Below are 488645 nucleotides of genomic sequence, written 5' to 3'. Positions count from 1 at the left end.
TGGAAGAACGTCTGAGCAAGGTCAAGGCAATCAGAATTCAGAATGTGGCCTTTAGTTGGCCAGCTCTCACTGCCTGAGAGACTGCTGTACTGTTCTTGACTTTTTTGGTTTAAAATCATTTTAAACAGGTGAGTGTGACTGAGGTGTTAGAATACCAGCCTTGAGCCAAAAAGCCAGCCAAAAGAGCATTTGAGGCCCTGCCTGAGTTTATGCCCCAGTTCTAGCGCGCACACACAAATACACATACACACAAACACAATAGACACCAAACATGATGGCTCACACCTGTAATCCTAGCTACTCAGGAGGCCGAGATCTGAGGATTGCAGTTCAAAACCAGCCCAGGCACAAAAGTCTGTGAGACTCTTACCCCCAGTTAACCACTAGAAAACCAAAAGTGGCACTGTGGCTCAAAGGTAGCCTTGAGCTGAAGATCTCAGGGACAGCACCCAAGCCCAAAGTTGAAGCCCCATGACTGACAAAAAAGAAAAAAAAGGACATAGAAAATTATAGTCCTCATAGACCTTTCCCCCAGTTCATAAGACAAACATTACATAAAGCCATACTGTAATGAGAAAAATCAGAACATGTCATAGTGGCAATACTGCTGACGTGCAGTACTTGAATTTTGCCCAATTTTCCCTCCTTTGTACTTTTCCTGGTCTAGCTTAAAGCCAGGACAGCCCACACTGTACACAGTGTCATGTTCCATCTCTTTCATCCACCAACCTATGGTAGCTCCTTCTGCCTCTCCTGGCCACGATGCTTCTGAGGAGTCCAAGTTGTGTTGTAGAAGGCCCTGCCCCCAACATTTGGGCTTGTCTACTGTGTCCACAGCAGAGTGAGGTGGGGGTGGTATCTGCTGAGGTCATGTAGTCACTGCCATGCCCTTGGTGCCTCCCAGCAGCCAATCTGGTCTGCTCATGTACCCCTGAAGTTAAGCTGGGTATGCTAGATGTCACCACTGGAAAACTGCAAGTGTTCATCTCAGTAGTAGAGCACTTATCTAGCACACATCTGGCTTAATGTGGGGAGATACTGAAGCTGCTTTTTGTTTAACTTACTGTGGTTTGACCTTGTCTTCAAGCTTATTAGGCACGCACTCCCACTTGAGCCAGCCACATCCCGTGTGAAGTTGTTTGAAATGTATTTAGCTTGAGAATATTACCTGCTCTATAGAGTTTCATAGCCACCGCAATGGCGCTTGCTTTCTAATTTTTGTGTGTAGCTTTCTTGTTCTTGTACATCTGTATTAATTGGTATCCTCCAATGAGAAAGAACCCTTTCCCTCATTTACTTAGTAATTTATATTAGTTTGAACATAACAATGTTACTCAGTGAGTTATAATTTAGTACCAACAGTTCATTCTGTTGCTCAGATTAGCCCATATTTGGCTACTCTTCCAGCATTGTTCCCATTATTTCTTGAGCATTTTTTTTTTTTTAAAAAAGAGCCGGGCACAGTGGCTCACGCCTATAATCCTAGCTCCTCAGGAGACTGAGATCCAAGGATCAAGGTTCAGAGCCAGCCAGGGAATTAAAGGACCTGAGACTCTTATCTCCAGTTAACCTCTAGAAAATGGGAAGTGGGGCTTGGCTCAAGGGTAGGACGGTAGCCTTGAGCTAAAGAGCTCAGAGACAACGTCCAGGCCAAATTCAAGCCCCATGACCCACCCAAAAAAAAAAAAAAATGTTGTTCAAGGCTCTGCCACCTTTCACTGTACTAGCCGTGGCATCAGCCATTTCTCCCAGAAGATCCTGGCTCCTTTTACGGAATAAGTCCCAGTGGCATATTGACGCTCAGAAACCAAGATCTAACACTCATTGGTACTTAGGCATCATTGTTTCTGGGCCTTCAAGCACACTGAATCAGGAAACAAATTTGTATTTTAACACACACACAAACACACAACACATACACATCTACATCTGGTTTTGTATGTCCCGCTGAATATTGAGGCCTGCAGTCTAGTCCAAGACCATGAGCTTTTACTGCATTTTTCAAACCACTATTTTTCTGCTATTGCTCCCCTCTCTCTCCCTCCCACCCTCTCTCTTGCCAGTCCTGGAGCTTGAACTCAGGGCCTGAGCACTGTCTTGGGCTTTCTTAAGGCTAGGGCTCTATCACTTGAGCCACAGCACCACTTCCAGCTTTTTTTTTTTTTTCTATATATGTGGTACCAAGGAATGCAAACCCAGGTCTTCATGCATGCTAGGCAAGCACTCTACCACTAGGTCAAACTCCCGGCCCTACTGTTTCTCATGCTGTGTCTTTTTTCTACGTGATGGTTGGTCTTCCAGTAGAGGTTCTGAGTCTTCAGTCTTGGAGGTCTGAGTAAGTGCTTTTTCCAGGTTTGCCTTGCCAGACCTCCCGGGTCATGTTTAGCCCATTTCCTGTGCTTCCATCATATCCTGGCATTGCTAAGCTCACTGCTCTCTCTGTCTGTCCTTGTCAGTAGTATGTTAGCTCCAAGGAGGCCAAATGCTGAACCACAGGGCTTATTTTTCCCAGTTCCAGCAATAATAGATGCCCCAAGAGTACTTGGATGGATGAGGTTGGGGGTGAAAGGGGTCTGCAGCCTGTGTACATTGTGCAGTGGGCCCTGAGACAGAACAGTGTCTCAGTGTCATTTGCTTAGAATACTTGTATTTCAGGCCAGGCATTGGGACCTAACAGGATTGGAGCTTGAACCAAACAGCAAAATGAGGCCCCGAACTTTATTGTTCAAAGAAAATATTAAGCCAGGCATGGTGGGACATGCTTAAATGTAACAGTCTTACTGTTCAAAGGAAAACACCTTGAGCCACCACACATGGTGGTAGATACCTGTAATCCTCAGGAGGCTAAGGCTGAGAGAGCTGAAGGTCAAGGCCAACATGAGCTAAAAGAAAAGCCACATGTATTTCTAAGACAATCATTGGAACCAAGATAATAAAAATGAGTCAATGAAAAATGAAAGTGAAGCTCAAGTAGGAAGAAAAAATATAAAAATGATACATTTTTTTACAAATTAACTGAGGCCAGGTACTAGGAGGAGAAAACGGGGAAGTGAAGGAAGGAATGACATTGTCCAAAAGAATTGTACCCATTACCTGACTTTTTAAATGGTAACTTCTCTATACAACACTTTAATAACAAAATTATAAAAAATCTGAGGGCGGGGCCGGGAGTTTGGCCTAGTGGTTAAAGTGCTTGCCTAGCATGCATGAAGACCCGGGTTCGATTCCTCGGTACCACATATATAGAAAAAAGCCAGAAGTGGTGCTGAGGCTCAAGTGGTAGAGCTCTAGCCTTGAGAAAGTCCAAGGACAGTGCTCAGGCCCTGAGCTCAAGCCCAGGACTGGCAAAAAAAAAAAAAAAAATCTGAGGGCAATGAGCCAATGACTCATGCCCATAATCCTAGCTACTTAGGTAGCTAAGAGCTGAAGATCATGGTTCAAAGCTAGCCTAGGCACTAAAGTCCCATGAGAGTCGTATTTCCACTTAACTACTAGAAAACTGAAAATGGTACCTTGGCTCAAAGGGGCAGAGCTCAAAGGGCCTTGTGTTGAAGAGCTCAGGGACAGTGCCCAAGCCCAAAGTAAAAGCCCCACAACTGCCCCCCCCCAAAAAAAAGTTAAGGAGTTGGGAATGTGGCTTAGTGGTAAAGTATACATGAAGCCCTGGATTTAATCCCTCAGTATCACATAAACAGAAAAAGCCAGAAGTGGTGCTATGGACCAAGTGGTAAAGTACTAGCCTTGAGTAAAAGAAGCTCAGGGACACTGCCTAGGCCCTGAGTTCAAGCCCTAGGAATGACAAAGATAGAGAAATACAGAGAGGCCAGACACTGGTGGCTCACCTGTAATTCGCGCTATTTTCAAAGCCAACCCAGGGAGCAAAGGCCATGAGACTCTTAGCTCCAATTAACCAGCAAAAAACTGACACTGGAGCTGTAGCTCAAGTGGTAGAATATAAGCCTTGAGCAAAAAAGGCTCAGGGATAGTATCAGACCCTAAGTACTGGCACACACTCAAAAACAAAAGAGGGATTGGTATTGAGCATAGAGGCAAATCCCTATAATCCCAGCACTCAAGGATAAGCCATGAGTTCTAGGATAGCCTGGCCTACATAGCAAAACTTTGTATCAAGATTGTGTGTTGCCCAGTGGTCACACACTTGCCTCGCTTGCACTAGGCACCACAAATACACACACACACACACACACACACACACACACACACACACACACACACATATATATACTGCTCATACAGGAAAGGATGGGCAGAGTCTCATTGTATAGCTCAGGCTGACCTGGATCTCATGTGACCTTTGCTGACCACAAACTCTGACCCATCTTCCTCTGCCTCAGAAAGTACTGAATCACAATACCTTGAAGTGTCAGAAAAGAATAACCCATTCTCATCTATGATTAGAGATACAAATTTTCCAAGTAAAAATCAAGCTAAAGCAGGGAGTTTGGCCTAGTGTTAGAGTGCTTTCCTAGCCTGCACGAAGACCCAGGTTCAATTCCATGGTACCATATACATAGAAAAAAACCAAGGGGTGGGGGGGCTGGAGAGTAGCCTAGTGGTAGAGTGCTTGCCTAGCATGCACACAGTCCTGGGTTCGATTCTGGGGTACCACATAGAAAAGGCTGCAAGTGGTGCTGTGGCTCAAGTGGTATAGCTCTAGCCTTGAGAAAGCCCAAGGACAGTGCTCAGCCCTGATTTCAAGCTCTAGGACTGACAACAAAAAAACATAATCAAAGCCGGGTGCGGTGGCTCATGCCGGTAACCTAGCTACCCAGGAGGCTGAGATCTGAGGATCAAGGTGAAAAGCCAGCTCAGGCACTAAAGTCTGTGAGGCTCATCTGCAATTAACCACCAGAAGACAAGAAGTGGTGGTGTTGCTCAAGAGGTGGGGCAATAGCCTTGAGCTAAAGAGCTCAGGGACAGCGCCCAGGCCCAGAGTTCAAGTACCACAACCAAAAAAAAAGCTGAAAGTATCCTGTGATCACATAAGGTTAATTCAAGCCATGCAAGGCTCAGTCAGGAAACTACTGATGTGATCCACATCAAGAACATGTTATTTAAATGTACAGAGACTGTTGGTTTTCTTATTTTTACAATTATGACTACTGAAGAGGATCCTTATTTTTAGAATATGGATGTTAAAGGATTTGCAAAGGGGCCAGGAGCGTAGCCTAGTGGTAGAGTGCTCACCATGCATAAAGCCCTGAGTTCGATTCCTCGGTACCACATACACAGAAAAAGGCAGAAGTGACTCAAGTGGTAGAGTGCTAGCCTTGAGCACAAAGAGGCTCAGGAACAGGGCCCAGACCATGAGTTCAAGTCCCACAACTAACAAAAAATTTCAAAGATTTCAGGAAATTTTGATATATAGGCACACATGCACACACACACAGAAAGTAAACATTGAGGAAGTCTGAAGGGAGGACATACAGAAATTCTTAGTATTTTTAGGACCTCTTAGTCTAGAATTATTTCAAAAAAAGTGTATGTGTGTTTCTATGTTACTGGTGATTGAATTAGGCCAGCACTCTGACACTTGAGCTATACTTCAAGGATAAAATAAAGTTTTGAAATAGAAGATCAGATATATCAGTGAATGCTGAGAAGGCATTCCATTAAGTTCTGCAGCTTTGTGTGAAGATGAAATTAAAGCTCTGAGTTAAAAATTATTTTAAGCCAGGGCCGGGAGTTTGGCCTAGTGGTTAAAGTGCTTGCCTAGCATGCATGAAGACCTGGGTTCAATTCCTCGGTACCACATACATAGAAAAAAGCCGGAAGTGGTGCTGAGGCTCAAGTGGTAGAGCTCTAGCCTTGAAAAAGTCCAAGGACAGTGCTCAGGCCCTGAGCTCAAGCCCAGGACTGGCAAAAAAAAAAAAAATTATTTAAAGCCATGTGCGGTGGTTCACGTCTGTAATCCTAGCTACTCAGGAGGCTGAGATCAGAGGATCGTGGTTCAAAGTCAGCCCAGGCACGAAAGTCATAAGGCTCTTATCTCCAAGTAACCACTAGATAAACTGAAGTGGCACTATGTCTCAAGGGGTAGGGCGGTAGCCTTGAACTGAGGGACGCAGGGACAACACTCAGGCCCAGAGTTCAAGCCCCTACAACAGACACACTCACAAAATAAAAAAACCTAACATGCAGCCTGGCGCTGGTGGCTCACACCTTTAATCCTAGCAATTCAGGAAGCTGAGATCTGAGGATCATGATTCAAAACCAGCCCAAGGCAAGAAAGGCTGTGAGACTCATCTCTAGTGAGCCCCCAGAAAACCAGAAGTGGAACTGTGGCTCAAAGAGGTAGAGCATGAACCTTGAGCAAGACTCATTAGGAACAGTGCCTAGACCCTGAGTTCAAGCCCCATGACTGACCAAAAAATAAATAAATAAAAGAAAGAAATGGAAGCTTAGCATGATGATATGATTCTCTAATTCAGAATATGAAAGCAAGAGGACTGCCATGAGTTCAAGGGTATAGTGAGATCTTGCCTCAAAACATTTTCAATCCTACTCCAGGCAAAGGTAGGAAAATAATCCATAGCCAGACCTGGATGTGAAGACTCAAACACAAATTAAGAACAAAAGGACTTGGAGTATGGCTCAAGTAGTGTTTGCTGTTGCCTAGATTCAATCCCTAATACCACAGCCAAAAAAAAAAAATAGATAGATATATGTGTATGTGTGTATGTATGTATGTATGTATGTACATAAAGTCTAAAGTATGACAGAATTCAAATAAGAGTCAGATAAAAATAATGGGAAGATAATTAGTATGAATACTAGAAAAATACATTGTCTTGTGTTGCTAATATATGATTATGTATTAAGGGAATCTAAAAGACAATAGTGAAAACTCATTATCAATGACATTTGGTTAAGTGGCTAAATAAAACTGAAATGTACAAATAGTGTTGTTTTCCTTATTCTACCAATAGTTAATGGGACATGGTAGGAAAAGGAACACTTCCATTCAGGAAGGCAGATCTGCTTGCTCGTGCCCCGGGGAGGGAAGGGCCATGTATGCAGGGGACAGCACTTACCCATATGCTTGCTTCTTACGTGTTGACACTGTGCTGTCTACTCAACATTCTAGAACAAAGTTAGCAACAGAGCTGGGTGCCGGAGGCTCATGCCTATTATCCTAGCTACTCGGGAAGCTGAGATCTTAGAATCGAGGTTCAAAGCCAACACCAGGCAAGAAAGCCCCTGAGACTCTTAGCTTCAATTAACAACCAGAAAACCAGAATTGGAGCTGTGGCTCAAAGTGGTAGAGCATTATCCTTGAGCAAAATTGCTCAAGGACAGCATTCAGGCCCTTTTGTTCAAGCCCCACAACCAACAACAACAAAAACATTTTAAGGCTGGGGCCTGGCATAGGGCGCTTGCCTACACATAGCTCTGAATTCAAACATATACACAAAGTACTGTGAAGAATTATATGCCAATAAATAGGGTGGCCTACTAGGAGTGAGGAGACTTTTATTCCCCATTAGGCTTCATCAGCCCAGAGAATCACTTTATACCTGACAGGACAGATACATATGCTTCTCACTGCTACACACCTGCCTGTGTTGATGATTGTGATGTAAGCCCCACAAATGTGAAAATATCCAGTGATAAAGTGCTTGTCTAATAGATTTAGACCTGTGTTTCCCTGAATTTAATCATCAACACTGGAAAAAAAGGAGGAAAAAAAAAACTAAATGACTCAAAGACTAAAACACCAGAAAGTACAAAATTATAGAAAAAAATATAGAACACAGCTTCAAAATAGGGATTTTGCATTGCTATCTTGGATATGAAGCTGGAGGCACATTGAAAGAAAAAAGTGTGAAGCTAAAGCACTTTTTAATTTGGATAACACTATTGTAAAAATTCAATGCATAGAATGGGTGAAAGAATTTGCAGTTCATGTGTTTAATAGGGAATTTATATCCAGAATATATAGAGAAAAAAGTAAAGCTGACCAGCCTGAGTGTGGTGACACATACCTGTAATTCCATTACTCAGGAGCCAGAGGCAGAATAGCGAAGTTCAAGTCTAACCCTGGCTGGATGGGAGCTGGCAGCTCACACGTATAATCCTAGGAGACTGAGATCTGAGGATAAAAGCTCAAAATCAGCTCAGGCAGACAAGACTGTTAGTAGAGCCTCAGCTGTGAGAGAAAAGGCTTAGGGAGTTTTCAAGGCCCTGATTTCAAGCCCCAGTACTAGTACAAAAAAAAAAAAAAAAATTGGAGTTGGGTGCTGGTAGTTCTCATTCCTGCATCCTACTATGTGAAAGGCTGAAATGCAGTTCTGGGCCAGCCCAGGCAGAAAAGTCCATAAGATTCCATCTAAATGGAAGAAGCTGGATATGTTGACATGTAACACATTCCAGCCATGATGTGGAGCATAAATTAGGTAGATTATGATCTAGATATAATGCTAAACAAAATGAGATACTATCTCAAAAATAACCAGTTCAAATAAGGCCATATAGGATGAGGCCAAATTAATGGACCTCCAGGACACGGAAATAAGAGCTTAATTATGAGTGACTGTTATTCTTAATGTATTATGTTTTTCTCTCTTCTCTTTTTTTTTTTTTGCCAGTCCTGGGCTTGAGCTCAGGGCCTGAACACTGTCCTTGGACTTTCTCAAAGCTAGAGCTCTACCACTTGAGCCTCAGCACCACTTCTGGCTTTTTTCTATGTACGTGGTACCGAGGAATCGAACCCGGGTCTTCGTGCATGCTAGGCAAGCACTTTAACCACTAGGCCAAACTCCCAGCCCTTCTCTCTTCTCTTGTGTTGCCCTTTGGTTAATCTCATATTGTTACAGTATCCCACTTGGTTACCTGGTATATAGATGTTTACTTGTTTATTTGAAATAGGAGGGGGAAAATGAGAGGAGGGAGTGGGGGAGAGAAGTAGGGACAAAAACATGAGAAGGGGTGTCAATGTGTGAAAAGTAAGGCACCTTCTATCTGGTGAATATAACTGTAACTCCTCTATACATTAAAATAAAATTTAAATTTAAAAAATAACCGGTTCAAGATAGGCATCATAGCTCACACCTGTAATCCTAGCTACTCAGAAGACTGAGATCTGAGGATCATTGTTCAAAGCCAGCCTGAGAAAGGAAGTCTGTGTTATTCTTTTTTATTTTTATTTTTTTATTATTTTTTGTGGGTCATGGGGCTTGAACTCTGGGCCTGGGCACTGTCCCTGAGCTTTTCACCTCAAGGCTACCACCCTACCCCTTAAGCCACAGTCCCACTTCCCATTTCTAGTGGTTAGTTGGAGATGAGTCTCACACTCTTTAGTGCCTGGGCTGGCTTTAAACTGCGATCCTCAGATCTCAGCCTCCTGAGTAGCTAGGATTATAGGTGTGAGCCACTGTGCCTGGCTAAGTCTATGTTACTCTCATCTCCAATTTACCACTAAAAAGCCAGAAGTGGCTTAAGTCCTAGAGCACTAGCCTTGGGCAAAAAAGCTCAGAAACAGTGCCTAGGCCCTGAGTTCAAGCCCCAAGAATAGCACATACACAAAAAATAATAAAATAACCAATGCAAAAATAGGGCTGGAAGCATGACTCAGTCATAAAGACCCTGAGTTCACATCTCAGTACAAAAATTTGCATGGAACCACAAAAAACCCTGAAGAGACCAAGAAAAGCTGGATAAAAAAGGCAATGCTGGTAGAATCACACTTCTAGACTTCAAACTTTATTACACAACTATAATAAGAAAAACAACTTGGTACTGGCCTGAATGAAGATCAGTGAAATAGACTGGAAGACCAAGAAATAAACCCAGATATAATCATCTCATATTTGATAAGGGAACCAAAAACATATGGTGGGAAAATGACAGCCACTTCAACAAATGGTATAGGGAAAACTGGGCATCAGATATAGAAGACTGAAACAGGATCCCAGTCTGTCACCCTTTCCTAATATCAACTCAAAGACTTCAACATCAGACCTGAAACCTGGAAGCTATTATAGGAAGGAAAAAAATATTAGAATGTAGTGGCATAGTCGGGAACTTTCTGAAGAGAGTCCCAGGGGCTTAGCCAACTGGAGAGACTCAACAAATGGGATTGCATCAAACTAAAAAGTAGGCATAACAGCCTACAGTTTGGGAAAAGATTTTTACCAGTTATACATTTGGCAAGAGCCTAATATTCAGAATATATAAGGAATCAAAGTATTAAAACCCCCAAAATTCAATAACCTAGTTACTTAGTAGGCAAAGGAACTACAGACTTGTCAGAAAATGAATAAACAGTAAACATACAAAAGAAATGAGAGATTCCATCTCACTCCATAAGATTGACCAGCATCAAGAATTAAAACAAGGAGCTGTGGCTTAGTGGTAGTATGCTTGCCTGGCATGCATGAAGCCCTGGGTTTGTACCACATAAGCAGAAAAAAAACAGAAGTGGCACAGTGGCTCAAGTGGTAGAATGCTAGCCTTGAGCAAAAGAAGCTCAGGGGCAGTACCCAGGCCCTAAGTTCAGGAAGGGGGAGGAGAAGGGAGAGAGGCCACAGATGTTTGTCCTCTGTTCCACGTGGTATAGTTTCTCTGTGTCTGTGTCAAAACGACCTTTTGAGAGATCACCAGACCAGGGACCATGCCAATCCTGGGTGACTTTAACTACCTCTACAAGAAACTATTTCCCCCCAAAAGACTATATATTTCACAGGTTCCAGCAGCAGGTAACATCTTTAGGGAGGGACACAATTGAACCCACAAGAGTTGTTCTAGGATCTACAGGTCCCATGGGGCAATCTGTAGGGATGGACATATGGCTGTCTAGAAATCCGGTCTAGAAGCACACATCTTCATGTCATTCAGAGTCCTCCAACCACCAGAACCCCGGCAGGGCCTGCTCTTCCTGTCCTAAGTCAGTCTCCCTTTACCAGCTGCTCACTGGCTCTACAAATCAATTAGGATTTTAGTGAAATAGAACTCTGTGGTAGTGTCTCCCTGCAGAGGAGAGCACCCAGAATAGCTGGCAAATCTCTATATCCATGACCAGGCCACCTAGAGACAATTAAAGACAGCTTCCCCATCTTTGGGACTCCTGGACACCATGAGCCGTCCTCACCATCCCAGCCTGAAGAAACCAGTCACTGAGTACTTGCCAAACTCGACCCCACTTCCTCATGCCTGGGAACATAGAGTACTGGGGTCTCCATGGAATGGAGTCACACCTCCATACCCATGCCCACCTCCCCTCCCCTGACCTTTTTTGGATTATTTCTTCTACAATATACCAATGAAATCTCATTTCATTTAACTTCATCATAAAGTCCTAGTTTTAGTCAACCAACTGGAAAAAAATAAAATAAACCACTATTTACACCAGAGTGAATTAAATTAAAAAGACAGAGATTTGAACTCCAGGCTTCATGCTATCTCAGCTTGCTTGCTCCCATCTGGCACTCCTACCACTTGACACACACCTCCAGCCCAGCATTTTGCTAGTTAACAAAAGTCTAAGAGACTCCATTGTTATCTTCCAGATTTCAGCCTCCTCAGTATTAGGCATGATTACAGGCATGAGCCACCAGTGCCTGGCTGCATGGAGGTCTGTTTTCAGTTCACAGTGCTGTAAGTGCAGCACTGGGAGGGTGAGGTTGAACCCACAGAACCTACAGAAGGAAGAATCAATCCCACAAACCTTAAGGCTCCTGAGCTTGTTGGATGATTTCAGCCCTTCAGTTGACTAGGTGCCATTTTCTTAGTTGGTGTCCACTGGAGGGCGCTCTGGAATCCTAGCCATGAGTCATTCTTTACCAGGCAGCTCCATCCTCCAGCTATGAAAACTGCCCCAGCCTGTGCCAGATCTTTCCTGCATTTCCAGATCTCTGAAACTTCCATTTTCTGACATCTAGATTAGATGCTTATGCCAAGAGTTCATGTAATTAGGTCAAGTCTATCTCACTGTTTGGGGCTTGAACTCAGGGGGCCTGGGCACTGTCTCTGAGCTTTGATGCTCCAGACTAGCACTCTACAACTTAAGCCACAACTCCACTTCTGGCTTTTTAGTGGTTAATTAGAGATAAGAGTTTCAGGCCAGGTGTCAGGAGCTCACACCTGTAATCCTAGCTACTCAGAAGTCTGACATCTTAGGGTCAGGGTTCAAAGCCAGCCCTACCAGGAAAGTCCTTTAGACTTACCTCCAATTAACTACCAGAAAACTGGAGTGGCACTGAGACTTAACGTGGTAAAACACTAGCCTTGAACATTAAAGTTCAAGGACAGAGCTGGGAATGTGGCTTGGTGGTAGAGTGCTTGCCTAGCATGCATGAAGCCCTGGGTTCTATTCATCAATACCATATAAACAGAAAAGGCCAGAAGTAGTGCTGTGGCACAAGTGGCAGAACAATAGCCTTGAGAAAAAGAAGCTCAGGGACAGTGCTCAGGCAGGCCCTGACTTCAAGCCCCAGGACTGGCATAATAATAATAATAATAATAATAATAATACTTCAGGGACAGCGCCCAGGCCCTGAGTTTAAGCCCCAGAACAAACACCAAGGAAAAAAAAAGTAATAAGCAATCCATCTCCACCAGCCTGGGCAAGTGTGAAGACATTGGTGCTTATGCTTGTACTCCGGAGATGAAAAATAAGGCAACACTAAACTTAATGATAGAATTGGAACAGTGGTCACTGGCGAGGGAGCAGAGGCTGAGATTAGACCGGAAGAAGCACAAGAGAACTTTCTAGAATGGTAATAAGGTGTTGAATGGGGCACGTGTTCATCTCAAGCCAAACATGATGATGCATGCTGTAGTTTCAGCCATGCAGAAAGTTATGGTGACAGGATCCCTGGAATCCGGAAAATCAGGGCCTGCAGGACAACAAGTATTTTTACTTAGTGGCATGCATACTGAAGCTTGTGGATGGATGCGACCTACTTTGAAATGTTTCCAAAAAGTGCAATGGATCAACAACTCAGTGGGTTCTATTCTAATGAACATAAATGGAACAAAGTGCTATCATATACTGTACTTTACCCAGGCATGTAGCTCATGCCTATAATCCCAGATATTCAGAAGGAGAGGAGGGAAGTAAGACTAAGGCCCGACTTCTTGAGACAGAAGAGACATTTCCTTCCCGCATTCCCTCCAGCACTCATGTCCGGAACTGAAGGTGACTTCTACTCAGAATCCAGGAAAGAACCTGAGCTCTTCTGGTCCAATAGTACATGGTGACCTAAAGTCTTACAAAACTCTGTGGGTGAACTTAGAAGCAGCCCCTTCTTAATCCAGCCTTGCTCTGAGACTGCAGGCCTGGGTCACACACTGGGAGAGACGCTGCAACAAGGAATTGGGAGGTGGGCAGCAGGTGACAGGAAGATAAGCTCGATTCCTACCCCAAAGAGCCTAGCACAAAGCATGTAGACACTGAAAGCTAATACATAGAGAGTCTTTTGTTATCCAGCTATAGTACCACATCCTCATAATACCCATTCTCTCCTATTCCTCAAGAACAAAGATCCTATTTGGGGAGAAGGCACTACGGTGCTTTTTTCTAAACTCTCTTTCAGTCTCATGTGACTGTATGGCTAACACCAGGTAAAACAGAATTTTGCACAGCTCCTCTAGGAAATTTCTTAGATACCTCACTGAGAGATACACCTTTTCTTTTTTACCTTCCTGTTCTTGCTGCTCAGACAGAGGATGTGGATGTGATGCTCAGAACCCCAGTAGCCATTTTAGAACATTAGGTAATGTTGAGGATAAAAATGATCTTCTAGAAAGTAGGATGCAAGCTCCCTATAATCCTAGCTACTCAGGAGGCTGAGATCTGAGTATCGTGGTTCAAAGCTAGCCCAGGCACTAAGTCCATGAGACTCTTCTGTCCAATTAACCACTAGAAAATCGGAAGTGGCACTGTGGCTCAAGGGGTAGGGCCGTAGCCTTGAGCTGAAGAGCTCAGGGACAGTGCCAAGGCCCAGAGTTCAAGCCCCATGACCAACAAAAAAAAAAAAAAAAGAAAGAAAGAAAGGAAGAAAGAAAGAAAAAGAAAGGGGCCGGGAGTCTGTCCTAGTGGTAGAGTGCTTGCCTAGCACGCATGAAGACCTGGGTTCAACTCCTTGATACCACATACATAGAAAAAAAGCTAGAAGTGGCGCTCAGGCTCAAGTGGTAGAGCTTTAGCCTTAAGGAAGCCCAAGGACAGTGTTCAGGCCCTGAGCACAAGCCCAAAAAAGAAAGAAAGAAAGAAATTAAGGAGGTATTGCGTAAACAAACTGGACACATTCAAAAAGAATACAAATAAGAGGGCCGGGAGTTTGGCCTAGTGGTAGAATGCTTGCCTAGCATGCACGAAGACCCGGGTTCGATTCCTTGGTACCACATACATAGAAAAAAGCCAGAAGTGGTGCTGAGGCTCAAGTGGTAGAGCTCTAGCCTTGAGAAAACCCAAGAACAATGCTCAGGCCCTGAGCTCAAGCCCAGGACTGGCAAAAAAAAAAAAAAAGAATACAAATAAGAGAATATAAACACCTAGCTGAAAGAAGACTGTGAAATATGAAAGAGGAGTTAAAGATACAGAAATATCAAAAAAACTAATAATTGAAATGGTACTAATGAGACTCCATAGCTCAAGCAAAAAAACTCCAATTAAAGACGAATGAAACAATAAAAAGCTCACACTTATAATCCTAGCTACTCAGGAGGCTGAGATCAGAGGATTGTGGTTCAAAGCCAGCCACTTCACTAAAGTCCAAGAGACTCTTATATCCAATTAACCACCAGAAAACCCAAAGTGGTGCTGTGGCTTAAGTGGTAGAGTGATAGCCTTGAGCTGAAGAGCTCAGAGACAGGGCCCAAGCCCAGAGCTCAAGCCTCACAGCCAACAATAAATAAATAAATAAATAAATAAATAAATAAATAAATAAATAAACAAACTACCCAGAAATAAAAATCACACAGCTATCACCACTTAATTTTCAACAAAGGAGCCAAAAGATAGGCTCTTTAACAAATGATTTTGGCAAAACTACTGATCTATCTGTGGGAAACTAAAACTTGACTACTACCCCCCCATCTCTCACACTATACAAAAATCAACCCCAAGTGATCAAAGAACTCAAGGGAAAACATGAAACTTTAAACTTAGTACAGGAATGCAGAGGAAAAACTCTGGAAGTTATACACACAGGTGATTATTTCTGAATAGAACTTCGATTGCTCAAACAAGAACAAAAAATTATAAGAACAAAAACTGAAAAATGAGATGACATCAGATTAAAGAATCTTTGCATAGCAAAACAATAACCAGTATGAAAGACAACCCACAGAATGGGAGAATATCAGCCAGGAGTTTGGCCTAGTGGTAGAGAGCTTGCCTAGCATGCACTAAGACCTGGGTTCAATTCCTTGATACCACACACATAGAAAAAAAACAGAAGTGGTGCTGTGGCTCAAGTGGTAGAGCTCTAGCCTTGAGAAAGCCCAAGGAGAGTGCCCAGGCCCTGAGTTCAAGACCCAGGACTGGCAAAAAAAGAAAAAGAAAAAAAAGAATGGAAGAATATCTTCAAGCTCTTGACAGATAAAGGATTTATATTCAGAATAAATAAAGTGTCAAGAAATTAACCACAAGAATGAATAATCAAATTAAGAATTGGACAAGTTCTCTCTTCTGAAAACTGAACACAGAAGAAATATAAATAGTAGATATAGGGTTGGGATTTTCACCTTGTGGTAGAGTGCTTGCCTATCATGAATGAAGACCTAGGCTCGATTCCCTCAGTATCACATACATAGAAAAAGCTAGAAGTGGTGCTGTGGCTCAAGTGGTAGAGCTCTAGCCTTGAAAAAGCCCAAGGACAGTACTCAGACCCAGACTTTAATCCCCAGGACTTGCAATAAATAGATAGTAGATACATGGAAAAAATATCTAATACCTTAGTCATAACAAATTCAAATCAAAAGGACATTAGGATTTCATCTCATCCCAGTCAAAATGACAGTCATCAAGAAAGCAAGCAAGATGCCTGACCATGGTAGATCAATGCCTGTAGTCCCAGCTACTCAGGAGACTGAGAATTGAGAACTGAGGTATAAAACCAGGAAAGTCCATGAGATCCTTATCTCCAATTAACTGCCCCAACAGCCAAAAATGGTACTATGGCTCAAAGTGAAAAGAGCAGTAGACAAGCACAAAAGCTCAAGGACAGTGCTGAGGACCTGAGTTTGAACTAGCACCAAAAGAAAAAAGAAAAAGCCTGAGGAATCTAAATGAAAACTGATGACCAATAGAAGATGGGGGATGAGTTAACAGAAAGCGATAGATAATGTTACTGCAATCAAAACATAATATATGAATTTCTGCAATCCCTTGGTACAATCCATACATACCAATTTATTCTTTAAATGAATGGCAGAAAAGAAAACGAGACTATGTCAGAGGGATGGAGACCAGTAAGAGTGGGTAGGGATACAGGGAGGGAAAATGAGAATGAATATGGTCCAAGTAGCATGCGTGAGAATGGAACAATGAATTAGGCACCAGTGGCTCACTCCTGCAATCCTAGCTATTCAAGCGACTGAAAGCTGAGGATTGAGGCTTGAATTCAACCTATGCAGGAAAGTCCATAAGACTCTGATCTTGAGTTGTAGCTCCAGTGATCATGCCTTGGCTTTGAAAAAAAATTTTTTAAAAAGCTTAGAAACTGCCTCTACATCCCAAGTTCAAGCCCCAGGACTGGCACAAAATAATAAATAATCTGTGCAAAGGGGGGTGGGGGCTGGAAGTGTGGCTTAACTATACAGTATCTTCTAGCAAGTGTGAGGCTTTCAGTGGACCAGGTTCAAAGCACTTGTATGCGTGGTATGTATGTGGTATGTGTGCGCGTGCACATGTGTATACCAGGCCTTTCATTCTCTCTAGGCTTTTTGGTTTTTTGCTCAAAGCTCAGGGCTCTACCATTTGAGTCATACTTCCACTTCTGGCTTTTTGTTGGCTAATTTGAGATTAGAGTCTTGTGGATTTGTCTTCCCAGGTTCACTTCCAACAGAGACTGTCACATCTCAGTCTCCTGAGTGGCTAGGATTCCAAGCATGTTTCACCTGTGTCAGGCTTATTATAGCAGTTCTAATCACTATTTGCTTGAATACCTATAAAGGTAGCAGGTCTTTAGAGACTATTGCTATTGACTACAAGGAATACAAGCCCAGTTCAAAGTAGTTTAGACAGAAGAGGATTCACTGAAGTCAGGTGTGTGTGGTGCTCATGCCTGTAGTCCTAGCTACTCAGGAGGCTGAGATCTGAGGATCAAGGTTCAAAGCCATTCCGGACACAAAAAGGACCTGAAACTCTTGTCTCCAATTAACCTCTAAAAAAATGGGAAGTGAGGCTTGGCTCAAAGGTAGGGTGGTAGCCTTGAGCTGAAGGACCCAGGGACAATGCCCAGGCCGAGTTCAAGCCCCATGACCTACCAAAAAAAAAGGGGGGGGGGATTCATTAGCTCAAGGGTGGAACTGTAGAAATGACAGTGTGAATGGAATGTTGGTCTCTGAGACAACCGGAACTTGTCTGCACTGGGTATCTTCATCCTCTTCATCCATCTGTCTGGCCCTGCACAAAAGCTGCAGCTGCTCCTGCTGCTGGCCAGTTTTGCCACTGGGGAAAGGCTACCACCAGGTAACTGGGCTGGCTTCCAGCGGGGAGGAAGCTTCCTGTCCCTGGGGAGAGGAGGACTATTGATGGGAGGAAGATGCCCTAGGGGATCACAGAGTAAGAGGAGATCAGGACTGTTTCCCTGAAAGCAAGGGCAGAACTCTTTTTTAAAAATGGGTACCAAGACATGTGAAAGGGTATCAATGTATGTGAATTAATGCACCTTCTATCTGGCAAATATCATGTAACCCTTTTACTAATTACAATAAAAAATGCAAAAAAAAGATTGATATTACTAATATGTAAAAAAAAAACCTCTTTTTTAAATTTTTTTATGCCAGTCGCAGGGCTTGAGCTCGGGGCCTGAGCTGTCCTTGGGCTTTCTCAAGGCTAGAGCTCAACCATTTGAGCCACAGCACCACTTCTGGCTAAATTTTCTATGTATGTGGCACCAAGGAATCGAACTTGGATCTTCATACATGCTAGACAAGCATTCTACCACTAGGCCAAACTCCAGGTTCAGGCAGAACTTTACACAACCATCTCAGGTTAGTCTAATGGTTCATTCCTAAGATACTATGATGGTACCAGGATGTACCATGATACAGCTGTCATAAACAAGAAGCCTCTGTTCAGCTCTAATTGCCAATACCTCCACAAGGAAACTTGGGTAAACCAAAGAGAGAGTGGTACCATGGGATACAATAGGTACATCTAGCCTACTCTTCCTATATCAAGGAACACTTCTAAAAGCCAATGAAGTTCAAGTAGAGACAATGAATAAATATTACAGGGTTTCCTCGTTGAGTGAAGGGGGTGTAGAGAATGGGGTTAGCTTTCCAGCCAGAGAGAAAAAGATGAGTGGCTTTTGCAAAGAAAGCAAAAATGAAAGGGAGACAGACTGGGGCATTGGCACCAAGGATATTGTAGACCAGAGTAAGTGCTTGGATTTAATCCTGTGGCAATGTAAAGCCACGGGAAGGCTGGGAAAGTGGCAACCCTCCCCCGTTTCTGTATGCCTTCCCTTGAGCTGAGGACGGATGTGTCCAAGGTGAGGTAGGCCTCTCGCACCACTGAGAAGGACTTATTGAAGAAAGTGGACTGTCAGGTCTCAACTCCTAGAAACTTAGATCTAAAGAAGAATTTGAGAAATAAATACAGAAAATAACAGCTGTTGGCAATGATGTAGAAAATTAGAGCCCTAGTGTTGGGAATGAAAAACTAAAAAAAAAAAAAAATGGTACAGTCATTATGGAAAACAGCGTAACAGTTTATCAAAAGACAAAAACAGGGCGGGGGAGAGGGGCTGGGAGTTTGGCCTCGTGGTAGAGTGCTTGCCTAGCATGCATAAAGACCCAAGTTCGATTCCTTGTTACCACATACATAGACAAAAGCCAGAAGTGGTGCTGAGGCTCAAGTGGTAGAGCTTTAGCCTTGAGAAAGTCCAAGGACAGTGCTCAGGCCCTGAGCTCAAGCCCCAGGATTGGCACAGGCACGCACACAAAAAGACAAAAACACCATAGACCAACCATACTCCTGCTCCTGGAGTCTATGCCCACCTCCATAAAATGAAAGCAGTGGGGGGCTGGGAGTTTGGCCTAATGGTTAAAGTGTTTGCCTAGCATGCATGAAGACCTGGGTTCGATTCCTCGGTACCACATACATAGACAAAAGGCAGAAGTGGTGCTGAGGCTCAAGTGGTAGAGCTCTGGCCTTGAGAAAGTCCAAGGACAGTGCTCAGGCCCTGAGCTCAAGCCCAGGACTGGCAAAAAAAAAAAGAAAGAAAGAAAAACGAAAGCAGTGGCCCTAGGAGATATTTATGCAGCCACATCCTATTGAAGCATTGCTCAGAGTAGCTAAAAGATGGAAGCAGACTAAGCATCAAACAGGATGAATGCATAAGGAAAAAGGTATGCACTCATACATCAGATTATTATTCTAAAACATTATTCTGCCTTTAAAAAGAAGGAAATTTGGCATAAAATGCAGTCTAGATAACTTACTATCCCAGAGGACATTATGCTTAACAAAACAAGCTAATCATCAGTGTATACCGAACAATTTTAGGTGTAAGGCACCTAAAATCCCAGCTACTCAAGAAGTTAGAAAGATCATGACTGGAGGCACACCTTGGGCACATAAACTAAAGCAGAAAGGACTTGGGGGGGGAGGAGTGAGGATTAAAGTGGTAGCGTGCTTGTCTAGTAAGTGTAAAGCTCTGAATTCAAACATAGTGCCACAGGTGAAGGAGGAGGAGCTGGAGGAGAAAGAGAAGTAATCACGCACATGAAAGACAATATTGTAGGGTTCTACTAATCTAAGATAGAGTAATAATAAAACTCCTAGAGACAGAAAATAAAATGGCAGTTGCCAGGAACTGGGGGAAAAAACGGAGTTACTTATTGTATAATTGGCATAGAGCACACACACACACACACACACACACACACACACACACACACACAAACATTGTGGAGAGAAATGGTGTTGAGGCCAGGTGCCAGTGGCTCAAGCTTGTAATCCTAGCTACTCAGGAGGCTGAGGTCTGAAAATTGTGGTTCAAAGGCAGCCTGGGCACAAAAGTCCATGAAACTCCTCTCTCCAATTAACCAACAGAAAACCAGAAGTGATGCTGTGGCTCAAAGTGGTCGACCACTAGCCTTGAGCTGAAGAACTCAGGGACAGTGCCCAGGCCCAGAGTTCAAGCCCCACAGACTTTAACAACATAACAGGACAATCAAAATTCATTAAGATCGCACATTTTATGGTTACATTTTACAGCAAAAATTTTGGGGGGAAAAAGTCACCTAAGGAGACACCTGCAAATGCAGTCATTATATTCAATGTACATTACATAAAAATTTTAAAAATGCATTTGGAATCCCATCTACCAAAAAATAATAATCCCCTAACATGGAGTACTGAAACCGAGTTATTTTTGTGTCCAAAAAAAAAAGTGTCAAAGGAGGGTATGTATGACTTGAGGAGAGTCGTGCTGCCCACTGTGCTGGTAAACTCGGGGCACAGGAATTCCAGGAGTGCTTCCCAAGGACTTAGTTTCTCCTTGGACCTCTGACTCCCCGGAACCTCTTAAAGGATGCCAAGATTGGGGTGCAGAAGGCTAGGGGTGGGAGGGACATCCGTCCGAGGCTGAAGGGTCTCTATTCGTTGATGGATTTTGTGTCCACAGCACGGAGGCTACGCTTAGGGCCCTGGAGGCAGACAGAGACAGAAGAAAGGGCCGCTGTGTAAGAGGGGTGAGACTGAAGAAGGGGAAAGGGGGCACTCACTGGGTTACCTGTCAGACAGACAGACGGTCACACACACACACAGCCCCCAGAGGTCACACCCCGCTGCAGTGGGGAGGCGGATGGAGCAGAGGATGGAGGTGAGAGGCGGGCTGGGCCGAGAAGGGACAGGCTCGTGTGGCCCTGGGGACCAGTGTGGGCAAAGACCTCGGCCCTGCCACCTCCCGCCCCCAGTCCCTGGGTCCCCGACCCTCGGCTTCTCCGCTGCGGTGCGAGCCCCGGCCCGCTGAGCTCGCGCTCCGCCCGCAGGTCCCCTCCGCCCGTCGGTCCCGGGCCTGGAGGCGCCGGGGCCGAGCCTCGGCGTGCGTCCGCGTCGGGAGGACCGCCCTGGCCCGGTCCCTGACCCTCCCGCCGCCTCGCCACCGCGACCAGCGCGACCCTCAGTGCCGTCCAGGTCTCCTCGGGATCCCCGCTCCCCGCCGCTCTGAGTCCGGCCTCGGCCTCCTCCTCCGCGCCCCCGACCCCGCCTCGTCCCACCTCCACCCCAGCTCCAGCCCGGTCTCCGTCGGTGTACCCAGGCGCCCAGTCCCGGCCTCCACGCGGCTTCGGCCCTTCCTCTCCTCGCCTCCGTCCTCCTCTCCTCCCACGTCGCCCCCACTCCGTCCAGGTCCCCGGCTCCGTCTCCCCTGCGTCCCGGTTTCCATCCCCACCCCCCCGCCCCGCTCCCCGCTTCCCGCTCCCCGCCTCCCGGGCAGCCTCCGCCGGGATGGGACCTCGCTGGGGTGGGGCGGAGGAGCCGAGTCGGAATAACTCGGTTAACCGGGAGAATTGAATTAACTTCACACCAGCGCCCCGGGGCCTGCCTCGCTCGCTCGTGCGGGGCCGCAGGTGGGGAGGCCCGGGAAGGAGGTCAGGACCTCCGGCTCGGCTCGTAGTGTTGACGCTGAAGGTCTGGGCTGGATTGGGGCGGGACGGGGACCGCGGAGGGGCCCCCGCGCGGCCCCGCCCTGCACCCCGGGAGGCTGCTCTGCGAGCGGGCGGCTGAGACCCCTGGGGTGGGGGTGGGGGTCGGGGTGGCTGGGGGCGGGGTCTGGGCCGCCCAGGCCCCGCCCCGCAGACTCGCCCCGCCCCGCCCCCTCCGCGGGGTCCTGCGCGTTAAAAGGCGCGCGGGCTGGCGGGGCTGCACTTGCGTTGCACCCGGGCTTAGTGTGGCCGCGACGGGGCGGGCGGACTGTCGGGCGCGCAAAGCCGGTGTCAGGTCCTACCCGCCTGGAGCTCCAATCTCCATCCGGACCGCTCACCCAGCTTAGGACCCCGACCCTGACCCGGCCTGGCCCCCGCTCCTGCCCCCCTCCCGGGCCGATGGACTACTCCTACCTCAATTCGTACGACTCGTGCGTGGCGGCCATGGAGGCGTCCGCCTACGGCGACTTCGGCGCCTGCAGCCAGCCTGGTGGCTTCCAGTACAGCCCCTTGCGGCCTGCCTTCCCCGCCGCCGGGCCGCCGTGCCCCGCGCTCGGCTCCTCCAACTGCGCGCTAGGCGCTCTGCGAGACCACCAGCCCGCGCCCTACTCCGCAGGTGAGCGCAGTCCCGACCCGACCCTCCCTCCAAATCCTGCGGAATCCCCAGTCCCTGCCCGACTCCTGCAAATGACTGCGACTGGACCCACAGCCGCCCCATCCCTGCCCTGGCCAGACCCTCCAGTGCCCCTCCCAGAGACCTCCAGCAATTCGGGCTCCTCTCCTCGAGGGTCAGCCGCACCCTTCACATCCTTCCTATTCGGCTTTTTCCCTTCGAAATCTCTACCCTGTGGCTTTGGGTCGAGGAAACAGATCGCAGGGCCATCCTCGGGCCCTTCACTAGGCCTTCGCTTCTATGCTTTCAGAGTGACCACCGGACCCCTCCATCCCCAGTATCCTTGGATGGCGGCCTCCAGCTCAGTCAGTCACCCCCATTCGTGTCACTCCTGTCACAGGAGGAAGCACCCCTGCCCAGATGGGCACCTTCCCTAGCACCGGCAAACCAAACCCTTCCTACCTTGTCTTGGACTGGTATTACCTAGGCCCAAACCCTTGTGTATCACCAAAACGAGTCTTACAGCCACAGAAAAGGGGGCCCCAATAATTAAGCCATTTTCGTTTTCCCCTTCCTTTTCCCCTTTGGACTCTTCCAGCAAGGGAAAAGTTCAGAACCCTGAACCCCCTGCACCCCTAAACCCTTCAATCCAAGAGGTCGCTGTGGATAAACTTTGATCTCACTGGGTCTCTCAGCCACCCTATCCCTCCAGTTCAAAGTACCAGCATGCCCCACCCAACCCCTTTTCCTCCTGGAAAAACCACAGGGAAAGGTGCAAATAGAAAACTGGGGGGGGGGGGGTAAGTACCACAATTTGGGTTAAAAGGAACCAAACATGTGACCGAAGACTAGGGCAGGGGTGGGAAGATTGGCTACTCTGGAACAGATGAGGATGGGAATTGGGAAGGTAGAAATAGGAAATAGGAAGAGAGATTTCTTAAAAACAAATGAGGCTCTGAGATTGGGGAGCTGGGGGAAGGTTATAGGAATGAGAGCAAAATGAGAAGATTGGGGATCCTGAGAAAAGTGGGAACATGGGGTTGAGTGGTGATGGAAATAAGAAGCAGGTGACAGGGATAGGAATTTTGAGACAGTCTCCCCCCCCCAAAAAAAATAAATTGGAAACATTGATGAAGGAGATAGAGATTGGAATGGATGTTAGACGCAAAGATAGGAAGAAATGTAGCCCTAAAGAGATGGAACAAAGATGGAGAGTGGGGCTGCCCTCAGAAAATTTGAAGCCCTAAACCAGGGCTAGAGGACAGGGATGCTGAGATTGTGTTTGAGAGGCTGTCTGTGGGGCAGTGGAGGTTGAGATGGATTGTGAAAAGGTGGAGTGGAACAGGATTAGAGGAGATGGGAACACAGAAGATTCTGAGAGGTGGGGAGGTAACAGAAGAGGGGGGAAAAAAACAGATGGAGGACCTCAAGTGGGTGAAATAAGAAGTCTCATCAGCGAGCAAGCACAAAGAGAAGAATGGCCCAGAATGGGGAAAGTTGAAGAGAAATCCAAGTGGAGGAAGAAGATGAGGAGAAGAGGGGGAAACAGGGGAAGGGAATGGGAATCAGGGGTGTGAGGCAGGGCTAAGGGGGGGGAAAAAAAGGCCTGGTGATAAAAATATGCACGGTGGGGGGGCTGGGGGAGCGAAAGGGGTGAAAGAAAGTAAACAGGGAGTGGATCCCCACATAGCAGAGAGCCTGTGCCTGTGGTAGGGCTGAAGTAGACTTGACAGGAAGGTCTCATTGGCAGAACCAAGGCTCCAGACTGGCTAGTGGGGGCACTACTGATGCTGAAGGGACCAGAGAAGCAACCAGGGCTATTATGGATAGAGCAGTGGTCAAGCTGGGAGCCAGTCAGGTTGAGATATGGAGATAGGGGCGAAGCGACAGGGATTGGGGAAGTGGAGGACCAAAGATAAACCCTTAGCTGGAATACCAGACTCTGGTCTACAGGTTTCTGATGGCTCTTGAGCCCCCAGTTCAGTCTTTTTACCCTGGCTGGCTGCATCGGCCAATAGGAACCCTTAGAATCGGGGCTGTGTGGAACAAACCGAGGGCAGGGGTGCGCCATTCTAAGGTAGAACGTGGAGGGCTGAACTCGGCAACTCACTTCTGCCGTCCATCTTCGTTGCCTCTACCCTCCCGCACACGCCGGCCCCGCAGTGCCCTACAAGTTCTTTCCGGAGCCGTCGGGCCTGCACGAGAAGCGCAAGCAGCGGCGCATCCGCACCACGTTCACGAGCGCGCAGCTCAAGGAGCTGGAGCGCGTCTTCGCTGAGACCCACTACCCGGACATTTACACACGAGAGGAGCTGGCGCTCAAGATCGACCTCACCGAGGCTCGCGTGCAGGTGCGTGTGCTCATGTGTGCATGCTCCCGCGTGGAGGGGACACCTGAGGGCCTGGGGCAACTGCAGCGTGGACGCCAGGATCTCAGAGCAATGACCAGGGAGCCATGTGTGGTTAGGCAGCCAGGGGAAGCCACCAGGCCAGGACCTGGAGGCTCAGGGCTGCCTCTACTTGGATTTCTAGTTTCCCAGAGATTTAGAATGTTATTTGAGAAGCCAGGACGGAGGAGGCCGAATGGGTAGGACTGAGGTCACAGCGGGTCCACAAGTCCAGTTGTTCCTTCCCAGCGCTGCAGCTGGGAACCCTTGAGCCAGGAAAAACTACGTCTGGGGCAAGGGCATGGCCAGAGAGCCAGGGCGGACAAAGCCCGAGGGCAGACAGCTGTTCACCTGGCCGGTTTGAACCGAAAGCCCTGGACAAAAGGTTTCCCTAGCAGCCCCGCAAGCTCTTCAGAGCCCTAGGACGCTTCCCGCGCAATGCCCAGTTTCCTAAATAGGAATTGGGGGACCGAGGAATTTTGAGGAACAATAAAGGCAGAAAGCACCCCAGGAGACTCAGAGCACTGGGGCAGCTGGCGAGGTCTGGGAGTGATCTGGTCGTAAAGGTAAAAAATCCCAAGGACCTGGAGGAAGGGGCGAGTGAGGAGAGGGTGGAGAGGGAGGCTTCGGGGGCTGTGGACCCTCACCCGCCGTCCTTTCGGAGCCAGGTTTCTGCCCAAGCGTCTGGAGGCCCAGGCTGACCTTGCGCACTCCCTGACCCTTGCCCCGGCTCACTGGCTGCTGTGCCCACAGGTCTGGTTCCAGAACCGCCGGGCCAAGTTCCGCAAACAAGAGCGCGCGGCCAGCGCCAAGGGCGCGGCGGGTGCCACGGGCTCCAAAAAGGGCGAGGCGCGCTGCTCATCCGAGGACGACGACTCCAAGGAGTCCACGTGCAGCCCCACGCCCGACAGCACCGCGTCGCTGCCGCCGCCGCCCGCGCCCAGCCTGGCCAGCCCGCGGCTGAGCCCCAGCCCGCTGCCCGCCGCGCTCGGCTCCGGGCCCGGGCCCGGGCCGCAGCCGCTCAAAGGCGCTTTGTGGGCTGGGGTGGCGGGCGGCGGGGGCGGCGGGCCCGGCGCGGGAGCGGCCGAGTTGCTCAAGGCCTGGCAGCCGGCGGAGCCCGGGCCCGGGCCCTTCTCCGGAGTTCTGTCCTCCTTTCACCGGAAACCCGGCCCCGCGCTGAAGACCAATCTCTTCTAGCCGCGGGCCGGTCCCCCCCAGAGACACCCCTAGTCCCTGCGGGAGCCCACGGAGCCCCGCCCTTACCCGGCACCCGGAAGCAGCCCGCCCGTCCCCCGCTCCCCACCAGGTCTCACCCCCAAGTGTGCCATCCCCAGCGTGAAATCAAGTCTGGGGCCACGCTCCGCTCCGTCCTCAACCACCCAGCAGGGCAGAATTTTCTCCGGGACACCCCTCCTCCCAGCCGGGAGCCCCCTGTAGCTTGGCTTTCTTTGGAACCAGGATCAAATGATGTCGCGGTCCCTAAACGCACAGCCCACAGGGTCTCTGGGGAGGGCAGCCCGCCCTCCTGATTCTGCTAGCTGGGGTATCTATCACTGCTAACCTCCATGCCAGCTCGAGCACCCACACACCGCGGGCCACCCGTGCCGAGGCTGCTCCCTCCAGGCTGGGACCGCCGAAGGGGCCTCAGGATTCCCTCCCACCCCCAGCGGGCCGCGCAGAGGGAGGGAGAGGGGAGGCCCGGGACAACGGGACAGAGGGGTTTCCTCTTCCCTGATTTTTTTTTTTTTGGTGGTTCTTTTTCTTCGTGGGGGAAAAAAACTTGTAATTTATTAAGGTGATTTTGCTCAATCCAAATAAAACTTAATTTATTGAAGACATCAACCCTTCCAAGTGCCAGGATGAGGACAGACTGCTTGCAAGAACCATGTCTTTCCCCCTCCCCTCCTCCGCTGCAACCGGGAGGAAATTTCTACAGCTGCCACACATTCCCAGCACAGGGCAGTATGGACCAGCAGACAGAACTAAGAAAACTGGCAATCTATGGCCTCAGTCCTCCCGCCCCACTGACCCCAATAATATTAAGGTACCCTCCCCTCCCCAAACCCACACAGAAAAACAAAACTTAAATAAACCCCAGCCCGGTTCTAGGGCTCTTCCTTCATTTCCGGACAGTAACCCCTTGGAGGAGTAAAGTGACTCTTCTCCTGTGGTTCACGGAAGGGGATGGGGAAGATGGTGGCCCAGATGTGCCCAGCTGTGCTCCACGTGGAAGGGTCTGCACCAAAGCAACCCCCTAGGTGGATTGAGAACCACTGTGGACTACTGACATTAGCAGCCCTGTGGGGAGAGGCAGGAAGGGCTGATTAAGGCATTCCAGATTGGGCAGTGGGGAACACTCAGATCCCCCAATAAATAAGTGGAGAGGCACTGCCCCACCCCTCATAACTTTCAAGCTCCCCTCGGGTGGGACTTGGAGACAGGAAAGGCACTACTGATCCAAGCTCCCCAGTCCTCAGCTATCACTTGCTGAGTTGCAGGGTGTCCAGAAGAAGGCGCTTGTGAGCCGGATCTTGCACCCCAGCCTCCTCCAGGTCCTCCTCCGTGATGTCACTGGGAATGAGAGAGGCTGGGAGTTGAGCTGGAGGGGGACAGGAGGGCCCACAGACCCACCCTGAGGTGGAAGACCCACCCCCCACCTCCAGCCCCACCCCCACCTGAGAAACTCCAGGTCGTCCCAGCCATTGTGCACCAGGCCCTCCTCATAGCGCTCCAAGCCGATGGCCCGCAGCCAGGCACCCATGCCCGCCTCGCCAAGCCCGCTGGCTCGCCCGCCCTGCGGGCAAGGAGCCTGAGGGAATAGGGCATGTTGGGAGAGCACTAAGGGTAGGCCCACCACAGAAGCCCCTCAGAACACTGCATTCTATCTACCATGCACGGGGAGAAAGGAGGCAAGGGCGGGGCTTATCCATGGATCTCCACCAAGCCACGATGTCAAGCTCAGGGTTTGCTGAGTGAAAACCCCACAGTCTGTGGGCAGTCCTCCCACCCCCCAGGTACAGCCGGCCATGGCCCACTCACCTCCTCTGCCAGGTCTTCCTGGATGCTCTCTCGGATGCGGGGTGGAGGAAAGCTGAGGGGCCGGCCATAGTCTGAGGGCAGTCCTCGGGGTGGCTGCAACTCCAGGAGGCTTGGGAGGAGAGCTGAGCGGCCAGGCCCGGCAGGAGCATAGTCCACCTCACTGAGCGTCTTGGCCATCTGTAGTACTGAGCAGGACCGGTCATCCCCACTGGCTACCTCCCCCAGGAACGTGCTGGCAGGTGAGGGGCCTGGGGGTAGTGGGGGCCTTGGATGGGCCTTGGGAGGTGGTGGGCCACGGGCCTCACCCCCACTACGGCCCCGGACCACTGGCATTGATAAAGGATCCAGGCTGGGAGGCAGGAAGATGGCAGAGTCCGGCAGTGGTGGGGGTGGGAAATCTGGAGGAGGCAGTGTACCCCCAGAGTCCTCATCTGATGAGCTCCCCTCTCCCACACGAGGGGGCCGGTTGCGTCCAAGCTGTGGAGCAGGCACGGTGATGGCCACTTTGTTCTTGGTGGCAGGTGGGACAGGAGCCCTGGCAGGGGAGGGTAGCTCCAGGGGCAGCAGCTGATGCGGGACCCCTTCCAGAACGTAGTAAGCAGGGTTATTGAAGCTGTTCTTGATTGGGGGGGCTGACACCCCTTCTGGCTCAGGAGCCCCTTCTGGCTTCAACCTGGATTTGAGAGCAGAATAACTAAACCAGGCCCCAGAAACCCAAGGCAGAGGCAGTGGGTACAGATAAAGGAAAGGGACAAGTTAGAAGACAGAGTTGCACATGACCCTGAACACAGCACCTGCCCTTGGATTCATCTAGTTAAGGTGTTGACAGCAGAACCCTACATTCCCTGGCCTCACCTGCTCAGATGTCTTACGTCTCTAATTGGAATGTGAGGTTTCAGAAGGTAGGAAGATGACAGTGAATGGAGATCTGGAAAGCCTCTCCTCCACACCCTCCAAGCAGCACAGGAGGCCAGTCCACTCTGTCATCTTACTCAGAGGTTCAGGGTAGTTTTTACTCAAGTTCAAGGCTAAAACAAAGCTGGCTGAGAAAAGCTGAATATGAGTGGAAAAGCGGCAAACTATACCTAAGCAATTTCCTTTAGTTCAAGCAACAACGAGATACCATTACAAAACAAGCTGGCCTTGCCAAAGATTGACCCACAAAACACTAGGTTCCGGGTTGGCAGTCTGGCCTAGTGCAGAGTGCTCACAAAGGCCTGAGTTTGATTCCTCCGTACCACCTACACAAAAAGCCGTTAAGTGGTGCTGTGGCTCAAGCGGTAGAGCTCTAGCCTTGAGAAAGCCCAAGGACAGTGCTCAGATCCTGAATTCAAGCCCCAGGACTGGCGAAACAAAACAAAACACACTAGGTTCCTCAGAACAGTAGGTTATATAGAAAAGAAATCTCCTTGGCCCATTAGGTTTGGGAAACTACTGCAAACAGTTTGAAAAGAGATTTCTTTCTAGGTCACAGGCTTGAAGCCTTTGCTAATAATACAATTTACTGAGAACACTGTAAGCATGTTCTAGACCGCTCTGACCACACGCGCTTTTCTAGTGGGCTCTTGAACAGAGCCCCACAGTACGTATCCTGGGAAATCCTGCGCTGGGTTTGAGCCTTCTCCAAACACAGGGCTCAAACTGGTCCGCTTACATAGAGGCAGCTGTTCTACAACCAATTTCTTTGTTTGAGGGAGTCTTGTGCTCTCTTCAGCAGCACATATACTAAAATTGGGCAGGCTCTCGCTCTGCAGCTCAGGCTGGCCTTCAATTTGTAATCCTGCTGCTTCAACCTCCAAATGCAGGGGTGACAGTCTGCACCACCACACCCTGCTTTAGAGACTTTTTGTTGTTGTTGTTGGGAACTCTGAGCCTGGGCGCTGTCCCTAAGCTCTTCAGCTCAAGGCTACCACTCTACCCCTTGAGCCATAGTACCACTTCCGGTTTTCTGGTGGTTAATTGGAGATGAGTCTCATGGACTTTCGTGCTCGGGCTGGTTTTGAGCTTCGATCCTTAATTTTTTGCCTCCTGAGTAGCTAGGATTATAGGCGTGCCACCACGCCTGACAGAGCCTTATTTTTCTTTTCTTTTTTGCCAGTCCTGGGCCTTGAACTCAGAGCCTGAAGACTGTCGTTGGGCTTTCTCAAAGCTCTAGCTCTACCACTTGAGCCAGAACATCACTTCCACCTTTTCTATGTATATGGTATCAAGAATTGAACCCGGGTCTTCGTGCATGCTAGACAAGCACTCTACCACTAGGCTAAACTCTGAACTCAGAGCCTTTTTTTTTTTAACTTGTACTTTTTCAGGCAGAATTGAAAGACTGACTGTGCTCCCTCTGACTCAGAGCCATACCTCAGGAAGTCTAGGCTGGCCATAATCACCACAGGATGGCACAGCACCCAGATTAAATCCCCAGGCTGGCCCTGAAAGCCTCGCCTAGTGATGGACAGAGTAGGGTGATGACAGATTCATCCTCTCACCTGGGATTCAAGGGCTCCTCCCGGAGACCTGCTCGGGGTGGGGCTGGAGGCCTCCCAGTTGGTGGTGGTTTCTCTGGTTCTTCAAACAACTTGGACAGTGGGCAGGAAGCATCTGTGGAGGCTGGCTTTCGGCTCCCTGATCTGTCATTGGTACACAGGAGAGGGAAAAATGGGGTTGACAAGGGACACCTTGTTACCCCTCATGTGACAAACACCCAACAACTGCAGCAGCTCACCTGGAATCTTGACTGCCTCGGGACACAGAGGGTGCTTTGCTCTTTGTCCCTGCCTCATCCTTATCAATGCTGATCCACTCTGGAGAGGACAAGGAAGGGACACTCAATAGAGGACAGACAGCCTCTGGGTCTGCCCACCCCTTTCCAGCTCTTTCTCAGGGCCGATCCAGTCATGGCTGCAGAATGTCCAATGTCCCAGGATTCCACCCTGGGTCCTTCCCTCCTCCACCTGTCCTCACCATCCCACCCAGTGTCCCAGACCCTTCCCGATGAAACTCCTACCATAGAGCCGCTCACGGGTGCCCAGGCGTTCTGTGGGTACCCGCACCTTCATGGAGCCCCGGATATTGCCAGTCTCCTCACCACGGTGTGACAGAAAGGTCAGGAACTGCTGCGCTGTGCTGCCGATCATGGATTTGAGTGCAACCACACACTCCCCTAAGGGACAGATAGGACACACCAGCAAGTAGCCAAGCCTTGCTGGGACCCTGCCTAGCTTCTTGTGGCCCTCAGCACCTCTCATCCCTCACCATAGGATTCATAGCCATCCATGGACTTGACTGTGAGCAGGAGATGCTGGTCCTGCAGGTATTCGATGTCAGCCAAAATTGGCTTGAGCTGGAGAGCGGAAAGGTACAGTGAAAAACAAAGATCCAACCTCCCCTGTGTGCCCTCTCACAGGCTTGTCACGTCCACTCTCAAGCAAAGTCCCCAAACCCTTACTGTAGAGGACACAGTCCAACAAGGCCTTTATAACCTGGAATTAAGGTTCTGGGTCCTCAATGACAGTATAGAACCTGACATTTAGCGAAGGCTTTGAAGTATTTATTGAACAAATACACGAACACTGGGCTCCATACTCCTTTATAAAAAAAAACAGCAAATGCCTTTGTTCTGGCTCACGTGCATGGGTGAGAGCATGCAGGCCTGAGCACACAGTCTTCAGAGCCCACCCTCCCTACCAGGCAGCCCTGTCCCTCCCAGTGTATCCTTTCACCCACAAGCCTTAGCCCTGCGTGCAGTCTCACCGTCGGCAGCTGGCGAGAGGACCACTGAACTTTGAGGAAGTTAATGTTGTCACTACTCTGGGCATCATTCTCAAAGCTCTTCTTGTACTCTAAAGTGGGGGTGAAGGACACACAACTGAAACTTACTCCAAGCTTCCCTTCTGTCCAGATGAAGGGCTAACTGCTTCCGTAGCCTCTATCCTCCCGCCCACTTTGGCCCACAGCCAGCCCCAGGCCCTCTCTGACCCTCCAAGCAGGTGGAGTAGAACTCGATGAAGAACTTGGTGCGGCTGGCTGTCTTCACGATGGCCTCGATGCTCTCAAACTCGATGTAGGCCTGGTCTGAAGTCTTTGAGAGCCCTGAGGAACAAGGGAAGAATTACAGACACGGGGCTGAGAGAGCCTGAGCAGATCCCAGAGGAATGAGACAAGATGCTGAGTCTGGGATAGTAAATCATGAGTCCTAGTAGAGCAGAAGGCAAAGCCAAAGGAACTTCTGGACCCTAAGCCACCAATAAGAGGTCCAGGGATCGTGAGTTTGACTTAGCAATAGAGTGCTTGTCTAGCATGCACTAAGACCCAGGTTCAATTCCTCGGTATCACATACATAGAAAAGCTAGAAGTGGTACTGTGGCGCAAGTAGCAGAATGTTAGACTTGAGGAAAAAGCCAAGGACAGTGCTCACGCCCTGAGGTCAAGCCCCAACCCTGGCCAAAAAAAAAGAAAGAGAGAGAGAGAGAGAGAGAGAGAGAGAGAGAGAGAGAGAGAGAGACAGAGACAGACACACACACACACACACACACACACAGAGGCGCCCAAATCCCTGGTCCTGGACTAAGGCGGAAAGACAACTCAAGGATGAAAGATCCTTATTAGAATGCTTGCAGGCTTGCCTACCAATAACACAGCACACTTCCAGCCACACTTGGAGATACAAAAGGGTTATACTTGCACATATCCAACCAGTCATGGGCTCACACCATGACGCAGATGTATGGATAGCCACACACCACATCCCTAGGCCATCCTCTGTGCCGTATCTATGACCACATCCAAGATAGGCACCTTTCTTGGAGATGAACTGTGAAGTAACTCCAACCTCAAATGTTCCAAACACAGGGGAATGGTCACTGGTGACAATGTCATCGGTGCAACCTGCGTAAGAGGATGGAAACGGGACTCGGGAGCTGGCTCTCCCCTACTCCCCCTCTCAAAAGAAGGCAGAAGCAAGAGAGTGACGCCCCACATCTCCCAGCACCCTGTTTGGGAAGCTCTTACCATAGGAATTGCAAATGATGTGGGTTTCGGGGTAGGACTTCCACAGAATTCGGTCACACCATGAGGGCACATTGGTCCGCACCTGAGCAAGAGGGCAGTCTGGTCACGGCTGACAGCTGTGAGTCTCTCAGCATGGGACTTACCTCCCACCGATGCCTTAGGCCTCAGCACCCATCTGTCCCCTTGGATCCTTATAACACCCAGAGTCACCTAGATGTCCTGAGAGGGACCACATAAGCAGGACTGGCAACTGCACAAGACTACACCACGATCCTCTTACCCTCTACTCTGACCCACTGCAGGCCTAGAATTCCCTCTCCCCTCCCCATTTTCTCCACTTACCCCAGTCGGCTTCTGCTTGTGCCAGGCATAGGTGTCCCTCGAGCCCCGCTCATAGCGGTAGGTCGGTGGGAAGGAAATCTCCTCCTCACCTAAGAAGAGCAGAGGGCATATGGGATTCAGTGACACCCCCCAAAATCAGAAATAACCCCCAGCCCTCTGGGGCCACCTGGTAGGCCCCCACTCACTGAATCGAAGGAAGACCTTGTGCTTCTCCCGTTCTAAGTTGAGTTGGTCCACCCGGAGCAGGGGCTCAAACTCCTTCCTGCTGATGTAGTTTAGGATCTCCTGGGGGGAGGTTGGATGCACAGTCGAAGGCTTGTCTTCTGAGCTGAGCTGGAGTGAGAGCCCTCTGGACGCCACCCTTTCTATAACCACCCATCCACAGGGCCCTGCTCACACCTGGATGTCCATGTCTAAGCGGTAATTGAGGTCCCCAAACCAGAAGAGGTGAGTGAAACGCAGGGAGATGTCGAAGGCACTGAGCTGCCGGTCCCCCAATGAGAGCAGACGCAGGATGTCCAGGTAGTTCTGGTTCCGCCTAGGATAGGTAAAGGGGCAGGTCCCCAATGTCAGGCACGAAGGTAAGAAGTCAAAGGGGCAGGGGCAGGAGACAAGATCAGGGGCAGGAGCAGGTAAGAGGGGGTAAGGGAGGAGGAGTGGGTCTCTATGGATGGGGCTGTGAGAAAGCCAACTAGTCCCAGGTAAAGGAAGACTGGAATTAAAAGAAGGCAGGAAGGAGCCTCTCACCGGGCAGTCTTCTCATTTCCAGAGGTGAGATGGCAATTTACAAAGCCGAATGAGGTGCCATTGAACATGAAGGAGACACCCACAGCACCCTTGTTCCCTGCCAGAGTAAGCAAAAGAAAAAGGCCTGGGTCATGCAAAAGGCTCCCAACTTTCCCTGCTACTCCCCAAAACAGCAGTGACAGGACTCCTACCCCAAGTCTAAGATACTTAGAGGCAAGCAAGCCCCTGGATACACCCACACCTCCCCAAGCTTACTCTTGGCACCATCTACTAGCTGTGTGACCTTAGGCTAGTCATTCAACCATTCTGGTTTTGAGTATATCATCTATCAAATAAAAATAATAATAATGCCTATAATCCTAGCTACTCAGGAAGCTAAGATCTTAGGAGTGCAGTTCAAAGCTAGTCCAGGCAGGAAAGTTCATGAATTAACCACCTAAAAACTGAATGTGGAGCTATGGCCCAAATGGTAGAATGCTAGCTTTAAGCATAAAAGTTGAAAGACTGCAGCCAAGCTCTGAATTCAAGACCCAGGACCATCACACACACACACACACACACACACACACACACACACACACACACACACACACACGAAATAGAAAAAGGGAGATAATTAGATAATTGTTCTCATCTTCTTGGTGGGGCTTGAATATTTTTAAATATACTTTATTGGCAGGCACAGTGGCTCAGGCCTGTAATCCTAGCTACTCAGGAGGCTGAGATCTGAGGATCAAGATTCAAAACCAGCCCAGGCACAAAAGACTCTTATCTCCAATTAACCTCTAGAAAAAGGGAAGTGGGACCTGGTTCAAGGATAGGGCAGTAGCCTTGAGCTGAAGAGCTCAGGAGAGGAGACAGAGGACAGGGATGGAGGAAGACCACCTGCCTGCTCACCCAGGGTGTTGGCGATGCCAGTCTTCACGCTGGACGTACTGACATGGCTGATGCGGTTCTCGTGCTCTGGCTTCACCAGCACAGCCACCTTGATGTTCCATAGTGACTGCATGGCAATCTGCATACAGGGTCAGAAGTCACCTCCTCTGCTCTGGGCTAGGCCCCCTGTGTGCCTTCCCCTGGGCCATCACACCACAGGGTGTGCCCCTTCTCCTGCGGGACCAGTGAGGAACAGACCTCTGGTGTAATGAAAGGCTCATAGAGGACTCATGTTAGATGTGCCACAGGCAGTGTTAGGGCCACAGGGACAGTCAGAAAGTCAAGGATTCTGTTTGTGCGGACAGGGGACTAGGGGACTGGGTGAGATGACCCCCCTCACCGGGCGGTAATCCAAATCTGTGAGCTCCTTGAGGCCCCCTCGAAGCAGGTCTAGCCACTCTCGGTCACCCACTGAGTTCTCCTGGGTCCCAAAGACATAGATGTCATGGGGGATGGTCACTGTGACCTCGTCCAGGGCCTTCCCCAGACCCTTGGATGTGAACCACGATGTCACATTTTTTGGAGGTGGCACACTTCCTGCAGTAGAGATAAGGGAAGGGGGGGGTCAGGCCCGTAACCTGGAGCCATCCCTCCCTATCGCACCCCAGCCCCGGCCGGGGCCTGACCCATGTTCCAGGTGCCTATGAAGACAGAGATCATGTCGGGCTCGTCCTGTTTTGAGTGTTTGTTCTTCATGAGTTGCAGCAGCTGGCAGAAAGCCTCCCGCTTCTGTGGAGACAAGAGCCAGTCAAGGGGAGGTGGGCAATGAGGAACACCCCCTTCCACAGGGACACCCCACTAGGTAGGAGGCTCCCCCAATATACACCACTAGTTAAGAATAGCACACGAAGCTGGGCGTGGTGGCTCAGGAGGCTGAGATCTGAGGATAGAGGTTCAAAGCCAGCCAGGGCACTAAAAAACGTGAGACTCTTAGCTCCAATTAACCACTAGAAAATCAGACGTGGGGCTGTGCCTCCAGGGGCAGGGTGGTAACCTTGAGTTAAAGAGCTCAGGGACAGTGCCCAGGCCCAGAGTTCAAACCCCACAACCGACCAAAAAACAAAAACACAAGTTTAGTAAGTGCTCACTGACTGCGATTCTCAGTCCTTCTGGCCTCAGGCCATCCTCTCTATTTGGTAGAAGTAGGGTTTGTTTGTTCATTGTGGTATTATGGCTTGAATTCAAAGCCTCAAGATCTCACGTGGCTAGTATTCTATCACTTGAACCATGCCTCTAGTTCCAGCTTTTTGCTGGTTACTTGGGAGATAAAGTCTCTCAGTTTTGTCTCTGGCTTCAAACTGAGATCCTTCTATCTCAGCCTCTTGAGTAGCCAGAATTATAGTCACAAGCCACTGGCTCCCTACAAGAACTACGGTTTGAACTCAAGGCCTCATACTGGCTAGGCAGGTTTCTCTACTTACCACTTGAGATAAAACCTCAGCCCTGGGGCTGGGAATGTGGCTTAGTGGTAGAGTACTTTCCTGGCATGAATGGAGCCTTGGGTTTGATTTCTCAGTACCACATAAACAGAAAAAAGCCAGAAGGGACTGGAAATGTGGCTTAGTGATAGAGTGGTTTGCCTAGCATGCGTGAAACCCTGGGTTTGATTCCTCAGGACTACAAAAACAGAAAAGGCTGGAAGTAGGGCTGTGGCTCAAGTGGTAGAGGACTGGCCTCGAGCACAGAGACATTCAGAGACTAGGCCCTCAGTTCAAGCCCCAGGACTAAAAAGAAAAAAAAAAGAAGAGGAGGAGGAGGAGAAGGAAGAGGAAGAAAAAGAAGATGACGACCATGACGATGGGGGGAGGGGGGAGGGAGGGGACAGAGAGGGAGGGAAGGAGGGAGGGAGGAAGGGAGGGAGGGAGGGAGGGAGGGAGGGAGGGAGGGAGGGAGGGAGGGAGGGGAAAAAGAAAAAGCTTGAAGTGGCACTGTGGTTCAAATGGTAGAGTATTAAAGTGCTAGCCTTGAGTAAAAAGAAGCTCAGGGACAGTGCCCAGACCCTGAGTTCAAGCTCCAGGACTGGGCTCTTTTTGCTTCAGTTACATTCCAGATAGGGTTTCAAACCTTGCCTGGGGCCAAAATTCACCATGATGCCTGCTTTACTGACCGAGATGCCCAGGCTACCCTTAAATATCAATCCTCCCAGTTTCTGCCTCCCTTGGCACCACCATGCCCGGCTCTCAATGCCTGTCCCTGACAGGAGAGACAACAGGCCTACACCATACATGCCCTCTCTTCCCATCCAATGGGGACTCTAGCAGCCCCAGCGCCCTGGCCAAGACTGTCACTTACCCGGGCACTGACAAAGATGAAATCCTTGCGCTGAGTACGGTCCTTCTCCTTTTCAAACACAACACCAAGTTTGTTCTGGACACGCTGGGACTTAATGAGCTGACGTACTAGGGAAAGTAGGCGCAATCACATAAGCCTGAATCTCTAGACCAAGACACCCTCGCCCGCCCCACCATCACCAGGTCTGGCCTTGGCTCACTGCGATCGTGCGTAAAGGTCGTCCAGTCCTCCTGGGAATCCCGCTGTCTCCGCAGCAGCACCAGCCGCCCCCCCTCCACATCCACACTCAGTGTGAACTTCTGGGACTTCCCAATCTTGGTAAGGTCACCCAAGGTCACATCCAGCTTCACCTGCAATTCAGGAAGTAGGGAGACTACTGACAAGCCTAGGGGGCAGGCGGCACCCCTTGTACCTCCGGCTACTCTTTTCTCCATGAGACCTTATCCACTGTGTACCTCAAAAGCCTGGACAGGGATGGTTTTGGCCTTGCGTGTAGAGGGCTGCAGTGGGGCTGGGGGCCCTGTGGAGCTCATGTCCTGCAGAGCCTTCAGGGCCTGCAGGGGGCAAGGGGCAGAGTGAGTGAGGGGTCAGGCTGAGGGGAGGGTGGGGAGGGGTATAGCTGGTGTTATGGTCAGTACTGAGATCAAGTCAGTGACTTTAAGTAGGGGTGTGCAGGAGTCAGTCCACCTTTTTCTGGATGCCTGACAGGAAGTCCTTCAGCACAGACAGCTTCAACACCAGGCTCTCCAGCTCCTGCTCCCCAGTCTGCGGTGAGCTCTGTGGGGAGGGTGGTAAGGCTGGTACATGAGGCCCCTAAGCAGAAGCCCCACGCACCCCCACCCCCACCCTACTATCCCACCTGCTGCTGCAAAAGGCGTGTCACCATGGGCGAGCTCTGCTGATCAAACACCTTGGACAGGATCTCCAGGCCAGACAGGACCTTGTCCACCTCGCTAGGGGAGACACCAGGTCAGACTCCCACCCTGACCTAAGTCGTGGGAACAGGATGTGGGGTGTGGCACTTCCACCTTGAGCATGGAGGCATCAGGGCACAGAGGAGGAAGTCAGAGGCAGTGACTGGCTCATTGATGAGGGGCCAAGCCAGGGAGTCGTGCGTGGGTAGCTGCCTGGTACCTGTGCAGCCTGCGGCATGAGGTGGCTAGGGTGCGGGTGAGGTGGGGCAGGTTGCTGGCTCCGCCCCGCACAGCTTCCAGGTCCAGTCCATAGCTGCCCTTCAGATACTCATGGGAGACGGTGCTCAGCCCGTTGGGGGTGCTTCAGTGAGAGGTTTGGAGTCAGTAGAGGTCCCTTGTCCCAGAACCCTACCCATCTCTCTGGGACACAGCAGTGGCAGCAAGAGTAAAACGGGTTGAGAAGTCTGCCTCTGGGGCTGAGATGGGATGGGTGGTCCAACAGGAAGGGCTCAGAAGGTATCTCCACCTCAGAGGAGAAAGGGACTCACAGAGGGGGTAGGGAATCCTCACCTCTCAGCAGCTGGAGTTGTGGGGGTTTCAGGGGGTGGCAGGGGGCTGCTAGGCCCAATGGAGGCAGAAATGCTGGTGGAGCCAGAGCGTGGGGGCAGAGGGGGTTTCTCATCCTCCACATCTGCGGACAGGGTCAAAAAGGTGCAGACTCAATGGGACAATGGCTGCTGTGCCACCCAAGTCAGACTTCCAGAGAAAAGGGTAAAGGGCAGGGGAATGTGGTTAGGGGGGACGGGGGCTTCAGAGGAGGCAGGGCTGAGAGGGGCTAGGAAGGAGAGTCAGGGGACAGGGCAGTACCTGAGGCATCTCGGTCATCGGGCAGGTCTGGTTCTCTCTCCCCCTCTACAGGCAGCAGCAGGGCACAGACAAGGCCCTGGTTGGGTTGGGCATACAGGCCAATGAGCTCACCCAAGGTCTGGAAGCGGCGCACAGGCACACCCTGTGAGGTCTATGGACCAAGCAAGGGGGGAAGAAAAGAGTTAGCCAGGAGGTCCTCAAGCCTGGGGCTGGATCAAGGTCAGGACACAAAGGTCTGAGCTCCCACCTGCACAGCCAGGAAGTCTTCTCCATCAGGCAGGATACGGTATGTGTGCACATGCTTCTGATACCTAATGGCAAGGCAGAGGTCAGATCCTGTCACCCCACGCTGGGGACTAAGCTCCAAAGCAGCCATTCTTCCTATTACCATGCTTCATCCCACCCACACCCCAGTGTGGTCCCCTTAAAACTACTTGCGAGGCTGTACAGGGTTAATGATACTGATGGGTCAGTGAACTTCCACCCCTTTAGTCGCCAACAAGAGTAGGAATGGTAGGGGGGAATGAAGATGGAGAATATAGTTACCATGGCAATACACATCCTATGAAACTAAGAAAAGTAGAGGGAGGGGTTAGGCTGGGAGGAATAGGAGAGGATGATGAAAGGGGAGCCATGGATCAAGACACATTGTACTTATAACTGACACACCAAAATATAATATAAAAGAAAAGCAAGAATATCCAGGTCCCCTCCCTGGCTCAGACCTACACAGACTCCACATCTACCACAGGTCCTGGGAAGCAACAGGCAGCTCTTTTGTGGCCTCCACAGCTGTCTAAACAGCCCCTCTGGGCTGTGGTACCAATCTGGGCCCCCCGCCAAAGTAAGAGTCCTCAGAAGCCTGGCTAGCCTTTTGCATGCATACGCAGTGTGCTGGCACACATGTGTGCCTCTGTCTGTATTTATGTTGGTGTCTAGCTCTGCTGAAATTGGGTGTGTCTAGGCAGTTTGGGCCATCACTCTAGGCCTTTACCCTCCTCCTCAGGCACCAGGAAACTAGGATGATGCAAGAGGACCCTCTATGGGGACCCAGCCTCAAGGGGCAAGAAGGGTGCTGACAGATGGCATAGCAGCTGAGCAGGTGACAGCTGAGCCAGGCACACACTAGGTGGGGGATGGAAAGCTTCCTCTGTTTGCACACCTCAGAGGCTCCTGGGGCCTGTGGTGTCTGCCAGGTAGAGGGCCACCTCCTTTTCTCAAGGTAATCCCCATCAGCTCCCCTGGAGCTTCTGCTGGTGCTGGATGTGTTACTTTGTGGGCTGTGGGTCTATTTACAACAATAATAGCATCCCATGAAAGGAGCCGGGCTTCCCCATCAGGCCAGGTGCTCAGCTGTCCTACAGATCTCATTCAGTTCTCACATTTTTTAAAGTAGATATTATCATCATCATCCCCATTCTCCAGAAAAGGAAACTGAGGCTAGAAAGATAATATGAGTCTCCAGTACTACAGAACAAGTAGAAGGCAGAAGGAACTAGGATTTAAAACCAGAGCAGAAGCTAAGGTGTTAGTCAGGGCAGGGGCATGACTTGAATGTTATTCAACAACATATGCTGTGTATATAGGTAAACAAGTATTTGTTTGGGCCATCCAAGGAACCACCCACTTCTGATCCCTCCAGAAATACAGGGAACAGCCACTCAGCTGGCAAAGTTGAGTCCTCCACACTCAGCCAGCCTGGACCCACCCATGCCTTCCTCCAGCAATGGAGCCAGATCCCCCCCTTACCAGGACAATAATGTTCCTCACCCCAGACATGGGCCCCAGCTGTTCCCCTCCCACTCAACAGCTGACCCCGCACCTGCCTCCTCCCCTCCCTGCATAGGGGGTACACTTCAGAGGGGGCTGGGAACACAGGACTCCTAAGGAGATTCATAGGTTTGGTTGTCCTGGGCTTCTGGCAGAAGCTAAGATTTACTAGTTAGGCCAGAGTTAGCTCAACCTCTGCACTCCTGGTGGTTTGGACAGAATCTTTTTGCTGGAAGACTGTGTTGGGCATTAAATAAATGTTTTAATAGCATCTCTGGCTTCTACCCAACAGATGCCAACAGCTCCAGTGATGACAATAAAAAATATGTCTCCTGGTCTAAGCCAAAGTACATCTCATGCAAGGATGTCAGAAGAACAGAGGAGGAAAGAAAGGACAGAGGCACAAGGGTTGGGGGAGGACTTTTGACAGTGCCAAGAAAGAATATAACGATCTAAATACAGCACCCTTGCAGCTTCCCATGCATGGCTTTCCACTCCAGGGACCCAAAGAGGCCCACTCAGCCTGAGATTGTGAGAGCTAGGGGGCAGGTCAGGAAGTGTCCATTGGAAAACCAAACAAATACAAACTCACCCCACACCAATTACAGTGGAGACCAGGCCCACCCCAAGAACTGCTGGGCCTAGCTCAGGGGTCAGAGCTCAAGCCTGAGGCCGAACATACTCACTCACTGATTCATGAAATAAAGGCTCAGTCCTGTGCAGCCTCAGCCAGCGCCTCCCTAAGCGTTCCTCACAACTTTCACCACCATCCCCAAGACTCCTCACCGCCTGGGTTCTTGTGATGCAAAGCCAAACACACTGTAAAGATGCTTGCTGGACATTCTTGTACAGCCTGCCAATCTCTCTGCCTGTCCTTAGCTTACCACTAAGACAAACCCTATTAAACAGAACGGCATCCTCACCGGTGCCCCCTTCCACCTGGGGGCCTGGACCAGTCTGCCATTACTTGCCAGCATTTTTTCTCTGCATCACCAACCACTCTGGGCCCCACAACTCTGCTTCCAAGGCCCCCCCAAAACAGCCGCAGACACACACAGCAGGAAGTGCCCCCAGATCCCAGCTCAGCCCCAGGACAGAGTCAAACCAGCCCGGGTCACCGCCACCGCCCCCCACCCCCCACCCAAGAACTGGGGGCACACCGGGCGTGACCCCCTCTCCTTCCCGCGCCACTCACAGGACGCACAGTGCGAAGGCCCCCGCCACGCTCTCGCTGTCTCGGACCAGGAAGCTGCCATCGCGGCCCGCCCTCGCCAGCAGCTCCTCCGCAGCGGCGCGGCTCAGGTCTCGGTGGTACCAGGCAGGAGCCGGGCTGCCCAGCGCGCCCCCCGGTCCCGGCGCCCCGCACGCCGAGGCCATGGCCCGCGCCGGGCTCAGCGCCGCCCGGATGTGCCGCTCCGCGCCATTCACCCCGAGGAGCTGGGTGCCGAGGCTGGGGCCGAGCCTGGGACCCGGGCCGGAGGATCCCGGCTGCGTCCGGGCTCCGCGCCCCGCCGCGCAGTCCGCCTCGCTCACCGCGCAGCCGCCGCCGCCAGCAGCGCCGGCCTCAACTTGAAGAGAAAGAAAAGTTTGTTCGGAGGTGGCGGGGGAGGGGCGGGAGCGCAGCGCCCCGTCTGCAGGCCGGCCCCCTCCCCCTCCGCTCGGCCCTCGGCCCGGGCCGCCCCCGCCCCCAGCCTCTACCCGCGGGACCCCGGCCTCCTCCAAGACACCCCACCGCGCAGATCCGGACCCCAGACCCCGACTGGAGCAAAGCCCTCCCCTTCCCCCCCATCCGGTGTCCCGACGCTTGGGAGTGCCGGCACCCCCTTGGATAACTCAGCCGTCTCCACACTCGCACCAGGTGACCCCTAAGTCGCCATCAATGTCAGAAGCCCCCAAGTTCCCTCCTCCCCCCCCCACTAGGGGCTTCCACAGCCTTGCAGAACCAGAGTTCTCAAAGAAAGGATCCGAGATGAGCCTCTCCACCCCCCTCAGCTCCCCCAGCGATACGAGCGAGCAAAGACCCCCTCCCTCCGTCCTCCCCGGGTCCCCAGGAAACCCGTCACCTCCCCCCCTCCACGTCCAGATCCCAGCTCTCCAACTCCACGGCGTCGGTCCCCCGAAAACTCCCCCGGGGGGGGATCCCTCTCACGGGGGTCACACTCGCCCCCAGTGGAGGTCCGGAGTCCTCGAGCCTCTCCAGCCCCGTCCCCACCGGCCATGCAGCCTGGCCGAGCGACCCCCACCCCGGCCCCCGCCAAGTTCCCCGGCACCACTCCCCAACTCCCGCAGGCCGGGGCCGCGAGGGGGACACGCTCCACGAGCGAGAGGACCCCCTCGAGCCACCTAGAACTTCCTCCAAGCCCCCAACTCGCCACCTCTCCCTCCCCCCGACACCGCGGCGGCCGTCACCGTGCCGACCCCCACCGCCAGGGCTGCTGGGGCTCCTCCTTGGCCGGGAAAGCCGCCCTGGACTCCGGACGGCCACTTAAGATGGCCATCCGCCGCCGCCGCCGCCGCCGCGCACCCCTCCGCGCCTTCCGCCCCGCCCGCCGCCCCGCCCCCGTCCCCGCCAGCGTCCCCGGAGCTCCGGAGCAGCTCCGCACCCCGCCTCCCCGGCCCGCGTCCCGGCCCGAAGCGGCTCACCCTCCAGGTGACCTCCGACGACAAGCCCCGGCACCTCCCCGCGCCTCGGCTTCCCGCTCCGTCCAGCGGGGCGATTCTCCGGGACTCCGCTCGTAAAGCCCTGGGCACCGGGCGGGCACCCCGCGCGCGCGCGCGCGCCCCGGGACCGCGGCTGTTTTTATGATTAATTAAGGAGGAACGAAGGTGACAGCTGTGTAAACTGTAAAGCGCGACTGCGGAACGCACGGGTATTATTAGCACCGCCCCCGTCCTCGCTACTCCCTCCAAGTCAACAAACTCGAGCCTCGCAGGGCCAGACGCCGAGCCGGGAGCGCCCGCCCGCCGCGAGGGGGCGGCACCCGCCCGGGGGTCTGGCCCGCCCCTTCCCAAAAAGACACCTCGCGGGTGGCTGCGTCTCCCCGGAGTCCGCTTCCTGCCCCGCCCCCCGCCCCGCAGCTCCTTAAAGGCGCAGGCCTCCGGCGGGCGCCCACGGCCGTCCACTCTCGGGCTGCTTGCTGGCGCATCCCTTTAAAGCTGGGAGAGAACTTTCACTGTGCTACGCTGAACCTGCGGACCGAATCGAGATTTAGTCCTGGGGAGCTTCCTCCATTTCAAACTGCGCTCTGGCTTCTCCACGCGGACTGGAACCAATCGTGGAACCTGGGGAGGAGGTGCTGGAGGACCTTCCGCACCGTAGAAACGGCGTCACTTTAGACAGCCACTGCCCGCCCCACTTCGTCTGCCGAGCACCCAGTAACTTAATTCTCCAACTTGCCCAACTTTCCCAAACTTCGTCACCTTTTGGTGTTGGGAAGGGGAGCCTGCAGGGGATGGGGGTGGAATCACGCTGGTGTGTGAGTGACATCCAGATTAGGAAGTACTCCACACACTTGGGTAAGTAAGAAGAAGCAAAAAAAAAAAAAAAAAAAAAAAAAATCAAGTCAGGTCTAGCTCTGAGGCTGTGCAGAGGCTGAGCAGTCTTCCAAAATCAGCATATCACCAAAGAGGTCCTGCTGCCTTTGGGAAGCCTCTAAGGGTCTCTAACTCTCCCAGCAGGGTCCCTAAGGCACCGCACTTGGCCGGATCTTGAGTATTTCCTCTACTAAAATCCCCCAGATTGCTTTCCCAGTTGGCTGCGTTTCTCCTCTGAGTCTCAAACCCTTAACTCTGTCACTTCAATTCACATGGTATTAGGCAGTGTGATTCCCCCCCTCCTACTGGAAATACAGAGCTTTCCCTGGACTCCCATCCCCAGCTTTCTCATTGCAGAGCTGGACATCAAACCAGGGAGAGGAGGGCTGGGGTAGAGGAGACATTTGGTAACTAGGATGAATAAAAAGTCCTTGCATGGTTCTAGTGACTCATGCTTGTAATCCTAGCTATTCAGGAGGCTAAGATCTGAGGATTGTGATTCAAAGTCAGCCTGGGCAGATAAATTCTTTGAGCCTCTTCACGCCAATGAACCAGAAAAAGCCAGAAGTGAAGGTGTAGCTCAAATGATAGAGCTAAAGCCTTGAACAACAACCCAAAAAAAGTCAAATAAGAGAGTGAGGGGAGCTGGGAATGTGGCTTCATGGTTGAATGCTTGCCTAGCATACATAATGTCAGGATTCCTCAGTACTGTGTAAACAGAAAAAGCTGGAAGTGGCACCATGGCTCAAATGGTAGAGTGCTAGCCTTGAGCAAAAGAATCTTAGGGACAATGCTCAGGCCCTAAATCCCAGAACTTCCCCCCCCCCAAAAAAAGTGACAGGGCCCTGAGTTCACACCCTAGTACTTGATTTAAAAAAAAGGTTCTAGGCCTGGCTCTCCTCAGGCTATTAATAGACAGACTCGCATTCTTGCTAGGAAGACACTCCTTTTGTTTCATTAGCCCTGAGGAAAGGATTGTTATCCAATTTTTATTGAGGAAACAAAGTTATAACTGTTGCACTTTTTTTTTTTTTTTTTTTTTTTTTTTTTTGCTAATCCTGGGCTTGAGCTCAGGGCACTGTCCTTGGACTTTCTCAAGGCTAGAGCTCTACCACTTGAGCCTCAGCACCATTTCCGGCTTTTTTCTATGTATGTGGAACCAAGGAATGGAACCCAGGTCTCCGTGCATGCTAGGCAAGCACGCTACCACTAGGCCAAACTCCCAGCCCTAACTGTTGCACTTTTACTTAGAAACTGAGAGTCTGGATTTAAGCACAGAGGTGATTGCTCTACTCTAAAGGAATCCACACACTAGGAGATCCATCCCTCACCCAGCCACAAACTCAATGAAAATAATTTTTCAGATAGTGATGTATCATAAATTTATTAGAATTGCCCCCAAACCTAACTGAGTGACAGAGAGCTGGGTAACAGATTATAGGAAGACTTGGGGTTCCCTCAAGTGTAAGAACTTATTTAAGCCTAGCCTGCTTTATCCAAGCTGTGTGGCTAGACAGAGAGGAGGTCTAAGGAAGACTGCATTCAGACAACGAGTGAGAGTGGCAGTACTAGAGCCAGGCCTGGTATGAAAAGCCCTCTCCCACTAGGCTTGGCCCCAGAAGTCATAGTGTGAGCATAGAACCTGGCCACCTCGTCGTTGGGGTTGCCCTGAGTTGGGTCAAACCACATCTGGATGCAGCGGCCACTCCCTTGGCTATAGTTGCTCACTTTGTAGGACTGACTCCAGAGACCCTCACAAAGGGAAGCTGGCGTGGGGAAGTAGAACTCAAATGTGTGGCAGACAGCCTTGGCTGGACACTTATTAACACCTGCAAGTGGAAACATGGTGAACACAAATATTAAGCACTGGTTCTAAAGCTCATTTCTCACCATCCCAGAAATTTTCACCCCACCTCAAATTCTCAAACTTCCTTTTCCAGTTCCCACCCCCTTAGACCCTTACCAGAGCTCCAGTCCCAGCCCTTGTGCCAGTTGGTCTTGCAGGTGGAGGAGGAGCGGCAGTCCTCCCACCAGCGCTGACAGTCCTCTTTGCATAAGGGCACATCCAGGAAACGCTCTTTACGCCAGCTCTGGTGCACCTGGATCGAGTAGTGATATTGGTAGCTGTAAAGGGACTGAGCCAGAGAGCAGCATAATGGGAATGCGATGAAGCAGACAGTGGTACCTCCTGGATCCACGGCCCCAGATTGGGTGAGCACTCATACAGACAGGCATCTTGGATAAAGTGACTCTTGCAGGCAGGCTCCATCTTGCCACAGCGATCCCAATTGAAGTTATGTAGGAGAGAGATGTTCTTGTGCAGCTCTTGAGTGGTGTTGAGGGAACAGCAGGAATTCCTTCTCCAGGGACTGCACTGGGTGGGGAAGCTAGGATTGAACCCTCAAACTCTTCTCCCACCTCCTGCCATCTCCTGCCTGACCCCAGACAGGCTGTCCTGGAAGACTCATGGGAAGAACATCTTTTGACCCCCATGTTGGGGCTGGGAGTTTGGCCTAGTGGTAGAATGTTTGCCTAGCATGCACAAAGAACCAGGCTCAATTCCTCGGTACCACATACATAGAAAAAAGCTGGAAGTGGTGTTGTGTCTCAAGAGGTAGGGCTCTGGCCTTGAGAAAACCCAAGGACAGTGCTCAGGCCCTGAGTTTAAGCCTCAAGACTAGCAAAAAAGAAAAAGAAAAAGGAATCCCACATGTTGGAGGGAGACACATTACCAGTATGAAGAGGGGGCTTTGAGAGCCCAGATAAGTCCTATCTTGGGGCAAAGAGTCCTCATTTCATAGACTTCACACTTCATAAAAAGCATTTTTTCTTTGTTGTCAGTCATGGGGCTTGAATTCAGGGCCTAGACTCTGTCCCTGAGCTCTTTTTGTTCAAGGTTAGTGCTCTACCAATTTGAGCAACAAGTACCACTTCCAGTTTTCTGGTAGGAAATTGGAAATGAGTCAGACTTTGCTACACAGGCTAGCTTCCCCCCCCCCCCGCTCCCCCCAGTCCTGGAGCTTGAGCTCAGGACCTGGGCACTGTCCTTGAACACATTTTGCTCTAGCAGTCTGCCACTTTGAGCCATGGCACCACTTCCAGCTTTTTCTGTGTATGTGGTTTGGGGAATCAAACTCAGGGCTTCATGCACGCTAGGTGAGAACTCTACCACTAAGCCATGCTCCTGGCCTAGCAGGCTTAGCTTTAAACTACAATCCTCAGCTCTCAGCCTCCTGAGTTGCTAGGATTACAGGCATGAGCTATCACCAGGAAGGATCCAACCCGTGACTGCCATGTAAAAAGACACAGTGAGTCTAACAGAGTGGCCGTCCACTGGCATGAATGTTTCTAGACGGTGTGAACATCCAGTCCCATGCCCTATGTCACTGTCACAAGAGGCCTTGACTCATTTTTTACCCCCCCCCCCATTCTGGGGCTTGAAGTCAGGCCCTGAGCACTGTCCTTGGGCTTTCTCAAGGCTAGAGCTCTACCACTTGAGCCACAGCACCATTTCTGGCTGTTTCTATGAACATAGTACTGAGGAATTGAACCCCGGTCTTTGTGCATGCTAGGCAAGCACTCTACCACTAGGCCTAACACCAGGCCCTTGTTCCTCTTTTACCATCAATATTCCAGAGCTGGCGGACAGTAAGCATAGACCACTGTCTGTGAGTGGTGGTCTATACTTCAAATCTGTGGAGGAGCCCACCACCAGGGCTGTGGCCCCATCAGGACTGGTGCTATCCAACTCCTGTGTGGTCCTTGTGTTTCCAGGACTAATGTAATGTGCAGGCCATCATCTACTAGATTAAAGAACCATCTGGAATGAGTTCCTGCCATGAACAGGAAGTATGCACCATCCCACAGGAGCTCGGGGACTGCCTAGCAGCTCTCCGCCCCAGCATTGCCCATCGCCTGCTGTCTTTCTTGGGGAGGACACCCAGAATGCCCCCTCCCCACCTTACCTTTACCTTCTCTCCCACATCTTGTGGAGATGGGGAGGGTCTGGCCCCTCAGCTCCTCTCCCACCATTCTGACTTCCTCCTCCAGGTCAACACGGGCCCCTCCCCAGCAGGAAGCACCCTGCAGACTTACTTGCTCATGCAGCTTGTCCTCAGGGCCTGGCTTTGTCTTGTGGTGCTTGGCATCCATGCAGACATTGAGCAGGTCTGTCCTGGCCCCTGCACTGCATGTGATGGCCCCCCAAGCCAGAAGTAGAAGCAGCAGCCATTTCCACATCGTGCCTTTCTAGCCCTGCAGAGGGAGCTGTGGTTAGGAAGGGAAGGCCTGTAAGAAAAGAGCTATCCAGGGTACACCCTTCACCCCACTGCCTCAGTCTCCCCATCCCTGCAGTAAAAGATGAAGTCAGACCCTGTTCCTTCGATGCCTGGTTTCCGAGGCTGTCTGAGGCAAGAGTAGAGAAGGTTGGCAAGGGAGCTTCCCCCGCTCCCACCCCAGGGGAGCTGGAGTTCGTGGGTGAATCCGATGACAGTCTTCCCAAGCTGGATACTCTGTGTGTGCCTCCCCATCTCTCTAGACTTGATAAATGCAAGTAACTAATCAGGACAAGCCTGTGACTGGCTCCTTGGAAAAGGGCCAGGGACACACAGTGCCCTCATCCTACCTCAGCCAGTGCTCTGCAGACTCTGAACTACTTCCCACACCAGCCTAGAAGCCCTTTTAGCCCTGGAAGAGATGATGATCCAGCTCGGCGGAGTTCTCCAGATTGCAGAAGGATCAAGTGACATGACCCACATGATACTGTTTGGTTAAATGATAGAGAAACAAAATGAAAGGCATGCTTGGTTTCCTCTGTCATTTTCCTTCTGTGATCTCTATAAGCTCTCCCCTCCCCACTTCCCCCATCACTTCTCAGAGCCAAGGCATCAGACCCCATCTTACCTGTCAAAACACAGATTTCAGGGCCAGGAGTGTAGCCTAGTGGTAGAGTGCTTGCCTAGCATGCACAAAGACATGTTCAATTCCTTGGAATCACATACCAAAAATGATGCTGTGGCTCAATTGGTAGAGTTCTAGCGTTGAAAAAGCTCAAGAAAAGTGCTCAGGTCTTGAGCTCAAGCCCCAGGACTAGCAAAGACACACACACACACACACACACACACACACACACACACACACACAATTCCTAGACCCAGAATCCTAAGGGTTCCAACCTAAAAGCCCCCAGACAAACCCAGGGAGTCATAGGCGGCACCTGATGAACATCACAGTCTCCTTCTCTGTTCCTTCCTGTCCTCACCTCAGAGAGCTCTGTTCCTTTAAGCATCATGGAGCTCTCCTCTTCTTTCCTACATCTCCATAGGCATTGACCACAGGACCTTGCCAAGGGCCTCTCAAAAATCCTCTGGATGGGGTGAGAGTTTGGCCTAGTGGTGGAGTGCTTGCTGAGCATGCCCAAATCCCAGGTACCAAATCCTTGGTACCATATACATAGAAAAAGCTGGAGGTGGTGCTGTGGCTCAAGTGGTAGAGCTCTAGCCTTGAGAAAGCCCAAGGACAGGGCCCCGGCCTTGAGTTCAAGCCCTGGGATTATATTTAAAAAATCCTCTGAACTCATTTCCAGAGGTTTTGTGTTTAGGGCCAAATCTTCTCTCCACAGTTGGCTTCCCCATATGAGTCAGAACAATCCATCCTCCTGTCTTCTCTCCCTCTTCCCTCCTCCCTTTCTTTCCTACTTCCTTCCTTCCATCCTTTCCTCCATTCCTTCTTCCTTCCCTCTTCTCTCCTTCCCTTTTTATTTTTGTGAAACTATTGATGGAATTCAGGGTCTTTTAAATGTTAGGCAAGTGCTCTACCACCAAGCTACAGCTTCAGTCCCATAGTGAACTAAGAAAATGTTCTCTTCCTTTGCACCACCTGCCAGCCACCCTTGTTATTCTCCTCCCCTTACCTGAACTTCCTTTGCTGCTGGGAGCACACATGGGTGTGTTGCTTTTGGCTTCTCTCCAGGCTCAGCAACAAATCCAGAGCCTGAGCGGTCTCCGGTGATCACTGCCCACAGCACGGGGTAGAAGGCAAGAACTCTGGTAAGCACAGAATAAAATGGCCCCATTCAGCTCTTCTGTAATTCCTTCTCTGCCAGACCCTGCCCTTTGCCAGATTTCAAGACTTTGTCTATTTAGTCATTCTCATTTCCTTTCCTTTCTCCACTTGTCTCTTCCTCCATTCTAGGATATGTGTATTCAACATTCACCAGTGTCTGGATGAATTCACATTTCTAGGGGGAGGGTGTGTAGATTTTAGGTACCTCAAGTGGTAGGATAAGACTACTTTGATGGAGAACCCAGGCTGTAGGCTCAGGCCAGTGAGACCCCCTGAGAAACCCATCCACTACACTGGGGAAAGTCAGTGAAGACCTTGGCCCATCAGAACATTTTCTTGTCTTTGTGAGGGAAGGGTGGGTTGTACACAGGGAGGGCTTCATACATTCCAGGCAAGAACTCTAGCACTTGAATTAGTCCCACAACATTTTGGAGAATAATATATAAAAAATAAGGAGGGGGGCCAGGAATTTGGCCTAGTGGTAGAGTGCTTGCCTCGCTTGATATCACATACATAGAACAAGCTGGAAGTGGTGCTGTGACTCAAGTGGTAAAGCACTAGCTTGAAAAAGCCCAAGGACAGTGTGGCCAAGCCCTGAGTTCAAGCCCCAGGACAGGCAAAAAAAAAAATCACAAAAAATTAGAGAGGGGAGGGGCTGGGAGTGTAGCCTAGTGGTAGAGTGCTCATCTAGCGTGCACAAAGCCCTGGGTTCGATTCCTTGGTGCCACATACACAGAAAAAGCGGGAAGTGGCGCTGTGGCTCAAGTGGCAGAGCACTAGCTTTAAGCAAAAAGTGTCTAAGGATAGTGCCCAGGCCCTGAGTTCAACCCCCATGACTAGAAAACAACAAGAAAACAAACAAAGCCTCAAACTGCTGTATAAGCTTAAATGATTACTGTTAGACTTTTTTTTAACTTTTTCATTCTTTTTTTGCCAATCTTGGGGCTTGAACTCAGGGTTTGGTCACTGTCTTGAGTTTTTTCTCAAGGCTAGCACTCTACCACTTGAGCCACAACACCACTTCTGGCTTTTTCTGAGTATACATGTCATTATCAAGGTAATGTCTAGAGGGGGTTACAGTTGCATTTGTCAGGTAATGGGTGTATTACTTCTTGGATATTGATGCCCCTTTTCATATTTTTGTTCCCCTTTCCCTCTCCCTAAAAACATGTTTAAGCCATCTTATCTATTTTAATAGTACTAAATAGGTTTTCACTGCTTTTACTTATTCCCATTCCATAGGACAGATTCTATATCCAGTAACGACGACAGTCCCTCCATTCCTTCAATCTCTGCTGCTCACAGTGGGGACTGAACTCAGGGCCTGAGCACTGTCCTTGGGCTTTCTCAAAACTACAGCTCTATATATGTGGTACTGAGGAATCGGTCCCAGGTCTTCGTGCATGCTAGGCAAGCACTCTACCACTAGGCCAAATTTCTAGCCCCTCACAGTCCATTTTCTTTTTTTTCCTTCTTTCTTTCTTCTTTCTTCTTTCTTTTTTTTTGGTCAGTTGTGGGACTTCATGCTGGGACTAGCTTTGAACCATGATCCACAAATCTCATCCTCCTGAGTAGTTAGGATTACAGGTGGGATCCACCAGTACCTAGCTATATATATGGGTTTTGTGCGAATTTTATTTATTTATTTATTTGCTAGACTGGGGTTTGAACTGAGAGCCTGGGCTCAAAACTAATGCTCTACCACTTGAGCCACTGTACCACTTCTGGCTTTTTCTGTTTATGTAGTACAGAGGAATTGAACCCAGGGCTTAATGCATGCTAGGCAAGCACTCTACTGCTAAACCACATTCCCTTCCCATCCCCTTTCTTTCTTTTCTTTACTCTTGCTTCTTTGTTTCTTTTTCTTTTGGCAGGGGTAGCAGACAGGACTGGAGCTTGAACTGGGACCAGGAAGCTGTTCCTTAGCTTTTTTTGCTCAAGGCTAGTGCTTTACTATTTGAGTCATGGCTCCACATCTGGCATTTTTGGTGGTTAATTGGAACTAACAGTCTCATGGACTTTCTTGCCTGGGGTAGCTTTGATCTCAGCCTACAGAATAATTAAGATTACAGGCATGGTCCACAGTGTCCACCTCTTCCTTCTTTTCTGTTCTTTCTTCCTTCTCTTTTCTTCCTTCCTTCCTTCCCTCACTCCCTTTCCTCCTCCTTCCTTAGTCTCCCTTTCCCCTCCCCCACTCTCTTAGCCTGGGTATCCTGCCATAATTCCCTTCCTTAGCCTCCTGAGTACATGGCTCCAGAATGCGATTCCTTTAGAATCTGAGGAACAAATGAACTAGTAACAATTCTCTAGGGCTGGGGTTCTGGGGGACACTGCAAACCCACCCAGCCCCCTCTAGTGGCAGCTAGGCTGTGAGTTTCATTTTGGCTGCGGTTGGGAGACTTATTTTGAAGGTTATTTTAGAGTTGGAGACATCTGAGTTTGAGAAAAATCGCACAAAGGCACGGTTCCCTTAAGATTTAGGCCTTTTTTTTTCCTTTAAATGTTCCTTGAATTTTTGAAAGCCTTGGTTAATTTCAAGAGTTCTGAGTAAACTGACTTTGACAGTCTTTGCTAGTATTCTTGCTACTTTTAGAGAGAAATGGATTTTCAGGCATCCTTTCTTTCTGCTCAAGAAAAGCTGCTTCAAAAGCTTCTATTTTAAGAAGTATAAAGTTTCAAGTGATATTGGTCACTCATAGGACAAAACTGATTCAAAACACGGAGAAGGTAAAAGTAACATTTTTGTTTGTTTGTTTGTTTTGCGTTGCTTTTTTTAACCACTGCTATGTGTTTTCCCTTGAGAGCAGATTTTCCGTCCCCACCCAACATGAACGAGAATTTCACTTCTCCAAAAGCATGTTATTTTTGCCTCTTTTTTTTTTCCTTTTGTGCTGACTAAGATCAAACTCATGGGTCATGATTTAACATAAAACAATAATAATCCAGGCTAGGGATGCATCTCAGGGGTAGACTCTAACTACCCTGAACCAAGCCCTGGGTTTTAGCCCCCACCCCACCCCTGAAGAGCAAAAGAAATACACAAACATTGGGGGTGGGACGCAGCTTGGTGGCAGAATTCTTGCCTAACATGAGCACCCACGTGCTAGGCCCCCAAAACAAACTCCCAAACAGTAGAATTCCTCACATCTAAGGATATATATTATTTTATGACAAGGTTTTCAACTGGGCAAAGGTGGTTTATGCCTGTAATCCTAGCTACACAGGAAGCTGAGGTCTGAGGATGGGGATTTGAAGTCAGCTGGGATAAGAAAATCACTAAGATTTTAATCTCCAATTAACCACACAAAATGTCCAAGTTTAAAACCAGTCTGGGCAGAAAAGTCCACAAAACTCCATTTCTAAGAAGCAAAATGGCAGCTTAGATGCATGGCTCAAGTAGAGTTCCAACCATAAGCAAGCAAGCCAAGCAAAACGTTCAACGATTGGGCTGGGAATGTGTCCTAGTGGTAGAGTGCTTGCCTAACATGCATGCAACCCCAGGTCCAAGTCTTCATTACCTTATAGACAGAAAAAGCCAGAAGTGGTGCTGTGGCTCAAGTGGTAGAGCAATAACCTTGAGCAAAAGAAACTCAGGAAGTTGGGTGCTGTGGCTCATGCCTGTAATCCTAGCTACTCAGGAGGCTGAGATTTGAGGATTGCGTTTCAAAATCAGCCCAGGCACTAAAGTCCATGAGACTCTTCTCTCCAATTAACCACTAGAAAACTGTAAGTGGTGCTGTGTCTCCAGGGGAAGGGTGGTAGCCTTGAGCTTAAGAGTACAGGGACAACGCCCAGGCCTAGAGTTCAAGTCCCCAAAAAAAGGCTGGAGTTATGGTTCAAGCAGAAGAGTGCCTACTTAGCAAGGCAAACCCACAGTACCACACACAAGCACACATACATACATACACACACAGAGATGAGATAAAGAGGGATGCTAACCACTCAGAAATATTAAAAAATAAAGTATCAAATCTTAAAGTCTGCTGACTTGAAAGATTTTCCTTTTCTACCGCAGGATGGGACATAGGCAAGAACTAACTTTCTTTCTTGTCAGTTGTGGGACTTGCTCTCTCTGCCTGGGGTTGTCCCTGAGCTCTTCAACTCAAATCTACTGCCCTACCACTTGAGCCACAGTTTCCTGGTGAAAAAAAAGTAAATTAAATTAAGAAAAAAAAATAAAGCGCCAGGTATTGGGGGACACTCCTTTCATCCTATTCAGGAGGCTAAAATCTAAGGATCCCAATTCAAAGTCAGTTCAGATAGGAAAGCTTGTCAGACTTTTTATCTCCAGTTAACTACCAAAAACTTGAAGTGGAGCTCAAATGATAGAGGCCAGTCTGAGCATTGAAAAGCTAAGGGACATTGGGAATGTGGTTTAGTAGTAGAGGGCTCTCCTGGCATGCATGAAGCCCTGGGTTCAATTCCTCAGTACCACATACTCAGAAAAAGCCAGAAGTGGTGCTGTAGTTCAAGTGGTAGAGTGCTAGCCTTGAGAAAACCCAAGGATCCCTGAGTCCAAACCCCAGGACTAGCAAAAAAAAGAAAAAAAAAAGCTCAAGGACAGTACCCACAGGCCCAAAGTCAAGCTCTCTTATCTCCTCTTTCTCCAGATTTTAATAACTTCTCCTTAAACTACCCAGCCAGTAAGCCTTTATGAACTGTTCAAAGTACTGGTAGGTTTAGGCTGTTACATATAATATCCCAATGAAAAGTCTTCTCTTTCTCATATGGATATTGAAAGTTAATAGTGATCAGACCAACAATAGGTATAATCTACAGGTGGTCCTGAGTCTCTGGTCTGAGACTCTCCATAATGAGCCGATAGAAACAAACATTTCTGATATCACTTCCATTAACCAACACTTGGATGAGTCAGACTGCTCGGGTCTGAGGTTTGATTTGCAAAAAAAAAAAAAAAAAAGACCAAAAAACTCCAACCGCAGGCAGAATTCTATGGAGAAAGACACTCAGCCAAGAACACATAACATCCAAGTCATTTTAAAGGAATGTATCAAGGTAATGACAGAGATATGATTGTGGTTCTTGTCTTAGTATTTTGGGTAACATACTTCATGTTCTTTTTTTGAATAGTCATATGATACAGCTTTTTTTTCTTCCTTTCTTTCCCCTGGCTCTGGTTTCTAGCCCTCAATTTAGCAGATCATAGTTGGGTCAAAGGGAACAAGCACTCTCTTAAAAATTATTTAATCACCATTGGTTCATGCCTGGAATTTAGCTACTCAGGAGGCTGAGATCAGGAGGACTTCAAAGCCAGTCTGGACAGAAAGATCTTTGAGACTTTCCCAATTAACAGGCAAAAAAAAAAAAAAGAAAAATTCCTTAGTTGACATTTGTTACCTAGTCATCCACACCAAAAGCAGGTGTCTTCCTAGATTGTCCCCTTCCTACCTAACTCTTAAAGTTCATGAGAATAGATTTTGTCTCAGTTAATAGAGACATGTGGCTTGAACTCAAGGCCTGGGCACTGTCCCTGAGCTTCTTTTGCTCAAGTTAGCACTCTACCACTTGAGCCCACAACGCCACTTTGTTTTTCTTGGGGCGTGTGTGCGTATGTGTGTGTTTTGCCAGCCTTGGGGCTTATACTCAGGGCCTAAGCACTGTCTTTAGGCTTTCTTAAGGTTAGAGCTCTACCACTTGAGCCACCATACCACTTCTGGCTTTTTCTATGTATGTGGTACCGAGAAATTGAACCCTGGTCTTTGTGCATGCTAGGAAAGCACTCTACCACTAGGCTGAACTCCTGGCCCAACTTCTAGCTTTTTATGTGGTACTGAGGAATGGAACCCAGGGCTTTGTGCTTTCCAGGCAAGTACTCTACCAGTTAGCCGTATTCCCAGCATCCAAATTCTCTTCCTATCTCAATAAAGTATGTGATAAAATAGAGCCTCTTACTACCCTGCCCCACCCCACAAAAGCAAATAGAGCTCTCCCACAGTTGGCATAAAGCAAAGTAGCTTGAAGCCAGGCAGTGGCTCACACCTGTAACCCTAGCTATTAAGGAGGCAGAGATCTGAGGATCAAGGTTTAAAGCTAGCCAGGTCAAGAAAGTCTGAGACTCATTTCCAGTGAACCACAAAAAAATCCAGAAGGGAAGCTGTGATTCCAATGGTAGGGTACCACCAGCCTTGAGCAAAAAAGCTAAGTGCCTGGGAGTTTACATTCAAGTCTCTGTACTGACACTGGTACACATGAAATTGAGAGCTCTGAGAAGTGTCTGACTGGTCAGTAAGTACAGAGCTGAGAACTAGTCAAGTGTAACTGGTTTCAATAGATGAAAACAGGGAAGCCATGACCTTCCCGATCACCCCCAAGTAATTCACAAGACACAAGTGGAGAATCCAGTTTATTCAAACTGCTCTTGGATTTCCCGCCATGCAGCAGGAACAGAAGAACTGGGGATTGAGGAGCTAAACAGGGTATTCCGGGTAAAGGGGTCTCAGTTGACCAACCAAAGCAGTGCGAGGACCAGGCTGAGTAGAAAAGGCCAGACCCCAGGGAGCCCAGCCCCGCTCATGGCCTCAGCATAGAACCTGGCCACCTCCTCGTTGGGGTTGCCCTGGGCTGGATCAAACCACATCTGGATGCAGCGGCCGCTGCCCCGGCTGTAGTTGCTCATTTTGTAGGAGTGGCTCCAGATCTGCTCACATAGAGCAGTAGGCGTGGGGAAGTAGAAGTGGAAGGGGTGGCAGGCAGCTCCCATGGGGCACTGGTTAGACCCTGTAAGAAGAATGGCAGACAGCAGATCTTTAGTCACTGAGCCTGGAACTTCTCTTTTTTTGGTCAGTGCGGGGGGACTGAAGCCTGGTCACTGTCTCAGGCTAGCACTCTACCACTTGAGCCACAGCACTACTTCCAGTATTTTCTGTGCATGTGGTACCAAGGAACCACACCTAGGGCTTCATGCATGCTAGGCAAGCACTCTACCACTAGGTCACAGTCCTAGCTGTGCTTTTTCTTTGAATCACAGTCCTCAGATCTCAGCCTCCTGAGTAGCTAGGGTTACAGTCCTGAGCACCAGAACCACTGGGTCTAGAACTTTCTAAGTTGTCCCTGGTCCTGAAGTCTACACACTGCCACACCACCACATACACACACCCTTGCCTCCAGATCCCTTCTCTCCTTCATCCCTCACCTGAGGTCCAGTTCCAGCCTTTGTGCCAGTTGCTCTTGCAGGTAAAGGAGGTGCGACAGTCCTCCCACCAGCGCTGACAGTCCTCCTTGCACAGGGGTACATCAAGGATCCGCTCCTTGCGCCAAGTTTGGTTCACCTGAGAGATTTGTGATGGAGAAGAACTCACTCAGCACCCCAGCCTAAACAAAACCAAAGCTGGAGGCACAACCCACAGGGACATCTGGAGAGCTCAGCTCCTCAGCTAGTTCAGGGGAACAGGAAGACCCCATACCAGCTGGATCCAGGGCCCCAAGTTAGGGGAGCACTCATAGAGGCAGGTGTCCTGGATGAAGTGCCGTTTGCAGGTAGGCGTCATCTCGCCGCAGTGGTTCCAGTTGAAATTGTAGAGATAGGACACTTCCATATGCGCTGCCTTGCTGGTGTTGGTGGTACAACAGGAATTTTTCTTCCAGGGGCTGCACTGCATGGCAGGGAGGAAGACAGGAGATTGAGTCCACTGCTGACACAGCCAGAATATTCCAAATGCAGCCTTCCACCCCCCACTTCTCCCCAGCCACCCTCCATGAGTCTCTGATTCCCCAGTCAGTCAATGAATCAACCGGTCAACAGTATCCTGGGAAATGCTTGCTATAGGAGCCTGCATGTGGGAAGGGACTCACTTAGGCTGTGGGAGCCTCAGCAGAAATAGTCTTAACAAAGTTTAATATTTCACCCATGTGCTTTAGGCAAGTGATCTATTATGAGCCTTAGTGACCTGGCTGGCTTTGAACTAGGATCTTCACCTCAGATCTCAGCCTCCTGAGTAGCTAGGATTACAGGTGGGAGTCACATGCTCGGATTTTTATTTTCTTTTTTGCCAGTCTTGGAGCTTGACCTCAGGGCTTAGGCCCTGTCCTTGGACATGTTTGCTCAAGAATAGAGCTTTGTCACTTGAGCCACAGCACCACTTCTGGATTTTTCTGTGTATGTGGTACTGAGGAATTGAACCTGGGGCTTCGTGCATGCAAAGTGAGCACTCTACCACTAGGCTACGCTCCCAGCCCCAATGTCCTATTTTTTCTGTCAGTTCCTTGAACTCACAGCCTGAATGCTGTGCCTGAGATTTTTGTTTTTTGTTCCCCCTACCCCTGCTCAAAGACACTGCTCTAAGCTTTGAGCCACAGCTTTACTTCCAATTTTTAGGTGATTAATTGGAGATAAGTCTCATGGCCTTTTCTAAGCTGGCTTTGAGCCATGATCCTCCTATCTCAGCCTCCTGAGTAGCTAGGTTTACAGGCATGAGCCACCAGAACTCAGTTCCCTCTTTTGCTCTTGTTGTGCTTTACCTAAGACCTAAGACCTCATATCACAAATATGTATGGCCTTCCCCACAGCTTGGATTATTTATGTATATCACCATACCCAGTTTAATCATTGATATGGGCTCAAAGTGAGGACTTCCCCTACCTCTGCCTCCCAAGCAGTTGATATGACAGGCATTCTCCTGTCTTTATCAAACTAAAAGCACTTTTCTAGGAAGTAAAATGTTCATAAATGATAAACACTTATCACATGATAATTCTGAGGGAAAAAAAAGTAAAGGGAGGGAGAGGGATGTTGTTGAGTGTTCAGTCCAAGCCTCACTGAAGAAGTGACAACAGACTAGAGGTATGGGCTCAACCCTAACCAGGAAAAGCTAGAACCCAAAACTGTGATTTCAAGCCCCAGTACCAGACACCATAAAAAACAGACTTATTAGTCAAGCACTGGTGACTCCTGCCTGTAATCCTAGCTATTCAGATCTGAGGCTCCCAATTCAAAGCCAGACTGAAAAGCAAAGTTCATGAGGCTCTTATCTCCAATTAACCACCAAAACAACTGGAAGTGGAGCTGTAGCTCAAGTGGTAGAGAGCTGGCCTCGAGCTGAAGAGCTCAGGAATAGCACCCAGGCCCAGAGTTCAAGCCCCATGACAAAAAAAAAAGAGAGAGACATTTATTATTTAACTGAGCCAGGATTTTGGCCTAGTGGTAGCATGCTTGCTTAGCCTACACAAAGTCCTGGATTCAATTCCTCAGTACCACATATATAGAAAAAGCCAGAAGTAGTACTATGATCCAAGTGGTAGACCTACTAGCCTCAAGCCCTGAGTTCAAGACCAAGGACTGGCAAAAAAAAAAAAGAAAAAAGAAGAAGAAGAACAACAACAAGAACAAGAAGAACAAGAACAAGAACAAGAAGGAGGAGGAAAGAAAAGAAAAAAGAAAAGAAAACCTGGACCTGAAACTTATAAAGCAGGTAATTAATATAAAGCAAAATATTAAAATGCAGAGCTGGGTGTGGTGGCTCACGCCTATAATCCTAACTACTCTTGAGGCTGAGATCTGAGGATCGTGGTTCAAAGCCAGCCTCGGCACTAAAGAACATACGAACATGTGACTCTTACCTCCAGTTAATCACTAGACAATGGAAAGTGGAGCTGAGGCTCACGGGTATGGCGGTAGTCTTAAGCTGAAAAGCTCAGGGACAACGCCCAAGCCCACAGTTCAAGCCCCGTGACCAATAAAAATAAAATTAAATGAAAATGCAGTTTGAAACAAAGACTGATGAATTAAATAATAAAAGAAAAGAAAGGCTGCTTTGTTTCTTTTCCTCATATGCGGAAGCTAATCTAAAATATACCAAAACACGATAAATTATACAGGACTCTGGGCATTCACCCACAATGAGACTAAAGGAGGACACGCTTAGTGAAATAACACAAAGACACATTGCCTCTATGCTTCTGATCATAATAAGTAATATTCATTGAAATGAATTCCAGGAAATAGAAACAAGTTTGTTTTCTTTTCTTTTTGTTGTTTATCTGTCTTTGAAGGGGAAGCACAAAAATGCCAGGATAAAGAATGAACAAGTGCAAATGTGCGGTGGCTAACGCCTGTAATCCTAGCTACTCAAGAGGCTGAGGTCTGAGGATCGAGGTTCAAAGCCAGCCCAGGCACTAAAGACTGTGAGACTCTTATCCCCAATTAACCACTAGAAAAACCGGAAGTGAGGCTGTGGTTCAAGGGGCAAGGTGGTAGCCTGGAGGTGAAGAGCTCAGGGACAGTGCCCAGGCCCAGAGTTCAAGTACCATGACCAACATATACACAGGCTGCTTGAGGCACTCACTATCACCACTTATAGCCTGTACCTGGCAGAGATGGGCAGACCATAATCTTAATCTGCTACCAAGTTAAATGGACATTTACAAGTGAAATGGGTATTGCAATTTTCCTTTTGCCTTTTAAAAAATGTCCCCCCGGGGGGGGGGGGGGGCGGGAGTTTGGCCTAGTGGTTAAAGTGCTTGCCTAGCATGCACAAAAGCCCAGGCTCGATTCCTTGGTACCACATACATAGAAAAAAAAGCCGGAAGTGGTGCTGAGGCTCAAGTGGTAGAGCTCTAACCTTGAAAAAGTCCAAGAACAGTGCTCAGGCCCTGAGCTCAAGCCCAGGACTGGCAAAAAAAAAAAAAAATATCCCCCAGGACCACAAGTTTGGCCTAGCATACACAAAGACTTGGGTTTGATTCCTCAGTACCACACACATAGAAAAAAGACAGAAGTGGTGCTGTGGCTCAAGTGGTAGAACTCTAGCCCAAGGACAGTGCTCAGGCCCTGAGTTCAAGCCCCAGGATTGGCAAAAAATTTAAAAAAAAAAAAAAAAGAAAGAAAGAAAAATCCCAGATCATTCTCACCCTAGCTTCCCTAATAAACTTTCCTATCACTTGCACTTGGCTTTCACATTTCACCTGAGTTCTTTTCTCAACATCACATGCAAAAACTAGGACAGTCCTTCTTGACCTTCATGTGACATTTCTGGTGTTAGGACTCTACTGGGGAGCATGCCATCTAATCTTGCAGAATCCCCTTTGGGAATGTCTGATCTTGGGTCTGGAGAAAAGCGGCCTCTGAAAGACTGTAAGGCTGCATATGAAGTGCAGATGTAGCACTGGAAGCCTGTAGATAAGGTTTGAGGCTAGCCCAGGCCAGCCCAGGCATTTGTTTCCAAATTTTGTGACATGGTGATGTCTATCCCTTAGTTTCTGCACATACTTCCCTACAGGAAATCAATAAAAGCCTTGGTGAATGGAACCTTGGGATCTGAAGCTGGGGGAAGACTACACGTCCCCTGGTATCCAAAACCTCAGTTGCACTGTCTGGTCTGTTACTGCTTTGCTCCAGGTTGTGATGGGTTAAGCAAGAAAAGCTAAGGAGCTGGGTGCTGGTGGCTCCTGTCTGTAATCATAGCTACTTGAGAAGCTGAGATCTGAGGATCATGGTTCAAAACCAGCCCAGGGACAAAGTCCAAGAGACTTATCTCCAATTAACCTCCAGAAAACTGGAAGTGACACTATGGCTCAAAATGGTAGAAGTTAGCCTTGAGCTGGAGAGCTTAGAGACAGAACCCAGGTACAACCAGAAGAGGAAGAAGAAGAAGAGAAAGAGGAAGAGGAATAAGAAGGAGGAGGAGGAGGAAGGGGAAGGGGAAGAAGAGGAAGAAGCAGCAGCAGCAGCAGCAAAAAAAAAAAAAACAACCAAAGCTAAGAGACAGTGCCCAGACACACACACACACACACACACACACACACACACACACACACACACACACACACACAACACCTGGGCTCCTAACAAGTTCAAGGCCCAAAGTTCAAACCCCAGATCAACAACCATTTTAAAATGGTTCCTCTAATGTGGCTCACCTTGGCCTCTAATTCCTGGGGTTCAAACAATCCTACCTCTGCCTCCTAAGTAGCTGTTTTTTTTTCCCTTACATCCTTGCATCATATTGATTCCTATTAAATATTTAGTTTGGTTCAAGATATTAAAAGGACTTGTAACCAAAATTGTTACAGGACAGAGACCTCTGGTCCAAATGTTGGCCAGGTTCTGGAATGCACGAGTTTGGCAGCCAGCCTGGGACAGCAGGCGGAGGAGCACCTTGCCCAGGCTGAGCTGTGAGGTAGAAGGGTGCCACTGTGTACCGTCTGCATTCTCCTTTTGGATCCTTGAGGAAGTTCTTCCCCAGTGGAAAACAAAAACCAAAACCCAAATCCAAATTACTCCCCACCCCCAAGGATGGGTTTTAGTAAGTACCCAGACACCATGGGTATGAGACTGTAGCCCACATTAGAGCAAGCCAAAGGCCTCTCCAGGCAGAGGGGCTAGACACTCCCATCTGCTGACCTCATCTTCCTGAGTCAGGCAGTCACCACCCCCAGACCTACCTGACCATGCAACTTGTCCTCAGGGCCTGGCTCTTCCTTGTGGTGTTTGGCGTCCATGCAGACAAACCAAGGATGAGACTTGAGTGGAGGAGGAGTCCTGGGTTGGGCTTCATATAAAGCCCCCAATACCAACAGGAGCAGCAGCCGTGTGCTCATCTGCCTGGCCATGTCTGTACGAGAAGGGAAGGGAGAGATTTGGTCACTCTCACCAAAGGACTGAAGGTGGAACCCGGGCTCAGCTCCAGGGGGCGGAGCCTCCGCAGGTAGATCACGTGCCCACAGTGAGAGACCCAAGGGACAGCACTGACACAGTCCTAAGCTGACTCTTCTAGGTCAAGAGCTACAACTCCAGGGCTGGGAGGTTTGGCCTAGTGGTAGAGTGTTGGTCTGGTATGCATGAGGATCTGGGTTCAATTCCTAGGTGCCACGTGCAAAGAAAAAAGCCAGAAGTGGTGCTGTGGCTCCAAGAATGGTGCCCAAGCTCTTAGCTGAAGCCCAGAACTTGGAAATAATAATAATTATTACTAATTTTAAAAAGATAAAACTCATTATTACTAATTTTATTTATTTATTTATTTATTTATTTATTTTTGCCAGTCCTGGGCTTGAGCTCAGGGCCTGAGCACTGTCCTTAGACTTTCTCAAGGCTAGAGCTCTACCACTTGAGCCTCAGCACCACTTCCGGCTTTTTTCTATGTATGTGGTACCAAGGAATCGAACCTGGGTCTTCATGCATGCTAGGCAAGCACTTTAACCACTAGGCCAAACTCCCGGCCCCTCATTATTACTAATTTTAAAAAGATAAAACTCGAAAGTCAGGTAGTGGTACAAACTTAATCTCAACACTTGGTAGTTGGAGGCAGGAAGATGGAGTTTTTTGTTTCCTTTTGAGCCATGATCTGCAACCCAGACTGGCTTTTACTAGTAAAGCCAGACACAGGTTATGCCTGTAATCCTAGCAACTCAGGGGCTAAGATCTGAAGATCAAGGAGCAAATCCAGCCTGGTCAGGAAAGGCCAGGAGACTCTTATCTCCAACAAACTTCAGAAAAAGCTGAAAGTGGCTCAAATTGTAGAGCACTGGCTTTGAACAAAATAAGCTTAAGAATAGTGCCCAGGTCATGAATTCAAGTCCCAGAACCAGCAAAAAATAAAAATAAAATGCTACCTATAGTTGGTGGATTACTTTGTAATCCTAGCTACCCAAGAGACAGAGATCTGAGATCTGAGTCTCACAGTATAAAATCAGCCTGGGAAAGACAAATCTGTGAGACTCTTATCTTCAGTTAACCAGTAAAAAGCCCAAAGAAAAAGTATGGTTCAAGAGGTAGAGCACTATCCTTCAGCAAACAAACAAAAAACAAACAAGTACGAGGCCCTTAATGTCAAGCTCCAGTACAAGACAATAGTTGTAGTAATAATTGTAATAGTTCCAGGCACCAGTGGCTCATGCCTATAATCTTAGCTACTCAAGATGCTAAGGATTGTGGTTTAAAGCCACTCCAGGCAGGAAAAATCTGTGAGACTCTTATCTCCAATTACCAGAAAGCCAGAAGTTGTAGCTGCAAATAGCAGAGTGCTAGCCTTGTGCAAAAAAACTCAGACAGCCAGGTATGGTGGCTCATGCCTGTAATACTAGCTACTCAGGAGGCCAAGATCTGAGAATCAAGGTTCAAGCCAGACCGGGCACAAAAGGACCTGAGACTCTTATCTCCAATTAACTTCTAGAAAATGGGAAGTGGGGCTTTGAGTAAGAAAGAAGCTCAGGACCAATGTCCAGGCCCCAGGACCAGCACCCCAAGTTTACAGAAATGCCTGACCTTAAACTGAAGGTCTATAGAGCTTTGATACCTAAGAGTCACTGCTGTCCAAGCTTTTTTCAGACTCCTGGGCTTAAGAGATCCTCCTGTGTATCTGGGATTACATGCTTGATCTGAGTTGATTGGCACAGCTAATCAACAGTACTAACCTCAGGCCACAGAAGAATTTAGGCAAGATGTGTACTAGAAAAGTTCATTAGTAAATAAGCACACTAAAAAGAAAGAGATTACAACTTTAAACCCATTTTTGGCCACCTTCTGTCCCCCAGTTTGCAGACTTTGGCCTCAGGTTAAACAGGAGTGGGGGCGTGTGATGAGAAGTTCTGTATAGTCCAAAAGTCTCTCATAGTTCAGGTTCAGAGGTGGCTCAAGGAGGTTGTCTGAATCTAGAGTTTCAGGGAGCCAAAGGTCTTACCAGGTTGTAATAAGAGTCATTTATGCCTAGCAGGTGGTTCAGCCCCTCCTGGATTGCAGAAGCCCAGGGTAGAGAGGGGCTCAGAGCATTCAGTCCCACCCCAGCTCAGCCATAGTCCCAAAACATAATCTTTTACTAAACTAGCTGACTAAACTACAAGCTCCAGGGCATTCTTTTTCTGGTTAGAGTATATAAGTTAAAAATGTACAGTTTTGTTTTGTTTTTGTTTTTGCCAGTCCTGGGCTTGGGCTCAGGGCCTGAGCACTGTCCTTGGACTTTCTCAAGGCTAGAGCTCTACCACTTGAGCCTCAGCACCACTTCTGGCTTTTTTCTATATATGTGGTACCAGGGAATCGAACCCGGGTCTTCGTGCATGCTAGGCAAGCACTTTAACCACTAGGCCAAACTCCCAGCCCTTTGTTTTGTTTTGTTTTTAGTCCTGGGCAAGAGCTCAGGGCCTGAGCACTGTCCTTGTACTTTCTTAAGGTCAGAGCTCTACCACTTGAGCCCCAGCACCACTTCTGGCTTTTTTCTATGTATGTGGTACTGAGGAATTGAGCCCAGGTCTTTGTGCATGCTAGGCAAGCACGCTACCACTAGGCCAAACTCCCAGCCCCAGAGATGTACAGTTTTTAAAACTATTTGCTAACCCACCTTAAATTGAAATAAAACCTATCATTGGCCAGGGGCATGTTGGCACTTGCAGGTGTGAGCTAGGATTACAGTCCTAGCTACTCAGGAGGCTGAGATCTGAGGATTGTGGTTCAAAGCCGGCTTCGGCACTAAAGACCAGGAGACTCTTATCTCCAATTAACCACTAGAAAACTGGAAACGGCACTGTGGCTCCAGGGGTAGGATGGTAGCCTTGAGCTGAGTCAGCTCAAGCCTAGAGCTCTACCACTTGAGCCTCAGCACCACTTTCAGCTTTTTTTTTTCATGTATTTGGTACGGAGGAATCGAACCTGGGTCTTCATGCATACCAGGCAATCACTCTGCCAGTAGGCCAAACTCCCAGCCCTCAAACTCATTTTCAATAAAGTGAATGCACATATTCCCCATCCCCCAAGACCTGGGTGTCCTGATAGAGCCCTTGCCAAGGACTGGGCTAGGGTGGGATCTCTAAACAGCAGCATTTAAGCTTGGAATTAAATTCTCACTCAGCTTTTTTTTTTTCCTCTCACCTCGGCATTCACCCATTGAATTCTCTCATCTGATCAATCAGTCATTCATTCCAGAACCCAATTCCACCTCCATTCACCCACCCACTAATTTTCAGGGTGGGGTTAGGGAAATCTGTACTCTTGGAGCACTAAATATGGCTCAGTTCTGGCTGGGGTCAGGGAGGTGGGCCACAAAGCCTAGCTGTTTAGGACATAGGTTTGGCCTGTGATTAGAGCTGCTTCATATACTGGGAGAGCTTCAGGATGTTTGTCTAAGGATTAAGTATAGGAAGGAAACCGCTACCAAATAGCCAGTTAGCCTCTAGCTCCCAAGTCTCACCTTCAGTTCTTGGTTTAGCCGTAACATTCCTACCAACCATCACACTCCACCCCATCCCCACTCTGCCCAGTCTAGGGGCCTGCGTAGGAGAGCTGAAAACTCAATGCTGAACAGAGGGGCAAATGCACTGGAGTTTTGCTTCAGTGATGAACACTAACTTGTTGTTTAGCCTAGCTCTCTAATCTGGGCCTCAGTCTCCACCTCTGGATTCTCTGGCAGTCAACAGAGGGCCCTCCCTGTTCAGGTACATTCTCTGGCAGGAACTGTAGGTACTGTAGGGTGTGTGGCCGGCCTCTGATGGGGGTGGGAGGGTGACAGCAAGTTGCATACCTGGGACAGGAGGCAGCTCTCAGACTGGCTCAGGCTTCTGCTCTCTTCTATGCTCTCCTCTGGAGCTTTATTTCAATAGACAGGTTTAGTGGCCTAGGAGACGGGCAGTGGGAATGGAGCCCAGGAATGAAGCCTGAGATTGGGCGAAGGCCACTCAGCTGTTAATTATTTCAAGCCTCAATGGGGATGGAAAGGGTGGAATAATACAGGCTTGGGCTAGGGGTAAAACTTAGTGGCAGAGTACATGTTTGACCTATGTAAGGCCCTGGGTTCCATTAATAGCACTCAAATTAAAAGTAAATACAAAGGGGGCCAGGAGTTTGGCCTAGTGGTAGAGTGTTTGCCTAGCATGCACAAAGACCGGGATTTGGTTCCTTGGTATCACATACATAGAAAAAATGCCAGAAGTGGTGCTGTGGCTCAAATGGTAGAGCTCTACCTTTGAGAAAACCCAAGGACAAAGCTCAGGCTCTGAGCCTGAGCCCAAGCCCAAGCCTGGCAAAAAAAAAAAAAAAAAAAAAAAGTAAACACAAGGGCTGAGAGCATAGCCTAATGGTAGATTGCTTGCCTAGCATGCACAAAGCTCCCAGTTTCGATTCCTCCATACCACACAGAAAAAAGCCAGAAGTGGTGCTGTGGTTCAAGTGGTAGAGTGCTAGCCTTGAAGAAAGAACAAAAAATAAGGACAGTGTCCAGGCCCTGAGTTCAAACCCCAGGACTGGTTAAATAAATAAATAATACATAAAAGCCAGGCAGTTGTGGCTTATACAAGTTACAGGAGTTACTAGACTATGATCCTAATTCCTTGATAAGCAGAGATAGATAGGATCAAAGTTTGGAGCAAGACAGGGGGAAAAAAAAACCCAACATATTTAGCGCCCTCTTTGCTCCTATTTCAAGCAACAAAAAAGCTGGGTTTAATGGCACATGCTTGCCATGCCAGCTACATAGGTGGCATAAATAGGAGAACTGCAATTGGACCAGGCCAGGCATAATTACAAGATCTTTACAAAAGCAAAGCAGAGCCGGGAGTGGTGGCTCATGCCTGTAATCCTAGCTACTCAGGAGGCTAAGATCTGAGGATCAAGGTTCAAAGCCAGCCCGGGCACAAAAAGACTCTTATCTCCAATTAACCTCTAGAAAATGGGAAGTGGGGCTTGGCTCTAGGGTAGGATGGTAGCCTTGAGCTGAAGTGCTCAGAGACAGCAACCAGGCAGAGTTCAAGCCCCAAGACCAAAAAAAAAAGCAAAAGCAAACCAGGCTGGGAGCATGGCTCAAGGGCTAGCTTACTTGCCTGGAAAGATCAAACCCATGTATCATGAAAAAAAAATTTTTTTTCCTGGGGCCGGGAGTTTGGCCTAGTGGTTAAAGTGCTTGCCTAGCATGCATGAAGACCTGGGTTCGATTCCTCGGTACCACATACATAGAAAAAAAGTCAGAAGTGGTGCTGAGGCTCAAGTGGTAGAGCTCTAGCCTTGAGAAAGTCCAAGGACAGTGCTCAGGCCCTGAGCTCAAGCCCAGGACTGCCAAAAAAAAAAAATTTTTTTTTTCCTTTTTAACACACAGGTCTCTTGGCTCACATCTATAATTCTAGCTACTCAAGAGGCTGAGGTCTGAAGGTCATGGTTTAAAGCCATCCTGGGCAAGAAAGTTTGCAAGATTCTTATCTCCAGTTAACCACCAAAAAGCCAGTAGTGGTCTGTGGCTGGGTAGGAAACTAGTCTTGAGCACAAAAACTCAGGGATAGTGCCTCAGGATCAGGGCATGCTTGCACATGCATGTGAGTATACACACACACACACACACACACACACACACACACACACACACAGAACACAGGCCTAAGTAATGCCAGTTCCCAAGCTCCATTTACCCTCCTTTTGTTCCCAAAGCTTAGGTCTGATTAAAAAAATCTTGTGCCATGCATTGGTGGCTCAAGCCATGATCCTAGCTACTCAGAAGGCTGCGATCTGAGAATAGAGGTTCAAAGCCAGCCTGGGCGGGAAAGTCAGTGAGATTCTTTTTTTTTTTTGGCGGTCGTGGGGCTTAAATTCTGAGCCTGGGCGTTGTCCCTGAGCTCTTTAGCTCAAAACTACCACCCTATCCCTTGAGCCACGGCACCACTTCTGGTTTTCTGGAGCTAAGAGTCTCATGTTCTTTAGTGCCCAGGATGGCTTTGAACCTCTATCCTCAGACTCAGCCTTCTGAATAGCTAGGATTACAGGTGTGAGACACCGCACCCAGCTCTCCCTTTTTCTTATGTATCCTCCCAAATAGGTGGGATGGCAGATGCACACCGTGTATGTGTGTGTGTGTGTGTGTGTGTGTGTGTGTGTGTGTGTGTGTGTCTTGGTAACAGCTTGAATTCATGGCCTCACCTTCTCCCTAAGCTTCCCTTGACACTAGGTGGTGCTTTACCACATGTGCCACATCTTCCACTTAATTAGAGCTAAGAGTCTTGTGGACCTTAATGTCACACCCAAAACTTTGAAACTATTTCCAGAGAGAATAGGAGATTGGGGCTGGGAACATGGCTTAGTGGTACAGTGCTTGCTTAGCATGCATGAAGCCCTGGATTGGATTCCACCATACCATATAAACAGAAAAAGCTGGAAGTGGTGAGGTGGCTTATGTGGTAAAGCACTAGCCTTGAGCAAAAGAAGCTCAGGGTTAGTGCCCAAGTCCTGAGTTCAAGCCCCAGTACTAGCAAAAAGAAAAAAAAAATCTTTGTAGTAAAATCTGCCAGGGAAGAAGGCTGTGCAGGACCTACAGAGAAAGCAACTGCATGGGCCCTGGTCGTCACTTGCTGTCCTATCTATTTCTTCAGCAGTGAGCCTTACCTGAATCTTCTGACACTCTGGGAAAGGTATGTCCTCGGCACACCTCAGCAGGTTGAGGGCTTCTGGAATCTTAGACCTCAGTCCTTGTTTTTAAGTCCCAATCAGCTTACCAAAGAAGAAAGGTGGGCCAGCTGACAGTGCCTGGATGTGACAGCCTCTCAGGATAAGATCAGCACTGTCTTTTTGCCCCTATCCTGGGGGCTGATCATTAACTGGCCTTAATGGCCACTCCTCTGAAGGAATGAGATTTGTCCCCCTGGCCAGGTTTCAGAACCTGGAAGTCCATCAGTGTAAGTAACCAGCACAATTTTTGGTCCTAAAGAGAACCCCAATCTCTTGTGAATTCTCAATGCCTGCTCTGAATGAGGAGGTAGTGGTGAACCACCCTGCCTTTCCCCTCCAACCCCCAGCAGCATGCTGGGATCATCCGACCACCCAGAAGAGATCAGGACTCCTGGACTCCTTGCAGCCTCATCCAGGCCTGGAAACTTTCTGTCAGCAAATTACATCTTTACAACCCTGGTCAAAGCTGCCCTCTGACCAGGCCGCACTAACAAGAATGTGGAAGGTGTGAGACTCTAGGGTGAGACTAGTAGGAAGCTAGAGGGGGTCCCAGTATGGAGGGGAGAGAAGCCTGAGTTTTTCCTGAGCACCAACCCCATACCCCTGACATTCGTATCACTCCTGCCTGCACAACAGTGGAAATGTCACATAGAAGTCTGACTCTAAGCCTGACCTCCTTAAACTGCTGAAGAGATCTTAGTCTGGTGCCCCCAGGGCAGCGGCTAAAGATTACAGATCCAGTATGCTTGCTTTAGTCTCATCTTCTGCTCCAACTCCTCATAATCTCTAGCTCAGCCATCTAGGAATTCTGTTTTCAAGTTTCTCATCTCATTTTTCTAAATGTCTGTGCTTCTCAGGTCTAGCTATCATGACCAGAGTTAGCAGGGATCTCCAGCGTCATCCTGCCAGCCAATTGGGCTCATCTGAGACTTGCATATGTGCTTAAGATGAAGGCCCTAAGTTCCTTAATTTCCTGAGCATTCCTTCACATTGATCCTAACACAAGCCCCAGAGGTCTATCGCAAAATGATATCACTAAGGCCCTGCTTTCGGTTATGGACATTTTATTAGAGCAAATCACCTTGACACTGAATGGGTCTAGAGTAGTGTGCTGAGAAAACAGTATGATGACCTGTCTGGATCCAAAGGGTATCAACCATTGATCACCTAGATCTTCCCTGTAACCCAGCTATACCATTCCTGAGCATCTACTCAGAACATCATAAGTCAGGATACAGAAGAACACTTGTACATCCATACCCATTGTTCATGGTTCAATAGCCAACTTATGGAAATGGCCCAGATGCCTTCCAATAGATGAATACATGAAAAAAATGTAGTACCTATACACAATGGATTTTTTGGGGGGGTGCTATTCCTGGGGCTTGAACTCTGATTTGTGAACTGTCCCTGAGATTCTTTTGCTCAAGGCTAACATTCTACCACCTGAGCCAAAATGCCACTTGTGGCTTTTTTTTTTTTTTAGTAGTTTATTGAAGATTAGCGTTTCATAGACTTAAGCTGGGTGCACCTGGCTCCTGCCTGTAATCCTAGCTACTCAAGAGGCTGAGATCTGAGAATCAAGGTTCAAAGCCATCCCAGGCACAAAAGGACTTGAGACTCTTATCTCCAATTAACCTCTAGAAAAAGGGAAGTGGGGCTTGGCTCAAGGGTAGGGTGGTAGCCTTGAGCTGCAGAGCTCAGGGACAGCACTCAGGCTGAGTTCAAGCACCATGACCCATACACACAAAAAAAGAGTTTCATAGACTTTCCTGCCCAGGCTGGCTTTGAACCTATATTTTCAGATCTCAGCCTCCTGAGTACCTAGGATTATAGAGATGAGCCTCTGGCACCCAGCTACACAATGGAATTTAACATAGTCATTAGAAAGAATATTATATATTTTGCAGGGAAATGGATAGACCTAGAACAAATCATGTTAAATGCGATAAGCCAAGCTCAGGGAGACAAGCAATACATGTTTTCTCTCCTATGGAGGCTAGCTCTAAAATACACTGGGACATAACAAATTATGACATAAACTCAGGGCCTGAGCACTGTCCTTGGGCATTCTCAAAGCTAGAGCTCTACCACTTGAGCCACACACCACTTCCAGCTTTTTTCTAAGTATGTGGTACCGAGGAATCTAACCTGGGCCTTCATGTATGCTAGGCAAGCACTCTATCAGTAGGCCAAACTCCCAGCCCAAAGTAGGCAGATCTTGAGAACACTATGCTAAGTGAAATAAACCAGCCACAGGACAGGAACAGTGTCAGAATATGGACACCAAACAACACCTGAGGCAGACTCACCCACCTCATGCTTGCCATGCCTCCTGTGGACATCCAGAGCCCTCATGGACTGGCTAACCTGACTGCTAGGGTTTATGGAAGTACTATGTGGTTTTAATTTTTTTTTTTTTGCCAGTCTTGGGCTTGAGCTCAGGGCATGAATCCTCTCCTTGGACTTTCTCAAGGCTAGCAGTCTACCACTTGAGCCTCAGCACCACTTCCGGCTTTTTTCTATGTATGTGGTACCGAGGAATTGAACCCAGGCCTTCATGCATGCTAGGCAAGCACTTTAACCACTAGGCCAAACTCCCGGCCCCTTGAAGGCATTTTTTAAAAAAGAAATGCATCTATATGCATTTACCTAGGAAAAGCTCCAAGATGTTAAGTAAAAAATGAATAAATCAAAGTTTTGGTTAAACTGCTTATAATATAGAGTAAGCAGTATTTTAACATCCCTAATGACATAGGCAGCCCAATTAAGTCCCTTCAAAAGCCTAGATCCCAAGTGAGAATAACCAGGACTGTACCTTATACACAGGGTCACAGTCAGCCCCAGTGAGCTCAATAACATAGTCCAGGTCTTGCTGAATAATGAAACAGCTTCCATCACCTAAAGACAGACAGTTTAGATTACTACTAAGAAGTTTGTATCACACAGGTTTTAAAAGATCAAATCCTTTTATTTTCATGTATGTATATTACTAGCCTAAAGAAGATGGTCCTAAGATGTGAAATAAGCCAGTCTTACTATGTGTGTCAACTATGAAAATCTACAGTGGCTGCTTATAGTGCTGAGTTAGGAGGATTTGAAGATCAAGTGCAAAGTCAATGGAAAGTTTGTCTTGATTTTCAGTACCTGCCAAAGACAGAGTAGGCAACTGCAAGCTTATGTATCTATTTGCAAATATCCTTGACAATATTTTTTTTTTGCCAGTCCTGGGCTTGAGCTCAGGGCCTGAGCACTGTCCTTGGACTTTCTCAAGGCCAGAGCTCTACCACTTGAGCCAAAGGACCACTTCTGGCTTTTTCTATGTATGTGGTACCGAGGAATCAAACCCAGGGCATTGTACATGCTGGACAACGTTCTACCACTAGGCCATGCTCCCAGCCCTGACCTAAAACTTTTTAAGGTTTTAACAGCTCTACATCTGTCTTGCCTAGATGGTTGACCTTCACAGAATACAGTTTTTAGTCTTCTAACCCTTTCTTGCCTCCCAGCTTGGCCACAGAGCTTTATGGGCTAGGACCACAATGGACTGTTTACAGTCAGGCTCAGGTCCCATGTCCCTGCTGTGTGAGGCAGGCTGTACTTATCCTTACTGGCTTGCCTGGTATCTATGCACACCTAGGAAAATAGGGTGGGGTTCAATCCTTCATGAGCCACCAGCACCTGTGAACACACTTTTCAAAATATAATTTTATTGCGATCATTATGGTGCCATACAGAGAGGTTTTCGTTTTGTAAGTCAATTGATGAATACATTTTTTGGACAACGTTGCCCCTTCCTTCACTTTCCCCAAAATGATACATTTTTAGAGCCAGGTACCAGTGGCTCAGGCCTGTAATCCTAGCTACTTCGGAGCTGAGATCTGAAGATTTCCAATTTGAAGCCAGCTCAGATAAGAAAATCTATCTCTTGGGTGGGGAGTTTGGCCTAGTGATAAAGTGCCTGCCTAGCATGCATGAAGACCGGGGTTCAATTCCTCGGTACCACATATCTAGAAAGAGCGGGAAATGGTGCTGTGGCTCAAGTGGTAGAGTCCTAGCCTTGAGAAAGCCCAAGGACACTGCTCAGGCCCTGAGTTCAAGCCCCAGGACTGGCAAAAAAAAAAAAAGTCTAGCTCTTATCTCCAATTAAACATTATTAGGCATTAAAATAGCCAAAAGTGGAGCTGTAGTTTAAATGGTTGAGCACTAGCTTTGGACAAAAAAACTCAGAAATGCTGGGGACCACTGGCTCACAAACCTGTAATTATAGCAACTCAGGAGGCTGAGATCTAAGGATCAGGGTTTGAAACCAGCCAAGAGAGGAAAGTCTGTGAGATTCTTATCTCCAATAAACCACTTAACAGGAGAGAGAAGTGTGATCACATTAGCTCACACCTGTAATCCTAACTACTTAAGAGGCTGAGATCTGAGGATTGCAGTTCAAAGCCATCCGTGACACTAAAGAAAGTGAGATTCTTATCTCCAATTAACCACTAGAAAACGGGAAGTGGAGCTGTGGCTCCAGGGGAAGAGTGGTAGCCTTGAGCTGAAGAGCTCAGGAACAGTGCCCAGGCCCAGAGTTCAAACCCCAGGATGGACAAAAAAGGAAGAAAGAAAGAAAGAAAAAGAAGTGGTGCTATGGCTGTAATGGTAGAGCAATAGTCTTGAGCACAGAGAGTCTCAGTACAGAGCCACACCCTGAGTTCAAGTTCCAGGATAGGGTGGATAAGGGGTGGTAGCACAGGGGCAGTGGACAATATCTAGCTGATTCAATCCCCAAGACTGGCACCCACACAAGTATATACACGTGTGTGTATACACAAACACACTGTGAGTGAAGAATTTAGTCTGGGGGTAGGAGGAAAAAAGAATTGAGATTCCGGCCGGGAGTTTGGCCTAGTGGTTAAAGTGCTTGCCTAGCATGCATGAAGACCCGGGTTCGATTCCTCGGTACCACATACATAGAAAAAAGCCAGAAGTGGTGCTGAGGCTCAAGTGGTAGAGCTCTAGCCTTGAGAAAGTCCAAGGACAGTGCTCAGGCCCTGAGCCGAAGCCCAGGACTGGCAAAAAAAAAAAAAAAAAAAGAATTGAGATTCCTAGGGTGCATGGAGGAGTGGGGCTGGAGGAATGTAGTGAGAAGGGAACATCTGATACTAAAAGGTGGCTTTTATGGAAGGCTAGTTCTTGGAGTAAGAGCTGAGGCAGGCCTGTCTGACAGCACCCAGGAAACGAAAAGGAAGGGTGGGACCTTGGGACTCTAGTTAGTGCACAGTAGAGCTTGAGGCTGTAACTATCTGTCAAGATTATGAGGTTGTATGAGCTGGAAGGTCAGGCTGGCCTGACCCTGGTTGAGCGCTACAGAACAGGGAATGCCAGGGGATCAGGCAGGTGGGCACTGTTATTTTCCTGAAGTGCAGCCTGAGGATCATGGCAGAGAGGCAGTATTGATACAGTCTAAACTCTAGGACCTGTGAATGAACTTTATATAGCAAAAGAGATTTAGCAACTATGTGTAGATATGAATCTTGAGATAGATCATTCAGGACTGTTTTGAAAGACTGGGTGTGATCCTATGAATCATTAGAAGAGGAGGAGAGGAAAGTAGCCAGAGGTACAAGGGAGGTATCACAAGGCTGGAGTGGTGTGAGGAAGGTGCTTCTCTAAGCCTAAGGGAAGAGCTGGCCTAGGAAAGAGGAGAGAATTGGATTCTGGGTAGATGGCAGTATGCAAAACCCTGGGGCTGAAAACCTTTTATTTGTTTGGTGGTGCTAGTCCTGAGGCTTGAACTGTGGACCGGCTAGCACTCTACCACTTCAGCCACAACTCTACTTCCAGCTTTGTGTGTGTGTGTGTGTGTGTGTGTGTGTGTGTGTGTGTGTGTGTGTGTGTGTGTTTAATTGGAGATAGAGTATCATGGATTTTCCTGCCTGGGCTGTCTTTGAACCTTATTCCTCAGATCTCAGCCTGTTGAGTAGGTAGGATTACAGGATTACAGGTAAGACTCACCAGCCCTCAACTCCATACATTTTTGTGTGTCTGTGTGTGTGCGTGGGCACACACACACACACACATACATGTACCCATATTCAGCATGTACACCAGTCCTGGGGCTTTAAATCAGGGACTGGGCACTGTTTCTGAGCTTTTTTTTTTGGGTGATGGTGGTGGTGGTGGTGATGGTGCTTCAACTCCGGGCCTGGGTGTAGATGTTTTTAAGCTTTTAAACTTTTAAAACTGGCTAGAGCTCTACCACTTAGAGCCACAATGCTTCCTATAAGTAATTGAAGATAAGAGTTGCAGGGAATTTCCTGTCTTGGCTGGCTTTGAACCATGATCCTCAGATCTCAGCTTCTTGGTAGCTAGGAGCTACAGGTGTGAGTCACAGGCAACTAGCTTTGTTGTTGTTCTAGAGTTGGAACTCAGGATCTCATGCTTTCTGGGCTGAGGTGTTTTACTTGAGCCACCACCATCCTACCCCCAGCTCTTCATTTTTAAGTTCAAGGCTCAGAGGTTATTAAATACATTCACAGTGTTGTGCAATCATCAATACTATTTGCAGAGCTTTTCCATCATCTGAACCAGAAATTCTCTATCCATTAAGCAGTAACTCCCCACTGCCCTTTCCTGAGCTGCCATCTGCCAACATTCTGTTTTCCATCTTGTATCTGACAACCATTGCAAGCATGAACCACTGACACTTACTTCTTCATCTATTTTTTCTTTTTTGCCAGTCCTGGTTTTGAGCTCAGGGCACTGTCCTTGGGCTTTCTCAAGGTTACCACTTGAGCCACAGCCCCACTTCTGGCTTTTTATATATATGTGGTACCAAGGAATAGAACCCTGGTCTTCATACATGATGGGCAAGCATTCTACTAGGCCAAACTACTGGTCTTCATTTGTTTTTAAATGTTATTTTTTTTTGCATTTTTTTTATTGTAATTAGTAAAAGGGTTACATGATATTTGCCAGATAGAAGGTGCATTAATTCACATACATTGATACCCTTTCACATGTCTTGGTACCCATTTCCCTCCCCCCCCACACCCTCCTTTAAATGTTATTTTGAAATAATAGTTTCAAAGTTACAGAAGAGTTGCAAACTCCAATATACCATTCACCTGGCTTCTTAATTTTTATACCTTTCGTAACTAAGACATAAGAGTCAGAATTATGACATTAACATTTATGTATAATGTTGCTGGGCAACTGGTTTTATTATGAGTTCATTAAGGTGTTTTTTTTTTTTTTTTTTTTTTTTTGCCAGTCCTGGGCTTGAGCTCAGGGCCTGAGCACTGTCCTTGGACTTTCTCAAGGTTAGAGCTCTACCACTTGAGCCTCAGCACCACTTCCAGCTTTTTTTTCTATGTATGTGCAGGCAAGCACTCTACCACTAGGCCAAACTCCCAGCCCTCATTAAGTTTTTTACTAATGCCTCTTTCTGTGGTCTGGGTTCCATCTTGCAAGTATTTGTCCTTTGTGACAGATACTTATTATTTAGCTTGATATCTTCACCAGTAGACAGGACCTGACCTATGGGTTTTTGTTGTTGTGGTGGTGGTGGTGGTGGTTTGTTTTTTGTGTGCCTGTCCTACAGCCTGAACTCATGTCCTGAGTGTTGAGTTATTTTTGCTCCAGGCTAGCACCCTACCACTTGAGCCACAGCTCCACTTCTGGTTTTTTTGGCAGTTTAATTTGAGATGAAAGTCTCATGAACTTTCCTGCTCAAGCTGGCTTGGAACCACAATCCTCAGATCTCAGTTCCTAAGCACCTAAGATTACAGGTGTGAACCAGCGGTGCCCGGCCAGATTGTCTGATTTAAGGACTTTCCCACCAAGATAATCCAAAATATAGTCTTCACCTACCACGGTCTTTGTCTACAAAGTCCTTTTCTTCATGGTATGTGTGGGGGAGTCTCTATTTTTTTTTTTTTTGGTCAGGAAAAAGCTTAGCTGTATTAAACAAATCTATGCAAACCCACCATGCAAATGGAAGCTGTCTGGAGAAACCTACTGGGGCCAGCATGCTAGGGAGTCAGTTTCGATCTTTTCTCATTCACCTATCAATCTTAAATTCAAGTCAGGCTCAGAGAGTTCTCAATGATAGAAAATATATGAGGTTGCCTGGTGCAGTGGCTCATGCCTATAATCCTAACTACTCAGGAGGCTGAGATCTGAGCATCCAGATTCAAAGCCACCCCAGGCACTAAAGTCCAGGAGACTCGTGTCTCCAATTAACCACCAGAAAACCGGAAGTGTGGCTGGGGCCCAAGGTGTAAGACAGTAGCCTTGAGCTGAAGAGCTCAAAGGACAACGCCCAGGCCCAGAGTTTAAGACCCATAGTCCACTTGAACTCTGGTAGCTGGGTGCCAGTGGCTCACACCTGTAATCCTAGCTACTTAGGAGGCTGAGATCTGAGGATCTTGGTTCAAAGCCAGCCTATGAGACAATTTTGTCAGTTGTGAGACTTGGACTCTCAGCCTGGGTGCTATCCCTGAGCTCTTCAGTTCAAGGATACTACCCTATCCCTTGAGACACAGCCCCACTTCTGATTTTCTGGTAGTTAATTGGAGATAAGAGTCTCAAGGACTTGCGTCTGTGTGTGGGCTGGCTTTGTGTGTTTGACAGCAGAGCCTTGTCTCTATCTCTTGGTCCTATTTATTTCACAGTGTCCCCCCCCCCATGGCCACACAGCAGGCCCTCGGTCATTGGATGCATTCCCAGGTCATATCACATCCTTCCTGATCTCATTCTCTTTTCTCTGGAATGTCTTTTCCTGACTCCTGTATGCTGCAGATCTCATCTCTAGGGAGCCTCTCTCTTCTATGAGATTTATCTTCAATCAACCAGCCAAAAGTCAGAAGTGGGGCTGCTGTTCAAGTGGTAGAGTGACAATATCAGTGTGTAAGTGTGCATACACATACACTCTTAAAAAAGAAAAGGAAGGAAGAAAGAGAAAAAAAAGAAGGAAGGAAAGGAGAAAGGAAAGCTTTGTGAAATCAGTGCAGGAGATAGTGCCATTGTAGCTTTAGCTCAGATAAGCCCGGTCACTGCTCAGCTTCTTTATCTGCCAAATGGGAGCTGGAATCCCAGGGCTGACGTGAGGCTAAGGAAAGACCATGACAGCAAAGCTAGCAGAGACCAAACATCCCTGTATATGTGAAAGACAGTAACTGTGACACTTTCCTCTGTTCTCGGCCAGGGCCAGCCACACTCTCAAAGATAATGTGATAAATGAGTAAGCAGTTTTCACCAGCTTTAAATTCACACCACACAACTTAATTCCTGGATCCTGGAAAATTCCCCACATAGAATCATGAGTTTCCATCTCTAGTCTGTGGGTTGTGGACTTATTTCTGACTGGTTGGGAAATCCCCATTCTGACACTGCTTCCAACTTTCCAGGCCGTGGGTTATGTAAAGCACAGGACAGGTAAAAATTTCAGGACAGAAAAGATTCGACTTCAAGAATCTCCTGTAAGGGCCTGGCACAGTGGCTCACATCTATAATCCTAGCTACTCAGGAGGCTGAGATCTGAGGATCAAGATTCAAAAGCCAACCCAGGCACTAAAGACTGTGCGACTTTTATCTCCAGTTAACCACTAGAAAACAGAAGTGATGCTGTGGCTCAAGGGGTAGGGCAGAAGCATTGAGCTGAAGAGCTCAGGGACAACACCCAGGCCCAAGGGTAGGGCAGTAGCCTTGAGCTTAAGAGCTCAGGGACAGTGCCCAGGCCCAGAGTCCAAGCCCCACAACCGATGGGGGAAAAAAAAATCTGTAGTGGGGCACAACAGATCTTGGAGATACGCACCAGGTATCAGTGATTCATGCTTGTTACCTGAGCTACTCAGGAGATTGAGATCTGAGGCTTGAAGTTCAAAGCCAGCCTGGGCAGTAAAGTCTATGAGATGCCATCTCCAATTGACCAGCCAAATGCTAGAATGGAGGCATGTCTCAAGTGACAAGTATCAGCCCTAAGCAAAAAAGCTAAGCATGGCCAGGTACCAGTGGTTTATGCCTATAATCTTAGCTACTCAAGAGGCTGAGATCTGAGGATCACGGTTCAAAGCCAGCCCAGGCAGGAAAGTCCAAGACATTATTATCTCCAATTAACCACCAGAAGACCGGAAGTGGCACTGTGGCTCAAGTGGTAGAGCACTATCCTTGAGCTGAAGAGTTCAAGGACAGTGCCCAGACCCAGAGTTCAAACCCCACAACCCACACATATGCACACAAAACAAAGCAATGAATTCAAGCCTTAGAATACTCAAAACAAAATAAAACTGGAGATATAGTTACTATGTTATATCAAAGCAAACAAGCTAGGAAGTGGGGAGGGGGTTATCTGGAGTCTTTCCCTGGCAAGTCATCAAGTGTAGCTCAAGTGGTAGAGCACAAGGTCCTAGTTCAACTCCTAGTAACACATACACACAGAGAGAGGCACAGAGCTCCCATTCTATTTACATTATGTCAATACCATTTATGCTCTGTTCTTTTTCTTTCATTTCTTAGCTTTTTCTTTCTTTCTTTTTGCCAGTTCTCAGAGGAGCTTGAAATAAGGCTGAGCACTGTCCTTGGGCTTTCTCAAGGGTAGAGCTCTACCACTTGAGCCATAGCACCATTTCCAGCTATTTCTATGTATGTGGTACTGAGGAATTGAGCCCGGGTCTTTGTGTATGCTATGCAAGCACTCTACCACCATGCCAAAATCCTGGCCCTACCCTGTTCTTTTTTGAGTACCCTAACATCTTGACATTATTTCTCATTCTCCATTTATCTTTGTGTGTGTGTGTGGGGGGGTGGTTGTGGGACTTGAACTCTGGGACTGGGCACTGGCCGAGTTCCTCAGCTTCAGCTCAAGGCTAGCACTCTCCCAATTTGAGCCACAGAGCCACTTCCAATTTTCTGGTGGTTAATTAGAGATGAGTCTCCTAGACTTTCATGCCTGGGCTGGCTTTAAAACACAATCCTCAGATTTCAGCCCCCTAAGTAGCTAGGATTACAGGTGTGAGCCACTGGTGCTTGGCTCCATTTATCTAGTTCTACCTAAAGCCCAGTGTATTCCCATCATTCTCTCCACATATAACTGGCTTGCAACTCTTTTCCCTTGAATGTACTCTGCCTCTGAGTACACTCCCTTCTTCTACGGGGTGCTGGTAGGCTTATCTCCCATCCATCCCTCAAGATTCACTCAAATGTATCCTTCTCTGGAACAAAAGTATAAAGTTAGCTTGTCCAGAACTGATTCATCTCTCCCTCCTCTGTGTGCCCATGAGATTCCCTACATTTGTCAATTCTGATGTTGACCCCCACCCCATCTACCATTTTACCATTTTAGTCCTTACAAGGGAGTTCTAGTTGTGGGGGAGGGGGGCGTTGAGAGCATAACCTAGTGGTAGAGTGCTTGTCTAGCAGGCTTGAAGCCCTGGTTCTATTCCTCACCACCACATACACAGAAAAAGCCAGAAGTGGAGCTGTGGCTCAAGTGGCAGAGCTCTAGCCTTGAAAAAGCTCAAAGGCAGTGTTGAGGCCGAGTTCGAGTTGAATCCCCAGAGCTGGCAAAAAAAAAAAAAAGGAGGGGGCACCAGTTTTTCAAGTCAAATATTTTGGTTTATTTCTTCCTGTTTATACTATGCTCAGTCAGAAAACCTCCTACATACATGCATACTAACCACCTCTAACCCACTACTTCTAGATTATCTTTTTTCTTTTTCTTTTCTTACTTTTTTTTTTGGTGGGATGGTGGGGGGAGTGGGGCTTATATTCAGGGCCTGGGAGCTGTCCCTGAGCTTCTTTTGCTAAAAGCTTACACTCTACTCTACTGCTTGAGCCACAGGGCCACTTTCAGTTTTTTCCTGTGTATGTGGTACCAAGAAATTGAACCCAGAGCTTCTACCCAGGATAGAATGCTAGGCAAGCATTCTACCACGAAACAATATTCCCAACCCCTCCAATGAGATTCTGAACTCTTACAAAAAAGCTAGAAGTAGAGCTGTGGCTCAACTGGTAGAGGACTAGCTTTGAGCAAAAAAGCTCAGGGACAATGTCAAGGCCCCAAGTTCAACCCCAGGACTGGAATAAAATAAAATAAATCTCGACAGATGTGGTGGCTTACTGCATGCCTCCTAGTTATTCAGGAGACTGAGATCTGAGGATTGAGTTTCAAAGCCATCCCAGACACTAAAGTCTGTGAGACTCTTATCTCTAACCACTAGAAAACCAGAAGAGGCACTGTTGCTCAAAGGGTAGGGTGGTAGCCTTGAGCTGAAGAACTCAGGGACAATGTGCAGGCACAGAGTTCAAACCCCATGAACAACAATAAAATAAAATAAAATAAAATAAAAAAACCTCAATCAAAGCTATTGATAATTAGGGGGTTGGGGAGCAAAGGAGAGGGTTATATATGAGCAATATATTTTATATGGACATATAAAAATACAAATGAAACTAAATTCCTTAAAAATATACACTGAAAAAAAAAAAAGACAGGGAAGGGGCTGGGAGTTTGGCCTAGTGGTAGAGTGCTTGCGTAGCATGTACGAAGACCCAGGTTCAATTCCTCAGTACCAATACATAGAAAAATGCTGGAAATGGTGCTGAGGCTCAAGTGGTAGAGCTCTAGCCTTGAGAAAGTCCAAGGACAGTGCGCAGGCCCCGAGCTTAAGCCCAGGACTGGCAAAAAAAAAAAAAAAAAAAAAAAGACAGGGAAATAAAATAGGCTGTGATAGAGGGGCACCAGATGCCAGGGAGAAAGTTAAAGAAGACAGTAAAACAGGGTGAATATGGAGTAGTTTGTTTGCATGAATGAAAATAGAACAATGCAACTTGCTAAAATTGTTTCAAGAGGGAAAAGGATAGAGTGATAGTGATAATGTTGATGGGAATATGTATAAAATGTCACAATGAGCCCTCACCTGCCCCCCTAAAAAAAAAAAAAACCTAATATATGGGACCGGGAGCATGGCCCAATGTTACTGTGCTTGCCTATCATGAATGAAGCCCTGGGTTCAATTCCTTGGTACCACGAACACAGAAAAAGCCATAAGTGGTGTCATGGCTCAAGTGATAGAGCTTTAGCTTGAGAAAGCCAAAGGACTCTGAGTTCAAGCTTCAGGACTGGCAAAACAAAACAATCAAACAAAAAACAATAACAAAACAAATGGGCAGTGAGTTTGGCCTAGTGGAAGAGTGCTTGCCTAACATGCACGAAGATGCAGGTTCTATTACTCAGTATCACATACATAGAAAAAAGGTGAAAGTGCTATTGTGGCTCAAGTGGTAGAGTTCTAGCCTTGAGAAAGCCCAAGGACGATGCTCAGGCCCTGAGTTCAAAGCCCAGGTCTGGCAAAAAAAAAATTAAAATTAAACTTAAAAAATCCACTAATGTATGCTAATAAAAATTATGAGCTGTGCAGGTTGGCTCACACCTGTAATCCTAGCTACTCAGGAGGCTGAGATCTGAGGATCGCAATTCAAAGCCAGCCTGGGCACTAAAGAAGGTGAGACTCTTCTCTCCAATTTATCTCCAGAAAAGGGGAAGTGGAGCTGTGGCTCCAGTGGTAGGGTGGTAGCCTGGAGCTGGAGAGCTCACAAACAGTGCCTAGGCCCAGAGTTTAAGCCCCATGACCCACCCTCCCCCCCCCACAAAATTATGTTCCCAAAGTCTTGATTTTCCATCTAAAAACACTTCCCTACCAGTTATTACTACTTCTGATTTTTCTCCTCAGTACTCATGCTAATGTTCTTAAAACTATTTATGTGTCTTTCTTATTTATCTCTTTTATTTTTAGTTTTCTTTTGTCAGTCATGGGGCTTGAACTCTGGGCTTGGGCGCTGTCCCTGAGCTCTTCAGCTCAAGGTTAGTGTTCTATCATTTTAGCCACATCACCACTTTCAGTTTTCTAGTGATTAACTGGAGATAAGAGTTTCGTGGTCGTTAGTGCCCTGGACTGGCTTTGAACAGCTATCCTCAGATTTCAGCCTCCTGAGTGGGTAGGATTATAGGCATGAGCCACCAGCACCTGGCTTTTGTTTTTTTTTTTTTTTTTTTGCCAGTCCTGGGCTTGGGCTCAGGGAATGAGCACTGTCCTTGGGTTTTCTCAGGGCTAGAGCTCTAAAACTTGAGCCACAGTACCACTTCTGGCTTTTTCCTATGTATGTGGTACGGAGGAATTGAACCCTGGTCTTCGTGTATGCTAGGCAAGCACTCTACCACTAAGTCAAACTCCCGGCCCCTGGCTTTATCTTTTATTAGAATAGAAGCTACAGAAATGAGAGAGATTTTAGGGTATGTTCTGTTCATCATTATTTTGGGTTCATTGGTCACCATCCATTACTTGAATAGTGGCAGACTGAATGCATAAAAAGGGTAGAGATGTCCAATAAGTGTAATTTTAATGGAAAAAATCTAAGAAGCAGAGCTGCTCGGCAACATAATCATATTCTAAGTATACTTTTTTCTTGGACAGTTATTTCATCCAGTCCTCACACTAATTACATTGTTTTGTTGCCAGTCCCGGGGCTTGAACTGTGGGCCTGGGCACTGTCCCTGAGCTTCTTTTGTGCGAGGCTGGCGCACGACAGCGGTTAAAAGTCTCAGAAGGAGCCAGGCGCGGTGGCTCACGCCGGGAATCTCAGGAGGCTGACATCTGAGGATCACGGTTCAAAGCCATCCAGGGCACGAAAGACTCTGATCTCCAATTAACGAGTAGGAAACGGGAAGTGGCGCTGTGGCTCAAGGGGTAGGATGGTAACCTGGGGCTGAAGAGCTCAGAGACAGCGCCGAGGCCGAGTTCAAGCCCCATGACCGAAAAGAGAGCCTCAAAGGGCTTTCCTGTCTGGGCTGTCTTCACATTTGGATCCCGAGGTGTCTGCCTTCTGAGTGTCTCGGATTACCGGTAGGAGCCACCGGCGCTGCACGGAAAGCAGCCACTGTCTAAGAGATTAGCGCGAGCCTTGCTTGGGGTGGAAGGGCGGGGATTCATGGGACGCGGAGAAGCCCGGATGGAGAGGCCGATTGGCTGAGATTCAAGGCGGGGCCAATAGGTGGTCACGACAAATTTCCTTCCCGCAGTAGCAGTGTGTTCGCGTCACTTCCTGTCGTGTGGGCGGGAGCGGGAAACAAAAGGGGACGTAGGGCGCATGCGTTTGGTGGGTTCCGGATTCTGGTGGGTCCTTCCGCTTGGACCTGGTGAAGCGCTTCCGGGTCGCCGCCGGCTGCCGCCTCCCGGCGCGGTAAGTACAGAAGCAAGGTTGGGGGGAGGGGGTCCTCTTTTCTCCTTCTTTCTTCCTTTCCCCAGAGCAAACCAGTTTGTTTGACTAGCCTCCTCAGAGCTCCACGTTCAGATGCCTTTACCCTGAAAGAGTTCCTGCTCATTGGCCGCTTCCTCGAGGCAAAGCCCCACCCCACCACACAAGTCCCGTCATTCATTGGTGTCACTTTCTGTCACCCAGCATTTCTTTCTGTTAATTGGTTCTAGCTCGGTCCCGCCTAGTTCACGAGTAGCAACTGACTAAGGACAGAGTCCTGCCCGAGTCCCGCCCCTCCCCCCCTCCCGTTGGTCAACCTCACCGTCATCATCATAATGAGGGAAGAAAGGGCGGCGGCTTCAGGGCGGTGGGTTGGGCTTTGGGCTGAAAGGTCTCCGGCCTGTCATTTCCTCGAGGATGTGAGGGTAGGCGCTATTGCGCCTGTTACCCGGGCAGGGAAGCTTTGGCCATTGGCGGTCGCTGCTGGTCCTGGAGCGACCAAATGGAATTAGCCTGGACTAGACATACATCCTTCCTTTTCTTCTCTCTTTCTCCCTTCCCTGCGCGAGTTCTAAACCCTGATCCACTCGCTGTGGGAGCTAAAACCCGTTTCTTGTCTGTTGAGCTGAAGGGCACAGATGGAGACCTTCTTGGTCAGCAACCTCAGCCCACAAAGGCTGAGTTTACTTGTTCTCATATATGTTCATTCATCCATTCAGTCTTCCATTTATCCATGTGTTCATGCTTTCTAGAATGTCTTACTGAACTCTGCTTGTACATGATGCAAACCCCACCTCCCCAACCCCCACAAAATTGACCCCATTTAATGAAATAGATGGTTAATATACTTTTTTCTCCCCACTGAATGAGTGTGGTATGGATGATCACAGAGGAGCGATATTTAAACTTCAGGATTTGGAGGGCATAAACAATTTCAGGAGAGTCCTGCTACCTCTAATTACATGTAATTTTATAATGCCAGTCTGTATTCTAGATTCCATCTCTACACTTGGCTCCCAGTCTCTTTCCCCCTTGAGCAGCCTACAGCTTTATTTATTAATTATTTTGCTTAATTATTAGAATATCTTTGAGGATGGTATAATTGTTTATTATCCCCATTTTACAGATGAGGAAACTGAGGCCCAGAGAGGTTAAGTGACTTGGCCAAAGTCAAACAACTAGTAAGTGGTGGAGCAAGGACTCAAATCCAGGTCTGTCTGATGCCTAAAAGGAAGGACTGTTTGCCTGCTACCTTCCACTCCTCCCCATCCCTAAATCAAATTACAACCAAATTAAAAATGAATGAAAACAAACACATTCACTTGACCCTTCCCTTCAGTCTAGGAGCCATGTCCACTTTGTTCCCTTCACTCTTCCCTCGTGTGACTGAGACACTGTGGTTTAATCTGGATCGTCCCTGTGTGGAGGAGACTGAACTGCAGCAGCAGGAACAGCAACATCAGGCCTGGGTAAGTGAGGACTAACATGTGTGTGCACACGCACACACACTGCCCCATTACCCAGCTCTATACTGGAGACCTGTTCTGAAAGAACGTTGTGCCCTGAGATGGGAATGAGAGATTCATAGATGATATTTCACATCTTTGTGGCATCCTAATTTGCTAGAGGACCATGGGACTTAGGGGCCAGGTTAAAGCACTGATTCTGATTCTTACACTCAGCTCAAGTTCTTTTTCCTAAAGCCCAAGTATTAGTAATTAACTCCATTTGAAGACTTAAAAGATGCCGTGGGGGCCGGGAGTTTGGCTAGTGGTTAAAGTGCTTGCCTAGCATGCATGAAGACCTGGGTTCGATTCCTCAGTACCACATACATAGAAAAAAGCCGGAAGTGGTGCTGAGGTTCAAGTGGTAGAGCTCTAGCCTTGAGAAAGTACAAGGACAGTGCTCAGGCCCTGAGCTCAAGCCCAGGCAGGACTGGCAAAAAAAAAAAAAAAAAGATGCCGTGTTCTGGGGCCGAGGGTTTGGCCTAGCATGCACAAAGACCCGGGTTCGATTCCTCAGTACCACATACATAGAAAAAAGCTGGAAGTGGTGCTGAGGCTCCAGTGGTAGAGCTCTATCCTTGAGAAAGTCCAAGGACAGGGCTCAGGCCCTGAGCTCAAGCCCAGGACTGGCAAAAAAAAAAAAAAAAAAAAAAGATACTGTGTTCTAGGCTACATCTGTCATTTCACCCTTACCATAATTATATGAAGAAACCAAGGTCCAGAGAATTGATGTAGTTGACTCAACTTTATATGTAGTTGATGACAGGAGAGCAAGTAATCAACTAATTCTGAGAACTGGGAGAAGGCTTCTCTAACACTTAGGTTGTTCTTGGAGGAATAGTGAAGTAATTCCATGCATCTGATTTTGGTCCTGCTTTGGTCCTACTCTCCCCTGTCCCTTGCCCACAGCTCCAAAGTATTGCAGAGAAAGACAACAACCTGGTACCTATTGGCAAGCCAGCCTCAGAGGTGAGTGGCTCTAGCAGATGGGGTTCTCAGTAAGACTTTGAGGAGAACAGGGTTCTGGTCTTAATTCTGAATGTTCTGCCTCTGACTTAGAGCAGTTGTAGTTCCCAGTCTAGGGAGGGAGTGGGCATTTGGCCTCTTACTAAGGTTCTACAGATCACCTACCAGTCTGCCAGACTGGGGAATGGGGAGACAGGGTCGGAATGAAGAAAGCCCAAGGAAGTGGGCCACCTCTTAAACTAGTCCAGGTAGCCCTGAAGCACCTACAGGCTCTCTTCTGCCCCACCAGCACTATGATGATGAGGAAGAAGAGGATGATGAAGACGATGAAGACAGTGAAGAGGATTCAGAGGATGATGAGGACATGCAAGACATGGATGAGATGAATGACTATAATGAGTCACCTGATGATGGAGAGGTCAATGAGGTAGGTGGGAGTATACCTGAGCCCCTGTCCCTGACCTAGTTGACAGCCAAAAGGTACAGACACTTTGGATCCATCCGGGGACAGAATCTGGAGCTAAGGCTGGCTGAGGCCTCTCCCCACCCACACCCAGCCTCCTCTCCAGGTGGACATGGAAGGCAACGAACAAGATCAAGACCAGTGGATGATCTAGGAGGACCAAGGCAAGATGGCCTCAGGGAGACTGCAAGCCAGCCTAACCTACTGTGCACCTCCAGCTCCAGCTCACAAAACCATCTGATGGCCCTGGTGCCTGAAGGCTCACTTTTGATCACCTCCTCAGCTGCTACCAGGACTTGGTCTCAGTCTCCTTGGCCCCTCCCAGGCCATCAGTCTGCTCTTGAGTCCCCAGAGTCTAAGCCCCACTTTGCCCTACCTTCCTGGCCAGTACCTCACCCCTTTGTTGCCAGGTCTTGCCCCTCCCTCTTTAATAAAGACACAGGACTGATTTTTTTCCCCCCATGTCTATTCCCTATTTGTTGGTGGGGCCTGAAGGAATCCAACATCTTTCTTGGGCATTGAGTAGGTGATATGGAAGGGATAGCAAGCAAACCTAATGGGCCAGATGGGCTCTGGTTGGGGAGCCTAAGTCTAGGCTCCTGTACCATGTCCTTTGGTCCAGTTTCCACCCAGCCATCCTGCATGTTTTTTCATTGTCTGCTGTTTCCTATGATCCTGCCCCAAATGGCCTGAGCTGAGGAGGGGAAGCTTTCTGAGGCCCAGAGCCAGAGGCCCTGTGTGAAGAGGTTGCATTAAATCTCAGAGCAAGGCAGGCCTCCCATGGTATCGCCCGGCAAATGGTTGATAGAGCTGGGTTGGGAGGTGAAACATCTTGCTTTTGCAGTCCATGGCTTTCTCTAGAAGGAGGGGATCAGGAGGACCAAGCAGCCTGATAAGATATTTCAGGTCATGTGGAGGCTGTTGGGTTTAAAGCAGGGAAGAGAACCTCTTCAGTGCTGAGCCCAGCTTGTATTGGTTTCCAAACAGGAAGGGAGAGGGATGTTCTGAGGTCTCTTCTTGGGTAGGGATAGGGTGCATCAGTAAATACCCCTGGCCTTGGACTTCAGCCAGGTCCAGCATAGGTGAGCTGGGCTATGCCATCCTTAATGGCCGGGAAGTCTGGAAGACCAGCATGGTGGAGGCGGCAGCGGTAGCGGCCACAGCTCTTCACATACTGTAGGAATCGAGGTGCACCAGGGAAGAGCACGTGGTCAGCCAACACAGTACCGCCAGCTGGCAGCAGTGCATGTGCCTCCAGCAGTTGCAGGTCCCGTAAGTAGTGTCGAGGCCGATGTGCTAGGAGCACCAGGTCTGCCCGGCTCACCTGGTGCTGGGCTCTTAGTTTCGGGATCACTTCCTCCGAGCTGCCTGTAATGAGCTCCACCTGTAGGGAAAGGAGGAGCTGGAGTAAAGGTGGGAGGGATTGTTTTCCTATTTCAGACCCAAGAAGTCGAGGTCAATATTGTGATTTCCATTTTGCCCACAAATTAGCTGAGCTTCACAGGGCACATGCATTAGCTGAAGGTCACATAGCTAACAAGGAGCTAAAAAAGATTCCAAAAACCGTTATCTTAGCTGCCGCTTTTGTCATCCAGAAGTACCTCAGTGTAAATGACCTGGAGGGACAGGAAGGTAGGAAGTCATGTACCCTCTAAGATCACAGTGGAACTGAATTTTCCCACAAAGGAGGCCTGGCTAAGACAAGGCCCGGGGTGGCAGGAGGGATCAGAGGTGGGGAGAGGGGGCCACTGACCATGCGCTCATCGAAGCCAGCCAGGCGAATGAGTTTTTCAGCCACTGCTGCTGTGCGTGGGTCACGCTCCACAGTGAGAAGGCGACTCCCTGGGGGTAGGGCACGAGCAATAAGCAATGTGGAGTATCCACAGAAGGTGCCTAATTCTAGCACACAAGCAGGGGCCTTCTCCTCCACCAGTCTCATCACGATCTGACCTGTGGGGTAAGAAAATAGATATAGGGCTCCTTATGAAAAATGATTTGAGATTTCTACCTGCCCTCCTACAGCCCCCAACCAGTTGGGGTCTTGTTTCTCATGAACCTAGTCCAGTCTTGAAATCTGCCTCAGATCTAGCCCTGTCAGTCTGGCTGTCATGATCCTAAAGGCATTTGGGATTGATGAACTTGGCATTCAGGACCTTCTTAGACCAGCTTCTTACCTTTCCAGCTATAGTGCTAAGTTCTTCCCACCTGTGGCCTGTATCATAGCCATCCTAAACAACTGTGCCCAGAATCAACCATGCTGTTTCTTTCCCTAATGTCCCATTTATATACATAGCTGGTTTTGCTCTTTTGAATTCCTATCCATGTGGCCAATCTGAAACCAGTCCTTTAAAATTCAGTTTAAATGTTCCTTCCTCTAGGAACAAATTCAGAAACAATCACCCCATCTTCCAGCCTTCTTAGACGATGCTAACTGTCCTCCCCCCAACATACAGTTCATTGAACATATCTGATCCTAGAATTGGATGAGTTTAAGCAAGGCTAAAGCACTTGTGCTGAAAGCTATAAGGCTGAGATCAATAGGTAAGTAGGTATAGTTATCCTGAACCACATGTGGATATTTCTGTGATAGGGAAGACTTAGACACAAGTAGTTACTAACAACCTATGTTATTCCCTTAGATTCTTCCTCCTCTCTCTTCCTCCCTCCCTCCTTCCTTCCTTCTTTCTTGGCCAGTCCTGGACTTGACTCAGGGCCTGAATGATGTCACTGAGCCTTTTTTTTTTTTTTTGGTTTGTCGTAGGTCCTGAACTCAGAGCCTGAGTGCTATCCCTAAGGTCTTCAGCAGAAGGTTAGCCCTCTACCACTTTAAGCCACAGTGCCACTTCCAGTTTTCCAGAGGTTAATTGGAGTTAAGAGTCTCAGTGGGCCTGGAGTTTGGCCTAGTGGTAGAGTGCTTGTCCAGCATGCATAAATTCCTGGGTTTGATTCCTTAGTACCACATATACAGAAAAGGCTAGAAGAAAGAGAAAAGAAAGAGGAAAGAAAGAAAAGAAAGATTCATACAGTTTAGTGCCTGGGCTGGCTTTGAACTGTGATCCTCAGATCTCAGCCTCCTGAGTAGCTAGGATTGTAGGAGTGAGCCACCAGTGCCCAGCTCCCTTTAGCTCCCTTGTGCCCAAGGCTAGTGCTCTACCACTTGAGCTACAGTGGCACTTAAGGCTCTTCTTTTTTTAATGTGGTACTGAGGAATTGAGCCCAGTGCTTGATGCATGCTAGGCAAGCACTCTACCACTAAGCCACATGGTCAACCCCTCTGCCTCCTTTCCTAGTAGCTACCTCAAACAAAAGAAGTAGAAGAGTTTGGCCTAGTGGTAGAGTGCTTGCCTAGCATGCACGAAGACCCAGGTTTGATTCCTGGTACCGCATACATAGAAAAAAGCTGGAAATGGTGCTGAGGCTCAGGCCCTGAGCTTAAGCCCAGGACTGACCCCCCCCCCAAAAAAAAAGTTTTGCCTAGTTTTTGCTTAATTTGCAGCTAGATGGTCCTGGAGGACCAGCTAGGACCAGCTAGGGTCTGAAATTTTGCCTAGTGGTAGAGTGCTTGCCTAGCATGCACAAAGACCCAGGTTCAATTCCTCAGTATCACATAAACAGAAAAAAGCTGGATGTGGTGATGTGGCTCAAGTGGTAGAACTGCAGCCATGAGAAAGCCAAGGATAGTGTTCAGGCCGAGTCCAAGCCCCAGGACTGGCAGGAACAAAAGGAAATGGCAATACATGTTTGCTGGGGGAATGAGTGACTTAGTCAAGTCCCCTTATTTTCAGAGAAGGAAAACAATATTTAAAGATGAACATGAACCTGTGCGATTCTTTTCTTGTGGGTCATAGGGCTTGAACTCAGCCTGGGCGCTGTTCCTGAGCTCTTCAGCTTAAGACTAGTGCCCTACCCCTTGAGCCACATCCTGACTTCCCATTTTCTGGTGGTTAATTGGAGATAAGAGTCTTAAGGTCTTTAGTGCTTGGGCTGGCTTTGAACTGAGATCCTCAGATCTCAGTCTCCTGAGTAGCTAGGGTTACAGGTGTGAGCCACCGAGCCTGGTGCAATTCTTACAGTAAGATATAGACAGAACTCAGGACATCCTCTGCCTTCCTAGGAATATTTCAGGGCAAGGGGCACTGACCTTTGACAGGCCCCATGTGGCTCAGATACTCGCAGTGGCTGCTCCAGTGGTCCAGAGTAGTGAGGATGTGGCCAGGGTCACCGGGAAGAGCATGGGTGAGCACATAGCTGAAGGCCCGCTCCTCAATCTGCAGTCCCGACAGGCAGTCTCGGAAACTCCTCAGCAAGACTGTGCGCACTAGCAACTTAAAGTGGTGCCTGTATCGCACCAGTAATGTCACCACCAGTGGCAGGAATGCCAGTGCAATAGCAGGGGACATGGTCCCTACCTGGACCCTAGGGTAAAGAGAAACAGGAAAACCACCATTACTATTTGCCTGTCATTTTCCCTCTTGCTTTTGACAAAACAATTACAGAGGTGATGTATAGAGTGTCATCTTTGCAGCCTTTATTATTAGCAATTACTGTGCTCTTTATAAGCCATGGTTGGCAAAGGCTGTCTTTTGAACAGTCACACATTAGAACTGGGTTTTGTCTCAGTTGGGTGATTCCCAGCCTATACAGTTTTTAGGACTCCATACTGTCCACATTTAGCAGAGTACTGGCCTTTTGGTTCTATCTCCCCATTGTTCCCCAGCCCATTTCCCTTTCCCTCTAATTTCACTTTCTTTTTTTGGGGGGGGGGGCAGTCCTAGGACTTGAATTTGGTCTGCGCACTGCCCCTGAGCTTCTTTTGCTCAGGGCCAGCACTCTATCACTTGATCCACAGTGCTACGTCTGCCTTTTCCTGTTTATGTGATACTGAGGAATTGAACGCAGGGCTTCATGCATGCTATGCTCTATCACTAAGCCACATTCTCAGCTCTATCACTCCCCCTCTTTTTTTATTTGTGGGTCATGGGACTTGAACTTGGCCTGGGTGCTATCCTTGAGTTCTTCAGCTCAAGGCTTCCACCCTACTCTTGAGTCTATTTTCTAGAGGTTAATTGGAGATGAGAGGCTCAGGTCCTTTTGTGCCTGGTCTGGCTTTGAACCTTGATCCTCAGATCTCAGCCTCCTGAGTAGCTAGGATTACAGGCGTGAGCCACCACATCCATCCTATCACCCTATAACTTCTTTCATCTGCTTTTTCTGACATTTCCTCTCCATGGTCCCTATCTAACTGGTCTTCCCTGATCCATTATTCATTACCAGTAGTATAAGAACAAAGTTTTGTAGTTAGAAATCCCTCACTGATGTACTCTGCCTCAGTATAAAGCAACAAAAACACCCTATATAGGCCTGACATGGTGTACACACTTATAAGCCCAGGATTTGGAGGTGGAGGGAAGAGGATCTTGAGTTTGATGCCAACCTGAACTACACAGGCTGTCTCCAAAAATAAAACACTCAACAGGGTTTTAGGATGAGATACATCTTTCCAACTTAATGACTTGCCTTCTGTTGGCATTTCCCTGCAGATGGGTTCTTGATTCTTTGTTTGTTTTTGTTTTTTTTGCCAGTCCTGGGCTTGAGCTCAGGGCCTGAGCACTGTCCTTGGACTTTCTCAAGGCTAGAGCTCTACCACTTGAGCCTCAGCACCACTTCTGGCTTTTTTCTATGTATGTGGTACCGAGGAATCGAACCCAGGTCTTCGTGCATGCTAGGCAAGCACTTTAACCACTAGGCCAAACTCCCAGCCCCGGGTTCTTGATTCTTATTCTTATAAGGGTTCGTATACTTATTCTCCAGATCCATCTCCCCTCTATTGAATTCCCCTCTTCCTCTTCTATACTCACAGAATTTCCTTTATTCTCTTTATGTGCATACATATTCACATACCACGTGCTTCCCTCACTAGGGGAAATGGTTTCCCTTTCTTCTCCCATATTCTAGACCATCCTTGTCATTAGATGTGGCAGGGCAGGCCTCCTTGGTATAAAAGAAATGAAGAGTGAAAGTGTAAGATATGACTGAATATGAATAGGTGAGTGATGATATTTAAGAACCCATAAGGGGCCAGGAGTTTGGCCTACTAGTAGAATGCTTGTCTAGGATGCATGAAGACCTGAGTTCAATTCCTCTGTACCACATACATAGACAAAAAGCCAGAAGTGGTGCTGTGTGACTCAAAAGGTAGAGCTCTAGCCTTGAGTAAGCTCAAGGACAGTGCTCAGGCCCTGAGTTCAAGCTCTAGGACTGGTTAAAAAAACAAACAAACAAAAAAGAACCCATAAGACCCTGCTTACCTGGCTGGAGGCTCAGTGACCCTGCTTACCCAGGCTGCAGGCTCCTGCTTAGGGAAGATGGGAGAACAAGACAGGAGGGGCAAGTCTTCGGAGGAAATACCCTATGACAGGATGTTTGATCTGCTTTCAATTATTGATGCTGAAACTGCTGTTGTTACCTGAGACATGCAGTTCAAGTTACAAGAGCCAGAGACAAACTCAAGCAGCTGCCTGTCCTTTAAAAATCAGAAAGGCTGGCTTAAGTGATGAGCTGTTGGCCCAAAGCCTTCAGTTCAAACCCCAATACCACAAAAAGAACATTCTCCCATGACAAAAAAAAAGGCAAGAAAACAAAAATACAAAATGTCAGGGTCTTGATTTGTTGAGAAATAAGTGCTTCTAGGTCTATGCTCTTCTTTAGTCCCTTGGTTCAAGGTATATGGGTTGGCATGAGCCTAGTAATGGAGAGATTGCAACCTAATTCAAAATTCAAATTTCTTTAAGCAAGTGTTAAGGTTTGGGTCACAGAGAAGAATCATAGCCTTTCCCAATCCTCCAGCAACTCCAAATTTGTTTTTGTTTTGTGGGTCATAGGGCTTGAACTTGGCCTGGGCGCTGTCCCTAAGCTCTTCAGCTCAAGGCTACCACCCTACCCTTGAGCCACAGCACCATTTCCCGTTTTCTAGAGGTTAATTGGAGATAAAGAGTCTCAAGTCCTTTTGTGCCTGGGCTGACTTTGAACCTTGATCTTCAAATCCAGCCTCCTGAGTAGCTAGGATTACTTGTGAGCCACCGTGCCCTGCTAGGAACTCCAAATTTGATAGAAGAAACTGGCCCAGGTGCAAGAGATTGTAGATGCTCCATGGTACAAGATCTTTGCTATTTTCTGAATGTCTGTCTATTCAGATAGAACTGTTGGGTGGCAAGCAGCAGTAAATATTTGTAGATTTAATACTTGAGCAAATGGCAGTGGATCAGGATTAAGCAGACAGACTTGGAGATACTTAGAGAACTGGGTCAGAGAAGGCAATCAGAAGTGCCTATCAGACACACTTGTTCTCACTAAGGGGGATGGTGAAAATCTGAATTGAAACTTGAAGACAATGTAGTAGGGAGAGGAAAGTATTCCAGGCACTTGTGCATGGACAAGGGAGATATGGGAAGAGACTGAATGGTCATTTTTTTTTGGGGGGGGGCAGTCCTGGGGTTTAAACTCAGGGCCTGACCACTGTCCTTTAGCTTTCACAGCACCACTTCTGGCTTCTTCTGTGTATGTGGTACCGAAGTCTTCGTGCATGCTAGCAAGCACTCTATCACTAGGCCACACTCCCGGCCCTGGCTGTTTTAAAATGCAAAACAAAAGACTGAGCAAGGAGGCCAACTCACTTAGTTCACTTTCCCAAGATGGACCACCACTCGGTTTCAGTATATATGAGGAATAGGCCCCAGTCTACTCCCGGATCAAGGCACAGGTCATCGGGCAGGCCTAGGAGTGCACGCGCTGTCCTCAAGTGCTCTATAAAACAGGACAGAACCACGTGTGGGACGGCTTTCGGGCTGTGTGACTAGATTGCACGGATTCCCAAGAGGGCCACTGTGGTGGAGAAGGCTGGAGCTCAGATACGGGGAGGATGGGCTGTGGATCAAGTGGTGGGAAGCTTGCCTGGCAAAGCCTGGCAAAGCAGTGGCACAAACGCAACACGCGAGTACAGCAAAACAAGGGGAAAAAAACGGGGAAGATGATAGTCATGTGACAGGCCCCGCCCTTCCTCCGCATCACGTGTCTCGAGGCGGCTCGCAGGACGCGCGGTCTCTATTGGTTGGCGATGGTCACGTGACCGGAGGCGGGCCCGGAAGTCGGGGTTTGGCCCAGGCGGCTCAGCCACTCCTGGCCTGAGTAAGCTGGGGGGAAGGGAGAGGGTGGCTGCTGTGGAGCGGCGGCCCCGGGTCATGTGACCGGAAGGGCTCCTGACGGACACCGTCCCTCCACGGCGCCGCTTGAGCGCCCGGCCCGACCCCGGCCATGGGGTGCTGCTACAGCAGCGAAAACGAGGATTCGGACCAGGTGCGCGGCACACGGGGCTCGGGAATGAGGGTTACGACTCTTAGGGTCGGGACCTGGGAAGGAAAAAAAAAAACAACCCTACAGAGATTAGTCGGACTGTGGAGCTCACCGAGTACGGAGGCCTGAAGGGGACAGACTGCAGGAGGGAAGGGGGGTGACGCCAAGCGGGGCTAGTCCATTAAAGTTCCAGGTCTGCACTCCTCGCCTAGGGTTATGCAGGCAGCCGGACCTCTCACTGGCCAACTCCTCTTTATTCTCCCCAGTCCGGTTCAGGATTCCCTGCTTAGGTCCCTGGGACCCACCTCGTTTGTTGTATTAGCGGAGTTTGCGAATCCATTCTAGAGATGGGTAAACTGAGGCCCTAAAGTCTACCGAAATGAATCAAAGACTTTGTGTAGCTTCTTTTCCTAGCGTCAGAGACGAAAAGTCACCGTTGGTTTGATGACCGAGAAGTTGGCCGTTGAATTTAAAAGCAGCGAGGACATCAGGAAGTGTGGACGTTTGTTTGGGAAGCATTAACTCGAATTTTAGCTTTGGCTGTGTTAGTGGAAAATAAATGGGATGGGAAAAGTTATTTGGTTCTGAGTTAGGCCTGTCGCCTGATGGTTCCTCTAAACAGAATGCTTGTCTTGAGAAAGTGGGTGTAGATCTGCTCTTTCTTGGAGAAAAGGTTAGATTGGAGATCTGTCCTGTTTTTAAATTCTCTTCCCCTTCATACAGTCTCACTTCTCTCCACCCTTCAATTCCTGCCCCACCCAGCCTGACAACCCTTGAGGAGGAGGAAGATCTTTTCAAGGGTGAAGTCTCAAGCTGCTGGCCACTCACCTTTTTGACACAATAGGCACAGACACAGGCACAGATGAGTAAAATAGTCTCATCCAATAGTTCTGTCTCTTTTTGTTGTTGTTGTTGCCAGTCCTGGCTTGAACTCGGAGCCTGAGCACAGTCCTTGGGCTTTCCCAAGGCTAGAGCTCTAACACTTGAGCCACAGTACCACTTTCGGCTTTTTCTTTTCTTTTTGCCAGTTCTAGGGCTTGAACTCAGGGCCTGTGCATTGTCCTTGGGCTTTTTCCTCAAGGCTAGCACTCTGCCACTTGAGCTACAGCACCATTTCTGGCTTTTTCTGTGTATGTGGTACTGAGGAATTGAACCCAGGTCTTCGTGCATGCTAGGCAAGCACTCTATCACTAGGCCAAACTCCTGCCCCCCACTTCCGTCTTTTTCTATATAAGTGGTACTGAGGAATCTTCACCTATGCAGGCACTCTACCACTAGGCCAAACTCCCTTTTATTTTTTATTTTGCTGGTCCTGGGACTTGAACTCAGGGCCAGAGTGAGCCTTGTGCTCAAGGCTAGCACTCTGCCATTTGAGCTAGAATACTACCTCCCTCTTCAGTCTCAGGGGGGTGGTAGATTGCTGGCCTAACATGCACCAAGATGGGTTCGATTCCTCAGTATCACATACATAAAAATAGTTCAAGCCCTAGGACTGGCAAAAACAACAACAACTAAAAAAAAAACTCACAGACCTCATTGCCTAGGCTAGCTTCAAACCTTGATCCTCAGATCTCAGCCTCCTGAGTAGGATTACAGGGTGTGAGCTACTAGCGCCTGGCAGCTTGCAGCCTTAATGAGAGGTAAAATCCCAGAAGTAGACTATATATTACTGGTATTTGGGAAGATATTCTTTTCCCCCTTGAAAGTATTTTGTCTTAAAGACTTAAGCTAAGTGATATTTGTGTTGGATGCATGAATGTCTCATCTTAGCTTTCAAAACGCCCAAAGCACACATTTTCTTATGACCTGTATCTCATGGCCAGCACCTCTCATTTCAACCTTAGTCTATCAGAGAAAGGAACAGTAATATTATGGAGCGCTGTGGCAATGTGGGTAATTGTCTCTTGTAGCCTAATATTGGCTCTTAACATGAAATAAGGATTAATGGTTTTTTTTTTTTCTGGTCATGGGGCTTGAACTCTGGGCCTGGGTGCTGTCCCTGAGCTCTTTGGCTCAAGGCTACTTGCCCTATTCCTTGAACTACAGTGCCACTTCTGGTTTTCTAGTGGTTAATTGGAGATAAGAGTCTCAGGGTCGGGGCTGGGAGTTTGGCCTAGTGGTTAAAGTACTTGCCTAGCATGCATGAAGACCCAGGTTCGATTCCTCGGTACCACATACATAGAAAAAAGCTAGAAGTGGTGCTGAGGCTCAAGTGGTAGAGCTCTATCCTTGAGAAAGTCCAAGGACAGTGCTCAGGCCCTGAGCTCAAGCCCAGGACTGGAAAAAAAAAAAAAAAAAGAGTCTCAGGGTCTTTAGTGCTTGGGCTGGCTTTGAACCGAGATCCTCAGATCTCAACCTCTAGAGTAGCTAGGGTTACAGGCACGACCACTGCACTGGCTAAAGATTCATGTTATTAAGAAAGAATACTACCTTCCAGCTGGAAGGGTGATTTTGGCTCACTGTTCTCTTGAATTTCTGCTTTCCCCTTGATGAACGTTCTGTTTCTGTCTTGTACACATACCTACTAGGTGAGTGATTTGAGGTCTCCTGACATAGGCCATAGCCATTTGCTGTCCCAAAAGGCCCTCTTCACTTTCTGAACAGTCCTTCATGCTACTCTCATTACTGCCTTTTTTTTGTGTGTGGGTCATGAGGCTTGAACTCAGCCTGAGTGCTGTCCCTGAGCTCTTCAGCTCAAGCCTACCACCCTACCTTTGGGTCTGGGCATTGTCCTTGAGCTCTTTAGATCAAGGCTCCCTACTGTCCTTACCCTTGAGCCAAGCCCCACTTGCCGTTTTCTAGAGGTTAATTGGAGATAAGAGGCTCAGGTCCTTTTGTGCCCGGGCTGGCTTTGAACCTTGATCCTCAGATCTCGGCCTCCTGAGGAGCTAGGATTATAGGTGTAAGTCACTGCCCGACACTACTGCCTCTTTATGTATACAACACATTATAGTGTTTAGTTTTTGAAGTTTCATGTTACAACCTTTCCAGTTACCTCATTTGAGTCATTTCCAATCATCTGCTATATGGATTATGTCTGGCTAAAGGTGAGGGAAAATTTACAGAGGTTAAGTGATTTATCCAACCCAAGAAGTGCTCTAGACAAGGTGTTCTGATGCCAAATCATGTGCTTTATCTCTTGGGCCAAATTGTCTATTCTAGCAGTGTCCAGAGTCCAAGTGGTCAATATAGAAAGGTTTTATGCAAGCTGGGCATCAGTGGCTCACGCCTGTAATCCTAGCTACTCAGGAGGCTGAGGTCTAAAGATAACCGTTTGAAGCTAGCCTAGGCAGAAAAATCACTGTGAGACTAGTCTAATCTCCAATCATCCACTCAAAAATCAGAAATGGTGCTGTGGTTCAAAGTAGTAGAACACTAACCTTAAGCTGAGGAGTTCAGGGAAAGAGCCCAGGCCCATGGGTCAAGCCTCATAACTGACAAAAAAAGAAAAAAAAAAGTAAGGTTACATATCCTTATATGTAGCCCCAGAGTATGGCCTAGTGGTAGAATGCTTGCCTAGCACACAGGAAGCCCTAGGTTCGACTCCTTGGTACTGTGTACATAGAAAATCAGGAGTGGTGCTATGGCTCATGTGGGTAGAGTATTAGCCTTGAGAAAGGCCAAGGATAGTGCCCAGGCCCTGAGTTGAGCTCAAGCCCCAGGACTGGCCAAAAAAAAAAAAAAGTTTACCAATAAGTCTGTGCTAAGATGCTGCTAAGGTAACAGTGAATCCGGACTCAAGGACAAGCTTTAGTATGACAAGCTACCCATTGCTCCCCTTGTCTTAGAGGAGGATCTGTCAGAAGCAGGGGTAGTAAGATAGATAATACAGTAATACAGGAAGCAAACTGGGATTCAATATGAACCAGCTTAGAGTCAGTTTCAATTTTGGCAAGCAGTTTGTCTCTCTGGCCCTTTAATACTGTGGTGGTTTAGATGTAATGTGACAAGCCCATGGCTTTTTTTTTTTTTTTGCCAGTCCTGGGCTTGAGCTCAGGGCCTGAGCACTGTCCTTGGACTTTCTCAAGGCTAGAGCTCTACCACTTGAGCCTCAGCACCACTTCTGGCTTTTTTCTATGTATGTGGTACCGAGGAATCGAACCCGGGTCTTCATGCATGCTAGGCAAGCACTTTAACCACTAGGCCAAACTCCTGGCCCCCCCATGGCTTTTCTTTTTTTCTTTTTTCTTTCCTTTTCTTTGGCTAGTCCTGGGGCTTGAACTCAGGGCCTGAGCACTCAAGGCTAGTAGCATTCTACCACTTCAGGCTTTTTCTGTTTATGTGGTACTGAGGGGTGGTCAAATCCAGGGGTTCATGCATGTTAGGCAAGCACTTTACCACTAAGCCACATTTTCAACCCTTCCCATCCATGGCTTCTTAGGCTGTAGTGAATTGGATCAAATAAATGGCCTGGTGATTAGAGCCACAGGCTCCATTCAAGGAGTAAGAGCAAGCTGAAAAGACTAGGTCTGCCTGGTGTGGGGCTGGCAAGACTAGAGGAAGCAGCCTTCTGTTAGGCAAGTTTTGGGCTTTTGCAGCAGGGAAGTCTAGTAGAAACTGAAACAGGCCTGAGGGGAGCATTGAATCTGGTGGCCTGGCACTTAAGGTTGGTGTGAGTCAGTCTTAGCCAGGATTCCCCTCTGCCCCATCCTTGGTTTTGTCTTCAGCTCTTTATAACTTGGAAAGATGCGGAGCAAATTAGTTTATCCAGTTTTCATCTGATACAAAGGCAGAGTTGTACCCAGAAAATACTATATTAGAACAAGAGTCTGAAACATGGATGGGGAGAAAGATAGTTACACTAGGGAGACTTGATTGGGTCCTAGTCCTGGAGGTTGTGATTGTCTGTTCACACTAGTAGTTAAGTAAAAGGACTACTAAAGTGAAAGGTCATTCAGGCCATATTTAAAGTGGCATGGTGGTTTAGCAAGGTAGGGAGCAGCTCCACTATTGACACCACTCTGTCCCAGTCCAGAAGTCACATACAAAGTACTCACAGAGGAAGTTGCACTGTGGCTTAAAGTGGAGAATTCTGGCCTTAAGCTGAAGAGCTCAGGGACAGAGCCCAGACCCAGAGTTCAAGCCCCACAACCTACGAAACACTAAAAAAGCACTAGTGGACAGGAGGGTGAACACTTAAGAGAAAACACCTGCTCTCAAGCTTTCAAGAATGGAGTGCATTTTGTGTGACCCAAAGGCTGAGTTAGTCATGAGTTCCCTTGTGCCCTCTTGAGGCCTCCCTACCTTTGTTGCAGACGACCTTGCTGAACTTTGTTTGGGAGATCAAGGAAGACATTCTTTGTTACAGATTTGTGCTAACTTTTTAGTATTTTTTCCCAGCTCCACTTTCGTCTACTTTCCAGTATGTTTTTTGTTTGTTTTTTTCCCCAGTCTTGGGACTTGAACTCAGGGTCTGGGCACTGTCCTTGGATTTTTTTTTTTTTCCTCAAGGCTAGTGCTCTACCATTTGAGCCACAGCACCACTTCTGGCTTCTGTTTATATGGTACTGAGGAATTGAACCTGGGGCTTCATGCATGCTAGGCAAGCACTTTATCACTAGGCCACACTTCCAGCCCCTCCAATATGTTCTTCACTAAGAGTGGAACTGTGTTTTGAAGCTCCAGGGCTTTTGCTTAATGTCTGCCTGTGCCTCTGCATCCCAGATCACTACCTCTGCTGAGCTCCCAAGGGCAGGCAGGGAATATTATCTGACATCCCATAAAGTTGGGTACTTCGGATATTCACTATAAAAGTATAATAGTATTTAGGGGCCAGGAGTTTGGCCTAGTGGTAGAGTGCTTGCCTAGCATACACGAAGACCTGTGTTTGATTCCTCCGTACCACATACACAGAAAAAGCCAGAAGTGACACTGTGGCTTAAGTGGTAGAACTCTAGCCTTGAGAAAGCCCAAGGACAGTGCTCAGGCCCCGACCTCAAGCCCAAGATTGGCGCCCCCCCCTCCCAAAAAAAAAAAGGAAAGAAAAGAAAGGTAAAAAGGTCCTGGGGCTGACTTCTTACCTCTCCTAGGACCGAGAGGAGAGGAAACTGCTGCTGGACCCTGGTAGCCCCCCTACCAAAGCCCTCAATGGAGCTGAGCCTAACTACCACAGCCTGCCTTCTGCTCGCACAGATGAGCAGGCCCTGCTTTCCTCCATCCTCGCCAAGACAGCCAGGTGAGAGTTACAGAGCCAGGCCTGGAACAGAGCTCTCCCATTCAACTCTCCCCTGGCACCCAAGCCCAGGATATGAGGGTGGGGCAAGGTCATTGGTGAGAGGTGCCTCTGCACTCTGTCCTGCTTCAGTGGGCAGGTGGGGACCTTAGGGACATTGGCACATGGCTGTGAATCCTGTTTGTCCCTCACTGAGGCTTCTGTTGTGCTTGTTCGCTTATCTCCTCTCTCCAAAGCAACATCATCGATGTGTCCGCTGCAGACTCCCAGGGCATGGAGCAGCATGAGTATATGGATCGGGCAAGGCAGTACAGGTGAGCACAGACCAGCCGGGGCCTTCCCGTCTTCACTGATTTTCAGCTTCATTTGTGTACAGTCAAGAGACTGACAGCAAATCACTTTGGTGTCTTAGTAGGAGTTGTCCGATGTGCTCTAGGGTGCTTAGGCCAAGGGTGATGAAGAATAAAAGTGAGCTCCTTCGCCTGAAGGAATGAAGCTTGCATGGGCCTCATTGGACTATGGCCTAACTGCCCTTTATTTCCTTCCTGTTCGTCAGCACCCGCTTGGCTGTACTGAGCAGCAGCCTAACACATTGGAAGAAGCTTCCACCACTACCATCTCTCACCAGCCAGCCCCACCAAGTGCTGGCCAGCGAGCCCATCCCCTTCTCTGACTTGCAGCAAGTAAGTAACCCTAGCATGACCTCTCCACCCTTCCCATACTACTGCCCATAGTACAGAAGCATTCACCACCAGCCCATTCCTTTTTTTTTTTTTTTTGGCCAGTCCTGGGCTTGAGCTCAGGGCCTGAGCACTGTCCTTGGATTTTCTCAAGGCTAGAGCTCTACCACTTGAGCCTCAGCACCACTTCCGGTATGTATGTGGTACCGAGGAGTTGAACCCCGGTCTTCGTGCATGCTAGGCAAGCACTCTACCACTAGGCCAAACTCCCGGCATCCCCATTCCCTTTTTTAAAATCCTCTTCAAATTCTCCCTACTACCTTTATTCTAGATTGTTTCTTTCTGCCTTTTCCTGTCTTCAGCTCTGTATTTTTCTTTTTTTCTTTTTTTGGCCAGTCCTGGGGATTGAACTCAGGGCCTGGCCACTGTCCTTGGGCTTTCTTTAAGGCTAGGATTCTACCACTTGAGCCACAGCATCACTTTCAGCTTTTTCTGTGTATGTGATACCAAGGAATTGAATCCAGGTCTTTGTGTATGCTAGGCAAGCACTCTACCACTAGGCCAAACTCCTGGTCCTGTTTTTAGGGATTGAGTGTAGGGCCTTGTGTATGCCAGACAAGCACTCCACCAATAGACTGCATCTCTAGCCTTTGTTTTTTGTTTTTATTAATTTTTATTAAAGAATGTATTAACATTGATTTTTACATCCTATTTCTTTTTTTTTTTTGCCAGTCCTGGGCTTGAGCTCAGGGCTTGAGCACTGTCCTTGGACTTTCTCAAGGCTAGAGCTCTACCACTTGAGCCTCAGCACCACTTCTGGCTTTTTTCTATGTATGTGGTACCAAGGAATTGAACCCGAGTCTTCGTGCATGCTAGGCAGGCACTTTAACCACTAGGCCAAACTCCCGGCCCTTTTACATCCTATTTCAAATGATGTGCCTTCGGGGTTTTTGCTTTGTTTTGTTTTTGCTGCTCCTGGGGCTTGAACTGAGGCCTGGGGATCGTCCTTGAGCTTTGTCTTTAGGCAACTGCTTTACCACTTGAGTCATAGTTCTACTTGGTGCTTAATTAGAAATCAAGTGTCTCACAGCCTTTCTTGCCTAAGCTGGCTTCAAACCTTGTTCCTCAAATCTGAGCCTCCTATGTAGCCAGAATTATAGACAGGTGTGAGCTACTTTGATTTTTAAGATAGAGTCTTTGCAGTCCATGGTGTTCTTGCCTCAATCTCCTGAATGGTGGGATTGCAAGTCTGCATCCCCAAGGCAGGGAGTATGGCCTAGTGGTAGAGTGCTTGCCTAGCATTGACCCAGGTTTGATTGGTACGACGTACTTAGAAAAAGCCAGAAATGGTGCTGTGGCTCAAGTGGTAGAGCTCTAGCCCTGAGAAAGCCCCAAGGATAGTGCTCAGGCCCTGAGTTAAAGCCCCAAGACTCCCCCCCCACAAAAAAAATATGTGTGTACCCCCATACCTGACTCTATGGTCTTCAATCCTCTGTCATCCCTTCCATTTTCCTGTCCTATTCCTCCTGTAGTCATCCTATCCTCCCCTTCCCTGGGTCTCCTCTGTCCTGCTCACATGTCTGTTCTTCTCCTCCCCTCTGCCTCAGGTCTCCAGGATAGCTGCTTATGCCTACAGTGCACTTTCTCAGATCCGTGTGGATGCAAAAGAGGAGCTGGTTGTACAGTTTGGGATCCCATGAAGAGAGGGTCCTTGGACAGCTCTTCTCTCTTCATCCCATCTCCACCCCACCTCTCCTGGCCCCCAGCCTCACTGCGGCTTACACAGTACCCTAACCTGCTACTAATCATGGACAAGAATGTGGAGAAGGAGGAGGAGGAGAGTGAGTGAGGCTAGAAGCCTGAGCAAGTGAGGTGGAGCAAGGGAGGGTAGAACCGTGTGGGATTGGCCTTCAAAGCTCTGGCCAAGGTGGGGTGGGAGCCAAGAAGACAGGGCCTGGTAGGTCTTAAGTCATTGGGAAGGTAGAGATACCACTGTGGGAGTGAATACCAGAGGTTCTAGGGGGTCCTCTCACCCTTTCTCTTGGCCTCAGACTTATTCCTGTTCCCACCCTAACTTGGTGCTCAATGGCACTTCACTAGGGTTTGTGACCAGGGTCTAGATGAGCTTGAATTTGAATAAGTTGAGTTTGTATTTCTAGTACCCTGGGTTTTACATGTTTGGTCTTTTTGGTTTTTGTTGGTCACCCTCGATAAAGGAAGTATTTCATTTGTGTGCTGTTCCTTTGGCTGCTCTGATCCGTGAGCAATGAGTTGTGGGAGGGGACATCTTCCCAGGTCATTAAAGAGGAATCTGGGCATGAGAGGTTCTGGTTCCTAGGTCTTAGCTGAGACTAGGCCTGGGCAACATCAGATTAGACATCATTGTTCTTGTTCAGCCCCAAGTGGTGACTACACTGTCAAAGCCAAGTGGACCTAAATCTGAGGTACTGTTAGGGACCCTTACCTCAAGCTCTCTGAGGGGAGGGAGGAGAAACAGGTTCTGCTAGACACATTTGATAGGGAGCCAGAAAGCAAATGTTTTTAAGCAGAAGATTGTCCTTGTCAAATGAAATCCTAAGCAGAATTCAAGGTATAAAACAAGAGAAAGTGGAATTACTGAATGTGATCTAATTGAAGTATATCCTGTCCATCTTTCACAGTCTGTCACAGACAGACCGTCTGAAGAATCTGGAAGTTACAGACCATGATAACTAAGCTGAAGCATATAAAGGGGCTCCGATTAGTTGTGTGGTAAACCTAGGACTCCTGAGTCCCAAGTCAGCAGGCCATTGCCTCAACTGACTGACTGGTAAAGTGAGATTAAAGCTACTGGCAGTTGCCAGACAACAGACAACATCTCCACAAAGCACAAGTGACTTTTAATTTGCTGAACAGCTCAAATCATTTATTGTTAAACCAAGGTGACTATCTGACTGCCGGTGTCCTGGGGCTTTCAAAGTGTATCCTGCTTGATCCGAGCCTTCTTGGGCTTGATGTTCATGCGTTTCCAGACTTCAGCTGTGGTACGATCTGCTTTGGTGACTCCACTGAAGTCGAACGTGGTGACACGGGGCAGGGTGCACAGCACATACTGCCTGTGGGGAAGACTCGGGCTGGGGGCCAGCCCCCCCACCAGCATCCCCTCCCCCCTCCCAGCTCCTGTCTTCCCTGATTGTAAGAAATGGAGGGACTTAAGCATGGTTTTTCAAAGACTGGAGGATTCATTCTAATAGCAAAGGAATGCTAGAAGTCTATAGCTTCTTTCCTAGGCTCATGTGTGGCAGAAAAATAGCCTTTTTATTTTGTTTTTGGTTGTACTGGGGTTTTAATATTTTGAATTCACAGCCTTATGCTTGCTGGCTGGTAGGCAGGCAGGCAGGCAACAGGCATGCATCCTACCTACCTACCTGTTGAGCCATATCCCCAGGCCGTTTTCCTTTGTTTGCTTTTTTTGGCTGGCTGACCTGGACTGTGATCCTCCATATTTACGCTTCTGAATAGCTGGGATGACCGTGTGGGCCATTATGTCCAGCTTTTTTTTTTCTTTCTTGCCAGGCCTGGGGCTTGACCTCTGCCTGGGGTCTGTCCCTGACCCTCTCTGTGCTCAAGGCTAGCAGTCCACCACTTGAACCACAGTGCCACTTTTTCTGTTTATGTAGTACTGAGGAATCGAACCCTGGGTTTCATGCATGCTAGGCAAGCACTCTACCACTAAGCCACATTCCTAGCCCCAGCTTTTTATTGGTTGAGATGGAGTCTTGGAACACTTTTTGTTGCCTCGGCTGTTCTCAAATTTAGTCCTCTGAAGTAGCTAGAATTACAGGTGTAAGCCACCTCACCTGGCTTTGTATGTCTTCTCTCCCTTCTTATCCTGCAGGAATAGACCCCAGCTCTATAGACAGGACACTCACCTATATCCCTTCTCTTCCTCTATGGGGTTGCCATGGAGGGTCAGGCTCCGGAGCCGAGGGAGCACAGCTAGCTTATTCACCTCCCCTAGGCGCTGGATGCTGTTGCCATGAAGATAGAGGACACTCAGGTTGAAGAACGTTGTTAGCACCTGGTGAAGAAGAAACCAAAAACCAGGCTGGACAGGACCCCAGATCTCTGCTCAGGATTAACTCACTGGCAGGAAGAAAAAGGTTAGGGAACTATTTGCCCTCACCTCCAATCCTCACAGATACACTCTAACCTGCTTCCACATCACACTGAACTAGAAGTCTGAGGACTTCATGTCTCAGCATAGCACTGACTGGCCAAGTGAGGGCTCCTCTGTCTCTGAACTTCATGTGTTCCCTCCCTTTATGGAAGATGGTCGCCATGCTTGCAACAGGAGAAAGGATTATAGAGTATCATGCTAGGCACATTAGACAATTTTTAAGCCTGAGCAATAGGAGCCAGGTGTGGTGGCTCACATCTGTAATCCTAGCTACTCAGGAGACTGAGATCTGAGGATCGAAGTTCAAAGCCAGCCAGGACACTAAAGTCTGTGAGACTCTTAACCCTAATTAACCACCAGAAAACTGGAAGTGGTGCTGTGGCTCAAGGGGTAGGGCTATAGCCTTGAGCTGAAGAGCTCAGGGACAGTGCCCAGGCCAAGCGTTCAAGTCCCATAACCAACAATAGTAACACAAAAAAAGACTGAGTAATAGGGCCAGGAGTTTGCCCTAGTGGTAAGAGTGCTTGCCTAGCATGCATGAAACCCTGGGTTTGATTCCTTGGTTCCACATACACAGAAAAAGCCAGAAGTGGTAGAGTGCTAGCTTTGAGAATGCCAAAGGACAGTGCCCAGGCTGAGTTGAAGCCCCAGCACTGGCCAGAAAAAATAAACAAAAAAACAATACACTAGGGGAAGTTTCTTTTTTCCTTTTTTTTGTCAGTCATGGGGCTTGAACTCTGGGCCTGGGTGCTATCCCTGAGCTCTTCAGCTCAAGGCCACTGCCCTACCCCTTGAGTCACAGCCCCACTTCCCATTTTCTAGTGGTTACTTGGAGCTTTAGAGCCCTGGCTGGCTTTGAACCTTGGATCCTCAGATCTCAGCCTCCTGAGTAGACCATGGGAAGTTCTAAGTATGTTCTAGCTCCTTCTCTAACAGAGATCTTGGACAAGACGGGGCCACATTTTGTTTATATCTTTAAACCTGAGTTGGAGTTCACTGTGTTACACTAGTTTAAAAAAAAAAATCTCATCAGCGTGGTGGCTCACGCCTGTAATCCTGGCTACTTAGGAGGCTGAAATCTGGGGATTGAGGGTCAAAGCCAGCCGGGCACTAAAGACCAAAGACCCAAGGACGTGGGATTCTTATCTCCAGTTAACCACTAGAAAATGGGAAGTGGGGCTGTGGCTCAAGGGGTAGGGTGGTAGCCTTGAGCTGAAGAGCTAAGGAACAACTCCCAGGCCCAGGGGTACAGTAGCCTTGAAGAGCTCAGGGACAGCGCCGAGGCCCAGATTTAAGCCCTATGACCCACAAAACAAACAAAAAAAACCTTCCACAACAAAATTTAGTATGAGGTAACAGTATATGCCCAGTAATAACTAGAGTAAGAGAATCCTTACATGATGCTGGCATATACCCATCTCCCAGACAACAAACCCGATGTTGGAGGAGTTATATATAGTTTGCCCAAGTCACACAGAGACAAATCCAGGATTTGAACTTACATTCCTACCACTGTGTGCTTTGGACTGCACCAGATATCTTCTAAATAACAAGTGGGAATGGAGAGGCCAGGAGATGGGCAATGGCTTAAGCCCCAAATTGAACTCCTAGGAATAGGAACTCACAGGATCAATGGAAGTCAGATCATTGAAGGACAGGTCGACCCAGGCTAGATTGTGTGGTTGCTCCAACACCTGTGAAATCACCTGGTTGAAGTCTCTCAGGTCAGTGATGACATTGTTGTTTAGCCACAAGGACTGTGTCAGTGACTTTCCTGATTTTGAGTACTTCAAGGGTCTTTGCCCTATCCTTGGCTCCTCAGTTACCAGATCTGTGAAGACAAAAGAGACTTGGGTGTATTGCTTTTGCTTTCTGGAGTATGCTGCAACCTAGCGTGCTTATACTCCAATACTCCAAGATAGCATACTCAAGAGTAAGTTTGGCCAGACAATTCCTATCCCAAACTCTTTGGCTTTTCAGGTCACATGCATTTTTCTATGCTGGTACTGTTGTTTGAATTCAAGGCCTTGTACTTGCCTTTGCCTCTGCCTTCTTCTTTTTTTTTTTTTGCCAGTCCTGGGCTTGGACTGAGGGTCTGAGCACACTCCTTGGGCTTTCTCAAGGCTAGAGCTCTAACACTTGAGCTATAGCACCATTTTGGCTTTTTCTATGTATGTGGTATTGAGGAATTGAACCTGGGTCTTAGTGCATGCTAGGCAAGCACTCTACCACTAGGCCCAACTCCCAGCCCATACACAGTCATCTTGTTGTATCATGAGGTCCTCTGTATACCACAAATTCACTGCTATTTTATAAAATCCAGAGTTGTTGGGCTTGAACCAAGATGACAGCACAAAACCCAGAATATCTACTAGCAGAGACTAGAATTCAGTTCGGTGGGTCACACCCTGAAGTGTAAACACTTCCTTCTATAACTGGTGAATGACAGTATGCAAGACACTGGATAAACAATGGTGAACAAACAAGACAGTCTGTGCAGGCTCTGTGTAAACAATACGGCAGGAGTGAAGGTGTGCCTCTGACAGTTGTGGGCAAGATGGAAACAAACTGGTCATATGATGTGATAAGTGCTATGTGTGAATCCATAGTCATGGCAGAAGAGAGCCTCCTAATAAACCAGAAGGAAGTTCAGAGAGTTCGTCAGGGATGGTGAAGCTGAGGTGGGTCTCAATGGATTAGGAGATGTTAACCAGACTGTAAAAGGTAGAGAGGATGGGAACAGCATGAACCAACTATGGAGCAACCTGGAAGAGGGCACACATGGTCACTGTACAAGGGGAACAAGGAGGGAAAATGAGACAGCCAGATACAAATTTTTCCCTAACCTCATCCCCCCTCCCCCATCCTGAAGCTTGGACTCAGGGCCTGGGCACTGTCCTTGGACTTTCTTCAAGGCTAGAGCTCTACCACTTGAGCCACAGCAGCACTTCTGGCTTTTTCTATGTATGTGGTACCGAAGAATCAAACCCAGGGCTTCATGCATGCTAGGGAAGCACCACATACCTGGTCCCCCAGACACAAATCTTGTCTGGTTAAGGACCCTGGGCTTTGTCCAGTGGGAAGCTACTGGAGTAATCAACAGAAAGATGATTCAAATTTTTCACTTGAAAGGTCACTTTGAAGTTCCTGTGTGAATTATTTTAGGAAGTAGATCTTTTTAAGCCAAAAGATCAATTTGACTTTAAAATACAAAAAGAGAGACTGGCTATGTGCCAGTGTCTCATGCCTATAATCCTCAGAAGGTTGAGATCTGAGCATAGCAATTCAAAAGCCAGCCCAGATCGAAAAATTCATGAAACTCCTATCTCCATCCAGTTAACTGCCAAAAAATGGAAATGTGGCTCAAATGGTAGAGAACCAACACTAAGCAAAAGGCACAAGGACAGTGTCTAGGCCCTGAGTTCAAGCCCCATTTCTGACACTAAAAAAGAGAGAAACTGGACTGAGTAGCTGGTGAGATCAGGCTTTGGTGTGTGAGGTTCCTATAGTACTAGAAAATAGAGAAGTCAACTAGGCATTTGGAGAGGAAAGTCTGAAGGTTGGGAGACAGTCTTGAGATGAATTAGTATACAGTGTGTAAGTTAGGGAAGTAGATGAAGAAGGAGGAAGGGAAATCCATTTTAAAGTTAAATAATCCAGGGGATAGGGGAGGGAAACGGACAAAAACACGAGAAGGTATCAGTGTACGATAAGTAATGCATCTATACTACCTGACAAATGTAACTGTAACCCTTGTATACATAAATAAAGTTAAATAATCACAGTGGTTGGGGGCATAGCCTAATGGTAGAGTGCTCACCTAGGATGCATGAAGCCCTGGGTTTGATTTCTTGGTACCACATACACAGAAAAAGCCAGAAATGATGCTATGGCTCAAGTAGCAGAGTGCTAGCCTTGAACAAAAAGTGTCCAACGACAGTGCCCAGGCCCAGAGTTCAAGCCTCATGACAAAAAAAATAAACACCTCAGAAACCCTAGCTGAGAAAACAAATGTACCTTCTACCTCTACCCTGAAGTAGGGCATGCTAGCTCAAGTCTGCAGTCCTAGCTACTACTTAGGAGGTGGGGATGCAGACTCTAAAATAAATGGCTGGGTGCAGTGGTACACACCATCAATCCAAACTATGAGAAGCATAGTGGCTAGATGCAATGGCACATGCCTGTCACTCCAGTGGCAAAAGAAAGGACAAATAGAAGGGGATAACAAACCAGGCAGCCTGGGCATAGAGACAATACAAAAAGGGACTGACAAAAGTGGATAAGTGCTATTGCACCTGCATAATAAGCAGGCTTGAGTTGAAACCTGAGTACCACACCTGTAATCCTAGCTACTCAAGAGGCTGAGATCTGAAGATTGAGGTTCAAAGTCAGACTGGGGAGAAAAGTCTATGAGACTTATCTCTAGTCAACTAATAAAAACCTGGAAGTGGAGCTTACAGACAGTGCCCAGGCCCAGAGTTCAAGCCCCACTAATAGGGGTGAGGAGTCAAGCGAAGACAGGCCCTGATGGCTTATGCCTGTAATCTAGGTAGTTGGAAGGCTGAGATCTGAGAATTGAAGTTCAAAGCTAGCCCAGGCACAGAAGTCCGTGAGACTTTTTTCTTTCTTTTTCAGTGAGATATGGGGCTTAAACTTGGCCTTTGTACGGTCCCTGAGCTTTTGAGCTCTTGAGCTTTAGGCCACTGGCCTGGGCATTATCCCCGAGCTCTTCAGTTCAAGGGTACCGTGCTACCCCTTGAGCCATAGCCCCACTTCCCCTTTTCTAGAGATTAATTGGAGATAAGAGTCTCAGGGTCCAGACCGGGAGTTTGGCCTAGTGGTTAAAGTGCTTGCCTAGCATGCATGAAGACCCGGGTTCAATTCCTCGGTACCACATACATAGAAAAAAAAAGCCGGAAGTGGTGCTGAGGCTCAAGTGGTAGAGCTCTAGCCTTGAGAAAGTCCAAGGACAGTGCTCAGGTCCTGAGCTCAAGCCCAGGACTGGCAAAAAAAAAAAAAAAAAAAGAGTCTCAGGGTCCTTAGTGCCTGGCAGACTTTGAACCTTGATTCTCAAATCTCTGCCTCCTGAGTAGCTAGGATTACAGGCGTGACCCATTGCGCCTGGCTCTGTGAGACTCTTATTTCCAGTTAGCCGCCAGCAAATGAGAAGTGGAACTGTTGTTCAAAGTGGTAGAGCACTAGTCTTGAGCAAAAGAGCTCAGGGACAGTGCCCAGTCCTGAGTTCATGCCTATGATCCCAGCTGTTAAGGAGGATGATAGCTGAGGATCAAGGGTCAAAAACAATCTGATCAGAAAAGTCCATGAGATTTTTTTTTGCCAGACCTGGGCTTGAACTCAGGGCCTTAGCACTGTTCCTCTTGAGCAAGCTACTCTTGCTCAAGGTTAGCACTCTACCGTTTGAGCCACAGCACCATTTCCTGCCTTTTCTGTTTATGCGGTATTGAGGAATTGAACCCAGGAATTGAACTAAGCAAGTACTCAACCATTAAATCACATTCCCAACTCCTGAGACTCTTATCTCCAGTTAATCCCAGAAAAAGCCACAAGTGACACTGGCTCAAATAGTAGAGCACTGGACTTGAGCAAAAGTAGCTCAGGAACAGAGCCTAGCCCCAGAGTTCAAGTCCCTGGACTGGCCAGAAAAAAAGCCAGTGGAAGCCAGGCATCAGTGGCTTATATCCATAATCCTAGCTACTCAGAAAGCTATCAGGATTAAGGTTGGAAGCCAGATCAGGTAGGAAAATTCATGAGAACCTTATCTCCAATTAACTACTAAAAAGCCTGAAATGGTGTGGCTCAAGTGGTAGAGCAAAAAATCTCAGACAGCAGTCGGTCCTGAGTGAAAGTCCTGGAACACATACATAGAGACTAAAAGGAGTATGCAAGTAGCAAAGCCAGAATCAGATACTAAGTATGGTTGAAGTATTGTCCTCTTTATATCCATAAGTCTTTGTTTTACCAGTTCAAAGCTGTCTGTTTTGCAATTTTTGTCAAACTGAGTCAGCCAGTTTTCATAGTGTCTTCAGTTTATAGACACATTTCTCCTATCCCACCTAACATTAACTTTCCTCCTCAGCTGTAGGTCAGGCAGCATCCACCAGATGGCTCTCTGCCTTAGCCTGGACTGAACCCACAGTTGGGCCTGAGGTGCCAAGAGTACTTGAACAGAGTACCACTCCTTCTGTATAGACTACTACTACTGCCTCCCTTCACACTTGAAGACCCTCAAATAGAATGACTTAACATGAAAAAATTAAGGTCAAGACCAGGCCGAGTATTATGCCTGTAATTCCAGCTACTTGATAGGTGGGCAATGACAGGATAGAGGATAGACCCACACAAGCAAAAAGTCAGCAAGACCACATCTTAGTGAGCCTGGCATGGAGGTTCTGCCTTGTCCTCTGAACTGTATGTGGGGATGCAGATAGGTGTCCATGGATAGATCTGAGCTGGCCATAGTGACTGAGACACTACCATAAAGTTATTACAGGGTTGCCTCACATGCTTGAAGCCCTGGGTTCAATTCCCTAGTACCACATACACAGAAAAAGCCAGAAGGGGCACCATGGCTAGAATGCTAGAGTGCTAGCCATGTGCAAAAAGAAGCACAAGGACAGTGTCCCAGGAGCTGAATTCAAGCCCCAGGGCAAAAAAAAAAAAGTTATTACACTAAAAAGGGGCTTCGGACATGGCTCAAGTAATAGTTTAAACACTACTACCTCTGAACAACACAAATTAGATGAAAATAATAACTCTGCATGACCCAGCTCCCAGTCTAAAAAGGCAGAACTTAGGGAGTGACTTTAAGGATAGGCTGGTCCCAATCAGGGGCCAATGGAGCTGTCTTATGGTTTTTGTTTTATTTTGTTTTGTTTTTGGTGGGTCATGGGGCTTGAACTCTGGGCCTGGGTGTTGTCCCTGAGCTTAAGGCTACTGCCCTACCCTTGAGGCACAGCTCCACTTTCCATTTTCTAGTGTTTAATTGGAGATAAGTCTCTCAGTCTTTAGTGCCTGGGCTGGCTTTGAACCGTGATTCTCAGATCTCAGCCTCATGTTTGAGGCCACTTAGAGCTGCTGTTCCGAAGGATGAATGAGATGTCCAGACTGTTCAAGTTCCTAGTCCCCTCAAAATTTCTCCTAGGCACTTCACTACCTGAGGATCTGCTAAAACTTCTTATTAGGAGCAGATCAAGGCTGGTCTGGGAAATAGACTGCAAAAAGCCACACTCAGAACTGGGAAGCATTCGCTTCAGGAATACCTGGGGAGACCTTCATCCTGTCTGATCCTATCTTCCTATCTCTGCAGGAACTCAGTTTGATGGAAAGAACTTCTTGTGTCATCTGCCAACCCCATAACAGAAAGGGCTGGTGGGGATGTGTGGTGAGGGGCTTCCTGAGAGTACATTTGTGGGTTGAAATTAGAGGAGTGTTGGGATGAGCCTGTGCTCGGCGGCATCCTCAAGCTTCTGCCTTAGCAGGTAGTATAAATTATGCCTTCTAAGGTCTCTGCCCTTTCAGATTCTATGAATCACTTTCATCAGAGAATGTCCCAAGTACCCCTAAACTCTAGCCTGTCCTTTAACCATACCCATCAACATTTCTGATTCTATACATACAAGTGCATAAGTGCTTAGTAAACAGGTGCTCAGTAAGTTTTGGACTACTGAATGAAGTATGGAGCCTCTGCAGTTTTTGTTTTTGCTAGTTCTGGGGCTTGACCTAAGGCCTGAGCACTCTCCCTGAGCTTCTTTGCTCAAGGCTAGCACTTCTGGCTTCTTTTTTGTGTCAGTCATGGGACTTGAACCCTGGACCTGGGTGCTGTCCCTGAGTTCAGCTCAAGGCCATTCCTTGAGCCACAGTGCCAGTTCCACTTTTCTGGTGGTTAATTGGAATCTCATGGACTTTAGTACTGGAGCTGGTCTTGAACCTCAATCCTCAGATCCCAGCCTCCTAAGTAGCTAGGATTATATTCACGAAACACTGCACCTGGCACTTCTGTTTTTTTCTGTGTATGTGGTAATGAGGAACTGAACTGAACTGAACCTAGGGCCTCATGCTTGCTAGGCAAGTACTCTAACACATTTCAAGCCCCACATCTGCAGATTTTATTGGTGATACTCCTGATAGTAGTTTGTGTCACCACTCATTTGGAAGATTGCAACAGAGGGCAGAGCCATGTCTCCTCCCTCAGAGTTGAGAATGATAGGTGCCACCATAGTGCCACCCCAACCCCCAATAATTTCAGCCTGCCTTGCCCAAAGGTACTATTGTGAAATGGGTATAACATCATTCAGAAGTGAGGCAGAGCACAATAAAGGTCACATGTATGTATGTATGTGCATGCATATGGGGGTGGGGGTATGAGCGTATGTATATTTTGTATATTTGAAGAGAGAACAGATGGGAGGTAGGACTGTGGCTGATGCTAACCAAGCAGTACCCTTAGACCTAAGCCAGGGCTTGTACCAACCCTGAGTTTATAGGTGGCTACCAACTGCCTGAGAGAGACCAAGACGATAGAGTGAACTTGTGCTCTGTGAGGACAGCAACCAAAGTCAGGGATGGCAGAACCTGGGGAGAACTACCAACTCCTTGAGACTGTGGCACTCCTAGAGCCTCCCCATGACCCTCTTTTCAAGGGTGCCATGCTAGCTGCACACTTACAAAAATATTGACCAGTAAAGTGGGAATGAGTTGGGAAATACTAGAACCTACAGGAAGTGTAGATAATAATGGAAGAAACTTGGATATAGCCAGCATGATTATAGCCAGAGAAATTTGCCAATAAATAATTAAAATAAGTTGGGCACTGATGGCTGAGATCTGAGGATCGTAGTTCAAAGCCAGGCTGGGCAGGAAAGTTGGTAAGATTTATCTCCAATAAACTACCAAAGTTGAAAGTGGAGCTGTGGCTTAAGTGGTAGAGTGCTAGCTAGCCTTGAGAAGAAGCTCGGGGATAGTGCCCAGGGCCTGAGTTCAAACCCTAGGATTGACATAAAAAAATTAAACTAGAAACATATCAGGCATTTTACCTGATTTCACCACTGATTAGAACAAGCTTGTGTCCCAGAAGGAGGTGATAGGTTCTATCTATAGCAGCCTAGTGTTTTCTCATTAGTTTCCTCTTCTTTTCAGATGAAAATGGGAATAAAAGTTGGCTGATAATCTACCAGATTTTCCTTGCTGTAGTCTGTCTTCATTTGAAGATGATTTTTAGGCATCTTTCCCTCCCTCCCTCCCTCCTTCTCCTCTTTTCCCTCCCCCCCTTTCTTTCTCTCTCCCTTTCCTTCCTTCCTTCCTTCCTTCCTTCCTTCCTTTCCTTCCTTCCTTCCTTCTTTCCTTCCTTTCTCTGCCTGGACGCTGTCCCAGAGTTCTTCAGCTCAAAGCTGAGTTAAGCCTCACTTTGTGTTTTCTGGAGGTTAATTGGAGTTAAGAGTCTGAACTCCTTTTGTGCCTGGGCTGGCTTTGAACCTTGATCCTCAGATCTCAGCCTCAAGAGTAGCTAGGATTACAGGTGTGAGCCACCATGCCCAGCTTAGGCACATCTTTTTTTACACTGAGAGGTCTTTGGTTCCTTCTAGATCTGCCACTTCAGGAAAAAAAAAAAAAAAAAAAAGCCAAGTGTTATCAGCCCTTGCCTATAATCCTAGCTATTTAGGAAGCTGAGGCCTGAGGATTAAGGTTTGAAATTTATCTGGGCAAACAAACTGTAGAAACTTTATTATTTTTTTTTTTTCTGCCAGCCCTGGGCACTGTCCTTGAACACTTTTTTGCTCAAGGCTAGCACTCTGCCACTAGAGCCACAACATCACTTCCAGCTTTTGCTGTGTATGTGATACCTAAGAATTGCACCCAGGGCTTCATGCCATGCTAGGCAAGCACTCTACCACTAGGCCAACCTCGATGCCCATTAGAGAAACTTTTTTTTTTTTTGCCAGTCCTGGGCCATGAACTCAGGGCCTGAGCACTGTCCTTGGGTTTTCTCAAGGCTAGACCGCTCTACCACTTGAGCTACAGCACCACTTCTGGCTTTTTTTCTATGTATGTGGTACCAAGGAATTGAACCCGGGTCCTCGTGCATGCTAGGCAAGCACTGTACCACTAGGCTAAACTCCCAGCTGCATTAGAGAAACTTTTATGTCCAATTATTTCAGTAAAAGCTGGAAGCAGAGGCGTGGCTAAGATGACAGAGTGCAGCTGTGAGTGAAAAAGCTGAGCTGAAGTATGAGGCCCTAGAGTTTGAGTCCCTAGAGTTCAAGCCCTAGTACTAGTACATGCACGTGCACACATATACATAAACACTCCTAGCCCTGGGACAAGCCCTGGTACCAGGTACACACACATACACACTCCTGGTTATGGCTATAACTCAAGCTATAGATCACTTGCCAGGCATGCATGAGGCCCTGGGATTATTCCTCATTAACAAGAACCAAAAACCTGTATTCCCCATTCCTCTCCCAAAGACACCAAGTATATGGAAGGCTCTCTAAAAGCTTTAACATAGGAGACTGGCTTCTCCCTAGAAACCACTGGGCTTGCTGCCTCCATGAATGGAGTGCTGCGCTCTGTGGGCTGACCTTGGAGGACATGGATGCTTCTGAAAGAGAAGTCAAGAGGAGGCTCCTGCACTGAAGAGCTCATAGAGTCTCGTCTGCTCATAGTTCAAGCCATCATTCATCAGGTGCAAACAAGCATAGGCCCTGGGAGTCTGGGGTTCAGCCTAGGAGACAGAAGCACAGATGTTCAAGTTACAAGGGGCATCCCCCCTCATGCTTCCCCATAGCCCTCCACCCCTGCCTCCTGCCCTCCCAATTCCAGGCTTGTGTAGCTGCATTTCCATTTTAATCACTTGTCTTTGCATTTGTAGGGAACTTCCTATTTCTCAGAGTACCTTCACAACTCTAGGAACTAATTTGATAGAGTACTCATTTCTTCTTTGTTTTGTTTTGTTTTATACAGTCTCTATGTACCCTTAGGCTGGCCTCCAACTCTCAGTGCTCCTGCCTCAGCCTCCTACAAGCCAGGATTACAGGTATGCACCACCATGCCCGGATATAGCACCCATTTCTACATTCCAGATGAAGAAACTGAGACCGAGGGGGTAGAGGACTTGCCCAGAGTGAAGCCGAGTCAGTGTGAACTGTAATCATAGTCTGAATTCTACTCTGACAGTCTTTCTGCTACTCCATAGTAGTTACCATGGAGACTTGTCTTGATGCCTACCCTCTAGTTACATCAGCTGTGTTGCTGTATTGCTTAACAAGCCCTTAAGGACCTATATTGAATCTGGTTGGTGTCTTCGAGTCCTTCACAGCCTGATCCAGCTGGGGATTTTGTACCTTCTCTGCTTGGCATGTTTATCAGCCCCACTTACCTTTCCATCCAAAAGCCTTTCATCTGAAATTAGCCACACACTATAAATATAAAAAACCAGAGTCTACCTCTCACTCACCTGTCACTGATGCCTGAAACTCCACCATTAGGGATTCATTCCTTTGGGTTCAGGGATTGTTCCCTGTTAAAATGGAAATGCCCCCTAAGAGGGGTGAACACAAAGTTGTTATCAGTAATTTATAATGTGTTGTCTTGTCAGATCCTTTCCAATATGTTAGCTAAAACAAAGCTGAGAATAGGTTTTTCCTGGAAATGGGAGAGCCATGTAGTACAGTACTACTCACTTGGGGCGAAGAAAGTTGAAAACATTCACCACAGGTTTTTTTTTTTGGGGGGGGGGGGAAGGGTGAACTGTGAGGCCGGAACTTGGGGCCTGGGTACTGACTCAGTTTTTTTTTTTTTTTTTTTTTTGCCAGTCCTGGGCCTTGAATTCTAAGCCTGAGCACTATTCTTGGGTTTTCTCAAGGCTAGCGCTTTACCACTTGAGTCACAGCAGCACTTCCGGCTTTTTCTGTGTATGTGGAACCAAGGAATAGAACCCAGGGCTTTGTGCATTCTAGGCAAACACTCTACCACTAGGCCAAAATCCCAGCCCTATCTCAGAGCTTTAAGTGGACTAGTGTTTTATTACTTTTTTTTTTTTTTTTTGCCAGTCCTGCCTGGGCTTGGGCTCAGGGCCTGAGCACTGTCCTTGGACTTTCTCAAGGCTAGAGCTCTACCACTTGAGCCTCAGCACCACTTCTGGCTTTTTTTTCTATGTATGTGGTACTGAGGAATCGAACCCGGGTCTTCATGCATGCTAGGCAAGCACTTTAACCACTAGGCCAAACTCCCGGCCTGTTTTATTACTTTGAGCACAGTGCCACTACTGGTTTTCTGGTGGTTAATTAGCATCTTGCTAACTGTCCTGTCTGGCTGGCTTTGAACTTCGATTCTCAGATCTCAGCCTCCCGAGTAGCTAGGATTACAGGCATGAGCCACCAGCACCTGGTTGTTTTGTTTTTCTTATGAGTGATACAAATGAGACACTAGACAAAAGGCCTGTTGCAGTCATCCTTCTCATTCTTACACCACCACTGCCAGCACCTCTGCACTATTATTTCTCCTGCTTTTCAAGAGGAGGTTTACAAGGATAATGTGTACTGTGGTTTGAACTCAGGGCTTCACTGCTTGCTGTGCAAGCATTCTGTCACTTGAGCCACACCCTAAGCCCCAGTAAGACTGATGATTTGTAGAATAGTGCTGTCCAACAGATAAGTCACAAAGCAAGCCTCACAGATTTGTAACCCTCATAATTTTTTTTGGCATAGACTATTAAATTTTTCTGTAGTCATAATAAGAAAGTGAAATGAAATTAGTACTTAAACCAAGATATTACAAGATATTCAACAGATATAATCAATAGTGCAAGTCTCACATAGCTCAACTTATACTTATAGCCTATCCCAATCTGAACTAGTGATGAAGTGTTCACTCGCACATGACTAGTGGCTGCCATACAGAACAATGCAGATGCTGAAAAATTCAATGAAAGAGATCAGATTAAAAGAGGTGGTATATTAGGATTTTCAAGAATTTACATCTGTATTCAGCTTTGACATGCATGGCAGCTAAAGCACGAAGGGAAACTTTAGGATATAAAGTCCTTGTGGTTGAAAAAATTAGCTTGTATGCAGAGGTAGTTCAATTGGACAATAGTATTCTGTTACTATCCTAACACTTGACAGGTGCTTTCTCAGACATGCTGGTTCAACCTTACTTCAATGTTGGTCTTTTAAAAATCTACAGGTGAGCCGGACAGGGTGGCTCATGCCTGTAATCCTAGCTCCTCAGGAGGCTGAGATCTGGGGGTCTCAGTTCAAAGCTAGCCTAGACACAAAAGACTGTGAGACTCGAATTAATCACTTGAAAACAGGAAGTGAGGCTTGGCTCAAGGGTAGGGTGGTAGCCTTGTGCTCAAGAGCTCCCAGATTAATTCCAAGCTCCATGACTCACTTAAAAAAAAAAAAATCTACAGGTGGGGCCTGTGAGTTTGGCCTAGTGGTAGAGTGCTTGCCTAGCATGCTTAAAGACCCAGGTTCGATTCCTTGGTACTATATACACAGAAAAAGGCTGAAAGTGGTTCTATGGCTCCAGTGGTAGAATGCTATCTTTGAGAAAGCTCAAGGAGAGTGCCTAGGCCCTGAGTTCAAGCCCCATTACTGGCAAAAAAAAATTTACGGGTGGAAGTGGAGGTATGGCTCAAGTGACAAAGCACCATCTTTAAGTGAAGAAAGCAAGTGAGAATGAAAGACCATAAATTTAAACCCCAATACTGGCTCGAAAAAGTCCACAGGCAGTGTGTGTGTATGTGTGCTACTAATGATCAAACCCAAGTACTTGTACATGCCAGGTAAGCACATTGCCATTGAGCTATAAACCCTCAGCCCTCACATTGTTTGTAGAACTAGAAGAACCTTAGACAGAAGCCCATATCATTTAAGTACCTATAACAGATTTGATGTTTTTAAAGAGAGACTGAATACTTTCCTCAAAGTAAATCCAGGAGTCAGATGTGGTGGTATATACCTCTAAGCACTTAGAAGGAAGTGACAGGAAGGTTGTAAGTTCAAAGCCAGCCTGGGCTATATAGCAAGGCGTTTGTCAGAGAGGGGAGGGGGAGGAGCGCACAGTGTCTTGTACCACTGCACATGGATCACATGGATTTTAGCTTAAAAAAATGCAAGGCCAGATTTTTTCTTTCTTTTTTTCTTGTCAGTTTCAGGACTTGAACTCAGGGCCTAGGTGCTTTCCCTGAGCTCTTCTGCTCAAGGTTAGGGCTCTACACTGTGAGCTAAAGCATCACTTCTGGTTTTCTGGTGGTTAATTGGAGATAAGAGTCTCACAGTCTTTCTTGCCTGGGCTAGTTTTGAATCGAAATTCTCAGATCTCAGTCTCCTGAGCGGCTAGTTTAATAGGCATGAGCCAACAGCACCTGGTTAGGGCCAGACATTCATTGTTTATCTCCTTTGTTACCAGAATTCTAAGAACTAATTTCATGTACCAAGGCTCCTGATGCATTTTTCTGATGCATTTGAACAAGTTATCACTGAAATTGGAGCCCTAAGAAGCTGAATTAATTTGCTTGGGTGCTGGACTTGGTGACTTATGCCTATAATCCTAGCTACCCAAGAAGCTGAGATCTGAAAATCTTAGTTTGAGGCCAGATACGAGACTCCTCTTGGGACCAGGAGTGTAGTCTAGTGATAGAGTGCTCACCTAACATGCATGAAGCACTGGGTTCAATTCTTTGGTACCACATACAGAGAAAAAGTCACAAGTGGTGCTGTGGCTCAGGTAGCAGAGTGCTAGCCTTGAGCAAAAAGTGTCCAAGGCCCAGGCTGGGAGTTTGGCCTAGTGGTAGCGTGCTTGCCTAGCATGCACAAAGACCCAGGTTCGATTCCTCGGTACCACATATATAGAAAAAAGCCAGAAGTGCTACTGAGGCTCAAGTGGTAGAGCTCTAGCCTGGAGAAAGCCCAAGGACAGTGCTCAGACCCTGAGCTCAAGCCCAGGACTGGAAGAAAAAAAAAAAGTGTCCAAGGCCCTGAGTTTAAGTCCTAGGACTGGGGTGGGGGGAGAGACTCCTCTCCAATTAAGCAAAACGCAAGACATGAAGGCATCAGTCAAGTGGTAGAGGTGAAGGAGAGAGGCCTTGAGTTCAAGTCCCAATACCACATTCACCATTTAAACAATAATCCAGGTTGTGAGCAGTATGATGTCTTAGTCATCATCTTATATAGAATTTAGTTTATAATGGGTACCCAGGAACTGTTGGTGGGAAATTGCCCAATACAAGAATTTGTTTTGGAAGGATTGACTGCTAAGCTGTTCTTTGGAACAATTTGCTCCTAAATTCAGCTGTTTCATTCCATACCTCATTTACACTAAGATGCCAATTCAATTCTGAAAACATTTGTTGAGTGCCTGCTGTCCTGTGCCTGACCAAAAGGACTGAGGCCAAGACAGAAATAATAAGACCCTGTCATGAGCCCAGAGTGTTTCTATTGATTGTGACAAACTGGCGTGCATCCAGATCCAAATAACAGCTGCCTCCATAATGAATACTCTTGTGCTTCAGTGCCCTGCTCTAGTGTACCTTCTTTTAAGCCTTTCTTTTCCAGATAAAATTGCTAGGTACATACTGTGTTATATTGTTTTGATGATCTCTATTCATGGTCTCTGGCATATCTACTCTTTTATCCCTATAAATTTGTAGTCCCATCATCTGTGATGCTGGGGTCAGCATTGTGAGATGTTGCCAAACATGAAGCTAACAGAAACCTTAAAAGGGAGCTTGCTCTTTGCCAGTGCCACAAGAAAATGGCTGACCCCGTGAAGGGATCTGCAGGAAAGAAATCCATGTGAGAGAGCTAGTGCTAGGCTGAAGCTATCCTAGACTATAGCTAGCTCATAATTAGGCAAGGTCAGGGGAGTTACCCAGATTACACATGAGTGAAGCTCAGAACTATCCAGCTAACTTGGAGACTTGAAGACAACAAATACTTCTGTTTTTTTGTTTTTTTTTTTGGCCAGTAGTGGGGCTTGAACTCTGGGCCTAGGTGCTGTTCCTGAGCTCTTTACCTCAGAGGTACTGCCCTACCCCTTGAGTCATAGCACCACTTCCAGTTTTCTAGTGGTTAATTGGAGAAAAGAATCTCACTGAGATCCTTAGTACCCAGTCTGGCTTTGAGCCTCCATCTTCACCCAGATCTCAGTTTGGTGAGTAGCTAGGATTAAAGGCTGTGAGCCACCGCACCTGGCAAATGCTTCTAGTTTTAAGCCACTGTATCTCTGGATGCTTTGTTATGTAGCAATAGCTGATACAAAAATTCTAATGTACTTTGAACAAAATTTTTTTTTGTTTTTGTTTTTGTTTTTTTGCCAGTCCTGTGATTTGAGCTCAGGGCCTGAGCATTGTCCTTGGGCTTTCTCAAGGCTAGCACTCTACCACTTGAGCCACAGCACCACTTCTGGCTTTTTCTATGTATGTGGAGTGCTGAGGAATCGAACCCTGGTCTTCGTGCATGCTAGGCAAGCACTCTTACCACTAGGCCAAACTCCCAGCCCCTTGAACAAAATTTTATTGCAGCCTTTTTTTTTTTTTTTTTGCCAGTCCTGGGGCTTGAACTCAGGGCCTGGGTACTGTCCCTGAGCTGCTTTTGTTTAAGGCTAGCACTCTAACACTTGAGCCACAGAGCTACATCTGGCCTACTTTTGTTTATATGATACTGAGGAATTGAACTCAGGGCTTCATGAATGTTAGGCAAGCACTCTACCACTAAGCCACATTCCCAGCCCTCATCATTAGTTTAAAGTCTCAAAATTAATGCCTGCCCCCACCCTATTTGCAGATTTAGCACACACTGTTTTGATCAAGCACAATAAAAAATAAAAAACAAGATACTAGTGGCACTGTAGCTCAAAGTAGTAGAGCAATAGCCTTGAGCTGAAGAGCTCAGGGACAGTGCCCAGGCCCAGAGTTCAAGCCCCATGATAAATTTTAAAAAAATCACATGCCTGGACAGGGCACTGTCCCTGAGCTCTTCAGCTCCAGCCCAAGGAGCCCACTTTGAGCCACAGCACCATTTCCAGTTTTCTGGTGGTTTATTGGAGATAAGAGTCTCAGGGGTTTCCCTGCCCAGGCTGGCTTTGAACCATAATCCTCAGATCTTAGCCTCCCAAGTAGCTAGAATTACAGGTGTGGGCCACCAGTACCCTGTCACCATCCTTTTTTTCCCCCCCAGTGTGTGTAATACATTGGCTTACTTTGCAGTGTACACATGGTCTGCACATAAGGCAAATTCATTCATGTTTTCACATTTGCAAACCTCTGAAAAACCCAATCAACCCAAAAAATAAATGAAAATATCTGTTGGTTATATAAAATGGTTTGGGGTGTGTGTGTGTGTGTGTGTGTGTGTGTGTGTGTGTGTGTGTGTGTGTGTGTGTGTGTGTGTGTGTGGTGTTGGTACTGGTGCTTGAACTCAGGAACTTGTGTTTTCACAAATTTTTTCATTTATGGCTTTGTGTTCTACCACTTGATCCAGGCCTCCAGTCCATCTTTTTTTTGTTACCTGACATAGAGTCTGGCAGACATTTCTGCATGGTCTGGCTTCAAACGTTGATCTTTCAGATCTTTGCTCCTGAGTGGCTAAGATTCCAGGAATGAGCACTGCTGCCCAGGTTTCCTGCATGCTAGGCAAGCATTCTATCACTAGGTCAAACTTCTGACCTAACTTAACTTTTTTTCTTGGCCAGTCTTGGGGCTTAAACTCAGAGCCTGAGCACTATCCTTGGGCTTTCTCAAGGCTAGAGCTTTACTGCTTGAGCCACAGTACCATTTCCAGCTTTTTCTATGTATTCTGTACCAAAGAATTGAACCTGGGTCTTCATGCATGCTAAGCAAGCCCTCTACCACTAGGCCAAACTCCTGGTCCCTCACTTAATTTTTCACTCAAAGCTGGTGCTCTGCCACTTGAGCCATACCTCAGCTTTCTACTTGTTGCTGGTTAATTGGAGACAAAGAATCTCTCCTACTTGCCTGCCAGGGTTGGTATTGAACCTCAGATCTCAGATCTCAGCCTCCTGAGTAGTTAAGATTACAAGTGCAAGTCACTGGCATCTAGCTACCTTGATAATTCTTACTTCAGGACTGAGCTCTGGTTTCAATTTTTCTGAAAAAACTACCCTTTTCCCCAGATATGGATGCAGAACACCTCTTTTTGGCTCCCTTAAGTCCCACACTATTGTCACGGTCACAATCCTAACACTATAATTATATTGCTTGTTATCTATATGACCATAAACTCCTTCAAAGTAGGAACTATGCTTTTCTCCCAGTTGTATCTCCTAGGAGTGGCAAATAGTAGATAATACATACCTTAGTACTTCAATTGGATAAAAAGACAAAAGAGAGGGATATGTGGTTGCTGTGATTAAGGGATCTAACCTGATCATTCTTCCTGAAGTGATTGAGAGATTTCTGAAAGATAAGTAGAGGCCAAGGGTGGGGGTGGGGAGAGGGTAGCACAAGGAAAACACGAACATTCCAGGGCTAGTTAAAAGAAAAAGTTCCACAAGTAACAGCTGTATGTATGCAAAGGCTCCCAGGTAGGAGAATGCTTACAAATTTTTGAAGATCTTGGGCTGGAGTTTGGCCTAGAGTGCTTGCCTAGCATGCATGAAGACCAGGGTTCAATTCCTGGATATCGCATACACAGAAAAAGCCAGAAGTGGTGCTGCGGCTCAAGTGACAGGGTTCTAGCCCTGAGAAAATCCAAGGATAGTGCTCAAATAATGCTCAGACCCTGAGCTCAAATCGGGACTTGCAAAAAAAAAAAAAAAAAAGGAGACCTTAAAACTCAAACAATTAGCCAGGCACTGGTGGCTCATGCCTATAATCTTAGCTACTTAGGAGGCTGAGAACTGAAGATTGCTGTTCAAAGCCAGCCCGTGCAGGAAAGTCCTTGAGACTCTTATCTCCAACTAATTATAGAAAAAGCCAGAAGTGGCACTGTGGCTCAAGTGGCAAAAGGAGCTTTGGGACAGTGCCCAGACCCAGAGTTCAAGCCCCAGGAACAACAAAAACAAAACAAAAAACTCAAACAACTGGACAGGAAAAGAAGTTATGTACCAGTAGAGTGTATTTTATTGTAGAGAATCAGATGCCACAAAGTATGTATTTAAATGAGGAGGGGAGGGTGAATGACATCAGATTTGCATTTTAAAAGAATGCTCTAGCTGCAGTATGCAGAATGGTTGGGAGGATGTGATGGTCGATAGGACTTCATAAAAGCTACTTCAGAAAATAAAGCTGGCAGGAATTCATGATAGATGATAAATGGGAGATCCTAAAGATAATTTTTGGGTTTTTGACACTTGCACACTGTAGGAACACTGGAAGAGATCCAGTTTGGAATATAGGTTTAGAGTAGAGGATTTTGTTGTGTACAGAAATGTTGAATTAGAGTTGCCTTTTAGATATCTTGAAGAGCTAGAGGAGGAAACTAGATACTGGATTACCTGGCTTCTAGATAAAGACTAGTTGGAGATACACAAATACCAAATGAAATTGTGGCGTTTGGATGTGTACTCAAAAAGACAACACAGAGTGAAGCGGGACAAGTTTAAGACAGTAAGTGGACCAACCAGGGTCAACTAAGCAGGGCAGCCTCAGAACTCGGGTGCTATGCTAGCCAGTTTAGTTTTGTGTTTGATTCCCATGGTCTTCAGTCTCTCTAGTTCCCTTTCTTCATTAAAACGTTCAGGGAAGGACTTGAAGCTCATTTAAGTTGAAGAATAAATAATCAAAAATAGGCCATGCAGATTCCTTTTCCTTGGGACACTGTAACCTGTTCCTTAGAACAGTTTTTAAGGTTTGGAAGCAGAAGGTTCACACTAAGGAGACTTGGCTGGAACTTGGAGAACTGTTACCTACTAACACTGTCCCTGATGTGGTGAGTGGCCTTGGGCAAGTCACTTCTCCGCTCTGGGTTTCAGTTTTCAATCTGTGAAATGGGGATAAGAGCCTTCACTCCCAGAACTCTTTTTTACTTATTTATTTTTTTGCCAGTCTTGGGGCTTGAACTCAGGGCCTGTCCTTGGGTTTTCTCAAGGCTAGAGCTCTACCACTTGAACCACAGCATCACTTTCAGCTTTTTCAACAAATGTGGTACCGAGGAATCAAACTCCGGGCCCCATTCATAGAACTCTTAAAAAGTACCAAGAAAGAATGTGAAGGAGTTGGGCAAGTTACTAAATGCACTGGATTTCCCTTAAGGATTGTAAAAGAAATGCATCTCTTTTGAACTTCTACAAGTAGACCATGGGGGGGGGGGTGGGTGGAGGGACAAGAGGTTAATTTGGAGACAGAGTCTTTAATGTGTGCAGAAGCAAACTTGTGACTATTTGAAAAAAAATGCCAGGGTCAGGGGCATGTTCTAGTGGTAGAGTGATTGCTTAGCAATCATAAAGCCTTGAGTTCAAGTGTTAGGTACAGCATACATAGGAAAAGATGGAAGTGGATTTCCCCCAGAGCATGGGGGAAATACCTCAGCCTAGGGGCATGCCCCCAGGCATGCCTCTTGTCAGGGTTAATGGTGCTGGGTGGGGATTTCCAGGGTGCAAGGGGGAGAGAGCCAAGGGAAGGAGTCATTTCTTCCAGGCAGAAAAATCCAGAAATGGTGGTGTGGCTCAAGTGGTATAGAGTACTAGCTTTGAGAACTGCCAAGGACAGTGCTCAGGCCCTGAGTTCAAGCCCCAGGACTGGCCAAAACAACAACAACAACAACAACAAAGGCAGACCTGAAGAAGCAAAGAAAGAAAGAGGCCCACGAAGTTCCCTCCATGCCCGGACTCAGGGCCTTGGTTTAACCTTTTATCTCAAAGCAGGGTCCTGGTGTGAGAACGGTTCCCATCTCCAGCCATCTTGTCCTCCCTAGTCTATCTCAAGTGGGTCTGTGTCTTGTTCACTGTGAAAGGAGGTGTGGGTTGAGGTCCCGGGTCCCAAATTAGCCGAGTTCTTGGTCTTTCTTTAGATGGAGTCCCTCCGCTCTCCAAAGATCTCTCCTGTTTTCCCGCTCAACTCACCGGCTGTCGTTTTCCCTCCAGCCTCGTCCTTCTACTTACCTTGGAGTTACTTAGCGTAACTCCATAGTAACTGCCTTCGTCACCACGTCCCAGCTAGACTCTTCGGCGAGCCTGCGTCTCCTACAAGTACCCGTAGTTCATGTGGGTGTGGAGAGGGGGAGGGAGGGTGTGTCGCAGTCTGAGGCCGCGGGCGATGCTGGGACTTGTAGTTCTCTTTGCTGGCGGGTCCACACAGGGGCCCGGAAGTACTGACACCACTTCTTCCTTCCCAGTGGTCCTCGCATTTCCTTTTCCCGGGTCCTCTCGCGTGCCTAGCGAACAACATCCCACTGGGGCCAATCAGAGGACGGCGCGAGAGGGCGGGGCCCTGGTTTGAACTAATTGTGTACTTTCTCGACTGGTGGGGAGCCCGCGGCGTGGTGCGGTCCGGGGAGCGTGTGGTGGAGCGGGGGCGCGCGGCCAGGTAACCGGCGCGGGCCCGCAGCTGGCGTGCGGCCTGGGTGTCCCGAGGGGATGCCCGGGCCTAAAGTGGGTGCTGGAGAGGCCTGTGAGAGTGGCCGGCCTTCGTAAGGCGAGTCTGAAAGGGGAGCAAGTCTTCCGGTGGTAAGGCTTGTGGAGGGACGGGGATGTCCGAGGGGGAGGGTCTGTCTGGGGGGCGTGTCCGTGGGTTTACGCTGGCGGGCGACGTGGAGGAGGGCCGGGCGTTCCCGGCCGGATTGTAATTGAGGGGTCTTCTAATGGAAGCTCTCGGCTGTTTTTGTTACTCAGTGCCTGAGCACCTGCTCTGTGTTGCTATCACTATGTGCGTTGCACAATTTATACGAATCTTCTTAGCAAGCCGGTACCAGCTGACTCTCGTCTGTAATCCTAGTCACTCAGGAAGCTGAGATCTGAGGATCCATCGAGGTTTGAAATCAGCCGGTGCGGGAAATTCAGTGAGACCATCAGCTCCAATTAACTACCAAAAAGCTGGAAGTAGAGCCGTGGCTCAAGTGGTTATAGAACGCTAGCCTTGAACAAGCCTTGTTCAGGGACAGTGCTCAGAGCCGTGAGTTCAAGCCCCAGCAAACCACAGCAAAGAGAATCTTTGCCTGGAGGCCGTGACTCAAACCCATAATCTTACCCGGAAGACCGAGAAAGGAGGAACCAGTTTCAAAGCCAGCTCAGGTGGGAAACCCCAGAAACTCTTATCTCTAAGTAACCACCGAAAAAGCCCGAAGTGGAGCCGTGGTTCAAGTAGTAGAGCGCCAGCTTAAGCAGAAAAAACGCTAAGGGATGAGCCCCTGACCTCTAGCCCCACTTACCAGCACCCAAAAAACCCCCAAACAAAACAATTTTCCCAACAACCCTGTTAAATTTCATTATTGGTGGGGACCCTGAAGTTGATAATGTTTAACTTGGTTAGGATTGTGTGACTAGCCTAAGTCTGACTCTTCTTGGAAATTCTGAGTGTTAGATATGGTATAGGATGTGTGTGGGTGCACCTTGGATTAATTTGAGTGTTTCATCTATGCAACCTGATCTTGCTTTCCCATCTTAACTTGTCCTTGTGAATGTCGGATCAGGTAATCTCTTTCATACAAGTACCCTGAAGAGTACTAATTTAAAAGCCTTTTAGGGATGTGACTGAAGGTTTTGGAGGGTAAAGTCCATTTATGTTGATGCAGCTACTTTGGGGTACCTTCTCTTACCTCTTTTGCTTAGCTCTTGACATTTGGTATTACTAAAGACTGCATATTTGTTGGCCTTCTAGATAATGAAAGACTGTGTTTTGTCAGTGGATCTTGATAGCTGTGCAAGATTTGAGCATGTTGGAAGTAGAGCTGTAGTTCAAATGCTAGCAGCCTCAGTTTTGAGTAAAAAGCCAAGTAAGAGCCAGAAGCCCTGAGTTCAGGTCCAGACTGGGGTGTGTGTGTGTGTGTGTGTGTGTTGTGTGCATGTGCATATTTGAACATATTTTGGCCATTAATGTATATCATGGACTGACACACCTTCTTGGCTTTCTCATTTTGATTGAGTGGCTTTGACTTCAGCATTAAGCTAACCCTTTTGTTTTCTGAAAACCTTGATCTCCATCCACACATCTATTCATTGTCCTTTGCTTGGTCCTTTGTTTCCAAAGTACTGGGTTATGAAGTGTGTCCCTCTGATGGGCAGGAAGCTTTGATAGGGAGTTGGAGCTCTTTCTACTTCACTATGGTGAATATGATCAACCTAGGGTGAGTGTTCAGATCAAGTAAGGAAGCACTTCACATGGATGGGGTTTGTGTTCCCTCCCCTCTCCTTCCTTCCTTTTTGGGGTAGTTTCTCCTGTAGACAAAGCAACAAAGTACTTTTTGCCCTTGTTAGTCTGAGATAGACTAATTTCAGTGGCTATATACTCAGTTTAAAACCAGAAGCTCTGCTCCCCGAAAGCTAGATTGTACCTGTGAAAGCTCATTAGGAAATATTTTTGTTTATAATGTTCTTTTTTTACTTGTGGAATATGGAAGGGTAAAAGATGCCTTGAACTAAGACTAGAGTTCTTATGGGCAAAGATGGCCAAATAGGCTCTCTTTTGAATTCACACATGCATATATTGTAGTTTACTCATATTAACCTCATCTGCTGCTCTCTTTTTCCAAGGGAAAAAGACAGCTGTATCTAATTGGTAAAACCAGATGGTCAGAGGTATTGGGGTCATTTATTCAGCCTCTTTACCCAGTATACACTAAACATATCAAAAAGCTTTTCAGGCTCTGCAAGAATGAGATAATTCCCAAAGACAATCCATCTGGATTTTCCTCCACTACAACTACCACTACTACTACTTCATTATTGTTGTTGTTATTATTATTGTTATTTTGTGCTGGTCCTGGGGCTTGAACTCAGGGCTTGGGCACTGTCCCTAAGCTTTGGTGCTCAAGGTTAGCACCCTATCACTTGAGCCAGTTTCACTTGTGGGGCTTTCTGGGTAGAAATAGAAATACAGATCTCAGCTGTGTACAGTGGCTCACGCCTGTAATCCTAGCTCTTCAGGAGGCTGAGATCTGAGGTTCATTCAAAGCCAGCCTGAGCATAAAAGGACTTGAGATTCTTATCTCCAGTTAACATCTAGAAAATGGGAAGTGGGGCTGTGGCTCAAGGGTAGGGTGGTAGCCTTGAGCTAAAGAGCTAAGGGAAAGTGCCCAGGTTGAGTTCAAGCCCCATCCAGCTTCTTTCTTTCTTAGGTAGTAGAAATTAAACCTAGATCTTCATAGTAGGTAGTTGTTCTAGAACTGAGCTACATTCCAGCCTACTTAATAATAAAAAATTAGTAGTAATTGTTTTGTGCTGTTAGTGGTTGTTACTGTTTCTATATCTATTTGCTGATTTTTTTTTTTTTGCCATTTTTTATGTATGTGTTGGAACTGGAGTTTGAACTCAGGGCTCTGTGCTCTTGTTCATCTTTTTTGTTCAGAGCTACTGCTCCACAACTTGAGCCACTCTTCTACTTGTTTTTTTTGTTTGTTTGTTTTGTTTTTTTCTCTAGTAATTGGAGGTAAGTGTCTTAGATTTGTCTTCCAGGGCTGGCTTTAAACCTTAATCCTCAAATCTCAGCGTCCTCAATAGCTAAGATTATAGTTATAAGCTTTTCTTTTCTTTCTTTCTTTCTTTCTTTCTTTCTTTCTTTCTTTCTTTCTTTCCTCTCTCTCTCTCTCTCTCTCTCTCTCTCTCTCTCTCTCTCTCTCTCTCTTTCTTTCTTTTGGTTGTGGGGCTTGATCTCGGCCTGGGCACTGTCCCTGAGCTCCACAGCTCAAGGCTACCACCCTGTCCCTTGAGCCATAGGGCTACTTCCAGTTTTCTGGTGATTAATTGGAGATAAGAGTCTCACAGACTTTATTGCCCAGGCTGGCTTTGAACCATGATCCTCATATCTCAGGTAGGATTGCAAGCCACCTGGCCCTGTACTCCTTTTTTTTTTTTTTTTTTGCCAGTCCTGGGCTTAAACTTAGGACCTGAGCACCATCCTTGAGTTTTCTCAAGGCTAGAACACTACTACTTAAGCCATAGCACCACTTCTGGGTTTTTCCATGTATGTGGTACCAAGGAACCGAACCCTGGTCTTGGTACATACTAGGCAAGCACTCTACCAGTAGGCCAAACTCCTGGCCCTCTTTCTTTTTTTTTTTTTTTTTTTGCCAGTCCTAGGTTTGAGCTCAGGGCCTGAGCACTGTCCTTGGACTTTCTCAAGGCTAGAGCTCTACCACTTGAGCCTCAGCACCACTTGTGGCTTTTTTCTATGCATATGGTACCGAGGAATCGAACCTGGGTCTTCATGCATGCTAGGCAAGCACTTTAACCACTAGGCCAAATTCCCGGCCCCTGGCCCTCTTTCTTTCTTTCTTTCTTTTTTTTTTTGCCAGTCCTTGGCTTGAGCTCAGGGCCTGAGCACTGTCCTTGGACTTTCTCAAGGCTAGAGCTCTATCACTTGAGCCTCAGCACCACTTCTGGCTTTTTTCTGTATATGTGGTACTGAGGAATTGAACCCGGGTCTTCGTGCATGCTAGACAAGCACTCTACCACTAGGCCAAACTCCCAGCCCATCTTTTTTTTTTTTTTTTTTAAGAGCAGAAAGTCTTGTTGTATATCCCAGACTGGCCTTGAACTTGCTCCATAGCTTAGATTGTACTCAAACTCATGGTTTTCCTGCCTCAACCTCTCTGGGATTACAGGTATGTGTATACCATCATACCCAACTCACATTATAGTTATTTTAATCGAATGAATTCAGTACAGTAATTTGTTTTTAATCCTTTGTTAGAGGGCTGAAAAAGCAAAAAGCAAAAAAATATGTTTCTCTTTCTCTCTCTGTCTCTCTGCCCCTCTCTCTCTCTCTCTCTCTCTCTCTCTCTCTCTCTCTCTCTCTCTCTCTCTCTCTCTCTCTCTCTCTCTCTCTCTCTCTCTCTGCCTCTCTTTCTTTCTTTCTCTCTAGTCCTGGGGTAACTCAGGGCCTTGCCACTGTCCCTGACCTGCTTTTGCTCAAGGCTAGCACTCTACCACTTGAGCCACAGTGCCACTTTCGGCTTTTTCCTTCCTTCCTTCCTTCCTTCCTTCCTTCCTTCCTTCCTTCCTTCCTTCCTTCCTTCCTTCCTTCCTTATTGGAGATAAGAGTCTCACAGATTTCAGTGCTGACTTTGAACCGTGATTCTTGGATCTCATCCTCCTGAGTAGCAAGGATTACTTGCATGAGCCACCATGCCTGGCTTTGGCTTTTTCTGTTTTATGTGTTGTTACTAAGGAGTGGAACCCTTACCGTGCTAGGTAAGCGCTCTACCACTAAGCCACCTTCCCAAGAAAGAATTCTTAGCTTTGATAATAGCTGTATATTATAAGCAGCTTCCTCATCCAGAACTGAAAAAAAAAGCCAAGGAAGGAAAGTTGATATACATTTAGAAAAATGTAGAGATTCTCTGGGGCGATGGTGTTGCTTGGCATCGCTGATTTCATGTTTGCTCCCAGGAGGCTCAGAAGCAGCCAGGCTGAGCAGAGTCCTGCCCAGCTGATGAGGCTGGTTGGGAGTTTAGAAAGAAACTGGGCCAGCCTAGTGTGGTGGCTCACATCTGTAATCCTAGTTCCTGAGGCTAAGATCTGAAGAACCAGACAATCTTCAAGTAATCACTAGAAAAGGGGAAGTGGGGGCCAGGAGTTTGGCCTAGTGGTAGAGTGCTTGCCTAACATGCATGAAGACCCGGGTTCGATTCCTTGGTACCACATGCATAGAAAAAAAGCCGGAAATGGTGCCTTGAGAAAGTCTAAGGATAGTGCTCAGGCCCTGAGCTCAAGCCCAGGACTGGCAAAAAAAAGAAAAAAAGAAAAGGGGACGTGGTGTTGTAGCTCAAGGGATAAGGCTATGTATAGCCTTGAGCCGAAGAACCCAGGCCCATGACCCATGAAAGAAAGAAAGAGAGCCAAATCAACTGCTGTGCTCAGCAGAACCCAGGAAGCCCCCCTCAGAGTGTCCTTTCAACTTTAGTTTTCCCATTTGAAGTCCCTGTTGACAACAGGGAGTCAGCTTGCAAAAGTGAAATGGCGGTGGTGTGACCAAGCCCCAGCATGGCAAAGCAGAACCCGGAGCCAAGAGATAGTAATGTGATGACCCCACAGTATGAAAGAGTGCTTAGTATATGTATTTTTTCTGTGCCTTTCCAGGCATATTGTAATAGGAATGCTTTCAGGATATCTGGTTCATATTACCAACATTTGGTAATAGCAAAAGGTAACTTCATATTTTTATTTCAGCATATCCTGTGAACTGTGCAGTATTCTAAACACGTTGTATGATCTACTTCCCAAAGTTTAAGTTCTGTTACTAACTTTCCCAAGTATAAGGAAGGAAATGGAGTCACATATAGATTAGGTAATCTACTCAAATAGAGTTTATAAATGGTAGAAATGAACAGAGTGTAAATTTTCTGCTCTACATTTTTTTGTTTCATTTTTGGCAGTACTGGGGTTTGAACTCAGGACCCAGCACTTGCTAGCCAAGCATTCTGCCACTTCAGCCATTCTTCCTGTACCATTCTTTTTTTTTTTGCCAGTCCTGGCCAAACTCCCAGCCCCTGCACCATTCTTTTTTTTTTTTTTTTTGAGACAAGGCCTTTCTACCTGGTGCAGGCTGGCCTCAAATTTGAAATCCTCTGCAGGGAGGGAAAGGGGAACAAAAACATGAAAAGGGGTATCAGTGTTTGAGAAGTAATATCATCACTACCCCACAAATGTAACCATAACCTCTCTATACATTACCTTGACAATAAAATACAATAATAAAAAAGATTAGGTCAGAAATTTGGCCTAGTGCTAGAGTACTTGCCTAGCATGCACGAAGACCTAGGTTCGATTCCTCAGTACCACATATGAAGAAAAGGCCAGAAGTGGTGCTGTGGCTCAAGTGGTAGAGCTCTAGCCTTGAAAAAGCCCAAGGACAGTGCTCAGGCCTTGAGTTCAAGCCCCAGGATTGGCAAAAATGAATGAATGAATGAATGAATAAAAAAATTTGGAATCCTCCTGACACCATTCCATGTTGAGATTACAGGTTTTTACTTCTATGCTAGGACTTTATGTCTCACGTTCATTATTTATTTTTTTTGTTGGTCATGGAACATGAACTCTGTGCCTGGGCATTGTCCCTGAGCTCTTCAGCTCAAGGCTACCACCCTATCCCTTGAGCCATAGGGCCACTTCTATTATTGGAGATAATAGTCTCACAGACTTTACTGCCCAGGCTGGCTTTGAAACATGATCCTCAGATATCAGCCTCCTGAGTAGCTAGGATTATAGGTGTGAGCCACTGTACCTGGCTAACTCAGTAGTTCTTCCCCAACCTCTGTGTGTGTGTGTGTTACACAGGTGTGTACCTTGAACTCAAGCCTTCTCATTCAGCTTTCTTGCTCAAGGCTAGTACTCTACCATTTGAACTACACTTCCAATTCTGTTCTTTTGCTAGGTAATTGGAGATAAGAGCCTTAGACTTTTTTTTGCCCAGACTGACTTTGAACCTTGTTCTATTGATCTCAGCCTCCTGAGTAGCTAGGCTAACAGTTGTAAGCCACTGGTTCCTGGCCCTACCCCTATGTTTAACAGGCTGTACTTATCCATAGTCACTGTAATTCTTCCTCTGACTCCAAAAGTAGGATACTGAGTACTGTTGGTTGTTCTCCTTGACATTGCATTGGTGTATTAGGGAGCTCTGTCTATCTGATTCAGAGTGCATCAAGAATATATGCTTAGCCATTGCCTTTCCTCTGCCATAGGCAGCTTTTTTCCTCCTAGATAGCATTTTAAATTAATGTGAACATTTTATTTTTGTATTATTTTTTTTTGCCAGTCATGGGACTTGAACTCAGGGCCTGAGCACCGTCCTTGGACTTTTTCTCAAGGCTAGTGCTCTACCACTTGAGTCACAGCACCACTTCCATTTTTTTTTCTATGTATGTGATACTGAAGAATCGAACCCAGGTCTTTGTGCATGCTAGGCAAGCACTCTACCACTAGGCCAAAATCCTGGCTCCCAATTTTGTATTTTTTAATGACTTCTTTTATTCTAGGTTTTTTTTTTTTTTTTTTTTTCTTGTCAGTGGGGCTTGAACTTTGGGCCTGGCACTGTCTCTTAAGCTCTTCAGCTCAAGGCTAGTGCTCTACCATGTTGAGCCACAGTGCGACTTCTGGTTTTCTGGTGGTTAATTGGAGATGAAGAGTTTCACAGATTCATGAGTCACTATTGCCCGACTTGGGGAATACTTTTTTTTTTTTGCCTGTCCCAGGCATGAACTCAGGCCCTGAGTACTGTCCTTAGGCTAGAGCTCTACCATTTGAGCCACAGTACCACTTCCAGATTGTCTATGTATGTGGCACCAAGGAATCAAACCCAGGTCTTTGTGCAATGCTAGGCAAGCAATCTACCACTAGGTCAAACTCCTGGCCCATACTTTGATACTTCCTTCTGGAAAATTGGTGGAGGACTATGTGGAAAGGGCAGCCATTATGTTGGCTGTCATTCAGAGGAGGCTGTCATTCAGAGAACCAAGGTTACAGGTTGACCATTAGGCTGTCAGCTTTGTAACAGGTGACTTGGCTGAAGTGGAGTGAACTGGTGTTTGTAAAAGGGAGAGGGCAAGCCAGGCCCTGGTGGCTCACACCTGTAATTCTAGCTACTCAGGAGGCTGAGATCTGAGGATCTTGGATCAATGCCAGCCTAGGCAGAAAAGTCTGTGAGACTCTTATTTCCAATTAGCCACCAGAAACCCAGTAGTGGTGCTGTGTCTCAAAGTGAAAAAACTCACCGAAAACCAAGTTCAAATTACCTGAGTTCAAGTCCCTTAACTAACCAAACCACCCCCCTTCCCCCCAAAAAAAATCAAATGGGAAGAGGGCATCACTGCACAGCATGTTACTGGATTGAGGCCTCTTTTGGCAGGTGCATGTTGGAGTCCTTTCTGTGATATTTAAGATCTAGTTTCTTTGTAGCCAGTGCAGGAAATGACAGTGTATCAGCCATGTAGACTTTTTTATTTTTTTTGTGGGTCATGGGCTGGAACTCTGGGCCTGGACACTGTCTCTGAGCTCTTCATCTTAGGGCTATGACCCTACCCCTGGAGCCACAGCCCCACCTCCCATTTTCTAGTGATTAATTGGAGATAAGAGTCTCTCGATCTTTTGTGCCCAGGCTGGTTTTGAACTGCGGTTCTCAGATCTCAGCCTCCTGAGTAGCTAGGATTATAGGCAGTGAACCACTTCGCCCAGCTAGCTATGTAGATTTCTTCGGCCTTGTTGTCTGTGCTGAGGACTGGCCTGTGTGGTGAGAAGTGAAGATTGCATGTGTTTCAGGCACACTTACCCGACTGGGAAACTATCTCCCTATGAATCCCCAGAGACATGTATTTGAAGGCTGTCAGAGTTTTGACGCCTTTTGACACCTCAGCGCTTGGTCCCTCTGTGAATAGCAGCAATTGCACCTTATTGAGTGGACATTTGTTTACTTCTGGGATGGCTTTGATGAAACATAAAGAAATAATGGCTTTGAATTTTCTTCATTCTTGCTCTCCTTCTTTTTTTCTTGGTTGGTTGTAGGGCCAGAATTCAGGATCTGGGCGTTGTCCCTGAACTCTTTTGTTCAAGTCTAGGGCTCTACTACCTTGAGTCACAGCCCCACTTACATGTTTGTTTGTTTTTGTCAGTCATGGGACTTGAACTCAGGGCCTGAGCACTGTCCTTTGAGCCAAAGTGCTGCTTCCAGTTTTCTGGTGGTTAATTGGAGATAAGATTCTCACAGACTTTAGTGTTCAAGCTGGCTTTGAACCGTGATCCTCAGATCTCAGTCTCCTCAGTAGCTAGGATTATAGGCGTGAGCCACTAGCATCTGTCTATAACTTGGATTTTTCTGCTTTTCTGAAATTCCTGCAATATACCAATGTAAATTTTAGAGAATCCTCTTGCTCCTAAAAGTTTCCATTGTTTCTTTACAATCTCCCCTCCATCCCTTCTGACCTCTTCACTGGATTTCAGTAAAGTCAACTCTGTCATGTTGCTAATCTCCAGAGCCATTGCCACACCTGAATCCTACTGTGTCTGGAGCAGAGCTGGGGATGTGTGGAAGTATGAAATGCAGGCCTTTATTTTTGTTTGATATGGAATGCAAGCTTTTATTTTCATTCGGAACAATTTCAGACCTCCTCATACTTTATAAGGATAATATAAGAACTGTACTCTCAACTATTTTAAGAGGCAGAGGTAGAAGAATTGTAGTTCAAGGCTAGCAAAAAAAAGTCATTGAAACCCTGTCAAAGGACAAGCCAAGAGTGGTGTTTTTCTTCTGTAATGTAATCCCAGCTATGTGGGAAGTGAGTGTTGGCCCACGGCTGGCCCAGATCAAAAGCCCAAAGCCCTATCAGAAAAATAACTAAAGCTGAAGGGTTTGGGTGTGACTTAAGCTGTGTAGTACTTGCCTAACAAGACTTAAGTTCAAATGTCAGTACCCCTATAAACAAAAAAAGGGTATAATTTTTTTCTTTTTATTGTTGCAAGTAAGTGGTTACATATATTTTACAGTATTGTGACATAGTTGTTCCTAGCAATTATCACAATCACTTATTTTACTTTTATAATATTAAGTATCATTGTTCTATCTACAAAATTTATAAATGTTGGAATATACAAAAATCTCTAGACTTATATAGAAAGAAAGGTTTAACTCTTTGAATATTGGCAATGCAACCATTTCTTCCAGGTCAGATGTTAAAAACATATATAATTTTTATGTAGATTCATCTGTTCACATTTTGTCATACTTTATATTTTCTGAACCTTCTGATTATTGGGTATGTGTATCATACTACTTCATCCAGAAATGCTTCAGCAAGGAGATATTCTAAAAATATCTGTAACCTCACTAGCTCTGTGTGTGTGTGTGTACGTGTGTGTACGTACGTGTACATACGTGTACGTGTACACGTATGTGTGTACACGTGTATGTGTACTAGAATTTCCTCCCAAGTAGTTGGGGATATAGACAGGTGTGAACCACCACACTTAGCCTTCCACACCACTATTAACACTTAGAAAATTTACCACTGATTTAATACATCCAGTACAGAGATATGTTAAGTTTTTCCATTGATACTTTCTGGATATCTGTCTGTCATTGTTGTTTCTATTGTTTTTGTTCAATATCCACTGAAGGATATTGATTTTGTCAGGTCTACTTTAGCCTTGGGTAGTTTTTATTTTTTAATTCCTGGCTCCATTTTTTTTTTCTTTTCTTGAACTCAGGGTCTGAGCACTGTCCTTGGGATTTCTCAAGGCTAGAGCTCTACCACTTGAGCCACCACACCATTTCCAGCTTTTTCTATGTATGTGGTACCAAGGAATCAAACAAACCCGGCTCTTCATATATACTAGGCGAGCACTGTACCACTACAACACACTCCTGGTCTTTTTTTGGCCAGTCCTGGGCCTTGAACTCAGGGCCTGGGTACTCTCCTTGGACTCTCTTTGCTCAAGGCTAGTGCTCTGCCACTTAAGCCACAGTACCACTTCTAGCTTTTTCTGAGTATGTGGTACTGAGGAATTGAACCCAGTGCTTCGTGAATGCTAGGCGAGCACTCTACCACTAGGCTATGCTTCTGGCTCCTTTTTTTTTTTTTATTTTTAATTTAGTTTAACAAAAACATTTAAAAAATACTGTTTTAGACCACGACTGAGTAAACATAGACTATTGCTTTTCTCTTACGTTTTTTGAAATAGATATGGATGTTAAAAATAAATTACCAGGGGCTGGGAGTTTGACCTAGTGGTTGAGTGCTTGCCTAGCATGCACAACGACCCAGGTTCGATTCCTCGGTACCACATACATAGAAAAAAAGCCAGAAGTGGTGCTGAGGCTCAAATGGTAGAGCTCTAGCCTTGAGAAAGTCCAAGGACAGTGCTCAGGCCCTGAGCTCAAGCCCAGGACTAGCAAAAAATAAAAAAAAGAAAGAAAAATGAATATAAATTACCACCTTGTTTGGTGGAGTGTTCCAGTATATATTGAAATAAGCATGGCAAATATAAAAGGGGAAGGACAAAAGGTATCTATGTTATTTAACGTTGTACATTCAGTTCGTTTAAAATAGTAAAGAATTATCTCTTAAGATACGACATTTTGCTATGTATGTTGTAGCCTGCCAGAGTTAGGAGGAAAAAAGGAATAAATTTAATCGAAGTATGAAAAAGTTCAAATAACTTAAAAAAAAGAGAGAGAGGAAATGGAAAGTAAGAGGGAAAAGTAGACCTAGCTACTCAAGAGGCTGAGATCGGAGGGTAGAGGTTCAAAGTCAGTCTGGGGACTACAAAGTCCTAAGTCTCTTATCTCCAGGTAATCTCTAAAAGTAGTGCTATTATGGCTCAAGGGTAGGGCTGAGCCTTGAGCTGAAGAACTCAGGTACAGTGCCCAGGCCCAGAGTTCAAGCCCCACAACCGCCCCCCTCCAAAAAAAAAAAAAAAAAAAAGAAAGAAAGAAAAGATAAAACACTTTCTTGGGCAGGTGCCTGTCCTGGGACTTGAAGTCATCAGGGTCTGGGCACTATCCCTGAGATTTTTTTACTTTTATTTATTTTTTTAGTTAGTCCTGGGAACTGAACCCAGGGTCTGAGCACTGTCCTTGGGTCTTCTTCAAGGCTAGTGCTCTACCACTTGAGCCACAGTATCACTTCTGGCTTTTCTGTGTATGTGGTACTGAGGAATTGAGCCCAGGCTTTTGTGCATGCTAGGCAAGCACTCTACCACTACGATAAACTCCCGGATCCCTGAGATTTTTTTTGCTCAAGGCTAGCACTCTACCACTTGAATCACTACTTTATTATTTTTTTTCCTGGACAATTGGAGATAAGAATTTCATAGATTTTCCTGTTTAAGCTGGCTTCGAATTGAGATTCTCCGATCTCAGCTTCTGAGTAGCTAGGATTATAGACATGAATCACTGGTGCCCAGCCCAGAAACACATTAAAAATAATTGTTTGGAGTGTGTGTGTGTGTGTGTGTGTGTGTGTGTGTGTGTGTATGTATGTATGTGTGTGTATGTGTATGTGTATGTGTGTATGTATGTCTGTGTGTGTGTGTGTGTGTGTGTGTGTGTGTGTGTGTGTTGATCCTGTTGCTTGAACTCAGGGCCTGGGCACTGTCCCTGAGTTATTTTGTTTAAGATTAATGCTATACCACCTGAGCTACAGCACTACTTTCGGCTTTTTGGTGGTTAATTGAAGGTAAGAGTCACAGATTTTCCTGTTCAGTCTGACTTCAGACCTTGATCCTCAGATCTTAGCTAGGATTACAGGCATGAGCTACAGGTACCCAGCCCAGGAATACATTTTAAGCACAATCATTAATTGTATGAGGGGGATTTCATTGTGACATTCCCACACTTGTGTACAGTGTATTCTGATCAGCCTTATCACCTCTGTCAGTGTTTTATTTTCTTGCCAGTCTCTCTCACTGTTCTGTTTTTATTCATGTAAATAAAACTATATGAACCAAATTCATCCTCTTTTATCCTCTGTGTTAGCTCCTCTCACTCCTGATTACACACACACACACACACATTCACACACATTCACATACACATGAAAAAAGCAAAAAAGGGTAGAGACGTTGCTCAGGTGGTAGAGTACCTGGTTAGCCTGAGTTCAAATCCCAGTACTATCAGAAATTTAAAAGTAGCATAATAGAAGAACAATATAAGTTAATTCAGTAGCTTGACAATGAAGTTGACTCTAATACACATAGAAGCAGAGACCTATTTTGCAATATAATTTTGGTGTTTTCTAATCGGTAAGTCCTTTAGGAATTGAGGGGGGAGGGAATTCAGTAGGACTTGGAGTAATTAAGAAAATATGGAATTTGAGGGATGTGGGGTATGGTTAGGTAAGCTGTCATTTAGGCTTTTCCCAGTGTGTAGGTTTTATATCATGAGTAAATATGAGGGTTCTATATTGCCTTTAGTATTTGTACTGCTGAAAAGTCTAATGGTGTAGCACTTAGGGTCAAAGGCTGTGCCTGGCCTAATCCTGTGCTCTTTCCTCAGTTGTAAGATTATTAAAAACAATTTAAAAGATTACTGTGAAATATTGTACACATATTTCAGTTGACATATTCGAATACCTTTTGGAGGGGCGAGTGTGCCCTTGTTTTACCACTGGAGCATTCCTTTCTGTGATCTGCTTCTCTCCCCCCCCCCCCCCCCCCCAGCACTTGAGCTTGCTGTTCTTGGTCAGATGAAGGCATGAATTGGGAACAAGCCAGCACCCAACCCAGGCAGAGAAGGGGAGTGGGGGAGGCCTGGATTTTTTTAGTTCCCAGTCTTTTCTGGGAGTGGAGGGGTGGAAGTTAAGGGCCAACAAATGAATTGAGGTCTCACAGTGGACTTGGAAAGTTAAGCCAAAGAATTTTGGTTGGATGCTTTAAGGAGAAGAAAACAGCAAAGTTTTTGAGCTGGACACGCATTTCAAACGAGAGCCCAGTGGCTTGCAGCCTCCTGAGGGAGGGAGGGAGGGAGGGAGGGAGGGAGGGAGGGGCCTTTCCTGGTTTAAGGACAGGAATCCTGGTAGGGCAGGGCCTCACTGGGGACCGGCTGGGGGTGGGGCTTGGCGTTCTTGTACTGGAGGCCAGAATTTCTGCCCCAGTGACTCTTCCTGCTCTTCTACTGACTCACTCTGTTGACCTGGCCCGTATGGCTTCTCTCCTGGTTGCTGTGTGATCTGAAGAGTGCAGGGGCTGCCCGGGGTGATGAGGGTGGGTTGAGACATAGTAGGTAGGATGAAGGAATAAACAAGTATTCTGCCCTTCTGTGCTTTCCTTGAATCGAGGCTAATTCAAGTCCACACTGCAGAGGCTGTCTACCAGGAGGTAAGTCAACATGGCTTCTTCCTTTCCTCTGCTGTCTCAGGCCAGCTTTTTCTGAGTAGGGTCTCTCTCTGCTACTTTCTCTCTCCCTATCCCTTCCCATTCTCCACATTAGTCTTCTGTCAGGCACTTGAAGCAAACAAGGTCTTGCCAGTGGTAGGCAGGGAGGTTTAATAGACAGGGTTTTATCATGTCGGGGGAGCCTGTCCTCTGAGGTAGACTGGCCAGATAGATCTCTTGTGAGCCACACACGAAACATAGGCTCATGTCTGTCAGGTCACAGCAGAGGGGGCCTGGTCTTAAGCCCAGCTTTCAGCTGTGGGATTTCAGGACCATTTGTGGTGTGCTTTTGTATCCCAAGTTCTCTCCCTCCCCTGTGACCAAGGGGGAGGAAAGACAGAAGGGGGAAGCTGTGTGAGGAAGTATGTGATTATGCTGGGACTCATAAAACGTTGCTGACCAGCAATGGATCAGGGGTAAGTTCCTGAACCTCAGTGGACTCATGGACAGTGTGGATTAAATAATCTTGGAGATTTTTTTTGCCAGTCCTGGGCCTTGAACTTGGGGCTTGAATGCTGTCCTTGGGCTCTCTGAAGGGTAGAGCTCTACCACTTGAGTCACAGCACATCTCCAGCTTTTTCTATGTATGTGTGGAACCAAGGAATCGAACCGGGGTCTTCGTGCATGCTAGGCAAGCTCTCTACCACTAGGCCAAACTCCTGACCCTAATTTATTTATTTATTTTTTAATATAAATACTAGAACCTGGGGCTTGAAATAGGGCCTAGAATTCTTTCTTGGCTTTTTCACCTCATGGTTAGCAGTCTGCCACTTGAGCCATGCTTCCACTTCTGGGGTTTTGCTGGTTAATTAAACATAGAGTGTGGATTTGTCTGTGTGGGCTGACTTTGAACGATGATCCTCAGATCTTAGCTTCCTGAATGACTAGGATTATAGGTGTAAGCCACCAGTGTCTAGCTTGGTCTCTATTATAATGTAATAGTACACACACACACACTCACACACTCACTTATTTCGTGCCACTACTAGAACTTGAACTAAGGGCTGCATGCTTCTGCTGAACTCAGGGCGTGGGCACTGTCCTTGAGCTTTCTCAAGGCTAGAGCTCTACCACTTGAGCCACAGCACCAGTTCCAGCCTTTTCTGTGTATGTGGTACCAAGGAATTGAACTCAGGGCTTTGTGCATGCTAGGCCATTAGCACTAGGCTACACTCTTGGTCCCTCTGATTGGCTTTTTTGATCAAGGTTGGTAGTCTACCTTTTGAGCCATATCTCTGCTTCTAGCTTTTTGTTAGTTGGAGATAAGAAAGTCAGATTGTCTGCCTGGGCTGGCTTTGAATCTTGAATGTGGTAATCTGAGCCTCCGGAGTAGCTGGCTGTGACCCCTGGCCCCTGGCTATAATAATTTATTTCTAACACATGTGACAATTCTTGCGCTTTCTGTTTTAATTGTGAGTCAACTATATTACTTGTGAGCTTATCTTACATTTCATTCTGCTATTTGCTATGCCACTGGTGCCTAAAAAATCATGTGTGAGCGTGTGCGTGCATGCATGTGCGCGTGCATGCATACTGGTCCTGGGGTTTGAATTTAAGGCCTGGCCACACTGTCCTTGAGCTTTTTTTTCCCCTCAGGATAGGGCTCTAACACTTGAGCCGCAGTGCCACATTCAGCTTTTTTCTGGTTAATTGGAGATAAGAGTGCCAGGGACTTTGCAGCCCTGGCTGATTTCGAGCCATGGTCCTGAGATCTCAGCCTTTTGAGTAGCTGAGATTACAGGTGTGAGTCACTGGTACCTGGCTGAAAAAAAGCTTTGGCTTTGAGCAATCATCTCACCCACTGCTCCAGTTTTTGGGTGGAACCCAGGGCCTCTCACATACTAGGCAGTGCTCCACTGCTGAGCTATGTCCCAGCTTCTGAGTCTACCAATTGAGTATCCTCTGAGGTAGCAGTCTTCTTTGCCTGTAGAATTCAGTGTTTGGAAACATACTGTGAGCCAAGAATCAAGCAAGGCGTTAACTTTATGTGTGAAGAATGAGGTATGACTATAAAACAAGCCTAATTTCCTCTATCTCATACGGAGTATGAGTGTTTAAAGGCAGCTTCCAAAGAAGTGTTTTGTAAATACTTTGAAGTAAATAACATCCTAAGGAGACTATTTTATTTTTTAATTTAATTTTTTGGGGGGTCTTGAAAATATATGGGTTTTTTTTTTTTTTTTGGTGGTAGTGGGGTTTGGATGTAGACCCTTTCTCAGGGCTTGATTGCTAGGTTGGTGCTCTATCACTTTAGCCATGCCTCCAGTCCAGTTTTTGGCTGGTTATTTTGGAGATAGAATCTCATGATTTCTGCTTGGACTAGGCTTGAACCAAGATCCTCCAGACTTCTAAGTAACTAGAATCACAGGCATGAGACAATATTTCCTGGAATTTCTAGGTTGTACAGGGGCAGGCCTGTGGGACAGGAGAGCAAAGCAAAAATATATTATCATGAATACATCCAAAAGACTGATTATTCTATCTGGGCATTTGTTCCTGGCAGTGGTGGTCAGTAAAATATGGCTTTAGTCACCCTGATTAAAAGATTCTGCTAGGGCTGGGAATGTGGCCTGGTGGTAGTATGCTTGCCTAGCATGCATGAAGCCTTGCATTCAATTCTTCAGTACCATATACACAGAAAAAGCCAGAAGTGGCACTGTGGTTCAAGTGGTAGAATGCTAGCCTTGAGCAAAAGCAGCTCAGGGAGAAGTTCAGGTCCCTGAGTTTAAGTCCCAGGACTAGCCAGGAAAAAAAGAAAAGGAGGAGGAGATGCTGTCAGGCTAGTGACTCATGCTTGTTTTCCTAGGTACTTAGAGACTGGGATCTGAGGATTACAGTTTAAAGTCAGCCTGTGACACTCTTTATCTCCAATTAACTAGCAAAAAAAACAGAAGTGGAGCTCAAGTGAAAAAGCTTGGAGACAGTGTTCAGGCCTTGAGTTCAGTAGTAGCACCCAAAAAAAAAAAAAAATGCCATGCTTAATGTAACTCAGTAGGTCTAAGGATTTGATTTGTGTGAAGTGCTTGACTGCTGGGGGTAGCAGTGGAATTTCCTTTTCTCCCTAAATTACAGCTCTGTTTGCAGCCACAGCTGGGTGATCAAACACGAACTGGCTGTTGAGTGAGTGCACGCAGGCACTAGAGCTCTCCTTAGAAACAATCACAGGACAGGCTGGTGGGGGAGCAGTCATTCCTCAGGACTTTTTGAAGGAGGTGGAGCCCACTGGAAGTAGGCTGCAGGAATGCATGGTCATGGTGATTTAGAGGACTAGGAGACCCCCTTCCCTTCATTTAAAGAAAAAGCCCCATGTAACCACAATTAGGAGTTAAATGCCCAGAAGCAGAGACAAAGTGGCCTAATTAGCTTCTCAATACCTAGGTCCTGTAGAGACAATAGACTGCTTAGTGTGCTCACTTAAATGCCAGCTTCCCACCCCAAATGGAGGAGGAGGAGGAGGTAACCTGTAAAATCCACACCTTTTAATCTTTGTATTTCTCCTCTTTCTCTCCATAGCCTTTAATTTTTTTAAAGAATTTATTAACATTGATTTTTATATCTTATTTCAAACGACATGTTTAACAAATATTCACGAAGGGAATCTATATACCATCACTGGCACTTAGATTTTAGAACATTATTAAAAATTAGGCTGAGGGTTTATATGTCATAGATAATTTTAATTGGAGTTGTGTACACAATTGCTTGCCAATCACTTCAGTGTGGCAAGTGCCCACTCCTGCTAGGTATATGATTTGAAATTAGAGGCACTGTCCCATTTGACCATTTCTTAGGCTTCACTGTCTACATGCTGACAGAATTTACCAAATTAGGGGCAATTAGTTGTCTTTCAGCTAGGCAGCATTATTTATCAACTACTATGTGCCAGTTTTTGTAGAGACTGATACCAAGTGAATGAAATGATTACTGCCCTGCAGGAACTTAAGTAGATGGAGCCAGCTAATACTCACTGGAGGAGAAGTGAAATAAAGACACAGAGGAGGTAGTACAGGAGCTGATAGCAAAAAGAATAATTGTTTCTGTGGAAAGGACATTTTTGCCAGGCTGTAAAGGATACATAGGAGAAAAATAATTGTTTCTGTGGAAAGGACATTTTTGCCAGGCTGTAAAGGATACATAGGAGTTCAACAGGTTTAGAAGATAGAACATCCTGTGGACAAATGCACAGAGCCTAGAAAGTACCTGGCATGCTTGGGGGAAATGTACATGGCAGTATGTTAGGAGTTAGCTTTGTGACTGTGAAGGAAGCCCTGTCAGGCCAAGGGGTTTGGATTTTATATGGAATTAGCTATTGAAGGGTTTTCATGTTCAAAATGCATGACCCAATCCACATTACTTAGGTCTTGGTCTTTTTTTTTTCCTTTTCTTTTTCTGTCAGTACTGGGTTTTGAACTTAGGACCTTACAGTTGCTAGGCAGGCGTTCTGTCATTTGATCCACTTCCCAGTCAGACTTGGGCTATTTCTGTGTGGCAAGTCTTAGGCTTTAGGGTTGGAAAGATGTGTGGTCCTTTTCTTAGCAGTTTACCAGACACTTGACGATTGGGGTCCCGAGGAATCTGGGCCCAAACGCACCAAGTCAAGGAATGATCAGAGCTGTGTCCTGCTCATCTGCTAAGGTTGGTTTTCTTTGCCAGCTTTCTTCTTCTTTTTTTTTTTTTTTGCCAGTCCTGGGCCTGGGCTCAGGGCTTGAGCACTGTCCTTGGACTTTCTCAAGGCTAGAGCTCTACCACTTGAGCCTCAGCACCACTTCCGGCTTTTTGCTATGTATATGGTACCGAGGAATCGAACCCTGGTCTTCATGCATGCTAGGCAAGCACTCTACCACTAGGCCAAACTCCCGGCCCCAGCTTTCTTCTTTTTTTTGGGGGGGGGGGTGGGGGTAACCAGCCTTCTTGCTAGTGAGTTGCTTACTGCTGCTAGAAATCCTTTGACAATCAAAAGTCATGGGCATTGGATTAGAGGGAAACCAACACTTTGTGACCAGGGTGAAAAATAGTATATATTCATTGTTGGAAATATAAAAAATACACAATGTAAGAAAAAGACACTGAGGTATCCCATAATCCCTCCAGTCAGAAATGTAATATATTTTATAAGTCTCTTGCGTATCTTTTTTTTTTTTTTTTTTTTTAGTGGTACTAGAGTTAGAAATCAGAAACTTGAATTCACTCTGCTTGGACTCTCCCACTTGAGCTATGCCTCCAGCCCCACCCTTTGCTAGTTATTTTGGAGAGTCATGCAGTTTTTGATCTGAGCTGACTTTGAACCTATATCTGCTGATCTCATCCTTATGACTAGTTAGGCTTATAGACATGAGCCAGTGGTACCTGGCCCTTTTTTTTTTTTTTTAACTTTATAGTTTGTTTTTCAGGTATGGTTTATGCTTTTTCCTAGGGATGACATCGGGCCACCATCCTGGCTATGCCCTCCCAGATAGCTGGGACTATAAGGTATATGCTACCACACTTGGCTTGTTAGTTTTTGCCCAGTTAGGCTTTGAACTGCTAGCCTCCTGCTCTCTGCTTTCTGAATAGTTCAGGGTTACAAACAAGAACCATAAGCCACTGTGCCTAGTGTACATTTGTTTACTCCAGTCTTTATCTGTAGAAGTCATCATTTATCAAAGCTTCTGAATACTATTATGTATACATTTTTGCCTACATTTTTTTTTCTCATGATGGATGTCCAGAAATTGATGATGATGGTGATGGTGATGGTGACTGTTTCTCCCGCGCCCCCCCCCCCCCACCAGTCCTGGGGCATAAACTCAGGGCCTGAGCCTTGTCCTTGGGCTTTTTCCTCAAGGCTAGCACTCTACCACTTGAGCCACAGCACCACTTCCGGCTTTTTTCTGTGTATGTGTTACCAAGGACTTGAACTTGGGTTTTTGTGCATGCTAGGCAAGCACTCTACCACTAGGCCAAACTCCCAGCCCGATGATGATGATTATTGTCAGTCATGGGGCTTGAACTCTGGGCCTGGGTGCTGTCCCTAAGCTCTTTAGCTTGAGCCCTACCCTTGAGCCACAGCCCCACTTCCCATTTTCTGGTGGTTAATTGGAGAGAAGAGTCTCATAGTCTTTAGTTCCTGGGTTGGCTTTGAATCTCGATCCTCAAATCTCAGCCTCCTGAGTAGCCAAGGTTACAGGTGTGAGCTACTAGCGCCTGGCTGGTACCCCTTTTTGAGTAGTAGTTTGAGAGTATATAACATTTGTAATGCACAAATGTTACTTCATCATCTACAATTATTGGTTTATTTTAGATAATTACAGTTGTGAAAGGAGATGTATACTAGTATTATCAGTATAGTATATTTGGGACTGTGAACATAAGCACACTAATGTGAAAAGTCAAGTTATGGTAGGTAGACCCTATAGGGATCCAGGCTGGGATGTAGCTCAGTGGCAAAGCGCTTGCCTAACAAGTGCAACGTCCTGGGTTTGATCCCCAGTGCCAAAAAAGAAAAGACAAAAAAAAAGTACAGTTAAAAAAAAATGAGGGATCTGTTGTATCCAAATAAGGAACATGTCAAAGAATCATTGTGTGGTAGGAATTTGAACTTAACTAGGTAGTTCTGTTGTTCCCATGGCTTGACCCATACCTCCAGTTATTTTTTTTCTTTTTGTACTGGTTATATTTTTTGAAATTTCCTGACTGGGCACCTGCCTGAACTGTGATCCTACTTTTTCTTACCCACAATAGCTGGGTCAACAGTCACACACACCCCATGCACAGCTGCTTTCATTGAGATGGCTTACAATCATGGTCTTCTTGATCTCAGCCTTTCATTTAGGTGGGATGATAGGCACAGACACTTTGTCCAGCTTCCTTGGTTAAAAAAGGGATCTCCTGGGGCTGGGAGTTTGGCCTAGTGGTAGAATGCTTGCCTAGCATGCACAAAGTCCTCAGCACCATATACACAGAAAAAATCCGGAAGTGGTACTAAAGCTCAAGTGGAAGAGCTCTAGCCTTGAGAAAGCCCAAGGACAGTGCTCAGGCCCTGAGCTCAATCCCAGGACTAGCCAAAAAAAAGGGGGGGGCAGGGGGGGGGAAATCTCCTGAACTTTTTTTTTTTTTTTTTGCCTAGGCTGTCCTCAAAACTTACAGTCCATCTTCAAAGAATTTCAAAAATAAGAAGGGCAACTTTCAAAATCTATCTTCATTGTCCAGGAGTATGCATGGGCCCTTAAGAAAATTGTGAAAGGTGATATAAGAAGCTTTAAACAGTGGGATACCTCTGAAGAGTAAATGGAGGTTGAGGCTATAAAATGAGGAGTTTTGCGTTTTTACTCTAGATACTACTACTTCTGTGTTATAGTATCCCTCGACAACAATGTACTCATTCCAAATTGTCATGTAGCTAAGATGGTGGTCTGTCTGCACTTGCCAGGGTCAAGAGTGAGGCAAAGTAGGATTACTTCCTTAAGTCAGCTCTGCCCACGTTGCTGGAGTTAGAAGCAGCTGCTGAGAACAGAGCAGGGAGCGCTTGTAGGAGGGGGAGGAGTGGCCTGTGCAGGTGGCTGCGAGAGGCAGCCAAGACAGGCCAGTTCCAGTTTACCAACATTAACTATCATATGTCATATCTTGACTTCTTTAGATTACTTTGCCTTCTATCCTTACACTGGATCCTGAGATAATTTTTTGAGCAAGAGAAGCAGAGTGGCCATGATGGGAAAAAGAGCAATCAGACCAGGGAACCAGGGACTGGTGGCATATGTCTATAATCCTCAAACTCAGGCTGAGGCAAGACGTGGCGAAACCTTCTTTTACAAAACAAAACCCCACCTCTGCCTGTGAACCAACCAAAAAGTAATAACATGGGAAACAAGGAAAACGTATCTGTAGAAATAGTATTTTTCAGGGGTTAGAGTTGTGGTTCAAGAGGTCGAAATCTTGCCTAGTAAAGTACAAGGCCCTGAGTTCAATCGTTGGAACCACACACAAAAGAGTTCTTTGCTTTTATGTAGAAAGAAATGTATGCAAGGTATTTATGGCAGCTTTGTTTGAAATGGTAACAGATTGGCGATATGTGTGACTGGTATAGGGGGTGCCTAAGTGGTATGGCAGCTACTCTGAAGGCTGAAGCCAGCGTGGTAACAGATGGAGAACTGGCTCAGAAAGAAAAGAAAGCAGCCATGTCCCTCAGAAAGAAAACAGAGAAACTCCTTATGGCATTTCCTTTAAATGCAACCTTTGAAAAGTATGATTATTTCATAGCCATCCCAGGCAGGAAATTCAGGGAGACTCTTATCTCCAGTTAACCACCAGAAAACAGGAAGTGGCACTATTTCTCAAAGTGGTAAAATGTTACTATCCTTGAGCAAAAGACCTCAGGCCCTGAGTTCTAGGCCCATGACCAACCAAAAAAAAAAAAAAAAGATCAACAGAAAGGAAGCAAACTACTTTGATGGCATCACAGGTACACACCGCTATGCTCTGTTTATTGATTGAAATGGGGTCTTTTTGTGCAACCTGGCCTCAAACTTTGATCCTCTTGATCTCTGCCTTCACAGTAGTTGAGAATGCAGACATGTTCTGCCTAGCATTCTAAAGTTAGAAGACAACAAAAAATTATAAATAATGATATTTGTATTTTTGTGATTTTTGAGGGGGGAGATTGGAAGGGGTGCTTGGAAAAACATCATTGGAGAGTAATAGAAAGGATCTGGGAGATTGTTTTGGCCATTTTTCCCCCACTGGGCCTAGGGCTTGAATGTACTCTGGGCCTGGGTGCTGTTACGAAGGTTTTATACTCAAAATTGAGCGGAAGTTCCACTTTTAGCTTTTTTTTTTTTTTTTTGTCGCGGCAATTGACCTCTGGGCCTGAGAGAGCTGTCCCTGAGCTCTTTAGCTCAAGGCTACTGCCCTACCCCTTGAGCCACAGTGCCACTTCTGCTTTTCTAGTGGTTATCTGGAGATAAGAGTCTCACAGACTTTAGTACCCACTGACTTTGAACAGTGATCCTCAGATCGTAGCCTCCTAAGTAGCTAGGATTACAGGTATAAACCACCCACTGGCCCACTTTAAGCTTTTTGCGGTTAAATTTGGAGATAAGAGCCTCATAGACTTTCCTGCCCAGGTTGGCTCTGAATCATGATTCTTAGATCTCAGCCTCCTGAGTGTCTTTACCTCTGCAGTGCCATGCTTATAAATGTGCACATATCACCAGCATACCCAGCTTTTTTTTTTTTTTTTTTTTAATTACTATAGGGTTTGAATTCAGGATGGAATGGCTGGTAGGTAGGTACTCTACTGCTGAGCCTCCAGCCCTTTTTTGTACTGGTCATTATTTTATTTATTTATTTTTTTTGCCAGTCCTGGGCTTGGGCTCAGGGCCTGAGCACTGTCCCTGGATTTTCTCAAGGCTAGGCTCTACCACTTGAGCCACAGCACCACTTCTGGCTTTTTGCTATGTATGTGGTACTGAGGAATCGAACCAGGGCCTTCGTGCATGCTAGGCAAGCACTCTACCACTAGGCCAAACTCCCAGCCCCATACCCAGCTTTTTATCTAACTTTATTTATTTTTTTGTCAGTCCTGGGCTTGAGCTCAGGGCCTGAGCACTGTCCTTGGGCTTTCCTCAAGGCTAGTGTTCTACCCTGAGCCACCACACCATTTCTGGCTTTTTCTATGTATGTGGTACTGAGGAATCGAACCTGGGTCTTCATGCATGCTAGGCAGGCACTCTACCACTAGGCCAAACTCCCAGCCCCTTAACTGATTTTATTATTGCTTCATTGGCTTTGGAGATGCAGGGAATACACTTGGATAAGCAAGAAATGACGTTTTCTAAACATCTTTTCATCTTAATTGTTTTTTTTAATAAGTAACTTTCATTCTTTAGTGAGTTAATGAAGTAGAGAGATGAGAGTAAAAATAGTTTGAAGTGTAAAAATTCAACCAACATTGTAATTCTCATTTCTTTTTTTTTTTTTGCCAGTCCTGGGCTTGAGCTCAGGGCCTGAGCCCTGTCCTTGGGTTTTCTCAAGGCTAGAGCTTTACCACTTGAGCCTCAGCACCACTTCCGGCTTTTTTTTCTATGTATGTGGTACTGAGGAATCGAACCCGGGTCTACATGCATGCTAGGCAAGCACTTTAACCACTAGGCCAACCTCCCGGCTGTAATTCTCATTTCTGATATGTTGTTTTTTAACTTTGTAGTTCTCAGATTTCTGATAGTTATTTTTGTTTTTTGCCAGTCCTGGAGCTGGGCACTATCCTTGACACTTTTTTTTTTTTTTAATGGGTGATAGGGCCTGAACTCTGGGCCTGGGCATTGTCCTTGAGCTCTTCAGCTCAATTCTACAGCCCTACTCCTGGGCCTGGGTATTGTCCCCGAGCTCAAGAGCTCAAGGCTACCACCCTACCCCTTGAGCCACAGCTTCACTTCCAGTTTTCAAGTGGTTAATTGGAAATTAGAGTCTTATGGTCTTTAATACCTGGGCTGGCTTTGAACCTCGATCCTTAGATCTCAGCCTCCAGAGTAGCTAGGATCACAGGCATGAGCCACAGCCCCCGGCTCCTTGGACACTTTTTGCTTAAAGCTAGCATTCTGCCACTTGAGCCACAACACCACTTCTAGCTTTTTCTGTGTATATGGTTCCAGGGAATCGAACCCAGGGTCTTGTGCATGTTAGGTGAGCAGGCCACCACTAGGTTATGAGCAAAGAAAACTCATGGAGAGTGCCCAGGCTGAGTTTAAGTCAAAGGGACCAACACCAACTCCCCCCCCCCCCAAAAAAAAAAGAGCCTTAATCTCATTTCTAAAAGTTTTTCATGTTTTTTTTTGTTGTTGTTGTTGTTGTTGTTTTTTTGCCAGTTCTGGGCTTGAGCTCAGGGCTTGAGCACTGTCCTTGGACTTTCTCAAGGCTAACACTCTACCACTTGAGCCTCAGCACCACTTCCAGCTTTTTTCTATGTATGTGGTACTGAGGAATCGAACCCGGGTCTTTGTGCATGCTAGGCAAGCACTCTACCACTAGGCCAAACTCGCGGCCCCTTTTTTAAATTCTTTATTGTTATTATCAAGGTGATGTACAGAGGGATGGGATTAGTTATATAAGCAGGTAAAGCATGCATTGTTGGACATGAGGGTCAGTCATGGGGCTTAAACTGAGGGCCTGGGCGCAATGTCCGAGCTTTCCCACTCAAGGCTAGTGCTTTTTTTTTTTTTTTTTCAGTCCTGGGGTTTTAATTCAGGGCCTGGGTTCTGTCCTCCTTTTGCTCAAGGCTAGCATTCTATCACTTGAGCAACAGTACCATTTCCGGCTTTTTATTGGAGATTAATCTCCCTGACTTTTCTGCCTGGGCTGGCTTCAAACCACAGTCCTCAGATCTCAGCCTTCTGAGTAGCTAGGATTACAGGCTTGAGCCACAGGCATCTAGCTTATTTTCTATCTTAATTTTACCTGGTACCTAAGTTTTCTTAATTTTACCTGGTACCCAAGTTTCTTTTTATTGAGGATGATGTTGATGATGACATGATGTACAAAGGGTTTCCAATTCCACAAGTCAGGTTATGAGTACAATGATTCTTGGTCAATAAACTTCATCTTTGGTAAAATGAAAACAATAATAATAATGCCTACCTCATAGCCACTGTGAGAGTGGGAAACATCATTCAGTGGTGCAGAGGCGTTGAAGCACTAGTTAATTGTTTTGATGAGGATGGTAGCATCCCAAGCAGAGGGTGATGTGGATCTGAAGTAAGGAGAGTGGATGAAAAATAACCCCAAACCTGTTCTTTTTTTTGTGTGTATGTCAGTCCTTGGGACTTGAACTCAGAGCCTGGGTGCTGCCCCCTGCTCAAGCTTTGCTATGACTTGAGCCCCAGGTCTACTTCTGGCCTTTTTGCTGGTCAATTAGAGGTAAGTGTCTCACAGACTTTCTGGTCTGGATTGGCATCAAACCTTGATCCTTAGATCTTAAGTTTCCTGAGTAGCTAGGATTATCAGTATGAGCCACCAGCTACTGAATTGTCTTCATTTATCATAGGCACTGGCACTGTTGCTCTCTGATAAATTCTCCCCAAATAGAAATAATATAAAGGACTTAAAAGGAATTCCTGGAGACCTAAAATTTCTCCCATTTTTTTCTCTTAATACTCTCTCATACTTTAGCTGTACAAGGCTAGAGTAGAAGAGTAATAAACTTCTTTCACAAATTCACTAGCACTTTACAGGCCTATAAGCAAGCATGACCTATGTAGATTCTTCTGATTCTTTTTATGTCATACATCAGCAGATCCAAACTTACTCTACATTATCGACTTTGCAAGTGAGACAGTTCAACATTTTGAAACTTTGTAAATAAGGATATTAGTAGTTTTTGTTGTTACTATTTCTTCTTTGGAGTAATGAAAATTAGCTTTATAGTACTGTGTGTGTGTGTGTGTGTGTGTGTGTGTGTGTGTGTGTGTGTGTGTTTTGTGTGTTTGTATCCATCCTTGGGGCTTGAATTTAGAACCTGGGCACTGACCCTGGTTTTCTTTGTTCAAGGTTATCATTCTACCACTTCAGACACAACTCTACTTCCAGTGTTCTCTTAGAGCTTACTTAGGCTGGCTTTTAACTAGGATCCTCACATCTCAGCTTCCTGAGTAGCTAGGATTACAGGCATGAATCACTGGCACCCAGCTAGCTTGTGAGATTCTTATCTCCAATAAACTACCAAAAAAAAAGCCAGAAGTGGATCTGTGGCTCAAGTGGTGGAATGTTAACCTTGAGCAAAAGAGGCTGGAGGACACACTCAGGCCCTGAGTTCAAGCCCCAGGACAGGCACACATACACACCCAAAAAGCAGACAAAACAAAAAATTTTTTTGTGGTAAAACCCAATTGTTTGTGGGAAAGCTTCCTGAATCAGCCCATTCTGAGTTATTTCATCCCTCATAACTCCTCTCAGCCAGTACTTACCCTGTTTCCCATCTTGCAGTCTTCACCAAATGATAGTGCTAGCAGTCTCTCCTGCTGCTCCTTATCCTTCTTTTCTAATATGCTGGGCTCAATGCCTGTAATCTCCACAACTCAGAGGCTCACAAGTTGGAGACCAGCCTGGGCTACATAGTAGTTTTTTTTTGGTGGGTGGGCAGTCCTGGAGTTTGAACTCAGGGCCTGAGCACTGTCCTTGAGCTTTCTCAATGCTAAAGCTCTACCACTTGAGCCACAGCACCACTTCCAGCTTTTTCTATGTATGTGGTACCACAGGAATTGAACCCGGGTCTTTGTTCAGACTAGGTAAGCACTGTATCATTAAGCCAAACTCCTGGCCCTATAGTGAAATTCTTTCAGGAAGAAAAAAAACAAAACCTTTCTATGTAGTTTCTGCTGCCCTCTCTTGGCAGTGCAACTGCCACTCATCTTGTCTTCTGTCCACACACAGTTACCAGTGTCCAATGCGCAGTCATCTCAGCACACTTGCATGTCCCACTGTCCTGTCTTGGTGCCGCATCCTCCTCCTCTCAGTGTTCCTCAAGCCTGTGTTCTTTGTCTTTTTGTTGTTGTTGTTTTGGGTTTTTTTGTCAGTCATAGGGCTTGAATTCTGGGCCTGGGCCTTGTCCTCCCTGAGCTCTTCAACTCAAGGCTACCACTCTACCTCTTGAGCCACAATCACACTTCCCATTTTTTAGTTATTAATTGAAGTTAAAGAGTCTCAGGTTCTGGCCAAGCTCATGCCTGTAATCCTAGCTATTCAGGAGGCTGAGATCTAAGGATTGCAGTTCAAAGCCAGCCTAGGCTTAAAAGAACCTGAGACTCTTATCTTCAGTTAACCTCTAGAAAACTGGAAGTGGGGCTTGGCTCTAGGGTAGGGTGGTAGCCTGGAGCTGAAGAGTTGAGGGACAGGCCTACTTCAAGCCCCATGACCCATAAAAAAAAAAAATGTCTCATGTTCTTCAGTGCCTAGGCTGGCTTTGAACCGCAATCCTCAGATCTTAGTTTCCTGAGTAGTTAGGATTACAGGTGTAATGCGCCTGGCATTCAAGCCTGGTTTTGTTTTTTGTTTTTTTTGGCATGTTTCTTCATCCATGGGATTATAAACTTGGACTTAAGGATTGAGTAATGCATCTTTGAATTCCAGTACATTATACAGAGGTATTTATTTCATGTTTGTGGCTGAATATCCCTAATTAAATTTTACTGATTCTAAGAAAAGAGCAACATATATATATATATATATATATATATATCAAATACTAGGGCTTAGCCCTAATAAAGGGAAATTTCAATTATTAGTAAAATTATTCTGTAAGACTTTGCCCTTTTTGGTAGTACCAGGTACATGGGATTTATTTTATCAAATGAAGATCAGGTTACCTGGGGATGGGAATTATATCATCTGCACTGCTGTTTTTTTTTTTTTTTTTTTTGCCAGTCCTGGGCTTGAGCTCAGGGCCTGAGCACTGTCCTTGGACTTTCTCAAGGCTAGAACTCTACCACTTGAGCCTCAGCACCACTTTCAGCTTTTTTTTTCTATGTATGTGGTACCGAGGAATTGAACCTGGGTCTTCGTGCATGCAAAGCAAGCACTCTACCAGTAGGCTAAACTCCGGGCCCCTGTACTGCTGTTTTTATGAGCTATGGTGACAAAAGGAAGAATAAGTGCAGAAATGCTTTGTGTACTCATGAGAAAGGCAGAGGGAGCTGAGGAGTGATGGAGAGAGCTGATTTAGATGACTTGACTTTGGCCATGAACCTTGAGGAGCAGGTGTTTTCTTCCTGCTGAGACTTAAGAGTCCTAATCTAACATTGTAGTAATCGGTGTGCTTGCCTCTTAATGTTGTTCTTTGGTGGGAAATTGAAATGCGAGACAGCCTCTTCCTTTAATTTTTGAAGTCTCTGTCAATTTTAGGGTCTTCTCATGCCACATGTTATATGCCATTCTCAGAAGCTACCTGTAGCCTGCCTGAGTGTAGCTCCAGTCACATTGTGATGTGTCCTGCTTAGTTGGTACAACCCCTCTCAAGGATCCCCCACTTCAAGTAGTAGTGAAGCTCCCACTGTGCTTTGCTTCTGGATTGTCAGTCAGATGACAAAGTGCCTATTGCAAAATGGCATTTATGTAGAAAGGAAACCCTAAGTCATGATATTGGGTCTCACTTGTGTTCTTCTTGGGGTATCCTGCAGAAAGGAGTTTCTGAGGTGGGAAGATACTTGGCTAGCATCTAAATCCACTCTTCCTCTACTGAGACTCAAGCTAGAGCAAGTGATTTGCCCTGAGCCTCTAAGCTACTAAGTGAACTGTCTAGAATTTAATTCTTGGGACTTTCAACATGCTTCTATCATTGTGGAGACCATCTTCAGGATTCTTTTTTTTTTTAATTGGTTGTAGGACTGAAACTCGGCTCTTTTGCTCAAGGCTAGCATTCTACCACTTTGCACAACAGCTCTACTTTGTTTGTTTGTTTGTTTGTTTTGAGTGGTTAATTTCCTGCCTGGGCTGGCTTGAAACATGAGCCACCAGCACCTGGGTCTGTGTGTGTGTGTGTGTGTCTGTGTGTGTGTGTGTGTTGGCTTGAAACATGAGCCACCAGCACCTGGTGTGTGTGTGCACGTTCCTTTACTAGGGTTTAAATTCAGGGCTTGGGACACTGCCCCTTATTAGCTTTTTCCTCAAAGCTGATGTTCCACCACTTGAGTCACAGCTCTACTTCCTGCTGTTTGGTGATTGGTAGGAAATACAAGTCTCACAGCCTTCTTCCTCATGCTGACTTTGAATGACTATCCTCAGATCCCAGTCTCCTGAGTAGCTAGGATTACAGGTATGAGCCACCAGAACCCAGCTTTCTGTGATCTTTTTTTTTGGGGGGGGGGACAGGGGTCAGACCTGTGGCTTTTTAACTCAGTAATTGGATGCTGTCCTTGAGCTCTTTTGCTCAAGACTAGTGCTCTACCACTAGAGCCACAGTGCTGCTTCTGGTTTTCTGGTTGTTAATTGGAGTTAGGAGTCTCACAGGGACTTTTCTTCCTGATCAGGCTTCGAACTGCAATCCTCAGATCCTAGCCTTCTGAGCAGCTAGGATTACAGGCATGAGCCATCAGTGCCCAGCAATATGATCCTTTACCATTGGACTTTCCTCTGGTTCAGTCTCTCTTGCCTTCTATCATCCATTCTGTTTATGAGCAATCATTGTGCTAGATAGGTTGCCTGTAGGACTCAGCCACTTCTCCATGATTCTCTGTGACCGTGAAAACAGGGTGAGCAGGTTCTTAGGTGTTTTGTAGAAAGCTCTTCTTAAGGGAGAACTGAGTGAGGCCTCTGGTCTATTAATGAATCCTCTCTGGGTTTTGATTTGCCCTCTGCTTCTCCCTGGGAAGCCTTACTAACACTGACTCATTAACCAGTGCGGCCCTCAGGAGAGGGAGAATGAGGCCTTGGTAAATAAGCCAGGGGTCAGGCTTCTGAAACAGTGCTTCCCTGCAGCCAGCTGCTGGGCTGCAGTTCCTTTGGCGGGGAGGGAGCTAGTCTCCCTTGACAGAGCAGCAACATCCTTCCTAGTGGAAGGCCTGTCCTCATCCTCACTGAGGAGTTTCAGTCCTTTCCTGCCCAGAAAGCTCTTGCTGTCTCAAAGAGTCTTCAGTGATTACTTCTGAAAGTAGAGCTGTTTGGTGGTTGTGATTAAAAAGATGATCTGTAGGCCAGGCTTGGTGGCTCAGGCCTGAAACCCTAGCTACATAGGAGGCTGAGATCTGAGGATCGTGATTCAAAGCCAGTCCAGGCACTGAAGTCCATGAAACTCTTATCTCTAATTAACCACCAGAAAACCAGAAATGGCTCAAGGGGGTAGGGCAGTAGCCTTGAACTGAAGAGCTTAGGGACAGTGCCTAAGCCCAGAGTTCAAGCCCCATAACCTACCAAAAAAAAAAAAGGATGATCTGTAGGCTGGAGCAGGACTCAAATGGTAGTGTATCTGCCTAGCAAGCATGAAACCCTGAATTCAAATTCCAGCACTACTGAAAAAAAAAAAAGTAACACAAGGCTTCTTTTAGCTGATTAGAAAGTACTGGCTTTAATTCATTCAGCATTGTGTACTTATGACCACTTGTAGAGATGTGTACTGCTTATATGACTGACTCATGTAAATAAGTCACAATTCCTGAACCCTACATTTTTCTCATCTTTAAAACAGCCTTATGCAATGTCTTCTAGTCTTTCCTCTGCCTCTTGATGTTCTGGTATAATAAATGCCTACAGACTATCATTATTGTTGCTGTTACTGTTGTAATTAATAGCTAACATTTAATGAGCACTTAGTATGCACCAGGCACTATGCTAAACACTTCCCCTGCTTTCTTTTTTAATCCTCACAATAACCCAATAAGGTAAATACTGTGATTATCCCCCTTTTACAGAAAAGAAAACTGAGAATTAGACAGTTTAAATAGCTTGCCTAAGGTCACATAGCCAGTAAGTGTTAGAGCCACCATTTGAGTCCAGTTGGGTCTTCCCCAGAGCCCGTCTCTACACAGTCATAATTTTTAGGACAATCTATAAAGTATAGACGAGCCTGGCAGGGTGTAGGGTTTGGATAAAGGTATAAATGACTGTAGGAGTAAAATCCAGGCTAGGCCTGAGGCTCTTGAATGCTAGGCTTGTTTTTATTAGAATCATCCCAGTTCTGGGCTGTCTCCGGGAAATAGTTCTCTTCTTGTCTTTTGTTTAAATTTAAAAAAATGGCAATATATAAAAACCTGCAACATTGACATTTTAAGCTAGAATAATAGAATGAGCAACTATACACAACCCACCAGCTCAGGAGATAGGATAGCAAGGTCTTTTAAGCCTCTTACCGAGCACCACCTCTTTTGGCTTTTTCTGAACTCTCTTGAATTTTGTTAGCCATCTTTTCGTCTTCCTCCTTTCATCTTCTTCCTCCTCCTACTTCATTCTCCTTTTCTGCCCCGTCCGTCCGTCCGTCCGTCCGTCCGTCCGTCCGTCCTTCCTTCCTTCCTTCCTTCCTTCCTTCCTTCCTTCCTTCCTTCCACCAGTCTTGGAGGTTGAACTCAGTCTGTGCACTGTCCTTGAGCCTCTTTTGCTCAAGGCTAGCATTCTACCACTTGAGCCACAGCACAACTTCTGGCTTTTTTTCTGTGTATGTGTACTGAGGAATGGAACCCAGTGCTTCATGTGTGCTAGGCAAGCACTCTACCACTAAGCCACATTTCCAGCCCCTCTTTTTTTCTCTCTTTTCCTCTCTCTCTCTCTCTCTCTCTCTCTCTCTCTCTCTCTCTCTCTCTTTTTTTGCCAGTCCTGGGGCTTGAACTCAAGGACTGGGCACTGTCCTTGGACACTTTTTTTTTTTTTTCCCCTAGTCCTGGGCTTGGGTTTTCTTTCTTTTTTTTTTTTTTTTTTTTTTTTTTTTTTGCCAGTCCTAGGCTTGAGCTCAGGGCCTGAGCACTGTCCTTGGACTTTCTCAAGACTAGAGCTCTACCACTTGAGCCTCAGCACCATTTCTGGCCTTTTTCTATGTATTTGATACCAAGGAATCGAACCTGGGTCTTAGTGCATGCTAGGCAAGCACACTACCCCTAGGCCAAACTCCCAGCCCAAGAAATGGCTTTAGCACTCTTATTTCTTACAGACAGTAAACAGCCTGCAGAATGAGGCAGGTGCCAGGAGAAGAAGCCTCTTTGGGCTGTGAGGGGCTTTGGGAGAAGAGGTCACTGGAGAAACTGGCCTGGCTCTGGCTGGCTCAGAGGGCTGGTCCAGAAGCTTGGTCACTTGGCAGGGCAGTCAGAGGAGAGTTCAGCCCCTCCAAGGCCACCCAACTAGAAGCTGTCGTCTTCAGTAGAGCATGAAGCGGAAGTGAGGAGACAGCATATTTTGAGATCATCCGTGTCAGTCTGTTAAGGCTAGGAAGCTTCAGAGCTGACTCAGTGCCAACCATGGCCTGGACAGTCTTAGTAGACATGCCTTCTGGTTTCACCCCATACAGTTGTGGGAGGGTTGATTACACTCATCATTATGTTTACCACTTTGCTCTCCTATAACATTTTCAGCATTTCTTTGCTTGTTCCTTTGTTTGCTCTTTTGGATTAGAACTTTCTAGTAATAACATTTGGTTAGGACAGACTACAAATGCTACTGTGAACAGGCTTTGGGATTCAGGAGGAGGGGGATGGAGAGTCTCTGCAGGAGTGGGCCTAGATCGATTCCTAATCTTCCCTCCTCCCTCAGCGCCCCAACCTACTCACCACAGACATTCTCTGGTGGCCCAAAGGTTCGATTTGGAACCCTGCCATGCAGATGTAGTTCAGTGGAACAGATTGAAGGCACCTTGCTGTGCTAGGTCCTGTGGTAGATCTTAGGTAGAATTGGGGCGTGCCCCTGGGGAGCGTACATTCTAGATGTAAAGATAAGACTTTCATGCAAATACACGAGGCAGTACAAATGCCCATTGTAGGATATAGATCTTTTTTTCTAGTTATTAAAAATTAAGACTGAGCGCCACTGGCCTGACTACTCAGGATGCAAAAATCTGAGGATTACTGTTCAAAACCATCCCAGGAAGGAAAGTCCATGAGACTCTTTAATTCCAGTAAGCCACCAAAAAAGCCAGAATTGGAGTTGTGGCTCAAGTGGTAGACCACTAGTCTTGAGCAAAAGAAACTCAGGGACAGTGCCCAGGCCCTGAGTTTAAGCCCCAGATTGGCCAGTAAATAAATATAAGTAATTAAATTCAAACATAAGCATGCGGCATAGAAAATCCCCAAGTGATTATGCCTCACAACTAGGTTGTAACTTCTCTTCTTAGATAATACTGGTGAATTCTCAGTATTGGAGGAGATTTTTTTTTTTTTTTTTTGCCAGTCCTAGGGCTTGAACTCAGGGCCTGAGCACTGTTCTTGGGCCTTCCCAAGGCTAGTACTCTACCGCTTGAGCCACAGCACCACTTCTGGCTTTTTCTGTATATGTGGTACTGAGGAATTGAACCCAGGGCTTCCTGCATGCTAGGCGAACACTCTACCACTAGGCCATGTTCCCAGCTGGAGCTGGGATTTGAGCTGCCCTTAAAGCAAATCTGAGAGGCCGACTGGTCGGAAGAAGACAAGTATGCTGAGGGTCCAGTCCCCTTCCTCAAGAGTAACACTTCAGTGGCTTCTCAAATTGTAAGCCAACTTCTGCTGGGACACCATGGTGACAAGGACCAAAATACCCATAAGGAGCTAACTAATCTTCATGAAGTACCATCTTGTACTCCTCATTGTGGTGGGCACCTTATAGATATTATAGAATTAACCCTCCTTACCTTGTATGACACACAAATTGGGATTCTGCGATTAGGAGGTTGTCAGAGTCAGTTATTCAGCAGCAAGGAGTAAAGAGGTTGGCTATTCCATTTATTAGCTGTGCCACCTTGGGCAAATTGGTTCCTGTGATAGTTTCCTCATCTCTAAAATTGGATGACAGTGTACGGTCTCATGAAGAGGGTTTTATCTTAATGGGTTTGTATACATTAAGTCTGGAGAATGGTCTGGGGCACAAATTAGGTGCTTGGTAAGTATTGGCTTCTCTTGTTCCCATGCTCATCTTAGTTTCTTTTATTCTTCCTCATACTTGGTCCCCCAGTCCTGCCTTTGCTTTCTGTCTTTGACCTGTCTCAGCCTCTTGGCCTCCTTCTTTCCATTCTTCTCTCTTACTTTGTCCTCTGTGTCTCCATTACTTGTCTCCTGCCTATCAGAGCAGCCTCCTGTGTCAGTGACCTGGCTGTGTCAGTGTTAGTCATTTATATACCAGAATAAACATAGAACATGGTCTTGTCATACCACAGTTCAGTTTTTAAAAGCAGCTAAGTAAACTTAAAACCTTTCTTTGATTCCCTTAGGTTCAAAATTGACTCTGAACCCAACCTTGCCCTTGGAGCCTGTTTCTCTCACTGCCTCTGCACCTAAAGACTGTCCCTGTCGTGAAAATGCTACCTGTATGTGCTTCAAGTTCCAAACTAAAATATGACTTCCTTTTCTTAATTCTCCCCTGCTCTCCACTGGCTAGAATTTTTCTTTGCATCTTTTGTAGAAGTTAACAGAATTTTTTTTTTTTTTTTTTTTGCCAGTCCTGGGCTTGAGCTCAGGGCCTGAGCACTGTCCTTGGACTTTCTCAAGGCTAGAGCTCTACCACTTGAGCCTTCAGGCTTTTTTCTATGTATGTGGTACTGAGGAATTGAACCCAGGTCTTCATGCATGCTAGGCAAGCACTTTAACCACTAGGCCAAAGTCCCAGCCCCAGTTAAGAGAATTCTAAGCCCATTTCTGACCTGCAGGTTTAATTAACCACCTCTGCAGATGCTGAATGTAATTCATTTTTGGCTACACCTACCAGTGTCTTACAACAGTGTTTGGCAAATGTGCCAGATAAATGTGATTCTTTTCACTACCTGTGGATTTCTCCTGTAGTTTCCTGAAGGTTTCTGGAAACGCTGAGGATTTTCTCTTTTAAGAGTCAAACATTTTCAGGCTTTATGAGAGGGGCGGAGTGTAAGGCACATCTCATGGGCCCAGTGTCTGTGTCTGCCCTCGGCCCCATGTCTGCCCTGGGCTCCATCAGTGCCTGCCGAAATCGGTCCCGCGCTTCGGGCCCCCTCGCCCCTCCCCACAGATGCTCAGCGGAACAGGGGATTAGGTTCTGGCTGCACAGCTGGGATTTTGGCGGCCATTCCACAGTCGACAATAGCGCAGCCACCCGGTCAGGCCAGCACAGGCTGCCCCAGGGCCCGATTCGGCCTGGCTTCTTGTTTGGGTGGCAGGGGGAGGAGTGGAACGTGGCGTCCTGGCCTTGCCAGCAAAGGTAGGGGCTGGAGACCCCGCGAGGACCCGGCTGGGGCCCGGCGCTGGCAGGCGGCAGGCGCGCGGAGGAGGCGGTCGCTTTGTGTGCAAGCTAGGGAGCCGCACTGTGTGTGTGTGTGTGTGTGTGTGTGTGTGTGTGTGTGTGTGTGCGCGCGCGCGCGTGTGCGTGTGCACACGCACGCCCGCCACCCGCAGCTTCCTGCCCCGGGAAAGACCTGCTTGCTCACTCGGTGGAGCGGCTCCGGCCGTCCTCCCTACCCCAGTGCGCCTACAGGCCGGGCTAGCCACCCACTTCCTCCCGCCCTGCGTGGCTGGCCTGGAGCGCCGGCCGTGCTGCCCTGAACCCTGGTGGAGAGTGTGGAGGGGGAGTGGTCGGGCCTCCCCAGGTTTTCAGGCAGGCTGCTGGGGATGCTTTTTGCGTGTCTGCCTAGGCCTGGCGCGGTGGCACTGGAGCGTCTGTGCCAGGCGCCCTCCCCTTGGCGTCCGGCTCTCTGATGCGGGGGGAGGGGGGACCCCGCGGGTCTCTGCGTCTCCGGCACGGCCGGGGTGGCTCGCGTCCCTCCCCTTCCTCCCCTCCTGGATCCCCTGGCGCTCCGCCGCCCCCTCCTCCCCAGCCCGCTGGGCTGGCCGGGCCGGGGCTCCGGGGAAGCGCGCTGCCCCTTTAAAGAAAGCAGACTCCGGGCCGTGACGCACTTCTGGCTGTCAGCCAGGAAGCTCGCTCCTGCCTCCTGCCAGGCTGACTGCGAAGAAAACCAACAACTTTTCTTTTGTGTGTGGGGTTACTTTCCACTGCCCCCGTTCCTCCGGTCCTTTCAAGATTTAAATGCTAATGGCGGATTAAACCCTGTGGGGACCGTTGGCTTTAGGACTCGGGTAAGTCCCCCTTCCCCCTGCGCTGAGACCCCCCCTTTCTCGGGGTTTTTGTTCCAACATGGACGAGGGGGTGGGGTGGATTCTCCCCCCTCACCTCTCGTTCCTGCGCCATCCTGGAAGGGGAGGGAGAGAGAAGGAGAGCGAGTAAACACCCCGAAGCGGGCGCCGGGAGCCGGGCTGCCAACATCCGGGAGTTGGCGCCCTTCGAGCTAGCCCTGCTTTCTTTCCCTCGCGGGGATGTCAGCGTGTTTTTGTTCCGAGGAGGAAGCGTGTGCGTCCGCACTTGAGCTGCGGAGAGCCAGGGAGTGGGCTGCCCCGGCCCCTGGAGTGGCCCTGGGGTTGGTGGCGGCGCGCCGGCGGCGGTGGCGGGCGAGGAGGACGGCCGGCCGGGACCGGGGTGCGCACGCCGCCCGCCGGGCCGTGCTGACGAGCTGGCTCCTCGGGAGACCAGCGCGCGCCCGCGGGCCCCGCGTCTTGTTCCTGATGGCTCCCTTTCAGCCCACATCTTTAAGATCCGGACCCTACAGGATAGTGGGAAAAGCAGGCCGTTATCAGTAAGCCACTTGTGAAGAAACAAGGAATCTGGGCTTTCCCGTAGTCTCTCCCTTCTTTTCTAGGGCCTCAAGAGTTCTGAGTCAAACTCTAGGCTACAAAGGAGGTGGTGGATGTGAAGAGGGAAGGTCTGATCCCAGCACTAGTCCCTGGGAACCAGAGAATATACCCAGCAAGCTGGTTTTTCTCTGGCCTCTGGAGTGCAGAGGAATTCTTTGGTCTTGGCCCATCAGATAGCCCCCCTAGACTCCCCAGCAGATGAAAAGGATTCCTCCGTGGTTCATCATGGAGCCCCTGGTCCTTTGATTTTCACTAACCCAGGGAATCTATCACTAAGACATTTCTTCTTCTGGTTTCTCCATCTGTCCCATGTCCCTGTCCCCTGCCCCCCCCCCCTCCATCCCCAATTGCGTTGTTCTCTGGGGGGCCAAGCCTGGTCTCCAGCTCAAGCAATCCCGTTGCCTCACTCTACAAGTAGCCAGGACTACAGGCATGTTCCACTGGCTACTCTGCCTTTGCTGGGTTTTGTGGTGAATTGGCAAGGTAGCATGGCCTTCACTGGGCTCCATTGGGATGCTGTGCTGCTGTGAAGTCTGTGTGGTTGTTTTCCCTTCTCCTCATCTGAGAATCAGAGGCAGAACCACTAGATGACCATGTTTACCCTTTGGTACTTAGATTGGAAGTATCTCTTAGAAAGGGAGCATTGTCTCTTAGGAAGAGGTGCAGAGCTTAGAATTTTTATGGTTACAGGCAGGGTGGCTCTCAGGGTCAGAGTTGGTAAGCAGAGTTTGGGTACACAGCAAGGGCAGCCATTTTCATAGCTGTGAGTCTGTGGGCTTTTGAAACTATTGATTAGAAAGAGAATTGGAGCCTGGGGCAGGACCCCTTGAAATGGGATTAGATATAGCTCTGAAATTCTGGGCGTGAGAGTTGGCACGGAGAGAATGGGGGTTCGCTGGACACAGGGCCCATAAACCTGAGACCAGGACAGCTTAGCAGCACTCAAGACCAAAGGTCACTTTGGTTTTATCTTGAGGAAAGGTGGTGTTCAGGCAGGCAGTAAGTGGCTAAGAGGAATCTCAAGGGAGCTGGCACCTATGGTAGGAGGTGGAGCACAAAGAATAGTGTGGCTGCCACTCACACCCTCTGGCCTATTGCTTAGTCTCTGAAACCTACAGTTTTCAAGAATAGACCCCAGTGCTCAGCAACCTGACCCTCTGGTGCTGGTCCTTATGTCTGGGCAGGTGGTTTTCATTAGTGTTAGCCATAGTAGGAAACCATGGCTAGACTTTAACTCTTTAAAAGCCAGAAAGGCTTATTTCTTGAGTGTCACTTTCCTTGTCCTCCTATACCTTCTGTAGAAATAGTATATAATGTAGATTTGGTACTGATGTGGTGGGTTGCATTATCTGCTTGAGGAGTCCAAAGAGGAGGGCCATAAGTTTACAAGGCTACTGCCTCTGCTTTGCCACCTCTGGGAAGCCTCAGATTCTAGTGACATTTCTTTTTCAAAAATGGGTGGGAACTCTGAAAGGTACTTTTGGGACCTGGCCTGCATTCTGGGAGTTTTAATTTTGCTTGTTGAAGAGGGGTGTCTGATTTGATGAGTTGAGATGGATCTCAGCAGATCCTTATGTGAAATGCTTCCAGGCTACTATGGCAGGCATCTGTTTTTCCATCACCATCACTCAGTATTCTGGGTGGGGCCTGTCTCAGATTTCAGGGGGAGGGTGGGGAGGACTGGGCTCTGGCTGAGAGCCCTGAGGTTCCAAGCCAGAACCTACTTAAAGCCATAGTCACAGTGCTGAGCACATGGTGCTACTGGAACCCAGAGGAGCTGTCAGTTCTTTGGCACAGCAAAGCCACTCACTGTGGGATCCTGAAGGAGTGCCCTTTGCACTTGGTTGACAGGGTCCTTTACAAGTTTCTAGTGTATTGAATTCATCTTATCTGTGCCTGAGGGGTGAAGTAAAAGGCATTTGGCCACAACACAACTTTTCTTGAATGGTAGAACTAGTTGGAGAAGGCTTTCCTAGAACGGCCGGAAGGCTTGTGTATTTGGCCTCTGAGACAAAGCAAAGAAGTTGGTTAGGGCTCAAGTCAGTTGTAGCAACACAGTTGTGGAATCTCTTGGAGCAAGATCTGTATGTCTTCTGTTGCAAATAGTTTCTGACTGGATTTATCCTTGAAGAACTACAGGTCAGTGAGGTAGCTGTGGGGTAGGGAGAACGTATCTAGGACACATTTCCTTTGTTATTGAATGGCACAGAGACTTTTGAAAAGAAGCCCTAGCCAGAAATGATGGTACACTTTTGTAATCCAAACCATTCAAGGTAGAGATTGTAGTCTAAGGCCAACACTGGGCAAAAAGTGTGAGACTATATCTGGAAAAAAAGTAAAAACAGGGCCCCAACTGTGACCTAGTGTAGAGTGCTTGCCTCACATGCACAATTCCATAGTACCACATACACAGAAAAAGCTGGAAGTTGTGCTGTGGTTCAAGAGGTAGAGCACTAACGTTGAGAAAGCCCAATGACAATAGTGCCCAGACGCTAAGTTCAAGCCCTCGGACTGGCCAGAAAACTAAAAAGATCTGGGAGCATGGGTCAAGTGGTAGAATACTTGCCTCACGGGCCTGAGTTTAAACTCTAGTACTGCAAAGAAGGAAGGAAAGATGGAAGAAAAAAAAGAAAAGAGCTGGTGGCTCATGCTTAGACTCCTAGCTACTCAAGAGGCTGAGATCTGAGGATCATAGTTTGAAGCCAGCCCAGGCAAGGAAAGTCTATGAGATTTTGAGATTTTTTTTCCCCCCCTTTTCATGAAGCTTGAACTTAGGACTTGGGTGCTGTCCCTGAGCTCTTTTATCCAACCTTGTACCACTTTGACCCACACAGCACCACTTCTGGTTTTTGAGTGGTTAATTGGAGATTAGACTAGTCTCTCAGGGACTTTTCTTCCTGGGCTGGCTTCACGATGGCTATCTTTAGATCTCAGCCTCCTGAGTAGCTAGGATTACAGGTGTGAGCCACTAGTGCCCAGTTTGTGAGACCATTTATTTATTTATTATTAATTTACTGTTATTATAGAGGTGATATACAGAGGGATTACAATTACATGGATCAGATGAGTATATTTCCTTTCATACAATGTCATCTTCGTGAGACTCTTATTATCATTAAACTAAAAAAAAAAAAAAGCTGTACCTCGAATGGTAGAATGTTAGCTTTAAACACAAAAAAAGCTCAGAGACATGGCCCAGGCCCAGAGTTCAAGCCCCACAACTGACCAAAAAGGAAAAAAAAAGGCTGGGAGTTTGGTCTAGTTAGGTAGAGTGCTTGCCTAGCATGCACAAAGGCTCAGGTTCAATTCCTTGGTACCACATACATAGAAAAAAGCCAGAAGTGGTGCTGTGGCTCAAGTGGTAGAGCTCTAGCCCTGAGAAAGCCTAAGGACAGTGATCAGGCCCTGAGTTCAAGACCCAGGACTGGCAAAAAAAAATTTACTTCAACTGCTAGGTGCTGGTGACTCTCGCCTGTAATCCTAGCTACTCTGGAGGCTGAGATCTGAGGATCAAAGTTCAGGGATGGTCAGCCAGGCTCTTATTCCTGATTCACCACTGCAAAACTGGACCTGGCACTGTAGCTCAAAGTGGTAAGAGTGCTAGCCTTGAGTGAAAAGCTCAGACAACACCCTGGTCCTGAGTTCAAGCCCCATACCTGACCAAAAAGGAAAAAAACAAAACAAAAAACAAGCAAGCAAGCTAGTTAAGCAGTGGGCACTTGCTACCTTTATCCTGTGGGCTGAGTGTGGCCCCTCTTGCTGTATGCTGGTTAGCACCAGGAACACCTTATTTCAGCCATTGAGTGAGGTCATACCCCAGGGGTAAGTCAGATAGTGCCTAGAAATGAGCCATTCTTGGGGGAAAATCATCCAAGAACAACAACAAAATTAAAAAAAACTTATGAGCGCCTTCATTCCCTGTCCTGAGAGCTCTGGTCCCTCCTTCCCTTCCCCCACCAACGCCAAGTGAACTGGCTCTTAGATTTCCAAGACTGTAACCAAGGTATGACAGGTGGAATCATGTTGGGTTTTTCAAGGTTAGGTAGCACTTAATTACATAATTAGCCCTAAGTTATAGTTAGCATTTAATTATTTTCTTCTAATGATTCATATATATTTAATTTTACACCTTACCATGTCATAAGCCCCTCAATGGCAGTGTCATTGTCTCCTATTCTCATAGAGCTTCTAGATCAGGAAGAACATAGGGGTAAGAAAGTAACCTTTTGAGCCATGCTAGTAATCCTAGCTCTCAGAAAGCCAAGATCTGAGGATCAAGGTTCAAAGCCAGCCCAGGCACAAAAGGACCTGAGACTCTTCAATTAACCTCTAGAAAACTGGAAGTGGGACTTGGCTCAGGGTAGGGTAGTAGCCTTGAGCTGAAGAGCTCAGGAACAGACAGCGCCCAGGCTGAGTTCAAGTCCCATGATCCACCAAAAAAAAAAAAAAAAAAAGAAAGTAACCTTTTGATTGGTTGATACACAGACTACGCTTAAGTAGAGGTACCTAGAGGTGATAAAGAATGAATAATTAGATTTATGTTTCTGACAGTGAGCCTCTTATAGTCAAGAATGGTGGAAAGCCTCATTCCCACCACATCTTATTTTCAGAAAACATTTAGCAAATGTTGGAGATGCTACTACATGGGGAGATTTGTAGATGAAGTGGCTCTTGCCACTCTTGTTCCTCCTGGATTAGTGGCATATGTGGCAAAAAAAAAGGGGGGGATGGGACTTACGGGTCTGTGGAGATTTGTGGCAATCACAGGGACTATCAGAAGGTATTGGAGAATATTTACTCATCAAGTCTGATATCCTGGCAGCTTGGCAGGCAGATGACTGATTCCCAATGGCAAAGGAAATTGGGAGTAAGAATACCAGGACAAGTGCCTGATCTTTCATTAACTATCCCCTGGGATCTCCATAATTAGCCTTGGCTTCCTTTGAAGACCCTGGTTCAGATATTTTTAGTCCCGCATTGTCCCATGTCTCTTTTTCTCCTCCCCCCCCGTCTCTCTGTCTCTGTGTCTCTGTTTCTGTCTGTCTCTGTCTCTCTGAATCAATCAATCCCTCCCTCCCTCCCTCCCTCCCTCCCTCTCCCTCTCCCTCTCCCTCTCCCTCTCCCTCTCCCTCTCCCTCTCCCTCTCCCTCTCCCTCTCCCTCTCCCTCTCCCTCTCCCTCTCCCTCTCCCTCTCCCTCTCCCTCTCCCTCTCCCTCTCCCTCTCCCTCTCCTCTCTCTCTCTCTCTCTCTCTCTCTCTCTCTCTCTCTCTCTCTCTCTCTCTCTCTCGTTTGGTTGTGGGGCTTGAACTTTGAGCCTGGGTGTGTCCCTGAGTTCTTCAGCTCAAGGCTACCACCCTACCCCTTGAACCACAGCACCTCTTCTGGTTTTCTAATGGTTAATTGGAGATGAGTCTCACTGACTTTATGCCTGGGCTGGCTTTGAACCTCGATCCTCAGACCTCAGCCTCCTGAGTAGCCAGGATTACTGGCATGACCCACTATGCCCAGCTTCCCCTCCCTTACCCCTTCCTTTTTCCCTATGGAAAATATAAAGAAAGAAAGCTAGAACTTGGAGCTATCTACAGGACATGGTAATTTAGGTATAATCTAGGTGTCTGCAGAAAAGAGCCAGAAATCAACTTTTCTGCTTGAGAACAGTGATAATTTTTCAACTACTTACTGAATCCCAGGCATTACACTGTTTATATTGTATTTAAGTATAGTACGCTACAGAGCATTTATGTTTTACCTTGTAGATGTGGAAATGGATTAAACAAGGTTCTGTTTATTATCCAAAGTCATATGACCATGGTCACATGAAAGCATTGTCAGACCTAGGTCTATCTTTAAAAAAAAAAAAAGTTTGTTCCATGTTTAAGGTTACCATGTCCCAAAGAACAGAATTAAAGACTAGCTTTGAATGTTATGCTCCCCTTGAGCATGAAAGATTGTGAGGACATTTGCAAACACAGAACTGTGTCAGCCCTGACATGATAAGCTTTATATTAATTGACTTGTGTGCTGAATTCCCATGGTGCCTCAGTGGAGTGAGTGCTGATCCCAGAGGGACTTGTTGCTGTTTAGAGCTGGTAATGGAACTGTTTCTCCTCACCTACTTAATCATGGATCTCTAATAGAATTGCCTGTTCCTCTTCCTGTCTTCAGTTCCAGGTACGTTGGAGTGACTGACTGGGACTACCAAAATGACACTCCACGCCACCCGGGCGGCTGCACTCCTGTCTTGGGTGAGTAATCTTGCTCTTCTCTCCTATGTGCTCTTCTCGGAAGCTACAGAGGGGCAGTAGAGGTGTGTTCTAGTGCTAGATTCCAGACTAAGTACATCTTTTCCTTTCCCCATAGTTTTTTTTTTTTTTTTTTTGCCAGTCCTGGCCTTGAGCTCAGGGCGCTCAGGGCCTGACCACTGTCCTTAGGCTTTCTCAAGGCTAGAACTCTACCACTTGAGCCACAGCACCACTTTTGGCTTTTTTTCTATGTATGTGGTACCAAAGAATAGAACCTGGGTCTTCGTGCATGCTAGGCAAGCACTCTACCACTGGGCTAAACTTCCCCGGCCCCAGTTTTTCTTTTTTTGGGGGGGGCCAGTCCTGGGCTTGAACTCAGGGCTTGAGCACTGTCCTTGGACTTACTCAAGGCTAGAGCTCTACCATTTGAGCCTCAGTACTACTTCCGGCCTTTTCTATGTATGTGGTATCGAGGAATTGAACTGGGGTCTTCATGTATGCTAGGCAAGCACTCTACCACTAGGCCAAACTCCTGGCCCTCCCCATAGTTTTTGAACCTTCCTTATTTGATACTGTGGTAGTGGTAGCTCAGTAGGTGCTGCTCTGAGGCATGCATCCTCTTGGTTAAAGGCAATGTGGTCAGAGAACAATGTAGAAATGCATCTTCATCTGCTTTTGGAACACGTCCTAATACATGGCATTGTGAATTTTAAGGACTACTGTTGGCAAGGACTTTGGACTAAAAAGACCTATAGTCTCAGGAAAGGCTTTTACTTTCTTGCTATGTTTTTCTTTACTTCCATTGTCTTCCTAGTACCATTTTTTTGTCAATTTTTTTTAAACTTTCTTTTAAGCAGATTTGCAGCATACATGTTAACGTAAAATGATATGAAATCTTCTCAGACCAGTTTTAATGTATCTTCACAAACTGAGAATAACTCAACATATTCCACAGGAAAACTGAGAACTGAGAATAATCTAAGATACTTAAAGGAAAACCAAGACTGTCTTCTGTCACTTCTTGTGAAACTGAGAGTGATATAGAAACTGACAGGTTTTTTTTTTTTCTTCCCTGCTGTGCTCCCCCTCCCCCTGCCAATCCTGGGGCTTGAACTCAGGGTCTGGACACTGTCCCTGAGCTTCTTTTGTTCAAGGCTGGCACTCTACCACTTGAGCCACGGGACCACTTTAGCTTTTTCTGTTTATGTGGTACTGAGGAATCGAACCCAGGGCTTTATGTATGCCAGGCAAGCACTCTACCACTAGGCCACATTGAGAGCCCCTGGGATACCCTCCCCCCCCCTCTCTTTTTGGTCAGTCATGGTGCTTGAACTCTGGGCCTGGGCACTGTCCCTGAGCTCTTCGGCTCAAGGCTGTTGCTCTACCACTTGAGCCACAGTGCTACTTCCAGTTTTCTGGTGGTTATTGGAGATAAGAGTCTCAAAGACTTTCATGCCAGGCTGGCTTTGAACTTTAGTCCTCAGATCCTCCTAAATAGCTAGGATTACAGGTATTAGCCACCAGTGCCTGACTTTTCTTTTCTTTTTTGGTTCTGGTGATCAACCCAGAAGTTTCACTTGCTAGGCAAGAGTGTTGCCACTGAGCTACATTCCATCCCCCTAGGGTACTTCTTAAAAGAATAAAGTTGCCTGTAGTACTGCTACTCAGAAGGCTTAAATCTGAGTATTGCAGTTTGAAGCCAGCCTTAGCATGAGACTTTTTTTTTTTTTTTGGCCAGTCCTGGGCTTGAACTCAGGGCCTGTGCACTGTCCTTGGGCTTTCTCAAGGCTAGAGCTCTACCACTTGAGCCACAGCACCACTTCTGGCTTTTTTCTATGTATGTGGTACCAAAGAATCAAACCCGGTTCTTCATGCATGCTTGGCAAACACTTTAACCACTAGGCCAAACTCCCTGCCCAGCATGAGACTCTTATCTCCAATAAACTACCAAAAAGTTGGAAGCGGAGCTATAGCTTTAGTGTTAAGAGTGCTAGCCTTGAACACAGAAGCTCCAGGACAGTGCCCAGACCCTGAATTTAGGCCCCAGTACTGACATTAAAGAATAAAATAAAATAAAGCTACCATATTCAGGCACAAGAGAATAAAATGTCTCATGAATATTGCCAAAGAAGTGTTAATGTGAAAGCAAAATATAAATGTCTGTGAGAATGAAGCCATGTCTTTCCATTTAGAAAACTGTCATCACAAAGAGGTTGTAGCCTTTTCTTTCGTAATTGTTTTACTTAAATCATGCCACACCTAGGTCCTATTACCTTCTTGATCATGTTACCAAATTCCTTCACAAGGTTTTTCATGTATTTTCCTTTGGAGACCATGGCAAATGAGAATATAAAGCTGAACATTGGGCATTTTAAAGCTGCATACAGAAGTGGCGGTGGTGTACGGTGTCGGGAGTGGGCCTTAGAATCAAAGCCCTGGCCCCTCTGGGACCCAGGGCAAGTTAGCCTGCCAGAATCCCATTTGTAATGGGCGTAGTGATGCCTCTTGGGGTTATTATGAGGATAATGAGATAATGCATGTGAAAACCATTCAGTATATATATGTGTACACACATACACACACAAAGCGATTTAACACAGCATTCGAATGCATAATAATGCCTGATTCTTAGAATGTTACAGGGGCATACTAATTTGCATGGAGTATTCTAATATTACTCTGAGTACTGATTAGTCAGGTCAACCTTTTGTGTTTTGTTTTGTTTTCAGTGCTAGGAATTGACAACTTTTTTTTTTAAACTTAGACTTTTTTTTCCCCCTTGGGATAGGGTGTTGATTGTGGGACTTGAACTCTGAGCCTGGGGTGCTGTCCCTGAGCTCTTCAGCTCAAGGCTACCACCCTACCCCTTGAGCCACAGCGCCACTTGCTGTTTTCTGGTGATTAATCAGAGATTTAAGAGTCTCATGGACTTTTTATTTTTTGTTTTATTTTATTATTATTGATATTATTTATTTTATTATTTTTAATATATTTTTATTGTAATTAATAGAAGGGTTACATGATACTTGCCAGATAAATGGTGCCTTAATTCCCACACATTGATACCCTTTCACATGTCATGGTCCCCATTTCCCTTCCCCCCTCCCCCACCCCTCATCTTGTTTTCCCCCGTTCCCTATCCAATTTCAGATAACCAAATACAAATATATCCGATATATCAGGTAACAAAGTGAGATAGTGTAAAACAATATGCGATAACCAAGGGACAGTAGAAGTGATGAGAGATAACGTAGTACCTTAAGAACAACAATCATTAATTATTATTATTATTATTTTTTTTTGCCAATCTTGGGCCGAGAACTCAGGGCTGGAGCACTGTCCTTGGGCTCTTGTTAAAGCTACTTGAGCCACAGCACCACTTCCAACTTTTTCAATGTGTGTGCAATCGAGGAATTGAATCTGGGTCTTCGTGCATGCTAGGCAAGCACTTTACCACCAGGCCAAACTCCCGGCCCTTTTTTTCTTTTCTTTTCTTTTCTTTCTTTTTTTTTTTTTTTGACCAGTCCTGGGCCTTGAACTCAGCCTGAGCAATGTATTTGGGATTTCTCAAGGCTAGAGCTCTACCACTTGAGCCACAGCACCATTTCTGGCTTTTTCTATGTATATGTGGTACTGAGGAATTGAACCCAGGTCTTTGTGCATGCTAGGCAAGCACTCTACCACTAGGCCAAACTCCCAGTGCTCACAGCCTTTAGTGCCCCAGCTGGCTTTGAACTGCCATCCTCAGAGCTCAGCCTCCTGAGTAGCTAGGATTATAGCTGTAAGCCATCACACCTGGCTAGATTTTTTTTTTTTTTTTGCCAGTCCTGGGGCTTGAACTCAAGGCCTGAGCACTGTCCTTGGGCTTTTTCCTCAAGGCTAGTGCCTTGCTACTTGAGCCACAGCACCACTTCCGGCTTTTCTATGTATATGGCACCAAGGAATTGAACCCGGGTCTTTGGGCATGCTAGGTAAGCACTGTATCACTAGGCCAAACTCCCAGCCCCACCTGGCTAGATTTTTTAAATTGTTATTATAAAGGTGGTAAACATAGGGCTTACTGTTACATAAGTCAGGTAATGAGTACATTGCTTTTTTTTTTTTTTTTAATCGTTTTTATTTTACTAGTTCTGGGGCTTGAACTCAGGGCCTGGGCACTGTCCCTGGATGCTTTTTGCTCAAGGCTAGCTAGTGCTCTGCTACTTGATCCACAGTGCCAATCCCTGCCTTTTCTGAAAATGTGGTACGAGGAATCGAACCTAGGGCTTCATGTATGTTAGGTGAACACTCTGCTACTGAGCTATGCTCTTGGCCTGCCTTTTTTTTTTTTTTTCCAAATTTTATTTTATTTTTGGGGTGATGTTTAGAGGGATTGCAGTTACATTCATCAGTAGTGGGTACATTACTTCTTGAACATTGTTATACCTTTCCATGTTTTCTCCCATTTTCTCTCCCCCAACCTCCTCCCATTCTTGTTTTTTTCTTTTTCCCTTATCATACATTGATATATTTTTTTTTCCCCTCCAATATTGGGGCCTGACCTCAGAGCCTGGGCACTGTCCTTTGGCTTTCCTCAAGGCTAGCGCCCTAGCACTTGAGCCACAGCACCAGTTCCAGCTTTTTTTTCTATGTATGCAGTATGAAGGAATTGGACCTGGGTCTTCATGCATGCTAGACAAGCACTCTACCACTAGGCCAAACTCCTGGCAGTCATACATTGCTTTTTTTAATTAAAGAATTTGTTAACATTGATTTTTACATCGTATTTCGAATGACGTGTTTAACACGCAAGTATTCTAAAAGGGAATCTATATACAATCATTGGCACTTAGATTTTAGAACATAATTAAAATTAGGCTGAGGGTTTGTTTGTCATACATATTAATCTTTGTAATAAAACATTATGTGTATAGAGTCATAAATTTTTATGTCTATATAGTTGTGTTTATATTTCCAATATCATGTCCATAGCATTAGGTATATAAATATTTAGTCCTTGCTCTTGTACTGTTTGGATCTAATAGCCACATATTAAGCATAACATGAGCCTTTTGTTCCTTTAGTCTTGACTTGTCTCACTCAACATGATTTGCTCTAGATTCATCCACTTCCCTGCATTATTTTATCTTGTCTGTTAGCTATGTAGAATTCCATTGTATGTATATATATATATATATATATATGTATATATATATATCACATTTTTTGTATCCATCTGTAGTAGGGCATCTGGATTTGTACATTGTTTTTTGATAGTGTTACCCCTTTGTGTTCTCTCCAATTTTTCCTATTTACTTATTTTTGTCAGTCATAGGGCTTGAACTCTGGGCCTGGGCACTGCCCCTGAGCTCTTCAGCTCAAGGCTACTGCCCTAACCCTTGAGCCACAGCTTCACTTCCCGTTTTTTAGAGGTTAAAGATAAGAGTCTTATGGTCTTTAGTGCCTAGGCTGTCTTTGAACCGTGATCCTCAGATCTCAGCCTCCTGAGTAGCCAGGATTACAGGCGTGGGCCACTGCACCTGACTCTTTTTTTTTTTTTTTAAATCATTGATAAGGTTGAACTCTGGGCCTGGGCATTGTCCCTGAGCTCTTCAGCTCAAGGCTAGCGCTCTACCACTTGAGCCTCAGGGCCACTTCCAATTTTTCCTTCTAGTACCACCCACATGTTGTATAGTTCATTTTCAATATAGTGTCTAGTGAATATCAGTGCTACATTTGTTCACATTTTTTTTTTTTTTGACTAGCCCTGGGGCTTGAACTCAAGACCTCAGCACTGTCCTTGGACACTTTTTAAAAAGTGCTCAAGGCTAGCACTCTGCCACTTGAGATATAGCACCACTTCCAGCTTTTTCTGTGTATGTGGTACTGAGGAACCTAGCTAGGGCTTTGTGCCTGCTAGGCAAGCACAATACCATAAAGCTTGCCTCTGAAACAATCTAATTTAAAAGATATTCTTATTAGCAAAATGTAGTAGTGGGTTCCATTGTAATGATTTCATAGATATTCTGTACTGAAAACAAGTCTACTCCCCCTCTTATTTTTCTTTAACTTCTTCCCTTCTAAATTAGAACATGTATTTATTTTGTGCTGATACTGAGGCTTGAACACAGGGCCTCAGGTTCTCACCTGTTCTGTTTTTGCTCAAGGCTGGTATGCCACCTTTGAGCCACACCTCTACTGCCAGCTTTTTGTTGGTTAGAGATAAGAATGGTATGGACTTTTCTGTCTGGGCTGGCTTCCAGCCATGATTCCCAGTTCTCAACCTCCTGACTTCTATCAGTGCCCAGACCTAAATTAGATTGTTTTAGAGGAAATGAATTTTTAATTCTCAAGTAAGATGGATTTAATGACAGGTTGCCTTTAATCATAACACATCTCCAGAAAGGAAATTAGCAAAGACTTCAGATTCTGAAACGGATCCAATTTCTAGTTGCACAGTTTAAATGGAATATTTTATATTTTTATTATACTTCAGTGGTTTATATTTATTTTTGAAATGTTCTCGTTTCTATTCTTCTCTTCCTTTAAAAGAGGCTTATTAGTTATGAGGACTCTAAGCTATAGTTGAGTGGAGGTAATTATCAATATCGGGAACTCCTTTGTTGATTGGCTTATTTATTTGTTTAGGTTCTAGGCTTATCTTACATTGACCGCCTACCTTTATAGAGCATAGACATAATACTAGTTTTACTTTGCAGCATGTGCTTATATACTTTTCTTCAGTGTCATAGTAACTATGTATTAAAATACTGAAAGTGCACTATATAGTTATAAGAAGTGGCTTATGCCTAGCTATTCAGGAGGTTGAGATCTGGAGATTATAGTTTAAAGCCAGTCTAAGCAGGCTTTGTGACATCTCCAATTAACCAGCATGAAGGCAAAAGTGAGGCTTGAGCACAAAAGCTTAGTGTTGAGGCTGAGTTGAAGGCCCAGGAATAACATGCTTTCATGCACAGTGTGTGTACACGCACACACAAACACACAAATACTGAATTTGTTCAGTTTATATAGGCCTTGAACTGTGATTCTCCTGTCTCTGCCTCCTAAGTGTCTGAGATTACAGATATGAACTAGATACCTTGGATCAATCTGACCTCTTAAATCCAGGGATCAAATGATCTGCAGTTAGTCTTTTCAGTGTGCCTAGCTCTTAATCAGAGCTTGCGTTTTTTTTTTTTTTTTTTTGCCAGTCCTGGGGCTTGAACTCAGGGCCTGGGCTCTGTCCTTGGACATGTTTTGCCCAAGGCTAGCACTCTTATCACTTGAGGCACAGCACCACTTCTGTCTATTTTAGTGTATGTGGTACCGAGGAATTGAATCCAGGGCTTCATGCATGCTAGGCGAGCACTCTACCAGTAGGCTATGCTCCTAGCCACATCAGTGCTTTTAAAATAGAGCCAAATTGTTTGTATATAATCACTTGGTAAAATTCTTTCTAGTGGTAAAGACTGATTTAATGGATATCTGAAGCCAAAAACAGTTGAATCAATTGGGAAGTTTGTCTGCAGTTTCTCTTTTCCTTCTAGCCCCTCGCGCGCGCGCGCGCTCTCTCTCTCTCTCTCTCTCTCTCTCTCTCTCTCTCTCTCTCTCTCTCCCCCTCCCCCTCCCCCTCTCCCTCTCCCTCTCCCTCTCCCTCTCCCTCTCCCTCCCTCTCTCTCTCTCTCCCTCTCTCTCTCTCTCTCTCCCTCCCTCTCCCCCTCTCCCCTCCCCCTCTCTCCCTCTCCTCCTCTCCTCCTGTTCCTCTGTCCCCCCCCCCCCTTTGGTACTGAGCTACATCCCAGTGCCCTCATTTTTTTTTTTTTTTTAAAGAAAATTCATCCTGTTCTGTTGTTTTTTCCTTCTTTCAAAGTTTTATGTCTGGAAAGAATTTTTAAAGTGTAAAACTTTATGTCCATAAGGGAATATATAACAGATAAAAAAATTATGTTTTGAATAGGTATGATTCAAAAGTACAAAAGGCTACCATGTAAAAATTCAAAAGAAGTGAACGCTGGTGGCTCACTCCTGTAATCCTAGCTACTCAGGAGGCTGAGAACTGTGGATTGAGGTTTGAAGCCAACTAAGGCAGAAACATCTGCAAGACTCCATCTCTCTAAAAGATTGCAGCAAAACAGCTGAAGTGGAGACATGGCTTAAATGTCTTGGCACCACTGACAGTCTGAAGCCCCACGTTGAAGCCTGGGCACTGGTACACACATAGAAGGGCTACGAGTAAATTACAATGTAAACACTGAGATAAAATGACTCTGATAACAGTCTCTTTTTCCCACCTGAGGCTCTCTGCATCGTTTCTGTGTCTACAGGCAAGTTGGTACCAATAGGAAATCAAAGATTCTTCCAGAATCATTTGTGCCTGGTTGTATTATCGAAGCATGCCCTTGTGCTGGCACATCCTAGGGTCCTATAGGTCCAAGCCTCAAGGCACTGGGGCTTTTGGGGGCTGTGACTACGAGCACTCACTGGATGGGAGGTAGAGCAGTGTTCCCTGGTGGACATTAATACTCGTAGATATTCTTGTGGTTGTGCACTCTTTATTCCAGCCATTGGGTGGGGGTGAGATTTGAATTTGAAGCCAGCCTAGGCCAGACCCTGTCCCAAGAAACCAGAACCCAAATGGAAATCTTGATAGCATCTGTTCCTTCGCCCCGTGGTGTGCAGCCGTGGGAGTGAACCACACGATGTAGTATTTCTCACGGCCTCCCCGGGCTTTTGTGTTTGGCCGGCAGGTAAACAGTCTGCGTGTGGCGGATCCTGTGGAGGCCTTGCCGCAGCTCCAAGACTGCAGCATCTTCGTCAAGATTATTAACGGCATGTGAGTATGCAACCTACCTGCCCTTCAGGGGGAGCTGCCTGCCTCAGTGGCGTCGGAATGTCAGGAGTCTGGGCGAGCCCCCCAAAGGCCAGCACTTGAACCTTGTCCTTTCAGTCTGATCCCATCTGAAGTCTTCCCCACTCTTGCATAGAAGGGCCTGCCAGGCCCCTATGGCACAGGTCCAGAGCTCCCTATTCAGTAGGAGTGTTCTGTAGCCCTCTTATCTTTTTTTTTTGTTGTTTGTTTGTTTTTTTTGGGGGGGGTGGTCATAGGGCTTGACTGGAGATAGGACTTTAGTGCCCGGGCTGGCTTTGAACCTCGATCCTCAAGATCTCAGCCCCCTGAGTTGCTTGGGTTACTAGCATGAGCCACCGCACCTGGCTATAGCCCTCTTATCTTAATTCGGCCTCATACTCTCTTTTTTCTTTTTGGCAGTTCTGGGGCTTGAACTCAGGGCCTGAGCACTGTTGCTGGGCTTCATGCAGGCTAGGCAAGCACTCTTAACACTGAGCCACATTCCCATCTGTGCCCTCCCCCCTCCCCCCATGCTCTTCTCACAGGTCCTATTTACAACCTTGAGGTCCTACAGAGAAAGGAGAAGCACCTACATTTGAGGGAGCATTAGCACAGTTTAGATAGTACCCTTCCTATGCCACTATAACATTCCTGTTTTGTTGGTAAGTGATAGGACTTGAACTCAGGGCTTGGGCGCTGTTCCTAAGCTCTTTTGTTCAAGGCTAGTGTTCTACCACTTTGAGCCACAGTGTGATTTCTGGTTTTCTGGTGCTTAATTGGAGGTAAGAGTCTCAGGGACTTCAGTGCCTGCTCTGGCTTTGAACTGTGATCCTTAGATCTCAGCTTCCTGAGTAGCAAGGATTACATGTGTGAGTCACTGGTGCCCAGCAGCTTTAGAGACTTCTTTTGCAGGGCGGGGGGGGGGGGGGGGGGGGCAGTGCTGGGGTCTGAAGTCAGGGCCTGGACAATGTCCTCGGGGTTTCTCAAGGTTAGTGCTCCATTTGAGCCACAGTACTACTTCCAGCTTTTTTTCCCCCCTGCATATATGGTATCAAGAAATTGAACCCAGAGCTTTGTGTGTGCTAGGCAAGCACTCCTAGGCTACACTCCTGGCCTCAAGAGATTGTTTTTATCAGTGCTGTCAGCTGCTGATAGTCGGGAGAATTGCTTGAGACCAAGATTTCAAACCAGCTCGGGCGACATAGTGAGACACGATCTCTAAAATACCCTCCAAAACAACTTCCGTTAGGGGCTCATTTCCTCTCTCCTGGTGTGTTTGTTTTGGTGCTGGTCCTGGGGCTTGAATTCAAGGCCTAGGCACTGTCCCTGAGCTTTTTTGTTCAAAGCTAATGCTCTGCCACTTGAGCCATGCTCCACCTCTGACTTTTTTTTTTTTTTTTTTTTTTTTTGCCAGTCCTGGGGCTTGAACTCAGCCCAAACATTGTCTTTGGGCTTTCTCAAGACTAGAGCTCTACCATTTGAGCCACAGCACCACTTCCAGCTTTTTTCTATGGTACCAAGGAATCGAACCTGGGTGTTTGTGCATGCTAGGCAAGCACTCTACCACTAGGCCAAACTCCCGGCCCCACACTTCTGACTTTCTGATGATTAGTTGGAGGTAAGAGTCTTAGGAACTTTTCTATCTAGACAGGATTCAAACCTGGATCCTCAGATCTCAGCCTGTGGAGTAGCTGGGGTTGAGCAGCTGATACCCCGCCTCTCACCAGTTTTGATTCCTGCTTTATGCTGATGGAGTGGGAATTCCTGAAGTGCAGTTTTTGTTAATTACATCATCATGGTCCTGCTTAGCTTTACAGGTCTTTTCTTTTTTCAAGGCTTTTTTTTTTTTTTGAGGCGAGCAATGCAAAGGTTTGAACTGTGCTTGCCATATAGGCATGCTCCTGCTTGAGCTGTACTCCCCACAAGACGCTGTAGAGGGGTTATAACTCACCTGTGAACCAGCCATTACTCCTGACATCTTTTTTTTTTTTTTTTTTTTTTTGGTGCATCATGGTGCTTGGACTCTGGGCTTGGGCGCTGTCCCTGAACTCTTTAGCTGAAGGCTACCACCCTACCCCTGGGCCTGGGTACTGTCCCTGAGCTCTTCAGTTCAAGGCTACCATCATCCTCCTGGAGTCACAGCCCCATTTTCCGTTTTCTAGTGTTTAATTGGAGATAAAGAGTCACACTTCCTTTAGTGCCTGGGCTGGCTTTGAACTTCGATCCTTGGATCTCAGCCTCCTAAGTAGTTAGAACTACAGGCATGAGCCACTGTGCCCAGAAATGATTATTTTTCAACCCCACTGAAGAGGTAGTTCCGGTTACTCATCAATGTCTGCTAAATGCACTAGGCTGGCAATATCTAGTCCACTGTTTAATTATAATGTCACTAAAATAAAAGAGATAACTAGGTAGAGTAGGTCTTCAAATGTAATGTAACAGTAGGTAGCAGGTTCTTCTGACTCCAGAGTAGATTGAAGAAAATTTGAAAATATCCATTTCCTTGGCCTGATGACAGTTTAGTTGATGGGTTCAGGAGTGAGGGGGTGTGTGTGTGTGTGCATCTGCGTCTCCTCGTCTCCTTGCACTAAGCCACTGCTGGTTTATAACCTGGAAATTTTTTTCCTAGGGAAATTGAAGATGCCAGCTCTAAGTTGTTTTCAGAAGTGTACCTGAGATAAGAGTAGGGGCTGGGGAGAGTGGACTGTTGAAATCCCAGTCTAACTCAGCTTCTTTCCGATAATGCAGACTAATGGCTTTTGTGGAGAACAGGTGGAGCTCTTGTGGTTATTGAGTTTCTGGTACTGCTTCCGCTGTTAAAGTGAATCGGAAGCCTTATTCAGAGGAGCACAGTGAAGGAGCAAAGTTCTCAAGCAGAAGAAGCTGTGGGAACGGGACAAGACTGGGTTCCTCAGCCACTTGGTTTTCTCTGTAGGAAATGCATTGTCATCAACTCCTAACAATTTTTCGTGGAATGAGCAGCCTAAAGCAGAGACGGCCATGAGGCTTGCATAGCCAAGTTGGTGGAAGGCATTTCACCTACAGCTCTAGGCATTTGTTTTACTGACAGTGACCTCTGCTGTTCACAGTGAAAAGCAGCTCTTAGCTGCCAGTCAGTGGGGACACTTCCAACAGCCCGCAGTTGCCGGGGTTTCAGCCACTATTAGAGCATGGGCAGTAGTGGCGTGGTAGCTATTCCTGGGCTTACCTCCTTTGTGTGCTGGTACCAAGGTTTAAGTTCGAGGCCTCATACTCTCATCTATCTTCTTCACAGCTGGCACTCTACTACTTGAGCCATACCTCTCACCTGGCATTTTGTTAATTAGAGATGCCCAGGCTGGCTTTGAACCAAAGTCCTCCAGGTTTCAGGCCTTCTGAATAGCCAGTATTAGAAGTGTCTTACTGGTACCTGGCTTTTTTTTTGGCCAGTCCTGGGGCATCACTTCTGGCTTTTTGTGCATGGAGGAATCCAACCCTGGTTTTTGTGCACTCTACCACTAGGCCAAACTTCTGACCCCCTGGTACCTGGCTTTATATCCTCTTCTTTAGAAAATATTTAAGCTGTTTAGTAGATCATGCCTATACTCTCAGCTGCTCAGGATGCTGAAAGAAGATTGCTTGTTGTTTCTGTTTTTGTTTTGCTTTGTTTTTGCCAGTCCTTGGCCTTGAACTCAGGGACAGGGCACTGTACTTTTTGCTCAAGGATAGTGCTCTGCCACTTGAGCCACAGTACCACTTATGGCTTTTTTCTGTGTATGTGGTACTGAGGAATCAAACCCAGGGCTTCATGTGTGCTAGGCAAGCACTCTACTACTAGGCTATACTCCCATCCCCAAGTCTAGGAGTTTTAAGACCATCCTGGACAATGTAGCAAGATACCTATTCTTTCCTCCTTCTACATCTCAAGAAACAACAGGCAGTAAACTATAAAAGGTGGGGGGAGTGTTCAGTTTGGTTTAACTGAATTTTTTTTCAAACATATAACTGGAGAAAATGTTACATATTTTATTTAGTGGGATACACTTAAGCAAAATATCCCTCTACTCTGAAGCAAGCTGACATTCGCAGCTGTGTGTGGGTGGGGAAGATGGCTCATTTAGGAGTCAGTGCAGATATAAGTGCCTCTGCAAGCCTAGGAGCCCCTAAGTGAAGGCCCACTGTCCAGAATGCCTTTTGCAGGGCTCTGCTTGGAGATCCTTTGCAATCCCTTGGAAGGCGAGGACAGCAGTGGCTCATGGTCTTTGCTTGGGTACTGCATGTTCCTCATAGCGTGTCTGGCACTGTGGGGTTTCGGGGCCTGCCCTCCAGAGAGTTGGTTGAGACCCTCACGGTTCCTTTAGCCAATCAGCATCGCCAGTTCAGCTTGGAAAGTAAAGCATTAGTCCTCTGAAAATGAAGCACAGTGACAATGAGTGACCTAGTGGCCACAGCCTGGCTATTTGAGGTTGCCCCTCCCCCGCTTGACTCCTCCTTCCTGCCCTGCTCTCTCCATATTTTTGCCTTGCAGTTAAATGAGGGCCAAGGGAGTCAGGGCCATTCAGAAAGGTGAATCACAGAGCATGGTGGTTCATACCTATAATCTCAGTATTCAGGAGATGGAGACAGGAGAATTTTCAGTTTTGAGGCCAGCCTGGGTTAAATAATGAGATCATGTCTCAAGACACAAACATAAAAGATTGATTACCCCTTGACTCAGCCTTCATCCCAGAGTGAGATCTTTGCTCTGTCCCTGCAGAAACTTGTCCCTTCCATCCCATGGGCTTCCCTCACTCTCTGAAGCTGCTTCATGTCTTAGATTTGAGTCATTCAGAGCTGTTTAGGCTAGTTTGTGTTGCCCCTTTCCTGCATAGCGTTTTCATATTTGCAAATGTGATAGCAGGGTGTCCTCTTTTCCAGAAGAACCCATGCCCCAGGCCCCACTTCTCATCAGACCTTCCATCTCAATAAGTGGAGTTCTTACTAGCTACTGATCCAGTATAGAATAGAACAAGTGTGAAGGGAGGGAAGGGAGCAGGAAACAAGCAGGCAGAGGTCACTAAATACTATGGTCCTAATACTTGTTGTCAGTTGTGAGGCTTAAACTCAGCCTGGGCACTGTCCCTGAGCTCTTTTGTTCAAGGCTAGTGTAAGCCACAGTTCCACTTCTGGTTTCTGGTGGCTAATTGGAGTTGAGTCTCTCAGATTTTCTTGCCTTGGCTAGCTTTGAACTGTGATCCTCAAATCTTAACCTCCTGAGGACTCAATAACTGCATACCTAAAGCTATGGACATGGTAATGAAAATATAAACATAACTATATAGACATAAAAACCTATGACTCCATACGCATAATGTCTTATTTCATAAATTAATATGATTTTATGACATGCAAACCCTTAGCCTAATTTTGATTAAGTTCTAAATACTAAGTCCCAGTGATTGTAAATAGAGATACCCTCCTTGAACACTTGTTTGTTAAATTTGTCATTTAAAATATGATGTGAAAATCAACGTTAATAAATTCTTTAATAAAAAAGTATCTTAACCTCCTGAGTAGCTAGGATTACAGGTATGAGACTCCAGCTTCAGCTCTAATACTTGTTCTTTTCCTAGCCATGGCGCTGAAGAGGGCCAGCAAATCCTGCAGCAGCCAGTGCCAGAGAGACTGGACTTTGTGTGCAGTTTCCTGCAGAGTAAGTGCCTTTCCTCTCCAGCCAGGCAGCTCTGGCTCCTGGAATTTGAGACCCCAGATGAATTAGTCAAGGGTAATAACTGAGCTGAGTACAGCCAGGTCAGACTCCTGGTTTTGAAATGCCTTAGCCATCAGTGTAAGAAGTGTGGCCTTTCAGATGGGAGTCTGTCTCCTGTCTAGCCCATCTCCCACCTGCCTTCCCAGCACTCTTCCCAGACCCCGTGGTCTTCTGTTCCCCCTACTTTGAGAAGCCAGAGGAGAGGAAATCCTTATTACTTTACCTTGGCAAGAAAAAGGTTTTCTTACATAACTCCCCAGATAGGTGTGGAGGGCTTAGTACAAGATCAGAGAAGAGACCTTGACTTGCTCACTACTTATACTTTCTGGATGTAAGTTTCCCATCTGTAATATAGATAGATGCAGGTGATCACACTGCAGGCAGATAGGAGAATTAAAGAAGAAGCTGAGAACACAATGATTGTCAGCCCCCCTTCCCCAGACTTAGACTGTACCTCCCCCTCAAGAGAATTGTAGGAGATGAAGCAGCACAAAGTTAATAACTAAGGCTGGGCCCTCTGGCAGCACAGGAGCCAGGGATCCTCAGTTGCCCTGTCCTCCTCCCCTGTGGGCTTCTTGTGTCGACTTAGTTGGGACAGAACTCTAGAGTGACCTAGAACTTGGCTCCCTCTATGGTGCTAAGGTGCTGAGTAATCAGGTAAGCCTGTCCTAATCCTGAGTCCCTAGCCTGTCCTTTCGCCCTGGGGCCTGTGGGCTGCCTGTGGATGGAAGTGTAAGGCAGGCAGAAGACTCAGGAAGAATCAGCCTAGATCTCGTAGCCCCTTTCTGGTTGGCATTCTGCTTTGCAGGTTCAGATGTGCTGAGGATGTCAAATGTGGTTCCCAGGAAGTTTACCCTCTTTTCTATGGTACTTTTATTGCAGAAAATCGAAAACCTTCTTCCTCTTCTGAATGTGTGGTGTCTGCACAGAAGGTGATGGAGGGGTCAGAGCTGGAATTGGCCAAGGTATCCGTGGCACCTGTTCCACGTGGGGTAGGGAGAGGTGGCTGCGGGAGCTTTAGGGGCTGGCTCTTGAGGCAGAGGACTGGGAAGTGCTTTGTTTCTTGGCTCTTAGAAGCAGAGGGGACTGGGGGAGGGGGGACCAGACAGCCACCTGTGTAAGATGGGGGTCCAGTCCTAAGCAAGGATTCTAGAAGTGTGTGGTCTTCTGACAGAGGTTCACTATACCTGCCCCGAAGGCCACATCTGGACCCTCAGGCATCAGGTCTCATCTGCAGTCCACTGTATTTCCTCTGCCGGTCTGTAGAAAGGCCTTGCCTTTGTGCTTGCTTGCAATACTGGGCATTTAGCCATGCAGGAATCCAAAAACCGAAATCAAAGTGTCTCCTGGGGCTCTTTAACCTGGTGGCCTGGAACTGCTGCCAATAAAGGCATTTGGGGTGACAATAGCTCAAGGTCCCCAAACATCCCTAAGTAGGCACATTGGGTAGTAGCACTGAGTGGGAACATTTAATGACTGCCTCCTCTGTGGCTTCTAGATAACCATGCTGCTCTTGTACCATGCAACCATGAGCTCCAGAAGCTCCCGGGACTGGGACCAGTTTGAGTACAGGATTCAGGTAAGCACTTGACTTCCACTTGACTCTTGGGCCCAGCCTGGCTCCCCTCACCCTGTTCCTTTCTTTTCCCTTTGTCTTTTCTTTGTTGTTGTTGGTCATGGGGCTTGAATTCTGGGCCTGGGCACTGTCCCTGAGCTCTTCATCTCAAGGCTACTACCCTACCCCCTAAGCCACAGCAACACTTCTGGTTTTCTGGTGGTTAATTGGAGATAAGAGTATCACTGACTTTAGTGCCGGGGATGGCTTTGAACCACGGTCCTCAGATCTCAGCCTCCTGAGTAGCTAGGATTATGGGCATGAGTCACCAGCTCATGCTTGGAGCTGAGCTTGGAGCTTTGAATCTGAGAGGAAGAATAGGATCCATCAGGGCTTGGGACTCAGAAACCTGACACTGGCAGGGATGGAGTCCTCCCAGCACTTCTCTGATTGCATAATGAGGCTCCTTTTTTCCTTCTGTGGCATAGGCTGAGTTAGCTGTCATCCTGAAGTTCATGCTAGACCATGAAGATGGATTGAATCTTAATGAGGACCTACAGAACTTTCTGGCAAAAGGTAAGTAGGCCATTCCTGAGGATCCTCTCATCTCTGAGTAGATTGTACTGATTGTGAAGAATGGGGGGGACTGTGTTCCCCAACACACAACATAGGATCAGTGCTTAGGAATAAAGTGTTTGTATGTATTTATTTTGGGGGCCTGGACTCAGTCTGGGCCCTGTCCTTGAACTCTTTAGCTCAAGGCTATCGCCCTACCCCTTCAGCCACAGCACCACTTCCCATTTTCTAGAGATTAATTGGAGATAAGAGTGTCTCTTTCTTTAGTGCCCCACTGGCTTTGGCTTTGAGCTATGATCCTTAGATCTCGGCCTCCTCAGTAGCTAGGATTACAGGTGTGAGCCACTATGCCCAGCTTATTTATTTATATTTTGTCAGTTATATGGCTTAAATGCAGGGCCTGGATGCTATTCCTAAGCTATTTTGTTCAAGGCTTGTGCTCTACCACTTTGAGCCACAGCTCCACTTCTAGTTTTCTAGTGGTTGGTTGGAGATAAGAGTCTGCCAGACTTTCCTGCCCAGGCTGACTGAACTATCATCCTCAAAACTCAGTCTTCTGAGTAGCAAGGATTACAGGCATGTGCCACCAGCACCTGGCCCAATGTGATTTTAAACTGTCATGAGTCCAGGCTAAGAAGCTGGGAATAGATAAACTGCTTTCCTTTCAGGAAGCTCATGTGCTGGGTGCAAGGCAGGTACATAAGAACCAGTAAGCATGGAACTGAGCGGGTGGCCTAGTGGTAGAGTGCTTGCGTAGCATGCACAAAGATCCAGGTTCTATTCCTCGATACCACATATGTAGAAAAAAGCTGAAAGTGGTGCTATGGCTCAAATGGTAGGGCTCTAACCTTGAGAAAGCCCAAGGACAGTGCTCAGGCCCTAAGCTTAAGCCCACGACTAGGCAAAAAAAAAAACCAAAAAACCAGTAAGCATGATAGGGAACCAAGTGTGGAATATGCCAGATGTCTCCTTGCCATCCAACAGAAAGAGCGAGAGCTTTGTCAGTTTTCAGCTGAGGTCTTTGACAAGGGCTTGGGCAAGTTCTTTTTTGGCTGTTGAATTTGGCACTGTTGTGTATGTTTGAGTCCATGGGTTGGGGCTGTGAGTATAGGATGCCGGGGAGCTCTGGGCCAGATGTGGGTTTGTAGGATGGCCACTGAAGCTGCAAGAACTATGGGCAGAGTATGGATGAGAAAGAGGAGGAGGAAGAGGTGGTAGAGGGATGAAGGAAGGGAGGGAAGAGATAGCCAAGTCCTACGAAAATGGTTATGGGAACCACGGGAAGAAAGAGGTGGTTTGGAAAAAAGACACCTGGGTTTAGTAAGAGCTCAGAGAGGAAGAGTGGTGAAATGGAAGGAGGCTCTAGCATGGGAAGCTGTTGGGAGCTGGAGGAGACCCTGCCCAGGACGCAAACTGGGTAGTGTTGGCTTGAGAGCTCGGTCTGGCATCTGAGCAGAGGAACCTCCTCACCATACTCTGCTTTTCTAAACACTGTGCTCCAAGTAAATGGAAACCTTACACTTGATTTTGGTCAGACACTGACTTCTGCCGTCATGCTCTGCCTGGCTTCTGCCTTTGCATAAAAATGTCAGCAGAATCACCCCTGTAAGATAATCTCTCCCATTGTGTGAGGATGCAGATCTGGCTTGGTCCTCTGTCTGTCATCCCATCCACTCACTGGTAGCTGGAGATTAAGATGGTCAAGGTTTGAGGCTAGCTCAGGCAAAACATTAAGGAGACTCTATTTCAAAAAAAGATAGGCCAGGTGTGGTTTCCAATGCCTAGTTGAGTAGAAGCTGTAGGCAGGAGGAATGTGGTTCAAGGTTAGTCCTGGTCGAAAGTATGAGACCTCTGAGAAATAAAAGCCAAAAGGGGTGGGGATGTATCTTGAATAGTAGTTCACGTGCTTGTATACCTCTCCCTCCACTATCCAAAAAGAGTCAAGTCCCTTTATCCCAGTACTAATTTTGGTTTGTTTGTCTTCTTAGCCCTAGTTCCTGTCTCTTCCACTGATTCTAGCACACTGCCTGAAGGGTTCTCCCCACCCAGCCACCACGGCAAGAGGGATGTTCGCTTTCTAGAGCTGCAGAGAGTTGCCTCTTCTTCCAGTGGGAACAGGTATGTCCTGGAACAAGCTTCCACCTCCGTTCAGTCCCGCATCCCTGGCATTCTGGAGGCCAAGTTGTTGGTCAGACGCTCTCTTCCTCAAGGGATGCTTAGAGGATGTGGCAGGCCCGGGCTTTCCTCTTGGGAGCCAGTACTATTGGGGTACATGGCGGGGGTCTGTCACGGGCAGGCCCCCCTCTCTCAAAGGCCATTCTTTGTTGATGGAATTCCTTTTTCCTGGGAGAATCTGTCCACAACCTCCCCCCACACCCCCCATCAAAGACATTAGTGCATAGAGAAGAGAGGAGAAAAACATGTCCCGGTCACGTGACAAGGCATGAGGTTAGCACAGCAAATGGAAACCTGAGGCTTGGGCCTCCCGACCAGTGTTCCCCGTCATCCCCCCGCCCTGCTTGCGGCCCAGGCTGCTACTCCTTGCACTTACCCTGCACCTGTATCCTCTCGTCTACCTTAGCTTCCTCTCAGGTTCTCCAGCCTCCCCCATGGGTGACATCCTGCAGACTCCACAGTTCCAGATGAGGCGGCTGAAGAAACAGCTGGCAGATGAAAGGAACAACCGGGATGAGCTGGAGCTGGAGCTAGCTGAGAACCGCAAGCTCCTCACCGAGAAAGGTGTGTGACCGGCATGCTGCACGCGCAGCCATCTGGGATTTCTATCCAGGGAAGCTTTCGTGGCAGCTTAGCCTCCCATGTTGTCCCCCTGCTGGCCCTGGAGTAGAGCCTAGCCTGGGCCGAGGGTCAGGCTGACCTCCTGGAAGCTGGGTTCTGTTCTTGCCCCCCATGCCCCCTTTCCTGTAGACTGGACACTGGGAGCTTGCTGCTCCCATGGCTCTGTGCTCACTCTGCTCTCCTCCCCCCCGCTGCGGGGCAGATGCACAGATAGCCTTGATGCAGCAGCGCATCGACCGCCTGGCTCTGCTGAGCGAGAAGCAGGCGACCAGCCCTCCAGAGCCCAGGGAGCTTGAGGAGCTGCACAGCAAGAACGAGAGGTACTTCCCCCACCCCCCCTCAGCTCATGCCTGCCCTGCCAGCCCCCGCCCCTGGTTAGAAACCACACTCTCTTCGCTGTTCCCCACCCCTGTAGTCTCACCATGCGGCTGCATGAGACTTTGAAGCAGTGCCAGGACCTGAAGTCAGAGAAGAGCCAAATGGATCGCAAGATCAACCAGCTTTCTGAGGAGAATGGCGACCTTTCCTTTAAGGTCAGGGGGCTACTGACTTGTGCGTAGAGGCCCATAAGCCACTCTGCTAAGACCTGTGTCCTTGGCCCCTTTCTTTGTCCTCTGATTGGCTGCAGTGGTTGTGGCCCTACATATTGATGTGTGGCCATGAGTCAGAGGTGTGATCAGCTGTGATTGAATGGGGGTGGGAAAGGATCTCTGGAGGCATCGATCTTGGGCTTCAGGGCTGCTGGTGACAGATTTGACCCTGGGTGATGGGCCTCCCTCTTGCGTCTCAGCTGCGGGAGTTTGCCAGTCACTTGCAGCAGCTCCAGGGCGCTCTCAACGAGCTCACAGAAGAGCACAGCAAGGCCACTGAGGAGTGGGTGGAGAAGCAGGCCCGTTTCGAGAAGGAGCTCAGCACAGCCCTACAGGACAAGGTAACCATGAGGTGGGGAATAGGGCGAGCTCAGTCTACTTCCTGGCTCTACAGGGTGGCCCGGGCGTAAGATGCTTTCTCAGTAGTGTGGAGTCATGGAATGGTGTGGCTTAAGTCCCAGACACTTGTGACCGCTGTCTGCTCTGGTGCAGATGTTAGGGATGAAGCACTCAGCCAATTAGTATTAGTTACTCTTTGAGCTAGGGTATCTTTTACCTGAAGCTGGGGCTTTTCTAATTCGGTAATACATAGACTTTGTGGGTTGAAAATTCTCATCTTATTTATTTTTGATTTTTTTTAAATTGTCGGTAATGTATAGAGGGGTTACAGTTACATTCGTCAAGTAGAGGGTGTACTACTTCTTCAACATTGATACCCCTTATCATGTTTTTGTCCTCTCCCTCCCCCAGCATCTCTAATCTTAAAATGCTCCAGCATCCAAAAGTTCTTTGTTATTTTGTTTTTTGCCAGTCCTGGGCTTGATCTCAGAGCCTGAGCACTCTCCTTGCTCAAGGCTAGAGCTCTACCACTTGAGCCTCAGCACCAATTCCAGCTTTTCCTATGTATATGGTACTGAGGAATCGAACCCGGGTCTTCATGCATGCTAGGCAAGCACTCTACCACTAGGCCAAACTTTTGGCCTATTTTGTTTTTGGGTTTTTTTGGTTGCGGGGCTTGAACTCTGAGCCTGGGTGCTGTCCTTGAGTTCTTCAGCTCAAGGCCAGCACTCTACCACTGGAGCCACAGTACCACTTCTGGCTCTATTTCTGTAGAACTGAGGAATCAAACCCAGGGCTTCATGCATGCTAGGCAAGCCCTCTACCACTAAACCACATTCCCACCACATTCTCAACCACTTTGAGCCAAAGCGCCACTTCCCATCCAAAACTTTTTTTGTCAGAATCTAGCTATGCAGCCCAAGTTGACCTTGACTGCCCTATTTCCACCTCCTGAGTGCTGGGATTGCACCATGCTTGTCTCGAAATCCAAAACTTTCTGAGCATGATTGTTGGAGCTTGAAAGGATTTTGGATTTCAGATTTCCAAATTTGGGATGCTTAAGTTGTATTGCTATTAATAAAAACCTAACTGCCATTTGCTAAAGCATATAGCTGTTGGACAAAGCCCTTAGCATCTAGATGTCAGGTTCTCTTTTGTGAAAACAACAGTAATAGCTTCCTTCCAGACCTGTGGGTGGATTAGGAGTTTAGAGGTGCAACCAGAACAATGCCTGCCAACCAACAGTAGATGGCAGAGAGCCTATATTAATGCCCAGGGGCTGTTTTCATGCCGGTCGTAATAGAAATAATCTGGGAGTCAAGGACTGTCTGAGGAACGATATGGGATGAGTTGGAAGTAAGTGCAATAATCTCCCATTGTGACAACTCAGTCCTAGAACCTGGGGTTAGAAAAGTCCCTCGTGGATCCAGGTTGATGGCTTTTCTTCCTTTCTTTCCCTCTCCCTCCCTCCTTCCTCCCCCCCCCACACACTTTGCCAGTTCTGGGGCTGGAACTCTGGGACCTAGATGCTATCCCTGAGTTTCTCTTGCTCAAGGCTAGCACTCTACCACTGGAGCCACAGCACCACTTCTGGCTCTATTTCTGTAGAAGTGAGGAATCCAATCCAGGGCTTCATGCACACTAGGCAAGCCCTCTACCACTAAACCACATTCCCAGCCCCTTTGGCTTCTTTCTAAATCAAGGCAAAAGGAGATTAGGTAGCAGGAGTGTCCAGCCTCGGAGCAGTCCTGAGTCTGGTGACAGTCTAGGCTTCTTGCACACTGTACACGTGAGGTTTGTTTTTGTTTTGTTTTGTTTTTTGCCAGTCCTGGGCCTTGAGCTTTCTCAAGGCTACAGCTCTACCAATTGAGCCTCAGCACTACTTCTGGCTTTTTTGCTATGTATGTGGTACTGAGGAATCGAACCTGGTTCTTCGTACATGCTAGGCAAGCACTCTACCTCTAGGCCAAACTCCCGGCCCTCACTTGAGTTTTTTTTTACTCCCAGAAATGCCTTGAAGAAAAGAATGAAATCCTTCAGGGGAAAGTTTCCCAGCTGGAAGAGCGTTTGGCTCAGCTGCAGGAGAACCCTCCTGAGGAGAAGGGCGAGGTGCTGGGCGACGTCCTGCAGGTAGGAACACACAGGAGCCAAAGGGAAACCCTGTGTGCTGGGGCTGCTTCTTGGGGCCCCTCAGTGCCCAGAGGGTGTGGTGACTGTGAAGTCAGGCTAATCCCCATTCATCTCTTTATCCCACCAGTTGGAGACCCTGAAGCAAGAGACTGCCACTCTTTCTGCAAACAATACCCAGCTCCAAGCCAGGGTGGAGACGCTGGAGCAGGAGCGGGGCCAGCAGGAAGCCCAGCTACTTGCTGAGAGGGGCCACTTTGAAGAAGAGAAGCAGCAGCTGGCCAGTCTGATTGCTGACCTGCAGAGCTCTGTCTCCAACCTGGGTCAGGCCAAGGAGGAGCTGGAGCAGGCCTCCCAGGCCCAGGGGGCCCAGCTGACGGCCCAGGTGGCCTCTCTGACCACAGAGCTCACCACCCTTAAAGCCACCCTTCAGCAGCAGGATCAGGAACTGAGCAGCCTGAAGCAGCAGGCCCAAAAGGACCAGGCCCAGCTAGCACAGACCCTCCAGCAGCAGGAGCACACCTCGCAGGGCCTCCGTCACCAGGTGGAGGAGCTGAGCAGCAGTCTGAAGGAGAAGGAGCAGCAGTTGGACAAGGTGGTCAAGGAGCAGGAGGTCACCAAGCGGGACTATGCCCAGCAGTTGGCCACAGCGGCTGACGCTCGAGAGGCTGCCTTAAGGGAGAGGGATGCCATTCGCCAGCAGCTGGAGGCAGTGGAGAAAGAGAAGGCTGCTAAACTAGAGATTCTGCAGCAGCAACTTAGGGCTGCCAAAGAGGCCCAGGATGGCGCCCAGACCACAGTGACACGGGCCCAGCGGGAGAGGACAGAGTTGAGCCAAAAGGTGGAGGAACTCCAGACCCAAGTTGAAGCAGGCCACCAGAAGTGGCGTGAGGCCCAGGGCCAGGTGACAGAGCTGGAGGCTCAGCTGAAGGCTGAGCAGCAAAAGGCAACTGAGCGAGAAAGAGTGGCCCAGGAGAAAAGCCAGCTCCAGGAGCGGCTCCAGGCCCTAGAGGAGTCCTTGAAGATCGCCAAGGGCAGCCTGGAAGAGGAGAAGCGCAGGGTTGCAGATGCCCTGGAGGAGAAGCAGCGCCACGTCTCTGAGCTGGAGGCAAAGTCTCGAAGCCTGGCAGAGCAGCAGGAGCAGGAGCGGAAGGAGCTAGAAGAGGAGAAGACTGGGCGCAAGGGGCTAGAGGCCCGACTGCAGCAGCTTGGGGAGGCCCATCAGGCTGAGATAGCAGCCCTGCGGCAGGAGTTGACAGAGGCCAAGGGCTCCCGGCATAGGGCTGAGAGTGAATGTGAGCAGCTGGGCAAGGAGGTGGCAACCTGGCGGGAGCGGTTCGAGGAGAGGCAGCGAGAGGAGGCACAGTATAATGCCGCCTTCCAGGATCAGCTGATGACACTGAAAGAAGAGTGTGACAGGGCCCGCAAGGAGCTACAGGAGGCAAAGTCCCACAGCGAGCTCCAGATTAGCCGGCTGCAGAGCGAGCTCGCTCAGCTCCATGCCAACCTGGCCAGAGCCCTCCAGCAAGTCCAAGAGAAGGAGGTCAGGGCCCAGAAGCTGGCAGATGACCTCTCCACTCTGCAGGAGAAGATGGCAGCCACCAGCAAGGAAGTAGTCCGCCTGGAGGCCTTGGTACGCAAGGCAAGTGAACAGCAAGACCCGGCCTCTGAGGGGTTGCTGAAGGAGCCCCCGACGGAGGCAGACAGAGAGGCAGAGTGGCCAGAAGAACGTCCAGGACGGCCATTCTGCAGCACACAGGCCGCACTGAAAGCCATGGAACGCGAGGCCGAGCAGATGGGTAGTGAGCTGGAGCGGCTGCGGGCAGCGCTCATGGAGAGCCAAGGGCAGCAGCAGGAAGAGCGTGGGCAGCAGGAAAGGGAGGTGGCAAGGTTGACCCAGGAGCATGGCCAGGCCCAAGCTGACCTCGCCCTGGAGAAGGCAGCCAAGGCAGAGCTCGAGATGCGACTGCAGAATGCTCTCAACGAACACCGTGTGGAGTTCGCCAGCTTGCGAGAGGCACTGACCCAAGCCCTGGCAGAGAAGGAGGGCAAGGACCAGGAGCTGGCTAAGCTTCGTGGGCAGGAAGCAGCCCAAAGAGCGGAGCTGACAGAGCTTCAGCAAACCCTGGAGCAGCTGAGGGCACAGTTGGACCAGAAGGAAAAGGAACCCCAGCCTTCTGTGGGGGTGGCTGGTGGAGAAGGCACTGCTTCTGTGGGAGCCAACAAGCCAGAGGCTCCAGTGCCCGAGCTGGAGGCACTGCGGGCAGAAGTGAGCAAGCTGGAGAAGCAGTGTCAGCAGCAACAGGAGCGGGCCCATGGCCTGGCCTGCAGTCTGGAGTCGGAGCGAGCCACCCGGGCAGAGCAGGACAAAGCCTTGGAGGCTCTGCGGGGCCAATTAGAAGAGAAGGCCCGGGAGCTGGGGCACAGTCAGGCCGCCTCGGCGTCCACCCAGAGGGAGCTGGCCACCCTCCGAGCCAAGGCTCAAGACCACAGCAAGGCTGAGGAGGAGTGGAAGGCCCAGGTGGCCCGGGGCCAGCAGGAGGCAGAGAGAAAAGGCAGCCTCATCAGCAGCCTGGAGGAGGAGGTGTCCATCCTGAACCGGCAGGTACTGGAGAAGGAGGGAGAGAGCAAGGAGCTCAAGCTGCTGGTTGTAGCCGAGTCAGAGAAGAGCCGGAAGCTGGAGGAGAGGCTGCGCCTGCTGCAGGCTGAGACAGCCAGCAACAGTGCCCGGGCAGCTGAACGCAGCTCGGCTCTGCGGGAGGAGGTGCAGAGCCTCCGGGAGGAGGTGGAGAAGCAGCGTGGGGCCTCGGAGAACCTGCGGCAGGAGCTGGCCGCACAGGCAGAGCGAGCTGAGGAGCTGGGCCAAGAACTGAAGGCGTGGCAGGAGAAGTTCTTCCAGAAGGAGCAGGCCCTGTCTGCCCTGCAGCTGGAGCACACCAGCGCGCAGGCGCTGGTGAGTGAGCTGCTGCCGGCCAAGCACCTCTGCCAGCAGCTGCAGGCCGACCAGGCAGCAGCTGAGAAGCGCCACCGGGAGGAGCTGGAACAGAGCAAGCAGGCGGCTGGCGGGCTGCGGGCAGAGCTGCTACGGGCACAGCGGGATCTGGGGGAGCTGGTGTCCCTGCGGCAGAAGGTGACCGAGCAGGAGCGGGCAGCCCAGCAGCTGCGGGCCGAGAAGGCCAGCTATGCTGAACAGCTGAGCATGCTAAAGAAGGCGCACGGCCTGCTGGCAGAGGAGAACCGGGGGTTGGGGGAGCGGGCCAGCCTCGGCCGGCAGTTTCTGGAAGTGGAGCTGGACCAGGCCCGGGAGAAGTATGTCCAGGAGTTGGCAGCTGTGCGGGCAGATGCCGAGTCCCGCTTGGCTGAGATGCAGCGGGAGACGCAGAGCGCTGCCCGGGAGCTCGAGGTGATGACCGCCAAGTATGAGGGTGCCAAGGCGAAGGTCCTGGAGGAGAGGCAGCACTTCCAAGAAGAGAGGCAGAAGCTCACTGCCCAGGTAATGTGCCTGGCGCTCCCACCCTGGCTTGTCCCCCTCCTTGCTGGAAAGGAGAGGTGGCTGGTAGCCATTGCCCCTCCAGCCCTCAGCGTGCTAGGCAAATGCTATCCCCTCAGAGCTACATCCCCAGCCTGGACCCCTCTGCACTTAGTCCCTGTGGGGAATATGTCAGCGCCTGGGAGAGGTTGCCGGCAGCTGCCCGGCGCACCTCAGGCTCCGTCTCACTGTGTCCATTGCCCCTACACACAGGTGGAGCAGCTAGAGGCCTTGCAGAGAGAGCAGTCTAAGCAGGTAATGCCTGGGGTCCTTGCTAAGTGCTGGCTGCTTAAACGGTGACCAGTGTCGTGCATGACCCTGCTGTGGCTTGCCTCCGCTCACTCCCGTGCCGACTGTTTGTGAAGGGGGCAGGGCGCCCAGGAGGCCTCCTCCGCCATCCCAGGTCGGCCTCTACCCCTTGCTCTCTCTCCAGCCTGCCAGCCACAAAGGGGAGCCTCAGGGCCGCCTAAAGCCTCCTGGGTCCTGCTCAGCTAAGGAATGGCAGCTCCCCATGGGCCTTGTTAGCATACCACCTTCCTTCCTGCTGTGTGGACCTAGCAGAGCTCCCCACGCTTCCCCCAAGGCAGTGCTGGAGGGGTCAGAAGGGCGGTGCTAGGGCACCAGCACCCATAGCCACCGTACCCATACCTCTGGGGCCTGAGAGCCAAGAAGGGCTGTGCCTGAAACCCCATGCCTGTGTAGTAAGTAGTTGACTGAGATCACTGCCTGTGGGTTAGGCCTTCTGTTTTTCCCTTCTCCCTTCTAAGACTGACATGGTGGAGGACCATTCAGTTGACAAACAGCAATGGAGCCCTTGTCTCTCTCTCCTTTGCTGCCTGGCTATGCTACAACTCCCAGAATGCCTGGAGGAGCCAGGGGGTGCTTGTTTGTGGCTGCTTCATGGGAGGGGGGGCTTGGATGTGTGGGCTGCCCCTGCTCTTGTCCCCATGCCCCCTGCTAATCACACAGCTGCATGGCTCACACTGGCACTAACGGCTCATGGAGAAAGAAAGAGGTGTGAGCAGCTGGACTGGAGCAGCTTGGCTCCTGGGGGAGGTTGGGGAGGCAGTGTGGACAATGTCTGGTAGAGCATCTAACCTGTTCTTGCTCCCGGCCAGGGACGTTTGGGGTTGGAAACAGTAGTGAAGGCTTCCAGTCAGCTCTGATTATGGTGGCTCTGGCCAGGGCTGGAGCAGGGACCTAAGTGGAATTGGAATTGGGGGTAGCACTCTGTGGATAGCCCCTGGTTTGTCCAGATGCCTGGGAAAAAATTTCTCTTTCCAACTTGCTTTGTCTGTCCTTCCCCACCAGATGGAAGAGCTGAGTAAGAAGCTGGCTGAGTATGACCAAGCCAGCAAGGTGCAGCAGCAGAAGCTGAAGGTAGGACTGCTGGAGAGACAGGTCTGGCATCGGAATGGGGTGGGGTGGGGAGGCGTGGGGTGGGCATGTGCCCTCTGGGAGCTCAAGGGAGGATCAGAGGTTCCCACCCATACACACTCATTCCAGTCAGGCTCGCAGTAGCTCCGTGCCTGGAATGGCCAGTCTGGAATACATATACATAGCAAGACCCTACCTCAGAGAACCAAGGGCTAGGGCCAGCCCTAATGGCATGCACCTGGGATCCCAATAATCGAGGCAGAAATCAAGAAGTTTAAATCCAGTTCAGGCAAAATGTTAGTGAGTTCTCATCTCAGCCGACAAGCAAGGTGTGCTGAGATGTGTCTGTAATGCCAGCTATGCAGGAGGCTTAGCTAGTTAGGAGGATCCTGAAGTCAGGCCAGCCTAGGCAAAACAGAACCTTCAATGCTGCGGATGTAGCTCAATGACAGAACACCTTAGCATGTGCAAGGCCCTCAGTTTGGTGCCTGGCACTTCCTAAGAAAGTTTACCCCCTTTCAGCTTTTCATTTGCACTAGTGCGGTTTCCCCTGTGCAGTAGCTGTGTAGCTAGTGGTTAGCTTATTGAGTAGACTGGCTGTAGGTTGTGATGCCATCCTGCAGCCCAACCTAGGGAGTCCAAGGCTCTGAGGTGAGAGGTCCGTCCATGCAGTAGTGTCTCCTCCCCCCACACACACCTTTTTATTTTTTTGCCAGTCCCGGGCTTGAGCTCAGGGCCTGAGCACTGTCCTTGAACTTTCTGAAGACTGGCACTCTACATCTTGAGCCTCAGCACCATTTCTGGTTTTTTCTATATGTGTGGTACTGAGAAATCAAACCCAGGTCTTCGTGCATGCTAGGCAAGCACTCTACCACTAGGCCAAACTCCTGGCCCCGTGTCTCCCCTTTTTGCCCCCACACAAGAGTATCATTTAGGCCAAGCTGGCCTCCAACTTTAGTGTGCTGTCTCACTCTTCCCCTAGGCTTTCCAAGCCCAGGGAGGTGAGAGCCAGCAGGAGGCCCAGCGCCTCCAGGCCCAGCTGAAGGAGCTGCAAGCCCAGCTGAGCCAGAAGGAGCAGGCTGTGGAGCACTACAAGCTGCAGGTGAGGAGCCTGGCTAGCCGCCCCTCCCCCACCACACCTGCCCCCTGCCCCCTGCCCCCGAGGCTGTACCTTGCCCCACTCGCCCTGGCTGTCCACACAGATGGAGAAAGCCAAGACCCATTATGATGCCAAAAAGCAGCAGAACCAAGAGCTGCAGGAGCAGCTGCAGGACCAGGAGCAGCTGCAGAAGGAGAACAAGGAGCTTCGGGCAGAAGCTGACCGCCTGGGCCGGGAGCTGCAGCAAGCAGGGCTCAAGACCAAGGAGGCTGAACAGACCTGCCGCCACCTAACGGCCCAGGTGCGCAGCCTGGAGGCCCAGGTAAGCATTTGCCTGAAGACTTACCTCATCCTAGGGGACCGCTGCACCCTCCTCTGAGGCCATCCCTGCTCCTCGGCTTGCTTCACTCCCCCCTAGGTGGCCCACGCAGACCAGCAACTTCGAGACCTGGGGAAATTTCAGGTGGCAACTGATGCCCTAAAGAGCCGTGAGCCACAGGCCAAGTCACAGCTGGACTTGAGTATCGACAGCCTGGATCTGAGCTACGAGGAGGGGACCCCACACCCCATCACCAGGTCAGAAGGCCCCTTCCACCTGAGTGCCTGCTGTGCAACTGGCTGGGGTCTAGGCAATGGGACAGGGAGATAAATGAGGTGCTGTACCTTGACCCTCTGAAAGTTCAGAGAGAACAAAGCTCAGAGAGAACAAAGCAAAAGTATTGCAGGGGTGAAGGCAGAAGGGGGGTGAGCCAGTGTGAGCAGAAGTGGGGAAGGGGCCTGGCTTCCTGCAGGTCCTGAGGATCTGAGGATTGCAACTGAGCCCGGAGTTAGATTTGCATCTTGCATTTTTGATAACTAGTGTAGAAGTTAGTGCTGGAAACAGTGTTTGTTGTATTAAACTATGTTTACACTGTACTTAAGAAGCACTCAGAACAACTGTAACCACTCATTCTCCTCCAGCACCCCTGAAGGCGGATCCTCAGAGGAAAGTCCTCGTGCACACTTGCAGGGAGGGTGCTACCATGTGGCCAGTGGGGACTGGGCTGCTGCTGCATTCGTTTACTGTGCTTAGGTGATGCACAAGAGCAGACAGGGCCTTATTTGGGATCCACTGTTTGTGGCATGCTGTGGCATCCAGGGTCTGTAGCTGAAAGCATGTTCTCAGGCGTGGCCAATTCAGGCATTGCTGGAGTAGAAGGGTTGGGAGGAGCCAGGGGAGTGGACTGAGAGGAGGGGTCTAGGTCCAGTGTTTTTCTTGGGACCGTTGAGGGCCATCTGCTTGTAGCAAATGTAGGAAATTGTCACTCCAGCACAAGAGGGCAGACAATCCTCAGAGCTGCACCCTAGCAGATTTCTTTTCCATAGCAAGCCACCACGTACCCAGCTAGATGGCACCAACATCCCTGGAGAGCCTGCCTCGCCTATCTCCCAGCGCCTACCCCCCAAGGTAGAATCCCTGGAGAGTCTCTACTTCACCCCCATCCCTGCTCGGGGTCAGCCCCCCTTGGAGAGCAGCCTGGACTCCCTGGGGGACGTCTTCCCGGATTCGGGCCGTAAGACCCGCTCTGCTCGCCGGCGCACCACGCAAATCATCAACATCACCATGACCAAGGTCAGGCTGTGGCACTGCAGGACTGTGACGCCCGCTTCTCACTGGGGCCACAGGCAGGAAAGCTGATCTCGGGAGGGGCAGGGGCTTGCTTAGAGTTGCTTCTCCATCCAGAGGGTGAGCTCAAGTTAGACTCACCTCCTCTGTGCAGGCCGAAGGGAGAGAAGCGCCTGAGGGTTGGGCTGCCAGGCTCTGGGCCTTGCTCCAGTCGGCTGGGGAGGAAGGCTGATCCCTTTGGTGCAGAAGGACCTCTGGTTGGGGTTTCCTTTGTTATCAGGAGAAAGCTCAGGGATCTTAAGAAGACAGTCCAGCTCCAGGACAGAGACGGCAAGACTGCCTGTGTTCTGGCTCTGGCCCAGCACCTCTTAGCTGATGTGGGATTTGGGGCTGCTCATTATACATTTTTTTTGGCTAGTCCTGGGGCGTGAACTCAGGTTCTGGGCACTGTCCTTGGACACTTTTTGCTTAAGGCTATAGCTCTGCCACTTGCACTACAGCACCACTTCTAGCTTTTTCTATGTATGTGGTACTGAGGAATCGAACCTGGGTCTTTGTACATGCTAGGCAAGTACTCTACCATTAGGTCAAACTCCCGGCCCTTGTTACACTTTTTTACACTTTACCTGACATGTGGCTGTGCTGTGGGTTCTGGGGGTGGGGAATGGGAAGAGACAGCTTTGCTTTGCAGTCAGGATCCCCTAGACTCCACCACAGTTTTTCTTTCTCTCTTCCAGAAATTAGATATGGAGGAACCAGACAGCGCCAACTCATCCTTCTACAGCACCCAGTCCGCCCCTACCTCCCAGGCCAACCTCCGCGCTGCCTCCTCCTCACAGTCACTAGCTCGCCTCGGCTCTCCTGATGATGGCAACTCGACCTTACTCAGCCTGCCTGGCTACCGGCCCACTACACGCAGCTCTGCTCGCCGATCTCAGGCTGGGGTATCCAGTGGGGCCCCACCAGGTGAGGTACCACAGGGGCTTATCATGCCCCAAATTGGACTGAAAGTAGATCCTAGTATAGCAAAATGGCGGGTTTTTTTTTTTTGTTTGTTTTCCCTTTTCTGTTCTTCCTTGATCTTGGGGTTTGAACCTGGGGCTATGCTCATTATTAAACAGGAGGTATTCCACCCATTAAGTCATGTTCCCCAATCCGTTTTGCTTTAGTCTTCAAATGGAATCTCACGTGAATCAGCCTGAACCATAGTCCTACTAGTTACACCGCTGGTGTAGCTGGGATTTCATACACATATCACCATGCCTGGCTTGTTTTGTTGATATTTTTAACCTTTTCCCTGGGCTAGCCTGGAACTTCAAGCCTGAGTAGCTAGGATTGCAGCATAAGCCACTGTGCCTAAGGAATGAACTTTCACAGATCTAAGGCCTCATACTTATCTTCCTGCATCAACAACCACCTGCTGTTTCTCACTGGAGTTTCAAGTCTTACCTGTGACATCAGCATGGCAGAACAGTCCCAGATAGGGCCTGAGATTCTCAGTGTAGGGGCACCTGTCTGGCTGCTTCATACTGCTTTCTCAGGAGGCGGTGGAGAGCTGAAAGGGACATTCCCTAGAGGCTCTTGCCCTTTGCACTGCAGGGGCTTCCCCAGTATCAGTTTCTGGTAGGTGTGGATGCCACACCTTGGCAGATAAGACAACATGCCTTTTCTGTGCAGTCTTCTGCTGTCCCCCATGCCCTATGCCAAGCCCCTTCCCAGGATGGGGGAGGGGAGCACTAGTGGCAGAGTGGGGGTAGCATGAGTGCCAATTAGATGACATGCTGATCATAGCTCACTGGCTCCATGTGGCCTGTCCTGCAGGAAGGAACAGCTTCTACATGGGCACATGTCAGGATGAGCCTGAACAGCTGGATGACTGGAACCGCATTGCAGAGCTGCAGCAGCGCAACCGTGTATGCCCCCCTCACTTGAAGACCTGCTACCCTCTGGAATCCAGGGTGAGGCTATGGCAAGACTCCTATGCTGGCCCCCTTCTCCCATGATTTCTTATCTAAATGCCACCCACTGGTGTCCCCTGACACTGGTGCTAGGAAAACAGGAAGGACCCAGTTGCTCTCTCTGGTGTGTGAGCAGTCCTGCTTGGTTCCCCTGACCTCAGCTCTCGCCCTCTGTAGCCGTCCCTGGGCTTGGCTACCATTACTGATGAGGAGATGAAGACCGGAGACCCCCAGGAGACCCTGCGCCGAGCCAGCATGCAGCCAGCCCAGATTGCCGAGGGTGCTGGCATCACCACCCGGCAGCAGCGCAAAAGAGTCTCCTCAGAAGCCCACCAGGGCCCTGGCACCCCTGAGGTGGGTGCTGCTAGCCTGTTTTGTTCTACGCAGGCATGCCCCGGCATGTTCTATGGTCAGGCCCTGGCAAACAATTTATGGGGAGATGGCTTCCCAAGAGTTGTAAGGGACTGACCAGGTCTGCTCGTCTTCCTCAGTCTAAAAAGGCCACCAGCTGCTTCCCACGCCCCATGACTCCACGGGACCGGCACGAAGGACGCAGACAGAGCACTGCCGAGGCCCAGAAGAAAGCGGCTCCAGCCGTCTTGAAGCAGGTTAGACTGGGGCAAGCCTTGAAGTCTTGTTGGCTGAGCACAGGCCTTGCTGTGCTACTCTGCCAGGTGCTCTGACAGATGGCCCCTGCCCACAGGCTGACCGGCGCCAGTCCATGGCCTTCAGCATCCTCAACACACCTAAGAAGCTGGGGAGCAGTCTTTTGCGGCGAGGAGCCTCCAAGAAGGCCTCAGCCAAAGCCTCCCCCAACACCCGCAGTGGGACCCGCCGTTCTCCACGCATTGCCACCACCACAGCCGGTGCGGCCATTGCTGCCAGCACTGCCACTCCTAGGGTCAAGGGCAAGGTGGGTACACTGCAGGGAGTGGGTGGGGGGAGCCCAAAGCAGGGCTGAGCTAAGCCACTGAAGGTTGGGGGTTACCGAGACATGTCCCTGCTGCTCTGCTGAAGAGGACCAAGGGCCTAGGCCTGGCCAGCAGCTGGTAGCTGGAACACAGGATTGTCTCTGTCTCTTGCAGGCAAAGCACTAAGGAGCCAGTAGCAGTGCGTGGCCCTGCATCCCCAGTGCTGGCCTCACCCGGTTGATTCTCTTCTACTGTCCCTCTCAGTGCCTTCTCTCAGCTCCCAGGCCGGTGGTGGCCAAACCCCCAGAGACAGTGATGCCTGCTTGCACCCTGGCCTGATACCTGGACCTTTACTGGGGCCTTCTCTAGGCACCTTCTTAGAGCTGGCCCTGGCGGCTTGTCACGGGGACAGTGTGAGGGCCTGCTCTTCATCTTCGCCTCCTGATTCTTTTCTTGGAGCAGTCACTTCATTAACTTGACTTGAGGCTGTAATCTGTGAAACTAGCCAGTCCTTCTCAGCCTCTGGATCTAGAAGGGACCATTGGAGAAGCTGCTCCAGATGGCTGGGCCCACAGGAGGCTCTTGAAGCCCAGGACTGGGCATTACCGGATAGGAACTTGTGCCCCACTGCTCTATCCAAGGGCACATCTGGAGGATGCCCTTTTTCTTTCTTTTCCAGGAAAGATGGGCCCTGGGGTTGGAGCAGCCCTTCAATAGTAGCTCATGCCCCCATCTAACCCAGACTTGCACTGGGGTAGGATTGGAATGAGGGGAAGGTTTTTAAGAGTCGGGGTGGATCTTTTCTAAATGTTATTACTTGTAAATAAAGTCTATTTTTCTCCCTTGACCTTGGTCAGTCAGTATGGGAAGAGGGGAAAGCAAGGCTCGTTGAGCCTGCTTTTGCCGCCAGAGTCCTGCCCGCTCTTCATCTCTGGTTGTCCTGTGAGGAAATATTTAGGACTTGACTCTAGGTACACACACACAGTTTAGGGCTTAAACAGTCTAGGCATTGACCCTTAGCTTTCTTGCTCTAGGTTGGCTTTCTACTACTTGAGCCACAGCTCCCCTTCTGGCTTTCTGGTATTTGAAGTATGAGTTTCACAGACTTTTTTCTACCTGAGCTGGCTTCGAACCACAATCATCTGATCTTGGTAGCTACGGTTACAGGTGCTGCTGGCATCTGTGAGTTTCTCTCCCTCCCCACCCCCTGGCAGCAGGGGCCTTGAACTCAGGGCCTGGTTATTGACCTTAATTAAGCTTTTGTGCTCAAAGCTAGTACACTTGAGCCACAACCTCCACTTCTGGCTCTTCGGTGAGTAATTGGACTTCCCTGCCTGGGCTAACTTCATGCCAATTCTCAGATCTGAGCCTCCTGAGTAGGATTACTGGCGCTCCATTTCCTCTTTAAGGGACATGTTCCTTTTGTGAGTCATGTTTTGTATTTGGCTTCTAGGAGGCAGTCTCTCTTTCATTCTCCCTCTTAGGGCAGGCAAAGTTCCTGTGAGCAGACTGGGACCTGATTACTGAGCAGAGGTCAGGACATTTCATTGAAGTTATCCCGTGCCAGCTCACTGTGCCCTGCTGGGAATGACAAGGGCACAGCCATGAGTCAGATGCAGCTCTTCCTTGCAATAGTACATTGGGGGAGCTGGGAGAGAGAAGAAAATAGATACAGCAGAAAATCTACAAAGAATGTGGCCAGAGCTGTTTGATGTCACTGAAGAGGGCATTTCCGTCAGGCTTCAGGGTTCACATGCTGGGATGGTGACAGGGGAACAAATAGCAGTAATAGGGAAGCAAGCTAGCAGCAAGGGGCTGCCAGGGCCCTTGGGTCCTAGGCGAGGGTGTTGGCAGATCTTGGAGGTTCCTTAGCAGGAGAGCAGCAGCATGGCAAGGAGGACATGAGAAAAGTGAATGGGCTAAGTAGAGTGAGAAGCTTCGCCCTCCAGGCTCTGCTCAGGCTGGGCTGTTGCTGACCCTGTGCTGGCTGTTGGCCCTGTTGATGTGGGCAGCTGGGGCCCTGGCCTATGGATGGAGGGTAGGGCTCCTTGAGATGGGGCTGGCATTGTCCTCAGCTTGGCCTGGGGAAATGAAGGCAGACAATAGTCAGGACTAAGGAAGGCAGGGACACCTGGTCATTTTCCTCTGGGCCTTGCCTCCGTTTCTTTCCACTTCAGGCTGACAGAGACTGGGGCAGTCTTAGGGGCTACTCCAGCAGGACCTCCCCTTCCTCCCCACCAAGCAGCAGCTCCCCCAGGCTACTCACCCAGAGCTGAGCCAGTAGGACATGGCGCTGCGCAACCTGTCCAGGGTCCGCAAAGACACAAGAGAAGTTGGTGCTTCGCAGGGAAGGGCTCAGCTCCTCCAGCACCAAGTCCCTCTGCAGCCGAGTGCTGGTGCTCCTGTGCTCTCGTCTGGGGCAGGGAAAGGCAGGCATGAGAGGAGCACAGGGGGAGGCCTCCCTACCATTGACTGCACTGCTAGGAGCCTTACCTGATGTTGCCCTCTCGCATTTGGCCTGGGAGGTGCTCAATAAAGGAACCATCACCCAGCCAGTAGAGGATGCTGAAGTGGGGAAAGCGGCTGCAGGCGGTGCAGGACAAGGTCAGTGATCCATCTAGGGGCACATATGCCTGTTAGCACTAATACAGAGCAGACCCTGCCAGCTCCCAAAGGTTCACAGCCACGAGGAAGCTGGAACCATGAAGGTGCTGTGCACCACATCTACATGGAAATGAAGGTGGGCAGGGGTCTACAAAAGAAAGCCCTGAGCATGGGGAATGTGGGAAGGGTCCTTCATTTGCATGGTGAACCCATTACTAATCCTTTTCCTCAGGACAACCGTTTCTAGTGTCCAGTCTGATTCTCAGAGCCCAGGCCAAAGGGGGAATGACCTCTATAGGCTGATGACCTCTGGCACAGCACACTTTCCAGTACACTTCAATCAAGGCCTATGGAGGTCCTATGACCACTCCTTATGTCTGAATCCCACCTTCAATAAATATGGTCTTCAGGTCTGGCTTGGCTGGTGACTCATGTTGGGTCCACTGAAGAATCAGCCCAACTTCTGGGCTGTCTGTGCCACAACCCACCCCAGACAATATGTCCTCCTTAGACTCCCATTATTGCTCCTTACTCAGTGGCACTTCTGTCTCTGGCCAGGTCACCTCCAACGCTGGGCACTGCTTCGCTGTCTGCAGCGCAGGGGGCCGGGGAGGGTAGGCTTCCTTGGCAATCCTAGCTGAGGCCCCAGCAGCTGTGCCGCTCACAGGTATCGAGGTGGCTCGGGCCAGGAGTGTGATGGTGTGGGCACACAGAAACAGGATCCACAAAGAGGGGTCTGGAGAAAGGGCAGTCACAGAAGTCAGCAACAGACTGCTCTGTCTGGCACTGCTCAGCACCCCAATTCCTATCTTATCAGAGTTGCACCCTGGTTAAGGATATAACCCTAGGCTAGAGATGCTTGGGATATGGCCAAGAAACCAGGCCCCTCTGCCCCCAACCTGACCCTTCGGAATAGAGCTCAGGGAGGCCTAGGAAGGGAGCCTGGGCTGTGTGTATCTCTGTCGTCAGTGGAGTTCAGCACATACACACCCCTCCCAAATACATGTACAGCCACGTCCCACCTGCTGTCCGGATGTGTCTCGTTCTCATGATGCATGTGCAGGAGCTGGCAAGAGGTGGGGAAAGGTCAATTACCTCACCTTTAAGAGACTCCTGTCAACTCCACAGCTGCTTTAAAAAAGTGCAACCTTTACTGGGCTCCTAAGCTCTGCATTCACTCAATCCTGGTTAACTCACAGAGCACAGGCTGAAGCTGTCACTCTGGGCTCTTACCAAGTGACAATCTCCCCACCTGACTCTGCCACATGTAATGGTTACCCAGTCCAATCTTATCCCTCCCACACAGATAGGAACACAGGCTGAGGCCAGAGACTTACCTCGTCACTTAGGCGGTGATGCTGGCTCAGCCACCACAGCCGTCTGGGAAGGCAGGATACAGCAGGGAACTCTTTCTGGGAAAGCAAGGCCCACCCCATTTCACTTTCGCTTTTACTCTGAACTTGGGAATTTAAAGGAGTTGAAGCTGTTCTCTCAGAATTCACCTCCTGTAACACACACGCGCGCACGCAGAGCTCCTCCTGTTCTGGATGCCTGTCATCCTGGATGCCTGTCATCCAGAGCCAGGCCAGGATGGAATGACACCAGGAGCTCATCCAGGGCACACACGTACGCACACCCATGCGCGCTGCTTCACAGCATGGGGCTCAGGGTACCAATGTTCCCCAAAGCAGCCACTGAGGCAGTGTCCCATTCTCCAAACACCAAACTGGACCTTCTGACTACCCAGCCCACCTCCCCAGGGCCACCTAAGGAGTAAACTAGGTGACAGCCACGAGTTAGTTCCATTCTGTTCTGCTAGGAGTCAAGACTTAAGTATCCCTTCTATGCATTAGAGCTAGACCTTTGTTTCCATGGAGGCGCATCTTTGCTTCCTCCAGCGTCATACCAATATTCAGACTACATTCCTAGGTACTGCGAAGCCAAGTTGGCTCACCCATCACTTTAGGCTCAATGCCATACAAGCCCATCCACATCCTAGCCTTTCTAGGATTCCCATCCCCACCTGGCCCTAACATCAGCCGTTTCACCCAATACCCACCAACCACCCTCTGCATGTCCCTCCCCCCTTGCCCTCACAGACCTCCACTACCTGGTCCCCAAAATGTCTGGAAGTGCTGCTCCCTTTTCAGAAGCTCTCTTCTCAGGCAGACAGGCTCAGCACTGCTAGGACCATATGCCACAACTCAGGAAATAGCACCTCCCTTTCCAATCTGCAGAAATTCACAGCCAAGCCCAGAATATGATGCAAGCTGAGAGTTAACTTTGAAAGAGGAAGGCCGTTCTCAGTATGTCACAAACTGAGGCCATTAGGGCTGGGTTAGGGCCAGGACTAGTTAGGTAAAATCTGAGCTGTATTCACCACTCTCTGAGGGGCCTGCAAGTACATATGGAAGCCGAAAGACCACACTGGGAGAATCCAATGCGTGCACATACTAAGTGTGGTGAAGAGCTGTGCCAGAGGTTTATGAGCTGATAAGAACCAAGGAGGCCAGGAGATGGGCAGGGCTAGGAGGACAATCAGGTACATGGACAGATTCATAGTTCTGACTCAGATGTAGGCTAAAATCCCCATCCTCTCAGTACCAACCTCACATTTCAGCTCCTCAGTAATTCTGGCTACCTCCTGCCCCCAGAGGCTTCTAGGTCGAAAGGAACAGTCCTCCCAGGAATAGCGGATTTCCGCCAGCTACTACAGGAAGAAGGCATTTGCGGTTTCTGAAACAGTCCACTGAGGGCTGACAGGGGAGAGGGCTAGGTCTATACCCAAGAGGTCAGAGGTGGCCACTGGGAAGTTATGGGATGTAGGGCTGCTTACTACGCTTTTTTAGAGGACAAAAGTAACCTCTGGGCCCCTTGACCCGCTCTCATTGCCCTGAGGAGGAGTTCAGAGTGCTTGCATGGGCATGGGTACCATGAGAAGTCACAGATGGGGAAGACATACCCAAACTGAGACTGACCTTGAAAAGGGTGAGTGGTAACAGGGTACGGTGACACCCTAAGATTCCTAATTCAGGGCAGGAACACAGCATTCTAGGAGGGCAACACTAACCACCCTATTCCAATCTCTCAGTGAGGGGAAGTAGAGGCTACAAGACAGCACCGAGCACCCCAGGAAAAGAGGTGACGAAAAGAGGTGACAAGAAGAAAGGCAAATGGATGTTCAACTTTCCAACCCAGCTCATGGAGCTTTATTCGCACAAGTGACAAGATACTGCCAAGAGGCAGCCACCCTGGGCCATATTCCTTTAAACAGAGTGAGCTGCGCACTGGTGCCTCCCATCTCCAAACTCCTGGTGGCTTCTGCCTGCAAGCCCCAATGCAAAACTTGGGTTTATCGGCCTTCCCACCATCCACCACCTTCATGTTACCAGGCAGGGCTCATGAGCACTGAAGCTCAGAGAGGGCCGTGCCCTCCACTGGGAATCCCTTACTAACTTCAAGGACATAGTGGTGACAACTGCAACAAGTTGACATGTCCTAGTCCTGCACGCACACACACACACATACACGTGTATACACCCTCACTCAGCCTGTCAGGAAGGAAGTTATGTGCACACTGGCCTTTGGCACAATATCCTCACTGATGGATCAACCTGTGCAAGAGGCCCTCAATCACTGCTGCCAACAGCTACCCTCAAAGCCCAACTAATACAGATGGTCTCTACTCCTGGCTGAAGACAGTCTGCTCAGGGGCAGGTTATCCATGCTGTAGCTTCTTACAGTTATCCCAAACACATCAATGCATCCCAAGGCCCAGAGCTTCCCTTGGAAGAGTGACTGATTATGTCCCACTTGCCTAACCCTGTGTTTAGCTCCTAGACAGGGAGACAGGAATCCGATTCAACACCATCTTACATCCTAGACTGGGCAGCAAGGAAGACCCCGTGGAGCTCCTTGGGGGCAGGAGTCTGAGTGTTTCAGCTCTTCTACACTGAGTGCACCACACTCAAGCCCCACCAAGGGAAGGAAAGTCAAGGGGAGAAGGGAAGGAAAGAAAGGGACTATGCAGGCAGAGGCTCTCAGATACCTGAGAACCAATCGTGCTCTCAGCCGGAGATGAGAAGGCTTCTTTAAACCAAAATCATCACGCTCTGCTGCAACCCTGCTCAGGCAGGGTGAGGCCTGGAGGGGGGTAACTCCTCTGCTTCACAATAAAAAAGGTTTTTAAATATATTCATCAAAATAGTTTTCTTTTAAAAAGCCCCCGCCACTGTTGACAGCCCCACTGGCTGGCTCTCCATCATATATCCCTCCCCAGCCCAGACATAGCCAGAGAGGTCCTGAGTGACCCAAGCACCCCTTTGAGTCTTTCCCACGCAGGAGGTCTTTGTGGGCAGCGAGGAGAGTGCCCTGAGGTCCATGGCAGGTAGGGGTGGGTTCTCCAGAGATGCTCTCCTGACTATTCCAGACCCAGGATGTAGTTGATGCCTTGCACCAGGCCAATGATGACAGGTTGCCAGGCTACCAAGTATCGAAGCCAGTCCAACAGCTGTCCATACATGACATGAGGCCTCTCCCAGCTGTCAGTATGTTAAGGATTAGAGGCTATATGTAAGACTGTTAACATCACCCAGCATGGTGGGAAGGCCCTCTCTGGACATGCCCATATGTTCCAGCTGCTCCAGTCTAGAAGAAAGCTTCTTCCCTCCATGTTGGAAATAAAGAGCCAATGGGACAAGAATGGGGGAGAAGAGGAGGAGGGACTAGAGACAGCATGAACACAGAGTGGTAAAACAACAAGACCATGAAGGCCTTGTATACTGATTTCTCTGAGCCTGCCAGTGTTAAGAAGGCAGCCTGAGATCTACAGATATGTGGTAAATGTATGTGTGACCATAGAAGAAGGTTGGAAATGGGATAAGGTAACCCCAAAGGGTCTTCTGATATACAAATTTGACAGTTTCCAGTGTTGAGAAAGAATAAGGATCAAGAGGTTAGTCACAAAGAGATGCGCCCTGTCAAAACCTCTAAGGAGGCCCTGTGGAAGCAAGTAGCCCAGGAGACGGTCTTTTCGTCTTTTTACTAGAGATCTATATGCTGGAAAGGAATCTGTGAGAGACCCTGGGAGGCCCAACTCAGAGGAAAGCACAGGGAAAGTTCATGAAACTGCTCATGAATCCCACAGAAACCCCATCAGAAAATCCAGCTTAGCCCATGTCTCTGAGAGCTAAGGAAGCCTCAAGCTTCACACGGCTACAGAATTACAACTGTTCCTGAACTGGGCCCAAAAAGAACAAAACAGAACACCTGAAAGGAGAGGTCAGACTCTTCTGTTCAAGGACTATGAGCATGTAATGTTCCATGAAAACCCCAGCGAGTATACATTCCTAGCAGAAGTTGAAGGAGAAATGAGGGGGAAAAGGGCAGAGGCTAGGCGGGGAGCACAGGTCTTAGGCTCACAATGGATGGAGATAGGGCGTCCTTCAGCTGCTCCTATGCCTTGCAGGTCTTGCATAGCCACATATCTGGTCTCTAGCCACATGAAATAGGTAAAGAATCACTTATTGGATAACCTTGAATGAAGTTCTCAACCACTACACTTTTATACTTATAAATTAAGAATAATACTATCCAGGTCATGGATATGGAATGAACCGATTCAAGAGAAGTACAGAATAAGCACATAAGTAAATGGGAGCAGCCACTACTAGCGTTTATGAAGGAAAGCGAGCTTGGATCCCGTCCCTAGTGACATCCCAACTTTCCAAGAACAGCAGCTAAAGCAGCCAAACCGAGTGTCAGGCTTCTTCCTCTTGTTTTTTCTTTCTTTTTTCCCCCCTTAAGCCCAGTTCTGGGGCTTGAACTTGGGGCCTAGGCACTGTCCCTGAGCTGCTGCTGTAGCTTTTTTTTTTTTTTTGGCGGGAGAAGGAGGTTGTCATAGGGCTTGCACTTAGCCTGGACACTGTCCCTGAGCTCTTCAGCTCAAGGCTACTGCCCTATCCCTGGGCCTGGTCATTGTCCCTGAGCTCTTCAGCTCAAAGCTACTGTCCTAACCTTGAGCCAAGCCCCACTTCCCCTTTTCTAGAGGTTAATTGGAGATAAGAGTCTTAGGTCCTTTTGTGCCGGGACTGGCTTTGAACTTTGATCCTCAGATCTCAGCCTTCTGAGTAGCTAGGATTACAGGCGTGATCCACGTGCCCAGCTTCCCTGAGCTTTCACTCAAGTACTTTACCACTTGACCCACAGCACCCCTTTAGGCTTTTTATGTTTATGAGTTACTGAGGAATCAAACCCAGGGCTTCATGCATGCTACGTAAGCACTCTACCACTAAGTCATATTCTCAGACCTGAATATCAGGCTTGACCCAGGTTGAGGACAAGGCCCAAGAAAACCCAGACATTTGCTCATGTGGGCCAGTATTTTCTTCCCACCATCCACGCCCAACAAAGACCAAACAAAGGATACGGATTGCTGAACATCCTCTTCAGATCTACCTTCTCCTTGCAATAGGGGCATGTCTGCTTCTTTCCCACAATGCACCAGCCGCGGATACAAAACTCATGGAATCTGAGCATCATTGGTTAAGAGAAGTGGTAGAAAGCCAGGATAACAATCAGCACAATGCCAACTCCAAAAAAGGTTCCAATTATGGCTTCACTTTTTTGGGGGGAGGAAGTGAGGGAATTCATTGTGAGGCTTGAATTCAGGCCGGGGTACTATCCCTAAGCCTCTTTGGACTCAAGGCTACCTACTTCCTGAGCAACAGTGTCACTTCTGGTTTTTGAGTGTTTAAACAGAGATAAGGGTCTCATGGGGAATTTTCTGCCTGGGCTGTCTTTGAACCATGACTCTCAGATCTCAGCCTTCTGAGTAGCTAGGATTACAGGAATGAGCCACTGGCCTGGTTGGCCTCACATATTATCAGCTATGGAATTTTGTGTAAGTCCTTAATCTTTTTTTTTTTTCTTCTTTGCCAGTCCTGGGCTTGAGCTCAGGGCCTGAGCTCAAGGGCTGTCCTTGGGTTTTCTCAAGGCTGGACCTCTGCCACTTGAGCCACAGCACCACATCTGGCTGTTGTCTATGTATGTGGTATTGAGGAATCGAACCCAGGTCTTTGTGCATGCTAGGCAAGCACCTACCACTAGGCCAGATTCCTGGCTACGCAAGTCCTTTCTCTTTCAACCTGTTTCCTCACATGGAACAGGAATAATGATCTTGACCTTATAGCATTTGCTGTGGGGCCTCCCACCATAACAGCAAATACATGACACACAGGAGAAGTGTTATTTAGAATGGAAGATTTGATTCTAAACTGAGGATTCCATTAGAAGTCCTCCCCCATGGTAATCAATCTTGGGTTGGCTAGCACAGCCTCAGGCTCTCCTTGACCTCAGCAATCTATCCCTCCATACAGAGAGCACCAGTGTGTGGGAAAGCGTGAGGAAGGCTGCAGTGATATGGCTCTTACACTCAAACTCTATTCAGAGTCATAACCACATCACCTTTCCCCCCCATCTCCCCCCACCACCCCGCCACTAGAGTGTTGGTCTCAGGAGGGACGGGGTCTGGGAGGACCAGGTAGGCAGGATACACATGATTGCACGACAGTCTGTATGTGTTCTCAATGATGCCCTCTTCACTGACGTCCACAAATATCTGCTGTCCACACACGGCACATACGCTGTCTGAAAGGTGTTTGGTAGGCATGCCTGACTCACTGTAGAACTGGAGGAGAAGAGCAAAAAGGAAGGACAGGAAAACCATGAGAGTCTGCCACCATGGAAAGCATTATAGATGTTTAGGGTCTTCTGGAGAGGCAAGGTGGCAGGGAAGACACAGGATGCCTTCCAAAAGCCAAATGAAGCTTATACTGGCTGAACAGATACAGAAAAAGGGACAGACTAGAGAAGGGTTAGGAAATCAGATGCAACAGGGCCTGAAAGCTGAGCTGGGTCAGCCTCGGGATTAAGGGGATAGGGAGAGAGAGCTCGGAGCTGTGCCAGGTGAGCTGTTCTGAGATGAACAATATTGTCCTCCAGTATTTAAAACAGTGAAAATAATGTGTACTAGGTAGCTTTGGTAACAAGGACATTCTCAGACATTTCTGGCAGCAGAAAAGGAGGTTTCACCTTTTGAACAAAAAAATACATGGCAGGATGTCTCTAACTTTTTACCTTAGTTTCACTATAAGCAATTTAAAGAAGTGAATATGTCAAAACAAAAATCAATGAGCATACAGATATTCATCTAAGCCTTATTCATAACTAGAGGAGCAAGAGTTTCTCATTCCCTCAAAAAGTCAGAATTAGCTTATGAACTATAATTCCATTCCTAGGTATTTATCCAAAAGAAGTAAAAACAAGAGCCAAATAGATAGTTAAATGCCAATGCTTGTAGCAGCCTAAAAGTACAACAACTCAGTATATACAGATAAATGTGTAAACAGAATGAGATATATAACACAGCCATAAAAAGAGGAGTAACGGGCTGGGAGTTTGGCCTAGTGGTAGAGTGCTTGCCTAGCATGCACGAAGACCCAGCTTCGATTCCTCGGTACCACATACATAGAAAAAAGCCAGAAGTGGTGCTGAGGCTCAAGTGGTAGAGCTTTAGCCTTGAGAAAGTCCAAGGACAGTGCTCAGGCCCTGAGCTCAAGCCAGGACTGCAAAAAAAAAAAAAAAAAAAAAAAAAGAGGAGGAGTTAAGATGGGCGTGGTAGCTCTTGTCTGTAATCCCAGCTACTCAGGACGCTGAGATCTGAGGATCATGGTTCAAAGTCAGCCTGGTCACTAAAGACTGTGAGGCTCTTATCTCCAATTAACCACCAGAATATCAGAAGTGGTGCTGTGGCTCAAGGGATAGGGAAGTACCTTGAGTGAAAGAGTTCGAGGCCCAGAGTCCAAGCCTGAAGACCAACTCCTCCCCCGCCCAAACAAAAAAGAAAGAAAGAGAAAGAAAGCTCTAATTATATGTGTTTTCTTAATTGGGATTTCCCACAACCCTCTCTTGCATGGGTCCATCCTTCTTTTTCTGTTTTTGTTTTTTTTTGCCAGTCCTGGGTCTTGAACTCAGGACTTGAGCACTGTTCTTGTGCTTTTTTTTTTTTTTTTTAGTCATGGGGCTTGAACTCTGGACCTGGGCACTGTCCCTGAGCTCTTCAGCTCAGGCTGCCCTACCCCTGAAGCCACAGCCCCACTTCCCGTTTTCTAGTGATTAATTGGAGTCTCTAGGACTTTAGTGCCAGGCTGGCTTTGAACCTCAATCTTCAGATCTCAGCCTCCTGAGTAGGTAGGATTACAGGCATGAGCCACCATACCTAGCTGCCTTTTTTTCCCCATGTTTGTGGTACCTAGGAATCGAACCGAGGTCTTCAATGCACGCTACAAGCACTCTACACTGGGCCAAACTCCCAGCCTCTCTTTTTCTCTTTTTTGTTCCCATAGAATTGTCTCTAAAAGAGCCAAGGCACTCATGTTAGTTAAAGCATGGTCCTAAGGTGACTGAGGCATAGCTGTCAGGAGAAAGGCACATAGGCCCTAGACAAGGAATAAGGGCTCCCCAGACCAGACACAGCTGTGCCTCTCTCCTAGTGTAAGCCCTCACTGAAGTGGGCTCTACACATATCACTGCCAGCCCTCTTAAAGTCAGCCCTACAATAAAGGAGAGGAAGGAAGGGGAAAAGGAAAAGGAAAAGAATGAAGGAATTGGTGCTGGTATCTTTAACCCTAACTACTTCAGGAGGCTGAGATCTGAGGATCGTGATTCCAAGACAAGCTGGGCAGGAAAAGTTTGTGAGACTATTAACTCTAATTACCAAAAATCTGGAAGTGGAGTTGTGGCTCAAACAATAAGAGAGCTAGCTTTGAGCAAAAAAGCTCAAGTACAAAGCCCAGGTCTTGAGTTCAAGTCCTAGGAGTGGCTGGCGCGCGCGCACACACGCACACACACTAGAGGAAAGAAACCCTGTGACTTGATCCCAAGAGTGCCCAGGGAGAGAGGTGGGATGTACATTGTCCACAGTCCACGAATACAGACATTCCTGCCTTTACCTGTTGAAAAGCGGTTAAGCAGCTCAAATGAAGCTCCTTGTCACAAAACACCGGAACTATCTCCTTACCAGAAAAATTAAAAGCCAGGAAAGAAAAGAAACAAGGTAAGACCAGTTCCCAGACTCTCTAACTCCTGTTCGCACCCTACGGCTCACAGCTGTCTATCAACATTGCTATATGTCACAGGAAGGGCTGCCGGTTATACAGTTTTTGATTTGCTCATCAAGTGCAAAAGACCAGACCACTGAGAGGACAGCTTGAGTAGAGGGCAGCATCAAGGTCTTTGGAGTCTGTACCCTGTGCAGTTCTCAAAAGCTAGAATCTTAGCATTAGTACCACAGGGCATCTCTGAGAAACCCAAGGCTCAAAAGGCTTAGGACCCTGTCAAGGGTCTCCTGGGCACTTAATGACACAGCTGATCAGAAAAGACATACCAGCACCAACTGCAACTTCTAGAGGAGCTTGGCCCGGCTTGGGAATATAACACACTCTCAGCCAATGCCTACTTGTACTTGAGCTGCTAACTTATTAAGTGAAAACATAAATGGTGGGCTATAGTTAGAAGAAATTGAAGAAAGCCTTTCCTGGAATGTGTTATGGCTTAGAATTCCTTTTCTTACTCTTTTTGGTGGTACTCGGGTTTCAACTACTGGCTTAGAATTTCTAGATTCTTTTCTTTTTTCTTTTTGCCAGTGCAGGGGCTTGAACTCAGGGCCTATGCACTGTCCTTGGGCTTTCTCAAGGCTACAGCTCTACCACTTAGGTCACAACACCACTTTCCGGCCTTTTGTATGTATGTGGTACTGAGGAATTGAACCTGGGTCTTTGTGCATGCTAGGCAGGCACTCTACCATTAGGCCAAACTCCTGGCCCAGAATTTCTAGATTCTATCAACTGACTGAGAGAAGAGCTAGCAAAGGTCTGGTTCAGCTCTGACTGAATGCTCTGAGTCCACATAATTGTGTGGCACAGGAGCATGACCATTTTACGCTGGCTCTCTGCACTGAACTGAATTTGGAACACTGCATCCTGGAGGTGGGTTGGTGCTGAGGAAGAGCTTTACTTCAATTTATGCCAGAATTTTTGACATCAGGACACTGGGACAAAGGTTACAAACTCCAAGGAGCCTTCAAGGAGGTAGGACAGCAGAAGGGAAGTCCAAGGAAATATCTGTTAGAACTCTGGTTTCTGGAATGCCCCACATGTGCAGCCAATGTGACAATGTGTCAGGATTAAATCCCACAGGTTGTTTCAACATAGGTCTGTCAATTCAGAAAGTCCCCAGGAACCCCATGGTCATGTAACTCAACAGGAAAAGCCTAGACAGGACACTGAGGTAGAGATGGGCAAAGTACAAGGAGGAAGAGTTCATTCAACCTGAAAGCTTGATTCTTTAGTAGAAAGAGTGCAGGACACATCAGGATTAGACAGACCAAATCTCAATCTTCTGACACAAATCAGTGACTCTGATCAACTTCCCATACGCTTCCTCCTTCCTTCAAAATATACTGGGCACCAATCAAGTCACAGCCACCAGGCCAGGTTTGGGGATAAAATGGTGGAAAACATAGATCTGGTCTCTATCTTCATGGAACTTACAACTATGGGAAACTAATTACAATACTTTCAAACAAAGTAAGAAGTAATTATAACTATCAAAGTGTACAACATGATTAGACTCAAAATGTAAAAGATTATAATCTTCTCCAGTGAAGACTGGGATGGAGATGGGTCTATTTGGACTGAAGATCAGCTAGGTGACTACTGGGGGTTTTTTTGTTTATTTTTTTGCCAGTCCTGGAGCTTGAATTCAGGGCCTAGGCACTGTCCTTAGACTAGAGCTCTGCCATTTGAGCCATAGCACCTTTTCTGGCTCTTTCTATGTATGTGGGTTGTCATGCTTGCTATGCAGGAACTCTACCACTAGGCCAAACTCCTAGGTGCCCAGCCATGAAATTCTTTATAAGCAATGGACAATGGAGACTGCCAAGGTGATGGCTCTGGCTAATGTGATGGCAGTAAATGCTGAGAAGAATGGATATACCAGTGAAGCCAAACAGACAACTGAATAGCAAATACCTGGAGCTTAGAGGTGTTGGGACAAAAAAAAAAAATCTACAAGCCATGAAAAAAGAAAAAGGAAGTACCAGTTGAGTGTGATGGAACATACATGTGATCCTACTTGCAGGAGGTTGAGGAAGGTCAAGAGTGAGACCAGCCTGAGAAACATAATGACTCCATCTCAAACAAACTAAACAAGCTGAAGATGGAACTCAACTGACAGAGCACCTGCCTGACAAGTAGAAGGTTTTATGCAAATCCTAGTATTGCCAAAAACAAAACAAGGGCTGGGAGTACGTCCTAGTGGTAGACTGCTTGCCTCTCATGCATGAAGCCTTGGGTTGGATGCCTCTGTACCACATACACAGAAAAGGCTGGAAGTGGTGCTGTGGCTCAAGTAGTAGAGCCCTAGCCTTGAGAAATCTCAAGAACAGTAGCTAGGCCTTGAGTTCAAGCCCCAAGACTGGCAAAAATAATAAATAACCGGAACAAAAATGAAACTGAAACAAAAGGTAGATTGCAATCAGTTGAAATCAGGTCTGCTTGACTCAGTTGAACCTGCAGCTTTCTGTATTACCTCAAGCAGTGAAGACTGGTACACAACAAGTCCTAGCCAGGTGCTGCCTGGAGCTTCTGAGGATCCAGGTGACCCTGGGGCATAGGAGCTTTCTCAAAAAGTACAAAGTGTGCAGCAGGACACATGTGCAAACACTGTCCCCAGCCTGGTGTTGGCAACAGAGGCCTTCTCAAGTCTCACCACTGCAAGAGCTAGCAGCCCTAGTCTCAGACAAAGCCAGTGCAAGACCAGCAAGCCAGGCAGCAGCAAGCATAGAGCAGAGGCCATGCTGCCCAAAGGTAGACTACGTGGACCCAGGGGACAGAAGTCAGGTCTACACTGATGTCCTTCAAATACTTCTTTGCATTTTACTAAGGAGACTCCTTTTTTCCTGTCTGGGCTGGCTTCACAGCTCAGTGTCCAGTCCCCAATGTGACTTTTGGTGTGAATTGAAACTACAATGACTGGCTATCAAAAGCGTATGACCACATTGTAACCAGTTGGGGGGAGAAAAGCTGTCTCCTGACTCAAAGAAGTGTCACTTCAGTTCAGGTTACAGACATTTTCATGTGACATGAAACTAAGAACTATTCTACACTAAGCAGAGAAGAGTACAAAGGACTTGAGAATGCTTCTAAATACAGTGAGGAAACCTTACAGTTTAATTTCTTTTTGTTGGTTGCTGGGATTTGAATTCAGGAACTCTATCACTTCTACCATATCCCAACTCTTTTTGCCTTAGTTATATTTTTATAACATTTTTTTACCCAGGCCAGCTTAGACTGTGATGCTCCTACTTGCATCACCTGTATAGCTCAGATTTCAGAAATATATAAGCACACTGAGCTTGTTTGTTAAGATGGGATCTCACTAACTTTTTGCCCTGGCTGCCTCAAACCAGGATCCTCCCAATCTTCACCCCATGATTTCTTTCTTTTTCTTTTTTCTTCTCTTCCTTCTTTCCTTTTTTTTTCCCCCTCCCATCCTGGGGCTTGAATTCAGGGTCTGGGTACTTCCAGCTTTTACTGTGTATGTGGTACTCAGGAATCGAACCCAGGGCTTCATTCATGCTAGACAGGCACTCGAACACTCGGCTACCCTACCGGCCATCCCAGGGTTTCTTTTAGGAACCTTACAATTAAGTAACTACAGGATCTCTTTAGACCAAACTATTCTCAGAGACAGGTGTGCTGAGAGAGATGAGTAAGATGTGCTTCCTGACCTGGAGGCAAACAATTACAAAACCATCTATGTCTCTCAGGGGTAGAAGCTGTAATCTTAGAATGTGAAAAATGACAAAGTGAAAATGTGATATGTACACAAAATGAAGTATAGTTCAGCCTTAAAAAGGCAGGACAAAGGCAGGTTCCGGTGGCCCAGGTCTGTAATCCTAGCTACTCATGAGGTTGAGATCTGAGGATCGAGGTTCAAAGCCAGCCCAGGCACTAAAGACTGTGAGATTCTTATCTCCAGTTAACCACCAGAAAACTGGAAGTGGTATTGTGGCTAAATGTGATACAACAGTAGCCTTGAGCTAAAGGGACAGAATTCAGGCACTGAGCTCAAGCCCCAGAACTGGGAAAGAAGGAAAGAAAGAGAGAGAGAGAGAGAGGGAGGGAGGGAGGGAGGGAGGGAAGGAAGGAAGGAAGGAAGGAAGGAAGGAAGGAAGGAAGGAAGGAAGGAAAAGAAAGAAAGAAAGAAAGAAAGAAAGAAAGAAAGAAAGAAAGAAAGAAAGAAAGAAAGAAAGAAAAGAAAAGGAAGGAAGGAAGGAAGGGGAAGAAAGAGGAAGAAAGAAAGGAGAGAGAGAAAGAAAGAAAGAAAAGAGAAAGAGAAAGAAAAAGAGAAAGAGAGAAAAAAAAAAGAGAGAAAGAGTGTGTGAAGTATTCTAGGGATTACTGTTTTCAATCACTAAAGTCCCTCATAATTCTTTTTTTTTTTTTTGCCAGTCCTGGGCTTGGGCTCAGGGCTTGAGCACTGTCCTTGGACTTTCTCAAGGCTAGAGCTCTACCACTTGAGCCTCAGCACCACTCCCCGCTTTTTGCTATGTATGTGGGGTACCAAGGAATTGAACCCAGGTCTTCGTGCATGCTAGGCAAGCACTCTACCACTAGGCCAAACTCCAGGCCCCATCCCTCATAATTCTTAGCATGCAAAGAGGATCCAGCTCAAGCCCCACTTGGGGCTCCAGTGTAATGATTCCATCTCCTGAGGGAGAAGCTAATGTATGATCAATTCTGAGCTCAGCTCTGTCTGAAAAAAGAAGATTCCACAGACTAGTTATTACCGATTTAACTGTTGGAATTAAGGCTGTGCTTAAACTGGCACCTGTTAATAGCCTTGAGATAAAGCTGGCAAAAACCTGGGCTAATCATAGAATTGGTCTTAAACAAACAAAATGAGAAGAAAAAGAAAAGAGAATATATACCAGGTGCCAAGGTGAAGTCAATAATTAGACACTCCAGGGTCAGGGAATCTCTTCTGGTAAGCTCATTAAAGTAAGATATGAAGTCTACACAAATAGATAAAAGACACTCTTCAAGGTAGCCCATTAGTGGCTTCTTTGGGGAAGTCATCTTTGAGCCAAGACTAAATGTCACTGCTGTTTTGTTCAAACCCTCCCTCATCTGTTCTTCATAATACTTCCTCAAATGTGTGGGTGTTCCTTTACTATTCATCTTTTCCACCAAAGGGTTAAATTCATTTGGACAATGGGCCAGGAGTTTGGCCTAGGGGTAGAGTGCTTGCCTAGCATGCATGAAGACCCAGGTTTGTACCACATACATAGAAAAAAGCTGGAAGTGGTGCTGAGGCTCAAGTGGTAGAGCTCTAGCCTTGAGAAAGTCCAAGGACAGTGCTCAGGCCCTGAGCCTCTGAGCCCAAGCCCAAGCCTGGCAAAAAAAAAAAAAAAAAAAAAAAAAAAAAATTCATTTGGGCAAGAGTCATCTTTGAATACTTTTGGAATTTCAACATATAGCACTGTCTCCAGGCACATGTTAACTTCCCACTGAATAAAGTGGTTCTTTCCTATGAGGGCCCTAGAGTTAAAAACTCCGGGAGGGCCAGGGAGTGTGGCCTAGTGGTAGAGTGCTTGCCTTACATGCACAAAGCCCTGGGTTCAATTCCTTGGCACCACATACACAGAAAAGGCTAGAAGGCTGTGGCTCAAGTGGTAGAGCACTAGCTTTGACAAAGCAAAAGGACAGTAGCCAGGCTGTGAGTTCAAGCCCCAGGATAGGAAAAAAAAAAAAATCAAACAAAAACAGAAACACAACTCCAGGATATATCTGAGATCTGGCTTTTCAATTTTTAAGGAAGGGATTTGATCTCATCCCTCAGTGTCTTTCTCTTTCATCAAGCAAGTGATGTTAGCTTGAACAATCTGGAGGAACAGGAGGCAGTATTCAGAGCATTGGTGACAGAAGGGGTGATACGAACCTGGATACATTGTTTATTTGTCTGCAAATGTTACAATAAAATGCCTCTGTACACTTAGTATATACAAATATAATATTTAATAAATTTTTAAATAAAAAGTATTTAAAATGCATTGAAAAAAAAAAGCACAGGGCCAGGGGAATGTGGCCTAGTGGTAAGAGTGCTCGCCTAACATGCATAAAGCCCTAAATTCGATTCCTCACTACCACATACTCAGAAAAAGCCAGAAGTGGTGCTGTGGCTCAAGTGATAGAGTGCTAGCCTTCAGTAAAAAGTCCAAGGACAGTGCCCAGGCCCTGAGTTCAAGCCCCAGGACTGGAAGCACAGATGAAGCCCAGTGTGTTAGCTCAAGCCTGCAATCTTAGCTACTTAGGGGGCAGAGATCGTAGGATGAGCGTTCAGGGCCAGTCTGGGCAATGGCTAGGCATAGTAGGTACCTGTTGCCCTAGCTACAGGGGAAGCACAATGGCCGTGTGCACTGGCACATACCTATCATCCCCACTGACACAAGAAACACAAGTAGGAGGATCACAGGCCAAGACAGTACTGACACAAAATGAGACTCTACTTTGAAACTAATGCAAAAAAGAGGAGAGCTCAGGTGGCAGAGCAAACACAAGGTCCTGAGCTCAAACCTCAACACTGCAAATAAATGAACTTACCCCTATGGTAGATGCCATGTAGTCTGCACACATTTCTGCAAAGTCTCGCTCAAGAACACCATAGTAGAGGCCATAGAAAAGGAGAGAAATGCCAAAGTCCATAGCATCTTCTGGTTTAATTCTGTAAGGGAAACACCATGGCCAATAAGACTTACGCCAATACACAACTGCTTTGGATTACTATTTTGGTACATTCAATGCAGGCCCTACTGCTAGAGGGCTCAGGGCAGAGCAATGATTGGCAATTAAGACTAGATCAGACCTATAATTTACTTCAGTCTAGACCACAGATACCTCTTGAGGAAGCTAGCACTGCAAGTTGCAAACCCCATATTTCTGTTCCCAACTTGGTTCCCAATTTCTGCCTTTCGTGACCAACAGCCATCACTGTAACTACTCATAGCCTATTCTGGCTGGACCTCCATTCTGGGGATGCCACTATTGGCAAATGCTAGATACTTAGTATTGAAATTTAATCTGGAAGTTAGTAACTCAGTGAATTATCTTATCTAGAGCCAGCCAAGGGGAAATGCTGAGCCTTCCAAAATGAAGGAAAGCATACCAGAATCCCAGTGGACACATCTCCTCCCAGGATCTTTCTCCTGTGGACATAAAGCAAGGCTCTGCCTGGAGATGTACCCCTGAGGTTGAAGCAGGATAGCAGAGTTCTCTGTCAGTATAAATATCTACACAAATTATCCTAGATTATCTTCCTATTGTTCCACAGAGACTAAAATAGGCCTTTTATATAAAAAACCTGCCAAGCCAGGCGTGGCAGCTCCCCCCTGTAATTCTAGCTACTCAGGAGGCTGAGATCGGAGGATCAAGGATCAAAGCCAGCCAGGGCACAAAAGTACATGAGACTCATCTCCAATTAACCACCAGAAAACCAGAAGTGGCACTGTGGCTCAAGTCGCAGAGTGATAGCCTTGAGCTGAAGAGCTCAGGGATATTGCTCAGGCCTAGAATTCAAGACCCATGACAAAAAAAAAAAAAAAAAAAAAGCAGGCACTGGTGGTTCATACTTATAATCCTAGCTACTCAGCAAGCTGAGATCTAATAGCTTCACATCAAAGTCAGCCTAGGAAGAAAAATCCTTGAGACTCCAATTAATTATAAAAAAAAAAAAAAGTGAAAGTGAAGCTGTGGCTCAAGTAGGAGAGAGAGAGCCTTGAGCACAGAGAGCTTGTGGATAGCACCCTTGGTCCTGAACACACACACACACACACACACACACACACACACACACACACACACACACACAGACACACACACACAGCCCACACGTTTGCCAAGCTAGGTGCCAGGAGAATCATGCCTATACTTATTCAAGAAAGGCTGAAATCTGAGGATCACAGTTCAAAGCAAGCTTGGGAAGCCAAAGTCCATGAGATTCATATCTCCAATAAATTATCAAAACTTCAGAAGCATAGAGCCAGGCATGGTGGCTCACACCTGCAATCCTAGGTATTCAGGAGGTTGGGATCTGAAGATCGAAGATCGCAGTTCAAAGCCAGCTGGGGCACTAAAGACTGTGAGACTTACCTTCAATTAACCACCAGAAAACTGGAAGAGGCACTGTGGGTTCAGGGGTAGGACAGTAGCCTTGAGCTGAAGAGCTCAGGAACAATGCCCAGCTCCAGAGCTCCAGCCCCGCAACTGATCAAAAAAAAAAAAAAAAAAAGAAAGCAGGGCAGTGGCTCATACCTGTAATCCTAGCTACATGGCAGGCTGAGATCTGAGGATCAAGGTTCAAAGCCAGCCCAAGCAAAAAAGGACTTGAGATTCTTATCTCCAATTAACCTCTAGAAAATGGAAGTGAGGCTTGGCTCAAGGGTAGGGTGGTAGCCTGAGCTGAAGAACTCAGGGACAACACCCAGGCCCAGAGGTAGGGTGGCAGCCTTAAGCTCAGGGACAGTACCCAGGCCGAGTTCAAGCCCTATGACCCACAAAAAATATATACTCTATAGACATAATATTTTATTACATAGATTAATATGTATCTATGATATACAAACCCTCAGCTTAATTTTAATTATGTTCTAAAATCTATGTGCCAATGATTGCATATATAGATTCCCCTCTTGAATACTTGTTTGTTAAACACGTCATTTGAAATATGATGTAAAAATCAATGTTAATAAAATCTTTAAAAAATTCGGAAGTAGAGCTGTGGCTCAACTGATAGAGCACTAGCTTTAGGACCAAAAAAAAAAAAAAAAAAAAAAAAAAAAACCTCAAGACAGCACCCAGGTCTCAAGTTTAGGTGCTGGTAGTTCATATATCTGTAACCCTAGCTACTCAGGAGACAGATCTGAGGATCACAGTTTGCAGCTAACCTGAACAGGAAAGTCATGAGACTTTTTCCGTTTTAGTTATTTTTCTGATATTCGTCCCTTTCTATCTATTGTAACTGGATTACAAATACACCATCATACTTGGTTTCTTTTTTATGACAGGATTTTGCTAATTCTTTTGCTTGGACTGGCCTCAAACTACAGGTTTTATACCTACCTCCCCAATTGTTAGGACTTTAGGAATGAACCACTGCACCCAGACCTTAAAGCTCTGAATCTGCCCATAAACCTTCTGCTATTAAACTTGTACTATTAACCTTATGCCAATTAACCTAATCAGTAGCATAAATTGAGATCCTCAATTTGTTTTTCCTCTGGCATAACTTAGGCAAGTTAAAATAAACTAATTACAGAAAAATATCTTTAAAACATAATACAGAATCTTGATTTTCTTTCTTTCTTTCTTTCTTTTTTTTTTTTCCTGCCAGTCCTGGGCTTGAGCTCAGGGCCTGAGCACTGTCCTTGGACTTTCTCAAGGCTAGAGCTCTACCACTTGAGCCTCACCACCACTTCCAGCTTTTTTGTATGTATGTGGTACCAAGGAATCAGACCTGGGTCTTCATGCATGCTGGGCAAGCACTCTACCACTAGGCCAAACTCCTAGCCTTGATTTTCTTTTTGACCACACAGGTTAAGGAATATAGCTTGCTTTCTTTTGATAAGATATATTAGGTTCTATATGGATGACATCCTCTAAATCTTTTTGGAGTCTGTTTATTCCTTCAGCATGATTTACCCCTGGAAGAAAGGATGCTATGGGTGTCCTCTCACTATATAAAGTAGCACTTAGTTTTACTTGTTTCAAAATAACCTTCTTTTGGTTTCAAATATGCATCTGCCTACAGCATCTTGGATTTGGGGACAAGTTCAGTGGCCTTCCTATCCATGACTTAAATTAGAACCCTAAAGCCTTTTAGCTTCAGTGTACTATTATAGGCTTAGGATTCATGCTTCACAGTTCATAGTCAATATTACGTCATTCAGGTAACCATTGTTCTACCCTCTGCTGAACTATTAGCTTATCCTCAAGCTCAGAATTGACTGGCTTCTGCCTCAACTGGGTGTAGGAGCACTTAGAAGATGGGTATCATTGCTGGTGGGCCTGGGGCATAACTTTTGTAGCTCAAGGCTAGTGCTCTACCACTTCTTGAGCTATAGCTCTATTTCTGGCTTTTTGGTGTTTTATTGAAAATAGTCTCATGGGCTTTCCTGCCTGGGTTGGTTTTGAACCACAATCCTCAAATCTTAGCCTCCTGAGTAGCTAAGATCAAAGTCATGAGCCACTGACACTTAGTGAGTGGTACAGATCTTTTTAGAAAACTGATAAAATATGAAGGAACAACCATAATCCCATTCCTAGATTTGCACCCTTACGAAGTAACACGGCCATGTTATCTGTGATAGGACTGAAGTGAAAGCAGCCTAAATGTCCAAGAATAGAGCAGGACTTAAATGACTATAGCTTAACTTCCTAGTAGTCTTTCCCCAGTCAACAAGGGTGGAATGTGAGCTGTGTCACAGGTAATACTACATATAAAAGGTGAACTATGATTGGTATATTGCATATGACCTGAGACATTTTTGAACTTGATATGTTCTCAGGGGATTGGCCTTCCTATGCCCAGCACGTATGGACTCAGAGCCTCAAAGCTCAGCTCTGCGATTCCTGGGTCTAGTGTGGTAGGTACTGCTGTACTATCTGTCTTCTAACCTCCAAGTGGATCTGGTATCAGGTGTGACTAACTATGGTCAAGGAGTTTGACTGTCTTAGCCCAAGGGTTGGAAAAATTTTTCTCTTAAGGGGCAGAGAGCAAATATTTTAGGTTTTATGTCCCACATGATGTAGGCTACTATACTGTATGGCTACTGCTGCTATTCAACTTTGTGGTTTCAGTGCAAAGCCATCCCTATACAGTAAGTGTATAAATATACATGCCTATGCTCCAGCAAAACCTTACTTTACAGTTGGGGCAAGGCTGAAGAGGTATAACTTTTGCCTAGCAAGTACAAACTCCTGAGCTCAAACTCTAGTACTGCCAAAACACACTAACCAAATAAACAACAAACAGGCAAACAAAATGCCACCTTTTTCAGATGGCCTAGTTGTAATGCTTTAATCCTGTAAATCAGGTGGATTTTGAGTTCCAGGTCAAAAGCCAAAAACTGTTTAAAAAATAAAACAAACTCCTTGATTTTATAAAAATGAATGATGTATTGAGGGTGCAGTTTGCCAGTGCCTAGTCTGGTTGATCCCTAAGGTCTGTCAGGCAGAATAGTTAACACAGACTAAGGAAAACTGCTGTTAGGGTAAATATGAATAATTGGTTAGAACCATGATTATGCTTACTTTTATTACAGTTTTCCAATGAAATACGTATTTGTGGAAAAATAAGCAGTGATTTAGACTCTGTCATTTGCATATATGCAGACATAACTTGTTTTACCAGCACAAGGAACAGAGGGGCCCACTATCTCCAATCATCCTAACACTCAAGCCTCCTGCCCTGGAGTTATGAGGTGTTTGTTTTTCCTTTCCTTTCTTTTGTTTTGTTATTTTTTTCAATTGTAGGGCTTAAGCTCTGGGCTTGGGCACTGTCCCTAAGCTCTTTAGCTCAAGGCTAACACTCTACCACTTTGAGCCACAGCGCCACTTCTGGTCTTCTGGTGGTTAACTGGAGATAAGAGTCTCATGGACTTTTGTGCTTGGGTTGAGTTTGAACCCCAATCCTCAGATTTCAGCCTCCTGAGTAGCTAGAACTACAGGCATGAGCCACTGACACCCAGCTTTTCCTCTTTATTAATACCCAGGGCTTGGGGCAAGAAGAAAGGTACACCTTTAATGGGTAGGGATGACAGGGAGAAAGCAAGGAAGGGGTGATGTCACCCCCCCAAAAAATGTACTTATTATCTGACTTACAAAATGGTAACCCCTTTATATAACACCTTAAAAATAAAATTAGAAGCCAGGCCTAGTGTCTCACACCTGTAATGCTAGCTACTCAGGAGGCTGAGATCTGAGGATTGAGGTTCAAACCCAGCCCAAGCACAAAAGTCCACAAGACTCTTATCTCCAAGTAATCTCTAGAAAAACAGGAAGTGGGGCTGTCTCAAGGGACTGAGGTAGCCTTGAGCTGAAGAGTTCAGGGACAGCATCCAGGCCCAGGGGAAAGGTGGTAGCCTTGAGTTGAAGAGCTCAGGGACAACACCTAGGTCCAGAGTTCAAGCCCCATGACCCACAAAAGTAAATAAATAAAAAATAAAATAAAATTAGAGGGCTGGGGATGTGGCTTAGTGGTAGAGTGCTTACCTAGCATGTATGAAGCCTTAGGTTTGACTCCTTAGTACCACATACACAGAAAAGGCCAGATGTGGTGCTATGGTTTAAGAGGTAGAGTGCTAGCCTTGAGTTAAAAAAGAAAAAATTAGATATATAAAAGAAAGGTACACCTCATCAGTCATTCTTTCCCAAACACCAGCAAAAACGAAAGTTAGGATACTCACTTGAATAATAAGTTAAGACCAAACAGGGTAAACATGACAGCCATGTAGCCAACAATGCCAGTGGCATAGCTGATTTTATAGATCAACAGGAACCATTTATAAACCAACCTGGGGAGAGGAGATCAAAAGTTAGTACAGCTGACATAAAAAATCGGCCTCAGGAGTCACTGGACCACCAGAATCCTTTATTCTCTTATCAATGGAGATATCCGATTCTCAACTCGGGACTTCTTGAACAGCTGTACTTTCTGTACAAAGCTATTGACTTTGATTTCTGAAACATTTCCATGTAACACCTCCAGCATTTTCCAGTGTTGGACCAAGAGATCCCTAGAAACAAGGTTCAACTTCCAACAAATCAAGACACAATGACCTAAGACAATAATTAGCTCAAATATAGATTAGTTGGGTAAGGAAACGAGTGAAAGACAAGAGGTGAAGGCTACTTGTTCTTATCAGGAAGGACAATTCAAGGAAGACAATTGTAAGTAGAATTGGCGATAGCTTTGTGTACCCATGCCTGGTTAATCTAAATACAGCTTTGCTCCTATGAGAGTAACGATGTCTCAAACTTCTGTTTCAGAAATGACTTTTTTTCTCTGGAGAACAAAAAGTTCCTTTGAATTAGATGTATGTGTGCTATGTGGTAGTAGGTTGACATGAGGTGATTCACCTCCTGAGGTATAAGCAGTGTGCCCCAGGATCCAATGAAGAACAGGATGAAATCTGGATGGTTGACTCCAACTACACGCAAGAAGAGAGATGGTTTTCTGAATAAATCAAAGACTTTAAATGTCCCAAGGGTCAGACACTATTCTATCCAGGATGAGAACTAAACACTTTAGCAATCTGCTTGAAGAGCCCTTACAAGCTTGCCTTCTTCCCAAGAGCTGACAGGGTCACTGCTGGCCTATAGGACTCTACACAGGAAGCTCAAGGTCCTGCCCTGCCTGTGACTAAGCCAGCAGCCATGGCTAAGGAAGATCCCCAAGCACCTTGCAGTGTTGTGCAAAAGACCACAGTTTACAGTGAAAAAGGACACAAAATCTTAGGTCATGTAATTCTTACTTTGGTTTTATTTGATGAATAACCTCAGGTAAGCCAAATAATTTCTCTGAGATACATTGACTTTCTTTCTTTTTTCTTTTTTTTTTTGCCAGTCCTGGGCTTGAGCTCAGGGCCTGAGCCCTGTCCTTGGACTTTCTCAAGGCTAGAGTTCTAGCACTTGAGCCTCAGCACCACTGCTGGTTTTTTTTTTTTCTATGTATGTGGTACCGAGGAATCGAACCTGGGTCTTCATGCATGCTAGGCAAGCACTTTTACCACTAAGCCAAACTCCTGGCCCCTCGACTTTCTTTGGAAGTAAAAAATGGGGAAACAAACAACACTTTCTTTCTCACAGCATGATACACAGCCCAAACCTGTTCATTAAATGTTGGATGAGTAAATGAAGATATTTGTGATAGCTTTGAAACTGTAAGCGTCAATTGTTACTATTATTTATTTATTTATTTGTGGGACTTGAATTCTGGGTCTGGCATTGTCTCTGAGCTCTTCATCTCAAGGCTACCACCCTACCCCTTGAGCCACAGCGCCACTTCCGGTTTTCTGGTGGTTAACTGGAGATAAGAGTCTCACTGAGTTTAGTGCCAGGGCTGGCTTTGAATTGTGTTCCTCAGATGTCAGCCTCTCGAGTAGCTAGGATTACAGATGTAAGCCACTGTGCTTGACTATTACTATTTTCTTGGGGGGGTGGGTGGGTTATGGAGCTTGAACTCAGCCTGGACGCTGTCCCTGAGCTCTTCAGCTCAAGGCTACCACCCTAACCAAGTGAGCCAAGCCTCACTTCCCATTTTCTAGAGATTAACTGGCGATAAGAGTTTCAGGTCCTTTTGTGCTTATGCTAGTTTTGAATCTTGTCCTCAGATTTCAGCCTCCTGAGTAGGTAGGAGCCCAGCCCAGGCACTAAAGACCATAAAACTCATCACCAATTAATTACTAGAAAAGGGAAAGTGGGGCTGTGGCTCAAGGGGTAGGGCAGTAACCTCGAGCTAAAGAGCTCAAGGACAGCACCCAGGCCCAGAGTTCAAGCCCCATGACCCACATAGAATTTATACTGTTTGTCACTTGGTAACTTTTTTTGTATCCATAATCCAAAGCTTTGATATGTAGTATAAGCTAGCATTGAGCTTGCTATATAGTCCAAAACTGGCTTCAAATTCGCAATCCTCCAAAGTGCTAGGATTGCAGCATTTGATAACCCAACATGTTTTACTGAACTTTATAATACCATCCCATTTTCAGGGAGGAAGAATTCATGGAACAGAAAGCTAACAGCACAGTACTAACAAGAAACAGGCCTGGGCTGGGAGTTTGGCCTCGTGGTTAAAGTGCTTGCCTTGCATGCATGAAGACCTGGGTTCGATTTCCTTGGTACCACATACATAAGAAAAAAAAAAGCCGGAAGTGGTGCTCAAGCCCAGAACTGGCAAAAAATAAAATAAAATAAAATAAAAATAAGAGTCTTTAAAAAAAAAAAAAAAGAAACAGGCCTGGGCATTCCATCCATGTCTGCTAGGCCCTGGAGCCTGTACCCTGCATATTGCTGGCCCCAAAGAGGAACGAGAGACACTTACAGCTCTCTATGTTCATTCTGTACAATAAAATTCAGAAAGTCAGAGAAAGACCTGCAATGGCAGAAATGTAAGAACATGGATAGAGACTGGGAATGTGGCTTAGTGGAAGAGTGCTTGCCTAGCATGCATGATGCCCTGGGTTTGATTCCTTAGTACCATATACACAGAAAAAACTGAAAATGGTGCTGTAACTCAAGTGGTAGAGCACTAGCCTTGAGCCTTTGGATCAGGTAGTCTAACTTTGGGGCCAGTTCCCCTTCTAGGCACTCGGAATCTACTACACCTCTCCTGGCACTTACCAACTGCACTGCAACAGGTGCTTTCTTCCATCTCCTTCATTAAACAGAACATTCCTTGAGGGCAAGGACCATGTTATCCAGCTCTGTATCCCCAGAGCTTAGTACAGGGGCTGGCACATAGCAGGTGCTTGTTGAATGAATGAATGAATGAATGAGAAAAATCTCTTTTCTGTCAGGTATAGATATTAAGTGATCTCACAAGCTGGTTGGGAGGATTAAATAAAAAATGTATTTGGATAAAATATAAAGAATTATATAAGCAGCAGCTCTTTTGTAACCCAAGAAGGAAGTACTAGTAACTAGAAAATTACAAATTTGCTGAGATTCATTCATTCAACAAAAATTTAGACAGTAGGCTACATGTGCCAGAACCTGTGGCAAGGCCTGGATACACAATGACTAACAAAATGGATGTGGCTCCTGATCTCAGAGTTAGAGTTTAGTGGGGGAAACAGATACGCAAAATCTTATTTTGCTATAAATTGTGTTAAGTTCTATGGCAGAAACTATATGGCTTTATGAAAGAACACAATGGAAAATGTAATTGAGAGATCAGAGGATTGTTTGCAGAAAAAAAAAAAGACACTTTTTTTTTTTTTTGCTAGTCCTGGGCCTTGAACTCGGGGCCTAACCACTGTCCTTGGGCTTTCTCAAGGCTAGAGCTCCACCACTTGAGTCACAGCACCACTTCCGGCCTTTTTTTTCTATGTATATTGTACCGAGGACTCAATCCTGAGTCTTAGTGTGTGCTAGGCAAGCACTCCACCCCTAGGCCAAACTCCCCACCCCTCAAAAAAGACACATTTAAGATAAGATCACAATGATTACCACGACATATTTGTTTGCTTGCCTTTAATATAAATAGAACTTGATATAAACCATAAAGTGAGCTATTGGGGAACTATTTGGAACTTTTAATAGGGTTGTGGGTCTCCCAATCAGCTTGTTTTAGAAAGGCCCCACCCCAAATAATCTCAGCAGACTGAAACAGCAATATTTTACAGTTTAAAACTACCCTGTTCCTGCATTCCAAAAAACTGACTTCAAAACCCATACTCTTCTACAACATCCACAGTCTCACCTTGGAGTTGTCTGTATTAGAGGTTTTCGTGTGGCACGAAAGGTGACAAAGGCTGTGACGGCAGAGAAGAAGATCCAGATCACTAGAAACCTCCACCAATGTAGCTTCACTGTGAAATAGAGGGGAACAACCCACATCTGAAAGAGGGTCACCATCTGAAACACAAACACAAGCACTTCAGCTCGAGACATATGTCCACAGTGATTCTCCTATTCTATCTTACCTGGAGCCTCTCCTACATCTCTAATTTTCACTAAACACAGTTCTACTACAGATCAGTTAGAAACCTGGAACCATGTCTGACTCCTCCCTTCCAACCCTCTTTTAATTCTCTTTGTGAGCTCTTGCAACCACTTGCATGGCTGACTCTAACAGCCTCTTTGTTCATTCCCTGAACCAAGGAGATCAGAATGCCTATAAGTCAAATTGTCTTTTTTGGATTAAAATACCTTTCCTGGCTCCCTTTCTGACTGATTTCTCAGGCCCCTCTTCTTCTTTTTGTGCCTTTTTTTTTTTTAACTTAATTGTTATTAAGAGGTGATGTATGGAGGGACTACAATTACATTAGTCAGGTAATGCGCACATTTCCGTGCATACAGTGTCATGCTTCCTCTTTTTCTCCCAGACACAGCTCTTCTAACATACTAAGGTATGCTAAGAGCCTCTCAGGTTTTTTACAAGAGTGAAGGCATAATAGTCATTGGCATTTTGCTTAGTGAATAAGTTTTTTTTTTCAAGATGCAGGACTGAATTCATATTATCATGCTTGCTAGGCAAATGCTGTACCATCTAAGCCATACCCTTGCCCTTATCTGATAGGTTTTTGTTGTTGTTGTTGTTTGGGGGTGGGGAGGCAGTCCTGGCGCTTGGACTCAGGGCCGGGGCACTATCTTTGGGATTTCTCAAGGCTAGTACTCTACCGCTTGAGCCATAGCACCACTTCTGGCTTTTTGTGTGTATGTGATACTAAGGGCTTGGTGCATGCTAGAATACTAGGCAAGCACTCCACCACTAGGCCATACTCCTGGCCCTTTTTTTTTTTTAATCAGTTGTGGGCCTTGAACTCTAGACCTGGGTGCTGTTCCTGAGCTCTTCAGCTCAAGGCTAGTGCTCTACCACTTGAGCCACAGCACCACTTCCAGCTTTTTCTGTGGATGTGGTACCAAGGAATTGAACCCAGGGATTTATGCATGCTAGGTAGCACTCTACTACTAGGCAAAACTCCCAGCACAATAGTTTTTATTTTCTTTAGTGAGTTTTCTTCCTCCCAATATTGATGTTCAAACTCAGGCTAGCTAGGTATGCTCTCTACCAGTGAACCATGTCTCCAAATCCAGTAAATAAGCTTAAAATCTTTTTGATGGTTGAAGGACTTTAACTTTGGGCCTGGGTGCTGTTCCTGAGCACTTTTTGCTCAAGACTAGCACTCTGCCACTTTGAGCCACAGCTCTACTTCTGGTTTTCTGGTAGTTAATTGGTGCCAAGAGTCTGTAGACTTTCCTGTCCGACTCAAACCTAGATCCTCAGATATCAGCTTACTAAGTAGCTAGGATTACAGGTGAGAGCCACCAGCACCCAGCAAGTTTAAACTTCTTTAAGGAAGTCATTTTTAATAGCTAGCATGGCAATGTCAAGGACTTCGATGCCACCTTGTGGTAATGCTTATAAAGACATATTTGATTCAACTTTTTGGGGTTTTTTGTTTTTTGGTTCAACTTGAAATACCTATAACCATTACTATGGAAAGCACAAAACAATGGGAAGCTTTGGTCCTGCTCTTTTAGACAGCTATGTAAAGTATCAAATATTAAACACAGGAATTTAGAGGAGAAAAGTAGCAGTGTGGGCAGAGATTATTAGCAAATTGTTCTGCAAGAAGCAGACAGTGGTTCTAAAGAAGGCTTTGGCTGGGCAGAAAAGAAAAACAAAAAGCATTCTCTCAGCTGGGAACTGGTGGCTCACGCCTGTAATCCTAGCTACTCAGAAGGCAGAGATCTGAGGACCACAGTTCAAAGCCAGACCGGACATCAAAGTCTGTTAGATTCTTACCTCAAATTAACCACAGAAAGCTGGAAGTGATGCTGTAGTTCAGGTGGTAGAGTGGTAACCTAGAGCTGAAGAGCTCAGGGATAGAGTCCAGGCCTAGAATTCAAACCCCACAACTGACAAAAATAAAACAAAACAACAACAAAAAACAACCATTCTCTTCTTTCTCGGAATCTACAAATACAAAATTAAAACTGAAGACTAGCCCGAACCAACTCATTGATCCGTTCAGCAAACATATGCTGAGGGACAAGCCCAGTTTCTCTAGTAGAGGATAAGGCCAGTAAAAGGCCACTTACCACTCCAAAGAATAAATACTTGAGATGATCATGTTAGATGTAAGAGTCCATATTTACTTAGATTGCCTTTTATCTCAGAGGAACTAGAATTCATGACAAGAACTCCCAGAACCCATCCTCCCAGAATACACCAGCAGCCTTGCCACTGCGCAGGCGCGTGGCACTTGTAACTTTCAGGATTCTCATCTCATCACCTCTACATCTCCCTATGTTATAGGCAGAGATCATCCACCATGTTTGGCTAAAAAGGGATATTGCAAATGAAAGGACAACTACAAGTCCAGGTAAGAGAATAAAGAAACCAACTTGAACCATGCTGACAAATGGACTTGGGTCAACCTAGAGGGGGTGTCTGGGACGTGTGGCTCAACACTTCTCTGGTTTTGATGAAGGACCTGCTTACTAACCTGTCTACAGCAAAAAGCTTAGGGTGGGAAGCAAGCTGAACAAACATGCAGTAAACATGGAAAGACTAGAAAATATTCATGGGAAAGAACACTGGAAGGGGTGACATTAACTAAGATACATTGTACTGTACTCATAATCTGACATGTTTAATTGGAACCCTTTTGTACAAGTACACAAAATAGAAAAAAAATATCCAAAATGAACAAAGCTTGTTTCTAGGGTTCTAACTCTAATAGTCCATGGACTGATTATGATTAGCAAAAATGAAAAAACAAAACCACTTGATGAAACCTAATAAGCTATTCAAGTATAGGAAGGAGTGACTTATTAGATCTAAAGGTTTTAGCTGATGAAAACTGCTATGAAGTATGGGCCAAAAATGCCAAGTCAACCTTGGACTGAGAAGATACTCAGAGGCTGAGAAGATACTCAGATCAGAGGAGGCAGCTCTCTACAATTCTTTGCTGTCAAAGCATCATTGGGACCTTAGAATCAGGTCTTGGAGCCACAGTGAACATAGAACACTGACAAAAAAGCATAGCCACAAAAAATTTCAAGACCATAAAATGCTTGAAAATATGCCACATAAAGATATTAGGTCTGGAGAAGACTCCAGGAAAGGCTGGTTATTTGTAAAGCAGTCTCTAAGACCAATAAGCAGATATATTCGCTGTAGCTCCTTTCTTCCTTTTTCTTTAACCAGTCCTGGGGCCAGAACTCAGGGTACGGGCTCTGTCCCTGAGCCTCTCTGTGCTCTACAACTTGAGCCACAAAGCCACTTTGGCCTTTTCTGTTTATGTGGTACTAAGGAATCAAACTCAAGTTAGCACTCTACAACCAAGCTACATTCCCAGCCCTTACTGTAGTTTTTAGGACCTGGCAAGACCCAACACATTGCTACAATGTGTTTATAGGCAGAAATGGAGCAGGAAATTTCTTCCTACTGAACAAGCCACACAGCATTTGCTAATGTATGTGCTACTGACATAAAATGTTTGTCTTTGTGTCCCTTCTGCCTGTGAGTACAACTCTTTCAGAGAATCACAGAATAAAGTTCCCCCTGTGTCTCAGAACTACTCTTCTAAAACCTAGAACTATAGTTTCCTTCCCAAGCTATCTCTTCTCCAGGAAAGAGTCAAAGAGCATCAAGCATTTTAGGGACACTGTACTAAGGACTGGCAAAGGAAGAAATGAGAAATAAAACATCCTCAAGGGCCAGGAGTTTGGCCTAGTGGTAAAGTGCTTGCCCAACATGCACAAAGACCCAGGCAGAATTCCTTGGTACCAAATACACAGCAAAGCTGGAAGTGGTGCTGTGGCTCAAGTGATAGAGCACTATCCTTGAGAAAAGCCCAAGGACAGTGCTCAGGCCCTGAGTTCAGTCCCCAGGATTGGCAAAAAAAAAAAAAAAAAAGAGAGAGAGAGAGAGAGAAAGAAATCCTCAAGCCTACTAAAGAGAAACAAGTTCTACAAGCCTTAGCAGGCAAGAAAGTACAGAGGAGAGGCACTTTACTCAAAGTGAAGGAACAAGAAAAGCTTCCTGAAGGAGGTATCCTTTCCTCTCTGGCTTAGTAGGTCCAGATGCATAAATGGACCATAATAAGTGATCTAGGAGGAGAGGTGGCATGCTGGAGAAAGTAGCAGTCTGCAGGTAGAGGTAAGAAGTGGGTCTAGGACTGGGAATGTGGCTTAGTAGTAGAGTACTTGCGTGCACACACACACGCACATGATCTAAATAGATTACCATCCTTTACCATTTATTAGCATTCTCTAGCCACATCCTGGTAATCCTTTTAATGTCTTCATGATTTCCAGGTTGGAAATTTTACTGATCATCCATTCCAGGAGGGAACAGAAGTTCAGGGGGTGGGGCCTTGAAAAGAAACTATATTTGGGAGCAGAGATGATGAAAGCTTCTCCTTGGTGATGTTTAAAAATAGGACAGATACTTTTCTAGGCATAAACTTATCCCTTCCCCTAACATCCCTGGGGGAGCCAGAGAAAAAGTAACAACAGACAGTGAATAGAGGATGAAAACAGAGATACAGAACTGAGTGTAGCTTAGTAGTACAGATGTTGTCTAACTTGTGCAAGGCCCTGGGTTCCACCCCCCAGGGCCAAAAAAAAAAAAAAAAAGGGAGAATGGGACAAAAGGAAAAGAGGAGAAAGGGGAAAGGGAAGAAGGGAGGGGAGGCTGAGCTACAAAGAAGTTAAAAGGCAAGTTTGGACTGAGATAGATTCTAATCCAGATCTTTTGTTTCCCAGGTGTCTCTTTGTTATCATTCTGGAATATATGAAAAACCCTGGAAAGGCTAGGGAAATAAGAGGATGAGAATAAAGTGTGTTTGTAAAAGTACTTGAGAGTCAAGGAAACATGCAAAAGTCGTTAAAGAAGGAAACTCAGCAAAGCTAAAAACAGAAATGAATGAAGAAACACAATCATTTCTTAAAGCTTGTAGGGGAAAAAAAAAAACACCTATGGGAAGAACACAAACTAAGCAGCCCATTTGGGCTTGGGGTCCAGTTCCCCAGTAGAATGATGAGATGTTCTTAGCAAATCACTGCAGATTTTGTTCTGAGTTTAATAATCTGAAAACGAAAACAAACTCCTACCCAAATTAGAGAGTTTTCTTATAAACAAAAGTTTCTGTGGGTTTGTTTTTATTGTGCTAGACCTAGGGTCTTATGAATGCCCTTCAAGTACAAAACTACTGAGCTACATTCTACCCAAGGGAAGTATTTTTAAAAACCAAATTTAAACTATAAGCAATTTAAGATATTACTGTTTCTGGAACTGAAAAATACATAAAATTTAGATACAGAAAACAGTCTTGCAGTAAGATGTTGCTGAAAGCTTACTGTTACTTAAATTATTTTACTCTAAGTAGCTGTTAATTTGGATTAACTTTATCTACTAACTTTTAATGTGAATGCTGGATTTGAGCTCCTAAATTAGACAGCAGGCTCTCCTACTCACACTGAGTCTCTGTCATTTTTCTACATAGGTTCCAGAGTCTAGGTCAGGGCTTCTGTTTGGGATGATCCTTTTCCCCAGGGGGTATATGGTAATGTCTGGAGACATATTTGGTTGTCACATTGGGAGAAGGGTACTACTATTATCTAGTAGGTAGAATTCAGGGATGCAGTTAATATTGCACGGTTCTCCCCTCCCCATCCCCAACAAAGAATAGTGTGGATGGAAATGCCAAGAGTTTCCCTGGTGAAAAATCCTGACCCAGGAGACATCAACTAGTGCTTTTCCACAGGTGGGTCACATGTACCAGAGAGGTTGGGCCACCAACAAAAATCATTATTGAGTTTGAGTGAAACGTGAGCCTTATCAATGAATTCCATCATCTTTTGGTATGACAAAAGCAACTTTTTTAAGTTCTCATAGTTAATCTAAAATGTTCAAGTTTTTGCTACTCATGAACAATCTCAGGGCCTTTCCTTTACATAATATTCTCCAGGGAGTTGTTCTGATTGATTCCCTTTTATCACCAACATATTGTATGGTACATAATATACATACTTTGCTTGCACCTATTCCTACAAACTATCTTTTTATGCAGGAGTTTTAATCTCTTACTTAGCACTGTGTTAAGGAGCTTTCTGCTCAGTAGAATGCTTTTAGCATCCTCCCAAATTGGAGTACAGCAGGTGTGCTGCTTTCAAGTGCAGCACACTTTCACTGTACATACCCACCGTACTTTATCCACCTATTCTCTCAGAGGTAGATTTCCAGAATGCCTCCTCCTCTGAGTCACAAATAACACATAAGTCAAAACCCTCTCACCTCACCCCTATGTATCACAGGACATATGTCAGTCTGAGTAATGCTATGCTCAATCCACTTGTTTTTAGACTCACAGAAGAGTACAAAGGTTTCTCCTTCTCCAGTCTCTGCCAACACTTGGCATTATTCAGCTTTCCAATTTTCAACAGTCTAAAAGATGTAAAATGATAGATCACTGCTTTAATACAAACTCTCTTTGATAAAAATTCTAATCACTGGGCCAGGAGTTTGGCCTACTGGTTAAAGTGCTTGCCTAGCATGCACAAGACCCGGGTTGGACTCCTTGGTACCACATACATAGACAAAAGCCGGAAATGGTGCTGAGGCTCAAGTGGTAGAGTGCTAGCCTTGAGAAAGTCCAAGGACAGGGCTCAGGCCCTGAGCTCAAGTCCAGGACTGGCAAAAAAAAAAAAAAAAAAAAAAATTCTAATCACTAATGACTCTGAGCATCTCTTCTTACATTCAATGCTCTTTAGAGAGTTTCCTTTTCCTGTAAACTGTCTGTTCACATTATTTGCCCACTTTTCTCTTTAGTTAACTTTTAGGAACTCATTTGTATTCTGTTGTTAATCTTTGTGCTGCTGGGGCTCAAGCTAAGGCCCCCAGGCACTGTATATAAGCATTCTACTACCAGCTACATTCCAAGCCTATGTAGTTCCTTTGTGAAATTTGATATTAATTTATTGCTAGGTTTTGATCATTACCAGTCTCTTCTCCATTTGGTTTTCAACTTTGCCTATTTTATCATTTCTAGAATAAAAACCCTAAATTTTAACCTAATCAAATTGAATAATTCTATACATTTTATTGACTGTATAACTTTTATCTTTCATAATTAGATCTGTGGGGGTACTGACAATTGAACTCTACCACTTGAGCTATGCTTCTAGATTCTTATGTTGGTGTTTTCGAGGTAGGGTCTTGCTTTCTTCCCAGGCCTGCTTACACTGTGATCCTCTTAATTATGCTTCTTTATGTCACTGGAGATGATAGACATGTGTCATTGCACATAGCCACTGTGTTTCTCCTGTAGCTAGTAACAGGACTTTTTTTTTTTGCCACTGCACCTAACCATCAGTTAAAACTGTATTAAACTTTCTTTTTTTTTTTTTTTTTTCCAAGCTAGCCTTGAACAGCTATCCCCCATTTCTGCCTTCCAAGTAGCTAGACTTTTAGGTTTGAGTTACGGCACTAGGTTTCATAATTTGTTCTCTCTTTAATCTTATTTTTTATTTTTGATCATAGGGTTTGAACTCTGGGCCTGGGCACTGTCCCTGAGCACTTCATTCAGCTCAAGGTTACCGCCCTACCCCTTGAGCCACAGCCCCACTTCCTATTTTCTAGTGGTTAACTAGAGATAAGAGTGTCATATTCTTTAGGTTCTTTAGTGCCTGGGCTGGCTTAGAACTTAGAACCTCAATCCTCAGATCTCAGCCTCTTGAGTAGCTAGGATTACAGGCATGAGCCACCATGCCCGGCCTTAACCTTTTTTTTGGGGGGGTGGTGGTGGTGGTGGTGGTGATTCTGGAGTTTGAACACAGGGCCTCACACTTGCAAAGCAGACGTTACCACTAGTTCTACCCTTCTACACTGTTTTGGTTTGGTTTGGTTTTGTTACCAGGCTTAAACTCATGGCCTCAGTGCTGTCCTCAGTGCTGGGCTTTCTCAAGTCTAGAGCTCTACCATTTGAGCCACAGCACCATTTCCAGCCTTTTCTATGTATGTTGTACTAAGGAACTGAACCCGGTCTTTGTGCATGCTAGGCAAGCACTCTACCAGTAGGTCAAACTCCTCGTCCCTACACTGGTTATTTTTCAGATAAGGTCTCACTTTTTGCCTGGACCCAAATGTCCTTGTCCTAATCCTCTTCTTTATCCTCCTTTTTGCTGGCAAATGGTACTTGGGTTTGAACTCAAGAGCCTCACATTTGCTAGGCTGGTGCACTACCAATGAGCCACTCATCAATTTTATTGCTTTTTCACTGGTTATTTTTGGGATAGGGTCTTGTTTCCTGTCCAGACATACACTGGAGCCATAATCCAACTGCTTTAGGATCCTGGTCTTATTGGGACCACAGGTATGCACCATAGTATCGAGCTCCCCTTCCTCAGAAGGTGTCTCTCAGACTTTTCTGCAAACCTCACTTTCATGTAGCATGGGGTGAAAGACATGAACCACTGTGCCCAGCTATACATTGAGAAAGACTTCTCTACTCAGGCCAACCTTAAATTTCAATCCTAAAAACCTCATCCTCTCAAGCACATAGGATTTCAGAAGGAGACAATGGTGCCCCGCTATCTTTTTTTCTCTCTTGTGTTGCTGAGGATCAAACAGAAGTTTTTACTTTTAGGTCTGAGATTGGGACTCAAACTTGATACCTGTTGCTTTTGATAACTGGCTAGCATTCTATCAACAGAGAGACATGCCTCCTACCCCAAACACAAAGTCTTATATATAGCTAGGCAAATGATCAACAATCTATGTAACAATCTAGCTTTAATTTTTCTCCACATGGTAAGAGGCCCTCAACATACCTACCCAACAATCAACTTCACTGATAAGTGAATTACACCTATCTTGTGTATTAGGTTGACAATGTGGATCTATTTGTGAAATTCTTATTCCATCCTATTCATCCATTTGTCCATAATTCTGGTAGGGTAGGGTAAGGCTTGGTATTTGTTTTTTTTTCTTGCTTTATTTTATTTTTTATTTATTTATTTATTTATTTATTTATTTATCTTGTGGGTCTAGTGGCTTGAACTCTGCCTGGGCGCTATCCCTGAGCTCTACAGCTAAAGGATACCCTACCCTTGAGCCAAGGCCCACTTCCCATTTTCTAGATGTTAACTGGAGATAAGAGTCTCAGGTCCTTTTGTGCCTGATTTATGTAATTATAACTCTTCTGTATATCACCTTTATAATAATTTAAAAATAAAAATATATTAAAATTTTGTTTCTATTCCACACAAAACAACTCCTAAAGATGGAGATTGTTCTGCCAGGTGCGGTGGCTCATGCCTGTAATCCTAGCTACTCGGGAGGCTTAGATCTGAGGATCACGGTTCAAAGCCAGCTTGGGGACTACAATCCAACAGACTTTTATCTCCAATTAACCACCAGAAAACTGGAAGTGGCACTCTGGCTCAAGGGGTTAGGGTGGTAGCCTTGAGCTAAAGAGCTCAGGGACAAAACCCAAGGCCCAGAGTTCAAGTCCCATGACTGACAAAAAAAAAAAAAGATGGTGACTGTTCATATGTTCCTGAGCTTTACTTCTCAGGAATGAGATCAGTAATAGTTACTCAGTTTAGCTTTAGAGTTTACAAAACACTGCCACAAAGGAAAAACAGCTGCTGCAACTTTTCATACATTTGAAAATGGTAGAGATGCTACTATACAGAGGCTTCTTGGGCAACTTTGCCCAGTAATTGAATTTCTCAGATTTAAATGATGACCTCAGATCTCAGCCTCCTGAGTAGCTAGGATTCTAGCCATATGCCTCTTATATCTGGCCAAAGTGAATATTTGAATTAATACCAATATTTATTGTGTTCAGCATGGTTACTCATTACTCTGTAATCCTAGCACGTGGAAAGTAAAGATTCAAAACTACTATGGACTATATAGAGTATCAGCTCAGCCCAAACTTCATAAGTGACACCCTATCTCAAGACCAAAATCATTGTACATAAGCAAAATTTTAATAAAATCAAGGAATCATTGTGGTACAACAGTGATATATCACCTAAACATTTAATTTTTTTAAGGTTTCTCATTGCAAGTTACTCTATGATGTTGAAGTATTCTCTCACTGATGAAGCTCAGCAAGTTTATAGGCAGTAATGAGATGACTGTGCGTGTTCCTTGAACAATTGGCCTTATTAAGTTGTAGTTACGTTTCTTTTTTTTTTTTTTTTTTGCCAGTCCTGGGCTTGAGCTCAGGGCCTGAGCACTGTCCTTGGACTTTCTCAAGGCTAGAGCTCTACCACTTGAGCCTCAGCACCACTTCCAGCTTTTTTCTATATGTGGTACCGAGGAATCGAGCCCGGGTCTTCATGCATGCTAGGCAAGCACTTTAACCACGCCAAAATCCCGGCCCCTGTAGTTACATTTCTTACTAAGGATTAACTAGTGAGTAACAACTTAGTGGTTTTCTAACAGTGCTCTGATGAGAACAACAGAGATCCTAGGACTCAGGGGAGCCAAACCTTCTAACAAGCAAAGCAGTCTCTTAACTGTTTTCCACATTGTACTTTTCCTCAAAACATTCTTTAAAGAAAGGATATTGTTTAAAGAAAGGATTCAAGGGGGATGTGGCCAGGAGGGATCACTACTACACTGTTGGTGGGAATGCAAACTCGTTCAACCACTATGGAAAGCAATATGGCAGTGCCTCAAAAGACTAAACATAGAGCTCCCCTATGACCCAGCAATTCCACTACTTGGCATTTACCCAATTGTCCAGAAACAAGGACATACTAAATCCACAGCGATGTTCATTGCAGCACTAATTACCATAGCAAAGATATGGAACCAACCCAGATGCCCCTCAGTTGATGAGTGGATCAACAAGATGTGGTATTTATACACAATGGAATTCTATGCTGCTGTCAGAAAGAACGACATTGCCCCATTTGTAAAGAGATGAAAAGACTTAGAAAAAATATTAAGTGAAGTAAGCCAGACTCAAAGGAACATAAGCTCAATGGTTTCCCTCATTTGTCATAATCAGTAGAAACTTTGGGCTCTTCTAGCAGAGATTTACAATAGAGCAAAATGTAGATACATAAGGCCATATAATATGACGATAAATGAAAGGACCTCCAGGATATAGAAACAAAAGGCATATAATGAATGATTGTTGTCCTTAATGTACTGTTATCTCTCATCTCTTTTGCTGTCCCTTGGTTATCTCATATTGTTACAGTATTTTACCTTGTTATCTGATATACTGTATATACGCTTATTTGGTTATTTGAAATAGGATAGGGAAGGGGGAAAATAACATGAGGGGCAGGGATGGGGGGAGGGAAATGGAGACCAAGACATGAGAAAGGGTATCAATGTTTGTGAAGTAATGCACCTTCTACCTGGTGAATATAATGTAACCCTTCTATTAATTACAATAAAAAATAAAAAAAGAAAGATAGAAACAGGATTCACTTTATAAAGTATCTTGAGTAATTACTGATTGTTAAAGTAGTAAATCAATCAGTTTTGAAAATAAAAAAAAAAGAAAGGATTCAAGGACCAAGAGTGTGGCTTAATGGTAGAATGTTTGCCTAGCATGCACAAAGCTCTGGGTTTGATTTCTCAGTACCACATACACAGAAAAAGCCAGAAGTGGTGTTATGGCTCAAGTAGTAAAGTGCTGTCCTTGAGAAACCTCAAGGACAGTGCCCAGGCCCTGAGCTCAAGCCCCAGGACTGGCGAAAAAAAGAAAAAGAAAAAGAAAAGATTCCATAGTTTAAAATAAAAAGTACGGAATGAGATTTGCCATAATATATGCATTCTTACTTTCTTCTAAGTAGTATATGTGGAGGGAATAGTTCAAGAAATAGAGCATCTGCCTAGCAAGTGCTCAGGCCCTTAGTTCAATCTTCAGTGTTGCAAAAAAATATATATATATTTTTAGTGTTTTTGAATATAGTGGCTCACACCTGTAATCCTAGCTACTCAGGGGGCTAAAATCTGAGGATGACAGTATGAAATCAGTCTAAGAAGAAAAGTCCATGAGACTCTTATCTCCAATAAAAAACTACTCAGAAAATGCCAGAAGTGGCATTGTGGCTGAAGTGGTAAAGTGCTGACCTTCAGCACAAAGAGGCTCAGGTACAACACCCAGGCCCAGAGTTCAAGTCCTAGGACCAGCAAAAAAATAAAAACATCTACCAGGCACAGTGGCTCACACCTGTAATCCTAGCTAATGTAAATGCTCTGAAGATGTAGACACAATATATATACTTATAGTATGTGTATATGTGTATGTATCTATACACCTACATGTATATGTATACAAGTTTAGAGTTCTGTTTTTGTTGTTTGGGGGGGGATTTTTTTTTTTTTTCCAGATTGAAAAAATTTTAAATCCTGCTACCTTAACAACAACAGCAACAACAACAAAAAAAAGTAAGGCCAGGAGTTTGGCCTAGTGTTAAGAGTGCTTGCCTAGCATGTACAAAGACAGGGGTTCAATTCCTCGGTACCACATTCATAGAAAAAAAGCTGGAAGTGGTGCTATGGCTAAAGTGGTAGAGATCTAGCCTTGAGAAAGCCCAAGGATAGAGCTCAGACCCTGAGTTCAAGCCAGGGCTGGCAAAAAAAAAAATGTAGTCTTGCAAACTTTTTTATTCAGGATGACTGTAAACTGTGATACTCCCAATCTCTGCCTCCTCCAAAATAGCTAGGATCACAGGTGTGAGCTACTATGCTTAGTCTTTTAATAAATGACAAAGAAGTGAGAAACAAAGTGACTTACGTTATAGGAGCGTGGATGCCTCTGCTTCCACTGTACCAGAAGCAGCTGAGCCACCACCAAAGTAGCGATGAGGATGAGAACCATTTCAGCGTGCATGGCTTCGTGACCCCGATGCTTGGCATGCATGCGTGCATGCTCGACCCTGAAAGCCAAAGAGACAGGGTAAGCCAAGTCAGGCATGGTGAGGTGGTATAGGGGCAGTGTTTACTGGGGTAACTTCCAGTCCATAGCTCAGAATGTAGTCTTGGATCTGGAAGCTGAAGGGTATTCATGAAAATTATGGGCTAGAAGCACATGTCCTAGATAATAGGCATTTGTGGATAGAAACTTCCTCTAAGGGTAGCAACTCCTACCAACATGCTGGGCCAGAGTCAGCCAAAGGAGAGGAATAGGGAAGGCATGAAAGAACACGGAACATAAATGTAGCTTGTAGTCAGGAGGGTTTTTTTGTTGTTGCCACTGCTGTTTTTGTCAGTCCTGGCCTTGGGCTCAGGGTCTAAGCACTGTCTTTGGGTTTTCTCAAGGCTAGAGTTCTACCACTTAAGCCACAGCATCACTTCTGGCTTTTTTTCTATGTATGTGGTACCGAGGAATTGAACCAGAGTCTTGGTGCATGCTAGGCAAGCATTCTACCACTAGGCCAAACTCCTGGCCCAGTCAGGAGGCTTTATACAAATTCCCCATACAACAAAGTTTTAAAGGGGAGGAAAGAACAACTTCATGGAATTCTCAGGAGCAACAAAAGAGTAAGAGCAAAACAATCCAGTGGGCTAAAATATGATTAGATAAATGACAAAGCAAATATAGCAAAAAGTTAATTACAGAATCTAGGTGGTGGATATAAGGATACTCAGTATACAAGTCTTTCAATTTTTTGTTTAATTTTTTTCATAATAAAATTTAAGTTAGTAGTAAAGCTGAAATCACAAGACACATATCTCATTTTCTTTTCTTTTCTTCTTTGTGCCAGTCCTGGGGCCTGAACTCTGGGCACTGTCCCTAAGCTTCTTTTGCTCAAGATAAGAACCCTATCACTTGAGCCATGGTGCCACTTCCAGCTTTTCTGAATAGTTTATTGGAAATAAGGCTTCAAACAGTGAGTCTCGGATCTCAGCCTCCTGAGTAACTAGGATTATGTTATGAGCCAATGGTGCCCAAACAACTTTCCATTTTCTGTCCTTTCCTTCCTTTTCTTTCCTTCCTTTTCTTCTTTTCCCTTCCTTCCCTCCTTCCTTCCTTCCTTCCCTCTGTCCCTCCCTCCCTCCCTCTCTTTCTTCCTTTCTTTTGCCAGTCCTGGGGCTTGAACTCAGGGCCTGGGCACTGTCCTTGGGCTTTCTAAAGGCTAGCATTCTACCACTTGAGCCACAGCATTACCTCCAGCTTTTTCTGTGTATGTGGTACAGAGGAAGTGAACCCAGGGCTTCATGTATGATAGGCAAGCACTATACCACTAGGCCACACTCCAGGGCCCAACTCTCATCTGCTTAACCAGAGTTTTCCACCCTGTATCTTTGACAATGGTGATAATCATCTTTAAAGCAAGTAATACTTCTTGGAAGCTCATGGCATGACAGGCATTGTTTTAAGAATTTCACACACATTAACACACACAACTCTTATAAAGTTTAGGTCTCATATAAAGTATATGGTTCTCATTTTACACTGGGGGAAAACTTAGGCAATGGGAAGCTAAGTAACTGTCACAAGGTCATGTAGCTAGTAAATGGCAAAATGGTATTCAACCCCAAATGGATGGCTTGGTGTCATAACCTACTATTCTCTAGGACTGAGGGAACTGATAACAAGGACAAACTAGAATCTTAGAAAGAATCCAAAGGACTTATCCTGCAATCATAAATTACTAGCACCCACAGAAAAAGTAATCTAATTCTATTAGCTGGATTTAACCTGAAGTTCCCAGCTTATAGGGCCCACACTGCCCACTTACCTCCATTGCTCCTCTGGGGAGAGGTCTGACATATCAACCTGTAGAAAGACATCACCAGAAAAATCTGTTACTGACATAGAACTGTCCCTGACCAATGTAAGTGCTTATGTATTCATCAACACCAGAGGAACCAAGGGAAACTTCCTATCTTACAATGTCTCTAAAGCCTTTCCCAACACTATTTCACACTGATGTCTTCCATCTATCTACTTAGTTTGGCTCTGCCTATGGCTGAATATATGCTGTGCTGCTAGGAAATGAGAGCAAAGAGTAGTAAAGTCCTAACTCCCATGATATTCATAGTCCAGTATGCTATAAACAGAAAAGTATTATTGACAAAGACTAGTTATGGAAGAAAACAGTGGCTTTCAATCCATTCTGAGGATTCATGGAGGAGATGGAATTATATTCAGATGAAGAACAGAGCGGAATATGTTTCAGGCAAAGGGACTAACATGAACATGAAGAAACAGTTACTGGGGCTGGGAGTTTGGCCTAGTGGTAGAGTGTTTGCCCTGCATGCATGAAGACCGGGGTTTGATTCCTTGGTACCACATACCTAGAAAAGCCAGAAGCAGTACTGTGGCTCAAGTCTTAGATCTCTAACCTTGAGAAAGTCCAAGGACAGAGCTCAGGACTTGAGTTCAAGCCTCAGGACTGGCAAAAAAAAGAAAAAAGGAAACAAAGTTACAAAGTATAAAAACAATTTAGGGACCTGGAGTTTGGTCTAGTGGTAGAGTGTTTGCCTAGCATGCACCAAGACCCCGGTTTGATTCCTCAGTACCACATGTACAAAAAAAGCTCATAGTGGTGTTGTGGTTCAAGTGATAGAGCTCTAGCCTTGAGAAAAAGTCCAAGGACAGTGCTCAGGCCCTGAGTTCAAGCCCCACAACTGGCCAAAAAAAATTAGTATATCTAGGATGAGTCAGAATTATTACAAGTTAGAGAAACTATTCTGTCATCTAATGCCATATGACTCTAAATAGCTCCATGGCAGCAGGCAGAACATTAGATCAGGGAAAGTAAGCATTAGCCCTACTCTGCCATTAACTAGCCATATGACCTTCCAAACCTGAGACGTTCCTGTTCTGTCTGGGGTCTTTCCTTTTTATAGCAGGGTTTCTCAAACTTAGTGCTACTGATATTGAGAGATAGTTATTCTTTCTTGGGCGGCCTCCTGTCTATTATTGTAGCATCCTCTCAATTTCATCAGATGTCCTCAAGGGAACAAAAATGTCTCTGTTTAAAACTATTGCTTTGGCTGGGAGCATAGCATAGTGGTAGAGTGCTCTCCTCACATGCACAAGCCCTGGGTTCAATTCCTCAGGACCACAACATAGGAAAAGCTAGCAGTGGCACTGTGGCTCAAGTGGCAGAGTGCTAGCCTTCAGCAAAATGTGTCCAATGACAGGGTCCACACCCAGATTTCAACAACTTGCAAAAATAATAATAATTAATAACAGGGTGAGGGGGCCGGGAGTTTTGCCTAGTGGTTAAAGTGCTTGCCTAGCATGAATGAAGACCCGGGTTCGATTCCTCGGCACCACATACATAGAAAAAAGCCGGAAGTGGTGCTGAGGCTCAAGTGGTAGAGCTCTAGCCTTGAGAAAGTCCAAGGACAGTGCTCAGGCCCTGAGCTCAAAGCCCAGGACTGGTAAAAAATAAATAAATAAATAAATAAATAAATAAATAAATAAATAACAGGGTGAGGTGGCTCACGCCTGTAATCCTAGCTACTCAGGAGACTGAGGTCTGAGGATCAAGGTTCAAAGCCATTCCAGCACAAAAGGACCCAAAGACTCTTATCTCCAATTAATCTCTAGAAAATGGGAAGTGGGGCTTGAAGCAAGCATAGGGTGGTAGCCTTGAGTTGAACAGCTCAGGAACAGCACCCAGGCCAAGTTTAAGCTCCATGACCCACAAAATAAAAATAAATAAATAAAACCACTGCTCTAGCACACAACTAAATTTTTTCAGTTCAGGGTTCAAATCTTCAACTTTTTGTAGTCATCTGGAAGATACCCATGTTTCTGTATATAAATCACTGAGTACATTCTTATACTTAACTGACATAGAAAAGAGAAGAGGTGGGCCAGGATCATAGTCTAGTGGTAGAGTGCTCACCTAGCATGCATGAAGCCCAGGGTTCAATTCCTCAGTACCACATACACAGAAAAAGCAGGAACTGGTGCTGTGGCTCAAGTGGCAGAGTGCAACCCCTGAGCAAAACATGTCCAAAGACAGTGCCCAGGCCCTGAGTTGACACCCCAGGACTAGGAAGGAAAGAAGGAAGGAAGGAAGGAAGGAAAAAGAGGAGGCCTTAGAAACATACCAAGGAATTAATCAGCAAGTATTCTTTAGTACTTACATGTTTAAGGCCCAACTTCCCTCCTTTTCAACTTCAAAAAAATATCTTAAACTAGAATATTTGAGGGTAGATTTGGGGCTAAGAGGATCATTAGCACTTCACAGAGTGTTGAGAGTCACATAATTTGGCTCTAATATTTGCCTCCAGAACCAAAAGGTTACTTAAATTACATCTAAACTACTTTTCTAGCTTAAGTGGGAAAAAAAAGGAAAGCTGTAAACTATAGCTATAATTAACCTGTACCATCTGGAAAGACATCTTTCTTTGCTCTTTCATTAAAAAGTTTATGCATTTGGGACTAGGCACTAACCCAGTCTGAAGGTACCTTGTCTATCATCCAGGTAGCTAATTAGGTAGGCTCTTAGGGAAAGGGGTACTGATTAATGAGCCTACAACCAATTCCTAAAGCCTATATATAGCCAATGAACATGTTCCTCCACATAAGCCCATATTTGAAAGAGTATGCACCAAAAATGCCAGGCAGAGGGCAAGAAGAAATTTCACAAAGATGGAAAACAATCAAAGGTGAACACTGGGCTGTGGGCCATTTCTAGCTCTGGCCCTTGGCTTATTGTCCCTCCCCTGGGTTGGGCTGACACTACAAGGTAGCACAGGACAGGCACGCCTGCAGACATTCCCTGGGAAAGGGCAGAAGCAGCCAGGTATGGCAGTGTCGGGGAGGTGAGGAGTCTGGGGACCGAGGGAGTGGGCCAGAGAGGGCTTGGCGTGGACTAAAATTATTCAAAAGATTTGAGGGACCCACTAATGATATATCACTAGCTACAAAGAAGGCCACTCTTCCTCACAAATATCATATACTCTGTGATCTCTCAGTCTTTATAATGATTGGTTCTTTAACCTCCCCTTCTTCTACCAAACCATGTTCTGCCTCCCTGCAGGACTCTGGCCAAATCCTCCTGCCTTCTAGAAAACTCTTTAAACTGATGGCATTCATGTTCTTGCTAGGTGCACAGGCCAAGAGCAGCAGTATCCTGAAATCTTATTGTGAAATAGGAGATTTCAGACTGCACCCAAGAACTCATGAGACAGAATCTGCATTTTCTAAATAAGATATTGGTATTTCATAAATATATTAAAAGTTTGAGAAGCATTATTATTATATGCCAATACTCATGTTCACAAATTACACCTACAGCCATATACATCTCTATACCTATTTTTTTTTTCAGTTTTACTGATATAAAATCTATATACCACCAAGCACCAGGGGCTTATGCCTATAATCTTACCTGCTCAGGAAGCTACTCAAGATCATACTCAAAACTAGCCCTGGTAGAAAAGTCCCCATTAAGATTCTTACCTCCTTCAGCTTGGGAATGTGGCTTAGTGATACAGTGCCTGCCTACCATGCATGAAACCCTGGGTTCGATTCCTCAGCACCACATAAAAAGAGAAAAGCTGAAGTGGCACTGTAGCTCAAAGTGGTAGAGTGCTAGCCTTGAACCAAAGAACATAGGGACAGAGCCGAGGCCCTGAGTTCAGGTTCCATAAATAACAACAACAACAACAAAAAAAAAAAAATCCACATACTAGTGGCTCAAGTGGTAGAGTACTAACCTTGAGCTGAAGAACTCAGGAACAGTACCCAGTCTCAGAGTTCACGCCCCCCCCCCAAAAAAAAAGTGAAAAGAAAAAAAAGGCCAGGAATTTGGCCTAGTGGTAGAGTGCTTGCCTAGCATGAACGAAGACCCAGGTTCGATTTCTCAGTACCACATACATAGAAAAAGCCAGAAGTAGTACTGTGGCTCAAGTGGTAAAGCACTAGCCTTGAAGAAAGCCCAAGGACAGTGCTTAGTCCCTAAGTTCAGTCCCCAGGACTGGCAAAAAGAAAAAAGATTCCACATGCCATAAAATCCATCTATTCAAACAATATTACCAGGCCAGGCATGATGATTCACACCTATATTCCCAGCTACACAGAAGTCATACATAGGGAGGTCATGGTCCAAAGCTAGCCTCAGACAAAATTCAGTACCCTATCCAAAAAAGTAACAAAGCAAAAAGGGACGGAGATGTGGCCAAGTAATAAAGTACTTCAATGGGAAGGAGGAGAGTTGAGACAGACTTTTTTTGGTTTTGTATTTTTGCCAGTCCTGGGGCTTGAACTCATGGCCTGTGCACTGCCCTTGGACATTTGTTTTTGCTCAAGGCTAGTACTCTGCCACTTGAACTACAGCACCACTTCTGGCTTTTTCTGTGTATATATTACCAAGGAATCAAATCCAGGGCTTCCTGCATGCTAGGCACAAGCACTTTATCACTAGGCCACACTCCAGGCCGGAGGCAAGGTCTTATTGCATAGACCAGGCTTATCTCACAATTCTTTTGCCTTCACTTCTCAATAATGGACTTACTGATGTGCACCACTACATTTAGCTGCATAACTCCTTTATATATATTGGAAATAAATTCCCTTACCTGACACATAACCTGCAAATATTTTCTGTCATTTCAAAGAGTACCTTTTATAGCACAAACGTTTTTAATTTTTCTAAGTCCAACCTATATAATTGACCTATGCCTAACTTGGTTATAAAGATTTATACTTACGTTATAAAGATTTATACTTAAAACTCTCTGAAGAGCTTTACTGTTTTAAAGTCTTTGATCTAAATTAATTCTGTGTATGTTGTATGACAGGAATTCAACTTCATTCTTTTACATATGGCCATTCTATTGTTCCCCTCCATACCTGACTCTTTACTCTGTAAGATGGAGCATCTTTCTGGTTTCCCACATTTGTCTTTAGTGTTTCCACAACTCTTTAAATTTTGCTAACTTAGAAAAGACTAAAATCCAGGGGCCGGAAGTTTAGCCTAATAGTAGAGTGCCTGCCTGGCATGCACGAAGACAGACTCAGGTTCGATTCCTTGGTACCACATACATTAAAAAAAGCTGGAAGTGGTGCTGTGGCTCAAGTGGTAGAGCCCTAGCCTTGAGATAAGCCCAAGGACAGTGCTCAGGCAGGCCTGAGCAAAAAAAAAAAAAAAAAAAAAGCTAAACTAAAATCTGAAAAACTGTTTATAATACTCAACCTCTGAAGCTTCCAGGTTTGATATATTTACTTATTTATTTAAACACTCCAATTTTAGATACTCTGAATTCTAAACATGCATGTCTTAGGCTAAGCATGGAGACACAAAGATAAATAAACCAGATTTTTTTTCTCCCTGACTTGAGGAAAAGACAGCAAAAATAACATTAAGTGCTGGTGATATAGTTCATTGGTAGATTGCTTGCCCATCATTCGCTAAACTCTTTTATCTTATAGGGGATACAGATAAGATGGAAAGCAGAGAAGTAACTCTTAGAAAAGAGTGCTAGTAAAATTCCGGACAAGTGTTGGGGAGAGAGCCACAGACCTTACTAGAGAAAGCTCAAATGTTAGAACTTAAGGCTTCAGCCACCCAAGCTAATGGCAACTTGCATCCTCACAGCCATATTATGTCTTTGATGGGTCCTGGATACTTTTGCCTTTATAGGCCCTTTCTTCCATTAGGTAAAAAAAATAAAATTAGGAATATATACTTACATGCCAGGTACTAGTGACTCATGCCTGTAATCCTAACTACTCAGGAGGCTAAGCTATGAGGATTGTGGTTCAAAGCCAGCCCAAAGAGCAAAGTCCATGAAACTCTTACCTTCAATTAACTACTAGAAAACTGGAAGTGGTGCTATGACTCAAACTGGTAGAGTGCTAGCCTTGTACAGAGCTCAGGGACAGCACCCAGCACTCAGGCTCTGATTTCAAGCCACACAGAAAATAAAGATGGGGGGGTGCTGGCGAAAGGATGGAGGGAGACAGACATTCACACACACAAACATATATATATATATATGCATCTGGAGAGTGGGGGGCGCTGAGACCCTGCCTTCCAACAGTGGGTGGGGTGCGCGGGAGTCTAGGAGCCAGCATCTGTCCCCCTCAAATCTTGAGCTGGACACCCTCAAGCTGGGAATCCCCAGCAAAACAGCACCAAGGGGCCCCCCACAATCACAGACTCCTGGCCAAAGCAACGGAAACACAGCAGGGAACTGAAGGGCAGACCAGTAGCCAAGCTCGCCTTCTGAGAATCAGAAAGGCGCGGCTCCGCCCTTGGAGCCCACATCCTCAGCTGGGCCCCACCCCTGGGAACAGAGCGGACACCAGCTGGTCCAGCTGAGAGCCCCTGGAAACTCCCAAACTCCAGACCGTTGGCCGGGGGCCCACCCCTGGAAGCACCGCAGGAAAACCAACCATCCACCCAGCCCGCTGAAACTGAAGCACGCAGATCCAACCCACACCCACTGTGAGGCCACTGGTTGGGCTGAGAGCTAGTCAGGCAGCAGCATATAGCCTCTGGGAACAGGCCAAACACCTGCATAAACTTCAAACTGACCTAGTCAGCAGAGGAATCAATTTAGCCGAGAACCACAGGTTTACACAGATTCCCAGAACCACCGGTCCCAATCCAAGTAAAGACTGCCACCTACCGACCACAGAGCAAACTACAACAACAGTTCTCAATGCCTAGGAGAGCACAAAGACGAATTAAGACATACATAAATAATCAAAGTCCCACGCAAAGCCCAAAAGGAAACAAGAGCCAAGGGAAGAGAGAGATGTCACCATCCCAAGAAATGACACCTGAAGAGACACGAAACATGACCCTATTCAAGGAGATGATTGTGGACATGACTAAAGAGATTAAAACAGAAATCCAAAAACAATTCCAGGAACATAAGCAGGAAATCACCAAAGAGCTCCTCGAATTCAAAAGAAAAATGGAAGAAAAGATTAATACCCTCACAGCAGACATGATCAGCTCAGTGTCCACACTTCAAGCTAAAATGGAGGCATTAAGCAGCAGATTGACTGAGATGGAGAATAGAACATCAGGAACGGAAGATAAAACACAAGAGCTGGAACAGAGAATCGCCACCTTGGAAAAATCAGTCAGAATCCACCAGAGAGAGCTCCAGGAACTGGCAGATGCAGAAAAGAAGTCTAATCTTCATATAATAGGGATTGAGGAGGGCGCAGAATTTCAGGACAAAGGAATGCAACCATTATTCACCAAAATCATAGCAGAGAACTTCCCCAATCTCAAAAGGGAAAATACTTACATTATTGAGGGTTTCAGGACTCCAAACAGGCAAGATCCTAGAAGGAACTCATCTAGACATATCATAGTAAAGACACTAGACCCGAATACCAAGGAATTGATCTTAAATGCTGCAAAAACAAAGAAAGAGCTATACTACAATGGGGAAAAAAATCAAATTACAGCAGACCTCTCCACGCAAACCCTAAATGCAAGAAAAGCTTGGAAAAACATCACTGATGTCCTGAAGACCAACAACTGCCAAACCAGACTGATATATCCAGCAAAACTAGCATTTACATTTGAGGGAGAAACAAGAATATTTCACTCCAAAGAGAAGCTTTATGAATACGTGCACACTAAACCAGTGTTACAAAAAAATACTAATTAATCAAGAACAAATTGTAGAACATCAAGAACCCCCATCAAGAAGCAAATATCTATAATTCACTGAACACAAAAGGGGGAAAAAAGAGAAAGAAACTTAGAAGTAAAAATAAATAACAACAATGGACACTGACCACTTCTCCATAATTTCCCTAAATGTGAATGAGCTGAACAATCCAATCAAAAGACACAGAGAAGCAGACTGGATTAAGAAACACCACCCATCCATATGTTGCCTCCAAGAGACCCACCTCACTGCCAAAGACAGAAACAAATTCCAAGTGAAAGGCTGGAAACGAATTTTCCACTCCAATGCACCAGGCAAAAAAGCAGGAGTAGCAATCTTAATCTCCGACAAAATTAACTTCTCAATAAAATCAGTAAATAAAGATAGAGATGGCCATTATACAATCCATGCCCAAATATTACATTTATAAACATTTACTCCCCCAACACAGGAATACCCAAATTCGTCAAACAAACTCTCTTAGAATTACAGAACAAGATAGACTCAAACACAATCATAGTGGGAGACCTCAATACACCATTCTCAACTAATGACAGGTCAACTCAACAAAAATTAAGCAAAGACACCATCGACTTAAACGACACCATAGCCCAGCTGGGCTTAACAGATATACACAGTCTTCCACCCAACGGCAAAACTTTTTACATTTTTCTCAGCAGCACATGGAACACACTCCAGAATAGATCACATAATAGTTCATACAGAAAACTTAAGCAGATACAAGAGGACTGATATAATCCCATGCATTCTATCAGACCACAGCGGAGTCAGACTAATTCTGAACAACGCAGTCAAAGTCAAAAAACATTCAATCACTTGGAAACTGAACAACACACTTCGGAATAACTCCTGGGTAACAGATCAGATCAGAAATGAAATTAAAAACTTTCTTGAATGTAATGACAATCAAGAAACATCACAAAGGAACTTATGGGACACAGCAAAGGCAGTTCTAAGAGGCAAATTTATCACACTAGGAGCGCATATTAAAAAGACAGGAGAAGAGCACGTAAATAACCTTTAAAAAAACTGAAATACCTAGATGAGCAAGAAAAAGTTAATTCTAAAACAACTAGAAGGACAGAAATAACAAAAATAAAACCAGAAATATCAGAGATTGAAATAAGGCCTACTATACACAAAATTGATAAATCAAAAAGTTGGTTCTTTGAAAGAGTCAACAAAATAACAGACCCCTGGCAAGATTAATCAAAAAAAGGAAAGGGGAGACTCAAATAAACAAGATTAGAGGCCCCACGGGAACAATCACAACTGATTCCCAAGAAATTCAGTCCATAATGAATAGGTACTACCAGGGCTTATATTCAAAGAAACAAGAAAATCTAGTAGAAATGGATGATTTCTTAAATAAATATAGGCTACCCACACTGAACAACGATGAGGTAAACAAATTGAACAAACCAATTTCTTACAACGAAATTGTGGAAGTAATCAGGGAAATGCCAACCAAAAAGAACCCAGGTCAAGATGGATTCACTGCGGAATTCTACAAGACGTTTAAAGATGAAATAACACCTATATTCTTGAAACTCTTCTGAGAAATAGAAATGGAAGGAGCAATACCAAACTCATTTTATGAAGCTAATATTACTCTCATCCCCAAACCAGGGAAAGACCCAACAAAAAAAGAAAACTACAGACCTATCTCTCTAATGAACACAGACGCAAAACTCCTCAATAAAATACTAGCCAACAGAATCCAGAAACAAATTTAAAAAATCATACACTATGATCAAGTAGGCTTCATCCCACAGATGCAAGGCTGGTTTAACATTCGCAAATCAATGTAATACATCACATCACATCAATACAGCTAAGGATAAGAATCATATGATAATTTCTCTGGACGCAGAGAAGGCATTTGACAAAATACAACATCCATTCATGTTGAAAGCACTAGAAAAAATAGGAATAAGAGGTACATTCCTCAAAATAGTGAAAGCCATATATGAAAAACCTGCCAGTATTATACTAAATGGTGAAAGACTGGAACCATTCACCTTAAAATTAGGAACTAGACAGGGATGCCCACTCTCTCTACTTCTCTTCAATATAGTACTGGAACCCTTAACCAGAGCAATAAGGCAAGAAAAGGACATCAAAGGGATCCACATAGGGAAAGAAGAAATTAAACTATCCCTATTCGCAGACGACATGATCCTCTACTTGAGTGACCCAACAAACTCCACTCCCATATATACATATATCTGCATTTTATCCTTGCACTGGTATAAAATGAATAATCCAAAGTATATCCTCCATTCTCTTCATTTTTTTTTTTGTCGGTCATGGGACTTGAACTCTGGGCCTGGACACTGTCCCAGAGCTCTTCAGCTCAAGGCTACCACCCTACCCCTTTAGCCACAGCATCACTTCTGGTTTTCTGGTGGTTAATTTGAGATAAGGGTCTCATGGACTTTAGTGTCAGGCTGGCTTTGAACTGTAATCCTCAGATCTCAGCCTCTTGAGCAGCTAGGATTACAGGTATGAGCCACTGGTGCCTGGCCATTCTCTCCAAATTTTAAAAGAAATTGTGGACTCCTAGGTACTGTACCTTCTTTAATGAGTAAGTCAGCTCTGAGTCCCATTCCTTCCTTCTTTCCCAACACTATAGACTAACTGTTCTCTCCTTAGCTGCTAAGTCACATTGTTCTGCTACTTCTAAAACTGTCTTCTCTAAAGAGCCTATCTGAACATAGAGAATGGTTAATCTCTTATCACCTAAATCCACAAAAAAAAAAAAAAGTAACACTATACCATTATTGAAAATAGTGTGTTCTGGTTTGAGAAGCTAAAACTCATGCCTATAATCCTAGCTACTCAGGAAGGTGAGATCTTATGGGGCTGAGAGCATGGCCTGGTGGTAGAGTACTTGACTAGCATGCACAAAGACTTGGGTTCAGTTCCTTAGTACCACATACACAGAAAAAGCCAGAAGTGGTCCTGTGGCTCAAGTGGTAGCGCACTAGCCTTGAGGAAAGCCCAAGCTCAGTGCTTAGGCCCTGAGCTCAAGCCCCAGAACTGGCAAAAAAAAAAAAAGAGGGGGGGGGTAAGATCTGAGGATCAAGGTTCAAAGCCAATCCAGACAGACAAATCTGAGAAGCTCCTGTTAGCCAGCAAGAAGCTAACACAAGTTGTAGAGTATCAGCCAGAAGTAGAAAAAGCTGAACAAAACGCAGCCCAGAATGCAAGCGCCAGTATTAGCACCAAAAAAGGGCTCAGGAATTAAACAAAAAACTTGGCATGTAAGCTAGTATGGTGATACATGCATTAAATACTAAGGCAGGAGGATCAAAAGTTTAAGACCAGCCTGGGCTACACAGCCAGTTCCAGGCTAGCCTGGGCTAACCAGTGAGCAAAACAAAACAACAAAATGGCATGTCACTGACCTACAAATGTCAAACATATGCTTATCATCTTGAAGATAGCCAATACATTTTGCTTCCTTTATTCTTTCAATTAAAGATAAGTTTAGTCTCTTCTCTTACAAAACTTACTAGGTGATACAGAAGACAGATAATAAAATATGTCAATAAATATATATTACAAATAATTTCTTATACAAGTTTTATGAACTGATCTACAGTGGGCTAAGAGAAGAAAGAGTAAAGACTATCTTGTTGCTACATACAGACACTGTGCTTTTCTCCAAAAGCTTGCCAACACAGGAGAACAATATAGATAAGTACAGTGACACTTGGTTCATATGCTGTGTCTTATTTGCTTAGATTTGTTTTGTTTTGTTTTTTGGTCAGTTATGGGGCTTGTACTCAGAGCCTAGGCAATGTCCCTCAGTTTTTTCACTCAAGGCTAGAGCTCTATCACTTTGAACTACATCTCCACTTCTGTTTCTCTGGTGGTTTAATTAGAGATAAGAATCTCATGGGCTAGGGCAGGGAGTTTAGCCTAGTGATAGAGTGCTTGCCTAGCATGCACAAAGACCCAGGTTAGATTCCTCAGTAACACACAGAAAAAAACACAGAAGCAGTGTTGTGGCTCAAGTGGTAGAGTTCTAGCCTTGAGAAAGCCCAAGGGCAGTGCTCAGGGCCAGAGTTCAAACACCAGAACTGGCACACACAAAAAAATTATACTGGCTGGGCATGGTGGCTCACGCCTGTAATCCTAACTACTCAGGAGGCTGAGATCTGAGTATCACAGCTCAAAGCCAGCGCTGGCAGTAAAGTCTGTGGGACTCTTACATCCAATTAACCACCAGAAAACCGGAAGTGGCGCTGTGGCTCAAGGGGTAGGGTAGTAGCCTTGAGCTGAAGAGCTCAAAGGCAATGCCCATGTCCAGGGGTAGGGCTATAGCCTTGAGTTGAAGAGCTCAGGGACAGTGCCCAGGCCCAGAGTTCAAGCCCCATGACCAACCAAAACAAAAACAAAAACAAAAAACAAAAAAAAAACAATCTCATGGACATTCCTGCCTCAGCTGGCTTAAAACCACGATCCTCAGATCTCAGCCTCCTGAGTAGCTCTGATTACAAATATGAGTCACTAGCACTTGGCCCTCATTTAGATGTTAATTCACTCTTAGTTTTCAACCCAAGAAGTAGCCTCAAGGCAACAACTACCCTTCTAATTCAAGAGAAAAACAACTGTAGGTTCTAATCAGGCATTGCTCTTTACTTGCTATTTGTCAACAAATAGGCATATCTCCTCATGCCTCAGTTTCCCCATATGTAAAATGACAGGACTGGTTTTGATGACTTTCAGGTGCCTTTATGCTAAAATACTGGATTTCATACCAAAGCTGTCTAACTTCAAATTTTTGGAGTCAGCAATACTTTAGCCTTTAAAGTCGCCAAAGTTACCATTTAGAAGAGCAAGTTGCCTTTAGATATGCTACAACTGGAAGCTACCAAATCAAATCAATAAAAACTTTCAAAGTAATATGCATCTATCAGGAATATCCATCACTACTGACAGGGGATGTCCTCTTATCACACTGTCAAGTACCTGTTAATCACAAAGAGTCCTAAATACTGGATTCTTATCCCCGATACTTGTTTGGCAGGGAAATTTCACATCAGTTGATCCTTCATTAGAGAATGATCAGCTAAAGACTTCATCATTTTACAACACTAGAGATGAACAAGTCCAACCTTTGCCCCTGATCTGTCCATAGTCCAGAGAATGGGAAGAAACAAGCAATTAAACATACTATAAGGATAACAATTGGTATATAAAAGAAATGTGTAAACCCAGAGAAAGGAGAGATTAGCTAGCTCCCGAACCTGATAGGAATATAGCACAATAACCAGGCTGGTTACCTCTATCTTGTAAGATATTATGGTCACCTGAGTGATAAGGATGACAAAAGAAGTCCAAAGGTTCACAAATCTACTTCCCTCCATTTGTAGCAGCTCCTTAACTTTTCCAAGAGTTCAATAAATCAGCTTTCAGACCTCCAAGATCATAAATCAATAGAGACATGGGATATACTTAGCTAAATTGTAAGGCCTGATGTGGACAGCACACTTTCAGTAGTAAAATGAAAGTAGATGCTTGCCCTACTGCTGCAGCAGTCACCTACCTTAACCCTCACTCCACTCTCTTACCACTGTCAGAATGCACATCTCCCAGCTCAACTGAGCTGGGAGGCTTTTGAAATTAAACTTTTCAAATTCAATGGCACCTAAAGTTTGGTTTTTTAGTTCTTCAATTCCTAGCCTATCTGATTCTATTTTTCACTCTAGATTCCTCTTTATCTAAGATATCTTCCCTATATACATTCTAGCTTCCATATACCCTAAATTTTTCTACCCATCCTTAAAGACCCAACCCAGACGCCATTTCCTCCAAATCCTAACCTCTATGAACTCCTAAAGACTTTAATCTGAACCGTTCATGTGCTGATCATATTGGCCCACCTATGAAATCTCCATTAAGCTTTTCACTGCCACATTGCCTTAGTTCAAACTTTATTCTTTATCCTGCCTTCAACAACTGCAGCGGCCTCCAAAGGAGGCAGTGTATCTAGAACTTGAATCTAGCCAGAACATATCTGTTAACATAGGAGCAGTCAGGGCTGGGAGTGTGGCCTAGTGGTAAAGTACTCGCCTAGCATGCACAAAGCCCTGGGTTTGATTCCTCGGTACCACATACTCAGAAAAAGCGAGAAGTGGTGCTGTGGCTCAAGTGGCAGAGCAGTAGTCTTGAGCAAAAAGTGTCCAAGGGCAGTGTTCAGGACCTGGGTTCAAGCCCCAGTACTGGCAAAAAAAAAACAAAATAAAACATAGGAGCAGCCAAAGTGGCATTTATCAGATACAAATTTGACTACATCATCATCCAACTTTCACAACTGTCTATTGCCCCAGAGTAAAGTCTAAATTCCTTAGTATGACATACAGGTACTCTATACTCTGGTCCAACTAGCTACTTTATCTCACCTCTTTCACCAACTACACTGAACCACACCTATTATTCTTAACAAGCTCTTCTTTCTTAAGACCCTCTTCTATCTTTTCACCTTCACTGTCTAGCTCACTCCTGTTTACTCTTTAGAATGCATGTCAGATTATCGATTTCTTTGTGAGATAGCCTCCAATTTTATTCATTTGTGCTAAACAATTTTATGTTAAACTCTATTATTACAATCATAATCAGCAACTTTCCCCTCAAGGAAATCCTCACATCTCAGCCTCTTGAGTAACTAGGATTACAGGCATGAGCCATCTGCATCTGGCTTTACCTTATAATTTGATGATTTCCTCTCTCCACTAGAGCAAGGGTGGGGGAACCTCTGCCCTTGGGAAATGTACACCTGTGAAATCGTTAGTACATGGTGGGACAAACACCTATGACATCTATGACACTGACTGCCTGCACCAATCTGCCTGTAAGGATCATTTAATATGCCCTGAAAATGATGCTATAGATACTTAAATGGCCTCTAACAGCAAAAGAGGTTCCCTACCTTTGCATTATACCACAAATTCTTTTAAAGCAGAGGCAGTCTTTTTCCATTTATACTTTCTAAAGTAATTTGCATAATTAAATACATATCAAATATATGGTGACATCTGAAAATAGTGAATACATGTTATAGTGTTATACTAGCAACAGAGATCACAGTTGCTTTGCCAGGTTCAAATCTCAGCTCCACTTACAAGCTGTTCAACCTTGAATAATTACTTCTCAGAGCCTCAGTTTTTCTCATCTGGAAAATGAAGATAATAATTTATTAATGAAAGTGCTAATGTATATAAACTGCTTACTATCATCCCTAGTACATGATGTGCATTGAAAAAAAATTAGCCACTATTGTTGTCATTAGATAGGAGGAGAAAAGACTTTTTGCAGTGTATTAAATGATAAACTCAGAGAGGTTAAACTAAGTTCTAAGGTTAATGGGGAGTAAAATGTCGCTTGAGGTTTTTAAGTAACAGAATGTACTCAGTTATTGATAACACCAACAGGACAGAAAGAACAAAAATGTTGACAAGATTTATACTTTCTACTTCTTCCCCTTCCCAGTTACTCCCTAGCTGCCCAGGGCCAAAAGCCCCAAGACTCTGACCTAGCATCCTCTTGAGAAAGCTTCACTTTAAAGGGAACTAATGAGTTTATGTTTCCCTGCAGATTTTCCTCTGAGGAGCAGAGAGGTAACAAATGACTTCATGAAGGGAAAACATAAAGAAATAAAGAAGAGAAATGATACCAGATGGACTGTCTTTGCTTGGTTTCCCTAGAATAAAGCTTTTAGACTATGAATGCTCAGGTGGGCAGAGCATACATTCTCCAAGGGCATTCTCTGGCAGTTCTTGTGCCTCCTAAGATTTAAAGAAACAGAATCTAGGAAAAGCTAAATTGAGGACTAAAATATTGGAGGCTAGCTGCGAACTGGTACCCTACATTATAATCCTAGCTACTTAGGAGGCAAAAATTGTGAGGAGTGTAGTTCAAGGCCAACCTGGACATAAACATCAGACTATCTCAATCAATAGTTGGACATGATAGTATGCACCTGTCAACCTAGCTATACAAGTGATAAAATAGGTGAATCATGGCCCAGGCAGGCATGGGCACATACACAAGATCCTATTAAAAAAAAATAATGGGACCAACAGGGCTGAAGGCATAGCTTAAGAGGTAGAGTGTCTGCCTAGCAAACCCAGGCCCTAATTTCAACCTTCAGAACCACATTCCCATTTTAAAAAAAAAAATGAAGCTATCTATAGAATTAATCATTCTAGTAGAGGCTGGGTAAATTGGTAGGATCATATAGCCTGAGGCAAAAGCAAGAGATTCTATCTGGAAAACAAACTAAAAGCAAACAAACTGGGAATGTGGTTCAAATGGTAAAGCATTTTCCTAGCAAACATAAATCAATCCCCAGTACTCCACCACAAAAAGAGTTCTAACCTGGGCACCAATGGCTCATGGCTATAATCCTAGCTACTCAAGAGGCCAAGATCTGAGAATCAAAGTTCGAAGCCAACCTAGACAAAGAAGCCTGTGAGACTCTTATCCTTAATTAACCACCAGAAAACCAGAAGTGGAGCTGTGGCTCAAAGTGATACAGTGGCCTTGAGCAAAAGAGCTCAGAGACAACACCCAGAGCCTGAGTTCAAGCCCATGATCAACACAAAAAAATAAATAGATGTTTGTAATGGAAAAAAGCGGGTAAGACACTGAGAAAGGCACAACAATGAGATAGTTCCGGCTCTCAAGAAGTTGAAACATTCCTCTTATCTTTATTTTTGTTTTTGCCACTCCTGGGGCTTGAACTCAAGAGTTGGGCACTGTCCTTGGGCTTTCTCAAGGCAAGTGCTCTACCACTTAAGCCACAACACCACATCTGTTTTTTTTCTGTGTATATGGTACCAACAGCTTCGTGCATGTGAGGCAAGCACTCTACCATTAGGACACACTCCTGGCCCTCCCTATCTTTTCTCCACACTCTTCTACCTTCTTTACTGACCAATTGGCACCTTAAATTACTTCTAGAAGTAGATGAGTCATTAAATCATAAGAGTACTGAAAAGCAATTTGCAAAAAACAAAGGTGAAGATAGTGTATGGGGGGAGAGGGGAGTGTTACTGTAAAGGAAATGGGAATTTTCCAGAGTATGAGACTCTGATTATACTCCAAAGTTATAGGAGGTTGGTTGTTCATTAGGGTTTTTCATTTTGTTAGTCCTAGGGCTTAAACTTAGGGCCTAGGCACTGTCCTTGGGCTTTCTCAAAGCTAGCACTCTACCATTTGAGCCACAGCACCACTTCCAGCTTTTTCTATGTATGTGGTACCAAGGAATCAAAGACAAGCACTCTACTATAAGGCCCAAATCCTGGCCCTCCTAAGTCTTTTTTTCTTCTCTGTTCCATGATCACTTCTTCTCTAATCCCAATATTAATACAAATTATTAAGAATTGTATCTTCACTCATTCAGATATTCCTTAGTATTTACTAAATGCTTGATAAAAGTCAGAACAAAACAAATTACTGAGGCAGGCACAGTGGCTCATACCTGTAATCCTAGCTACTCAGGAGGCTGAGATCTGAGAATCAAAGTTCAAAGCCAGGTACAAAAGGACCTGAGACTTCTTTTTCCATTTATTTTTTATTGTAATTAATAGGTTTACATTATATTCACCAGATAGAAGGTGCATTACTTCACAAATATTGATACCCTTTCTCATGTTTTGGTCCCCATTTCCCTTCCTCCACCCCCTGAGACTCTTATCTCCAATTACTTTTCAGAAAACGGGAAATGGCGCTTAGTTCAAGGGTAAAGCGGTAGCCTTAAGCTGAAGAGCTCAGGAACAACACCCAGGCCCAGAGGTAGGGCAGTAGCCTTGGGACAGCACTCAGGTTGAGTTCAAGCCCAATGACATCTCCCACCCACCCCCACACACAAAAATTACTGAGAACCAGAATATTCACAACTACAAGAGACCTCAAAGGCCACTGAGTCCTAATCTATCATTTCACAAAGATTAAGCACAGACAGGTTGCAACTAAGCTCAAACATTCATACAGCCATTTCCTTATTGACTCATACTCTACACCAGGTATCAGGGATAAAAAGATGAATGTGGCTTTCAAAAACACAGGGAGACAGACAAAAAAACATGTGTTAATCCTCCTGTCTCCCCCTTCTACACCGACCCTCCTCCCATTCTAGGGATTTAACTCTTCACTTCCCCCCCCCCCACTCACAGCTGGCACTCTACCACTTGAGTCACACCTCCACTTCTGGCTTTTTCTAACTAACCAGGAGTAATCTCACAGGGCTCACTTTGAACTTGGGCCTCAGATCTTAGTCTCATGAGTCACCAGAATTACAGGTATGAATTACCTGTGCCCATTTTCTAGTACCTACCTTATAAGGCTATAGCATAAAGAATGCACATGAAACATGTAGTCCAGGACTTAGCAGAACAAATATTGGATTTTTTTTTCCAGCATGCTCCCTCAGCCCTCTTTTTCTATTGTATTAGCTTCAGAATTCAACAGCTTGGGAAGTATCTGCCACTGGCTATCTATTAGATAAAATAAATGTGCTACTCCCACTCTAAAATCTGGGTCATGCCGGGCACAGTAGCTCACTCCTGAAATCTGAGAATCAAGGTTCAAAGCTAGCCCAGGTACAAAAGGACCTGAGACTCTTATCTCCAATTAACCTCTAAAAAATGGGGAGTGGGGCTTAGCACAACTGTAGAGTGATAGCCTTTGGCTGAAGAGCTCAGGGACAATGCCCAGGCTCAGAATTCAAGTCCCATAACCGACAAATTAATTAATTAAAAATCTGGGTCAACTGTGTATTACCTTAATGGGCTTTGTTTTCTCCACTACATTACCATTAATTTTACAGGCCAAACAAACATTGCAACTATAGCTGGGTTCTGGTGACTCATACCTGTACTCCTAGCTACTCAGGAGGCTGAGTGAGATCTGAATTCAAAGCCAGCTCAGACAGAAAAAGTCTATGAGACTCTTCTCTCCAACAAACTTCTCAGAAAACAACTAGAATTAGTGCTGTGGCTCAAATGGTAGAACAGTACTAGTCAGCAAAAGGAATTCAGGGACAGAATGCAGGTTTTGCATTCATGCCCAAGGACTGGAAAAAATAAATTGTAAAAATAAATAGCCAAACATAAAAAATTAAACTTAAAAAAAGAAAAAGATTAAACTTCAGTCATACGTGACTCAGTCCCTCCATAAAGGATGACTTGGACCAAGAATCCCTGGAAAAGGAAATCCTTGAGGGGCCGGGAGTTTGGCCCAGTGGTAGCGTGCTTGCCTAGCATGCACAAAGACCTGGGTTCGATTCCTCGGTACCACATACATAGAAAAAAAAAAAAAGCTGAAAATGGTGCTGAGGCTCAAGTGGTAGAGCTCTAGCCTTGAGAAAGTCCAAGGACAGTGCTCAGGCCCTGAGCTCAAGCCCAGGACTAGCCAAAAAAAAAAAAAGAAAATCCCTGGGAACAATGAACACTTAGCAGATGTTTACAGGGAAACACTCACAGGAGGGAGAAACAAACAAACAAACAACCAAAAAACCCCCAAGCCATTACTAATTTGAAAACCTGAAGTGGTGAGAACTTCCAAAAATTGCTGGGGGTGGGAGGGAGGTATTGGCAATGGACATTGCCCATTTTTCTTTGATGGGTCCACTAACACACACACCCTAAAAGCACAGTACCTGTGACATGTTCTGGAAATTGTCAATCTTTCCTTCCACTGCTTGCCTATGACTCCTTGAGGGCAATGATCACATCTATCTTGGTATTAATAGGCATAGCACAGTGCCTGGCATATAGAGGTACTTTACAAATTTAATGAATTTATAGATGAATGAAGGAACAAACCTTCACAGAGAAAACTATAAACAGCACATCAGAGAAATAGGCCTAAGCTGGGCACGGTAGCTCACACCTGTAATCCTAGCTACTCAGGAGGCTGAGATCTGAAGAGCCCACCTAGGCACTAAAGTCTGTGAGACTCTTATCTCCAATTGACCACTAGAAAACTGGAAGTGGGGCTGTGGCTCAAGGGGTAGGGCGGTAACCTTGAGCTGAAGAGCTCAGGACAGTGCCCAGGCCCAGAGTTCAAGCCCCACGACTGACAAAAAGTGAATGAATGAATGAATGAAAAATGGGCCTAAGCTAGAACCCTAAAGGACAGGTAGGATTTAAAAAGGAAAAGCATTCTACTCAGTGCTGTCACAGACCTGACAGTAATCATACAGTATGGTTGATACATGAGTTAGTACAATCATTCAATTATCAGAAGGATGCTGTAAACATTCTATTTTTTAAAAATTACTTACTAGCCAGGCGCTGGTGGATCATGCCTGTAAACTTAGCTACTCAGGAAGCTGAGGTCTGAGAATCATGGTTCAAAGGCAGCCAGGGCATGCAAGTCCATAAGATGCTTATCTCCAATTAACCACCAGAAAGCCTAAAGTGGTATTGTAGCTCAAAGTGGTAGAGTGCCAGTCTTGAGCGCAAAACTTAAGAGACAGGGCCCAGTCCCAGAGTTCAAGACTCATGACTGACCGGGGGGAAAAAAAAAAAAAAAGTCACATACTAACAGGATGCTGGTAGTTCATACCTGTAATCCTAGCTGCCTCAGGAGACTGAGATCAGAGGATCACAGTTCAAAGCCAGCCAGGCAGGAAAGTCTGTGAGACTCCTATCTCTATTTAACCACCAGAAAACAGGAAGTGGTGCTGTAGGTCAAAGAGTAGGGATCTAGCCTTGAGCACAAAAGCTCAGGGACAACATCTAGGCCCAGAGTTCAAATGCCTGGCAACAAAAAGGAAAGAACAGGAGGGAAGGAAGAAAGAAACAAAGGAGAGGGGGTAGGGGAATCAACCGAGTCTAATAGTCTTTCACACTAAGTAAAACAGGGCCCAGAAGAATAAATAATACCTCAAGCTGGTTTCAAGCCAGATACTTGCTTTGAACTCCGGCTTAAGCTGGAAACTACTTACTGATCTACAAGATATCACATCATTTTGACAGATGAGGAAGCACTGACAGTGAACTAGCCAGACACTAGCCAAGAGGGGTGCCCAGCCCTGTGAATACTCATATGTTTTTCAACCTTTCATCCTAAACTAGCTCTCTGGGCCAAAAAAAATACTCCTAATTCAACTCAGAGTTGACTAGCCACACCACTGAGAAGAAAATCTGACTCCAGGATTTATCTATCTTCTTTCATGGTCTCCTAGCTGGTACTCATAGATCATCCTATTAACAGCATCAATCATTCAATAGTTTGACAAGGTGTGAGCCAGAGCTGAGCTTAGCCAGTCATCCTAACTTGTTTAATACCTGGCTGATCTAACTAGATCCCTCACATCCCTAACTACCACTGGATGAAACATTCCCCATAAACAGGGGAGGAGCAAAATCAAGTTAGCACTAAATCAATGGGCTTGTACAGAAAAAAACTATATTCTTCTGATTAATCCCCATATTGATCCTCTCAGAAAACATGCTGAATGATCCTCTCCTAACAGCTATTTCATATTATGGAAATGGGACTTTTGAATATAGAGAAAAAGGCAATTTATTTGGTAAGATTGAATCTGCAGTTTACAAAATCCTTTTTTTTGGGGGGGGGATTGAGCTCTGGGCCTGGGTCCTGTCCCTGAGCCTCTTTGTACACAAAGCTAGAGCTCTACCACTTGAGCCACAGAGCCACTTCTGGCTTTTTCTGAGCAGTTTATTTTAAATAAGAGCCTCATGAACTTTCCTGCCTGGGCTGGCTTTGAACCACGATCCTCACATCTCAGCCTTCTGAGTACCTAGTATTACAGGCATGAGCCACAGGCACCCAGCTATAAAATCAACTAAAAGAAAATAGACATATTCTGGAAATATGGAAGTAAATCTTTGTGACAACACTTAGCTCCAAACCCTAGCGCATCTCCAACCTTAGAATCCCAGCTCCTCAATCATAGAAAAAACTAATAAAATATACCTCAGGATGCAAAATTCAAAATGTTCTCCTGAATCACTGTATTCAATATACAGTATTCGTTTTTACATGCAAAATAATTAGGGCTATACAAATTTGTGTGAGTATGTGTGTACCCAGTCCTGAGGCTTGACCTCAGGGCCTGGGTGCTGTCCCTGAGAGGTTTTTGCTCAAGGGTAGTGCACTACCCCATGAGCAACAGCTCTACTTTCTTCTTTTAGGTGATTAACTGGAGATATAAGTCTCACTGACTTTCCTGCCTGGGCTGACTTCAAACTGCAATCGTCGGATCTCAGCCTCCTGAGTAGCTAGGATTACAGGTGTGAGCTAAAGTGCCATACAATTGTAAATGCCTAATAAGCCTTAGAGTGGGGAAATGGAACCAGGGACCTCAGTACAGCACAGCAGACTTTGGTCAAAATCTCACTCACAAACAGAAATCCTAGGAAAGTTCCTTAACTTTTTTAGTTTCAGCCTCCTCACTTACAAAATAAGGTTAACACCATCTGACTCACAGGGTTGCTGTTAGTAATGAATGAACTAATGTAAGGAAAGGACACCAGCTGACTTAAGGTAAGAGCTTTATAACTAGCTTTATCCTAAATCCTCTTTTTTATTCATTTCTCTGAATTAATAGCAGCCAATGGCACAGCATAGTCTCTCAGCCTCTACAGAAAATAGTGATGGAACTAAACCAAAAGAGGGAGGGGAGGGGCAAAAGAGAAGAAATAAGAACCAATTACTATTTAAGACTATGCATTATGCTAATAACATCTGATTTTGGAAAAGAGTATCCTGAGGAATAAATCACAGCTTGTATATTTTTTCTAAAAAAAAAAGAGAAGTATACCCAAAACACACCTTCACCAGGCTACCCATCACTTTTATAATCTGGGCTCCACAGTAGGGTGTATTAATCAAGCAGCAAGTACAATAGGGAGGCAACTCTTATGTCACATGTCAATTTCAACCTTCTTGGGAGCTCAACCACTAATTTACTGTTTAGCTCATTTGCATCTACTGACATTCTATTGACTCCTCTTAGCAGACTTTGGTGCTTGTCTCTTGCACCTCACTGCAAAGAGACTTGTTACACATTTTCTAGCTGTAATGTAACGGGCTATTTACAGGTCTTCTTAGTGGTAGTGGTTTGCAAATTGGTAAAGATCCTAAATTTATTTTTTTTGTCCATTGTGGGACTTGAACTCTGGGCCTGGGCATAGTCCCTGGGCTCTTCTGTTCAAGGATACTCCTTGAGCCACAGTGCCACTTCCAAGATCCTAAATTTCTACTGCATGACTCACAATAGGTCCCCATAATCACATATTAAATGGTAGACGGCACTTTGTCTTTTACTAGGGAAGGATGAACAAAAGGAGGAAGTGGCACTATGGCTCAAATGGTAGAGTGCTAACCTTGAGCTGAAGAGCTCAAGGACAGCACCCAGGTCCAGAGTTCAAGCCCCACAACTGACCAAAACAAAACAAAAAGTAAAAGGGATGTTAGTAGAAATTTACACAAACTAAGGTCTGGCTAGGCACCAATGGCTCACACCTACAATCCTAGCTACTTAAGAGGCTGAGCCAATCAGGGCAGGAAAGACTCTTATCTCCAATTAACCTCCAAAAAACTGGAAGTGGTGCTGTGGCTCGAAAGGGTAGAGTACTAGCTTTGAGCAAAAGAGCTCAGGGACAGTGCCTAGGCTCTGAGCTCAAGCCCTATGACCATCCCTCCCACCCACCCCACCCCCAAATAAAATGAAATAACAAATAAGGTCTGACAGGCCAAATCTTTCTAGAGCTTGAAGAGGACAACTATTCTTGCTTCCCAGAGTTACTTTCTGAAAAACACAAAGAAAAGGATAGAACCAATTCACACTGAATTTCTAAACAAGAGATTATATTCTTTCTCCAAGAATAAAAGAAGTTAAAGTTTTTAGGATGCATACTAGTGGTTTCATATTAAGATGACATGTAGGAATAACATTCTGGAAAGTGTATTATACTAAAAGTAACTCTTGAGTCCTTAAAACAATTAAAAAAAAAACCCTAAGAAGCAAAAATCATGTATATTCCATGAAGAATTTAAGTTCTTTCTCCTCTTCTGAAACATTTGCATGAACCCTGACATGAGACATGCATTTCAAAGGAAAGCCCATGACTAACGAATCATAAATAATAACTGCAATATAGCATTTACTCTTCTCAAGGTGTTCTCAAATATAGTTCACTGAAAGACAACCGATTTATAAATACAGAGACTTAAAGCAAGAAGGGGCATTGGAAGTAATTTCCACAATCATGCCACCTCACCAACCAACAGATACTCAAAGACCTCCCCTCTCTAATGGTTGGAAAGTAGGAGGATTTCATTGCCTAGATTCCCCATGCTCTAACCACCTGTCAGTTTCTCAGTCTCATCCCTAAACCTTATCCCAATCAGATAAGCATGGGGGGGGGCAGGTACACCCCCCCACACACACACACACAAACCCACCACCAAGCAACAGTCTTTGCTTCTTAAATCCACTCCCTTTCTGAGCATCAACATCAATCCTCCATTTTTCCCCAACATTGATTCTGATCCCCCTCACAGATTTCACTGGCCCCATCAATCCTCTCCTTCCTATCCTCTGATGTTCTTTGTCTACATGTAGTTACATGCAAGACCCCAAGCAACTCTAGCTATCACAGTCCCTTTGGTCTCAGACTTTCTCATCATCTCTACTTCTCAGTCTTGTCCTTCCTTTCAAGTTCAATATCCTCTTCGAGGACCTACTAGTAATTCAATATACCAAATCTTTACATGCCTCTTAGGTAAAAGGAACATCCACTCTCAAGTTCACCTTCAAGGAAGTAGAACGAAGAGAGGGTGGAAAGGAGGCAGGAAGAAAGGGCAAGAACGAGATTATCATTCGTCCTTTAGGATTCAACAACTGCCAAGGAAGCCTTCCTTAGAATAGGTGCCCCACTCTCCAAGCTATCACTATTCCTCTAATGCAATGACTGGCCTTCTTGTCTGTCTTGTCTTCTTCTTGGGTGTATCCTCAGCACCTAGCCCGGGACCTGGCACAAAGAATGATACTTAACGTCTGTTCAATGAATGAATGGACAAATTCCGGCCCACATTTATTCATTCTTCTTATTCGTTGACCCAAACTTTACAGAGCATGCCTTATGGACCACAGTCGGAGAATGCAGGCGTCAATAACGACATAATGCTTATCTGACAGGAAGTCAAAGCTACCACCCTAGGAGGGTAGCCCTCTCCCCCGGGTCTGCGTCCCCACCGCCCCCACGAGGCTCGGGGTCCTCTCCCACCACGCCCCTCAGCCCTTCCGTCCTCCCCTACGAGTCCTAGCTGAGAGCCTTCAACCCCAACGCTCCCTCCCCCCTCCACCCCAGAGACGCCTGCAAGTCTTCCCGTCCCCCACGCCCGCCTCAGGCCGGGTCCCCCAGTCAGGAGTGCCTCAGCTTTCCCTCGCCGTGCACCCGCCTCCCAGTCAGCACCTCCTTCCCGCTCAGGATCACCTCCCGTCTCTCCCAGGAACCCCCTCCTCCAATGCCTCACGCCGCCTCCCTTCACTTTCAAGTGAGGTCCCTCTTTTCTCCGTCTCCCAATCCCCCTTACCTCATCCAGTTCCCTTTCCGCAGTAGCACCACCTCCAACCTCCACCTCCACCACTGCCGCCATCTTCCTCGCTGGATCCCCCCTCCCCCGTCCCCCGTGCTAGCCAGCTGCTTCCGCCGCTCAAGCGCAGCTAGCCAATCGGCAGAGCGGAGTCCAGCTTGGGGGCGGAGCTTCGAGGCAGGCGGAGACCTGTCAGGGACCTAGAGACCATCTGCTTGCTACTCGTTTATGGATTAAGGAGGGACGATTCTCTTGCATTTACCAACTTCAGCAGGGAACGGTCCTTGGAAAATAAGAACCTATGGCTTTATCATTTTTAGTGCAATTATTTCTCCAATTCTTCCGTTTGAAAAGCTAAAGGGGAGAGTCCCTAAACGGGCAACTTTGGCGACGCTCCCTCACGTGGACTGCCGGGAGTGAAGCGTGTTGAACGAAGAACTACATTTCCCAGACTTCATTGGGTCTGAACCGGAAGTGTAATCACCGGAGGACGGCTGTGAGCCAAAATAACTACAAAAAAACACACCGAGTGTATTTTTTCTTTTTCTTTTTTTTTTTCCCGGCGTGTGTTCCCTCCTGTGTTGCCTTGATGAGCGTTACCTTTTCAGACGCGGATTCTTGAAGCCTCAGAACGAACTCCTGAGCTTCGGGAAACCTTGGAACTTGGGGTCCGAAGGCGGAGCTCTCGGCACGGATTTGGCGGGAGAATGAGCTGTGGTGCGCGGTCGGAAACGGCGGTGACTTCTTGGGGTTCACGGTCGCAGGTGAGTGCTGGTGAGTAGGACGAAGGGAGGGCTGGTGGCCACCACGAAGCGGGTACAGCAGCCGGTTCCAGGGTCTTCAGCTGCTCCCGAGCTCCACGCCAACAAACTGTGCTTTCTGCAGTGGGCTGACATGCTGCTTATCCCTGCACTCCTCCGTCCACGACCTGCGCCCCCCCAGCTCCCACCTCTGCCCTCCTTTTTAGACACCCTGGTCACTGTGCTCCATCCCCACCGAAGCCAGCCTGATTCTATACGCATCTGAAAGTAAGTCCTTGCAACGATCACACCACCTGGCCATGTCTCTATAGGGAATAGGACTGGGCCTACAGAATCTTCATCCTTCCCAGTAGCTGAGAGTTATAAGTTTATGCCACCACACCTGCCTCATGTTAGCTTTTTAAAGATTAAAAAGGCCGGCAAGTGGTTCACGCCTACAATCCTAGCTACTCAGGTTGAAATCCAAGCATTATAGTTTGAAGCCAGCTGGGAAGTCCGTGAGACTCTGAGCTCCAAATAACCAACAGAAAACCAGAAATTACACTGTGTATCAGAGTGGTCTAGAGTGCTAGCCTTGAGACAAAGAAAAGTTCCGGGATGGCACCCAGTCAACCCACAACTAACCCCCCCCCCCAAAAAAAAAGACTAAATAAATGGGGCTGGAAATGTAGCTTAGTAGAATGCACGAAGCTGTAGCTCAAGTGGTAGAGTGCTACCCTTGAGCAAACAAAACTCAGGGACAGTGCCCAAGCCCTGAGTTCAAGCCCCCAGACTAACAAAAAAAAAATTCCAAAAGACTTTTTCATTAACAAGCAAAAACAACAACAAAAACCTGGATTGAAGTTATGGTTCATGAGCAAACAAGCTGAATTAGCTTGAGGCCCTGAATTCAAGCCCTGACATTAGCGCGCGCGCGCGCGCACACACACACACACACACACACACACACACACACACACACACACACACACACACACACACACACCTTCTCTAATGAGAGGAACAGTAGCAGTAGGAAATGTAGAAATATACATTGAACAGGCTTTGAGTAGCCAAGTGCAATTAATATTTAAGCACCTGCCAAATAGCAATGAGTTCTAATATAACAAAGTTGTTGAATATTTCTGAAAAGGGAGTAGTTTAATGAAAAATAAGCTCATTGAAGATTCATTAAACAAAAGAGAGTCTGATCATGTATTACAGTATACTAGGTTCTAGGATAAAGCTGAACGACTTAAGGCAGCTTGCTCTTAGGAGCTTGTCTGTGTGTAAATCCAGTGATAACATATTACTATATCATTGGGTACATGCTGCCCTATGACCCTGAGATGGCATTCTGGTCAGTCTCATTAGGTGACTGGGATTTTCTCCCTGCCCATCTTTCCTACCAAGCCTGTGGTGTTCATGGGTTTAACTGCTGCAAATAATTCTGATCATCAGAGTTTCTTTTCTGTTTTTCTCTTCTTCAGGTATAACTTGAGAATTCTTGTTCTGCTGGAAGCTGTGAAAAGCAAAACAGAGTCAAAGTGGTAACAAGAGATTTTGGAAGGAAGCATTTTCATTTGTACTTGGGACAGCTAGTAGGCCTGCTATGGCTCCTATAAAGATCAGCCACATAGTATCATTTTCCTCTCAGGTATATTAATCAGCAAGGCATGACTTGTTTCCTTGACTAGGAGGAATGAATAAAAGTAGACTTAGCCGGGGAGGTGGCTCACACCTGTAATCCTAGCTACTCAGGAGGCTAAGATCTGAGGATTGTGGTTCAAAGCCAGTCAGGGCACTACAGAGCCAAGAGACTATCTCCAATTAATCACTAGAAAATGGGAAGTGGTGCTGTGGCTCAAGGGTAGGTTGGTAACCTTGAGCTGAAGAGGGACAGTGCCCCGGCCCAGAGTTCAAGACCTGTGATCCTTCCCCCCCCCCAATAAATAAATAAATTAAATAAAAGTAGACTTGCCCATAGTATGGAAGAAGCCTCTAGGCTTAGGTTCTGCATCAAAGTCCCCAGAAGAAGATTTTAGCCACTGTCATAGAGAGCAGACTAGGGCACTCAAAGTCTACCTTAATCTATAAGGATAAATTATGACCACCATCAGTTGTGACCTAAGCCTTCTTCCTAAAAGTCCTTTAATTCCAATTCACTCCTAGATCCCAGATCCTGGACCCAGGACTGATCCAATGTGGGGATCCCTAGGATTTTTCACCTTTCCTCTGCTATCATTGCTTTGTCCATTTACCCTTTCTCTCTCCCTTCTCTCTCAGTCTTTGTCAGAGGTTCCATTGACATTTGGGGGCCATGTTCTCACTTGGCATTGTGGGATAGCATCTCTGCCTACACATTCTAATGAATGTATATTGCTGCCTAGTCAACATGGCAACCAAAAACCTCCCCAGACATTTTAAGATAGACCCTTTCAGCATCTTTGGGAGCTATTAGCCCCTATTCTCAGTAAAAATTGTACTTATCCTCCTTACCTGCATGATCATCTTTAGCAGTTTACTTCATAGACTATTATATACAAAAACATTGTCTTCTAACATGGATGCATAGTATCCCTCTGGGTGCCTGTAGACTTCTGTCTGGTCCCTTTACATCATGTTAGGGCGCTTCAAAAAAAATTGAAGAATCAAAAAAAGAATAGTTAGAATGACTCTTTATTAGTGGGTTTCATTTTTGTTATTGTTGTTACTTCCCTTGGGCTCAATAAGATTCCTGATTTCCTCTTCTGCTGTCTTGATTTAGGATCCCAAGTACCCTGTGGAGAACTTACTAAACCCAGACAACCAGAAGGGACCATGGCTTAGCTGTCCTCAGGACAAGAGTGGGCAACTGAAAGCAGAACTCCAGCTGGAGAGAGCAGTGCCCATTAACTACATCGATGTTGGTGAGTTAGCTCTCTGGGGCCCAGAAACCTCTGAGGGAAGATGCAAGCGTGATACCCCCCTAAACACTCCATCAGATGTCTCAAATCATACTGGCTATTGAGAAAGGATAAGACCTGCCTAAGTGTGAAGGAGAAATTCCACCTTTGCCTTTGGGGCAGATCTGATGTTAGATCACTCCAAGATCTCTATCCAGGTAGACTATAGTTTGAATAGTGCTCTTTCGATTAGTCAGTGTACCTATTTTGCTTTGATGTATATGATCTGAATAAAGCCTTAGGTCATTGCCATGATAAAAAATAATTTTAAAAAGTAGAGTCAGGGGGCCAGGAGTTTGGCCTAGTGGTTAAAGTGCTTGCCTAGCATGCACAAAGACCCGGGTTCGATTCCTTGGTACCACATATATAGAAAAAGCTAGAAGTGGTGCTGAGGCTCAAGTGGTAGAGCTCTAGCCTTGAGAAAGTCCAAGGACAGTGCTCAGGCCCTGAGCTCAAGCCCAGGACTGGCAAAAAAAAAAAAAAAAAAAAAGTAGAGTCAGTATACACCTGGAAATATCAGTGTGGAGGATTCTAGAAGGGTTTGTGGACTGAGGAGAGAACTATTAAAGATAGGGCCACTGAACAGAACGATGGTAATCTCCTAGTTACCGGGGCCTAAGGCCAGGAAAGCAATGAGCCTCTGAAGTCTGGGAGAGGTATCAGGCTGGGAGGATGCTGATGAACCTATACGTGGTCACTTGGTGGACTGGGGTCTCATCCTGTCACAGTTGCTGGCTTTCTGTGTGTCTCCACACATCGCTGGACCTTCTTGACCTCCGGCTAGCGAGAGAGTAGAGGACTGTCATCTTCCCACCCAGTTCCCTTATCTACAGTCATCCTAACACCCTTACCTTCTGCCATTTCACTAGGTAACTGTGGCTGCGCTTTCCTGCAAATTGATGTGGGCCGTTCTTCGTGGTCCCTGGACAGACCTTTTGTCACCTTGCTCCCTGCAACCATGCTAATGTCCCTCACTGATTCAAAGCAGGGGAAGAACCGCTCAGGAGTCCGGATGTTTAAAGATGGTAAGGAGGGCAAAAGCAGAACAGGAAGATGTTCCCCCCAAAAAGATGAAGAATAGAAAGGGCTATGAATGCTGCTCAGTCAGCCTGTGTGGGCCATGGTTACATGTTAGGGAAACAGGGAAGTTGCTGAATGGTATGCCTATGTGTGAGTTCTGTGTGGTGAGCATTTGTGATAGCTGGAGATACCTCTGAACTACAGGTTGTATTCATCTGCACTTTCTGATTTGGTGATACTTGATACAGAGCACATATGTGATTACTATTTGATTGGGTAAGGTGGTTCGGTTTGGTTTGGTTATGGTATTATATTGAACTTGCTAGCTTGCTAGGCACATACTCCGCAGCTTAAGCCATGCCTCCAACCCCTTTTGGCTTTAGCTATTTTTGATATAGGGTCTCACTTTCTGCCGTGGCCCATCTAGACTACAATCCCCTATTTATACTTCCCACGTAGCTGGGATGAGATTTGCACACAATCACACCTACCAATTGATTGAAATGAGGTTGTCTCTTGAGTTTTTTGCTCAGGCTAATCTGACTGCAGTCCTGCAGATTTCTACCTCTTGTGTAGAGCAGAGTATAGATATGAGTCATGGGTATATGGCTTAGTTTTTACTTTGGTTTTTGAGATAGAGTCTCAATATGCAACCTAGACTGGGTACCAGGATAGCCTGAAATTTACGATCCTGCCTCAACCTCCCAAGTGCTGGAAGTATAGGCATGCACCACCACACTCAGTCACTACTATATTTTTATTTGTATAAATGTAGGAATGTAGGATAAATATTTATATAAGTGACGGAAGGCTATATGATGATTATATTTATGTAGTGTATTGTATTTCCTGAATTCTGTTTATGCAAATCTCTGTGTTCACTAGGCACTGCAAAAGAAACACAACTGATTTCAGGATGCTAGGGATTTATAGTCTAGTAAGGCCTTTTCTGTGTTTACATGGGAAGTTATAAAGGGTGATATTTGGAGGGGTTGGGTTGCGTTAAGAACTGAAGGGAGGAAGAATTTGTGAGGTTACTGGTTTTGTTTACTTGTTGTTTGAGAGGTTATACAGCCCAAACTGGCCTGAACCTCACTATAGACTCTTGGTCATAAACTCTTGGTCCTCCTACTATAGCCAACCAAGTGCAGACATTACAGGTATGGACCACTACATCCAGCTCTTTCTCTTTTGTTCTTGAGACAATTTCCTGGCTCCTGCCTCAGAAGAATCATGGGATCGACTTCGTCTGACTTGCTCCCAGCCCTTCACACGTCACCAATCCTTTGGCCTGGCTTTCCTGCGGGTGCGTTCCAATCTGGACTCCTTAGAAGCTGACCCTATCACAGGTCCCTTGGCCTCGGCGAGCTCTGGTCTGAGCCAGGTATGAACAATCGTAGAGCAAGGATTTTGTGGTGTTTTTGTTTTTGGTTTGTTTGGGGTATTTTTTGTCAGTCCCGGGACTTGAACTCAGGGCCTGGGCGCTCTTCCTAAGCTCTTTTGCTCAAGGCTAACTCTCTACTCCTTTGAGCCACAGCCCACTTCTGGTTTTCTGTTGGTTCATTGGAGATAAGAGTCTCAAGGACTTTCCTGCCTAGGCTAGCTATGAACTGGGATCCTCACATCTCAGCCTCCTGAGTAGCCAGCATTACAGGCATGAGCTATCAGCGCCCAGCTAAGGATTTTGTGTTTTCTTTCAGGTACCAGTGAACTCCTCTTCTTCCCTCTCTGACAGAGGGAAAATGCAAGCAAATGAGTCTTGAATGTTGTGTTGCATTCAGGACCATTTGTTCTTTAACCATACTGAAGTTCTTTTTGAGACCCATTACTTCTGGCTTTGCGGGGAGCTGTTGCTTTCATCAGACTTCCTTGTCAGCACCAGAAAGCCCAAGGCTCCATTTGAGTCCTGCTGTCAATGTTGTTTACCTTGCAAAGCCATTATATCTTCAGATCTGTGCTGGGGCATCTCAGTAATTCTCAGTGTACAATGCTCATAACTTTTCAGAAGGATGTGTGAATTTCTAGCCTTCCCCACCTTTAGGGAGGGGCAGGGAGGCACGCATGCCTACATTCACACATACTAGTATTGGAGCTTCAAGTCAGAGCTTTGAGCTCTTGCTTGGCTTTTTCTCTCAAGGCTTGCATTTTACCTCTTTTTTGGGGGGCGGGGGAGGTCATGGGTCTGGGCACTGTCCGTGAGCTCTTCAGCTTTTTTTTTTTTTTTTTTTTTTTTTTTTTGCCAGTCCTGGGCTTGAGCTCAGAGCCTGAGCACTGTCCTTGGACTTTCTCAAGGCTAGAGCTCTACCACTTGAGCCTCAGCACCACTTCCGGCTTTTTTTTTTGTGTGTGTGTATGTATGTGGTACTGAGGAATCGAACCCAGGTCTTTGTGCATGCTAGGCAAGCACTTTAACCACTAGGCCAAACTCCCGGCCCCGCTCTTCAGCTTTTTTAGTCCCAAAGTAAAGCCAGATGCTGGTGTCTCTCACCTGTAATCCTGGCTACTTAGGAGGCTGAGATGTGAGGACTGAATTCAAGCTAGCCCAGGCAAGAAAGTCTGTGAGACTCTTGTCTCCAAGTAACTACCTGAAAACCAAAAATAGAGCTGTGGCTCATAGTGGTAGATTACTATCCTTGAGCAAAAAAAAAAGTCAGGGAGGTCAGGAGTGTGGCCTACTGGTAGAGTGCTTGCCTAGCATGCACAAAGCCCTGGTTTGATTCCTTGGTACCACATACATAGAAAAAGGCAGTGGTGCTGTGGCTCATGTGGTAGAGCAGTAGTCTTGAGCAAAAAAATGCTCAAAGATAGTGCTTAAGTTCAAGCTCCATGACCAACACCAACAAAAAATGCCCCAAAGGAGTTTAAAGTAGAAGTATTTGTTTACACAAAAGATATAAGACTGGAATATAGATAGAAGCCTGGAATTTATGAAGCCCTGGATTCAGTCCCTAGAACTTGAGTTTGTACCTGCAACAATCAGAATATATACAAATTTAAAATGTATAGAAAGATATTTTCAAAAGTTGGTACATAGGCTGGGAGTTTGGCCTAGTGGAAGAGTGCTTGCCTACCATGCACAAAGAGCCAGGTTCAATTCCTCAGTACCACATACATAGAAAAAAGTGGGAATTGTTGCTGAGGCTCAAGTGGTAGAGCTCTAGCCTTGAGAAAGTCCAAGGACAGTACTCAAGCCCTGAGCTCAAGCCCAGGACTGGCAAAAAAAAAAAAGTTAGCACATAACAAACACAGTACCCATAGCCCAGTTTTCCCCAGTTTTTCCCAATAGTATGGAATTTTTTATCCTTGGGGCCTTTCAGGATAATGGCAAAACCCTTAACATTTAGAATTTAAAGGCACAAAATTACAGAACCTCAGATCTTAGAGCTAGAGAAAAACTCTAGAGAGCACAAATCAATAAATACATAATATACAAGTTATGGCAGCTACACGCATGTAATAAGTAAACTGAGTTCCTGGATGGCAGTGTCCCCTAGTGGTGAATCTTGATATTCTATGTTTCTTTTTTTTTCCCCCCCTCAGGGCTCCTGTGAATCTCAGGAGGCTCCCTGGCTTGCTCATCCTTCTATCCGGAGAACATTCTTTCCAGATCCCCGGACGTAAGTAGTAGTCAAAATGAAGATCTGCCACCTACTTCACAGATATTTCTCCTAGAGGAAAGGCACCTAAAGCCAGCCTTCGTTTTTCTAATCTATCCCATAGTCTAGGCCTAACTCTGTTATCAAACTGACTTCCAGGTTAGATGCTATTAACTTGGGTAGCAAAATGATGCAGCCTGTGTTTCAGGCATGACCACATACTCTGTTTCTCTTCAGGAATACTAAGGATATTTCAGAGCTCAAGGATATCCTAAAGCAGCTGCAGCCAGGGCCCCTTGGGCGTTCAGCTCACATGGTGCTTTCAGCTGCTCGCAAGGCTCCTCCAGTCAGTATGACAAACCCCAAGAACAACCACACAGAACCAGGTCCCAGCCATGCAGAGAGTGAAGGTGAGGTCCTGTGATGTCTTCCTTACTGTGTCCTCCAACGTCCTTTCTCTCTGCATCTACCACTTATGAACAAGAATGGCTTACACTTGCTTCATGTGTAAGAAAAGCCACTTGGTAGTGAGGAAGTGTGATTGAATGGTATATAGTAATTGAAAGAGCACTTGTCTAGAAATCAGAAATCCTTATCATCATTGGCCCCAGTTTCCTCATCCTTAGAGTGAAGGGACTAAACAATTATCTAGTCCTCTTACATATAAAAATTCTCTCCTCAGCGGGTGAGGTAACCCTAGCTACTCAGGAGGCTGAGATCTGAGGATCAAGATTCAAAGCCAGCCTGGGCACAGAAGGACCTGAGACTCTTATCTCCAGTTAATCTCTAGAAAACGAGAAATGGGGCTTGGCTCAAGGGTAGGGCAGTAGTCTTGAGCTAAAGAGCTCAGAGACAGTGCCCAGGCTGAGTTCAAGCCCTATGACCCACAAAAATAAAAAATAAATAAATAAAAATTACTCAACTCACAAAAGACAGTGAAGTCAGGATGGTAGGATTAAAGTTTATTAGAAGAATAAGGAAGGAGAATTGTATAGTTTTATCATAAAGAAAAGGCTAAATTTGAGAGCTAGGAAGGGTGGTACACAGTTGTGATCCAAACACTCAGGGAACTAAGGAGTTCAAAGCCAATCTGGGCTGTGTAGCAAGACCTTGTCTCAGAAACCAAAAAGAAGTAAAGGAAGGGGAAAGGAAAGAAAAGAGAAAAAAAACATTTGGGAACTCTGTTTTACACCAGATATTACTAATAAGCTATGATGTCATCAGATTTGAGGTTTGGAAGGATATGAGTATGACAGAGTTCTGGGTTCAAACCCAAGGGTTTCTTTTTCAAATAGATAGTGAGAGGGAAAGAAACCATAATTAATCAAACAGTAAAAAGGGTATTTTTAAATGAAGAATCATGCTAGATAAAGGGGGTTTTTTTGTTAATGAACTAGATTTAATGAACATTTCTAACACAGAGCCCAGAAAAAATAGAAAAAAAGAATACAACTCAAAGAATGATGTGGCCAGGATGAAGAGACAGAAAGTGCAGAACCGAAGGTAAGTAGGTCCTGGGAAGACCCAGATCACCTCCCTTAACCTTGTCACATTTCTACACCTGTCCATCCTTCCCTGTTCTTGCTCCAGTTAGGTCAGAGAGAACCCTTGTTTCTGAGTCTTGATCTCACAGTCCAAGATTTTCAGTGACAAACAAAAACTAAAGGCATTCATGACCATTAAACTACCATGGTAAAAAGATACTTAAAGGAATCCTACCCACAGGAAAGGTAAATCAAAGACAGGAGAATACAGGAAAGAATAAAGCCTACTAGATGAGTAGATTAGCAGAGGAGAAGTAGGAAAGAAACAAGTATTATAATAACAGAATGACATAAATTATGATATGCCTTTCAGTGTTAACATTGAATGCTAAGGGTCTTAACTCTCCACTCAAAAGACATAGAAGGCAACTTGGATTCAGAAAGAGGACCCAAGCATTTGTTGCCCACAAGTAACACTTTGGGCACTAGTGGCTCATGTCTGCAATCCTAGCTACTTAGGAGGATCAGACCTGAGAATTACGATTTGGAGCTAGTCCACGCTAGCAAATCCTTAAGATTCTTAATTCCAAATAAACTAGAAAAACCCAAAGCCTAGAGGCATTGCTCCAGGAATATAATGGTAGCCCCTATACTAGCAAAAGGATTTAATCTGAGAAAGACAAATATAGCAATAGGACATAAGATAAAAAGATGAAAAAAGGGCCAGGAGTTTGGTCTAGTGGTAAAGTGCTTGCCTAGCATGCACAAAAACCCAGGTTCGATTCCTTGGCACCACATACATAGAAAAAAGCTAGAAGTGGTGCTGTGGCTCAAGGGTAGAGCTCTAGCTTTGAGGAAAAAAAGTCCAAGGACAGTGCTCAGGCCCTGAGTTCAAGCCCCACAACTGGCAAAAAAAAAAAAAAGATGAAAAAATTATTCCAAATAGATCAATGTTTGAAGACGTAAAGCAAATAAAAAGTGAACAACATGGTATTCTAACATTGTAGTGGAATTAAACTAGAACTCAGTAGCAAAGCATATTACAGAAAATATTCAAACTTGCCAGGTGTCTGTGGTTCAGGCCTGTAATCCTAGCAACTTAGGAACCTAAGATCTGAGAATCACAGTTCCAGGCCAGCCTGGGCTGTGAGAATCTTGTCTCCAATTAACTGCTAAAAAGTGAGAAATGGAACTGAGGCTCAAAGGGATGAAGCACTAGCCTTGAACACAAAAGCTCAGGGACCTGACTTCACTCAGGCCCTGACTTCAAGCCTCAGGACCAGCACAAAAAGAACAAGAAAATGCTTAAACACATGAAGACTGGCCAAAATGCTATAGTGATTACTGGATCACTAAAAAATAGAGGGGGCCAGGAGTTTGGTCTAGTGGTAGAGAGTGCCTGCCAGCATGCATGAAGACTCAGGTTTGATTCCTTGGAACCACATACATAGAAAAAATCCAGAAATGATGCTGTAGCTCAAGTGGTAGAGCTCTAGCCTTGAGAAAGCCCAAGGACAATGCTCAGGCCCTGAGTTCAAGCCCCAGGACTGGAAAATAATAATATAAAAATAAACAGAAATCAAACTGTTCCTGGCATCTATGTATTGAAATGAAACTATATCCTACCAGAACCTTTGAGATACAGCAAAGGCAGTGGTAAGAGAAAAATTAGAGTTCTGAGTAGCTACATCAAATAAACAGATGCTGTGAGTCAGTGGCTCACAACTGTAATCTTAGCTACTCAAGAGGCTGAGATCTGAGGATCACAGTTCTATGCCAGTCTAGACAATTAAGTCCATGCCACCTACTTCAATTAACTGTCAAAAAGCTGGAAGTAGGGGGCCAGGAGTTTGGCCTAGTGGTAGAGTGCTTGCCTAGCATGCATGAAGACCTGGGTTCAATTCCTCGGTACCCCACATACACAGCAAAAAGCCAGAAGTGGTGCTGAGGCTCAAGTGGTTGAGTGCTAGCTTTGAGAAAGTCCAAGAACAGTGTTCAAGCCCTGAGCTCAAGCCCAGGACTGGCAAAAAAAAAAAAACAAAAACAAAAACTGGAAGTAGAGCTATGACTCAAGTTCTAGAACACTAGAGCTCCCTGGTTAACTAGTGGTTAGGATTCGTCGCTCTCTCAAGTTCTAGAGTACTAACATTGACTGAAAAAGCTAAAGGACAGCATTAGGCCCTGAGTTCAAGCCTCGGTACTGGCACCAAAAAAAAAAAAAAGATGCTATTTTAAGAATATTTTATCTTTATTATTAGCCATCAACTAGATTAGCAAAATGTGGTATGTTTTCATGGGAATACTAGTCAGCTATAAAAAGAGAATGTCATGCTAACACCTCCTCTATGGAGGAACCATGAAAACATACTGAATGAGGCCAATGGCAAAACACACCTCCTACTGTATAACTTCATTTATATTAATTGTACAGAACAGATCCATAGATATGGGAAATACATCGTGGCCAGATATGATAATGGCTGCCTGTAATCCCAAGACTCAGAAGACTGAGGCAGAAGAATCATAACTATGAAGGCAGTGTGAACTCTGTAGCAAGTTCCTACATCAAAAAATAATAGTGATCATAATAATAATATAATGATTGTCAATGTCTGTGGGGACAAGAGAAACGGGAAATGACTGCAAGTGGACTTGGGAGTTCTTTGGGAAGGTGATAAAAATGTTCTGCAATTAGATAACCTGTGACTGTACTAAATTCATACTTTAGAAGGGTGATTTTTATGATATGTGTATAATTATGTCGATAAAATGAAATTCTGGGGCCAGGAACATGGCCTAGTGGTAGTGAGCTCGTCTAGCATTAAAAAAAAGGCCTAGGTTCAATTCCCTGAACCACATACACAGAAAAAAACCAGAAGGGGCCAGAAGGGGCAGAGTGCTAACCTTGAACACAAATGCCCAAGGACAGTGCCCAGGCCCTAAGTTCAAGCCCCATGACTGGCAAAAAAATAAAAATAAATCAGGAGTTTAGCCTAGTGGTAGAGTACTTGCCTAGCATGCACAAAGCCCTGAGCCCTGAGTTTGATTCCTTAATACCACATACACAGAAGAAGCTGGAAGTATCACTATCGCTCAAGTAGCAGAGCGCTAGCCTTGAGCAAAAAGTATCCAAGGATAGTGCCCAGGCCCTAGGTTCAAGCCCCAGGACTGACATAAATAAATAAGCAAATAAAATGAAAATCTGAGGACTATAATAGAAATTTCACTCTCTGACCTTCAAAGGTTAAATTACTTCCTTCAAATCTGGAAACCCCAGGACACCAGACCAAGGTTGCTATTCCCACAGAAACTCTACTGCATTCTTTTTGTCCTAATTCTAGGCGCCTGCAGTCCTGTGGCCTCTTCATGACTTCTGGTTGTAGAGCTTAAATACAGGGCCTGGCACTCACCCAGCTTTCTCTCTCATGCTCAACCACCACTTGAGACATGCCTCCAGCCATGCTATTGAATCATTGTAGATGAAGTCTCACAGGCTGTTCTGCCTGGAGTGCCTTTAAATTCTGATCTTCCAGTTCTCAGATCCCTGACTAACTAGGATTATAGGCATGCGCCATCAGTACCTGGTTAATAGCTGATATTTACCTGCTTTTCTCACAGGTCTCTGTCCAACTCAAACTCCCAACCAAGCAAGAGGAGGACAACAAGGGCAAGGCAAAGAGAGCTCCCACCCTGCACCCCAAATAGCAGTGTCCCAAGTCATGGACAGTGCCCCATTTGTGCAGGTAAGCCTGGGGAAGGTGGTTCCTTACAAGACCTTCCTTGAGGGAGAAATAGGCTTAGGGGTTCTAACAAGCCAACTTTAGATCCTGGTCCTGACATCTTGAAGTCCTCACATAAGTAACTGTGTTTCAGTCAAATAGAACTGAAGACAAATCTCTGTGGAGTATCTGTTCCCAATATGTCAGCTAAGCTGAGGAAAGGACATGGCCCTGCCCTCAGGATAAGCAGGAAAGCCAACATAAAAGTCCCTGTTGAGAGGTCCTGGAATTTCCGTGGCAAGTTCCCTGCTTGTCCAAACCAAATTCTCTTCGCTCTTTAAGTCTCAGTTCAAATATGTTCATTGGAGCACTGGTGGCTCACACCTATATAATGCTAGCTACTCAAGAGGTGAGATCTGAGAATCACAGTTCAAAGCCAGTCCAGACAGGAAAGTCTACAAGACTCTTATCTCCAATTAACCAGCAAAAAGCCACAATTGGAGATGTGGCTTAAGTGGATCTCTGTAAAGTGGCAGAATGCTAGCCTTGGGCAAAAAAAAAACTAAGGGACAGCACTTAGGCTCTGAGTTCAAGCCCCAGTACCAGCACAAAATAATCAAAAGTAAATCTTCTTTGCCAAACCTTCTCTGATCTTCCTAAGTAATCTCTCCCAAGACAGCTCCTGTGCCATTCTCAGATTCCTTTGAACTATGTGTATCTCACTTTTGCCTTCTATCCATGTTCTGTACACTCCCAGCTCGCTTTTCCCACTGGACTATTCCATGAGGACCTCCCTAGCCCTCAGCTCCCAGCATACTTCCAGGCACACAGTAAATACTTAGGAAATGTTTGATGGTATGTGATAGTGTCTTGGGTGTACAACAGCCTGGTTAGTTTCCTGCAGGAGCAGGCCCAGTGCTGTTTACCTCCTCCTCTCTCCCTTAGGCTCCTTCTGCATGGAGATTCTTCCTCAGCATGCCGCCACATGTGGAGAGACCTCCCCGCCTCAGCCAGCTTCTCCTTCTTCCTCATCATCTTCATCCCCATCTGTACTTTGGGTGTCCTCCCCAGAGAGCTCACCACCCACTTCCTGGATCCAGTGCCCTCTCTGCCACTTGCAGTTCTCAGCAGAAGAAGTTGAAGAACATGCCAGCACGTGTGGGGACCTTCTCTGGGCATGAGCCACGTGGGGAGATTTCTTCATGGCTGAAGGCTGTTATGCCAAGCTTCTTATTCCCTCAAGATTGCCTGTTCCCAAGCGTCTTTACACTCCAATTCCCAACTGTCAAGACTTTATTGCTATGGCACCCAAGTCTCCTGAGGACAGCCCCATCTTTTTTCCCCACTTGGAACTTCTGGAATAGGATTGATGATCTGTCTAGAGCCTTGAGATATCAGAACGTCTTCCTGTGTGAATGGTACACATCCTCACATCCATTTTCTTAAAGGAAAACTGAGGCCCATTGAAAAGAAAAAATGCTAACTGGATACTGGTTACTCATGTTTATAATCTTAAGTACTCAGAGGCTGAGATTTGAAGATCAGAATTTGAAACGAGCTTAGGCAGAAAAGTCTTTGAGATTCCAATTCCAGTAACCAACCAAAAACCAGACTGAAGGCATGCTTAGGTGTTTAGAACCTCACAGTTGGAACTGTGAGTGAGCAAGCAAAAGCCTGAGGCCCTGAGTCAAGCCTTAGTAGTGGTATGACAAAAAAAAAAAAAAATCCTATAATGTTACAAGACTGGATTTTGAGTGTGAGCCTGACATCTAGCAACCCATGAACTTCACTTTCTGTTGAATCCTTTGTCACTTTCCTAGGCGTAACTAGGTATCAGTACTGTCATATGACTTCAAATTGTACCTTGGGCTTTCCAGAGTTGATTCTAGTAGCTGAGAGAAAAACCCCTTAACCCATGTAGTCATAGAGTGTTAATGACAAGGAATGGGCCTGGGCTTGGCTGGACACTCATTCCATTCCCATCTGCACACTCAGTTCCCTGGAGCTACAATACTCCAAATTCTGTTCCTGCCTTCTGTGAGCAACTGTACACTATCTCCCCTTCCCCAGAGGATTTCACTATGGCACTCCAGCTCCCCAAGGTTTAGGGCAGAGGGGAGCAGCTGGTCCTGGCAAACAGAGGGCCCAGGGCGGGGTTTTGAGTGGGTAGAAAACACAATGCTGGGTGCAGTCAGGGGAGCAGATAGCAAGAGTTCGGACCTCCAGTCCTGCCTACAGAAGTGGGTGCTACCATGGACCCCCTTCAGGTAAGAGGCCCTCTGCTCCATCCCATCTCAGTCCCATTTGTAGCTGGGACAAACTATTGGAAAAGCGTAGGGGTAGGGACACTGAGCTTCCAGGCCAAGGGTGGGCATAACTGTGGGTAGGAGAAACAAGGAGCTCTTACCCGGTCTACTAGATGAGCAGTGGGATGGGGCTAGGCCTGATATAAGAAGGACTCACAGTGCTGGGGGGGTGCCCCAAAGCAGGGGGCAGAGCCAGCCATTGGGTTTGATGAATAAGAAGCACATTAGGATCCTGCTAGGAGCCCTGTTCAGAGCTGCAGGTTTGGAGACAAGCCCAGTTCAAAGACCCTGGACCTGTCCTGCAGAGGCTCTGGAACCTTCAGAGTGCACAGCTGGAAGATGAAGTCAACAAGAGAGGAGCTGGGCCCTGGATCTGCCTGCCTGCCTGAGGGGTTGGATTCCCAGTGTAGCACCTATCCCCCACCCCTCCTATCCATTTATTTTAACCCCTTCCTCGGGGGTCTTCATATTTGGCCCCACTGTGCAGGAGGATAGAAATTGAACTAAGAGGCCCCCATCAGCCTCACTCTGGCATTTTTCTTATAAAAACCTACACAATAAAATAGTAAAAGCAGATAATCCTGGCCAATGTTTGGGACAAGAAGATAATGGTGACTGCTATGGAGGATGAAGGGCTAGAAGGTAAAGAAGGGAGGCCCCCCAAATAGGTTGGAAGCTCAGGTTTCTGTCCTCTCCACCACCCGCCCTTTCCCCCTGCATGCAGCCACAACCCAACTGGACAGAGATCGTGAACAAGAAGCTCAAGTTTCCCCCCCAACTCCTGGGTGCCATCCAGGAGGGGCGTCTGGGCCTTGTACAGCAGCTACTGGAGTCAGGGGTTGAGGCTACAGGTGGGGGGCCAGGCGGGCCCTTGCGGAACGTAGAGGAGGCCGAGGACCGCTCCTGGAGAGAAGCTCTCAACCTGGCCATCCGCCTGGGCCATGAGGCCATCTCTGATGTGCTGCTGGCCAATATCAAGTTTGACTTCAGGCAGATTCACGAAGCCCTGCTGGTGGCTGTAGACACAAACCAGCCTGCGGTGGTGCGGCGCCTGCTGGCCCGGCTGGAACGGGAGAAGGGTCGCAAAGTTGACACTAAGTCTTTCTCCCTGGCTTTCTTTGACTCATCAATCGATGGCTCCCGCTTTGCCCCTGGTGTCACGCCACTCACCCTGGCCTGCCAGAAGGACCTGTATGAGATTGCACAGCTGCTCATGGACCAGGGCCATACCATCGCCCGGCCCCACCCCATCTCCTGTGCCTGCCTCGAGTGCAGCAACGCCCGCCGCTATGACTTGCTCAAATTCTCCCTGTCTCGCATCAACACCTATCGTGGCATAGCCAGCAGGGCCCACCTGTCACTGGCCAGTGAGGACGCCATGCTGGCCGCCTTCCAGCTCAGCCGGGAGCTGAGGCGCCTGGCACGCAAGGAGCCTGAGTTTAAGGTTGGTCTCTCCCACTCTCTGCCTTCAGGGCTGGGAATCTTCCACTGAGGTAGGGATGGGCCCCTGGGGGTGTTCTGGAAAGTGAGAAGCCTCTCCTGTCTCAGGAAATCTCTGTGTTCAATGTCACAACCCCACCCCAAATGGCAGAGACCCACTGTCATGGCAATAAAGAGGAGCAGACAGGATGTTCGAAGGGGGGCTACAATTCCAACAAGGGCTGTGGAGTAGCAAATGGAGGTGCAGTGATGAATACAGGAAGCCCCTATGTAGGACCAAGACTTCAGGAAGCAGAGCCTGGAGGCCAGGCCAGACCTTGAGCTGCATTAGCACAACTGGTCCATCACTTACCCATGTATCCCGTGAGTGCCAAGACACACTTGATCCTTGTCTTAGAGAAATGTCTAAGGCAGGATGTGCTGAGCTTCCTTCACCTGTATCTCTGACCTGGGAGTTATGGAAGGGCAGGAGGGTGAAAACTTCCCCCACACAACAGAAAAAGGCAGTCCCTTCCCCATAGGCTTTCCCTTCACTCTTGTGCAGCACAGGGAGAGAGGGAGGGGAAGAGGAGGGAAGAAAGGATGGGCAGATAAGGGACAAGAATTCTCATCTCCACTTTATTGGCAGGGAATGGTAGTGGACACCTATAATCCCAGTTTGGGAGACTGGAGGTTAAAGTGGGAAGATGAGGGTTCAGGTCAACTGAGCTCAGGTAGTACATTGCTATAAACCTATCTACTCAGGAGGCTGTGAACAGAACACCTTGGTTCAAAGCCAGCCCTTTGGCAGACAACTCCAAAAAACTCTTATTTCAAATTAACAAGCATAAAGATGGAGCAAGGGCTCCAGAGTAAGAGTGAAAGGCGCTGAGTTCAAGCCATAGCACTGACACACAAAACAAAATGAGTTCTAAGCCAGCCTTCAATACACAATGGAATCTGAAGGGAGGGAAGGAAAGGAAAAAATGTGGTCTTTTGAAACTGCCAAGACAGTTTTTCCTATAAAGTAGTTGCTCAAAAATAAAAGAAGTAGGACCCAGGAGTTTGGCCTAGTGGTAGAGTGCTTGCCTAGCATGCACAAAGACCCAGGTTCAATTCCTCCGTACCACATACATAGAAAAAGCCAGAAGTGGTGCTGAGGCTCAAGTGGTAGAGCTCTAGCCTTGAGAAAGTCCAAGGACAGTGCTCAGTCCTGAGCTCAAGCCCAGGACTGGCAAAAAAAAAAAAAAAAAGCCAGAAATGATGCTGTGGCTCAAGTGGTAGAGCACTAGCCTTGAGAAAGCCCAAGGACAGTGCTTAGGCCCTGAGTACAAGCCTCAGGACTGGCAAAAATAAATAAATAAAAGAGGTAAGTCAGGCACTGGTGGCTCATACCCATAATCCTAGCTATTCAGGAGGGCCTGAGATCTGAGGATCACAGTTCAAAACCAGGCTGAGGCACAAAAGTACAGAAAATTCCTATTTCCAATCAACCACCAGAAAATCAGAAGTAGTGCTGTGCCTCAAAGTGGTAGAGCCCTAGCCTTGAGTGAAAGAGCTCAGGGACAGTGCCTAGACCCTGAGTTCAAGCCCCATGATTGCCACACATGTACACACACACATATGGGTGTGCACACGCACATACACAGACACACATGCACACTCACACAAAAAGTTGATAATTCAGGGAGGAGTGAAATGGGGACAAAAACATGAGAGGAGGTATCCTTGTGTGAGAAGTGATGTACCCTCTGTCTGGCGAATGTAACTGTGACCCCTCTATACATTACAATAAAAAAAAGTTAATAGTGCAATGAACACATGAAAGGAGGAAAGAATAGGAGTTAAAGTAGAATGGGAAACAGGTCTAGAAACACCAAGTCCAAGCAGCAGGCAAAGGTGACAGGATTTTAGGGGGAGGCAGTCAAAGTAGAAACACCACCACATAGGCAAAGGTGGTAAGAAGCAGCCTCCTGGAGCAAGAAGGGTTGATGAGGTGGCAGAGAAGAAAGAAATCAATGACCTGGTGACACTGGGTATAGAAAGTGATGGCCTGAGGCCAGGACAGCGATGGCCCAGGTCCACTGTTTGGGAAGGGGCAAGTCCTCGCTAAGTGAGTGGGGCTGCAGTGGCAGCATGCCTGGTACACCCCTCCCACTTTCCCCCCCCACTTCCCTACAGCCTGAGTACATTGCCCTGGAGTCACTGAGCCAAGACTATGGCTTTGAGCTACTGGGCATGTGCCGGAACCAGAGTGAGGTCACTGCAGTACTCAACGACCTGGGAGAGGAGATCGAGACGGAGCCTGAGGCTGAGGGCCTGGCCCAGGCCTTTGAGGAGGGCATCCCCAACCTGGCGAGGCTACGACTGGCTGTGAACTACAACCAGAAGCGGGTCAGCAGAGCCTTCACTACCTCCCCTCTGCCCCGATCCCTTGTCCTGCCACCTCTGAGCTATTCCTTTTCCTGCCTGGACCCTGGGACACCTCAGTCCTGAGCATTCTTCTACCTTAAACCCTTGAAGGCAAGAAGAGAAGGTCCCCTCCACCCTCACCACACACATACCTAAGCCCTAGCCCCTCACTGGCCCTGGGGAGACTACCACCAACCAGGATCCCACCTGCGTCTTACGAGACTCAGTCTTGCTTCTGACCCACCAGACTGGCTCAGTTCTCTTTGTTATTAGAGTTTACTATCTCACTCCTCACAACAAGATTAGTCTGGATTTCTCAGGGGTTAAAGAGCAAGTGACTCTTTTATTCTGTCCCATTAGATACTCCTCCAAGCTAGACATGCTGTCTTATTGCTTCCCCCAGCTCCTCATCCCCACCGTCATCTGTCCTCACACATCCTGACCACTGAGTTTTATCCTTGCTTTTCTGTGTAGCAGCTTGTGTCTCCAGGCAGCAGAACTCCTTTCTCTGTTCCTTTTCCTCTCAGACTGTTATTGCAAATCTCTAAGAAGGCAGGGAACCCTGGGGGTTCTGAGATCTGTAAACCAGTTCTACCATCATTGCCTAACTTACATTCAAGTTTGGTACTCCTGGTTCATGAGCCTGTAATTGTAGCTACTCAGGAGACTGAGATGAGGATTGTGGTTCAATGCCAGCCTGGACAGGAAAATCTGTAAGATTCTTATCTCCAATTTAGCACCAAAAAAGCTAGAAGTGGAGCTGTGGCTCAAGTGATAGAGTGCTTACCTAGCACACAAAGAGCCGGGTAAAAAAAGCCAGAAGTGGTGCTGAGGCTCAAGTGGTTAGAGCTCTAGCCTTGAGAAAATCCAAGGACAGGACTGCAAAAAAAACAAAAAGATGGTTTAATCCGTGATCGCTAATTGTCTCTGCAGCCAACTGACTTCCTCTTCCTCCCTTCCTGATGCTCTCTTCCCAGCCCCCACTGCCTGCTGCTCCCTCTCCCCCTGTCCCCGATACACATACCTAATCTCTGCTTAGTTTGTAGCACACCCTATCTGCCAGCAAGTCCTGTCCTCCATCTGGTGTGGGAACCTGGCTGGTTGGCGTGGAAGCACCACCATCTGGAAGCTGTTCATCGCTTTTCTCATCTTCCTCACCATGCCCTTCCTCTGCATTGGCTACTGGATGGCACCCAAGTCTCGGGTACTACAAATTAGATTCTTGATCATTCATTTGTGGAGCACTTGGTTTATGTCAGGCCCTCCTTGGGCTGCATGCTTTGTCAGTGTTCCCACCCAGTAGCTTGAGGGAGCTCTAGAAAGTTCTGTTCAGAGGAGGAATTTTGAACCAGGGAATGAATGCAAGTACTCTTTTTGTCCAGAGTACACAGTAAATATCAATCCGGATCCAGGGTTGCCCCAGATCTCACTGCCTCCAAAGCCCGGAACCATTATAGCCCTCAATTCTCCTAAAGAGAGTGCTACCCAAACCAAGACTTCCTTGAGATTCTGCTGTGAGCCAAGCACAGGCCTGGGCACTGGAATATAAGAACAGGCCTGTTCTTATTAAGCAGAAGGGACAAGGAAGGGAATACCAGGAAAGCAAGAATAGAAGAGCACAGAGCAAGGCCCAGCAGAGGGAGAGAGTACTGCATCAGAGAGACCAAAAGAAACAAAGACACTGCGGCTGAAGCAGCCATACCAGTAATGAGCAGTCAAGGGAACAGGGCAGCTCCCCAGAGTCCTTGAAATAAGCTGTGCTAGAATGGAAGCAAGAGCTGGGTTAAGGAAATAAGGAGCCCTCAACTCTGTGCTTGGAAAAACTCCATCATATGAAGGTAAATTGGGGACAAGGGACAGGAATTATACAGCTGGTGACTGGCTCGTGTTCTGTGGTAGGAGGACCAAGCTGGATCTACCTTTCACCTCGGGTGAGTTTAAAGAGTCCGTGGGACAGCACGCGAGTTACTCTACCTCTGTATTCCTCCGTTCCTGAAAAAAAAAAAAAAATACAGGGAAAATAATGCTTGCCTGGTGTGGTTGTGAAGGAGACGACGGGTGAAGTGCAGGGCCCGGTCCACAGGACATTATTGATAAGTGTCAGGATACAGGGGTGGGTGGTCCTGAGCACCCCTACCAGGGAGGAACCAGGACTTCCTTTACCCCCAAAGCTGGGCCGCCTGCTAAAGATCCCGGTGTTGAAGTTCCTGCTGCACTCGGCCTCCTACCTGTGGTTCCTCATCTTCCTGCTGGGAGAGTCCCTGGCCATGGAGACACAGCTGAGTACCTTCCGAGGCCGCAGCCAGAGTGTCTGGGAGACTTCACTACACATGATTTGGGTTGCAGGTACACGAGTGCGATGGTTTACTTGTGGCATCTTTCAGGTCCCTCCTCATTTTCTTTTTTTTTTCCTTTGACCAGTCCTGGGCCTGAGTTCAGGGCCTAAGTAAGCACTGTCCTTGGACTTTCTCAAGGCTAGAGCTCTACTGCTTGAGCCATAGCACCACTTCCAGCTTTTCTATGTATGTGGTACCGAGGAATCAAACCTGAGTCTTCATGTGTGCTAGGCAAGCACTCTACTACTAGGCCAAACTCTGGGCCCTTTCATTGTCCTTGATAAGCATCTTACTGGGGAGACCCTGCTTATGTAGATTCCTCCTGAGACACTTTGCCTTTGTTCCTCCTCAGAAAACCCAGACCTCCAGTAGTCTCCTAAGCGACCATTCTCCTTGGGCACAGGGAATGGAAATGTTCATTTTGTCCAGATTACACAGCAAATAGAACCATATAATACCAACTCAGGGGGTTCCTATCCTCTCATAAATAAGACACCCATCCAAGTTAGGTGTTGGTGACTCACACCTGTAATCCTAGCTACTCTGGAGGCTGAGATCTGAGGATCACAGTTGCAAACCAGCCTGGGCAAGAAAGTCCATGAGACTCATCTCCAGTTGACAACCAATAAGCCAGAAGCAGAGATGTGGTTCAAGTGGTAGAGCTCCTGCCTTAAACTAAAAAGCTGAAGGACAGTGCCCAAGCCCTGGGTTCAAGCCCTAGTACTGGCAGAAGTGGGGAGAGAGGAGGAAGGAGGAAAGAAGGGAGGGAGGGGGGAAGAAGAAAGGAAGGAAGGAAGAAAGGAAGGAAAGGGAAGGAAGGAAGGAAGAAAGGAAGGAAAGGGAAGGAAGGAAGGAAAGGGAAGGAAGGAAGAAAGAAAGAAAGAAGGAAGGAAGGAAGGAAGGGAAAAAATAAGCAATCCAAAAGGAAAACCATTTGTTGACCTGTGATGAGCTGAAATGAAGCCAACAATTCTTCCCTTGCCTGTGTGTGGGGGAAAGGGAAAAGCTCATTTGTTTAGGCTAGACTCTAAATATTTGCCTAGGGAATAGATGTAAATTGCCCCTTCCCAGTGTGACCTCTCCTTGGGGGCTTCTTACTTTCTGATCATCAGATGCCTGGGGTCCTGGGTCCTGCTGACACCAGTTTAGGGTGCCCTGGAGAAGGCTTCCTGCTGTCACACAAGGTCATGTCGCTCCTGGATGGATGAAGTGATGTCTTAGCACCCCATTCCCCAGCACAGGATACCCTTCACCATACTGTGGCTCCGATCTGGAAGGAGAAAGGAGTTTTGTCCCCTCCTATCCTAGCTGACCTCTGTCACACCTCCAGGCTTCCTGTGGTTCGAGTGTAAGGAAGTGTGGATCGAGGGCCTGCGCAGCTACCTGCTAGACTGGTGGAACTTCCTGGATGTGGTCATCCTGTCTCTGTATCTGGCAGCCTTTGCACTGCGCATCCTCCTGGCTGGGCTTGCGTTCATGCACTGCCGGGAGGCCTCTGATGGCCCCACCTGTCACTACTTCACCACTGCGGGTGAGTATACCACCTCCCCCCACAACTTAGCCCTGAATTCCTCCGTCTCTTTCTTCCTTGGCCTTCAGCCACTGCTGCCATCTCACCCTGCACAGAGCGAAGCGAGTGGCGCACAGAAGATCCCCAGTTCCTGGCCGAGGTGCTCTTTGCTGTCACCAGCATGCTCAGCTTCACCCGCCTGGCCTACATTCTGCCAGCCCACGAGTCACTGGGCACTTTGCAGATTTCCATTGGCAGGATGATCGACGACATGATCCGGTGCGTACTCAGAGGGACTCCACAGGACCTTCTTCAGAAGTTCCCCAGCTCTGGTGCAGCCCAGTGTCCACCTGTGTTGTCACTCCAGGGCAGAAGCTTCCAAGACCTGGGGACATACAGGCAGAATTTGGAATGTGAATATAAAGCATTTCTCCACTGTTCTGGTCACCTAATTCTCAGAGGTCCATCAGACCAAGAGATGACAAACCACAAGACCACAATGGCAGTAAGGCCATTGGCTGGCATCCTTTCCTTTTCTTTTTGGTACTGGGGCTGGAACATAGGACATGGCACTTGCTAGGCAAACTCTTTGCTACTGAGCTTTATCTCAGCCTGCTTGATATACTTGTATGTGTGTGTGTACACTCACATGTGCTAGACCTGAGGCTTAAACTCAGGGCCTGACTACTGTCCCTGAGCTTGTTTGCATAAGTCTAGTTCTCTACCACTTGAGCCACAGTTCCACTTCTGACTTTTTGGTGGTTAACTGAGGAATTCTCATGGACTTTCTGTCCAGGATGACTTTCAACCATGATGATCAGATCTCAGGCTCTTAAATAGCTAGGATTACAGATATGAGACACTGGTACCCAGCCATTGGCTCACATTCTAATCTTGCTACTATTACTATTTCTGGGACTCATTCCTGGGACTCAGTTTCCACTCTCTTTGGATAGATAAGTCATGAGCAGCTAAACCTGGGCTGTCACCCTAATCAAAGCCCAGGGTTAATACCTGAGAGAAGACCAGTGTGTGTGCTACTGGTGAGAAATAAACTAGTTATATGTATGAACACATATAGCTTAACTAGGAGGAAAACCTTAGGGTCCTTGCCTTCCCTGTGGCAGACTAACTCATTCTCACATTTGCCTCTCTTTGGGTGATAACTGCTATCCAGTAACTGCTATCTCTGACTCCTGGCTATAGAGCAGAATGTCAGCATCTCACTCCCTCCCTAAGAGACTGATTTACTCCCATTATTCATTCTCAAGGGAGACCGTTTGTTTGGGCACTTATGTTAAATCCCTCCTAAATTTCTTTCTCTCAAATTCCTTGCTTTCATTAACAACCAAAATGAATAATTGTCAGATAAAGAGCGAGGAAGGCCTACCCCTGTTCCGAGAGCCCCGTTCCTTTTAAGGAGGAGGTCTGCTTGAACTCTCCTATGTCCCACTGCTTTCCAGGTTCATGTTCATCCTCATGATCATCCTGACTGCCTTCCTCTGTGGCCTCAACAACATCTATGTGCCTTACCAGGAGACAGAGCGACTGGGCAAGTATGCTGGGAAAAGGTGAAGTGGGCAGGGGCAAGTAGGGCTTATAAAACCTTGCAACTTGACTCATCTTTCTCTTGCCTTCATTTGTAAACTTTTTTTTCCTTTTTTTTTTTTAATTTCTTTTTCCTTCTTTGGCAGTACTAGAGTTTGAACTCAAGGCCTCAAACTTGTTAGGCAGAAACTATCACTTGAGTCATGCCTCTAGCTCTTTTGTGCACTGGCTGTTTTATGAGGTAGGATCTCAATTCCTGTGTGGCATGTACCTGAACCTTGATCCTCCATTTTCTGCTTCCTACCTTAGCTGAGATGATAGATGTACACCACACTCAACTCCTTCCATTGTGGACTGTTCTGCCTGGCCTGAAATGTTAACCTTCTAGACCTTAGCCTCCTGCATAGCTAGTCTAGAGTTGTAAGCCACTGTGGTTAGCTATTGGTTGAGACAGAGGGGTCTTGTGAACTTTTCTTCCCAAGATGGTCTCCAAACACCACCCTCCCACTCTCAACCTTCCAAGTTGCTAGAAATATAGTTATGAGCCTCTAGTACCAGACTACTCAGGTTCCTTATTCCCACATTGATTCACCCAGTCATTCATTTGTTCATTTACACATTCATTCATCCACTCATTTCCTCCTGAAACATTTTACTTAAAAAAAATGACTATCCTGGGGGCTGAGAGTTTGGCCTAGTGGTAGAGTGCTTACCTAGCATGCACGAAGACCTGAGTTCGATTCCTCAGTACCACATACATAGAAAAAAGCTGGAGGTAGTGGTGAGGCTCATGCTCAGGCCCTGAGCTCAAGCCCAGAACTGGCAAAAAAAATGTCTGTCCTATGAAAAAATTAAAAGTAAATTAGACGCCGCTACCTAGCTTCAGTTGTCAGTTTTCCACATTTGCTTGATCTAGTCTTTTCTTTATTCCTCTTTCCTCCTAAGCCATTTAAAAATTTTAAATAGGCTGGGAGTGCAGCCTAGTGGTAGAGTGCTCACCTCACATGCACAAAGCCCTGGGTTCAATTCTTCAGTACCACATACATAGAAAAAGCTGGAAGTGGTGCTGTGGCTCAAGTGGCAGAGCGCTAGCCTTGAGCAAAAAGTGTCCAAGGACAGTGCCCAAGCCCTGAGTTCAATTTCCATGACTGGAAAAAAATTAAATAATGTGACACTTTACTGGTAAATAGTTTATAATGTTTCCTTAAGAATTGAAAGTATGGCTCAAGTGGTAGTGTGCCTGCCTGGTAAGTATAAGGCCCTGAGTTCAAATGTTAGAGGTATTTTTGCTGAGAAACTCAGATAATATATACTAGATATATAGGTCAGGGTAGCTAGGAACGTTCTAAGGTAGAAGTAATAAAATAGACTAGGTTGGAATAGTATTTAGAAAGAATACATCAGTGCAATGTAGAATAATGGGAAAAATAAGTTGTAATCTGTGGTGACACAGAGAGCATAAGACAGATTCACAAATGAATAGAAGAGGAGTGCCTCTGACCAAGCCATTGAGTGACTATTGGAAAAACATCTTCTCTGAGAGCAGGGGTAGTAGATCAGGAAGGGGCTTTCTGGAAGGAGGCCTGGGGTTATTGCTATGCTCCATATACTAGGTCCTCTCCCACCCACACACCCAGACCAGTAATAACCTTTTATTTTATTTTTGATTTTTTTGTGTGTGCTAGTTCTGAGGCTTGAACTCATGGCCTGGGTACTGTCCCCGAACTTTTTTTAATTCAAGATCAATGCTCTACCACTTGAGCTATAGCATCACTTCTGAATATTTTTTTTTGCCAGTCCTGGTGCATGAACTCAGGGCCTGAGCACTGTCCTTGGGCTTTCTCAAGGCTAGAGCTCTACCACTTGAGCCTCAGCACCACTTCCAGCTTTTGTCTATGTATGTGGTACCAAGGAATCAAGCCCGGGTCTTCATGCATGCTAGGCAAGCACTCTACCACTAGGCCAAACTCCTGGCCCCAATTCTGAATTTTTGCTTTTGGTAGTTTATTGGAGATGAGAGTCTAACAGACTTTTTTGCCTGAGCTAGCTTCTAACTGTAATCATCAGATTTGAGCCTCTGAGTAGGTAGGATTTACAGGCATGAGCCACTGGAGCCCAGCTTTTGTTTTCTTTTTGACAGTACTTGAGTTTAAACTCAGGGCCTCCTACTTACTAGCTTAAGTCACACCCCCAGCCCTCTTATGATTTAGGTGGGTATTTTTTTTTTGAACAGTTTGAACTCTGGGTTTAGCACTCTTGGCTTTGTCTTTTTCACTCAAAGCTGGTGCCATGAGTGAACCCATACTGTCTAATTAGAGATAAGAGCCTTGAATATTCCTCCCTCCAGACTGATTTCAAACCACAGTTCTCGGATCTTAGCTTCCTATGCTGCTAAGATTATAAGCATGTGTCACTAGCACCCAGATGCTCTAGTTAGTTTTGAGGTAGGGTGTTTGCTTTTTGCTTAAAGCCAGCCTCAAATACCTTTGATCAGAAAAATAAAGGTTGGGGCTCAGAAATGGACAGCTAAGGTAGTCCAGAGGGCTTTATGACATAGAATACCTGTGACTGGGTCCTGGAGTGGGAGGAGGATTGTGTCAAGGTGGGGGGCTCAGACTTCTTACCCCCCAAATTTCCCATCATTCTCTGGCCTGGTGTGCTAGTTTCAATGAGACCTTCCAGTTCCTGTTCTGGACCATGTTTGGCATGGAGGAACACAGCGTGGTCGACATGCCTCAGTTTCTGGTGCCTGAATTTGTGGGCCGAGCCCTCTACGGCATCTTCACCATCGTCATGGTCATTGTGCTGCTCAACATGCTCATCGCCATGATCACCAACTCCTTCCAGAAGATCGAGGTATGGGCATGGAAGCCAGCAGGGGCAGGAAGGGACAGAGAGGAAGTCAGTAGGAGTCGAGAGTTCTGCTCTTGCCACTACTGCTTTGTTTTATGGCTTTAGACAGATTCTCCTAGGTTAGTGAGGGTTTTACATGTAGGCCTGTATTCCAGCACTGAAGGGTGGGGTGGGATGAGGTGCTGTTGATGTGGGTGGCTCCCGCCTGTAATCCTAGCTAGTTAAGAGGCTGAGATCTAGGATCTCAAAGGGAATAAGCTCCGGGAGGAAAGTCCATGAGACTCTTCTCTGCAATTAAGCATCAGAAAACTGGATGTGGAGCTGTGGCTCAAAGTAGTAGAGCACTACCCTTGAGCAAAAAAGTGCAGGACAATGCCCAGGCTCTGAATTCTGGATCAGCCCACGCATGCACACGTGCGTACTGTGGCTCAAGCCTTGAGGAAAGCCCAAGGACAGTGCTCATGCCCCGAGTTCAGTCCCCAGGACTGGCAAAAAAAAAAAAGAAAGAAAGAAAGCTTGGTAAGAGTTCAAGTCCCAACACTGGTATGCACGCATGTCACACACACACACACACACACACACACACACACGTGTGCGTGCGCACACTCAAAGCTGGGTGCCTGTGGCTTTTGCCTGTAATTCTAACTACTTAGGAAGCTGAGATCTAAGGACTATGGTTTGAAGCCAACCCAGTAAAGTCCCTGAGACTCTTACCTCCAATTAACCACCAAAAAGACAAGAGTAGTGCTGTGACTCCAGTGGTAGAATGCTAGCCTTGAGCAAACAAGCTCAAGGACAATGCCCAGCCCTTGAGTTCAAAGGAAAAAAATCCAGGTGCTGGTGATTCATGCCTGTAATCCTAGCTACTCAGGAGGCTGAGATATGAAGATTATGGTTCAAAACCAGCTCAGGTAGGAAAGTCATTGAGACTCTTAGCCAGAAGCGGAACTGTGATAGAATGCTAGCTTTGAGCAAAAGGAGCTCAGAGATAACACTCAGGCCCATAATTCAAGCCCAATGACTGGCAGGGGCGGGGGAGGAGGTAGAAAGGGAGAGAGAAGAAAGTGGTTGCCAGCTGGAGAATAGAAGAGGCAAGGACGGAGGAAAGGTGATGAACAAGAAAGCCTGACAGTAATCTTGAGCTGAATAGCTCAGGGAGAGTGCCCAGGCCCAGACTTCAAGCCCTGTGACCAATGATTAAAAAGAAGAAGAAGGAGGAGGAAGAGGAGGAGGAGGAGGAGGAGGAGGAGGAGGAGGAGGAGGAAGAGGAGGAGGAGCTGGTGTGGCACTTGCACAGCCCGCTGCTTCCTGGCCCCCAGGATGATGCTGATGTGGAATGGAAGTTTGCCCGCTCCAAACTCTACTTGTCCTACTTCCGAGAGGGTCTGACACTGCCTGTGCCCTTCAACATTCTGCCCTCTCCCAAGGCCTTCTTCTACTTTTTCAGGTGATGCTCCCTGTACACTGCCCAGTGCTCGTCTCCTATTTCTAGGCCTTGTCCCCTGACTGACCTTTTCCTACCATTGAAATCTCTCAGGAGAATTTTCCAGATCATTTGCTGTTGCTGTTCCTGCTGCAAAACCAAGAAGCCAGCCTACCCCTCAATCCCTAGCTTTGTGAGTACCTCATCTGCCTGCTGTGGGCCTGTCTCACACTAGGCTTCACCTTTGTTACCTAGGCCAGTCTGGTTGTGTACACCAGGCATCGGGTATGTTTCCAGAAAACCATTCCAAGTTCCCATGTTCCCAGTTTCCCTCTTCCCTAAATGGCTAACCTGTCCTCCTGTAGCCTGAACAATCCATGTCACACTCTTTCCAAAATGCAAATGCCTACCATGCTTCAAATTGTAAGTACAGTTTTTCTTGTACTGGTCCTGGTGCTATCCCTAAGCTTCTTTTGCTCAAGGCTTTGAGTTACATCTTTTTTTTTTTTTAATCAGTCATGGAGCTTGAACTCAGGACCTGAAACTGTCCTTGAACTCTTTTGCTCAAGGCTAGTGCTCTACCACCTTGAGCCACAGCTCCACTTCTGGTTTCCTGGTGATTAATTGGAGACAAGAGTCTCATAGACTTTCCTTCCTGGACTGAATTTGAACTCTAATCCTCAGACCTCAGCCTTCTGAGTAGCTAAGATTATAGACATGAGCCACTGGCTCAAAGACATAAAACCACGGCCATATAAGCAAAGCCTTTGGCAGAGGGCCAGAGTGTAAGCCTTAGTAACAGCACACACACACGTACACACAGAGTTGACTAAGGCTTGGAAAAGCTCCCATCACCTGAACCCCAACCCAGTCCAGCTCCATATGAGAACTCTTTCCTACGTCCCACCAGCAGTCTTCTGGGGCTTTCTCCTTCTTCCCAACCTTCACCTCACCCTATCTGTGTCCTCTCACAGTCAGCTAACTCTTCCATCACTTCAGGGTCTTCATTCCTTTACCTTTCAGGACTTCACTGTGAGGTAGAAGCATACCAGGGGCTAGGTGTACAGCCTCTGTGGACAGTAAACCTACTCAGATTTTGCCTTGGTCCTTCATTGCTGTGGCAGGTCAGTAATTACAGGAAGCCTGTGGGTAAAGAATCACTCACTCTCCTGTCTTTCCATTGCAGGCCAACCCTGGGGCAGGGGCAGCAACAGGGATAGGGGAAGGGCCCGGGAAGGGTGAACGTGGGTCCTACCGTCTTCGTGTCATCAAGGCCCTGGTGCAACGCTACATAGAAACTGCCCGACGTGAGTTTGAGGAGACACGTCGCAAAGGTGAGTTGTTTATTCAAAGCCTTCCCCACATCTACTCACTCCTCTCATTCAGCAATATTTGTGTATGGCCCCATCTTCCCTGTTTTTGGAAGTCACAGGCCTGCATCCTGTGGTCCTTGCACTGTTATCCCTTGACCCATGCCAGCATTCATTCCAAGGTTTACTTTTCTTTTTTTGTTAGTTGTGGGGCTTGAACTCTGAGCCTGGGCACTGTCCCGAGCTCTTCAGCTCAAGGCTACTGCCCTACCCCTTGAGCCACAGGGCCACTTCCAGTTTTCTAGTGGTTAATTGGAGATAAGAGTCTCTCAGACTTTCATGCTGGGGCTGGCTTTGAACCGCACTCCTCTGATCTCAACCTCCTGAGTAGCTAAGATTATGGGTGTGAAGCCACTGTGCCCAGCTTCTTTGTTGTTGTTGTTGGTGGTGGTGGTGGTTATGGGGCTTGAACTCAGGGACTAAGTGCTGTCCTTGAGCTCTTTTGCTCAAGGCTAGCACTCTATCACTCTGAGCCCCAGTGCCACTGCCAGTTTTCTAGTGTTTAATCGAAGAGTCTCACAGACTTTCCTGCCAGGGCTGGCTTTGAACCATAGTCTTCAGATCTCCGCCTGAGTAGTTGAGATTACAGCTGTGAGCCACCAGCATCCAGCTCTAGTGCTTTCACTTAATCACTCACTCCTGCCTTTGTTCACATGTTCAGTTTTTCTTCCATCTATTCATGCAACCCCTGGTTCACCACTGTGTCTTCCTTATTCCAGGCACTGTTGGGAGGGAGGGGGCTATGTAGAAGATTTCAGGGTGATGAAAAACCACCCTAGCAAGTAGCAAATGCTTAGCTGAGACACAAACTGCAGTGGGAGCCCAAAGGATTGAAGAGTCATTTCGTGAGCATCAGAGGAAGGGCAAAGTGGAGAAGGACAGGTAGGGTTTGAGCTGGGCCTGAGGATGGGTATGAGCTGGCCTGGTGTAGGTTCTGGAGAGGACTAATGAGGACAGATGTACAAATCCACCCACTGAAGACTTTCCCTGTGACTCCTCCTTTACCTCCTTTCTGGCCCACAAGTCTTTCCTTCTTTGTTCCCTAAAGGTATCACCTCCCATTGCTTCTCACACTCATCTGCTCCCAATTCTGTCAAAGGTCACTGCCCCAGGACCTCAGACAGGATGTCTCTGGGGTTCTAGTGGGGTCAGAGGAGAGGTTTTAACAGGCTCAACTTCTGAAAGACTTCCCCTCCATGCTTCTCCTCCCCAGACCTGGGCAACAGACTCACAGAACTGACCAAGACCGTATCTCGCCTCCAAAGTGAGGTGGCCGGTGTGCAGAGGACCCTGGCGACAGGAGGGACACCCCGACCTCCTGATGGTGCCAGCATCCTCAGCCGCTACATCACCCGAGTGCGCAACAGCTTCCAGAACCTGGGCCCCTCAATTCCTGAGACCTCAGTGCTGGCAGTGCCGGGGATTATGGGGGCACTGGACCCTCCAGAATCTGAGCTTCAGGCTGCTGCTGAGGCTGGGGCTCCAGCTCCCGGGGAGTGCACGTCTGCTTCCCATGTCCATGTGCTGGTGCACAGGGAGCAGGAGGCAGAGCGGCCCGGGGATGTGTCCGCCCCCAGGGATGTGAACCCTGAGGATGTGAAGACCCAGGAGGGGCACTAATGCCACGGAAGGTGCCCTTCTGTCAATAAACAGCTTAGTGGGTGGAATGAGGGCCACTCAGTAGAAGCGTCTGTGGAATCCCTGGTCTTAAAGTCTCTTCATGTGAATGTTAGATACCTGCTGCCTCTTGTGGTTTGAGGTCTTCTTCCAACTTTCCCCTGAAATGGACTTAGTGTGAGCAGGGCAGAGAAAAATGGCCTTCTCTAGGGCTTTTAGTATTTTGGGCTTAGAATCTCACACTGGATTTCTCAGATCTATGTTTGCTTGTTTGTTTTCTTTTCTTTTTGCTAGGCCTGGGGCTTGAACTCAGGGCCTTGGCACTGACCCTGAGCTGCTTTTTGCTCAAGGCTGGCACTCTATCACTTGAGCCAACCTTTTCTGTTTATGTGGTACTGAGGAACTGAACCCAGGGCTTCATGCATCTTAGACAAGCACTCTACCACTAAGCCGCATTCCCAGCCTGATCTCTCAGCTCTTTAGCGGAAAGAGTTTGGCTCAGGAAGTAGAAGATCTGGGAAGCAAAAGCCGTGCCTTTAGCATTCACTCTCTGACCTTGAGCAAGGTGCATGCTTCCATGACCTTGCATTTCTCACCAGCGGAACAGGACTAAGGAATCCATCTGCCCCCTTTCTTGCCTTCATATGCATGTGTTTGCAATGACAAAATGTAACCAGCACAGAATAAACCAGTCATAAAGTTCCATGTCCCCACATGACAGCACCATTTAATTGAGTAGCCATCACAATTCTTCCCTCACTTGTCCCGGGAAGTACTCCCCTTATCATGGGTTTCTCTCTACCCCGTCGAAGTCTCGGGTCTCCCCATAACCTGGTCGGGGAGGTGGCAGCTAGGGTCTGGCTCCAATTCTATGCTCTTGCTCCTGGAGGCTGTTCAGAACTGCCCTTCTTCACAGGAAAATCACAAGTTCCCAAGATCCCTAAGTGGCAGGTGTAGGACTTTCAGGGCCCAGCTCCTGTGAGCTGGAACCCCCCAGGGGCCAAAAGCAGGGTCTTCCAGGAGTGCAGAGAGAAAGCCCCCTCAGAGGGTGGCTCTGGCTGCCCTGCTGTTAAGAGAAAGAAGAAAAGGCAGTGGGATCAGCAGACTGAGAGGTTGGGAGCAGCTGAGAGAGCACAGCTCAAAGGGAGGGCAGGAAGGAGGCTCACCTGGTGCAGACACACAGCCCCGCCTCTTCTTGCCTGCAACAGAGACTAGGTGAGGTGACTCCCACACTGCAGAAGTCTTTCTGCCAGGCCAGGCCTCCATGGGGCCATTCCCCTCTCAGGATGTCCTCCCTTTATCCAAAGGCAAGCTTCTTGTTTCCTTTCTGCCTTCCTCCTCCAGGTAGGCTTTCCAGATTGCCCATCCACCTTCACTAGCCATTTCTCCTTTTTGTCCATGTCTCGGCACTTGGGAATAGTCTACTCCTGTCCTGGCCAACCTGGGCCTCCTAAGCTAGGAAGGAGTACTATCCTGTCTCTTGCCTGGGTGTGTGCCTTAGACGTCTAACACACAGAACCTTTCGAGAACACATGCAATCGTTTGAGATATTCACAGATCTAGAAACACAGAACGTGGCAGAATGTTTGTCCCCTTCAATAAGGGGTCTCCCAAAGTCTCTAGGGAGCCTTGAGGGCTACCTTGACTTGTCTCATCCACTCTCGCCAGACCCTTGTATCCCCATGCATAACTTACCACCCAGATAAGCGCAGTTAAAGTGGCTGCAGGTCTGATTATGGCTCCAGAGAGTCACTAGGCTCTGGGTTCCATTCTGGGAGAACCGAGTGACCAAGAAGACTTCATGGGGGGGAATTAGCACCTCGCGCTCCTCAGGGAAGACAGACAGGGCCTGGATATGGGCCCCAAAGCAAGTCCTTAGAGAGAAGAAGGTGGCATTACCAAACCTGCGGGCCACTGCCTCATCTAGGGAACTGGAGGCAAACTGGCCTAAGCGGACAGAGTCCCCCAGCCTGCTGGGTTCAAAACGAAGACTTCCCACGCCTCGGAACACCACCTCCCCAGCTTCCCTGCTGCAGCCTTCACTGCCCCGCAACAGCTGGAGGGCCCGGGTCAGGTAGAAATGCAAGGCCTTGAAGGGGAAATGCCTCATGTACAGCTCCCGGGAGCCACCGCCTGTCCGCACGGCCTGGTTCAGCTCCCAGTACAAGGTGTTAGATGAGTTGGTATAGACCATAACCGCTATTCCATGCTGGGCTTTGAAGCCAGCAGGTAGAGTGAGCCCTCGACGCCGGTGCTCCCAGGCCTTCTGTGCTGCCTGCCAGGATTCTCGGAGCAGGCCATGGTGAGTCATCTCTTCCTTTAGCAGAGTGGCTGCCTTCTCTTCCATCTCCTCTGAGCAGCCTACATAGGCATCATCGAAGGCATCTGGAGCCAGGCTCAATGGCAGAATAGGAACAGCCTGGACCTGTGGACATGAGGAAAAGGAGCCACATAGGGAGGTGTATAAGAGAGATGGGGGAGCAATAAGGGGGATTATATATACATTATACACATATGATCATATATTATCAAACTATATTAGATGCATGGATGAAAACATAATGAAACATAAAATTAAAATACACTAATAAAAGTAATATTAATAAATAGCAAGTTCAAAAAATGTTTAAGTTCAGAGCACTGGACAAGGGTCTCAGGGGCAAATCACTTCAGAAACACAGAATATCATTTTTTTTTTTGCCAGTCGTGGGCCTTGAACTCAGGGCCTGAGCACTGTCCTTGGACTTTTCTCAAAGCTAGAGCTCTACCACTTGAGCCACAGCACCACTTCCAGCTTTTTTTTTTTCTATGTATGTGGTATGAAGGAATTGAACCCCAGTCTTTGTGCATGCTAGGCAAGCACTCTACCACTAGGCCAAACTCCCATCTTCTTTTCATTTTTTTGCAGTTGTGGGACATGAACTCTGGGCCTGGGCATTGTCCCTGAGCTCTTCAGCTCAAGGCTACAGCCCTACCCCTTGAGCCACAGAGCCACTAACAGAAAATCATTTCTATGCCCAAATATCTGATATATACAAATGACAAGGCCCAAACAGGTGTAAATAGCACAGGCACTGGAGTCAGACAAACACAGGTTCAAACACCACCTACTAGCTGTGAGATCTTGAGTCAAGTCTCAGGTCTGGGCTTTTCTGGGCTTCAGGATCTCCACCTATAAATTGAGGTTACTTCCAACCTCACAGGGTTATTGGGAGGAACATAAAGATTGCTCTGCATAACCTAAAAGAGGCCATCTTGTCATTAAAGTTGTTCCTGTACTCAGTGGAAGGTGGGGCTACATGACAACATGCAGTTTTCTTCCTCTAAGATCTAGTATGCAGGTGAATGATAAACTCAGTCTAATACCTGATCAGGTCCCCATCCTTCTCTTATCTTTACAGAAACTCCTGCAAGTGCCAAATCATTGTCAGCCCTGAGTTTCCTGAGTCCTCTCCTGCTTTAGGAGCCTTCCGAGCAAACTAGGGGATGGGAGAGAGGAGATCAAGGAGTCCTAGAGAAGGAGGGTCTGCCAGGACAGCAGGAAACCCAATGGGGTTTGCCTGAGCTGAGCCTGGGTCTGGAGGTGAGAAGTAGGGAAGAAAAAGTTGAAGACAATTTCTAGAAAGGGATGAAATGAAAGGGCTCTAGAGGTACTGGAAGGAGGCTGTGGAGGTGTGGGTGGGATAGAAGTCTGGTTCCTGTAGGGATGGACATCCCTAAGAAGAAGAGGACTGAGAGGAGGGAAGGGTCCTTGGGAGTTTTAAGGAGTCATCTGCCAGCCCACCTCAAGATCTGTCCCTCAACGGCCCCTTGATGGCAAGGGATGGTTCCAGGAGTTACCTGCCAGAGGGTGTGGAGGCAGAGGTGGCTGAGGAGGACCAGCAGAGCCACGAGCATCATCCTCGGGGATTCTTAGGAGGGCAGGATATGGATAACGACCCACAGTGGTGGAGTTCTGGCTTGGATGGGCTCCAGGGTCTTCTCTGGTGAGGTCCAGGGCTTGGCCCAGGTGGGGCGGAAGGCGGGGCCAGGGGGCGGTCCTACGAGGGGGCGTGGCCTGACGTTTTACAGTCCCCGGCCCCACCCCTGGAATCCACTTCCCAGAATGCCAGACGCCCCCACGTTCGGCAGCTCGGGCCCAGAGACTCCCCCACCCTCACCCCTCCACCCTGCGATGCTAGAGGTGCGACGGCGTTGGGACGCCACCGGGAGCGGGGTGAGGGCGGGGGTCGGGGACTGAGGACCCACCTGGAGGAGGCCGGGGTGGCAGGGGGAAGGAGAGCTGGGAGCTGGCTGCTGTTGGGGGCTGAAGTCCGGACGGCACCGCGCTGTTCCGGGACTGCTACCCAAAGTTTCCCAGGCTAACTATAGCCCCTGGGCCGTAACCCGACACCTGTCTTCCCCGACCACGGACGCGGGGCGTGGGGAGCAGCCGGGCGGGGGCCCGACTCCCCTCCCCGAGCACTCCGGCTTCTTCCCAGGACCCTCTTTCCGCTCCCGCCGAGGCGGAGAGGTTGTGGGAGGGGCTCTCCAGACTTGGCCTCACCCTTAGGTGATCCTGACCGGCACCCCCCGCCCCCCAAGACCGCAGGGCAGTCGCCAGGCCCCGTGTGGGGAGGGGGAGGATCTCGCTGGCCAAGAGGTCTTCGCGTGGGCGCTCGCTCATTTGCATACAATTTGCATGCGGACTCACACGGGGTCACGTGAGCGGTACCCACTCCCTGGCTGGGATAGATCCCTAGCTCTGGCTGTGGATTCCAGGATCCAGCTCTGGCCCCTACCTCACACCCCATCTCTCTCCCTCTAGTCCTCTCAGACTCAGGTGACCCCATGTTTGTAAACATTAGTCTTCCCTCCCACTGCTTCTGCTCTTTCCTATAAATAACCTGGCTCTGAGTTTTGGATGTCCAGTTAGAGGGAATGGGAGAAGGCGCCAGTTGAAGAACCAGCCAGTGGCTGAGAGAAGAGCTTTCCCACAGCCTGAAGCTGGAAGAGGGCGTGGCAGTCCCCTGAAGTCAGGGTCCTGAGTGTCAGGGCTTAACAGATGCCACCTTGCTGGGGCCACTTGAAGTTAGAACTGTCCAAAAGATTCCAACCTGGTTCCTGTAATTGATTCACCACCATCCCTGTTCCTCCACCCCTCTGATGGTTAAATACAGAGTGTTCTTCATCTAGAACACAGTTCCTTCCTCCCAAATCTTCCTCAAAGACCAAAGAGGAAGACAAACTGTGCTCAGGAGTGAGGGGAGGTAGAAAGGAAAGTGGAAAGTGTGGCACCCTGCGCCCTACACACAACAGAGTGCTTGTTACAAAAACAGTGTCAAGGTTAGGTTCTTTTGCTCCATTCCACTGAGACTAGGACACCCCAAGCCTTTTCTACATCAGGAAAATCAGGAATCACTCTACTTTGCTTACCTATCATGCCTGCCTCTCTACATGAAGTGACCTGAGCAGAGGCAGGAGCAGGAGATCCTGTGAGGGGCCACATAACAGACCCTAGGTCACTTACTAGAATCAGTGCTTTATCTTCTCTCTGCTCTCTGACTTCCCAGGACCTAAGAGTCCTTACAAGGCCCCAAGAGATGGAGGCAAGTATAATCATAGGACAGGGTATAGGCATTTTGCCCCATTTTGGGTTGACAGCCTTCATCTGGGGTCATCCATAGGCCTGGCCTGGCCACAGTTGCCCATTCCGACCCATAACTGCACATACCCCAGCCCCAACTGTATCAGGACATGCTGTCACCTTAGACCCTGTCACACGTTATCTTCAGTGTCCAGACACAAGGGGCCTGGACCTGATTATGTGCCCCAATATAGGATGTCTGGACATGGTTATAGAATGTATTGTCTCAACTATGTGCCAGATACAGGATGTTTTTCTGGCATAAGCCAGATGTCTGGCCCTGGTCAGATGATATCTCCAGGGTCCTGCTGCAACTTCAAAGATTGCTGCTCCCAGCCCCTTCTCTGGTCTCCAGCCCCCAGCACCCTGTAAGTACCTACCCTGCCTGAGAGCAGTTCGCTCTTCTCTGTCCCAAGGGAGATCAGCTAATCCACTTTGGTGGACATTAAATATTGCTTTCTTCTATATGACTTGTGTCCGTGTGGCTTTCTAGGCTGGTACTTACACAGGTGTCCTAAATTGTGTAGAAAGCCTTCCCAGATCACATAGCAAATCAAGAGCTAGGTTAGGCCCTAGAAGCCAGTCTCCTTTTTTTACTTCAGGTAAGTCTCAATGTTCAAAGAAACGGGTAAAATATAAGGAGATGCTCTGAGGCCCAAGATGTAGAAGCTGCTGGTCTTCAGGCCAAACCCAGTGAGGGGACAGTTGTCTTGCTGAGGCCAGGACCCTTCCCATCTCAGCAGGCCTGTCCTCTGGCTTCAGGGAAGAACACTGGCCCAAGTCAGATTAGACAGAGGTTAGTGTGTCTGAGCCTTGTGGAGACATCCAGAAATAGACGGGGGAGTGTCATGTTTCTGAGCAGCTGTGTGGGGGAGGCACACTGGTGGGGAGCTGACAGTATATAGGGGAACCTGTCTTCCCCTCCTCAGTTATAATCATAGAAGACCAACACCAGCTTCCCCACCTGGACAAGGCGTAGGTAAGGGGTGCCGTGCCCTCATGGACTCTGGGAAGGAACAGGATATTTAGGGGATTAGTGGGATTTTAGGAGTTGTAAGGAAAAGTTTCAAGGACATTTGTGCACATAAGGAAGTTTGTGATTCCTCTGGGATATTTGGGCTTACAGTCCTACGATAGAGGTTCTGGGACCAGGGAAACTGACCAGAGAATTACCCTAAATGGGACAAGAAGGACAGATGAAGGGTAAAGTCCTTGGTTGTGACAGGACTCCACTTCCTGGCTTCCCCTACCATCCCTGCCCCTCCCTCTCCCCCTACCCCCGTCCTCACTTCATATCTCCCTAACAATAGTCACCAAGGTCAGCTGTCTACCCACTCTGCAATGGTCTGCCTCACTGTACCCAGAAGCCTCTCAGACTCCAGCTATGTGGCACCGAAATAATGGAAATAGAGCAGCCGGGTATGTGGGAAACACAGGCAAGGGCTCAGCTGGAGAGCAGAAGGGAGTCATCATCACAGCCAGGCTTCGACTCTCTAAGGACAGGGAAAGGTGGGCTTTCCATTTACTCGAGTGGGCTAACCAGAGGCTACCATCTTGCCTGAAGGACCTGAGGCACCCAGTAGCTTGCAGGTGGGGAAGAAGCTACTGCAGTTGCTGAGAGAGCACAGGGAAGAAGCCTAGCTCCCAGGGCCAACCAACATGTCTGAAACAAGTTAAGGCAGCAAAGGGGAAGATGGAGACCCCAAGTCTTCCTCCTCTTCCAGTCACCCACCAGACACCTGCAGCCCCAGGAAAAGCTCCAGGGTTTACCTAGGTTCTCCTTCACTAACAAGACTCTGAGCAAGCATTCTGGGGGACATTACCCATGCCTGACCATGAACTGAACCTTGGGGACACAAACTGGGTCATACCTGGTACCTGTCGTCAGCGGACTCTTGATCAGGACAGAGACAGAACACAGCATCCTGGGAGCCCAGAGAAGTCAGAAGGTTCCCTGAAGGAGGTAACCCCCAATCCAAGCTCTGGTGAATGGGTTTCCACAGCAAGGAAGCCAAATAGATGGGTAATAACAGAACCAGGCAGGCCGGAACATTGATCCATACTGAAGAAGCTAAGCAGGAGGAAAGGAGTGAGTGTGGAGGGTAAACACGAGGCTAAAGAGCCCAGTGAGGACCTTAAAGACTAGAACAGGTAGTCTATGCTTTGTTTTTTCTGGTTTTTGTTCTCTACATGTGTTCTCATCTCTTCCTTCATAAGTTTCACCTCTGCATTTTAATCCATATTTTGAGTGTACTTGGATTTCCATTCTGTTATGACAGAGGATTTTTAAGCAGGTACCTAGGATGATGACAGCTGTACTTAGTAACAGTGTTTTAGGGAGACCAGCTACATGTAAACTGATAAGCATGGTAACAGAGGAGGCAGGGAGAGCCAGGAAGTGGCAGAGGTCATCTTGAGTGGGGTCAGAGGTGAGAGGCTGGGCAAAAGGAAGGAGATACAGGAAGACCCATATGGGACTTAGTGTTACTTGTTAACTCGAGAAGTGTTGTATGAATAACTGAGTATCTAGATACCCGAGTCACATCTTGGGTAGCTGGGAATGCATAATGGGAATGTATTACCTGAGAGCCTTGAAGTGGCAAGAACCACCATGAGCTAGATGAAGCCTAAAGAGGAAATTATCAGAAGGATATCAGGGCATCTCACAGAATCCACAGGCCAGAAGTAAAGAGCCTTTAGAAGTGCGTGGAGTCTGGCTAAATCTGGTTTCAGTTCCCCCTTCCAGCTGATCTTTGTTTCTTGGCTTTTTCTTGTTTCCCTAGAAATCTCATCTCTGTCCTGACTTCAACATTTTTCCTAATCAAACCCACCATTTCTTTCCAATCAAGATCATTCATGCATGCTTACTTTTTTTTTTTTTTTGCCACTCCTGGGTTTGGGCTCAGGGCCTGAATACTGTCTTGGGCTTTCTAAAGGCTAGAGTTCTACTACTTGAACCACAGCACCACTTCCAGCCTTTTCTATGTATATGGCATCAAGGAAGCAAACCCGGGTCTTTGCGCATGCTAGGCCAGCACTCTACCACTAGGCCAAACTGCTGGGCCATCATGCTTGCTTGCTTGCTTGCTTTTTTCTTCTATCTTTCTTTCATTCTTATTTATTTTTGGTGCCGGTTATGTGTCAGTCCTGAGGCTGAAACTCAGGACCTGGAAAGTTTTTCTGAGCTTCTTTTGCTCAAAGCTAGCTCTCTATCACTTAAATCACAGCTCTACATCTGGCTTTTTCTCAATAGTTTATTGGAGATGATATAGTCTCACAGACTTTCCTGCCTGGACTGGCTTCAAACTTGATCTGTAGATCTCAGCCTCCTGTGTATCTAGTATTATAGGTGTGAACCATCAGTACCCCGATCAAGGGTTCATAGTTATTATTACTTGCATTTATTTGTAGGGAAATAAATAGAAAAAAAGAATAAGGAAATAACAGCAGCATTGGCTTAGAAACTGCAACGATGGGCTGGGATTTTGCCCTAGTGGTAGAGTGCTTGCCTAGTATGCACAAAGACCTACGATCGGTTCCTTGGTTACTACATACATGCAATAAACTGGAAGTAGTGCTGTGGCTCAAGTGGTAGAGTTCTAGCCTTGAGAATGCCCAAGGGCAGTGCTCAGTTCCTAAGTTCAAGCCCCAGGACTGGCCAAAAATAAATAAACAAAACTGCTTTAACTCTGACACAAAGTTTTTCCATCTTTACATCCTCTTCTTAGAGCTACTTTGGAACCTCAGTGAGTACCCCATCTGGGTGCAGGAGGCTGTGATCCTGCACTTCTTTTGAAAAGTAGATGGGTATGTACTTTCCTCTGCGTTGCCAGCACCCACAGGTCTCTATCTCCCTGTTCCTGCTCCTCCAAATCCTTCTCCACCTGAAATGCCTATCCTTCTCCTTTCTCTCCCCTCTCTCTTTTTTTTTTTTTTTTTTTTTTTTGCCAGTCCTGGGCTTGAGCTCAGGACCTGAGCGCTGTCCTTGGACTTTCTCAAGGCTAGAGCTCTACCACTTGAGCCTCAGCACCACTTCCGGCTTTTATCTGTGTATGTGGTACCGAGGAATCGAACCCGGGTCTTCATGCATGCTAGGCAAGCACTTTAACCACTAGGCCAAACTCCCGGCCCCTCCCCTCTCTCTTTTATTTCTATCTCTTACTCCTTTCATTTTCTTCCCCTCCTCTCCTTTTCTTTGGAAGAATTAAGATTAGAACCATCTACCCTTGCTAGACAGATACCATACCACTCGAGGCTATCTCCATTCCCCTCTGCGTTTGACTGCTAACATAATTTCTCTATTCATCTATATATCCTGTAAGGCTTGTTGACATCACCTCCTCTAGGATGTCTCCTGTGCTCGTTCCAGCAAGATATTCCTTATAGGCTGCCATCTTGCAACTTTATAAGTGCCAGGGGTAGCATACACTAGGTATTGATTACGTTTGATTTATTAAACAAGCCAGGCACTGGACCCCTACCTACTCAGGAGGCTGAATTCTTAACATGGCAATTCAAACAAACCTGGGCACAAAAGTCCATGAGACTCGTATCTCCAGTTAACCACCAAAAAGCCAGAAGGGGAGATGTGGTGGCTCAAGGAGTACAGTGTCAATCTTGAGCAAAAAAGGCAAGGGAGATCGTGAGGCTCTGAGTTGAGGCCCCAGAAAAGGTGTGTGAGCATATACACACACACACACACACACACACACACACACACACACACACTAAACTGTTGAGATTAACATTGCAATTTTCCAGATGAGACAAAAGGAGAGAGCATCTTACCCAGGTTCAGCATCAGCATGCAGATTCCTGCCATGATGTCTCTGCTGCTTGTGTCTGTGGGCCTCATGGATGCACTTCAGGTATGGTATCCTCGACTATTCCCACCCCAACAGGAGTGGAACTGTCCTTCTTAACCCTGGAAGGAGAAACAAAGGAAGGTGATATCCCAGGCACTGGTCTTGGGAAGCTTGCAGCCAGTATTTCCCAGGCTCTTTCCTTTCCCTACCTTCTCCTGTTTGGGGCCCTCCCCACCTTTCTCAGTGGAACAAGCTCCATCTGGGTGGAAAAGAGAGCTCTAGGTGTCAGGATTTTCCATTTCCCCTCTTGGGGCTGTTTCTCAGTTGTTATTGCTTTCTCCTCCTCAGGTCCAGAGTCACCTCATGGTACAACGAAGTGTCTTCTCTCAGGAGACACCTCTGGACATGGCTTCAGCCTCCTTTGATGATCAGTATGCTGGCTGTGCAGCAGCCATGAAAGCTGCCCTACCAGATCTCAACCGCACAGAGTTCCAGGCCAACAAAGTGTATGCAGATGGCTGGACACTGGCGAGCAGCCAGTGGCAGGAGCGCCAAGGGTGGGGAGCTGTGTGGGGCCTGAGCCCCACCCCTAAGCCCCCATCCCCTCCAGGCTTCCGGGATGAGCATGGCGTGGCCCTCCTGGCCTACACAGCCAACAGTCCCTTGCACAAGGAGTTCAACACAGCCGTGCGCGAGGCAGGCCGCTCCCGGGCCCACTACCTCCAGCACTTCTCCTTCAAGACACTGCACTTCCTGCTCACGGAGGCCCTGCAGCTCTTGGCTAGAGCCCGGCCTCAGCCCCAGTGCCACCAAGTTTACCGAGGGGTGCATGGCTTGCGCTTCCGGCCAGTAGGGCCGGGGGCCACTGTGAGACTGGGGGGCTTTGCATCCGCATCCCTGCAGAACGCTGCAGCCCAGAATTTTGGACAGGATACCTTCTTTGGTATCTGGACCTGCCTGGGGGTGCCCATCAAAGGCTACTCCCTCTTCCCTGGAGAGGAGGAGGTGCTGATCCCCCCTTTTGAGACCTTCCAGGTGGTTAATGCCAGCAGGCCAGCCCAGGGCCCGGCCCGCATTTACCTCTGGGCTCTTGGCAAGCTCAGTACGTACAACTGTGAGTACATCAAAGGTGAGGCTGGTCCACGGGGCTGCCCTGCACAGAGGGTGAGCTTTGGCAAGGGCAATCTTCACTGTCCAGCCCGGGATTCATACACAAGTAATATGCAGACCACCAGCCGGGAGCTGGTTGGTGGCTCATGACTATAATACTAGTTACTTGGGAGGCTGAGATCTGAGGATTGAGGTTCAAAGTCTACCCCAGGCAGGAAAATCCATGAGACTCTTATTCTAATTAACCACCAGAAAAGTGGAAGTGGAGCTGTGGTTCAAGTGGTAGAGCACCAGCCTGGAGCAAAAGAGCTCAAGGACAGTGCAGGCCCTGAGTTCAAGCCCCACACAGACAAAAATTAAATTTTTTTAAAAAAGCAGACACCTAGTGAGTTACACTAGTCATCTGAGTTCTGGAATGGAAAGCTGCTTTGTCTCTGTTCACTAAGAAGCTGGTATGATTCCTCTTCCTGGACCAAGGGGTCTTGGAGCTACTGGAGCTGGCAAAGCACACATGCTCAGGCTCTTCTCTTGGTGGGAAGCTGGAAGGGAATTTATTCCTAAGCACAGTCTTGACACCCAGGCTGCTGTTGCCAGGAATGAGTTAGAGCTCCAAACTGAGGTTCTGGGAGGAGGGTACTTATGAGACAGTGGGAATTGGGTGTTGTCCTTTGTGCTGGAAGAGGGTGGGGTGAGACAGGTGTTATGCCCCTAACCAGTTCAGGCTGGAGTCTGACAGGTGTCAGCTTCTCCATGTAGCAGGATGGCCAGAGAAGGACCAGTGAGGAAGGGCCCATTCTCAATCTGTGAAAGGGCCGGGCTCCTGTTTCCAGCTGAGTGAGAGAGGCAGAGTAAGAGGCAGAGAGTTGGCCCAAACTGGGACCATGGGTGAAGTGAGAGATGGTCCATGTCATGTGGCTTCTGATCCTGCCTTGGATTGACACCACGATTGGGCAAAAGCTGATCATGAGGTAAATAGACCAGTAATACAAGCCAGCCCCTTCGTGACTGAAACAAGGCATGGGACAGGGAGAGGTGTGTGTGCAAAGAAGAAGCTACAGACCAGGGAGCAGGAATGGCCTGTAAGAGACCTTGGCCTGGATGGCTGCCTTCCCTCTGGCCCCACTGCCCACAGGTCAAGTCAGATGTAGCCAAGGAAATCTGCCACTAAGGGAGAATTCAGGAGAGCACTAGGTTTCCCTGCGCTGAAAGCTTCTGAAGCTGTGATACTTTCCTGTTTCTTTCCTACAGACAAGAAGTGCAGGTCTGGGCCATGCCAGCTGGACAACTCAGGTAAGGACGGCAGGCATTGTGGGTTACAGTGCAGGGGTGAGCAAGCCCTCATCTAAATGATAAGGAAATGTATCTCTTTATCAGAAAAGTGAACCCTCTTAATTAGACAGCTGCAAGGACCCCATCTGTGGGGTTCAGGGGTAGCTGGGGCAGTAAATCCATTTGTTCTCCAGTAACCTTCCCTTCAATTCCCCCATCACAGTAGATAAACAGCCATTGCAGGTCCAGAGCCTCAGGCTGCTTCCCGCAGTGACCTTCCACCACTGGTGATTGTCTCCAGGTGCTCTAGTCCAGGCTCTACCCTAACTTTCCCTATGAGTAATCCATTTTTCCTCTAGGCCCCAGCTTCACTATTTGGAATAAGCAAATAGAACCAGATAACTCCTAGTTCCCTTTCAGCTCTCTTTCAGCTGCCAGGCCTTCTCTAGGTAGAAATGGCTATTTCTAGGAATGAAACAGCAGCCTCCCCATTCCTAGCTGTGGGGCTCCCCTCCCTTCCTACCTCCATCCCTACTCAGGACACTGTGAACAGTGGGCAAGAAGGACCCCCGGCCTCTTTGTATCTTCATTCTCCTTACAGTTCCAGATCATGCCATGAATCTTCCCCACACTCCGAGAGTGTAGATATTACCACTTGTTCTAATGACAGAATTAGGATCCAGAGAGAAACAACAGCCCCTAGCCCACAGCCACTAAGGTGTGGAGTCCAGACAGCTGGGCTCTGAAGTCACATTCTGAACCTCTCCATCAGGCTGGCTCCCACCCTCCTTAGATGCCATGTCAAGGATGATGTCTCTTTACCAAGCATAGTCTATAGGAAAGAGGCAGAATGCAAATATTACCCTCTTGTAGTGAAGCAAAACCAGAGACAAGAATGGCTTGCTCAAGGTGACACAGTGTGTTAGTTGCAAATCAGAAGTCAGGTTTCCTGGCTCCAACCCAAGCCTTTCCAATTTTAATGTGGTGGTATGTGGAAGTGAACCTAGGGTCAAATACAAGCTGAATACATGCTCCACATCTGAGTTATACTTTTAGACTTCCTTTATTTTTAGACAGGGGCTTGCTAAGTTGCTCTGCTTAGCCTTGAATTTATGAGCATCCTGTCTCAGGCTACTGAGTGGCTGGCATTACAGGCATGTGACACCATGCCAGATTTTAATTTTTTTTTAATACTTGTTTTTTTGAGACAGAGTTTCTTCAGGTACCCTGGATGGCCTGGAGCTCACAATTCTACCTGAGCCACCTTTGTGCTGGCATCATAGGCCTGTACCACCAAGCCTGGCTCAGGTCTGGGATTAAATATAAATTTCAACTTTAGGATTTCCCCTCCATGGCCCATTCAGTGTATCTTCTACAGGGTGTAGGCAGAAGAGCCAAGTTCAGCCTCACTAGATCCCCTTCCTATCGGCCCTACATCCCATCCTATCCCACAACTTTGTTCTACGGAGTCAAGGTGCCAGATCTGAAAACCTCTCAAAAAATGGGGCTCTACTGAAGAGCTGAAGGACAACGCTCAGGCCCAGGGGTAGAGCAGTAGCCTGAAGCTGAAGACCTCAGGGACAGCACCCAGACCAGAGTTCAAGTCCTATGACCCATAAAAAAAAACCTGGGGCTCTACTTGGTCTCAAGTCTGTCTGTCTACTTTCACTCCTGAGTTTTCCCTCTTCCTCCTGTCTTTCATTGCCTTTTTTTTTTTTGGCAGTTCTGGGGCTTGAACTCAGGGCCTGAGCACTGTCCTTGAGCTTTCCCAAGGCAAGTGCTTTACCCCTTGAACCACAGTACCACTTCTGGCTCTTTCTGTGTATGTGGTACTTAGGAATCAAACCCAAGGCTTCATGCATGCTAGGCAAGCAATCTACCACTAGGCCAGATTCCCTGCTCCCCCCTTGCCTTTTGTGTATAACTTCTCTTCCAGCTAGGATCTTCATGTCTTCATGCTCCTAAATGTGTCTCTTCTCCTGTCTCCATTTTATCTGCAGCCACGGGCCAGGGCTCTCTATCTACTGCCTGGTCCTTTCTGCTGCTGTACTGGTTCCTTAGGCTGGGACTTCCAGAAGGTCCAGGCCTTCTCTGACCCACAGACCTTGAATTTCAAACGTTCATCTCTGCCCACTGGAGGATGTCAGCCAGCTGTGTGCTTAAGTGGAGCTAAGATCCCTGGTAGACCATCTCTGGAACGTGCCAGTAGGGAAACAAGATGAAATTTGGTGACTGGACCTTATCCTCGTTCCTAAGACTGAGACTTTGGTTAGAGCTTGGAAGGACTCCAGGACAAGCAGTGCCTCACATGGAGACAGACACCTACAACATGAGGAGAGCACTTGGCCATGGGACTTGCTGGTGTCATTCAAATGCCTCAAAAATATCTGGCAAGCTCTTATTCCTCCTCTCAATCACTCCTCCTCATTTACCACTGTCATCTAGTTGGGTCAGGAGGCTGTCTCTCTGTGTCCATTGGTCACCGGGGGAGTTGCTACATCAGACTGTAAGCTTCCTCAGGGCAGAGATGGGGTCTGGGGTAGAGATGGTACCAGGAATTGTATGAAAAAAATAAATCAATGTGAATGGCTGGTTCCTGCACTGACCTACCTTGTACATTATTGAGCTCTCCAAGTGTCATTGTGCATGAATGTGATAAACACATCATCTGTGAGGAAGGACAGCTGGAGAAATGGTGGAGAGAACATTAAGGCCTCTGCCAAGGCCATTGGCAAGTCCTGGTCATTTTCTTTTGTGTTTGTGGCGGGGGTGGTGGTGTGACAGTAATACCTCAAGTGGTAGAGTGCCTGTGTATCAAGTCTGAGGCCTTGACTTCTAACTCTAGTACCATGGGGAAAAAGATATTGTTTCTGTTTTGATCCATGAGTCCTGAGCTTCCTGCCTCTAGAGACAAACCTGGATCCACAAGGTCTCAAAAAGACAAGCCATCGAGGCACACATTTACTTTATTATAGGTGAGGCTTTGGGACCAAATGTCCTCACGGTCTCTTGCTCTAGAAACTAGACCATGAATTTCCCTCCCTGAGTGTGTGCCTAGGCAGAGAAAAGCATGGCAGAATCTCTAACAGCTACAGCCTAGGAAGACAGAAAATACAGGGGCTCTTTCTCTTATAATATCCAGCACTCTCTCTACTAAAAGCTCTGAGTTGACTCAGGAACAGAGATTCTTGTCCTTCCAAGTCTACATTTACACCTTGGCCTGCCTCTTTAGCAATCAGTGGATGGCAGGCTCTGCATCCCCCTTAGTCAAGAAATATAGACAGCAAGAGTTCTCTTGGGTATGAAGTCAGCAGTGGGGGTCCTGTGTGTTCCAGATTCTTCACAGCAGGACAGGGGGATTAGCCTATCTGTGGATCAACAAGCAACCTGGCCTTTGCCTGGCCTGCCTAGGGGTGCTCCAGCCTCTCACAGGGCCTGTACCAGCACCAGGAGGCTCATGACCAGAGCCATGGTGAAGAAGATGCCCAGGAAGAAACGGTCCATCACACGGGCCAGGCGCTTCCAGTCCCCATGGTGGCGCTGGGCAACCCTGTGGCTTCGGAAGGTGCTGGCAATGGTGGCTACGTGGTGCAGGAGGGCTTCCTGGTGGCAAAGACACTGAGGATTGTGGCAAGGGCCTGCTGGGGGGAGAGGAGGAGGCAGGGGACTAGGGGATGACTTGGGTGGCCAGGAATGCCCACAGGGTTCTCCTCGTTCCCGGACACACAGGCCTTTTGCTAGGTGTCCCAGCAGGAGGGCCCGAGCCCAGGCTGGCACTGGGCGAGCATTGGGACCACAGTAATGGAGGTTCATGATAAGGATAGTGAGCGCTGTGGAGAACGTGACCATGGTCATCGTGGCCATATAGTACTTTCCTGCAAGACAGACAGAGTGTCAGTTGGGGCCCAAAGCAAGGACTTGAGGATCCTGAGCTTCCTAGCTGCCTCCTCACCACTCACCACGAGGCTCTCAGGACCCTTCAAGTCCAATGGCAGACAAAAGAAGGAGCTAAAACCCAACTTCTCTTCATTCTTCATTGCTTGTAATGTTCTCAGAATCTACCTATTCTCAAATTGTTGCTACTGGTAGAGGCTCAGATAGTATGGGTTCGATTGGGTGTGGCTCAAGTGATAGAGCACTTGCCTAACAAGTGTGAAACCCCAAGTTCAAACCTCAGTACAAGTAAAAAAGAAAATAAACAAAGAAATAAAGCCAGGTGTCTGTGGCTCATGCCTAGAATTCTAGCTACTTGGGAGGCTGAGATCTGAGGATCATAGTTTGAATCCAGGAAGGCAAAAAAGTCCCTGAGAGTCCTATCTCCAAATAATGGATTGGAGGTTGTGGCTTAGGTAGTAGGGTCCCTATGAATGAGTGAAAGAGTCAGATACCAAGTTTGAATCCCAGTTCCTCACTTTCTTATCTCCCTCCCCCACCCCCCCCCACAAATCCAGAAAACCTAGAAGTGATGCAATGGCTCAAGTGGCAGAATGCTAGCCTTGAGCCAATCTCAGGGACAATTCCCAGGCTCTGGGTTCATGCCAGGGGACTAACATTAAAAACAAGCAAAAAGGGGCTGAGAATGTGGATTAGTGGTGGAGTGCGTGCCTAGCATGCACACAGCACCACGTAAACAGGAAAACCCCACATGGTTCTGTGGCTCAAGTGGTCTAGTGCTAGCTTTGAGCACAGAGGGGCTCAAGGATAGAGGCCAGGCCCTGAGTTCAAGCCCCAGGACAGGCTAAAAATAAACAAATAGATTAAGACAATTTAATAAAAAGGAAAGATGGACTCCTCCCTGCCAGTAGCTGTGAGGGGGCATCCCCCCACCCCCACCACGGCGCCTTTCCTCCCCTTAGTCTCAGCCGGCCACCCCTCCCCCACGCCCCGGCTCCCGAGCGCCCCCTCCCCCACCCCTCACCGATGAGCGGCACGCTCTCTGCCGGCGGCATGCTCTCGGCCAGGATCAGCTGGAAGACGGTGAGCGCCAGCAGCACGGTGACGCCCAGCGACACCTTCTCTCCAGAATCGGCGGGCAGGTGGAAGGCGAGCGGCGCGAGCAGGGAGATGAGCACGCAGGGTAGCAGCAGGTTGCACACGTAGGCGGCGGCGCGGCGGCGCAGCAGCAGCGTGAAGGTGACGTCGGGGTAGGGCTGGGAGCAGCAGCCGTAGGTGAGCACGCGCCTGCGCGCCGGCATGCCCAGCACGCGCCACTCCACGTTCTCCACGAAGTCCGCCAGGCCCGCCGAGCCGCCGCGCGGACGCACGTCCAGCTGGTGCCCGCCGTGCGTCCACGAGCCGAACGTCAGGCCGCAGCGCTGCGCGTCGAAGGGGAAGGCGGACACGTCCACGCGACATGAGCTGCGCGTGATGGCCGGGGCGTCCCAGCGCACCGCGCCGTCGTGACGCACCACCACGTTCGTGCTGACCGACGCCGGCGGCTGCGTGTCCGCCCTGCAGACAGGTAACCCGGGGGTCAGGCGGGGGTGGCGGGGTGCGGGGCGTTTGAGGAGAGGGGCTCTGGAGGCCCGGGCAGCACGGAGGCGGTGGCCTCAGGCACCCGGGCCTCCCTCTGGGCAGTGTGGAAACGCCTCGGGAAAGGCCTGAAAGCCTAGCTGCTCAGGAGGCTGAGATCTGAGCATTACAGGCGAAGTCAGCCCAAGTAGAAAAGCCTATGAGACCCTTATCGCTAATCAACCACCCGTGGAGCTGTGGCCCAAGTAATGGCCCATCAGTCCTAAACAAAAAAGCTCAGGGACAGCTCCCAGGCCCCGAGTTCAAGTCCCAGTGCACACACCTGCACATATGTGCACCTGTGTGCACTCTCCCCACCCACAGATACACACACACGCACACACACGCACACCGTAATAGTGATGGGTAGGTCAGTGCTACCTTGGGAATCATCAGCAAAACTGGTTAGCGGGGCTCAGGAAGCTTTGCAGAGCCACACATTAAATGGGAGACACTGAACTGGTTAATGTGGCATAAAGGATTGCCCTTGAGGATTGGCCTGGAGGGAGCCCTGGAACCCAGAGCTAGTCTAGAAACAGGTATGGTACCATAGAGAGGCATTCACACCCCAGGCATGTCATTCATTCACTCATTTATTGGTGGTACTGAGGATTGAACTCAGGGCCTCATGCAGGAACTCTTATCACTTGAATCATTTCACCACATCCACATACTCAGAGGGAGAGTGGGGCTCTCAGTAGACATTCAGCTTGAGTTGGTCTGTGGTCCCCTAAAGTGGAGTTTCTGATGGAGAAACTGTGAGCTCCTGGCAGCTTTCCCCTTGGTACCAGGGGAAAGTTTCCACAGCAACAGAATAACCAGACTGGGTAGTGGTGAGGGGTCTCAGTGCATGTTCACAGCTAAAGGCAACTCTACAGAGAGGGAAGAGAGGGAGGAACCATGCAGGCAGTACTTGTTATAGAGTACGATGTCTGGTCGCCACACAAGACTGCTGGGGATGCGAATGGCATCTAGGCCACCGTAGGCATCCGGGTCCCATCGTAGGTAGGCATCAGACCATTCCTGCCGGATCCACAGGTACAGGGTCAACACCTGGTTCCGTTCATCCTGGTTGGGAGGTGAGGACAGTGAGTGGACACTGTTGAGCCCAACTTGTCTATACAGTGATTCCCTCCTAGGCCTGACCTTGCTGGCTTCTTCCCTTCTCTGGGCCTCAGTTTCCTTGGCAGGTGCATGAGGTGGTAACACCTGCTTAGCAGGGATTTTGTAAGTGTGTAAAGTGCAGGGCACACAGTGGGTACCCAACAGTTGGTGGCTATTATTCTTAATTTTAACACTTACAGTAAGAGCACAGTCCCACTCTCTTACTTCTTCCTAGAATGCTGTTATAGATAACACTCCATAGCAGAACTATTTCTACAACATACCATGTCAATGATCTGGGATAGTGTCACCTCCAGGGTCACATTCAGGGTCTGGTCAGTGTCTGCCACAGGTCGTAGGGCATTTGTGTAGTTGGTGAAGAGGTCACGGAACAGCTTGTGAGCCAGCCTGCCTTCAGCTCCCAGGCACTCTAGATCAATCAAAAGAGGCTTCAATGCATACCCTTCTGCCATGTCTGATTCCCTGCCACTGTCACAGCCTTCTAATGGTCTCCTGATGCCTGTCCTCTGTCCTGGCTGTGGCTCTGGTTTCTTCTTAGTCACCTCTAAGGAGCGAATGAGCTAAAAGCCTTGAACTATAGTCTATAACAATGCTTGCATCTTTCTTTTACACTTTTCAAGAACCTGGACTCTACCTGTCATACCTTAAAACTAGAGGGACTCAAATAGGCCACAAGAGTCTGACTTTCACCTAGGTATTTTGAACCCCATTTACTCCATCTCTCTCATTTCTCATCCCTTTTTCTATTTCTCCTTGGGTTCCCCAAAACTTTTGTTCATGGAACATTCCCTGTTCTGCAATCAACTACTTAGGATTTTATTTTATTTTACTGAGACAGGGTTTTTTTTTTTTGCCAGTCCTGGGCTTGAGCTCAGGGCCTGAGCACTGGCCTTGGACTTTCTCAAGGCTAGAGCTCTACCACTTGAGCCTCAGCACCACTTCTGGCTTTTTTCTATGTATGTGGTACCGAGGAATCGAACCCGGGTCTTCATGCATGCTAGGCAAGCACTTTAACCACTAGGCCAAACTCCCGGCCCCTGAGACAGGGTTTTTTTATATATATATATTTTTTTATTGTAATTAATAAAAGGGTTACATGATATTTGCCAGATAGAAGGTGCATTAATTCACATACATTGATACCCTTTCACATGCTGAGACAAGGTTTTGATTGTATTACTCAGGCTCAAGGCATCCTACTTCAGCCTCGAAAGTAGCTGGGATTATGGGTATCTGCTATCTTCTACAAGCACTCTTCTTAAGCTTTTTTTTTTCTTTTTGTGGGTTATGGGGCTTGAACTCAGCCTGGGCACTACCCCTGGGCCTGGGCGTTGTCCCTGAGCTCTTCAGATCAACACTTCCGCCCTATCTTTGAGCTAAGCCCCACTTCCCGTTTTCCAGAGGTTAACTGGAGATAAGAGTCTTAGTTCTTTTTGTGCCCAGGCTGTCTTTGAACCTTGATCCTTAGATCTAAGCCTCCTGAGTAGTTAGGATTACAGGCGTGAGCCACCACTAGCCTGGCTCTTCTTAAGCATTTATGACATTCATTTCCTCAGTTGCTGATGTAAATAATGTGTCCCCAAGTCCTGTCCTTTTTCATTTAGTCCCTCTCTCACTCCCTCCCTTCCTCCCTCCCTCTTCCTTCTCCTCCATCCCCTCCTCTCTAGCCGAGGCCCTCCTTCATTCACTGAGACTACACAAAAGCGGCTTCTTCAGTTCCCCCTGCCTCAAGCTTACACTCACTTCCTGTCTATCCTTTTTTGTTTGTTTGTTTGTTTTTTGGTCTCATTTCATTTTTCGTTTTTCATTTTCTTCAAACAGAGTCTCACTGTATAGTCAATTCAGGATTCTCATGCCTTTCACCTCTTCAGTGCTGGGATTGAGTGTATACTACCACCATATTTGGCTTCCACACGTGTGTGTGTGTGTGTGTATGTGTGTGTGTGTGTGTGTATACAGGTCCTGGGGCTTGAATTCCCGGTCTGGGTGCTGTCCTTGAGCTTTTGTACTCAAGGCTAGCACTCTATCACTTGAGTCACATCTCCACTTCTGGCTCTTTGGTAGTTTCTTGGACATAAGAGTCTCACAGTCAGGAGTTTGGCCTAGTGGTTAAAGTGCTTGCCTAGCATGCATGAAGACCGGGTTCGATTCCTTGGCACCACATACATAGAAAAAAGCCAGAAATGGTGCTGAGGCTTAAGTGGTAGAGCTCTAGCCTTGAGAAAGTCCAAGGACAGTGCTCAGGCCCTGAGCTCAAGCCCAGGATAGGCAAAAAAATAAGAGTCTCACAGTCTTTTCTCCCTGGGCTGGCTTTGAACTGCAATCCTCAAATCTCAGCCTCCTGAGCAACTAGGAATATAGGGGTGAGCCATTAGCACCAGAAAGCTTCCATAATCTTTTTTTTTTTTTTTTTTGCCAGTCCTGGGCTTGAGCTCAGGGCCTGAGCACTGTCCTTGGACTTTCTCAAGGCTAGAGCTCTACCACTTGAGCCTCCGCACCACTTCCGGCTTTTTTCTATGTATGTGGTACCGAGGAATCGAACCCGGGTCTTCATGCATGCTAGGCAAGCACTTTAACCACTAGGCCAAACTCCCGGCCCAGCTTCCATAATCTTTTAAACACCCAAATCTGAGTAGAGTAACGCCTGCTTCAAACCTTTTAGGGCCCCAGTGAATGCAGATAAAGCTCTAGTCTAACATTCAAGAACCTTCATTAGTTGCTTCTCCAGCCATGTTTCTGGAAGTTCCCTTATCTCTGCTCCCACTTCAGCCATGCAAGTAAACCCCCTCTCCTCCACACTCCCCAGATGGAAAGCTTATTCTCAGCACAGCTACTCAAAAGAAAGCTAAGAAAGACTGTGTGGAAAGCAATTCGTGGTAGATAGGAATACAGCAATGCCAGGGATCCTGGGGCTGGCTCGTACCTGCAGGGAGTAGCAAGAGGAACAGAAAGCCAAGATGGAGATGATGGCTCTGGGGCCCCATGGTCCTGCTACCGCCAGAGGTGAAGCAAGTCTTCAGTCAGACCTAGGGCAGCATCAGGCTCAGCTGGCAAGGATAATGTGGATAGCGCCTGGAAATCAGAAAGACAGATCATTGGTGGGTTCAGACACTCTCTCTGGGGAGCTTGTCAAGTCTTCCAGTTAGCTGACCCTGCTGTTTGTACCTGCCATTTCTCCCCTGCTAGTCCTTGTCTCTCTGGCCTCAACCTCTGCCCCGCAACCTTCTACTTGTTCTCTCAATTTCCTTTCTCTTTTCCTCTGTATTTCCATTCTCTTTTCTCCTGCTTCTTTCTATTTCAGCCCCCTGGCCTTGGTCTTCCATACCTCATACCTGGGCCCTGGATGAGCCAATGAGCCTGCTGCTCTCATCAGAACAAGACCAAGAACTCTTCTTGGTTCAAAGGAGTGCGACACACAACACAATGGCCCCTCCCCCTTGGCACTTCTGTTAGCTGAATTACATGAGTGGGATGCCTGTGCCCATGGAAACAGCAACTGAAGCTGACACTGCGGGCTATTGGGACCTAAATTATTCATGTTCTGTAAAGCAACACTCAGACTCAGCTCAGCCCTTTGGAGATGAGATTATTTTGCTTTACATATCCGTATGTGCCATATTTTCTTTATCCATTCACCAGTTGTTGATCCCCCCTTTTGGCTATTGTGAACAAAACTGTAGTAAATACTGAGGATCCAATGCATGCTTGATAGGGATATGTAGAAGACCAGGACTTCAGAGGGTGCAGGGGCAAGACCTGTAGATGGGAACTGTCCCCCCAATCATTCCCACCATTGCTGGAACCCCTTAGCCTGTAGCTCTTCCCAGTGAAGAGTGAACACATGGTGCTGACTTGCCAAGCAGGCTCTGCCTTTCTGGTGGCAGGGATGCTGACACCTCAGGCCACTCCAAGTGGCCCCCAAAGCAAGGTCCTGCTGTCATTCCCATCAGAGACTCAAGGGTTTTCAGTGTAGTATGAGGTAGTAGAGAAAAGGTAGAATCACTCTTACTTTAGAATCACTTTCGGGGCCGGGAGTTTGGCCTAGTGGTTAAAGTGCTTGCCTAGCATGCATGAAGACCGGGTTCGATTCCTCGGTACCACATACATAGAAAAAAGCCAGAAGTGGTGCTGAGGCTCAAATGGTAGAGCTCTAGCCTTGAGAAAGTCCAAGGACAGTGCTCAGGCCCTGAGCTCAAGCCCAGGACTGGCAAAAAAAAAAAGAAAAAAAGAAAAAAGAAAATAGAATCACTTTCAGCTCTACTTTTTAAACGCACGCCTATATATGTATATATATATATATATTTGTATAACTATATACACACATATATGTATATATATATATATATATTTATTTATAAGCTCTACCACTTTGAGCCACAACTCCTCTTCCTGGTTTTCTGAAGATTAATTGGAGATAACAGTCTCACAGACTTTTCTGAACTGGTTGGCTTCAAACCATGATCCTCAGATCTCAGCCTCCAGAGTAGTTGGGATTATAGGCGTGAACCACCAGTGCCTGCTGCATATATTTTAATCAGAACAATATTCTCTATTACTCTCTTTTTTGACATGACTCACTCTATTGCTTAATAGCTTCAGTGCTATTTTCTTCTTCCATCTTCAGAGATAGTTGAAGTTATTATTATTATCTTTTGGTTGGTCATGGGGCTTGAACTCAGGGCCTGAGGACTGTCCTTGAGCTCTTTGCTCAAGACTAGCATTCTATCACTTTGTGCCACAGTGGTGATTCATTGGAGATGAGAGTCTCACAGACTTTCCTGCCCACGCTAGCTCTGAACTGTGATCTTCAGATCTCAGCCTCCAGAGTAGCTAGGATTACAGGCGAGAGTCACCAGCACCTAGCAGTTGAAGTAAATTTTTTTTTGCCAGTCCTGGGTCTTGAACTCAGGGCCTGATCACTGTCCTTAGGCTTTCTCAGGGCTAGAGCTCTACCACTTGAGCCACAGCACCACTTCTGGCTTTTTTCTATGTATGTGGTACCAAGGAATCGAACCTGGGTCTTTGTGCATGCTAGGCAAGCACTCTACCACTAGGCCAAACTCCCGGCCCCTAAAGTAATTTTTTCCTTCTTCCCTCTCCCTTGTCATCTTAAACAGTCCCATAATTTCAGTCTAGTTCTAATTATACAAATATGTAAGTTTTCATGTATGTGTAGATATACACATGTACATGTGTGTCTTTAAAGTCAAGATTCCACAAACATGGAATATTTGGTTCTTTGGGCTTGGCTTATATTGCTCATCATGATCTCCAGATTTTACTTTTCTTTAAGGCTGAGTAATAGTCATGGTATATACGTACCAACTTTTCTTTATCCACTCAGTTGTTGGATGATTCTACCTTTTGGCTGTTGTAAACAAAACTGTAATAAATATAGGTGTGCGGGCATCTTTCTTGTATATTGATTTAGACTCCTTTGGGTTTATGTCAGGAGAGGTATGTTGGGGTCATAAGATAGATTTAATTTTAGTTTTTGGAGGAGCCTCCATATTGACTTCCATAGTGGTTGCACTTGTTTACATTCCCACCAGTAGTGTATGAGGATTCCTTTTTTACCACATTCTTTCCATTCTTTGTAGTTTGTTTTATTATTGCCATTTTGATTAGGGTAAGATGAAATCTAAGTGTACATTTGATTTGTACTTCCTTTATGGGCAAGGGGGTTGAATATTTCTTCATGGTTTTTAGCCTTTTGTATTTCTTATTTGAATGATCCATTCAATTTTTTTGTCTATTTACTAATTGGGTTATTTGTTCTTTTTTTGGGGGGGGGAGGCTTTTTTTGGTGCTGAAACCCGGGATCGATATTTGTTCTTTTATAGTTTGATTTTATAATCGAAAAGATCTAGGTTTAAGACCAGCTTATGTTTTTAAAAAAGTAAGTTCATGAGACTTCTCAACAGACAGCTATATATAGTTGCACACTCCTGTTATCTTAGCTACAGTGGAAGTCTAAAGGCAGATCCTGCCTTGGAACACACTGAAGGCAGGAAATGGGACCCTCAGAAATAACTAGCAGAAAACAGACTCAGCAATAGTAGAGCCTGCCTACCTAGAGAGAGTCTCAGAGTTCAAACTTCAGTAATACTGCCCAAAATCAGATGACTTGAGCTGTGGGCTTTTGCTTTTGCTTGAGTCTTCTATTTGTTTTCATGTCTATTTATTTTAGTATATATACTAGTAATATGCTGTGTTTGTTATTATATCCCTGTAGTATAATTTAAATTTAATCACTATTATGATTAAATCCTGCATTTTTGCTTAGGATTACTTTTGCTATCCAGGGTCTGCTATCAGGGCCTGGGCACTGTTTTTGTACACTTTTTGCTCAAGGTTGTGCTCTGCCACTTGAGCCACAGTGCCACTTCCAGCCTTTTTCTGTGTATGTGGTACCAAGGAATCAAACCCAGGGCTTCGTGCATGCTAGACAAGCCCTCTACCACTAGGCCACACTCCTGGCCCCAGAAAAGGTGATTTTTGAGTATTGTTTTTATATCCAGTTATGCTTCTAAAACTCAGGTCTAGGAGTTTTGGGTGGATCTTTTCTTTCTTTCTTTGTAATTTACTTTATTGTTTAACCGGTGATATATAGCGTGGTTACATTTACACACATCAGTTTGAAAGTACATTTTTTCAAGTAGTGTCATCTGTCCCTTCATTCTCTTCTATTCCCTCCCTCCCATCTCCACCCATGAATTGCATAGTTCACTTTCATCCATGTCCAGTGTGCTCCGCTGTTGCACTTTTTCACCTTTTTTTCCGCTGGGATTTCGTGCTCTTCCCTCACCCTCCCACAGATGTGCATGTGAGTACATGGTATTTAAGGTAAAGAGTATGGAGTCACAGGGCCTAGTTACTCAGGAGGCTGAGATCTGAGGAGTGTGGTTCAAAACCAGCCTGGGCACTAAAGACAGTGAGATTCTTATCTTCAGTTAACCACTAGTAAACCGGAGGTGGCACTGTGGCTCAAGGGGTAGGGTGGTAGCCTTGAGCTGAGGAGCTCAGGGACAGCACCCAGGCCCAGAGTTCAAGCCCCACAACTGACCAAAAAAAAAAAAAGTTTTGGAGAAATTAGGAATAGAAGGAACATTCCTTTAAACAAAGGCTATATAGGGAGGAGGGAAATGGGGACAAAAACATGATAAGGGGTATCAATGTGTGAGAGGTAATGCACCTACTATCGGGCGAATGTAACTAACCCCTCTGTACATTACCTTGACAGTTAAAACAAAACAAAGGCTATATGAAAGATCAGTAGCCAACATCATATTAAATGGGGAAAAGCTAAAACTCATATCCCCTGTGCAGAAGCTTTCCTGCTTGTTGAGTTTCTCTCCTAGCTGTGTGTCTGGGACTCTTCAGGAAGTTCTTGCCTGTACCTGTTAAGTTCTAATGTCTCTCTTACTCTTGCAGTAGTTTCAGGGTTTTGGGTCTGACATTGAGGTCTTTTTATTTTTATTTTTGTTGTGGGGGGGTCATGGTGCTTGAACACAGCCTGGGTGCTGTCCCTGAGTTCTTAGCTAAAGGCTACTGCCCTATCCCTTGGGCCTGGGCAATGTCCCTGAGCTCTTCTGTTCAAGGCTAGCGCCCTACCCCCGGAACCACAGCCCCACTTCCTGTTTTCTAGAGGTTAATTGGAGATGAGTCTCAGGTCCTTTTGTGCCTGGGCTGGCTTTGAACCTTGATCCTCAGATCTCAGCCTCCTGAGTAGCTAGGATTACAGTCGTGAGCCACTGCGGCCACTGACATTGAGGTCCTTGATCCACTATGAATTGATGTTAGTGTGTGGTGATGAGCAGGGATCCACTTTTAGTTTTCTGCATATGGCTGCCTCATTTTCCCAATACCAGTTGTTTTTTCTACTGTATGTCTTTGGCTCTTTTGTCCAATATCATATGACTGGGTCTTTTCATGTTTTTTTTTTTTTGTTGTTGTTGTTGTTATGGCTCTATAATAGATTGGTATTGTGGCTCTGAAGTAGAAATCTGGTATTGATATTGTCTTCATTGTTTTTGCCTAGAATTGTTTCCATATTTTTTTTTGGATTTTTTTTGTCTACCTCGGTAAAAAAAATGTCATTGGGATTTTGATGGATATTGCATTGAATCAGTTTCAATTTTTGCAGTATGGCTATTTTCACAATACTGATCCTACCTACCCATGAACATGGAAGGTTTTTCCATTTCCTGGTATCCTCGAAGATTTTTTTTTTTTTTTTTTTTTTTTTTTGGCAGTCCTGGGCTTGTGCTCAGGGCCTGAGCACTGTCCTTGGACTTTCCCAAGGCCAGAGCTCTACCACTTGAGCCACAGCACCATTTCTAGCTTTTTTTCTATGTATGTAGTACCAAGGAATTGAACCCGGGTCTTCATGCATATGCTAGGCAAACACTCTACCACTAGGCTAAACTCCCCGCTCTCCTCGAAGATCTTTTACATCCTTGTTAATTCATAGATTTTTTCCTTTTGTGATTCCTTTTAATGTCCTTTTCTTGATTTGTTGTCCTGGCTAAGAATTCTAGAACTATACTGAGTAACAGTGGAGAGTGGGCATCCTTGCCCTGTTCCTGATTTTAGGGGATATTGGATTTTAGCTTTTCCTCATTTACTATGATGTTGGCTACTGATCTGTCATATAGCCTTTGTTTTAAGGAATGTTCCTTCTATTCCTAGTTTTCCAGAACTTTCATTTGCCAGTCTTAGGGCTTGAACAAAGGGCCTGAGCACTGTCCCTGAGCTTCTTTTGCTCAAGGCTAGCACTCTACCACTTGAGCCACAGTGCCACTTCTGACTTTTTCTGTTTATGTGGTACTGAGGACTCAAACCCAGGGCTTCATGTATGCTAAGCAGGCACTCTACTACTAAACCACATTCCCAGCCCCAAAATGTTTGTTTTTAATTGGTAGTGGGGCTTGAACTCAGGGCCTGAGAACTATCTCTGAGCAGGCACTCTGTGCTCAATGATAGTTAGTGCTCTACCACTTGAGCCACAGTGCCACTTCCATTTAACTGGAGATTAGTTTCATGGACTTTCCTTGAACTATGATCTTCAGATCGCAGCCTCCTGATTAGCTGGGATTAAAGGTATGATTGCATGGCTTCGTTTTCCTATTTGAATACCTTTTCTTTTATTCCCCCCTGCCAATCCTGGGCCTGTGCTCAGGGCTTGAGCACCGTCCTTGTTTTTTTTTTTTTTTCCTCAAGGCTAGAACCCTACCACTTGAGCCACAGCACCACTTCTGGTTTTACTTCCAGGTCCCTTTTGTCTTGACCAGGAATTCTGCTACTGTACTAAGAGTGGAATGGACACTTGTGTCATCCATGATTTTAAGGAAGTTACGGTTTTTCCCACATACTATGCTATTGATTACAAGTTTGCTATCTATATCCTTTAGTATGTTGAGGTACATTTATTTCTTTTTTCCCCCCAAGCTTTTTAACATAAAAGTATGTTGAGGGGCTGGGAGTTTGGCCTAGTGGTAAAGTGCAAGCCTAGCATATGCACGAAGACCTGAGCTTGATTCCTCGGTACAACATACATAGAAAAAGCTGGAAGTGGTGCTATGGCTCAAGTGGTAGAGTGCTAGCCTTGAGAAAGTCCAAGGACAGTGACCAGGCCCTGAGTTCAAGCCCTAGGACTGGCAGAAAAAAAAATGTTGAATCCTGTCATTCTGTATCAGTTGAGATGACCATGTGATTTTTGTCCTTGACTCTTTTTATGTGCTATATTACATTTGATTTTCATACATTGCTATCTTCATATTCCTGAAATGAAACCAACTTGATTACGGTGTATAGTTGGTTTGCAAGTATCTGATAATTTTCACATCTGTGCTCAACAAAGATTGATCTGTAATTCTGTGTGTGTGTGTGTCTGATTTTGGGATGAGTGAAATACTGGTTTCATACAAGTTTGGGCAGCATTCCTAACCTTTAAAAGCCAATTTCCTCTCTTATGCCTTTTATTCTACTTTTAATTTTATATCCATTTCTTAACTCCAGGCTGTAGTCTGTTTTCTACTGAGCGGTTCTCTTATATCGTCTTTTCTTTGAGCCTCTTGATGTTTTCATGTTTTATAGGGTATTTATATTTGTATGACATGTATGTTTTGTAAGTACTGACATTAAGAAATAGGGTCTCTTGGCCTCCAAGTGCTTACCACAGGCTATGTTCTTACACTGAATGTATAGAAAGAGGCAACAGAGTAAATCTACCCTATATACACCTCAGCCTCGGCCCTGTGCCTGGTCTATTTAGTGAACAGGGAGACATGGGAGGAGGAAAAAAAAAAAAAAAGGGAATAGGGCCCCACTATGTGGCCTGGAACCTGAGGATTACTGCCTCTAATGTTAAGTGATGGGACTATAGGTGTGTACTACCATTGGGTGGTATGGCCTAGTCAGATGCACTTTTTGTGTGTGTGTGTGTGTGTCAGTCCTGGGCCTTGAAATCAGGGCTTGGGCACTGTCCTTTAGCTTTCTCAAGGCTAGAGCACTACCACTTGAGCCACAGCACCATTTCTGGCTTTTTTCTATGTATGTGGTACTGAGGAATGGAACCTGGATCTTCATGCATGCTAGGCAAGCACTCTACCTCTAGGCTAAACTTCCAGCCCCTCAGATGCACTCCTCCCCCCCTCCCCCACCCAGGGCCTGAGCACTGAGCACTGTCCTTGGACTTTCTCAAGGCTAGTACTCTACCACTTGAGCCTCAGCACCACTTCTGGCTTTTTTTCTACCTATGTGGTACCGAGGAATTGAACCTGGGCCTTCGTGCATGCTAGGCAAGCACTCTACTACTAGGCAAAATTCCCAGCCCCTCAGATGCACTTTTAATACTCCTGGTGTTGCTGCTTTACACAGGCTGCTATTTAGAGGGACTAAATGGGCAATGAGAATCCTGCTCAGGTCTTGATTTGTTGAACTGAAGATATGAGCCACTTCCAATCTGGATTATGCCAAAAAGTTCTATAACACTGAGGAACGTGAAGTACATTAGAGTGGGTCTATTCTGTTACTAGGGGTTTAACATGGGCCCCTGAGTTCAGGGGCTAACCAGCTGGGAATTCTATAGCTGACTCATTTTGTGGACTCTGAGCAAATCATGGAGCATGGGTAGACTTCTAGCAAAGAATTCTCACTTCCAATGGTGTTTTTATTTTTATTTTTTCCTTTCAGAAAGTATGGTATAGCCAGGTGCCAATGAACCATACCTACAGGCTTAGATCTGAGGACTGTGGTTTGAAATTAGCCCAGAACTATCAAAAAGCTGGGAAGTGGAGCTGAAGAGTGGCTGACGTGGTAGAAAGCCAGCCCTGAGCAAAAATGCTAAGAGACAGTTCCTAGGCCAGGGCCTGAGTTCAAGCTTTAGTACCAGCACCCACCAAAAAAAAAGTATGCTAGGCCAGAAGTTTAGCCTAGTGGTAGAGTGCTTGCCTAGCATGCACGAAGGCCAAGGTTCAATTCCTTGGTACCACATACATAGAAAAAAAAAAAAAGCTGGAAGTGATGCTGAGGCTTAAGTGGTAGAGCTCTAGCCTTGAGAAAGCCTTGACAAAGTCCAAGGACAGTGCTCAGGGGCCCTGAGCTCCAGCCCAAACTGGCAAAAAAAAAAAAAAAAAAAAAAAAAATATATATATATATATGCTATAGAAATGATGAGCAGTTAAGGATTATCCTTTTAGGATAAGTATTTTCCTTTTCATTTAAAAAGGGTTCTACGGGAGGGGTGGGGGGGAGGGTAATGGGTACTAAGACATGTGAAAGGGTATCAATGTATGTGAATTAATGCACATTCTATCTGGCAAATATCATGTAACCCTTTTATTAATTACAATAAAAAATATTTTTAAAAAAAGGGTTCTAATCAGGGCCTGGAGTTTGGCCTAGTGGTAGCATGCTTACCTGGCATGCACAAAGACCGGGGTTTGATTCCTCAGTACCACATACATAGAAAAAGCCAGAAATGGTGCTGTGGCTCAAGTGGCAGAGTGTTAGCCTTAAAGAAAAAGCCCAAGGACAGTGCTCAGGCCCTGAGTTCAAGCCCTAGGACTGGTAAAAAAAGCGGGGGGGGGGAGATTCCCTAATTAAACATCATAGAAATTGTGCTGCATAGAGGCTAGACTTTTAATTCAAGGTAATGATAAAATCCTGATTTTTTTTTTTTTGGAAAGCATTCCTTATTTATGTGTCATTCTGTGCCAGGGTCTGATGACACATAAGTGATGAAGACATGGTGCCTGGAATGTATGTAGTGAGGAAGCTACTAGAAAGAACATAAAACCAAGGGGGAGAGGCCAGTCTCCCACCATAGCTTTGATCACAATGAGCATATTTCAAGGTTTATTTTGAAAAGAGATTTAAGCCAAAGGAAGTTAAAATTCAGTGAATGAAAGAGCTTGATTCCATATCTTTACTGTGTGGCTTTTCTCCATGTGAGTATCCAAGTCAGTGTCAAGTGACTGGTAAACATGTTCACTACCCATTGGTTTATAATTACATCCAAATTTTTTTTTTTTTTTTTTTACTGTTTTTCTCTTTTGTTATCTGGCATTGTTCAGTGAACTGTTAATGGTATGGTAGAAAAGCCAAACAAGAAAATCCAAGGATGCTTTGAATTAAGTGGCCAATTTGAAGAATTTCAACTGAGAATCTACGTCCATAAATATATGTGCTGCCAGTATTGATAACTCCCTTGCCCCTTAATTTGCCTTTATAAACCTAAGCCCAGTGTTTGTCTAGTATGTGCTAGACCCTGAGGCAGATCCCCAGTACCTAAAAACCACAAAGGGTAAAGGAAAAACCAATACCAAGAATGCTATAAACGTTTTATTTTATTTTTTTAAGAAAGTAGCTTCAGAAAAAGAGGAAAATAATCTAGATTATTTATTTATATATATATTTTTAATAAAAACCTTTACATAATCTTCATGCATAAAGACCCAGGGGTGGCCATGTTATCTGTGACAGTATTAACACCAGTTGTCTCAGGCCAGTACCTGGGGCTTCCCATAACCAGCAGCAATACAGTGAAGGCCCTTCTACCTGGCCCCCAAAGCCCAGCCCTTGCCTACCTCAGTGATGACTTTTTCTTTTGGGGAAGGTGGTTGAAAGGCAGGAAAGCTCTAGGGCTAGAATGGGAGGGGAATGGAAAGCTACCCAACTTGTCCTTTAAAAAGAAAATAACAAAAAAAACCTAACTTCTCCTTCAGTATAATCCGACACGAGTTTCAGAAAGATGACTGAAAACAGGACTAACCAAGTCCTGGGAGCTTCCTATAAGAATCATATCAAGTGATATATAACCTCGGGCTGTAGAGAAGCAGGAAAACTATTCCGTTTCCCTAGTCCAACCCTTGTCTGCCCTTTAGAGCTGTTAACCTGTCTACTTTAGAGACATTCCCTTCCTGCTGTGGCTAGTTCATCTGTTAAGAACAGTTGTAGATCAATACATCTGTCCTTGTTTCTTTGAAAGAGTCCTAGTAGAAAAGGGCTGGAGGGAGTAGAGTAGCAAAGTTGGCATGGGGATCAACAAGGTCCAGAATGCCTGTGGTGGAAAAGAACTCCCTGGTTCTTTGGAAGAATCTGCAAAGGAGTTTTATTGACCATTTTTTTTTTTTAAGAGGAAAAAATGAATGGTCTTGAGGATGGCAAAAGACTTGTCTCTTTTTTGGTTCCAGAAGCCCTTATGCTATGTTCAGTATTACAAAAAGCCTGAACAATTGGAGGATGCTGCCTAAGGCAGCAGTAAGGGAGGGTAGATTCCATAGCCAACTCGGAGATTGGCAATCCGTGTCAATCAAAACACTGCTAGAGACTGCTTTGTTATGAGTGTGAATGGGCATGTGAGTGTGGTAGCAAAGCTTGGGGCTCACTGGCTTCCAACAGTCAGTTCTCGCAGATAGGACTGTGTGAGGCTGCGCAGTTCCTCCAAGGCATAGTCCTCAGGCATGGGGAGCCGGCCAATGTGAGGAGCCAGCAGACGCAAAGGGACTCGCTGAGGGTCTGGTGTTGATTCTGAAGTTGCATCAGGGACATGCTGTAGGCTCAGTACCACCCGCAGCAAATTGGCTATACGTTTGGCCATGTCTAAAGAGAAAAGATGGAATGAGCACTGAGGATGGCACTGGGAAAGAGTGGGTACTGAGGATGAAGAGTAGGGCCATAGTTATTAAGATAGGGAGTAGGCCACCATCAGGAAGGGAATAGAGGCTATGGGCTTACCTGACTGAGCTAGACGATCCTTGGCATTATGACATTGGATCTGTTCTATGCGGTTGCACAGTGATGTCACTTTGGTGTGTAACTTCTCTAGTTCATAACTTGAGCAATCCACCTACAGAGAAGTAGAGAAACCAATCAATCAAGAAAAATTTCTATCATTTCAATCCGTAGATATATAATTAGCAAGCTTTAATGTGACACCTAAAATCTAAATAAATCTGAGTTCAGAGAGATGGTATAACTCCTAAAGAATACACAGAGGCTGGGAGTTTGGCTTAGTGGTAGAGTGCATGAAGACCCGGGTTCAATTCCTCAGTACCACATACATAGAAAAACCAAAAGTGGTGCTGTTGCTCAACTGGTAGAGTGCTAGCCTTGAGGACAGTGCCCAGGCCTGTCCTTGGACACTTTTTGCTCAAGGCTAGTGCTTTGCCACTGAAGCCACAGCACCATTTCTGGCTTTGTGTATGTGGTAGGGAGGAATCGAACCCAGGGCTTTGTGTATGCTTGATGAGTACTCTACCACTAGGCCACACTCCTGGCCCCAAATTCCATTATTTTTATCTGTTATTTACACTCTGAATACATACAGGCACCTTTTTATTTTGGTGGAACTAGGCTTGAAGTCAAGACCTCATTCCCTATTTAGAGCATCTTGTCCCATCTGACTCTTCAGTGAACTAAAGTCTCCCATCACCTCTTCTTCTCTAAATGGCTCACTCAACACTTCCAATAAGTATCTGTCATTAAATCCACTTTCAAGGGGCTTGCAGAATCTTCTGTGTATACAAATTCTATTCATCTGCCAGAATCCAGTATTAGGTTTTGTCTTGTTTTGTTTTTGTCAGTGCAGGGGTTCAAGGTTTTGCTCAGCTTCTTTTGTTCATGGGTAGCACACTACTTGAACTACTGTTAGGAGATAAATTCTCAGATATGTGTGCCCAGGCTGGCTCAGCTATCAACCTCCCAGAGTAGCTAGAATTATAAGTGAGCCACCAATATCCAGCTTTTTGCTTTTTGTCAACACAGATTTTTTTTCTTTTTCTTTCTTTTATTTTTTTGGTTGTTGGGCTTGAACTCAAGACGTGGGCACTGTCCCTGAGCTCTTTTGCTCAAGGTTAGCACTGTACACTTTGATCCAGTGTGTCACTTATTCTGGTTTTCTGGTGGTTAATTGGAGATGAGCTCAGATCAGATCAGAATTATCTTTAGTTCTAGGCTTGGCACTGGTGGCTCATGCCAGTAATTCTAGCTACTCAGGAGGTTGAGATCTGAGGTTCCTGTTTCAAAGCCAGCCTGGGCAAGAAAGTTTGTGAGATTTTTTTGCCAGTCCTGGGCTTGAGCTCAGGGCCTGAGCACTGTCCTTGGACTTTTTCAAGGCTAGAGCTCTACCACTTGAGCCTCAGCACCACTTCCAGCTTTTTTCTATGTATGTGGTACCGAGGAATCGAACTTGGGTCTTTGTGCATGCTAGGCAAGCACTCTACCACTAGGCCAAACTCCAGGCTGTCTGTGAGATTTTTATCTCAAATTAATTACCAAAATGGCCGAAGGTGGAGCTGGTGGCTCAAGCCAGCCTGGAGCAAAAAAGCTCAGGTACAGCCCACCACACAAAAAAGACCCACTGGACTAAAATAATAGGGCTGTGTTCTTTTTGGGCACTCAGCTTCTAGAAGATGTCTATATAGAATCCAGATTTTAAATGGACATTAAATAATGGCAAACATGATGTCTTTGTTGTGAAATTTATAAACGAGAAAATATCAGAGAGCACTGAGTGTGTTGGCACTTGGTAGACAGAGGCAGGAAGACTTGGAATTTGAATTTGAGGCCAGAGTGGACAATGTAGTGACTTTCCATCGAAAAATCAGATAGTAACAAACCCTGAAGAATCACAAGCCATTTATGTAATTTAAATAGGCTTATGGGGAAGAAAGAAGTCAAATGGCTATTTCAGATGGGGGAGAGGTCAGGAGAGAATGAGTTGAAGGGGCAATATCTAAATGGATACATGCATATCAAGAACAAAAAGGATCATGCTTTGCAGGAAAGTAAATAGTAAAACTCCAGAAAAATGGGAACTCAGGGATGTTTACATGGTAAAATGGAGAGTAAAACAAGAAAACACTGGAGAGGTTCTAAACTAAGAAATTAGTGTTTCATTAAATCATATGTTTACTAGCTATGCTGTAACTTAAACTCTTTCAGACTGGGTTATTTATTCACTGTGTGTACAGCTATATTGACTGTTTTCTCTTTGTGTGTATATGTCCATCAGGCCCTGGACACTGTCCCTCAGTTTCTTTTGCTCACGTTTAGCACTCTATTACTTGAACCTCAGTGTCATTTCTGGGTTTTTTTTTTGCTGTTTATGTGGTGCATGTAGTGCTAAGGAAACGAACCCAGGGCTTCGTGCATGCTAGTCCAGCACTCTACCACTAAGCCACATTCCTAGCCTCTGTACTCTGTTTTTTGTTTTTTTTTTTAAAGGGAAGAACACTTTGTTTATTTGTCAGTCCTGGGCTTAAGCTCAGGGCTGAGCACTGTCCTTGGATTTTTTTCTCAAGGCTAGAATTCTACCACTTGAGCCTCAGCACCACTTCTGGCTTTTTCTATGTATGTAGTACAGAGGAATTGAACCCGGGTCTTCGTGCATGCTAGGCAAGCAGTCTACCACTAGGCCAAACTCCCAGCCCCAAATTATTATTTATGTATCCCAATTCACCACAGTACTGTGTACACATTGGTTTTCAATAATTAGGCTGTGTATATGAAATAAGCAATGTTGTTACACAAAGGTATCTTTCTGTCCTTTATGGGCCTGAAATTATGCTGAGTTAGAAATTAACATGGTAATTTTAGGTAATAGACAACAATTATGAAAAATTTAGTTTATGTGAGGTATCATATGTCTTTGTTTAATTTTTGCAAAAAACTCTGTCAGATATGCATTATAATATATACTAGTATATCTTTATTCCATTTTTTGCTTTTTGGTTTTTTAGACTATAGAATTTCTTTTCTTTTTTCTTTGAGAGGGTCGTTATCTAGCAAGTAGTAAACATGGGAGATATGAATTATAAGTTGTAATAAGTTGACTTGAAAAACTTCTTAAAAAAAAAAAAAGGAAGAGGTGCTGTGGCTCAATGGGTAGGGTGGCAGCCTTGAGCTGGTGAGCTCATGGTCAGCTCCTAGGCCCAGAGTTCAAGTCCCATGACAGACAAAAGAAAAAAAGCAAGCAAGCAAGCAAGCAAGCTTAAGCTCTTAGTCCTAAACTGCTTTTAATTATTTTATTTTTATTTTTGGTGGTTTTGTGGTTTGAAGTGAAGGCCTTAAGCTTGTTTGACTTGCTTGCTCAGTTGGTAGACTAACACTTGATTTATACTTCTTTCCCTGCTTTTAGCTGGTTATTCTGGAGACAGAATCACATAGACTTTTCTGCCTGGGTTGGTTTTCAATCTAGATCTCAGCCTTCTGAGTGGACTATGTCCACTCTGGCCTTTCTTCCTTTTGTGGTACTGTCCTGGGAATTGAACTCAGGGCCTGGGCACTGTCCCTGAGCTTTTTGTGTTCAAGGCCAGCACTCTTACCAGTTGAGCCACAGCTCCACTTTCAACTTTTTAGTTAATTGGAGAGAAGAGAGTCTCATAGACTTCCCTATCCATGCCAGCTTCAAACTGTGAGCCTCACATCTCAACTTCCTGAGTATCTAGGATGAAAGCCATCAGCCACAAGCACCTAGCTTACCATCTAGATTTTTGTTTGTTTGTTTGTTTTAGGGCTTAGACTTTGGGCCCGGGCACTTTCCAGAGCTCTTCACCTCAAGTGGCTCTGTGGCTCAAGGAGTAGGGCGGTAGCCTTGAACTGAAGAGTTTAGGAACAGAGCCCAGGCTCAGAGTTCAAGCCCTAAGTTCGATCCCCCCCCCCAAAAAAAAAACAAACCAAAAACAAATGCTGTCTGCTGAGCTCTTCAACTCAAGGCTACCATCCTGTAACCTTGAGCTATAGTGCCACTTCCGATTTTCTAGTGGTTAATTCAGATAACAGTCTCATGGTCTTTAGTGCCCAGGCTGGTGGTTAATTGGTGGTAAGAGTCTCATGGTCTTTACTGCCCAGGCTAGCTTTGAACCTCAATCCTCAGATCTCACCCTCTTGAGTAGCTAGGGTTATAGGCATGAGCTACCTCGCCCGTCTACCATCTAGATTTTAATAAATAAGATGGTCTGTCTGTTGTACAATCCATGAGTAGTTTGATGCACATACAGTACACTGGGATTAATAGTGGTAAGAATTAAAGCAGGAATAAAAGGTAAAAAGCTTCTAATGGAAACTCAATTCTGTATGTACAACTGGCTTCTATGCTGTAAGCAAGAGATTCATCTTATGACTGTCTTAGCTAATAGTAAATCAAGACTTAAAAATTGCAACTTTAAAACATGCCAATAATTTATGAAACATTCTCATCTCACCTTGATTTTACTGTATCTCTTCTCATTCTTGCATTTGTCTCTTAAAGACAGGCTGGAAAAGGGCTATAAATAAGCCCTATAAATGGTAGTAAGATTTTTTTTTTAAAAAAGTGTTTTTGTTTTTTGGTCAAAATAGTTACATCAAATTGATCTCACCAAAATGTCCAACCTGCAATGACAATGCTATCTCTACCAGTGAGTTCAAATATATAAGAGGGCCTTTGGTGGTCTCTAAAAATTCAAAGGTCAAGGAACAAAATCAGGTACTGGCTTAAGGAGCTTAGATACCTGCTGAATATGGTGGAGCATTTCAATGACTTGAATATAGTCCAGATAAACAAGTCCAGATGTTTCCCAGTCCTGAATTAGGCTACTGCGCTCTGGAGGTGCCAGGTCTTCCAAAAAGCCCTTCAGAAAGTCATAGTTCTCATTAATGATGGCATCTGGAAAGACAAAGTATTGAACAAAATGTATAGTGTCTCCAAAAAGTATAGAGGACTTCTTGGTTTTAGGTTTCTCTGCAGGTATTTCTGGTATTGAACAAAATGTCCATAAACATTGAAAGAGCTTCATTTTTTGGGGGGGCGGGGGGAGAGTCCTAGGGCTTGAATTTAGGGCCTGGGCATTGTCCCTGAATTTCTTTTGCCCAAGGCTAGCACTCTACCACTTGAGCCATAACACCACTTGCAGCTTTTTCTGTTTATGTGGTACTAAGGCATCAAACCCAGGGCTAGGCAAGCAATCTAACACTAATCCACATTCTCAGCCCAAGAGCTTAATCTTATTTAATGCACATCATAGATGTTGCTGCAAAAAATAACTTTGTAGTTGTTACCTTCTCTTCTTATTCCTTTCAAGCCCCTCATCCTAGCCAAGCTTCTTCTCAAAGGGTTTTCTCAAAGCATAATTTGATTCAAGCTTTCCAAGTCTTATAATGAGCATCATCCAGCCTGAATTATCATGAAGCCATGAAAGTCAGAAGAATTTGGAGTTATTCCGGGAGATTTGAGCCCAAGCACTCACCAGAAGCTAAGTGTCGGATGACAAGTTTGTGGCAGCGGTTCCAGTGACCAGCTTTAAACAAATAGAGAGCCTCCAAATGCTTATCAGATTCCATGTGGGCTCGCACAGCTTTGGCCTCATGAATCCACTCAGCAGGTACACCAAGTTTCTGGGTAAGGAATGTCTCCTTAGCCCAAGATTCAGGGGTCTCCACCAGCTGGCAGTGACGGGTAAGCAGCTCTCGAACAGCCTTTTCACGCATACTACAAAGAAGAGCAAAGCTGGAATGAATACTATCCTTAGTTGTAGAAAACTGCTGAGAGGGCTGGGAGTTTGGCCTAGTGGTAGAGTGCTTGCCTAGCATGCACGAAGACCTGGGTTTGGTTCCTCATTACTATATACATAGGAAAAAAAAGCTGGAAGTGGTGCTGTGGTTCAAGTGGTAGAGCTCTAGCTTTGAGAAAGCTGAAGGACAGTGCTCAGGACTTAAGTTCAAGGCCCAGGACTGGCAGAAAAAGAAAAAAAAAGAAAACTGCTTAGAGTGGCCCTTTGGGGTCTCAAGACTCGTCCCCAGCCTCCAGTCCGGGGGCTAAAACTCAGGGCCTGAGCACTGTCCTTGAGTTTTCTCAAGGCTAGAGCTCTGTCACTTGAGCCATAGCACTGAGGAATCAAACTCAGGTCTTTGTGCATGCTAGGCAAGCATTCTACCACTAGGCCAAACTCCTGGCCCTGGGGGCAGTCTCTTTAGAGGTCTAGATCCTTTGTAAGGCAATTCAAACTTCACTTTAAAAGCAAAGCCAAATGAACGAAAACCCATCATACCATATATCTATCTACCTATCTATTTTTTTTTTTTTTGCCAGTCCTGGGCTTGAGCTCAGGGCCTGAGCACTGTCCTTGGACTTCCTCAAGGCTAGAGCTCTACCACCTGAGCCTCAGCACCAATTCTAGCTTTTTCCTATGTATATGGTACCAAGGAATCGAACTCAGGCCTTCGTGCATGCTAGGCAAGTACTCTACCACTAGGCCAAACTCCCAGCCCAGCATCATACCATATTTTAAGTAAGATAGAAGGGGATCTAAGCATACAATATTCTTTTGATGAAAATTACAATATTCTAGGGAAGGAAGGCTGCCATCTCCCCAGAGAAGACCTTTTTCATTTAGGATCTCTCTTATTTCCTGTCCAGTAACTCTTGCTATCACCTAGAAGATTAAGAACTGGGATAAAGTAGTTCTGCATAGAGTAAGTCCATTGAAGCACATTCCTCCTATTCTTCTAACATGGTCAGTTTAAATTAAAAAAGTTTCCACTAGGATCTCAGGATTGTGGTTTGAAGCTAGCTCCAGCAGGAAAACTCCATGACACTGCTATCTCCAATTAACCACCAAAATGCTGGCTCAAGTGGTAAAGTTCCAGCCTTGAGCAGTAAGACTCAGAGGAAGTACCAAGGCCCTGAGGTCAAACCATGAGACCCACAAAAAGTAGTTTTTATGGGGTAAGCCTCTTGTAGGACTTGGCTTCCTTTTCTCAAGTGATTAGCCTTTTTAATTAATTCTCTCTAGACTAAGGGTCCTTAAGTAATCCTTTTCTGGTTCAAAGCAATAATCATTTTTAGATTAAAACAACAGCAAAAATCAAAACAAAACAAAACTTGGTCTGTTTTCTGTACTCATCAGTCCAAGGACTGAAAAGACTGCTTAAAAAAAAATAAAAGAATATAAATACCCCCCCCCTTTTTCATATTCTTTCCTTATTGGGGGGGGAGTCAGTTGTGGGGCTTGAAATCAGGGTCTAGGCTCAGTCCTTGAGCTCTTGTGTTCTACCACTTTGAGCCACAGCTCCACTTCCAGTTTCTGAGTGGTTATTTGGAGATAGAGTCTCACGGGGACTTTTCTTAAACTCAGGCTGGCTTGGAACTTCAATCCTCAGATTTTAGCCTCCAGAGCAGTGAGGATTACAGTTGTGAGACACTGGTGCCCCGCTCATATTCATTTATAGGAAATGGGACCTTCTTCCCTAAAACCAATTCCTAAATACCTTATCAGCCAGCCATTTACCAAGTGAAATCCCCTGAGTAAACTCAAAAGACCATTCTACTTCCTTTTAAAGGATAGAAAGGAGAAAAACTGTGATAAAAAGCTTTTCACACTTGCACACTTTTAATTCTACAATCACCTTAAGAACACTGAAACTCAATTTCTTTTCTTTATTGTCATATATTTTTTATTGTAATTAGTAGAAGGGTTACATTATATTCACCAGATAGACGGTGCATTATTTCATATACATTGATACCCTTTCTCATGTCATGGTCCCCATTTCCCTCCCCCCACCCCCACCCCTCATCTTGTTTTCCCCCCTTCCCTATCCAATTTCAAACAACCAATTAAGCATATATACAATATATCAGATAACAAGGTGAAATACTGTAAAAATATGAGATAACCAAGGGACAGCAAAGAGATGAGAGATAACATAGTACATTAAGGACAACAATTACTCATTATATGGCTTTTGTTTCGATATCCTGAAGGTCCTTTCATTTAGCATCATACTATCTGGCCTTATGTATCTAGGTTTTGTTCTATTGTAAATCTCTGCTAGGAGAGCCCAAGGTTTCTATGAAACTCATTTTCTTTAATCCAAAGTGAGTAAGCTGGACCCTAAATCAAAGTAAATATATGTTGGATTTACAATTATGGCAAGTCTGACTGCAAAACTCAACTAATGATTTACAGCATAGACTTTCTTTTTCCTTCTTCCCTTTTTGCAGGTCCTAGAGGGTAAAACTCATGGCCCTATGTTCTTACTTGGTTTTTATGCTCATGATGGGTATTCTACCACTTGAACCATACTTCCACTTCCAGTTTTATGCTAGTTAATTGGAGATAATTGGAGATAAGAATCTCATGGCAGGCTTTTTGGTTGGCTTCTAACTGTGATCCTCAGATCTCAGCCTCTTGAGTCGCTAAGATTATAGGTGTAAGCCACTGTCACTCTGAAGATCATAGTTCAACCCCAACATTGAAGACAAAACAGAAGGCCACACATTCTGGTTGTCTGAGTTGGACACTTCAATTTGTTATTTATTAGTTGTGCAAAAGTTAACCCCCAGTTCTATCTTTAAAACAGGGATGATAACAATGACAGCAATTATTCTGACACAGAGCTTCACTCTATAAGGTCTGGCTGGCCTCAGATCCATGATCCTCTTATTCTAGCCTCACTAATGCTCCAATTACAGGTCTGTGCCACCATGCCCTGTGAATAGATTTATTTAAGACATTCTACCTCATAAGTTTTTTTTTATTATTTATTTGTTTTTACCAGTCCTAGGCCTTGAACTCAGGGCCTGAGCACTGTCCTGGGCTTTCTCAAGGCTAGAGCTCTACCACTTGAGTCACACAGCACCACTTCTAGCTTTTGTCTATGTATGTGGTACCAAGGAATTGAACCCGGGTCTTTGTGCATGCTAGGCAAATACTCTACCAGTAGGCCAAACTCCTGGCCCCCTCATAGGTTTATTATGAGCATAAAATGATTAATATATGCAATATACTTGGAACAGAATATAAACATACAAAAACACTAGTAACCAAGTGCCATGTAAATGTTTTTGTTATTATTGTTAATACTTTGTGGCCACCATTATTAAAAACTAAACCAGTCAAGTGCTGGTGGTTCATACCTGTAATCCTAGCTACTCAGATGGTTGAGAATTGAGGCTTATGGTTCAAGGCTAGTGTGGGCAAAAGTCTGTGAAATTTATCTCTAATTAACCACCAAAAAGCCAGAAGTAGAGCAGTAGCTCAAATGTTAGAGCATTGATGTTGAGCACAAATGCTCAGGGACAGCACCCAGACCCTGAGTTCAAGCCCCAAGACCAACACACACAGAAAAACTAAACCCAAGTAAAATCTTACACTGTTCAAACCACTGTGAAAAGGTGTTTCAGGACAGGGAACAGAGGTTCCCTATCCATATACCACAACAGGGTGGAATTGATAATACAGTACAATCAAACAAACAAACAAAAATGGATGTGGGCAATAAGGAAAGGAAAAAGCAGTAAAACAAGAAAAAGCAGTATCCTTCTTCCTGCTCTCTCATAGATACACTAAAGCAGTTCATTCAGCCCTACTTTGCCTAAGTTAATGCTGCTGCTGTCCTCATATCCTATGCCTTTTCCTTTCTCTTCACTTCCCTTTCTTTTTTTTTGCCAGTCCTGGGCTTGAGCTCAGGGCCTGAGCACTGTCCTTTGACTTTCTCAAGGCTAGAGCCTTGAGCCTCAGCACCACTTCCGGCTTTTTTCTATGTATGTGGTACCGAGGAATCCGAACCCAGGTTTTCATGCATGCTAGGCAAGCACTTTAACCACTAGGCCAAACTCCCAGCCCCTCCTTCCCTTTTTTTCCTTCTTTTCTGAGACAGACTCTCACTACTTAGCCCATGCAGGACTGGAACTTGCTATGTTTGGCCATGGCTGTCTTTGAATTCATCACATCTATGCCTTGGCTACCCAAGACCACATCACTCTGGCACCCCCCCCCCCGCCTCTTTCTTTCTTTCATCAGTCCTGGGTCTTGAACTCAGGGCCTGGGCACTGTATTTGAACACATTTTGCTTAAGGCTAGCGCCCTGCCATTTGAGCCACAGGACCACTTACAGCTTTTTGTGAGTACATGGTACCAAGGAATTGAACCCAGGGCTTTGTGCATGCTAGTTGAACACTCTACCACTAGGACACACCCCTGGCACCACATTTCATTATTTCTTATTTCAATTTTATAGGTTTCTTGAATCTTATCTCTAACTGCCTCTTGATCACTACAGTTCAAAGATCTCTTCTTTCTCAGAGCTTTGTGATAAATGTAATTTGGCATGTAATCACAAAATCATTTTTTTTTTTTTTTGCCAGTCCTGGGCTTGGGCTCAGGGTCTGAGCACTGTCCTTGGACTTTCTCAAGGCTAGAGCTCTACCACTTGAGCCTCAGCACCACTTCCGGCTTTTTTGTATGTATGTGGTGCCGAGGAATCAAACCCGGGTCTTCATGCATGCTAGGCAAGCACTTTAACCACTAGGCCAAACTCCCGGCCCCACAAAATCATTTTTAACTGGTTCAAGTAATACAGTATGGGTTGAAGGTTTAAAATTGTCTTAATGTTTATCAAAACATGGCTGGATCTCATGCATACTCCCCTCAGTTACTAGCTCAATTATTTTGGGTACTATGGATCAAATCTAGTTCCTTACTCATTTATACAAATTTCTCATTCCTAAGCTATTATCTCTAACCCTTGCTGAATTGAAACCTAAAAGACTTAAGTCCTTTGGCATTGCCCTACAGAGGTACCCAGTGGGTTAAACAGCTTCTTACCTTGAGTTTTCAATGTGCAGGAAAACAAAGATGGCCCATTCCCAGAGACCTTCACTTTCCAATTGGCCAGCATAACTGGCCTGCAGCACACCTTCACACTGCTCTGAGAGATGGGTATAGTTAAGAGCCCGGAGCACTTCCCACAAGTGCCAACTTAGGCGATAGTCCAAAGGATCTGCAGTTATGCTTCGAGGTTCCAACAGCTGATTAAGATCATAATGTCTGCAGAGGAAAAAAGGCTGAGAGTTATTACACATTAGGTAGCATATCACCTGCATTGAAAAAGACAACTGTTTTGGCTGTGTCTCAGAGGATACATGTCTTCTTATGAAACATTATAGCAGCTTCACCTAGATTATAGATCCTATAAAAAAAAAGACAAAAGAAAAAATAACAAAACCTGGGGCTGGGAGTTTGGCCTATTGGTAGAGTGCTTGCCTAGCTGGCACAAAGACCCGGGTTTGATTCCTTGGTACCATATACATAGAAAAAAGCTAGAAATGGTGCTGAGGCTCAAGTGGTAGAACTCTAGTTTTTTTTTTTTTTTTTTTTGCCAGTCCTGGGCTCGAGCTCAGGGCATGAGCCCGGTCCTTGGACTTTCTCAAGGCTAGAGCTCTACCATTTGAGCCTCAGCACCACTTCTGGAATTTTTCTATGTGTGTGGTGCCAAGGAATCGAACCCGGGTCTTCGTGCATGCTAGGCAAGCACTCTACCTCTAGGCCCCTAGAACTCTAGCTTTGAGAAAGTTAAAGGACAGTGCTCAGGCCCTGGGCTCAAGCCCAGGACTGGCAAAAGAAACAAACAAAACAAAACAAAACAAAAAACCCTTCCTTTATGAGAGACTGTAAGATAACAGGTATATCATTACAATACATGGAGTCTTAACAGTTTTTACTCTCCAAACTATCAAAAAGGCAATGTTCATTACTCTATACTTTACTTTTTTTTTGCCAGTTGTGGGGCTGAACTCAGGGCCTGAGCACTGTCCTTAGAGCTCATTACTTTTCTTAAGCAAGATTACCCTTTTACTACATGAAGTTTTGGGGTGTTAATCTGTTGAAACAGCTTCATGAAGGTTATTTTCTTGTACATCTTGTAGTTTTTAACCTTTAATTCTTATCCTTAATGAGTATTAATTATTGTATAGGAATCCAAATACCTTGGGTTTTAAAAGTATCCCTGTGAAGTTTTACTCCCCTCTCCCCACAACTAAAGCCCAAGGACTTCAATGGTCCTGGATCAGTTTATATGATAAATCTCTAGCTTGCAATTCACAGACATGCAAAGAGCATAAACTCAGCTACTATACCTGTAAACTTTAAAGATCTAGGGCTTAGATTATCAATCTGTAAGTCCCCACCCCCGCTTTTTTTTTTTTTTAATTTGTCACCATGCCCGGCCAAAGATAGAAGAAATAAACATTGATTTTTCTTTTCTTTTTTTTTTGGTTGGTAGTGGGACTTGAACTCTGGGCCTGGGTGTTGTCCCAGAGCCCTTCATTCTCTCACCATTCTTAATTTTTACTTTATGTATTGAATTTGTCATTTAACAAAGCAACTTTTGCATACAATGCATCTTGATCAGTGTCAACCCTTCAACATCATCCCCCCTTCCACCCACCTTTTCCCTTATTTTTTTCTTTTCTGTCAACACTACTTTTGAACAAAAAAATATTCATAGCAGCTTTGCCCGTAATAGCTAAAACCAACAATAACTTGTTCATTAACAAATGATACACAAATTGTGTAAAAATCAACACAAAATAAAAAACCAAAGGACCAAAATTCTGTTGTGCATATTTAACATAGCTAATCTCACAATCATGCTCAGTGAAAGAAACCGGCTACAGGTGAACACACAGAAGCTCAATTACATGGAATCAGAAAAGAGCAAAACTCATTTATAACAGAAAGCCAATTAACAGATGTTTGAGGCAGAGTATTAATTCCTGAAGGGCAATTAGCAAATTTTTTGTGGGGTAGCAGAAATACCTTGGTTGTAATGTGACATTATGGTAATTATCATCAAACTGCAAATTTTTTTTTTTTGGTCAGTTATGGGGCTCAAACTCAGGGCCTGGGCTCTGTCCTTGAACTTTTATGCTCAAGGCTAGTGTTCTGCCACTTTCAACCACAGCTTCATTTCTGATTTTCTGGTACTTAAATGGAGATGAGAGTCTCACAGACTTTCCTGTCCAGGCTGGCTCTGAAGGGCGATTTTTAGATCTCAGGTTCCTGAGTAGCTAAGATCAAAGGCATGAGCCACCACCACCCAGCTTCAATCTAGATACTTTTAAGTCAATCTTAATTAAAATAATTTTTATGGTTTTCTTTCCACCAACTGCAAGTTTTGTTGTGTTTTTTTTTTGGTAAATTTTTAGCAATTTATGGTATATGAGAGGGAAAGGACATATAGGGACACAGGGACTCATAGAGCATTCTCAAGTAACTAAAGCCTAGCTTTAGGTTACCTGTCACTGTAGAGTTTTAGAAGGTGAAAACAAACATCTTGAAGTGGTCTCTGCGAGTGTTGTTCTTCCTCTACCAAACAGCCAGAGCCCTCTAGATATGAAGGAAGCGGGGAACAGGCATACCTGTCACCCTCAGAGGTATTCTGAAGGGGAAGAATTTGACAAAACAATACATCAGCTTGTTAGTGTCATACACTAGAGATGATCATGTCTCAATTTAAATACCTGTATTAAAAATGATGTGATATCCCAACCTTGGCACAGTGGCTCACACCTCTAGGCCTAGTTACTTGGGAGGTAAGAGTGTGAAAGGCTAGCCTGGTCAAAAGGTTCTTGAGATGCTCCTATTAATCAGTAAATAGTAGGGCTCAGTAATTCAAGCCTTCCATCTCAGCTGTGTAGGGAGTATCAATAAGAGAATCATAGTCCATACTAGCCCATTCATAAAAGCAAGACTTTATTTGAAAAATAATGAAAGCAAAAATTGGCACAAGTAGAAAAGCTGCCAAGAAAACACCTTTTGTTCAAACCCTACTTAAACAATTAAAGCAAAGCCAAACCAAACTAAATGACAAAACTGGTGTGATACTTCAAAGGCATCTATGAGAGTTCTAAAACTTTTCTTGTCAAACATATTCCACTGTCTTAATGAACCAGTGAAACTTAAAGATGGGAAGCTACGAGGCAGGAGTGTAGCCTAGTGGTAGAGTGCTTGCTTAGCATTCACGAAGCCCTGGGTTCAATTCCTCGGTACCACATACACAGAAAAGGCTGGACTTGGTGCTGTGGTTCAAGTTGCAGTGTTAGCTTTGAGCAAAAATTATCCAAGGACAGTGCCCAGCCCGAGCCCTGAGTTCAAGCCCTAGGACTGGCAAAAAACAAAAAAAGATGGGGGCCAGTAGTTTGGCCTAGTGGTAGAGTGCTTGCCTAGCAACAAAGTCCATGAGACTCTTGTCTCCAATTAACCACAAGAAGGCTCTAAGTGGTAGAGTAAAAAAGCTCAATGCCTAGACCCTAAGTTCAACCAGCATAACTAATTAAAGGGGGAGGGGCGGGGAGGAAATAGGTGGTGACAGCTCTCTCTACTGAACTTCTGTGGCAAAGCAGAATATCATCCAGGATTCTTGCTTGGTTCTACTGGATACACCTACCTCAAATGCTTCTTCGTACATGCTGAGTGCTCTGGAAATGGAGGCTGTGGGTGGGAGCAAATACCAAAGATGTACAGCAAGGGAGCGTTTCCAATCCAGCTGGGAACACACATTGATTTGCTTTTGCTCTGAGAGCTGCCATACCTGCAGGAGACAAAATCATTACCACAGCTATATTTTACTTTGTTACTCCTGATACCTGCAAGCTATTCATTCACTCAATGTTCTGGTGTAAATATGAACTGTCTCGCATAGGTGTTTGAGGTCTTCAGATGGTGGTAATGTTTTGAGTTGTGGTTGGAACCTTAGGAGGTGGGGGTCCGGTAGGATAGGAGGAGTCAGACCACTGGGGACAGGTCCTTGGGGGATCTACTCCTTGTTCACAGAACCTTTCCTTCTTCCTGCTTTCTTGCTGTAATGAAGTAAGTAGCTCTGTTCAGTGAAATGATCACTGTCATGACCTTCTGCTTCATCATGCCCCAGAAACAAATGCACAACTGACAATGGACTGAAACCTCTGAAATCTAAACCAAAATTAATTCTTCTCTTTAAGTATTCTGTCACAGAGGAAACTAACACACTCATGTAATATTTTAGTAAAAGCATAGATTTGCTGAGCTAAGAACAGAGGAAATTCTTTTTCACTGCTTCACTGCTTATACTTTTTTGTATGTATGTGTACAGTTCTGAGATCTCAGCCTCTTGAGTAGCAAGGATTATAGATAGGAGCTAGCAATTCCTGGCTAATAAATTTTTTTTAGAGAGTAAATTCTGATTAGTTATTTTATTTCTAAAAATTTGTTGTAAGAATGTAATCAATGGGCGAGGAGTTTGGCCTAGTGGAAGAGTGCTTGCCTAACATGCACAAAGACCTGGGTTCAATTCCCCAGTACCACATACATAGAAAGAAGCCAGGAGTGGTGCTGTGGCTGAAGGACAGTGCTCAGTCCCTGAGCCTAAGCTCCAGGACTGGCACAAAAAGAAAGAAGGAAAGAAAGGAAGAAAGTAAGGAAGGAAGGAAGGAAGGAAGGAAGGAAGGAAGGAAGGAAGGAAGGAAGGAAGGAAGGAAGGAAGGAAAGAAGGAAGGAAGGAAGGAAGGAAGGAAGGAAGGAAGGAAGGAAGGAAAGAAGGAAGATGAAAAAGAAGAATGTAATCAAGCCAGGTGCCAATAGCTCACACCTATAAAACTAGCTACTCAGGAGGCTGAGATCTGAGTTGCATTTCAAAGATAGCCCCAGCATAAAAGTCCATGAGACTCTTCTCCAATTAACCACCAGAAAACTGGAAGTGGTGCTGTGGTTCAAAGTGGTAGAGCACTAGCTTTGAGCTAAAGATCTTAGGGACAGTGTGGCCCAGATCCTGAGTTCAGGTCCCATGACCACCACCACCACCAACAACAACCAAAAAAAAGGAAAAAAAGAAAAAGAACAATGTAATTAGCTGAGCACTGTTGGCTCACACCTATAACTCTAGTTACTCAGAAGGCTGAGATGTGAAGATCACAGATAAGGGAGAAAAGAATTTGAGACTCTAATTTCCAATTATCCAGCAAAAGGCTGGAAGTGCAGCTGTGGCTCAAATGGTAGAGGCATCAGCTTTGAGCAAAAAAAGCAAGGGACAGTGCCTAGGACCAAGCCCCTGTAATGGTACACGTGTGTACGTACTTTCATACATGCAACATACACAAGGACACAGAGTCACAAAGGTGTTGACAACTATAGAGAACTTATTTTTGCTCTATCATTCATAGCATGGAACAGAAGTTGGCAGAAAGAATCATGGGTTCGGCTAATAAGGAAGATGGAGGCTGAGTACTGTCAAAATAGATTCCTTGTAATTATGAAAATACAGCAACCTATTGAAATCATTTTGGGAAACAGGGCAGGGAGAGTGGTAAGAGGAATGAGATTGATTGGAATATAGTATAAATGTAACAATGAAATCATACTCTCTACACTGAATGTAAGCTAAAATAAAGTAGCTCAGTGGCAGAGCCTATACCTAGCATGCACCAAAGTCAAACACCAGCATTGCCAAAGACCAACCAACCAAGCATGTTAACGAACTTTTGCTAGAATTTCTCAAGAGACCGGGTTGGGTGAAAATTAACAACAGAAAGAATTATGCTGTACATGGTAGGGTGGTACCCTTGAGCTAAAGAGCTCAGGGACAGTGCCCAGGCCAAGTTAAAGCCCCACGAACCCTCCTCTCCCCCCCAAAAAAGAATTATACTGTACATGAAAAATGTTTATACATAATGAATTAAAGAAAAAAGTTACAGAACTGTGCTTAATTGTTTTGCTTATATATAAACACAAATAACTATGAATACATGTATGCTGATGTTCAGATAGATAAGCTACTTACTTTTATTATGGTATAGGATATGGTATATTTTAATTTTTTTCTTTTTAACCAGTCCTGGGGCTTAAGCTCAGGGCCTGGGCACTGTCCTTGGGGCTTTCTCAAGGCTAGTGTTATACCACTTGAGCCATGGCATCACTTCTGGCTTTTTCTATGTATGTGGTTCCAAGGAATGAAACTGAGGGCCTCGTGTATGCTAGGCAAACACTAGGCTACCCTCCTGGCCATTATTTTATATTTATTTATTTATTTATTTTGCCAGTCCTGGGCACAGTCCTTGGATTTTCTCAAGGCTAGAGCTCTACCACTTGAGCCTCAGCACCACTTCCGGCTTTTTTCTATGTATGTGGTACCGAGGAATCAAACCTGGGTCTTCGTGCATTCTAGGCAAGCACTCTACCACTAGGCGAAACTCCCGGCCCCATAATTTTATTTTTTTTTAATGTAACAATTTTTTGTCTGTGGGGTGCATGCCCTGGGGCTTTAACTCAGGGCCTGAGTACTGACCTTGAGTTGTTTTGCTCAAGTTCCAGTGATCATTACTTTGATCTATAGCACCATTTCCAGCTTTTTGGAAGGTATTTGGAAATAAGACTTAGACTTTCCTGCCCTGGATGGCTTTGAACCTGGATTCTCAGATCTGATTCCTAGGTAGCTACAAGCATGATCTAATTATGCCCTGCTATAATTATTGTTTTGTTTCATAGATAGAGTTCCTCTCCTCCCTATGTGCCCCAAAGCTAGCTTTTAATTCTTCAGCCTCTGTTTCCTAGGGCTGGGATTACCATACCTACCTTTTCAATGTGAAAAGGTTTCTAGTGGCAGTGAACAAAAAGGGCCAGTTACAGGTTAGTGTGCAATTTACAGAGATATGTTTTTGCTTCAACCTTAGCAGCTTTGAATTTGTGAGAAATTGACCTATACAGGAAAGGAGGTAATACCGGTTTTCCAGCCAAAAGGGCAAAGATGCGCAGTCTCTCATCCTGTATGAAACAGTCAGCCTGGAGCTGATGCCAATCTGCCAGCTGCATGGTGAGTAGCTCCCGGACCGATTGGCTACCCACCAACTGAGATAAAAGAAGGGCAAGGCGATGATCCCCTGTTGAGAGAAACAAAAGTTATTTGATTATTACTAAGTATTTATGATCTTCGACACTTGGGGAATCATATTCTTTTTTTTTGCAAGTCCTTGGGCTTGAACTCAGGGTGTAAGCACTGTCCTTGGGCTTTCTCAAGGCTAGAGCTCTAGCACTTGAGCTGCAGCACCACTTTTGGCTTTTTCTAGTACTAAGGAATTGAACCTGGTTCTTTGTGCATGCCAGGCAAACACACTACCACTAGGCCAAACTCCTGGCCCCATTATATTCTTATTCTAGCCCTTAGGAGAGAGGACTTAACATCTTAATAATTTCTAGTAGCAGTGCCAAAATACTGATAAATAACTTAAGTAGAAATATGAAAAATAGTTTAACGTAAATTACATATAGATTACATAATATATAGAGATGAATAGATTCACAGAACAAGTTCTGCAGGTCACTGCATTTATAAAGCAGGAAAACATCCAATTCAAAGGTCTGTAGGAAAAAAATGACATAATTGAAAACATAACTAGAATGAACTATGTAGTAACACAGAGAAATGGGAAACCCCAATCTAAAAATAAGATGTATGCCTGCTATAAAGTGAATGAGTAAAGAACTTTTTCTGGTTTTTTTTTTTTGCTGGTCCTGGGTGCTGTCCTGAAAGCTCTCTGTGTTCAAGGATAGCACTCTACCACTTGAGCCATAGTGCCACTTCTGGCTTTTTCTATGTATGTGGTACTGAAGAATCAAATCCAGGGCTTCATGCATGCTAGGCAAGTACTCTACCACTAAGCCAACATTCCCAGCCTGGGTGAATCTTTTATTCCCATAAGCACAATAATCTCTAAAAAAAAAAAAAAAAAACCTTTTTTTTTCAGTAGTGGTGCTTAAACTCTGGGCCTTGTTGCTGTCCCTGAGCTCTTCAGCTCAAGGCCTCAAGGCTACTGCTCTACCACTTGATCCACAGCACCACTTCTGGTTATCTGCTGGTTAATTGGAGATAAGAGTCTCATGGACTTTAGTGCCCAAGCTGGCTCTGAATCATGATCTTTAGATCTCAGCCTTCTGAGCAGGTAGTATTACAAGTATGAGCCATCTCATACTTGCGAGCAATCTCTAAAATTTTTTAAGGACACAGGTTAGGAACATTCTAACCAGAATGTAGACAAGGTTAGGACTTCCAGTTTATGCAGATTTCTAGTGATTTCTTTAAGGCAATGAGTAGGAAATAGGTAGTAGCACAAGTGACCATATTGTTTACCTGAGTGCTGTGCAAGACAGCAGGCCTCACTGATCCTGTTGCCTGTGAGGTAGCTGAAGACAGCCTCTATAGGGTTGTCTTTTCGGGTTAAGGAAACTTCTTCTTCAATCTGAGGTGCAGAAGTATGGGACAGCCAGCGAGAAAAGGCTCTTCTTCGTTCCAGAATCTGAATGTATTCAATAGGCTCATCCAGCTGGTTTTCAAGTTCCTTCAGATTTCCCCATAGGGCTTCACATAATGTCCATGTGAGGCTCCAGGGCTTCACAACTAACAAAAGACAAGAAAGCAATGCTATGACACAAAGTCTTCTGGTACCAGAAAGACCATCACTCTGATGGTGATTAAAATGTATGAATTAATAAACAATAGGAATACTTAAGTTGATTACCCTGAATTAATTACTTAGCTTTGTTTTTACAAGTTTCAGAAGTATGATTTAGTTACTTTAGCTCATTCTATATAACTTGTAGTTGGGTAACAAAATCTTAAGCCCCCAGTAATATCAGTTTAGATATTAGTAAAAGAAGCAATGAAGACACAGTTGAATAAACTGAGGTAAAAGGAATTAACTGGATCAGAATTCAAATACAGATAATAAAAACAACTCCACAGGCCCAGAGGCTGGTAATCTGAACAATTACAGTTGAAGATGAGAAATTTATAATCCATTTAGCAAGCAAGCAAATAAGCAAACACTGCCTGCTTGCTCCATATTTCCTACTTCCCATCAGGGTATCATCTTAAGACTGGTCAAGACATACATTGTCTTCTTCTGGCTGGTCCTGGGGCTTGAATTCTGGGCCTGGGCACTGTCCCTAAGCTTCTAAGCCTAGCATTCTACCACTTCAGACAAAGCTTCACTTCTAGCTTTTTGGTGGTTAGTTTCATGGACTTTCCTGCCCAGGCTGGCTTAAAATGCAATCCTCAGATCTCAGTCTCCTGAGTAACTATGATTACAAGTGTAAGCCACTGGTACTTGGGCAAGGGATTGGTGGTTCTTAATATCAAATCCTAAGGGTGGGGGTGGGAAAAGAGAACAGAGGCACTTGCTGCATGCGTGTGTCAGTCCTGGGGCTTTAATTCAGGGCCCAGGTACTGTCCCTGAGCTTGTTTGCTCAAGGCTAGTACTCTACCACTTGAGCCATAAGAATTTTCCAAATGTAGAGAAAGATATAGACATCCAAATATAGTAGTCATTTAGAACCTCAAAAATACATACAAGGAAAAAAGGAACTCCACTTTATAGCATAAAACATCAAGAGTATATAAAAAATATCAAAAGCTTCAAGAGAAACACACCAAGTCAAGTAAAAACCTTCCAAAACAAATATAACCTAAAGTAATTTATGAACACTAAGCTAGTACTACAGAAGATACAGGAATCTACATATAGAACATGATGAATGTTATTCACAGTAATTAAGAGCTCTCAAGAAACACTAAATCTATTTAGAATAAGCAATTAGATTAAAACGCTAGCAAATCTAATAATTCAACACAGTACAGCTCCAGGGCTAGGGCAGTAGTCTTGAGCTGAAGAGCTCAGGGATAGCACCCAGGCCAAGTTCAAGGCCCATGACCCACCAAAAAAAAAAAAAAAAAAAAAAAAAAAAAAAGAATGTTCTTTTATTTATTCTCATGAACACGCTATTATTGCATTTCTTATCTAAATAATGGCATCTAAATCCCCCCAAAATTTAGAAGAAACAGTAACTATTTCTTATTTTCCCAACTCAACTACAGAAATTTATAAGCTCAGGCACCCACTTACAAGACTGACATAAGGAAATTTGTCCTAGAAACACCTGCTAATGATCGTACTCCTGAGGCATCGAATGTTAGAAGTATAGTATATACTCACTTGGTGCTTCCAATACATCTCTGGATGCTTCCTTAACCCAGGCAGCATAATCATGAATGACATCAACTCCCACATTGGGGACAATGAGAGGACACAGTTCATCTACATGGACAGTGCTACGTTTTAATTTGAGCTCCAGAGGTGTCTGATATAATTGCAAGTCTTCATCTAGTCGCCTTTGTCTCAAACTGAGTTTTTCCAAATGAACTTTGAATGGGGATTCCGTTAGGCTATAAGGAACAACAAAGAACAAGATAGAAAAAAAGGAAGGTAGCTCACACAAGGAAATAGAGATCAGAATGTTGAGGTTCAAAGGCTAGCCATGGAAAAAATATAGGGAGATCCCATCTCAATCATATGATGGTATATGCTTGTCATCCTAGCTATAAACTTGATACTCTAACCCCAAAGCAAAAAAGAGTTGGGAGTGGGGTGGTAGAGTGCCTTCCTAGCAAACATAAGGCCTTGAGTTCAAACTGAAGTACTGAATTCCTACCCCCTTAAAAATTTTTCCTTATAACCTAACCTTGTTTACTTTTTTTGTGTTCGCTGGTACCATTACTTGAATTCAGGCCTTATGTTCTCATTCAGTTTGCTTATACAGGGGTGGCCCTGTAATATTTGAGCCATGTCTTTAGCCCTGCAAAACGCCAGTTAGATGGAGATGGAATTTTGCAGACTTTTCTACTCAGGCCAAGCTAAGGTTGAATTTCAATCCTTTGATCTCAGCCTGGTGAGAGAATGGCACACCCAGCTTCTGTTTCTTCCTTTTATTTTTTTGCCAGTCCTGGGGCTTGAACTCAGGGCTTGAGCACTAAACTTGTACTTTCTCAAGGCTAGTACTCTACCAACTTGAGCCACTGCATCACTTCCAGCTTTTTCTATGTACCAAGGGACTGAACCCAGGTCCCGTGCATGCTAGGCAAGCACTCTACCACTAGGCCAAAACTCCTGGCCCCTGTTTCTTTTTTATGATTATAAACAGAATGCAAAACATTTCACTATTTTATTGAAGAATTTTGTTCCTCTGAGTAAACTGTATTGAATTTACCTGCCATGCACTGAATAAGCAAAATTATCAATCCATGCATTTAAAGCACGTAGGCTCCTTCAGGCCAAGTCACAACAAGTATGAGAATTAGTATAAGATATAGAACTAGCTTTAATGTATCGTTGGATATTATGGTATCTGTTTCATGAATACTGGGATTTAGGTATGTACCACCAAGCCAGCTAAATTTGAAATTAAACATGAACATATTACTATTCATACAACAAATTTTTCTGCATTATTCATAGTTCACTGTATCTACCATATAAGGTCTAAGATAAAAATGCTGTAAGTAAAGAATATCATTTATACATGAAGAAATCACAATACCGAAGCAACAAACTAAGAAATAAGCTAATGCAATCAAAAGGCTGAAAACCCAAGGAATGCTGCAGCATTTGCTTTGAATCTGTTACTTTTTCAACTGATGTTTGACAATATCATAACTTTTCATAGTTTAACAATTGAAAAAGACCCAATCATTGTAGTTCATGACTATAGAAGTATCTTTTAAAACTGTACTAAGAATAATCTAGAGAGACCACAAAAGAGTAGCCTTGGGTTTCCAGATTATGAATACATTTTTTCAAGCTCAATTACCACAGTGCTTTCTGAAAAAGTATCAAGAGGTGTAACTCACGATTTAACAGCTACAGGATTGGGCAGGAATCCATATTCCATAGAATCGGTAACCTGATGACTTTCCAGTTCATGAGAGCTATTCAGTTGTTCTCCGCTATTAGCAAGAGTCCAGTTAGGGCCCCAACCAACTCGAAATGAGCGTCCCATGAAAAGGGCCATGTCCATCAAGAGTTTCCCCTTGCCATATGTGACAGACTTTTCAAGAGGGACTAGGCCTAGTTGCCTGCGTGTTCCCACTGTCTTGAGCTGAACGTCAGGACTTGGACTGGGCACTGTAAACACTGTGGTCAGGGGTGGAGGGACAGACCAAGGAGATGGGGATGAGATATTCATCAAAGATGATGCTCTGGGAATTCGACATTCTTGCACAGAGGCACTTGGTGAAAGAAACACGCCACTTGCAAATTTTGATTGTAGCAACCCACCAACTGAAATGAGGAGGAAAAAAGGCTCTTAACATAATCTACTGTTTCTTGAGCATCAACAACAAAATTCAGCAAGGATGATATCACTCAATATTTTATCCTTCATCCTTATCTAATGCCAAGGATGACTAGCAGCAAGTAAAGATATTTTTTTTTTGCAGAAATTATTCTTTCAAACAGGAAACCAAGCCAAGAATTCTAATGATGATGATAGTTTCAACAATAAAATGACTACCATTGGTGCTCTAACTTTTGAAAAATTATTTAGCACTTATTTAAAGTAAACTGTATAAGCCATTTCTGTACATTTCATTTTATATTTCAGTAACTTTAAACTGAAAGCATTATCACACTCCATTTTAAAAGTGATTAAATTGAACTCACTAAATGATTTGTACAAATCCACAAAATTACTAAGTGACAGGATAAGGAGGAAGCCCAGATAAGTATTGCATCAAGGTTCTTGTGTCCTAACTGGAATTCTTAGTTTATTTAAAAAACAAACAAACTTGTAGAAATCAAAATTCAAGTTCCTACCTTAATGCCCAATGTTAGACTTTAGGAACAAAAACACATAAAGGCATCTTATGACTGCACATGTTTTACTGAATGATAGGGTGGTGGTAGCTACTCAGGAGGCTCAGATCTAAAGGATATCGATTCAAGACCAGCCTAGACAGAAAATCTTACTAGATTCCATTTTCAAAATAAGCAGCAAAAGCCATTCTGGCTTACATCTATAATTCTAGCTACTCTAGAGTCTGAGATCTTAGAATTGTGGTTTGAAGCCAGCCCAGGCAGCAAAGTCTGAGATCTCCAAGCAGAGCTTGTGGCTCAAGTGGTAGTGTGCCCCAAGTTCAAGCCCTAGTATCAGTGCACGCGTGCGCGCGCACACACACACACACACACACAGAGAGAACTAGCTATGCTGAAGATATATATGAAAGTGATACAGTCTGGGAGTACTGTACTAACTTTAACTTTAAACACTAATACACATATATACATACTCATGAACACACAGTTGTTAAACTGTGACGTTTTCATGTAGTGACCATTATATGTAAAAATTTATTTAGCATGTCCTCTCTACCCTCCACTCCCCAGGCTCCGGGCCTGGATGCTGTCCCTGAGCTCTTCAGCTCAAGGCTACCGCCCCACCCCTGGAGCCACAGCACCACTTCTGGTTTTCTAGTGGTTAGTCTCTTGGTCTTTAGTGCCAGGGCTGGCTTTGAACCACAATCCTCAGATCTCAGCTTTCTGAGTAGCTAGGATTAACAGGCGTGAGCCACCTTTCACTGCCATGTGTTTTTTAAAATTTTTTAAAGGAAAAATATAAACAAGTGCTTTAAGAAACAAGGGAATATATACATTTGTTTACTTGAAACAGGAAAGGGAAGGGGATAAAAAACAACATGATTGGGAGGGAGAGGGCGGGAGAGGAAGTGGGAGAAAAACATGGGAACGGTTATCAATGTTCAAGAAGTAATGTACCCACTATCTGATGAATGTAAATGTAATCCCTCTATACATTGCCCTAACCCCCCCTCAAAAAAGAGAAAGAAAGAAAGAAAGAAGAAAGAAAGAAAAAGAAAAGAAACAAAGGAGCATGGGCTAAGTCCTGGAAGCTCATGCCTGTATGCCTACCTACTCAGGAGACTGAGGTCTGAGGATCCCAGTTGAAAGGAAGACAGGGCATCCAAAATTCTAAGACTTGCTTCCAGTTAACTAGCAAAAAGCCAGTAGTAGAGATATGGCTCAGGTAACAGAGCATCAGTTTTGAGTAAAAAGATAAGCAAGAATGCAAGTCCTTGAGTTGAAGCTCTAATACTAATACCAAAAGAAAAGAAAAATCACAAAAAACCGAAAAATTAACTATTTAACTTTTTTGAATGTTAGTATTGGGGCCTGGGTACTGTCCCTGAGCTTTTCATTTGCAGGTAGAGACAAGGCTCCATTTCTTACTTCTTGCTAGTTAGAGACAAGAACCTCACGGACCTTTCTGTTCAGGCTGATTTTGAATCTTGATCTTCAGATCTCAAGATCTCAAGCTAATTGGGTGGTAGCTAAAATTGCAAGCATGAGCTACCAGTGCCTAGCAACAGTGATCAGTCCTGGGGTCTGAACTCAGGGCCTCAGCATTGTCCTTGAGCTTTTTCAAGTCTAGTGCTTTACGACTTGAACCACAGTACCACTTCCAGCCCTTTGGTACCAAGGAATCCAACAAAGGGCTTTGTACACTTTACCACTAGGCAACGCTCCTCAGCCCAATATTGATTGATTTTTTTTTTTTTTTTTGGTCGGTCGTGGGGCTTGAACTTTGGGCCTGGGCACTGTCCTTGAGATCTATGGCTAAGGCTACTGCCCTACCTCTGGGCCGGGGTGTTGTCCCTGAGCTCTTCAGCTCAAGGCTACCACCCTACCCTTTGAGCCAAAGTGCCACTTCCAGTTTTCTAGTGTTTAATTGGAGATAAGAGTCTCACACACTTCAGTGCCTGGCCTGTCTTTGAACCGCCATCCTCAAGTCTCAGCCTTCTGAGTAGCTAGGAAAACAGGGATGAGCCACAGCATCTGACATACCATTGAATTTTTAAGGCAACATAAATGCCTCACTGGTAGTTCTTTGCCTTATCTTCTGAAGTTTTTCATTGACATCCATGTCAACAGCTAATGACACCAGAAAAAAAAAAGTTTTAAAGGAAGCAGAGGTGTGGCTCAAGTGATAGAGCACCAACCTTGGGTGAAAAAGCCTACTGAGAGCACGAGGTCCCCAAGTCTAAGCTCCAGAACTGGTACAAAAAACAAAAAACAAAAAACCCAAAAAACAAAAGGGCTGGGAATGTGGCTTACTGGTAGAGTGCTTGCCGAGCATCCATGAAGCCCTGGGCTGAATTTCTCAGTGGCCCTGTGGCTCAAATGGTAGAATGCTCGCCTTCAGCAAAAGAAGCACAGGGACACTGCCTAGGCCCTGAGTTCAAGTCCCAAGACTGGCAAAAAAAAAAAAAAATTAGAAACCCAACAACAGAATTGCCAGGTACTTAAGAGATAAAATGAAGATATAATCCCCAGATTTGACAAGTTTTAAAAAGGTAGAAATCTGATGAGTTTGTTTACATATCACTGCTTTTAGAATGCAATAAGGTAATATTAGGACTACATGAAAGGAGTGAAGTACATAGGAAAAAGTGAATTCTGAGTACCTAAATGGTAGTGCAGTCCAAACGCACACATGCACAAAGACCCAGATCAAATCATAACTGTTTATCTCCATGTAATACACACATCTGTACCAATAAATTTGTGACTCTTAAAAACTAGACACTTCTGCTGGGCACTGGTGGCTCATGCCTGTAATCCTAATCCTAGCTACTTAGGAAGCTGAGATCTAAGGATTGTGGTTGGAAGGCAACCTGGGAAGGAAAGTCTATGATAATCATATCTCCAATAAATTAATTAGAAAAAGCCGGAAGTGGGGCCAGGCGTTTGGCCTAGGGGCAGAGTGCTTGCCAAGCATTCATGAAGATCTGGGTTCAATTCCTCAGTACCACATACATAGAAAAGAAAAAGCCAGAATGGTGCTGTGGTTCAAGTGGTAGAGCGCTACCCTGGAGAAAACCCAATACAGTGTTCAGGCCCCGAGTTCAAGGCCCAGGACTGGGAAAAAACAAACAAACAAACAAAAAGCCAGAAGTGGTGCTGTGGCTCAAGTGGTAGAGGACTAGGTTTGAGCACAAAGAGGCCCAGAGTTTAAACCCTCAGGACAGGCAAAAAACCCAAACGAAACCAAACAAACAAAAATAAAATAACAAAAACTAGCCACATCTTAAAAAGCAGCACCTGACAACTCTAGAACTTTTTTATGCAGAATATTTTCTACATACCTATTGAACGAGATTTTGATGAGTGAGATGCTGAAATGGGGAGTCTCGGAGAACAGATTTCTTGAGCAGTATCTCCTTTGGAAGGAAGATGACCAAAGCGTTGATCCAAGGAATCTACATCTTCTTCATCAGCAAGCAATGATGCTTTCATAATCTAAAAAGGTATTCAGAGAACGAATGTGTTTAGGGCTGACAATGTGGCTTAGTGGTAGTATGCTTGCCTAGCGTGCATGAAGCCCTGGGTCTGATTCCTTAGCACTACATACTGGCTCAAATGGTAGTGCTAGCCTTGGGCAAAAGAAGCTCATGGACAGTGCTCAGGCCCTAAGTTCAAGCCCCATGACTGACCAAAAAAAAAAAAAAAAATCAACCTGTGAAATAGGGAAATTATTATTTTATAGAGAAATATTGTTATATGACTTGTCTAATGTTACAGAGTAAAATTGTAAACTGTGGAGTATAACGCATGTCTTCTGATTCTAATGTGGTGAAACCATCAGCCCTCTCTGATTTTCAATATAGCCTTCCATCTATGAATGGGAAAATGAGACCCTAACACTAGCCATATGTATTTGGATGGAGCACTCAATGGCTTTAAGCAACTTATCAGGAAGAGGCATGCTAAAAGACAAAATGTTAGTTTGGCTTTCTGTCATAAGAAGGGTGAATTAGAATTTTACCTGTAAGACATGTGGATTAATTCCAAGTGAAGATGCAATATGTGTTGATGCAGACACAGGTTCTTGATCCTCAGGCATGTTCTCTTCTAGCACAGAATCCAAAACTGGCTCCTGCGTGATATCTATCATGTCACTGTCCAACTCTACAACCCTCCCTAACTGTTCCACTTCCGGGCTTTGGGCCTGTAGACAACAGAAAGATTAGGGAAAGTATTAAATTATATCATATAGTTTCTAAGATGGGTTATATTCAGAAGATGATAGAGAAACATTAAAACTTTTAGTCCTGTAGATGTATCAGATAAGTCCGCAGTAAGTACCCTTTCTCCCTAAATCTGTTAGTGTTCAGATATATAATTAAGGATTTTTGGAGTTTTCCTTCCCTAATATTATGGTTTGAGCTTTAAACTAATACCAATACTATTTTTCAGAAGCTATGATTATTCCTTACCTGTTTTAGCTAGCAGTTAGTTTTGATTTATACAGGCTTGACTTTATAGCCAGAAACCATTGAGAAGACAAGACATATCACCATCAAAATCTTAGGAAACATTTTTTGGGGGGTGGGTATTAGGGAGAGTCAGTTATGGGGTTGAACTCAGGGCCTGGATGCTATTCCTGAGCATTTTCAAAGCTAGTTCTTTATCACTTTGAAACAGAGTTCTACTTTTGGTTTTCTGGTGGTTTAATGGAGAAGAGTTTCAATGGCTTTCCTGCCCTGCTGGCTTTGAATTGTGATCCTCAGATCTCAGCCTTCTGAGTAGCTAGGATTACAGGTGTGAGCTATTAGCTGCCAGATTGTGTGTTTTGTTGTCAAAGAAAACAAAAGAATAGGGTGCCTGGGGGCTTATGACTGTAATCCTAGCTACTCAAGAGGTTGAGATCTGAGGATCTCAGTTCAAAGCCAACCTGGACACTAAAGACTGTGAGGCTTTTATCTCCAATTAACCACCAGAAAACCAGAAGTGGTGCTGTGGCTCAAAGTGGTAGAGTGCTAGCCTTGTACTGAAGAAGTCAGGAACAGTGTCCATGCCCTGAGTTCAAGTTGCACAATTTACCCCCCCCCCAAAATGTGTGTGTATACTCACATACATATTTTAAGTTTTAAATCTGCAAATTTAACTTTTTATTAGGCTCAACCTGTGCATTACTATAAGAAATTACTCTAATTTCCCAAAAACAAACACCTAGTAACCATTTTAATCTGGGGATAATATGCTTAAGAGTCAAGAATTATAAATTACAGTTATTAAGCATTTTTTGTTGTTGGTGGTGGTGGTTGTGGGGCTTGAACTTGGGGCTGGGCACTGTCTTGCAGCTCTTTTGTTCAAGGCTGGCCCTCTATTGCTTTAAGCCACAGCACCACTTCTGGCTTTCTGCTATTTAATATGAGTCTCACTGACTTACAGCCAGACTGGTTTTGAACTGCAATCCTCAGATCTCAGCTTCCTAGTAGCTAGGATTACAGGTGTGAGCCACCAGCACCTGGCTATTAAGCAGTTTTTAAAGATATAACCAGGAGGGTTGGGAATGTGGCTAAATGGTAGAGTGGTGCCTAGTATGCATGAAGCCCTCAGTACAACATAAACAGAAAAGGCCGTAAGTGGTGCTGTGGCTCAGGTGGAAGAGTGTTAGCCTTGAAAAAAGGTCAGGGACAGTGCCCAGCCCCTGAGTTCAAGTTAAGAGTTTTATAAAAAGCAAATGTTCATATGGCTGAAGTACACTGTATAATTATCGGTTCAGTACCAATTGTCTTAACATATATGATCTAGTAACATGTTAATAAACGACTGAGACAATTTATTAGACATTTTCAAGCCAAAATCTATGATCCAACATCCCCCCGCCCCCCAGTCCTGGGCTTGAGCTCAGGGCCTAAGCACTGTCCTTGGACTTTCTCAAGGCTAGAGCTCTACCACTTGAGCCTCAGTACCACTTTCAATTTTTTTCCCTATATATGTGGTACCGAGGACTCAAACCTTGCATATTAGGGCAAGCACTCCACCACTAGGCCAAATTCCTGGCCCAATTTTCTTTTTCCAATAACAAACTTTTTTTTTTGGCCAGTTCTGGGGCTTGAACTTAGGGCCTGGGCATTGTTCTTGGGCTTTCTCAAGGCTAGCATCGTACCACTTGAGCCACAGAACCAATTCTGGCCTTTTCTGTGTATGTGGTACAGAGGAATTGAACCTAGGGCTTTGTGCATGCTAGGCAAGCACTCTACCAGTAGGCCATGCTCCTGGCCAACCAACTTATTTTTATGAACTATTATGGTACAATTTATAGATCAGTATCCTTTCACAACTTCTGGGTTTTTCAGAGTGACAAATTTTGTTACACCTTAAACATGATACTGTATATCCAATGGATACAAGTAGGTTTTGTGTATATGTAAGAGGTGTGTGTGATAATCCTGAGGCTTCCTATCACTTGAGCCACACAGCCCCACTTCAGCTTTTTGATGATTATGGAGATAGTGTCCACAGACTTTTCTACCCGAGCTGGTTTTGATCCGTAAGTTTCAGCCTTCTGAGTAGCTATGATTACAGAGATGAGCTACCAATACATGGTTAATACAGGTAGTTTTAACTTTTTCATGATTTTTTTTTCTTTCTTTTTTTGGCCTGTCCTAGGGTTTCAACTCTGGCCCTAGGTACTGTCTCTGAGCTCTTTTTCCTCAAGGCTAGCACTCTACTAATTGAGCCACAGCACCACTTCCATTTATTTTGTGATAAATTGGAAATAAAGAGTCTGAAGGACTTCATTGCCTAGGCTGGCTTCAAACATTTCAGCCTCCTAAGTAGCTAGGATTTCAGGTGTGAGTCACTGTCACATGACACTTCAGAGAAAAAAAGTACACTAGTTATTACTACCCTGAATTTCTTTAACAAATATCTTTACTGAAAGGATGGAGAAATAAGTGATTCCAGGACCAATTGCAGAAAAATGAAAGGGTTGAATACTCATTAAAGATATAGGCCAAGAAGTATTTTTTTTTTCTTCCCACCCTTCTCAGAGCTGAGGACCAATCTCAGGGCCTTGCACTTGCCAGGCAGGGGCTCTTCCACTGAGCTAAATATCCAAGCCCCCCAAGAAGTACTCTCATTAAAACTTGACTACGGGGAACAGAGTCCTGCTTAGTGGTAGAGTGCTTGCCTAGCATGCATGAAGACTGGGGTTCGATTCCTCAGTGTCACATACCCAGAAAAAGCCAGAAGTGATGCTGTGGCTCAATTGGTAAAGCTCTAGCCTTGAGAAAGTCAAAGGACAGTGCTAACGCCCTAAGTTCAGTCCCCAAGACAGGCAAAAGAAAAGAAAAAAGGAAAAAAAAGAAAAATTGACTGTGGTCTAAAGGCAAAGATGAGAGCTTATGAAGCATAAAAGCACTTTCCTGGTATGTGCAAGGCCCTGGATTCCACCTCCAGTATAGGGGTTGGGGATAAGAAGGTGGGTATAGATTAATATTTTGGGATTAATCTTTACGTGAAGATGCTCATCTCTTTAATTATAATAAGGTTCCTAATATTTGCATTTTAACCAAATAATTCACTTCTCTTTTGGGTGCTGGAGTAGGACTTAGGGTGGGGTACAGGCAAAAAAAAAAAAAAAAAAAAAAAGCTCAAGGTTTTATTTGTCCACCCTTCAAGCAGAGTTCATGGCTACAAGATATGACCTTGTTAAAGAAGGGTAGGGAATGTCCTACCCATGGGCGACGTAAGACCCATAAAAATCACATGGTACATGACATGTATGCTACTTGTTTGCTGCTCATTGCCATCTGCTTGTATTGATAATTTTATATGGCCTGTTGATGATTACAGATATCCAAATGGCCATCAGCAGAAAAATTTCCCCACCCCTGAAAGAAACAAGGTGGAAGATAATTGCAGGATGACTTGGCCAGTTCCTAGAAGCCCCAGAATCTGATTGAAATATGTCTGACTACAATAAATTCTGCTAAAAATTTTCTACTTATTTTCAGAGAAATCTTAGTATACTTAGGAAATTAAAACAAGTTTTTGGAAGTAAAAGAAAGAAAAGAGATGGGGAGAGAGGGCTTCAGCTGGGCAACATGGGCCATGCTGTAATCTCTGCACTTTGGAGGCTGAAGCAGGAGGATCAACAGTTTAAAGTCAATCTGGGCTATACAGGAAAATCCTGCCTAAAAAAGTGAGAAAAAATAATGCTCAGGAGATTGAGGAAGAGTTGAAACCAAAGCCCCTGGATGATCTGTGGGGGAAAAAATTATGAATTGGAAGAAGGTAAAGTTTCCCTCCACATAAGACATTTTAGTATTATGAAGATATGATCCTATTTATTTCTGAATACCAGCACAAATAATACTAATTACATTAAAATTGTATGTAAACTGACTGCAAATATATGTGTATATATATGGGGGGGAGAGGCTTCACATCTTAAATCATTTGAGAAAATGCCTGAGCCCTATGTCAAATCTACAGAATCAAAGTCATGGCAGATCTAAGGAATCTCTATCAGTCTCATCTAGGTACTCTTAACTGCCAGGTAGAATTTGAAAGCCAAGACTACGAGTTTGAAGCTAATATAAAACATTTCTGTAATTATGGTAATCTGTGACTAAGTTCCATCATTGAACATTTTCTCTAATTAGTATAGGAAAGAAGATCAGATAAAAATTTAGTTACCTTCATGTTGCTTCACGTTACCTTTCTGGTTACTTAGACAAACTTACTCTTTTAGGAGCAAATGCAAGGGTTTTGGAAAGGCAACTGGATAAATGAAACTGAGAATACTGAATAAATGGCAGTGAAATAAAATGTGACCATTAAAAAAAACTGCATACTTCTCTAAACAGCTAAAGAAACAATGTGAGGCCAGAAGTTTGGCCTAGTAGTAGAGTGCTGGGTTCAATTCCTCAGTACTACATACATAGAAAAAAGCCAGAAGTGGTGCTGAGGCTCAAGTGGTAGAGCTCTAGCCTTGAGAAAGTCCAAGGACAGTGCTCAGGCCCTGAGCTCAAGTCCAGGACTGGCAGAAAGAAACAACCTTTCCTCCTCATCCCACATTTTTCTGTTTGAGAGTCTGATATTATTATGCACAAATGCGGGGAAAAAAGCCACAGCAGAAATTAGTATCTCTCAGGAGCAAGGAAATAATGTAATAGCAACCTTGGTTCCAAATAAGGAGCCAGTATATACAGAAGAGCTCCTCAGCCTTCTATGGGTGTTGATTATTAATAACTAACAAATAGCATTTCTCTTCTGTTTCAGGTATGCCACTGGGCTATATAAATGAAGAATTCTCTAGAGTCCCAAAGTATTGAATAACAAAACTAACGGCCAATAAAGATTAAGGTCTTTATTATAAAAGTTTTTATTTTTTGGCAGTTGCATCTTGAACTTACACATTACTTTTCTGTGTGTGTGTGTGTGTGCACATGCGCGTGCGTGCACATTGCTCCTGGGGGTTTGAATTGAAGGACTGGGTGTTTACCCGGATTTTTTTCTGTTTAAGGGTAGCATTCTACCACTTGAGTTACAGCTCCACTTGCAGCTTTCTAGTGGTTAACTGAAAATAAATCTCTAGGACTTTTTTGCCTTGTCTGGCTTTGAACCTCTATCCTCAGATCTCAGCCTCCTGAGTAGCTAGTATTATAGGCATGAGCTGCTACCACCTAGCACAGACCATGTGAGTGTATGCCAATCCTTGGCCTTGAACTCAGGGCCTGGGCACTGTCTTTGAGCTTTTCTTTCTCTACTACATTCTACCACTTGAGCCACAGGTTCAAGTTCCAGCGTTTCATGGACTTTCCTGTTCAGGCTGGCTTTGGACTGTAATCCTCAGATCTCAGTCTGAATAGCTAGGATCACAGGAACATATTACAAGGAAAAAACAGGCTTCCTCTTAGAAATATATATATATGAACATGGATGAATTAAAAATTGTACTCGGGGCAGGAGTTTGGCCTAGTCGTAGAGTGTTTGCCTAGCATGCACAAAGCCCTGGGTTTGATTCCTCAGTACCACATACATAGAAAAAGCCAGAAATGGTGCTATGGCCAAGTGGCAGAGCTCTAGCCTTGAGCAAAGCAGACATTTCCCTAGGATTATTCTAAATACTATACAGATTATAAATCTAACAGTTCTATTTTTCCATCTCTGCCATCCCCGTGTGAGCAAATACAAACATACATAACAGTCCTCCAAAAATGCCTCTCAAGAAATTTAATAAATCGTTAAAAAAAAAATTCACACATTTCAGCAGCCATTAAGCACTATAGCATGGGAAATTCCAAAGGCCCTGCTTTTAGCAGTAAAGAGGTAGAGGATGCTTTAAAAATACGTCTCTTATCAAGAACTGAGTATGACATCAAGAAAAAAAGTTTGCATAACTTGATTGAATAAACATCCAAATTATAATAAGTTATACTATGAAATGACATTCAAAGAAACTACCTGATGTTTAAATTACAAACCTTTCCCTATAAGGATGAAGGTTTTTATTGGCATAACAATACTGAAAAAGCATAGTACAAATAATTGCAATAAACAATGCAGTCCCTATTCTTCCAAAACTAAGTAATTCATTTGCATTCTAAAATTGTCACTTTACATCAAGACTTTATCTAAATTATAAGCCAGCAACTTGAGAAAGTAGTGGTAAAAACTCTTGCTAAAAGCTAATTTACCTTGTAAAACCATGTAGATAGAAAACATGATTAAATTGCACATCAGATAGTAAATAAAAGTAGGATTTACCGTGGATCAACCCCCACAAGTAAAATGCCACCTTAACTTCAACATTGAGCAGAATTACAAGTTCAAATGACAAAGGGAAGTGCCTGAGAATAGTAATCTGTAGAAGAATAATCCAATCAGCAAGAGGATTCTTTAATTTTCTCAAGTAAAAATCAGATGCCCTCATGCCTTCCCCTCCCTTGTACTCGTCTCAATATGAATGCCAATATATTTGTACTGTTCCAAGTTCCAGGGGTTATAAAACAGCTTTGTGATAGCTGAATGGCTTGCTCTGAACTTCTGTATCACGGATTCCATTCAAATTCATGTCCTTTCTCTACCTGAGGTGGAGATGCAGGCTTGCCATTAAGAGCCATCTGGAAAGCGGTAGTCTGGCCTGCAGGAGGCAAAGGGGCAGTCTTCAACTTCTTTGAACTTGTTTTAGATGACTGTTCTTCTTCCTCTTCATCAGAATCCTGAAGGCCATATTTAGAAAAATGGGAGACCTAAAGAAGAAAAGAACTCAACAAAGTTAATTTTATAACAGTGAGTTTTTTGTTTGTTTTTTGCTGGTCCTAGGGCTTGAACTCTTTCCCTGAGTTGCTTTCTGTTCAAGGTGAGTGCTCTACTACTTGAGCCACAGCACCACTTCCAGCTTTTTTGGACAGTTTATTGGAGAAAAGCCCTAAGACATGGACATACATATGTCATTTTAAATGTAATGACAAATACAAGAAAATGTTATATATGTCACCCAAATGCTATCTACAGTGGACCTCCATCTATTTAAATAATTGCTCTCTTGACAGGCCTGGGTCTTAGAAGTAAGTCCGGGAAATGTCCCTGAGCTTATTTTGCTCAAGGACAGCACTTTACCACTTGAACCATAGCACCATTTCTGGCCTTTTCTGTTTATACTGAGGAATCTCAAATCCAGGGGTTTTATGCATGCTAGGTAAGTACTCTACCACTCAACTACCTTCTCAACACATTTCCAAGTGTTTAAAAGCAAATGGTTTATCAAGATCTCATTTACAAAGAGACAAAAGAATTCTACATGATATAAACATTTTGTGATTCTAACAATAGAGTATAAAAGTCATATCAGCACTATACCTTAAACACCCAAGAACCAGTTTCGGGCCTGTACTCCTTGAATTGGGCTCCCTGTTTCCTTGAAACTGCTTCCAATCTGCCCTCATAATTGATGTCAGCAAGTCTATCTGGACTCTTTATTAAACAACGTGATGTTTTATCTGTTGGCCAAACTCCATCCAATGTAACTTCAGCCTTTCTATAAAGTGTAAGAAAATAAGGTTTAAATAGTTCATATTTATTAATAAAAGCCATCATCTATATAAAAAGGAAAAGTTATTGTTATGCAATTAGTCTATATGTTTCATAAACTTAAGTCTGTGAGCAGTTGAGCTTAAATAAGAAGCCATTTCCACATCAACTCAGTATCTAGAGTTCTAGAGTCAGATTGCATCATTTCAAACTATCATAGTACAATTACGTATAATCTAACTTTAGCAATACTTTTAAGCTACAGTCTCAAGTTAAGACTCAAGTTTTGGGCCATGAATTTGGCCTGCTGGTAGAGTGCTTGTCTAGCATGCACCAAGACCCAGGTTTGATTCCCGAGTACCACATACACAGAAAAAGCCGGAAGTGGTACTGTGGATCAACTGGCAGAGCTCTAGCCTTGAGAAAACCCTAGTACAGTGCTGAGGCCATGAGTTAAGCCCCAGGACTGGCAAAAAAAAAAAAAAAAAAAAAGCATTAAAGCAAGACTAAAAGTGATACTGTACTTCCAACAATAGTAGGAAGACAGCTATTGGCTGAGGGTGTGCATTAGTAGTATGGCACTTGTCTAGAATGCAAAAGGCACGACAAGTTTACCATTACAAAGAACAATAGCCACAGTTTCTTTTTCTTTTTTTTTTTTTGCCAGTCCTGGAGCTTGAACTCAGGGCCTTTCTCAAGGCTAGAGCAATACCTCTTAAGCCAAAGCACTACTGGCTTTTCTATGTATATGGTACCAAGGAATCAAACTTGGGTCTTTGTGCATACTAGGCAAGCACTCTACCACTAAGCCAAACCTCCAGCCCCACTACAGTTTATTAGCAATAACTGTAGAATAAAGTAATAAGAAAAACATAGCACTGTGAAAATAGCAATAGCCATGATGTATCATCTCTATCAATATCAGAATTGGAGTTCCTATCATTTTGTATGTCTTGCACCTAGGAGACTGGCAAGGCTATAATTATGTGATTGACTTTTTTTTTGGGGGGGGGGGGGGCGGGGCAGTCCCAGGGCTTTGAATGTAGGGCCTGAGTGCTGTTCCTAAGCTTCTTTGTGTTCAAGGTTAGTGTTCTACCACTTGAGCCACAATGCTACTTCTCGCTTTTTCTGACATGGAGATAATAGTCTCATGGAGAAAAGAGTTTCATCAGCTTTAATGCCCAGGCTGGCTTAGAACTGTCATCCTCAGATGTGAAGTCTTCTGAGTAGCTTGGATTACAGATGTGAGCCACCAGCACCTGGCTATTTAGTGACAAAAGACCTAACATGAAATTTATCATCCTATTCATATTTTTTGTGGGGGAGGGGTATGGGGGGTAGATTGTGGGGCTTGAATTCAGGGCCTGGGTGCTATCCCTGAGCTCTTCAGTTAAAGCCTAGCACTCTACTGGAGAGAGGAGTCTCAAGGACTTTTGTACCCAGGCTGGCTTTGAACCCTGAACCTCAGATGTCAGCCTCCTGAGTAGCTAGGGTTATAGGCATGAACCATGATTTGCCGGCTCATCCTACCCAATTCTAACTGTACATTTCAGCAGTGTTAGGTATCTATCTTCATTGTTGTATATTCTTTCTATTTTTTTAAACTATAATTTATGGTAGTTTGAATTTCACTATGCCTATTTGTTGTGTTTTGGAGATGGTCTGAGTATACTTCCCATTTCCTGTGCTTAAATTTAATCCCCATTGTGAGATATTTGTATTGTCTAAAGTTAGTTCCACTTGTGGTGTTTAGATATATAGCCTTTGGAAAATGATTAGAATCAGATAAAGTCATTAGGGTAGAGAGAGAGAGACCAGATACATACTTGTGTTCCCTGTCCCTTGACATATGATTTCTTGTATTGCCTTGGGACTTTGCCAGGAAGAAGGTCATCATCAAATGTGCTGCCCAGTCTTTGTACTTAGATCTTTCAGAACCTCAAGACAAAACAAACCTCCTTCCCTTTATAACTCACTCAGTCTACACACTGCTTGCTTTAAACAGTAAAGCTTTGCACTTGAGGCTGGCTTCCGTAATTCCAGCTACTTGGAAGACTGAAATCTGAGAACAGTGGTTCAAAGCCAGCCTCAGCAGGAAAGTCCATAGACTTTCATCTCCAATTAACTACCAGAAAGTCAGAAATGGAGCTATAATGGAGTGGTAGATCTCTAATCCTTGAGCCAAAGAGCTTATGGACAGTGCACCCAGGCCTAAGTTCAAGCCTACTATCACACAAAAATAAAAAAGAGAGAGAGGGCTAGGAATTTGGCCTAATGATACAGTGTGTTTGCCTAATATGCATGAAGACCCAGGTTCCATTCCTTGGTACCACATACATAGAAAAAGCAGGAAATTGTGTTGTGGCTCAAGTGGTAGAGCTCTAGCCTTGAGAAAGCCCAAGGACAGTGCTCAGGCTCCGAGTTTAAACTCCAGGACTTTGGGTGAGGACAGAAAAAAGAAAATAGTATATCCTTCTCCTCTTACCTTCTCTCAACCAACATTAAAATTTGTTTTCTCTGAATGTGACTTACAAAGAGATGAACAGGACACAAAACTTGCCCTTTGTGTCTTTTTATACTTAGTATCATGTCCTCAAAGTTTATCCTGTTGTAACATATCAGAATTTCCTTTTATTCCCTTTATTTATTCTCAATATATTGCTTAGCCTGACCTCAGACTTGATATGTTCCTGACTCTAATTTCCATTCTTTTTAAGGGTATGTATCCTTTTTATGATATATATGCATATACTACATTTTTATTTTATTCATGCACTGGCTAATGAACATTTAGGTTACTTTTCAATTTATGACTACTATGAATGTGAGCATGCACAACCTTTATAATCCTGATTTCAATTGTTTTGGACACACAGTTGCTGCTCTGTATTAGGGGTCTGGATCCATGAATTCAATTAAGCATAGACCAGAAATATTCACAGGGAAAAACCCAATGGCAACTATACATTTTTCTTTTTCTTTTTCTTTTTTTTTTTTTGCCAGTACTGGGCTTGAGCTCAGGGCCTGAGCACTGTCCTTGGACTTTCTCAAGGCTACAGCTCTACCACTTGAACCTCAGCACCACTTCTGACTTTTCCCCCCGCAATGTATGTGGCACTAAGGAATTGAACCCAGGTCTTTGTGCATGCTAGGCAAGCACTGTACCAGTAGGCCAAACTCCCAGCCCAATATTTTTCTTCTTAATATTCTCTAAAAACTATAATGTAAAAACTATTTACATCACATTTTATACTGGTATTAGGTACTACAAAGAAAAGATGATGTAAAACACGGATGCGTGCATAATTTATATGAAAATGTCATGTTATTTTATCTAAGGGATGTGAATATCTAAAAACTTTGATGTTCATGGGGGTGGGGTAATTATACTGGCATTTTAATAACATTATACCTTCCAACCCACCAACACAAACATTCTAACTACAGCTGTTTCATCTCCCTAAAAGAGATAGACATTAAGTATGGCCAAAGTAGAAGCAAGGAAAAACGAAAGAATTTCTGAAACCAGAAGTTGAGTCTGTTAATTCTGGAAATGTCAGTATAACAATAACTATACGGTAACTTAGAAAAGTTGAAGAAGTATACATATAAACACGTTTACAGTGGGAAAAAACCTGTGATGTAATCGACAATTTTTTAGGTGTAAATAATTCATACCTATTCAGCCCTTCACCCACAGGTGGTTTTTCAGTATCATCTAAGTAGACAATAACTTCTTTCCTCCGGATATGCACAATATCATCCAAATTTAGATTTGTTAAATTCACATCTCCTTCGAAATAGATTGAACCATAGCCTGTAAGTCAGAGCAAATACTTAATAACTCCTAGTATATTCAGAAGCAAATTCCTATTTCATACTTATAATGATAGTCAGGAAGAACAAACAGCTTTACACAGTTAGCATTTTAAATCACCTATGAATTATTGATAAGAATTGGAATGAAATAAATATAATCATAAGATATAATAAATTCACTGATGTAATAGCTGAAATTTTACAATATCCCTGTGATATTCAAAAAATAGCTTTATTAAATTTCTTCACAAATATATATAATGCAGCTACAGGAACAAATTTTAATATTCAGTCTGTCCTATGTAAAAACATCTAGGTCCTTTTTAAATGTATAGCACTGTGAAATTTCCCTCCAAAGAATAGTTTTATATATATTGAATTATAAGTAATAATTCAATACAAAATTAAAGCTAAGTATTAAATATCCTTTGTCAGTTACTTTTCTCACATTGTATTTGATATTTCCAATAAATTGTAAAAAATTATAATGTGCCAAATAATTCTCAGCCACAAATAGTTATGCCTAGCATCTCTTAAATGTTACACAATGTAGTCTTTCTTGTTTTATTACTTTCAATGAAAATTTCTACTAGTCATGGCCCAGGGGAACCTAAGTGAAAGAAAAAACAGATTCAGCTATTAAGAGAGTCTCTTAAAAAAAAAAAAATCACAAAAGGTATAAATGTCTAGTTTTTATATTAACTCCTAAATTTATACTCACCTTTACGACCAATAGTAAAGTCAGAGACAATGCACTCTCCCTTTTCATTGGTAATTTTAGCAAGGTCATCCATAGATGGAATAGTATAGTAACCAATCTTAGTAAGAACAATGCCTGAAAAAAAAGGCATAATAACTGTAATTATTCATAGGTGCAGCACTTCTCAGCATTTATTTACTTATCAATTTTTATATATTACCAGAAACATTTAGCATATCATCATATAAAAGACAAATATACAATAATATAAAGGATGTTTTCCAAACACGTTTATGGAGCACAATTACAAGAAACTTTTCAAAAAGGCTTTATGAACAAGTAAGAGTGAGGAACATACTAACAGTATATTAGGACTCTGAAAATATGTCTATTTAATTTTGCTTTATTTGGTGTTTCAAACATTTAATTTACCACAAAATCTTCTTTTTTAAACTCACTCATTATCTCGATGCCAGTGGTTCATGCCTATAACACAAGCTACTTAGCAACTGAAATGTGACAATCACAGTTTGAAGTCAGCCAGGGGAACAAAGTCCATGAGACTCTTATCTACAAGTAGCCATTAAAAAGGCAGAGGTGGAGGAGATGTGGTTCAAGTGGTAGAGAGCCTTGAGTAAAAGGCTAAGGGACAATGCCTAGGTCCTGAGTTTAAGCCCCAGTATTGACACAAAAATAAATAAAACACCTACTAACATAAAAAGCACTTCATTGAACATATAGTAATAAAGCACTGCATTATCTACTTTTTCTTTTATCTTATACACAGGATACCTAGACCCCAGGGTGGAAAAAAAAAAAATCTGCCCTGGAATATAGTTGTATTTTAGTAATATAAAAAAATTACACACAAAATATGTATTATTTTGTAGCTTCTTTCCCACAAACTTTGTTACAACTTTCAAAATAACATTTCCAAATACAGAGCTAAAATTAAGGTAAAAAATAAGCAAGTCTCATACAAGAACGGAAACAGGGTTGGGAGTTTTGTCCTATTGATAGAGTGCTTGCCTAACATGCACTTGAGCTCTAGCCTGGAGAAAGCCTAAGAAGAGTGCTCAGGCCCTGAGTTCAAGCCCCAGGACTGGCAAAAAAAAAAAAAAAAAAAAAAAGGACAGGAAACAAAGACATGCAATTATTAGAATTACTAAAACAGACCACAATACAACAAAACAAAATGGTAGATTTCCAGGATAATTGAATGATATTTAATGCTACAGGAAAAGAAATATAAAAGTGGAAAGTTACCAAAAAGGACCAATGTAATGACAAAACTAAACATCAAAGAAGAAAAAAAAATTAGGCTGGGAGTTTAGCCTAGTGGCAGAGTGCTTGCCTAGCATGCACGAAGACCCGAGTTCGATTCCTCAGTGCCACGTACATAGAAAAAATCCAGAAGTGGTGGTGAGGCTCAAGTGGTAGAGCTCTAGCCTTGAGAAAGTCCAAGGACAGTGCTCAGGCCCTGAGCTCAAGCCCAGGATTGGCAAAAAAAAAATTTAAAGAATTCTAAAAAACAGTAGTGCTTGTTTAATTGTGCTTCTTCCCATTTGTAGCTAGACACGAGGCTAACTTGCTCCCCATGAGCCAAGTATTTAATTAAATAAAATACACACATACACAGACAGAGAGACAGACAGACAGACAGACACACAGAAACACACACACTGGCTTCTTTATTGGAATGTGTTAGGGGTTGTAAGAGTCCCACTGGGTAGCAGCAAATAAGGTGAAAAATATTTGCATTGTGTGGGTATTTAAAAACAAAGACATAATAACTTTATGTAGTTAAAATACCACCAATGTTAGTATTTGCAATTTTTAATTATTTCTAAGGGCATGAGAAGATCTCTAAGAAAGCAAAGGACAACTAAATTTTAAAAAAGTTACACTTCAATAATGACAAGCTGGGCACAGTGGCTCAAGCCTGTAACCCTAGCTACTCAGGAGGCCGTGATCTGAGAATCAAAATTCAAAGCCAGTCTGGGCACAAAAGGACCTGAGACTCTTTATCTTTGATTAACCTCTAGAAAACAGGAAGTGGGGCTTGGTTCAAGGGTAGGGAAAGAGCTCAGGGACAGCACCCCATGACACACACACACACACACACACACACACACACACGTGCGCGCGCGCAGGCAAAACAACCTAACTGCTCACAGACAGAGGAAGGATAACATATGCCATATTTATATAATGGATTACTATATAGTAACGAAAGTGACAAACTATCAATATATGGTCCTCAAGTGAAATTTCATTAAAATTTACTGAATCTAAAGAATATATAAAGCTGGGTGGCCAGTAGCTCAGACCTGTAATCCTAGCCATTCAGGAGTTTTGGAACATAGGATCACTATCCAAAGCCAGCCTGAGCAAGCAAGTTTCTTATCATCAATAACCACCAGCTTTGAGCCACAAAAGCTCAGGTATAGAGTGAAGGCTGAGTTCAAGACTCAGTATTGGCAGGGGGGGAAAAAAAAGAAGGAAAAAAAATACTCAAGTGTTACAGCACTTGTCTTAGACTTTGAGACCCTTAAGCAGTAGTAGTGAAGAGAAGAGAAAGAAATAACATGTAGTTGAGTGTAGTTTAATGTGCTTGGGTGTGGTTAAACACATCTGTATTCCTAGCGTTGGGGAAGCTTAGCTTGGACAGACCCCATCTAAAACAAACAAGAAAGAATCTTTGCAGTATAAATACATTTATACTAAGTTAAGGATTGACAAAGAAATCAATGAAATGAGCCAAGCTGGGTGCAAGCTGAATGCGGTGGCTCATGCCTGTAATTAAGGAGGCTGAGATCTCAGGATCGAGGTTCAAAGACAGCCCAGGCATTAAAGACCTTGAGATTCTTATCTCCAATTAACCACCAGAAAAGCAGAAGTGGCACTAGAGTTCCAGGGGTAGGGCGGTACCCTTGAGCTGAAGAGCTCAGGGACAGGGCCCCTGCCCATAGTCCAAGCTCCAAGAAGGGGTGGGGGGCGATCTATGAGATGGAAAGAGGTTTTTGACTTAGAGGTACCAGGCATGATAATATATGTGTCCACATTAACAAAAATGAACCAATTAAATTTGATGCAATTCCTATTAATTTTTACCTCAGTTTAAAAAAAAAAAAGAGGGCTAGGAATGTGGCTTCATGGTAGAGTGCTTGTCCCTACCATGGTTTGATTCCCCTGGGTTTGATTCTTCAGTACCACATAAACAGATAAATTTGGCAGTGTAGCTATGGCTCAAGTGGTAGAATAATACCTTTGGGCAAAAAAAGCTCAAGGTCAGTGCCCAGGCCCTTGAATTCAAGCCCCAAGACTGGCAAAAGAAAGAAAAGGAAGGGAGGAGGGAGGGAGGGAGGGAGAGAAGAAAAGAAAGGGAGCTGAATGCGGGTGGTTTGTGTCTATAATCTTAACTAAAGAGGCTGAGATCTGAGAATTATGGTTCAAAGCCAGCTAGCTGGAGCAGGAAAGTCCGTAAGACTTGCACCTCCAACTAACCATAACAAAACTGAAAGTGGAGCTGTGGCTCAAAAGTGTCAGAGCAACTAGCCTTGAGCAAAAAAAGCTCAGGGACAATGCCCAGGTCAAGTTCAACCCCAATGACCAAATGGCTTTTACCTAAACCAAAATGAAATGCTGTAAAAATATAGAAAAAAAATTCAAAAGATCAAGATACCCCAAACTTCTAGCTTATGTGTATATGAGAGGATGCACAGAACTAAGGTGATTAAAATAATTACAGCAAGAGTTACTATTTCAATGTATTTGGCATTCTTGCCAAATACTTTAACTATAGAGAAGATAATCTGTATTTGAATTTAGAATGTAATATGCAATCTATTTTAATTTATAAAGTTAGGAATAGTTCCTTTGGCTATAAAATGAGCTAGTGACTCCAAGATAATTAAAAACAGCATTGTGTGTGTGTGTGTGTGCGCGCGCGCACGCGCATGCATATATTTGCATGCGCATGCATGCATACACTCCAATACTGAGGGCTTTAAATCCTAGTCTTTACACTCTCATTTGGGTTTTGTCCTCAACTCTACTATTTAAGCCACACTTCAGCTTCTGGCTTTTTATTGGTTAACCAGAAACAGGAATCTCACAGATTTGTCAGATCCCAGATCTTGAGATCTCAATCACAAGTAACTAGGATGAGAAGCACAAGCCACTGGTTCCCAGCTAAAGACATAATTTTAAACTGTTCCAAAGATGTGCTCTGACCTGCTGGATGCATATGGTAAGAATTATTTTCGATTTCCTCTCGGTCATCTTGCAGTGACTCATCATGGAAGGAGGTTTCTTCACTACTTCCTTCTAACCCGTTTCGCAAAGCAACATGCATGTTTAGTGCAACAATGGTATCATCCACATTGTTGCTGTTGTGTTTATTTCCAACACTCTCTGGAGTTTGAGGAATTGGTTTGGCAATCGGGTTAGTGTAAAAGTGGGATACAAGAGAATCGTCATCTCCATCCTGCTGATGATTTTCATCAACCGGTTTGCTCAGGAAACTAAATCTGAAAAGCGAGAAGAAAAAAAGCCCACTGTAATAACAATGACAACTGTTATCTTTGTTCTGTGTAAATTTCACATATTAAAAATTAATACATACTAATCCTGGGGAACAGGTCATAATTATCTCTATTTTTCTAAGAAAGAAAATAAGGCACAGAAAAATAAAATCTTAACATTGAAAAGCTATAATTAAGTTTCATCAGGCATTTCCACACGAATTCCAGTATTCCCTGCAGCATGTAAAAGGTGTTCATCCCTTCACCCTATTCCTTCAAAGCATTTGCTGTCTGTTTCTTGATGACTACATTCTCACTGGGGTGAGGCAGAAATAAACTGTGTCTAAGGAAGCAAATTTCTTTTAAAAAAAAATCTCTTTTATGTACTAGTACTGGGCTTAAACTTAGGGCTCTGTGCTCTTGTTTAGCTCTTTCACGCAAGGTTAGCACTCTACCCATTGACCCAGAGACACACTTTAGACTTCTTGGTGGGTAATTAGATATGAGTATCATGGTCTTTCCTGCTCCAGCTGGAGTTCAACTATGATCCTCAGATCTCAGTCTCTTCAGTAGCTAAGACTACAGGCATGAGCCATTGCCTAGCTGGATGAAGAAATTATAGAGGATTACACACATACACACACACACACACACACACACACGTATATGTTACAACCCTGTCTAAAACAATACAGATACATACTAAATAATCCTGCAGAACGGAACCATAATTCCAGTAACTTTTAAAGTTCAAAGCTCTTAGGAGGCTGGTTCAAGGTGGTAGAGTGCATGCTTAGCAAGAAGAAAGCCTGGAGTTTAAGCCTTAGGTATGGTTTCCACAAAAGGTACACAAAAGGTAAAAATACACACTGACAGCTAGAAGCCACTAAGCAGTAATACTTCTATGCAACAGTCACTAATATTCAAAAACTTTCATAAAATTCTAGGTTCAGCCGGGTGCAGTGGGCTCATGCCGCAGGAGGCTGAGATCTGAGGATCACGGTTCAATCAAAGCCAGCTCGGGGAACTAATGTCTGTGAGACTCCAATTAACCACTAGAAAACCGGAAGTGGCACTACTACTCAAGTAGTAGGGCACTTGCCTTGACCTGAAGAGCTCAGGGACAGCACCTAGGACCAGAGTTCAAGCCCCATGACCCACCCCCACCCCTGGAAAAAAAGAGGGGCTGGGCTCTCATATGTGGAAGCTAAATCTAAAATATAATGGGACATGATAAATTATACAGGACCCTAGCTATTCACACACAAGGAGGATACTCTTAGGAGAGAAACTGAAAGGTACAAAGCCTACGTGCTTCTGATCATACAAAATAATTATTGAAATGAACTCCAGGAAATAGAAACATGAACAAAATCTTTGTTGGTATATTCATTTTCTATTCTTCTGATCATCTGTTCCTTTATATGTCTTTGGGGAGGGTAAAGATGGCATAGAAATGGAGTGACAAGGGGTGTGAACAAATGTAGCGGGCCGGGAGTTTGGCCTAGTGGTTAAAGTGCTTGCCTAGCAAGCACAAAGACCCAGGTTCAATTCCTTGGTACCACATATATAGAAAAAAGCCAGAAGTGGTGCGGTGGTTCAAGTGGTAGAGCTTGAGAAAAATCCAAGGACAGTGCTCAGGCCCTGAGCTTAAGCCCAGGACTGGCAAAAAATAATAAAATAAAATAAAAATAAAAATTAAAAAAAAAATTTTAAAAAAAGAACAAATGTAGCGATGTATTCACTAAATACTATGTTGAAAATGAACACACAACTTGTGGGTGGAGTAGGAGGGGAGCATGGCTCAAGTGGTAGAGTAATTGCTTATCAAGTGTGAGACACTAAGTTCAAACCCAAACTCTAGTATTGCCAAAAAGCAGGAAAAAAATTGTCTGATTTTGTTAAGCAGGTCTTTTTTGGCGTGTGTGCATGCATGTGGGGTGGTGGAGGTAGGAGAGGGCGCAGTCCTGGGGCTTCAACTCAGGCCTGGGCACTCTCCATAAGCTTCTTTTGCTCAAGGCTAGCATTCTATGAGAACCACAGGGCCACTTGGAGCCTATTTGTTTATGTGGTACTATGGAACAAACTCAGGGCTTCATGCATTCTAGGCAAGCACGCTGCCACTAAGCCACATTCTCAGCAATTAAGCAGGATCTTTGGTGGTATCTTGTCAAGTTCAGCGTGCAGAATCTGGGTGTACTTTAGGGGGAAAGAATCAAAACATAATTCAATTTACCTTTCTCCATTTTCTGGATATTCAGATGGTGAAGCTAGATCTTCTGAATCACGATTAACAGGAGAAAAGAGATTACTGTTGTTAAGGTTCTTCAAAACTAATTTCTTAATGCTCTTCCTACAAAGAGAAAAAAGAAAAATTCTTCAAATGATCTGGTTTTAGATAATCATTTTTTAAAATATTATGATTATTTCAGGGAAGAACTAAATTATTTTTAATCTCCATGATCTCTTGTATAAATTAAAATAAACTGAAGTTGTACACAAGTGGCATACACCTATAATTCCACCTAGAATTTCAGCTCTAAGAGGTTTGAAGCAAGTTGGAGTATATCTGAGAGACTGTTATCCCTAACTAGCTTAAAGCCAGGAATGGAGGTGTGGGGTTCAAGTGGTAAAGCAGCTGCAGTAGTGAGTGTGTGAAGTCTTAGATCCAAGCCAAAGTACAAGTACACAGACTCAAAACTGAGATGGTCTAACAGCCTATAATTAAAGCACTTACTTCAGTGACTGATGCACCAAGGTCTGAGGTTCAAGGCTAACCTGGGCTATACAAAGAGACTCTCAACTTCACTCTCTGAAAAAGTGGACTGTATTCTATATGTAGCATATTTAAATCATGTATCAATATTTAATTTATATAAATAACATAAACTCACTTGGGCATGAATGCACCATTTGCTAGCGATGGTTCATCATCATCCAACCCATCGAAGAGATGGGATTTGGATGTGCCTGTTGTTTGTAGAGCCTTTGGTCGGACTCGGGTAGCCGGACGAGGTGTCAGTTTATAATGAGTAGGAGTGGTAAGAGCCTTCTGGGCTGCTGGATTTGTTGGTTTTAATCTCTGAAAAACAAAAAACAGAGCATGAAGAAAAATTTAAGCCAGAAGAATGATGACTAAACTAAGGCATCAAGGAAATTAAGATGATAGCTCTAACAATGTTTCTAGAGCATTTTTCAAGATGATCACACTGATTTTCTTGAACAGTATATTATATATTCACTTTAAATAATGATGAGTAGCATATAAAGCCCATCACAATTTATTCTTATTTTGTCAGTACAGACTGTTCACTTACCATGAACTTTCTCAGATATATTTCGTGATCATTTACAATTTGATTCCTTTGCCTAGTGTATTTTGCCCTGAATATTATGTATTGAAGTTACATGATATATCTTCTGATGTCCAAATCACTCAAATGCTCTAATATATATATATATATATATATCTCTTTTTTTTTTTTTTTTTTTTTTTTGGTGGGTCATGAAACTTGAATGGGGCCTGGGTGCTGTCACTGAACTCTTTAACTAAGACTACTACACTACCCTTGAGCCAAGCCCCACTTCCCATTTTCTTGAGGGTTTTCTAGAGGTTAATTGGAGATAAGAGTCTCAGGTCCTTTTGTGCCTGGGCTGGCTTTGAACCTTGATCCTCAGATCTCAGCCTCCTGAGTAGCTATAGGATTACAGGCATGAGCCACTGTGCCCAGAATTCTTTTTTTTTTTTGTGCCAGTTCTGGGGCTTCAGCTCAGAGCCTGAGCATAGTCCTTGGACTTTTTCATGGTTAAGAGCCCTACCACCTGAGCCAGAACACTTCCAGCTTTTTTCTAAGTATATGTAATGGAAGAATCAAACTTGGGTCTTTATGTATGCTAGGCGAGCCCTCTACCATTAGTCCAAACTCCTGGCCTAACTATGGAATATCTATGGCAATGACGAATAAGTCAGTTTTCTTTTAGACTCCTCTAAAGTGAAGATAGAAAAAATGAATTTACCTCTTCTTTCTTCTTGGGGTCTGACATGGGATTCCGGAAGAGAGGAGAGTCTCCAAAAGGTGAGTATGTTAGACTGTTGAGGTGCTGCTGAAGAACAGCCTGCTGGGCTGCAGAAGCATTTGGATCTGTCAAGGCTTTCAGAGAGAGAAGAAGGGAGGAGAGGAAAAACAAGGGTAGAGGAGAAGAGAGAAAAGAGAAGACAAAGGGAGGAAGGAGAGATGAAGAGAGGAGAGAGAGAGAGAAAGGGTGATGGAAAGGGGAAGAAAATGTTAGTCAAAGTATTTAATATATTATTAGAGAATTTAGCTATCTTTGGGGGATAAATCTTAGAAACAGTGTTAGATTGTCTCAATGGCATTACTGGAAAAAAATGAGAAGCAAACTGAAAAAAAAAAAGATCATTAACTAAGGAAAAACACCATCCTTCTACAAATGTACTTTGTTACCTAACTTATGTAACTATAACCCTTTGGTACATCATCTTTATAATAACCAAAAAATGTTAAGTGTAAAACTATCATGAACTAAATGAAACCAATCAAAGACATAAAGAGCCATTTCATAAGAAATTATAAAACAAGGCACTCTATATTGTCACTGTAATCCAATAAGTATAAATTACAATAGTTCAGAATGGCCTCATACATACCTTATTATCACTAACATAATATATAGTTAAATCTGGCAGCTGCCAGTGGCTCAGATCTGTAATCCTAGTTACTTAGGAGGCTGACAGCCAATCTGGGCAGAAAAGTCCCCTGCAAAACTCATCTCCAATTAACCACTCAAAACCGGAAGTGGTTCTGTAGTCCAAAGTGACAGAGCATTAGTCGAGCAAAACAGCTCACAGACAGTACCCAGGCCCTGAGTTCAAGCCCCATAACCGACAACAACATCAAAAAGTACTATTTACCTGATATACATAACTCTTAAACCCTCTGTAAATTGCCTTTATAACAATAAAAAAAATTTAAAAGAAAAGGAAAATCAGAAAAGGTATATATATTTATTTTTTGGGGGGGGGGCACTCCTGAAGCTTGAACTCAGGGCCTGAAAACTGTCCTTGGGCTTTCCTCAAGTCTAGCAGTCTACCACTTGGGCATTAGCATCACTTTTGCCTTTTTCTGTGTATGTGATACTGAAGAATTGAACCCAGGGCTTCATGCATGTGAGGCAAGCACTTTACTACTAGGCCATGCTACCAGTCCCAAAGCACATTTTTTTTAATGACTTTTTTTAAAATATATTTTTTATTGTAATTAATAGAAGGGTTACATGATATTTGCCAGATAAATGGTGCATTAATTCCCACACATTGATACCCTTTCACATGTCATGGTCCCCATTTCCCTTCCCCCCTCCCCCACCCCTCATCTTGTTTTCCCCCGTTCCCTATCCAATTTCAGATAACCAAATTCAAATATATCCAATATATCAAGTAACAAAGTGAGATAGTGTAACAATATGAGATAACCAAGGGACTGTAAAAGTGATGAGAGATTTAATGACTTTTCACTCAGTAATTTCAATCATGGATATTTAACTCAAGTACTAAATTAGATTGTAAATTACAAACCCAGCATTTGGGATTCTGAGGTAGGGGGATCTTAAGTTCTAAGACAACCTGAAATACTTAGCTCCTGACATAAAAGTAAAGCAGGTGGGGATGAGAAGGAAAAACTGGGAGAGAGTGAGAGAAGGGGGTGACACTGTCCAAAAAGAAATATACTCTTTACCTGACTTATGTAACTGTAACCCCTCTGTATATCACCCTTTATAATTTTTTTTAAAAATGCCAGGTGCAGTGGCTCTTGTATGTAATTCTAGCTACTCAGGAGGCTGAGATCTGAGGATCACGGCTCAAAGCCAGCACAGGCAGAGTTCAAACCCCATGACTGGCAAAAAAAAAAAGTCAAGGGGAGAATTGAGGAGCAAAACAAAAGAAAAACGGAGGAGCGAACATGGCACAGAGACAATAGGGACCCAGTCTAGCTCTCTCCCACAAAAAGGGAGAATCAGGGAATCCCACCAGCCAACTATTTTAAGAAACCCACAACTACAAATTCAAGAAGCAATGGAGAAGGACACAAACGGGCAAGAAATCCAGATAAAGCTTATATCCAACTTTCTCAAAGAATTTGAAACACGAGGACCCCTCCCCTTGAAAGCGGAGGCGGAGGGTGCTGGCCCTGGAAGCCCAGAACTCCTGCAACTCCAACAAGCAGTGGGATCCAGACGCAGGAACCCACATAGACCGGGTGCAGACAGCACAGATGGCAGCAGAGACCAGAGGGGAGGTGAACAATCCTCCAACACCACAGAGCAGCTCACAGCCAAATCTGAGGTGTAAGTAGTCCAACAGGTTCCCCCAAACCCATCAGGAAAGCAGAGCTGGTGGCGAGCTACAGAACTTAATCCAGACCCCTCCACCCCACCCAAAAAAACTGGCAAGTGCAGGGGGACACGGAATTCAGAATCCTGCCCCTTCCCCAAAAGCCCCCTCCCCCAGGCCATTGACTGGGCGGGCGCTAAGACACAGCACCCCACCAAAGTGGGTGGAGGTGTCCCTGCTCCCACCTGCCCAACAGGCTCCTCTCCCAGGCCACTGAAACTGGAGACTGGGGGCTCTGAGACTCTGCCCTCCAAAAGTGGGTGGGGGTATGCATGAGTCTGCCAGCCAGCCTCTGACTGACCCAAACATAAGTGGGGCCCTTCCTGCTGGGAGCCTCTAGTAAGACAGCACCAATGGGCCCCCCACCGAGTCACAGAATAGCAGGGAACTGAAGGGCAGACCAGCAGGGGCTGATCTTACCCTCTGAGAACCAGAAAGGCGCGGTCCCTCCCTCAGAGCCCACATCCTCAGCTGGGCCCCGCCCCAGGGAACAGGGCAGAAACCAGTCAGGAAGGTTTAGCTGAGACCACTCAAAAACTCCCAAACCCCAGGCCCTCAGCTAGGACCCGCACCGGGAACAGGGTAGGCAAACTAGCCATCAGCAGAGCTAGCTGAGACCTAAGTGTGCAACTCCATCTTATGGCCCAATATGGGGCCACTGGTTGGGCTGACAGCTAGCCATGCAGCAGCAGTCAGCCTCTGGGAACTGGCCGAACACCTGCAAAAGCTGAAAACTCTGACCTAGTCAGTGACGGAAATAATTTGGCTGAGAACTACGGGTATACACAGATTCCCAGAACCACCAGTCCCAAACCAAGTAAAGACCGCCACCTACCAACCACAGAGCGAACCTACAACAGTCCTCGATGCCTTGGAAAGTACAAAGACGAATTATGACATATATAAATAATCAAAGTCCCATACAAAGCCCAAAAGGAAACAAGAGTGTAGGGACGAGAGAGATGTCACCATCCCACGAAATGACACCTGAAGAGACACGAAATATGACTCTATTCAAAGACATGAATAAAGATATCAAAGCAGAATTCCAAAAACAAAAGCAGGAAATTACCAAGGAGCTCCTCAAATTCAAAAGAGAAGTGGAAGAAAAGATTAATACCCTCTCAGCAGACATGATAAGCTCAGTGTCCACAATTCAAGCAAAAATGGATGCATTAAGCAGCAAATTGACTTGAGATGGAGAATAGGACACATCAGGAACGGAAGATAAAACACAAGAGCTGGAACAGAGAATCAACAGCCTGGAAAAATCAGTCAGAATTCACCAAGGAGAACTCCAGGACCTGGCAGATGCAGCCAAGAAATCTAATCTTCGTATAATAGGGATGAATGAAAGGGCAGAGTACCTTGATAAAGGAATGCAACCCTTATTCACCAAAATCATAGCTGAGAACTTCGCCAACCTCAAAAGAGAAAATACATTATTGATGGTTTCAGGACTCCAAACAGACAAGATCCTAGAAGGATGTGTCTAGAAGGAACTCATCTAGACACATCATAGTAAAAACACTAGACCAGAATACTAAGGAGCTGATCTTAAATGATGCAAAAACAAAGAAAGAGCTACACTACGATGGGAAAAAAATTAGAATAACTGCAGACCTCTCCACGCAAACCCTAAATGCAAGGAAAGCATGGAAAAACATTATTCATACCCTGAAGACCAGCAAACTGCCAACACAGACTGATTTATCAGGCAAAACTAGCATTTATGTTTGAGAGTGAAACAAGAATATTTCATTCCAAAGAGAAGCTATATGAATACATGCACACTAAACCAGCATTACAAAAAATATTAAATAAGCAAGAACAAATTGCAGAACAGCTAGAACCCCCATCAAGAAGCAATTACGAATAAATCATTAAACACAAAAAGGGAAAAAAAGAGAGAAATGATGACAAAGGACACTGACCACTTTTCCATAATTTCCCTAAATGTGAATGGGCTGAACAATCCAATCAAAAGACACAGAGCAGCAGACTGGATTAAGAAATAAGATCCATCGATATGTTGCCTCCAAGAGACCCACCTCACTGCCAAAGACAGAAACAAGCTCCAGATGAAAGGATGGAAGCGAATTTTCCACTCCAGTGCACCTTGCAAAAAAGCAGGAGTTGCAATCTCTTAATCTCCGACAAAATTAACTTCTCAGTAAAATCACTACATAAAGATAAAGGTGGCCACTACATATTAGTAAACAGTACAATCCATACCCACAATACTACAGTTATAAACATTCACTTCCCCAACATGGGAGCACTCAAATTCTTCAAACAAACTCTCTTAGAATTACTGAACAAGATAGACTGCAACACAATCATAGTGGGAGACTTCAACACGCCACTCTCATCAAATGACAGGTCAACTCAACAAAAGTTAAGCAAAAACACCATCGACTTAAACGACACCATAGACCAGCTGGGCTTAACAGATATACACAGAGTCCACCCAACGGTGAAACTTTATACATTTTTCTCAGCAGCACATGGAACACACTCCAAAACAGATCATAAGATACAAGAGGACTGATATAATCCCATGCATTCTATCAGATCACAGTGAAGTCAGACTAGTTCTGAATAATGCAGTAAAAGTCAAAAAACATTCAAACACTTGGAAGCTGAACAACACACTTCTGAATAACTCCTGGGTGACAGATCAGATCAAAGAAGAAATTCAAAACTTTCTTGAATGTAATGACAATCAAGAGACATCACAAAGGAACTTATGGGACACAGCAAAGGCAGTTCTAAGGAGCAAATTTATCGCAATAGGAGAGCATATTAAAAAGACAGAAGAAGAGCATGTAAATAACCTAAAAAAAAAAAAAACTGAAACACCCAGAGGAGCAAGAAAAAGTTAATTCTAAAACAACTAGAAGGACAGAAATAACAATAAGATCCACTATACATAAAATTAATAAAACAAAAAGTTGGTTCTTTGAAAGAGTCAACAAAATAGACAAACCCTTGGCAAGATTAATCAAAAAAAGGAGAGGGGAGACTCAAAAAAACAAGATTAGAGATCCCACAGCAACAATCACAACTGATATCCAAAAACTTCAGTCCATTATGAGTAAGTGCTACCAGGCTCTATATTCAAAGAAACAAGAAAATCTAGTAGAAATGGATGATTTCTTAAATAAATATAGGCTGCCCACATTGAACAATTATGAGGTACACAAATTGAACAATCCAATTTCATACAATGAAATCGTGGAAGCAATCAGGGAAATGCCAAACAAAAAGATCCCAGGTCCAGATGGTTTCACTGCAGAATTCTATAAGATGTTTAAAGATGAAGTAACAGCTATACTCTTGAAACTCTTCTGAGAAATAGAAGCAGAAGGAGCAATACCAAACTCATTTTATGAAGCTAATATTACTCTCATCCCCAAACCAGGGAAAGACCCAACAAAAAAAGAAAACTACAGACCTATCTCTCTAATGAACACAGTACAGACGCAAAACTCCTCAATAAAATACTAGCCAACAGAATACAGAAACAAATTTTAAAAAAATCATACACTATGATCAAGTAGGCTTCATCCAACAGATGGAAGGCTGGTTTAACATTTGCAAATCAATCAATGTAATACATTACATCAATAGAGCTAAGGATAAGAATCATATGGTAAATTTCTCTGGACACGGAGAAGGCATTTGTCAAAATCATTCAAGTTGAAAGCACTAGAAAAAATAGGAATAGGCCGGGAGTTTGGCCTAAGTGGTAGAGTGCTTGCCTAGCATGCACGAAGACCCAGGTTCAACTCCTCGGTACCATATACATAGAAAAAAGCCGGAAGTGGTGCTGAGGCTCAAGTGGTAGAGCTCTAGCCTTGAGAAAGTCCAAGGACAGTGCTCAGGCCCTGAGCTCAAGCCCAGGACTGGCAAAAAAAAAAAAAAAGAAAAAATAGGAATAAGAGGTACATTCCTTAAAATAATTAAAGCCATATATGAAAAACCTATAGCCAGTATTATACTAAATGGTGAAAGACTGGAACCATTTACAATAAAATCAGGAACTGGACAGGGATGCCCACTTTCTCCACTTCTCTTCAACATAGTGCTGGAACCCTTAGCCAGAGCAATAAGGCAAGAAAAGGACATCAAAGAGATCCACATAGGGAAAGAAGAAATTAAACTATCCCTATTCGCAGATGACATGATCCTCTACTTGAGTGACCCAATAAACTCCACTCCCCAACTTCTAGACTTAATAAACCACTTTAGCAAAGTGGCAGGATACAAAATTAACCTTCAAAAGTAAGTAGCCTTCTTGTACACCAACAATACACAAACAGAAGGCCAAATCAAGAAAATGATCCCATTTGCAATAGCCCCCAAAAGAATAAAATACTTAGGAATTAACCTAACCAAAGATGTAAAGGAATTATTTAATGAAAAATATAAAAGCCTAACAAAAGAAATTAAAGAGGACACTAGGAAATGGAAAGACATCCCATGCTCATGGATAGGGAGAACCAACATAGTGAAAATGGCTATACTGCCAAAATTGACGTACAAATTCAATTTAATCTCCATCAAAATCCCAAAGACATTCTTTACTGAAATAGAAGATACAATCCAAAGGTTCATATGGAACAAGAAAAGACCTAGAATAGCCAAAACAATTCTAGGCAAAAAGAGCCATAATAACAAAAACTGCCTGGTATTGGCACAAAAACAGACCAGAAGATCAGTGGAACAGAATAGAAGATCCAGAAATAGAACCACATACCTATAGTCAACCAGTATTTGACAAAGGAGCCAAAGATACAGTGGAACAAACACAGTCTATTCAATTATTGGTGCTGGCAAAACTGGGCAGCCACATGCAGAAAACTAAAAATTGACCCTAGCCTGTCTCCATGCACAAGCATTAACTCAAAGTGGATCAAAGACCTGAAGGTCAGACCGGAAACCGTGAAACTGCTACATGATAGAGTTGGAGAGACAATGGAACTCATGGGCACAGGCAAAGGATTCCTGAACAGAATCCCAGGGTCACAACACACTGGAGAGAGACTCGATAAATGGGACTACCTAAAAATAAAAAGTTTCTGCACAGATGAAAGCATAGCCACAAAAGTAGAGACAGCCAACCAACTGGGAAAAGATATTTACCAATAATACATCTGACAAAAGCTTAAGATCCAGTATCTACAGGGAACTCAAGAAACTAATCCTCCCCAAACCCAACAAACCATTTACTAAATGGACAGGGGAATTAAAGAGAGACTTAACAAAAGAAGAGATTAGGGCCAGGAGTTTGGCCTAGTGGTAGAGTGCTTGCCTAGCAGCATGCACCAAGACCCGGGTTCAACTCCTTGGTACCACATACATAGAAAAAAGCCAGAAGTGGTGCTGAGGCTCAAGTGGTAGAGTTGTAGTCTTGAGAAAGTCCAAGGACAGTGCTCAGACCCTGAGTTCATGGCCTAGGACTGGCCAAAAAAAAAAAAAAAGAAGAGATTAAAATGGCAGAAAAGCATATGAGGCAATGTTCATCATCTATGGTCATAAAGGAAATGCAAATAAAAACAACCCTAAGATACCACCTTACCCCAACAAGAATTGCCAAGATTTTGAACTCAGACAATGACAGATGTTGGCAGGGTTGTGGAGAAAAAGGAACCCTACTACACTGCTGGTGGGAATGTAAACTAGTTCAGCCAGTCTGGAAAGCAGTGTGGAGGTTCCTTAAAGAACTGAAAATTGACCTTCCTACGATCCCACCATACCACTTCTGGGCATCTATCCTAAACATCACAACCCAAGATATGATAAGGACACCTGCTCAGCTATGTTCATCTCTGCACTATTCACAATAGCCAGGTGATGGAAACAATCCAGATGCCCTACTGCAGATGAATGGATACAAAAAATGTGGTATATATACACAATAGAATTCTACATAGCCAACAGACAAGATAAAATAGTGGCATTCGCAGGGAAGTGGATGAATCTATAGTGAATCAAGTTGAGTGAGACAAGTCAAGACCAAAGGAACAAAAGGCACATGGTATCCTTAATATGTGGCTATTAAATCCAAAGAGTACAAGAGCGAGGACTCAATATTTGCATACCCAATGCTATGGACATGGTTATGGAACTATAAACATAACTATATGGACATAAAAACCTATGACTCATAAAATAAAGAACTATCAAGGAACACTCCAAACTGCTTATTGCATGTTTATGCAATGAGAATTTTTTTTTCAAGTTCTAGAAAGGAAGTTAGTATAATAGGTTTAAGTAAAAAGAAACAGAAAAGAGAAAAAAAATTCTCCTTCTCAAACTGAAATTGGAAATTGAAAGATCTAATAATAATGATTTAGAAACAACCCATAACTGTTATAAAAATCAAGACATAGTGGCTCTGGTGGCAAAATACTAGCCTTGTCCACAAACAGGCTCTGGTACCGTGTCCAGGTATGAAGGTCAAACCCCACAACCAACAAAACTTGTTCCCTTACATGGTAATTATAAATTATAATGACTACTTCTAATGGCAATAAACTATCTTTGATTTAATAAGTAAGAATTCCAAAATTAAAAAAAAAAAAAAGAAAAAGGTTTTGAGGGCTGTAGGAGTACTTTGGTGGGTAGGGTACATGCCTACTCAGTCTCGATTAACAGACCACTCCAGATGTCTTTGTCTTATTTAGGTCTTAGCACCAGGGCTTGAATTCAGGGCCTCACTCTGGTATTAACACTTAAATCTTTAACACTTACAGCTTTTTAGTGGTTAAAGACCAGAGTTTTGAGACTATTCTGCTCATGCTGGCTCCAACCCATCATCCTGTATCTCAGCCTCCTGAGTAGCTAGATTTATCAGCAAGACCACCTAGTGCCCATCTCAATTTGTGTGCTACAAATAATTAAAATGGTATGCTATAAACAATAAAAGTGGGTAAGGTATTGTTAATGTTCATTACTTACATTTAACATTGATTTAACATAAAAGGGAAAATAAGACTCCCCCAGTCCAATTTCCTCTATAAGTATAAAAACAAAATATAAAGAAGAATCAAGACTTTATTCGTGATCTACAACTGAACAAATTATAAGAAGGAAAAACAAAATTGTGTGTAGAATTCAAAATCTTTTTGCATTGCATGTGAAGTATAAAAATTTGAAGAACGAAATCAAAGACAATACCAGGAACTGGAAAGACCTACAGTGTTCATGAACAGGTATAATATTGTAAAAATGGCCAGACTGCCCAAAATGATGTACAAATGTAACACAATCTCCATCAAAATCCCAATGACATTCTCTCTCTCTCTTTTTTTTTTGATAAGTTGTGGGGCTTCAACTTGGGGCCTGGGCACTGTCCCTGAGCTCTTCAGCTCAAGGCTACCACCCTACCCCTTGAGCTGCAGGGCCACTTCCAGTTTTCTAGTGAATAATTGGAGATAAGACTCTCACAGACTTTAGTGTCCAGGCTGGCTTTGAACCTCAATCCTCAGATCTCAGCCTCCTGAGTAGCTAGGATTACAGGCGTGATCCACTGTGCCCAGCCCAATGACATTCTTTACTAAGATAAAACAATCCCAAAATTCGTATGTACAAGCTAAATAGCCAAAGCAATTCTAAGCAAAAAAAAAAAAAAATAACACTGGTGATATCAAAATCTAAGACTTCAAATTCTACCACAGAGCTATAAGAACAAAAATAGCGTGGTACTGACACAAGAAAGGCCGGAAGATCAATGGTACATACTAGAAGACCCAGATAAAACCATATACTTACAGTTATCTGATATCTGATAAGGGAGCCAATTATATATAATGTTTTGCAAGATAGCCTTTTCAGTAAGGAATATTAGGAAAACTGGGACATCCTTATGTGGAAAACAAAAAGTAGACCCCTGTTTACTACCACAAACTATGTGAACTTAAAATGGAACAAAGATCTCATCATTGGAAATAAAACTTTCAAATTACACCTGAGCGCTGGTTGCTTACACCTGTAATCCTAGCTACTCAGAAGGCTGAGATCTGAGGATCATGATTCAAAGCCATCCCAGGCTTTATAAAGCCCATGAGAATCTTATCTCCAATTAATCACTAGAAAACTGGAAGTGCCGCTATGGCTCAAGGGGTAAGACAGTACCTTTGAGGTGAAGGGCTCAAGGACAGCATCCAGGCCCACAGTTAAAATGCCACAACTGACAAAAAAAAAAGTCTCAGGGATAGAACAGATACAAGACTTGATAAGTGAGACTATATCAAAGTTTCTACACAGCTAAGGACATCATTACTAAACTAGAAAGACAGCACACTGAGAAAAGATCTTCAGCAGCAATACATCCAAGACCTAATATTCAAAATATACAAGCTCAAGAAATAACCCCTTCCAAATCTAATATATCAATCACTAAATGGACAAAGGTGTAAAGGAGAGACTTCTCAGAAGAGGAAAGAATGGTAAAAAGAAAACATATGCTGGGCACCAGTGGTTCATGCCTCTAATCCTAGCTACTCAACAGGCTGAGACCTGAGGATTGGTTCAGCCCATGAGACTCATCTCCAATTACACCAGAAAACCAGAATTGGCACTATAGCTCAAGTGCAGAATGCTTGCCTTCAGCTGAAGAAAAAGTTCAGGGACAATGCCTAGGCCCAGAGTTCAAGCCCCACAACAACCAAAAATAACAAGTGGCTTTATTGAGGGACTAGGCCTAGGATTGGGGTAATAGGGAAGGCCAGACTCCAAGACTGCCTTCAAGTCAGCAAGTGAAGTATGAGCAAGAGCCAAGTTGAGCAAAGCCTTCTAAAGTAACTGACACTTACCTACTGGAGCCTGGGGGGCACCAAAGCCCAAAGTGGCTGTTGTAGTGTTAAATCCAGGAGCACCAAAGGCTCCTGTACCAAGAGGCCCTCCAATCTTAGGCTGGTTGTTCCCAAACAATGATGCCTGTCCAGGACCAAGAGCTATGGAGACAAGAGGAAAGAATAAAGCACCACAGAAGATTCTTTGAATGTTGTGCCAAGTCAATTACTTAAAAATACAGTACATTTGGAAACTTTGTAATAACAAGTCATTTCAGCAAAACAGTTAATATGGTACAAATGGAAACTTCATGATAGGCAGTGGGATTGATAATTACATACATCCTAGGCAAAAATCTGTGTAATCTGTTTCCTCAACCAGAACATGAGATAGTAATATGTAACAGATATTTATCCTAAGACTAAAATAAACATATGCATAGCTTTTAGAAGATAACTTGTGTATAAGATGCTATAAAAGATGGCACTGGGGATCAAGTGGTAGAGGGCTAGCCTTGAGCTAAAGAGCTCAGGGACAGTGCCTAGGCCCAGGGTTCAAGCCCAAGACTGAAAAAAAAAAATTAAATTAAAAGATAAAGGCAGGGGCGGAGTTTGGCTGAGTGGTAGACTGCTCGCCTAGCAGGCACAAAGACCTGAGTCTAATTCCTCTGTACCACATACATAGAAAAGGCCAGAAGTAGTGCTGTGGCTCAAATGGCAGAGCTCTAGCCTTGAGAAATCCCAAAGACAATACTCAGGCCCTGAGTTTAAGCTCCAGGACTGACAAAATAAATTTGGACCAGAGTTTGGCCTAGTGGTATAATGCCTGCCAAGTATACACAAAGCCCTTGGTGAACATATACAGAAAAAGCTGGAAGTAGTGGTGTGGCTCAAGCGGTAGAGATCTAGCCTTGAGAAAGCTCAAGGACAGTATCCAGGCCCTGAGTTCAAGCACCTGGACTGGCAAAAAAATAAAAAGGAAAATTTAGACCTTTTTATTTCTGGGTATACGTATACTACTTCCTAAAACTCATAGGAGCAGTTCCTTACCTGTTCCAAATCCTCCTGTACCAATCCCAGTTCCCAGAGTCCCAGGTGCTGATTTACTTCCAAAAATACTACTCCCGCTAGTATTTGTGCCAAAACCTAAGAGGAAAAAAAAAAAAGTGGACTAAACTTTTAATACAACTCTCAATTTTTTTCTACAAGGGATTTTAACACAAGCACACTAACCTTAAATAAGACTTTATATCCTTTTTACTTATAAATAGTAATATCTAGGAATCCTAAAATTATAGACTAGTTTTGACTTTGAAGAAATTCTGACACCTGAAAATGAATTTTATTATTGATCTAATGACACACTCAACTTTGAAATATCAATTCAACTCAGGATAATATCTAATATTAAAGCAAAGTGAATGTGCTTGAGATTTTAGAGCTTTTTTCAAGGTTCCAAGCACCCAATGTATATTTCCATTTCCCAAGTGGAAAGAAAAGTGCATTCCTCTACACACACACACACACACACACACACACACACACACACACATATATTTAAACAAAAAGACACTTTATAGAAAGTAAAGGAGGCCAAAATTGCCAGATGCCAGTGACTTGTGCCTCTAATCCTGGCTACTTGGTAGGCTGAGTGGTTGAGTGGTTCAAAGCTGGCCCAGGCAGAAAAGTCTGTGAGAATCTTTTTTTTTTTTTTTTTGTCTGTGAGAATCTTATCTTCAATTAACTACCAAAAAGAAGAAAAAGAAAAAAAGACAGAGACAGAAAGTTATCTATAAAAATGAATAGTGCTAGAGGCTGGTTACTCAGGGTGCTGATATCTGGAAAATCAGTTTGAAGTAAGCCCAAGACAGACTAGAGGCATGGGTCAAGTGGTAAAGTGCCAGGGGTAAACAAAAGGCCAAGCGAGCAAGAATAAGATGTCTTGACCTTCATTCCCTAGCACTAGCACCCACCATGATAAAAACCCCAACAATTTAAAAGAACCTATACAAAATACTATCTATAGGGGCTGGGAGTTTGGCCTAGTGGTAGAGTGCTTGCCTAGCATGCATAAAGACCCAGGTTGGATTCCTCGGTACCACATACATAGAAAAAAGCCGGAAATGGTGCTGAGGCTCAAGTGGTAGAGCTCTAGCCTTGGGAGAAAGTCCAAGGATACTGCTCAGGCCCTGAGCTCAAGCTCAGGACTGGCAAAATAAATAAATAATAAAAGAGGCCACCAACCTACAAACAATTTGAATGATTTCTGCAAAGAAAGATGAGAAAAACATCAACATTCTAAGTTGTCATTTAAAATTCATTGTAGTACTGTACTTTTCTTAGATGGGATGCATTCACAAAGTTTCAGTATTCCTTTTGAAAGTATTAACAGAATAACTAATTGATGTATAATTAACCTTCCATGCTATGAGATCAATCATTAGCCAGAAAATCCTATTTGTAAATCAAAGTTAGGGCCAGTGCGGTGGCTCGCCTGTAATCCTAGCTACTCAGGCTGAGATGTGGAGATTTGAGGGACAGCACCCAGGTCCAGAGTTCAAGCTCCTTGACCCAAATAAAAACAAAAACAAAGTTATTAAAAACCTCCACGGAGGCCAGAAGTGATAGAGATCTACTCCTGAGAAAGCCCAAGAACAGCACACAGACCCTGAGTTCAAGCCCAGGACTGGCCAAGGGAGGAAAAAAAAAAAAAACCTTCAATGGAAACTGGAGTTGTTGGCTGAATGCCTAAATCCTAGGACTCGGGAAGCAGCCAGTAGGCTACACAGTGAGCCTGGTACCAAAACAAGCAAGTCAAGTCTGTTGAAGATTCAGGCCTACAAGCCAAGCAGGCTGAGACCTGAGGATTGTGTTTCACGGCCAACCCAGACACTAAAGACCATGAGACTCTTATCTCCAATTAATCACTAGAAAACCAGAAGTGGTGCTGTGGATCAAGGAAGAGGGTGGCAGCCTTGAGCTGAAGACCTCAGAGACAACACCAGGCCCAGAGTTCAAACCCCGTGAGAGCCCGACCCCCTCAAAAAAAACCCCTCAGCAGCAAGGATTTCAGCCTCCTTGTGACAGCAGCAAAGTTAACTCATGGGGCTGGGAGTTTGGCCTAGTGGTAGAGTGCTTGCCTAGCATGCACGAAGACCGGGGTTCGCTTCCTCGGTACCACACACATAGAAAAAAGCCGTAATCGGTGCTGAGGCTCAAGTGGTAGAGCACTAGCATGAGAAAGTCCAAGGACAGTGCTCAGGCCCTGAGCTTATGGCTTTTTTCCTGAGTATGTGGTAGTGAGGAATGAAACCCAGGGTTTTGTGCATGGTAGGCAAGCACAGGCCATGCTCCTGGCCTGAAAACAACATCTTCAATAAATATTTTAACTATATTCCCTTGATTACATCTCATAGACTTATTGAATGTTTTGAAAACAATTGTGCAAGCTGGATACTGGTGGCTCACACCTGTAATCCTAGCTACTCAGGAGGCTGAGATCTGAGGACTGTGGTTCAAAGGCAACCTGGGCATGAAAGCCCATGAGACTATTACCTCCAATTAGCCACCTGAAAGCCAAGTGGCACTGTAACTCAAGGGATAGGGCGCTACACATGACTGACCCTCTCACCTACACAAAAAAAAGCATAGATGATACCGAGAAGGTTTCTGATAAAGTGTTTTAAATTTCTCTAACACATCACTGAAGAATAACATATTTTTTTAGTGGGGGGGATGGTGGGGCTTGGCTTCTGTGCTATCTCTGAGCTCCTGTTTGATTAAAGTTAGCACTCACTCTACCACTTGAACTACACACTTTTTTATCCACACTTCTATTTCTAGCTTTTTATTGGTGAACACCTGGAAATAAAACAATCTTTTGCATTTGTCTGCCTGGGCTGATCCTCACTTTTCAGCTTTCTGAGTAACTAGGATTACTAAAGGTATAAGCTACTGGTCCCTGGTTAAAAGTAAAATTTTTGAAACTGCACAAGCTATTAATAATCTAAATCAGAAAGGTTTCCGTTTTCAAAAAGAATCATCAGGCTGCAAAAGCTTTGGAATATGAGTCCAATTGTAGCTGCTGGCTTTTTAATAGACTCCCAATTTGATTTGATCTCTCAAAAAAAAAAAAGAGAAAAGAAAGAAATCATTGAATGACTCTCCTGGACTTCATTTCATTTTTAAACTAAATGTAACTTTAATGTCTTTTATTTTTGGTTTCTATTAATGGTGAGGTAATCCAAAGAAAATGAAAGCCAATTTACACTGACACTAAATTATCAAGCGATGATTTATGCCTTGAAACAGTTTCTTCTGTTACCTCACACAGCAGGTCACAGCTTACCTGAGAATTTTAAAATATTTCCAATCATATGAATCAGGAGAATGATGTGTAGTATATTCAGTGTAACTTTAAGAGAGTCAAACCTGCTTTTTATATGTACCAAAATTGGAAGTGTTTGTATTGGTTCCTAAAGTCAGGGTTGGTTTGTTACCAAAGAGCCCGCCACTGGTTGTACCAAATGAAGGAGCACTGGTTGTACTGGTTCCAAATGAAGTAAGCTTGTTATTGCCAAACAGGGTCTAAAAAGAACAGAATACAAAACACTTAAAATAATTTTATAAAAACTCATTTCAACCAACAAACAAAAACAAGTATAATATATTAGAGGAATTTGAGAAAAGATATAATTTGTAAAATAAGAAAACAAATGAATAAATGGCTATCAGAAATATAAACTAACCTAAGAATATAAACATTGAATATTCATAGCCTGAAAGGTTAATAGCAATATCTCAAGCAAATACAGGATTGTAGTAATATCAAAAGAAAAAAAATAAAAAGCCAGTCAAGTCATTAGTTTTATGATTATTTAAGGGGGGAGGGGCCTAAGTATCAAACCCAAAGGTCTAAGCATGCTAAGGCAAGTTGTTCTACCACTGAGCTACATAAAGAGCATTTAACTTTATGAGTGTCTTGCTATGTAGCTTAGGGTGGCATTCAATTCAAATTCCCCAGACTATCCTCAATTTTACTGTTTTCTTGCTTCTACCTCCAAATATTGGGATCTACAAGTGTCCGCCATCATGCCCAAAGGCTCAAATTTCATATCTGCCAGGAGAAATAGCTACAATAAGTAATTTAAACAAGTCAGGTACTAGTGGCTCATTCCTGTAATCCTGGCTGTACAGGAGGCAGAAATCTTGTGGTTCAAAGTCACCCCAGGCAGAAAAGTACATGAGATTCTTATCTTCGATAAGAATCAAAATCATCAAAAGACAGAAGTGAAGCAGTGGCTCAACTGGTAGTACACTAGCCCTGAGCAAAAAAGCTCAGAGACAGTACCCAAAACCTAAGCTCGAGCCTCAGGACTGGTACACCAAGAAGAAAATAGCCTTTGAACAAGGTTATAGAACTTTCTGGGGCTGGGAGTATGGGGAGTACATGGCCCATACACAAAGCCCTGGGTTCAATTCCTCAGTACCACACACATAGAAAAAGCCAAAAGTAGTACTGTGCCTCAAGTGGTAGAATGCTAGTCTTGAGAAAGCCCAAGGACAGAGCCCAGGCACCAGTTTAAGCCCCAGGACTACCCACCCTTCCCGCCCCCCTCCGCAAAAAAAAAAAAAAAAAAAGAAATTTGTTTTAACTCATTTTAGGTGAGTGAAATTAGAAATTAGTCACAAAAGGTGATTCTGTTTATATAAATTGTCCAGAATGGATACTGACAATAGAGAATGACTACTAATGAGAATGTGGTAAATGTTAAAAATTTTAAAAACTCCACTACATTAAAAAAAGAGCACTAAATTATACGTTAAAGAGATGAATTAGATGATATATTGATTGTATGTCAAGAAAGCTACTATTAAGGATATAAGAACATTTTCTGAGACATTATATAATCTTCTCAATTTTTTATGAAACACTTAAATGAGATTAAAAAAAAAAAATTCAGGGTCAAGTGTGATGGTACATGCCTGTAATCCCAGCTACAGGGCAGAAACTGAGAAGACTGCTGTCCAGGAATGGCCAGGGAGAAATGTAATCATCAAGTTCTATTTAAAAACAACAACAACAACTAAAACTGAGCCCAAGACCCCAAAGTTCAAACCTCATTACTGAAAAAAGGTAGGGGCTGGGCTGGGAGTTTGGTCTAGTAGTAGAGTGCTTGCCTAGCATGCACAAAGACCGGGGTTCGGTTCCGTGGCACCACATAAATAGAAAAAAAAGCCAGAAGTGGTGCTGCAGCTCAAGTGATAGAGCTCCAGCCTTGAGAAAGTCCAAGGACAGTGTTCAGGCCCTGAGCTGAAGCCCAGGGCAGGCAAAAAAACAAAACAAAACAAAAAAAAAACCTAAAACTAAAACTAAGGTGCTATTCCTTCAGGAGGATGAGATTTGAGGATCACAACTAAAAGCCAAGCCTGAGCAGTAAAGTTTATGAGACTTAGCTCCCTTTTGACACTCAAAAGTCAGAAGTGGATCTTTGGCTCAAGTGGTAGAGTGCCATCCTTAAGCAAAAAGAACCTAAGGGACAGCACCAAGGTCCTTAGTTCATGTCTAAGTACTGACACCAAACAAAAAAACAACCTTATTGATGCTGATTTTCATTTTGTACCAGAAAGCTTTTATTTGCTCTTAATATAATCATTTAACATGCTTAATAAAGTACTTTGACAACACTATCTTTATCATAAATTTTGTCAACAGACTTAATACACTTCTTTAAATTACATTCAATTGTCAACACCTACCGAACTAACTGCACCAAACCCAGTATTGGTCTGTCCAAAGAGACCTGTTCCTGTTCCAAAAGCCGTCCCAGTGCTGGTGTTTGTGGCTGTCCCAAAAAGACTTCCAGGCTGTGAGGCTTGGGTTACTCCAAATAAACCCTATAGAAAAGAATCTAGATTAAAAGCTATACAGTAATCATTTTCTAAGGGTCTTAGATTGATAAAAACTGCTAACTTTTTTGAAAAGCATACATGACAGATACAACGCTAAGTGCTTTACAAGGAGTATTTCTTTTCTAACAACCTTGAAAAGCAAGGAGTCTAGTTTCTCCATTGTCAAAAGACTACAAAGCTCAGAGTAGTGAAGTCTTCTCAGGTTACAGCTCTTTATCTACTGTTTACTAGAGCAATGAGCTTAAGGCCCTAGTTTTCAAAAAACTTTATGTGAACTCTTGTACTATTAAGAATTATCAGGATCACAAAATATAAGGCAAATAAATGACATAGTGCTTCATTTCAAAAGAAGATGTAAGAATTATTCAATACCGCACTGGAGAATGGACTTTAAATCAAGTAACTGAAAATAATTAGCTGAAAACTGTCAAATCAATACCAGTAGAAACAGTAGCATAATATTAACTGGATTTGAGCTGGGGGAGGTGGCTCTCACCTGTCATCCTAGCTACTCAAGAGGCTGAGATCTAAGGGTCAAGGTTCAAAGCCAGCCCAGCACAAAAGAACCGGAGACTCTTATCTCCAATTAGCCCCTGGAAAATGGGTGAGAAGTGAGGCTTGGCTCTAGGCAGTAGCCTAGAGTTGAAGAGCTCAGGGACAACACCCAGGCCCAGGGGTAGGGGTTGGCAGTAGTAGCACTGAGCTGAAGAGCTCAGGGACAGACAGCACCCAGGTCAAGTTCAAGCCCCAAGTCCCCCTCTCTCCATTTCTCTCCTCTCCCCTCTCCCGTGTGTGTGTGTGTGTGTGTGTGTGCGTGTGTGTGTGTGTGCGTGCGTGCGTGCGTGCGTGCGTGCGTGCGTGTGTGTGTGTGTGTGTGTGTGTGTGTGTGTGTGTGTGTGTTGGGGATTGAATTCAGGGCCTGGGTGCTTTGAACCTCGATTCTTAGATCTCAGCCTCCTGACTAGCTAGGATTATTAGGATTATAGGTGTGAGCCACCTGTGCCCAGGTTGTGTGTGTGTGTTGGCATGTGCATATGAAGCACTAGTACTAGGGGGCTTCAACTCAAGGACCTCATGTTCTTGCTTTTCAATCTCCACTCCTACATGCAGACTTCTTTCTTTTCCTTCTTTCCTGCCAGTCCTGGGGTTTGAACTCAAGACCAGGTGCTGGTGGCTCAAAGCTACTCAGAAGGCTGAGATTTGAGGACAGAGGTTTGAAGCTAGTTGGGGCAGGAAAAGTGCTTGATACTCTTATCTCCAATAAATCACCAAAAAAGCTATGGCTCAAGTGGTAAAGTTCAAGGACAGTGTCCAAACCAGCAAAATAGATAGCAAGTAAGTAGGTAGGTTGATTACATAATCTCAGCTCTACAATTAGCTCGAATAGGTAGAACTTACTAGTTTGGCATGATGAAGTCCTATTATATCACTTAGCTCTAAAGTAAGACCTAAGCTAATGATAGGCTTATTTTCTTACCATGGTATTAGTACTTGGTTGTCCAAGAGTGCTGGTATTACCAAAGGAAAACCCAGTATTCTGGGTAGTTGTGGCCTGGCCAAATGGTTTGCTGAAGAGGCTGGTAGTCTGCTGATTCTGCTGGCCAAAGAGACCACCAGGATTTGTTCCAAATCCAGTTGTACCTTTCAGAACAAAAAAAAAAGGAGGAAAGGAAAAAAATTAATGAAAACTATTAGAAAGATTCACACACAAAAAAAAAACCCGGAAAATCTCTACTATCCAATAATAAAGCAATAATTTTAGGTTATTCTTTTCACTTTGTATTCTCCAACTGGATACATCTTAGCATAAAACGTTAATTTCTACAATAACACTATGACCCCAAGAACGCTGACTAGGGAAAATGATCGTCTATTGCCAATTTTCAGTTCTGAGAAGACTCTCTGTAGTTCATTAGCTCATTTATTAATCAAGTTGTTGAGTTCTTGAGGGTTTAAGTTTCCACCCCGGCCCCAAGATGGGCACTGTGGCTCATACCTGTAATGGTAGCTACTTAGGAGGCTGAGATCCGAGGATCGTGGTTCAAAGCCAGCCTAGGCACTAAAGACTGAGACTTTTTTTTTTTTTTTTATTGTCAGGGTAATGTATAGAGGGGTTATAGTTACATTTGCCAGGTAGTAGGTGTATTACTCCTCACACATTGATACCCCTTTCTTCATGTTTTTGTCCTCATTTCCTCCCCCAACCCCCTCCCAATCATCTTGTTTTCCCCCTTTCCCTTCCCTATTTCAAATAAACGAACATATATACAATATACCAGGTAACAAAGTCAGATACAATACCATGAGATTAGCCATAAGGGCAAAAAAGAGAAGAGAAATAACAGTATATTAAGAACAAGCACACAAGATAAAGCTCTTATTTCCATATCCTAGAGTTCCTTTCATTTAGTCTCATCATAATTAACCACTGGAAAATGGTTAGTAGGTTATGGCTCTTGCCCAGGTCCAGGGTTAGGATGGTAGCCTTGAGCTGAAGATCTCAGGGACAACGTATCCAGGCCAAGTTCAAGCCCCATGACCAACCAAAAAACTAAAAAATAAATTTTCCCACCCCCAAATCCTGGAGCTTGAACTAAGGGCCTAGGCACTATCCTTGAGTATTCTCAAGGCTAGGACTCCCCCACTTAAGCCACTTTGGCTTTTCTGTGTATGTAGTAGTAGTGAGGAATCAAGTGCTTACCTAGCATGCACAAAGCACTGGGTTCAATTCCTCATACCACATACATAGAAAAAGCTGTTAGTGGTGCTGTGACTCAAATGGTAGAATGCTTGCCTTGAGAAAGCTCAAAGACACTGCCTAGACCCTGAGTTCAAGCCCCAGGACTGGCAATAAAAAAAAAAAAAAGTAGCTTTAAAATATAACTTCCCTATCCTATGTGAACCTCTCCATATCTTTACCCTTACTTCTTTGGCAAAAAGTTTTGACTACTTGAAACACTTTTCCCCTAGAAATCTATATAATTTGCTTTCACCTTGTTTAGACAGATCACTATTCAAATGTCACCTTTTTAATTTAAATCTGTTTCTCCTACCCTGTACATACATAGTAGATACTCTCTATTCCTCTAATATCCATGAGCTATCTTTCTCCACAGGACTTAATCACAAAATGACAATGTTTTACTTTTGATTGTCTTTCCTTAAATGGTCCAATAAAATGCTTACTAGTTCCAAAGGCAGTTTTGTTCTGACCATATGCAAAGCCCGAATTAGTGGTAGAGGAGCTAAAGAGTCCTGTTGCACTGGAAGTGGCTGGTGAAGATCCAAATAAGCCAGCTGTGGTCCCGGCTCCCACCTGGTTCTGTGGACCTTTCCGGTTGGCCTGATAATCCTCTAAACGAAGTTCCTGAAGATAGGGAAAGTGATTTTCCAATCTTAATATGCCAAAAGAAATCATTTAGGAGACTAAATGTTTGAATTTAGCACTCAAGATTTACGTTCACATAGCAAGTATGACCGTGGTTTTAAAAAAAGACAAAAAGTCATCACAGAAAAAAAAAATTCCAAAAGACATTAAAACTTATGCCAAATTACTATACAAACTATACCATTTTCTTTACTTATACTCTAACCAAGTTTACTAAAATTCATGCACATAAACACATGTATATTGTCCAATGTAATGTAAACGACTTTTAACAGGCCACTAAACAGGGAACACTGATAAAAAAAATGAGGTGATTATCATCCCAGTGTAAAGAAAAAAAGGAGTCTATAAGTAATAAAATCTTTAAAAACTTGATTAATGTTAGATTTTTACTTAAACCTAATGTGAACCATTGAATCTAAAAAACATTTTTAAAAAGCTGCTTTCCAGTAGAATAGAAATGTTAGGATAACTTTTTTCTTACTGCATTTTACTGACCTCCAGTGACTTGCTTTCATATTCTTTCATAGCAGTAATACACTGGTGCTTGGTACTGATGTTGGTGCTAACTCCAGCTTTGACCATAGTATCTGTACCAGTTGGAGGCTGCAAAGAAAGGAAATATATTTTCTGAGTCTAAGCTTATTACTTCCACAGACACAATTCCCTAATCTCTGAACTATAAAACCAGTCATTAGAACTTTTAATAACAAATGTGGCCAGGTATTGGCTGTAGTACATATTGGAGTAGCTATAATCTTAGCTACTCAGGAGGCTGAGATCTGAGGATCATGGTTCAATGCCAGTCTGGACAAAAGCCCGTGAGACAAAAGCCCGTGAGACAAAAGCCCGTGAGACAAAAGCCCGTGAGACGCTTATCTGCAGTTAATCACCAGAACACTAGAAGTAGAAGAGGCTCAAGGGGTAGGGTGGTAACCATGAGCTGAAGAGCTTAGGGACAATGCCCAGGCCCAGAGTTCAAGTGCCACAACTGACAAAAAAAAAAAAGGCCAACCAGAGCAACAAAGAGCAAGACCTCATCTAAAAACAAAAGCCAAGAGAAGCTTGTTTCAAGGATGCTTTATTAAAGTATTTTGCATTTCTCAAGTCCTCTTATCTACAATTAATCACCAGAAAAACCAGATGTGAAGCTGTTGTTCAAAGTGGCAGAGCACAAGCCTTGAGCAAAAGAGCTCAGGGGTGGGGAGAGCTCAGTGATAACATCCAGTTCCTGAGTTCAAACTCCAAGAGCCACTCTAAATGAGTACTCTGAAGAGCTACTCTATTCAACCTTCTGCATACAAATCTGATTAAGGTACTCCAATTCAAATTATGTATCACAATCTAAGTTTGTGTTTTACAACTTTTCCTGGGTGCTATATGAGTATTCACAGACTTTATTTAATAATATTTCAAGAAGAGCTATACTCTTAACTGAAGGAGTGCAATTTTATAATTCATCCTACAGAAAGGAACACATTTACACAAACACTAGAAGGAATACCTACATTAAATTTAATGGTAGTCCCAGTAGGTGCTGCTGTAAAACTACTTGGCCCAAAGAGAGAGCCTGATGTACTACCAAAAGGATTAGAAGTGGTATTTGTTGTTCCAAAGAGTCCTCCACTGCTTGTACTTGTCCCAAAATCTGCAAGTTAGAAAGAGAAAAAAGAAAACTGAGGAATACTTTAAAGATCTACAAGACATTCTAGAAATGGACTTTAGCATTGGTAGCAGTATTTCCATATTCTAAAATTCTCTTAATTTTCTTGAGCAAATACATACTGAAGCATACATACATACATGCTCATACTTGCAGACCCCCAAGTTTCAAAGGAGAGTTAAAATTCTTTAGTCAACTAACTGTTCTTATAAATCCCTTCTTGGGCATTCTAAGAAGACAGTTAAAAAAAAGACACTACTTTGATTCACCAATTTTATATCATTTCTCCTTGTTCTAAGAACAGATGTTGAATGAAATTCTTTCTGAAATATGCTATCAGAACAAAGTACCAAAGATTATAGTGTCTTTATTTACTGTATCATTTCATATATCCATATTCAGAACATATAAGTGGACCTAATGGGATAATCAAAGATTGGTTAATGTAAAACACACACCTAGGGAGGGAAATGGGGACCAAAACATGAGAAAGGGTATCAATGTATGTGAAGTAATGCACCTTCTATCTGGTGAATATTATGTAACCCGTCTATTAACTACAATAAAAAATATATGAAAAAAATAACAAAAAAACCCACACACACCTACAAAATTTTGAAATACCTGTACATGTTGTTAACTTTATAGAAACTACTAGTAAAAGAGAAGACCTTCTGATCATCTTTTTTAGTATACACACTGAAGTATTTAACTGATATCTAAGGACAATCTTTTTCAAAATGCTATTATTGGAAATGGCATTGTGGTTCCAAGTGGTAGAGCACTAGCCTTGAGCTGAAGAGCTCAGAGACAGCACCCAGACCTAGAGTTCAAGCCTCATGACCAACAACAACAACAACAAAAAAACGCTATTATTTTTATTTTTGGAAATACTGAACATGGGCTCATGCTTCCAGGGAGGTACTTTATCATTTGACCCACAACCTCAGCCCTTTTAGTTATTTTTCAGGTCTCAAGTTTTTGTCCAGCAACTAGCCTGGTCTTAGTGTCTTTCTACTTACAGCTGAAATCATACACATATACTACTATACCTAATTTGAGCTGTAGTTTTCTTCTAATTTTTTGCTCAGTAATCTTTTCAATTTTTACGTTCTTAGTAGATAGGATTACACCAAGCCAAGAAATGCTTGAACTCTGGGCCTCAGGTTGTTGCTCAGCTTCTTGCTCAGGAATGACATTCTATCACTTGAGCCAAGTCTCCAGTTCTGGATTTTTGCTAATTATTTAGAGAAGAGTCGTCTGATTTTTCTACCCAGGCTGGCTCTAAATCTGAATCCTCAGATCTCAGCCACTTGAGCAGCTGGATTGTAAGCGTAAACCATCAATGACTGATGAAATGTTTCTTCTAAATTAGTTATATATGATGACAGAAATGTCTGTGAGCAACAAAAATGTATCTCCTAATATTTAAAATTAAGTAATTTCCTAATATTTAAAATTAAGTAATCTAAGTACTAAGTTAATAGGCCTGCCATTTCTCATTATCAAACTATTATTTTTAGCCAACCCTAATCCTAATACAGAGTTTAAAAATGGGCATTAAGTGAATTAACACTTAAATGTATTTTATATTGTCATAGTTAAATATTTCAACATCCCAATAACAAACAACTTTCCTTCAGAAATGTATTGATAGATGGTTACTTACCCTACTAAGTTCTTATATCAGAAATAGCAACATCTCATAAGAGCACACTTGGTCAACCAGTAGTGGTTACCCTACAAAATTTTTTGTGAAGAACCAACTCCAGACCACATTTAGATTTAAAAGAAAAAATAAAATGAACATTACTGGGGAGTTGACCAAGTGGTATAGCACTGCACAAGGCCCTGAGTACAATGGCTAGTACTGTCAAAAAGAGAAGGAGAAACCAGGCACTGATGGCTCAAAAAAATAAAATAAAATAAAAAGCCGAAAGTGTCATTCTGGTTCAATTGGTAGAGCCCTAGCCTTGAGCACATGCTAGTGGACAATGCCCAAGTCCAGAGTTCAAGCAAAAAAAGGAAGAAAAGAAAAAGAGACCACCAATTAAAAAAATCTCATGGTGAGAAGTGGATAGTAACTCATGTCATATCCAGTATTTTTCCTTTTCTATTTTCTTTCAATTAAATATGACAGAGGCAAATTTGCCGATCAACTTTGCCATTCTCCTGTCTTAACACCAGTAACACTCCTCTTGTATGGCTTTTCATCTTATCTCTAGCCATTCTCAAATCTCCATCTTAAGGGATGTTTGTATGACTCTCTTGTCAAGCCTGTTCATGTCTTAACACAATTTGAATCAATAAGCAAATCAAACTGCCCAGTGCAAAAGTTCAATGGTATCCTACTTACTTCCAAAGCCAGTTGGTTTATTTTGTGCAAAGGCATTGTTTTGGGACGAGAAGAGACTGGTCCCTGTACTTGAAGTTCCAAACAGGCTATTTGATGTTCCTGTTGACGTACCAAACCCAAAACCAGTGCTTGTGGAAGTAGCTGGCTGGCTAAATGAACTGGTACCAAATAATCCTCCTACAGAGATAGAGAGATGATGGGAGGAGGAGGGAAAACAGTTAAAACCAAGCAGTTATTAGACGTAGTCCTATGCCCCAAAAAAATGAATTAAAAAAAAGAAAACAGAAGATATACCCTACCTGGTTTGGTCTGTGAATTTCCGAATAAACTTCCAGTATTGTTGCTAGAACCAAATGCAGATGTTCCGAATGCCCCTCCACTAGTGGTGCCAAAGCCAGTGTCTGAAAAATCAACCCCCATACTAAATTAGAATTTAGAATAAAATATAAAGTGAATGAAGAACTTTTAATAGTTTTTTTTTTTGTTTTTCTGCCTGGGTCTGTCCCTGGGCTCCTTTTGCTCAAGATTAACACTTTGAGCCACAGTGCCACTCTGGTTTTCTGGTGGTTGATTGGAGATGAGTCTCATAGACTTTTGTGCCCAGGCTGGCTTTGAACAATGATCCTCAGATCTCCACCTCCTGAGTAGCTAGGATTAAGGACATGAGCCACCAGCACCGGTCATGAGTCATCAATGCCCAGCTCCCTAGCTAGTTTTAATATCTTTAACATTATGTATCACTAATAGGATCACTAGTATGGATTTGAAAACTTCTTCAATATTTCCTCAAAATATTACAGAAAAAAAAAGTAAGAGGAAAGCTGGGTGGGTGTCGATGGCTCACACCTGTAATCCTAACTACTCAGGAGGCTGAGGATCTGAAGATTGCAGTTCAAAGCCAGCCTAAGCACTAAAGTTGTTGAGACTCTTATCTTACTAATTAACCAAAAGAAAACCGGAAGTAGTGCTGTGGCTGAAGGGTACCAATAATAGTCTTGAGCTGAAGAGCTCAGGGACAATGCCCAGGCCCACATTCAAGTCCCACAACCCACAACCGACACCAAAAAAAAAAGTAAGAGGAAAAAGAAGATAAAGGAGAGTGATAAAAAAAAAGGTGGAATCCAAACACATTGAATACTGTATAGAAATGTAACAGTGAACCCTGCCTCTTCTTTAACAAATGCATGCTTTAAGAAAGAAAATAGCAACAGCCAGGTGCCAGTGGCCTTATGTCTAGCCCTGATTCTTGCTGATTAACTGGAGATGGGTCTGACATTCTTCTTCTGCCTTGGCTGACTTCAAATCTTGGTTCTTCTTATTAGCTTTCAGTGCTCAGCTTAAGAATTATTCTTAAAATAAGGCAAGCAGAAGAGAAACTTACAATTCAAAATTTCTCTTGCAATTGTCTACTTCACCTTTTTCAGAACTCCAGTATTTCATGAAAAACTGATTATCTGGTTTCACCTGTTTTAGTATAGCTTTTATGATGTTGCTGAGTGTCCATAGCTTATGCCTGTAAACCTAGCAACTCAGGAGACACTAAGCTCTGAAAACTGTGGTTCGAAATCAGCTGGGATAGTAAAGTCCATGACACTTTGTAACTATGTGCACCAGCAAAGAAGCTTAAACTTGGGACTTAAGTGCTGTCAGTTTTTTTCATCAAGGATGGTATTAAACTATTTGAACCATTGTATCCAATTCCAGCTTCTGGGAGGTAAACTGGAGAGGAGTTTCACAGACTTTCCTGCCCAGGCTGACTCAATTTCAGCCTCCCAAATATGATTAGAGGTGTGAGCCACTGAGGCCCAGGTCCATTTACTTCTGGTCATGGAGCTTAAACTTGGGGCCTGGGCACTGTCCCTGAGATCTTTTGATCCAGTCTAGTACTCTACCACTTTGAGCCACAATACCACTTCTAATTTTCTGGTAGTTAAATGAAGATAAAATGTCTTGTGGACTTTCCTGTCCTGGCTGTCTTTGAACTACAGTCCTCAGGCCTGTTATCCTAAATAGCCTTGATTACAAGTGTGAGCGATCAGAGCCCAGGTTCATTCCTTCCTTCACCATTCCTGGGTCTTGAACTCAGGGCCTGAGCTCTGACCCTGAGCCTCTCTATGCTCAAGGATAGGGCTCTACCACTTGACCCGCAACACTACTTCCAGCTTTTCTTGTTTATGTGATATTGAGGAATTGAACCCAGGGCTTCATGCATGCTAGACAAGCATTCTACCACTAATCTACATTTCCAGCCTTCATTTCTTTTTTTTTTGCCAGTCCTGGGGTTTGAACTCAGGGCCTGAGCACTGTCCTTGGGCTTTTCTCAAGGCTAGGGCTCTACCACTTGAGCCAGAGCAATACTCCCAGCTTTTTTACCTCCCTATGTACGTGGTACCAAGGAATCAAACCCAGGTCTTTGTGCATGCTAGGAAAGCATCTACCACTAGGCCAAACTCCTGGCCCCTTCAATTACTTCTTTAAAGCACTGTTTTCCTTTCTTTAAAAAAAAAAAAAGAATTGGAATAACTGTTCAGTGTGTTGGTCTGATAGACCAACATCTGGGTCTTCTCAATGGTTATTTCTGTTGTCTATTACTTCTTCCTATGTATGAGCCATACTTTAATGTTTGTCTCATTAATAACAATTTTAAAAAATAGGGCTGGGCATCAGTAGCTCACGCCTGTAATCCTAGCTACTCAGTAGGCTAAGATCTGAGGACTGTGGTTCAAATCCAGCCCAGGCACTAAAGTCCTCGAGACTCTTTTTTTTTTTTTTTTTTTGCCAGTCCTGGGCTTGAGCTCAGGGCCTGAGCACTGTGCTTGGACTTTCTCAAAGCTAGAGCTCTACCACTTGAGCCTCAGCACCACTTCCAGCTTTTTTCTATGTATGTGGTACCGAGGAAGTGAACCCGGGTCTTCGTGCATGCTAGGCAAGCACTCTACCACTAGGCAGAACTCCCAGCCAAGTCCTTGAGACTCTTATCACCAATTAATCACTAGAAAACTGGAAGTGGCATTGTGGCTAAAAGTGGTCGAATGCTAACCTTGGGCTGAAGAGTTCAAGGACAGCAGCCAGGCCCAGAGTTCAAGCCCCAGACAGCCAAACAAAAACAAAACAAAAAAATTTCAAGGACAGGGGCCGGGAGTTTGGCCTAGTGGTTAAAGTGCTTGCCTCGCATGCACCAAGACCCAGGTTCGATTCCTTGGTACCACATACATAGAAAAAAGCCGGAAGGGGTGCTGAGGCTCAAGCGGTAGAGCTCTAGCCTTGAGAAAGTCCAAGGACATTGCTCAGGCTCTGAGCTCAAGCCCAGGACTGGCAAAAAAAAAAAAAAAAATTTCAAGGACAGCACTCAAGCTGTGAGTTCAAGCCCCAATACTGACACACAAATAAACACATATGCACTAGAAAGTTTGATAATAAATAGAAGCAACTCTGGATAGTGTATCAAGGAAAACCCAAAACAGGCTAAGTTTTCACCTTTAATTCTTCTTAAAAACTTACTTTGTCCAAATGTTGATGTTGTGCCAAAGCCACTTGTAGTACCCCCAAAAGGGGTTCCAAATGTCTTATTAAACATCTTCAAAATAAGTCTTTGCTTCAGAAAGCTGGAAAAAATAATAAATTATCAGTTTTTAAAGACCACACAATATCAGTTTCAAGCAATCTATCATTCTCAAAACTAAGTCTATTATTCTACAAATTTAGTAAGTCCTCTAGAAACAATAGCATATACACTTATTAAATGTTATAAAATGTTCTTCTTTAGTCCACGCTGCTCTTGAGATGACCAGTATTATGATGTTTAAGTCTAGTTCCTACAACAACCATAGCCATGCCTTGAAAAAGAAGTTTTTTAAACTCTTTTGGGTGGTGGAGTTGCTGAGAATTAAACTCAAGGCCTCAAAGTTCAAGAAAAATGCTGGAGCTATACTATATGTCCAGCCTTCAATGTGGTTTGTTTGTTTTTAACCTAACTATTCTTTTAGTAAAGATTCTATTCTAGGGGCTGGAGTTTGGCCTAGTAGTAAGAGTGCTTGCCTAGCTTGCAGAAAGACAAGGGTTCGATTCCTCAGTACCACCTACACAGAAAAAAGATGGAAGTGGTGCTGTGGGCTCAGTTGGTAGAGCTCTAGCCTTGAGAAAGCCCTGAGCTCAAGCCCTGAGTTCAAGCCCCAGGAATGGCAAATTTAAAAAAAAGATTCAATTCTAAGACCAAATTTTGATATTAGGAGAAGCTTGCATTTTCTATACTAAATCCCTGATATTCTGGTGCTCTGATGTTCTGAGCATACTAAACATGGTTCTTTATAGTCCCTTGTCTTCAACATCTGAGACATTAATCATAGAAATCCTTTAATAAAATCCCTCTAGGGCTGAATATACAGATCAAAGCTAGACGCTTATCAAGAATGTACAAGATCCCATGTTCAACACCCAGCACCTAAACAACCAACCAACCAACCAGCCAAAACAAACTATGTCCTGACATAAGGAAGCTTGGAAGGCTTTTCCCATTTGCTTTGAACAAAAGCAAACCATCTGTATATTCAAATATAATTGCTTCATTCAGACATATTCTAAATGTTAGTTCCCTTGCAACTTAAGGTAATATTGAAGTGGCCCTAAGTTTTGTCTGGACACCCTCCAACAGGAGAAGTGTTCTTCTAAACAAAGATCTCTCCCTTAATAACTATTCCTTAAAACTTAACAGGCATGCTGCCATTTACTTGCTAACAAAGAAATAAGTGAAGTACTCTGTAATATCAAAACAGAAAAGAATCAATCATGTTTATTGGATTGCTGTGACAAGAATAATGTTTTCTCTATTATAAGCACATAATCGAATAGTCTTGATTACATTTTTTTTGGGGGGGGGAGGGCTGGGTCATGGGACTTGAACTCTGGGTCTGGGCTCTGTCCCTGAGCTCTTCAGCTTAAGGCTACCACCCTACCCAGAGTGACAGCCCCATTTCCTGATTTTTAGTGATTGATTGGAGATGAGTTTCACGCGGGCTGGCTTTGAACTGTGATCCTAAGATCTCAGCCTCCTGAGTAGCTAGGATTACAGGCGTGAGCCATCATGCCCGGCTCTAGATTACTTTTGAGCTGAGCTGCTGGTGGCTTACACCTGTAATACTAGCTAGTCAGGAGAATGAGATAGAGGATCAAGGTTCAAAGCCAGCCAGAGCAGGAAAAGTCCATGAAGTTGAGCTGAGGTTCAAGTGGTATAGCACTAGCCTTGAGCAAAAAAACTTAGGGGTAGGTGCACCGTTCAATCTCCTGATTGGCACAAAAAAAGCTGCTTCTCAAAATGTTGTAGAAACTTACTAGCACTTTAAATATTAACACTCAAATATCTAACACAACTAACACTGAAATATCTTGCACACATTAAAAAAGGAGCTGCTCCTTAAAATTTGTGATGCTTTATAGATAAATGACATTCTAAACATCCTAGGGAGTGGAGACAAAGCTCATTCAAATATACTAGTGAGTAGAGTGGCTGGGAGTGCTTGCCTAGCATGCATGAAGACCGGGGTTCGATTCCTTGGTACCACATAAACAGAAAAAGCCAGAAGTGTTAGTGTGGGTCAAATGGTAAGAGTGCTACCCTTGAGAAAGCCCAAGGACAGTGCTCCAGACTTCAAATTCAAGTCCCAGGACTGGCAAAAAAAAAAAAAAAGAAAAATTTCCCAAAATAGGACTCCTTAGGTCCACTAGAAATACTGACCCAGCCAGGCATGATAGCTCATGCCTGTAATCCTAGCTACTCAGGAGGCTGAGATCTGAAGATCAAGGTTCAAAGTTAGCCAGGGAACAAAAGAACTTGAGACTCTTATCTCTAATTAACATCTAGAAAATGGGAAGTGGAGCTTGGCTCAAAGGTAGGGCGTAACTTTGAGTTGTAGTTGCAGAGCTCAGGGACAGTGCCCAGCCCAAGTTCAAATCCCATGACAAAAAATATTTAGTTTGATGCCAACTCAAGCAGAAAAAGGTCCTCAAGATTCTACCTCTAAAATAACCAGCAAAAATCAAGGATGGAGAGGTAGCTCAAGTGGCAAAGGGATAAACAAGGAAGTATGAGGCCCTGAGTCCAAATGCTAGTGTGGGGAGGGAAAAGAAGGACTGAACCAAAATGTCAGAGTGGAATAGATATCAGTATATTGAAAAGGCTCAAGTGACTAAAGCATATTCTCATAACTAGGCGTTATATTTTATATAATTATCTTGTATCTAATGATATTTACCTTGAGTTTCCTGTTTTCTCAACTTAACAGATATTACAATGTAATGGTGACTCCCATTCCAGGGGAAGTACTTTACAGAAGTTCCTCCTCACCCCATGTATCTACTGTTTATATTACCTTTTTTGTTTTTTGGTCAGTCATGGGGCTTGAACTCTGGGCCTGGGCATGGTCCCTGAGCTCTTCAGCTCAAGGCTAGTACTTTACCACTTGATCGACAGCACCATTTCCATCCATTTTATTTATTCCAATGAACAGAAATCTGTTCACACAAACTTGACACCTTTCTGGTCAGGGTTCATGGCACAATTCATAAGTTGAGTAATACACTTTTGGATGACCTCTCCTCTCACTATAAATTTATTTTCTCTGTTAAATTTAAGACTCCAGAAATGCTAGGCCCATTGTTGATGTGGCAGCAGGAGAAAAATGCTTCCCTTCCTGAATAATTTTCTTAGTGAAATCAGGAAAATGTGGGCTAATAAATGGATTCCAGGAAATTTTTTTAAAAAGTTGAGCAATACAGTTATTCTCCACAAAACACCCTATGGACTATTAATTTGGATACAGATATTTCATTCCACGTCTATTAAATTTTTATTTATTTGCAATACTAGGATGTAAACTCATGGCCTTGAGCTTACAAGGCAGGCAATTTTAACAGCCCCAAATTTTGCTTTTTAATAATCTTACCCTAAAACAGAAACCTAAGCCAGGCACCAGTGGCTTATGCCTGTAATCCTAGCTACTCAGGAAGCTGAGATCTGAGGATCACTGTTCAGAGACAGACTAGCCTAGTTCTTGAGACTCATCTCCAATTAACCACAAGAAAACCATAAGTGGCACTATGACTCAACATGGTAGAGTACTAGCTTTGACCTGAAGAGCTCAGAATCAGTGCCCAAGCCCCGAGTTCAAGACCCTAACTGACAAAACAAACAAACCCACAGAAGCCTATAATTAACACACTTCACAAGGAGGTTTGTAGTAGTAAAGTATTATTATGGGGGCAATCAATAAATGAGCAAATAAACTTAGCAGATATGAAGTAAAACACAAATGACCAGTATGTGAAAAAAATCTTTAAGTATTAGAAAAATGCAGGCCAAAACTACAATCAGATTCCATCTTACCCTAAAAAGAATGGCTATGCTCAAGCTGGGCAAGGTGGCTCATGCCTGTAATTCTAGCTATTCAAGAGGCTGAGATCTAAGGATCACTGTTCAAAGCCAGCTGGGCACAAAAGAATGTGAGACTCATCTCAAATTAAACCTCTAGAAAACGAGAAGTGGGGCTGAGGCTCAAGGGGTAGGACAGTGTCCTGGAGGTGAAGAGCTCAGGGACAGCGCCCAGAGTTCAAGTCCTACGACCTATCAAAAAAAAAACAGAAAAAGAAAAAAATGGCTACAATCAAGAAACAAACAACAAACTGACAAGCCTGAGGTGGGAGACTCTTATTAACTGCTAGTGGGAGTGTAAATTATCTAATAGAATGGAAATCAGTGTGGAGGCGCATCAAAAAAACTGGAAATGAGCCAGGTGCCAGTGGTTAAAGCCTGTAACCCTAGCTACTCAGAAGGGTGAGATCTGAGGATTGCTGTAATTTAAAGACAGCCGGGGCACTAAAGTCTGTGAAACACTTATCTCCAATTAACCACCAGTGGTACTGTTGCTCAAGGGGTAGGATGAAGCTGGGCCCAGTGGCTCACACCTGTAATTCTGGCAACTCTGGATCTGAGGATCAAGGTTCAAAGCCAGCTTGGGCACAAAAGGACCAGAGACTCATCTCTAATTAACTTCCAGAAATCGGGAAGTGGGACATGGCTCAAGGGTAGGGCGGTAGCCTTGAGCTGTAGAGTTCTGGGATGGCACCCAAGCCCAGAGTTAAGTCCCATGATAGACCCAAAAAAAAAAAAAAAATGGAATTGCAATGAAGTAGGAAAGAGCCAAGGCTGAAGAAAAAACAAAAACATAAATGATAGCTCCCGGATCCTGAGAGTTGAAGCCCCAGTATCAGTACCCCTCAAAAAAAAAAAAAAAAAAAAAAAAAAAAAAAAAAAGGGCCAGGAATTTGGCCTAGTGGTTAAAGTGCTTGCCTAGCATGCACGAAGACCCGGGTTCGATTCCTTGCTACCACATACATAGAAAAAAGCCGGAAGTGGTGCTGAGGCTCAAGTGGTAGAGCTCTAGCCTTGAGAAAGTCCAAGGACAGTGCTCAGGCCCTGAGCTCAAGCCCAGGACTGGCAAAAAAAAAAAAAAAAAAGGACTATGATTCAACCATACTACTTCTGCAATAAAAACTCAGAGAATTAAGTCAGCCACTACAGAAATCCTCTGTACCCATGCTAATCATATCTCTATTCTCAATAGCTACCTTATGAAGTCAGTCTAGGTGCAAATCCATGGATAGAAAGATACAAAAAAAAAATCTGGTATTTACATATAATGAAATCTACTCATCTGTAAAAGAATTAAATTATGCTGTTTCCTGGAAAATAAATAGCACTGAGAAGTTAGCATGTTAAATAAGCTAGTCCCATAAAGCTACTCCCATGTTTTCTCTCATTGGTGAGAACTAGGAGGAAACAAAACAAAGACAAATCAAGGTTATGAAAGTAAAAGTTAATGCTGGAAGGGAAAGATGGCAAGAAAAGTAATATAATAAATGTGAACAAAGTACAATTATATTCATGTATAAAAATGTCATGATGAGCTATTATATAGCTCATGCCTGTAATCCTGGCCATCTGAGGATGGAAGCCAGCCCATGCAGGGAAGTCTGTGAAAAAGCCTAGGGACAGTGGCCAGGCCCTAAGTCCAAGCCACAGGACTGAACAGGGGGGTAGAAAAGTGTGATGACATTACTTACTATGTACAATTTAATAGTTGCTGATAAACCTTTACAAGTTATTTTAGGCATTAACTCAGTAACTATAACATTGCAGGTACTGCACAATGATAAATTATGTAGGAACCTAGTCATTCACATAATGAAGCCAAAGGAAGATATGCATAGGAGTGGTAGATATTCATATAAAGTAGTATTCTATTAAATGAATTCCAAGAAAAGGAAATGAGACTTTTTTTTAGTGTCACTGTTGCTGTTTCTTTTCTTTTTCTTTTGTCTTGTGTTTGGGAGGGGAAGGGAGGGCACATAAAAGGTGGAACAGAGGTGAACAAATCTAACAGTGGTACTCACTATAGACACTAAGTGGAAAATGAACTGGCTGGGGACAGGAGGGAAAAACAGAAGAGAGACAACAGAAGGGGAGACAAGATTCAAAAAGAATTGTAGGGCCGGGAGTTTGGCCTAGTGGTAGAGTGCTTGCCTAACATGCACGAAGACCCGGGTTCCATTCCTTGGTACCCCACATACATAGCAAAAAGCCGGAAATGGTGCTGAGGCTCAAGTGGTAGAGTGCTAGCCTTGAGAAAGTCCAAGGACAGTGCTCAGGCCCTAAGCTCAAACCCAGGACTGGCAAAAAAAAAAAAAAAATGGACTCAGCCGGGCACCAGGTGGCTCACGCCTGTAATCCTAGCTACTCCCGATGCTGACATCTGAGGATCAAGGTTCAAAGCCAGCCAAGGAACAAAAGGACCTGAGACTCTTATCTCCAATTAACCTCTAGAAAATGGGAAGTGGGGCTTGGCTCAGGGTAGGGTGGTAGCCTTGACCTGAAGAGCTCAGGGACAAAGCCCAGGCCCAGGGATAGGGCGGTAGCCTTGAGCTGAAGGGCTCAGGGACAGCGCCCAGGCCCCATGAGATCAAGCCCCATGACTCACCAAAAAAAAAAAAAAAAGAAAGAATTTTACTCATGGCCAGGAATGTGGCCTAGTAGCAGAGTGCTTGCCTAGCACCCACAAAGCCCTGGGTTCGATTCCGTGGTACCACATATACAGAAGAAATCCAAAGTGGTACTGTAGCTCAAGTGATAGAGTGCTAGCCTTGAGAAAGCTCAAGGATAGTTACTTGAGTTCAAGCCCTCAGGACTGGCAAAGGGAGGGAGGGAGGGAAAAAAAATTGTATTCATTACTCATTATCAACTGTATATCAACTTATATATCAACTGTACAACAACAACAACAAAAGGTTGGTGGTATTATGCATCACCATTTGCATCACCAGTATTCTACAGATGAGAAAACAGGATTAGCTATTTAACAAGTTTTATAAGTTCAAAAAGGTAAGTAAGTGGAACTTTAACTTACATACTATCTTCCGATGGACACCCTCAATCCTAGCAAGATAATAAGCAACAAACTCAGAAAATTGTGTATTCCAAACCCCAATGAAAGAAGTAGATCCAATTCAGACTTATGCAGAAAAAAAGCCTCTCACTCAAAACCCAGCCTATCCGTAGTTCTGGAAACTTAGCAATGCCTCATATTGGGTAATTTTTCTAAAATTATTACAGTGAAACCAAACAGCATTTTGGGAACATATGATCTCTACCATAGCAGGTAGAATAGCCAATATCTTTGCTCTTCAAATTATTCATTTTCATTACTGTTATCTAAATATCAAGCCCACAAACCAATTAAAAAAAAAAAAAGAAATACGTAGTCTTACTAACAAATCCTAGCAATCCAATCTATAGTCAAAAATATATTTCCCCACAGCTTCAACTACCTCGATGACTAAGCAAGCTTTCTAGGACATTTCTAGTTTGCTGCTCTATAACTCCAGAAAGTTATGCAAATATGAAGTAATTTTTCCTTCCCACTTCACTGAATCCTTTTCACCAAAATCAGCCACGCATAAATAACTAGTCCATTTCACTTTACAAATCACATTCTCAAATATTCTCTCATCTAATCTTCATGAAAATACAAGAAAGACAGGAATTGCCTTTTGCAATTAAACTAAATGAAAAAGAAAAAAAGACTGCTAACTTTTGCCATAGATATGAAAGAAGGGCTGGGCAGAATTCCATAGAAATTAGCCCAGTCTTGATCACCTAATACTACCTGCTAACTTCCTGATTCACAGTTTCCTTCTTCTTTTGATACATCTTGTCAAGCTGCCTTCATTAGAAATAACGATTTCTCTCTACAAGTGTTGGTGCGCTCTTCTTTCTAAAACCTTTCGATCCAGCATCACCTGCTTTGTGAGACTGTTCCAGGTTAGGCCCTTTAGGCTCTTATCAATATAAAAACACTTCCTTTCCACATCTATTACCTAAACTAGTATCTCCCAGCAGTTCTTAGTTATGCAATATATTTGATGATGTACCTGCCACTTGAGAAGGTAATGCTATTTGCTGCTTGGATAAAAAGCATTCGGGGGCCAGGAGTTTGGCCTAGTGATAGAGTGCTTACTTAACATGCACGAAGACCCAGGTTCGATTCCTCGGTATCACCTACGCAGAAAAAAAAAAAAGCCAGAAGTGGTACTGTGGCTCAAGTGGTAGAGTTCTAGCCTCGAGAACCCAAGGACAGTGCTCATGCCATGAGTTCAAGCCCCAGGACTGGCAAAAAAAAAGCATCCTGACTTTGCATATTATCTAATAGCTTTTTGCTCATAGCACTCTATCCTAAGCTCTTACCTCTTAAAGGTGAACAAAACATTTGTCATTTTTAAAAACAATGAAAAGAAAATGCTACCTTTGGAGTAACCCAAATCTGTACTGAAAACTCTCTGCCACTTACTACTACATTTAAAACTGGCCATAAATCTAAAATTATTGCTTTAAAAGAAAAATCCTGACATTTGTTATTGTGTAATCTACTAAGTCATGACATTTGATCCTTTACACCTAAATTTCTCTAAACAAGGATTCATACAGCCTACAACTCTAGGTTGCTTCAAACAGAACTCCTCACCTGGTGCCTGTAATCCTAACTACTCAGGAGGCTGAGATGTGAGGATTGTGGCTCAAAGCCAGCCTGGGCACTAAAGACCTTGAGACTCTTCAATTAACCACCAGAAAACCAGAAGTGGCACTGTGGCTCAAGGGATAGGGTGGTAGACTTGAGCTGAAGAGCTCAAGGACAGCACCCAGGATGAGTTCAAGCCCCACCACTGACCAAAAAGAAAAAAAAGAAAAAGAACTCCTCAAAAACAGGTTGTTTAGTTCTTCTTCAAAGATATTCTACAATTAGAAAAGTGTAATGATTTCTCCTCACTCTAAACCATGTTCTACCATTGCCTAGTTACAGTTGCTTACACAATGATTTCCAATTTCCAGCAGATGCCATTCATTAACCATTTAGTGAAACAATAAATCAGCATTATAAACAATTTTTTTAATTCAAATCTCATACATACTATGGTCACACTCTGTGGTTATTCTCTTCCACTCATCTAAAATTTCTACCTTTATTCATAATCATCTGCTTTTATTCTCAAATTAATACCCTTATTCCTTAAGAAGTCTAGTTAATAGAAGAGTTAGGTACAAGATAATAGTCATCTTTAGCCAGTCACAGGTGGCTCACACCTGTAATCCTACGTACTTGAGAGGCTAAGAATGGGAGGGCTGTATACTTCAAGGCCCGACCAAGCAAAAATTTCATGAGATCCCCTCTAAGCCCACCGCAGGGCAGTTGTATGCACCTATCATCCCAAACTAGGTAAAAAGATGAGATCAGAATGATCGTATTTTTGGCCAGAAACGCTTTATGACTTCATATCCAAGGAGGGAAGCAGTGGCTTGTATCTAACATCCCAGCAACGATGAGAAGCCTAAAGTAGGCAGATCATGAGAAAAATCTTATCTCAAAAATTACCATAAAAAAACTGGGCTAGAGGACCCACTCAACTGGCAGAGGGCAGACATTTGCCCAACTGACATAAAGAAAAAGGGGGGGGTTATTCAATAAAACTGCACTAATTCAGGCCTATGAAGAAGCATAGGGCTCATGAAATGGTGTGAAAAATCATTGTCCTAGATTGGCTGTCTTCAAAGTAAACTCCACAACCTCTAGAGGTACCCAACATTTCACTTCATGTATAAAGAAAGTCAAAACTTTTTTTTTTTGGTCATGGGGCTTGAACTCTCTGAGCCTGGGCACTATCCCTGAGTTCTTCAACTCAAGGCTACCGCCCTACCCCTTGAGCCACAGCCCCACTTCCAGTTTTCTATGGTTAATTGGGGACATGAGTCTCATGTTCTTTAGGGCCTGGGCTTGCTTTGAACTGTGATCCTCAGATCTCAGCCTCCTGAGCATAGCTAGGATTACAGACATGAGCCACCACGCCCCACTCCAAAACTATTTTCATAATAAAACAAAAACATCATAAGGCAGTTATGTCAAGGACCTAACTACTTAGAAGGCTTGAAGGATCCCCGGAGTTCAAGACCAGCCTGGGCAACATAGCAAGGTTCAATTCCAAAAATTACAAAATAAGAATAAAACAAAAAACTGTGATACAAAAGCAAGATTATAAGGCTGGGTGCTGGTGGCTCACACCTGTAATCCTAACTACTTAGGAAGCTAAACGAAGGATCTTTGGTTTGAAGCCATGCAGGGGCAGTAAAGTCCATGAGAATTCTTGAATTAACCACCAAAAAGCCAGAAATTTAGCTGTGGCCCTAGTGGCAGAATGCTAGCCTTGAGCAAAGAAGCTCAAGGATAGCACTCAAGTCCTGAATTCAAGCCCCAACACAAGCACCAAAAGGTGTTAAAAAAATAACTGGACCTTGAGTATCAGTCTAGGAAATGGCTACAAACTGAATTCTTCACTGTCATCAACTCACAGTACAAAACCTTTCACTTAAGAATGTCCTTAATGTAGCAGTCAAAATTACTTATTGTATCAATTCTCAACATTTCAATATACTTCTTTTTAACATTTAGATTATCCTTTGGGATTAAAGGAAAAGTATTCAAAAAACACTTCTACATACTGAAGCGAGGGTTGATTCAACAAAAAACACTTGTGTGAATACTTTTGAAAGTTGAATTAGCTCTTTTTTCATAGAATATTTATTTCACAGAAAGCCTGACAAACTATGGTTATCAATATTTAATGAAAAAATAGTACTTTTTTCTTGGCCAGTCCTGGGCTTGGGCTCAGGGCCTGAGCACTGTCCTTGGACTTTCTCAAGGCTTAACACTCTACCACTTGAGCCTCAGTACCACTTCCAGCTTTTTCTATGTATGTGGTGCTGAGGAATCGAACCTGGGTCTTCGTGATGCTAGGCAAGCACTCTACCACTAGGCCAAACTCCCGGCCCCGAAAAAATAGTATTTTAAAAACTTATAATTGTCACCAGAAGCTTGCCCACTTTCCAATTCTTTTTTTTTTCTTTTTTTTTTTTTTTTGCCAGTCCTGGGCTTGTGCTCAGGGCCTGAGCAATGTCCTTGGACTTTCTCAAGGCTAGAGTTCTACCACTTGAGCCACCACGCCACTTCCAGCTTTTTATTTTTATGTGGTACTGAGGAAATCAACCCCAAGGTTTCATGGATGCTAGGCAAGCACTCTACCACTATGCCACATTCCCAGCCTCTATTTTTCATAAAATTACTTTTGTTAATATGAGCATTTTTCCTTGGCAGTACTGGGCTTTTTGTTTGTGCCCAAAACAAGACCAATTCTAAGCCTTTTTTTTTTTCCCCTAGAGGTTGATGCATTATCACTTGAACCACACCCACTATCACTTGAGCCAACCACCAACCCACCACTTCTGGCTTTTTCTGGTGAATCACTTTTGGCTTTTTCTGGTTAACAGGAGATAAAAGTCTAGTGGGCTAGCTGCTCAAGCCTATAATCCTGTTATCTCCAATTAACCAGAAGTAGCACTGGCTCAAGTGGTAGAGTACTAATGTGGAGCTGAAGAGCTCAAGGACAGTGCCCAGGCCCAGAGTTCAGGCCTCAGACTGACCAAGGGGGGGCAGGGGAAGTCTCATGGAATTTGCTTGGCCTGGCTCTGAACCACAATCCTCTAATGCTCTGAATGCTTAGGATGGTAGGTATATGCCACCGGGTGCCCCACCAGATCACTACCCAGCCAGTACTGGGGTTTGAGCTTAGGACCTCCCAATTGACAGGCAGGAACACTTGATAATAGGGGACACTATCACTGAGCCAGGGCTCTAGCCCAACAAGGGTGGGTGGGTAGATAGATATAGACATCTAAATGTTTTAAAATAGTAAGTATTATCCAGAACTTACATAAAAACTTTTGGAAGTCTTAATTTTTTTAAGTTTTAAGAAAAATCTTTTAATTTTTAAAAGTTTTAAGTCTAAGAGCGGCTCACACCTGTAATCCTAGCTACTCAGGAGGCGAGATCTGAGGATTGTGGTTCAAAGCTAGCCTGGGCACTACTAAGCTGTGAGACTCTTATCTCTAATTGATCACTAGAAAAGGGGAAGTGGAGCTGTGTCTCAAGGGTAGGGTGGTGGCCTTGAGCTGAAGAGCTCAGGGACAATGTCCAGGCCCAGAGTTCAAATCCCATGACCCCCCCCCCCAAAGTTTTAAGTCTAGAAACCACTGAACTTAATAGATACTTACTAGACTATTGCTATAACCTCTTAAATCTGTCTGCCTATCTCCAGTTTCACATTTTCCAATTTATCCTAATATCCTTCTGGATAAACTCAGTTTCAGACTTAGGTAATTAGACCTGCCTTTTGTGTGTATGCCAGTTCTGGGCACTGTCCCTCAGTTTACATTTTTGTGCAAGGCTGGCATAGACCTACATTTTAAATGACTTCCAACTAAAACCTGAAAATGTTTTCCATTATACTGAATTAAGAAGAAACTCTTTAATATGAAAAATAATACTCAGTATTTGTTAATTCGGAACAAAGTGACAAGACTGCTCCATCGCTGCATATTTCTTTGGCAACAATTTTATCAGTGAAATGGAAGATAAAGGAATGATATATTTAAAATACCAATTCAACAAAGTTTTACTCCTTCCATAAAAATATATGGCGTCAGCCCGGAGTTTGGCCAAGTAGTAAGAATGCTTGCCTAGCATACAGTGTCCATTTATTTATTTATTTATTTATTTATTTTGCCAGTCCTGGGCTTGGGCTCAGGACCTGAGCACTGTCTTTGGAATTTCTCAAGGCTAGCTCTCTACCACTTGAGCCTCAGCACCACTTCTGGCTTTTTTCTATGTATGTGGTATCAAGGAATCGAACCTGGGTCTTCGTGCATGCTAGGCAAGCACTCTACCACTAGGCCAAACTCCCAGCCCCTTGCCTAGCATACAGGAAGACCTGGGTTAAATTCCTTCGTACCACATACATAAAACAGCTGGAAGTAATGCAGTGGTGCTGTGGCTCAAGTGGTAAAGCCGTAGCCTTGAGGAAAGCCCAAGGACAGTGCTCAAGGCCCTGAATTCAAGGACCAGGACTGGCAAAATAATAATAATAATATATGTATGTATATATATATTGCTTATTCTCAAAAAAAATCTTGACTTCTTCTGTGCCAAAGAAAGGAATTCTACTATAGAAATAAAAAGGAAAAAAAAAGTGACAGATTTTCAGCTTCCCTATGTCTGAATTTGGCTATTTTAACTAGTTTTTCATGAAAGTCAATATGCACACCTGAAAACTCAAGAGCTAGAGAAGCAGAGGTAAAGGTATGGTTTTACTAGAATACTGGGAATATATTACACTTACCACAGTGGTTTCAATCATTACAATTTGACAATTTCTTAGCTATTTAAATATAGAGACCTGTTATGAGTTACTATCTAGTAGGGAGAAAAGCTGCTAAACATAATATACAAGAGAGATCCAGGGCTGGGAGTGTGGCTTACTGGTAGAGTGCTTGCCTAGCATCTATGAAGCCCTCGGTTCAATTCCCTGGTACCACACACACAGAAAAAGCTGGAAGTGGTGCTATGGCTCAATTGGTAGAGCTCTAGCACTGAGAAAACTCAAGGACAGTGCCCAGGCTTAAGTTCAACCCCCTTGATTCCCCCTCTCCCCCTACCCCCATAAGAAAGAAAAAACAAAGGAAAGAAAAAAAAGAAAGGAAGATCCACATTAAAGAATTACTTGGCCCAAATACAATAATATCAAAGCTAAGAAATCCTGCTCTACAGACATACATCAAGTTCATAGATCAATTCCAAATACTATGCACTAAATTTTCACAAAACACTTTTCAAACCTTACCTTTAATACTGATTTTGATAGTTAAATCTTTCAATTTCTTTAATCTTTCAACAAACTGCATAACTACAGATTTCTTTATTAGAAATCAAATCAGCCAGGCGCAGTGGCTCACACCTATAATCCTAGCTACTCAAGAGGCTGAGACCTAAGGATCAGGGTTCAAAGCCAGTCTGGGCACTAAAGAACCTGAGACTCATCTTCATTTAATCACTACAAAACTGGAAGTGAGGCTGCCGCTCAAGGGGTAAGGTGGTAGCCTTAAGCTGAAGAGGTTGGGGACAGTGCCCAGGCCCAGAGTTCAAGCCCCATGACCCACCAGGAAAAAAAAAAAATCAGTTCAGTACAACTACATATTATTTTCTAGATTAACTGGCATAATGTAACCAATATATATCATTAATGTTTTCCAAACTGAGTTTGGTTTCCTACAAGTTCTATTTTAATAGTTATTTAGGAGCTAGTAGGAGTCAACAATGATACAAAATACCATGTAACATAAACAGAATGGGTTCCTTTATCAAGTCCCATATTTCAGCTCACAAATATCCAGCCGCTTTACTATTTGCTAAGTTCAATTTCCATATTTACTCATTCAAGTACACATAACTTATGTACTTTACTATATGCCAAGTAACCTATAAAAATAAAGTTACCATAATCTGATAAAATACAAATGACATATACTATAAATAGAAATACCAAATGGGTGTTATGAAAATTTATAAGGGAAAGAATTCCAGGAAAGACTTCCCAAAACAGGGTGATACTTGAACTGAGAAAATGTTAAAGAAAACATACCCTGCTCTTATTTTAATATTTAGGCAGCAGGCCTCTTCTCTTAGGCACTGTAAATTTCTAAATAATGCTTTGTTACATCAATATCAAAGTGACAAAAGTGGCCACTAGGTTCATTTAACCAAATTTAAATTCAAAGTTAAATTCATTCAGTCAAAAGTGACTTCATAGCTGGGGGCAGTAGCTCACGCCTGTAATCCTAGCTACTCAGGAGGCTGAGATCTGAAGAACAAGGTTCAAAGCCAGCCTGGGCATAAAAGGACCTGAGACTCATCTCCAATTAACCTCAAGAAAGTGAAGTGGGGCTTGACTCAAGGGTAGGGTGGTAGCCTTGAGCTGAAGAGCTCAGGGACAGTACCCAGGCCCAGACCCCCACAAAAAAATAGTGATTTCATAGCTGGGCATGGGTGGCTCACAGCTGTAATGCTACTATTCAGGAGGCTGAGATCTGAGGACTACAGTTAAAACCCAGTAGGGCAGGAAAAGTTATAGACTCTTATTTCCAATTAACTACCAGAAAAAGGAAGTGGCACTGTGGCTCAAGTGATAGAGCGCTAGCCTTGAGCTGAAGAGCACAGGGACAGCACTCAGGCACAGAGTTCATGCCCCACGACCAACCAAAAAAAAAAAAAAGTGATTTCAAGCAATGTACTTCTATCCTAATCAAATTCTGACTTTGCTTTTAGTTTTTATTTTTATTGGATCTGTCCTCCAGCTTCTGAATTGAAGCATTCCTCCCTCCTGAGACCCAGTTAGCTGGCACTACACAATGCACCTTCCATACCCAGCTTGGATTTGCTGTTAAATATCCTAACTACTTCAATCAAGTTAACATTCACCCAGTTAACTAACATTTCTTTGTGAATTTCTGAACTGTCAGAGAATAAGCACCACTTCTTTTTTCTTTCATTCTTCTAATTATTTTCTCCCTACAAAATGGATTTTAATTTCCTGGACTTCTAAGTCTTGTCACTAACTAGACTGTTCTTCAGTCTCCAGCAGTTGCCACAAGTCAAAAATGCACATTTTGAACCAGAAGTGAGACAACAACTTGGTTTCCAATACCGTGTGTGTGTGTGTGTGTGTGTGTGTGTGTGTGTGTGTGTGTACATACATATGCCAGTCCTGGAGCCTTAGGGGCTTTAAGCTGTCCCGGAGTCCCCCCTCCCTTAAAGCTGGCACCCCTCCACTTTGAGCCACATTCCACATTTTAGACTTTCTGCTGTTTAAGTGGATGGAGATAAGCATCTCATGGACTTTCCTACTCCAGTTGGTTTTGAACTGTGATCCTCAGATCTCAGCCTCCTAAATAGCTAGGATTATAGCTGTGAGCTACTGGTGCCTGGACTGAACTGACACTCTTGAACCCACTTTTACATTTAGGTCTCAAAATCTAGCTTTGGTTGCTTCTATGGTAACATGAACAGAGATGCTAGGAACTAAGATAGAAATGCTACTACAGACCAAGTCTGCATCTATCAAATGCTTCTATACCCTTCCCCCACCAGGGAGAATACTCAATAAAGGAATTCTGGAAAAAAAAAATGAAATAGCAAAAAAAATATATATATATATATAAAAGAAAAAAATACTTGAGAGGAAAATGTGGCATTCGTTAATCCTCTTTACTCTGGGGCCTCATCTTCCTCTACAAAACTTAACTGGGTGATGTAGGGTCGAGGGACTCAAAATAATTTCTTAGGCCCTTTGGGCTTTAGTAGTCTAGAAATCCAGTTATTCTTTGAAGAACAGAGGGAAAAATTCACTTACTGAAGAGACCCCTCCCTAATCCTCAGAAAAACTAAGGCACTCAGACTCACCCATCCTGACCCTCGGGCGGTCCTCAGATGAACGGAGCAGTCAGAGATTTTAAGCCCATCACACACGAGGGTCAAAGAAGTGCGGGGAAGACTCAACTCAGGACTCAAAACGGAGCCCCCGGGAAGGCCGGCCCATCGCGGGCTCCCGAAGTCTCCACCCGGCGAATGAATGGATACTACTGCAGAAATGGACGCCCCCACGACGTGGGCTGACACCGGAGGACGCCCCCCCCCAAGTCAGGCCCCCACCCGTGTCGACTCCCTCCCAGAGCCCCGACGAGCCCGGCCGCGGGACCGCGGGCCCCGCCCCCTCCCCGAAGCCTGGCGGTGCGTGCCGGGGCGCGAGACTCGAGAGCACCGAGGGCCCGGGACGCCCCGCGCACCCGCCTGCCCTGAGGGGAGGAGGAGCCTGCCGGACCCGGCGCCGCCGTTCCGGCCTGACTCACCGTGATGCGTTGGGGGAGGGGGAGCGTCAGGAGTGAGGGCTCAGGCCCCACCGCCACCCGCCGCTCACAGAGCAGCGCGCGGCCGCCAGGAAACCGTCGCCACTGCCCACCGCCACCACCGTTACCGACCGCCGCTTCGGGCGTAGCGCGCCGAGGGCCCGACTGCGTCACACGCAGCCCGCCGTCAGAGGTTCGCTCCCAGACCTCCGCCCCTGTCGTCTGCGCATTGGCAGGCATGTCCGCCACTCTAGGTCCTCCCGGTTACTCATTGGTCAACGAGTCTTTTGAAACGGAGCGTGAAGGCTGTCTTGGGGGGGTGGGGGGAAAGGGAGCAAGGAGGAAGAGGAGGGGCGTCAGGAGTTAGGGGAAGGAAAGAGGGAGGAGCCGGGGGAGGGGTATGGAGTCCCACCCCTTCGCCCCGGCGGTTGGCTGGAGGAGCGTCGTGACGTCACAGAGAGGCCCTCGGAATGGCCTAGTGAGTGGTTAGATTGGTGTGGACAGGGGCGGGGTGTGGAAAAAGAGTGGTGACGCCCGAAGGAGGCCCCGCCCCCTTCCTTGGAGCGCTCAGACTCGGGCTGCGGAGGCTCCGGCCAATCAGAGGGAAGGCTCGAGGATGGCATGGTAACTATTCTACCCTTCTCTTGCCCCAGTCCGCGGTCGGTGACGGGAAGGCTTCCGAGTCACCCTCCGCACCCTTTCTGGCTACACCACGTGCGGGACTGGAGGACACTCCTGGGAGGCCTGGTCTGACTACATAGCTGGTGGCTGTTCTAAGGCCCAAATCGCCCCTGCCAGCCCTCTGATTTCCTGCATATTAGAAATGCCCTCCGGGAGTGGTCTACTATGGGACCTGATACAAACGAGAATTCCTGGAGCTTCTGTGAGGCATGGTTCTAATGTCACTTCTAGGATATGTTTTTGACAGGCGGTCTGAGTTGAGCTAATAATGCTTGCGGAGGCCTCGGTTAGAACCTTGTCTCTTTGTATCCTGTTTATTTTTCATTTTATTTATTTATTTATTGTATTCTGTGCCCCGGGGTCTTATAACTCAGAGCTTTGTTCTCTTTTTAATTTTATTTGCTTCCCCCCACCCCGAGTCGCTCTACACAGCCCAGGCTGGCCTGAAACTTGAGGTCCTCTTGCCTCAGTTTCCAGGATGTTGGGGTTACAGGCCTTTTCGACCACCCCAGGCTCAACTGCATTATCATCCTTTCTGTGGCCTAGCTCAGAGCAGAAACTTGGTAGAGTAAGGGGAAAGGGTGGGCTTGAAATTAAATAGCTGGAATAGCTGGAATGTGTGACCACCTCCTGAAATAATACTAAGAGTTAAACGTTTCCAAAATGCTGGGTTTCAATGACAGCAAGGTATTCACTATAATCCCATCTACTTGGGACGCATAGATTGAGAGGATTGCAGTGCAAGGTTAGCGCAGGCAAAAAGCTAGTAGGACAATCCCCCCCCCCCCCCACATACACACACACCATCTCAACCAGTATGCCTCAGTCAGGGGTGCCTGTGGTCCCAGCTGTAGCCACAGGTAAGAAGACTGCAATCAAGCCAGTAGGGCAAAAGCATGAAAAAGCAAAAAGGGGCTGGTAGAGTCCACCTCTAGCAAGTACCAGCCCTAAGTTCAAACCCCAGTACTACCAAAAATTAATTGAGAAATAAATGATGGACTTGTTAAAACTGGAGTGGCTCATGCCTGTGATCCTAACTTCTCAGGAGGCTGAGATACAGATGACCAAAGTTCAGAGATAGTCTAGGGAAAAAAGTCTGTGAGACTCTTATCTCCATAATAGTCAGCAAAAAGCAGGACTGCTGGTATGGCTCACATGGTAGAGCAGCACCAGCCAAGCAAGCAAGCAAGCAATGAGCTCAAGGTCCTGAATTCAAACTCAAAAAAGAGAAAGAGAAAGGGAGAGATAGGATAATAAAGTCGGGAAACATTTAATATATCTTAGGTATTAAGTAAATACTTGAAGTAAATGTAATGCATGGAGAACCGAACAGGAAAGCTAAGTTAAATACCTAATTGCAGCCACACTCACTTTATTCCTCTGTTCAAACACCCCTGTTCCCCTACCACCTTCCCTAAGTCTTTGCTGAGTGAAGAGGTGCATACTATAATCTCAGAACTCAAGCATAAGGCCAGAGGATTTCAGTTATCTGCCTACCCAGGCTACATTTGTTGTTGTTGCCAGTCCTGGGGCTTGAACTCAGAACCCATCTACTATCCCTGAGCTTCTTTTGCCCGAGGCTAGCATGGCACCATTATGTCTTTTTCTATTTATTTGATACTGAAGAATCCAACATGCATACCAGGCAAGCACTCTACCACTAAGCCACATTCCCAAGCTCCAGGCTAAGTTTTATTTTATTTTATTTTTTGGAGACAATGTCTCAAAAAAGGGTTATTAGCTTTCCCTAGATAGTTACAATTACTTTTCACTTCAGTTCTAAACATTTGATTGTTTATGCTTCAAAGACAACTATGTTTAAACCTTCCTCTACTTATTTATTTTGTTATCCCTAAGGTGAGGCACACAGTGGGTGCAGTTTAGACATCTGATGCATGAATGAGTGATTTTCTTTAATAGGGCAATAGTAGTAGTGGTGGTAGACTTTGAAGTTAAGAGAATCTTGGGTTTAAATCTGAGTCGGACTATGTATTAGTTGTATGAACTGTGGGCAAATTTCCTAACCCTTCCGAACTTCAGTTCTGTAAACATGGGACTTACAATTTTGCTTGCTATGCTGGATTGGGAAATTAAATAGAGTGTTCTCAATAAGTCATAGTTATGATTTTGATTGTTTTTTGTTTATTCATTTCTATAGAAAATAATAATCAAAGAAAATTAAGCTCAATTCTAAGTAATACAACTGGAAGCACAATTTACTAATTACAGCTAATTTTCAATTGATCTAATATAAGCAATCTCAAGTGGTATAATCCACATGTCAATTACTAAATACTTACTGAGGGTCTATTAGATACTAAATATGTCTTGTAGCTGACATCATACTCCATTATTTTTTGAGAACCGAGTAAAATATATGCTTTTCCTCATGGTATAACTGTGTATGTTTGAAAAGTATGTTAAATTATTTTTAAAAAATTGAGCTGGGTTCTGGTGCTCATGCTTCTAATCCTAGCTATTCAGAAGGCTGAGGTCTGAGGATCACAGTTGGAAGCCAGGGCAGGCAGAAAAGTTTGTGAAATTTTTTTGAAAAAATTTTTTTCCAGTCATGGGGCTTGAACTCAGGGACAAGGCACTGTCTTTGGACTCAAGGCTAGTGCTCTATCACCTAAACCACAGCATTCCCGCTTTTTCTGTGTATGTGGTACAGAGGAATCAAACCTAGGGCTTCATACATGCTAGGCAAGCACTCTACAACTATGCTATGCTGCCAGCCCCTGAGAGATTCTTATCTCCAGTTAACCACCAGAAAACGAGAAGTGGGAGCTATGGCTCCAAGTGGTAGAGCATAGCCTTGTACAAAAAGTGCAGGAACAGCGCCCAGGCCCTGAATACAAGCTCTATGACCAACAAGCAAGGAAAGAAAGGAAGAAAGAAAGAAAAAGAAAGAAAGAAAGAAAGAAAGAAAGAAAGAAAGAAAGAAAGAAAGTTGAATTAAATGTTTAATGTGGCGGATATTTTTTTTAATTTTGTTTTAGTCATTAAAAAAATTTAATTGAATTATCAAGGTGAGTGTGCAGAGGGGTTACAGTTACATAAGTCAGTTAAAAAGTACATTGTTTTTGGACCTTTATAATAAAGAAGAAAAAATTGTAAGGACAGCCAGGTACCACTGGCTTATACTTGTGATCCTAGCTGTTTGGAAGGCCGAGATTGTGAGAGGCATATACTGGAGATCCCTTCTCAACCAAAAGCTGGGTGAATTGGTTCATGTCTGTCGTCTCAGCTACAGTGGAAGCTGAGCTTAGGCATATAGCTGTTCTAGTACAGTCCAAGTTAAAAAGAGACAGAAACCCTTTTGTGGACCTCCATCTCTAAGAAAGAATCTAGGTTTGTTGGCACCACCTGTCACCCCATCTACAATTGCAAGGATAAAATAGGTGCATTGTGTTTGTTAAACTTGTCATTTAAAATTTGATGTAAAAATCAACGTTAATAAATTATTTAAGAAAAAGGTGCATTGGAGTTCAGGCATAAACCTGGACCAAAAGCTGGACCCTGTCTCAACATTATTAGTGGGGAAATAAAAAAGGCTAGAGGCATGGCTCAGCAATAGAATACTTACCTAAATATGTCCAAGGTCCTTAGTTCAAACCCCAGTACCACCAAAAATAAATAGCCAAGGTACTTGTTATTTCTCATCCCTTTTGTTGTCCCTTGGTTATTCTCATCTTGTTATAGTATCTTACTTTATAATCTGGTATATTGTATGTACATTTATTTGTTTATTTGAAATAGGGAAGGGAAAGGGAGAAACCAAGATGAGGGGACAGGATGGGGGGAGGGAAATGGGGACAAAAACATGAGAAGGGGTATCAATGTGTGTGAAGTAATGCTCCTTCTATCTGGGAAATATAACTATAACCCCTCTATTAATTACAATAAAAAATAAATAAAAGCCAAGGCACTGCTATTATAAATAGTCTAAGCTTGAGTTTAAAAAAAAAAAAAAAAAAAACATAGCCCAAGCCAGGCATGGTGGCTCATGCCTGTAATCCTAGCTACTCAAGAGGCTGAGATCTGAGGATCTGAGGTTCAAAGTTTCAAAGCCAGCTCTTTAGAAAATGGGAAGTGGGGCTGTGGCTCCAGGGATAAGGTGGTAGCCTTGAGCTCAAGAGCTCAGGGACAATGCCCAGACCCAGGGACAGCACAAAAAAAAAAAAAAAAGAAAGAAATGAAGCTCAGTAATATATCTTGAATGAATGAACAGATGAGCACATTCACTTCAAAGAGGTATGTAAAAACTGGATTATTTAAATAGTACATAGTTGTGAGAATGGGGCTTGCACTCAAGGCTGGGTGATGTCCCTGAGCAACTTTGCTCAAAGCTAGTGCTCTACCACTTGAGCCCCAGTACCACTTTTGGCTTTTTCTGTGTATGTGATACTGAAAAACTGAATGAACTCAGAGCTTTGTGCAAGCGAGGCAAGCACTCTACCAGTAGGCCACGCTCCCGGCCCCTCATCTAACATTTTATACATGTCTATGCTCAACTTAGTCTGTTTCTTATTTTAGTGTTTGTAATAGTAGCTTCCATTTATTAAGGCCCAGCTCTTGGTAGATTTAGATAAACTCCAAATCATTGTACTTTTTTCTTTTTCTTTTTTTGCCAGTCCTGGGCTAGAACTCTGGACCTGGGCACTGTCGCTGAGCTTCTTTTTGCTCAAGGTGAGCATGCTACCACAGCCCCAATACTAGCTATTTATTTATTTATGTATTTATGTCAGTCATGGGACTTGAACTTCGGGCCTGGGCACTATCTCTGAGCTCTTCAGCTCAAGGCTACCACCCTACGCCTCGAACCACAGCACCACTTCCAGTTTTCTGGTGATTAAATGGAAATAAGAGTCTCATGGACTATTTCATGCCCAGGCTGGCTTTGAACCATGATCCTCAGATCTGAGCCTCCTGAATAGCAGCTACCAGCTTTTTAAAGTATTTTATTGGAGATAAAAGGCTCATGGAGTTTTCCTGACTGGTCTGGCTTTGAACCAGATCCTCAGATCTCAGCATGAGCCACTGGCACATGATATATATATATATTTTTTTAAGTGTATAATTCAAGCCAGATACTGGTAGCTCCTGCCTGAAATGCTAGCTAATAACAAGGCTAAGATTTAGGAGTTCTCAATTTGGAGCTAGTCTTGAGGAAAAGTCTTCAAGATTCAAACTCTAAAACAATCTGTACAAGGCTGGTTCCGGGAGTAGCTGTAGTGGTAAAGTACCAAGCAAGGAAGCAAACTGAACAAGCACAAAACCCTGAGTTTTAACCCTAGTACTGGCAAGAAAAAAAAATGTAGACTTCAGTAATTTTTAATAGTTGTCATATTGTATAGCCATTACCGCTATCTAATTCCAGACCACTTTTTTTTTATAACTCCTGAAAAGAATCCTAGATCCATTAACAATCACTGTCCAACCCTTTCCTAACCCAACAACCACTTACTTTCTATATTGAGTTGCCTGTTGTGTAATTTCATATAAATGGAATCAATCATGGCTGTGTGTCTGACTTCTTTCACTTAGCATAATGTTTTCAGAGTTGATTGGTGTGGTAGCATGTAACTATTTCACTTCTTTTTACAGTTGACTAATATTCCATTGTATGAACATACCATTTTTCTCTTATCAGAAAACATTAGGGTTGTTTGCAGTTCTGGTACACATTTGTTGCAGACATATATTTTCCATTTTTTTGACTTGATAGCTAAGAATGGAAATGCTGGGATACATGGTAATTCTCTATTCAACTTTTTTCTCACACCTGTTGAATGCTTTTTAAAATTTGCATGTTGATTAATTTTTTCATTTTTAGAAAACTGAGGCACTAGCTCAACAGGTAGAGTGCCAGCCCTGAGGAAGCAAGCTGAACTGAGTTCAAGCCATGACTTCAGCACAAAAATAAATACAATTAAATACTGAGATGAAATTTATATGACCTAAAATTAAGCATTTTAGAATGAGGATGACTGTTCAAAAGGAAATGTAAGCTAGGTGCTGTGGTTCATGCCTGTAATCCTAATTACTCAGGAGGCTGAGATCTGAGGATCTCAGTTCAAAGTCAGCCCAGTCATGAAAATCCATGAGTCTCTTACCTCCAGTTAGCCACCAGAAAACTAAAATGGAAATGGCACTGTAGTTCAAGATGTACAGCATTAGCCTTGAGCTGAAGAGCTCAGGGACAGCATCCAGGCCCGGAGTTCAAGCCCCCTGAACAACCACAAAAATTAAAAAAGCAAATGTACTCATTACCTGAACCATGTAACTCTTTGCAAATTACCTTAATAAAAAAAATTTAAAAAGAATTTTAAAAATTCAATGCTATTTGTATAGTTGCAATGTTCTGCAGCAATCATTTTGTAATTCTAAACATTTTCATTGCATAATAACAAATCCCCTTCCTGCAGAGGCCCTACCAACCACCAGTTTGCATTGTTTCAATGGGCTTACCTATGTGGCTATTATACATAAATGGAGGACTCTGTATCACTTCAGCGTGAGAGCTCCTGCCTGGCAAGCTGAGATCCTGAGTTCAGCTGTCAATACTGAAGGAGTAGGTGTGTGTGTGTGTGTGTGTGTGAGAGGAGAGAGAGAGAGAGAGAGAGAGAGAGAGAGAGAGAGAGAGAGAGAGAGAGAGAGAGAGAGAGAGAGAGAAAATGAGCATATACTATGTAGCCTTTTGTGTCTGGTTTCTTTCAAAGTTCATCTGAGTTGTAAGATGAATTAGTTCATTCCTTTCATGGATGGATAAAATTCCATTGTATGCATACATTTTAGTGTGTGTGTGTGTGTGTGTGTGTGTGTGTGTGTGTGTGTTTATATATATTGGGGCTTGAACTGAGGGTCTGGATTTTTGCCCTCAAGGCGTTAGCACTCTATCGCCCTTCTGGATTTTTGCTGGTCAGAGATAGAGTTTCACAGACTTTCCTACCCAGGCTGGCGTAGAACCTCCCTCCTCAGACCTCAGCTTCCTGAGTAGCTAGGATAGCAAAACAAAACACCTCAAAGAAAACTCTTACAAAAAACTCATACTAATCCTGTAATTCTAAAGAACAGTTTATAGTTTTTTGAGAATAAGTCTCCTTTACTCCAGATATGAATGCCACTAATGACATGAAAGAGTTTTGGCAAGTTAACACATTCGGATCTCCATTTCTCTTTCTGCAAACTAGCAACGTTGAGATGAACAATATGTAGTAATTAAAGATGAACAATGTATAGTAGGAGAATAACCTTGCGTAAAGCTTCAATCCTAATTCTGATCTAAACAATGTAAATGGTTTCCATTGGTCAAGTGGTCGATATTAGTATGTACTTCACAGAATTTTTTTTTTTTTGCCAGTCCTGGACCTGGACTTTCTCAAGGCTAGAGCTCTACCACTTGAGCCTCAGCACCATTCCCGGCTTTTTTTCTGTGTCTGTGGTACCGAGGAATGGAACCCAGGTCTTCGTGCATGCTAGGCAAGCACTCTACCACTAGGCCAAACTCCCGGCCCCTTCACAGAATTTTTATAAGCTAACATGGAAAGGAAATAGAGGGTACTCCGAATGTGTTCGTTATCTCTGTGGGGATTTAAATGGGAGAGGTGTGATGGTAACCACATCTAGCTAGGAGAGTGTCACCTGGCCACTGGTGTCACCAAGATTCCCGCAGGAAGGATCTTTCGCCGGTTCACAGTGCTTCCTTGGTGGGGGCCAGGATGGCCTTTGGAAGACAGTCCCTCTTTATGGGTGGGTCAAGTGTGAAGAGACCCCAAGGCGGAGGCGTGAGATAGGTAGGCTCTCGGTGCCTACGTTTGGCAGGACAGGGCGCCCTCTCCTGACCACAGGTGGCAACGGCACTGGCTCAGTTGTGGGGGGGTGGGGGGGGCGCGTAGACCAGGATCCCAAGAACCTGCAAGGTGCTCTCTTGAGAACCTCTGCTGAAATGCCGCAGCCCCCCACGGGGAGGAAGCAAAGTGTGTGGAGTGTGAGGCCAAAAACGGCTGATGTTTACGGAAGGGCGAAGCTGGAGGCTTGGTTTAGGATGGGGTGGGGGGTCAGGGAGACGTAGGGCCCCGTTGAGTGGTTCCCGGTATTCCTTCAACAGGTGACAGAATGCAGCCGAGGGGTGAGAAGAAGAGCAGGAGGCTCACCCAAGTCCAGCCCCGGTGTCCAGCGCTCTTCCGGTGCCCGACGCGGCCACCACCGGCGGGGGCAGAGCCGAGCGGGACGAGAGGTTTGGATTCAGGAGACACTAAATTAATGGGGGGGAGGGTCTGGGGTCGGGAGAAGGAAGGGGTCGGGGTCCCCCCCCCAAGAAGCGGGGAGGAGCCCGCAGTGGATACGGGCGCAGTTTCCTCCCGAAGTTCCGCCCCAGGCCCGCCGCCCCGCCCCGCCCTGGCGTTCCCGCTCCAGCGCGACCCCGGCCGCTCCCCGCCCCACCCCACCTCCGGCTCGGCCAGGGGGGCGGGGGGACCCCCAGACCCAGGCCAGCGCAGGACCGGCCCTCCTCACCGCCACCGCCTGGGTGAGTGCAGGGGTAGCTGTTCCGGCCGTGTGGGAAGCTCGGCCATGCGGTCCGGCCTCCGCAGGCCAGGCCCCAAGCTCTGGACGGGGGGGCCCCCCGTGGGCACCCCGGGACCTGCTGGTGTGCCGCAGGCGGAGCTCCGGCCCTCTCCCCCTGGTGGGTGGGCTGGCCAGGTGTGCTGGGACCAAGCTGTCCCTTCTTTCCTCCTCCGCAGGGCCTCGTGGTGCGGATTCCTCCAGGAGCGGTGGATGGAGGCATGGGGGAGCCTCGGAACCCCACCCTTAGGCTCGAGCTCGGCACTTCTTAGCCCGGCACTTTGAGTAAGTGTTTTGTTTTTGTTTTTTAAGCCGTGTAAGCCTCAGTTTCTTCACCTGTAAAATGGAAACACAAGAGTAAGACATCAAACTTCCTGGGGCACCGGGAAAGCTCTAAGGACTTGTGAGATGAAGTGAGAATAGGACTAAGAAAACAGTTTTTCAGCTAAATCATACCGGTGAAGAAGAAGCTAAAGCTCTGTGTGTCTGGGGGGAGGGAAAGGGGGGAGGACTTCATATAGTGAGCTGTCAGCCCTCAAATGTGGAGACAGAGCGATCAAGTTGGAAGACCTTGCCCAGGAATATAAACTACAGTAATTTGAACATGATCTCCCCCCACCCCTTGCACAACTAGGAGACAGCACAGAGTGGTTGAGTAACTTGCCCAAGGTCATACAGTTGAAAGAGAGCTCTGACTTCTACCATCAAGTAGTACAGATTGCAGATTGGTTTTTTTTTGTTTATTATTTTTGTGAGCTTTTTTGCCTTTTTTTTTTTTTTTTTTTTGGCTCAAGGCTAGTGCTGTATTACTTGAATTACATTTTAGAGCTAGAGTGCTTGTCTAGTATGCATGAATCCCTGGATTCGATTCCTCAGTACCGCATACGCAGAAAAAGCCAGAAGTGGTGCTGTGGCTCAAGTGGTACTTTGAGTGGTAGCTCAGAGTACTAGCTTTGAGCAAAAGAAGCTAGGGGGACAGTGTCCAGGCCCTGAGTTTGAGCCCCAGTGCTGAGAAAAACAAAGAACACCCAAACCATTTTTTTTGTTTGTTTAACCCAAACAATCTCACAGACTTTCCTGTCCAGGCTGGCTTCAAATTGTGGTCTCAGCACCCTAAGTAGCTTAGTATTACAAGTATGAGCTACAGGCACCTGCTGTGTATGTGTGCATATGTGCGTGTGTGCATATGTGCACGTGTGCCTTTCCGCCTCTCTGCCTCTCTGCCTCTCCTGGGATTTGAACTCAGGGCTTAGATGCTATTTCTGAGCTATTTCTATTTGCTCAAGGCTAGTGCTGTACCATTTGAGCCACAGCTCACATCCAGTTTTGTTGGTAGTTTATTGGAGATAAGAATCTTACAGGCTTTCCTGCTTGGGCAGGCTTTAAACTATAATCCTCAGATCTCAGTCTCTTGAGTAGCTAGGATTACAATCATGACTCACTGGTGCCCACCCCCCCACACACTTTTTTTTTTTTTTTTCTGTTTTCATAGATAAGCTCTCACTGTGTATCCCAGGCAGGCCTTGAATTTCAATGCCTCCTGTCTCAGCCTCTCAAGTGCTGGAACTGTATAGAAGTACACCATCCCACTGTTCCTGGTGTTTGTTGTTTCTTTCTCTCATTAGCCACCTACCTTTGGTTAGGGTCTGTTCATTCCCTGAAGATCTGCTCTTCAATTAGAGTATCCCAGTGGTTTCTGAGAAGTCAGGAGATGCTGGATTGAGGGAAACAGGTTGGAAGAAGGGACTAGGTCTAATGGAGCAGGGCAGGGAAGGTGTGCCCCATTTTAGGGCCTTGAGAAACTTGGAATGTATTTAGATAAGATCCCAAGAAAGTATTGGATTTGGGAGGGTCACTAATGCCACTCCCAACTCCTTAGGGAATTCCCTGCCCTAATACCCCATCTCAAAGGTAGAAAGAAACTTGGGAAAGGTTGAGTAATCTGGTCTGGTGGAGAGGAGGTGGTGAAGGTAGATGAAATTGCAGAATTGTGTTCGTTCATCTGGTTTGTTCTGTAGTGCCAAGAAATTAGCCTATCTGAGGTCAGAGTACTTCCTGAGGGCTGGGCTAGGAAGATTATGACTCAATTTGGCAAGGGCTTTGAGACCAGAAGGGCAGGTTCTTTATGTTTCTGGAGCCAGCTGTGTCTTGGCACCAAGAAGCCTAAGCCCCCAGACACCTAAACTTCAGGCCTTCTGACTTTCCCTTGGACTTAGCAGCTTGGAGAAGAGTTTTACATCTTGGTTTCTCCATTTTTATGATGGAAAGAAGGCCAACGGGCACTTAAACTTATTTTTTACACATTTTATTAATTTTTGTTGGGGCTTGTACTTTTACTTTTGGCTATCTTTGCTCAAGGGCTGGCATTCAATCACTTGAATCATGTCAGTCTGGCATTTTTCTGGTTAGTTGGAGATGGAATCTTATGGCCCTTTCTTTTTTGGTGGTGGGACTTGAACTCAGAGCCTGGGCACGGGGCTTGAACTCAGGGCCTGGGCGCTGTCCCTGAGCTCTTCAGCTCAAGGCTAGTACTCTACCACTTGAGCCACAGTGTCACTTCCTGTTTTCTTCTGGTGCTTAATTAAGAGTTAAGATTCTCACAGAATTTTATTCCTGGGCTGGCTTTGAACCATGCTCCTCCAGGTCTCAGCCTCCTGAGTAGCTAGGATTGTAAGTTGAACCTCCAGCCCCCGATTGACACATTTATATAGGTTTTAGATTTTTTTCTTTCTTGTCCCTCCTTCTCTCCAGTCTTAATCTGACCTTTCTGCCCAGAGCTCAGGACTACAGAGAAAGGGGTCCAGACAGGCCAGAGTCTCAGTGTATCTCTGTGAACCTCATATCTTCCTACTGCTGATTTTTCTATTCATTGTGTGACCCCCAAGTAGATTTCTTTTTTTTTTTTTTGGCCAGTCCTGGGCTTAAGCTCAGGGCGTGAACACTGTCCTTGGATTTTACTCAAGGCTAGAGCTCTACCACTTGAGCCTTAGCACCACTTCTGGCTTTTTCTAAGTATGTGGTACCAAGGAATTGAACCCTGGTCTTCGTGCATGCTAGGCAAGCACTTTACCACTAGGCCAAACTTCTAGCCCCTGCAAGTAGATTTCTGCCTATTTTCACTTCTGTACTCCAGGAGAGGGGATAGATTGCTAGATGTATACTTAGCTAGTAGGTTTCTTGACCTTAGATACCCTTGTCTGAGGGAGAAATCACAGTGCTCAAGAGCTCTCAGTCTCAGGAGGTGGGGTGAACCAGGCCTCTGGGTACTGGGAAACTTCCAGAAGCTGACCCAGCAAGCAGCTCTGTCCTGCAAACAGTAAACCCAGGTTAGTGCCAGGCCTGATTCTGCAAAGCCTTTCATGCTCAGAACACATGAGCAGCAGGCAAAGAAAATTATAGGTTCGAGGTTCTGTCGGCTTCCATGGAGCCCCTGCTGCAGTGGACTGATAGGCTCATATACAGTACACAGAGCCTGGGAAGGGACTGAAGGATCAGGAGCGCCCCCCCAAGCCCATGGGTGAAGCAAGGAAAGCTGATGTGAGGCCTGGAGACTCACAGACATTCTGTCCTCTGCTTGATTTTAGGTTTGGTTCTTGAAACAGTGAGGAACTAGGTAAAGCCAGTTTCTGCAGTCTTAGGTCTATCAAGAGGGTCAAGATGATCTTGCAGTCTATTTAAGTTTTATTCTATTACAGACTGGGATTATTGTCTTCTCCCTGAAGTTCAAATTGAACATTGTTTTGGGATTCTCAATCTGTCTTTCTCATCTAGGGCAAGAGCTGTTCAAGTTTAGAAGACTTTCTCGTTAGACTCCTTGCCCTATAGCACAGTTACGTATAGGACTGAGCACAAAGAGTGATTCCCAGCCACAATGCCTGAGACCCTGACAGCACACCACTCCATCTCCAGGTCTAACAAGATGTACCAGGTCCCACTGCCGCTGGACCGGGAAGGGACTCTGTTCCGGCTCCGCTTCACCATGGTGGCCCTGGTCACAGTCTGCTGTCCACTTGTCGCCTTCCTCTTCTGCATCCTCTGGTCCCTGCTCTTCCACTTCAAGGAGACAACATCTACACATTGTGGGGTAGGGCCTAGGGGATAATGTTGCTTCAGATTCGACCATCTGGATCTATTTTTGCAGGGGGGTGCAGGGGAGGGAATTTTGAATCTGATTCACTTTTAACAGGATTGACCAGCTATGTAGGGGAGTCTGTCAAACATGCTGGGCTGATGGCAGGGAAGAGGGTGGGGTGCTTGCAAATTATAATCTCAAGCATTAGTTTTTCTCCATGTTCCATGATGGTTCTAGGGGTTGAGGTCACTTCAGAGACCTCAAAACCCAGAATCAATAATTTCATAGAGGGCAAATTTAGGAGCCTCAGGATTTTCAGAAGGGTAAAGAGAGAATGGAACTGACCAGAGGGCTTTGGGGTCATATAAGATGCTGTGGGTTTGTGCCTGTTTCTATAGGGATGTGAGTGTGAGTGTGTGTGTGTGTGTGTGTGTGTGTGTGTGTGTGTAATTGTAAGGCATATGGCTATATAATGGCTTAAAGTGAGGAATGTATAAGGGAGAAAAACCATATCTATTCCTGATTTAGGGCTTGTGTTTGGAGGTGGGTCCCATGCCTTTTGAGGTTCTGTAGATTACCATCCATCTCTGGCCAGAAAGGTAGGTACTTGGGCCATGAAGAAAGATACACAAATCCATTCTCCATAGCAGAGTAATATCAGAGTAAATGTGGTGAGATCTGAGTTGACTTCTGTTGTACAAAATTCACACCAACTCTGTATGACCTGAGACCCAGAGGCTAATACTTCAGTTTCCCATTGTGTATGGTGAGGCCAGTCATTCCTGTCTGTTCTTTTCCAGAGCTAGTACAATGCTCCGTGTAGAGGAAGGATGGGGAGATGGTTTGGGAGTGCGAAAGATAAAGTACAGAGGGAGGAGGAGGAGGAAGAGATTGTCTGGCTGGATGGCAGGGCAGGAAATGAAGTCAGTCTAGGAACTGTAGGTGGAAAAGAGACAGGGCTTGGACATAAATCCTTGAGCTGACCACAGCAAGTGCTCAGAAGGCCCACAGCAAGCTTCCTTTATAGGAAGGTCCCCACCTACTAGTACTAGACATATTAACTCTGGGAGTATTTTTTATTTTCTCTGTTTAAATCAATTGAGGCTTTTCATATATGCTTTGAATTTCCCATCTAGACTATCCCCAGAATGGCCAATGCAAGTCCTAAGACTAGCACCGATGCCAACACATCTGTAAGGTTTGTTTGGGGTCAGTCATAGGGCTTCAACTCTGGGCCTGGGCTCCGTCCCTGAGCTCTTCAGCTCAAGCTACCACCCTACCCCTTGAGCCACAGTGCTACTTCCGGTTTTCTGGTGGTTAATTGTCTATGAGTCTCACAGACTTTAGTGCCCAGGCTGGCTTTGAACTGTGATACTCAGATCTCAGCCTCCTGAGTAGCTAGGATTACAGGTGTGAGCCACTGCTGCCGGCTGTTTGTTTCTTTTTGAAATACAGTCTCTATGTAGCCCAGGTTGGCCTAGAACTCACTAAATAGCCCAGATTGACCTTGAACTTGTTATCCTCCTGCCTCTGCCTTCCAAATGCTAGGATTACAGGCTTGCTCTCTCCCATGCTCAGCCAATGCATCTATAATTAATGAGTTTGCCTCTGCTTGCACATATCCAGTGATGCTTTAGATTCTTTTCTAAGGATGTTTAGTAACTAGCAATTAGCAATCACTTTTTTAGGATGAGCATAGTTTTTTTTTGTGTGTTTGCACGTCCAGGGGCTTGAACTCAGAGACTGGATACTGTCCCTGAGCTTATTTTTGCTCAAGGCTGGTACTCTGCCACTTAGAGCTACAGTGCTATTTTCATTTATTGATAGTTAATTGGCGATAAAAGTCTCACAAACTTTCCTTCCCTGGTTGGCTTTGAACCTTGATCCTCAGATCTCAGCCTCCTGATTCGCTAGGATTTCAGGCATGAGTCACCAATGCCTAACTAGACTAAGAATTTTTTTTTTTTCAATAAATCTCTATTCTGGCTGGTTCTGGCTCTGTTCTGAGAGCCATGGTACTACTTTCAATTTCTGACTTAGCTCAGCCCAGCAATAATGGAGATTTCTTTTCTTTTCTTTTTTTTTTTAATTTAAATTTTGTCAGTTGTGGGGCTTGACCTCTGGGCTAAGGTGCTGTCCCTGAGCTCTTCAGCTCAAGGTTACTACCCAACCCCTTGAGCCATATTGCCACTTCTGGTTTTCTAGAGGTTAATTGGAGATAAGAGTCTCATGATCTTTAGTGCCCAGGTTGTCTTCACACCCCAGTCTTCAGATCTCAGCCTCCTGAGTAGCTAGGATTATAGACATGAGCCATGATACCCGGCTACTAATGGAGATTTCTGAGTCTTGTCTTAGTGTAGCTCTAGGCACTTTAGGCAGGGGTCCTAGCACTGAGTCTTCAGTCTCATCCTCTTCCCCATCATGAATATGCTCTTAGACTTGGACTTGACCCAGTTGGTAACTATTTTCTCTAAGCTGGTCCTTGACCTGGGCATCAGACTCCAGGTGGCCTGGGCAGGACAGAAGAAAACCAGTATTGTTCATTCTGTCAATGCAGTCTGAGTTGCCATTAGCTCTTTCTGCACAGCTACTGGCTACACATTGTCTCACACTCACACTTGACTAGATATCATTTGGATCCTGATTCTGTTATCACAGAATTAGCCCACTCTCTGATGTAACCAAACAAATATACTTAGTTCTGCTTTAGTCAATAAAGACCAAAGCCATCGGGCAACAGTGGCTCATGTCTATAATCCTAGCTCCTCAGGAAGATTGCAGTTCAAGGCTAGCCCAGGCAGAAGAGTCCAGGAGATTCCATTTCCAAAATAAGCAGCAAAAAGCGAAGCTAGAGACATGGCTCATGTGGTAGAGCACCAACTAAATGAACATGAAGCCCTGAGTTCAAACCCCCAGAACTGGCAAAAAGAAAGGAGAGAGAGAGGGGGGGGTGGAAAGAGGAGAGGGAAGGAAAGAAAGAAAGAAAGAAAGAAAGAAAGAAAGAAAGAAAGAAAGAAAGAGAGAGAGAGAGAAAGAAAGAAAGAGAGAGAGAGAGAGAGGAGGGGTGATTCCATTCTGGTTTTTTTTCCCTTTCTAGAAAACTGCCTGTGTCCCTGGACACAGCCTTCAGAAAAGTTCCCACCCCCACCACTGGCAAAGAAGTTGCCGTGGTTGACCTCAACCACTATCACTTCTCACAGTTTCAGAGTGTTCTGGGATTTATGAGGTGGCCTTGTTGATTCTGGGAAGGCTGTGTGCCTGGGCAGGCGTGGAGAACTGGGCTTTGTGGGCGGGAGGGCAGGCCTGGAGAAGCTGGGGGTGGGACCCTCTCATCTTGGAGCAGTCTCAGTCTGACTGGAGTCCTCAACCCCAAGCCCTGGATTCTTCAGCACCCAGTGTGAGTGTTGTTGGTGAGCCCCCTCCCTCCACCCATTCCAGAAGAGGAGTTGGATTAGACTAGGGTAGACTGGGGGTCTCCTTAATGAAGGGACGTGAGCTGCAGGGGGAAATTTGGAGGTAGGCTTTTTAATACAAAACCATCTCTGGTCTTCTGCTTACCTCAAGCTGGGATCCCAGCTTCCTTAGTTTGCATCCAATCTGGACAGAGGCTTCCAGGATCTGGCCAAGAATAGCAGATTGAGGCTAAGTTGAGAAGGTTCCTATGAACCTCAGATTCCTCCATACTTTAGGTGACGTAGTCTCCTTGGAGGAGAATGTGATGGAGGTCTAGGCCTTGACAGAGACCCTTATATTTCAGGATTAAGATGCTGCTGGCTGGAGGCTTGACTCATTCAGACCCTGGGGGTGGGATGGCTAGTAGCTTATGACCCCACTAACGTAGTTCCTAGCGTACTCTCATTGTTCCTAGTTGAACATGGTTGAGGAGGAGGAATGTAGTCAGACAGGGTCAGTAGGAAGAGTGCTACAGCCAGTTTGAACCAAGGGTCCTTTGTCTAGGTTACTTGGTTTGAAGGAAACCTTGACTCAGAGTTTTAAGCTGTTATGTAGCAAGAGGCATTAGTTTCAGTACCCCCCAATCGTGGCACAGTTCTGGGCCTCAGTCATCCCACCTCTAATCCTGCTCAGGGACTGTGAGGGTGGTGATTGTGAAGTGAGACCGGACAGAGTTCCTTTGTCCAGGTCCCTGGGAGTCTCCTTTGTTCAGCCTCTTCAGAAGGTGGACCAAGAAGACTAGTGTGCCAGGAGATTCCTAAGAGCAGTCCCTGTCTATCTCTGTTGCTCCTTCCCGCTTTCGTCTGCTCCTCCTTATCTTCAGTGTTCCTTTCTTCTGCTACTCTGGTTCTCCCATCCAGAGTTGGAGCTAGCTCTGGAAAAGACTCCGCTTTTCTAGACCCAGACATCTCATCAGACCCCAAGTTGTGTCCCTCACCCTGCTTGGGCCACTCCCTACAGGATGTTCTCAGCGGCCTCCCTGCCCTTGGACTCCGATGGGACCGTGTTCCGGCTCCGCTTCACAACCTTTGTCTTGTGGGTCATCACTTTCCCCATGTTCGGCTTCTTCTTCTGCATCATCTGGTCCCTGCTGTTCCACTTTGAGTACACGGTGGCCACTGACTGTGGGGTGAGTGCCAGGCTCTCCAGCACCTGGGTCAGGGCCAGGTCAAGTGATAGCAGGAGAAAAGAAATAGAGTCAGGGAGGGGAAAGGGCTAAGTCAGAGGGAGAGAATTTGGGAGCAGAAGCCCAGAGAGAAGAATCACAATCCTGTAAGAATTTGAAGAAGATTATAGAACATGTAAAGGAATGGAATGGGTGGAAGTAGGGAGAGAAGAGGAGGGGTTGGGACCCAGCATTAGAGATATCACAGGGAAGAGGAGGTTGAAGAAGGAGGACCAAATTGGATAGGAAACCAAGAGTGAGGATGTCCAATAAGGCCAGAAGAGCAATGGCTTTAGCTCAGATTGATAGACTTTCCTTGGAATATCCATAGCCCTTTTCTGGGAACATAGATTCTCCCCCCCCTCGCCCCCCATTACTGGCAACCTTAGCCCTACTATCACCACTTGTATCTACTCAGAGTTCTGCTACCTAGAAAGACCATTAGGTCTTTCCTGAGGATCTAGGAGTAGAGGTTCTATGTCAGATTGTAGACTTGCCCTTAGCATTCTCATTCCTGCAGCAAATTGTCCTTATACAATCATAACATAGTGAATTGGGGTTATTTTTATGTATGCAGTCTTGGGGCTTGAACTCAGGGCCTGTGCTCTGTCCCTGAGATTTTTTTTTTGCTAAAGGCTGGTGCTCTACCACTTGAGTCACATCTCCACTTCTGGCTTTTTGATGATTAATTGGAGATAAGGGTCTTATGGACTGGCTGGCTAGCTTTAAACCACAATGCTCAGATCTCAGCCTCCTGCCTACCTAGGATTGCAGGCATGAGCCATGAATGCCCAGCAAGAATTGGGATTTTTTTTTTCTGTCAGTCCTAGGGCTTGAATTCAGGGGCTGGGCCCTGTCTTTGAACACTTTTTGATCAAGGCTAATGCTCTGCCACTTGAGCCACAGACTAACTTTTTCTGAGTATGTGGTACTGAGAAATTGAACCCAGGGCTTTGTGCACTCTAGACGAGCACTCTACCCACCAGGCTATGCTCCCAGCTCTGAATTGGGGTTCTTTTTTTTTTTTTTTTTTTTGCAAGTCCTGGGACTTGAACTCAGGGCCTGAACACTGTCCTTGGGCTTTCCCAAGGCCAAAGCTCTACCACTTGAGCCACAGCAGCACTTCTGGCTTTTTCTAGTACTGTGGAATCAAACCTGGGTCTTCGTGCATGCTAGGCAAACAATCTAACACTAGGCCAAACTCCTGGCTCCTTTGGGATTCTTATTATAATAAAAGGTAATGCAAGGATTGTAAGGGTCAGAAGAAATACTTGACTCAGCTTGGATACTGGCAAAGACTTCCTGGAGGAGAGGATATTGTTGCTAGGAGATGAGAGTGGAGGTGAAGAAGGACCAGTGTGAATGCCAGGCTGACATTTTGGATTTTATCCTGAGGGCAGTGGGGAGCTTTGTAAAGATTCTAAGCAGGACAAGAGATGTGATGAGATCATAAAAGATCATTCCAGCTTCTGACTAGAAAACAGGTTTGAGGGCAGAGGCAAGTGTTTGGAAGACCAATGAGGTGGCTAGTGTAGTAGCTCATACTGCTGGAAACCAGAGATGAGTAGGAACTGTGAGGAAAGGATAGGAAAAGTCCATCGAGGAGTAGCAAGGAGAATTGAGAGGTGTTTTGGTCCATTTGGCAAGGAGTAGAGAGAAGCAAAGAAGGTAGAGAAGTCATCTATACTTTCATCAGAGTCCAAAGAAATTATTCTAGTGATAAAATCTTATCAGAATTTTTATTTTTGTTTTTGTTTTTTTTTTTACCTTCCTCTTATAAACTTCTAATCTGATGCTCTGTCAGGAATGGCTTTATCTACCCACTTTGAAGTACTTTCAGCTCTGGGCTCATGGGGAGGTTTGGAGTAAGCTGTGTATGAATCTAGGCTGTAATAGCTCTTGGCTCTTGATGTTTCTTGATGCTGGCACAATTGGTAAGAATGAAATATACATGCTATGGATGGATGTAGAAGGAGGGGTCTAGTTACCTGATTTTGTGAGTGAGTGAGTGTGTGTGTGTGTGTGTGTGTGTGTGTGTGTGTTTGATGGACAGATGAGGCAAGCCCTGCTCTTAAAATTCTGCCCCCACCATTAATCTGAGAAGAGTTTATGAAGATGGATTGTCAGTCACAGGTTTCTAACTCTTGGTTCATTCTGAGGTTCTCCAGCTCTGTATCATTTCTGCCCAATACTTGTTCCCAGAACCAATCAGTGCCCTTGAATGCTTTGTGCTTTTGGTTTTTTTTTTTTTTGGTCAGTCATGGGGCTTGAACTCTGGACCTAGGCACTGTCTCTAAAGCTCTTCAGCTCAAGGCTCTCCCACTTTTAGCCACAGCATAACTTCCAGTTTTCTGGTGGTTAACTGGAAATAAGATTCTCATGGACTTTTGTGCCTGGGCTAGTTTTGAACCTTGATCCTCAGATCTTCACCTCCTGAGTAGCTAGTATTACAGGCATGAGCCACCAGCACCGGGATGGCCCTGTCTTTCTTAAAGTAGCTGAGTAGAGGAAGCAGTCTTAAGAATAAATATTTTAGGAAGTAGAGGTAGCACTCTCACTTCTACTCTTGGGATCAGAGGCTGAGAAGTCAAGTATGGAGACTTCCAGGTTCTATTATGTCTGGTGTCCTACTTCTTCCCTGTAAGTCCCTTTCTTGTGCTCAGTGGCCCAAGTGGCTCAGTGTCTTCCTTCTAAAGCCAATACTTACTGTACCCACTGTGTGCCCAACACTGAAGGCATTTTGCATACATTATATCTAGAATTCATAATCACTCTGTAAGGCAAGATGTGTTGTACCCATGCTGCCAATGAGTAAACTGGAGCTCAAAGAGTTGAAGTACCCTGGTTCAAGATCATCTAGCTAGCCAGACACTGATGGCTCACACCTGTTATCCTAGCTACTCAGGAGGCTGAAATCTAAGGATCATGATTCAAAGCCAGCTTGGGCTTTGAATCTCTGGCAGAGTCTCTGGCAGAGATTTTTATCTTCCTGGGTCTTGAACTCACTGTCTGAGCACTGTCCTTGGACTTTCTCAAGGCTAGAGCTCTACCACTTGAGCCACAGCAGCACTTCCGGCTTTTTCTATGTATGTGGTACCAAAGAATTGAACCTGGGTCTTTGTTCACGAACTCTACCACTAGGCTAAACTCCTAGCCCCAGAGATTCTTTATCTTTGATTAACCACCAAAAAGCCAGAAGTGGAGCAGTGGTTTGAGTAGACGTGGTAGAGTGCTAGCCTTGAATCAAAATAGCTAATGGAGGGCCAGGAGTTTGGCCTAGTGGTAGTAGAGTGCTTGCCTAGCTTGCACGAAGACCCGAGTTCGATTCCTTGGTACCACATACATAGAAAAAAGCCGAAAATGGTGCTGAGGCTCAAGTGATAGAACTCTAGCCTTGAGAAAGTCCAAGCACAGTGTGCAGGCCCTGAGCTCAAGCCCAGGACTGGCAAAAAAAAAAAAAAAAAAAAAAAAAAAGCTAATGGACAGCATCCAGGTTTTGAGTTTAACTCCTAGGACTGATATGTTCATGTGTGCATGGGTGTGAATGTACACCCACACCCATCACCCAGCTAATAAAGGCAGAGTTGGGATCCAAAGCCTCAAACTGCTTTTGGGAATGAACCTGGTTTCAAACCATGGTACCTCAAGCATGATCTTGAGGGCAACATCTTCTCTTGGAGAACTCTGTACTTTGCTTCCTCTCTTAACAGTGCTGTGCTGAAGGGAACCTGTCTCTATTTATTTATTTATTTGCCAGTCCTTAGCCTTGACTCAGGGCCTAGGCACTGGCCTTGGGCTTTCTCAAGGCTAGAGCTCTACCACTTAAGCCATAGCACTATTTCTGGCTTTTTTCTATGTATGTGGTACCAAAGAATTGAACTCGGATCTTCGTGCATGCTAGCCAAGCACTCTACCACTAGGCCAAACTCCCAGCCCCTGTCTCCTTTCTTGTGGGCTGTGAAGTCCCTGGCCGACCATCAGACCCATCCTGCTTTATGAGCTACCTTTCATGTTGCCTACCTTCTTAGCTGTCCAGAAACCCATTCAGCATTTCCATTGGAAGAAAGGAAGGGATTGATCTCTGAATACCAGTCCCTCCATAAATATAGCAGGGTCATTCCTTTGCTGGGTTTGCTGGCCTCCAGTACTGTCCTGATCCTTGTTTAGAGTCTAAAAATATCTATGAAAAGTGTGAGCAATGGAGTGGCAACTTCCTGTTGAAGTATTTAAAAAGTGCAGATTCTTAGGTTCAAGACTTGCATTTTTACACAATCCTTCAGTGAGTTGCGTACGTGTTAAATTTGCAAAGCACTACTGCAGTTTATCCTTCTTCCATGCCTGGCTTTCCCAGCCCCATCTAAACCACTGATCACTCAGCACCCATTTGTCTACCTTTTATACAGGCAGTACCAATCCTATGTGTATATTGCCTCCTCTCTCTCTCTCTCTCTCTCTCTCTCTCGCTCTCGCTCTCGCTCTCTCGCTCTCGCTCTCTCGCTCTCTCTCTCGCTCTCTCTCTCTCTCGCTGGTAGTGGGGCTTGAACTCAGGGCCTGGACACTCACTATCCCTTAGCTTTTTCACTCAAGGCTGGTTCTTTACTACTTGAGCCTTAGTTCCACTTCTGGATTTTTGGTGGTTAATTGGAGATAAGAATCTCACCAGTTGTTCTGCTTTGAACCTTGATCCTCAGGTCTTAGCCTTCTGAGTAGCTAGGATTACAGGTGTGAGCTATAGCCCCAGCTCTTCCTCTCTTAAAGAGTGAGGCTACAGCACCTCAAGAAATGAGTTTCAAAGATAGATGGGGATGATGCATAAGAACAGGGCCTTCTCTCCTCTCCGCTCTCTACTTCCCCCACGCCACTGTGTGTGAGCGAGGCCGAGATGGCCAATGAGATCGCCAAGGCTCAGGTCACCTGGCCTGGCAGCAACACGATCTTCGAGAAGAACATCCCCACCAAAATGATTTTCGAGGATGACCTGTGTCTTTCCATGACATTTCCCCTCAAGCACCAACTCATTTTCTGGTGATCCCCAAGAAACACATATCCCAGATTTCTGTAGCTGAAAACTATGATGAAAGCCTTCTTGGACATTTGATGATTGTTGGCAAGAAATGTGCTGCTGATCTGGACCTTAAGAAGGGCTATGGGATGGTGGTTAATGAAGGTGAAGATGGCAGGGAGTCCGTCTACTGTCTTCATCTCCGTGTCCTTGGGGGTCGATAGATGCAGTGGCTTCCTGGTTAAGCATGCTTCAGGGTAATTTTCCTTCTCTAGACAGAAATGAGGCTTGCAAGTTCTGATATGTTGAATGGCAGGTATTTTTTTTCCTATGTATGACTAAACACATTTAAAAACCTATACCTAATAAAAGAACTTATTGCATGGAAAGAAAGAAAGAAAGAAAGAAAGAAAGAAAGAAAGAGAAAGAAAGAAAGAAAGAAAGAGGAGAGAGAAAGGAAGGAATAGGGCCCTCTCAAACTATATGGAAAGTTAGGGTCACTCACTTCTTTAAACCTGACAGGATAGGGGTACCTTTTGTCCCCTAGCTCCCAGGATCTCACAGTACCCTCTACCACCTTGCCACACTTGCTCAGAGAAATGAATGAAGCTGGGAGCTGTAAAAATACCAGTTCAGGTGGGTAGCAGTACTATTCCAAAGAAGGTCAGGTGTTCAGTGACTCATCTTTGTGACTCATCCCTGTCCTCAGGACTGAAGCTGGTGTGTTGGGATTCCAGGGACTCCCACAGGATCTTGTCTTAGGTCAGCTATGAGCTACCAGCAAAGGGAGCATCAGAACCCATCCACACAGCTACTTAAACACACAGGTTTCAGTTTGGAGTTAGACAAGGCCTATTGTGCCACTGAATAGATCCCAGTCTGTTTGGGAATGAGAACCAAAGTGGCTACAGGCTGGATTTGTAAAGAGAAGTCCCTCGGGAGAGCTCTGGTCATGGGAAGGGAAGGGGCTGAGGCAGAGCCTTCCAGAAGGCATTGCCTCTGAGGGGTCCCCTGGTGGGTGGGTGTGGGGAGGGCCTGCAGAGGTTATACCTAGACCCCCTCATAACTCTCTCCTAGGTGCCCAATTACCTCCCATCAGTGAGCTCAGCCATTGGTGGGGAGGTGCCCCAGCGCTACGTGTGGCGCTTCTGCATTGGCCTGCACTCGGCACCCCGCTTCTTGGCGGCCTTCGCCTACTGGAACCACTACCTCAGCTGTGCCTCACCATGTCCTGGCTACCGCCAGCTCTGTCGCCTCAACTTCATCCTCAATGTCATCGAGAACCTCGCACTGCTAGTGCTCACCTACGTCTCCTCCTCCGAGGACTTCAGTGGGTGCCCAGATGAGGGAGGGACGGAGAAGGGATGGGGGGGACCGGGACACACTTTGTTCCTGCCCACACATGGCTCTTCTTGCGTAGGGTGGAGGGCGCTGCCCTCTATGAGTATTCTCTACCCTCCTTTTCTCCCCTCCAGCCATCCACGAAAATGCTTTCATTGTGTTCATCGCCGCATCCCTCAGTCACATGCTCCTCACCTGCATTCTCTGGCGGCTCACCAAGAAGCACACAGTAAGTCAGGAGGTACGACCTACCCCGCCTGGGCACCAGGTGGCCCAGTTCAAATCAAGGACAGCTGTCCTCAGGGTACTGGTAATGATGAGGTGGGAACTGGAGTTCCATAGGGAACCCTGGCACAGGACCACTGGGCTGGGGGGACAAGTAGAAGGAGTTGACTTGTCAAAGTCCAGGACTGTGTTTGGGCAATATGGGATGGAGGTTCCAGATGGAGGTAGAATGAGAGGTACCAGCTCTCCCACACACACTTAGGAGCATTCCATTGTGGCAGTAATACCCCATCCACATATGTTCCTTTCTTTCCATAGTACCTGTAGTTGGTGTGTCATTCTGTTTGTTTTTTTGATGCCACTACTAGGGCTTAAACTCAGAGCCTAGGTGCCATCCCTTAGCTTTTTTTTTTTTTTTTGGCCAGTTGGGCTTGAACTCAGGGCCTGGGCACTAACCTTAGACACTTGTTGCTCAAGGCTAGCACTCTGCCACTTGAGCCACAGCACCACTTCCAGCTTTTTCTGTTTATGTGGTACTGAGGAATCGAACCCAGGGCTTTGTGCATGCGAGGCAAGCACTCTAGCACTAGGCTATGCTCCTGGCCCCCCCTTAGTTTTTTTTTTGTTGTTGTTTGTTTTTTTTTTTTGCCAGCTGTGGGGCTTGAACTCAGGGCCTGAGCACTGTCCTTGGACTTTCTCAAGGCTAGAGCTCTACCACTTGAGCCTCAGCACCACTTCCGGCTTTTTTTTTTTTTCTATGTATGTGGTACCGAGGAATCGAACCCGGGTCTTCTTGCATGCTAGGCAAGCACTCTACCACTAGGCCAAACTCCCAGCCCCCCCCCCCACGTTAGTTTTTTTTAACTCAAGACTAGGTCTTTATTATTTGAGCCACAGCTTGCTTCACTGCCAACTTTTTGGTGGCTAATTGGAAATAAAGAGTCTCATGAAGTTCTCTGCCTAGGCTAGCTTTGAACCTCAGATCCCAGCCTGTTGAATAGCTAGGATTATAGGCATGAGCCAATAGAGCCTATCATACTTTATGTACTTTTTACCTCCCTGACATGGGAGGGACAGAGATACCACTGCTCATTGACCTCATCGTACCAGAATGCAAAGATGTAAAAATGCTTATGATCCCTGCTATCCCTGGCTGTGCCTTCTTCCATGACTGCTGTGGGATCTAAGGGAGGGAAGGCTAATCCCTTAGGGGCTGGGGTCAGAGGGGAGGCTGCCCGCATATACCCAACCAGCTACAGAGTGATCAGATAGCTCATCTTCTAGGATCGCAAGTCCTACAGCTGGAAACAGCGGCTCTTCATCATCAACTTCGTCTCCTTCTTCTCGGCACTGGCTGTCTACTTTCGGCACAACATGTATTGTGAGGCTGGAGGTGAGACCCGACTAACATCCATAGATAACCATAAATCACTGTGGAGTACTTGTGGTGTATTCACTCATTCATTTACTATTTATTTATTTGTGCTTGTTTTGAGGCTTGAACTTAGGGTCTTGGTGCTGTTCCTGAGTTATTGTGCTCAAGGCTAGCACTCTACCACTTGAGCTACAGCTCCACTTTGACTTTTTTTTTTTTTTTGCGAGGAGGGGGGAAGGGAGTAGTTGATTTGTCTCATAGACTCTTGCCTGAGCTGGCTTCCAACTCAGATGTCAGTCTCCTGAGTTGCTACAGGTGTGAGCCACTGGCCCCTGGCACTGTGGTGTTTTGGGAAAGTAGGCTATGACTGCTGCCAATATGTTCCCCGAGGTGGGCTAGTCTTAAGAGGATCCTCAAAGCGGGTGATGGGAGGTTCACCATTCTCTGTTCCTTGTGTCATTACAACAGTGTACACCATCTTTGCCGTCCTGGAATACACTGTTGTCCTTACCAACATGGCATTCCACATGACAGCCTGGTGGGACTTCGGGAACAAAGAACTGCTCGTAACCTCTCAACCTGAGGAAAAAAGATTCTAAATCCTTCTATGCTGCTAGGAAGAGGTATCCAACTGCCTAGAAACAAAACACTACTCTGGCCTTCCCATGTCCATGTCCTTTCTGGGCCCTTTTGAAGCTGAGCAAGGGAGAAAAAGGGTACAAGACAAGGCTGAACCCAGTAATAATGGCTTCTCTTAGCCCTCATCTAAGCACAGAGGCTTTCAAGCAACATCACCCTTTACTAAGAAGCCCCAAGAAGCTGAGCTGGCACGAAAGCTCCACCATTTGGTGCTAAACAACAAAAAAGTCCTGAGGCTCATGACCCACCATCTAGTTTTTGGCCTTTTCATAGAAACCTTTGACTGAGGTATGAAACTGCTGAGCAGTGGCTGCTACCTGAAAACCAGTCATCTCTCCTGTCATTCACTTGATACTTGTTATCTAATGAGGTACTGTGCACATCCAGGCCTGTGCCCACAGTGCTCTGCTGAGTATCCCCACACGTTCCAGTCCTGACTTCACCTCTTTGATCTGGTGTGGCTCTACGGTGCATACTTTTCCCTGTCTGCTTCTCATTATATCAGTTGCTTTGTATGTTGGGAGAAGGTGTGCTGTTGAATAGCCAAGCGCTTTGCGAGTGTGGCTCTAGTATCATCTGAGGGAAGTGTTCTGTATCTGGAGGAAAACCCATCCTAGAAAACCCAAGCACTGCATCTCTTTCCCTTTCCTTCTGAAATCACTGGCACATGGACTCTTCCTTCTCTCCAAAGGGAGATGGGTTAGAGGCATAGTTCCTAATGGGTTCCCTGGTGTTTCTCCATTTTTCCCACAGCCTCAGACTGACTCTGAGATCTTTTGGTTGTACATTTTATTGCAAATAACAATAAATTTTTTTTTCTTTTGCCAACAATCTAGGCCAAGCATTCGTCTTGGGGCCCATTTCCTTAGTGGGACCTGAGGTGGGTAATGGGCTCCAGAAGGGAGTGAATAAGTCCACTTTGGCTTATTTCATCTAACACTTATCACTCACCTTGCCCCCTCGCCCCCACTTTTAATCTAGTTGACTCCTAAGGCTGGTATGAGCCTTCATTTTAGTGACCAGACTGTAATGATTTCAGGCGGTTAAGATCTGTCCCCTGAAGGGGCTGGAGAATAGGTGAAGTGGTAGTGTACCTTCCTAGCAAGTGTGAGGTCCCAAGTTCAAGCCCTAGAACCTCCACCCCCACAAGTCCCCTTAGTATACAGGGACACCTCAGATGTATGAGCACCTGGTTTCAGCCAATGGCTTCTCTTTCTGAGTTTTAAATCAGGGAAGTCTTTCTTCAAGCTCTGCATCTTAGTTCTCTATAGCATCAGTGGCTGGGCTGGACCCAGAGCTTTGTTAGGAAAATTGGGGGTTGGGGGATCAACAATGAAGTCTATTGTCTCTTATCCCCTCTTAGTACAAACAAAAGACTCCCAGTCTCTGGGGAGCCCTAGCCCATGCCCACCCTGTAAATGCCCAGCACAGCAGGGAGGAGTCGGGGCCACTGGAAACAGGAGGTTTTATTGATGCTGATGGGGGTAGGACAGGCCCCCAGGAGCACGGGGGGCTGAGTCAGTCAGCAGATGCATAAGGCTGGACACATTGAGCAGGTTAGGGCACATTTATCTTTTCAGGTCTGTGGTCTCTTGGTGAAGGGAGAATATCTTGGGGTGGGGGGGAGGGCAATTCCAAGAGCAACAGGGGCAGAGGTTAGAGATGGCTGAGCCCCTAACCTGAGAGAAGGCACCACAGTAGGCTCTTTGTAGAAAGCTGGATGAACTGGTCAGTAGCGGAAAACGGAGGGATGGCACTGGGTTGGCCTCTTGGGAGAATCAACCTTGGCCTGGGTAAGCTCATGAGAATACCTGATGTTCCCAAGCAGGGTGGGGCAGGGCCCAAAGCCCCTTTCCCTGTGGACCTCCTTAAGGAGAAAAAGGCATTCAAGGAGCTCCCTGGCACTGAGTGCCAGAATTAGTCCTTAAGGCACAGCTGGGGGCAGACAAGGCGCCAAGGCACAACTGGTAGGGGGGCAGGGGCAGCCTTTACACTGAGTGCCAGGGTCACAAGAGGACACAGGACCGCCCACGCTTGACCGGTGTGGGGTTGAGCACAGCCCGGACAGCCTCAGCGAACACTTCCTTCACGCCGTCCTGCTGCAGGGCCGAGCACTCGAGGTAGCGCACAGCGTGGATCTGCTTGGCCAGTGTCTGGCCTTGCTGGGGTGTGATGGGTGCCTGGCCCTGCTCCTTGAGGCGCCGTAGGGTGTCAGGCTGGGCTCTCAGGTCCTTCTTGGTGCCCACCAGGAGGATGGGCACGTCAGGGCAGTGGTGGCACACCTCTGGATGCCACTTGTGCCTCACATTCTCATAGGAGGGTGGGCTGGCAATGGAGAAACAGATGACAAAGACGTTGGTCTGAGGGTAGGAAAGCGTGCGGAGGCGGTCGTACTCCTCCTGGCCCGCAGTGTCCCATAGGTTCAGGTTCACTGTGCGCCCATCAACTGCGCTCTGGGCGCTGTAATTGTCGAACACTGTGGGAATATACTCCTTGGGGAAGGCGTTGGTTGTGTAGCAGATGAGCAGGCACGTCTTGCCCACAGCCCCATCGCCCACCACCACACACTTGATGCTCTGCATTGTAGGTGAAGTTGCTGCAGGGGAGGCAGTGCCTCCTCCCTCTTCTGGGCTCCTCTGGAAGCAGTCACCTGGGAACAGGTAAGAAGGACACTCCTAGTTAGGGAGGTTTCCATATACATTGGGAAGAAAGTTTTGGGGGTACAGAGAGACCAACTCCTGACACCATCCCAAAAATCTCAGTGAGATATCAGAGAGACAGACACAATGGTAGGTATTAAGCAAGATATTACAAAAGATGCAGTATAATATGGCAGGAAGCACACATAGTCAAGTGCCAGACCAAAGGAAAAATCCTGGTTCTGGTATGTTTTAGCTATGACAGTAGACAAATCACTTTCCCTCCCTATGTGTCAGTTTTTTTAAATCTGTAAAATGAGGATAAAATAATAACCTAATTTGGAGCTGCGAGTTTGGCCTAGTGGTAGAGTGCTTGCCTAGCATGCACGAAGACCCGGGTTTGATTCCTTGATACCACATACATAGAAAAAGTCGGAAATGGTGCTGTGGCTCAAGTGGTAGAGCTCTAGCCTTGAGAAAGCCTAAGGACAATGCTCAGGATCTGAGTTCAAGTTCCAAGACTGGTGGGGGAAAAAAAGTAATACCTATCTCATTGGGTTATAAGGATAATGTACAGGAATACACATAAAGCACGTATGAATAGTACTTGGCTGGCTGGGAGTTTGGCCTAGTGGTAGAGTGCTTGCCTAGCATGCACGAAGACCCAGGTTCGATTCCTTGGTACCACATACATAGATAAAAGCCAGAAGTGGTGCTGAGGCTCAAGTGGTAGAGTGCTAGCCTTGAGAAAGTCCAAGGACAGTGCTCAAGCCCTGAGCCCAAGCCCAGGACTGGCAAAAAAAAAAAAAAAAAAAAAAGAATAGTACTTAGCCCAAAAGTATTGCAGGGGTGGGGCCCTGGTGGCTCTACCTGTAATTCTAGCTACTCAGGAGCTAAGATCTGAGGATTGCAGTTCAGAGCCAGCCCAGCATGAAAGTCTGTGAGACTCATCATCTCCAATTAACTACCAGAAAACTGGAAGTGGCGCTGTGGCTCAAGTGGTAGAGTGACAGCATTTAGTTGAAGAGCTCAGGGACAGTGCCCAGGCCCAGAGTTGAACCCCCCCCCTCAAAAAAAGTATGTGTGTGTGGGGGTGTGTGTGTGTGTACATGTATCCTGGGGTTTAAACTCAACTCAGGGCCTGGGCACAGTCCCTGAGCTTTTGGGTGATTAACTGGAGATAAGAGTCTCATGGACTTTACCTACCTGAACTAAATTCAAACTGGGATCCTCAGACCTTTGCCTCCTGAGTAGTTAGGATTTACAGGCATGAGCCGCTGGCCCCTAGCAGTTAGCCATTTTACATTTCCCTAGGCAGTATAGACAATGAAGGGGAGTTACTCAAGTGTTGAGATCTACTAGATCCTACTAAAAATAGACCCATCTCACCAGCCTGATCTCTCATCACTAGTTAAGAAGCCTCAAAAATCAGACTGCAGTGGAGGGGAATCCCCATACCCTCCCCAAGCAGAAAAGGAACATTTGTGGTATAGAGGCTACAAAAGACACAGGCTTGGTCCCAGTCTCTCCCAGGCCACAGTTTCCCCTGGGGGCTAACTGAAAGGGAAATGATTTCAATCCATGAAGTTACCGCTTCGGTTCCCATTAATACTATTTTCATCTTATTTACATTAAAAAGTGTGTTGTGTGTATAGGTGTACCCTCATGCCATTTAGACCTTTAGCTAATGCTCAGGGAAAAAATCCAAAGATCTAAGTTTGAGTCTCAGCTCTACTGCTATGGAAACATAAGGCACTGAGGCACTTTCTCTCTCTGGGCCTCAGTTTGTTTTCCTTTCAGGAAATGGGTGTGGAGGCACATGCCTGTAATCCCAGTACTAGGAAGGCTGAGGTAGAAGGATCATGAGCTCGAGATCCTTCTGAATAAGACCCTGCCCCCCCCCCAAAAAAAAAGAGAAAAGAGCATGCCCTGTAGGTTGAGAACTGAGAACCGTGGTTCAATGCCAGCCAAGGCAGAAAAGTCCTTGACACTTTTTATCTCTAATAAACTACTCCAAAAAGCCCAAAGTGGTGCTGTGGCTTTAGTGGTATAGTGCTAATCTTGAGTAAAAGAAGCTCAGGGATAGCACCCAGGCCCTGAGTTCAAGTCTGGGGACTGGTGGGTACACACGCACACACACATATACAAAGCCTATGACAAGAACACTAGAAGACTTTTTATTTGTGTATTTGAGTAGGAGGGCCTAGCATCCCACAGAACTCGCGGGGTGGGGGAGGAGCCCATAATTTTATAGTCCATACAGAAGGAGTGGGTGTGGCAGTATGCCTGCCCTCTTCCCTGATTAGCCAAGCAAAGAGCTGGCCCAGAGGCAGGAAGGCATGGAGGGAACTCTGGCCCAAGACTGAAAGTACAGCAGGCTCTCTAGGAAGGTACTTATCAAGCTAACATCAGTAAATCAGCTCTCAAAAGAGATGGGAAGGGGAAGAGGGCAGTTTCCTGGCTGGCAAAGGAATATGGACTGATACCGGAAAAGGATTATGAATGAGGTAGTGTCCAAAACAAGCTGGAGTATAAAGTAGAGCACCAAATATCTGAATCTGACCTGGGTTCATCTCATTTTGGACGCTTGATAAAAAGCCCTCATATGGTTTAAAAACAACTTCATATTTATAGCCAACTCAATATTATGTCATTTAATCTTGTAAATTTGTAAACTATCAGTTTACAAATGAAAACAAACTCAATAGTTAATATATAATCCGATGTTACAAAGCTAGTTAATATGGGAGACAGGACACAAAACTCAGTTTTGTGATCAAAGGTCCTGTTTTTCTCAATATCACACAGCTCCAAGTTATCCCTTACCAGCCAACTGTGTGAATTTGAACAAGTAAAATCACTTCTCTTCCTGAAGCCTTGGTTTCTTCATCTGTACAAAAGTGGCTGGCCCTGTCAGCCTCACAGGAGTGCATTGAGGATCCTAACTAAGCATGAGAATGAATTTGCTTTTGTAAGTTGTGATGTGCTGTGAACACAGGAGGTGACTGTAGCAAGCTTTTCATCCCAAGAGGCAGGAAGCACGGAGTATGCATATGTCTGAGCAGTGGCATCGGTCCAGTTCTCCCTATTCAGATCTAGTTCAGACCCTCATCCTCTCTCCCAAGACAACTCTTTTCTCTGAAATCCTTTGGCAGGAATTGGGTTCAACAAATTCCCATAGTTCATATGCTGAAGGTGCCAGATAGGAAGAAGGGGTGTTAATGCTGAACTATGAGTAGCCTGCCTGAGCTTGTGGTTTGACATCACTAACATAAAAAAATTTTTTTTGGTCTAATAAATGATTCAATATTTGCAAATTTGTATTGCTATTAGGCCAAAACTGTTGTGGCCATTTCTTCCCAATTTAATTCAGATCGGACCTTTTCTCCCATTTTGCTGTTCAAAGTTCTTCATATTCTGAGAGTAGTTGCTGAGTCACAAAGGCTTCAAAGGTTTAAGTTATAGTTCTGCCACTTATCAGCTGTGTGACCTTGAACTTATAAAAGTGTTACTTCTCTAAGCTTCAATTTATCTTTCAAATGAGAGGCAACAGTACCTATTTCATGGGGTTTCTGTGAGGATTATATGCATTAATATACCGTATGTGTGGCACAATGTAGATTACTTGCAAATGAGTGTCCATCTTGCTCCAGAGGGATCTTTGGTATCTCTGCTGCTATTCCCTCTCTCCTCTCTAATATTCCTGACTCCTCAAGTCCTAAATGAAGTCTCATCATTCCAGGACACTGAATTCTTCTTTAAATTTCCATAGTATAGTCATGTGTCTCCAAGAGTCATACAAAGTTACCCAACTGTGGATATGCTTAAATATTAGGCAACTCATTCATAGAAAAAGCTATGCTTAGACACAGAAGAGTGTGAAACATTGATGTACTGGACCACCTTCATACCTGAGACCTGGAGACAGACACTCTCTGGTGCCCAGGACTGAACACCTGAAATGCTAATAATTTTTTTTTTTTTTGCCAATCTTGGGGCTTGAACTCAGGTCCTTGGGCTTTCCTCAAGGTTTGCGCTCTACCACTTGGACAACAGTACTGCTTATGGCTTTTTTTTATTTATGTGGTACCAAGGAATCAAACTCAGGTCTTTGCATATGCTAGGCAAGCACTCTACCACTAGGCCAAACTCCTGATAAATTTTAATGGAGAACAACTAAAGGCAAAAGCTAAAGCAAGGATGGGCAAAAGTCACTCTTCCTAAACTGGCTACAGAAGAGAATCTGATGGAGCGCAGCTCATGGAATGGAGAGAGGACAGGCAATTCTACTTGAGTGTGGCCCTTGGTGCCCAGCTTACACCTAATGAGTCCTGGCCCTGGGGTGTAGCTCAGGCAGGCCCAGAGGGAGGAGGAAAAGGAAACACTGATGTTTTCTTGATTGCCAGATCTCTGTGGTGGTTAGAGCAGGGGAAGTGTCCCAACTGGGAGTGGGGGAGGGGAAGGATGGGCTCTATGACATGGACAAGTATAGAAGCAATGGGAACTTACCACAGCCTTCTAATCTGCCTCTCTAACATAGGTCTCCATTGCAGATCTCCCTGAACCTCATTCTAACCATATTGTACCTCTGGACATTCCAACTCTTACTTCTGGCCACACCACCCTGATCTACAAAGTAGCTTTCATATTCTCTTCTCTTCACAAATAGAAATATTCACAGAACCAAAACACGGCTACCTGCTGCTCCAGGAAAATTTTTATAAACCATCCATGTAGTCAGTGTCCTGTCCTATCCAAAGTCTGGTTCCTGTATCTCTCACAGATACTTATATCACTTGGGAGACTAATCTGAATCTGTTGTTGTTGTTGTTCAAGGAGCTTGAACTCGGGGCCCAAGCTCTGTCCCTGGGCTCTTCAGCTCACGGCTAGTGCTCTACCACTTTGAGTCACAGCACCACTTCCGGTTTCCTAGTAGATAATAGTCTCAGGGACTTCCCGGCCTCAGAAGCCTCAATCTTCAGATCTCAGCCTACTGAGTAGCTAGGATTTCAGGCATGAGCCAGGTGCCAGCCTCTAATATGAATCTTATCTACTATCCTTAGACTGGGAAAGCCTAGAAGGCAAGGTCCCTGGCTAGTTTCTATATCCCTGGGCTAAGCCCAGCACACACTGGCTGGGCCCAGTAGAATAACTTGGTGAACTCAACCAGACTTTCTGTCTTCTCAAATGGCTGTTCCTCTTTCTGAAATGCTGCCTGTCCCTTCAGATTTTTTTCTGTCCTCCAAGGCTCAGTTCTCCTCCAAAGCATCACAGTGACCTCTTATGCGTACCTTCTGATCACGGTGCTAAACTAACTTGATGCTTCACCGGGAGGAGAGTTTGTCTGTTAATTCACAGAAACCCAGCAGAGGACTAAGCAAGAGCTGTAGACTGACATACACCTCTTCTTCCATCAAGCCAGACATTGAAGCTGGGAATAAGGAAATCCTCTATGCCAGAAGACACAGAACTAAGGTTGTCAACTTGTTCCTCACCCAGAGGAGCACAAAGTTAGGGTTATGAACAATACATAAGCTAGATTACTTTGTCTTCAACTTGAAGAATAAGCAGCAAAGCGGGCAGAGCTAACTCTGAAGATGGGCAAGAAAAAGGCTAAGATTTGGATTCAAATGTCTAAAGACCCTTAGGCTAGAGACAGAGCATTCTTAGAAAAGTTCTACAAACTTGTTTATTTTGAAGGGATGAAAGAGAAGAGGTGACACAAGGAGGCTTATAGGGCCGCAGCTGCTTGCAGCTGGACTGGGAGGAGGAAGCAGGGGGAGACATGAGGTCAGTGTAGGGCTGGGACCCAGGCCAAGGGCTGTCTCTCTCTTCTTCCCCTTCTCATAAGCAGGGAAGAACTCAAAGAGAGCTTAGTTCTCACATTAGAGGACTCTACTACATCTTCCCATTTTCTATTCTTCAGTACCTACAGAGGATCTTGCATTGCAGCCACTAGGGAAAGAAGGGAATTGATGCCATTCTCTAGGGACTGGAGAGGAAACAGTTGGCCTTGACAGAGATATAGGGAGTTGAAATCCTTTCACAAAATCTCAGGTCCCTTCCTATTTCCCTTGGCCAATCTAGCACCCTGGGTGTTGTACAAGAAGTGAGCACCAGGGGCAGGACAGCTCTGGCTGGGGAAACCAAGGAGGCTTTCCCTACCCCCACCAAACAGCAGCAAGAAAAGCTCATCGCCTCCCTCCTCCCACCTAGCTCAGCAGTCCCTGGGCCCCATGAAAGGCCTGTGAAGTGACACTTCCTTTGCCTTTGCTCATTACACACAAGGCTATACAGACTACCAAATCCAGTGCCCCACTAGCCAGAAAATACCCAGAGAAACCCAGGACTGCCCAATCTCTTCAGGCTTACCCAAGATCTGAAGGGGGTTTCCATAAGGGAGAATAACACCAGGGAGGAAACTCCACTATCTGTTTTCCATTGTCAGTGGGGCAAGGTACTCCCCAATCTTGCTGTCCCCTGTAAAATCCCCAACACTCTCTGCCTTATCTCAGTAATCCTTGTGCTTTGGGGGAAAAGCCACAGTTCTGCCTTGGACATATACTAGGAGGCTGTCAGATCAATGCTAGTTGAGAAGGAGGGTTTGCAGTGGGAGAGGGTACTGTTATTAGGAATCATGCTGGGAGGGAAGGTCAAAGCTATCAGTATTCACTGTGCCCTTTGGAAGTATTGACAATCCAACTCTTCAATGTTGACACTGAGCCATGAGAAACTAAATTGTACACGGTTGTAAGTCCAGGATGAGGACCTGGGTCTCCTAACCTTTAGCTCCACAAAGAAAATGTGAAAACTGTTAGAAATGGACCCACCATCCCTCTGTCTTCATTTAGACCAGCCCTACCATGGTTTATGAAATAGGTCAAAGGAGGTAAGTTAGCCTATATTTGAGCCCTAGGCTTCAAAGTTTCTAGGCCACCATGATTAGCTCAACCTGTAGTATTCATGAGGTAGCACTAACATTACTGGCCAGCCAGCTATCCTGGCCCTGCTGTAGCCAAGCTCCTCCTCTGGCCTTTAGCTCCTGGGGAGATGCCCTCCCCCCATATCAGATGAGGACAAAAGAGGAAGCTAGACCCTGGACAGGAAAACCAGTTTGATCTGGGGAGGTGGCTCAGGCTTTGTCTTTAGCTTCCCTTCTCAGCTCTTCTCACAGGCCCCTATAACCCTTCCCTCTCTAATGGATCTACACTGCATAGAGAGAAAAGGGTGTTTGGTTTGAGTCCAGGTTTCTTTCTTACTTACAGTTCCCCAGCTACTACCATCCTAATTTAGTCACAATTGTCTCACTATAGCTAGAGCTTCTCATATCTTCCCACCGGTAACCACCTAAAAGCTCACAACAGCCACTCCATCTCCCTAACATCTTGCAAGAAACAACTCTCCAAATCCTAGCTTCCCAAGCAGGATATGTAGCAATCTCACATCACCACTCCCCCCCCCCCCCCATTAAGTGTCACAATCTCAACCCTTTTTTTTCAGTCCTGGGGCTTGAACTTAGGGCCTGGGCACTGTTCCTGAGCTGTTTTTGCTCAAGGCTAGTGCTCTACCACTTGGGCCACAGCGACACTTCTGGCTTTTTCTGTTTGGTACTGAATCGAACCCAGGGTTTCATGCATGCTTGGCAAGCACGCTACCGCTAAGCCACATTCCCAGCCCATTAATCTTATTTTTTTAGCTAAGTCCTCCAAAGCAGCCTCATACTCAGCTGTAATTTCCCATTTAGATCCCTCTCACCTCAGTCATATATTTTTTTTTTTTCCAGCAATGACATTCTTGCAATTGGTTCAAACTTTCAATGCAGCCTAGGAGAAATCCTATCTCTTCTGTTTTATCTTTACTTTCAGAGCCCAGCAGGTTGCTTAAATATGCAGAATATTAAAATAAGTGCGCGTTTGCCAGGCTGGGAATCAGGTCTCGCAGGGACTTTTATTGCGCTGTGATGCTGGGAAAGTGCCTTATGTGCACATCAAATTCGCAGGGTGGGATTCAATACCCAATCCCTTGGATTTCCTACTGGGCCTGAATCTCTGTACATCCCAGAAAAGGAGTACAGAAGACAGGTGGGTAAAAGGCAGGATTGGAAGAAGGGACAATTTATGGGAGAAGAACAACTGAGATAGTAAGAGGATAGGATGAAGAAGGTAAATATCTCTTAAATTTAGTTGTGCTTGAGATCTCCAAAATGTTTCACTTGGGCCCCTCCACTTGTTTGTCTGTCTGTCTGTCTCTTTCCCCTAGTGGAGTAGAATGAATACAGAAAGTTGCAGGAGGTGAAGAGAAACAAGATCTCTTAAAGCATGCAGCCCAAAGGGTTGAGGAAGCAGCTCTAGAATGTAGACAAGCATTTGAAAAATCCCAAAATTGACTGTAGTTAGACTTGGAAGAAAAGCTTCAGAGAGGGGGTAGATGGTCCTTGGCACACACAGGTATACAGAGAGCTTCCTGGTCATACAGGTCCTAATGCACATAGGAATATGTGGGTACCCAGCTTGGACAAGTCCCAGAAGGTAGCAGGGAAAGGGGAATAGACACCACTGCCTAGCCTTCTTTTCCTGATTCAAAATTAAAACTTAAAACTAAAGTTAGCCCAGCTGCAGTCTCCCCTCCAGAATCCCCCTCTGTACCCGTCTTCCCTTCTACCACACCAGAATGTTCTGCTCAGTCTCCCCACCACCAGGCGATACTGAAACCAGTAGGCGTTGCAGTCTCTTCTCCCAGCCCCCAGCAAAAGCCTCCTGATCATGCACCCAAATGGTGTAATTTTGATTTTCCAGAGCCTCTCTTACCAGTCTTATTCCTGTTAGTGGACCCTGACTGTTAAAGTTTCCTCCTTAACCACAGAGTCACCCACTCCAAGTCCCTTTCACTCTGTTGGCTTCTGCTCTGGGCCCTCTCAAGGCTGAGGGCAGTTATTTTGTCTCCAAGAGATAAAGATGTAGACACACAAGCACTTGCATGCTTATGCTCTTGCACACAGGTACACACATTGCCAGCCCTTTAATCATCTCTATCACGAAGGGTGCAGCCTACTTCTTTATACTAGGTTTGAAAAGGCTCTCAAACACCCAAGTAGTCAGGTATGGTGGCTCACAACTGTAATCCTAGCACTTGAGAGGCTCAAAGGAGGATGAAGAGTCTGAGACCAGCCTTGGCTTTGGAGGCCTTGTTTCCAAAAAGCAAAGTAGTAAAACAAAATCTCTCTGTCTCTGTCTCATACACACACACACACAAAACTCACCAAGTCTTCTACAGCAATTTCTGACCCCAAAGCTGGAGATGAGTGGCTGAAAGGGAAGGAGACAGAAGGTGACAGGCTCAGGGATGAAGGAAGAGGCTGGATGTGTGCTGCAGTCAGAGGCGGGGCAAGAGGAGGCTGCAGGGGACCAAGAGAAACAGAGGGACAACTGAGAAGCCATTAAGGCCTAAGTACGTCTGTATATTTGAGGGAAAAATAGATTGAAAAGGAAGAGAGTGGGTAGATATTAAAAGGATGGAGAGAGACAGAGACATATGTAGAATTCTGACACTGGACCGGGAGAGAAAACACTAGAAAACTGTCAGCCCTTTCCAGGAGGCCAGAACCTCTGGGGCCTCCCTTGTAACAATCAGTATTTCTACATGAGTCCCTGTACCACCACTATCCTTTCCTCAGTGTACCCCCCCCCCCGAAGCAGACTCGGGTCAGTGAGGCACTAAATACCTGTGGCAGGTTGGCACTGAGAGCTCCGTATGGCAGAGGACCCTTGGGTTGCAGCCTGACCGTGGGTCAGGCTTGGCTTTAAAAAAAAAAAAAAAAAGTTTTCTTTGCTCTGTTGTCTTGAGCATCTAAAGCCCCAGCCATCGCCCCCTTCCCAGCCTCACAAATGTCACCACTGCGGAACGGAGGGAGCAGCACCTCCTCCAGCCCAGAGGCCGCGCTCCCCTCACCCACTTCTGAACACCGTCCCTCCACCCCTCCCCAACTTAGGGCACCCCGCCTTCGAGCCCCGCATCTCCCAGCTCTTCCCTAGGCGACGATTTCGGGGGTTCCTCTGCGGTCACGGGGCCAGGCACCCCCGGCTCTCCAAGCCGCCACCAGTTCCGAGTAGCCCGGTCTCCTCTCCGCCCCGCCCGCCCGCCCGCCAGCCCGCCCGCCTGCCCGTCTGCCTGCCCGCCCGGCCGGCCGCGCCCGCCCGACGAGTTGGAGGGGGGGAGCAAACCCTCCCTCCCCGCGGCCTCCCGCAAGCAAACTTCCCGGCCCGCGCCGGCGCCCGATCCCGGGTGGGTCGGACCCCACCGGGCCGCCCGCCCGCCGTGGCCGGGCCTCACCTGGAGCCCTCCCCGCGGCGGGGGAGCTGGGGGCGGCGGCAGCGGCTCCGGGCTGGAGAAGGAAGTGAGAGCGGGAGGCCGGAGGAAGTGGGGGGGGGGGGGTGGGCGGGCGAGCCGGTGGGCCGGGGCGGGGTGCGGAGGCGGGCCGGGGCGGGGCGCGACCAGGAAGTCGGCAGGCGCGCTCCCTCCGCCCCAGCCCCTTCTGCAGGCTTTGCCCCCCAAGTATTCAAAGTCCTGGAATCCCCGTCCTCCACACCCCGCGCCTTGCGGCCCCTGGGATCCTTCAGATCGGGCGTCTCGAGGTCGGGTCTCCCCGCCTCCGCCTGGCCCTCCTGCCCCGGTCCAGGCCCTCAACCGAGCGCTGGACGTTGGTCTCCGTCCTCTGGATCTCACCCGGCCAGCCTGCGCGGGAATGCAGAGAAAGGCGCCCCTGGACCCGGCGCCCGCCGCCAGGCCCCAGCGACGGAGCGAGCGGTGGCCGTGGCTGGCAGGGAAGGGGGACGGTCGTAGTGGGTCCGGCCGGGGCAGTCCCCACCCCCTGTCCCGATCCCCGGGGACAGCGTGTATTCCGGGGTGATTCAGCGACGGGAAGGGATCAGACCCCTTGAGGAGGGTGGGGAGGCTGGGGGCAGGGGAGCTGTCGTCAGGACGCCATCCGCAAGAGGCGCAGGCGGAGCCGCGAGCCCCAAAAACAGGATGTCACGTCGTGGTTCCGCACCCCGCGACTCCGCGCTGCTCGGGGAAGGGGGCGGGGCGCACCGCGGCCGTGGGGCTCCTCTCGCTCCCGGTCCCGATCCGGCTCCCCGTCCCAGTCCGGACGCGCAGGGGTTCGGAGTCCGAGGGCGGCGCCCAGGCCTGAGGTCCGGCTTGGGGCCCTGGAGACTGGCGGGTGGCGGCCTCGTGGGCGCCCTCTGCTGCCGCTGCGCCCAGGCCTCGCGCGCAGACCTGACCATTCACGTCCTGGGTTCTGCACAAACTTCCTGAGCGAGCACCCAGCCACGTGCAGAGCTCGGTGCTAGGTGCAGCTCAGTGCTAGGTGCAGCGGAGGGAGGAGAAGAAGAGGAGGAGGAGGCCACGGTTAAAGACAGGGGTCTCTGTCGTAGAGGTTTTCTAAGATGGAGATCAATTCAGAAATAAATAGTTGAACCGTTCTGTCTTTGATGGTCATAAAATAATAATAGCTACAAACAGTTTCGTTTAATAGCTATGAAAAAGTCCTGTGGTCAGTATGTGTCTAGTGTAAAGAAAGTGAAGTTAAAGGCGATATCAGATTCAAACTCATGACACTGAATTCATTCCCCAGGACCCTTCTCTCTTCCCAAGCAGCCTGTAGGTTGCTGTCCCACTCTGGTCATCAAAACCCTTCTCCCCCCAACCCCCAGTCCTGGGGCTTGAACTCAGGGCCTGAACACCGTCCTTAGGCTTTCTCAAGGTTAGTGCTCTACCACTTGAGCCACGGCACCACCTTTGGCTTTTCTTTGTATGTGGTACCAAGGAATCAAACCCTGGACTTGCTAGGCCAAACTCCCGGTTCCATCATCAAAACCCAACTGCTCCCAGGGGGAAAAGGGAGACAGAACAAGAGGGACATTTTCATTCATCTTACCGGGAAAGGATTACATCCCTAGTCTCTGTGTTTAATGAAAAAAGGATTGTGAGTCCCATAAAATAAGAGGGCTCAGAGGTGGACCGCAGTTAAGTGGCTTCTATGAAACCATTAAAAATTATGTCTCAAAACAAAATTAGAGTGTTTTAGGGAGTGTGTGTGTTTTGAGATGGGAGTCTAGCTACCCAACCCAGGCTGTTTTTCTGTTTTTGATCTTCTGGACTCAAGCAATCCTCCCCACTCAGCCTCTCAAACAGCTGGACTGCATATATATATCCATGCTGGCTCAAAGAGTTTTGAGTTTGTCTTCCTTACGGTCCTTTCCCAAGACTTGTGTTCTTTAACATTTCTTTCCCAAGACTTTAGGGGAGGAAAACAGCAGGGCTCTGGACTTTTCTCCCTTCATCTAGAGACTGGATTTATCTTAATTGTATACTGGTGTCCTGGTTAAAGAGTTCATGGCAATTTTTTTTCCCTCCAATATCTGAAAGTCAATCAGGAGGTGTAACTGCCTAGCATGTACCAGGCCTTGATCACTAGCACTGAAAAAAGTAAACTTTAAACATATATATATATATATATATATATATATATATATATGAAAATCAATTTGGGGGTCATAGCAGTAAGATCAGGGTACACTTTGTGATAGCCACTTGTAATCTCATCAGGAAGGAAAGATGGAAGATAGAATGGATTGGCAGCCTAAGGTCAGAATGTAATTTCTGAAACTCTTCTGTAGGCTTGCCTTCCCCTTCACCCTAGTTCAGGAGGAAGAACTTACTTCAGGATCTCAGGGTTTAGTGGGCTACGGAACTGTTGCACATGAAGCTACCAGAAAGAGGAAAGAGCCCAGGGCTGAACTTCAGATGTCTAGTCTTGTGGTTCAGCCAGTTAGACTAGTAAGATCTTAAGCTACATCCTCTGACTGTCTCTGGGTCTCAGATTCTTCCAGTGAAAAACAAGGGATTGAACTAGATGATACCTTTGAGCTCCGACCTTCTATGACACACAGTGGAGAATAATAATTAAGTCATTAAGGTTTATGCATATAGCATATTGCTCATAGTTCTTTAATGTCACTTAAGTCATTGTGCTTTGTACAATAGTAAATTGTATCTATGTCTAATGTCTGTCTGGTTTACTGACTGTGAATCCTTTGAGGTTGTGTCTGATTCATCTGTGTCCACCCACTAAGGCCTGGCATAGGCAAGTCTGAACAAACATTTACTTTCAGTAAACATCTGTGGACTTAAATTGCTTTAATAAATTACTAATATGTGTAGAACCACCAGCATCTAGGTGACTTCAAGTCACCTAGGTGGAACATTTGGCTCAAGTGGTAGAACATCAACTATGAGCAAAAGAGCCCAGTGAGAGGATAAGACCCTCTGACACACACACACACACACACACACACACACACACACACACACACAATGATGAACTCCACGTGCTTTGGAATGGTAAGATTAAGTGAAATTACCCATTTGAAATGGTTAGCAAATTCTCCAATGGTACAAGTAAACATGACTTTCCACATCCTAATGACGTGTTCAGTTTTTCCCCTTTCCTCCTCCTCTAAAGCTCTAAAGCTGACTCAGCCAGGTGATGGTGGCTCATCCCTAGCAACTCAGGAGGCTAAGATCTGATGATTGTGCTTTGAAGCTAGCCTAGGCAGAAAGGTCTGAGACACACTCTCTCCCTCTCCCTCTCCCTCTCCCTCCCTCCCTCCCTCCCTCCCTCCCTCCCTCCCTCCCTCCCTCTCTCTCTCCCTCTCTCTCTCTCTCTCTCTCTCTCTCTCTCTCTCTCTCTCTCTCTCTCTCTCTCTCTCTCCTCTCTACTTCTCAACTTGAACTTAGTATCTGTTGCTTTCAATCATGGTTGGTGCTCTACCACTTGACTCAAGTCTGTGAAACTCTTATTCAATCAACCAGCAAAAATCTAGGCACCAATGGCCTTCTGTGCAAAGGCCAAACAAGAGCATAGGACCCTGAGTTCAAGACCCAGAACCAACACTAAATCAATTAATCAATTAATCAATCAATCTGACTCAGTTTCTCAGAAAGAGAAGTGTGGAAAGTATAGAGAGAGGGATGAACGTAAAGCTTTGAGTGATCTCACCTGTTTCCACTTGGCTTCTAAATCTTCCAAGCTCTAGTCAGCAATTGAGCTCTAGTTCTTAGAGTTTACAAGCTGCCCACAAGGGTCTTCTGTTTGGCTCTAGTCCATATTCTCTTTTGATAATACGCAATCTAAATTCTCCTTTGTCTCTAGTGAGAACCAGGGACTCCTCTTGATCTCTTGGTCATATATTTTCTCAGCCTTTTTTTTTTTTTTTGGATCCATACTGAGGCTTGAACTCAGGGCCTGCATACTGACCCTTAGCTTATTTACTGAACTCTGGCTCTTTATCATTCTAGCATACAATCACTGTGGGAGTTTTGATGGTTAATTGGTGATGAGTTCTCATGGACTTAACTGCCTCTGTTGACTTAGAACCTTGGTGGTCAGATCTCCACCTCCTGAGCAGCTAGGATGACATGTGGGAGCCACTGCCAGTGCCCTCAGCCTTTCTGAAGAGTAATCAGTCTCTTTATTACTTCTCTATAGATACTGCCAAAGATGAGCTCAATGTCTCATTTCATGGGATTTGCTGAGAAAGACAGGAAACAGCGGAAAGAGCTAGTAAGGGAAGTGACAAATCAAATATAGAGTCATGTCCTCTAATCCATTGGGTTTTTTGTTGTTGTTGTTGCTGTTTGATTATTTTTGCCAGTTCCAGGGCCCAAACTCTGTCTGGGCATTGTCCCTGAGCTTCTTTTGCTCAAGGCTAGCGTTCTATCTACTACTTGAGCCACAGTGCCACTTCTGGCTTTTTCTGTTTATGTGGTACTGAGGAATCAAACCCAGAGCTTCATACAGATTGAGCCACCAGCACCTGGCATTATTGAACAACTTAATAAAAATTGTTTTACACTTAATAATTGACTATAACAACTCTAAGAGGCAGACACTATTATCTATTTGATGGATTAAAAACATTCCCTGAGCCTATAATCCTAACTACTCAGAGGCTAAGGTCTCAGGATTTTGGTTCAAAGCCAGCCCAGGCACAAAAGTCTGTTAGACTCTTACATCCAATTAACCAGCAGGAAACTGGAAGTGGCGTTGTGGCTCAAGGGATAGAGTGGTAGCCTTGAGCTGCCCAGGCCCAAAGTTCAAGCCCCACAACCAACCCCTCTCTTAAAAAAAAAAAAAAAAGGTCTATATTGTATCCTTTATAGGATGGTTCTAAATTATGTTATGTCATAAGATTGTTGTAAACACTAATTGCATGAGATAATATATAAGTTCCATGAGATCAAGAAATGTTGCTTGTTTTATATAGTGCTATACTCCTCCCTGCCCCCTGTTCCACCAGCCTAGAATAGCATTTGGAATGTAAATTCCCCACATTGGTTAAATGGATAAATGAAGGTAGCATGCTTAACATAATACCTAGCATACAATGGTGCCTTCTAAAGTCACAGCTGTTAGAATCATGATTCATCTTCATTCCTTACCTGGTTAGCTAATTAATCACCACATATTTCTCAAACCTGAGAAATATTTATATTCATACTACTATTGCACAGACTTCATATTATGCCTCAGGTCTTGCCTAACATCGTACTTTTAATAAGAAGATAAGCTTAGATTTTTAGCTCGGGTCTATATGACTGCCTCACTTGTCTCCATTACATAAAAGCAGAGTGCTCTAAGAGTGCACATCAGAGCCAACTTCTCAGGCTCAGTTTCATTTTTAAAAGGAAATGACAAATAGCAAGTGATTTGTGGGACTGTGAGGTTGAAATCCCCTCCGATTTGTTCTCAGCATTATCTGTAGAATAATCTCTCCAAATTGCAGTCAATCTTGGTGTAATTCTTTTTTTTTCTCTAATAGAAAGTGGTTATTATATGTTTGAAATATGTGACTCAAAGAATACCAATGAAAGAGAATTAATTAGGCCAAACCAGAAAAATAGTCACATGGTTTTGTTTCCCAATGTCCAGGAATTTGAGAGACTCACTTATAACCACTTTCCATTTTGAGGCCTTTCAACTTAACCTTTAGTTACAACTCACCTCAGTGGGGAAACTGAAGCTCTCCCAGCTTGGAGATGCTATTCATTCACATTCTCTGACCCATGGCTCTTTTCATCTAAGGCATCCATGACAGGTTGAGTTCCTCCCTGAATTGCACCCCTTGCACTGGCTTTTTTGCTTCCTCTTTTGCATTTAAGGACCTTCCACCGCATGTATGAGCTGTTTCTCTCCATGACCCATGTCAGAAAGATTCCAGGCACTTGGGAGCACAGGCAGGTGCACTGACGCTGCCACACCATGATCAGGATCCTGATGGTCAGAACCTGAAGATGAAGTTCCTTTTCCAAGTGCATAGTGTGGGCGGATATCAGAATGAATCCTGTCTCTTCTTTTTCTTTTTGTTTTCTTGTTGTACTGGTCGTGGGGCTTGAACTCTGGGCTTGGGCACTGTCCCTGAGCAAATCAGCTCAAGGCTAGCACTCTATCACTTTGAGCCATAGTGTTACTTTCAGTTTTATGGTGGTTAATTGGTTTTAAGAGTCCCACAGAACTGGGCTGGCTTTGAACTGTGATTCTCAGATCTCTGCCCCCTGAGTAGCTAGGATTGCAGGAGCCATTGCGCCCAGCTTTGGGGCTTCCTGATTCTAAGTGTTTTGTTGAGGCTGTGATCTTGGATGTTGGCTGGCCACATTCCTTATTGAGAGTGGGGACAATCAAGTCTCTGATCTCTCTGTCTTTGTCTCTGTCTGTCTCTGTTTCTGTCTGTCTGTCTTTCTTCATGCCTGTCCTGGGCTTGAACTCAGGGCAGGGCAGGTGCTGTTCACAAGCTTTCTCTCCCCCCACTCTTTCTTTTTTCCAGTCATGAGGCTTGAAATCAGGGCTGGGCACTGTCCCTAAGCTTCTTCCACCCAAGGCTAGTGACCTACCACTTGAACGGAAGAACCACTTGTGGCTTTTTCTGTGCATGTGGTACCAAGGAATGATACCCAGGGCTTTGTGCATGCTAGGCAAGTACTCTATGGCTAGGCCACAATCCACCCCCCCACACACTTTTTTTTTTTTGCCACTCATGAGGCTTGAATTCAGGCGTAAGCCCTGTCCTTGGGCTTTCTCAAAGCTAGAACTCTACCACTTGAGCCACAGCACCACCATTTCTGGCTTTTTCTATATATGTGGTATTGAGGAATCAAACCTGAGTCTTCATGCATGCTAGGCAAGCACTCTACCACTAGGCCAAACTCCTGGTCCTCCAAGCCCTTTTTTGCTCAAGGCTAGTGTCCTACCATGTGAGCCAAAGTTCCACTTCTGCACTTTTTTTATTATTTTTGGGGGGGAGATGCTTAATTGAAGATTAGAACGTAACAGACTTTCTTGCCTAGGCTGGCTTCAAATCATGATCCTTAGATCTCAGCCTCTCAAGTAGGAAGGATCATAGGAAGGAGCCACAGGTGCCTGGCAAATAGCTTAGAAATTCTTTGCAGAACATGAAGAGCCCACATTTACTGAGCATACCATTTTGTGATTGGCACTATTCTAATTGCTTTACAGATATTACCTCCTCCAAGCTTCCAGAATCCTTCATTTTGAGATGGGGAAACTGAGACCAGAGAAGTCGTGTAGATTCTTCAGAATCAACATCAGAGCTCAGATGAGATGGATTCCAGAATTACCCCCACCCTGCAGCAACACACATGAAATCTGTATGCTTCTGCACAGTCTCCTTAGCTGCTTTTAGCAGTTTGTCCCTCCTCTGCTTCATTCTCTACTCCTTTACATCTCAAAACATTATCACGAAGTACTGCCTCTTCAAATATGTGTGTGTGTGTGTGTGTGTGTGTGCTTTGATGGCAGAAATAAGGTTGTCACAAATAGATATCTATTGGGTGTTAAATGAATGAATGAGTGAATATTGGAAGATTCTCAATGTGGTATTAGAAGAGGAGATAAGTCAGTTTTTAGAGGCAAACAAGCCAGACCTTGGGTAAGTTCTCAGTGACAGTTTCATTTGGACACCAGGGGGCGCCAGTAATGTTGCTCCAAAAGCCATTCCTAAACTTGTCCTAGCAGATAGATGTAGGACACTTTTTTTTTTTTTTCTTTAGGGTGTTAGTGATCCAAACCCAAGGCCTCTGGAATACTAGGCAAGAGATCTATCACGGAGCTACACCTCCCAGCCTTAATCTCTTTATTTTAATCAAGTCTAATGTCCTGTTTGTACTTCTACTTTTTCCAAAAGATAATCAGAAACCCTGAGGTGTATAGGAAGGACACTTACTGGTGACCTGATGTACCATACCCTTTATCCATACTGAAAGCAAAATGCTTATGTATCTGCTAGGTACTGGGAAACATAGCCTATAAGAATATAAAGATGTAGGAAATGCAGACCTTTATGAACTCAGGGGCTGACAGGAGAAGGCAGTAGCTAATCAAGTCAAATAAAGAGACAAGAGGGGAAAAACGCAGTAAAAAAAATTCAGTATAGGAGCTGGGAGTGTGACCTAATAGTAGTGTGCTTGCCTAGCATGCATGAAGTCCTAGGTTCAATTCTTCAGTACCATATACACAAAAAAAAGCATTTTTTTTTTGTCTCTGTGTGCCAGTCCTGGGGCTTGAACTCAGCGCCTGAGCACTGTTCTTGGGCTTTCTCAAAGCTAGAACCTTACCACTTGAGAGCCACTGTACCACTTCTGGCTTTTTCTATGTATATCGTACTGAGGAATTGAACCTGCCCACTGCTCAAATGATTTTTTTGAATGGAAACTTCATACAACTCCATATAAACTACAACTACATGCAAAAATAATAAAACCAAGAGGCCATGAATTTGGCCTATGGTAGAGCGCTTGTCTAGCATGTACAAAGCCCTGGGTTTGATTCCTCAGTATCACATATATGGAGAAAAATGGAAACGGTGCTGTGGCTAAAGTGGTAGAGTGCTAGCCTTGAGAAATCTCAGAGACAGTGCTTAGGCCCTGAGGACCAAAAAAAAAATTACTCTAAAATATAGCAGAAGTTTGAGAAAATACCAAAGGAACAGATTTTTTTTTTTTTTTTTTGCTATCCTGGGGCTTACACCCAGGACCTGAGCACTACTCCTGAGCTGCTTTTGCTCAAGGCTAGCAGTCTACCAGGGCTTCATGCATGCTAGGAAAGCAGTCTACCACATTTCCAGCCCTGTTATTCTTTTTAATCTTTAGTTATAAAAAGGAGTTTTTATTTAACAACGCAGTTTATGAATACAATGCATCTTGAACAATGTCACTTTTTTCAACATTTTCACTCATCCCTCCCCTCCCTCCTTCCACCACTCTTAATTTTAGAGGATGTACATTGAATTCTTTTTAAAATATAATTTGATTGTCACTATTAAAGAGTTGTACAGAAAGGTTATCATTTCATAGATCTGGTAATGAGTGCATTTCTTTTTTTGGACAATGATGCCAATTCCTTTGCTTTCCCCCATGTTTCCCTCCTATCCTTGCTCACAGGTTATATAGTTCATTTTCCACATAGTATATACTATGACTACATTTGTTCACCCTTCTTCCTTCCCTTTCTCTATCCATCCTCTATCTTCCTTAAAAAAAACAACAACCCCAAAAGCAAACAGCTAAGTTTTTAAAGTAGTCTCCTCCTCCTCCTTCTCTTCCTCTTTTTTTTTTTTTTTTTGGCCAGTCCTGGGGCTTGAATTCAGGGCCTGAGCACCTTGGGCTAAGTCCTTGGGCTAGTGCTCTACCACTTGAGCCACAGCACCACTTCCAGCTTTTCCTGTGTATGTGACACTGACAAATCGAACCCAGGGCTTCTTGCATGCTAGCCAAGCACTCTATCACTAGGCCACACTCCCAGCTTCCTCCTCCTTGTTAAGTACTAGGGATTAAACTCAGGGCCTGATACATTTTTTCGTCTATCCTGGGGCTTGAATTCAGGGCCTCGTTGAACACTTTTTGCTAAAGGCTAGTCCTCTGCCACTTGAGCCACAGCACCAGTTCTAGCTTTTTCTGTGTATGTGGTACTCTTGCTTGCCTTTTTTTTTTTTTGCCAGTCCTGGGCTTGAGCTCAGGGCCTGAGCACTGTCCTTGGATTTCTCAAGGCTAGCACTCTACCACTTGAGCTTCAGCACCACTTCCAGCTTTTTTTTTTCTATGTATGTGGTACCGAGGAATCGAACCCGGGTCTTCGTGCATGCTAGGCAAGCACTCTACCACTAGGCCAAACTCCCGGCCCCTTGCTTGGCTTTTTTGCTTAAGCCTGGCACCGTGCCAGTTTAGCCATACTCAGGAATAGCACCCAGGCCCTGAGCTCAAGCCTCCAAACTAGCAAAGTTAAAAAAAAGATGAAGAAGAAGAAGGAGGAGGAGGAGGAGGAAGAGAAGAAAAAGAGGAGGAGGAGGAGGAAGTTGTTGCTGCTGGTTGGGTATAAAAGCCAGCTCAGGCAGATAAATCCCAGAAACCCAGAAACTCTCATCTCCAATTAACAGAAATCTAGAACTAGAGAGGCATGGCTCAAGTGGTAGGGTACCAGCTGTAAGCAAAAAAGCCAAGCAAGAGCATTATTTTTTGCGAGCGTGTGGTACTGGACTTGAGCTATGAGTCTGGGCACTGTTCTTTAGCTTCTTCTGAGGGCTACTTCACCACTTGACAGCTTCACTTCTAGCTTTTTTTGGTGGTTAATTGGATATAAGTATCTCATAAACTTTCCTGCTTGGGCTACCTCCAAACCTCTATTCTCAGATTTTACCCTCCTGAATAGCTACGATTATAGGCATGGGTCCTGGGCGTGGAATCATGGTATATTTTTCTCTTATGATTGGCTTACTTAGTTGTTCTCATCTATGTTGTACCATGTGCCAGAATTTCCTGTGCCAAAATTCAAAAGTTATACAATATTCCATTGTGTGTACTTATATTTATTTATCCTTTACCTATGGATGCCAAGGTTACTTTGAATTTTTTTTTTTGCCAGTCCTGGGGTTTGAACTCAGGGCCTGAACACAGTCTTTAGACTTTCCTCAAGACTAGCACTCTACCACCTGAGCCATAGCACCACTTCTGGCTTTTCTATATATGTGGTACCAAGGAATTGAACCTGGGTCTTCCTGCATGCTAGGCAAGGTTACTTTGAATACTTGGCTTTGTTTACATTACTATGAAGGTGTGTGTACAAATACTTTTTTTGAGAACCTGCTTTCATTACTTTTAGGTAAAGCAGTATATACTGGATTTTTGGCAGTTCTGTTTTTAGGTAGAAAACATGATTTTAACTTCACCAACAATGTAAAATGTTCTGAAAAGTTGAAGGTACGAATGTAAATTGGCAACTGACTGACCCTAGTTTCTGTTCCTAAGACTCAGACTTTTTGTGCCAAGTAGGTCATGTACTATGCACCCAAAGAAATCATGTGGTGGCTAACGGAAATGACATAGTCAAAATTTGAAGGAAGTTGTGCTAAGCATGCTTTACTTTGCACTTTAAAACAAATTCTTTTTTGGTGTGTTAGAGATAGACTCTTGTTATGCAATTCAGGCATACTTTTAATCCTTCTGCTACCATCTCTTGAGTGATGGGATTAGAGGATATACCAACACAGCAAGCAAATGTTTTTCCTTTTCTTTTCTTTTTTTGGTGTGGTACTGGAGGTTGAGCATGAGATTTGGCACTTACTAGGCAAGTGCTCTACCAGTTGAGCGGTGATAGCTCAATGAGTCCTTGCTCATTTCTTTCTCTTCCTTCATTTTTTCTTTTCTTTCTTTTTTTTGTGTGAGTACACATGCTATATCTTCACTTCCGGCTTTCGGCTAGTTAACTGGAGATAAGTGTCTCATTGATTTTTCTGCAAGGGCTGGCTTCTAACTTGATCCTTAGACCTCAGCCTCCATTCTAGCCTCAGCTAGGATCATTGGTAAGAGCCACCTGCCCTGGGAGTGGGGGTTTCAAAGGAAACTTTGAAGTCCACCTGAAAGAAGAGCTGTATGAAGAGCAGAGGGGCAGAGAGGAAAGTTTCAGGCAGAATCAGCAGCATGTAGAAATCTCGGCTGTGAAAGCTCGAGTTAGGTGTGCATTAAGAACTTCACAGAAGGCCCTGGGATGGGGGATGTAGCTCAGTGGAGAAACGTTTGTTTAGCATGCCTGATGCTTGGGTTTGATCCTAAGCATTAGTGGGGGGGAGGGAGGGAGGGAGGGAGGGAGGGAGGGAGGGAGGGAGGGAGAGAGAGAGAGAGAGAGAGAGAGAGAGAGAGAGAGAGAGAGAGAGAGAGAGAGAGAGAGAGAGAGAGAGAGAGCAAACCAATATGATGGCTAGCTAGAGTGAGGAAAGTGATAGTGGATGACGTTGGGTATGTATTTTTATATCAACCGCCTAACCATTAAGCCAAGCAGCTGTTGGGCAAATCCATGCTCTAGTGTTCAAAGGCCTTGCTTGGAACAGGAGCTGGTTTATCACTGTCAATCAGAGGAACGGCTGTGCCTAATTCCTTGAGTCCAGTGCCAAGGACAGGGCAGGGCACAGAGGTTTCAGTAAAGATTTGCTGACAAGTATTCTTGAGAAGGGAGCAGGAAGTGCTGTCTTGTTGAAGGAGGCTCAGGGCTTAGGCGCGACTTGCTCTTTGCTGCGGCTCTCAGTCACCTCCCTCCACCAGACAGGGAGTGGGCTGGGAGAGTGAGATGCAGGGGGGAAGCAGCCACAAGCCCTTCCCGCAAAAACCTCAAGAGGGTGGGGACTTGATGGGCAGGTAGGAAAACAGTAAGTGTTAAGCAAAGGCATCCGATTTAGCTTGAAAAGGAAGGAACGGGAGTCAGATGCATAAGTGGTACTTTACCCAGAACGGTCTGGGCAGTTTAGGTTTTTTTTTTTTTAAATATTTCCTTTGGAAATGCTCTCAAACTCTTAATGGACCTCTAGAGGGTGCTCCTAGCTTCTCACCTCAACCCTCTCTGCAAAGAGGCCTGGCCTCCCAGGAACTCATATTGGCTGCAGTACCTACAATTTCCCACCAGAGGCCGCTGCGCACAGGAGCCCGAGAGCGCTGGTTCCTCAGCCTCGGTTAGGCGGAAGCCGATTGGTTGTGAGGTCGAAGGGAGGGCGGAGCTTGGAAGGCCAGTAGGGGAGGTGGGGTGGGGGGGTTGGGGAGCGCCCCCCAGGCCAAACCCGGCGGGGAGGTAGTCGCCTCCGGCGAAGCCCCCAAGGCTCTCGCTGTGTGGGGTCCCTGGTCCAGCTGGGACTCTAAGCGCAGTGGCGAGTGGAGCAGCATCCGGACCCCGGGTAGCTGGGCGGGGCGGTTGCTGTCACCGCTGCCGCCGCCGCCACCGCAGGCCTAGGTTACCTGAGCAACT

General features: G+C 45.3%; 19 protein-coding genes, 2 long non-coding RNA genes, 1 other non-coding gene and 1 pseudogene across 70 annotated transcripts; 11 read left to right on the top strand and 12 right to left on the bottom strand.

Annotated features, from left to right (window-relative positions):
* The first annotated feature begins 22225 nt into the window (after positions 1 to 22225).
* Positions 22226 to 26043, top strand: Phox2a (paired like homeobox 2A). Of its 3 annotated transcripts, none has more exons than XM_090349102.1 (3): positions 22226 to 22462; positions 24623 to 24810; positions 25600 to 26043. In XM_090349102.1, the coding sequence occupies exons 1-3, from the start codon at positions 22246 to 22248 to the stop codon at positions 26041 to 26043; spliced, it is 849 nt and encodes a 282-aa protein (XP_090205228.1). In that variant the 5' UTR covers positions 22226 to 22245. The 3 variants fall into 3 exon arrangements, with proteins under 3 accessions (XP_090205228.1, XP_090205227.1, XP_090205226.1); XM_090349101.1 differs by having other exon boundaries at positions 25543 to 26043; XM_090349100.1 differs by having other exon boundaries at positions 24623 to 24816; positions 25528 to 26043.
* Positions 26044 to 26863: 820 nt separating this feature from the next.
* On the bottom strand, positions 26864 to 43662 carry Inppl1 (inositol polyphosphate phosphatase like 1). 5 transcript variants are annotated; one of them, XM_090348368.1, is made up of 29 exons: positions 43401 to 43662; positions 41953 to 42325; positions 39235 to 39298; positions 38988 to 39138; positions 38691 to 38811; positions 38341 to 38481; positions 38066 to 38159; positions 37894 to 37983; positions 37662 to 37760; positions 37406 to 37556; positions 37207 to 37313; positions 35541 to 35643; positions 35255 to 35451; positions 34876 to 34993; positions 33979 to 34075; positions 33631 to 33769; positions 33417 to 33516; positions 33232 to 33320; positions 32890 to 32971; positions 32677 to 32766; positions 31858 to 31971; positions 31633 to 31721; positions 31135 to 31222; positions 30887 to 31042; positions 30605 to 30683; positions 30369 to 30509; positions 27886 to 28558; positions 27522 to 27655; positions 26864 to 27417 (listed from the first exon to the last, which is right to left on the bottom strand). In XM_090348368.1, the coding sequence occupies exons 2-29, from the start codon at positions 42132 to 42134 to the stop codon at positions 27327 to 27329; spliced, it is 3780 nt and encodes a 1259-aa protein (XP_090204494.1). In that variant the 5' UTR covers positions 42135 to 42325; positions 43401 to 43662; the 3' UTR covers positions 26864 to 27326. The 5 variants fall into 5 exon arrangements, with proteins under 5 accessions (XP_090204494.1, XP_090204495.1, XP_090204492.1 ...); XM_090348369.1 differs by lacking the exon at positions 43401 to 43662 and adding an exon at positions 43182 to 43258; XM_090348366.1 differs by lacking the exon at positions 43401 to 43662 and adding an exon at positions 43167 to 43256.
* Positions 43663 to 45647: 1985 nt separating this feature from the next.
* Positions 45648 to 48810, bottom strand: LOC150053455 (folate receptor beta-like). Of its 2 annotated transcripts, none has more exons than XM_090349099.1 (5): positions 48663 to 48810; positions 48387 to 48557; positions 46477 to 46665; positions 46255 to 46390; positions 45648 to 46120 (listed from the first exon to the last, which is right to left on the bottom strand). In XM_090349099.1, exons 2-5 carry the CDS (start codon positions 48528 to 48530, stop codon positions 45834 to 45836), a joined length of 756 nt encoding a protein of 251 aa, XP_090205225.1. In that variant the 5' UTR covers positions 48531 to 48557; positions 48663 to 48810; the 3' UTR covers positions 45648 to 45833. The 2 variants fall into 2 exon arrangements, with proteins under 2 accessions (XP_090205225.1, XP_090205224.1); XM_090349098.1 differs by having other exon boundaries at positions 48387 to 48545; positions 48663 to 48809.
* Positions 48811 to 56705: 7895 nt separating this feature from the next.
* On the bottom strand, positions 56706 to 69818 carry LOC150053454 (folate receptor alpha-like). 2 transcript variants are annotated; one of them, XM_090349097.1, is made up of 5 exons: positions 69658 to 69818; positions 62754 to 62923; positions 57779 to 57967; positions 57508 to 57643; positions 56706 to 57092 (listed from the first exon to the last, which is right to left on the bottom strand). In XM_090349097.1, the coding sequence occupies exons 2-5, from the start codon at positions 62919 to 62921 to the stop codon at positions 56812 to 56814; spliced, it is 774 nt and encodes a 257-aa protein (XP_090205223.1). In that variant the 5' UTR covers positions 62922 to 62923; positions 69658 to 69818; the 3' UTR covers positions 56706 to 56811. The 2 variants fall into 2 exon arrangements, with proteins under 2 accessions (XP_090205223.1, XP_090205222.1); XM_090349096.1 differs by lacking the exon at positions 69658 to 69818 and adding an exon at positions 66818 to 66914.
* A 15029-nt stretch (positions 69819 to 84847) lies between these two features.
* On the top strand, positions 84848 to 88362 carry Anapc15 (anaphase promoting complex subunit 15). Of its 3 annotated transcripts, none has more exons than XM_090348362.1 (6): positions 84848 to 84951; positions 86093 to 86177; positions 86306 to 86435; positions 87381 to 87440; positions 87727 to 87864; positions 87995 to 88362. In XM_090348362.1, the coding sequence occupies exons 3-6, from the start codon at positions 86316 to 86318 to the stop codon at positions 88052 to 88054; spliced, it is 378 nt and encodes a 125-aa protein (XP_090204488.1). In that variant the 5' UTR covers positions 84848 to 84951; positions 86093 to 86177; positions 86306 to 86315; the 3' UTR covers positions 88055 to 88362. The 3 variants fall into 3 exon arrangements, with proteins under 3 accessions (XP_090204488.1, XP_090204489.1, XP_090204491.1); XM_090348363.1 differs by having other exon boundaries at positions 84850 to 84951; positions 88007 to 88362; XM_090348365.1 differs by lacking the exon at positions 86093 to 86177 and having other exon boundaries at positions 84868 to 84951; positions 88007 to 88362.
* A 601-nt stretch (positions 88363 to 88963) lies between these two features.
* LOC150053452 (transmembrane O-methyltransferase homolog) lies at positions 88964 to 92300 on the bottom strand. Its single transcript, XM_090348348.1, has 3 exons — positions 92042 to 92300; positions 89654 to 89850; positions 88964 to 89284 (listed from the first exon to the last, which is right to left on the bottom strand). Exons 1-3 carry the CDS (start codon positions 92298 to 92300, stop codon positions 88964 to 88966), a joined length of 777 nt encoding a protein of 258 aa, XP_090204474.1.
* Positions 92301 to 96053: 3753 nt separating this feature from the next.
* Positions 96054 to 105328, top strand: Lamtor1 (late endosomal/lysosomal adaptor, MAPK and MTOR activator 1). The gene is made up of 5 exons (XM_090348361.1): positions 96054 to 96252; positions 102279 to 102424; positions 102658 to 102735; positions 102978 to 103104; positions 104709 to 105328. The coding sequence occupies exons 1-5, from the start codon at positions 96211 to 96213 to the stop codon at positions 104799 to 104801; spliced, it is 486 nt and encodes a 161-aa protein (XP_090204487.1). The 5' UTR covers positions 96054 to 96210; the 3' UTR covers positions 104802 to 105328.
* Positions 105329 to 105978: 650 nt separating this feature from the next.
* Lrrc51 (leucine rich repeat containing 51) lies at positions 105979 to 128555 on the bottom strand. Of its 10 annotated transcripts, none has more exons than XM_090348352.1 (6): positions 128348 to 128555; positions 118737 to 118820; positions 117862 to 118004; positions 108886 to 109091; positions 107013 to 107161; positions 105979 to 106196 (listed from the first exon to the last, which is right to left on the bottom strand). In XM_090348352.1, exons 3-6 carry the CDS (start codon positions 117941 to 117943, stop codon positions 106055 to 106057), a joined length of 579 nt encoding a protein of 192 aa, XP_090204478.1. In that variant the 5' UTR covers positions 117944 to 118004; positions 118737 to 118820; positions 128348 to 128555; the 3' UTR covers positions 105979 to 106054. The 10 variants fall into 10 exon arrangements, with proteins under 10 accessions (XP_090204478.1, XP_090204477.1, XP_090204485.1 ...); XM_090348351.1 differs by having other exon boundaries at positions 128309 to 128354; XM_090348359.1 differs by having other exon boundaries at positions 105979 to 106148; positions 128309 to 128354.
* A 91-nt stretch (positions 128556 to 128646) lies between these two features.
* Numa1 (nuclear mitotic apparatus protein 1) lies at positions 128647 to 206649 on the top strand. Of its 8 annotated transcripts, XM_090348342.1 has the most exons (27): positions 128647 to 128911; positions 129077 to 129475; positions 172708 to 172787; positions 181511 to 181596; positions 187203 to 187282; positions 188222 to 188304; positions 188838 to 188918; positions 189383 to 189470; positions 191459 to 191588; positions 192052 to 192209; positions 192469 to 192586; positions 192682 to 192799; positions 193057 to 193197; positions 195203 to 195325; positions 195453 to 198815; positions 199065 to 199106; positions 200163 to 200231; positions 201211 to 201330; positions 201431 to 201649; positions 201746 to 201903; positions 202693 to 202939; positions 203671 to 203899; positions 204755 to 204891; positions 205069 to 205245; positions 205383 to 205499; positions 205595 to 205804; positions 205977 to 206649. In XM_090348342.1, the coding sequence occupies exons 3-27, from the start codon at positions 172746 to 172748 to the stop codon at positions 205986 to 205988; spliced, it is 6348 nt and encodes a 2115-aa protein (XP_090204468.1). In that variant the 5' UTR covers positions 128647 to 128911; positions 129077 to 129475; positions 172708 to 172745; the 3' UTR covers positions 205989 to 206649. The 8 variants fall into 8 exon arrangements, with proteins under 8 accessions (XP_090204468.1, XP_090204469.1, XP_090204467.1 ...); XM_090348343.1 differs by lacking the exon at positions 129077 to 129475 and having other exon boundaries at positions 128647 to 128771; XM_090348341.1 differs by lacking the exon at positions 129077 to 129475.
* LOC150053449 (uncharacterized) lies at positions 185613 to 192077 on the bottom strand. The gene is made up of 3 exons (XR_016538087.1): positions 192022 to 192077; positions 187563 to 187683; positions 185613 to 185997 (listed from the first exon to the last, which is right to left on the bottom strand). It is a non-coding gene; the product is annotated as an uncharacterized LOC150053449 (long non-coding RNA).
* Il18bp (interleukin 18 binding protein) lies at positions 206248 to 209817 on the bottom strand. Its single transcript, XM_090348350.1, has 6 exons — positions 209744 to 209817; positions 209429 to 209472; positions 208939 to 209142; positions 208296 to 208419; positions 208069 to 208216; positions 206248 to 207883 (listed from the first exon to the last, which is right to left on the bottom strand). Exons 2-6 carry the CDS (start codon positions 209454 to 209456, stop codon positions 207722 to 207724), a joined length of 666 nt encoding a protein of 221 aa, XP_090204476.1. The 5' UTR covers positions 209457 to 209472; positions 209744 to 209817; the 3' UTR covers positions 206248 to 207721.
* A 3003-nt stretch (positions 209818 to 212820) lies between these two features.
* Positions 212821 to 275529, bottom strand: Rnf121 (ring finger protein 121). Its single transcript, XM_090348347.1, has 9 exons — positions 275454 to 275529; positions 249980 to 250017; positions 248032 to 248173; positions 235005 to 235159; positions 230989 to 231096; positions 225131 to 225251; positions 215960 to 216093; positions 214834 to 214935; positions 212821 to 212947 (listed from the first exon to the last, which is right to left on the bottom strand). The coding sequence occupies exons 1-9, from the start codon at positions 275514 to 275516 to the stop codon at positions 212827 to 212829; spliced, it is 984 nt and encodes a 327-aa protein (XP_090204473.1). The 5' UTR covers positions 275517 to 275529; the 3' UTR covers positions 212821 to 212826.
* A 272-nt stretch (positions 275530 to 275801) lies between these two features.
* Positions 275802 to 290445, top strand: Xndc1n (XRCC1 N-terminal domain containing 1, N-terminal like). Of its 2 annotated transcripts, none has more exons than XM_090348335.1 (10): positions 275802 to 276217; positions 277684 to 277850; positions 278961 to 279102; positions 280008 to 280163; positions 281361 to 281542; positions 283699 to 283775; positions 283992 to 284164; positions 285176 to 285257; positions 288857 to 288981; positions 289903 to 290445. In XM_090348335.1, the coding sequence occupies exons 2-10, from the start codon at positions 277806 to 277808 to the stop codon at positions 290136 to 290138; spliced, it is 1218 nt and encodes a 405-aa protein (XP_090204461.1). In that variant the 5' UTR covers positions 275802 to 276217; positions 277684 to 277805; the 3' UTR covers positions 290139 to 290445. The 2 variants fall into 2 exon arrangements, with proteins under 2 accessions (XP_090204461.1, XP_090204463.1); XM_090348337.1 differs by having other exon boundaries at positions 275802 to 276227.
* Positions 290446 to 290519: 74 nt separating this feature from the next.
* Positions 290520 to 307847, top strand: LOC150053444 (short transient receptor potential channel 2). The gene is made up of 12 exons (XM_090348338.1): positions 290520 to 292707; positions 294864 to 295076; positions 296134 to 296298; positions 297266 to 297440; positions 298761 to 298961; positions 299057 to 299219; positions 300404 to 300496; positions 303152 to 303344; positions 304661 to 304788; positions 304879 to 304957; positions 305951 to 306098; positions 307348 to 307847. Exons 1-12 carry the CDS (start codon positions 291982 to 291984, stop codon positions 307752 to 307754), a joined length of 2691 nt encoding a protein of 896 aa, XP_090204464.1. The 5' UTR covers positions 290520 to 291981; the 3' UTR covers positions 307755 to 307847.
* A 611-nt stretch (positions 307848 to 308458) lies between these two features.
* On the bottom strand, positions 308459 to 318293 carry Art5 (ADP-ribosyltransferase 5). Of its 5 annotated transcripts, none has more exons than XM_090348311.1 (5): positions 312000 to 312346; positions 311592 to 311791; positions 309447 to 310176; positions 308918 to 308950; positions 308459 to 308817 (listed from the first exon to the last, which is right to left on the bottom strand). In XM_090348311.1, exons 2-5 carry the CDS (start codon positions 311649 to 311651, stop codon positions 308714 to 308716), a joined length of 927 nt encoding a protein of 308 aa, XP_090204437.1. In that variant the 5' UTR covers positions 311652 to 311791; positions 312000 to 312346; the 3' UTR covers positions 308459 to 308713. The 5 variants fall into 5 exon arrangements, with proteins under 5 accessions (XP_090204437.1, XP_090204438.1, XP_090204440.1 ...); XM_090348312.1 differs by having other exon boundaries at positions 308459 to 308814; XM_090348314.1 differs by having other exon boundaries at positions 308459 to 308691.
* On the top strand, positions 318183 to 323145 carry Art1 (ADP-ribosyltransferase 1). The gene is made up of 4 exons (XM_090348310.1): positions 318183 to 318245; positions 318531 to 319311; positions 320541 to 320582; positions 322562 to 323145. The coding sequence occupies exons 1-4, from the start codon at positions 318183 to 318185 to the stop codon at positions 322654 to 322656; spliced, it is 981 nt and encodes a 326-aa protein (XP_090204436.1). The 3' UTR covers positions 322657 to 323145.
* Positions 323146 to 323608: 463 nt separating this feature from the next.
* On the bottom strand, positions 323609 to 330611 carry Chrna10 (cholinergic receptor nicotinic alpha 10 subunit). The gene is made up of 6 exons (XM_090348309.1): positions 330530 to 330611; positions 330121 to 330269; positions 327461 to 327606; positions 326986 to 327140; positions 325480 to 326012; positions 323609 to 324436 (listed from the first exon to the last, which is right to left on the bottom strand). The coding sequence occupies exons 2-6, from the start codon at positions 330179 to 330181 to the stop codon at positions 323988 to 323990; spliced, it is 1344 nt and encodes a 447-aa protein (XP_090204435.1). The 5' UTR covers positions 330182 to 330269; positions 330530 to 330611; the 3' UTR covers positions 323609 to 323987.
* Positions 325905 to 374486, top strand: LOC150053439 (uncharacterized). Its single transcript, XR_016538086.1, has 4 exons — positions 325905 to 326022; positions 359170 to 359309; positions 368468 to 368645; positions 374416 to 374486. It is a non-coding gene; the product is annotated as an uncharacterized LOC150053439 (long non-coding RNA).
* On the top strand, positions 337359 to 337490 carry LOC150053440 (small nucleolar RNA SNORA51). The gene has a single exon (XR_016538181.1). It is a non-coding gene; the product is annotated as a small nucleolar RNA SNORA51 (small nucleolar RNA).
* On the bottom strand, positions 340031 to 436512 carry Nup98 (nucleoporin 98 and 96 precursor). Of its 3 annotated transcripts, none has more exons than XM_090348306.1 (33): positions 436133 to 436512; positions 419245 to 419348; positions 416043 to 416144; positions 415744 to 415920; positions 413233 to 413372; positions 412223 to 412330; positions 411523 to 411703; positions 409814 to 409977; positions 408184 to 408321; positions 405873 to 406011; positions 402475 to 402570; positions 401446 to 401586; positions 390232 to 390365; positions 389109 to 389296; positions 388451 to 388567; positions 385925 to 386220; positions 381710 to 381823; positions 380848 to 380986; positions 376999 to 377176; positions 376224 to 376388; positions 369164 to 369346; positions 368484 to 368637; positions 364176 to 364605; positions 362485 to 362714; positions 360624 to 360890; positions 359219 to 359376; positions 355914 to 356057; positions 354763 to 354905; positions 352292 to 352513; positions 346931 to 347172; positions 346196 to 346350; positions 341439 to 341550; positions 340031 to 341303 (listed from the first exon to the last, which is right to left on the bottom strand). In XM_090348306.1, the coding sequence occupies exons 2-33, from the start codon at positions 419318 to 419320 to the stop codon at positions 341086 to 341088; spliced, it is 5451 nt and encodes a 1816-aa protein (XP_090204432.1). In that variant the 5' UTR covers positions 419321 to 419348; positions 436133 to 436512; the 3' UTR covers positions 340031 to 341085. The 3 variants fall into 3 exon arrangements, with proteins under 3 accessions (XP_090204432.1, XP_090204434.1, XP_090204433.1); XM_090348308.1 differs by having other exon boundaries at positions 405948 to 406011; XM_090348307.1 differs by having other exon boundaries at positions 405924 to 406011; positions 436133 to 436511.
* Pgap2 (post-GPI attachment to proteins 2) lies at positions 436497 to 463477 on the top strand. 13 transcript variants are annotated; one of them, XM_090348324.1, is made up of 9 exons: positions 436497 to 436753; positions 441445 to 441499; positions 444921 to 445049; positions 445555 to 445660; positions 449285 to 449459; positions 460145 to 460397; positions 460543 to 460649; positions 461918 to 462026; positions 462477 to 463477. In XM_090348324.1, exons 5-9 carry the CDS (start codon positions 449295 to 449297, stop codon positions 462605 to 462607), a joined length of 765 nt encoding a protein of 254 aa, XP_090204450.1. In that variant the 5' UTR covers positions 436497 to 436753; positions 441445 to 441499; positions 444921 to 445049; positions 445555 to 445660; positions 449285 to 449294; the 3' UTR covers positions 462608 to 463477. The 13 variants fall into 13 exon arrangements, with proteins under 13 accessions (XP_090204450.1, XP_090204454.1, XP_090204448.1 ...); XM_090348325.1 differs by lacking the exon at positions 436497 to 436753 and adding an exon at positions 436854 to 437012; XM_090348329.1 differs by lacking the exon at positions 436497 to 436753 and adding an exon at positions 453799 to 454029 and having other exon boundaries at positions 440660 to 441499.
* On the top strand, positions 458919 to 459455 carry LOC150053437 (adenosine 5'-monophosphoramidase HINT1 pseudogene; annotated as a pseudogene).
* A 618-nt stretch (positions 463478 to 464095) lies between the features above and the next one.
* Positions 464096 to 475722, bottom strand: Rhog (ras homolog family member G). 4 transcript variants are annotated; one of them, XM_090348334.1, is made up of 3 exons: positions 475616 to 475722; positions 475008 to 475083; positions 464096 to 465297 (listed from the first exon to the last, which is right to left on the bottom strand). In XM_090348334.1, the coding sequence occupies exon 3, from the start codon at positions 465227 to 465229 to the stop codon at positions 464654 to 464656; it is 576 nt and encodes a 191-aa protein (XP_090204460.1). In that variant the 5' UTR covers positions 465230 to 465297; positions 475008 to 475083; positions 475616 to 475722; the 3' UTR covers positions 464096 to 464653. The 4 variants fall into 4 exon arrangements, with proteins under 4 accessions (XP_090204460.1, XP_090204457.1, XP_090204458.1 ...); XM_090348331.1 differs by lacking the exon at positions 475616 to 475722 and adding an exon at positions 474546 to 474591 and having other exon boundaries at positions 475008 to 475085; XM_090348332.1 differs by lacking the exon at positions 475008 to 475083 and having other exon boundaries at positions 475616 to 475684.
* Positions 475723 to 488645: the final 12923 nt, after the last annotated feature.

Source organism: Megascapheus bottae, chromosome 16 (assembly GCF_031878675.1).
Source record: "Megascapheus bottae isolate mThoBot1 chromosome 16, mThoBot2.hap1, whole genome shotgun sequence".
Classification (NCBI taxonomy): domain Eukaryota; kingdom Metazoa; phylum Chordata; class Mammalia; order Rodentia; family Geomyidae; genus Megascapheus; species Megascapheus bottae.
This window is presented reverse-complemented; position numbering and strand designations above follow the sequence as displayed.

Bases quoted from the DNA above. Each gene is read 5' to 3' on its own strand.
- Phox2a (XM_090349100.1), top strand. From the start codon at position 22,246: ATGGACTACTCCTACCTCAATTCGTACGACTCGTGCGTGGCGGCCATG. The intron at 22,463-24,622 runs GTGAGCGCAGTC...CCGGCCCCGCAG, and splicing joins GCCCGCGCCCTACTCCGCAG to TGCCCTACAAGTTCTTTCCG. The intron at 24,817-25,527 runs GTGCTCATGTGT...TTTCTGCCCAAG, and splicing joins AGGCTCGCGTGCAGGTGCGT to CGTCTGGAGGCCCAGGCTGA.
- Inppl1 (XM_090348368.1), bottom strand. From the start codon at position 42,134: ATGGCCTCGGCGTGCGGGGCGCCGGGACCGGGGGGCGCGCTGGGCAGC. The intron at 33,321-33,416 runs GTGAGTGGGGGC...TGCTCTTCTTAG, and splicing joins CAAGGTCTTCCTTCGATTCA to GTGAGGAGGAGATTTCCTTC. The intron at 31,972-32,676 runs GTGCCTATCTTG...CTTGTTCCTCAG, and splicing joins ACAGTTCATCTCCAAGAAAG to GGCTCTCAAAGACTTCAGAC.
- LOC150053455 (XM_090349099.1), bottom strand. From the start codon at position 48,530: ATGTGGAAATGGCTGCTGCTTCTACTTCTGGCTTGGGGGGCCATCACA. The intron at 46,666-48,386 runs GTAAGTCTGCAG...TTCCCCACCCAG, and splicing joins AGGACAAGCTGCATGAGCAA to TGCAGTCCCTGGAGAAGGAA. The intron at 46,391-46,476 runs GTACCACTGTCT...TACTCGATCCAG, and splicing joins TGGGGCCGTGGATCCAGGAG to GTGCACCAGAGCTGGCGTAA.
- LOC150053454 (XM_090349097.1), bottom strand. From the start codon at position 62,921: ATGGCCAGGCAGATGAGCACACGGCTGCTGCTCCTGTTGGTATTGGGG. The intron at 57,968-62,753 runs GTAGGTCTGGGG...CCTGCCATGCAG, and splicing joins AGGACAAGTTGCATGGTCAG to TGCAGCCCCTGGAAGAAAAA. The intron at 57,644-57,778 runs GTATGGGGTCTT...CAAATCTCTCAG, and splicing joins TGGGGCCCTGGATCCAGCTG to GTGAACCAAACTTGGCGCAA.
- Anapc15 (XM_090348362.1), top strand. From the start codon at position 86,316: ATGTCCACTTTGTTCCCTTCACTCTTCCCTCGTGTGACTGAGACACTG. The intron at 87,441-87,726 runs GTGAGTGGCTCT...CTGCCCCACCAG, and splicing joins TTGGCAAGCCAGCCTCAGAG to CACTATGATGATGAGGAAGA. The intron at 87,865-87,994 runs GTAGGTGGGAGT...ACCCACACCCAG, and splicing joins ATGATGGAGAGGTCAATGAG to CCTCCTCTCCAGGTGGACAT.
- LOC150053452 (XM_090348348.1), bottom strand. From the start codon at position 92,300: ATGTCCCCTGCTATTGCACTGGCATTCCTGCCACTGGTGGTGACATTA. The intron at 89,851-92,041 runs GTCAGTGCCCCT...CTTACCCCACAG, and splicing joins CCACATGGGGCCTGTCAAAG to GTCAGATCGTGATGAGACTG. The intron at 89,285-89,653 runs GTCAGTGGCCCC...CTTTCCCTACAG, and splicing joins CTGGCTTCGATGAGCGCATG to GTGGAGCTCATTACAGGCAG.
- Lamtor1 (XM_090348361.1), top strand. From the start codon at position 96,211: ATGGGGTGCTGCTACAGCAGCGAAAACGAGGATTCGGACCAG. The intron at 102,425-102,657 runs GTGAGAGTTACA...CTCTCTCCAAAG, and splicing joins ATCCTCGCCAAGACAGCCAG to CAACATCATCGATGTGTCCG. The intron at 103,105-104,708 runs GTAAGTAACCCT...CCTCTGCCTCAG, and splicing joins CCTTCTCTGACTTGCAGCAA to GTCTCCAGGATAGCTGCTTA.
- Lrrc51 (XM_090348352.1), bottom strand. From the start codon at position 117,943: ATGAGCAGACGAGACTCTATGAGCTCTTCAGTGCAGGAGCCTCCTCTT. The intron at 109,092-117,861 runs GTCAGCCCACAG...TTGTCTTCACAG, and splicing joins AAGCATCCATGTCCTCCAAG to ATCTGGTAACTGAGGAGCCA. The intron at 107,162-108,885 runs GTGAGTTCCTAT...CTTCTTCACCAG, and splicing joins ATCTGACTTCCATTGATCCT to GTGCTAACAACGTTCTTCAA.
- Numa1 (XM_090348343.1), top strand. From the start codon at position 172,746: ATGACACTCCACGCCACCCGGGCGGCTGCACTCCTGTCTTGG. The intron at 192,210-192,468 runs GTGTGTGACCGG...GCTGCGGGGCAG, and splicing joins CAAGCTCCTCACCGAGAAAG to ATGCACAGATAGCCTTGATG. The intron at 192,587-192,681 runs GTACTTCCCCCA...CCACCCCTGTAG, and splicing joins CTGCACAGCAAGAACGAGAG to TCTCACCATGCGGCTGCATG.
- Il18bp (XM_090348350.1), bottom strand. From the start codon at position 209,456: ATGAGAACGAGACACATCCGGACAGCAG. The intron at 209,143-209,428 runs GTGGGACGTGGC...CCCTTTCTCCAG, and splicing joins GAGACACATCCGGACAGCAG to ACCCCTCTTTGTGGATCCTG. The intron at 208,420-208,938 runs GTAAGGAGCAAT...ATGTGCCCCTAG, and splicing joins AGAGACAGAAGTGCCACTGA to ATGGATCACTGACCTTGTCC.
- Rnf121 (XM_090348347.1), bottom strand. From the start codon at position 275,516: ATGGCGGCAGTGGTGGAGGTGGAGGTTGGAGGTGGTGCTACTGCGGAA. The intron at 250,018-275,453 runs GTAAGGGGGATT...GTCTTTCTACAG, and splicing joins CGGAAAGGGAACTGGATGAG to GTTGATATGTCAGACCTCTC. The intron at 231,097-235,004 runs GTGAGACTGTGG...TCCTCTCCCCAG, and splicing joins CTAATACAGACAACTCCAAG to GTTGGTTTATAAATGGTTCC.
- Xndc1n (XM_090348335.1), top strand. From the start codon at position 277,806: ATGGCTCCTATAAAGATCAGCCACATAGTATCATTTTCCTCTCAG. The intron at 277,851-278,960 runs GTATATTAATCA...GTCTTGATTTAG, and splicing joins TAGTATCATTTTCCTCTCAG to GATCCCAAGTACCCTGTGGA. The intron at 283,776-283,991 runs GTAAGTAGTAGT...GTTTCTCTTCAG, and splicing joins TTCTTTCCAGATCCCCGGAC to GAATACTAAGGATATTTCAG.
- LOC150053444 (XM_090348338.1), top strand. From the start codon at position 291,982: ATGCAGCCACAACCCAACTGGACAGAGATCGTGAACAAGAAGCTCAAG. The intron at 303,345-304,660 runs GTATGGGCATGG...CCTGGCCCCCAG, and splicing joins ACTCCTTCCAGAAGATCGAG to GATGATGCTGATGTGGAATG. The intron at 304,958-305,950 runs GTGAGTACCTCA...TTTCCATTGCAG, and splicing joins ACCCCTCAATCCCTAGCTTT to GCCAACCCTGGGGCAGGGGC.
- Art5 (XM_090348311.1), bottom strand. From the start codon at position 311,651: ATGATGCTCGTGGCTCTGCTGGTCCTCCTCAGCCACCTCTGCCTCCAC. The intron at 310,177-311,591 runs GTAACTCCTGGA...TCATGTCCACAG, and splicing joins GCCTCCACACCCTCTGGCAG to GTCCAGGCTGTTCCTATTCT. The intron at 308,818-308,917 runs GTGAGCCTCCTT...TTCTCTTAACAG, and splicing joins GGGCTGTGTGTCTGCACCAG to CAGGGCAGCCAGAGCCACCC.
- Art1 (XM_090348310.1), top strand. From the start codon at position 318,183: ATGCAGATTCCTGCCATGATGTCTCTGCTGCTTGTGTCTGTGGGCCTC. The intron at 319,312-320,540 runs GTGAGGCTGGTC...TCTTTCCTACAG, and splicing joins CAACTGTGAGTACATCAAAG to ACAAGAAGTGCAGGTCTGGG. The intron at 320,583-322,561 runs GTAAGGACGGCA...TTTTATCTGCAG, and splicing joins ATGCCAGCTGGACAACTCAG to CCACGGGCCAGGGCTCTCTA.
- Chrna10 (XM_090348309.1), bottom strand. From the start codon at position 330,181: ATGGGGCCCCAGAGCCATCATCTCCATCTTGGCTTTCTGTTCCTCTTG. The intron at 327,141-327,460 runs GTATGTTGTAGA...CCTCCCAACCAG, and splicing joins TATCCCAGATCATTGACATG to GATGAACGGAACCAGGTGTT. The intron at 326,013-326,985 runs GTACTGCCTGCA...ACCTGTCTGCAG, and splicing joins GACATCGTACTCTATAACAA to GGCGGACACGCAGCCGCCGG.
- Nup98 (XM_090348306.1), bottom strand. From the start codon at position 419,320: ATGTTTAATAAGACATTTGGAACCCCTTTTGGGGGTACTACAAGTGGC. The intron at 354,906-355,913 runs GTAGGTGTATCC...CTTCCCCTTCAG, and splicing joins TGTACGAAGAAGCATTTGAG to AATACCTCTGAGGGTGACAG. The intron at 347,173-352,291 runs GTAAGAAGCTGT...TCTTCTTTGTAG, and splicing joins CTGCACATTGAAAACTCAAG to TATGCGTGAAAAGGCTGTTC.
- Pgap2 (XM_090348329.1), top strand. From the start codon at position 449,295: ATGTACCAGGTCCCACTGCCGCTGGACCGGGAAGGGACTCTGTTCCGG. The intron at 460,650-461,917 runs GTACGACCTACC...CTCATCTTCTAG, and splicing joins AGCACACAGTAAGTCAGGAG to GATCGCAAGTCCTACAGCTG. The intron at 462,027-462,476 runs GTGAGACCCGAC...TCATTACAACAG, and splicing joins CATGTATTGTGAGGCTGGAG to TGTACACCATCTTTGCCGTC.
- Rhog (XM_090348334.1), bottom strand. From the start codon at position 465,229: ATGCAGAGCATCAAGTGTGTGGTGGTGGGCGATGGGGCTGTGGGCAAG.